The sequence below is a fragment of the Ranitomeya variabilis genome, chromosome 1 (assembly GCF_051348905.1).
Source record: "Ranitomeya variabilis isolate aRanVar5 chromosome 1, aRanVar5.hap1, whole genome shotgun sequence".
Classification (NCBI taxonomy): domain Eukaryota; kingdom Metazoa; phylum Chordata; class Amphibia; order Anura; family Dendrobatidae; genus Ranitomeya; species Ranitomeya variabilis.
Genome location: NC_135232.1, coordinates 393,152,675 through 393,729,390, shown reverse-complemented (window position 1 = coordinate 393,729,390; position 576,716 = coordinate 393,152,675). Strand labels below are relative to the sequence as shown.

The 576,716-nt window shown below is 44.7% G+C and overlaps 3 protein-coding genes and 1 non-coding gene across 13 annotated transcripts; 2 read left to right on the top strand and 2 right to left on the bottom strand.

Annotated features, from left to right (window-relative positions):
- Positions 1 to 39,924: 39,924 nt before the first annotated feature.
- On the top strand, positions 39,925 to 40,011 carry TRNAY-GUA (transfer RNA tyrosine (anticodon GUA)). The gene is given in 2 exon segments: positions 39,925 to 39,961; positions 39,976 to 40,011. It is a non-coding gene; the product is annotated as a tRNA-Tyr (tRNA).
- Positions 40,012 to 112,535: 72,524 nt separating this feature from the next.
- KANK1 (KN motif and ankyrin repeat domains 1) lies at positions 112,536 to 468,689 on the bottom strand. 8 transcript variants are annotated; one of them, XM_077249102.1, is made up of 14 exons: positions 468,374 to 468,601; positions 403,911 to 403,984; positions 354,438 to 354,488; positions 223,037 to 223,141; positions 165,399 to 168,014; positions 135,229 to 135,429; positions 133,699 to 133,807; positions 131,472 to 131,669; positions 131,159 to 131,246; positions 117,332 to 117,551; positions 116,651 to 116,793; positions 114,640 to 114,840; positions 113,678 to 113,776; positions 112,536 to 113,464 (listed from the first exon to the last, which is right to left on the bottom strand). In XM_077249102.1, the coding sequence occupies exons 4-14, from the start codon at positions 223,071 to 223,073 to the stop codon at positions 113,399 to 113,401; spliced, it is 3,978 nt and encodes a 1,325-aa protein (XP_077105217.1). In that variant the 5' UTR covers positions 223,074 to 223,141; positions 354,438 to 354,488; positions 403,911 to 403,984; positions 468,374 to 468,601; the 3' UTR covers positions 112,536 to 113,398. The 8 variants fall into 8 exon arrangements, with proteins under 8 accessions (XP_077105217.1, XP_077105216.1, XP_077105220.1 ...); XM_077249101.1 differs by lacking the exon at positions 403,911 to 403,984 and having other exon boundaries at positions 468,374 to 468,689; XM_077249105.1 differs by lacking the exon at positions 403,911 to 403,984 and having other exon boundaries at positions 117,332 to 117,548; positions 468,374 to 468,602.
- Positions 205,441 to 259,772, top strand: LOC143761475 (uncharacterized). Its single transcript, XM_077249109.1, has 2 exons — positions 205,441 to 205,623; positions 259,441 to 259,772. Exons 1-2 carry the CDS (start codon positions 205,448 to 205,450, stop codon positions 259,682 to 259,684), a joined length of 420 nt encoding a protein of 139 aa, XP_077105224.1. The 5' UTR covers positions 205,441 to 205,447; the 3' UTR covers positions 259,685 to 259,772.
- Positions 468,690 to 476,292: 7,603 nt separating the features above from the next.
- Positions 476,293 to 480,159, bottom strand: LOC143781664 (protein kinase C delta type-like). Of its 3 annotated transcripts, XM_077278958.1 has the most exons (4): positions 479,992 to 480,159; positions 478,044 to 478,121; positions 477,255 to 477,317; positions 476,293 to 477,087 (listed from the first exon to the last, which is right to left on the bottom strand). In XM_077278958.1, exons 3-4 carry the CDS (start codon positions 477,299 to 477,301, stop codon positions 476,601 to 476,603), a joined length of 534 nt encoding a protein of 177 aa, XP_077135073.1. In that variant the 5' UTR covers positions 477,302 to 477,317; positions 478,044 to 478,121; positions 479,992 to 480,159; the 3' UTR covers positions 476,293 to 476,600. The 3 variants fall into 3 exon arrangements, with proteins under 3 accessions (XP_077135073.1, XP_077135979.1, XP_077128064.1); XM_077279864.1 differs by lacking the exon at positions 479,992 to 480,159 and having other exon boundaries at positions 478,044 to 478,183; XM_077271949.1 differs by lacking the exons at positions 478,044 to 478,121; positions 479,992 to 480,159 and adding an exon at positions 477,512 to 477,659.
- Positions 480,160 to 576,716: the final 96,557 nt, after the last annotated feature.

Below are 576,716 nucleotides of genomic sequence, written 5' to 3'. Positions count from 1 at the left end.
ATCGTCGTCAGACTCGTCACTAGCATCCTCCTCCACCTCCTCTGCTTACCTCATGGACTGGTGGACTGGGGGTTGACAGTAAGTGGGGTCTACAACCTCATCATCATCATCCTGTGTGTTCTCACACCCATCGTCCTCAGAGCCAACCTCTTCCAGCCCCGACCGAAAAGTCAAGTTTTCGTTCCAATCAGGTATCTCAGTCTCATCATCATCTTCCTCATTGTCTCCACCAACAGGAGTTACAGTTTGGGAATGAGGGTCTACATTATGCTCAGAACCTTCTTCATCTGGGCCTGGATCCGACTCACAAAGATTCTGGGCATCAGTGCAGATCATTTCCTCGTCTGGATTCACAGAAGCTCTGGAGCAGACCTCTGATTCCCAGGCTATAGTATGCGTAAACAGCTCTACAGACTCAACCATGTGTGTTACCCCATGCTCAGACGGACAGCTGGAGACTTGGGAGCTGTGAGGAAGCAAGTGCGATTGGGGTGACAACTCTGAGAACTGGAGTAGTTGTGATGTTGAAGTTGACATGGAGGAGAGCCCACTTGAACGAGCACTTGATATCTGTTCAAGCACCTGCTGTTTTTGTGCCTCATCTGGAATTTTTGGCGATGCTTGTAGCGATGGTCGTAAGAAAGGGATCATATCAGATTGTCCACGAAAAGAAGTAGACATCTTACTTTGGCTGGAAGATGGTCTTTCTTCTGCAGATGTTACTGTTGCTTTACCACCTACCCCACGGACACAACCTTTTTTTCCCTTTCCAACACGCCTATTCCCCATTCCACCAGCAGCAGGCCTTTTGCCACTCATTTTAGTGCTTAACTAATTGGCAACTCTGTATCTGTAGTTGTTGGCACAACAACCGATGGATGAAAACCGAGCAGAACTGAGTGGCCAAACTGTGGTACTAGGCCCAAAACTATTAACTGGACTAGATGCAGTGAAAATAGAGATACACAGGCGGTGTAGTTAGTTTCACAGGTGGCCTACTCTGCTGACGTGCAGACACTGCTCCTAGGCCCAAAACTGTTAACTGGATTAGATGCAGTGAAAATAGAGATACACAGGCGGTGTAGTTAGTTTCACAGGCGGGCTACTCTGCTGACATGCAGACACTGCTCCTAGGCCCAAAACTGTTAACTGGATTAGATGCAGTGAAAATAGAGATACACAGGCGGTGTAGTTAGTTTCACAGGCGGGCTACTCTGCTGACGTGCAGACACTGCTCCTAGGCCCAAAACTGTTAACTGGATTAGATGCAGTGAAAATAGAGATACACAGGCGGTGTAGTTAGTTTCACAGGCGGGCTACTCTGCTGACATGCAGACACTGCTCCTAGGCCCAAAACTGTTAACTGGATTAGATGCAGTGAAAATAGAGATACACAGGTGGTATAGTTAGTTTCACAGGCGGGCTACTCTACTGACATGCAGACACTGCTCCTAGGCCCAAAACTGTTAACTGGATTAGATGCAGTGAAAATAGAGATACACAGGCGGTGTAGTTAGTTTCACAGGCGGGCTACTCTGCTGACGTGCAAACACTGCTACTAAGCCCAAAACCCCAAAACGATTTACTGGGTTAGATGCAGTAAAAATTGAGATACACAGGCGGTGTAGCTAGCTTCACAGGCGGGCTACTCTGCTGACGTGCAGATACTGCTACTAAGCCCAAAACGATTTACTGGGTTAGATGCAGTAAAAATTGAGATACACAGGCGGTATAGTTAGTTTCACAGGCGGGCTACTCTGCTGACGTGCAGACACTGCTCCTAGGCCCAAAACTGTTAACTGGATTAGATGCAGTGAAAATAGAGATACACAGGCGGTGTTCTTAGTTTCACAGGCGGGCTACTCTGCTGATGTGCAAACACTGCTCCTAGGCCCAAAACTGTTAACTGGATTAGATGCAGTGAAAATAGAGATACACAGGCGGTGTAGTTAGTTTCACAGGCGGGCTACTCTGCTGACGTGCAGACACTGCTCCTAGGCCCAAAACTGTTAACTGGATTAGATGCAGTGAAAATAGAGATACACAGGCGGTGTAGTTAGTTTCACAGGCGGGCTACTCTGCTGATGTGCAGACACTCCTCCTAGGCCCAAAACTATTAACTGGATTAGATGCAGTGAAAATTGAGATACACAGGCGGTATAGTTTGTGTCACAGGCGCGCTACTCTGCTGACATGCAGACACTGCTCCTAGGCCCAAAACTATTAACTGGATTAGATGCAGTGAAAATAGAGATACACAGGCGGTGTGGTTAGTTTCACAGGCGGGCTACTCTGCTGACGTGCAGACACTGCTCCTAGGCCCAAAACTGTTAACTGGATTAGATCCAGTGAAAATAGAGATACACAGGCGGTGTAGTTAGTTTCACAGGCGGGCTACTCTGCTGACGTGCAGACACTGCTCCTAGGCCCAAAACTGTTAACTGGATTAGATGCAGTGAAAATAGAGATACACAGGCGGTATAGTTAGTTTCACAGGCGGGCTACTCTACTGACATGCAGACACTGCTCCTAGGCCCAAAACTATTAACTGGATTAGATGCAGTGAAAATAGAGATACACAGGCGGTGTAGTTAGTTTCACAGGCGGGCTACTCTGCTGACGTGCAAACACTGCTACTAAGCCCAAAACCCCAAAACGATTTACTGGGTTAGATGCAGTAAAAATTGAGATACACAGGCGGTGTAGCTAGCTTCACAGGCGGGCTACTCGGATGACTATCAGACAATGCTATTAGCCCAAAAGGATTGGCTGAGCTAGATTACACCAAATGCTGTGACTAACACTTGCACAGCACTGGCTCAGACCTGCCTGGCAAACAGTGCTATGAACTGCTGTAACCTACCCTGAAAAGGGCTAATATTACAACTAGTCCCGACTCCTCCCGGCTCCCTAAACCTATCTCTCTAACAATTCGCTCCAAAAAAAAAATCTTAGGGCCCATTTCCACATGCGAGGCACACATCCGTATCTCGCATGTGGAAACTAAGCTGTGGCGCCGGCACTCAGGAGCGGAGCTGTGCGGCTCCATGTGTTCCTATGCGGCCGCACTCTCCGCTCCTGAGTGCCGGCGCCACAGCTTAGTTTCCACATGCGAGATACGGACGTGTGCCTCACATGTGGAAATGAGCCCTTAGTCTGTATAGCGCCCACAGCAGCAGCGGTGTCGTCTAACACTAAGCTGCAGCAGTGAGGAAATGGTGGCGACGGGGCAAATGGCTGGTTCTTATAGGGCAAGGACATGTGACATACACAGCCAATGACACATGCCCTTGCTTGTGTGCATCACAATGCACATTGCTGTGTGTGTGTGCACTGCTGATAGGCTGAGAGACTGCACCGCCCCTCTGTAAATGCGGGAAAGAAAAAAAAAATAGAGATCGGCATTATTTCAGCACAGATCTATTCCCCCCCCCACCAACTATACACTGAAACAGTCCATTAACAATGATAAACAGTTTTAATGTGCAAATCAAGCTAGGCTTTTGGTGAACGAACAGTTATCGAACAGAAACTCGAACAGCCGAATTTTAAGCAAATTGTTCGGGTTCGTCGAACGACTCGAACACCGCTCGAATTTGAAATTGGCGTACAGTTCGGCTCGAACACTGCTCATCTCTAGTCGCGGCCTCTGTCTGTCACGGAAATCCAACTCGCTGATTGGTCGCAGCAAAACAGCCACGACCAATCAGCAACGGGCACAGTCCGGCTCCAAAATGGCCGCTCCTTCCTCCCCGCAGTCAGTGCCCGCTCCATATTCCCCTCCAGTCAGCACTCACACAGGGTTAATGCCGTGGTGTAACGCACTCCATTAACGCTGCTATTAACCCTGTGTGACCAAATTTTTACTATTGATGCAGCCTCTGCAGCATCAATAGTAAAAAGATCTAATGTTAAAAATAATAAAAAAAATAAAAAATCATTATATACTCACCTTCCGCCGCCTTTCCCGCTCCTCGCGATGCTCCGGTGACCGCTCCATGCAAGCGGAAGGTTCCGGTGCCAAGGATGGTATGCGAGAAGGACCTGCCATGATGTCACGGTCATGTGACTGCGATGTCATCACAGGTCCTGCAAGAAGGACCTGCCATGACGTCACGGTCATGTGACCGCGACGTCATCACAGGTCCTGCGCTCATACCAACCCTGAGACCGGAAGCTGCCGCGTGCACCGCACACAGGGTCAGGACTTCAACGGGCCTTCGGAAGGTGAGTATATGTTTATTTTTTATTTTAAGTCTGTAAACTACGTGGCTCTGTGCTGTATACTCTGTCGCTGTGCAATATACTACGTGGCTGGGCAATATACTATGTGGCTGGGCAATATGCTACGTGGCTGGGCAGTATACTACGTGGCTGGGCAATATACTACGTGGCTGGGCAATATACTACGTGGCTGGGCAATATACTACGTCACTGGGCAATATACTACGTGGCTGGGCAATATACTACGTGGCTGGGCAATATACTACGTGGACATGCATATTCTAGAATACCCGATGCGTTAGAATCGGGCCACCATCTAGTATATATATATATATATATATATATACACACACAGTATATACAGTACAGACCAAAAATTTGGACACACCTTCTCATTTAAAGATTTTTCTGTATTTTCATGACTATGAAAATTGTATATTCACACTGAAGCATCAAAACTATAAATTAACACGTGGAATTATATACTTAACAAAAGAGTGTGAAACAACTGAAATTGTGTCTTATATTCTAGGTTCTTCAAAGTAGCCACCTTTTGCTTTGATGACTGCTTTCATCACAGACATCACAGTACACACAATACATAAAAACAGATCATTACAGACATCACAGTACACACAACACATAAGCCTACATCCAAGCACATAATGTTTTTTCTTGCTTTGTTTTTTTTAGTTTTCCGATTCTGGAGCTTGATCTAGAGGTCCTCAAAGCGCCTCCCAGGGTCGTCGGTGTTAGCGTCAGGGCGGTCGCCATCGCCATCCACTTCATGTTGATGATTTCAGTTTTGTTTATTGTCTTTTTTAACAGGCTTCACAGCGTGCTCCGGACTTCTATGGTGCGGAGCCCGGTCTAGATATTGACCTCCTCATCAGCTCAGCTTCATAGCTACTATGTTGCTGGATGTAATGTGTTGTATACTAACCAATTTGTGCTTTCACTTTACAATGGAAAGAGTTATCAAGCGGTGGCGGTTACTCAGGGATCGCTTCCAGAAGCAGTTCAACAAGGAGATGCAGGCCCCGAGTGGATCGTGAGGACGCAGGAGCAAATACAAATATGCTAAAGCCCTGTCGTTCCTCCAGTCGACTATGGTTCGCAGAAGGTAAATATTCCCCACCCCATTTACTAAGTAAAAATGTTTACATGTGTAACCTTTTTTTTTTGTTTCAGCCAGGGCCAAGCAATAACAATATATTAATTATATTTTTTTTTTTGTTCCACAGCACCGTCTGCAGCACTCTGGAGCCTGCAGAGTTGAACCCTTCTGAAGAGATCCCACAGGAGTCCGCCCCTGGGGGCCACTTTGACAGACCCGACCAATCTGCACCTTCCCAGCCTTCCCTCACATCTGGTCCCTCGGTCACATCCTCCAGCGCTGGAGCATCGTGGCAGACTTCGTTACATGAAGCTGCAGGTGAGGATGTACCTTTTCCTTTACCCCACCCCTCTGACACTGCTGCCACCTCTAGAACGCCTGTGGGTTCTGGGCTTTAGCGCCAGAGGGGTCAAGAAAAGAGATATGTGCCCAAGTTCTTGCATCTGAATGCATCCTTCTAGAACTCGCTCAAACTGTTGTTGGAGCAAATGACTACAGGATTTAACCTCCTCAACAACAGTATTCTTGAGTTGCACACGCGTCTGGATAGGATGCATTCAGATGCAAGTAAATCGCCAAATCACTAATTTTTCCAGGCAGTAGTCAAGCACATAGACAAGCCATCTCCTGACCAGCAGATGCATGTAATGCAAGCCTGCCAGTTTGCCCTAGGGCATGTTAGCTCCCAAGCCTCTCCACCCGCCACGGTAGTTCCTCCCGCACCTGCCCCCCCTCCAGCCACTGTCCCTCCTCCCCTCCTACACAATACTAGCTTCCTGCCTTGTACCAGCTTCCTGCCCCGTACCAGCCTCCTGCCCCGTACCATCTTCCTGCCCAATACCAGTTCCCAACCACATAATCTGTGCCTCCACACCCTGCCCAACCTCTACTCCCTGCCCACTACCACCAGTCTCCTTCCACACCCATCATACCCCAAACACTACCCTCTTCTCCACCCACCACCTCTTCTGCCTCCCAATCCCTCCACTCCACCCCTCAAACCTTCCAAATTCCCATCCCTACTCCCAATTTTATGTCCACCCATTCTCTTTCTTTCTCCAGCCCTTCACCTTCTGTTTTACCTTCTGATCCATCACCACCACAATCCTCTCTCCATACTCCCACTGTCAAAGTGGACCAATCTGACAGCCCCTCCAGTATTATCTCCACCCCACACTACTTAAACTTATACATAAAATTTGTAAATAAAAAAATAATTTTTTGGTTTAACATTTTTTGTTTTTCATTTATTTAATTATAAGGTTAAATAATTTGGGTAAACAAGGTACAATACTTTGGGTAAACAGGTACAATAGTTTAGGTAAAACCCAACCAGGTACAATACTTTGGGTAAAACAGGTACAATAGTTTGGGTAAAACCCAACCAGGTAGAATACTTTGGGTAAAACAGGTACAATACTTTGGGTTAGACCTGTTGTGAATTAGACTTTTTGGCTCCCTCTTGTGGTTACTAGTGATATGACTCTGGGATTTTCTTCCCTCAGTTTGCACCCAGCTGGGTCGTTAGTTCAGGGGTGTTGCTATATATACCTCCTGGAACCTTAGTCCAGTGCCTGGCATCGTTGTAATCAGACACATTCTGTTTGCTCCTATCTGCTGGTCCTGGTTCGTGCAAAATTAAGCTAAGTCCTGCTTCTTTGTTTTTTGGGTTATTTGCTTGCTCTCATTTTTGTCCAGCTTGTATTAAATGTGATTCCTGTCCTTGCTGGAAGCTCTAGGGGGCTGGTGTTCTCCCCCCGGGCCGTTAGACGGTTCGGGGGTTCTTGAATTTCCAGTGTGGATATTTTTGATAGGATTTTTGCTGACCATATAAGTTATCTTTCTATATTCTGCTATTAGCTAGTGGGCCTCTCTTTGCTAAATACCTAGCTCATTCTTATGTTTGTCTTTTCCTCTTACCTCACCGTTATTATCTGTTGGGGGCTTCTATCCAACTTTTGGGGTATTTTCTCTGGAGGCAAGAAAGGTCTTTCTTTTCCCTTCTAGGGTTAGTTAGTTCTCCGGCTGGCGCGAGACGTCTAGGATCAACGTAGGAACATTCCCTGGCTGCTGGTATTTGTGGTGCTAGGATTAGATATATGGTTCACCCAGTTACCACTGCCCAATGAGCTGGTTTTCTGTGTTTGCAGACTTAGCAACTATTCCTGAGACCCTCTGCCATTGGGGTCATAACAGTATGCCAGGCCAACATTGAATGTTTAATGCATTGCAGAAGTGGGATAATAAGAAAGGAAATTCTGAGTTTTTTTTTTTTTCTTTCCTCTCTTCCTCCCCTTTACCTTTGAGTGGCTTGTGCTTGCTGCAGACATGAATGTCCAGACCTTGATTACAAGTGTAGACCAGCTGGCAGCTCGTGTGCAGGGCATACAAGATTTTGTTACCAGTAGTCCTATGTCTGAACCTAAAATACCTATTCCGGAATTGTTTTCTGGAGACCGATTTAGGTTTAGGAATTTCAAGAATAATTGTAAATTGTTTCTTTCTCTGAGACCCCGTTCATCTGGAGATTCAGCTCAACAAGTTAAAATTGTTATTTCTTTTTTGCGGGGCAACCTTCAGGATTGGGCTTTCTCGCTAGCGCCAGGAGATCCGGCATTGGCAAATATTGATGCATTTTTTCTGGCGCTCGGATTGCTTTACGAGGAACCCAATCTTGAAATTCAGGCAGAAAAAGCCTTGCTGGCTATTTCTCAGGGTCAGGATGAAGCTGAAGTGTATTGCCAAAAATTTCGGAAATGGTCCGTGCTTACTCAGTGGAATGAGTGTGCTCTGGCCGCAAATTTCAGAAATGGCCTTTCTGAAGCCATTAAGAATGTGATGGTGGGTTTCCCCATTCCTACAAGTCTGAATGATTCTATGGCGCTTGCTATTCAAATTGACCGGCGTTTGCGGGAGCGCAAAACCGCTAATTCTCTGGTGGTGTTGTCTGAACAAACACCTGATTTAATGCAATGTGATAGAATTCAGACTAGAAATGAGCGGAAAAATCATAGACGTCAGAATGGGTTGTGTTTTTACTGTGGTGATTCTACACATGTTATATCAGCATGCTCTAAACGCCTAACAAGGGTTGTTAGTCCTGTCGCCATTGGTAATTTGCAACCTAAATTTATTTTGTCTGTGACTTTAATTTGCTCTTTGTCTTCTTACCCTGTTATGGCGTTTGTGGATTCAGGTGCTGCCCTGAGTCTTATGGATCTGTCATTTGCCAAGCGCTGTGGTTTTGTTCTTGAACCGTTAGTAAATCCTATTCCTCTTAGAGGTATTGATGCTACGCCATTGGCGGAAAATAAACCGAAGTTTTGGACGCAAGTGACCATGTGCATGACTCCTGAACATCGGGAGGTGATTCGTTTTCTTGTTCTGCATAAAATGCATGATTTGGTCGTTTTGGGTCTGCCATGGTTACAGACCCACAATCCAGTCTTGGATTGGAAGGCAATGTCTGTGTCAAGTTGGGGCTGTCAGGGAATTCATGCTGATTCCCCGCCGGTGTCTATTGCTTCCTCTACTCCTTCGGAAGTTCCTGTGTATTTGTCTGATTATCAGGATGTATTCAGCGAGTCCAGATCCAGTGCTCTGCCTCCTCATAGGGACTGTGACTGCGCCATAGATTTGATCCCAGGTAGTAAATTTCCTAAGGGAAGATTATTTAATCTGTCTGTACCTGAGCATGCCGCAATGCGTTCGTATATCAAGGAGTCTCTGGAGAAGGGGCATATCCGTCCATCCTCTTCCCCTCTTGGTGCGGGGTTCTTTTTTGTGGCCAAGAAGGACGGATCTTTGAGACCTTGTATTGACTATCGGCTTCTGAATAAAATCACTGTAAAATTTCAGTATCCTTTGCCTCTGTTGTCGGACTTGTTTGCCCGGATTAAAGGTGCCAAGTGGTTCACCAAGATAGATCTTCGTGGTGCGTACAACCTTGTGCGCATTAAGCAAGGTGATGAATGGAAGACTGCATTTAATACGCCCGAAGGTCATTTTGAGTACTTGGTGATGCCTTTTGGGCTCTCTAATGCTCCCTCAGTGTTTCAGTCCTTTATGCATGATATTTTCCGGAAGTATCTGGATAAATTTATGATTGTTTATCTGGATGATATTCTGGTTTTCTCTGAAGATTGGGACTCACATGTGGAGCAGGTCAGGATGGTGTTTCAGGTTTTGCGTGAGAATGCCTTGTTTGTTAAAGGCCCAAAGTGTCTCTTTGGAGTACAGAAGGTTCCCTTTTTGGGGTTTATTTTTTCCCCTTCTGCTGTGGAGATGGACCCAGTCAAGGTCCGAGCTATTCATGAGTGGACTCAACCCACGTCAGTTAAGAGTCTTCAGAAGTTCTTGGGTTTTGCTAACTTCTACCGTCGTTTTATCGCTAATTTTTCTAGCGTTGTTAAACCTTTGACGGATATGACCAAGAAAGGTTCTGATGTTGCTAACTGGGCTCCTGCAGCCGTGGAGGCGTTCCAGGAGTTGAAGCGCCGGTTTACTTCGGCGCCTGTTTTGTGCCAGCCTGATGTCTCACTTCCCTTTCAGGTCGAGGTGGATGCTTCTGAGATTGGGGCAGGGGCCGTTTTGTCACAGAGAGGCCCTGGTTGCTCGGTAATGAGACCATGTGCTTTCTTCTCTAGGAAGTTTTCGCCTGCTGAGCGGAATTATGATGTTGGCAATCGGGAGTTACTGGCCATGAAGTGGGCATTTGAGGAGTGGCGTCATTGGCTCGAGGGTGCTAAGCATCGTGTGGTGGTCTTGACTGATCACAAAAATTTGATGTATCTCGAGTCTGCTAAACGCCTGAATCCTAGACAGGCCCGCTGGTCATTGTTTTTCTCCCGTTTTGACTTTGTGGTCTCGTATTTACCAGGTTCAAAGAATGTGAAAGCTGATGCTCTTTCAAGGAGCTTTGTGCCTGACTCTCCTGGAGTCACAGAACCTGTTGGTATTCTTAAAAAGGGAGTTATCTTGTCAGCCATTTCTCCTGATTTGCGACGTGTGTTGCAGAGATTTCAGGCTGGTAGACCTGACTCTTGTCCACCTGACAGACTGTTTGTTCCTGATAAGTGGACCAGCAGAGTCATTTCCGAGGTTCATTCCTCGGTGTTGGCAGGTCATCCGGGAATTTTTGGCACCAGAGATCTGGTGGCTAGGTCATTTTGGTGGCCTTCCTTGTCACGGGATGTACGGTCATTTGTGCAGTCCTGTGGGACTTGTGCTCGAGCTAAGCCTTGCTGTTCTCGTGCCAGCGGGTTGCTCTTGCCCTTGCCTGTCCCGAAGAGGCCTTGGACACACATTTCCATGGATTTCATTTCTGATCTCCCGGTGTCTCAGGGTATGTCTGTCATCTGGGTGATATGTGATCGTTTTTCAAAAATGGTCCATTTGGTGCCTTTGCCTAAGTTGCCTTCCTCTTCCGATCTGGTTCCTGTGTTCCTTCAGAATGTGGTTCGTTTACACGGCATTCCTGAGAATATTGTGTCTGACAGAGGATCCCAGTTTGTTTCCAGGTTCTGGCGATCCTTTTGTGCTAGGATGGGCATTGATTTGTCGTTCTCGTCTGCCTTTCATCCTCAGACTAATGGACAAACTGAGCGAACTAATCAGACTCTGGAGGCTTACTTGAGGTGTTTTGTTTCGGCAGATCAGGATGATTGGGTGACCTTCTTGCCGTTGGCTGAGTTTGCCCTTAATAATCGGGCTAGTTCCTACTTTGGTTTCGCCATTTTTCTGCAACTCTGGTTTCCATCCTCGTTTTTCCTCGGGACATGTGGAGCCTTCTGACTGCCCTGGGGTGGATTCTGTGGTGGATAGGTTGCAGCTGATCTGGAATCATGTGGTGGACAACTTAAAATTGTCACAGGAGAAGGCTCAGCGTTTTGCCAACCGCCGCCGCGGTGTGGGTCCCCGACTTCGTGTTGGGGATTTGGTGTGGTTGTCTTCTCAATTTGTTCCTATGAAGGTCTCCTCTCCTAAATTTAAGCCTCGCTTCATCGGTCCTTACAAGATATTGGAAATCCTTAATCCAGTGTCCTTTCGCTTGGATCTTCCGGTTTCGTTTGCCATTCACAACGTGTTCCATAGATCTTTGTTACGACGCTACGTTGTGCCTGTGGTTCCTTCTGCTGAGCCTCCTGCTCCGGTGTTGGTTGAGGGCGAGTTGGAGTACGTGGTGGAGAAGATCTTGGATTCTCGTCTCTCCAGACGGAGGCTTCAGTATCTGGTCAAGTGGAAGGGCTATGGTCAGGAGGATAATTCCTGGGTGGTTGCCTCTGATGTGCATGCGGCCGATTTAGTTCATGCCTTTCACGCTGCTCATCCTGATCGCCCTGGTGGTCTTGGTGAGGGTTCGGTGACCCCTCCTTAAGGGGGGGGGTACTGTTGTGAATTAGACTTTTTGGCTCCCTCTTGTGGTTACTAGTGATATGACTCTGGGATTTTCTTCCCTCAGTTTGCACCCAGCTGGGTCGTTAGTTCAGGGGTGTTGCTATATATACCTCCTGGAACCTTAGTCCAGTGCCTGGCATCGTTGTAATCAGACACATTCTGTTTGCTCCTATCTGCTGGTCCTGGTTCGTGCAAAATTAAGCTAAGTCCTGCTTCTTTGTTTTTTGGGTTATTTGCTTGCTCTCATTTTTGTCCAGCTTGTATTAAATGTGATTCCTGTCCTTGCTGGAAGCTCTAGGGGGCTGGTGTTCTCCCCCCGGGCCGTTAGACGGTTCGGGGGTTCTTGAATTTCCAGTGTGGATATTTTTGATAGGATTTTTGCTGACCATATAAGTTATCTTTCTATATTCTGCTATTAGCTAGTGGGCCTCTCTTTGCTAAATACCTAGCTCATTCTTATGTTTGTCTTTTCCTCTTACCTCACCGTTATTATCTGTTGGGGGCTTCTATCCAACTTTTGGGGTATTTTCTCTGGAGGCAAGAGAGGTCTTTCTTTTCCCTTCTAGGGTTAGTTAGTTCTCCGGCTGGCGCGAGACGTCTAGGATCAACGTAGGAACGTTCCCCGGCTGCTGGTATTTGTGGTGCTAGGATTAGATATATAGTCAGCCCAGTTACCACTGCCCTATGAGCTGGTTTTCTGTGTTTGCAGACTTAGCAACTATTCCTGAGACCCTCTGCCATTGGGGTCATAACTAAAACCCAACCAGGTACAATACTTTGGGTAAAACAGGTACAATACTTTGGGTAAAACCCAACCAGGTACAATACTTTAGGTAAAACAGGTACAATACTTTGGGTAAAACTCAACCAGGTACAATATTTTGGGTAAAACAGGTACAATACTTTGGGTAAAACCCAACCAGGTGCAATACTTTGGGTAAAACAGGTACAATACTTTGGGTAAAACAGGTACAATACTTTGGGTAAAACAGGTACAAGACAATTTTTTCAAACTATCTCATCCTGCCAGTGTACTCTTCATTGCGTTGAAATAAAGTATTCTGCAAATGTATCCCTCATTCTGGAAACTGACACAGAACTTCTAAAAGTAATGTTATGATAATCATTCAAGGTGGTGTCTTCGAAGTGGTCATCAATGGCACAATGGCAATCTGTTCCTTGCATATTACGAAATTGTGCAGGACCACACAAGCTTTCACCACCTCGTCCACAGTGTCAGTCTTCAAGTTTATAGGGGTCAACAGAACTCGCCATTTGGATGCTAGAATCCCAAAAGCGCACTCCACCATTCTTCGTGCTTGTGTTAGGCGGTAATTAAAAACTCTTTTAGTTGGCGTCAATCCACTAATTAAGTATGGCTCCAGCAGGTGTTCCGAGAGTTGGAATGCTTCATCTCCAACACATACAAATGGCATTGACAGCCCAGAGGTTTCAGGCAGTGGTCTTGGTGGTGGAAATTGGAAGGTGTTTCCATAGAGATGACAGCCCATTGCATACACTTTAAAAACTTGTGAATCATTGGAGAGGCCATAGGCCCCAATATCGACCGCTATAAACTTGTATTCTGCATCTGTGATGGCCATGAGCACAATGGAGAAATATTTCTTGTAGTTGAAATATTCTGAGCCAGATGCAGCAGGTTTGACGATGTGGATATGTTTCCCATCAACTGCACCCAAGCAATTGGGAAACTGACAAATTTTGGGGAATTTTTCTGCAATATCCAGCCAACTCTCCGTTGTGGAATGTGGGATAAATTCTTCATACAAACAGTCCCACAATACAGGGCAGGTGTGCGTGACAATCCCCGATATGGTGGAAATTCCAAGTCTAAATTGAAAATGGAGTGAGGAAAGTGATTCTCCAGTTGCAAGGAATCTGTGAAGAAAGGCAAGGCAATAATTAGTACAAAATAACAGCAACAACATTACAGATATAAATGTGCTTTAACAGTAGGAGATACAATAAATATGGCTTACCGAAGAGTCACCATCAGACGCTCTGCCTGTGAAAGCGAGAAGCCACAATATGTGCCACTTCTTCGGATGAGGTGTCAAATCCGTTCCATCAAAAAAATCGAAGTTCTCTGCTTTTTTGCATTCTGTATCACAATTGCAATTTCAAATCATAAAACAAGTCCCCAGACCTAGACGTGGCAGCAACCACATACAGCTACTCAAGCGCAGGGAAGCATATTGGATCCACACCCTTCAAACCCTGGCCCCCAAGGGACTTAATAGGGATTGGCTCATTTAATTACTATCATCTGTTACTCCTTGCAGACATGTTGAAACGTCCGCAATACTCTGGTAAGTACATTTGGACACTTGAGTTAACATGTTCTTCATGATGACCATATCATTTTCAAATATACCAAGCTGCAATACATAATTGTGCATAACATCATATACCTCTTCTATTCCACATTTCCTTCAACCTTTCTATTATCTCTCCCTCCCTTGTTCCCCTTTGTGTCCTCTCCATGGAGACACAATTCAAGTTCAGCTCTGAACAACTACGTTCTCTCATTCAAAACATTCCTACCACGTGCCTGCCCAGGGCCAGTTTTAGACAAAGTTGGGCCCTGGGCAAAAGTTTAAAGTGGGGCCCCAAATGTTGACATATTGCACCATCACACAGATACATTTCTGTTGTATTTACAAGTGCTGAGTTCAGGCCGCTAAACGAGCATTATCGACAATATTGAAGTCGTTCAACGCTGGTTTCCTGGCCAACCTGGTTTCCTCTTTAGGGTATGTGCATATGTTCAGTAATTTGCAGTGCTTTGGACGTAGCACGCAGCATCCAACCCGCATTGTTCACTGACTGTGTGCACCTACCTTTAATCTGGCTGAGGAAGAATGATTGGTACAGATAGTCCTCAAAACAGTATAATGCAGGTCCTATTTAGTACATATAGTAAAACGCACTCCCCATGGTCCTTGATAGAGTATAATGCAGCCCCCCTCATAGAGTATACTGGAGCCCTCCTCATAGAGTAAAATGCAGCCCCCTCATAGAGTATAATGCAGCCCCCCTCATTGAGCTTAAAGCAGCCCCACACACACACAGTATAATGCAGCCCTTTCAGAGAATAATGCAGCCCCCCACAAACACAGTACAATGCAGCCCCTTCAGAGTATAATGCAGCTCCACATACACAGTATAATGCAGGCCCCACCCCCACACACTATAATTCAGCCCCCCACAAATACACACAGTATAGAGCAGCCCCCTTCACACACACACAGTACAATGCAGCACCTCCCCACACAGTATAATGCGACCCCTTAATTGTATAATGCAGCCCCATACAGTATAAAGCAGCAACTTCAAAGTATAATGCAGACCCACCAGAGAATAAAGTGGCCCCCTCAGAGTATATTACAGCCCTACACACAGTATAATGCAGCCCCCAGAAACAAACACAGTATAGGGCAGCCCCCCACACAGTATAATGTAGCCCTACACACATTGTAATGCAGCCCCACATTGTAATGCAGCCCCCCACAAACACACACACAGTGTAGTGCAGCATCCCACACACAGTAGTCCAGCAGACACACACAACACAGTATTGTGCAGCCCCCTCAGAGTACACTGCAGCCCCCCTCATAGAGTATACTGGAGCCCTCCTCATAGAGTATAATGCAGCCCCCTCATAGAGTATAATGCAGCCCCCCTCATTGAGCTTAAAGCAGCCCCCCACACACACAGTATAATGCAGCCCTTTCAGAGTATAATGCAGCCCCCCCCAAACACAGTACAATGCAGCCCCTTCAGAGTATAATGCAGCTCCACATACACAGTATAATGCAGGCCCCACCCCCACACAGTATAATTCAGCCCCCCACAAATACACACAGTATAGAGCAGCCCCCTTCACACACACAGTATAATGCAGCACCCCTCCACACAGTATAATGCGACCCCTTAATTGTATAATGCAGCCCCCTACAGTATAAAGCAGCAACTTCAAAGTATAATAGAGCCCCACCAGAGAATAAAGTGGCCCCCTCAGAGTATAATACAGCCCTACACACAGTATAATGCAGCCCCCAGAAACAAAGACAGTATAGTGCAGCCCCACACACAGTATAATGCAGTCCCCCACACACAGCATAATGCAGTCCTCCACACACACAGTATAATGCAGTCCTCACACACACAGTACAATACAGCCCCCCACACAGTATAATACAGCCCCCTATACACACATTTTTTACATAGCGCTAACATATTCCGCAGCGCTTTACAGACATTATCATGTATTTGTTGTTCTTGGTGGGATTTGAACCCAGGACTCCAGCACTGCAAGACCGCAGTGCTAACCACTAAGCCACCATGCTGCCCCATAATGCAGCCCCTTTAGAGTATAATGCAGCCCCCTAAGAGTATAATGCAGTGCCCAAAGACTATAATGCAGACCCCTAAGAGTATAATGCAGCACCCCTCCACACAGTATAATGCGACCCCTTAATTGTATAATGCAGCCCCCTACAGTATAAAGCAGCAACTTCAAAGTATAATAGAGCCCCACCAGAGAATAAAGTGGCCCCCTCAGAGTATAATACAGCCCTACACACAGTATAATGCAGCCCCCAGAAACAAAGACAGTACAGTGCAGCCCCCCACACAGTATAATGCAGTCCCCCACACACACAGTATAATGCAGTCCTCACACACACAGTACAATGCAGCCCCCCACACAGTATAATACAGGCCCCTATACACACATTTTTTACATAGCGCTAACATATTCCGCAGCGCTTTACAGACATTATCATTGCTGTCCCCAATGGGGCTCACAATCTAAATTCACTATCAGTATGTCTTTGGAATGTGGGAGGAAACCGGAGTCCCCGTTGGAAAGCCACGCAAACACGGAGAGAACATACAAACTCTTTGCACGTCCTTTGTTGTCCTTGGTGAGATTTGAACCCAGGACTCCAGCGCAGCAAGACTGCAGTGCTAACAAATAAGCCACCATGCTGCCCCATAATGCAGCCCCTTTAGAGTATAATGCAGCCCCAAACACAGTATAATGCAGCCCCCCAGAATATAAAACAGCCACCTCAGAGTAAAATGCAACCCCACAGAGTATAAAGCAGCCCCCTCAGAGTCAGTCAGGCTGCACTTGCCACGTCATCACAGATGACATCACTTCACGTGGGCTGCACCCCGATGATGCAATTCCGGTCCAGCGAAACACGCTGGCACTTAACCATGTCAGGCAGCTGCAGAGGACAACCACCCACCAAACATAGGCGCGGAGCGCCGAGGAAACCAAGACAACACAAGTAACTAATGCATGCCGGTTACAGTGAGAACTGCTATGCCACCAACCCAGAGTGTGAGCTGCCATGTCACTTACCTAGTGTCAGCTGCCATGCCACCAACTGAGAATATGAGCTACTGTGCCTACTTAGTGATCTACTTTGCCACCGACTTATAGTGTTAGCTGCTATGCCACCAACTTGATACATGTCTTACAAACTGTCATTTTTTTTCAGCTGTAACTACAACTTTTCCCCTTCAAACATATGCCTTCCATTTCAAGTTCCAAAGCAAGCTTTTATCAAGTATTTACCCTCATTGTTGTGTAATCCCTCAACCTGAGACTGGTTTAAATATTAAAATATTGCTATATCTATTTGCTATGTATATGCACATGATGGCATTATGACACTGTTTGTCAGATTTAATTTGAACCCTTAGGCTAATAGCCTTATCATGTGATACCTCTGACTTCGTCACCTGTTGTATTTATTTGCTGTATCTAATTTTGTTAATTTTTTTCTCTCTTTCTTTTTTTTTCTTTATTTTGCTTTCAGTTTACATGACTGTTATGTTCGCTTGTATATATTTTACGTTTGTACAGCACTTTGATAATACAATTGAATCTCATGGGATATCTATTATTGATTGAAAGCTTGTGATCACTATATTATTCCTCAGAATAATTTTTTCCTCAGAACTGAGTGATTCCATAATTTTTTTCTCTATGCTTGGTTAAAAAAGTAACCATTACTGACTACCACATTTTTTGTTCTTGATTTCTTTTAGTGTTTCTTAAAGCCAGAAAGTTGCCACAAGTTTTGTGCCATGTCTGTGATCTGCTATTTTCCTACAAAATTAAACAACTGAATGAACATCCTCCAAGGCTGGTAATTCCATAATTTTTGCCAGGGGTTGTAGTAAAGAGAAAGCCAGCTCACCTAGTACTTGAAGTTCAGCTTGCACAGAACCAGGTGAATCCACAACAGATAATATGCTCAAGAAAAAAAGAAAAGTTGTTGTTCCAGCATCTGGTAAAATAGTTCTTTCTTTATTTTAAGGCCATTAAAAATTTACAAACCTTACAATGGTTGCATAGACAGACAGGGCTGCCACTAGAAATTTCGGGGCCCCATACTGGCAAATTTTTTCGGGCCCCCTTGAGACTCCGCCCAGGCTCCACCCCAGCCCTGCCGCCACGCTCCACCCCTCGAACTGTCCACAGTCCCACCGCTCTCTCTTGGAAAAACTCCACTTCTCACCTATAACACATTAACAGTTCCCATCACCAGATCACACATATAGACAGCAGCTTTTGTTTTGGCCAAAAGATTTTTTAAGCCGCCACCATGACACGGTAGACACTTTTGGCAGGGCCGTACTCTGCTGTAACCTATTAAATATTTGTTAAAATATGCAATACAATTTAGGTATATTTTTATTTATTTTTTAATTTTTAAAATGACCAATAATATCACATACAAGGGACAAATACCGCTACACCATGTCAAGACCACATATTACCGCCACAGTGACCGACTAACATCACATACAAGGAACAAATACCACAACACCATGACCAGACACCATATTATTACCACATAGTGACCAAATAGCACATGCAAGGGACAAATACCACCGCACCATGACCAGACCACATAATATCACATGCAAGGAACAAATACCACCACACCATGACCAGATCACATATTACCACCACAAAGTGACCGAATACTACAATACTGATCAGTAATAAAAAAAACCCACAATACCATCACCATAAGTGCCATTATATACAGGAGATCTGTACTTGGTATGCAGTGCCCGTGTACAGGTAATACAGTGATCACTGGTGACATTATACACAGGACTCACCAGTGACCGCCATCATTTCTTCCAGCCAGGACTTGTCCCTGCAGGAAATAACACAGTTATCTCGAGCATCGCTTGCAGAACACATTACTTAATTTTTCCCAATTTCTATATTACACCACATGCAGAAAAAAAGGCGACATAGTATCACTCTGCACAGTAACAAAAACCGCCCCCCATTTAAAACAGTATACTCAAAAAATAAAATAAATGCGTCACTGCAGTAATAATATTCCTTAATTAGTCCCTATGGTAATAATATCCCCCAACCTGGCCCCGTGTGTCTCATTCCTGGCTCCAGCCATATGTTCTCGCATCCTGCCCTCATGAGTATCCATTCTTCCCCATATGATCTCCCCATCCTGCCCCATATGTCTCCATCGTATACATCCTGCACGATCCATCTCCAATCCTGCCCCCAGTGTCTCCAATTATGCCCCCATGTCTTTCATTCTGCCCTGTGTCTCCACTCATGCCCGTATCTCCATTCTGCCCCCAAGTGTCTCCAGCATTTCTGCCCCCAGTGTGTCCGGCATCTCTGCCCCCAGTGTGTGCATCTCTGCCCCCATCTGTGTCCAGCATCTCTGCTCCATCTGTGTCCAGCATCTCTGCCCCAGTGTGTCCAGCATCTCTGCCCCCAGTGTGTCCAGCATCTCTGCCCCCAGTGTGTCCAGCATCTCTGCCCCCAGTGTGTCCAGCATCTCTGCCCCCAGTGTGTCCAGCATCTCTGCCCCCAGTGTGTCCGGCATCTCTGCCCCCATCTGTGTCCAGCATCTCTGCCACATCTGTGTCCAGCATCTCTGCCCCATCTGTGTCCAGCATCTCTGCCCCCAGTGTGTCCAGCATCTCTACCCCAGTGTGTCCAGCATCTCTGCCCCCAGTGTGTCCAGCATCTCTGCCCCCAGTGTGTCCAGCATCCAGTATAATGCAGCACCCTAAGAGTATAATGCAGACCCCTAAGAGTATAATGCAGCCACACACACAGTATAATACAGCCCCCTATACACACATCTTTTACATAGCGCTAACATATTCCGCAGCGCTTTACAGACATTATTATGTATTTGTTGTTCTTGGTGAGATTTGAACCCAGGACTCCAGTGCTGCAAGACTGCAGTGCTAACCACTAAGCCACCATGCTGTCCCATAATGCAGCCCCTTTAGAGTATAATGCAGCCCCCTAAGAGTATAATGCAGTGCTCAAAGACTATAATGCAGACCCCTAAGAGTATAATGCAGCCCCACACACAGTATAATGCAGCCCTCAGAATATAAAACAGCCACCTCAGAGTATAATGCAGCCCCACAGAGTATAAAGCAGCCCCCTCAGAGTATAATGCAGCCCTACACACATTGTAATGCAGCCCCACACATTGCAATGCAGCCCCCCACAAACACACACAGTGTAGTGCAGCCTCCCACACACAGTAGTCCAGCAGACACACACACAACACAGTTTTGTGCAGCCCCCTCAGAGTACACTGCAGCCCCCCTCATAGAGTATACTGGAGCCCTCCTCATAGAGTATAATGCAGCCCCCCTCATTGAGCTTAAAGCAGCCCCCTCACACACAGTATAATGCAGCCCTTTCAGAGTATAATGCAGCCCCCCACAAACACAGTACAATGCAGCCCCTTCAGAGTATAATGCAGCTCCACATACACAGTATAATGTAGGCCCCACCACCACACAGTATAATTCAGCCCCCCACAAATATACACAGTATAGAGCAGCCCCCTTCAGACACACAGTATAATGCAGCACCCCTCCACACAGTATAATGCGACCCCTTAATTGTATAATGCAGCCCCCTACAGTATAAAGCAGCAACTTCAAAGTATAATAGAGCCCCACCAGAGAATAAAGTGGCCCCCTCAGAGTATAATACAGCCCTACACACAGTATAATGCAGCCCCCAGAAACAAAGACAGTATAGTGCAGCCCCACACACAGTATAATGCAGTCCCCCACACACAGCATAATGCAGTCCTCCACACACACAGTATAATGCAGTCCTCACACACACAGTATAATACAGCCCCCTATACACACATTTTTTACATAGCGCTAACATATTCCGCAGCGCTTTACAGACATTATCATGTATTTGTTGTTCTTGGTGGGATTTGAACCCAGGACTCCAGCACTGCAAGACCGCAGTGCTAACCACTAAGCCACCATGCTGCCCCATAATGCAGCCCCTTTAGAGTATAATGCAGCCCCCTAAGAGTATAATGCAGTGCCCAAAGACTATAATGCAGACCCCTAAGAGTATAATGCAGCACCCCTCCACACAGTATAATGCGACCCCTTAATTGTATAATGCAGCCCCCTACAGTATAAAGCAGCAACTTCAAAGTATAATAGAGCCCCACCAGAGAATAAAGTGGCCCCCTCAGAGTATAATACAGCCCTACACACAGTATAATGCAGCCCCCAGAAACAAAGACAGTACAGTGCAGCCCCCCACACAGTATAATGCAGTCCCCCACACACACAGTATAATGCAGTCCTCACACACACAGTACAATGCAGCCCCCCACACAGTATAATACAGGCCCCTATACACACATTTTTTACATAGCGCTAACATATTCCGCAGCGCTTTACAGACATTATCATTGCTGTCCCCAATGGGGCTCACAATCTAAATTCACTATCAGTATGTCTTTGGAATGTGGGAGGAAACCGGAGTCCCCGTTGGAAAGCCACGCAAACACGGAGAGAACATACAAACTCTTTGCACGTCCTTTGTTGTCCTTGGTGAGATTTGAACCCAGGACTCCAGCGCAGCAAGACTGCAGTGCTAACAAATAAGCCACCATGCTGCCCCATAATGCAGCCCCTTTAGAGTATAATGCAGCCCCAAACACAGTATAATGCAGTCCCCCAGAATATAAAACAGCCACCTCAGAGTAAAATGCAACCCCACAGAGTATAAAGCAGCCCCCTCAGAGTCAGTCAGGCTGCACTTGCCACGTCATCACAGATGACATCACTTCACGTGGGCTGCACCCCGATGATGCAATTCCGGTCCAGCGAAACACGCTGGCACTTAACCATGTCAGGCAGCTGCAGAGGACAACCACCCACCAAACATAGGCGCGGAGCGCCGAGGAAACCAAGACAACACAAGTAACTAATGCATGCCGGTTACAGTGAGAACTGCTATGCCACCAACCCAGAGTGTGAGCTGCCATGTCACTTACCTAGTGTCAGCTGCCATGCCACCAACTGAGAATATGAGCTACTGTGCCTACTTAGTGATCTACTTTGCCACCGACTTATAGTGTTAGCTGCTATGCCACCAACTTGATACATGTCTTACAAACTGTCATTTTTTTTCAGCTGTAACTACAACTTTTCCCCTTCAAACATATGCCTTCCATTTCAAGTTCCAAAGCAAGCTTTTATCAAGTATTTACCCTCATTGTTGTGTAATCCCTCAACCTGAGACTGGTTTAAATATTAAAATATTGCTATATCTATTTGCTATGTATATGCACATGATGGCATTATGACACTGTTTGTCAGATTTAATTTGAACCCTTAGGCTAATAGCCTTATCATGTGATACCTCTGACTTCGTCACCTGTTGTATTTATTTGCTGTATCTAATTTTGTTAATTTTTTTCTCTCTTTCTTTTTTTTTCTTTATTTTGCTTTCAGTTTACATGACTGTTATGTTCGCTTGTATATATTTTACGTTTGTACAGCACTTTGATAATACAATTGAATCTCATGGGATATCTATTATTGATTGAAAGCTTGTGATCACTATATTATTCCTCAGAATAATTTTTTCCTCAGAACTGAGTGATTCCATAATTTTTTTCTCTATGCTTGGTTAAAAAAGTAACCATTACTGACTACCACATTTTTTGTTCTTGATTTCTTTTAGTGTTTCTTAAAGCCAGAAAGTTGCCACAAGTTTTGTGCCATGTCTGTGATCTGCTATTTTCCTACAAAATTAAACAACTGAATGAACATCCTCCAAGGCTGGTAATTCCATAATTTTTGCCAGGGGTTGTAGTAAAGAGAAAGCCAGCTCACCTAGTACTTGAAGTTCAGCTTGCACAGAACCAGGTGAATCCACAACAGATAATATGCTCAAGAAAAAAAGAAAAGTTGTTGTTCCAGCATCTGGTAAAATAGTTCTTTCTTTATTTTAAGGCCATTAAAAATTTACAAACCTTACAATGGTTGCATAGACAGACAGGGCTGCCACTAGAAATTTCGGGGCCCCATACTGGCAAATTTTTTCGGGCCCCCTTGAGACTCCGCCCAGGCTCCACCCCAGCCCTGCCGCCACGCTCCACCCCTCGAACTGTCCACAGTCCCACCGCTCTCTCTTGGAAAAACTCCACTTCTCACCTATAACACATTAACAGTTCCCATCACCAGATCACACATATAGACAGCAGCTTTTGTTTTGGCCAAAAGATTTTTTAAGCCGCCACCATGACACGGTAGACACTTTTGGCAGGGCCGTACTCTGCTGTAACCTATTAAATATTTGTTAAAATATGCAATACAATTTAGGTATATTTTTATTTATTTTTTAATTTTTAAAATGACCAATAATATCACATACAAGGGACAAATACCGCTACACCATGTCAAGACCACATATTACCGCCACAGTGACCGACTAACATCACATACAAGGAACAAATACCACAACACCATGACCAGACACCATATTATTACCACATAGTGACCAAATAGCACATGCAAGGGACAAATACCACCGCACCATGACCAGACCACATAATATCACATGCAAGGAACAAATACCACCACACCATGACCAGATCACATATTACCACCACAAAGTGACCGAATACTACAATACTGATCAGTAATAAAAAAAACCCACAATACCATCACCATAAGTGCCATTATATACAGGAGATCTGTACTTGGTATGCAGTGCCCGTGTACAGGTGATACAGTGATCACTGGTGACATTATACACAGGACTCACCAGTGACCGCCATCATTTCTTCCAGCCAGGACTTGTCCCTGCAGGAAATAACACAGTTATCTCGAGCATCGCTTGCAGAACACATTACTTAATTTTTCCCAATTTCTATATTACACCACATGCAGAAAAAAAGGCGACATAGTATCACTCTGCACAGTAACAAAAACCGCCCCCCATTTAAAACAGTATACTCAAAAAATAAAATAAATGCGTCACTGCAGTAATAATATTCCTTAATTAGTCCCTATGGTAATAATATCCCCCAACCTGGCCCCGTGTGTCTCATTCCTGGCTCCAGCCATATGTTCTCGCATCCTGCCCTCATGAGTATCCATTCTTCCCCATATGATCTCCCCATCCTGCCCCATATGTCTCCATCGTATACATCCTGCACGATCCATCTCCAATCCTGCCCCCAGTGTCTCCAATTATGCCCCCATGTCTTTCATTCTGCCCTGTGTCTCCACTCATGCCCGTATCTCCATTCTGCCCCCAGTGTCTCCAGCATTTCTGCCCCCAGTGTGTCCGGCATCTCTGCCCCCAGTGTGTGCATCTCTGCCCCCATCTGTGTCCAGCATCTCTGCTCCATCTGTGTCCAGCATCTCTGCCCCAGTGTGTCCAGCATCTCTGCCCCCAGTGTGTCCAGCATCTCTGCCCCCAGTGTGTCCAGCATCTCTGCCCCCAGTGTGTCCAGCATCTCTGCCCCCAGTGTGTCCAGCATCTCTGCCCCCAGTGTGTCCGGCATCTCTGCCCCCATCTGTGTCCAGCATCTCTGCCACATCTGTGTCCAGCATCTCTGCCCCATCTGTGTCCAGCATCTCTGCCCCCAGTGTGTCCAGCATCTCTACCCCAGTGTGTCCAGCATCTCTGCCCCCAGTGTGTCCGGCATCTCTGCCCCCATCTGTGTCCAGCATCTCTGCCACATCTGTGTCCAGCATCTCTGCCCCATCTGTGTCCAGCATCTCTGCCCCCAGTGTGTCCAGCATCTCTACCCCAGTGTGTCCAGCATCTCTGCCCCCAGTGTGTCCAGCATCTCTGCCCCCAGTGTGTCCAGCATCCAGTATAATGCAGCACCCTAAGAGTATAATGCAGACCCCTAAGAGTATAATGCAGCCACACACACAGTATAATACAGCCCCCTATACACACATCTTTTACATAGCGCTAACATATTCCGCAGCGCTTTACAGACATTATTATGTATTTGTTGTTCTTGGTGAGATTTGAACCCAGGACTCCAGTGCTGCAAGACTGCAGTGCTAACCACTAAGCCACCATGCTGTCCCATAATGCAGCCCCTTTAGAGTATAATGCAGCCCCCTAAGAGTATAATGCAGTGCTCAAAGACTATAATGCAGACCCCTAAGAGTATAATGCAGCCCCACACACAGTATAATGCAGCCCTCAGAATATAAAACAGCCACCTCAGAGTATAATGCAGCCCCACAGAGTATAAAGCAGCCCCCTCAGAGTATAATGCAGCCCTACACACATTGTAATGCAGCCCCACACATTGCAATGCAGCCCCCCACAAACACACACAGTGTAGTGCAGCCTCCCACACACAGTAGTCCAGCAGACACACACACAACACAGTTTTGTGCAGCCCCCTCAGAGTACACTGCAGCCCCCCTCATAGAGTATACTGGAGCCCTCCTCATAGAGTATAATGCAGCCCCCCTCATTGAGCTTAAAGCAGCCCCCTCACACACAGTATAATGCAGCCCTTTCAGAGTATAATGCAGCCCCCCACAAACACAGTACAATGCAGCCCCTTCAGAGTATAATGCAGCTCCACATACACAGTATAATGTAGGCCCCACCACCACACAGTATAATTCAGCCCCCCACAAATATACACAGTATAGAGCAGCCCCCTTCAGACACACAGTATAATGCAGAACCCCTCCACACAGTATAATGCGACCCCTTAATTGCATAATGCAGCCCCCTACAGTATAAAGCAGCAACTTCAAAGTATAATAGAGCCCCACCAGAGAATAAAGTGGCCCCCTCAGAGTATAATACAGCCCTACACACAGTATAATGCAGCCCCCAGAAACAAAGACAGTATAGTGCAGCCCCCCACACAGTATAATGCAGTCCCCCACACACAGTATAATGCAGTCCCCCACACAGTATAATGCAGTCCTCACACACACAGTACAATGCAGCCCCCCACACAGTATAATACAGCCCCCTATACACACATTTTTTACATAGCGCTTAGGCTACGTTCACATTTGCGTTGTGCGCCGCAGCGTCGGCGCCGCAGCGCACAACGCAAACAAAAACGCAGCAAAACGCATGCACAACGCTGCGTTTTGCGCCGCATGCGTCGTTTTTTTCATTGAATTTGGACGCAGCAAAAATGCAACTTGCTGCGTCCTCTGCGCCCCGACGCGGGCGCCGCAGCGACGCATGCGGCGCAAAACGCAAGTGCGCCGCATGTCCATGCGCCCCCATGTTAAATATAGGGGCGCATGACGCATGCGGCGCCGCTGCGGCGCCCGACGCTGCGGCGCTGGCCGCAAATGTGAACGTAGCCTAACATATTCCGCAGCGCTTTACAGACATTATCATCTATTTGTTGTTCTTGGTGGGATTTGAACCCAGGACTCCAGCGCTGCAAGACCGCAGTGCTAACCACTAAGCCACCATGCTGCCCCATAATGCAGCCCCTTTAGAGTATAATGCAGCCCCCTAAGAGTATAATGCAGTGCCCAAAGACTATAATGCAGACCCCTAAGAGTATAATGCAGCCCCACACACAGTATAATGCAGCCCCCAGAATATAAAACAGCCACCTTAGAGTATAATGCAACCCCACATTGTATAAAGCAGCCCCCTCAGAGTATAATGCAGCCCTACACACATTGTAATGCAGCCCCCCACAAACACACACAGTGTAGTGCAGCCTCCCACACACAGTAGTCCAGCAGACACACACACACACAACACAGTATTGTGCAGTCCCCCACACACAGTATCATTCAGCAGACACACACAATACTTACCTCTCCTCCTCCTTCCAATGCTGCTCTGGCTTCTGCAGAGCATTTCAGCATGTCATCTGCTCCACTGCTGGCACATGCTGAGTCACAGGCAGAGGGGGAGTGATGAGAGAGGGAGCGTCACATGACGCTCTCTCCTCCATCACTGCTTTCAACTGTATTTGCATCTATGATGCCAATAAGTTGAATGTGCGATGCAGGTAGGGGGCGGCACCAGACCCCTCTTACTCAGGGGCCCCAAAGCGGCTGCGTGGTGTGCCACTATTAGCGGCACATAACTGGTTGGGGGCCCCTTGAAGGGCAGGGCCCTAGGCGGCTGCCTGGTCTGCCTGCCCCTAACGTCGGCCCTGCACATGCCTGTACTTTAATCAACTATTCCCAATACTTCAGGCACACTCAGCAGCACTGTGGCTCCTATAGCAATAGCTGCATACAGACACTGCATATTTACATATCCGGTGACTCCTCTCTAGCCTCTCTCTGCTCCAATGGCTACATGCATATGCATGGATCCAGTCAGGCTGCACTTGCCACGTCATCACAGATGACATCACTTCACGTGGGCTGCACCCCGATGATGCAATTCCGGTCCAGCGAAACACGCTGGCATTTAACCATGTCAGGCAGCTGCAGAGGACAACCACCCACCAAACATAGGCGCGGAGCGCCGAGGAAACCAAGACAACACAGGTAACTAATGCATGCCGGTCACAGTGAGAACTGCTATGCCACCAACCCAGAGTGTGAGCTGCCATGTCACTTACCTAGTGTCAGCTGCCATGCCACCAACTGAGAGTATGAGCTACTGTGCCTACTTAGTGATCTACTTTGCCACCGACTTATAGTGTTAGCTGCTATGCCACCAACTTGATACATGTCTTACAAACTGTCATTTTTTTTCAGCTGTAACTACAACTTTTCCCCTTCAAACATATGCCTTCCATTTCAAGTTCCAAAGCAAGCTTTTATCAAGTATTTACCCTCATTGTTGTGTAATCCCTCAACCTGAGACTGGTTTAAATATTAAAATATTGCTATATCTATTTGCTATGTATATGCACATGATGGCATTATGACACTGTTTGTCAGATTTAATTTGAACCCTCAGGCTAATAGCCTTATCATGTGATACCTCTGACTTCGTCACCTGTTGTATTTATTTGCTGTATCTAATTTTGTTAATTTTTTTCTTTCTTTCTTTTTTTTTCTTTATTTTGCTTTCAGTTTACATGACTGTTATGTTTGCTTGTATATATTTTACGTTTGTACAGCACTTTGATAATACAATTGAATCTCATGGGATATCTATTATTGATTGAAAGCTTGTGATCACTATATTATTCCTCAGAATAATTTTTTCCTCAGAACTGAGTAATTCCATAATTTTTTTCTCTATGCTTGGTTAAAAAAGTAACCATTACTGACTACCACATTTTTTGTTCTTGATTTCTTTTAGTGTTTCTTAAAGCCAGAAAGTTGCCACAAGTTTTGTGTCATGTCTGTGATCTGCTATTTTCCTACAAAATTAAACAACTGAATGAACATCCTCCAAGGCTGGTAATTCCATAATTTTTGCCAGGGGTTGTAGTAAAGAGAAAGCCAGCTCACCTAGTACTTGAAGTTCAGCTTGCACAGAACCAGGTGGATCCACAACAGATAATATGCTCAAGAAAAAAAGAAAAGTTGTTGTTCCAGCATCTGGTAAAATAGTTCTTTCTTTATTTTAAGGCCATTAAAAATTTACAAACCTTACAATGGTTGCATAGACAGGCAGGGCTGCCACTAGAAATTTCGGGGCCCCATACTGGCAAATTTTTTCGGGCCCCCTTGAGACTCCGCCCAGGCTCCACCCCAGCCCTGCCGCCACGCTCCACCCCTCGAACTGTCCACAGTCCCACCGCTCTCTCTTGGAAAAACTCCACTTCTCACCTATAACACATTAACAGTTCCCATCACCAGATCACACATATAGACAGCAGCTTTTGTTTTGGCCAAAAGATTTTTTAAGCCGCCACCATGACACGGTAGACACTTTTGGCAGGGCCGTACCCTGCTGTAACCTATTAAATATTTGTTAAAATATGCAATACAATTTAGGTATATTTTTATTTATTTTTCAATTTTTAAAATGACCAATAATATCACATACAAGGAACAAATACCGCTACACCATGTCAAGACCACATATTACCGCCACAGTGACCGAATAACATCACATACAAGGAACAAATACCACAACACCATGACCAGACACCATATTATTACCACATAGTGACCAAATAGCACATACAAGGGACAAATACCACCGCACCATGACCAGACCACATAATATCACATACAAGGAACAAATACCACCACACCATGACCAGATCACATATTACCACCACAAAGTGACCGAATGCTACAATACTGATCAGTAATAAAAAAAACCACAATACCATCACCATAAGTGCCATTATATACAGGAGATCTGTACTTGGTATGCAGTGCCTGTGTACAGGTAATACAGTGATCACTGGTGATATTATACACAGGAGCTCTGTATATAATGTATAGGTAATACAGTGATCACTGGTGACATTATACACAGGACCTCTGTATATAGTATACAGTGTATAGTGTCAGTGTACAGGTAACACACTGACTCACCAGTGACCGCCATCATTTCTTCCAGCCAGGACTTGTCCCTGCAGGAAATAACACAGTTATCTCGAGCATCGCTTGCAGAATGCAGAACACTTAATTTTTCCCAACTTCTACATTACACCACATGCAGAAAAAAAGGCGACATAGTATCACTCTGCACAGTAACAGGACCGCCCCCCATTTAAAACAGTGTACTCAAAAAATAAAATAAATGCGTCACTGCAGTAATATTCCTTAATTAGTCCCTATGGTAATAATATCCCCCAACCTGGCCCCGTGTGTCTCATTCCTGGCTCCAGCCATATGTTCTCGCATCCTGTCCTCATGAGTATCCATTCTGCCCCATATGATCTCCCCATCCTGCCCCATATGATCGCCCCATATGATCGCCCCATATGATCTCCCCATCCTGCCCCATATGTCTCCATCGTATACCTCCTGTCCCATGATCCTGCGCGATCCATCTCCAATCCTGCCCCCAGTGTCTCCAATTATACCATGTCTTTCATTCTGCCCCGTGTCTCCAATCATGCCCGTATCTCCATTCTGCCCGCAGTGTCTCCAGCATTTCTGCCCCCAGTGTCTCCAGCATCTCTGCCCCCAGTGTGTCTGGCATCTCTGCCCCCAGTGTGTCCGGCATCTCTGCCCCCATCTGTGTCTAGCATCTCTGCTCCATCTGTGTCCAGCATCTCTGCCCCCGTGTGTCCAGCATCTCTGCCCCCAGTGTGTCCAGCATCTCTGCCCCCAGTGTGTCCAGCATCTCTGCCCCCAGTGTGTCCAGCATCTCTGCCCCCAGTGTGTCCAGCATCTCTGCCCCCAGTGTGTCCAGCATCTCTGCCCCCAGAGTGTCCAGCATCTCTGCCCCCAGTGTGTCCAGCATCTCTGCCCCCAGTGTGTCCAGCATCTCTGCCCCCAGAGTGTCCAGCATCTCTGCCCCCAGTGTGTCCAGCATCTCTGCCCCCAGTGTGTCCAGCATCTCTGCCCCCAGTGTGTCCAGCATCTCTGCCCCCAGTGTGTCCGGCATCTCTGCCCCCATCTGTGTCCGGCATCTCTGCCCCCAGTGTGTCCAGCATCTCTGCCCCCAGTGTGTCCAGCATCTCTGCCCCCGTGTGTCCAGCATCTCTGCCCCCAGTGTGTCCAGCATCTCTGCCCCCAGAGTGTCCAGCATCTCTGCCCCCAGTGTGTCCAGCATCTCTGCCCCCAGTGTGTCCAGCATCTCTGCCCCCAGTGTGTCCAGCATCTCTGCCCCCAGTGTGTCCGGCATCTCTGCCCCCATCTGTGTCCAGCATCTCTGCCCCATCTGTGTCCAGCATCTCTGCCCCCAGTGTGTCCAGCATCTCTGCCCCCAGTGTGTCCAGCATCTCTGCCCCAGTGTCTCCAGCATCTCTGCCCCCAGTGTGTCCAGCATCTCTGCCCCCAATGTGTCCAGCATCTCTGCCCCCAGTGTGTCCAGTATCTCTGCCCCAATGTCCAGCATCTCTGCCCACAATGTCCAGCATCTCTGCCCCCAATGTCCAGCATCTCTGCCCCAGTGTGTCCAGATTCTCTGCCCCCACTGTCCAGCATTTCTGCCTCAGTGTGTCCAGCATTCTGTCCCAAGGCCCCCTGGATCGCCGCTCTCAAAAAAAAAAAAAAACACGAGTTCTTACCTGGCTCCTGCGGCGGGCGAAGCTCCCTCCCTCCACGCAGGTGAAGCGTGCACTCGCCGGCGGCTGACAATGACGTCAGACGCCGGCTAAGTGCACGCTGTGGCTCAAGTCAGCTGCCAGCCTCCGATTGGCTGGCGGCTGTTAACTATTGACGTGCGGGCGCGGGCCCGCACGTCAATAATGTGCCGCAGCGCCTGTAGGGGTGGCAGGGTGAGCAGATGAGATGGGACCCGATGCGGGCCCCCTCTGCCCACCGGGCCCCATACGCCAGTAACGGGAAGTAATGCCCTGATGGCGGCCCTGTAGACAGGACAAGGGAGCAAGACGTGTTTCGAATGCTCACTTGCATTCTTTATCACAGCTTGGCTACACAATCAAAAGGATTTACTAAAATACTAAAAAAGTGCCAATGAAAACAGTTGGAACAAGTCACATGCCACAATTACATCAATGAATACATTCCTTAAGCAACAGGTGTATGAAAACAGTCTATAGTGATACATGATTTCTCTCTTTAGATTAAAACCTTTAGGCTATGTGCACACGTTGCGGATTAGGCTTAGGAATTTCTGGTGCGGATTCTGCCTATCCTGGCAGAAAACGCAGCTGCGGATTTGTCGCTTTTTTTGTGCGGATCCGCAGCGTTTTTTGTACGTTTTTCTTGCGGATTTGCTGCAAAAAACGCTGCGGATCCGCAGAGAATCCGCAACGTGTGCACATACCCTCAGGGCTTCTTGAATCCAGATTAAATATCCAATACCCTTCTTTTGTTAATAGTTTACGTTTAATATCTCCGCCTCTTGTATGTGGGAATAGTTTTTCTATACCTAAAACTTGCAAAGAAGACATGTCCCAATAAAATGCTTTGCAATAGCAGAAACGTTTCTACTGATATTATTTGCATTGAGTATATCATTGTAATGTTTATTAAACTAGGTTTTTAATTTACGTGTGGTGCATCCTATGTAGAATTTATCATATATGATGCAATTCATTTTGTATACCACATTATCTAAGTCAAAATTACTATACTGTTTAATTTTATACTCATTTGATGGTCAAAATCATGGAAAACAAAACTGCATAGTGTGAATGAGCACATGCGACATCCCTGTGAAACACATGACAAAATTACATCAATGATTACATTGCTTAAGCAACAGGTGTATGAAAACAGTCAATAGTGATATATGGTTTCTCTCTTTAAATTAGGGCTTCTTGAATCGAGATTAACCCCTTTACCCCCAAGGGTGGTTTGCACGTTAATGACCGGGACAATTTTTACAATTGTGACCACTGTCCCTTTATGAGGTTATAACTCTGGAACGCTTCAACGGATCCCGGTGATTCTGACATTGTTTTCTCGTGACATATTGTACTTCATGATAGTGGTAAAATTTCTTTGATATTACTTGCGTTTATTTGTGAAAAAAGCGGAAATTTGGCGAAAATTTTGAAAATTTCGCAATTTTCCAACTTTGAATTTTTATACAATTAAATCACAGAGATATGTCACACAAAATACTTAATAAGTAACATTTCCCACATGTCTACTTTACATCAGCACAATTTTGGAACCAAAATTTTTTTTTGTTAGGGAGTTATAAGGGTTAAAAATTGACCAGCAATTTCTCATTTTTACAACACCATTTTTTTTAGAGACCACATCTCATTTGAAGTCATTTTTAGGGGTCTATATGATAGAAAATACCCAAGTGTGACACCATTCTAAAACCTGCACCCCTCAAGGTGCACAAAACCACATTCAAGAAGTTTATTAACCCTTCAGGTGTTTCACAGGAATTTTTGGAATGTTTAAATAAAAATGAACATTTAACTTTTTTACATAAAAAATTTACTTCAGCTCCAATTTGTTTTATTTTACTAAGGGTAACAGGAGAAAATGGACTGCAAAAGTTGTTGTACAATTTGTCCTGAGTACGCCGATACCCCATATGTGGGGGTAAACCACTGTTTCGGCGCATGGCAGAGCTCAGAAGCGAAGGAGCACCGTTTGACTTTTCAATGCAAAATTGACTGGAATTGAGATGGGACGCCATGTTGCGTTTGGAGAGCCCCTGATGTGACTAAACATTGAAACCCCCCACAAGTGACACCATTTTGGAAAGTAGACCCCCTAAGTAACTTATCTAGATGTGTGGTGAGCACTTTGACCCATTAAGTGATTCACAGAAGTTTATAATGCAGAGCCGTAAAAATAAAAAAATCATATTTTTTTCACAAAAATGATCTTTTCGCCCCCAATTTTTTATTTTCCCAAAGGTAAGAGAAGAAATTGGACTCCAAAAGTGGTTGTCCAATTTGTCCTGAATACGCTGATACCTCATATGTGGGAGTAAACCACTGTTTGGGCGCATGGCAGAGCTCGGAAGGGAAGGAGCGCCATTTGACTTTTCAATGCAAAATTGACTGGAATTGAGATAGGACGCCATGTTGCGTTAGGAGAGCCACTGAGGTGCCTAAACATTGAAACCCCCCACAAGTGACCCCATATTGGTAACTAGACCCCTCAAGAAACTTATCTAGATGTGTTGTGAGAACTTTGAACCCCCAAGTGTTTCACTACAGTTTATAACGCAGAGCCGTGGAAATAAAAAAATCTTTTTTTTCCACAAAAATTATTTTTTAGCCCCCAGTTTTGTATTTTCCCAAGGGTAACAGGAGAAATTGGACCCCAAACGTTGTTGTCTAATGTGTCCTGAGTACGCTGATACCTCATATGTTGGGGTAAACCCCTGTTTGGGCGCATGGGAGAGCTCGGAAGGGAAGGAGCACTGTTTTACTTTTTCAACGCTGAATTGGCTGGAATTGAGATCGGACGCCATGCCGCATTTGGAGAGCCCCTAATGTGCCTAAACAGTGGAAACCCCCTAATTATAACTGAAACCCTAATCCAAACACACCCCTAAACCTAATCTCAATGGTAACCCTTAGCACACCCCTAACCCTGACACACTCCTAACCCTAATCCCAACCCTATTCCCAACCGTAAATGTAATCCAAACCCTAACCCTAACTTTAGCCCCAACTCTAACTTTAGCCCCAACCCTAACTGTAGCCCTAACCCTAGCCCCAACCCTAACCCTAAGGGTACTGTCACACAGTGCAATTTTGATCGCTACGACGGTACGATTCGTGACGTTCTAGTGATATCGTTACGATATCGCAGTGTCTGACACGCAGCAGCGATCAGGGACCCTGCTGAGAATCGTACGTCGTAGCAGATCGTTTGGAACTTTCTTTCGTCGCTTGATCACCCGCTGACATCGCTGGATCGTTGTGTGTGACACCGATCCAGCGATGTGTTCGCTTGTAACCAGGGTAAACATCGGGTAACTAAGCGCAGGGCCGCGCTTAGTAACCCGATGTTTACCCTGGTTACCAGCGTAAACGCAAAAAAAACAAACAGTACATACTCACATTCCGGTGTCTGTCCTCCGGCGTCTCAGCTTCTCTGCACTGTGAGCGCCTGCCGGCCGGAAAGCGAGCGCAGCGGTGACGTCACCGCTCTGCTTTCCGGCTATGGTGCTTACACAGTGGAGAGAAGCAGAACGCCGGGGGACAGACACCGGAATGTAAGTATGTACTGTTTGTTTTTTTTACGTTTACGCTGGTAACCAGGGTAAACATCGGGTTACTAAGCGCGGCCCTGCGCTTAGTAACCCGATGTTTACCCTGGTTACCCGGGGACTTCGGCATCGCTCCAGCGCCGTGATTGCAAAGTGTGACCGCAGTCTACGACGCTGGAGCGATAATCATACGACGCTGCGACGTCACGGATCGTGCCGTCGTAGCGATCAAAATTGCACTGTGTGACAGTACCCTAACCCTAGCCCTAACCCTAGCCCTAACCCTAATGGGAAAATGGAAATAAATACATTTTTTTAATTTTTTAATTTTTCCCTAACTAAGGAGGTGATGAAGGGGGGTTTGATTTACTATTTATAGCGGGTTTTCTAGCAGATTTATGATTGGCTGCCGTCACATACTAAAAGACGCTTTTTATTGCAAAAAATGTTTTTTGCGTTACCACATTTTGAGAGCTATAATTTTTCCATATTTTGGTCCACAGAGTCATGTGAGGTATTGTTTTTTGCGGGACGAGTTGACGTTTTTATTGGTAACATTTTCGGGCACGTGACTTTTTTGATCGCTTTTTATTCCGATTTTTGTGAGGCAGAATGACAAAAAACCAGCTATACATGAATTTCTTTTTGGAGGGGCGTTTATACCGTTCCGCGTTTGGTAAAATGGATAAAGAAGTTTTATTCTTTGGGTCAGTACGATTACAGCGATACCTCATTTATATCATTTTTTATATTTTGGCGCTTTTATACGATAAAAACTATTTTATAGAAAAAATAATTATTTTTGCATCGCTTTATTCTGAGGACTATACCTTTTTTTTTTCCGCTGATGATGCTGTGTGGCAGCTCGTTTTTTGCGGGACAAGATGACGTTTTCAGCGGTACCATGGTTATTTACTTCCGTCTTTTTGATCGCGTGCTATTCCACTTTTTGTTCGGCGGTAAGATAATAAAGCGTTGTTTTTTGCCTCTTTTTTTTTTTACGATGTTCACTGAAGGGGTTAACTAGTGGGACAGTTTTATAGGTCTGGTCGTTACAGACGCAGCTATACTAAATATGTGTACTCTTACTGTTTTTTTATTTAGATAAAGGAATGTATTTATTGGAACAATATATATTTTTTTTATTATTTATTTAGGAATTTATTTTTTTTTTTTTACACATGTGCATTTTTTTTTTTTTACTTTTTTACTTTGCCCCGGGGGGGGGGGGAGGGCATCACAGAAAAGTAATAGATCGCTGATCTGACACTTTGCTGTGCACTGTGTCAGATCAGCGATCTGACATGCACTGCTGGAGGCTTCCCGGCGCCTGCTCTGAGCAGGCGCTGTGAAGCCACCTCCCTGCAGGACCCGGATGCAGCCCCGTGGCCATTTTGGATCCGGGGCTTGCAGGGAGGAGACACTCGGTACAAGGTGAGCACATCGCCTTGTACCGATCGTCTCAGGGAAGCACGCAGGGAGCCTCGATGCTTCCCTATACCGCCGGAACACTGAGATCATGTTTGATCGCAGTGTGCCGGGGGTTAATGTGCCGGGGGTGGTCCATGACCGCTCCTGGCACATAGTGCCAGATGTCAGCTGCGATAGTCAGCTGACACCCTGCCGCGATCGGCCGCGCTCCCTCCGTGAGCGCGGTTGATCGCGCTGGATGTACTATTCTGTCCTTGGGAAGTAGGGCCCAGCCCACATGGACGGAATAGTACGTCCAATGGCAGAAAGGGGTTAAATATCCAATTTGCTTCTTTTGTTAATGGACTTAAAATAAAGAAAGAACTGTTTCACCAGACACTGGAAAACCTTTTTTTTTCCTTGTGCAACTTGTTACATACCCATAATACAGCCTGGTACACACTGACCCAATACAGCCTGGTTTGAAGAATGCCCTAATACTGCCTGGTTCAGAGTACCCTAAGAATGTAATAATCTGCTGATCACTTTCTCTTCGCTACTGTGCACTTTCTTAGGGTGCAAAAGATGAGGAGAGCATCAATTAGGGGACGTGAACTTGGCCAAGGTGTTGCTGGTGGTGATGTGGTAGCTGCTGCAGGTAGAGGACGTGGTGGTTCTGTGCCTGCTACACGCCTAAATGAAACACCATCCTCTGGTGCACGCAGGCGACACGACGTTCTGTGTAATTTCTTAGACCCGAATACCACTGGACAAATTGTGAGGCCAGAACATGTTGAGGCGATTTTAGATTGGATGACTGAGAGTGACTCCAGTTCCTTCGCATTGTCTTCCATCCAGTCCACTGCTGTTGGCACCTGCGGACCAAGTCATACAGCAGTCACTTTTGCTTTTTGATGACTCCTCTGGCTGTGGTTCTGTAGCCATCCACCTGGCCCTGCCACACAGGTAGAAGAGATTGCCCAACCCACTGTTCAGTTTGAGAATGAGTACGCCAGAGGGCTAGTGCAAACGGTCAGCAGACCACCGCAGCAGCACATCTTTGATGATGATGAAACACATGTGTTTTTCTGCAGTATGCAGACCAGCAAGGAGGGCAGGGACGAGGAGTGGGTGGAAGATAATGAAGGGGATAATGAGGTCCTACACCCAACATGAAGTGAAGGCCATCCGTATGATGTGCACAGTTCGGAGGAAAAGGAGGTGGTCACACTGCCCCAGCTGCACAGCAAAAGAGGGAGCAGGGTGCAAAGGCGCAGCGGCTGGCCCTTAGCTAGTATGTTGACTGATACTGCCCACGGCATCGACAAACTGAGCACACCAAAGCCAGCTCAAAGGATCTCCCTGGAGTGTCAGTTCTTTAGGCAATGCATTCATGACAAGAGACGGATGGTTTGCACGCTGTGCCATCAGAGCCTGAAGTGAAGCATAAATCTTCCTAACCTGAGCACCACCTACATGATGAGGCATCTGAATTCAAAGCACGAGCTTCAGTGGAGTACTCATCTGAAAAACCAGGAAAGATCTGAGGCTCCTCCTGCTCCCTCTTCTGCTGTGGTCACATCCGCTTTCTCCTGCTCCCTGTCAACAGGGCCACCTAGTTTACCACAAAGAGAGGATGTGACAGCACCACCACCACCAGCCGTGTCATTGAGCATCTCAACACCGTCCGATGGAAGCATTCAGCTGTCCATCACCCAAACACTGGATAGAAATAGAATGTACCCCCCTCCCACCCACGAGCCCTGGACCTGAATGACATCATTTAAAAATTCCTGGCCTTTGAAATGCTGCTAGAGATGGACAGTTTTAAAAAACTGATGGTGGTGGCTGTCGCACAGTAAATTATTCCCACCCGCCACTATTTTTCCAAATGAATGCCAAGAGTGTGCAAAGCAGTCATCAAAGCAAAAGGTGGCTACTTTGAAGAACCTAGAATATAACAAATAATTTCAGTTGTTTCACACTTTTTTATTAAGTATATAATTCCACATGTGTTAATTCATAGTTTTGATGCCTTCAGTGTGAATGTACAATTTTCATAGTCATGAAAATACTGAAAAATGAGGTGTGTCCAAACTTTTGGTCTGTACTGTATATACTGGTATATGACATGTGTCATTTTTTTTTATAGATTGGGTTGGCAATTTCACTTATTCTGTCTCCTGAGATGTCCCTGCTTATGTGTTTAGAGAAATGCAGGACATCTCTGTATTGTGACTTTCACACCTACCCAGCTGTGGATTACTTTTTAGGTGCGCCCGGTCTTTGTGTATGTATGTCCTTGATTTTTACTGATATTGATATTTTTTAGCGATTATATTCAATGCTCCTTGCTATATCTATACTTCATTTGACTTCAAGTCCACAGAGAAGCTCTTCTTCTCCAAAGCTGCTCTGTTGCGGGGCGTGACTGCCAACGCCATGCTGACGGAAAGGCAGCGGCGAGCAAAGCGGAAGAGAAGCAGCCGCCCTGTTACCGTCATGTCACTGGAAGCCACAGAATCACTGTCCGAACAGGTCTATGACCTCTATGGTGGAAATCGGTGCCAAGCTGTTTCTACTTACCTGCTGCCATCTTCTGTTCTTGGCGCCGCTCCGGTCGTCTTCTGCAGGTTGTGTTTGCCGGCCGATGGAAGTCACTACTCAGTGTAAGTCTATGCGAGCCAGAACAACAGTGGAGTGGTGCTTTAAAAAAATTTTAAAAATGCTTTTTCACAGCCATATTCTGAGCCCTAGCACTGTTTTTTTTTTCAGCAGACAGAGCTTTACGAGGGTTTATTTTTTGCAAGGTAAGTTGAAGATTTTATTTCAGGTACATATCCTTTTTAGATTCCTTTTTATTCAGGTTCTTCTTTTGAAGAATAGTTAAAAAACACAGCAATGAAAGTGAAAGTATTGTTTTTAATTTTCTTTTCTTGGTAAAAATAAGGCAGCTGTATTCTTCGGCTAAGTCCTATTACAGGAATACCAGATTTATATAGGTTTTTTATGGTTTACTACTTTGCACATTAAAAACAATTGCTTACAAAAATAATTTATTTTTGCATCTAATGGCATTAGATGTAATAAAATATTCTGGCTTTCTGATTGGCCTTTCACTACTGTATGCTTCTAGGTACAGCAGTGATCGTATTTCGCCACTAGATGTCGCTAAAGTATAGTTCAGTTAATTGGAGACAAAACAGCAAATCTAAGTATCTAACCTGGATTTGGAATCTCGCTTTGATGAAGATACCACGACCAATATGTCTACCTGGTGCATCTGTGTCTGTCATGTCCGTGTAGCTAATGTGGTCTCTCTAAGGGTATGTGGCCACGTTCAGGATTGCATCAGGATTTGGTCAGGATTTTCCATCAGTATTTGTAAGCCAAATCCAGGAGTGGAACAATTAGAGGAACAGTATAATAGAAACATATGCCCCACTTCTGCATTTATCACCCACTCCTGGTTTTGGCTTACACATACTGAGGTAAAATCCTGACCAAATCCTGATGCAATCCTGAACGTGGACACATACCCTAAGAAAACGAGGCAGTTCGGATGGTGGCTGTGAGTTGTGGCAAACAGCATGGCAGATGCGCGGCTTTTCCTCTTCGTGTAAGCACAGACATTCCCAACCTTACCACTATCATCCTGTAGAGGGCGCATGTTCTGGTGTGTGTCCTGTTATTCTGTGCAAAATCAGCCACTAGAGGCGTTCCTTCGGTAGCTCAGTTGGTAGAGCGGAGGACTGTAGAGGAGTTTGCTGTCATCCTTAGGTCACTGGTTCGATTCCGGTCCGAAGGACATTTTTTGTTTTTCATAGACGTGATATATTTTGTATAGGTTTATATAGATATTTATAGTATATTATACATTTTAGTTATTTTCAAAGAGAAGCTGAAGAAAATAATTCACTATTATTACTTTACTGTTCAACAGTCACTGAGCCTTGACAATTACACAAATTACATTTGTATTGTTTGATTCCATAAGATTTTAGGTCTGTGAAAATCTAAGCATATTGTAACCCTAGGAACTGGACTAGGCATCAGGGCCGGCATCAGGGCCGCCATCAGGGCATTACTGCCCTGACTGGCGTCTGGGGCCCGATGAGCAGAGGGGGCCCGCACGGCAATAGTTAAAAAGCCGCCAGCCAATCGGAGGCTGGCAGCTGACGTCAGTGCGCACGTTGCCATCGTATAACATTATTGTCATTTGCCGGTGAGTACGCGCTTGAAATTCCTGGGGTGGAACATGGGCGCTGGAGCTTGCCCAGGTAAGGAGAAAGTGTTTATTTTTTATTGAAACCGGCAAGCCCAGGGCAGAATGGAGACATGGGGCAGAATGGAGACACAGGGGGCAGAATGGAGACAAGGGGCAGGATGGAGACACGGGGCAGGATGGAGACACGGGGCAGGAAGGAGACACGGGGCAGGACGGAGACACGGGGCAGGATGGAAACACAGGGCAGGATGGAGACATGGGGCAGAATGGAGACATGGGGCAGAATGGAGACACAGGGGGCAGAATGGAGACAAGGGGCAGGATGGAGACACGGGGCAGGATGGAGACACGGGGCAGGAAGGAGACACGGGGCAGGACGGAGACACGGGGCAGGATGGAGACAAGGGGCAGGATGGAGACACGGGGCAGGATGGAAACACGGGGCAGGATGGAAACACAGGGCAGGATGGAGACATGGGGCAGGATGGAGACAGATGGGGCAGGATGGAGACAGATGGGGCAGTATGGAGACATATGAGGCCAGGATAGAGATACATGGTGCAGGATCATGGGGCAGGATGCAGATACTTGGGGCAGGATGGATACGATGGAGACAGATGGGGCAGGATCATGGGACAGATGGGGCAGGATCATGGGACATGATCATGGGGCAGGATCATGGGACATTATGGAGGCAGAATGTATACTCAAGAGGACAGGGTGAGAGAATATATGTCTGGAGCCAGGAATGAGACACATGGGGGCCAGGATGGGGATGGGGATATTATTATTATAGGGGCTAATTACGGGATATTATTACTGCAGTTATGTATTTATTTTATTTTTTGAGGATATTGTTTTAAATGGGGGGGGCTGTCCTGTTACTGTGCAGAGGGACACTATGTTGCCTTTTTTTCTTCATCTAGTGTAGTGTAGAAGTTGGGAAAAAATAAGTTATGTGTTCTGCAAGTGGTGCTCTAGATAACTGTGTTATTTCCTGCAGAGACGAGCCCTGGCTGGAAGAAGTGATGGCGGTCTGTGCTGGATGAAGATGAAAAGTGAAGATGAAGGACTTCGCCAAGAGATGTCACTGGTGAGTCATTGTGTTACCTGTACACTGACACTATACACTGTATACTATATACCGGGGGTGGGGAACCTTTTTCTAGCTGGGGGCCATTTGGAAATTTCTACCATCATTCGGGGCCACACAAAAATGATCACCTTGAAAATTACCCCAGTATATTTAGTCAAATAATTCATTACGGTAACTCACCCTTTTATGTGACGGCTGTAGCTGCTTCTCTTTGGTGAAGCTGTGATGTCAGGTGATACTGATCATGTTGCTTCTCTCAGCTGCTTTTCCAGGTTTGTGTCGGCCAGGAGAGCAGTCAACTTTTTGTCATAAGTTTTGTAAATCATATACATCACCATAGGAGACGCTGGAGCTACTGTATATACATCACATAGGAGATGCTGACACAGCTATAAATACACCACATAGGAGATGATGGGACTGCTATATAAGCATCACATAGGAGACACTGACTGCTGTCTATACATCACAGACACTGGGACAGCTGTATATACATTACATAGGAGATGCTGAGACAGCTGTATATACACCACATAGGAGACGATAGGAGTGCTGTACATATATAACATAAGAAACATTGAGACTGCTGTATATGCATCACAGGAGACTCTGGGGTCATATAAATTACTGGAGGGGCTGGGGGGCATAGACATCACAGGAGATACTGAGACATATTCATCACCGAGGAGGCTGGGGGGAATAGACTTCACTGAGGGGCTATATACATCACTAGGAGGCATAGACAGCATTCGGGGTATATATGTCCCTGGGGGGAATATACATCACTGGTGGGGTCACATACTGTACATCACTGGGGGTTATATACATCACAGGTGGGGGGATATACAGCACTGGTGGCGATATACAGTACTCAGTGGGATATACAGCACTTCTGGGGTAAATGTATCACTGGGGAATATACATATCATTTGGGGCACATACAGCCCTGGGGGAATATACAGCACTGGGGGGGACAGACATCGCCGGGGAGGCACAGAGATCACCGGCAGGCACACAGAGATCACCGGGGGGTGCACAAAGATCACAGGGGGCATAAAGATCACAAGGGGGGCATAGCTGGGAGGCATGTAGCTGGAGGAGACAGATCACAGGGGGCACAGAGATCACAGAGGAGCACAAATATCACAGGGAGGTACATAGCAGGGGGCACATAGATCACAGGGGGCACAAAGCTGGGAGCCACAGAGATCACAGGGGTGCACATAGCTGGAGGGTAGAGAAATCACAGGGGGCATATAGCTGAGGGGCAGAGAGATCACAGGAGGAACAGAGATCACAGGAGGGCACATAGCTGGGGGGAACAGAAATCACAGGGGGCACATAGCTGGGGCCACAGAGATCACAGGGGGCACAGAGATCACAGGGGTGCACATAGCTGGAGGGTACAGAAATCACAGGGGGCATATAGCTGGGGGCAGAGAGATCACAGGAGGAACAGAGATCACAGAAGGGCACATAGCTGGGGTCACAGAGATCACAGGGGACATAGAGATAACATGGGGGCATATAGCTGAGAGGCACAGAGATCACAGAGGGGCATGTAGTTGGGGGACGCACAGAGATCACAGGGGGCACATAGCTGGGGCAGAGAAATCACAGGGGTCACATAGCTGAGGGGCACAGAGATCACAGGGGGGCACAAAGCTGGGGCCACAGAGATCACAGGGGGCACATAGCTGGGAGGTACAGAGATCACAGGGGGACATATAGTTGGGGGCACAGAGATCACAGGGGGGGGCACATAGCTGGGAGGCACAGAGATTATATTAGGGCACATAGCTGGAGGGGGGGCACATAGCTGAGAGGCACAGAAATCACCAGCAGACAGGCACAGAGCTGCTGGCATGCACAGAGATCGCTCTGGACTCTGGCAGCAGCTCCTCTTCCGGGACTGGAGGACGGGAGTGCATTGGGTGCTAACCCCTCCCACCCAGATGCTAACCCCGCCCACCCTGTTGATGTCACCATTCATGTGCAGACAGGCAGCATTCTGTAATGAATGCTGCACACTGCACTTGGGCGTTAAAAAGTCGTCAGCTGACAGGATACAGCTGCAGCCCAAGGATTGGGGACTCTGGGGACATGTCCGCGGGCCACATGAAAAGCTCCACATATGTCCTATACCAATCAATTGGGCACTTCACAATATCATACACAACTAATCCCACCTATATTCATGTGAGAAGAAAGAAGCGATCCCATACATAAAACCAATGTTTATTAATGTTAATTAAAAAATCACAGAATAAAAAAGCAAAATTACCATAGGGGACACCATAAAACCAGGCAATACATTAACAAATCATAAACAATAACAGCTAAATAGTACTAGTGGTTAACTACTCCAAAGCAGCAGTCTGGTTTAACAATCAATGCTCAGTGACATCATGAACCAACAGGTGGTCTGCTAATACAAACAACTCCTCACACATATACTGCCTTAGAACAAAGTATAAATTAATTGCTGGCACAGTGGCTTAATGTGTAGGCAGCATTTCAAAAGGAGAGAACCAAAGACCACCCTATAAACCCGCCATGGAACAGTGCAAATACCCACTCAATAATAGTCCAAAAGCATATTTAACATGTTACCTCGTGATACTGTCGTCCCCTCACCCCGACGCGCGTTTCGCCTCCTGCTTCTTCCGGGGGCGTGTCGAGGTGAGGGGTGACCGTGCCTTTATATAAGAGGTAAAGTGCTTACCCATCGGCAAATTAGCGGCGCATCGAGCGTGACTCCGCCCCCACATCGATGCACTTCCTGCTGACGCTCAAAAAATCAGCAAAACCCTGCTGTAAATAGGTAAAAAGCAAAAAGTGCATCTAAATAACACAGAGTTTTTAGTAATACTGTTTTTGATCAAAAATAGCATAAAAGCCATCCCACCACGTAAAGGTAACTCTGATCGGGACGGTCCTACACTGTCTAATATTAAAAACCTTACTATGTGTCAATATGAATGTCAACAGGACTGGCCCAACCAGTAGAACACCAGCCTGGGGGAGCTTTATATACAATCTCTGGCTCAGAAAAGGGTGGCCACACCCAAATTGCACATAGTGCAATAATACAAAGAAAAAACACAAAACTTGAGCTTGACTTAAGTTGGTACACATGCAGCACATAAACGCATGTTCACATTGGCCACAAAACATATAAAGCCAACTTTTTACGTTCCTATGCAGTCGGCGGCCACGTCAAAACACCGTATGCGGACGCATCCGCATACACCACATGTCCCTGCATGCCCAATGTTAAAGATAGATACGCAGGACGCATGCGGTAGTAGGCCGAGAGTAGGCGGAGCTTAACGGAGGATGTACACAGCCATACGCAGACCAGCCAAACGCAAGTGTGAAACCAGCCTCAGACATAGGTGGAAGGATGAATATAGAGGTAGAGAAATAGAGGGGCATGTGGGAAGTGCCCTGCAATATGGTGTCAGGTATAGGTAAAAGCAATATTATTGGTTTCAGCTGAAACTAGGGATCAAAATGGTGAAATGATGGCCATATAAAGGTTGCTTATCAGTTAAGAGGTCCAAGGTAATGCTGCAGCCAATGATGTAATAATAATATATCCTAATACTTGAAAAGTAGCACCAGCAGGGACTCACAGGATCCATCCGTCTGTTTTGGATGCAAGCCTTCGTCAGAGAGCAAGAAACATAGTGCACGGACGGAGTTTAAAAGGGGGTATGCACTGGGAATGTTGTTTGCCACGGACTGGAAGTGATGCATCCGTCACCATGACAGCCGCTATGCCGGCTACATTTCTGTTTTTTTCAGTCAAGATGGGGTGCAGAGTGTACATTACCAAGAAAAAAATTTACTTTTTTGAATTTACCAAATGGCTGCAATGAAACAAAGAGTGAAAAATTTAAAGGGGTCTGAATACTTTCTGTACCCACTGTAGCTGGTCTATTTGGTATTGGTTTAGTGATAGTAGGATCTATTTTGAGTATGGGCCATGATTTTTGTAAGGTCTCTCTTACAAGTGCAAACAGAGTGATCTGTCGAGCAGATCCGACAGAGGCGGAGGAATTGGCCAGTAGGAACCGATTGTATCATGTGTTCAGGATTGGAGGAGGAGGCATGCAGCAGCATGTTGGTGGATGTAGGCTTCCTATATATGTCTGTTTGTATCTCACCACTAGGGTCTCTCCCCACCATGACATCCAAGAATTCAATACTGTCAGAGTCACATGTAAAGGTGAGGTGAATGTTGAGATCATTGCTGTTCAAGCAAGTCATAAATTCATAGAGGGATGTGACCAGACCCTGCAAGATCACGAGGATATCGTCAATGTACCACGTCCAGGAGAAGACGCGGTCCTTCGACACCTGTTGGTCTGACAGGAAGAGGTCCCTTTTCCACAGCCCCAGGAACAGATTGGCATAGGATGGTGCAAAAGCAGCTTCTATGGCTGTTCCCTGGAGCTGTAGGAAAAAGGATCCCTTAAAAATGAAAAAAATGTGCATCAGTGTAAACTCTAACAATTCCAGTATGAGAGACCTTATCCCGGAAGGTACACTGAACATATTTAAAAAGTATTGTGTGGCCCTTATGCCATCACTATGTCTAATGGTGTTTTAAAGGGACTCAACGTCCGTCGTCATCAACAGTGTCCAAGAACAAGCCATCAACTTTTCGGAGGAGTTCGCCCTTGTCCTTCAAAAAAGACGGTAGGTTCTCAACTAATGGCTGTAATTTGGAATCTACCCATTGATTTATGTGCTCCAAATAGTTCCCCTACCCAAAATAATAGGACATCCTTGTTGTTTGTGTGGATTTTAGGGAGATGGTATAGCGTCGAGATGGTAGGTTCTGCAACAGTTAGTGCAGAGGCAAGATCTCTGGTAATGACACCATTCTCAATGGCCCTATTGAAAATGGTTTCAAGTTGTGAACTATAGGCAGACAAGGGGTTATATGTCATTTTTCTGTAACAGATGGTATTGTTAGGTTGGCGAAACGCCTCTTTCTCATACATTGTTTTAGGCCAAATAATAAAAGTTACCCCCCTTGTCTGCTGGCTTCAGCACCACATCAGGTAGGTTGTGCAGAGTACTTAGACATATACGCTCCTCCCTTGTTAGGTTGTCACTATGTACGTATATGATGAGGAATTTGTAAGAGATCTTTAGTGACAACCTGGACAAACAAATCAATATTGGTACATGTGGAAAGGGGGGGGATTTTTTGAGCGTGGGGGCGAATGGGTGGAGGTATAGATTGTGAGCCCCATCGGGGACAGCGATGATAATGAGTGCAAACTGTAAAGCGCTGCGGAATATGTTAGTGCTATATAAAAAAATAAAAATAAAGGTATCTTACCTTCTTCATGTGTATTTTGTTCTATGAACAGAACTTCCAACATTCTCAGTGCAGTTTTGTTCCTCCTCTGTGGGGAGCAATTTGTGTAAATTATCATCATAGAAATTATGCTTGAACAGCAATGATCTCGCAAACATATGGAGGTCTTTGACAGCTGTGAAGGTGTCAAAGCCCGAAGCTGGAGAGAACAACAGACCTCTACTGAGTAGGGAAAGATCAACAGTAGAGAGGATATGATGGCTCATGTTAATAACCTTGTTGTCATTTCTTTTGTGATCAGGTGAACCAGAGTCCTGTCATCTATAGGGGTGAAAGATGTAATCACGTGGCTTGTTGCTGATTGCTCTATGTCATCATAGATGTAGATAAAGCATCAGACTGATCACTAAAAGAGGAGATGGATGTATTGGAAGGGATGCCTTGTATACAAGGAAGTTGAGAGGTTGTTTTCCTCCATTGATTCACCATCTTACGTTGGTAATCTCTCAGATCTCTATTAAATTTGAAAGACTGTGATTCATGGATTTTCTTGACAATTGCATCCACGTTCTTCTCCAATTCAGTATCAAGGGCCTGTAGTCTCTCAGGGGGGCACCCAGCACGGAGATCAATCTGAGCCACATCAATGAGCTTATCAAGCTCACCAATGTTGTTGGTGTTGAGATTAATCAAAAGCGGCATGAGGGTGATGAACATGCGTTTATGTGCTGCATGTATACCAACTAAAACCAATCTCAAATTTTGTGGGTTTTTTTCGAGGGTAATGGAGCAGCTGGTGCATGCCGCCTTCCAATTGGCCACAAAGTGTTCATGGGGATAACCCGGACCCATAAGCCCCTGGGAATCATTTTGCGTGAGATTTTTTTTTTTTTCACGAAATACACCTGTGTATATTTTTCATGTATTTTATGTCCACGCTCCCCTTTGCCTGTTATATTATCTAATAAAGTTAATATTTTTCACTATAAAATGGACTTTATGATCGTCTCTTTGGTTTCTCCCTCCCTCCTTGTCTAAGTAAACTGCAGGCATTGTCATGATTAATTGTCACTGATTAAAATGATACCTGAGGTGAAGAAATCTGTTATGACCCCAGTGGACAGGGTCTCAGAGGAACGTGTAAGTCTGCAAGATACAAAAATCCAGCTCATAGGGCTGTGGTAACTGGGTTGACCAAATAGCTACTCCTAACGCCAACACTAGAAGTAGCCGGGGATCATGCCTACGGTGATCGCTAGATGACTCGCGCCAGCCGGAGAATCTAACTACCCCTAGGAGAAGAAAACAAAGACCTCTCTTGCCTCCAGAGAAAGGGACCCCAAAGCAAGATACAAGCCCCCCACAAATAATAACGGTGAGGTAAGAGGAAATGACAAACACAGAAATGAACCAGGTTCAGCAAAGAGAGGCCAGCTTACTAATAGCAGAATATAGCAAGATAACTTATCTGGTCAACAAAAACCCTATAAAAATCCACGCTGGAGATTCAAGAACCCCCGAACCGTCTAACGGTCCGGGGGGAGAACACCAGCCCCCTAGAGCTTCCAGCAAAGGTCAGGATACAGATAGGAACAAGCTGGACAAAAATACCAAACAAAACAAAAGCAAAAAGCAAAGAAGCAGACTTAGCTTGAAAAACAGGAACCAGGATCAGAGGACAAGAGCACAACAGATTAGCTCTGATTTCAACGATGCCAGGCATTGAACTGAAGGTCCAGGGAGCTTATATAGCAACGCCCCTGAACTAACGGCCCAGGTGAGGATATAGGAAAAGACAGACGCTCCAGAGTCAAATCACTAATGACCACTAGAGGGAGCAAAAAGCAAAATCACAACAGTACCCCCCCCTTAGTGAGGGGTCACCGAACCCTCACCACGACCACCAGGGCGATCAGGATGAGCGGCATGAAAGGCACGAACTAAATCGGCCTCATGAACATCAGAGGCGACCACCCAGGAATTATCTTCCTGACCATAGCCCTTCCACTTGACCAGGTACTGAAGCCTCCGCCTGGAGAGACGAGAATCCAAGATCTTCTCCACCACGTACTCCAACTCGCCCTCAACCAACACCGGAGCAGGAGGCTCAGCAGAAGGAACCACAGGCACAACGTACCGCCGCAACAAGGACCTATGAAACACGTTGTGGATAGCAAACGACACAGGTAGATCCAGGCGAAAGGATACAGGATTAAGAATTTCCAATATCTTGTAAGGACCAATAAAACGAGGTTTAAATTTGGGAGAGGAAACCTTCATAGGAACAAAGCGGGAAGAAAGCCACACCAAATCCCCAATACGTAGTCGGGGACCCACACCGCGGCGGCGGTTGGCAAAGCGCTGAGCCCTCTCCTGTGACAACTTCAAGTTGTCCACCACAAGATTCCAGATCCGCTGCAACCTATCCACCACAGAATCCACCCCAGGGCAGTCAGAAGGTTCCACATGACCCGAAGAAAAACGAGGGTGGAAACCAGAGTTGCAGAAAAACGGCGAAACCAAGGTGGCGGAACTAGCCCGATTATTAAGGGCAAACTCAGCTAACGGCAAGAAGGTCACCCAATCGTCCTGATCAGCAGAGACAAAACACCTCAAATAAGCCTCCAAAGTCTGATTAGTTCGCTCCGTCTGTCCATTAGTCTGAGGATGGAAAGCAGACGAAAACGACAAGTCAATGCCCATCCTACTACAAAAGGATCGCCAGAATCTGGAAACGAACTGGGATCCTCTGTCTGACACAATATTCTCAGGGATGCCGTGCAAACGAACCACGTTCTGGAAAAACACAGGAACCAGATCGGAAGAGGAAGGCAGTTTAGGCAAAGGAACCAAATGGACCATCTTGGAAAAGCGATCACATATCACCCAGATAACAGACATGCCCTGAGACACCGGAAGATCAGAAATGAAATCCATGGAGATATGTGTCCAAGGTCTCTTAGGGACAGGCAAGGGCAAGAGCAACCCGCTGGCACGAGAACAGCAAGGCTTAGCTCGAGCACAAGTCCCACAGGACTGTACAAATGACCGCACATCCCTAGACAAGGAAGGCCACCAAAAGGATCTGGCCACCAGATCTCTGGTGCCAAAAATTCCTGGGTGACCTGCCAACACCGAGGAATGAACCTCGGAAATGACTCTGCTGGTCCACTTATCAGGCACAAACAGTCTGTCAGGTGGACAAGAATCAGGCCTATCAGCCTGAAATCTCTGCAACACACGTCGCAGATCAGGAGAAATAGCTGACAAGATAATACCATCCTTAAGAATACCAACAGGTTCAGCGACTCCAGGAGCATCAGGCACAAAGCTCCTGGAAAGAGCATCGGCCTTCACATTCTTTGAACCTGGTAAATACGAGACAACAAAGTCAAAACGGGAGAAAAACAATGACCAGCGGGCCTGTCTAGGATTCAGGCGTTTAGCAGACTCGAGATACATCAGATTTTTGTGATCAGTCAAGACCACCACACGATGCTTAGCACCCTCGAGCCAATGACGCCACTCCTCAAATGCCCATTTCATGGCCAACAACTCCCGATTGCCCACATCATAATTTCGCTCCGCAGGCGAAAACTTCCTAGAGAAAAAGGCGCAAGGTCTCATAACAGAGCAACCAGGGCCTCTCTGCGACAAAACGGCCCCTGCTCCAATCTCTGAAGCATCCACCTCAACTTGAAAGGGAAGCGAGACATCAGGCTGGCACAAAACAGGCGCCGAAGTAAACCGACGTTTCAACTCCTGGAAAGCCTCCACGGCAGCAGGAGCCCAATTAACCACATCGGAGCCCTTCTTGGTCATATCCGTCAAAGGTTTCACAATGCTAGAAAAGTTAGCGATAAAACGACGGTAGAAGTTAGCGAAACCCAAGAACTTCTGAAGACTCTTAACTGACGAGGGCTGAGTCCAATCAAGAATAGCTCGGACCTTGACTGGGTCCATCTCCACAGCAGAAGGGGAAAAAATGAACCCCAAAAAGGGAACCTTCTGTACACCAAAAAGACACTTTGAGCCCTTGACAAACAAAGAATTTTCACGCAAAATTTTAAAGACCATCCTGACCTGCTCCACATGCGAGTCCCAATTATCAGAAAAAAACAGAATATCATCCAGATAAACGATCAGAAATTTATCCAGATAGTTCCGGAAAATGTCATGCATAAAGGACTGAAAAACTGAAGGGGCATTAGAGAGCCCAAAAGGCATCACCAAGTACTCAAAATGACCTTCGGGCGTATTGAATGCGGTTTTCCATTCATCCCCTTGCTTAATGCGCACAAGGTTGTACGCACCACGAAGGTCTATCTTGGTAAACCACTTGGCACCTTTAATCCGGGCAAACAAGTCAGACAACAGCGGCAAAGGATACTGAAATTTGACAGTGATCTTATTTAAAAGCCGATAGTCAATACAAGGCCTCAAAGATCCGTCCTTTTTAGCCACAAAAAAGAATCCCGCACCAAGAGGGGAAGAAGACGGACGGATGTGTCCTTTCTCCAGAGACTCCTTGATATATGAACGCATAGCGGTATGTTTAGGTATCGACAGATTAAACAGTCTTCCCTTAGGAAATTTACTGCCTGGAATCAAATCTATTGCACAGTCACATTCCCTATGAGGAGGCAATGCACTGGACCTGGACTCGCTAAAGACATCCTGATAATCAGACAAGTACTCCGGAACTTCCGAAGGCGTAGAAGAAGCAATAGACACAGGCAGGGAATCCTCATGAATACCACGACAGCCCCAACTAGACACTGACATAGCCTTCCAGTCAAGGACTGGATTATGGGTCTGTAACCATGGCAGCCCCAAAACAACCAAATCATGCATTTTATGTAGAACGAGAAAACGTATCACCTCGCGGTGTTCAGGAGTCATGCACATGGTAACCTGTGTCCAATACTGCGGCTTATTTTCTGCCAATGGCGTAGCATCAATACCCCTAAGAGGGATAGGATTTTCTAATGGTTCAAGAATAAAACCACAGCGCTTAGCAAATGAGAGATCCATAAGACTCAGGGCAGCACCTGAATCTACAAACGCCATGACAGGATAAGATGACAGTGAGCAAATCAAAGTTACAGACAGAATAAACTTAGGATGCAAGTTACCAACGGTGACAGGACTAACAACCTTAGATATACGTTTAGAGCATGCTGAGATAACATGTGTAGAATCACCACAGTAGTAGCACAAGCCATTCCGGCGTCTATGAATTTTCCTCTCATTTCTAGTCAGGATTCTATCACATTGCATCAAATCAGGTGTCCGTTCAGACAACACCATGAGGGAATTTGCGGTTTTTCTATCACATTGCATCACATCAGGTGTCTGTTCAGACAACAACATGAGGGAATTTGCGGTTTTGCGCTCCCGCAACCGCCGGTCAATTTGAATAGCCAGGGACATGGTATCATTCAGACCTGTGGGAATGGGAAAACCCACCATAACATTCTTAATGGCCTCAGAAAGGCCATTTCTAAAATTAGCGGCCAGTGCACACTCGTTCCAATGTGTCAGCACGGACCATTTCCGAAATTTTTGGCAATACACCTCAGCCTCGTCCTGGCCCTGAGACATAGCCAGCAAGGCTTTCTCTGCCTGAATCTCAAGATTGGGTTCCTCATAAAGTAAACCGAGCGCCAGAAAAAACGCATCAATATCAGCCAATGCCGGATCTCCTGGCGCCAACGAAAAAGCCCAATCCTGAGGGTCACCCCGTAAGAATGAAATAACAATTTTTACTTGTTGAGCAGAGTTTCCAGACGAACAAGGTTTCAGGGACAAAAATAATTTACAATCATTCCTGAAATTCCTAAACTTAAATCGGTCTCCTGAAAACAGTTCAGGAATCGGAATCTTGGGTTCAGACCTAGGATTTCTGCACACGAGCGGCAAGCTGGTCCACACTTGTAATCAAGGTCTGGACATTCATGTCTGCAGCAAGCTTAAGCCACTCTGAGGTAAAGGGGAAAAGAAAAAAAAAAATGAGAGAGGGAAAAAAAAAACTCAAAATTTTCTTTCTTATAATCCCACTTCTGCAATGCATTAAACATTTAATACTGGCCTGGCATACTGTTATGACCCCAGTGGACAGGGTCTCAGAGGAACGTGTAAGTCTGCAAGATACAAAAATCCAGCTCATAGGGCTGTGGTAACTGGGTTGACCAAATAGCTACTCCTAACGCCAACACTAGAAGTAGCCGGGGATCATGCCTACGGTGATCGCTAGATGACTCGCGCCAGCCGGAGAATCTAACTACCCCTAGGAGAAGAAAACAAAGACCTCTCTTGCCTCCAGAGAAAGGGACCCCAAAGCAAGATACAAGCCCCCCACAAATAATAACGGTGAGGTAAGAGGAAATGACAAACACAGAAATGAACCAGGTTCAGCAAAGAGAGGCCAGCTTACTAATAGCAGAATATAGCAAGATAACTTATCTGGTCAACAAAAACCCTATAAAAATCCACGCTGGAGATTCAAGAACCCCCGAACCGTCTAACGGTCCGGGGGGAGAACACCAGCCCCCTAGAGCTTCCAGCAAAGGTCAGGATACAGATAGGAACAAGCTGGACAAAAATACCAAACAAAACAAAAGCAAAAAGCAAAGAAGCAGACTTAGCTTGAAAAACAGGAACCAGGATCAGAGGACAAGAGCACAACAGATTAGCTCTGATTTCAACGATGCCAGGCATTGAACTGAAGGTCCAGGGAGCTTATATAGCAACGCCCCTGAACTAACGGCCCAGGTGAGGATATAGGAAAAGACAGACGCTCCAGAGTCAAATCACTAATGACCACTAGAGGGAGCAAAAAGCAAAATCACAACAGAAATCCATCCTGTGGTTCTTGTGTAATCAGTGTTAGTAGTTTTCAGTTAATGATATGCCTGAGCTCTGGGGTGGGACTGTAGGCAGAGTCTTATCTTCCTGCTCTAAGCCAGAGAAACCAAGGAAAGACATGCCCACAGGCTGCCCCGAAGTACAAATATGTTTCTCATCATAGAGACAGCCAGCCAAAGAGAGATAGTCAGCCAGATAGAGAGCGCCAGTCATCATGCTTGAAAAAGACCAGATTTTGGTCGAAAAGTTGCTGCTTCATGGCGAAATAAACTGCTTTTGATACTATTACACCCGGTTGGAGCGCTGTTCATCTATTTCTGCACTATTTGGAGGATCCAGGACGGTTCCCTGGACATGGAACGGGCGCCCCTTTGAGTGAGTGCTGTCAGCCCCTTTCTTTTTTCTACTAGCAAGAAAGAGACTGACAGACAGCCAGAGAGAGAGACAGCCAGACAGAAAGACAACTGGCTGTCTAGCCTTCTCTCTTTGGCTGTTTCTATCTGGCTGGCTGTCTCTCTCTGGCTGGCTGTCTCTTTGGCTGGCTGTCTCTCTCTAGATAGCTGTCTCTCTCTGGCTGGCTATTCCTCTTTGTCGTTGGCTGTCTCTCTCTGGCTGGCTGTCTCTATGATGAGGAACATATTTGTGCTTCGGGTCGGCCAATGGGCAGGTCTTTCCTTGGTTTCTTTGGCTTAGAGCAGGAAGATAAGGGTACCGTCACACATTGAAATTTCCATCGCTACGACGTTACGATTCGTGACGTTCTAGCGATATCGTTACAATATCGCTGTGTCTGACACGCTACTGCGATCAGACACCCTGCTGAGAATCGTACGTCGTAGCAGATCGTTTGGAACTTTCTTTCGTCGCTTGATCACCCGCTGACATCGCTGGATCGTTGTGTGTGACAGCGATCCAGCGATGTCTTCGCTTGTAACCAGGGTAAACATCGGGTAACTAAGCGCAGGGCCGCGCTTAGTAACCCGATGTTTACCCTGGTTACAAGCATAAATGTAAAAAAACAAACAGTACATACTCACCCGTCGGTGTCCTTCAGGTCCCTTGCCGTCTGCTTCCTGGTCTGAGTGCCGGCCGGAAAGTGAGAGCAGATCACAGCGGTGCTGCGCTCTGCTCTCACTGTACGGCTGCACTCAGAGCAGGAAGCAGACGGCAAGGGACCTGAAGGACACCGACGGGTGAGTATGTACTGTTTGTTTTTTTACGTTTACGCTGGTAACCAGGGTAAACATCGGGTTACTAAGCGCGGCCCTGCGCTTAGTTACCCGATGTTTACCCTGGTTACCCGGGGACTTCGGCATCGCTCCAGCGCCGTGATTGCAACGTGTGACCGCAGTCTACGACGCTGGAGCGATGATCATACGACGCTGCGACGTCACGAATCGTGCCGTCGCAGCGATGAAAATTTCAATGTGTGACGGTACCCTAAGACCTACAGTCCCGCCCTGGAGCACGAGAATCTCATTAGCTGCACATTTCTAATGCTGATTACACAAGAACCACAAGACAGATTTCTTCACCCTAGGTATCATTTTAATCAGTGTAACAATGCCAACATGACAATGCCTGCTGACATGTTAGCTTTAAATTCACAAATAAAAATGAATGCAAGGAGTTTCCAACCCCCTTCCTCTGGAAAAGTTGTCGGTTTTGTTATTTAGTCAAGTTGAGGGAATAAAATAATTCTCTTGCTGGTGCTGCCTCTTGCAACCTGCTGCCCCACGCGCCGGACCTCCAGTGTTTACTGGCAAATACTACCCTGTGAATCAGGAGAGTACATTAAAATAATGGAGCCCTATAGCAAAACTCCTAATTAGAACCCCATTTCTCTCCCCAAAAAATACTCAGCAGAGTAGGTGGGTCATCATGGTACATAGGCACAAACACAGAAGGGTATAACTCCCAACTTTTAACCCCTTCACGCCGCCTGCGGCCCTTTTTCATTTTTGCTTTTTGTTTTTCGCTCCCCTCCTTCCCAGAGCCATAACCTTTTTATTTTTCCGTTAATATGGTCAAGTGAGGGCTTATTTTTTGCGGGACGAGTTGTACTTTTGAACGACACCATTGGTTTTACCATGTCTTGTACTAGAAAACGGGAAAAAAATTCCAAGTGTGGTGAAATTGCAAAAAAGTGCATTTTAATGCAATGTCACGGCGACCAAAAAAACGTAATTCTAGCGTTTCAAATTTTTTTCTCGCTACACTGTTTAGCGATCAGGTTAATGTTTTTTTTATTTATAGATCAGGTGATTCTGAACACAGTGATACCAAATATGTGTAGGTTTGATTTTTTTTTAATTGTTTTATTTTGGATGGGGCGAAAGGGGGGTGATTCAAACTTTTATATATATTTTTTTTTTCATATTTTTAAAAACATTTTTTTAACTTTTGCCATGCTTCAATAGCCTCCATGGGAGGCTAGAAGCTGGCACCACTCGATCGGCTCAGCTACATAGCAGCGATGATCAGATCGCTGCTATGTGGCTGAATTGCAGGCTTGCTATGAATGCCGACCACAGGGTGGCGCTCACAGCAGGCCGCCATCAGTAACCATAGAGGTCTCAAGGACCTCTATGGTTACCATACTGATGCATCGCCGACCCCCGATCATGTGATGGGGTCGGCGATGCGCTCATTTCCAGCGGCGTGGCCGGAAGCGGTAGTTAAATGCCGCTGTCAGTGTTTGACAGCGGCATTTAACAGGTTAATAGCGGCGGGTGAATCACGATTTCACACACCGCTATTGCGCGCTCATGTCAGCTGTACAAAAGAGCTGACATGTCGTGACTTTGATGTGGGCTCACCGCCAGAGCCCACATCAAAGGGGGAGACACGATACGTGCAGGACTAGTACGGCGCATGTCATGAAGGGGTTAAAGACAGAAAGAATGACACGTATTGCGGCGCTTACACAGTAATTGTGCCCTCTACTGAAGCCCCTTAGTGTTATCACACACTATATCCCATTCATGGCCCCTATAGAGTATGCTGCCACCAAAAAAGTCACTTCACATACAATATGATACTCCCATGGTCTCAGGGCTGGCGTTAGGGGCAGGCATACTAGGCCTCTACCTAGGGCCCTCCTCACTGCCCTCTCCTTTCCATACTGGGCCCCCCTCTTCACACTATCCTCTCACATTGTGTCCCTCCTATAGGGTCCAGTCTCTATACTGTGCCCTTTCATCACACTCCCCCTCCTTGGCATACTGTTCCCTCCTAGATGTGCCCTTACATTATCCCCCATACTACTCCCCAACACTACTCAGTCTCTATTCTGTGCCCACTCACACTTTTCCTCTCAACAGTCTCCTCACACATTTCCCCCTCCCTCATCATACTGTCTTCTCTCCTAACCCCCTTGCTAACCTCATATATTTACCACCTTTCTCTCCATACTGTCCTCTTACACATCCCTCTGACTCCCATACTGTGTCTGCACACACCCCATCACCCTCACTCCCCATACTGTCTCCGAATACATATTTCCCTCGCTACTGATACTGTGTCCACACTCACCCCCACTCGCTCCCCATACTGTGTCCACATACATTCCCTCTTCACTTCCCATACTACATTTGCACCTATCATCCCCATTCTGTGTCCACACCAATCCCCCCACTCACCATACTGTGTCTGCATCCATCCCCCATACATTCCCCTTCACTCCACATACTGTGTCTGCACCGACCCCCTACTCATCATACTGTGCCCGCACCATCCCCCCACTCACCATATTTTGTCCACACCCATCCCCCACTCACCATACTGTGTCCGCATTCATCCCCTCACCATATTGTGTCTGCACCCATCCCCCATACTGTTTCCTCATGCTCCCATCTCCCTACTTGCTCCTTATACAGTGTTTTCAAATTTCTCCAGCTTCTCATATTGTGTCTGCATCTGTCCCTTCCTTGATCCCCAAAGTTGTGCCCTCAAATCTTCCCCACCCAGTTATACTAAATCTTCCCCTCTCTCCCCACTAAATCTCTACCTACCACCTCTCCCACCACACTAAATCTCCCTTCCCCTCCCCCACACTACACTGTGTTCCAAATTATTATGCACATAGAGTTTAGGAGTGATAAGGATAGCATTTTTTTGTTTGTCATTTAAACTCATTGATGGTGATGTGTGTCAGGGCTCTTTATATCACTGAAAGCAATTGCAGATACCTGTGCAAATTAGTTTGGCAGGTGTGTCCAAATAAAGGCAAGACTACTTAAGAAGGCTGTTCAACATTATTAAGCAGCCTACATTTTTTGCCAAAATGGGAAAGAAAAAAGATGTGTCGGCTGCTGAGAAGCAACAAATTGTGGAGTATTTAGGTCAAGGCATGACTACAATCAACATTGCCAAGACACTTCATCGTGATCATCGCACAATCAAGAAGTATGTAGCTAATTCCCAGCACACACGTGTGCGTGCTGATAAGGAAAAGTTGAGGACTCTTTCCAACAGGCAATTGCGTAAGGTTAAAAGAGCAGCTGCAAAAATGCCTTGTCATAGCAGCAGACACGTTTTTGAAGCTGCTGGTGCCTCCAACGTCCCCAGGACAACAAGATGCAGGGTCCTTCAGAGGTTTGCAGCTGTGCGTAAGCCATCCTGTCGACAACCTCTATCCACTGCAACAAGCAGAAACGGCTCCAGTGGGCCAAACGATACATGAAGACTGTTTTGTTCACCGATGAGTGCCGTGCAACGCTCGATGGTCCAGATGGATGGAGTGGAGGATGGACACCCCATGAAAACACGGCTAAGGCGCGAACAAGGAGGAGGCGGAGTAATGTTTTGGGCTGGAATCATGGGGAGAGAGATTGTCAGCCCCTTTATGATCCCTGAAGGGTAAAGATGAACTCCATAATCTATGTGGAGTTTCTAAAACAACACTTCCTGCCATGGTTCAAGAGGAAGAACCGTGCTTTCCGCAGCAAGATCATTTTCATGCATGATAATGCACCGTCTCATGCTGCAAAAACACATCTGCATCTCTGGCTGCTATGGGCATAAAAGAGGGCAAACTTATGGAGTGGCCACCATCTTGCCCTGACCTCAACCCCATTGAGAACCTCTGGAGCATCATCAAAAGGAGTGTCTATGATGGTGGGAGGCAGTTCACATCTAAGCAACAGCTCTGGGAGGGTATTCTGTCCACATGCAAAACAATTGAAGCAGAAACCATCCAAAAACTGACAAATTCAATGGACGAGAGAGTTCAGAAGCTTCTTTCGAACAAGGGGTCCTATGTGCAAATGTAACATCACCTAGAATAACGTTTTCACTTGAAAACTGTTTGATTTCATTTTATAATAAGCTGATAATGCTTATAACTTCACAATTGACCATTTTTTTGTTCAAAATAAAAAAAAAGGTTGAAAACTCTGCTGTGCATAATAATTTGGAACATGCATTTTGAGTGTTTATTTTTTTTTTAAAAGATACTGTTTTCATAGGCAGTTTTTTCCAAAACATTGCAATCATACTAGAATAGTAGATGACTGGAAAATAACAATGACTGCAATTCAGATAGGTAATTTAGAGAAAATATGAGAAAATATTATTTGCATAATAATTTGGAACACAGTGTAAATCACCCACAATAAGTCTCACCCACACACTAAATACCCCCATCCTAAACCTCCCACACACACTAAATACCCCCACCCTAAATCTCCCCCTTTATAATACATCTACAGTGTATTCAGCTCCACTGGAGCACTTGCCACCAATGTGCGCCTCTGCAGCATCGGCAAGTGATTTCAGCAGTGTGATCACATCACCTGATCATCCTGCTGATGTTGCTCTGACCCAGCGGTCAAAGCTTCAATTGTACTGATGTTTGAAAGACACCAGTACAATTGGTCACTACGTGCCGTGGCGCTGCATCTTCTGTGAGCTTTACAGGCGGCTTGGAGAATGTCCAACTCCCAGTCCAGGGGGGCGTCGAAATGCAGCTGCCGGGAGAGACACTTCGTACTACCACATTAGACGGCCCCCTCCTGCCGGCTGTCCCTGGGGTACATGCCTCTGTATAGCAGTGTCATCCTGGATTACCTTTTAAAACTGAATGAACTTCAGATACAACCTCATTCTACCAGTAATGACAAGGGCACTAGCAAAATGCAATACCCGAGAAGAATCAATCAGGAAGGATATTGAGTGAGGGTTTGCCTGTGGCCACCACTCTCATTTTTTAGGGCTTGTCTTGGTGTATGTGTCCTAGCTGGAAAGATTAAAAATCCACAAAGTTTAATTGACTTGGTTATATAATGTGATGTGAAATTGTTCTCTTACTTTTTTTAGAGGAGTCTGTTGACTTCTGCTAAGAAGACCCGTGGACGGTCAAACATCACAGTCCAAATGATGACTTTTAGTTAGAGATTAATTTTCCAGAAACTTTTTTGACAAAATTGATACAGTGTTTTATGTTGAATGCAGAGTCTGTGGGGGTTATACATGACACCCAGAAGGACTCATTGATGAACCCTTGTGTTGTACACGGTCATGTATAATTTTTGCTCTGTTTCATAGTAACACAGTTTATTAACAGTACGCACTGAGATAGTCTCCATCTTCTTCCATCACTGACCTGATTTTAGGTTTTGCAATCTGGTGACCATCTTTTGTTTGGAGAAAACAGCAAAGTTTGTAAAGTTATCATCTTGTTCTAAACATGTGTATAGCGAGGGTTTACTTCCAGGGGCGTAACTACCGCGGTCGCAGCGGTCGCCATTGCGACCGGGCCCCGCAGGTCAGGGGCCCCGGGCCGGCAGGTCTGAGCAGGGCCAGGCTGGCCATCGGGCACTTCTGGCAAATGCCAGAAGAGCCGATGCCAGTAGTGGGCCGCTGCACTGTTCCTCCCCCGGAACCCCCCCAGTGCCGCCGCCGCCGCATTTAACTATACCGGCGTCTATGACACCGGTATAGTTCAATGCAATGATGGGAGGAGAGAGCGTCACCTGACGCTTCCTCTCCCATCATTCCCCGCTCTGCCTCTGACAGTACACTGCGGGTGCGCGATGACGTCATATCATCGCGCACCTGCAGTGTCCTGGGCAGACTGCAGCCGCCAGGAGCAGCGCGGGCAAAAGGAAAGGTGAGGAGAGTTTTTTTTTTTTTTTCTTTTTAACCGGACTGTGGGGCCATTATCGGGGGGGGGGGGAGGAGATGAGATGAGATGTGGGCTGTGCTCTATATACCCCTGTGCGGGCTGTGCTGTATATACCCCTGTGGGGGCTGTGCTGTATATATCCCTGTGCGGGCTCTGCTGTATATACCCCTGTGGGGGCTGTGCTGTATATATCCCTGTGCGGGCTCTGCTGTATATATCCCTGTGCGGGCTCTGCTGTATATACCACTGTGCGGGCTCTGCTGTATATACCACTGTGCGGGCTCTGCTGTATATACCACTGTGCGGGCTCTGCTGTATATAACACTGTGCGGGCTGTGCTCTATATACCACTGTGCGGGCTCTGCTGTATATAACACTGTGCGGGCTGTGCTGTATATACCACTGTGCGGTCTCTGCTGGATATACCACTGTGCGGTCTGTGCTGGATATACCACTGTGCGGTCTGTGCTGGATATACCACTGTGCGGTCTGTGCTGGATATACCACTGTGCGGTCTGTGCTGGATATACCACTGTGCGGTCTGTGCTGGATATACCACTGTGCGGTCTGTGCTGGATATACCACTGTGCGGTCTGTGCTGGATATACCACTGTGCGGTCTGTGCTGGATATACCACTGTGCGGTCTGTGCTGGATATACCACTGTGAGGGCTGTGCTGGATATACCACTGTGCGGTCTCTGCTGGATATACCACTGTGCGGTCTGTGCTGGATATACCACTGTGCGGTCTGTGCTGGATATACCACTGTGAGGGCTGTGCTCTATATACCCCCTGTGCTGGCTGTGCTGTATATACCCCTGTGCGGGCTGTGCTGTATATACCCCTGTGCGGGCTGTGCTGTATATACCCCTGTGCGGGCTGTGCTGGATATACCACTGTGAGGGCTGTGCTGGATATACCACTGTGCGGTCTGTGCTGGATATACCACTGTGCGGTCTGTGCTGGATATACCACTGTGCGGTCTGTGCTGGATATACCACTGTGCGGTCTGTGCTGTATATACCCCTGTGCGGTCTGTGCTGTATATACCCCTGTGCGGGCTGTGCTGGATATACCACTGTGAGGTCTGTGCTGGATATACCACTGTGCGGTCTGTGCTGGATATACCACTGTGCGGTCTGTGCTGGATATACCACTGTGCGGGCTGTGCTGGATATACCACTGTGCGGGCTGTGCTGGATATACCACTGTGCGGGCTGTGCTGGCACCCAACACCATGTTGCAGTGCAGGAGATTCCTGCAACAGTCCGAGGCGTATCTAGGGGAAGCGGGGCGGGGGAAGGTGGGGGGGTTGCGGGGGCGGGGGAAGGTGGGGGGGTAGGGGGGGGGCCCCATTTGGAAGTTGGCACCGGGGCCCATAACTTTGTAGTTACGCCACTGTTTACTTCTATATCTGCATTCTGATGGCCTGGCAAGAACACTTATAATTTCAGTGAAAGGATAATAGCTTTGGTTGTCCATAAAATTCCTGACATTTAAAAATAAAAAGAGAAACTGTGATTATCAATGTCCTGCAGCAGGAAGAACCGCTGTGGCTTCTGGCATGAGACCAACCTACATATAAGCTTTATATTGGTATATTGTGAAAGTCGCTCATACCCTGATTCCAGATGAGAGTAAATTATATGTAATGGTATATAATCCTTTCTCTGGCTATGATTGATGGTTCAAGACATGAGGAACATTTGTCCGCTCCCAAAGTTTCATCTTTACTCTTACAACAAGGACCCCCAACCTGTGGCTCGCGAGCCACATTTGACTCGTGGACTGCTGACATGTGGCTCCTGGCAGCTGTAGCAGAAAAGTTGATTCTGACCAGTAACTTAGCTCCCTGGAGAGGCACAGGAGGCGGTCATCCCAGACCACTGCTCACTGTGGAGCCTTATTATACATGAAGGGGGGACTCAGTGACCATTATCAATGGATGCAGGGGCATTATTACTATACATGGGGGACTAGGGACATTATAACTGTATGTGGGGAGCTCACGGAGCATTTTTACTATATATGGAGACAGGTGGCATTATTACTATACATGGGGGATTCAGAACTTTTATAGCTATATATATGGGGACTAAGGGGGCATTATCACTATAAATGGGGTACTCAGGGGTACATTATTACTATATGCGAAGAACTTAAGGGGAATTATTACTTTATATAGAAACTTACTGTATGTGGGGAACTTAGAGAGCATTATTACTATATATGAAGGACTCCGGCATTATTATGATATTTGGGAAACTTGGGACATTTTTTCTTTTTTTAGGTACTCTGGACATTAGTAATTGCAATGGAAACTCAGGGGACATTATTACTGTTTAGGGGCACTCAGGTGACAATATTGAATGTTATGTGAGGACTTAAGAGGCAATATTACATTACAGGGACACTTGAGTTACTATACCCATCAAAGATTTTGATACAGAAAAGATATATATCGTTGTACCATGTTAGCCAATAGATAGAAAAATATTTAGAATTGAGAGTCCTCAGTGGTTGAGACCTTTTAATGGCTAACTGAAAAGATGGTAACAAATTTCAAGCTTTCAAGACTATGCCGGTCCCTTCATCAGGTAAAGACTAACGCAAATTCTGAAGAATCACATACTTATACACAACACTGCTCCACTTAGCATCTCTAGATTTGGATTGTACTCACAAACTCACAAAATTCATCCTCAACCACAATTACTTTGAATTTGACAACAAGATTTATCTACAGGAGACTGGTACAGCTATGGGAAGTAAAATGGCTCCACAGTATGCAAATCTTTTCATGGCCAAGCTTGAAAGCAAATTTTTGTCCTAATGTCCCATCAGGCCTCTGGCCTACTACCGCTACATATTTTAATTATCTGGAGGGAGTCTGAGCAACAGCTAAATTCAAAGGCAAGAGAAAAAGACTCGACTAATCATGGTATGCATACCAGCCAATAATATGTAAGTAACAAAAACCTTTATTACACCTCAAGAACAAACACATGATAAAACCATTTAAAAACATGAATACAGGATCAAAAACCAACACCCCTTAGGCAATATATACCATTTAGAATACAGCATAACCAATCCACTATATAATTGTCTAAGGGTCACTTCCGTCTTTCTTGTAGGATAGCTGCGGAGACACCATCACGTGTTTCTCAACGCAAGCAGTGAATAGCCAGACCTCCAATACAGGAAAACCACCTATGCCAAGCATGGTATCCATCCACAGACACCCCGAAACAGCTGTCTGTGGATGGATACCATGCTTGGCATAGGTGGTTTTCCTGTATTGGATGTTTTCCTTTATTGGATGCTGCCCTTCCCGTGGTTGTTCCTTCCCAGGGAAAGGTCTGGCTATTCACTGCTTGCGTTGAGAAACACGTGATGGTGTCTCCGCAGCTATCCTACATGCATTTGCATATTTCCCATAAGGGATGGGGGCAGTGTTCTGGATCACTGCGTTGAGAAACACGTGATGGTGTCTCCGCGGTGTTGGATGTTTTGGTCTCCCCGAGGCCAATCATCTGTTCCTTCACAGCCTTTTACTAGGCACTGCTCCTAATAGCCAGATTCCTACTCCACACTGATGAGGGGCAAACACCCCGAAACAGCTGTCTGTGGATGGATACCATGCTTGGCATAGGTGGTTTTCCTGTATTGGATGTTTTCCTTTATTGGATGCTGCCCTTCCCGTGCTTGTTCCTTCCCGGGGAAAGGTCTGGCTATTCACTGCTTGCGTTGAGAAACACGTGATGGTGTCTCCGCAGCTATCCTACATGCATTTGCATATTTCCCATAAGGGATGGGGGCAGTGTTCTGGATCACTGCGTTGAGAAACACGTGATGGTGTCTCCGCGGTGTTGGATGTTTTGGTCTCCCCGAGGCCAATCATCTGTTCCTTCACTTCCGTCTTTCTGTCTGTCTGTCCTTCTGTCTGTCACAGATATTCATTGGTCGCGGCCTCTGTCTGTCATGGAATCCAAGTCGCTGATTGGTCGTGGCAAAATGCCCACGACCATTGCCACGACCAATCAGCGACGCGCACAGTCCGGAAGAAAATGGCCGCTCTTTACTCCCCGCACTCACTGCCCGGCGCCCGCATACACCCCTCCGGTCACCGCTCACACAGGGTTAATGCCAGCGGTAACGGACCGCGTTATGCTGCGGGTAACGCACTCCGTTACCGCTGCTATTAACCGTGTGTGACCAAGTTTTTTACTATTGACGCAGCTTATGCAGCGTCAATAGTAAAAACATCTAATGTTAAAAATAATAAAAAATCATTATATACTCACCTACGCCGCCTTTCCCGCTCCTCGCGATGCAAGCGGCACGTTCCGGTGGCAAGGACGGTCTGGCAGAAGGACCTGCCATGACGTCACGGTCATGTGACCGCGACGTCATCACAAGTCCTGCGCGCCTGCGCGGAAAGGACCTGCCGTGACGTCACGGTCATGTGACCGCTACATGGTCATGTGACCGCGACGTCATCACAGGTCCTGCGCGACAAGGACCTGCCGTGACGTCACAGTCATGTGACCGCGACACAACACGGTCACGTGACCGCGACGTCATCACACCCTGGGACCGGAAGCTGCCGCCTGCACCCCACACAGGCAACAGAGCTACAACGCGCCTGCGGAAGGTGAGTATATGTTTATTTTTTATTTTTTTAACCTGTGTCATATGTGGCTGGGCAATATACTACGTAGCCGGGCAATATACTACATGGGCTGTGCAATATACTACGTGGCTCTGTGCTGTATACTACGTCACTGGGCAATATACTACGTGGCTGGGCAATATACTACGTGGCTCTGTGCTGTATACTATGTCACTGGGCAATATACTACGTCACTGGGCAATATACTACGTCACTGGGCAATATACTATGTGGCTCTGTGCTGTATACTACGTCACTGGGCAATATACAACGTAACTGGGCAATATACTACGTAACTGGGCAATATACTACGTGGCTGGGCAATATACTACGTGGCTGGGCAATATACTACGTGGCTGGGCAATATACTACATGACTGGGCAATATACTACATCACTGGGCAATATACTACGTCACTGGGCAATATACTATGTGGCTCTGTGCTGTATACTACGTCACTGGGCAATATACAATGTAACTGGGCAATATACTACGTCACTGGGCAATATACTACGTGGCTGGGCAATATACTACGTGGCTGGGCAATATACTACGTGGCAACAGTACATACAGTACATATTCTAGAATACCCGATGCGTTAGAATCGGGCCACCATCTAGTTAATTATAAATGCAGTCAAGATGAACAGTGCAAATGGTTATAAATATATATGCAGTATCAACAATAACCCTAGCTCTATAGGCCTAGTAAACAGAAACACAGTTATGTCATAGTAAAGTGCTAACAGCAACCCAAAAAGTTGGACATAAAGCTGAATAATTACATACAATATACTTTTAATAAGCTAAGACCATATTAACGGCCCCATAGAGATTAGATATGGCGTCACAATAAACACACACATGGTACTAAATTGTCAAACCTCACACGTTTCCCCCATATAGTATCAAGGGAATATCAAGGGAGTATCTAAAAAAGTGCATGCAGCAGGTATAGGAAGAAACCAAAATGTATCACAAATTTGAGGAATAGACATAAAGATCTAAATAGACAAGACCCACCTAAAGATTATCAAGTATAAGAGGTATAATACCAACTACCAGAAGATCCAGGGGGAAGCCCCTGGCGAAGCTGCAGCAGCAGCGATACGCGTGGGGCTCCTGCCTCACCCACTTTCCTCTTGCTCTTATCTCAGGCTGACTCAGCCCTGGCCATTTCTCAGCAATCGGCATTATACTTTTCATGTGCTGTGTTGTGTATAAGTATGTGATTCTTCTTCTTCTTATTATTATTTATTGTTATAGCGCCATTTATTCCATGGCGCTTTACATGTAAGGAGGGGTATACATAATAAAAACAAGTACAATAATCTTAAACAATACAAGTCATAACTGGTACAGGAGGAGAGAGGACCCTGCCCGCGAAGGCTCACAATCTACAAGGGATGGGTGAGAATACAGTAGGTGAGGGTAGAGTTGGTCATGCAGCGGTTTGGTCGATCGGTGGTTACTGCAGGTTGTAGGCTTGTCGGAAGAGGTGGGTCTTCAGGCTCTTTTTGAAGGTTTCGATGGTAGGCGAGAGTCTGATGTGTTGTGGTAGAGGGTTCCAGAGTAGAGGTGATACGCGAGAGAAATCTTGTATACGATTGTGGGAAGAGGAAATAAGAGGGGAGTAGGAAAGGAGATCTTGTGAGGATCGGAGGTTGTGTGTAGTTAAGTACCGGGAGACAAGGTCACAGATGTATGGAGGAGACAGGTTGTGGATGGCTTTGTACATCATGGTTAGGGTTTGGTACTGGAGTCTCTGGGCAATGGGGAGCCAGTGAAGGGATTGACAGAGGGGAGAGGCCGGGGAATATCGGGGGGACAGGTGGATTAGTCAGACAGCAGAGTTTAGAATAGATTGGAGGGGTGCGAGAGTGTTAGAGGGGAGGCCACAGAGCAGGAGGTTGCAGTAGTCAAGGCGAGAGATGATGAGGGCATGGACTAGGGTTTTTGCAGATTCTTGGTTGAGGAGTCTTCAGAATTTGCATTAGTCTTTGCCTGATGAAGGGACCTGCGTAGTCTCAAAAGCTTTCAATTTGTTACCATCTTTTCAGTTAGCAATTTAAAGATAACAACCACTGAGGACTCTCACGTCTAAATATTTTTATAACCATCAAAGGGACACACAGGATGCATTGTTACTTTCTAGGGGTAAAATATGGACAATATCACTATATTTGGCACTCAGAGGGCATTAATATTTTATAGGGGTAATTTTGCCCTCTAAAGGGCACAAAGGCGGCATTTTACTCCAATTTATGTAAGGGGCACAGTGGTGGGCTTTACTATATGGGGTACAGAGACGAGTAGTGATGCAATGCCACAGAGTCGTAATAGGGACAAATATCCAGGGAAATAAGATGTGCACACTGTAAAGTTCAGAAAGGGAGGTGCCGGCTGGACATCCGAAGTCACATATACAAGAGAAAAACAGCCGCACTCAAGTCTTTGCGTTTATGTAGAAAGTTTAGTTGCTTTATTCACGTGTACAGACACCACCAAAAAATTTTCCAAAGAAAAAAAGGGTGATTGCGAACAACAGGGTTAACGTTTCGACCAGACACGGTCTTTCTCAAAACCTCACTTTTGTCAGGAGAGTGAATAGAGAAAATAGAAATACAGGAGGAGAGTCCCAGAAGGCAGCTCCAGGCCGAGTTCAGGGGTAGAATGTCCGTCTCATTGGTGGTGCAGTGCATCATAGCATCTGGACAAGATGAAGAAAAGAAAGAACGACTCCAATGAGAGACAACGTCATCTAAAAGGTACCTGGATGTAAATGTTTTTGTGATACTGGCTAATTCTTATATTTTTATTTTATGTTAGGGCCATTAAAGGGGTTGTCCAAGTTTGTGAGGAGTCTGCAGACTTCTGAATTATCACAGTGCCCACTGCACTCTGTCAGGAGTCTATGGTGCCTGCTATTTACATACATGCGAACACGTGCCGACTAGACATATGTAACCTCACTAAATGAAAATGAATTGAACAAGGCCGGACATGTCTTGGTGGAATGTGACCAGAAGTATACAAAGCGTATACTTGCTCTCACATGACTGTCCACAAGAGAGAATCTTAAAGGGAGGGTGCCGTGATTTTAGTTTTTGTATTAATAATTATTGATTATACAATCAATTATTTTTAATACAAAAGTAAATGTACCTCTTTCATACTTTTTTATTTATTCACTTTTACATTCACCACTGGAGGCCGCCATTTTCATTAGTGTGGGTGTAAGTGTCTGGGCACGACACTTGCACACCTCACTTACGGCAGCCATGTACATAGGAGCCAACGGTCGGGCTCCGACTGCATCTCCTCCTGCCTCTCAGCTGTGACTTGGGCACGCCCACTGAGCTGCCGCGTCACAGCTGTGAGAGGAGATCGCGGCCATTTTGTTTATTTCCCTCTGCCATCGCACACACAGCTCAGTGCGTGCGATGGCAGAAGCTGCTGCTGGGAAGCGAGGGTCCGAGGTGAGTATCTGCAGCAAGGAGCTGTGATTGCAGCCTGTACTTAGTATTACATTACAGGCTGCAATCACTGCCGACCTGTTCAGAGCACAGCAGGGAGATCGTCGCACTGCTCTGCCCTGAACATGACTCAGCATTTCCTGAGAGAGGATGGAAGGTAAGTACAGGGTTTTTATTTTCTTATGCATCTACCACTGCTACCAGCCCCTATATACCACCTAGCACTGCCTGCCCCTATATACCACTGCCTGCCTGCCTCTGTATACCACTGCCTGCCTCTGTATACCACTGCCTGCCTGCCTCTGTATACCCCTGCCTGCCTCTGTATACCACTGCCTGCCCCTATATACCACTGCCTGCCTGCCTCTGTATACCACTGCCTGCCTGCCTCTGTATACCCCTGCCTGCCTGCCTCTGTATACCACTGCCTGCCTCTGTATACCACTGCCTGCCTGCCTCTGTATAGCACTGCCTGCCTCTGTATACCACTGCCTGCCTCTGTATACCACTGCCTGCCTCTGTATACCACAGTCTGCCTGCCTCTGTATACCACAGTCTGCCTGCCTCTGTATACCACTGCCTGCCTGCCTCTGTATACCACTACCTGCCTCTGTATACCACTGCCTGCCTCTGTATACCACTGCCTGCCTCTGTATACCACTGCCTGCCTGCCTCTGTATACCACTGCCTGCCTGCCTCTGTATACCACTGCCTGCCTCTGTATACCACTGCCTGCCTCTGTATACCACTGCCTGCCTCTGTATACCACTACCTGCCTCTGTATACCACTGTCTGCCTGCCTCTGTATACCACTGTCTGCCTCTATATACACCTACCACTGCTACCTCTGTCCTGGGTAGCTAATCCTGTCCCGTGTACTGTGTCCTCAGCAGTCAGTATCACACAGGACAGGATTACATACATGGCTCAGCAGTCAGTATCACACAGGACAGGATTAGATACACGGCTCAGCAGTCGGTATCACACAGGACAGGATTAGATACACGGCTCAGCAGTCGGTATCACACAGGACAGGATTAGATACACGGCTCAGCAGTCGGTATCACACAGGACAGGATTAGATACACGGCTCAGCAGTCGGTATCACACAGGACAGGATTAGATACACGGCTCAGCAGTCGGTATCACACAGGACAGGATTAGATACACGGCTCAGCAGTCGGTATCACACAGGACAGGATTAGATACACGGCTCAGCAGTCGGTATCACACAGGACAGGATTAGATACACGGCTCAGCAGTCGGTATCACAGGACAGGATTAGATACACGGCTCAGCAGTCAGTATCACACAGGACAGGATTAGATACACGGCTCAGCAGTCGGTATCACACATGACAGGATTAGATACACGGCTCAGCAGTCGGTATCACACAGGACAGGATTAGATACACGGCTCAGCAGTCGGTATCACACAGGACAGGATTAGATACACGGCTCAGCTGTCGGTATCACACAGGACAGGATTAGATACACGGCTCAGCCGTCGGTATCACACAGGACAGGATTAGATACACGGCTCAGCAGTCAGTATCTAATCCTCTCCTATGCACTCCTCTCCCCCCTGCGTGTCTTTCCTCAATGTGGTTTATTATTTTTGTTGTGGGAGATGAGGGAGTCGAGGATTATGCGTTCGGTATGGTTTAAAAAAGATTAATAAAGGACTTTATTCTGGCCGAGTCTTTATTTACAATACAACTATAGGATTAGTAATGGATGGGTGCCTTATAGACGCCTCTCCATTACTAAGCCGTGGGCTTGATGTCACCGGACAATATGAAGGTGACATTAACCCCACAAATATGAACCCCACTTGCTACCGCTACAGGGCAAGTGGAAATTGCCAGGCAAAGCGCCAGAAAAGGCGCATGTAAAAGGCGGCTGAGAGCTGATGTTTTTAGCCTGGGGGGGGGGGGACAGTATCCATGGCCCCTTCCTAGGCTATTAATGTCAGCCCGCAGCTGTCTGCATAATATTTGATGGTTATTAATTATAGGGGGCCCCACGTCTTTTTTTGGGGGGTGTCCCCCATTTTAATAGCCAGTAAAGGCTGCAAGTACAGTTGGGAGCGTGTGAGTGTGAGCACACCCTCCCACCCACAGACCAGTACACTGCTCTCCTGAAATACTGTGCTCCTGTCACCCTGCTCCTTCCACCATATGTCTCTCACCTCCCTAGAGCAGCACAATACCATATGGATCACGTATAATGCCGCCATATATATATATATATATATATATATATATATATATATATATATATATATATATCACATATACTCCCATAAAGACCACACATTATGCCGGGATATTATAATATATATATAATATCACACATTATGCCGCCAAGTATTGTGTGATCTATGTGACGGTATTATATGAGATCTATATGGCAATATTATGTTTGATCAGTGTTGTGGAATGATGTAAAAACTATATGACGGTGGTATATGAGAACTATATTGTGGGATTATGTGTGATCTATGTGGAAGTACTAGGTGAGAATTATATGGCGGTATTATTTGTGATCTATATGGTGGTATGTGAGAACTGTATGACAGTATTGTGTGATCTATTTGATAGTATTGTGCGTGATGTATATGGCGGTATTATGTGTGATCTATATGGTGGCATTATGTGAGAACACTATGGCGGTATTATGTGAGAACACTATGGCAGTATTATCTTCAGAAAGCGGACCCATTCTACGGTGGTTCTGGCTGAGCACCTGCACGCGGGTCTGGGGTAATAGAGGGGGCAGCATGACCTCCAGTTAGGTGCAGTCAGGGCTGGTGAGGCAGCTGAAGAGAGGGGTCTCATTTTTATCGTTACTATATGGCTACATTTCCTTCCCAGCATCACCCCGGACTGCGCCTGTCGTCTCGCTTTCACACATCGCCAGGGCAGGATGGAGAAGACAGGATGTGAGGAGGGGATTGGGGTCTTTGCATGCAAAGTCTGGATCAGAACAGGCCATCAATCTGCAGAAATGTTTCCTGGATTTCTGTGGAGCAGACGGTCCATCCATGTGTATAAAAGACAGCGCTCTATGTACAATCCCTGGCTGCTCCGCGCACTGAACATGGTGCCCCTCCATAGACCAACACACTGCTCTCCTGAAATACTCTGTGCTGCTGTCACCCTGCTCCCTCCACCACATATCTCCCAGAATCCTTGCTGCCTGCCATCCTCGGTGACTGTCTACTTGTCAGTATAAGGCTGCCGTCACACATTCATTATTTGGTCAGTATTTTACCTCAGTATTTGTAAGCCAAAACCAGGAGTGGGTGATAAATGCAGAAGTGGTGCATATGTTTCTATTATACTTCTCTAAGTGTTCCACTCCTGGTTTTGGCTTACAAATACTGAGGTAAAATACTGACCAAATACTGCTAGTGTGACGGCAGCCTTACTCTGCAGTCACCAACAAAATGGCTGCTCACTGGGTTCCTGAATATCATCCTCTCTTATCCCTTAGCAGACACCCAGAAGGGAAGGAGAGGAGACATCACACACGTCAGCAGACTCTGCCCATAATTACTGCAGTGCAGTAATGTGAGCTAGTTGTACACTAGGTTTTTCTGAAATTTCAGCAGCTGCTCCCCCTAGTGTTTAAAAGTGGAAATTCCAAAACTTTTCAAATTATTTTTCATATTTTACTAAATTATAAACAAATGAAAATATTTTTTAAGAAAATGTAAACATTAATTCTTTACATTTTTACAATTGCTGTAAAAACATTTTTTTTTATGGCACCTTCCCTTTAAGGCCTCTTTCACGTCCTGATATTTCTGGATTTACTGGATTGGATAAGGAAAAAATAACAAAGTAAGTCATATTCATCTAACAGCTCCCATCTGGATCCAGCGCTGGCTGCTCTATGGTCTGATGTCAGGCGTGATGGCCATGAAGTCATCAATATACTAGCTGCAGGATTGATGCGGCCTGTGATTGTCTATCGCAGTCCTGCTACTCGTTTAACAATGACGTCTCCTCTTCCCGTGCAACGCAAACCATGGAGCCGCTTCCGCTGGATTAAGGCTATGTTCAAACAGTGCATTTTTTTCTGCAGCCAAAATCTGATCTCAATGCAGTAAAGCGCAGACGCTGGGGACGTTATTGAAGGAAGTGGAGGCGGCGCCTGGTGCGCGGAGGTCCTGAGTGATGGCTGAGAGGCGTTTGTGTCCAGGAGGAAAAAGACATGCAAACGAACACCTCTTCAAACCTGCTCTGGATCTCAGATGACAAGAGACCGGTAGCCAGGTTGCTGCAGCTTTATAAGGAGGGGGAGCGTCCCATACTGGGAAGAGGGAGCACACCAGGCACACACACACACACACACACACACACACACACACACACACACACACACACACACACACACACACACACACACACACACACACACACGTCACTGCAATGAGTTAACCCCAGCATGACCAGAATGGGCGTGGTGGTCAGGGGTGCATCGGCAGATATGGCCGAAATGCCCCACAGACCGCCGAGACCCGAACCAACCACCAGAAGCTCCCATGCAATTACTGACACAACAGCCATCAACTTGAAAATCTTTAATTTTCTTTTAACAACAGTAAACAAAACTTAGTTTTCTTTTTTAGCAGGGGTCGGTCACAGCTTTAAACATACGGCCCGAGGGGCCTATAAACTTGCCATGAAGCACTTTGCGCCCCCGGTCCCCCTGGGGCAAGATTGCCTTCGAAAGGATACTTGGCACCATCAACCCACCAAGAAGGAGCAGGTCGCTAGACCGTGCTCCGACCCCCACCACCCAGCAAATTCAAAGCCTTTTCTAACCCATCCTGAAGGCTGGACAGAAAAATATCCAAACTGATATCTGTTAAGTGAACTCCATCAGGCAATATAAGCTGGGAGTTATCCCCCTCAAGCTGCCGATGACGAATCACCACACCTCCTTTGAATCTCACAAAGTGGGAGATTCTATTGTTCAAAGTGCAGCTAGAGCGCTCAATTGCCACTGCTTCAATGGCGCCTTGCCATGTCACACGTGGGATAACTTCTGCCCCAATCCAAAACGTTGGGTCTTCCACCCCCTACAAGGAAAAATATGATAGTGAACTGTAATCGAATAAATCATTTATAGAGCACCAAATCTGGCCTGATGTACCTGTAAAAACAAGAGGAACACCACCTGCCAATACGCTAAATCTCAGAGTTGGGAAAACTGGCCAGAGAGGCTTCAATGGCGGATGGGTACCATAGTCCCCCGAGGGTAAACCCAATTAGCATATAATCTTCCTCGGAATTGAAAGGAATTGAAAACTTGTGAGGGGGAAACCATCCTCATGGGCGAAAAAAGAAAGGCTAGAGCTACAAATCGACATGTATTGACTGATCAATTGAAAAGGGCAAACCGGTCCTTGTATGGAAAAAATTGGGAGCCAGGTGACTAAACTAAATGTGTAAGTTTTTGATTGACGAATGCGGATCCGAAGGCACCCATTACATATTGCTACATCATTATGCTGCAGACGAAGTACACCAAAAAGTGCCAAACCAAAAGCGGCAGAGAGGAGGGTCACTTCGTAAGGAGAGAAGAAAATGGAGGAAGAATTATCAATAATGAGCCTTAAAAGAGAAAAATAAATTGGGCGCCTCTTCTCACAACAAGTGTGCCCCCGTCTCCATCCACGAAAGGCCTGGCGATTAATAAAGGATTTGGTAACATCAGTCTATCCACGGAGCCTAAAATGGAAAGCAATCCCGGAGAGGCGATGCTGAGCTATTACACTGGACCAGCCAGAACTGAATAAGCTATACAAGTAAGAACTCATCACCACTAAGCGAATGGTGTTGGATGACTCGACAGGCCTGCCCCTTGCAAACCACACCACTCATTCCAAGCCTTACCGTAAGCAGCTCATGTAGATGGAGCTAGGGAAGTTCTGACCAGCGGCATGAGCTGTTCTTCACCACTTCCCACATGTAGTCCGGGCAACGCTGGCCTTCCTGATCCGCGGTGGCACACAACTCCCGAAACATCTGGAAATCGAAGCGAGAGAGAGCATCAGCTACCAAATTACGAACATCTGGAACATGGTGGGCCCTAAAGCGTATATTGAAAGTTAGGCATTTTAGAATTGTGAATCGAATCAATTTGGTGACCTGAAGGGATGAGGAAGTCAAATTATATATGGATAAGACGACAATCATGTTGTGCATCCAAAAGACAATGCATTTATCACGCAGAACGGGTCCCCATAGAGCAACGGCCACAGCAATGGGAAAAAGCTGTAGCAGTGTTACATTTTTTACCCAACCTCTGGGGTGCCAAGATTCCGGCCATCTTTCAGCACACCAGGAGTTCCTGTAAATTATGCCAAAACCAATGGAACCGGCGGCATCAGAATACAGGGAAATGTCATGTCTGGTTTGTTCCAGAGATTGGAAACAGGTCATGCCATTATAATTGACCAGAAAGTGTTTCCAGACCATGAGATCATCGTGAAGAGCAGGTGTGATTCTGATCCTATGATGAGGCAACATGATAATGGCCTAGAAAAAAATTTGCCAATTGGCATAACGTGGCAAGTTAAAGCCTGGAGGCCCAAAAGGGACTGCATTTGTAAAAGGGTGACTTTCCTTACTGAACAAAAAAACGTTAACTAGCCCTAACAATTTTTCGATTTTGGCTAAGGGCAACCGAAAGATCATGGACACAGAATCAATCTCAATGCCTAAGAAGGACAGGGGAGTGACTGATCCTACCATTTTATCTGGAGATAGGGGAACACCAAATGTCTCCATCATCTGACAAAACTTTTCCAAAGTGGCTTGACAGGAATCGGAACCGTGGGGTCCGATAAAGAAAAAATCATCAAGATAGTGTGTAACCGCATGCGACCCAGACTCCATTTTCACGACCCACTCTAGGAAAGAGCTGAACAACTCAAAATAGTGGCATGAGATAGAGCATCCTATTGGAAGACAAGTATCATAATAGAACACTCCGTCCACGAAACAGCCTAGAAGGTGGTGACAGTCAGGGTGAACCGGGAGAAGACGAAAAGCTAACATAATGTTAGATTTTGGCATTAAAGCCTCAGGGTCGGCGTCTCTAGCTCGCGCGACCGCTCAGTCAAAAGAGACCTAAGAGACGGAAGAGTCCTCCTCTGGGATGCCGTCATTTACCGATGAACCTTTTGGGTCGGAGAGATGGTGTATTAAACAATATTTTCCCGGATCTTTTTTTGGGGACAACACCCAGCTGGGAAATCAGCAGGTTGTAAAAGGTGGTGAAGAGAAAGGACCACGAAGTCTCCCTTGACCCACCTCTTTCTGAATTTTTTTCCGACAAAATGTGGGGCAGATCACGGGTTGACTTCAGGTTCGTAGAAAAAGTAGGAATATTGGATAAATTGAAAGGGATAAAGAAACCAAAGGTAAAAACCACAACGTATTTGGGAAGCTGCATTCTTATTTGCATACCTGTCTAGCCAAGGTCCCATTGCGGCTATGCTCACTGGGGTCCTTGGTCTCAGGCAGGCTGGGAGGTTTTGTTGTTGATTGCTTGGTTGGGAGACGGGAGCATTTTGCTGCCGCGTGGGGGCCTCCACAAGCAGAGCACTCGTGCTTGTATTTACATAACCCATAGAAACGACAATGCCCTTCGTTGAAGAGCCAGCACGTCCTGGGTTGGCGGACGGCCACTAACCCTGTGCTGGCATTGGGGCCAGTGGCCGTGGCCTGAAAGGGGTTTTGCTTTTGAGCCATCATCAAGCGGAACCACGAGTCTGTGGCCTTGGCACCCCATCCTAACTGGGGTTGCATAGCTAAATGACGCAGAAATTCCTCGTCATAACGCCACCACGCGCTCCCGCCATGGGCTTCATAAAAATTATAAATAGTGTCCGATATAAATGAGCATCTCAGAGCAACGTTTGGGGTGTTTTTGTCCCATGATGCAACCCAGGACAAAGAAAGCTTGAAGCCAGTTGTTTATCGTTTTTGCTACTTTGGGTTTCCTTTCATAGGGATGATACGTCGACCGACGCTCTCTATCAATGGTATGCTGGTCAGTAGAGACTAATGTCCAAATATCGACAGTCATTTGCCCAAACTTTATTTAAAATATCAGGTTCCAGATGTGAACCCAGGGGGGTAACGCCACAATAAAAAACGTCTTTATGAATATCAGTGCAGGGAGAGGGAGGGTCCCAAACGGGAAGTGTTGCCTAGCAGACGTGGGTTTACTAGTATTTTATTGTCGTGGTCTAGGAATGTTTTTAAGGCTTCCATCAGGCCTTTAGGGTCTCCCGTCCCACCCCATGCACCCGCATACTGGTACTCACCACAGGCTTGAAGCGTTGGTTCAGATGGATTGATATTAGATTCGGCTGTACTGTGATGAAATACAGCAGTATGATGGGGAGTCACGATGGCTATGCCTGCGTGACGACACAGACGCATCTGTTGATTCAGGTGAAGATGCATGAGATCGTCGGCGAGATAACCTAGAATGGCGATGTTCCCTGGATGAATGGGAATGACGAGAGGACTGGCGACTACGAGCTGTCCTCGAGCGGCCACGTTGATGGGGGCTACGGGATAGTAATGAGGAGGAGAGTGTTGTGAATTCTGCTCTTGGGCTCCCTCCGGTGGTAGCGCTGCTGTCTCTGAATCGCAGCATTTATCAGGTGTGTTCACTTTTTTGCAATTTTGACTGGGCTATTTAGTCTTGCTTCACCCTTTAGTCAGTGCCAGTTGTCCATTGTTTCTGGAGGATTCACATCCCTGCCTGGTCTCTTCTGCTTTGCAGTTCATTTCAACAAAGATAAGTTCTGGCCTTGATTTTTGCTGTCCACATGCTGTGGCCTTATTGTTCAGTTCTTTTCCATGTTTTTGACTTGTCCAGCTTGGTCTGTATAAGGATTTGTTTAGCCAAGCTGATATCTCTGGAGATGCAGATATACCCTCCATATCTTTAGTTAGCTGTGGAGATTTTGTATTTTCTGTGGTGGATATTTTCTAGTGTTTTAATACTGACCGCATAGTACTCTGTCCTATCCTTTCTATTTAGCTAGAAGTGGCCTCCTTTGCTAAATTCTCATTTCAGTCTGTGTATGTTTTTTCCCTCTCCTCTCACAGTCAATATTTGTGAGGGGCTGTCTATCCTTTGGGGATTTTCTCTGAGGCAAGATAGTTTTCCCTTTTCTATCTCTAGGGGTAATTAGCCCTCCGGCTGTGTCGAGATGTCTAGGGAGTGCTAGGTACATTCCACGGCTACTTCTAGTTGCGGTGTTAAGTTCAGGGTCTGCGGTCAGTACAGGTACCACCTTCTCCAGAGTACGTCTCATGCTGCTCTTAGGCCACCAGATCATAACAGGACAACTGGCCAACAATGAGTTAACCGCATCTCAGAAGAAAGGAAGGGAAGTGCTGAGCCATTTTTTTTCTGTAGTCTGTTGTGTTTGTTTTTTTTTTCTTCCCTCTTTACCTCTGGGTGGCTCAGGAGTTCGGCGCTGGTATGGATGTTCAGGGATTGGCTTCTCGTGTGGATCAACTTGCTGCTAGAGTACAGGGTATTTCCGATTATATCGTTCAGACTCCGGTTTTAGAGCCTAGAATTCCAACTCCTGATTTGTTTTTTGGGGATAGGTCCAAATTTCTGAGCTTTAAAAATAACTGCAAACTGTTTTTTGCTCTGAAACCCCGTTCCTCTGGTGATCCCATCCAGCAGGTTAAAATTGTTATATCTCTGCTGCGTGGTGACCCCCAGGACTGGGCATTTGCCCGGGAACCTGGGAATCCGGCGTTGCTTAATGTAGACACCTTTTTTCAGGCGCTTGGGTTATTGTATGACGAACCTAATTCAGTGGATCATGCTGAGAAGACCTTGTTGGCCCTGTCTCAGGGTCAAGAAGCGGCAGAATCATATTGCCAGAAGTTTAGAAAATGGTCTGTGCTGACTAAATGGAATGAGGATGCCTTGGCGGCAATCTTCAGAAAGGGTCTTTCTGAATCCGTTAAAGATGTTATGGTGGGGTTCCTCACGCCTGCTGGTCTGAGTGATTCTATGTCTCTGGCCATTCAGATTGATCGGCGCTTGCGCGAGCGCAGAGTTGTGCACACTATGGCATTGTCTTCCGAGCGGAGTCCTGAGCCTATGCAGTGTGATAGGATTGTGTCTAGAGCTGAACGACAAGGATTCAGACATCAGAATAGGTTGTGTTTTTACTGCGGCGATTCTGCTCATGTTATTTCTGATTGCCCTAAGCGTACCAAGAGAATCGCTAGTTCTGTTACCATCAGTACTGTACAACCTAAATTTCTGTTATCTGTGACCCTGATCTGCTCATTATCGTCATTTTCTGTCATGGCATTTGTGGATTCAGGCGCCGCTCTAAACTTAATGGACTTAGAATTTGCCAGACGTTGTGGTTTCCCCTTGCAGCCTTTGCAGAGTCCTATTCCTTTGAGGGGCATTGATGCTACACCGTTGGCTAAAAATAAACCTCAGTTTTGGACACAGCTGACCATGTGCATGGCGCCAGCCCATCAGGAAGATTGTCGTTTTCTGGTGTTGCATAATTTGCATGATGCTATTGTGCCGGGTCTCCCATGGTTACAGGTGCATAATCCGGTATTAGATTGGAAATCTATGTCTGTGACTAGTTGGGGTTGTCAGAGGGTTCATGGTGACGTTCCTTTGATGTCAATTGCCTCCTCCCCCTCTTCTGAAATTCCTGAGTTTTTGTCAGATTTCCAGGATGTATTCAATGAGCCCAAGTCCAGTTCCCTTCCACCGCATAGGGACTGTGATTGGCTATTGACTTGATTCCAGGCTGTAAGTTCCCTAAGGGCCGACTTTTCAACCTGTCTGTGCCAGAACATACCGCCATGCGGAGTTATGTTAAGGAGTCCTTGGAGAAGGGGCATATTCGGCCATCTTCTTCACCATTGGGAGCAGGTTTTTTCTTTGTTGCCAAAAAAGATGGCTCCTTGAGACCCTGTATTGATTATCGCCTCTTGAATAAGATCACAGGGTCAAATTCCAATACCCTTTGCCTTTGCTTTCTGATCTGTTTGCTAGGATTAAGGGGGCTAGTTGGTTTACTAAGATTGACCTTCGAGGGACATATAATCTTGTTCGTATTAAGCAGGGTGACGAATGGAAAACTGCGTTTAATACGCCCGAAGGCCATTTTGAAAACCTTGTGATGCCATTCGGACTCTCTAATGCTCCACCTGTGTTTCAGTCCTTCATGCATGATACATTTCGGAATTATCTTGATAAATTCATGATTGTACATTTGGATGATATTTTGATTTTTTCAGATGATTGGGAGTCTCATGTGAAACAAGTCAGGATGGTATTTCAGATCCTTCGTGATAATGCCTTGTTTGTGAAGGGGTCTAAGTGCCTCTTTGGAGTACAGAAGATTTCTTTTTTGGGCTTCATTTTTTCTCCCTCATCTATAGAAATGGATCCGGTTAAGGTTCAGGCCATTCATGATTGGATCCAGCCCACATCCGTGAAGAGCCTTCAGAAATTTTTGGGCTTTGCTAATTTTTATCGCCGTTTCATTGCCAACTTCTCCAGTGTGGTTAAACCCCTGACCGATTTGACAAAGAAAGGCGCTGATGTGACGAATTGGTCCTCTGCGGCTGTTTCTGCCTTTCAGGAGCTTAAACGCCGATTTACTTCTGCCCCTGTGTTGCGTCAGCCGGATGTTTCTCTTCTTGTTCAGGTTGAGGTTGACGCTTCTGAGATTGGGGCAGGGGCCGTTTTGTCTCAGAGGAATTCTGATGGTTCCTTGATGAAACCGTGTGCCTTCTTTTCTCGAAAGTTTTCACCTGCGGAACGCAATTATGATGTCGGCAATCGTGAGTTGTTGGCTATGAAGTGGGCATTTGAGGAGTGGCGACATTGGCTTGAGGGGGCCAAGCACCGTATTGTGGTCGTGACCGATCATAAGAATCTGATTTATCTCGAGTCTGCCAAACGGCTGAATCCTAGAAAGGCCCGATGGTCCCTGTTTTTCTCCCGTTTTGATTTTGTGGTCTTGTATCTTCCGGGTTCTAAGAATGTTAAGGCTGATGCCCTCTCTAGGAGCTTTTTGCCTGATTCTCCTGGGGTCCTTGAGCCAGTCGGTATTCTGAAGGAAGGGGTGATTCTTTCTGCCATCTCCCCTGATTTACGACGGGTTCTTCAGGAATTTCAGGCTGATAAACCTGACCGCTGTCCAGTGGGGAAATTGTTTGTTCCTGATAGATGGACTAGTAGAGTGATTTCTGAGGTTCATTGTTCTGTGTTGGCTGGCCATCCTGGGATATTTGGTACCAGAGATTTGGTTGGTAGGTCCTTTTGGTGGCCTTCTTTGTCACGGGATGTGTGTTCTTTTGTGCAGTCCTGTGGGACTTGTGCGCGGGCCAAGCCTTGCTGTTCCCGCGCTAGTGGGTTGCTTTTGCCTTTGCCGGTCCCTGAGAGGCCTTGGACGCATATTTCTATGGATTTTATTTCGGATCTTCCGGTTTCCCAGAGGATGTCAGTTATCTGGGTGGTTTGTAACCGGTTTTCTAAGATGGTTCATTTGGTACCTTTCCCTAAGTTGCCTTCCTCTTCTGATTTGGTTCCGTTGTTTTTTCAGCATGTGGTTCGTTTGCATGGCATTCCGGAGAATATTGTGTCCGATAGAGGTTCCCAGTTTGTTTCTAGGTTTTGGCGGGCCTTTAGTGCTAGGCTGGGCATTGATTCGTCTTTTTCTTCCGCATTTCATCCTCAGACAAATGGCCAAACCGAGCGAACTAATCAGACTTTGGAAACTTATTTGAGATGCTTTGTGTCTGCTGATCAGGATGATTGGGTGGCTTTCTTGCCATTGGCCGAGTTTGCCCTTAATAATCGGGCTAGTTCTGCTACCTTGGTTTCACCCTTCTTTTGTAACTCTGGTTTTCATCCTCGTTTTTCTTCGGGGCAGGTTGAGCCTTCTGATTGTCCTGGGGTGGACTCTGTGGTTGACAGGTTGCAGCAAATTTGGGCTCATGTTGTTGACAATTTGGTGTTGTCTCAGGAGGGGGCTCAGCGTTTTGCTAACCGTCGTCGGTGTGTTGGTTCCCGGCTTCGGGTTGGGGATTTGGTCTGGTTGTCTTCCCGTCATGTCCCTATGAAGGTTTCTTCCCCTAAGTTTAAGTCTTGGTTTATTGGCCCTTATAGGATTTCTGAGATTATCAATCCAGTGTCTTTTCGTTTGGCCCTTCCAGCCTCTTTTTCCATCCATAATGTTTTTCATAGATCTTTGTTGCGGAAATATGTGGTGCCCGTTGTTCCCTCTGTTGATCCTCCTGCCCCGGTGTTGATTGATGGGGAGTTGGACTATGTGGTTGAGAAGATTTTGGATTCTCGTTTTTCGAGGTGGAAGCTTCAGTATCTTGTCAAATGGAAGGGTTATGGCCAGGAGGATAATTCTTGGGTTGTTGCCTCCGATGTTCATGCTGATGATTTGGTTCGTGCCTTTCATTTGGCTCGTCCGGATCGGCCTGGGGGCTCTGGTGAGGGTTCGGAGACCCCTCCTCAAGGGGGGGTACTGTTGTGAATTCTGCTCTTGGGCTCCCTCCGGTGGTTGTAAGTGGTAGCGCTGCTGTCTCTGAATCGCAGCATTTATCAGGTGTGTTCACTTTTTGCAATTTTGACTGTGCTATTTAGTCTTGCTTCACCCTTTAGTCAGTGCCAGTTGTCCATTGTTCCTGGAGGATTCACATCCCTGCCTGGTCTCTTCTGCTTTGCAGTTCATTTCAACAAAGATAAGTTCTGGCCTTGATTTTTGCTGTCCACATGCTGTGGCCTTATTGTTCAGTTCTTTTCCATGCTTTTGTCTTGTCCAGCTTGGTCTGTATAAGGATTTGTTTAGCCAAGCTGGTATCTCTGGAGATGCAGATATACCCTCCATATCTTTAGTTAGCTGTGGAGATTTTGTATTTTCTGTGGTGGATATTTTCTAGTGTTTTAATACTGACCGCATAGTACTCTGTCCTATCCTTTCTATTTAGCTAGAAGTGGCCTCCTTTGCTAAATTCTCATTTCAGTCTGTGTATGTTTTTTCCCTCTCCTCTCACAGTCAATATTTGTGAGGGGCTGTCTATCCTTTGGGGATTTTCTCTGAGGCAAGATAGTTTTCCCTTTTCTATCTCTAGGGGTAATTAGCCCTCCGGCTGTGTCGAGATGTCTAGGGAGCGCTAGGTACATTCCACGGCTACTTCTAGTTGCGGTGTTAAGTTCAGGGTCTGCGGTCAGTACAGGTACCACCTTCTCCAGAGTACGTCTCATGCTGCTCTTAGGCCACCAGATCATAACAGGAGAGTCCATAGTAGCGGTTACCGTGCTCATTATGGCATGAAAGAGCCGGGGACCCAGCAGCTGGCAGGTTTCCGTAAGGCGCTGTTGAAGGTCTTACTTGTGGGAGGGAGGCAGAGATGTAAAAGTAGGCAGTGTAGCTGCATCAAGAATAGCCGGCGTGGATTGGGCCCGTTGGTGGGATAACGCAGGTGGAAAATGCGTTGAGGTCTGTCACCGCATTGGTGTTATTACAGCCGGGGGCTGGTTGGTTATATGGAAGGCCGGGTTAGGATAAGGCATGAGAAATTGCCCCTGTGGTTCAAAAATAGGCGAGGGGCCATCTGGAGGATCTTGTTGATTAATGGGGTTAGCAGTGTTTAAGAGATTAACAGTAGAAGCTTGGGCAGTCGATGCTGTTACATCAGTTAAAGGGTTAAAAGGAGGTTGTGCATTAATTTTGCTAACAGCAGTTAATGGGTTAATGGAAGGGGCTTGAGGATTAATGGAGGGAAAGGTACTTAAGGGGTTAATGGGAGCCACAGAGGATGAGCTCTGGCTCTGATGACCTCCCATTTGAATAGCTAACTGCAGGGGAGGCAAGCCATTTCTCTTTTTGGCTGAAGTGTGCAAAGGTGGGGGTAGCAAGGGAAGCTGAGTACACACAGCAGGAGATAGCTGATGTAGAGAGGAGGAGGGGAACTAATTATAAGAAGTGCTGCCAGCCTGGATGGGAATGCAGGATCAGCAGCCACATCTTGGTAGATAAGATTTTTTTTTGGGGGGGTGGGAGGGATTTGTGGCTTGCCTCTGTGGGCATTTTTGCTACGCAGGCTCCTGGAGGCCTTGATTGATGGGCTCAGACGCTCTGGTGGGCGGATTAGCCTGGCTGGCCACCGCGGGATTGTGTCTGAGCCTCAGAAGTAAATGTGCTTTGCTGCTCTAGAATGCCAGAGAGCCAGGTAGCACCTTCTCTCCTGATTCTCTCCAAGACCACAGTATAAAGGGGGTCTGTCATCTTCTTAGTGGCTGAGCAACCTGCTCAGATGATGAGAGAGACCGGAAGCCAGGTTGCTGCAGATTTATAAGGAGGGGGAGGGTCCCATACTGGGAAGGGGGAGCACACCAGGCAAACATGCAAGCATCTCTGGGAACTCCTTCAAGATTGTTGGAAGACCATTTCCAGTGTCTACCTCTTGAAGCTCATCAAAAGAATGCCAAGAGTATGCAAAGCAGTCATCAAAGCAAAAGGTGGCTACTTTGAAGAACCTAGAATATAAGATATATTTTCAGTTGTTTCACACTTTTTTGTTAAGCATAATAATTCCACAGTCTATTCAGTAGGACTATCAGCTGTGTATCCACCAGACTTCTGCTCAACACAACTGATGGTCCCAACCCCATTTATAAGGCAAGAAATCCCACTTATTAAATATAAGACATATTTTCAGTTGTTTCACACTTTTTTGTTAAGTATATAATTCCACATGTGTTAATTCATAGTTTTGATGTCTTCCGTGTGAATTTACAATTTTCATTGTCATGAAAATACAGAAAAATCTTTAAATGAGAAGGTGTGTCCAAACTTTTGGTCTGTACTGTATATATATATATATATATATTTATATTTACAATTATTTAAAGACAATTTTTTTACTTTATTCTGACTTTTACACAGTGGGACAATCATTTTTTTACTGGCTGATCGCTTCTATAGCATGCAGATGAAGCTGTCACCACTGCACTCATTGCACTGACACAGAGACTTCCTGGTCACGCACTGCGCTTGACCAGGAAGTTTCTTAGCTCTGGTAACCTAGATGTCGTCATGACGACATCGAGTTACCATGGCAGTGATAGGGACCCCACAGCGTGACTCCAATCGAAAGGCAGCCCCTGTGCCGGCTTCCGAAATGCTGCGATCGTGTTCAATCACAGTATTTTAGGGGGTTAAACTGCCGGGAGCGGTGTGTGACCGCTCCTGGCACCTAGTGCTGGGTGTCAGATGTGAGAATCAGCTAACACCCAGCTATAAATCAGCCGCGCCCCCGCCGTGTGCGTGACCAATCGCGATGACGTACTATTCTGTCCATGGGAAGTAAGTCCCAGTTCTCATGGACAGAATAGTACGTTGGATGGCAGAGAGGGGATACCAGGATGGGGCCCAGGATAAAGGACATATGTACCCAGATGGGGAACATATATATCAGGATTGGACGCAGGATAAGGGACATATACCAGGATGGGTGACATATACCAGGATGTGTCCAGGATAGGAGACATATATATACCAGGATGGGAAACATAAATACCAGGAGGGGCCCAGGATGTGGAGCATACACACAAGGATGGGGAACATATATACCAGGATGGGCAACATATATAACAGGATGGGGAACATATATACCAGGATGGCAAACATATACAGTACACCAGGATGAGGAACATATATGTCAGGTTGGGGAACATATATACCAGGACTGGAAACATATATACCAGGATGGTGAACATGTATACCAGGAAGGAAGACATACTGTATATATGCCAGGATGAGGGACATATATATATTAGGATGGGTACTGGAAAAGGGACATATATACCAGGAATGAGTCAAGGATGGGGGACATTACTACATAATGGTGGAGTGGGGGAAACTCGTATGCCTTTATAGGATTAAAGAAGCTACAAGGGACCATACATCTGACCAACATGCATGGGGGTGGCCCAGGTCCAAATTTTGCACCGGGGCCCGTCTGACTCTAGTTACGCCACTGGCTGAAATCAGAGGTGCACATAGACAGAAAAGGGCCCCTCTGCAATAACAGTATGTGGGCACTTTGGTATCCAATGGTCATCATTTGCAGGTGATAGTGGGCCCCCTTACCAATTGGGCCCCTGTTGCACAGGTTGCACCAATTATATGTCTACCCAGATTCCTGGTTTTATGCAAGCAAGTCAAAAGGAATCAGCACTCTAAAAGTGGCCTGAACATGCCATGTTATGTGAGGTAAAGAAAACAAAGGGGTCATTCTGCAATCTTAACCCCTTAGTGACAGAGCCAATTTTTACAATTCTGACCACTGTCACTTTATCAGGTTATAACTCTGGAACGCTTTAACAGTTCCCGCTGATTCAGAGACTGTTTTTTCGTGACATATTGTACTTCATGTTAGTGGTAACAATTCTTCGATATTACTTGCGATTATTTATGAAAAAAAACGGAAATATGGCGAAAATTTTTAAAATTTTGCAATTTTCAAACTTTGTATTTTTATGCCCTTAAATCAGAGAGATATGTCACAAAAAATAGTTAATAAATAATATTTCCCACATGTCTACTTTACATCAGCACAATTTTGGAAACAAAATTTTTTTTCGTTAGGGAGTTATAAGGGTTAAAAGTTGACCAGCAATTTCTCATTTTTACAACACCATTTTTTTTAGGGACCACATCTCATTTGAAGTCATTTTGAAGGGTCTACATGATAGAAAATAACCAAGTGTGACACCATTCTAAAAACTGCACCCTTCAAGGTGCTCAAAACCACATTCAAGAAGATTATTAACCCTTTACGTGCTTCACAGGAACTGAAACAATGTGTAAGGAAAAAATGAACATTTAACGCTTCTTGCAAACATTTTAGTTCAGAACCATTTTTTTTTATATTTCGCAAGAGTAGAAACAGAAATTTAACCATAAATTTTGTTGTGCAATTTCTCCTGAATACGTTGATACCCCATATGTGGGGGTAAACCACTGTTTGGGCGCACTGCAGAGCTTGGAAGAGAAGGAGCGCCGTTTGACTTTTTCAATGCAGAATTGGCTGGAATTGGGATCGGATGCCATGTCACGTTTAGAGAGCTCCTGATGTGCCTAAACTAGACCCCTTAAGGAACTTATCTAGATGTGTGGGGAGCACTTTGAACCCCCAAGTGCTTCACAGAAGTTTATAACGTAGAGCCGTAAAAATAAAACATTATTTTTTTTCACAAAAATGATATTTTTGCCCCCAATTTTTTATTTTTCGCCCACAGATTTTTATTTTCCCAAGGGTAACAGGAGAAATTAGACCACAAAAGTTGTTGAGTACGTCGATACCCCATATGTGGGGGTAAACCACTGTTTGGGCGCACCGCAGAGCTTGGAATAGAAGGAGTGCCGTTTGACTTTTTCAATGTAGAATTGGCTGGAATTGAGATCGGACGCCATGTCGCGTTTGGAGAGCCCCTAATGTGCCTAAACAGTGGAAACCCCATAAAAAGTGACTCCATTTTGGAAACTAGACCCCTTAAGGAACTTATCTAGATGTGTGGTGAGCATTTTAAACCCCCAGGTGCTTCACAGAAGTTTATAACGTAGAGCCGTGAAAATAAAAAATCACATTTTTTCTACAAAAATGATCTTTTTTGCCCCCCAATTTTTATTTTCACAAGGGTAACAGGAGAAATTAGACAACAAAAGTTGTTGTGCAATTTGTCCTGAGTACATCGATACCCCATATGTGGGGGTAAACCACTGTTTGGGCGCACCGCAGAGCTTGGAAGAGAAGGAGTGCCGTTTGACTTTTTCAATGCAGAATTGGCTGGCATTGAGACCAGACGCCATGTCGCGTTTGGAGAGCCCCTGATGTGCCTAAATAGTGGAAACCCCCCACAAGTGACACCATTTTGGAAACTAGACACATTAAGGAACTTATCTAGATGTGTGGTGAGCACTTTGAACCCCCAAGTGCTTCACAGAAATTTATAAAGTAGAGCCGTGAAAATAAAAAAATCCTTTTTTTTTCCTCCAAAATGATTTTTTAGCCAGCAATTTTTTATTTTCTCAAGGGTAACAGGAGACATTGGACCCCAAAATTTGTTGATCAGTTTGTCCTGAGTATGCTGATACCCCATATGTGGGGGGGGCACTGTTTGGGCACACATCGGGGCTCGGAAGGGAAGGAGCGCCGCTTGGAATGCAGACTTTGATGGGATGGTCTGCGGGCGTCACATTGCAGAGCTCCTAATGTACCTAAACAGTAGAAACCCCCCACAAGTGACCCCATTTTGGAAACTAGACCCCCCAAAGAGCTTATCTAGATGTGTGGTGAGCACTATGAACCCCCAACTGCTTCACAGAAGTTTATAATGTAGAGCCATGAAAATAAAAAAAATCATATTTTTTCCACAAAAATGATCTTTTCACCCCCAAATTTTTACTTTCACAAGGGTAACAGGAGAAATCGGACCCCAAAATTTATTGTGCAATTTATGCTGAGTAGGCTGATAACCCATATGTGGGGGGGGACCACTGTTTGGGCGCATGGCAGAGCTCGGAAGGGAAGGAGCACTGTTTTGGAATGCAGACTTAGATAGAATGGTCTGCGGGCGTTATGTTGCGTTTGCAGAGCCCCTGATGTACCTAAACAGCAGAAACCCCCCACAAGTGACCCCATTTTGAAAACTAGACCCTCCAAGGAACTTATCTAGATGTGTGGTGAGAACTTTGAATGCCCAAGTGCTTCACAGAAGTTTATAATGCAGAGTCGTGAAAATAAAAAATATTTTTTTTTTCCACAAAAAAGATTTTTTAGCTCCCAAATTTTTATTTTCACAAGGGTAACAAAAGAAATTGGACCACAAAAGTTGTCCAATTTGTCCTGAGTAAACTGATACCCCATGTGTGGGGGGGACCACTGTTTGGGCGCAAGGCAGAGCTCGGAAGGGAAGGAGCGCCGTTTTGGAATGCAGACTTTGATAGAATGGTCTGCGGGCATTATGTTGCGTTGGCAGAGCCCCTAATGCACCTAAACAGTAGAAACCCCCACAAGTGACTCCATTTTGGAAACTAGACCCCCCCAAGGAACTTATCCAGATGTGTGGTGAGAACCTTGAATGCCCAAGTGCTTCACAGAAGTTAATAATGCAGAATCATAAAAATAAAATTATTATTTTTTCCACAAAAAAGATTTTTTAGCCCCCAAGTTTGTATTTTCACAAGGGTAACAGGAGAAATTGTACACCAAAAGTTGTTGTCCAATTTATCCCGAGTACGTTGATGCCCCATATGTGGGGGTAAACTACTGTTTGGGCGCACGGCAGAGCTCAGAAGGGAGAGAGCACCATTTGGCTTTATGAGCGCAAAATTGGCTGTCGTATTTGGAGACCCTCTGATGTACTTAAACAGTGGAACACCTCAATTCTAATTCCAACCCTAACCCCAACACACCCCTAACCCTAATCCCAACCCGATCCATAATCCTAATCACAATCCTAACGATAAGCACAACCCTAACCCCAAAACAACCCTAATCCCAACCCTAACCATAACCCTAATCAAAACCCTAAATCCAACACACCCCTAATCCTAATCTCAACCCTAACCTCAAACCTAACCCTAATCCCAACACACGCCTAACCCTAATCCCAACCCTAACCTTAACCGTAATCCCAAACCTAACCCTAATCCCAAATGTAACCCTAATGCCAACCCTAACTCTAATACCAACCCTAATCCAAACCCTAAGGCCTCTTTCACACTTCCGTTTTTTGCCATCCGTCGCAATCCGTCGTTTTGGCAAAAAAACAAATCCTGCAAATGTGCCCGCAGGATGCGTTTTTTTGCCATAGACTTTTATTGACGACGGATTGCGATGGATGGCCACACGTCGCATCCGTCGTGCAACAGATGCATCGTGTTTTGGTGGACCGTCGTGACGAAAAAACGTTCAAGGGAATGTTTTTTCGTCCTTCGGATCCGCCATTTCTGACCACACATGTGCGGCCGGAACTCCGCCCCCTCCTCCCCGCACTTCAGAATGGGCAGCGGATGCGTTGGAAAACTGCATTCGCTGCCCACGTTGTGCACAATTTTGCACAAAGTCCGTCGGTACGTCGGGCCAACGGATTGCGACGGCCCCATACCGACGGAAATGTGAAAGAGGCCTTACCTTAATCCCAACTCTAACCCTAACTTTAGCTGAAACCCTAGCCCTAACTTTAGCCCCAACCCTAGCCCTAACTTTAGCCCCAACCCTAACCCTAGCCCCAACCCTAGCCCTAACTTTAGCCCCAACCCTAGCCCTAACCCTAGCTTTAGCCCAAATCCTCTAGCTGCCGGCCGGCAGATCATGGCGGGCCAACTGCGCATGCGCCCGCCATTTTCATATCAGATGAAGGGACAGGGACACCAGTAAGTATAACAGGGTCCCCGAATCCCCCTATTTCTCTGTCCTCTGATGTGCGATCACATCAGAGGACAGAGAATGACACATAGCTTTTTTTGGGGGGGGTCTGCTGGTAAAGTTAATTACCGGCGATCGCAAAACAGGGGTCAGTAAAAACCGACCCCGATCATGTTCTTTGGGGTCTCGGCTACCCCCGGCAGCCGAGACCCCAAAGATCTTCCGGGTGCAAGGCAGGCAGGCGCACTACGCATGCGCCCACCATTTTTGGGCTGGAACAAGATGGCGGCGCCCATCGGGAGCCACGAGGAGCACCGGGGGAGACAGGTGAGTATCGGGGGGCGATCGGGGACCCCATTTCTCTGTCCTCTGATGTGCGATCACATCGGAGGACAGAGAAGTGAAATCGCTTTTTTTTTGCCCCCAGCAACCGAGACCTCAGAGAAAATCTGACTCTGGGGGGGCGCTATTCACTTTTTCCACAGCGCCGTTAATTAATGGCGCTGTGGTTTAAGTACCCTTAACTGCCGCCGTTAAAAGGCGTATCGGCGGTCGTTAAGGGGTTAATAAAGGAATATTACAGATAGCACAAACCCAACTCTTGAGGAAATGAAATAATATTGTAAACCTGGTTTCAATACTCTATATTTCAATCTTCCCATACCTATGCCACTATTTTGAACTAACAATACCTCTAAAGTATGGCCTTCCCCCAAATGATTATCCTTATAAACTTCTAATTACTTTGAAACATCCTTTGGATTAGTGTCCTCCTCTACCTCCTCACTGTCTTGTATGCTTACGTACACCTGAAGGATTTTACATTCTCATCCAATCTAGATGTCATGAGTGCATATTGGGAGTTATCTCTGCTGTATAGTGATCACTTCATTTGGACTGGAATATTATCTTTTTACAAGTTGGTCTCTAACAAGGATGGCAGCTTTGTGCCTTATTTCTTTTGTTACTTCATGAATGCAAAAACCAATGGTGTTTGTTTGTGCCCTTGAAATGTTCATTGCTGGTTCTGTATTTCATGTCTTCGTTCTGACAAAAAATAAGAACCTTTTAATGCAGGGGTGGGGAATCTTTTTTCTGCCAAGGGCCATTTGGATATTTATACCATCCTTCGGGGGCCGTACAAACTCCACCCACAAAGTACATCCTGACTCTGGTGTCAGGACGTAATCTTTCATTGCATGCCCTTCAGGGTTCAGTAGTGAACACTGCATGTGTGTGCTAACAGAGCAAGAAGAAATTAATGAGCTGGTGGCAATCAAAATACAGCTCCAAGAATGCAGACCCTGAGAATCTGCCCGGGGGGCCTAATAAAAGGTCATAAATGGCTCGGGGGTCTGAGGTTCTCCACCTCTGTTTTAATGTGAGTAAAAAAAAACAGCAGGTAGTGCCATAACAAGTCAAACCAAAAAATGTAATATTCAATTGAGGGACAACACTTAATTGTAAGCTACACAGGAATCCTTCACGGCAAGTGCTCCTGCTGTGCCAGTTCTCCTGGTGTGGCAGTGTTCCTGGTGTGCCAGTGCTTCTGAAATAACTATCATTACCCAGTAGGGCATACTATCTACTATCTACAAAGTGCAAACTTTTCTGGAACAATAATTTAACTTTTCCTTTAAGGGCGTATACTGGACCCACTAAAGGTATACTATAAGACTAAAAGTGCAAATCAACATTTTTCTTTAGTTCTCTTTCTCATATGCAGGACTCTCTTGTCTACCCCCACGGGCCTACTGCATCTTTCGTTGGCTTCCTATCATCAGTTCTATTAATCACTTTAACTTCAGTTTTATTCATATAACATTATCAACATTTCTATTTCTTATCACTATCTTTCTAACTACATACTACTACTATGTAAAACATTATTACGGTCTAACTATTTAAGGCACGTTATGGATTAAGCTAAGTGCAACAATTAGACATTCCCTTTAAGAGTGAAACCTAGTCTCTTCTGAGGTAGTGCAAACTCTCAAGTTGAAAGTCTGTTTAAAGCAAGAACTTCTGCGCTGTAATCAGGAACAGTCTCTTCAAAAAGCTCTTCTTTTGTAAAACCAGTAGAGGGCACCTTTAAGAAGGTGCAAACTATATACAGCAACAGTTTGTGAATCATTCACCGTCCATGATTCGGCAGTCGTTTAGAACAATGATGAACTTGTGCAAAAACATAAAACAATAGGGATCCCGGGTCAACAAAGGGATTCCTTTAAGAACTAATACTGGTCGGGTTTAAAGCAGCAAAACAGCCAAACAGTTAACTATTTACAGTTTTCGGTTCTCCGAGGTTTAGTTGGACGGCTTCCAGGGCTGCACCTGGCACTTAACCCTTCTTGGCCTGGGAAGGGTGAGGTCCAGGGTTACACCCAGTGCTGGATAAACGCCGTTAATCCGTCTTTCATGTACGGTTAAGTCATGCGCAGCGATGGAGGTCTGCGTAGCTTGAGCGTGGGCATTCACTACAGCAGGGGTTGCGGCTGTTGTCTCAGTGGTAGTTGTGTTAGTCTGGGGGGTTGCGGTAAGATTGGTCACTGCAGCGGGGCCAGTAGCTGGGGCAGGAGCAGTCGCTGGAGTGGTGTCGGTCATCAGGGCAGGGTCGTTCTTCATACCTGCTTCAGATGCGGTCCCTCCGGTGCCGGGCTGCTCCGTCTCCGCTGGGGTCTGGAACGCTGGTTGCAGGGCCTTGTGCTGCGGCATTATCATCTCTGTTTCTAGCATCTCGCTTTCCGGCAGGGCCTTGCTTTCTGGCTTCGGAGCGCTGGAACTTCTTTCTTGCTCCAGACCAGACGAGGCTGCTGACAGACGTCTGGTGAGGTTACCGATGAAGGTCTTCTTCCACCCGGTCTCAGTGCTCAGCTGCGTCTGCAGGAGTTGGTCGTTGAGCTCTTCCATGCCGGCCAGCAGGAAGTCAGGGCCAATGGGTGATGCCTGGCCGTGGTGTCCCTCCAGATGGCTGGGGGAGTCCTCTGCTCCGACCCCACGCTCTGGTCCCGGGCGGCTGGCCATGGCGTCTCCCACGTGGCTGGCTTCTTCTTGGTCCTTTTCCCGCTATCTCCTTCGTGGGCGGTTTCGCTTTCTTTGTCTCAGCCCTCCATTGAGAATCAGGAGGCGGATCTCCGCTGCTGCCGGACACGTCCTCAAGGTACAGAAATACTTAGACTGGGTGGCCATTGTTCTTCGCGCTTCTCAGTTTGTTCACGCCCACAACTCCATGCCCTTCTTCTTCTCCTGCGCTCCTCGTGGCGCTGTAATGGCGGCGGTTTTGGCGGGAATTTTTGGCGGCAAATAGCAATACACAGTCTTTGCAATAAATCACGATTCAAGCACAATTCAGTCACAGTTCCAAGGCACACATGACCTGATTCCTCAGGCTTAAGTAGATCCTGTTCGTGACGCCAACTTGGAGTGGCCCCCAAACGCAGGGCAGTGGGGTACTCGGTACCGGGTCCCTCGGTTCTGGGGATGTCACGGTGGCCTGACCCGGTCCATGGCCCTGCTAAGGGGCGCCCAATTAAAGATGTAGGTGACGGTGTAGGTCGCAGTAAATGACGAGGACACAGGATTGCAGTCTCTTTACCTTTTTACTGAAGGCTTCGGCATCCGCAATCCAGAGCACTGCTAACAGGGCTGGCTGAGACTGTCCGGTCCGAAGGCACATCCAGAGTTCCCTTTGCAGGTGTAAATCAGTAGCCTTCCTACTGGCGCCTGGGTGTTGTAGTCCCTCCCTGCTGAGCACCACGGGATAGTCCTCACAACTGTCGTGTATGTTTCTGTTCTCTCTCTCCGTCCCCCAGATGGTTTGGATAGGACGCACCCGTATGACGGGGTAGGCCTGGAGTTATTTTATAGGGACCCTAGAGACGCCCCTCTCCCACAATTGCCTCCGTTGTCTTCATTAGGTGTAAAGGTGAGACAGCCAACCTAGAGTTAACTGCCCTGCCGTAGTTCAAAGTAATGTGTAGAGTCTATTACTTCCTCAGCGTTCCGGCCGCCGGCTACGCGCCTCAGAAGGATGTGGCCGATCTCGGGGCACGACTCCTTCTGGTTCAATCGCCTTTGTGCTGTGATCTCGTTTCTCACTTCTCCAAAATATACTTTGCTTCGTGTCCTTTCTTAAGATGCCGCCGCAATGAGGTGCAGGCACGGCTCCGTAACGATCCGTCCTGTGCTAGGCCACTGTCAGGATCCCACCCCTGACAGGGACCCCCCTGAATCTTCCCAAGCAACCTCTTCTCTCATTAGATGTTACCTGGGCAAAACACAGTCAGCTTCTTCCTAACTTCCTATCCAACCCCCAGTTTTACCAGAGTGTGAGGAGTGGCCTAATACATAGAACCTTTTGCTCCCCCTGGTGGCCAGAGTGTGAAGTGTAATGTGTGACTGTGATACCTGGTCAGGTGAACTCCTTTAGTGCCATCAGACGTACCATCACTCAACTTAGCGGCAGAGCGACAATACTGCAACGACCAGGACTCTGGGGTGCTGCACTTATGCTGTGCCAGTACACCTGCTATGCCAATGCCCTTGTTGTGCCGATGCTCCTGTTGTGTTGGTGCTTATGCTGTGCCAGTTCTCCTGCTGTGCCAATGCTCTTGCTGTGTCGGTGCTCCTGCTGTGCCAATGCTCTTGCTGTGTCGGTGCTCATGCTGTGCCAGTGCTCCTGCTGTGCCGGTGCAGAGGAAATTACAAATATAACATTTTCATGGTGCCCTTTATATATGAAGCTGCTCAGCACTCTGGTACTTGGATGTGGTTCTGAATGCTGGACCTCCTCTTGTACCTCAGTATTCTCTAATGAAGCATCTGAAAATGTTTTTTTCTTTAATATCCGCCAATCCCTTTATGGGATTTTTCATGCTATTATTATTGTGGTATGACAGTCACATATACCATTGAAGTCCCAAATCCTGTCATATTCCAATGGTCTACACAACAATTACACCTTTGATCGCACGTGTTATTGATCAATAGAAATGTTTTATAAATGTTTGTTTTCTTTCTATGTAGACAATTTGGTTGACATATTCATGATTGTCACTGTGCCGCTTCTTTCAAAATCAAGTCAGGGCCATCCTTAGGGGTTGTTGTCTGTGCAGGTGCATAGCCCTGTACTTCCAGCTTCCCAGGGTACCACTCTAGATAAGCCCCACATGCACTCTGCCACATTGGTGTAAAAAATGATCTTGCTCAGGTATTCTTCCATAGTTGGTTTCTTGTTTGTTTGGGGAAGACATTGTGGATCATCACCTGACGTACCAGACACAATGCCTGATACCATGTGCCCGATAGAAGACCAGCACATGGGTTGTCATTGAAGGGTTCTGACATTGAAGCCTTTACTATGAGAATACAATGAACAGGAGTACATGTTCACATTAGTACTTTCATTGGAGCTTTGCCTTTCCCTATATGGGGGAAATAAAGTTGTGGGGGACCTGAGGGGGCATAACTAGTTGCACCTGGGCCTGGAGGTGAGAAGGGTCCAAAAGGTTCCTTTGGTCCTATAAGTATACCAATACTATTAAAGATTTGTAATGGTTAGGGCCAATGAGCTTCTCATTACAGGCGACTATTTTGGGATAGTAATATTATAAGCTACTGCTGTTATGGGATCCACAGACACAGTGATGTCACTATGCGCATAAGTCACACTACAAGAACAATGCACACAATCACAAAAGAAGGAATATACACAGTGATGTCACAGGACAGGCAAAGTGCAAATTATTATCTCATAATAATAATAGTAATTTTTATTTTAGAGGAGACTTGTACAGACAATACAAGACATTACAGAATGACAATAATCACATAACTCAGCAGCTCGCAAGCTTACAATCTAAGAGGAAATAGGGGAGACATGAAAGGTGAATGGCAAAATGTGCTTATATTGTACAATACAGCCATGTGACAGAAACCATAGTGATGTGTGACATATGTGTGTGACATATGTGACATATGATATGTGATATGTGATATGTGAATATAGCCGTGATGCACACAGTGGTGTCTGCACAAAGCTAGTGGCAATAGTACAAGTAATAGCGATAGTACAGGCATCAAGTATAAATTAATGTGAAGTTGCAGGTACTATTGAAACAATTATAATTATATGTCAGCACGGTGGCATAGCAGCACTGGGGGGTTGAGTTCAAATCCCACCAAGGACAACATCTGCAATGTTCTCCCCATGTTTGCGTGAGTTTCCTCCGGGTGCTCCAGTTTCCTCTCACACTCCAAAGACATACTGATAGGGACTTTAGATCGTGAGCCTCAATGGGGACAGTGATGATGACGTCTGTAAAGTGATGTGGCATTAATGGTGTTATATAAGTGAGTAAAATAAATATTCAGTTATGTCCAGAAATATTTGGACAGTGACAAGTTTTGGAATTTTAGCTGTTTACCAAAACAAATTCAAGATATAGTTATTATATGGGCTTACATTTCAGACTCTCAGTATTAATTTGAGGGTATTTATATCTTAATTTAAGTAAGGGTTTAGGAATTTTTGGCTTTTTCATAAGTAGCTGCTTTCAAGGGACCAAAAGTAATTGGACAATTATCTCAAGAGCTCTTTAATGGGCTGCATGGGCTCTTCCGTTGTTAATCCATCATTAATTAAACAGGTAAAATGTCAGAAGCCGATTCCAGGTGTGGCATTCACATTTGGAAGCTGTTGCTGTGAACCCACAACATTCAACAATCCACAACTCTCAGTGGAAGAGAAACAGACCATCATTTAAGCTGAAAAAAAAAGAAGAATTCCATCAGAGAGATGGCAGAAATGTTAGGAGTGGCCAATTTAACAGTTTGGTTAATTCTGCAAAGAAAAAAAGAGCGCACTAGTGAGCTTGGGAACTTAAAAAGGCCTAGATGTCCACAAGACAAAGAGTTGTGAATGATTGCAGAATCCTTTCCTTGATGAAGAAAAACCACTTCAAAACAGTCACCCAAATGAAGAACACTCTCCAGGAAATATGTGTTTCAGTATCTAAGGCTAAGTTCACACTTGCATTTTGCTGGTCTGCGTATGGCTGCGTACTTCCTCCCTTAAGCTTCGCCTACTTCCGCATGGGTCCTGCATACCTATCTTTAACATTGGGTACACAGGTACATGCGTTGTATGCGGATGCATCCGAAGGTGGTGTTTTGACATGCCCGCCTATCGCACAGGAACACAACACAAGAAAGGGGACTATGTAATAAAGAGAGGGCACTGTGAATAACAAAAACAACAACAATACACTATGTAAGAGACAGTGTTGTACATAACAGCAGAGGAAGCTATATAATAAGGGACAACACCATATATAACTAGAGAGGATGGTACGCAATAAGGGACGGTGTTATACATAATTAAAAAGGAAACTGTAACTAAGGACAATGTTATACATAGTAAGCGAGTACACTATATACTAAGAGACTGTGCTATACATGAGCGAGTACACTATATACTAAGGGACATGTGCTATACATAATGAGTGAGTACACTATATACTAAGGGACATGTGCTATACATAAGTGAGTACACTATGTACTGAGGGACTGTGCTATACATGAGTACACTATATACCAGTGTTCCCCAACAGGTCATGTTTTCAGGATTTCCTTAGTATTTCACAGGTGATGGAATTATTGCCTGTGAAGGTGATGCAATTATCACCTGGGCAATACTAAGGAAAACCTGAAAACATGACCTGTTGGTGGCTCTTGAGGACCGGAGTTGGGGAACACTGCTATATACTAAGGGACTGTGCTATACATACACTGTGTTCCAAATTATTATGCAAATTGGATTTAAGTGTCAAAGATTTAATTGTTTTGCTTTTCAAATAAACTCGCGGATGGTATTGTGTCTCAGGGCTCAGGCTCAATTGATCACTGAAATCAATCTTAAACACATGTGATAATTAGTTTTCCATGTGATTCTAATTAAAGGGAATCTGTCACCTGAATTTGGCGGGACCAGTTTTGGGTTATATGGGCGGGGTTTTCGGGTGTTTGATTCACCCTTTCCTTACCGGCTGGCTGCATGCTGGCTGCAATATTGGATTGAAGTTCATTCTCTGTCCTCCGGAGTACATGCCTGCGCAAGGCAATATGAAACACCCGAAAACCCCGCCCATATGACCCAAAGCTGGTCCCGCCAAATTCAGGTGACAGGTTCCCTTTAAAGGAAAAACTTCTTAAAAATGATGTTCCACATTATTAAGCAGGCCACAGGTTTCAAGCAATATAGGAAATAAAAAGGATCTCTCTGCTGCTGAAAAGCGTTAAATAGTGCAATGTCTTGGACAAGGTAGGAAAAAATTTGATATTTCATGAAAACTTAGTAGTGATCATCATACTGTGAAGAGATTTGTGATTGAAACAGAGCACAGACAGAGTTCATGCAGATAAAGGCATAATGAGGAAGGTTTCTGCCAGACAAACTCATTGGATTAAGAGAGCAGCTGCCAAAATACCATTACAAAGCAGCAAACAGTTATTTGAAGCTGCTGGTGCCTTGAACCTCAAGGTGTAGGATCCTTCAAAGACTTGCTGTGGTGCATAAACCTACTATTCGGCCACCCCTAAACAGTGTTCACAAGCAGAAACGGTTGCAGTGGGCCCACACATACATGAAGACTAATTGTCAAACAGTCTTGTTTACTGATGAGTGTCGAGCAACCCTGGATGGTCCAGATGGATGGAGTAGTGAATGGTTAGTGGATGGCAACAAGGCTGCGACATCAGCAAGGAGGTGGAGGAGTCATGTTTTGGGCCGGAATCATGGGGAAACAGCTGATAGGGCACTTTAAGGTTCTGCAAAGTATATAGAGTTTCTGACTGACAACTTTCTTCCATAGTATAAAAAGCAGAAATGTGCTTTCAGGAGCAAAATCATCTTCATGCATGACAATGCACCATCTCATGCTGCAAAGAAAACCTCTGAGTCATTGGCTGCTATGGGCATAAAAGGAGATAAACTTATGGTGTGGCCACCATCTTCCCCTGACCTCAACCCTATAGAGAACCTTTGGAGTATCATCAAGAAAAAGATCTATGAGGGTGGGAGGCAGATCACATCCAAACAGCAGCTCTGGGAGGCTATTCTGACTTCATGCAAAGAAATACAAGCAGAAACTCTCCAAAAACTCACAAGTTCAATGGATGCAAGAATTGTGAAGGTGATATCAAAGAAGGGTTCCTATGTTAACATGTAACTTGGCGTCTTAGGATGTTTTGGAGTTAAATAGCTTTTTTGTTCAGTAAATGTGACCTACTAATGCTGCAAATTCCACAAATGAGCATTTTCAGTTCTTTAAAACATATGAAATGTTTAGAAATTCTACTGTGCCTAATAAATTGGAGCAGTGCATTTTGAGTTTTTATTTTGGAGATTATACTCTTATCATTGGGAGGTTTCTTCAATAAAATTCGATGTATACTCTAATGGGTGATGACTTTCATTAGACTGACTGTCATTTGCACCGACTATTTAGGAAAATCCGAGAAAAATCTCATGTGCCTAATAATTTGGAACATGATGTAATAAGTGAGTGAACTATATACTAAGAGACATGTGCTATACATAAGTGAGTACAATATATATTGAGAGACTGTGCTTTACATGAGTATACTATATACTAAGGGACTGTGCTATACATAAGTGAGTATACTATATACTAAGGGACTGTATAAGGCTACATGCCTGTATCTGTGTGCAGTGTCAGTGTGCTGCCCGCTTTTACAGACACATTGAGCATGTCCTATTCTGATCCTCAAAATCGGATCAGAACAAAACATTCTCTGACCCTCACGGATCTCATTCTCAGATCCCTGATTTTCATGTATGTGTGAATGGACCTATAAAGCTCTGTGAGTACATGTGCCATCTGATAAAAATCCTGGAAGCACACAGATATATCACACAAATGTGAGAATGCAGAATAAGGGATTTTACAAAAAACATTATCACTCCACGTCACACTGTGCAAATACGGAATAATATTTACATCCAGGCACTTACCACTGACGTCTCATCTGATTAGAGATGCTTTCTCCTGTTTCTTCTCCATCTGGTCAGACCTTCATGTCGACATCTCCCAGCCACGACTCGTCTTGTCACGATGATCTTCACAGCCCTGAAAATAAAGGTACCGTCACATTAAGCGACGCTGCAGCGATATCGACAACGATTCCGATCGCTGCAGCGTCGCTGTTTGGTCGCTGGTGAGCTGTCACACAGACATTTCTCCAGCGACCAACGATGCCGAAGTCCCCGGGTAACCAGGGTAAACATCGGGTTACTAAGCGCAGGGCCGTGCTTAGTAACCCGATGTTTACCCTGGTTACCAGTGTAAATGTAAAAAAAACCAAACACTACATACTTACATTGCCGTGTCTGTCGCGTCCCTCGCCTTCAGCTTCCCTGCACTGTGTAAGCGCCGGCCCAAAAGCACAGCGGTGACGTCACCGCTGTGCTTTGCTTTACAGCCGGCACTGACACATTCAGTGCAGGAAGCTCTGAGCAGCAGCGCGGACGACGGGGGACGTGACAGACATCAGAGGGTGAGTATGTAGTGTTTTTTTTTTTTTACTTTTACAATGGTAATCAGGGTAAATATCGGGTTACTAAGCACGGCCCTGCGCTTAGTAACCCGATATTTACCCTGGTTACCATTGTAAAACATTGCTGGCATCGTTGCTTTTGCTGTCAAACACGACGATACACGCCGATCTGACGACCAAATAAAGTTCTGGACTTTCAGCAACGGCCAGCGATATCACAGCGGGATCCAGATCGCTGCTGCGTGTCAAACACAACGATATCGCTATCCAGGACGCTGCAACATCACGGATCGTCGTCGTTCTCGTTGCAAAGTCGTTTAGTGTGAAGGTACCTTAACACGTGTCTCCACCCTGAATACAGATATTTACCCCATCATTAATATACTAATAGCCATGCTCCATTAAAAATGTGGGATAAGCAGCACTGTGTCCCCCATTAACTATAATCTCCGCCACCCAATAATATAAATTATTCAGTCTGACTCTCCCCAATTAACTGCAAGGGTACGTGCACATTGAAAATATGCAAGGTTTTACAGTACAAGCAACGTGAATGAGATCCCTGAAGTCTCTTGCAAATGTTGCTTATTTTTTCCTTGCAGATTTGCAGCAGATTAAAAACTGCATAATGTCAATTCTCGCAGCGTATTTCACCCGAACTAATGTGTGGGGGAAAATATACAACAAAAGCATGTAAAAAATGTGGAAAAAATAGATGTATTTTACACAACTTCCTTCCTGCCAACACATTAAGACATGCAGCAGAAATTTCTCCTGCAAATCCTGAATGTGTGCATATAGCCTTAGCCCCTGTCCTGTGTCCCCATCATTCACTATAAGTCCTTGATAGTATCATAATGAATTTGGGGGTAGGAAAAGACGTTATCAGGTACTGAACATCCTCTGCTACCTCCCAATTCATTACAAGTCCCTGACAGTGTCTTCTCCCACCTTTCATTTCATTATAAAGTGTCCTATGCACCTTATTGCCTCCTCTCCCACTCCCCAATAAATTTTAGGTCTCTGATAGCATTACAATGAATTGTGAGATCAGGGAGGATGCTTTCAGGGGCTTAGCACCCTCCTCTACCACCCAATTCATTTTACATCCATATCTAACGTCCTCCTTCCCCTGTTCATAAGTCCATTATAAGTCCCCCTTCCTCCTATCCCAATCTCCCACATCCCTCATTGTCTTCTCCTCCACCTCCATCATTGCCCTCTCAACCTCCCTCATCATTGCCCTCCACCTCCATCATTGCCTTCACCACCCCAATCATTGTTCTCCTCCACTACCCCATCATTGCCCTCTCCACCACCCCAATCATTGTTCTCCTCCACTACCCCATCATTGCCCTCTCCACGACCCCAATCATTATCCCCCACCACCTCCATAATTGTTCTTCCCCACCACTTCCATCATTGACCTCTCCACCACCTCCATCATTGTTCTCCCCACCACATCCATCATTATTTTCATCACCACCTCCATCATTGTTCTCCACCACCTCCATCATTGCGCTCTCCACCATCTCCATCCACCCTCATCATTGTTCTCCCTCACCACCTCCATACACACACAAACACCACCTCTCCGCATGTTCCCCCGCAGCCGCAAGATCATCACACTGGCAGCTTTCTCTGACACAGGTGTGCGCTGAATGCTGAGGTCATCCAGCTGCGTGGCTGTGTCAGACAGGAAGGGCGGGCAGGAAGCGGAGCATGGATCCCTGCAGCTCTGCTCTGCTGCCATTTCCTCCTGTAGGCAGTGGAGCTGCAGAAATCGGTCCCTGCCCACTGTATATGAGGGCAATCTGATCAGGGGCCCATTGGGGCCAAAGAAACAGGCCAGTATGCCCTCAGTGTTAGCTGTCCCGCAGGGGCCCCCCTCCACCTCCGGGGCCCCAGTGCAGCTGCACCCACTATACATGCGGTAAGTCCACCCCTGGTTTCACAGGATATTATTTTCAACACCTTTAATTGAATCTGAAAGTGTCCACTTCAGCATCTCAGTTGTTTAATTTTAAATCTAAAATAGCATCACGCAGTTCCCAAATTACAAAGATTTGGTCAATGTCCAAATATTTCTGGACCTAACTGTATACAGGGTAAATGTATGCAGTTAGAGAAGGCACATCCACAAGGAGATATTACAGCACAGAAAAATTGCAGTTATACTACATAAAATGGATCATGCACATGGAGATCATGCACATCACCGCAAAGGAAAATATATACAGGAGTGGACTGCTGCTGGAGTCATTGCTTTAAGAACCACCACACACAGAGGTATACAGGACATGGGCTACAAGTGTCGCATTCCTTGTGTCAAGCCACTCATGACCAATAGACAACGCCAGAAGCGTCTTACTTGAGCCACGGAGAAAAGGCACTGGACTGTTGCTCGGTGTTCCAAGATGTAGTTTTCAGATAAAAGTAAATTCTGCATTTCATTTGGAAATCAAGGTGCCAGAGTCTGTAGGAAGAGTGGAGAGGCCACAATCCAAGCTGCTTGAGGTCTAGTGTGAAGTTTCCACAATCAGTGATGGTTTGGGGAGCCAAGTCATCTGCTGGTGTAGGTCCACTGTGTTATATCAAGACCAAAGTCAGCGCACCCGTCTACCAGGAAATTTTAGAGCACTTCATGCATCCCTCTGCCGACAAGCTTTTTGGAGATGGAAATTTCATTCTCCAGCAAGACTTGGCACCTGTCCGCAGACGAGCTAAAGGCTGCTATCAAAGCAACCTGGGCTTCCATAACACCTCAGCAGTGCCACAGGCTGATCGCCTCTATGTCACGCTGCATTGATGCAGTAATTGATGCAAAAGGAGCCCCAACCAAGTATTGAGTGCATTTACTGAACATACATTTCAGTAGGCTAACATTTTGGATTTTAAAATCATTTTTCAAGCTGGTGTTATAAAGTATTCTAATTTACTGAGATAATGACTTTGGGGTTTTCATTGGCTATAAGCCATAATCATCAACATTAACAGAAATAAACACTTGAAATAGATCACTCTGTTTGTACTGACTATATAATATATGAGTTTCACTTTTTGTATTTAAGAACTGAAATAAATTGACTTTTTGATATTATTCTGATTTTGTGAGAAGCACCTGTAAAGTGATATAAATCTTGAACAACTTGTTATATGATCACACAGAAATAATAAACAGCCACCAATGTGTGATCGGGAAGTGGGTATGTTGGGGAAGACCATAAATATGCAATAACTTAAAGAACAAAAAACTTAGTTTCAACTAAGCACTTCACATCATTTGAGGAACCGCATCCCACTCTTCCTTGCAGAACTGTTTTGCTTCCATACCGAGGAGCATATTATTATTATTATTGAGTAAATATTCTATTCTAGTTTTGTGTTCAAATTTTAATGCAGTGAAAATATTTTCTAAACTCTATAAAATGACTATTTTACTTGTCGGTGTGATTATGACTACAATTCTTGGCATTTTCTCGTTCAGCCCATTAGGGTGCGTGTTTGCTAGCCTTTATTCCCAAGCTCATGTCACACCCAGGCAGCCTTTTATCTTTTGAAGAATATATAGTGAAGTATACATGAAGTTATGCACAACAACTTGGCTGGATGAATCAGGTCTTAAACTATGAATCCACTGCTTCTTTTAAATTGGCAATGCAGTCACACCTCATACTATTTGTGTAAATCAATGACTAAGCCTCCGCTAAACAGATTAGCCAACTTGAGAAAAAAAGAACAAAGAAAACCCAGAGGGCACACGCGCATATGGGTACACATGCATCATACTTTGAAAAATGAGGGAGAATGTAACAGTACACACCTCAGCATGGAAATTGTGGAATTCTGAAAACCCACCGACATAAGTATAAAATATAACTTTTATTAATTAAAATGAACAATGTTCTGATCCATCCATGGCTGCTATTAATGAAGTTACTACAGGATGTCTTGAGAATTGTTTTGCCATGCTGAAGGCACGAGGGTGCGCAGTCATCAAGATCCACTGCTAGCAGCTCCCTTTGTAATTATTGACCAATGATCTCCGAGATGGTAAGCAACTCTGGAGACACTGAAGGCCATGGTAGCACATTTCAGCCACGCAGGCTGCTCACAGAAACACAAGCAACATGTGGGCCTGGCGTTGTTGTGTTGAAAAAACAAGCTCCTGGGACACTAGAAAAATTGCTCTACCACCGTTTCCAGCACCAAATCAATGAAATGATGAGCTGTTGGTGTACCTGGAACGAAGACTAAAGGGGTCTGGTGTAATGCGTAAAAGTGTCCACAACTCTACTGTTTCAATAACTGCTGAATTCAAAACCTCATCAGGCATCTAACAAACTAATGGGCATAAATACCAACCGACACACTCCAAAACCTTGCAGTAAGCCTTCCCAGAAGGGTGGTAGCTTTTATAGCTGCAAACAAGTGAACCAAATCCATATTACAGTAATACCTATGGATGTAGAATGGAATGCCATAAAGGCTTCTGTCGTTGTGTCAGTACTTTTCTCCATATAGCATACATAGAGCCTCAGGGTTTGTCTAGCTCTGCACAAGTCTTTTGTGTGGAGCTTGTGGACTTGTGCAGGTAGGATCTTCATAATATTAATCTGAGACTGCAGCTGAAACAGATTAAAATAACTGGGCAATCATCAAATTATCTTCGATGTATTGTGTGTGTAACTATCAGAAGGATTTTGTTTAGATATTTTCCATGAAAAACGAGTATGACATACACGTGGGAAATAAATGAATCAAGTTATTCTGGTTCAGCTAGCATGAGAGGCAAAAAAACGCATCATTAAAAGCTTTAGAGAACAATGCAGGTATTAATTATAATGAATGACTCTATATTCATATTACACATGATGAAGTAACATGTAAGGCTTGGAAAACTTGCAATTTGCTTGAACCATTATACTATTTTGTTTCTTAAGGCCCCGTCTCACATAGCGATTTACCAATGATCACGACCAGCGATACGACCTGGCCGTGATCGTTGGTAAGTCGTTGTGTGTTCGCTGGGGAGCTGTCACACAGACAGCTCTCCAGCGACCAACGATCAGGGGAACGACTTCGGCATCGTTGAAACTGTCTTCAACGATGCCGAAGTCCCCCTGCAGCACCCGGGTAACCATGGTAAACATCGGGTTACTAAGCGCAGGGCCGCGCTTAGTAACCCGATGTTTACCCTGGTTACCAAAAAAACCAAACAGTACATACTCACCATCTGGTGTCCGTCAGGTCCCTTGCCGTCTGCTTCCTGCTCTGACTGAGTGCCGCCGTACAGTGAGAGCAGAGCGCAGCGGTGACGTCACTGCTGTGCTGTGCTCTCACTGTATGGTGGCACTCAGTCAGAGCAGGAAGCAGACGGCAAGGGACCTGACGGACATCAGATGGTGAGTATGTACTGTTTGTTTTTTTTTACATTTACGCTGGTAACCAGGGTAAACATCGGGTTACTAAGCGCGGCCCTGCGCTTAGTAACCCGATGTTTACCCTGGTTACCAGTGAAGACATCGCTGGATCGGTGTCACACACACCGATTCAGCGATGTCAGCGGGACCTCAACGACCAAAAAAAGGTCCAGGCCATTCCGACACGACCAGCGATCTCGCAGCAGGGGCCTGGTCGCTGCTACGTGTCACACATAGCGAGATCGCTACTGAGGTCGCTGTTGCGTCACAAAACTTGTGACTCAGCAGCGATCTCGCTAGCGATCTCGCTATGTGAGACGGGGCCTTTAGGGTATGTGTCCACGTTCAGGATTGCATCAGGATTTGGTCAGGATTTTTCATCAGTATTTGTAAGCCAAAACCAGGAGTGGAACAATTAGAGGAGAAGTATAATAGAAACATATGCACCACTTCTGCATTTATCACCCACTCCTGGTTTTGGCTTACAAATACTGATGAAAAATCCTGACCAAATCCTGATGCAATCCTGAACGTGGACACATACCCTTTGAAGGCACCAGAATCATCTAAAGTAGCCAGTTTCACTGCATTGGGCATTTGGGAGCAGTATATAATTGGGCCACCTAAATTTAGTGAAACATTTTTAAAAATATGATTTTAGTCCAATTATTCACTGTGGAAATTAACCAAATGCAATGTAAGCCAGCTAATAAGGGAGAAAAGGCAGATATATAATTTAATCTGCATCTAATTATGTGAGAAACTGGACAGGTTCAAAAGTTATATCCAAAACTGCACCATAGGTTGCATTATTGGTCTTTCAACTCCTAAAAAAAAAAAAAAGATCACGGACAAAAAAAAAGAGGGAATGGTCAAGCAGTGAACACCTAGCTTTTATTGAAAAATGGATGGCAGAAGTTTACAGCAGCTCCCAGCCAGAGTAAGAAGATATTCAAACAGACAGTTCCAAATATACCAGATTAAGACATACATACCTTACCGACGGAAATATCACAAATGTAAAGTCTGCCATTAGGAAATGTGCACCTTCATAATGAGTTTTTTCATTGACATCACCGAGCCGTAAATTCGCTCGCAAACCTCTTAGCGACAACCACACCTGACATTTATAGTTTAATAATTACTTTCATTTTCTGTGAGATACCTAATAATGAAGCATCTTAAGACTTAATTGGAATAGCTAAAGTGCAGTACACGGCAAGGCCCTTAAAGCAAAGCATGGGGGTGTAGGTCCTGCTACGTCCAGAGCGGATCGTTTTTTGTGTGCAAAATTAGCAAACCGTAAAAACTTACATAAATCTGGTGTTGCTGTAATTGTAATGAACTAAAGAATAAAACTATGTTATCACTAATGCTTCATGGTTAACAGTGAACACAAAAAAATAAATCTTGAATTGCTGTTGTTTATTCTGGGTCCTCAGGATCACGGAGATCCTAGAACAGGAGCACAGTGAACTGAGTTTATGCAAAATGTGATTCCAATGAAACCAACAGAAAACTTCACTATTATGAAGGAAATGAAGTCACATTGGACTCAGTCTGGCCTCGATTCTGGTGGTGTCTTTTTAGAGAACAAACAAATGGTCAACCACAGTTTTGTGCATGCCTAAAAAGATGGGATAGTGACTCCATTTGACTCATTACAGTAAATGGTTCCATGGGGGGGTTCAGTTTGAACCCCTATTTTACGGTTTAGATGGAAACCCCAATCTAAGGGCTCAGAGAAGAGCATAGGATAAGTGTGAAAGTGAACAAAAAAGGGTATGTACCCCAAAATTATACACTTAAAACTTCAATTAAAAAAAATCCACTCCAGTTTGTCATCGGGTGTTTTCATATCATAGATGATCATAGATAGGTAGATAAACAACACTGGCAAGCAACATGGGAGGCCCACTTCCACCCTTGCAAGGAAAATCTGTACTCCCAATTGCCCCCCTACCTTCTTTTCTGAGCCCCCAATTTATCTCAAACCACAGTTCGCATCCACATGTAAGTCTACAGTGCAGTGGGAAGAACCCCTTAATTTAGGGAGAATGTGTACACAAAAGCTGGACGGCTTGTACTGGACACTAAAATGGTATATTTGCATTTTCACTCTGCAACATCCACTCCGATCTGTTTTTGGGAAAATATCACTGGGGCTAAAATAGTCACTGCACCCTTAAATAAATTCACCATTGAGTACGATTTCCAAAATGGGTTCACTTTGGAGGTTTTTCTGCTGGACTGGCACCTGTGGCGCTCTGCAAAGGCATGTGCAAGCTATTCCAGCAAAAAGATTACACAGAGTTCTAGCAGCAGAGACATCTCTACAACAACTGTTAAGAGGAGACTTTGTGCAGCAGGCCTTCATGGTAAAATAGCTGCTAGGAAACCACTGCTAAGGACAGGCAACAAGCAGAAGAGACTTGTTTGGGCTAAAGAACACAAGGAATGGACATTAGACCAGTGGAAATCTGTGCTTTGGTCTGATGAGTCCAAATTTGAGATCTTTGGTTCCAACCACCGTGTCTTTGTGCGAAGCAGAAAAGGTGAACGGATGGACTCTACATGCCTGGTTCCCACCGTGAAGCAAGGAGGAGGTGGTGTGATGGTGTTTTGCTGGTGACACTGTTGGGGATTTATTCAAAATTTAAGGCATACTGAACCAGCATGGCTACCACAGCATCTTGCAGCGGCATTCTATTCCACACGGTTTGCGTTTAGTTGGACCATCATTTATTTTTCAACAAGACAATGACCCCAAACACACCTCCAGGCTGTGTAAGGGCTACCATGAAGGAGAGTGATGGGGTACTACGCCAGATATATGGCCTCCCCAGTCACCAGACCTGAACCCAATCGAGATGGTTTGGGGTGAGCTGGACCGCACAGTGAAGGCAAAAGGGCCAACAGCGGCTAAGCATCTCTGGGAACTTCTTCAAGATTGTTGGAAGACCATTTCCGGTGACTACCTCTTGAAACTCATTAAGAGAATGCCAAGAGTGTGCAAAGCAGTCATCAAAGCAAAAGGTGGCTACTTTGAAGAACCTAGAATATAAGACATATTTTCAGTTGTTTCACACTTTTTTGTTAAGTATATAATTCCACATGTGTTAATTCATAGTTTTGATGCCTTCAGTGTGAATGTACAATTTTCATAGTCATGAAAATACAGAAAAATCTTTAAATGAGAAGGTGTGTCCAAACTTTTGGTCTGTACTGTATGCTCAAGTGGGAAAGCTATTTGGTAGAACTCCATAAGTGATGCATATTTTACAAAATCCCGATGATAATTCTTTGATTAGATATCTATATATGCTCAAGTGGGAAAGCTATTTGGATAGAACTCCATAAGTGATGTTTACTGGAGTCTTGTTTGCTCAAGAGCAGCTACTACGGCATCCTAGATCACTTACAACGAGAACCAATAGAAGATCCTCCATTTCTAGAACCACTCTGGAGTTTCTACACAACCTAGACCCATCTATTTCTCCCATGTGTTGGAGATGTGCCTCATTGAGAGGATCTATCTTCCACCTATTCAGGCATTGGTTCCTGATAACTCCCTTCTGGAATAATGTACAAACAAATTAGATAGGTTTTTGATTTGACCCTACCAATAAAACCTCAGATCTTCTTAATGTCTTACCACAGAATATTTCCAGGATAAGGCCGGGGTCACACGAGCGTATGGCATCCGATGTGAAAGCATCGGATGTGATATGTTAATGACCCTCGGCTCCTGCTCTGCAGCGAGTGGGAGCAGAGTGTCCTGTGTCTGTGCTCTGAACCTCTCGCACAGAGCGAATCGGGGCATAGCTGCAGAGGAGGTGGAGAAATTAATTTCTCCATCTCCTCCTTTGCCAGGGTCAGTGTATATCGCACATAACTCAGATGATCTCCGAGTGATGTGCATAGTCTCAATCACACCCATAGGCTTATATGGGTAAGAGTGAGCCGAGACTCGGCCGTGTGTCGGTGACAATCGTAGCATGCTGCGATTTCACTTGCACATATAATACCGCTGAGTAAAAAGACGGTAATGTAAGCTTCCCCATAGATGAATACTAGGTCATCGCTAGTGTGACCCTGCCCTAACTATTAGACTCCTCTTACACATATTGACGGCTGCAAGATGTTTATTAGCCTCTCACTGGAGACAAACTTCTCCTTCGTCCTTACCTGACCTATACACTGGGATCAAAGATATTCGAAATTTTGAATGTTGCACGGCTTTAAACGATGAAGCCGTTGAGAGATGCAAAATCATCTGGTCTCCTTGGGATACTTTTGGATCGGGTCGTTATGGACACGGAGATATTAAATATGTGTACTTTTATTGTTTTTTATTTACATAAAGAAATGTATTTTTTGGAAAAATATATATTTTTCTTCTTTATTTAGGAATTTTTAAAAAAATATTTAAAAAAAAAATATTTTTACACATGTTAATATTTTTTTTTTTACATTGTTCCAGGATGGGACATCACTGTATAAAGTCAAATCGCTGATCTGACACATTGCAGAGCACTGTGTCAGATCAGCGATCTGACAGGCAGTTATAAGGAGGCTTGCTTTCACCTGCTCTCAGCAGGCACTGAGAGGCCACCTACCTGCAGGATCTGGAAGGACCCCACGGCCATCTTGGATCCGGGGGTCCTGCAGGGAGGAGACCCTCGGAACAACGTGATCACATCGCGTTGTTCTGAGGGTCTCAGGGAAGCACGCAGGGAGCCCCCTCCCTGCATGATGCTTCCCTATGCCACCCGAACGCTGCGATCTTGTTTGATTGCAGTATTTCGGGGGTTAAAGTTCCGGGAGCAGTCCGTGACTGCTCCTGGCACATAGTGCTGGGTGTCAGCTGTGATAATCAGCTGGCAGCCGGCCTCGATCGGCCACACTCCCCCTGTGAGCACATCTGACGTACTATCCCGTCGATGGTCATACGGGCCCAGGTCACCTCGACGGGATAGTACGTCGGATGTCAGAAAGGGTTTAATACCGTGTATTGCCCTGTCTAACATCAATGACAGCTTGAAGTCTTTTGTGGTAGTTGTGGATGAGGTTCTTTATTTTCTCAGATGGTAAAACTGTCCACTCTTTTTGGCAAATAGCCTCCAGTTCCTGTAAATTCCTGGGCTGTCTAGCATGAATTGCGCGCTTGAGATCTCCCCAGAGTGGCTCAAGGATATTGAGGTCAGGAGACTGAGATGGCCCTCCAGAACCTTCACTTTGTTCTGCTGTTACATGTACACATGGGATACACTTCACCCCCCATTATTGATAATTTTTTGTTTTATACATATGTAGATATACAAATTGTCTCTTCAGAGAGGAAGAGGGCTTGAACTCTAGCACTACCTATTGGTAGCAGCGATCCTAAAAGTCAGTATCAACCCTTCAAAGAGCCTTACAATAGGACTTCGGATAAAAACAAAACCAGAATTGTCAATATAATTTCTCAAAGGAGCATGCATGGCTTTTAAGTCTCCACTCTGACATGCAATGCTTGACATGCCACTCTCCACAAGGAGAAACATTACCCTATATATACGTAGAGAAACAGATTATTTTCCTTGCGTCGCAATATTTATATAGGTATTCCGTCCATATTAAATATAGGCATACTGATAGAATATGCCATTACTTTTTGACCACTGGGATTCTTACTGATCTTGAGAATGAACAGGGAGTAATATGGTTATAATGTTACAGCCTCTCCCCAGCGGTGCCCTGGCCACCTACTGTGCAAGGAACTACATAGATGGGGCCGTGCTGTGGCTTCCTGCCCATCTAGGTTGGTTGAGAATGTAGCTATGCAGAGAAAATCTAGAAGAGGACATCACTAAATCTGCACTCTGTCCCGTCCATCCTCTGGATCATTGGGTGTCCTCCGATAATGTCTGTAAAGCGCTGTGGAATTAATGGCGTTCTATGAGGGAGCACAATAAATAAAATATTCTACCACTTTAGAAGATGTAAAATGCTTGTTAAAGCCCCGGGTGTGAAATTAATAAAGTAGTGTATTGAATAAAAACCACATGATGAAAGTTTATTGTGAAAATATGGCAAGAGTCTAAGGCACTTCAAACACTTAAAAACATCCAAGTCTAAAAGAGGAAAGGCAGCCTAATATATAAATATGCAGGGATGAGAACAGCTTATCTCCTTATCACTAGACATACAGACTGTGCGACCAAGATCTGTGATTTTTATACCATTTAGAGATATTAATGCATAGTACGAGACACTTAAAAATACATACATAAATATATATTGAGTACATGTCCTCAGGTCATGTACCATATTCTTCTTTTACAGATTATAAAATATACAGCCAATACTGAATTTCTTAACATTTGTAGATAACATAGCCTTTAATATAAAAGTTACATAATACATGAAGTCAGGTGGACGACTTTACTTAGTCCGTTCAGATCTACTGAGGGCTTTTAGACTTGACAGCTTATAGCCAGCGAGCCAGCTCAGGGGCCGCATGTGGGGACATTCCAGCACACTGTTCACAATGGGGTGCAGAAAGTAGGGTGAGGACAATGTACCCAGAACAATGCAGAAGGCACTATGGCACTCTGTAACAGGGGAACCACATGCTTATTGCTAGACGTAGCCTGTAGTGTGTCATAGCCTTGCTGACTGGATCCAGAATCCCCACCTATATAGAGTAGTCTCAGTGACTCGAAGCTTACACTCCACTGCTCCAGCTTTGATCCAGGTAGCAAACTCCAGGGCCTTCAAGTAGCCCATATGCTGCAACTGTTCCTTTAGTCTGCTGGTATAATCAGGCACAAAGTACATTCAGAATCGGTCATTAGACACAGTATTGGTTAGCAGCAGCTCCGAGGTGGCAAAAAGGATTACAGTCTCCACATTAACAGTCAAATGGACTTCTCTGTGTTGGACTCGGTGGGAGCTTCTTGCCCAGCCTGGGTGTCCCCTACAGAGGTAAGTTAAGAAAAAGGAATCAAGGTTTTTATTTTATAGAAATTATCTGCTTTACTGTTCTCATCTTTTTTCAGTGCTCACAAGAGGAAAAACAACCCAACAGAAAATATTATTCATATACTGTATAACATGACATATCACCAAAGAGACCAAACAAATGAAATTATCTATATCTGATACATATGCATTGTACGATTCTACTTACTTGTGATGGAGCTTTTGAAAAATTAACGTGGGCGTACAGAAGGACTCCAATATCCTTATGACCAGCATCTAAGGCAATGGACAAGGCCGTGCTGCCATCCTAGGAACAAATCAGTGCAAAGATCTTTATACTTTAGGATTTGGTTAAAAGAAGCATATGGTTTGTAATCTGTATAACACAAGCTGTTACCATACAGGACTGTGCCCATCTACTGACATTGCATGTGTTGGACGGCCTGGCCTGTAGGATCACACTTGCAGTATTTTCTCAGCTGTCCTCTATATAGATGCATTTATCAGCTAGTATAAAATCAGCACGGTGGCTCAGTGGGTAACACTGGGGTCCTGGGTTCAAATCCCACCAAGGACATCATCTGCAAGTACTTTGTATGTTCTCCCTATGTTTGTGTGTTCTCTCTGGGTACTCAGATTTCCTCCCACAATCCAAAGACATACTGATAGGGAATTTAAGGTTGTGAACCCCAATGGGGACAGCGATGATATCTATAAAGCGCTGCGGAATATGACAGCTATACAAGCAAAGAATAATAATAAGTACAACCCTAAAACTGAACAGCTCCCCAGTCATCCAGAGTGAATTACAATTTGTCTTCATGACATCCAAATCAATTCATCATCCACAGACACTATAAGCAATGTGTGCACACATTATACCCATGTATGATCCTGTGTTCAGGACTACCTTCTACGAGCACAGAGCGGTTTCCATTCCTGGATGAGAGCGGACATTTCACACACAATAGATGCTCAACAATGGTAATGGGTGCCATGTAATAGGACTGCTTTTTTGCAATAGAACTTCTGATAGTGATCAGCAATTACGCAGCAGCGCTAGTTCCTCAGTGTCCCACGATCTACAGCTACTTTCAGTTAGATTTTTTCATCCATTATTCCTCATCATAATAAAGGAGGAAACTAGAAACTTTAGATGAACTAACTTACATTGTCCTCCAGCGCAGCGTTGCAGCCTGCCTGGGCCAGTAGCAGCTTGACTATCTCCACATGTCCATGCTCGCTTGCACACATTAGAGCTGTGGAGCCTTCGTCATCCTGGATGTTCACATCTGCCCTACAGACCAAGAGGGCTCTGACCATGTCTATCCTGCCATGACTGACTGCCAGCATTAGTGCTGTCTGGCCGGCCTAAAACAAAATACATGGATATCAGTGTTTGCATAAACATGGGACCCAAAATCTTACGTCAAGGTATCAATGACTACACTAGAGCAGGGGTGGGTAATTCTTTTTATCTGAGGGGCCATATGAGAGACCGTGACTATGGTAAAGAGCTGGACCAAAACGCTAAAATTAATTAAGTACAATAATATTAATGTATTATTTTATCATAACACCGTGTCTGCGAATTGAGATACTGATTTGCCTTTTTTTCCTAAGTCATATTGCACGATTCGTTAAAGGGTTGATTGTGACTTGTAGGATCGCTACTTCCAACAGGTGGCACTATAGAGTTAAGTCCTCTTTTTCTCAGAAGAGGAAATTTGCATATTTATTTTATCATATTCATTTTATTATTATGGATGAGATCAAAACCATATAATTTTCTGCGTATTGTAAAGTTTATAAAAAGAAGTAAATCATACTAATCCTTTCTTCAGCTCTTGTACCATGATCAACAGCTCCCTCCAAAACAGTATGATTTCCCTAAAACCCCCACCATGGTATGATTGTTGTACAGCTCTCCACACATAGTATGATACCCCACAGTCCCCCCACACAGTATGATCCCCCCCAAATACCACAACAGTATGATCGACTTTAAATTTATAAAGTATTAAAAAACACACCGACCCAGTATAACAAACAAACAGTTAAAAAACCATGACAATGTGAGCATGGACCAAGATGATAACACAGTATCTACGAAGGCCGTACAATAGTCCTCAATGACTCCTGCATAGCAGTGGAGGTGGGCACATAACAGCACAATTTTTTGGCGCCCTCAGTCAACGAAGACTATCCCTGTCTTCCCTAGATATCCTTTATAATAAGCAGGTGGGAAAACCTATAGATAAAAGAAATGAAATATTCCCAAATAAATAATACCTTATGCAGATAAACGTTCAATCCCCTGTGGATACTCTGTGGGTTATGTAGAAACAGTACGGATAGTCAGCATAGAAATGAAGTATTCATCCGTCCCCGTGACAACGCCTAAAGGCAAAAATGAGTGATCTTTCCCTTGCCAATATTACCTTTTGCTGGCCTTTAGCATGATAGAGGTCAGGAATGGTAAACAAGTCCATCATAGACAATGGTCAAACACAGATACAGTATGGCGCAAACTCATATAACCAATAGGAGACCTATAGAGAAGGCTGCGCCTCAATGCGTTTTCCCGTTCCTCCTGATGAACCATGTAGAGGACTATTGTAGGGCCTCTGTAGATACTCTTATGTTGGTTCATGGTCATATTTTTTTCCATTTGCTTGTTACACTGGGTAGGTGTGTTTTTAATTCTTTTAAATTAAAATTGTTTTATAAGGGATTACATGTTCACACATAACCATTATTCCAGAGTCTGTATATGACCTTTTTCGCACACAACAGTATGATCCCCCCGTATCCAGCCACAGCTCCCAGAAAAGTATGATTCCACAACAAAGAATGATGACCCCCACAGCTTCCTATATACAGAGTGGAGTCCCCTCCCCAGCACCTTATGATGGCCCGCACAGTCCCTTATACACAGTATGATCGCACAGCCCCCAAACACAGAATGATGACCCACACAGTATGATCCCATCACACCCAGTCAAATAGGCTAAATGGTGGAAAAGAGAGCAGACTACTCCTTCCTTCAACAGTATCTACATCCTGAGAAAGCAGAAACTGGTCCAATCTGAACGCTGGTCTGTGGGGGCTAAAAGGAACAGTGAAAGGGCAGGATGTTTCTATTCACATGGAGTATTTGCTTGCACTCTACGGCACATACCTGACTGGCTTTGGCATTGACATCTCCACAACTGAACAGTTCCTCCACCACTTGCATGTCTTTGGTGGCCTCCACAGCTGCCAGGGCAGCGAGCATGATAGGAGTGTATCCGGCCTTGTTCTGATGGTTTACGTTACACACATCTGTTAAGAAAGAAGCCATTCTAGTACACATGAAGTCATAAGAAACAGAGAACATTAGCTCATTTAGTTATTCCAGCTTGCTGCTATTCTTCTAATTGGAACAGTACTTGTCTTATAAACTGGACAATGCTGCTCTCATATATACAAAAGAAATACAGACTGTGAGCATCGCAGTCGAAAAATAATGTTTTTCTAAATCCCATCACACAGAAATCTTCTGTAATCATCTTGCTGTCCTCACAAGCACATGGTAAATCAGTGTTAAGACTGCATTGTGTGGACTTTAACATTGCACGGTGTTATCTGCATAGCCAGACTAGCCCTCCAAACTGCTTTCCAGCTTCAGGACATTATTTTCCTGTAAGTGCTGCTCTGAAATCCATGTAAGGAGAAGCATACTTGCTGGTCATCACTATGGCATTTTATTGGCATTTCCTTAATAAGCCAAATAACATGCTGTAGCCAAGCACTTCTCGTCACACACAGCACTGTGGCCAGGCTTTAGTTCCTGTATATCGGGAATGATAAATCGCCTTACCTGCATCCAGCAATAGTTTGACAATCTCAAAATTGGAATGGGACACGCTGTAGTGAAGTGCGGTGTTCCCATTGCCATCTGCCATGTTGATGATGTAGCGAAGGACAGCGTGAGAAAGCTCTTTAAACGCTGCAATGTAATCCTCTACCATGGCTGGAACGGCAGATTTCTGACTTGACACGCGGAACCATTCATTTTGTATAGTATTCAAGCACTGCTTCTGCCAACAAAGTACACAATTCAGTCATTTACAATCATTTTTTCAGAAAGCAACTTTATTGCAGCAAAATGATGTTATTAACAGTTCTCATCATATAATTAGGGCAGAGCAGGTCGAGTATAGGGTGCAATGTTTTTATGTTCTCACCAATGGCACACCTTACAATTAATAATGGAGAGACTTCCTTCACGTAATACAGTCATGTAATAAGCACTCTTAATAAATAATATTGTGCACTGGGTCTCATACAATGGTATAGATCAAACCTGCTGTACTAGTAATTACTATGTAAAGAGCCCAAAGCCTGGGTGTTCAGCCACCTAGGTGGCTCATTATACCCGGCTAACAGGAGGTAACAGGAGGTAGCAGGGACATGGGGAAGGCTGTACCGTTTTAAACTTTTATAACACTTATGCATCTTTTGACATGTCTACAATAATACGGAGCAGAAGGCTATTTAATGCATAGCCACTAGCTACAGTTGTGTGAAAGTGTTTGCCCCCCCCCCCGATTTCCTATTCTTTTGCTTGTCACACAAATGTTTCAGATCACCAAACAAATTTAAAGATTAGACAAAGATAACACAAGTAAACACAAAAAGCAATTTATAAATGAAGGTCTTTATTATTAACCCCTTCACCCCCAAGGGTGGTTTGCACGTTATGGACCGGGCCAATTTTTACAATTCTGACCACTGTCCCTTTATGAGGTTATAACTCTGGAACGCTTCAACGGATCCCGGTGATTCTGACACTGTTTTCTCGTGACATATTGTACTTCATGATAGTGGTAAAATTTCTTTGATATTACCTGCGTTTATTTGTGAAAAAAAACGGAAATTTGGCGAAAATTTTGAAAATTTTGCAATTTTCCAACTTTGAATTTTTATACAATTAAATCACAGTGATATGTCACACAAAATACTTAATAAGTAACAATTCCCACATGTCTACTTTACATCAGCACAATTTTGGAACCAAATTTTTTTTTTGTGTTAGGGAGTTATAAGGGTTAAAAGTTGACCAGCAATTTCTCATTTTCACAGCACCATTTTCTTTTAGGGACCACATCTCATTTGAAGTCATTTTGAGGGGTCTATATGATAGAAAATACCCAAGTGTGACACCATTCTAAAAACTGCACCCCTCAAGGTGCTCAAAACCACATTCAAGAAGTTTATTAACCCTTAAGGTGTTTCACAGGAATTTTTGGAATGTTTAAATAAAAATGAGCATTTAACTTTTTTTTTCACACAAAATTTACTTCAGCTCCAATTTGTTTTATTTTACCAAGGGTAACAGGAGAAAATGGACCCCAAAAGATGTTGTACAATTTGTCCTGAGTACGCCGATACCCCATATGTGGGGGTAAACCACTGTTTGGGCGCATGACAGAGCTCGGAAGGGAAGGAGCGCCATTTGACTTTTCAATGCAAAATTGACTGGAATTGAGATGGGACGCCATGTTGCGTTTGGAGAGCCCCTGATATGCCTAAACATTGAAACCCCCCACAAGTGACACCATTTTGGAAAGTAGACCCCCTAAGGAGCTTATCTAGAGGTGTGGTGAGCACTTTGACTCACCAAGTGCTTCACAGAAGTTTATAATGCAGAACCGTAAAAATAAAAAATCATATTTTTTTCACAAAAATGATCTTTTCGCCCCCAATTTTTTATTTTCCCAAGGGTAAGAGAAGAAATTGGACCCCAAAAGTTGTTGTACAATTTGTCCTGAGTACGCTGATACCCCATATGTGGGGGTAAACCACTGTTTGGGCGCATGGGAGAGCTCGGAAGGGAAGGAGCGCCGTTTGACTTTTCAATGCAAAATTGACAGGAATTGAGGTGGGACGCCATGTTGCGTTTGGAGAGCCACTGATGTGCCTAAACATTGAAACCCCCCCACAAGTGACACCATTTTGGAAAGTAGACCCCCTAAGGAACTTATCTAGAGGTGTAGTGAGCACTTTGACCCACCAACTGCTTCACAGAAGTTTATAATGCAGAGCCGTAAAAATAAAACAAACATTTTTTTCCCACAAAAATTATTTTTTAGCCCCCAGTTTTGTATTTTCCCAAGGGTAACAGGAGAAATTGGACCCCAAAAGTTGTTGTCCAATTTGTCTTGAGTACACTGATACCCCATATGTGGAGGGGAACCACCGTTTGGGCGCATGGGAGGGCTCAGAAGGGAAGGAGCACCATTTGGAATGCAGACTTCGATGGAATGGTCTGCAGGCGTCACATTGCGTTTGCAGAGGCCCTAATGTACCTAAACAGTAGAAACCCCCCACAAGTGACACCATTTTGGAAAGTAGACCCCCTAAGGAACTCATCTAGATGTGTTGTGAGAGCTTTGAACCCCCAATTGTTTCACTACAGTTTATAACGCAGAGCCATGCAAATAAAAAATATTTTTTTTCCACAAAAATTATTTTTTAGCCCCCAGTTTTGTATTTTCCCAAGGGTAACAGGAAAAATTGGACCCCAAAAGTTGTTCTCCAATGTGTTCCGAGTACGCTGATACCCCATATGTTGGGGTAAACCCCTGTTTGGGCGCACGGGAGAGCTGTTTTACTTTTTCAACGCAGAATTGGCTGAAATTGAGATCGGACGCCATGTCGCGTTTGGAGAGCCCCTGATGTGCCTAAACAGTGGAAACCCCCCAATTATAACTGAAACCCTAATCCAAACACACCCCTAACCCTAATCCCAACGGTAACCCTAACCACACCTCTAACCCAGACACACCCCTAACCCTAATCCCAACCCTATTCCCAACCGTAGATGTAATCCAAACCCGAACCCTAACTTTAGCCACAACCCTAGCCCTAACTTTAGCCCAAACCCTAACTGTAGCCTTAACCCTAACCCTAGCCCCAACCCAACCCTAGCCCCAACCCTACCCCTAGCCCCAACCCTAGCCCTAACCCTAGCCCCAACCCTAACCCTAATGGTAAAATGGAAATAAATACATTTTTAATTTTTTTTTATTTTTCCCTAACTAAGGGGGTGATGAAGGGGGGTTTGATTTACTTTTATAGCGGGTTTTTTAGCGGATTTTTATGATTGGCAGCTGTCACACACTGAAAGAAGCTTTTTATTGCAAAAAATATTTTTTGCGTTACCACATTTTGAGAGCTATAATTTTTCCATATTTGAGTCCACAGAGTCATGTGAGGACTTGTTTTTTGCGGAAAGAGTTGACGTTTTTATTGGTAACATGCTCGGGCACGGGAGATTTTTTGATCGCTTTTTATTCCGATTTTTGTGAGGCAGAATGACCAAAAACCAGCTATTCATGAATTTCTTTTGAGGGAGGCATTTATACCGTTCCACGTTTGGTAAAATTGATAAAGCAGTTTTATTCTTCGGGTCAGTACGATTACAGCGATACCTCATTTCTATCATTTTTTTTATGTTTTGGCGCTTTTATACGATAAAAACTATTTTATAGAAAAAATAATTATTTTGGCATCGCTTTATTCTGAGGACTATAACTTTTTTATTTTTTCGCTGATGATGCTATATGGCGGCTCGTTTTTTGCGGGACAAGATGACGTTTGCAGCGGTACCATGGTTATTTATATCTGTCTTTTTGATCGCGTGTTATTCTACTTTTTGTTTGGCGGTATGAGAATAAAGCGTTGTTTTTTGCCTCTTTTTTATGGTGTTCACTGAAGAGGTTAACTAGTGATATAGTTTTATAGGTGGGGTTGTTACGGACGCGTCGATACTAAATATGTGTACTTTTATTGTTTGATTTTTTAATTTAGATAAAGGAATGTATTTATGGGAATAATATATATATTTTTTTTCTTTATTTAGGATTTTTTTTTTCTTTTTTTTTTACACATGTGGGATTTTTTTTTTTTTACTTTTTTACTTTGTCCCGGGGGGGACATTACAGATCGGTGATCTGACAGTGTGCACAGCACTCTGTCAGATCATCGATCTCACTTACAGCCGTGCAGGCTTACAAGCACCTCCACGGCACCCGGAAGTAATCCCTGCAGGACCCGGATGCAGCCCCGCGGCCATTTTGGATCCGGGGCCTGCAGGGATAGGAGGTAGGAGACCCTCGCAGCAACGCGATCACATCGCGTTGCTCCGGGGGTCTCAGGGAAGCCCGCAGGGAGCCCCCTACCTGCGCGATGCTTCCCTGTACCGCCGGCACACCGCGATCATGTTTGATCGCGGTGTGCTGGGGGTTAATGTGCCAGGGGCGGTCCGTGAGCGTGGCCGATCGTGCTGGACGTACTATTCCGTCCTTGGGAATTAGGGCCCACCCCACATGGACGTAATAGTACGTCCAATGGCAGAAAGGGGTTAAAGGAAAGAGAAATCCAAACCTATAGTGCCCTGTGTGAAAAAGTGATTGCCCCCTAAACTCATCATTGCGGAATTGTTCTAATTCAGCCACACTGGTGGGTTTCCGAGCATGAACCGCCTTTTCAAGGTCATTCCACAGCATCTCAATAGGATTAAGGACAGGATTTGACTAGACTACTCCAATGTCTTAATTTTGTTTTTCTTAAGCCATTCAGAGGAAGACTTTCTGGTGTGTTTAGATCATTGTCCTGCTGCGTAACCCAAGTGCGCTTCAGCCTGAGGTCACGAACAGATGGCCGGACATACAAATTCAGGATTTTTTTTGTTTGATAGCAGAAGTCATGATTCCATTTACCACAGCATGTCTTCCAGGTCCTGAAGCAGCAAAACAGTCCTAGACCATCACACTACCACCACCATATTTTACTGTTGGTATGATGTTCCTTTTTTGAAATTGTTACCGTATATACTCTAGTATAAGCCGAGATTTTCAGCCCACTTTTTTTGGCTGAAAGTGACCCTCTCGGCTTATACTCGAGTCGGGGTCGGTGGGTGAGGGGGAGCGGCGCGGTGACATACTCACCTGCTCCTGGTGCGGTCTCTGCATGTCCCATGGTCTCCGGGCAGCTCTTCCTGTGTTCAGCGGTCACGTGGTACCGCTCATAAAAGTAATGAATATGCACGCATATTCATTACTGTAATGAGCGGTGTCATGATTCTCAATGGCGAGAGAACATAGCCCAGCATATATGAGAACTAGCTCTTGGAAGATGGAAACTATACTGACCATGAACTAAACCTGCCGCACAACTAGAAGTGGCCGGGTAGCATGCCTACGTTTTTTATCCCTAGATGCCCAGCGCCAGCCGGAGAACTACCTAATCCTAGCAGAGGAAAAGACAGTGCTGGCTCACCTCTAGAGAAATTTTCCCAAAAGGCAGACAGAGGCCCCCACATATATTGGCGGTGATTTTAGATGAAATGACAAACGTAGTATGAAAATAGGTTTAGCAAAATCGAGGTCCGCTTACTAGATAGCATGAAGACAGAAAGGGCACTTTCATGGTCAGCAGAAAACCCTATCAAAACACCATCCAGAAATTACTTTAAGACTCTAGCATTAACTCATAACACCAGAGTGGCAATTTCCGCTCACAAGAGCTTTCCAGACACAGTAACGAAACAGCAGCTGTGAACAGGAACAAAATGCAAAAACACACAAGGACAAAAGTCCAACTTAGCTAGGAGTTGTCTAGTAGCAGGAACATGCACAGAAGGCTTCTGATTACATTGTTGACCGGCATGAAACTGACAGAGGAGCAAGGTTATATAGCGACTCCCACATCCTGATAGGAGCAGGTGAACAGAGGGGATGATGCACATAAGTACAATTCCACAAGTGGCCACCGGGGGAGCCCAGAATCCAATTTCACAACAGTACCCCCCCCTCAAGGAGGGGGCACCGAACCCTCACCAGAACCACCAGGGCGATCAGGATGAGCCCTATGAAAGGCACGGACAAGATCGGAGGCATGAACATCAGAGGCAGTGACCCAAGAATTATCCTCCTGACCGTATCCCTTCCATTTGACCAGATACTGGAGTTTCCGTCTGGAAACACGAGAGTCTAAGATCTTTTCCACAACGTACTCCAACTCACCCTCAACCAACACCGGAGCAGGAGGCTCAACGGAAGGCACAGCCGGTATCTCATACCTGCGCAACAATGACCGATGAAAAACATTATGAATCGAAAAGGATGCAGGGAGGTCCAAACGGAAGGACACAGGGTTAAGAATCTCCAATATCTTGTACGGGCCGATGAACCGAGGCTTAAACTTAGGAGAAGAAACCCTCATAGGGACAAAACGAGAAGACAACCACACCAAGTCCCCAACACAAAGCCGAGGACCAACACGACGACGGCGGTTGGCAAAAAGCTGAGTCTTCTCCTGGGACAACTTCAAATTGTCCACTACCTGCCCCCAAATCTGATGCAACCTCTCCACCACAGCATCCACTCCAGGACAATCCGAAGATTCCACTTGACCGGAGGAAAATCGAGGATGAAACCCCGAATTACAGAAAAACGGGGACACCAAGGTGGCAGAGCTGGCCCGATTATTGAGGGCGAACTCCGCCAAAGGCAAAAAAGCAACCCAATCATCCTGATCCGCAGACACAAAACACCTCAAATATGTCTCCAAGGTCTGATTAGTCCGCTCGGTCTGGCCATTAGTCTGAGGATGGAAAGCAGACGAAAAAGACAAATCTATGCCCATCCTAGCACAGAATGCCCGCCAAAATCTAGACACGAACTGGGTCCCTCTGTCAGAAACGATATTCTCCGGAATACCATGCAAACGAACAACATTTTGAAAAAACAGAGGAACCAACTCGGAAGAAGAAGGCAACTTAGGCAAGGGAACCAGATGGACCATCTTAGAGAAACGGTCACACACCACCCAGATGACAGACATCTTCTGAGAAACAGGCAGATCCGAAATAAAATCCATCGAGATGTGCGTCCAAGGCCTCTTCGGGATAGGCAAGGGTAACAACAATCCACTAGCCCGAGAACAACAAGGCTTGGCCCGAGCACAAACGTCACAAGACTGCACAAAGCCTCGCACATCTCGTGACAGGGAAGGCCACCAGAAGGACCTTGCCACCAAATCCCTGGTACCAAAGATTCCAGGATGACCTGCCAACGCAGAAGAATGAACCTCAGAGATGACTCTACTGGTCCAATCATCAGGAACAAACAGTCTACCAGGTGGGCAACGATCAGGTCTATCCGCCTGAAACTCCTGCAAGGCCCGCCGCAGGTCTGGAGAAACGGCAGACAATATCACTCCATCTTTAAGGATACCTGTGGGCTCAGAATTACCAGGGGAGTCAGGCTCAAAACTCCTAGAAAGGGCATCCGCCTTAACATTCTTAGAACCCGGTAGGTAAGACACCACAAAATTAAACCGAGAGAAAAACAACGACCAGCGCGCCTGTCTAGGATTCAGGCGCCTGGCAGACTCAAGGTAAATTAAATTTTTGTGGTCAGTCAATACCACCACCTGATGTCTGGCCCCCTCAAGCCAGTGACGCCACTCCTCAAAAGCCCACTTCATGGCCAAAAGCTCCCGATTCCCAATATCATAATTCCGCTCGGCGGGCGAAAATTTACGGGAAAAAGAAGGCACAAGGTCTCATCACGGAGCAGTCGGAACTTCTCTGCGACAACACCGCCCCAGCTCCGATTTCAGAAGCGTCGACCTCAACCTGAAAAGGAAGAGCAACATCAGGCTGACGCAACACTGGGGCGGAAGAAAAGCGGCGCTTGAGCTCCCGAAAGGCCTCCACAGCATCAGGGGACCAATCAGCAACATCAGCACCCTTCTTAGTCAAATCAGTCAATGGTTTTACAACATCAGAAAAACCAGCAATAAATCGACGATAAAAGTTAGCAAAGCCCAAAAATTTCTGAAGACTCTTAAGAGAAGAGGGTTGCGTCCAATCACCAATAGCCTGAACCTTGACAGGATCCATCTCGATGGAAGAGGGGGAAAAAATGTATCCCAAGAAGGAAATCTTTTGAACCCCAAAAACACACTTAGAACCCTTCACACACAAGGAATTAGACCGCAAAACCTGAAAAACCCTCCTGACCTGCTGGACATGAGAGTCCCAGTCATCCGAAAAAATCAGAATATCATCCAGATACACAATCATAAATTTATCCAAATAATCGCGGAAAATGTCATGCATAAAGGACTGGAAGACTGAAGGGGCATTTGAAAGACCAAAAGGCATCACCAAATACTCAAAATGGCCCTCGGGCGTATTAAATGCGGTTTTCCACTCATCCCCCTGCTTGATTCGCACCAAATTATACGCCCCACGGAGATCAATCTTAGAGAACCACTTGGCCCCCTTTATACGAGCAAACAAATCAGTAAGCAGTGGTAACGGATATTGATATTTAACCGTGATTTTATTCAAAAGTCGATAATCAATACACGGCCTCAAAGAGCCGTCTTTCTTAGACACAAAGAAAAAACCGGCTCCTAAGGGAGATGACGAAGGACGAATATGTCCCTTTTCCAAGGACTCCTTTATATATTCTCGCATAGCCGCGTGTTCAGGCACAGACAGATTAAATAAACGACCCTTAGGGTATTTACTACCCGGGATCAAGTCTATGGCACAATCGCACTCCCGGTGCGGAGGTAGTGAACCAACCTTGGGTTCTTCAAAAACGTCACGAAAGTCAGACAAGAATTCAGGAATCTCAGAGGGAATAGATGATGAAATGGAAACCAAAGGTACGTCCCCATGAGTTCCTTTACATCCCCAGCTTAACACAGACATAGCTCTCCAGTCGAGGACTGGGTTATGAGATTGCAGCCATGGCAATCCCAGCACCAAAACATCATGTAGATTATACAGCACCAGAAAGCGAATAACCTCCTGGTGATCCGGATTAACACGCATAGTCACTTGTGTCCAGTATTGTGGTTTATTACTAGCCAATGGGGTGGAGTCAATCCCTTTCAGAGGTATCGGAGCCTCCAATGGCTCCAAATCATACCCACAGCGTTTGGCAAAGGACCAATCCATAAGACTCAAAGCAGCGCCAGAGTCGACATAGGCGTCCGCGGTAATACATGACAAAGAACAAATCAGGGTCACAGATAGAATAAACTTAGACTGTAAAGTGCTAATTGAAACAGACTTGTCAGGCTTCTTAGTACGCTTAAAGCATGCTGATATAACATGAGTTGAATCACCACAATAGAAGCACAACCCATTTTTTCGTCTAAAATTCTGCCGCTCGCTTCTGGACAGAATTCTATCACATTGCATATTTTCTGGCGTTTTCTCAGTAGACACCGCCAAATGGTGCACAGGTTTGCGCTCCCGCAGACGCCTATCGATCTGAATAGCCATCGTCATGGACTCATTCAGACTCGCAGGCACAGGGAACCCCACCATAACATCCTTAATGGCATCAGAGAGACCTTCTCTGAAAATCGCCGCCAGGGCGCACTCATTCCACTGAGTAAGCACAGACCATTTGCGGAATTTTTGGCAGTATATTTCAGCTTCATCTTGCCCCTGAGACAAGGACATCAAGGCCTTTTCCGCCTGAAGCTCTAAATGAGGTTCCTCATAAAGCAACCCCAAGGCCAGAAAAAACGCATCCACATTGAGCAACGCAGGATCCCCTGGTGCCAATGCAAAAGCCCAGTCCTGAGGGTCGCCCCGGAGCAAGGAAATTACAATCCTGACCTGCTGTGCAGGGTCTCCGGCAGAGCGAGACTTCAGGGACAAAAACAATTTGCAATTATTTTTAAAATTTTGAAAGTGAGATCTATTCCCCGAGAAGAATTCAGGCAAAGGAATTCTAGGCTCAGACATAGGTGCATGAACAACAAAATCTTGCAAATTTTGTACCTTTGTGGCGAGATTATTCAAACCTGTAGCTACACTCTGAAGATCCATTTGAAACAGGTGAACACAGAGCCATTCAAGGATTAGAAGGAGAGAAAGAGAGGAAGGCTGCAGCATAGGCAAACTAGCAAGTGATTCAATTAAGAGCACACTCAGAACTAGAGGAAAAAAAAAAAAAAAAAAATTGTAGCAGACTTCTTTTTTCTCTCCTTTCTCAGCCAGTAATTTAACCCTTTTTTGGGCCGGTCAAACAGTCATGATTCTCAATGGCGAAAGAACATAGCCCAGCATATATGAGAACTAGCTCTTGGAAGATGGAAACTATACTGACCATGAACTAAACCTGCCGCACAACTAGAAGTGGCCGGGTAGCATGCCTACGTTTTTTATCCCTAGATGCCCAGCGCCAGCCGGAGAACTACCTAATCCTAGCAGAGGAAAAGACAGTGCTGGCTCACCTCTAGAGAAATTTTCCCAAAAGGCAGACAGAGGCCCCCACATATATTGGCGGTGATTTTAGATGAAATGACAAACGTAGTATGAAAATAGGTTTAGCAAAATCGAGGTCCGCTTACTAGATAGCATGAAGACAGAAAGGGCACTTTCATGGTCAGCAGAAAACCCTATCAAAACACCATCCAGAAATTACTTTAAGACTCTAGCATTAACTCATAACACCAGAGTGGCAATTTCCGCTCACAAGAGCTTTCCAGACACAGTAACGAAACAGCAGCTGTGAACAGGAACAAAATGCAAAAACACACAAGGACAAAAGTCCAACTTAGCTAGGAGTTGTCTAGTAGCAGGAACATGCACAGAAGGCTTCTGATTACATTGTTGACCGGCATGAAACTGACAGAGGAGCAAGGTTATATAGCGACTCCCACATCCTGATAGGAGCAGGTGAACAGAGGGGATGATGCACGTAAGTACAATTCCACAAGTGGCCACCGGGGGAGCCCAGAATCCAATTTCACAACAGAGCGGTACGCGACCGCTGAACACAGGAAGATGCTGCCGGCTCCCGGAGACCATCTGACAGCGAGACGCTGCCAGGGACCGCGCCGGGAGCAGGTGAGTATATCGGGGGAGGTGAGCATTGCGCGATAGTCACCTTCCTCGTTCCACCGCTGCGCGCTGCTCTGTCTTCCGTCCTCTGGCTGTGACTTTTCAGGCCAGAGGGCGCGATGACGCGATTACTGTGCGCGCCGCCCTCGGCCTGAACAGTCAGTGCGGAGGATGGAAGACAGAGCGGCGCGTGGAACGAGGAAGGTGACTATCGCAAGTGCCGGGGGCCTGAGCGAAGAGAGGTGAGTATGTGATTTTTTTTATTTTAATCGCAGCAACAGCAAATGGGGCAAATGTGTGGAGCATCTTATGGGGCCACAATGTATGGAGCATCGTATGGGGCATAATGTGTGGAGCATCTCATGGGGCCATAATGTGTGGAGCATCGTATGGGGCCACAATGTGTGGAGCATCTCATGGGGCCATAATGTGTGGAGCATCTTATGGGGCCATAATGTGTGGAGCATCTTATGGGGCCATAATGTGTGGAGCATCTTATGGGGCATAATGTGTGGAGTATTTCATGGGATATAATGTGTGGAGCATCTTATGGGGCATAATGTGCAGAGCATCTTATTGGGCCATAATATGTGGAGCATCTTATGGGGCCATTATTAACCTTTGTGCAGCTTTATATGGGGCATATTTTAATATGGAGCATTATATGGAGCGTATTTTGTATGGAGCATCTTATGGGGCCCATCATGAACTGGATGGAGCATTATATGGGGCTCCTGATTCAATATGGATATTCAAAAACACTTAAACTACTGATGTCTCAATTAATTTTACTTTTATTGTTATCTATTTTTATTTTTGACATTTACCGGTAGCTGCTGCATTTTCCACCCTAGGCTTATACTCGAGTCATTAAGTTTTCCCAGTTTTTTGTGGCAAAATTAGGGGGGTCGGCTTATACTCGGGTCGGCTTATACTTGAGTATATACGGTACTTTTATGTGGGATGTAATGGGACATTCACCTTCCAAAAAGTTCAACTTTTGTCTCGTCATTCCAGAGTATTCTCCAAAAAGTCTTGGGCATCAACAAAATGCTTTCTGGCAAAACTGAGACAAGTCTTTATGTTCTTATTGCTCAGCAGTGGTTTTCGTCTTAGAACTCTGCAATGCAGGCCACTTTTGCCCAGTCTCCTTCTCATGGTGGAGTCATGAACACTGAACTTAACAGAGGTAAGTGAGGTCTGAAGTTCTTTGGATGTTTTTGTGGGGTCTTTTGTGACATCTTGGATGAGTCGTCACTGCACCCTTGGAGTAATTTTGGTCGTCCGGCCACTCCTGGGAAGGTTCACCACTGTTCCACGTTTTTGCCATTTGTGGATAATGGCTCTCACTGTGGTTCGTTGAAATCCTAAATCTTTAGAAATGGCTTTATAACTTTTTTCCATACTGATAGATCCCAATTACTTTGTCAGTTGTTTCAGAATTTCTTTGGATTTCGGCATGATGTTTAGCTTTCGATAATCCTTTGGTCTACCTCATTTTGTCTGGCAGGTGCTATTTAAGTGATTTCTTGATTGTCAGGCCTGGTTGTGGCTAGGGAATTTGAACTCTGCTTCCCAAAGATGTGATAAAAAACTGTTAATTTGTGGTTTTTTGTTTTTTTTTTGGGGGGGGGGGGGGGGGGGGTCACACAGGGCTCTGTACGTTAGGATGTATTTTTCCCTTAATAAATACGTTAATTTAAAAACTGCATTTTGTGTTTACTTGTGTTATCTTTCACACAACTGTATGTACCATCACTAATTACTCGTGAGATCACAGACCTGTATAGTATAGTTGCTGCATTAAACACTCAGGACACTATTTAAAAGGGAATATGTCAGCAGGATTTCACCCCCAAACTATTTACATGTAGCCATGGCAAAGCCAAGTCCAGCTATATTTTACATGGCTAGTCCGTTCCTCCATTAATGAGAAATCAGTGTTTGATTTGATATGTAAATGTAGCTGAAGAACTATTACAGAAATGAAGCCTCTGTCACCCCGGCTCTATTCCCTGCCCAACGCCACTTCCTCTTGCATGATTGACGGATACTTTGCCTGAAGTCACACAGCATGGACACAGTCTGTCAAGCAGGAGGTAATGATGCTGGGCAGGGAATAGAGCTGGAATGACACAGGCTTCAGATGTACAAATACTTCAGCCTCATTTACATATCAATTCTCAATAATGGAGGGATGGACTAACCATGTAAAGCAGGGGTGGGGAATTTTTTTTTTTGCGAAGTGCCGTATGGATATTTATACCATCGGGGGCCGTACAAACTCTGCCCACAAAGTACATCCTGACTGACACTGGTGTCAGGATGTAATCTTTCATTGCATGCCCTTCAATGTTCAGTAGTGAACACTGCGTGTGTGCTGACAGAGCAAGAAGAAATTAATGAGTTTGTGGCAATCAAAATACAGCTCCTTGCCCAAGAATGCGGTCCCTAAGAATTTGCTCGGGGGCCTGATAAAAGGTCATCGAGGGGTTCCCCACCCCTGATGTAAAGGTATAGCTGGACTTGTCTTTGAAAGATCTACATGTGCATAGAAAAATAGTTTTGATTGCAAAATGCTGCTAACAGATTCTCTTTAAAGCGAAATACAACTTTTAAAGTAACTAATAATGCAAATGTTCTGCTTAAACTAGAATCTAATTTCCAATAGGCGCCATCTTTACGTTCAGCATCCAGTAATAAAAGTTATATTCATTATTACTGAGACAGCAATATAGTAATGACAGTCAGAGCACTTACCACATCTTTACTTGCCAAGGCCCGAGGATCATCAACTGCCTCTTTCAGAAGATTGCAGGCAGACAGCATCTTCGCACTAAATTCATATCTGCATAGGAAACAAACCAGATTAACGCTTCAGGAATACTAACAATACATTATAAAATGTAACAGCGGAAATACTGTGCACACAGCTTACTGACTTCATCAGTTAATGCAAACTTAAATGAACAATAAAACTACAATCCTGCCATTTTACAGACATCCAAAAAGCTGTAAAGGAGACACTGATCTAATAGAATATCGCAACTGCGCTAACAGGACAGTACTGTACCTTTCTCGGATTTCCACTTTCTCGGTTTCCTTGTCAGCATCACTTTTGGGCCCACTTCCTTCTGTTTGTCCACTTGCTACAACCTGTTTTATCACTTCGGAGCGTTCATTTAAGTTTTCCTCTTCCTCACGTTCATCATCTGACTCTGTGGATGAACTTCCATCTGAGCTGGATTCATCACTAGATGTGGTTTCATACCTGAAAAGTATACACATAAGACCTTAACACTCCTCACATTAGTAAGGTAAGAGCTGTATAACTTCTGGGTAGGAACAGAAAATCATATAGATCTATTAACACTTTCATTGATAAATCACATATTTATTTCAAGTGGTACATGCGAGAAGCCTTCATAGTGGAAATCTAAATAGATCCATGACAAATCAATGGGTTAAGTTAGATTTGATGTCTAACAGATACTATCACTTCTGGCTCTTTGCAAATCTCAAGAATGTGTGCAACATTCCACATTCCTGAGCATGGACAATGAAGCCGGGTCTATGTCCCCCAGCTTCATGGGCACACTACACATGCCAATGGAGGCAGCAGTGATGCCAGACTCCGCTATAGAGGAGCTTGGCTTATATAGGCCAAAGACTTATATAGGCCGGTCTTACAGCCCACACATGCCACCGATTACTATATATACACATTGATGAATAAATTGCTCCTAGCACGCGCAGTGGTCTGATGGATTTGGGGATGTACAACTGGGTTTTTTGCGCATTCCCAGAGAGGAAGAACATCACGAGCATGAGTGAGATTTGCAGAGAGCTGGTGGTGACGCCACTAGTGTAAATCACGTCGCTCCTGCCCACAGGAGTGTTCTCACGTAGAGAGGGAGGATTGGTTTGTGGCAATAAACCATTCATTTGCATACTGTGAGCCCAGTTTCAAAGTTACTGTTCTATTAATTAAGCAAGCGATGCGGCATAGCATAGAGAGGGGTTTATTAGAATACAGGAAAATTAGGTTATACATGGTGGTGCTTTAGAGGGAGTAGGGTAGCTGACATCTACAATTTAAGACTAAATTCATACATTGCTGTAAATTACATCCATGAGAAATTGACTGTTTTTCATCTGTGTCGCATCCGTTTTTTTATTGCCCAATTTAAAAAACTGAATTAGGTAGACTGTGTGAACTGTTTCTTCGCAATGGGCCAGTGAAAAATGGATGAACGATCTTAGAAGCCCCCGAGTGTCACCCAATTACCCTTGACGATTTATCATGGATCCTCTCCGCACAACGCAAAAAATTATAAATTCAGTTCCATCACATTCACTCAAACTATGGGATTACCTAAAATATTCCTCAAACTCAATTTTCCCCTTCCTGCCACTAGCACCACTATGGGGCAATTCACAGATTCTCAGTCACAAACACTAACCTTAAAAAAATAAAAATCCTTGGGAAGCCTTACCCCTACCATCTCTATCCACACTCAAATTCTCATCTCAGTTATATTCCTAGCAACCAAGCAAACTATAGCATTAGCCTGGAAAAAAATCAGGTCTAGGCTTGACAGAAGTCAAGAGACACCTTTCTTTGTATATGATCAATGAAAAATGATATGCGATACTTATGGACAAAGTCTGTAAATTTGAGAAAATTGGCTTCCCTCGACTAACCCCACCCCCCAGGGCTCCTTTTCCCCCCTCCTTTACCCTCTACTCCTTCCCATTAGTTACGTTAGCCCATCCCCTTGTACTCCACCCATCTAAATTTTTGTTTTCTTATGGATCACGCCAATGTACCGGTTTGTTATTTGAATAATTCTTTAATAAAAATCTATTGTTGAAACAACAAAAAAAAGGATGAAACATAGATGAAACACTGAAGCACAAAAGGATATCTTCTGTGTTTCCTCTGTCTTGTACGTTCCCCATAAACTTTAATAGCTTAGTCTGATCCGCCAAATGGATAGCATATGGAAAAACACTGCATGCGATTGCCAGTGAGTGGAACTACCTTCACTTGTACTCCACAGCCTGTCTGATCTATACCAGGAGCGCCTTCCGTTCCTTTTCTAGATACCAGCCCTGAGCTCAACAGTCTCCTAAGGCACCTAAAGAGGCTGTCCAGTTCGTGACAGGAGACCCGCAGCCAGTCCGCGATTCTCATAACTGCACCGTGATAAACGGGTGTGTGAATCTGGTCTTACTAATGCAAGGCTCTATACACATAGACAACACAGTCTCTAGCATAGTTATTCAAACATGCTTACCCGCCATTGATACCAACAAATTGAAGGTTTTTCTTTGTTTTTGAGGATTCTTTCTTCTCATCTTTTCTCTTCATGATGGACTTTAGAGTACTGTTTCTGCTTGTACTCACTAATACAGAGGAGGAAAGAAAAACAGGAGGAAAGTAGTAAAATATTATACCAAAAATACTAAAGGCTACTAGAATATCTCATTGTCAAGAGCCTGTTCAGAATATCAATCCTAATTATAGTAATATCTTGGCAGCAGGAATCATTGACAGATCGTTCCTGATCAAAATTACATTGTAGAAGAGCTTAGCAAAAATAACAGAAAAACAGATTATGTTGGAGAACCTCTGTATTCAGTCAGGTCAGCAAGGGGATATCCTCTACATGACAAGTTAGGCCAAAACAGTGTAAAAATAGGTCATCTGAAAACTGCAACCAATATTGACCAAGATCTTGTAGGGGAGATTAAAAGAGACAATTAAAAGTATGGATGTACATGGAGACTTGTGGGGACAGAGGGAGACAAGATGTACAGATACTACATTGCACATTACTAGTTACGTGGAAGCGTACGAGAACCAGTATAGAAAGCTCCTAACCTGGTAGACCCGAGCGTGCTAGTCTTTGGTCCTGTTCAGGTCTCGTTTCTGCCCTATGCTTAGCATGTACCCCAGGATAGCACCAAATGTACAAACTAAATGTGTCCATAGACCTCCAGTTCCGAAAGGAGCAGGATGAGTGATTTCACCCTGCGTTTGAGAAGCACACTGGACTTCATTTATCTTCAAGAGTTGAGTTGGCAACCTACTCTTTTTCTTGTACTATACAGTTTTGAACACGAAGCCTATGAAGTCTTTGTGAGTTTTTATGTCAGAGTCAGTTTTACAAAGGGGGTTTGCCAAACCACAGAGAAGGGTCAATTTGACAATCAAAATTTATAGTGAATAAATAGAAAAAGAAATTTGGGCAAAAAATCCCTAGCCAGCTCACCACTCTCAGCCGCAGGTGCACGAGACCTTGTCCAAACCCGACATGTTGAATCAATGAAGAGAAAAAAAAAAAAAAAAAAAAAAGGGTCGTCCCAGCTCCTTTAAACAAATTATTTTATTGTAGACACATTAAAATTGTAAACAGCAGCTAAATCCTCATTCTGTGAAGGTGCGCTAGTGTGCCAACAGTCCAGCAACGCGTTTCGATCTGAAAAGATTTAGCCGCTGTTTACAATTTTAACGTGTCTACAATAAAAGAATTCGTTTAAAGGAGCTGGGACAACACCTTTTTTTTTTTTTTTTCTTCATTAATCAAAATTTATCCTTGATCCCTGGGATCTCACATCAATTGAGAAAACTAGAATTTTGTATCTGCCAATATTCCCATTAACCTGGGGCAAAAAAGGAAAAGAAGTGACAAACTGTCTCCCTTTTTTTGCTCTGTTTCACAGGAAGTAACAAAGGACATGGAACACAGATCATTTAGACATTCCTTCAAGGTATAACCTATGGCTATGTCATAAATGTTGTCTTAGCAATGCTATAATATTACCATAAACAGAAGAAGCTGTGTTTTCACAGCCCAGCTCATTTGCAGCCACAAAGTTGGGTGAAGCAGAGAACACTTCATCGTCAGCTTTCACAATGTTCAGCCTCGCAAGCTTAGAGACTCCTTGTCGGGTGAGGGCATGCGTACTGGAAGCGTAACATTCAGTAGATACTTTGGCCTGACTGTTGGAGTCCTCTTTAGTCCCTGACAAAATGAAGAGACAGCAGATTATGTTAATAGATAACATTTACAGAGTTCTGATCAACAAGTTATTAAGTAACGCAGCGTTACCCAATACTTTACACTGTACAATCACATAAAATGATAAAAGGTAGATGGCAGGATCTTAGGCAGGGGTTTTGTGCCCCAAATCTCAGGAAACTGATGAAAAAAAACAGAGGATCATTTATCAGGCCGTCATGTACAAAGAACATACTAGTTGCCATCTGTAGCACACTAGTATCCAGCATACAAGGACCACAGATAAAAGTATGGTCATGGAAAAAATAAAAAAGTCCTTACAGACACAAAGACCATAGATGTAAAACCGGAATATGAGTTCGTATTATATGCAATGGGAACTCGGGAATGCTTCGATCTGGATGCAATGATCTGGTCATCTAGCCAAAGTATTGTATGTATGAATATACGTAAATACACACGCTGTGTTTTTTTGTTTTATAAAGGAATTATACAAGTAAGGTCATGTTGCTCTTGAACATGGCATCTAGCGCTAAACACAAAGTGTGGTCAACTAGGTCAAGAATGAAAAACATTTTTATTCTGTTTTTACAACCAATCTGTAAAGGTTACATTTCTTAATTGCTGGCACAGCCCAAGGTTATAAAAACATGATGTGTGTATTGATACACAGATATTGTAGCAGATGTGATGCCAAACAGTAGACTTCATTCCTGAGGAGCTCATCAGCACCAAAGGGTTAGTGTGACCTGGGATAGGGGATGTCTCATACAACCTATGTAGACTACCAAGGCTAGCAAATACCCCGGAAATGGCTACAAGAAAAGAGGTGCTGTAATAAAGAAGAGTGCAGCATGACCCTGTGATGTACAAGTGTTAAATATTGGCACAAGTTTCTTGCCGATTTCCTTCCTAATAACGTCATTTATGTCTTATACACACCGATACTGTAGTGAGTAGGGTTGAGCGAAACGGATCGGACAAATTCAAAAGTCGCCGACTTTTGGCAAAGTCGGGTTTCATGAAACCCGACCCGATCCCAGTGTGGGATCTCGGAGTACCCTGAGAGATGTGGTTCTCTAATTCTTCCATCCAGCGGAAGAGAGACCTGGCTACACAGGTGGATGCAATATTGAACCGGAGAGCCGAGGTGGAAGTTTCCCAGGATTTTTTGAGTAGGCTTTCAATCTTCCCATCTAAGGGGTCCTTTAATTGGGAGGAGTCCTCGAAAGGCAGGGCGGTCTTTTTTTGCCACCTTAGCCACCTGAACATCTATTTTTGGGATGTTCCATTTAATTGAATCCTCATCCAGAGGAAATCTGTGTTTAAAGTCTGACGGGGTGGTAAGCCGTTTCTCTGGAAGCTCCCACTCATTATTGATCATATCAATGATACTCTTATGTACGGGGAAGCCAAGTTGTTTATCAGTATGTATGCCAAATAACTCATCCTGTATTGTCTGAGGAACGGGTTCCTCTTTAAGCCCCATAGTATTCCGCACTGCGGACACCAATTCTTCAATATGTTCAGATGAAAAAAGGTATTTCCTGATTTCTGAAGTTTTATGAGGTAGAACATCCTCCCGATTTACTGAGGATGATGCATAAGAGCCATCAGAATCTGAGTCAGAATATTCCTGGATCTTCCTTTTCTTGGAAAGCGAAGGACCAGGTGAGGGTGGTGGTGGCGGCGGGGGAGTGGCTAAAGAGGTTTGAACCTCCTGCCTGACTAAGGAATGTATCTCTTCTATTAGTGAAGGATGTTCGGCCCGGATTATTTTGTCCATACAGGGTTGGCACAATTTTTTCTCCCATTTTAAGGGCAGTTTTTCATTACATACAGCACATTTGCGCTTAGTGGTGGATTTATGGACAGGCTTATCTCCCTGAAACGAGAGAGGGAGCAGTATGAGAAGGTATACTTTAAAAACCACCCTTAAATGGGACCCATCCCTGCCACACTTACTGGGGCTTGGGGAGCGCTGGGCTCTGCAGCTGCAGGGCAAGACGTATCCATGCTGAGCAGGCTTACCTGAGACGTCTTCTGCAGCTTATATAGAAAATAAATGCTGCTCCAGCGCCTGGCAATTAGCCGTCCCCTCCCCCTCCGCAGTCCCAGGCAGGCGTGCGAGGATGCAGCGTGCCTCACACGCCATTCAGAGGTCCGGAATCCCGGAAGTAACAGCGCTCCTGTACAGGAGTGCCCGACCCGGAAGTGAAGCGCCACGTGACTTCCGGGTCGCCGAACAGCGCGCACAGGAGGGGGAGACACCAGAGAGCTCAGGGAGGCCTCCGGCAGGGGATCACTGGTCCGCTTTACCCCCGTAAGGGGACGCAGGAGGATCAGGATAGCGGTCCCAGAATCCGGAGGAGACGGGAGCATAAAAAGGAGGAGGAAGCCCGGGGGCCCGACCACCAATGCCCAGCACAAGAATAAGGTAGCACTGCCAGAGCCGGCCGCGCATCGTACCAGGAACCTCTCCATGCCCCATGGGGAACAGGAAAGACACTGGTTAATGGGAGGTGTTTTTAACCTCTTTTGCTTCCTGTCCCCCATTAGGGTATAGAGACAACCTCCTGGGCTGTCGTGGAAGGCAACTAGAGAAAAAAATAAACACATTTGCATAACTCGAATTGTGCAAAACTTGTGACATTTCAATGTGTTTTACATCAGGACTGTAACAAAGTCTATGACCTCAATTCATCAAGGTGTTTTTTTTTTTTGTGCCAAAGATTACATATGACTATCACAATGCAGGTCACCCTACCAATCACAGAAGTAGGAGACAGAAGTGACATCTCCACTCATCTAATACGAGTGACCACACTACTAGTACGGCCGACACAGAATAACATTTTACAACGCTAGAATAACACACCAATACACTTTTCCAAAATGAATAAACAGAAGACCACTTCATAGCTGAAAATATTTCTTGTCCAGAAGAGGAAATGAAATGGCGGTGACCTAGGGGCAGGCAAGTCTGCCAAAGCAAGATTGCATAGGGCTGCTGCACAGTGCTGGGATACAGTGATAGTGTTACAAAGGCAGGAAATCAGATGGGAGTGTATACTGACAGCGAAGGGCACTCTGCTGCTGCATGGCACCCCTTGTCAAAACTTAGTGCGGAAGTGCAAAGGGAGTCGGCAGGGAGGGTGTGAGCGGCACTGCTCACTGGAGGAAACACTGGGTTATTCCCAACACTTCTCACTTATCCGGTGTCCATCCCACACAGGGACAAACAGTACTAGTTATAAATGTCTGTCTAAAGAGATGTGCTTTTAGAGGACGCTTATAAACATGGAGGCTAGGTATTAGTTTCATTGTCCAAGGTAGTGCATTCCAGGAAACTGGTGCAGCAGGAGAAAAATTCCTGGAGACGGGAGTGGGATATTCTCATTACAGAGGATGTTAGTCTTCGGTCATTAATGGAGAGTACGGGTAGGGTGGTAGACAGATGAGGGAGAAGATGTAGAGTGGTGCAGAACTGTGGAGAGCTTTGTGGGTGAGAGATAAATGTATGCTGTACTCTATAGAAGATGGATAACCAGTACAATATTATATATTGGTAAGTGCAATAAAATCATGTCCATAACACTTGTTAAAAAAAAAAATTATATATATATATATATATATATACACATACATACATACATACATACATATATATATGTACAGTATATATATATATGTACCGCAGCTGCACCTTAAAGGCCCTTACCCCCAAAAGAGCAGTAGAATGAACTCCAGGGGGTAGGACAACTTAGCCAGAGTGTTTTGAATAGCACAATATCCCACACTGATAGACCATGACACTGCTTATGGCAGAAGCCATGGTACAACAATAGAGCTTAGTGAACACTTTGTATGTTATTATTGATAATGCGACATATCAATATGAATGACCACATTGAAAAGGTTGCATGGAAGTTGCACATGAATCGTCCGACATTTCAACATACCAATATAGGAGATGTACTAGAAGCCAATACAAGTGAATGTTCTTGGAATATCAACACTGCAAACGTAAGGTGCACCCTTAGCATGGCTGAGCAGGTCCGTGCACCTTCCCACCTACTTGTGGCGTATCCATCTCTGCTTCCCCCCTACTTTAATGGACAGCTCTAGCTGTAGGCTATGTGCACACGCTGCGGATCCGCAGCGGTTTCCCATGCGTTCACAGTACAATGTAAACCTATGGGAAACGCAATCTGCAGTGCACATGCTGCGGAAAAAAACGCACGGAAACGCAGCGATTTACATTCCGCAGCATGTCAATTCTTTGTGCGGAATCCGCAGCGGTTTTGCACCTGCTCCATAATAGAAATCCGCAGGTGTAAAACAGCAGTGGAATCCGCACAAAAACTGCGGTAATTCCGCAGGAAAACCATAGTGTTTTTGCCCTGCGGATTTATCAAATCTGCTGCGGAAAAATCAGCAGTGGACCATTTCTACGTGTGCACATACCCGTACAGGAATAAGAGGATGAGGTAGATAGATTTAGAACCAGCAGATCTATTTGGCCCTTAGAGCACTTGTGACAAGAGGGCCAGTTGGTACTAGTGTGTGACCAGTTGGTGGCCACCATGTACCCGCTATATACATTATAGAGAAACGATGCCACAATTCTGGAGTGTATAACACCATGGATCCGAGCGTCTAATTACTGATGTCTTTTCATTTCCACCCCCTCTTGTTAGGGGCTTAATTTGAAGCTTGTTGCAACATTAATGGAGTTCAGGCCTATCCTCTGATAAAAATAGGATGGGGTAATGACTGGTAAGATTCCAAACTACTCAGGCATTTTTTTTCAGGGTCACAGGAAAAAATCTCTATGCCTGTCGCTGTTCATCAGCTGTTCACAAGATAATTCGAAAACTATCAATACTGCCTACATAAAATAACAGAAAAAAAACACCTTATACAAGGTCAGGTTTTTTTTCGTCATTATATCCCATCTTGTCCAGTAAGATCACAAAACATAGAAGTAACTCTGGGGTGGGAGGGCATCGGAGTCTTGGCAAAAAGGGAAAGCATCCAGTTTGTAGGCAGCGGTTCCCAAATTGTTTTATTCAAACCTGAAACCAGCTAAACACTGACCTGGCGTCCATATGGGCAGCACATCATCTGACAGTGGCAGCTTACGGCTGCAGTCAGTGTATAGACGACATATCACCACCTACACCAGACACTACAGGTAGTGCGTTCTCGGCATTAAGAATCCATAGTGGTAGTCTATTGGAACTTTTTTTTTTTTTTTTAACCCAAAGTCGGACATATACAGTATATGTAATACAGAAGTTAAAGGAGTGGCTAAGAATTGTTTCAGGGACCATATTGCAAAACTAAACACAAGATGTGCAGCAATATTGGTTGTGGCTCTTGGATTCCCTGAAAATAATCTCTCCCATACTCGCTATGTAACCCCCAAGGATCCAGCGCAGCCTCCCTAGTGGCAAGTGCTGGTATCAGAAACGATGAACGTACTCAGACACAGGACTGTTGCAGCCTGGAATTGGCTGCAAGGCGCAAGCTGACCATAGAAAACAACTGAACAATACACACTGTCATAACTACTACTCTCTGGCCAAGAGAGGAAAATGATAAACAGAAAACTAGTCTGGAATAACTCTATATTCACTAGCAGATGATATGGGCATTGGATTTAATGAACTGGACAAGCCCTTTAAGAGCAAACTGGCCACTTTGTATCTTTAGTTTGATGCCAAGCCAACTTAATAGCTGGTAACCACACAGCTAGGTCATATCCTCAGCTTTGCTGCAGAATTTTAGGAATGTGACAAGGATTTATACATGGAGTGAGAACGGGAAATTACTTTCTTGATGTAATTTCTGATAAAAATCATTATGCAGTGCTGCTTGTGTTCAGTGTGCAGTACACATCCTGCACGGAAGGTTAACAATTGTCCGCTTACAGAGTAAGTAGTAGCAAGCTTTCATAGACATGGCGAGCCAAACCACTCACTCATTCTAGACAATCACCCAGAACATACACCATGACCGCCATACACGTGGCTAGGCTCCGATCACACTAGTGTCACTTACAGCATACACGTGGCTAGGCTCCGATCACACTAGTGTCACTTACAGCATACACGTGGCTAGGCTCCGATCACACTAAAGTCACTTACAGCATACACGTGGCTAGGCTCCGATCACACTAGTGTTACAGCATACACGTGGCAAGGCTCCGATCACACTAGTGTCACTTATAGCATACACGTGGCTAGGCTCCGATCACACTAGTGTCATTTACAGCATACACGTGGCTAGGCTCCGATCACACTAGTGTCACTTACAGCATACACGTGGCTAGGCTCCGATCACACTAGTGTCACTTACAGCATACACGTGGCTAGGCTCCGATCACACTAGTGTCACTTATAGCATACACGTGGCTAGGCTCCGATCACACTAGTGTCACTTACAGCATACACGTGGCTAGGCTCCGATCACACTAGTGTAATTTACAGCATACACGTGGCTAGGCTCCGATCACACTAGTGTCACTTACAGCATACACGTGGCTAGGCTCCGATCACACTAGTGTCACTTACAGCATACACGTGGCTAGGCTCCGATCACACTAGTGTCACTTCCAGCATACACGTGGCTAGGCTCCGATCACACTAGTGTCACTTACAGCATACACGTGGCTAGGCTCCGATCACACTAGTGTCACTTACAGCATACACGTGGCTAGGCTCCGATCACACTAGTGTCACTTACAGCATACACGTGGCTAGGCTCCGATCACACTAGTGTCACTTACAGCATACACGTGGCTAGGCTCCGATCACACTAGTGTCACTTACAGCATACACGTGGCTAGGCTCCGATCACACTAGTGTCACTTACAGCATACACGTGGCTAGGCTCCGATCACACTAGTGTCACTTACAGCATACACGTGGCTAGGCTCCGATCACACTAGTGTCACTTACAGCATACACGTGGCTAGGCTCCGATCACACTAGTGTCACTTACAGCATACACGTGGCTAGGCTCCGATCACACTAGTGTCACTTACAGCATACACGTGGCTAGGCTCCGATCACACTAGTGTCACTTACAGCATACACGTGGCTAGGGTCCGATCACACTAGTGTCACTTACAGCATACACGTGGCTAGGGTCCGATCACACTAGTGTCACTTACAGCATACACGTGGCTAGGCTCCGATCACACTAGTGTCACTTACAGCATACACGTGGCTAGGCTCCGGTCGCACTAGCGTCACTTACAGCATACACGTGGCTAGGCTCCAGTAACACTAGTGTCACTTACAGCATACACGTGGCTAGGCTCCTATCACACTAGTGTCACTTACAGCACACACGTGGCTAGGGTCCGATCACACTAGTGGCACTTACAGCATACACGTGGCTAGGCTCCGATCACACTAGTGTCACAGCATACATGTGGCTAGGCTCCGTTCACACTAGTGTCACTTACAGCATACATGTGGCTAGGCTCCGATCACACTAGTGTCACTTACAGCATACACGTGGCTAGGGTCCAATCACACTAGTGTCACTTACAGCATACACGTGGCTAGGCTCCGATCACACTAGTGTCACTTACAGCATACACGTGGCTAGGCTCCGGTCGCACTAGCGTCACTTACAGCATACACGTGGCTAGGCTCCAGTAACACTAGTGTCACTTACAGCATACACGTGGCTAGGCTCCTATCACACTAGTGTCACTTACAGCACACACGTGGCTAGGGTCCGATCACACTAGTGGCACTTACAGCATACACGTGGCTAGGCTCCGATCACACTAGTGTCACAGCATACATGTGGCTAGGCTCCGTTCACACTAGTGTCACTTACAGCATACATGTGGCTAGGCTCCGATCACACTAGTGTCACTTACAGCATACATGTGGCTAGGCTCCGGTCGCACTAGTGTCACTTATAGCATACACGTGGCTAGGCTCCGATCACACTAGTGTCACAGCATACACGTGGCTAGGCTCTGCTCGCACTAGTGTCACTTACAGCATACACGTGGCTAGGCTCCAGTCGCACTAGTGTCACTTACAGCATACACGTGGCTAGGCTCCAGTCGCACTAGTGTCACTTACAGCATACACGTGGCTAGGCTCCAGTCGCACTAGTGTCACTTACAGCATACATGCGGCTAGGCTCCAGTCGCACTAGTGTCACTTACAGCATACACACGGCTAGGCTCCAGTCGCACTAGTGTCACTTACAGCATACACGCGGCTAGGCTCCAGTCGCACTAGTGTCACTTACAATATATTATGAGTGGGCATAGGTTATATCAGTAGTATTCGGTTACATCTTATCTTGGGCGTTTGGTTAAATTATTTTCCAACAATGGACATTAGGGCCACAGATCTGAATGTAGGCGCTCAGACTAAACTCTGTGCCATTTGAGATGCCACCGTGAGGCCATGTACCATATTTGCCTTGGCATAATGCTGTAGCAGGAATAGCTAATACAGCAGTACTTTATGATTTCATGAAAATTTGAGAGAGAAAAAAAAAAAAAGAGTGTGTATGCATACTTAATATTTACAAGCAATTTTTTACGTTTAAGAGCCACCACCAGGGATGCTTAGAGAGCCAACCCTCAAAAAGGCCAAAAATGGCCCCAAAACAAACACGTTTAGGTGTGGTTTTTCCAAGACCCACCTCTTTTGCAGGCCGGTTTACAGAACTGTTAGCACATGTTCAGGTCCCGTGCAATGCTAGTCTATGTTATGGCCATTTACATGAGAACTTTAGATGTGTCCACCTAAATTAACTACTGGGGTGAAAGTAGTGACTGTATTTTGTAAAGACTATGGTGCATTACTCATGTCACACCATGAATGGCATATTAGCCAAAATTATCTTGTGCTGTTCCCCTAGGCTTTTTTGTCCTTTTGGTATACGTTTATTTACTATCGTTCTGGATTCCATAACCATAAACTGTATTAGAAATCTATTTTATTAGATTGGGAAGGAATCTTTCAGCAAATTTTTGCTACCTCACATTAGAGCAGCATAATGTAGTGGCAGAGACCCCCAACTCCAGTGATTTATTACTTTCTGGGCTGCTTGCTGCAGTTTTGATATGCCGTTATCATCGTTTGATCTGCTGCAGATCTAGCGGTTCTCTGAATGATGAGTGCTGTATAACCTCACCCATACCAATGATTTGTAGCTTTATGTGTAACCCGTGCAAAGGCAGAAAGCTGCTAATCAGTAGTGGGGTGGGGTGACACAGAGCTCTAAAATATGGAGGATTACATGGCAGCATATTAACTAGTCCTCTACTGATAATCTCCTGCTGATTATACTATTACATTGTTATATTGGGATAGAAAAAAATAATTAATAAAAAAAAAAGACTCCCGTCCATCAAGTTCAACTCTTACCATAACTACAGCAAGCAGCCCATAATCTGGGTCTTGGACACTACATTATGCTGCTCTCAGGTTTGGTGGCGAAAACCTGGTGACAGATTCCCTCTAAAGATAATTTTACAGTCTACTTAGATTTGTGGCTAAACAAGAAACATACTTAGGCTATGTTCACACGATCCTTTTTTTGATCCTTTTTTTTCAGGTCCTGATTTGGAAAATCCGCAGTGCAAAACAGCACTGCTGATTTTCCGACTGTATCTTCTGCGGATTCCTCTGCGGGTTTTCAACAGCACTTTCCTATTGGTGCATGTTGAAAACAGGAGCGGAATCCGCAGAAAGAACAGACATGGTACTTCTTTTTTTCTGCAGGCAAATCCGCGCGGATTTGCCTGGGAAAAAAAGGATAGTGGGCACAGCGGATTTTGTTTTCCATAGGGTAACATTGTACTGTACCCTGCATGGAAAACGGCTGCGGATCCGCAGCTGAAAATCCGCTGCGGATCCGCAGCAAAAAAAGGATCGTGTGAACAAGCCCTTAATGCTACTGTTCTAGCCTCTTATTTATTTCTCAAGCAGAAATAGAGGGATACTTATTGACAGAGCAGTCATGTGTCACAGGAATGTCCAGGTTGTCTGTTTTCTCTGGAGGAATCAATCACAAGTAACAGCTACTTTGCTTGGCAAATACACTGACTGCTCTGATTAGCTCATTAACTGTCTCACCACCAGAGCAGAGTACATTACAGGCAATGATACTATAGGACATTTTTTTTTTTTTTTTAACTATTATTCAGCTTGTGTTCATTCATAATGCAGCAGAGCAGGCATCTACCTCCAGGTAAAGTAGGTACAGGGAAGGCATCAGGGCATTACTGCCCTTACTGGCTTATGGGGCAAGGTGGTGAGGGGGGCCCGGTCTGAGCCCCTCTCACCACCTTGCCCCAGGGGCAGGATTCGGCAGTTTGCACAGTAACTAAACGTGTGTCCTCGGATGCACGTTTAGTTGAAATCTATTGCTGTGCAGGACACGTTTCCTGCACTGCAATAGGAGCCGCCAACCAATCTGAGGCCAGCAGCTGATGTCCGTGCCTTAAATGGTTGAAGAAGAGGGCGTTGCTGGACTGAGGCCATGTAAGGACATTTGGAGGGGCCAAGATAGAAACATATGGGGGGCCATGATGGGAGGAGAAATTGGGGGCAGGATTGAGACCTATGGGACCAAGAATGTGACGCATGGGGGCCACGATGCGAGATGTTATTACAGGAAGGTTCCAGGATGTAGGACATTTATTACTGTACAGGCTAATTAAGGGATATATTAGTACTGCTGTGATGCTTTTTTATTTTATTTTTTTGAGGATACGGTTTTCAGTTGTGTGGGTCCTATTACTGTGCAAGGTGGCTTTATTTCTTCACCTGTGGAAGTGTAGAAATTGGGGAAAAATTGGGGAATGTGCTCTACATAACTTATTTTCTGCAGATGAGGCCTGGCTGGAAGAAGTGATGGCGGTCTGCACTGGATGAAGAAGCAAAGCGAAGATGAATATCTTTAACTAGAAAGGTCACTGGTGCCTCGGTGCGTTACCTGTACACTTGCATTACATACTATACACAGAGCTCCTATGTATAATGTCACTGTAGAGTTACTATTACCCATACACTGACACTATAAACTGTATACTATGCACTGAGCTCCTGTGTATTATGGCACTTATGGTATTATTAGTATTGTGCTTTTTTTTTTTAATTAATGATCCGTATTGTAGTATTTGATCTCTATATGGTGGTAATATGTGGACTTGCCATGGAGTTTTGGTATTTGTTCCTTGTATGTGGTATTATTCAGTCACTATGTGGTGGTAATATGTGGTCCGGCCATGGTATGATGGTATTTATCCCTTGTATGTGGTATTATTGGTCATTTTAAAAAATGTGACACATTCCTTTAAAGAAAATAAAAAAAAATATACTTCGAGTATTGGGCATTTTTACAAATGTTTAATAGGTTAGAATAGAGTACGGCCCTGCAAGAAAAGTCTACCTGGTTGTAGTGGCAGCATCAAAAATCTTTTGGCCCCAAAAAAAAGCTGCTGGCTATGTATGTGATCTGGTGTTCGATGGGAACTGTGATTGGTGAGATGTGGAGTTTTTCCAAGAGTGGGCGGTGGGACTGTGGAAGGTTCGCGGGTTGGAGGTGGAGCTAGGGTTGGGCCAGGATGGAGTCTCAAGGGGGCCCTAAAATTTTGCTAGTATGGGGACCTGAAATTCTTGGGGGCAGCACTGAGTACATAAACCAAAAGTAAACCACACAACAACCTTTTCTGATCAGCAAGGCATGATGAATACAAGCATTCTCTGCGAAGTCACTGGAAATGGAGGATAAGGTTCAAGTTTCCTTTGGGTTTGTTCACATGGTTCAGATATGCTGAAAATATGGATTTTCTGCCTAGAACTGAACAGAAAATCTGCAGTGTAAAGGACCACAGGTCAGTCCCTGCTCAGATCCAGTGTAGATTTTTCATGCATCAAGTGGAGGAGATTTGGTAAAATGTCAATCACTTATAGCAGCAACAAAGTGGATGATATTTTAGCAAATTTCATTCACCCGATCCATAAAGACCCCAAAATGAATCTGAGCACAAACTGACCTGTTGGGCAGATATTAAATGTGTAGTTAACAATCTGCAACACAAATTGCCAATGTTACATTTTGCCCTTTGCAGAGATGCCAAATCAGCAAAACCTGATCTCTTGGCAGTAACAAAGCGGTTTGCAAAAAGTAGGTTGTGATGCTGAAATAAGCATGGTTGCTTTTTTCCAGCATTTTTGCTTTCTATGGCTGCAAAATCGCAGAAAGAATTCACATGCTGCAGACAAAAAAAAAAAAAATGCAGACGTTTTCCAATTCAGTCAGGAAAAAAACAAAACAAAAAACAAACAAGAGTGTGCATAGGACTTCTGAAATCTCAGCTTTTGTTGGTACTGTAAAAGGCTTCTTTTAATTTTCTTAAACACCCCCCCCCACCACCCACAAATGCAACGTATAGAAATACATGCAGCTGCACGCTCCAGTCCCGAGTGCCGGGTATTGCTGCAAGAGACTCGTGCGAGTTTCTCGCATTGCTCTCACAAGTGTGACCCCGGCCGTATTCAGACCCTTTGCCCAGTATTGAGTAGAAGCACCCTTTTGAGCTAGTACAGCCATGAGTCTTCATGGGAATGATGCAACAAGTTTTTCACACCTGGATTTGGGGATCCTCTGCCATTCTACCTTGCAGATCCTCTCCAGGTCCGTCAGGTTGGATGGTGAACGTTGGTGGACAGCCATTTTCAGGTCTCTCCAGAGATGCTCAATTGGGTTTAGGTCAGGGCTCTGGCTGGGCCAGTCAAGAATGGTCACAGAGTTGTTCTGAAGCCACTCCTTTGTTATTTTAGCTGTGTGCTTGTCTTGTTGGAAGGTGAACCTTTGGCTAAGTCTGAGGCCCAGAGCACTCTGGAAGAGGTTTTCATCCATGATATCTCTGTACTTGGCCGCATTCATGTTTCCTTCAATGGCAACCAGATGTCCTGTCACTGCAGCTGAAAAACACCCCCATAGTATGATGCTGCCACCACCATGTTTCACTGTTGGGATTGTATTGGGCAGGTGATGAGCAGTGCCTGGTTTTCTCCACACATAGCGCTTAGAATTATCACCAAAAAGTTCTATCTTCCTCTCATCAGTCCAGAGAATCTTATTTCTCAGTCTGGGAGTCCTTCATGTGTTTTTTTTTAGAAAACTATATACTTTTTTAAAAAAGTGTGTGCCATTACTTGACTCAGCTTATATTTTTTTATTATTTGAATAAAGAAATTATTTTAATCTATTTTATTAAAATTGGTCTTTATTAGCACATTTCCTTTTATGATCTCAATATATTTTTGTGCTTCACTCCTATTTTGTATACAATTTGTTCCATCTCTGATAATTATGGTAGGTGTGTGCCTTTCCAAATCAAGTCCTAAGTTTAATTACACACAGCTGGCCTCCAATGAAGGAGTAGAACCATCTCAAGGAGGATCACAAGGAAATGGACAGCATGTGACTTACATATGAGTGTCTGAGCAAAGGGTCTTAATACTTATGACCATGTGATATTTCAGTTTTTCTTTTTAAATAAATCTGCAAAAATTCTACATTTCTGGGTTTTTTTTCAGTCAAGATGGGGTGCAGAGGGTACATTAATGAGAAAAAAAAATTACTTTTTTTAATTTACTAAGTGGCTGCAATAAAACAAAGAAAATTTAAAGGGGTCAGAATACGTTCTGTACCCACTGTACATCTATAGATTAAAAGAACCTAACACTTCCTGGTGTCACAGCAGTTGCTGTAAATAGCACACCTCTCATCCAGGAAGCTTCATGTTATGAGTAGACAGTGTGAAGTAAGCCACACCACTGGGCTAATTCTTCAGTGTCTACAGAACAGATGGCCACTTGTCACTCAGGCCTGGGCCGGACTGTGGCTTTTACCTACGCACTATAATACAGTAGTACAATGGTATTTTTATAGTGAAGTTGTGCAGTGGTTGCTGCTCTGGCCAGGAGTGAAGCAGTTAACACATTATGTGCCCCTTACCTCTATAAAGAATTGGCACGAATACATACCTCCCAACTTTAGGGGAAGGGAAAGAGGGACAAAGTCAGCGGCGCGCGTAGCGCGCCGCTGCAAATTTTAGGCCACACCCATTTCACAACTAGCCACGCCCCAACCACACCCATTTAGCACTTCTGATCACAATGTTTCGTTAACAATAATTATGAACAAAAAAATATGGCCACACACGACGCTCCATACTGTACAATGGCCATTGGCCACATTATGCTCCATACTGTATAATGGCCCCACATGATGCTGCGTACAGTATACTTGCCCCACGTGATGGTCCATACAGTATAATGGCGCCACATGATGCTTTGTACAGTATAATGGCCCCACACGATGCTGGGTATAGTATAATGGCCACACAATGCTGGGTACAGTATAATGGCCCCACACAATGCTGGGTGCAGTATAATGGCCACACATGGTTACCCCACCCCCATCATTGCCTTCTCCATCAGTACACACAAACACCTTTCACCGCGCTCCCTCGCAGCAGCCGGCAGCTTCCACTCCCACGGCGCTGAATGGTGTCATCCAGCTGCGCCGCTGACTGCTGTATCCAGCATTACAGCTCAGTCCCCATAGAATGTAATACAGCACAGCCCCATAGAATATAATGCTGCACAGCCCCCATAGAATGTAACGCAGGCAGGTGGCAGCCCCCATAGAATGTAACGCAGGCAGGTGGCAGCCCCCATAGAATGTAACGCAGGCAGGTGGCAGCCCCCATAGAATGTAAGGGGTGCTGCACCAGGTTGGTGGAGAATCCGATGGATGGGTACCAGGGGGAGAGTGGGAGCGGGGTGCGCGCACCATGGGGAGACAAAGTTTAGTTTGTCAGTCCTCCTATGCTGTCAGAGTCTCTGCTGTAACCGCAGCAGGGCAGCGCTGCATGGAGAGGGGGAGAGACACATACATTCACTTACAGTCTGGAGATCCGCTCGCTGCTCCCGCGGTCACACAGACACGGAGTGTCTCACAACTCTGCCCCCGTGCCAGAAACCAGTCCGGGTGCTGCCGCTCTGTCCTCAGAGTCCGCCCACGTCTATAGTTGAGGAGGAAGCCGGAGGCGGGCGGTGAGGCAACTCAAGGGGGCGTGGCTACAACGCAGTCCCAGGGAACGGAACGAACAGCGGGTACTAATCGGGCTCTCTCTACGTCCCGGAAGTGGGCGGGGCTTCACCGGCGGCCGCAAATTCGGGATTTTAAATGCCCGAAGCGGGACAGCGGGACCCCGGTGCCAAAGCGGGACTGTCACGCTGAAATCGGGACGGTTGGGAGGTATGCGAATATTGCAAATTTGTATAACATGAGGCCAGGTACGGGAAATGGGGCTGAAATTCAGCCCTGGCATTTGAAATCACACAGGCCCATGTTGTCCCCGTCCCCATGAACCAGATGGGATATATTACTAATATTACCCTGGATGGAGGAAAGGAAGATTTTCTACAAGACCAATATTCCTAAGGGTATGTTTCCACGTTCAGGATTGCATCAGGATTTGGTCAGTATTTTTCATCAGTATTTGTAAGCCAAAACCAGGAGTGGAACAATTAGAGGAAAAGTATAATAGAAACATATGCTCCACTTCTGCATTTATCACCCACTCCTGGTTTTGGCTTACAAATACTGATGAAAAATCCTGACCAAATCCTGATGCAATTCCTGAACGTGGACACATACCCTAATGATACCCGTGGCCTGTAGGGGTAAGTGACGGGGGGACAGCAACTTTGTGCTCCATCACAACTCTTAACAGTATGAGTATCTTGAGAACTCAGATTCTGTTAACAATGTAATGGACAAGGCGGCCCATGACCAGACAGAGATGCCAGCCCGGCCCTGCATGAGGCCCAAATCCTTCGCCTTACAGAATATCAAACGCCGCTACGTTTGACATATCTGCTTGTACGGGGAAATACAGTGTACATATTGCCGCCATCAGGTCAGCCATTGAAGAAAAAGTGTCTTATTTCTCTGCTGACTGATATTAGATCTCAGTTTTATTATTTCATCTACTAAAACACCCAATATTTCTCATACTATATATATATACAAATCTACTTCAGTTAACGTTTCAAGGTTTCTGTATTTCATTAGTTGAAGTAAATTGGTCATGAGAATCATGCTGCCCAAATCGCAGTCTGACACGGCTGCAACAACGCAGGCAGACTGTTCTACTCAAACACTGTGGTGTCTCAGGGAAAACCTACATTGACCCAGGTTCATAAAGACTGGCAATTTTCTCACTGGTCTTGATGAGGAGGAGTGCTGGGGTCAGACACTCAATTCATGATGACATGAACACCTCTTCTTGAATCTAGAGCTTCTGTCGAGTTATGTGCACTATGCCAGTCGGGTACTGGAGTTCTGGCATATGGAACACCACAATTAGTCATGAATTAGACGAGCTGTCGCATCCTGCTACACCCCACCTCTGCTCATATTGGTGGAGCTGGGATGAAGAGACGTTAAAACAAAGCTGCAACATTTTGGCACAACTCTAAGGGTACCGTCACACATTGAAATTTTCATCGCTGCGACGGCACGATTCGTGACGTCGCAGCGTCGTATGATTATCGCTCCAGCGTCGTAGACTGCGGTCACACGTTGCAATCACGGCGCTGGAGCGATGCCGAAGTCCCCGGGTAACCAGGGTAAACATCGGGTAACTAAGCGCAGGGCCGCGCTTAGTAACCCGATGTTTACCCTGGTTACCAGCGTAAACGTAAAAAAACAAACAGTACATACTCACCCGTCGGTGTCCTTCAGGTCCCTTGCCGTCTGCTTCCTGCTCTGAGTGCAGCCGTACAGTGAGAGCAGATCACAGCACCGCTGCGCTCTGCTCTCACTTTCCGGCCGGCACTCAGAGCAGGAAGCAGACGGCAAGGGACCTGAAGGACACCGACGGGTGAGTATGTACGGTTTGTTTTTTTACGTTTACGCTTGTAACCAGGGTAAACATCGGGTTACTAAGCGCGGCCCTGCGCTTAGTTACCCGATGTTTACCCTGGTTACAAGCGAAGACATCGCTGGATCGCTGTCACACACAACGATCCAGCGATGTCAGCGGGTGATCAAGCGACGAAAGAAAGTTCCAAACGATCTGCTACGACGTACGATTCTCAGCAGGGTGTCTGATCGCAGTAGCGTGTCAGACACAGCGATATCGTAACGATATCGCTAGAACGTCACGAATCGTAACGTCGTAGCGATGGAAATTTCAATGTGTGACGGTACCCTAAGTTAAGACAAGATTTTGAGATTTTTCAAAGCTTTTATATTCTCATTCTAATTTGCACTGGGAAACACAAGAAGCTATGGAATGAAACTGAAAGTGAGAAGATACAGATTAGATATTACAAAACAATTTTTGACAATGAGAGTGATCAATGAGTGAACAGGCTGCCACGAGAGGTGGTGAGTCCTTCTTCAATGGAAGTCTTCAAACAGAGGCTGGACAGACATCTGTCTGAGATGGTTTAGTGACTCCTGCATTGAGCTGGGGGTTAAACACAATGACCCTGGAGGTCCCTTCCAACTCTAACATTCTATTATTACACTTTTTTGGCGCAAAAGCTTTGATGATTAAGGGCCTGTGTGCCTCGGATGCTGGAGGCAGGTTCCTGACGGCTTCTCCGTGTGAGTGAATAGGGAGAGACTTGCAAGTCTTTAGAATGAGGCTTGGAGAAGCTGCTGGTAACCTGTATTGGGACTAGTCATCCGAGACAGTGTCTCCGGCCAACTTCTCAAAATACATTTTCTCTGAAACAACGCAAAATGTTACAGTGATGCATACACAGCTGCAATAAAACAGCCAGGGACATGGCCTATGATTTGGCCTGTATGAATCTCACGACAGATAAACCAATAGTTTGCCGCTCCAATCCTTCTAGCAATCACCCAAGTCCCACCTGAACTAACCCTAATGAAATAAAATTAAAAACAATACAGTCAAAATGTAATGCTGGATATAATAGTGCCAGAGGTTAATGACCCATACAGTATCTTATGTGCACACAACAAGTACTGCAGGCTAAAAACACTGAAAGTACTACTACAGTATAACACAAGCTGGGATGATATATAATAGCAGTAAAATGAGCTGCAAGCTAAAATCACTTGTATTGACAATCAGCATTAAGCATTAAATAATATGCTGCAAGCTGTAATCACTCAAAATAGTAGATGTTACCATCACTTAACTACAATATTCTTCAATGTTTCCAACACAAATGTGTCAAATGGCTGGAGGGAGACCAGTATCAATTAATATAAGTGTGATGCTGCCAAACCATCAAAATGTGCAGTTTCAATGAAGGCTGTTAGACGGACCTGTTGATTTTCCCGTTCCCCTTTCGTGTTGTGGAGGCCCAGCTAAAACTGCAGGTGCCCATGGGTGGACATACAGAGGTAATGCAGGACTTCAGGAACCACGGAGCAACCGCACAGAGCCAGGGGTGCCTTGGCCAATGGCGTCCCTGGTTGTGCAGCAGAGAAAAAAAAATGTCTGACAGAGGCTGACCGGCGTGTGATGTCACTACACTATGGGGTGCGCGAATGGCCAAAAGTGCTACCAACGCGTTTCGGGGAATACACTGTACAGGGCACCCCTGGCTCTACGCGGTGGCTCCGTGGTACCTGAAGTCCTGCATTCCCTCTGCATGTCCACCCATCGGCACCTGCAGTTTTAGCTGGGCCTCCACAACAGGAAAGGGGAACGGGAAAAGCAACAGGTCAGTCTAACAGTTAGTTAGGTGCTTCTCAAGTTTTATATGAGTGTTATGCCAATGCAAAATCTTGTTAAAACAAACAACGTTGCAATTTACTTGATACTGAAAACCCTCTCAATCCTTCACGTCCATTTAGGCCAGGTTCATACTGCATTAAAGCAGCCCGTTCAACACATAGCGCTAACGGGCTGCAAGGCTGGGGTCACATTGCGTTAATGCAGTCCGTTAGACGGACGGTGTTACACCGCGGCATAAAGCGGTGTAACGCAGTCCGTTAACGCTGCCATTAACCCCTATTATCGGGCGCATCGCCAACGCATGCCATAATTGGCATGTGCTAGAGATGTGCCGTCATTCAGTGACGGAGCCTCGGACGCGGGCCGTCACCGCTAGCACAGATGAATCATCGGCACTAGTGGTATAGCATAACGCGATGGCGTGTATGCTATAGCGTTAACACAGCCAGTCAACGCTATGCGTTGAACGGGCTGCTTTAACGCAGTATGAACCTGGCCTAACACTGTACAATTATCAAGATGGAGCATTCTTCGTAAAACATGTTTCATGATAATCATGCAGTGTAAAGGAGCAGCCAATCACCAGAAGAAAAATCAAAAAGTTCATTGGTCAGATGACATGATCTTTTATGCTGCACAAAGCATCATTCTTGGCAGCACATGATCCTTTGTAGAAAGGACCCTGCTGCTGAGAACAATGGCAGACTATGTGGACTGAATGTTCTACTACAGTTCATTCAGTGTGCAACGGAAGCAGAGTCGTCATGTTGATCGACGTTAGCACTGTACATCAACGGAGTGATTTTGTTTTTTTTAAATGTTATTGTTTAGGGTAAGTTCACACAGGGCATTTTTGCTGCGTTATTTTTCTGCAGCAAAACCTGATCATCTTGTAAGGTAAGAAGCTGCGCCAAAAACGCAGGATCAGGTGCGTTTTTGCTGCCTTTTTTTTTTTTGCTCTTTGTGCATGCCAATAAAGCTGAGTGCACACGGAGAAAAAATAAATTCCTGTAGATAGAATAGATCGACTGATAGAATAGATCGACTGATAGAATAGATACATTACCTGCGGTATCCTCTTCCCTGGAGTTTACCCACGGTGCAGATGTTACCTCCGGTCAGGCAGTGAGGGAGCGCAGGCTCGGTGATGTCACCGCTAGTTACTGAGCCTGCGCCTGCTCTGTCTCATTCATTCCCCAGTTGCTTACAGCCGGGAGCGGTCGCATTAGCAGCGTTCCCAGTTGTAAGCTTTATCTCCCCCAACTACTGCGTGGGACACTCGTTATATCGGACTGCGACGGATCAGGGAGTATACTGTTGGTTTATTATTTTATTTTTATTTCAGAAGATCGATGGCTTTGCTTGGAATGGCAGAATAATAAAATGGTAAAACTGTGTGGTGTTTTATTTCATTAAAAGACTTTTTTCTGCATGTGTTTATTTAACCCTTTAATTACTATATGATTAGTAATGGATAGGTGTCTTATTGCCACCTCTCCATTACTAAGCCGGCTTAATGTCACCTTTCAATAGGAAGGGGACATTAACCCCTCATTACCCCGCTTGCCACCGCTACAGGGCAAGTTGGAAGAGTCTGGCAAAGCGCCAGAATTGGCGCATCTAATAGATGCGCCTTTTCTGGGCAGCTGCGGGCTGCTATTTTTAGGCTGGGGGGCCTATATCAATAGCCCCTTACCAGCTGTGAGCTTTAGCAAGGCTGGTTGTCAAAAATGGGGGGGACCCCACACCGTTTTTTAAATAATTTATTTAAATACATTTTTTAAAAAAGGGTGAGGACTCCTCTATTCTTGATAAATAGATTGCTTTAGCTGACAGCTGGAAGTTGCAGCCCCCAGCTGTGAGTTTTGCCTGGCTGGTTATCAAAAATAGGGGGGAACCCAAGCTGTTTTTTTTCTTTTTATTTATTTATAGTGCAGGAGCGGCAGATGAAAACTCCCATCCGCCACTCCTGCTGTCACTGTAATTAGTGGTTGTAGGTGTCAGATGATGGGATCAGTAGTCCCATCAGCTGACACCAGTGATCGGAGGTGAAGTTTACACCTCCGATCACAACTGAGTGCTCCCACTGTCTTTTGATAGCGTGGGAAGAGCGGCTCTCTGATCAGCGGGGAAGTGGTGCTTGCCACGCTGTCATGCACATGACAGCATGTCAAACACTGTAATGTCGGACCCCCCATTCAAGTGAATGGGGTTCGGGTCTGCTCTGCTGGATGACAGGCTGTATGGACGCATCATGCAGCCTGCCATCTAGATGTAGCAGTGCCGAGTGTGATGATCCGGCTGTCCTTGACTTTTCTGCAGCAAATACGCAGCAAGAAAAGTCAACCTAGCGCATTTGCAGCGTTTTTTTCACCATCCATTCAAGTCAATGGGTGTGAAACGCTGAGAAAACGCTGGAAAAATGCTGAAAGTGACATGCTCTATGTACTAAAAACACAGCAAAGCACAAAATATGGATCACACAGAAAAAATCAATGCGTGTGAATGAGATTTCTGAAATCTCTTAGGCTTTACTGGTACTGTAAAAAGCAGCTGAAAATTAGCATAAAATAACGCAGCAAAAACGCCCTTTGTGAACTTACCCTTACTGCAGGTTGTCTACCATTCGCAAAGCTTGTAAGCTGAAGCTGGTAGGATTGCTGGAACGCACGGTTAGCTCCTGATCCTTCACAATTATCAGTGTTAGGCTGTGTGCACACGTTGCTTTTTTCGCTATAAAAACGCATACATTATGCATCCCATCATTTAGAATTGTGCAATTTTTGTGCACATGATGCGTTTTTTTCCACGAAAAAACACATCGCAGTAAAAAACGCAGCATGTTCATTAATTTTGCGGATTTTTCCGCTATTTAATGCATTGGGAAGCGCCGGAGAAAAAAAGCGTCAAAAATGAGCAAAAAAAGCGTCAAAACCGTGCAAAAAAACGCATCAAAAACGCATGCGGATTTCTTGCAGAGAATGTCCGGTTTTGCTCAGGAAATTTCTGCAAGAAATCCTGAACATGTGCACATAGCCTTACTGTGTGCTCTTCAGGTGCTGCAGAGGCAATTCTGCCACAAACAGCAGCATTGAGTGTGCACAGTTCAGGCTCAATAATACTGCTGGTTGGAACTGTCAATCAAGCAGGAGCACACCACCCCCAGCCGACAGGAAGCCAAGAAGCAGGGGAGCGGTGTGCTCCTGCTGAAGAAGCAGAGGAAACCTCTTTAAAATCAATTTTTTTTTTATATGAGACAACCCTTCAAATATCAGGTATTTTATTTTAGATCCTGTATTATATAGTATTTGCCATTCAAGATTCACTTACAGGTCCTAATTTTGTGAGAATTTGTCTTTATACAGTGTAGAACATAGGTATTGCTGGCTGTACAGATCTTAACGGTTAATGTTTATCAGCTAAAGCGGAACACATAATGCGGAAACTTCCTCCCAGGACTGCAGCATCAAAAAGATGCAAGGAGTTTTGCACGGAACATCGTTTAGACGTGAGGTCAGCGCAAACATTACTTTTGTAAAGGAGCATAGCTATAATGGACATAGCCGTCTACCGGTTTACAGTGGCCAAAGGATGTGTGAAAACTAGTATAGTGAAGGCGCTACATATGGAACCTGGTATCCTTGTAGAAGAGATCAATTAAAGCAGTGAAGTCATAGGAATCCAGGGGAAGCACATGTTTTATTTTAAACTATGGTATCTCATCCTCCGTATTGTGAGATCTTTTACACTACTGAAAACTATTAATATTCTTTGTGTCTTAGAAGCTTGAGAAAGGCTGTTCTATATTAAAAAGGGAACCATTCACATGATTCAAGCTGCCCAAACCATAGGCAGCATGAATCAGAGCCAGGGTGTATAACTGCAGCCTGGTATATTCTACTCTGCAACGCAATGACATTTTATAGAAAATATACTGCGAGATCCGTCCGGCCAAGGATGACATTAGTCAGGTGCAGACCCCGGGTGGCTCTCCCCAGCACTGCTAGAGGTGATTGACAGGTGTCTCCCTATGTGCACTTCTGTTATAGATCTGTCAATCACTTGGTGCGGTGCTTGGAAGAGTTGGCCAGGGCCAAAGCTGGACTAGTCCAGTCTCGGGCTATGGTCTGCGGCGAGATCCTCAAGGTAGGTTGCGGTCACGTTCCAGAGAATATTATATCTGGCTGCAGTCATGCCACCAGGCTGTAATTGATGCTGCCCGACAGATGGCTCCCTTTGAACATCTAGGATCAGATCTTTCTAGAAAGCTGCTGTGTTGCCTTGGAAGCACAGCTGTATATCATAGCTACCTGTGCTTGTGTGTGCATCCGGGCATTAAGGCATGTCCAAATGTCGTAACCTCCCAAATACAGGCATGTCCAAAGGGGCAGGAGAGTGTTCTCGATTACCTAACTTACAGGGGTTGATCAGGCCTATATTTAGAACCCATCCTTAGGATAGCGGTTATCAATATCCAGTCACTTGGGGACGGACACCTGGCACTCTCATAGTTCAGCCGTTTTCACCTTTGGACTGATTTACACAGTGAATGGAGAATAAACAGAACAGCTCTTGTCCTTGTGTAGTCTCTGTTGCTGAGAACAGGCAGCTCAGTTCCTACTGACTTCAATAGAGATTAGCTGCAGTTCTCAGCAACGGCCATTCGCCAGTAAACAGAACTATGTTGCTCCAGCTCCATTCACTCTTGGAAAAGAAAACTGTCCATTAGTCCGAGTGCCCAGTGTAAGACAATTACAGACCTGACTGACAGCCTACCCTAAAAAGGAGCGGACACACCATTGGTGAAACCTGTGCAGCGGCCAAGGTACCCAAGAGGTAAACCGTCCCACTCTCACGTCTAACGCAGGAGAAATTGTGCATTATGAGGAGCTATTAGACTGCAAAGGACCCATATACTGTGCTTGCACAGAGGCCCTCTTATGTCTGTGTCCACCCCTGACCCGAAGGATAGGTCATCATCATCATACCCCTGGACATCCCAGTTAACTCATTACTGGAGTGGCGCTCCCCTACATCTTGCTGCAGTGGGAAACTCCCCTACATCTTGTTAAAGTCGGGAGCTTACGTCTTATTGTAGTAGGGATCTTACCTATTTGTTATTGCAGTAGCTAGTTTTCCTATGACTTTTTGCATTAGTCAGTTTTCTTATATATCTTATCTTATGTAGTGAATAGATTTTCCTGTCTCATGCATTGGAATATTGAATTTTATTAACAAAATATATATAAGGTATTGCTGTTAATGCACTTTATATAATAAAAAAAACTAAAAAATTACTAAAAGTCAAGAATGTTCACTGTTTGTAATATGACACTAGGTCTCACTTTACCAACCACATTGTGCTCTAATCTGAGGATCTGATTCACTTTAACACCATTTTAATCCAGCTAGGTTTTGCTTGTTTCAATTCTGAAGTGCTGAACATTAGTTTAGAATGGCATAGATAAACTACATTATGCTACAAACTGCATATCTACTTCACCAACCGTATCAGACTCAGGATTAAATGGAGAAGAACTGTCGGAAATGACTGCTGCTGCTTCACTTACATACACTCTGTTCCAAATTATTATGCACAAAGTTTAGGAGTGATAAGGTTAGAATTTTTTTGTTTGTCATTTAAACTCATTGATGGTGATGTGTGTCAGGGCTCTTTATATCACTGAAAGCAATTGCAGATACCTGTGCAAATTAGTTTGGCAGGTGTGTCCAAATAAAGGCAAGACTACTTAAAGGGAACCTGTCACCTGAATTTGGCGGGACCAGTTTTGGGTCATATGGGCGGGGTTTTCGGGTGTTTGATTCACCCTTTCCTTACCCGCTGGCTGCATGCTGGCCGCAATATTGGATTGAAGTTCATTCTCTGTCCTCCTGAGTACACGCCTGCGCAATCCAATATTGCAGCCAGCATGCAGCCAGCGGGTAAGGAAAGGGTGAATCAAACACCCGAAAACCCCACCCATGTGACCCAAAACTGGTCCCGCTAAATTCAGGTGACAGGTTCCCTTTAAGAAGGCTGTTCCACATTATTAAGCAGCCTACATTTTATGCCAAAATGGGAAAGAAAAAGGATGTGTCAGCTGCTGAGAAGCAACAAATTGTGGAGTAATTAGGTCAAAGCATGACTACAATCAACATTGCCAAGACACTTCATTGTGATCATCGCACAATCAAGAAGTATGTAGCTGATTCCCAGCACACACGTGTGCGTGCTGATAGGGAAAAATTGAGGACCCTTTCCTACAGGCAATTGCTAAGGTTAAAAGAGCAGCTGCAAAAATGCCTGGTCATAGCAGCAGACAAGTTTTTGAAGCTGCTGGTGCCTCCAACGTCCCCAGAACAACAAGATGCAGGGTCCTTCAGAGGTTTGCAGCTGTGTGTAAGCCATCCTGTCGACCACCTCTATCCACTGCACACAAGCAGAAACGGCCCAGTGGGCCAAACGATACATGAAGACTGACTTCCAAACTGTTTTGTTCACCAATGAGTGCTGTGCAACGCTCGATGGTCCAGATGGATGGAGTGGAGGATGGCTGGTTAAAGGACACCCCATGAACACACGGCTAAGGCACCAACAAGGAGGAGGTGCAGTAATGTTTTGGGCTGGAATCATGGGGAGAGAGATTGTCGGCCCCTTTATGATCCCTGAAGGGGTAAAGATGAACTCCATAATGTATGTGGAGTTTCTAAAACAACACTTCCTGCCATGGTTCAAGAGGTAGAACCGTGCTTTCCGCAGCAAGATCATTTTCATGCATGATAATGTATCGTCTCATGCTGCAAAAAACACATCTGCATCTCTGGCCGCTATAGGCATAAAAGAGGACAAACTTATGGTGTGGCCACCATCTTCCCCTGACCTCAACCCCATTGAGAACCTCTGGAGCATCATCAAAAGGAGTGTCTATGATGGCGGGAGGCAGTTCACATCTAAGCAACAGCTCTGGGAGGGTATTCTGTCCACATGCAAAACAATTGAAGCAGAAACCATCCGAAAACTGACAAATTCAATGGACGAGAGAGTTCAGAAGCTTCTTTCGAACAAGGCGTCCTATGTGCAAATGTAACATCACCTAGAATAAAGTTTTCACTTGAAAACTGTTTGATTTCATTTTGTAATAAGCTGATAATGCTTATAACTTCACAATTGACCATTTTTTTGTTCAAAATAAAAAAAAGGTTGAAAACTCTGCTGTGCATAATAATTTGGAACATGCATTTTGAGTGTTTATTTATTTTTTAAAAGATACTGTTTTCATAGGCAGTTTGTTCCAAAACATTGCAATTATACTAGAATAGTAGATGACTGGAAAATAACAATGACTGCAATTCAGATAGGCAATTTAGAGAAAATATGAGGAAATATTATTTGCATAATAATTTGGAACACAGTGTATGTGCTCTTATTGGCCATCGCTGTCTGCCCCATCGGCATCAAAGACAGTAATAGCAGCCATGCTTTACCATGACACTCCAGGACGAGATCCCAAACAAACGAGTGGGATACCTGTACTAGTGGCCATCAGACATTTATAAATAACGGACACTTGCTAGACGGCAAATAACTTGTTTACACTTTGAATCAGAGGTATTACAATTCGTCTTACTGGCATATATCGAAATGTCAATATGGTATACAGAAGATATGCTTTACTATCCGTATATAAAAACAGTTACAGGACTTTTGGTTCGCAAAGGGGGGGTGCCAATCTTTCTTGTATTTGGATGTGATTTATTCGGGGAGCTCTTCCCCGTGGTTATAATTTGAAAAAAATGTTTAAAGGGAACCTGTCACCCCTTTTTTTCGATTTGAGAAAAAAATATGGTTCAAGTGTGCCTGAGCTCAGCTTTACAGCAGTACCTTTAATATCCCCCGATTCCCCACCTTCACTGACAAAATACCTTTATAATCGCTCCGTTTTCGTATGCAAATTACCCAGGTCCGGTCCGATGGGCGGGGCCTATTCACTGTCTCTCCCCCCTCTCCTCGGTGTGCTTGACGTAACGGGATCTGTGAATAGCACAGATTCCGTACAGTTTATGCGCGTGCGCATTGAATTGGCCTCTAGCGCCTGCGCAGTATGCTTTGCTCAACTGTGGTCAAAGCATAAAATCACTATTGCGCATGCGCCCGCATTTTTCATTACGTTCTATGCCCCCTTGCATGGCAATACTATCGGGGCACAGAACGTCATGGAAAATGCCGGCGCATGCGCAATAATGAGTTGTATGCTTTGCCCACTTTTGGGCAAAACAAACTGCGCACGCGCGAGAGGCCACTTCAATGCGCAGGGAAAAAACAAGGCAACGCAGGACAGAAGATAAATTAATGCGTAGAGCAAGGCAGGAGGTGGGGAGAAATGGCAAATAGGCCCCGCCTATTGGACCGGGGTAATTTACATACGAAAACGGAGAGATTACAAAGGTATTTTCTCAGCAAAGGTGGGGAATCGGGGGATATGAAAAGTACTGCTGTAAAGCAGAGCTCAGGCACAATTGAACCATATCTTTATCTTAAATCGAAAAAAAGGGGTGACAGATTCCCTTTAATAAAAAGAATCGGATTAAAAAACAAAACAAAAAGAACAACATTTAAAACGCTCTTCAGGTGGAATATTCCTTGTAAGAAAGCAGGATGTCTTGAAGGTCCTGCATGGCAGATATGTGCCACCGAGGTGGTTGGCCTTGGTAATATAAAATCCAAGATTTAGGAGCAACAAAAAGAGTCTTGGTGAAGAAGGTAGTTTCCATAATCCAGCCTGGGGCTTACAGGACTAATAACAGCAGCTGGGTTCGCTCAGCAGTGTGGAGTTGTGCTGTAGCTGAACAGAGGTGCATTTGTTTGGTGATTGCGTTAATAGCTATAGCTAATGCTTGAGTTGCTACTGCCTGGATTTCAGAGATTGGTGAGGCTGCTACATTTACTTTGTTTCATTGCGCCTGAAGAAAGGACTGTTTATGTTATGCATTGTTACTGGAGAAAAGCCGGTTTCATTTTGGAGCTGTAAAATTTATGATGGACAATAAACTTTATGCTGTTTTGATATAAAAATCCTGTGCGTATCTCCAAGCAGATACTACAAGTGCTGAAACTCTGCATTCTTCAATAAAGATTCTTATTTTAAGCTCTGTACCTAATTATTTGGAACAGTATGGGTTATGTCTACATAGTGTTCTCTAGTATTAGCCACTGCTGTAATTTATTACAATCAGACCTAGTGGCCTCTTTTGATATGTGTGATGCTCCTCATTTTTAAACTTGTACAGGTTTTTCTCACAAAATTAAAATATCATCAAAAAATTATTTCAGTTCTTCAATACAAAAAAGTGAATCTCATTATACAGAGTCATTACAAACAGAGCGGTCTATTTTCAAGTGTTTATTTCTGTTAATGTTGATGATTATACCTTACAGCCAATGAAAACCCAAAAGTCATTATCTCAGTAAGACGAAGAATAATTAACAAAAAAACACCTGCAAAGGCTTCTTAAGAATTTAAAAAGGTCCCTTAGTCTATTTGAGTAAGCTCCACAATCATGGGGAAAACTCCTGACTTGACACAAGTCCAGAAGGCAGCCATTGACATACTCCACAAGGAGGGTAAGCCACAAAAGGTCATTGCTAAAGCAGCTGGCTGTTCACAGAGTGCTGTATCCAAGCATATTAATGGAAAGTTAAGTAAAAGAAAAAAGTGTGGTAGAAAAAGGTGCACAAGCAACCGGGATAACCGCAGCCTTGAATGGATTGTTAAGAAAAGGGCATTCAAAAATTTGGGGAATATTTACAAGGAGTGGACTGCTGCTGAAGTGTGAGTGGACATTGCTTCAAGAACCACCACACACAGACATATCCAGGACATGGGCTACAAGTGTCGCGTCAAGCCACTCATGACCAATAGACAACGCGAGAAGTGTTTTACCTAGGCCAAGGAGAAAAAGAACTGTTGCTCAGTGGTCCAAGGTTTTGTTTTGAAATGAAAGTAAATTCACCTCCATGCCACGCTGCATTGATGCAGGAATTGATGCAAAAGGAGCCCCGACCAAGTATTGAGCGCATTTACTTAACATATATTTCAGGTAGGCCAAGATTTCAGATTTTAAAATAATTTTTCAAGCTAGTGTTATAAAGTATTCTAATTTAATGAGATAATGACTTTTGGGTTTTCATTGGCTGTAAGCCATAATCATCAACATTAACAGAAATAAACACTTGAAATAGATCACTTTGTTTGTAATGACTATATAATATAGGAGTTTCACTTTTTGTATTGAAGAACTGAATTCACTTTTTGATGATATTCTAATTTTGTGAGAAGCACCTGTATTTTTAGGAGATAAATCCTAATAAATATGAATAGATTATTTCCGTTTTGTTTTGTGAATTGAGAAGTCAGAATATTTGTAGAGAATATATAATATGGTCTGTGAATGATGCTTAGTTTCCAAATAATTTTGATAAGTATACTAGACATTACTATAAGGTTACCCCCATCACCTTTCCATAGGACCCCCATCAATCCCTAAAAAACAGAGGCCTCATGTTCCCCAACTAATTGGAATGATGGATGTATGTGCGTGCCACAAATCCATACACTCTCTCTGAGAGTCCGCAGAAAGCCAACCACTGTACTTGGCTTTCGCTAAACGTCTCAGAAAATGAAAGCTGTTGAGAGTGCATGTGTGGCCATCATGATTTATTCAGTTCAGAGCATCGTAATGTGTTGATAGTTGGGTTATTTTGTTACATTTTCATATTCCTAAACAGATATTCCCATCTTAAGTTCTCTTGTTCAGAAAAGGTCTCACTGACATGCAAAACATCCAGCTCTGGGATAAATTTGTGTAGTCTCCAATAGCCGAAAGGTAGTGCTTCTAAGAGTGACTAGACCCAATACTGAAATGCACCAAGCGCAAATTATCCCAATTTTAAGGACAGTTTACATATATTTAATTTCTCTTTCAGTCTATATAGTAACTTACATAACATTCTGTGCTACCAATGGAAAATCTTCAGAGAATAAAGACCTGAATTAAAGCTCTATATGGCAACGGGAATACGATTGTGTAGCCAAGTACAGAATAGACAGTGTATTGAATTGTTATCTTATACAGCAATTATTACTCAATGTTGATATGCCAGAAACCATCTTACCTGAATATAAATTCAGCTCCAAGCTTTTCTTTTGTAGTCCTAAAGTCTGCAAATCTTCATTACTGCCACACTTCATAACAGAGTTAATGGATGAGATGGTACTGATAAGCTGAGAATTAAGAGTCCCAATCTGGGAATATGGTTCACCGAAGGTTTCAGCAAGCTCGGTGTAATTTTCGGCAAGGAGCATCTGCTGTTCTTGCAGCAGCTTCTGCACTCGTTCAATGTAATGGTCTATAGGTGGAGAATCAACATGAGATACATTTTCCTTTACTACAGTGGAAAAAGCTTCTTCAACACGAACGGATTTGGTGTCGGGAGAAACGGGTTCAGGCTCACTAGGTCCACAGGCTATACTACGTGACTTGACTCCTATCAGAAAGTTATCAAAGACATTTATTTGACCTACACCAAAATCTTTGGTTTTTCTGATGGAATTAAGATGTTCAAAATCGGAATCAGACGTACATATTCCAATAGAACGTGTTTTTGGCATGGCATCAATTTCCTTTACTTTACCATCTCCTATAGCTACTGAGCGCATTTCCACACTTTCTGTGTTGGTATGTTTGCTGTACATACTGTAGGCAGTATTTGTACTTGCATCAACAAGACCTGGCACCTCTGTGTTGGTGGTTTGGTTTGAGACCTCAAATTCTGTGTTTGTTTGCTGGCTTGTAGTCCAAGGAGCCACATTTATGGCAGAGTCCATTTTGGTAACAAGTTCTGTATTGACACCACGTGAATAATAATCCAATAATGGTTTAATTATCACATCCACAGAACAATCTCCACATGCAACCGATTTCACATCTTTAACTACCACCTTGTCTTGGGACAGCTCATTAACATCCTCTACACGCAGCCTAGTTTCAGAAACGGTCTGGTCCACACCAACACATTTGTCACACATCTTAAGCTCCTGCTCCACACCCATGTCACAAGTCTCTACGCTCTCTTTTACAATCCAGTGATTCATTGGGAAGTCAGGGCCCACAGCTGCATTTTGAAGCAAAGGGCTACAGGAAACTCCAACGCTGCTTGTTTGTAAGCAGCTACCAACAGAAGTGTCAACTACATCTAAATATTCTCCATGGTTTTGGTCCCTGGTTTCTACTACAGCCTCAACCATCCTACTGCAAGTTAAGGGCTGAGCCATCACTGCTTTGTCTACTCCTTTTCTTGAACCTGCTGCCCGTATCTCCAGCTTTAATTTAGTCATTTCCATTTCATAGGTGGTTTCTCTCAAATCTGTTTCAAGGCGGTAGATTTTATCTTTAAGTGCTTCAATCGTTTGCTGTTGGAGTTCAACTTCTCTTTCGACATCAGTAGTTACCCCAAGCATCTCCTCAGTTACCCCCACTCCAGTGCTTTGAACACAAATTTCAGTACCCACAGATATATCTCTAGTGGGCTTGGCAGATTTATAATACACAACCACATCATTCATGTTTTCATCAGCACCAACAGCAACAGAACGACAACATTTTTCTTTAGATTTCCTCTCCTTAGACTGTGAGGAACAGTAAGCTTCAAAACTGCTATCTTGGATTTTCTTTTCTAAAGCCTGCATCTCAGCTGTCAGTTGTCTGAACTCCTTAAGTGTGTGAGTATTTTGTTCAGGAGTGTCCATCTCCTCTTCAGAATCTATATGTAATTCCCCACCAGTTTTAACAGTAGTCCGTATTGATTCAAAGCCAGCAGCATTCCCTGCACTGTAGGATCTTTTACGGAAACCTGTGGCATCGTTCTGGCTACTAACTTTTTGGTTTTTAATTTCTGACATCAGCTGTCTCTTTTCTTCCTGTAATACTGAAATCTTTACTTGAAGTATAGGAATGGTTTTAACCTGTTCCTCCAGTTCTTTCAGACGTTTAAGTGCCACAGCCATCTGCTCCCTGATATGTTGAAGGTGCATGGGACTGACATTTGTCACTGGTGTTGCTACCCCTGAACTTAGTGGACTGTGACGAATTGAGCTTCCTAACGATGAGGCAAAGAAAGCACTATAATCACCATTAACTTGGTATCCATTTTGAAGCTGCTGGGCAGTTGATGTGAACGATGAAAGGGAACCAGTCGAGCCCATTCCCCCAAAACTTGCCAACCTGGGCCTGCGTACATCGGTGAAAGATGAAGCTACCTGCATGACTTTTTCTTGTTCCAGCCTACGGCGAGTTTCCATTAGTGTTTTTGTAACATGAAAATTGTGTTTGGGCAGATGAGGAGACGGTGGTGCTAATGGTTTGTTTTCAGGGATGGCTAAAAACTTTGGAGAGGTTTCTTGTGAAGCAGATGACCTGGCAGACCCAGAAACTGTATGTCGCCTAGCAATTAATGAAGGTGAGCGCTTATTCTCCTCACTGTTAGAGGAGGAAAGAGAGTCTGTGGAGGGCCATCCAATTCCCTGGCATGTTTCCGTCTTGTCCTCTGAAAAATGGGAGCCCAACTTGTGCTTCTTTAAAAGGTTAATTTTCTTCAGGGTGTTCCCCTTTTGTATGTCCTCAACATACTTCACAAAGTCCAGGTCTATCTGGTATCCATATGGCGTTTCCACAAAATATGCAACTTTGGAATCTCTTTCATCTTCACCATTTGAGACACTTTCCTCTTTTTCTGTAAAAAAAAGAAAAAAAAAAGGAATAAAAACACATGAATTCAAGAAATGTGGGAAAATACACTGCCACTTAAAGCAAACAAGTTCAACCTAAAATTTATATACAGTACATTATATAGATAATGGTTGCACTGGTGCAGATAATTAGCTTTCACCCTTGTGTTCTTAGACGGCAACACAGGTTTGATCTTCTACTTACAATATCACACTGATAACCTACATAAAATATTAATAAATACAAGATTAAAAATCGAAGTATCTGACGTCTTTGTGGTCAGCAAGCACACATACACATGGATGGTGACTATGGATGTATTGTACAACATTTTTCCATTGCTTCCAAACAAGTCACTTAAGGAGAAAAAGCGGTGAATTCACCACCTCTGACAAAACATGTTCCTACGACTGTCCCCCTCCCACTGCCTGAGCTCACATAGCAGGGAAGTTCTATATGGGTCCCACTAGCTTATGCTCGGCCATGACACATACTAGACACCAGCTTCACGATAAGGACAGAAGTGGAGGTACAGAGAGGAGGAAGGAAACCACCAGAGGCTGCTTCTATAGAAGGACTTACTTGTAGACGCCAGGAGCTGTGCTGCATTCGACAGGCAGTCCCAGCCGCTGTGTGCTCACGCTGACAGTGCCAGTCATAGCTCCGTCTCCCTCACCACATCGAGATACTAACCTCACAGCTGCCTTTTTGACTTTTTCCCCTTTGCCACATAAGGAAAAAAAGCCACATTTGTATAAACTTGGCAGGAGAGGGCAGCCTTTTTCATAGGTCAGCCTTCAGCAACACTTTCTGCTGGACACTCTCCTTCCACCACCCTCTGAAGCCTCAGCTGTTCACTGCAGAGTCACACTTCAAACACAGCAAAGCCACATCCTGGCTCTTAAAGGTGCAGGCGCTTGTGAAACTCCCATGAACTTTGACAGCAACATGCTTGCTGGGCAGAAGCCAAGAGTTTCACAACACACCACACACAATATGCCCAAGTGTTCGAGGTTGTGACACTGTTTATAGTTTACGACACAAACTGTCTTGCCTTTCATATGTCCGTCTTATTAATTATTGTATAAAGCACACTTTAGGATACTTTTACATGGCAGTAGTTTAGATCAGGAACGGATCCTTCAGAGAAAAGCTATGAGGGAGAGATTTACACCTCCTCTTGGTTAATGCTTATGTATACCGATATAAAATACTTCCACTCTAAAAAGACATCATCCAACATCTGTTCCCCATAGCCCTCTTAAAGATCAATTCTCTGCACGTCCAACTGGGGAGCGCAGAATAGACATTGAAACGGCCCAATCATCTGCAGCAGGGGGGCATTTGGGACACCCCTTAATATCTTCATATCACAAGAGCCATGTAACCATCAATCTGACATGTGTATATGGCCACACATAGCTTGATAAAAAAAATGCTCAAAATCACTATAAAACGAATACTGCTCCAAGAGACAAATCTACAACCCCACTTCCACAAAAGGAGGGAACCTGTGCAAAATATAGAGAATACAGGACTGCAGTGATTTGGAAATCTTATAGCCATATTGTATTCACAGCAGAACATAGAACACAGATCAGAAGGTGAACGTTAGATGGATTTCCAATTCATTTGAAAGAATTAACCTCTTTTAGAAATTGAAGGCAGCAACACATCTCAAAAAAGTTGGGACAGGCTTAACAAAATGCTAGAAAAGTGGTAATGTAAAACAGCTGGAGCGTCAAGACATATGACTGCATAAAAAGCGCATATTAGAGAGGAAGAGTCTCTCAGAACCCAAGATAGTCCGAGATTCACCAATCTGAACAACAGAGTTTAAAAATTTAGAAGGATTTCAGAAAAGTGTTTCGCAATGTAAAATTGCAAAGACTGAATACTTCACCATCAATGGTGCATATTATAAAACAAGTCATGGAAAACCATTCTGCAGTATATGAATCAACATTGGAAATGCTTTATGGAAACTATGGACCTGCAGACTCGAAAGGAAAGAGACCAACTAGCTTCTTATCAGGGCACAGTTCAAAATCCTGCATCTCTGATGGTATGGGGTTGTTTTGGTGCCAATGGCATGGGCAGATTAGATATCATGAAAAGCACTATCAATGCTGACCTAAAACCTCCATAAAATGCTCAACATCCTATCCAGACCACGTCTATTTCAGGGAAAGCCCTGAATACTTCCAGAAACAATTCTAAACCACATATTGCGTCCATCACAATAGCATGGCTTCGCAGAAGAAGAGTTCAGGTGATGTAGTGGTCGCCTGAAGCCCAGATAATTCACTAATACAAAACATTTGGAGGATAATTGTAATCATTTTTTATGTATATAGCGCCATTCTATTCCGCAGCCCTTTACAATTAAGCAGTGACATATACAGACAAACTCAATAGAAGGTAAGACAGTTTGAACAGTTACATTAGGAGTGAGGTACCTGCTTGCAAGCTTACAATCTACAAGGAAATATGGGGAGACACAATAGGTGAAATGTGCTTGTTATTCAAGTCCAGCAATTATAATAAATAGGGATTTTCATATAAAGCTACAAGATCAGATCATCAGCCAGAACTTTTAAGTGCAATTAAGCGCAGTTATGTGCATGCAGGGTGTGGAGACAGATGAAAAGGAGGGAGCAGATTCTGAAATTTTAGGAGGGAACAGGGGAATTAGGTTAGTGAGTTGAGGTGATAGGCTTGTTTAAAGAGATCAGTTTTAAAAGCATGCTTAAAAATGTGAGGGCTAGGTAAGAGTCGGATCCTGTGGAGTAGTGCATTCCAGAGAACTGGCACAGCAGGGGAGAAGTCTTGGAGATGGAGGAGGAGGTTCGAATTATGAAGGATTCGAGTCTTGGGTCAGTTTCAGAACGGAGGGTACGTGAAGGGCGATAGACAGACAAGGGAGGAGTTATGCAGTGTTCCCCAACTCCGGTCCTCAACAGCCACCAACAGGTCATGTTTTCAGGATTTCCTTAGTATTGCACAGGTGATAATTGCATCACCTGGACAGGCAAGCATTCAATCACCTGTGCAATACTAAGGAAATCCTGAAGACATGACCTGTTGGTGGCTCTTGAAGACCGGAGTTGGGGAACACTGAGTTAGAGAGTGGTGCAGAAGTGTGGAGAGCTTTGGGTGAGAGATATGACTTCATATTGTATTCTGTAGCGAATAGCCAACCAGGGTAATGGCTGGCACTAGGTGGAGGCATCTGTGAAGCGGCTGGACAAAAATACCATCCTGGCTGCCGCATTCAGGACGGATTGGAGAGGAGAAAGTTTGGTTAGAGGGAGTTATGGATAATCCCTTCAAGGTAATTTCATTATGAAACAAAAAATTGGGCAAAGATGATCTAGGAATATTGAGCAGCTAGAATCCTATATCAAAGAAATGGACAAGAATCCTCTACCAAAATTTCAGCAATGGTCACTTCACTTCAAGGACGTTAACAGAGGGGATGATATACAATCGTAGATATGACTATCACAACTTCATTGAGATTTGTTGCTGCTATCAACGTTTAAACTATTTACAAATTAAGTGGAAAACTAAACTATCACCTCATCCGTCTTCTGTGTTCGGTTGTGAATAAAATATGGGTATAAGAGTTTACTAATCATTCCATTAGTTTTCTTTACATTTTACACAATGTCCCAACTAAAATTGAGGTTTGTAGCTCAACTAAATATTTCATGATGACAAAATTTAAAGATTCTACCCTGTCACTAGGCTTTACTTCATATACTGAGGAGCAAGCAATAAAATCTAGCACCAGGTAGTACTTCACATGCTCAGTGCCACAAACGGGTCCCTGCGCATGCCAATACCAGTGCCACAAACGGGTCCCTGCGCATGCCAATACCAGTGCCACAAACGGGTCCCTGCGCATGCCAATACCAGTGCCACAAACGGGTCCCTGCGCATGCCAATACCAGTGCCACAAACGGGTCCCTGCGCATGCCAATACCAGTGCCACAAACGGGTCCCTGCGCATGCCAATACCAGTGCCACAAACGGGTCCCTGCGCATGCCAATACCAGTGCCACAAACGGGTCCCTGCGCATGCCAATACCAGTGCCACAAACGGGTTCCGGCGCATGCCAATACCAGTGCCACAAACAGGTCCCTGCGCATGGCAAAACCAGTGCCACAAACGGGTCCCTGCGCATGCCAATACCAGTGCCACAAACGGGTCCCTGCGCATGCCAATACCAGTGCCACAAACGTGTCCCTGCACATGCCAATACCAGTGCCACAAACGGGTCCCTGCGCATGCCAATACCAGTGCCACAAACTGGTCCCTGCGCATGCCAATACCAGTGCCGCAAACGGGTCCCTACGCATGCCAATACCAGTGCCGCAAACGGGTCCCTGCGCATGCCAATACCAGTGCCGCAAACAGGTCCCTGTGCATGCCAATACCAGTGCCCCAAACAGGTCCCTGTGCATGCCAATACCAGTGCCCCAAACAGGTCCCTGTGAATGTGAATACTAGTGCTACAGCCCTTTCAGTGTTAAACTGCAAATAAATAATTACAATTACCAGATACCTCAGAGTGATGGCGACAACTAACATGTCATTAAGGTTGTCCTGACTATATGCCAACCATTGGGGACTGACAGCTAGTCAGAAACCAGTGTGCGCTTACTTACTATATCCATATTACTCTATGTATTCTGCTTTACAAACTTGAAGGGGTCCGCCAAAATTAGTTGCTTAAATGCAAATATTTTTGGCTAAAAATAAGTTTTGCAATTGGGTTTCATTATAACTGTTGCACCCTTTGCTTTCTATAGCCTCTGTGTTACACTTTCTACCGCTGACTACAGAATGGGTTAACTGAGAATCCATCAGTAAACTCATTTTCACAGTCCAATGGAGAGTTTGTAAATCATTAATCTGGTCTCCCCTGAGCAGATTGAAAAAAAAACAAAAAACAAAATCATCCCCAAAGGCACACAACCCCTTTAACTAGCAGCAAACATCTCTCTTGAGGCTACTAAATGAGCCACTTGGTGTCCACTCAGCAAACACTGGGCGCTCTGTGCACTCACAGACAGTGCCCCTTTCATGGAGAGACCCTCTGCACGCAGCATCTCGCAGCGCTCTTCTACAAACTGCAATTTAAAGAAGACTGACTGCTGTGTGTGCACGGCTCTGTGTATGCTGGCCATTCTTCACAATCCAGGGAAAATATTTTTATTCCACCCTTGTGCTTTTTTTTCCCTCCTTTTTGCTGCTATTTTTACATCATACGGAAAACGAGCATCACATACTTACAGGCTGATGGTTATATCACTGAATAAAACATGGCCGCAGACATAGATGGAGCAGATCTGTGATGTCTTTCCTAAATCCGATCCTTATTCAGAGCACATTTTCCATTTTCACAAATAATGGACATGAATCAAAACGCAGTCCCAACACCCATCAGATCTGTGATTTCTATCACTTTATGGCAACGTACCAACAATGTGCTCCTAAAAGTGGAAAGGCTTGCTGAACAATCCATTATTCTCTGTTATCAGTCACTAGAGTCACATGACATTCTCTTCATTTGGATTACAGAATTGGGAAAAAGGGGGAGAGGGATACTGAATCCAGCACCGAATGAAAAAAAAAATCTTCAACGAATAATTTTCAAATTTAGTAAAGATGATCCATAAAAAGGCAAGTAGGAAAAAAAAAACCCAAAACTAATGATCTATATGAAGCTGACGTGTTTCGGACCACCACTAGTCCTTATTCATAGACCTATGTTTGGTTTATTAAACACAGAGTATTGCCCTCTTCAGGACTGCCATGCATGTGTCTGGACAGAATGATCATGCCATCAGATAGAGAAGAAGTCGAGGTTTCTTCTCCTGCCACGGTTTTGCAGAGGACTGTGTTTGCATTGTATGCAGTGTGGCAGTCCTACTGCCAAGGATCCATCATGTGACTCAGGCTCTGAATGGCCTCATATAATGGTACCGAGTACGGGGCTACAAGTCCTGCATTTTAATCACTAGCACACTGGATACCCGGGTCAATATAAACACTATAGAACGCACAGTAATGTTTTCTAATACTATAAAGAACTGAGGCTTTTATTATTAAGACTAGATGGTGGCCCGATTCTAACGCATCGGGTATTCTAGAATATGTATGTATGTATGTATATAGCAGCCACATAGTATATAGCACAGGCCACGTAGTATATAGGAGCCATGTAGTATATAGCAGACAAACAGTACGTGGCCTGTGCTATATACATACATATTGTAGAATACCCGATGCGTTAATACAGGCCACGCAGTATATAACAGTGGCCACGCAGTATATAACAGCCCGAACAGTATATAACACAGCCCACGTACTATATAACACAGCCCACGCAGTATATAGCAGCAACACAGTATCTAACACAGGCGACGTAGTATTTAACACAGGCCACGCAGTATATAACACCGGGCACGTAGTATATAGCACAGCCCACGCAGTATATAACACAGCCCACGCAGTATATAACACTTCCCATGTAGTATATAGCAGCCACGCTGTATATAACACAGCCCACGTAGTATTTGGCAGTGTGGGCACCATATCCCTGTTAAAAAAAATAATTAAAATAAAAAATAGTTATATACTCACCCGCCGGGATCCAGCGAAGCTCTGGCGATGTGCGCGCGGCTGCCACCATCTTCTGTTCCCAGGATGCATTGCGACATTACTCAGATGACTTAGCGGTCTCGCAAGACCGCTAAGTCTTCTGGGTAATTTCGCAATGCATCTCTGGGAACGGAAGATGGCGGCAGGCGCGAGTGCATCGTCGGACGACGGAAGGTGAGAATAGCAGGTTTTTTGTTTTATTATTTTTAACATTACATCTTTTTACTATTGATGCTGCATAGGCAGCATCAATAGTAAAAAGTTGGGGACACACAGGGTTAATAGCAGCGGTAACGGAGTGCGTTACCCGCGGCATAACACGGTCCATTACCGCTGGCATTAACCCTGTGTGAGCGGTGACTGGACGGGAGTATGGAGCGGGCGCCGGGCACTGACTGCAGGGGAGTAGGGAGGGACTAATCGGACTGTGCCCGTCGCTGATTGGTCGCGGCAGCCATGACAGGCAGCAGGCGAGACCAATCAGCGACGCGGGATTTCCGTTACAGACAGACGGAAGCACCCCTTAGACAATTATATATATATATATAGATACTATATATATTTATTATACACACACTTTCATATATAGACACACATCAATACACACACAGTGTATGTGTTAAAGACGCCTTACACTGCTGATTTTGCTAGTTTTCCCACCTACAAAGAATGGAGGAGTCTGTAATTTTTATCAGGTATACTTCAACTGTGAGAGACTGAATAAAAAAAAAAAAAAAAAATACAGAAAATCCCACTGTATGATTTTTGAATAATTAAATTGCATTTCTTTAATTGCATGAAGTAAGTATTTGATCACCTACCAACCAGCAAGAATTCTGGCTCTCACAGACCTGTCCGTTTTCTTGGAGAAGCCCTCCTACTCTGCACTCATTACCTGTATAAAAGACACCTGTCCTCACACTCAATCAGGGCCAGACTGGGACAAAAAAGCAGCCCTGTCACACAAATCCCACCAGCCCACATACTATAGTACGTCCTACGCCCGATCAGTGGATTTTTATTTACTTACTCCAGCAGTTTGTTTTTTTCAGAGCTTGAGTGGCGCTTTAAGTGTAAACCCCCTAGCTCCAGTGATATGCTTTACCCACTTTTCAGCACTGCTCCGGTCCCACGGCACCATTTTGTAAGCGCAGCTTCTGACAGCCGGAAGTCAGAAGCTACATCACAAGCTCTCAATACAAGTCTATGAGAGCCAGAACGAGGCCACGACAAAGTTCTCATAGACTCGCACTGAAAAGTGATCTCTGCGCTGCTCCATGAAACACTAGAGCTGCGAGCATGTCACTTTCCACGGGAGACGAACTGGAGTGACGCTGGAAACCAATGAAGGCAGCGGATGGGGGTATGAGACAGCGGGTGCTTTAAAGGAGTATTTTAAGGAGTCACATGTGAATGGTGCCGCAGTGCGCAACCACAGCTCTATTTACATGGAGCTCTTCAGTGCTCCGGTTCTCGGGATTATGGGGGTCCCAGCAATTGGTAAGTTATCCCATATCCTGAGGAGAGGGGATTACTTGGGGTAACCCATTTAAACAAGTTTTCCAATATTTATTTTCGATTGGCCATAGGAATATAAAAAACAAACCAATAATGACAATTCAGAAGTGTAATGCAGCCTCTCTGACAACAAGACAGGAGAAGTGTATATATACAGAATAAGGCCATGTTCACAATAAGGCCTCAGTATCTGTAAACCAATACCAGGAGTGGGTGATAAATACAGAAGTGGTGCATATGTTTCTATTATACTTTTCCTCTAATTGTTCCACTCCTGGTTTTGGCTTACAGATCTACTATATAATTGTCTAAGGGTCACTTCCGTCTGTCTGTCCTTCTGTCTTGGATATTCATTGGTCACGGCCTCTGTCTGTCATGGAATCCAAGTCGCTGATTGGTCTCGCCAGCTGCCTGTCATGGCTGCCGCGACCAATCAGCGACAGCCACAGTCTGATTAGTCCCTCCCTACTCCCCTGCAGTCAGTGCCCGACGCCCGCTCCATACTCCACTCCAGTCACCGCTCACACAGGGTTAATGCCGGCGGTAACGGACCGCGTTATGCCGCGGATAACTCACTCCGTTACCGCCGCTATTAACCCTGTGTGACCAAGTTTTTACTATTGATGCTGCCTATGCAGCGTCAATAGTAAAAACATCTAATGTTTAAAAATAATAATAATAAAAAAAAATCATTATATACTCACCTTCCGCTGGCAGGTTTCGGTGGCAAGGATGGTATGCGCGAAGGACCTGCCATGACGTCACGGTCATGTGACGTCATGGCAGGTCCTTCTCGTGCAGGCGCGAAGAAGCTGCGGTACCATAGGACAGGCAGGGACAGCGTCAGGAGCGCCGGGAGCAGGTGAGTATTTCATATTCACCTGTCCGCGTTCCATCCGTCGGGCGCCGCTCCGTCTTCCCATCCTCTTGCAATGACTGTGCAGGTCAAGAAGGCGCGATGATGTATTTGTATTAGTGTGCGCGCCGCCCTCTGCCTGAACAGTCAGTGCGGAGAGACGGGACGCTGAGGAGCAGCGACGAGAGGTGAGTATGTGATTTTTTTTTTTATTGCAGCAGCATTATGGGGCCATAAAGAACTGCATGGAGCATTATATGGGCTATCTATGGGGCCATAACTGCATGGAGCATTATATGGGGCATCTATGGGGCCATAACTGCATGGAGCAATATATGGGGCATAATATGGGGCATCTATGGGGCCATAACTGCATGTAGCATTATATGGAGCATCTATGGGGCCATAACTGCATGGAGCATTATATGGGGCATCTATGGGGCCATAACTGCATGGAGCAATATATGGGGCATTATATGGGGCATCTATGGGGCCATAAAGAACTGCATGGAGCCTTATATGGAGCATCTATGGGGCCATAACTGCATGTAGCATTATATGGAGCATCTATGGGGCCATAACTGCATGGAACATTATATGGGGCATCTATGGGGCCATAACTGCATGGAGCATTATACTAAGTGACTGGGCAAATACTACGTGACTGGGCAAAATACTACGTGACGGGGCAATATACTACGTGACGGGGCAATATACTACGTGACGGGGCAATATACTACGTGGACATGCATATTCTAGAATACCCGATGCGTTAGAATCGGGCCACCATCTAGTATGGATATAAAATACTGACCAAATACTGAATGTGTGAACGTGGCCTTAACTTCTTCCTAAAGAAGAAGTTATATACTTCGAAAAGCATTTAAATAAACCACCACCTTTACTGTACCACACTGGGATATACATCTCAGTTCTGTTGGCAGTGCGGAATATGTCCACTAAGTCCCTTTACAGCCTGACGAAAGGGCAGACTAGCAATCCGGGCCTGCACTCAATCACACTGCAACCTCTCCACCATGGAACAAGACCAATGACATGTCTTGTCTAAGGACACCAGGGACAAAATTGTAGACCTGCACAAGGCGGTGATGGACTACAGGACAAGAAAGCAACAACTGTTGGCACAATTATTAGAAAAAGGAAGAAACAAAAGAGGACTGTCAATCTTCCTCAGTCGGGAGCTCCATGCAAGATCTCGCCTTGTTGGCTAAGGAAGATTCTGAGAAAGGTCAGGAATCAGCCCAGAACTACATGGGAGGACCTGGTCAATAAGCTGAAAAGACCACAGTCTCAAATATTACCGTTAGCAACACACTACACAGTCATTGATTGAAATCCTGGAGGGCACGCAAGGTCCCCCTGCGCATGCCAGCACATGTCTAGGCACGTTTGAAGTTCACCATTGACCATCCGGATGATTCAGAGGAAGAATGGGAGAAGGTCATGTGATCAGATAAGACCAAAATAGAACTTTTTGGTATCAACTCCAGTCGCTGTGTTTGGAGGAAGAAGAAGGATGAAGGACAACCCCAAGAACACTGTCCCAAACGTGAAGCATGGTGGGGAAACATCATACTTTAGAGGCGATTTTCTGCAAATGGGACAGGACGACTGCACAGCACTGAAGGGAGGATGAATGGGTCATGATTTGCAAGACAACAGCCTCCTTCCTTCAGTAAGAGCATTGAAGATGGGTCTTCCAGCAGGACAATGACCCGAAACACACAGCCAGGGCAAATAAGAAGTGGCTCCGTAAGAAGCATTTTAAGGTCCTGGAGTGGCCTAGCCAATTTCCAGACCCAAACCCAATAGAAAATCTTTGGAGGCAGCTGAAACTCAATGTTGCCCAACAACAGCACCGAAACCTGAAAGATCTGGAGAGGATCTGTATGGAGGAGTAGGCCAAAATCCCTGCTGCAGTGTGTGCAAAGTTGGTCAAGAACTACAGGAAATATCTGACCTCTAATTGCAAACAAAGGTTTCTGTTCCAATGTTGAGGGAGGATCTGGAGTGACTCTTCACGGTTGACTCAGTGATTTTCAAATTGATCCACAGAGCGCTGCCGGCGACTGAAAATGACCAGACGGAAACGTGTGTCTCTGTTTGGGGGGTATCGAGCAGATCTCTGAGCCTCCGTTTATTGTGTCGCACTTTTCAAAATCTTAGAAGTTATACTTCAACTAATCAACATAAGAACACGATCACAGTTCTTAACCTATAAGAATGCAGGAACAGCCTGTACATCAACGTCTCGTAGAACAATACACCTTCAGTCTCATGTCTTGTTCAGGTTGAAACAATCAAGGTCTCATAACAACTATGAACTTTTACCTAGTAACAGAATTTATCTCAAAATAGCAAGATGGAGTCGAAAAGCACAAAATGAAGTCTGCTTTAATTTTTCTTAGTTTAACCCTTCACACCAAATATTATGTTCTGCTTTTCTATTGTATCAAATACTCTTTTCCCCACTGTATACACAATGCAAAGAAATACTTGTGTAACTATTCATATGCATCAAAAACAGCTAATGTTACTCATAGCAACTAAAGATCAGATGTAGCCGAATTTGGATTAGTTGATTATTTCCTGCCCTCCTACTATAATTTCACTAGTACATTAATTACTTTTGTTTACTCTAAACCCTTCATAAGGCTATGTTCACACGTTGAGTTTTTTACCCCACAGGTAAAACCTGCTTTCTTGGCAGTAAGAAACTTGCTGCAAAAAGAAAAAAAGCAGGGTTTGCTGCATTTTTGTCAAGGTACATTTGTCTCTTGTGCATGCTGACAAAGTTTAGTGCATGATAAAAAAAAATCTGATTCTACTTCATCAGGTTTTGGCTCAAAAAAATTGAGGCACAACTGATACCTGCATTTTTCCAGTGTTTTATTTTGCACCACTCACTGCTTTGAATGGGTGAAAAACACTTAAACATAGAAAGAAGTGACATTCTGCAAAACTCAAGGTATTGCACAAAAAACTTCATTGCAGACGTTTAAAATTCCAAAATTCATAGCATGTGGCGGGGAGCAGGAAACAGGGCTCCAAAATTCATAGCATGTGGCGGGGAGCAGGAAACAGGCCTTCAAAATTCATAGCATGTGGCGGGGAGCAGGAAACAGGCCTCCAAAATTCATAGCATGTGGTGGGGAGCAGGGAGCAGGAAGCAGGCCTCCAAAATTCATAGCATGTGGCGGGGAGCAGGAAACAGGCGTCCAAAATTCATAGCATATGGCGGGGAGCAGGAAACAGGGCTCCAAAATTCATAGCATGTGGCGGGGAGCAGGAAACAGGCCTTCAAAATTCATAGCATGTGGGGGGGAGCAGGAAGCAGGCCTCCAAAATTCATAGCATGTGGCGGGGAGCAGGAAACAGGCCTTCAAAATTCATAGCATGTGGCGGGGAGCAGGAAACAGGCCTCCAAAATTCATAGCATGTTTCGGGGAGCAGGAAACATGGCGACGTGTTTCAAACCCAAACAGCATTCTTCCTCAAGGACTTGAGGAAGAACGCTGTTTGAGTTCGAAACGAGTCGCCATGTTTCCAGCTCCCCACCACATGCTAAGAAATTTGGAATTTTAAGTGTCTCCAATAAAGTATTTTCATATTTTTATAAATTGTTGTTAGAAGCTGGATTTTTTTTTCTACCTAACAATGGTTGGTGCTAACTTAGTGTTACTAAAATATGTTTATTACCATCTTATTAAAGGTTTGTATTTTAGGCAAGTTATGGTTTTTGGGGCGATGTAATAAAATTTTGTTTGTAGTTTCTTGGCGCTGAACCTTGTATGGCACTGTTGGACACAAATTTACAGCATCACTCCCGTGGGTTATTTTTATTGGACCGCTGGAGTGGAGCTTTCAATGTCTCATACTTACCTGCCGCTGACGTCCTCATTTATCAGCGTCGCTCCAACCGGTCTCAGGCAAAACATGACCTGCCTGCAGCTCCAGTGTTTCATCAAGTACGTTGTAGGTCACTTTTCAATACAAGTCTATGAGAGGTGCCATCTGGCCTCGTTCTGGCCCTCGTAGACTTACATTGAGCTCTTGTGACTCAACTTCTGCCTTCCAGGCAGTCAGAAGTTACAGGCACATGATGACGCCGCAGGAGCGGACTGGCGTCAGTTAAAGGCTTGTTTAAGATCGGGGGCAGGCAGCTTACATTTAAAGCTCCTTTCCAGTGCTGAAATACAAAACACTGGAGTGGTGCCTTAAGCTTTAATACGGCTCTAGGATTACAAACAAGGTATATAAATTCTCCCCAGAGTACAGAAGAGGCTTAGGCAATCATTTCACAGATGTAGGTGTTTGTAGGAAAAAGGGGTTAATACTGGCAGTGCTGGACTGGCATGCCTTGGAGGAGGCAATGATTCAGAGGCCCACAAAGCATCTGCACAGAACATGTGATTCATTAGTTTACACTACATACTAAATTATAATGCTAGCAATGTGCACACAAGAAATAATCATTGTCGGACTGAAGTAGCAGAGAAAAATCATTCTTGGGGCCTATTATGCACAGATCTAGAAACCTAGGACAAAGTCCGCGGCAGGATAGATTATAATGTTGGGTACATTAGGACAAAGCCTGAGAGTGTAAATAAGCAATATCTCTCATTCCCCTTATGGCATGTTCACACGTGGTAATTTTTGCAGCATAAATATGGGCCCTTTTAGCATTTCGATTTGCATTTTATTTTCATTCATTCATTAGAATTGGAAAAAAGCTGCAAAAACCCAAAGAATGGACATGCTGAAGATTTCAAAAACGCCCGCAGTTTAAAAAAAAAAAAAAAAGCAAGGAAAAAAACAAGCACGTGCATGAGATTTTTGAAATTTCATTTGCTTCGCTGGTACTGTAAAAAAAAAAAAAAAAAATGAAAAAAAACAACATGTTTTTGTGGCATTTCTACTTTCTGCAAGTTTTCCTATTTGGACTACATTGGATTTGGTGTACGACAAACAGACGTGGGATCCATTTCTTAAGTTCTTAAGTCAAAGACTAATTGCTGTCAGCTACCGTATTTTTTTTTTCTTTTTAATAAAGTATTTTTTTTTTCAGCTCCACAGTAATGGAGTTATTTGACAGACACCTTTCTATTATTACTGGGACTTGTTGTCAGCTAATGTTGCTTTTTGTTCATTGTAAGGTCACCCAACCTCCTCCCATCCTCACTATAATTTCATTACCCAATGCATCAAGGATATTGGGAAGAGCCAAGTTACCCCCCAAAACAGACCATCCTATCTATTCAGGCTCAAACATGTTAATTTTTAGCGTGAGAAGAGACCAATATCCATGGAACGTCCCAATCCGATAATATCAGTTTGCTGTTGTGGACTTTAGTTAGCTAGTAATGAATACGAGTGGAACCATACACAAAATATTTACTATAAATGTTTTCACAGATGAAAATTTTATCGTGTGTTAAAATGAGAAGGAAACCAGACGCTCCAGAAAGCAAAAATTAAGTTAATGGCACAGAATATACAGCTCTGGCAAAAATTAAGAGAGCACCACATCAAAACCCTGTCATGGGCAGCCCAATCTCCAGACCTGAACCCCACTGAAAACCTCTGGAATGTAATCAAGAGGATGATGGATAGTCACAACAAGCCATCAAACAAAGAAGAACTACTTAGAAGTTTTGCGCCAGGAGCAGTGTGAAAGACTGGTGGAAAGCATGCCAAGACGCATGAAAGCTGTGGAAATTCGGAAACATGTTGTCAGTAGTTTATAGAGTAAATGAAAAATTTATATTTTACTCAAAAATATACCTATAAAGAGAAAAATCAGACAATCTGAACATTTTGCAGTGGTCTCTTAATTTTTTCCAGAGCTGTATATTTTTAGAATTTGCATGAATCAATAATTTAAAAAAAGACAGGGTTTCCCTCATGTTACATAACGAGCCAAGCTAAAAATGGAGTGGTCCATGGATATTGGTTCATTCCCACCATATACCTGTCACGCTGGATAGCTATGAGGGTCACCTGAGCGTTCCCAATATCCTTAGCGCTCTTTTACACGTTCTGATATTTCCAGTACCGGAAAAAAACAGTACCAGTAACAGTAAAGCTGTCTGCTTTAGTAAGGCTGGTTGTCAAAAATGAGGGGGAAGCCACACCACTTTTTTTAAATTATTTTGTATTTATTTTTTTTATGTTTAAGCAGAGGCGCCGACTGATGGGAGACTACATTCCCATCAGCATAAGTGTTATAAGTGACAGCAGACGTAGCCTGATGGGAGTAGTAGTCTCATCGGCTGACACCTGTGCCCTGCGATACACTTTTTACCGCAGATCACAGTCACATCTGCAGGGTCATGCTGACAGTGTGATCCCTCAGCACTCTGACGGCAGTAAAGGTTTCCGGCCGTGAAGATACCGCCAAACAGAACAGCCGCGCCGGTGTTTCCTACGCTGTCACACAGATGACAGCGTGGGAAACACTACAGGAAGTCCTCAAAAACTTGGCAAACCTGCAGCAAATTTGCAAACATTTTTATACGTACGTTTTTGCTGCAGATTTGACTGACTAACCCTACATTCACATTTGCGGTCGGGCGCCGCAGCGGCGCTGCATGCGTCATGCGCCCCTATATTTAACATGGGGGCGCATGGACATGCGGCGCACGCGTCCAGGCGCAGAGGACGCAGCAAGTTGCATTTTTGCTGCGTCCAAAATCAATAGAAAAAAGGACGCATGCGGCGCAAAACGCAGCGTTGTGCATGCGTTTTGCCGCGTTTTTGTTTGCGTTGTGCGTTGCGGCGCCGACGCTGCGGCGCACAACGCAAATGTGAACGTAGCCTTAATTGAAGTCAATGGGTGAAAAAAACTAAAAATCTGCACAAAGAATTGACATGCTGCAGAAAAAAATGCACTGCAAATACTCAAAGGAAAATTACTGATCATGTGCACAACACTTCAGGATTCTCATTGAATTAGCTGGCATAAGGATTCCATAGTGTTTTTGGCCCATATCTACATGGGAAAGCAGCACCAAAAATGTCACGTGTGCACACAGCGTAAAGGAAAATGAAATTGTGGTTAAAGCACTGCATAAAATTTTGAGGCTGAAGTATGATGATGTCCTCTGAAGATGTGATTACTACTCTGTGCAGCCACATCCCACTACTACTGGAGTGGCAGAAAAAAAGGGCTATTAAATCTCTATTACAGATGAGGGGGTAACCGCTGAAACTACCAAAAACTTTATTCTGACTACTGGTGGGACCAATCCTGAAATGGCTCTTAAAAGGTGTCTCCTAGATTTGACCAAAATGATTTTGTTCTTCCTATAATATGTAAGTCCGCGTGTCCTATGTGACACGTAAGTAGAAAGATCTAATGGAATTAACTGCTCATACCGCCTATAAAATAAATACAGTAAAGCCACGTGCACACAAACCATTCCTCAAACACTGTCTTTCTGGTAACGCACTGTGCTTTTTACAGGACACACAAGAAAATAACGGGCAAACACACTTGTCCATCACGTTACACTGTGGTGCCACAATGGATCTGGGACTTGTTTACTTTCCAGGGGGTATCCGTGCCATTAAGCAGAAACGTACATTTTCCACTATAGCGTACCACTCATTACATGCAGAAAACAAATACACCGGTTCCATCTGAGATACACCGTACCTTCTGAATAAAGATGCTGAAGAAGGGAACCCCATAAAATGTAGGCCTGGAATATAATGTTAGGCCTGGAAACATAAGCAAAAAGGCTTATTCAAATAATAGAAGTCCTGCAACGATATAATCATCCACACCTCTCTTCGCAGATCTTTCAGTAAAAACAGACTATTTTGCTGTAGTACATAACTGGCATATACAAACTGTATTCTTTTGGGCATCACTAACCAAACCAATACTAGTCAATATTCATGCCAAATGACAGATGTATTGCACCATCAGTGCCTACCACACTGCCACGTGCTGGCTACAATGCACTTCATGTCCACTAGGAGAGTATCTTCCTGAATGATGCCATTGGTAATAGCCCACTTTGGGATGGAAGAAGAAATGTCCTGAAGAAAGTTCACCCAGGGGCGGTCCCGATGCGGTCCGGTCCGATGGGCGTCGCGATCCTCCCATCTTCATGTGATGACGTCCTCTTCTTGTCTTCTTGCTGCGGCTCCTGCGCAGGTGTACTTTATCTGCCCTATTGAGGGCAGAGCAAAGTACTGCAGTGCGCAGGCGCCGGGAAAGGTCGGAGAGGATCGGCACCTGGGCACTGCAGCACACAGTACGCCTGCGCATGAGCCGCGACAGGAAGCAAAGAAGAGGACAAAATAATATGAAGATGGGAGGCGCAGGACCGGACCTGCGGACGGGTGAGTATAATCTAACCTCTTTTTCTCATCTTTCAGGTTATATTGGGGGCTTATCTACGGCATTACGGAATGCTGTAGATAAGCCCCTGATGGCGGTGACCGCAGATATAGGCCCAAAATTAGGTGACAGATTCCCTTTAATTCCCTGCCCCTAGTACTATACTTACCAGCTATTTTATGTGTTATATGCATCTAATACTTTTTGCATGAATAGCACCCTGGAATTAAAAATAAATACCACAAAATATTCCTTTCACTACAATCTAGGGAATCTTATTTCTAGAGCTGCCGAATTTAGTGAACGGAGTGTTGGATGGCTGTGCCTAATGGGGCATATGGACATTAGAATACACTTAAGAATCCATGTCACTAAACCCATGTCACATCAATTGGCTACAACGCCTCATTGCATATGTGCATGTCATAAGACAGTTAAAAGCTGCGGTTTCTAACTTCTGTTTTGACAGCAAACCATCTACCCAAATATTGCCAAGTACTTGTACCTAATAATGCAGTACAAAGTACGATGCTTAGGACTGACAGCATGCAATGTGTTCAGAAAACTGACAACATGAGACAAAAGTCCATTCACAGCAATGGAGCCCTCCAAACAAGACCAGAGCTGTCATGCTTTGGGGAGCCCCCTGAGGTCTTTTAGAGCTTCATCTTAGGCAGGATTTCTACATTCTTTGTGTCGATGATAAGGCAAGGAATGTGTTATAAAACACATTTTTTTACATTTGTCTTCACATTACAGAAAATGTAGTGAGTATTTAACTGCTTTAACTACAATAACTAAGCCCACCATATACTCAATTATTAACTGGTTATCAGGACACAGTTCAAAAGAAACTAAACACAGCCGACCAAACAAAAGTCTCACTGTATTAACATGTCCAACCCCAAATAGTCATCATACGGGAATCCACTGGTCAGAGTCCTTCACAATTAAACAGCTGCAAAGTTGCTGTTCTAGAGACCTCTTTACATGGTGCCCATTTACTAAGTAAAAGCTAGATTTCTCCTGCACCAGTCTCTAGGGACTCTTGGTACTCACAAACAATGAAACCACACCATTCCTGCATTTCATTTAAGTGGCACGTAAACCCTAAATTATAACATGGAAAGCATAATGTCCTGGCTATTTTTACAACTAAACCACTGAAACCAATCTGGTCATCATTATGTAGTGGCATACAAAACCTCAAACCTGGATGGCAGATAACACAAATTTCAAGAACTTGTATACAGTTTAGAACAAAATTGGAGAAAACTAGTGAAAGATAATCCACTATTTATCAATTATACATACAGTAGAAGTCAAAAGTTTAGATACCCCTGGTCATACAATAGTTTTCCCTATTCGTATTGGAATGTGCACATTTTAGATTGAGACTGAAGGCAGCAAAACTAGCAAGGAATATATATGGAAATAAACTAATAAAGAAATACCCAAAACTAACCTTAGATTCCGCAAACCCCTTATTTTTTCTAATGACCGCTTTACACGCCTTTAGGGTACGTTCACACAGGACTTTTTTGCTGCTTTTTTTTGTTGCTTTTTTTTATGCTAATTTAGGTGCGTTTTTGGTGCGTTTTTTGGGTACGTTCACACAGGACTTTTTTGCTGCAGATTTTTGCTGCAGATTTTTGCTGCTTTTTTTATGCCAATTTTCAGCTGCTAGGACACCTCACAATGGCTCTTCACACCTCACTACCAGGAACTCCCTCACAATAGATCACAATCAGGACACCTCACAATGGCTCTTCACACCTCACAATGGCTCACAATGGCTCTTCACACCTCACTAACCACACCCCTAAGCTCTTGGCTGTGAGATCCCTTCCTGCTGGCCATGATTTTCTGCACAAAAAACGCAGCAAATAATGCTACATGCGTTTTTTCAGCGTTTTTGCAGCGTTTTTTTCATCACCCATTCAAGTCAATGGGTGAAAAAACGCTGCAAAAACGCAGCAAAAACGCTGAAAGAAGTGACATGCCCTATGTCCAAAAAAAGCAGCAAAGCAGAAAAAACTGATCAAACAAAAAACCAACGTGTGTGTATGAGATTTCTGAAATCTCATAGGCTTTACTGGTACTGTAAAAAGCAGCTGAAAATTAGCATAAAAAAAGCAGCAAAAAAAAGCAGCAAAAAAGTCCTGTGTGAACGTACCCTTAGTATTTTCTCAAGCAGCTTCGTCAGGTGGTCACTTGGATTTGGCTTTCCAACAGACTTCAAGGCGTTCCTAAAAGTGCTGAGCACTTGTTTGCGGTTTTACCTTCATTTTCTGGTCCCAAACCTTTTCAATTGGGTTGAGTTCGGTGATTGTGGAGGCCATGTCACCTGGCGCAGCTCTCCATATCTCTCCTTTAACTTGGTCACATAACCTTTATATAGCCAGGAGGTGGGTTTTTGATCATTGTCCTGTTCCTACACAAATAATGGTACCAACAAGTGCAAGTTAGATGGGATGGCAGGTCACTGCAGAATGCTGTGGAAGCCATGTTAAGCGAGTGTACTCTGAATGTCTTCAGAGAGGAAGAGGACTAGAACTCTAGTGCCACCTATTGGAAGTAGCAATCCTAACAGTCAATGTCAACCCTTTAATGAGCCTTGACACATGACCTAGGATAAAAGCCAAACAAGAACCTCAATTTGCAGACCCTGTTTCAGGGTACTGCCCCTCATCAGTGCAAAGTGGAGATCTGGTTTGGCTGAGTGAGAGGCGTCATCTCGACATGCTTAACATGTCACTCAGCAAGGGGAAACGCAGTATTTGTGCTCCCATGTGATCTGTGCTCCCAGTGATCTGTCCCCTCCAGCTATGTGCCCCTCCGTGATCTCCGTGCCCCCCAGCTATGTGCCCTCCTTTGATCTTTGTGTCCCCCCCTATGATCTTCGTGCCATCCCTGGAAAAGCAGCTGCGAGAAACAACATGATCAGCATCACCTAACATCACAGCTGCACCAAAGAGAAGGAGCTCCAGCCGTCACATTAAGGGTGAGTTACCGTAATTAATTGTTTGGCTAAATACGGGGGTAATTTTCAAGGTGATCATTTTTAGGTGGCTCCCGGATGATGGTAGAAATTTCCAAATGGACCCCGGCTGGAAAAAGGTTCCCCACCCCTGGTCTAGATCAACCGACAAGTTTAGAGAAATACACTGTTCACATTTACTAATGTAAATGGAGAAGGCCGGCGACGTCAAATGTGACTTGCATTAGCTGTTTGCTGGCATTCTGGCAGTTTTTTTTTTGTCATGACGTCATTTACTGATCAAGTTAATTTTGTATTTTAATAGACTGGAATTGTAAAACATAGCTAATGCGAATTTTCTTTTAAAAGAGGAGTGAATTTGAGTTTTTATATATTTACATTTTTGTTCACATTTAATACAGGAAATATATATATCTTTGCACCGTGTTAGCCAGTAGATAGAAAAATATTAAGATGAGAGTCCTCAGTGGATGATACCTTTCTCTGGTAACTGAAAGGATGGTAAATTGCAAGTTTTCCATGCTACGCGGGCCTCTTCATCAGGCACAGAATAACAAAATCTTCAGAAGTGGCTTTGGCTCCATAAAAACGTGGTGCGATGATTTTGTATTAGTCTGTGCCTGATGAAGAGACCCAAGTAGCCTGGAAAGCTTGCAATTTGTTACTATCTTTTCAGTTAGCCATTATAAGGCATCAACCACTGAGCACTCTCAGTATTTTTTTCTCATATTTAAAAAGTTTTACTGTACTCGCTAGTCCCCTAGCATGTAGGGAGAGATAGCAGTCGACCAAACTATCCATTGTGTATAGGGGACTTTATGCTCATTGCCCGGTCAACGGATTCGCCTGAGACAATGTGCAATTTGTGACATCGTATGATAACCTACTAAAAGTAGACATTAAAAATGGGTACATTATGCACTCAAAGTGCCCCAGCCGTCCACATTTTGTAGCACTAACTAGGCAGATCAGGTTAGAGTTTTTCCAGTATTCAATTATCTAGCTTGGTGACCCCTTGCCTACTATAACCCTACTTGACTTTGCAAAAAAAAAAATTAATGAACCCGAATATGCCAATTTGACAAATCAAGCATTAAAAAATGGCACATATCACCACAAGGCAAAAAAGAAAAAGGACTAAAAAAATGCAAGTGAAGAATCGGGCCATAAATTCAAAATAAATAATTCTGTTTATTGTCATAGACCGATAAAACTTTGACTTTTCCTAGCCGATATGCTTGATTGTCACCAACATGAAGGACCCCATTAACATTTTGGCATCATCTAGTAAGAGTGCAGGTATGGACTGGGGATGAAATTCAGCCCTGGCATTTGAAATCACACAGGCCCATGTTGTCCCCATGAACCAGATTGGATATATTACTAATATTACCCTGGATGGAGGAAAGAAAGATTTACTACAAGACCAATATTTCTAATGACATCTGTGGCCTGCTGGGATAAGTGACGGAGTCAGCGACTTTATGCTCCATCACAACTAACAGTATGAGTGTCTTGAGAACACTGATTCTGTTAACAACTTAGCAGAGAAGGCAGCCCATGACCAGACAGGCCCTTCTGGCATTTGCCAGAATTGCAAGATGGTCAGTCCGCCCCTGTAAGAGTGTATATGATTTTATAGACTTTGCTAGATAGATCGAGATCTGCTGAGATAAAGACATTCACATGTGGGGTTTTTTCCACAGCTATTGCATTTTATGCTACTTTTATCGCCTTTTGGGGATTCTACATGATTGGGTTGTTGGCAAGCCATATACACCACAAAATGAGTTACACCACCCATCCTGGACACTTTATTTTAATACAATGAGATATTCATTGGAGCAGTGTGGTCGCTTTTGCTCTCCTCGGGAGCCAACACATGGTTTTATACAGTGATCTGCTAGTGATGCCCTGGTGGTACATGATTCAAAGAAAAACGTGCTGGAACCATGGACCCCAAAAAAGGAAGAAACTTGGCCCTCCCCAGTTAGTTCTCGAGCACTAGCAATAGTTGGGTGTATACTGACAATATGGTAGGGTGTAGGTCAGAACACATAAAAATACTAATCCCGTCTAACAAGTTTCCATCGCTTCTGTAGCTGTACACGAGCACTCAGCATGTTAATAAGAGTTCAGGTCTGTAAATCCATGTTTCAATTCTGTGGGAAAATAACCTGCAAGAAAAGCAGTGTTTTATCCTGCCATACTGGATGGAATACATAAGAAACAAATGTATTGCTCATTGAAGAGAAACGTTATTCAGTTTATCGAAACCAGGGTCAGACTGGGCTGGCAGGGTAAGGGCGAAATACCCAGTGGGGCCCCTGCTGTGGACGAGATTAAAAAAAAAAAAAATGCAGGCTTTTCCCCCCCCCCCCCCCCCCTAAGAGTAACAGGCCCTTTAAAAGCGTAGGCAGAGTATGTGCAGGGGAGCATGAACACAGCATTCATTACCTGAGCAGCCATATCACAATGAACGGCGACAGTGCATATGATGCCGCTGGCATATGACGTCTTAGTCATGTGCTGCTTGCGACGGGCACAGTCACGTCAACTCTGCTAGGTTGGTGGCTATTTTAACACGAGTGCACCGAATCTGCAACAGGGCGGCGAGAGAGCGTAGGCAGGTAAGAGGAATCTTTATTTTCTTTATGATATGGGGGCCAGCATGCACATGGGACATAGGGGCAGAAGGTGGGGCAAACATAGGGGCCCAATGTGGGGCATATTAAATAAAGGGGGCCAAAATGAGGAACATATATTATTAGTTTATGGTGGCAAGTAGGTAAAATGATTACTGTAGGGGCCAATTAAGGGACATTATTACGGCTGTAATATAATTTACTTTTTATGAGATGGTTTTTCATGGGGTGAGGAACAAAAAGGGAGGCCCTGTTAAGGGTATGTGCACATGTTGCGGATTGCCTGCGGATCTGAAGCGTTTTTTTCCATGCAGATCCGCAAGTGATTTACAGTACAATGTAAATCAATGAGAAAAAAAACCCGCTGTGCTAATGGTGCGGAAAATCCGTGCGGAAACGCTGTGGATTAAAAGTAGTAGCATGTCACTTATTTTTTGCGGATCTGCAGCGTTTTTGGACCCATTCCATTATAGAAAGCCACAGGGGTAAAAAAACGCAAGAAATCCGCAGCAAATACGCACAAAAAAAGCGTCAAATCCGCACCTGCGTTTTCTGCCAAAAGATGCAGAATCCGCCCAAAAAATTCCTGAGGCTAATCCGCAACGTGTGCACATAGCCTTACTGTAGAAGGAGGCACTAGGTCACTTTTTTTCTTCATCTGGAAAAGTGCAGAAGTTGGAGAAAAAGTGGGGAGTGTGTCCTGGAAGCGATCAACTATTGATAACTGAGTGTTACTTTATGCAGAAACAAGTCCTGATTGGAAGAAGTGATGGCGATCTGTGTCAGATGAAGAAAAACGAAGATAAAGGACTTCACCTAGAGACATCACTCATGAGTCACTATCACATGTACACACAGCCTATATACAAAGCTCTTGTGTATAATGTCCCTATGGTAATAAGAGTGTTGCTAGTATTGTATATTTTATTCAATATTGTAGTGTTCGGTCACTATGGGGTGGTAATTTGTGATCTGGTAACAGTGTGGCGCTATTTCTCCCTTATATGTGGTATTATTTAGTCGCTATATGCTGGTAATATGTAGTCCAGTCATGGTGTGGTGGTATTTGTCCCTTGTACGTACCATTATTAGGTCAGTATGTGGTGGTAATGCATGATTTGATCATGGTGTGAGTATTTGTTCTTTGTATGTGGTATTTGGTTACTGTGTGGTGGTATTATGTGGTCTGTTCATGGTGTGGCAATATTTGTCCCTTATATGTGGTATTATTTGTTTTGGTATAGTGGATTGTGTTGTGAATGGCAGACATTTGTTACTTCCGATATTACTGTAATTAGAAGATTCTTTATTTCTATTAAAGATTAAAAACTTGGAACACAGCGTTAGAGATTCACTTACAGAGGTTCTCCGGTGAAAACAATTAATCACCTCTGCACATGATAACTTATTGATTGATGGGGGTCAGATTGCTTGGACCCACACCAAATTGGGCAAAAGCAGAACTTTTATTCCCATTAGACTGAAGCAGCATGTAAGACTCAACCACTGATCCCTTCATTCTCTCAGAGTCTACGAGCGTGGAGCTTGCTTTTTTCTGCAAGCCCTAAAGAGGATGAATCGCGCTGTGGTCAGACATCTCACCTGAAGCTCCCATTTTAAAGTGGGGGAAAAAAGTGCCCTTTCTGGGATAAAACCTCCCTATTCTTACTATCGGTAAGGGTGTTACAAGGGTATTACAGGCCCCTGAGGAAGCCACTTTCAGTGGCAACACGGGTCAAGCACTCGCTCAACCGTCATCTCGTTACTCTTATTTAAGCAGGACCATGCTTCTGTACATTCCTTGTGAGGTATCGATCTCTGCTACACCTTGATCTTTACCCCCACATTCCTTATTATTTGTTTGCACTACACTGTTGAGTGTATGCTCCCAGTGTTTTATACATTGATGTAAGTGTATATTTATGCTTTCACGATGCTTGGTTACTTCCATTTATTGTGCAGCTGTCTATGTGACACTTTGGTTGTTTCACCTTTGAGGGTGCACACCTGTAACACCCTATTCACACTGTTAGGGGAATGTTCAGCTTGCAGGCTGTACACCATTCAGGTGCTTTTCCATTTTTCGGAATAACGCCTTGTATAATTGCATACTTATAGTGGTGACTGTCTTTTCTATTACACTCTATATAATTCGGTATGACATCTAATGAAGGACTATTTTCCTTGGTGTGCGGACCATATAAATTTAATAATTGTATATTATTATTATTTATTATTATTATAGCGCCATTTATTCCATGGCGCTTTACATGTGAGGTGGGTATACACAATAAAAACAGGTGCCATAATCTTGAACAATATAAGTCACAACTGGTACAGGAGGAGAGAGGGCCCTGTGTTGTGAATTCTGTTCTCGAACTCCCTCCGGTGGTTATGAATGGTACTTCGGCGAGTTCTGTCCATGGACTCCCTCTGGTGGCTGTGAGTGGAGCTGCTGGTTCTGAGGTTCCTTCCTCAGCTGACCTCGTTTAGTCCTAGGCTGGCTGCTCTATTTAACTCCACTTAGATCGTTACTTGATGCCAGCTGCCAATGTCCTAGTACTGGTTCAGTTCTCTCTTGGATCTTTCAGATGACCTGTCTACTCCAGCAAAAGCTAAGTCCCTGCTAGCTTATTTGTTTACCACTGTTTTCTTGTCCAGCTTGCTATCATGATTCTGCCTTGCTAGCTGGAAGCTCTGGGATGCAGAGTGGCACCTCCACGCCGTGAGTCGGTGTGGGGTCTCTTTTGCACACTCTGCGTGGTTTTTTGGTAGTTTTTTATGCTGACCGCAAAGATACCTTTTCTATCCTCAAGTCTGTTTAGTTAAGTCTGGCCTCCTTTGCTGAAACCTATTTCATTCCTGTGTTTGTGACTTCCATCTTAACTCACAGTCAATATGTGTGGGGGGCTGCCTTTCTCTTTGGGGGAATTTCTCTGAGGCAAGGTAGGCTGTATTTTCTATCTTTAGGGGTAGTTAGCTCTTAGGCTGTGAAGAGGCGTCTAGGCAGAGTCAGGTACGCTCCACGGCTATTTCTAGTTGTTGCGATAGGATTAGGGGTTGCGGTCAGCAGAGCTCCCACTTCCCAGAGCTTGTCCTGTATTACTAGTTTGCTCATCAGGTCATTCCTAGTGCTCCTAACCACCAGGTCATCATAACAGTCCTGCCTGCGAGGGCTCACAATCTACAATGGTATGTATATTTGAAATTTGTACCAATTTTGAGGTCATGTCACTTGATTGAGGGCTGTGGCTCTACTGTGGGCTATTTGTACAAAACTCATGTCATTTTATGACTTAGGCTACTTTCACACTAGCGTCGTGCACTGCACGTCGCTATGCGTCGTTTTGTTGAAAAAAAGTATCCTGCAAAAGTGCTTGCAGGATGCGTTTTTTCTCCATTGACTTGCATTAGCGACGCAGTGCGACGCATTGCCACACGTCGCAACCGTTGTGCGACGGTTGCGTCGGACCGTCGCCACCAAAAAACGTTGCATGTAACTTTTTTTGGTGCATCGTGTCCAGCATTTCCGCCCCCACCTCCCCGCACCTCACAATGGGGCAGCGGATGCGTTGAAAAACAGCATCCGCTGCCCCCGTTGTGCGGCGCTTCCACAGTATGCGTCAGTGCGCCGCAACGTCGCATTGCGACGTGCACTGCACGACGCTAATGTGAAAGTAGCCTTAAATGTTTTTATATTTTCCCAGTAGTTTTTGCAGTATCAAATAAAACAGTGTATTTTATGTGATCCCTGTGTATATGGCTGGTTTATTTTTTCTTCCTTGATTCATGGAATTCTTGGTGACATGTCTCAGGTGTATCCCTTCCATTTGGTGGTGCCCTCCGTTTTTCCTGTGTTTCATTTACTACAATTATGCAAATATTAAAAAGGTACAGGAATTCTCCAAGCATTCGCAAGCATGCGTGATGGATACAAGTGGCTGCCTAAATACAAAGGAAGTCTGGCGGGTATACAGATTGATACAAAGTACACAGAACTTAGAACACAACAGGTTCTGTGTGCTGTTGCAAACTATACTTCTAGGGAAATGTGACAATTCCAAGACACTATTCACTGTACTACATGGCAGTGCTGTGTCCCGCAGAGAAAGAGCTACATCTTATGGTGGCCCCCCACTCAAAAATTGGGTTACCACTTAAACTCAGTAGTAGGTTCTGTTCACTAGTAGGTTCTGTTTACTAGTAGGTATGATCTGACAACAGGAAATAATTGCTAGGGCACTGCTTACCATTGCCTTAAAAATCTTTCAGCAGACTGTCTATAACACAGCAGATACAGGTGCTGTTGTAAAACAGGGTTCTTTTGAAGAAATATATTTTCCCGCTGCTTCAGTAATTTAAAAAGAGGTTGTCCATTTTTCCATTGAGGATTCATCCTTAGGATAGGTCATCAATGTGTGATCGGTTGGGGTCTGACACCCGGAACATCCGGCGATCAGCTGTTCTCGGTGACCAGAACTGTTTGATTGCGGAGCTGCTCAGACTACCGATGGTGACCGCAGGAGGGTAATGCACATCTACCTCCTATTCAAATCAATAGGAGGCAAATAGTGGCCACCGCAGGGTTATGCACATCTGCCTCCTATTGATTTGAACTGATTGATCAGACTGATTACCTATCCTAAGGGTACCGTCACACAGTGCAATTTTGATCGCTACGACGGCACGATCCGTGACGTCGCAGCGATCGTATGATTATCGCTCCAGCATCGTAGACTGCGGTCACACGTTGCAATCACGGCGCTGGAGCGATGCCGAAGTCCCCGGGTAACCAGGGTAAACATCGGGTAACTAAGCGCAGGGCCGCGCTTAGTAACCCGATGTTTACCGTGGTTACCAGCGTAAAAGTAAAAAAAAACCAAACCGTACATGCTCACCATCTGATGTCCGTCCGGTCCCTTGCCGTCCGCTTCCTGCTCTGACAGATCCGGCCGTACAGTGAGAGCAGAGTGCAGCGGTGACGTCACCACTGTGATCTGCTCTCACTTTCCGGCCGGCAGACAGTCAGAGCGGGAAGCGGACGGCAAGGGACCTGACGGACATCAGATGGTGAGTATGTACGGTTTTTTTTTTTTTACTTTTACGCTGGTAACCACGGTAAACATCGGGTTACTAAGCGCGGCCCTGCGCTTAGTTACCCGATGTTTACCCTGGTTACCAGCGAACGCATCGCTGGATCGCTGTCACACACAACGATCCAGCGATGTCAGCGGGTGATCAAGCGACGAAAGAAAGTTCCAAACGATCTGCTACGACGTACGATTCTCAGCAGGATCCCTGATCGCTGCTGCGTGTCAGACACTGCGATATCGTAACGATATCGCTAGAACGTCACGAATCGTACCGTCGTAGCGATCAAAATTGCACTGTGTGACGGTACCCTAAGGATAGGTCACCAATGAAAGTAGTGGACAATCCTCTTTGATAGATATTGGAAAGTTCACTAATAAATGTATATTATAAGCATGCATTCTGGTACTGGGGTGTCTGATGTTACACTGCTGCTGCACTATTAATAAAAATGACAAGAAACTATACAGTCTTCAGAGACTGCCTACAGAATAATGTGATGCAGCAAATGTCTGAAGAGATGTAGGAAGGGAAGTATGGTGAATCATTCAAGTCAATTTCCCAAGCCACTTATGGATTTAATTAGAGATGTTAAAAAATATATAAAATCTAAAAACACAGAATAGAAGAACACGTCGGTGCAATGTCTACACAGATGTCTATGGGTAGGTTTCAGTGTACAACTACTGGTATATTATTTTTGTCAATTGGTAAGATCATAACACTAGGTAGCTTTATTAATAGGCAGGGATAACCAATACTTCAGATGGGCATTAGTATATGAGTGACATATGTAGGGAAAAATGTTAATGCTATGTCATATGAACAACTGTAAAATAGAGGATCCTTATGCCCTGGTAAATAGGGGATTTCATAGCAGTGATGATTGAAGACCCTTAAACTCAGAGGACAGCAATTACATAAGTTTGTATATCTAGAAAAGTGGAATCCTTTAAATTTGATTAGTGTGACACCAAAACTATGCGGATTAGAATTTCACTATGGTTTCTAGGGGTCAGTCAAAAATTGTATTTAGATTATATGGGAGGAATTTTTACCTACATTACCCCTAAACCCCCAGAGCTTTTTCCGGTTTTGCGGGTTTTTTTTGCTCCCCTCCTTCCCAGAGCCATAACTTTTATATTTTTCAGTATGGTCATGTGAGGGCTTGTTTTTTTGTGGGACGAGTTGTACTTTTGAATGACACCATTGGTTTTACCAAGTCGTGTACTAGAAAATGGGAAAAAAAATTCCAAGTGCAGTGAAATTTCAAAAAAAGTGCAATCCCACACTTGTTTTTTTGTTTGGCTTTTTTACTAGGTTCACTAAATGCTAAAACTGACCTGCCATTATGATTCTCCAGGTCATTACAACTTCATAGACACCAACATGACTAGGTTATGTTTTATCTAAGTGGTGAAAAAAAATAAAAAAATTGCGCAATTTTCTGAGACCCGTAGAGTCTACATTTTTCATGATCTGGGGTCAGGTGAGGGCTTATTTTTTGCGTGCCGAGCTGACCTTTTTAATGATTCCATTTTGGTGCTGATACAATCTTTTGATCGCCCGTTATTGCATTTTAATGCAATGTTGCGGCAACCAAAAAAAACATAATTCTGGTGTTTTTAATTTTTTTCTCGCTACGCCACTTAGCGATCAGGTTAATCCTTTTTTTTATTGATAGATCGGGCAATTCTAAAAGTGGTGATACCATATATGTGTAGGTTTATTTTTTTTTTATTGATTTACTTTGAATGGGGTGAAAGGGGGTGATTTGAACTTTTACATTTTTTATTTTTTTTCATATTTTTAAAAACTTTTTTTTTACTTTTGCCATGCTTCAATAGTCTTCATCGGAGACTAGAAGCTGACATAGCCTGATTGGCTCTGCTACACCGGAGCAATGCTCAGATCGCACCTATGTAGCTGAATTACAGCATTGCTATGAGCGCCAACCACAGGATGGCGCTCATAGCAATCTGGCATCAACAACGATTGAGGTCTGAAGACGACCTGTGGTAGTCATGCCAACGCACTGCTGATTCCCGATCACGTGACGATGGCCGGAAGCGCTTGTTAAATGCCGCCGTCAGAGATTGACAGCGGCAATTATCTAGTTAATAAGTGCAGGCGGATTGCAATTTCACCCGCGCCCATTGCGGGCACATGTCAGCTGTTCAAAACATGTCCCGGCTGACATGTCCCGGCTTTGAGGTGGGCTCACCGCCGGAGCCCACCTCAAAGCGGGGGGTACTGACCTCGGACATACTATTCCATCTGCGGTCAGTAATGGGTTAAATCACATTAACTACTAGGACTATGGGGCAGTAACAATTGTACTATAAAAATATTAGTAGATATACTACATTAGAAATACTACCATGCTAGTCAAGAATTGTGGCTTACAGGGAAAGGGAACATGACATGAAAGGGCCATATTGCAACAACATTCTGGCTCAAAAACTTGGTTGAATGCACCACTCCAGAGATTTTCTATTTTTCCCTTTGTTAGGTATCATGTGTGTAAGTGTCATGAAGGTAGTAGCATTCTCATGACCGTCATCTTCTCCGGCGTTCCTATCCACTGCAGCACCACGTGACGTCATTTGTGATCTGTGGTAGCTATGTGGAGTGGAGGCCACTTTTTGAATTTTCTCAACGCAAGTCTATAAAATGTCAAACGAAGCTCACAGACTTGTAATGAGAGAGTATGCGCCGTTCCACAAAGTGAGGTGGCAGGTTACAGATGCAGCCAAGTAGTGCTGCAGCGGACGGGAACACTGCTGAAACCAGAGAGGTCAGCAACGAGTATGTTACTAACTTCATGAATCTCACATATGGTACCTAACAATGGAGCAAAAAAAAAATGCACTGCAGTAGGGCTTTAAAGTAAGCCAACCTAGAAGCAGTAGAAAGGTGAAACAAAACTGTCTAAAAGACGAGGCATATTATACTGCAAGGGCCACTGTGATAAGCTTGGAGCATTGTTGTGAATTTGGATTCTGGGCTCCCCCGGTGGCCGCTTGTGGAATTGGACTTGTCATCCTCTTTCCTGTTTCACCTGATTCCATCAGTAGTGGGTGTCGCTATTTAAGCTCATTTCTCTGGTGGTTTCTTGCCGGTCAACAATGTTATCTGATGCCTCTCAGTGCTTGTTCCTGCTTCTAGACAACTACTGATAAGTTGGACTTTTGTCCATGTTTTGTTTGCCTATTTGTTCCAGTTCGCAGCTGAAGTTTTGTTACTGTGTCTGGAAAGCTCTCGTCGATCAGGGATTGCTATGCGGGAATATATAAAGGAGTCTTTGGAAAAGGGACTTATTCGTCCATCTTCTTCTCCCTTGGGAGCTGGGTTTTTCTTTGTCTCAAAAAAAGACGGCTCTTTGAGACCATGTATTGATTATCGGCTTCTGAATAAGATCACTGTTAAGTATCAATACCCATTGCCATTGCTTACTGATTTGTTTGCTCGTATAGAGGGTGCTAAGTGGTTCTCTAAAATTGATCTTCGTGGGGCGTATAATTTGGTGCGGATCAGGCAGGGGGATGAGTGGAAGACCGCATTTAATACGCCCGAGGGCCACTTTGAGTATTTGGTCATGCCTTTTGGTCTTTCTAATGCCCCTTCAGTTTTCCAGTCTTTTATGCATGATATTTTCCGCGATTTTCTGGATAAATTTATGATAATATATCTGGATGATATTCTGATTTTTTCTGATGACTGGGACTCTCATGTCCAGCAGGTCAGGAGAGTTTTTCAGGTTCTGCGGTCTAATTCTTTATGTGTGAAGGGGTCTAAGTGCGTTTTTGGGGTCCAGAAAATTTCCTTTTTGGGGTATATTTTTTCTCCCTCTTCCATTGAGATGGATCCCGTCAAGGTGCAAGCTATTTGTGACTGGACTCAGCCCTCCTCTCTTAAGGGTCTTCAGAGATTTTTGGGCTTTGCCAACTTTTACCGCCGATTTATTGCTGGTTTTTCGGATGTCGTTAAACCACTGACTGATTTGACCAGACAAGGCGCTGATGTTGCTAATTGGTCCCCTCATGCTGTAGAGGCCTTTCAGGAGCTTAAGCGCCGTTTTGCCTCTGCCCCTGTGTTGCGTCAGCCTGATGTGAATCTGCCTTTTCAGGTTGAGGTTGACGCTTCGGAGATCGGAGCTGGGGCAGTGTTGTCGCAGAAAGGTTCCGACTGCTCCGTCATTAGGCCTTGTGCCTTCTTTTCTCGCAAATTTTCGCCCGCAGAGCGGAATTATGATGTTGGGAATCGGGAGCTTTTGGCCATGAAGTGGGCGTTTGAGGAGTGGCGCCATTGGCTCGAGGGGGCTAGGCATCAGGTGGTGGTATTGACTGACCACAAAAATTTGATTTATCTTGAGACTGCCAGACGCCTGAATCCTAGACAGGCGCGCTGGTCTTTATTTTTTTCTCGCTTTAATTTTGTGGTGTCATACCTACCGGGTTCTAAGAATGTTAAGGCAGATGCCCTTTCTAGGAGTTTTGACCCGGACTCTCCTGGTAATTCTGAACCCACAGGTATCCTTAGGGAGGGAGTAATTTTGTCGGCCGTTTCTCCTGATCTGCGGCGGTCCTTGCAAGAGTTTCAGGCGGATAGACCGGATCGTTGTCCGCCTGATAGACTGTTTGTTCCGGATGATTGGACCAGCAGAGTCATCTCTGAGGTACATTCTTCTGCATTGGCAGGTCATCCCGGAATTTTTGGTACCAGGGATTTGGTGGCAAGATCCTTCTGGTGGCCTTCTCTGTCACGAGATGTGCGAGTCTTTGTGCAGTCATGTGACGTTTGTGCTCGGGCCAAGTCTTGTAGTTCTCGGGCTAGCGGACTGCTGTTGCCCTTGCCTATTCCTAAGAGGCCTTGGACACACATCTCGATGGATTTTATTTCAGATCTGCCTGTTTCCCAGAAGATGTCTGTCATCTGGGTGGTCTGTGACCGTTTCTCTAAAATGGTCCATTTGGTTCCTCTGCCCAAGTTGCCTTCTTCTTCTGAGTTGGTTCCTCTGTTTTTTCAGAATGTTGTCCGATTGCACGGTATTCCTGAGAATATTGTTTCTGACAGAGGTACCCAATTTGTGTCTAGATTTTGGCGGGCATTCTGTGCTAGGATGGGCATAGATTTGTCTTTTTCATCTGCTTTTCACCCTCAGACTAATGGCCAGACCGAGCGGACTAATCAGACCCTTGAGACATATCTGAGGTGTTTTGTCTCTGCTGACCAGGATGATTGGGTTGCTTTTTTGCCATTGGCAGAGTTCGCCCTCAATAATCGGGCCAGTTCTTCCACCTTGGTGTCCCCGTTTTTCTGTAATTCGGGGTTTCACCCTCGATTTTCCTCCGGTCAGGTGGAATCCTCGGATTGTCCTGGAGTGGATGCGGTGGTGGAGAGATTGCATCACATCTGGGGGCAGGTTATGGACAATTTGAAGTTGTCCCAGGAGAAGACTCAGCGTTTTGCCAACCGTCATCGTCGTGTTGGTTCTCGGCTTTGTGTTGGAGATTTAGTGTGGTTGTCTTCTCGTTTTGTCCCTATGAGGGTCTCTTCTCCTAAGTTTAAACCTCGGTTCATTGGCCCTTATAGAATATTGGAGATTCTTAATCCTGTTTCTTTCCGTTTGGACCTCCCTGCGTCCTTTTCCATTCATAACGTTTTTCATCGGTCGTTATTGCGCAGGTATGAGGTACCTGTTGTACCTTCTGTTGAGCCTCCTGCTCCGGTGTTGGTTGAGGGTGAGTTGGAGTACGTTGTGGAGAAAATTTTGGACTCTCGTGTTTCCAGACGGAAACTCCAGTATCTGGTCAACTGGAAGGGTTACGGCCAGGAGGATAATTCTTGGGTCAATGCATCTGATGTTCATGCTTCTGATCTTGTTCGTGCCTTCCATAGGGCTCATCCTGGTCGCCCTGGTGGATCTGGTGAGGGTTCGGTGCCCCCTCCTTGAGGGGGGGGTACTGTTGTGAATTTGGATTCTGGGCTCCCCCGGTGGCCGCTTGTGGAATTGGACTTGTCATCCTCTTTCCTGTTTCACCTGATTCCATCAGTAGTGGGTGTCGCTATTTAAGCTCATTTCTCTGGTGGTTTCTTGCCGGTCAACAATGTTATCTGATGCCTCTCAGTGCTTGTTCCTGCTTCTAGACAACTACTGATAAGTTGGACTTTTGTCCATGTTTTGTTTGCCTATTTGTTCCAGTTCGCAGCTGAAGTTTTGTTACTGTGTCTGGAAAGCTCTCGTCGATCAGGGATTGCTACTCTGGCGTTATGAGTTAATGCCAGAGTTTAAGGTAATCTCTGGATGGTGTTTTGTTAGTATTTTTCTGCTGACCATGAAAGTATACTATCTGTCTTCTGCTATCTAGTAAGCGGACCTCAAATTTGCTAAGACTATTTTCCTGCTGCGTTTGTTGTTTCATCTGAACTCACCGTCATTATATGTGGGGGGCTACTGTCTTCTTTGGAATATTTCTCTAGAGGTGAGCCAGGTCTTATATTTCCCTCTGCTAGCTATTTAGGTCTTAGGCCAGAGCTGGGCATCTAGCGATAAATAGGAAATGCTACCTGGCTATTTCTAGTTGCGCGGCAGGCTTAGTTCATGGTCAGTATCGTTCCATCTTCCGAGAGCTTGTCCCTCTATAGGCTTGCTATGATCTCTGCCTGCAGAGATCATGACAGAGCATCTAAGTATAGTTCCACCATGTCTAGGTCTACCATGCCTCTATATATAGTCTGAGCAGTGTTTGATTTCTTTCTACATATAAAAAACAACAATGCTTGGAATGGTTGTGCTTTTGATGCATGTATGGCAATATACTACTGTAAATGAAAACACAATTTTACCACGAGCTGTTACTGGGTTACAAGTTCAAGGCAACACTTAAATAATAAAAGATGAATTGGAAAATGACTAGTCATCTGCAACGTCTGCGATAGACATCTTATGAAACGGGACTCTAAAAACAAACAAAAAAGCCAGAATGCAAAAGTGGAGAAGAGAATTACACAACAAAGGCATAAATCTTTAGGCACCTCTGTTGTTCACTTTCCTCAAGATTCAGTGGATACTTACTCAGTAAACCACCGATGGTGAGGACAACGATCTCGAATCATATCCAGTACATGCCGGTTCCTTTAGAATCCAGATATGCAGAGTGAAGAAAATTACAAGCCAGACTCCATCATGCACTCATTCATTTTCTTTCTTGCTGAGCCAAGCTGAAAGACTCTTCAAAGCATGCAAAGTATTTCTAAGCTTAGCTTCCCTCCACAGACTGGAGCCATCCTATTTTGAAGAGTGCTCTGGGAGACTCGGCTCCTCTAAAATAAACCCTTTACAACCTGGCACACACCCCTATGCCTTTCCTCTTAAGTCCTCGCATGATGAAAGCTGTGAAATCACTGTGCAAACTCAAGGAAACGACTGGTACGGAGCTAACCGCACTCCTCAACAGCATGTACAGTCCTGGCTAAAAAGGCTCCTCTTGCTCTGCAGTAATAATAATGTTGTCAAAGGCAGCATGTTAAAACAGAGACTGCTCAGTCTGTGGAGAAAGACAAGTCCTAACACTGACACAAGTGTGCCTGTCCTCTACTCAGTGTGTGCTGAAAAGGCCCTCTAAGCTAAAAACTCACTTGACATGACAAATATGTATGGTAGGCCAGAGATTGATAACCGAGCAATTTGCTAGGCTCGCCATTCCGGAGTCTAAGAAAGCTTGGTGTCAACCCGTGTGAACTGTAACACAATATGTTCAGAAGAAGCAAATAACAATTCACCTTTTTCATTAAAAACAAATGTTTTTTGGATTTTCTAGGAAAAAAAAAGTGGGAAACAAAACAGGGTCATTGTTGGTGGTAGTGCCCGACTCATCAACACATACATGCCTCCAAAAATGCCAAAGGTAAACAAAGTGGCAAAACACAATAGAAGATGGTTAAAATAGAAAATTAAAGTTGAGATGGCAAAGTTTCTTTAGAAAAATATTAAAATTTGAGACTCCACAGTTGGTGATACCTTTTAATGGCTAACTGAAAAGTGAACAAATAGCAAGCTTTCCAGGCTACTCAGGTCTCTTCATCAGGTGTAGTATACCAGAATGTACCACTTTTCAGTTAGCATTGAAAAGGCATCAACCACTAAGGACTCTCAAATTGTAAAATTTTTCTATGAACTGACTAACACGGTACAAAGATACAGTTTTGTGAAAGTTTGCCCCCTTCCTGATTTCCTATTCTTTTGCATGTTTGTCACACTTAAATGTTTCAGATCACCAAACTAATGTAAATATTAGACAAAGATTACACAAGTAAACACAAAATGAAGTTTTTAAGTTAAGATCTTTATTATTAAGGGAAAAAGAAATCCAAACCTACAGGGCCCTGTGTGAAAAAGTGATTGCCCCTTAAACCTAATAACTGGGGTAGCCACCCCTAACAGCAACAATTGCAATCAAGCATTTGAGATAACTGGCAATGAGTCTTTTACAACGCTCTGGAGGAATTTTGGCCCACTCAAAGTGGCTGAATTACAACAATTCTGTAAAGGAAGGTTCATAAGTCGCCTATTTAAGGTCGTGACTCAGCATCTCAATCAGATTAAGGTCAGGACTTTGACGAGGCCACTCCAATGTCTTAATTTTGGTTTTCTTAAGCCATGCAGAGGTGGACTTGCTGGTGTGTTATGGATCATTGTCCTGTTGCATAACCCAAGTGCAAGTCAGCTTGAGGACATGAACAGATGACAGGAAATTCTCCTTCAGGATTTTTTGGTAGACCACAGACTTCATGGTTACATTTGGTAACAAGTGTTCCAGGTCCTGAAGAATCAAAACAACCCCAGACCATCACCATATTTCACTGTTGATATGATGTTCCTTTTCTGAAATGCTGTGTTTCTTATACACCAGATGTAATTGAAACATACACCTTCCAAAAAGTTCACCTTTTGTCTCCTCAGTCCTATCTCGCAAAAGTTTTGGAATCACCAAGAGGTTTCTGGCAAAACTTAGTCAAGACTTTATGTTCTTATTGCTCAGCAGTGGTTTTCATCTTGGAACTCTGCCATGCAGGACAAATTTGCTCAGTCTTATGGTGGAGTGAACACTGACGTTAACTGAGGCAAGTGAGGACTGCAGTTCTTTGGATGTTGTAGTGGGGCCTTTTATGACCTCCTGGATGAGTCATAGCTGCAAATTTAAACTCCTGGTAGTTTCCTGGTAGAAGGCTGTGTGGACTTTGGTCTTGAAAAAAAACACAGTGAACCTACATCAGCAGATGACATGGCTCCCCAAACCATCACGGATTTGCAAACTTCACACTAGACCTCAAGCAGCTTGGATTGTGTGCCTCTGTGACCTTGATTTCCAAATGAAATGCAAAATTTATTTTGATCTGAAAACAACACCTTGGACCACTGAGCAACAATCCAGTTCTTTTTCTCCTTGGCCCAGGTAAGATGCTTCTGGCATTGTCTATTGTGGTCATGAGTGGCTTGACATAAGGAATGTGACACTTGTAGCCGATGTCCTGGATACGTCTGTGTGTGGTGGCTCTTGAAGCAATGACTCCAGCAGCAGTCCACTCTTTGTGAATCTCCCCCAAATTTTTGAATGGCTTTCAATCCTTTCAAGACTGCAGTTATACCGATTGATTGTACACCTTTTTCTACCACACTTTTTCCTTCCACTCAACTTTCCATCAATATGCTTGGATGCAGCACTCTGAACAGCCAGATTCTTTAGCAATGACCTTTTGTGGCTTACCCTCCTTGTGGAGTGCGTCAATGACTGCCTTCTGGACATCCGTCAAGTCAGCAGTCTTCCTCATGATTGTGGAGCCTACTGAAACAGACTAAGGGTACCGTCTCACATTGGCACTTTGATCGCTACGACGGCACGATCCGTGACGTTCCAGCGATATCCATACGATATCGCTGTGTCTGACACGCAGCGGCGATCAGGGACCCCGCTGAGAATCGTACATCGTAGCAGATCGTTTGAAACGTTATTTCGTCGCTGGATCTCCCGCTGTCATCGCTGGATCGGTGTGTGTGACACCGATCCAGCGATGCGTTCGCTTGTAACCAGGGTAAACATCGGGTTACTAAGCGCAGGGCCGCGCTTAGTAACCCGATGTTTACCCTGGTTACCATCGTAAATGTAAAAAAAACCAAACAGTATATACTCACATTCCAGTGTCCGTCAGGTCCCTTGCCGTCTGCTTCCCGCACTGACTGACTGCCGGCCGTAAAGTGAAAGCAGAGCACAGCGGTGACGTCACCGCTGTGATCTGCTTTCACTTTACGGCCGGCAGTCAGTCAGTGTGGGAAGCAGACGGCAAGGGACCTGACGGACACCGGAATGTGAGTATGTACTGTTTTTTTTTTTTAACACTTACGATGGTAACCAGGGTAAACAACGGGTTACTAAGCGCGGTCCTGCGCTTAGTAACCCGATGTTTACCCTGGTTACCCGGGGACCTCGGCATCGTTGGTCGCTGGAGAGCTGTATGTGTGACAGCTCCCCAGCGACCACACAACGACTTACCAACGATCACGGCCAGGTCGTATCGCTGGTCGTGATCGTTGGTAAATCGTATAGTGTAACGGTACCCTAAGGGTCCTTTTAAAATGCTTAGGAAGCCTTTGCAGGTGTTTTTTATTAGTTATTCTAATTTACTGAGATAATAACTTTTGGGTTTTCATTGGCTGTAAGCCCTAAATCAACATTAACAGAAATAAATCACTCTGTTTGTAATGACTATGTAATATATGAGTTTCACTTTTTGTATTGCAGAGCTGAAATAAATTAACTTTTTGATGATATTCTAATTTTGTGAGAAGCACCTGTACATCTATTAGAACAGAGCATACATGCAACATGAGACGTTGCATTCATTACAACTAAGATATCAAAATTAGACAAATTATTTTGTTACTATCATCTCATACAACGTTGGTTTGACCACGAGAACACGTGTATTCCAAATTCAGAACAAAACTCAGGGTAATGAAGGCAGCGGACAATCAGTTGACCACTAGACACCTGCTATTGGCAAGCAGTGTTCTTCATGAGTTGCCAAGACGGTACCCAAGGTTTTATAAAATTAACTTGTGAGACACCACTGGTGATATACTCCTATTAAGAAATGTAGGATACAATGGCTCGTTAGTAGAGTGGTTTCCACACTCATGGAATGCAGACGTTCACAGGACACATGGCAACAAACGCACTGAAGCAATGGCAACAAGCCAAAGGCTTACAGGTTCTTACATGAGGCAACATTCTTCAAGGTTACACACAATCGCACAGAAGGCAATAGCTTAATACAATAACAGTGGGCTTGTACTTGTGACAACTCATGTCACCTACTAGCGATCTCAACAGCAACTTCACCTTTCACCTGCTCAGTCTCTGTGTCACCCCTCTCTCAATCACTGCTATAGCTAGCCGGTCATTATTGCACACTCCCTAAGACCTGATCACGTACTTACAGCATTTTTGCGCTCATACTGTGAAGAAATGTGTCACATGTGGGCAGGCTCGGACTGGCCCACCAGGGAATCGGGGGATCCCCCGGTGGGCCCCTGACTCCGTCAGTTTCCCTCTTCTCAGCATCACTGCATGCCCGAAATAAGCTCCGCCTCCCCTACAGAGGAACACAGTGGCCTGAAGTGAGTACTGGAGCTTCCAGTTTATGTCTATCCTGACTCTCTCCTGTCCTCCACCCAAACAAAAGCTGTTTTCTTGTTTGCCCCACACAGCTGCACTCTCTCTGCCCCCTCTACCCTTTCTGCCTTCTAGTTGTTGATCTCACTTTACCTTCCCCCGCTGCCCCCTGTGATGGTGACAGAGGGTCCCCATCTACTTTATGGCACTTGCTGCCCGAAATCCTATCTTATTTCTGTGTGTATACACAAATCACATATATACACTATATAGAAGTACAGTGTGTATTTTTAGTTATAGTCAGACATTAAAAAGTGCCACAAAAAAAATGCCAAAACACATGTACCTTTTAAAAAGATACCTCGCATTTTTATATGCAGAATGAACAATATATTTATAATGTTATTTATATAGTAAAAATATAATATCAAAAACAAAAAAAATGCCACCTCTTCAGTTTGCATCGGGTGCTCTACAACAGTGATCAAAAGGAAACAATAGTAGAAATTTTCTATTGTTGCTGGGTTCCGGTTGGCAGATCTCAGCGGGCAATAATGGCAATCACATTATCAGACAGTGGAAAATCCATCCCCGATCATGTTCTCTGGGGTCTCGGCTACCCATGGTACCCGAGACTCTGGAGATTTTCCAACTCTGGAGGGTGCTGCAGCCTTATTCCTGATTGCCGTTTTAAAACGGCGATGAGGAAATAAGTACACTTAGCTTAATGAGTATCAGCGGTTGCTAAAAGTTTACACTAAGGCTATGTGCCCACGTTGCAGAAATACTGCGAAAGTGTCCGCATTTCCACAACTCCCTGCCGCAGGTAGTACGCATGCGGAATTCACATGCGTTGTCCCGCAAAACACTAGCGTTTTGCAAGCGTTTTTAGCTTGCAGAATGCTAGCGTTTTGCAAGCGATTTGAAGCATCGCTTGGAAAAGTGATTGACAGATTGACCAACTTTTTACTATTGATAGAATGTTAAAGATAATAATTAAAAAAAATTAATATGGTTATTGTCACCTTCCGACGGCCCCCGATCTCCTCAGCGGTGCTCCCTACATTCTGTTCCCAGGGATGCTTTGCGAGAAGGACCTTTGTGACGTCACGGTCGCGTGACCGCGACCTCATGTCAGGTGATTCGTGCAATGCATCCCTGGGAACGGAAGCTGCCGCGTGCACCGCTGAGAGGTGAGAGGACTCCGGGGGCCATCAGAAGGTAAGTATATCCTTATTTTTTATTTTAATTCTTTTTTTTTTTTACAGGAATATTGTACCCAGGGCCTGAAGGAGAGACTCCTCTCCTCTAAACCCTGGGTACTATCCGCACATGAAGCACTCACTTTACGCATGGTGGGCATAGCCACATGCGTAAAGTGAGTGTTTCAATGCAATCCTATGGCGTCGGAATTGCCGCGATTCCGCAGAAATAATGAACATGCTGCGGATTTTACTGCTATGCGATTCCGCAACGGGAAAATCAGCAGCATGGGCACAGCAACTGCAGAAACCCATAGGATTGCATGGGAATGCGTTTAAGCGTTTCCACTACGGCGGAAATGCATAAAAAATGCAACGTGGGCACACAGCTTAAGGCTACTTTCACACTAGCGTCGTTTGCAATACGTCGCAATGCGTCGTTTAGGAGAAAAAAACGCATCCTCCAAAGTTGTCTGCAGGATGCGTTTTTCCCCCATAGACTTACATTAGCGACGCATTGCAACGTATGGCCACACGGCGCGACGGTTGCGTCGTGTTTTGGCGGACTGTCGGCACAAAAAAACCTTACATGTAACTTTTTTTGCGCGTCGTGTCCGCCATTTTCGACCGCGCATGCGCGGCCGAAACTCCTCCCCTGCCTCCCCGGACCTTACAATGGGGCAGCGGAAGCGTCGTAAGACTGCTTCCGCTGCCCATGTCGGGCATTTATTTCACAACGCGACGGCCCCGTGCCGACGCTAGTGTGAAAGCAGCCTATGGCTACGATCACACGATTATCAGTACTTTCAGCTTTTTTTAATCATTTTTCATCCATTGAATGGAAAAAAAAAAATGCATGAAAAAACACACCAAAAAATGCAGCAAAAACGCCCAGTTTGAACTTAGCCTTATAGAAACATGTCACCACTTCTGTATTTTTCACCCACTTTTGATTTTGTCAAATATTGATGTAAAATACTGATATAGTGTGACCATAGCCTTAAAGAAATGGATCTGTCAAAAATAGACAAAAATGGTGATGACAGAACCAATTAAATACAGTAATCAGGTCTTTGTTGTTTCCGTTAGAGTGTCCATCTTTTTAGCAGAAAAAAATGTGCAGCATGTTGTACCTGTTCTAGTGAATATGATGAAACTTACTATTGAGCCCCCTAACAAATACTACAACACAAAGGTGTACCTAGCCTGGGTATTGAAATTTAGAGTGGGCCCCTGGAGTCGGTTCCACTGGTGGGCCCTAGGCACCCCAGTCCGACACTGCATCAGAGTTCAGACTCCTCCTAGTGTGGCTATCTACTCATCCCTGGCGGGCAGCTAAGCTTGGTCGATGTAGCAGGTGTAAAATATCTTATTCATGTGACTAAATGTTGCGACTCCCTCCCCCCACATCTCTGGTGGCAATCCTCGCCCTTTAATTCTGTGCAATGGTGCTACTCCTATGCAGGTAGACTAGGCTTCCCCCATCCAGGACAATCTACACTGACATCCGTACAGACAGCTTCCTGCTGGCGTTCTCCATACCCCAGATGTTGGTCAATGGTGAACGCTATTTACCTCGACTACTAGCTAGCTATTATACAAGCACTCTGCAGGCCTCTACAGCAATGCCTCCATTTGTCAGGCTGACCTCTACTGGTGAGAAACAAGAACCCTTTATTCCCTCTATACACTCCCAGTGTTGAGCATGCTCTTTTGGCCAAGCCATATCACCAGCATTAACTATTAAGGCCACACCAAAAATTCGCTTCTGAATCTGATGATTGTCACATCAAACCTCCTAACAACTACCAGTAGCATCCTTCTGGGCAAGCTATCCTGTTGATTAGGGTATGTTCTTCACTCACATCAACATGTTGCACATCGATCATGCTTTAGGAGCAGCAGAATATATCAGATGGTAGCAGTAAGCATATTGCGTATATAGGCATAGCACTGCAGCTTGTAGGTGTCAGTACTAGGTTTAGGTAGACCACCTAACAAATAGAGGATACACAACACAAAACAGCACTAATACAAGGCACAGCATGTGCACAGAGAAGGAACAAATGTGGAAAATATATCAACCAGGGGGAATAGCCATTGCAAGAAATGGAATAACAACACATGGCAGCATAACAGTCCTAGTCAGTCTAAACACAACAGTGGGGGTCCTGCAGAACATGGCCTTAATTTTTGTAACAGGGTCAAGCCTCTTACAGGCCTGGAGCTCACTGGATTTCAAACACACTTATTTGTTCCAACTATGTATAAAACTGATCTAGAAAGAGTTTATTATATAAGGAGACATTAAACAAAGCTGTATGCAGTGCCACCGACAGACCTTAGTAAATAGTCTCGTCAATGAATTTCAGCTCGGAGTGTAAACAGTTTTGCTGAGGCATGTTACATTCTTCCCACACACGCAGATGGCATGGGACTTGTGAAACACATAATGCATTCCTCTAACTGAAAACTCCTACATGTACAAATACAAGCATCCTGTAACATCAGCCCGCAAAGGAAAAAACTCCTATCCTTGATGTAGGGCCTCATTATAGGGCATGTTTATCTCGGACCACCATACTACTGTATGCTACACACACAGCACAATTATTAGACAGGTGAATATTTTGACCATATCATCATATTTATGTCGATTTTATAACTTTAAGCTGTATAAACTTGAATGCTTTTTGGGTGAAGCCGATGAGGTGATGTGTATTTGTGTAATGAGGGCCAGTGAGGCCTAAGATATTAACACCCTTTATCAAGGTGTGCAGAATTATTAGGTAGCTTGGTTTTCCTGAGGCAAAATGGCCAAAAAGAGATTTAACGGACTCTGAAAAGTAAAAAATTGTCTTACAGAGGGATGCAGAACTCTTGGAATAGCCAAAATATTGTGGCATGATCACAGAACCATCAAAAGTTTTATTGCAAATAGTAAACAGGGTTGTAAAAATCATGTTGAGATTCAAAGACGCACATTAACTGCCAAAGATCTGAGAAGAATCAAATGTGAAGCGGCCAGGGACCCATTATCCTCCAGGGCTGCCATATTTCAGAACTGCAACCTCCCTGGGAGCGCAGAAGTACAAGGTGTTCAGTGCTCAGAGACATGGCCAAGGTAAGGAAGCCGAAAACCCAACAACTGGAAAAAGAAATATGTGAAGACAAATTTTTCTAAGGTTTTATGGACTGATGAGAGTGACTTGACGTACCAGATGGAGGAGCCTGTGGCTGGATCAGTAATGGCCACAGGCCTTCACTTCAATGCGAGCAAAGTTAAGGTGGGGTAGTGCTATGGCCAATATGCGTAAATATGAACTAGTTGGACCTTTTCCGGTTGAAGATGGACTCAAATCAACTCCTAAACCTACTGCCAGTTTTTGGAAGACACTTTCTTCAACCAGTCGTACAGGAAAAAATTTGCATCTTTCAAGAAAACCATGATTTTTATGCAGGACAATGCTCCATCATATGTATTGAAGTCTCCACTGCTTGGCTGACTGTAAAGGCCTTACAGATGAAAGAATAATGACATGGCCCCTTCCTCATCTGTCCTAAAACCCTATTGAGAATTTGTGGGCCCTTCTAAAATGGAAGATTTACTGTGAAGGAAAACCGTACACCTCTCTTAACAGTGTCTGGGAGACTGTGGTTGGTGCTGTCCAAAAAGTTGTTCATTAGCTGATTAAGAATCTGAAAGATTTCATGGATGGAACCTTATTGAAAAAAAAAAAGGAGCTATATTTGTCACTTTTTTAATGTATCTTGCACATTAAGTTGCTTGGTTATTATTTCACATTTTAACAGATGTAATAAAACTACTGAGATAGGAAAGATAGTGTTTTTCATTTAAAGTGAACCTGTCAGCAGGATTGTGCTCAGTAACCTACAGACAGTGTCAGGTTGGTGCCGTTATACTGATTACAATGAGACCTTGGTTGATGAAATCAGTCTTGTGATGGTTGTTATTTAATCTGTATTTTCAGTTTTCAGTTAATGAGATTCTCGTGCTTCGGGGCGGCCTTTGGGCGTGGGGTTATGTGGTGCTCTACTTATACAGGTCCTTCTCAAAAAATTAGCATATAGTGTTAAATTTCATTATTTACCATAATGTAATGATTACAATTAAACTTTCATATATTATAGATTCATTATCCACCAACTGAAATTTGTCAGGTCTTTTATTGTTTTAATACTGATGATTTTGGCCTACAACTCCTGATAACCCAAAAAACCTGTCTCAATAAATTAGCATATCAAGAAAAGGTTCTCTAAACGACCTATTACCCTAATCTTCTGAATCAACTAATTAACTCTAAACACATGCAAAAGATACCTGAGGCTTTTAAAAACTCCCTGCCTGGTTCATTACTCAAAACCGCCATCATGGGTAAGACTAGCGACCTGACAGATGTCAAGAAGGCCATCATTGACACCCTCAAGCAAGAGGGTAAGACCCAGAAAGAAATTTCTCAACAAATAGGCTGTTCCCAGAGTGCTGTATCAAGGCACCTCAATGGTAAGTCTGTTGGAAGGAAACAATGTGGCAGAAAACGCTGTACAACGAGAAGAGGTGACCGGACCCTGAGGAAGATTGTGGAGAAGGACCGATTCCAGACCTTGGGGAACCTGAGGAAGCAGTGGACTGAGTCTGGTGTGGAAACATCCAGAGCCACCGTACACAGGCGTGTGCAGGAAATGGGCTACAGGTGCCGCATTCCCCAGGTAAAGCCACTTTTGAACCATAAACAGCGGCAGAAGCGCCTGACCTGGGCTACAGAGAAGCAGCACTGGACTGTTGCTAAGTGGTCCCAAGTACTTTTTTCTGATGAAAGCAAATTTTGCATGTCATTCAGAAATCAAGGTGCCAGAGTCTGGAGGAAGACTGGGGAGAAGGAAATGCCAAAATGCCTGAAGTCCAGTGTCAAGTACCCACAGTCAGTGGTGTGGGGTGCCATGTCAGCTGCTGGTGTTGGTCCACTGTGTTTCATCAAGGGCAGGGTCAATGCAGCTAGCTATCAGGAGATTTTGGAGCACTTCATGCTTCCTGGCACCTGCTCACAGTGCCAAAACCACTGGTAAATGGTTTACTGACCATGGTATTACTGTGCTCAAATGGCCTGCCAACTCTCCTGACCTGAACCCCATAGAGAATCTGTGGGATATTGTGAAGAGAAAGTTGAGAGACGCAAGACCCAACACTCTGGATGAGCTTAAGGCCGCTATTGAAGCATCCTGGGCCTCCATAACATCTCAGCACTGTCACAGGCTGATTGCCTCCATGCCACGCCGCATTGAAGCAGTCATTTCTGCCAAAGGATTCCCGACCAAGTATTGAGTGCATAACTGAACATTATTATTTGATGGTTTTTTTGTTTGTTATTAAAAAACACTTTTATTTGATTGGACGGGTGAAATATGCTAATTTATTGAGACAGGTTTTTTGGGTTATCAGGAGTTGTATGCCAAAATCATCAGTATTAAAACAATAAAAGACCTGACAAATTTCAGTTGGTGGATAATGAATCTATAATATATGAAAGTTTAATTGTAATCATTACATTATGGTAAATAATGAAATTTAACACTATATGCTAATTTTTTGAGAAGGACCTGTATATTCATCTTATGACAGGTCTCTGATCCTTCAATTACCTGCCCCCTATTATACATACTGCATAGAATTATGGTTTGAAAAAATAAATTCACCTTCCCCAGGCAGGTGTGGCGGTGCCTGTGCTATAGCATGATAAGGTGGATAATATGGCTGTTTTCAGGTTATTTAGAAATAAAGTTTTGTTGTAAATAAACAATAATTAAGCCCCATCAAGGTGGCACCTGTGCAGTATCATTGTTCCGTTAGATGCTACTGTGCAGGCGTCGCTGGCGCAATCTTGATGGAGACCAATTTTTTCTTTCTTTAGCAAAATGGCGCCTGAGGCAATGCCTGAGCAATGGCATCTATTGGAACGTGATAGAGGCTACTGCCCAGGCGCCATTTTGGTCAAGAATTTTTTTAATGCCAGAGGCCGTGCGTGCGCAGATTGAAATCTCGGCGGCATTCTGCTTCAGGAAAATGGCCGCAGAGATCTCAATCTGCGAATGCGCGGCCTCTGGCGGCCATTTTCCTGAAGCCTCCGGCGTCCCACGACTTCAGGAAGATGGCCGCCGCAGGGAAACCGGTGATGCAGTCTGCTCACTGAGGTCACTGGGCAGCGGCGCAGCCACATTTCTGCAACCGGCATCCTGAAGAAGGGACCCTGCTCAGGTGCACTCTGCACCACTGCATCATCCCGAGGATGGGACTCTGCTCCAGTTCTGCCTCACTGCTGACACTGCACCATCGCACCCCGGGACTACAGCATTGCCCCACTTCTGCCGCCACTGGCTTCCTGAGGAAGGGACCCTGCCTTCTGTGACCCCGCTGTACCACCGCCTCTCAGGTAAGATACCTTAAATTCAGACAATAAGACGGACCCCCATCTTCTAAAAATCTTTTTTTCTGCTATTTTCCACCCCAAAATTTGGGGTGCGTCTTATGGTCTGGTGCGTCTGATAGTCCGAAAAATAAGGTTTCTCCCATAGACCCATTTTTCTAGAAGATATGCCCATATAGGCAGAGGTTATTGATAAAGGTTAGAATTTGAAAGTAAAAACATAGAAACGTGTTAGCAGTCCATCGTCCGCATAGTCAATGGTACTGAATCATCACCTTGGGCATGTCACCCGCTGGCAGCAGCAGCATCCACTACACAAGCAATGAAGCTTATTTACATAGGAATATAATTTATATTAATGCATACACGTTACATGGTGGTATAGTTCTATTCCAGTTTGTCAAGGTTCTAGTCAAGTCATGTAATACAGAAAGAAAAAACACCCAAAGGGAGAGAGATAGGTGGAAGCAATGTGTCTTGTTATTGTGCTCTGTTTCTATAGCATTGTAATTAGGCATGCAAGTGTGCACTCTTTGGGAACAGATGTACAGATCGGGTAGGGCTTCACACAAGGTGCTGGTCACTAACGAAAAGTATCTACAACTGTTATACAGCATCTAACATACATCAAAGAAGTACTATCCTACTAACGCCATGAAAGTCATGTGGCTGTGAGCTGGGTACACAGAGACCTGTGATATTTACCTGCGGAAATATTTTGGGAAATAAAAAAGCGGCATCAGTCTCATGAATTCCTGAATGTGCCATGTTCTAGCTTTTAAGGGCCTTTAGGAGATGTCCCTCTACAGAGATGATAGCGAAGGCGTCTACATCTATTTATTGAATCCTTGATCTTTAAAAGATTGTTCACTTCCTTCTCTTGTTATATATATATATATATATATATATATATATATATATATATATATATATATATATATATATATATATATATACACATATACATATACATACACATATATACACACACACACCATACGGGTATGGTAATTCTTTTCCAATGCCTCCCTCTAGCTCATGCATCTCAAACATGCAGCCTGGGGATAGCCCCTGAGGCTGCTCCATATGGCCCGCAGCCCGGTCCTGGGAGCCGCCGATATCAGAGATTCTTTTCAATTTGATGTGCGTGCTTGGACGTACATTCAATTGAAATGTATAGCGGAGTAGACCCAACCTCGCAGCGTCACACTAGCAGTACCAGCCACAGGCCAATCAGAGGCCATCAGCTGACATCGGCAAACTAAAGCGGGCAGCGTGTGACATTATTGACATGCAAAGCCCAGGCCGGAGAAGAGGACAGGATGCGGTTTGCCGAGGGAGCGGAGGTCAGGTGAGAATAATTTTTTTTTTATTACAAGACAGGGACCAGGATGGGCATGTCACTCCAAGATGGGGACCAGGATGGGCACGTCACTACAAGACGGGGACCAGGATGGGCACGTCACTGCAAGATGGGGACCAGGATGGGCACGTCACTGCAAGATGGGGACCAGGATGGGCACGTCACTACAAGATGGGGTCCAGGATGGGCACGTCACTACAAGACGGGGACAAGGATGGGCACGTCACTGCAAGACGGGGACCAGGATGGGCACGTCACTGGAAGACGGGGACCAGGATGGGCACGTCACTGCAAGACTGGGACCAGGATGGGCACGTCACTGCAAGACTGGGACCAGGATGGGCACGTCACTACAAGACGGGGACCAGGATGGGCACGTCACTGGAAGACGGGGACCAGGATGGGCACGTCACTGGAAGACGGGGACCAGGATGGGCACGTCACTGGAAGACGGGGACCAGGATGGGCACGTCACTGGAAGACGGGGACCAGGATGGGCACGTCACTGGAAGACTGGAACCAGGATGGGCACATCACTGCAAGACTGGGACCAGGATGGGCACGTCACTGCAAGACTGGGACCAGGATGGGCACGTCACTGCAAGACTGGGACCAGGATGGGCACGTCACTGCAAGACTGGAACCAGGATGGGCACGTCACTACAAGACGGGGACCAGGATGGGCACGTCACTGGAAGACTGGAACCAGGATGGGCACATCACTGCAAGACTGGGACCAGAATGGGCACGTCACTGCAAGACTGGGACCAGGATGGGCACGTCACTGCAAGACTGGGACCAGGATGGGCACGTCACTGCACGACGGGGACCAGGATGGGCACGTCACTGCACGACGGGGACCAGGATGGGCACGTCACTGCACGACGGGGACCAGGATGGGCACGTCACTACTAGACGGGAATCAGGATGGGCCCGTCACTACAAGATAGGGCAATTACTACAAGATGAGGACCAGGATGGGACATTACTACTACAAAGATGCTAACCAGGAATGGGAACATTACTACAAGACATTACTGTAAGAGTTTGGTCAGAATTACTAACACGGTGCAAATTTTAAGACAAAATTACTGTGTGTCCAATTAGGGGACAAAAAAAGGAGATAAGAATTGTAAAAAAAAAAAAAAAAAAAAAAGCAAAATAAAGTATGATTTTTTGGGGGGACATTATATGTATTAAAAAAAAGTGCACATTTGTTATCGCCACACCTGTAAAAATGTACTACCACATCCGACGAATGTCATTTGAAAGAACAAAATTAAAAAACAAGCCAAAAATGTAAAAAAATAAATAAAAAACAAAAAGTTCAAAAGGTGTGAAGAAAAAAACAATATGGTATCACAAAAAATTATATCGTCCTGCGATGTAGCCCTTCAGATTCACATTTTTTTCTATGTGCGGCCCAAACCCTTTATATATACTCTACTCTGGTGTATATAGCAACGGATTGTTATGACAGAAGCGAACTAACACAGCCTTAAATAACATGCAGGTGCTTAAGACTTCAAATGCCAAAGCAAGTCTTTACAGATATACATAAATTACTTCTAAAATGTAAATTAATGTCACCTTCCAGCTGCTACAAACCCATAGCCACTTGGGTTGGTTAACAGCGTTAAGGAAAATTACAGGGCCACAATTTCAGTAAAGGGGTTTTCCAAGTACAGTTCACAAAAAAAATTGCCCAAGGAAGATGACATGGTAAAATACTCCCCTAAATAAAACCCCTGCATTCCAGCACCACCGCTCCTCTCCAGTCCTTGGTAGTAGTGATGCAGAGATGATGGCCCCAACTACCCACTTCAGCAGTAAGAAAGGCCTGCACTCCGGAGATAACTTCCCTAGACTACCCGTGTGATTACTGCTGCAACAGTCATAGCGAAGATCAGTGATTGGCTGCAGCAATCGAATAGATAGTTCGGAGAAGTCAATGCTGCAGCACAGTAAAACAGATCAGATAAAAGCAGCAGTGCCGGAACATGCATGATTTATCGTGAGAGTAATTTGTTATTTTATGCCACTTTCTTGCATTTTTCTTATTTTTGAAAAACTTCTTAACTAAATCTCAATTCTGTTTACAACCTGAAACTACAAGAATTTCTTGATAATGATGTCAATTGTTGGAGGGCAGTTGACTGACAGGACTTTTAAGAAGGAAATTCCATCGGGTTGTCCAATAAAGCAAGACTGTACTATCCCAGATTCAGACAACATCTTGTCTACACATCTTATAAGCTTCACATAATTGAAGAAACACTTCTCCTCCATCCATCAAAATTTGTAACACTTTAACCCCTTCACCCCAAAGCCGGTTTTCACCTTCCTAACCAGGCCAATTCCGACCACTGTCACTTTATGATGTCAGAACTCTGGAACGCTTCAATGGATCCTATTGATTTTGAGACTGTTTTCTCGTGACATACTGTACTTTATGATCGTAGTAACATTTCTTTGATATGACTTGCGTTTATTTGTGAAAAAAAAAATTGCATGGCTTCACACTGAGCAGCAATCACGTGCGGGTGTCAGCTGTATGTGACAGCTGACACCCCACAGCAATGCTCATGATTGGTGCTAGCACCGATCGCGGGCATTTAACCTCTCTAATGCCCCTGTCAGTAGCGACAGCGGCATAGAGTAGCATCGCAGCATAGATGAGATCGCGTTGGCCTGATGGTCTCCATGGAGACCACCGGCACCAAGATATCAGGGGGGTCCTTCCGGGTCCTGGAGGAAAGGTGGCTTGTGAGCGCCTGCTAGGAGCAGGTGCCGGCATGCCTCCTTCCCTGCCTGTCAGATCACTGATCTGATACTCTACTATATTATGTCAGATAGCTGACCTGACAATGCACAGCAATGTCTCAGCATGAGACAATGTAAAAAAGCTAGAAAAAAATATAAATTACAAAGTGTAAAAATATTTTTTTTTTAAATCCCTAAAGAAAAAAATATATTTCTCCAATAAATACATTTATGTAAATAAAAAAATAAATAAAAATAAAAGTACACATATTTGGTATCGCCGAGTCCGTAACGACCCAATCTATAAAACTGTCCCACTAGTTAACCCCTTCAGTGTACACCGTAAAAAAATAATAAACTAGGCAAAAAACAATGCTTTATCATCATACTGCCGAACAAAAAGTGCAATAAAACGTGATAAAAAAGACGGATGTAAATAAACATCTGGTATCGCTGTAATAGCACCGACCGGAAGAATAAAGTCGCCTAATCACTTATACCCCATGAGGAATGGTGTAAAAAAAACAAAACAATTCTTCACATGCTGTTGAGTTTCTCTTTCTGCCTCCCAAAGATCGCAGTAAGGCTCTGCGCACATTTATCCTGCACTCTGCGCTGAGCGCTTACACCAGGATTTCCGTGTAAATCTCTGAAATATGTGATTCAGGCAGAGACTCTGGCTGATGAGTCCCTATAATGAGGCAGTTTGTAATATGCGCAGTGTCAGAATTTCGCTCTTTTGCCAGTGTGATTGGTCATCACGTGACCATAAGTATTTGCATATTTGTTGCTGCGTGCCTACCAGAAAGTTGAGAGAAGGTAAAAAGTGCACACTGTCAGATATTGTTTGGTGATTAATCAAATTAATTTGCCTGCTCCAAGATTCTGAATTTCGTAAAAATTAAAAAAATGAAATGTAGCCCTCACCACACAGCAGCATTGTCACTGATGAGGAGGGCAGGAAGAAGCAGGGGAGCAGTAAACATGAGATTTGTGTATCCTAGTATACCAGCCAAGTTGGAGATCTGACAAGAAAAAAAAAAAATTATGAGGTCTGTATAGGTGGCACAAGAAATATCTCCTATGACATTCAGGTAACCCTCTAAAAGTCGGTGCACAGCTCCATCAGGAATTTAACCTATAGTGAGAGCAGCTAATTAGCAGGAGCTGCTCCTTCGCCAATCAGCTTAGACTGATGGAGACAAACAAGTACCCTGTACCTACTCAGCCTTTTAATGAGTGTGTGCCCCCTGCCTCTAGGTAATAAAATGACATTTCCTCTGTGTGTACCAGGGTTACCTCTTACATCCAGCATGTGTCTGTTCAGGTATAGTGCTTATCCCATGCGTAAGAAAGGGTAGAAGGTAAGGGTTAATCCCCCTAAACTTCTGTACTTGGTCCCCTTATGGCCATCCCATGCCCTCCATAAACTGAAATTATTATTATCCCTGTTCCCTTGTATGTCCCGCCTACACAATCTGACTAGTCAATAAATTAATGGAAGTGAGCAGCGGAATCATTCATAGGGAAGGGTCACAACTAGAGTTGAGCAAATATGTTCGGAATCTGTCGCCGAATTAGAATGTGTCATATTCATGCCACATTGGTACCCTATTCGTGCCGAATTTATGTTTGACTAGATTGTGGCCCGATTCTAACGCACCGGGTATTCTAGAATATGCATGTCCCCGTAGTATATGGACAATGATGATTCCAGAATTCGCGGCAGACTGTGCCCGTCGCTGATTGGTCGAGGCAACCTTTATGACATCATCGTCGCCATGGCGACCATTATGACATCTACGTCGATACTGTGCCCGTCGCTGATTGGTCGAGGCCCAGGCGGCCTCGACCAATCAGACACGCGGGATTTCCAGGACAGACAGAAAAACCCTTAGACAATTATATATATTCGCTCATTTCTTCTCCCACTGACTCCAATGACATTTGGCTGTGTTCAACAAATATTGCAAAACAATATTCACCGCCGATCATAATTGGAACCGAATTTTGAAAAATTCGCTCAACTCTAATCACAATGTACAGGATATATTGTGGAAGATCTCTAGAAAAAGCCACAGGGAGATCTGCTCACAGAAATGCAGATGAGTGTATGATTTGGGGGTGTATTCCCTGAGGAAAAAAGCAAATAAATAAATGGAAAGTATACTCGCCTCTCCTAGCAATCCTGAGGCAATTACATGTGAGACTGGCAGTAATCCAGGGGACTGCTGACACAGAAGTGTCATAAGAGGTGAGTATACAGTTTTGTTTTGTATATTTACTGTATATACTCAAGTATAAGCCGAGATTTTCAGCCCATTTTGTTTCTAGGATGAAAGTGCCCCTCTCGGCTTACACTCGAGTCATTGTCCCAGGTGTCGGAGGGGAAGGGGGAGCGGTAGCTGTCACATCATACTCACCTGCTCCCGGCGCGGTCCCTGCTTCTCAGTGACATATGGTCTCCGGGCACCGGCAGCTTCTTCCAGTGTTGAGCGGTCACTGGTACCGCTCATTAAAATAATGAATATGGACGCGACTCCACTCCCATAGGGGTGAAGAGCATATTCATTACTTTCAGTCTTCCGCGTCCTCTGGCTGACACGTTCAGGTCAGAGGTCGCGATGACGTGCTAGTGTGCGCCCTCTGCTGGAACAGTCACTGCGGAGAGACGGGACGCTGAGGAGCAGCGGGCAACAACGAGAGGTGAGGATGTCTTTTTTTTTTTTTTATTGCAGCATCAGATATACAGTACGATTAATCATATCAGCATAAACTGCATCTTATGGGGCCATAATCAACTTTTATGCAGCATTATATGGAGCTAATTTTCTATGGAGCATCTTATAGGGCCATAATCAACCTTTATGCAGCATTATATGGGGCAAATGTTTCTATGGAGCATCTTATAGGGCCATAATCAACCTTTATGCAGCATTATATGGGGCAAATGTTTCTATGGAGCATCTTATGGGGCCATAATCAACTTTATGAAGCATTATATGGGTCCATCATGAACTGTATGGAGCATTATATGGGGCTCCTGATTCAATATGGATATTCAAAAACACTTAACCTACTGATGTCTCAATTAATTTTACTTTTATTGGTATCTATTTTTATTTTTGAAATTTACCAGTAGCTGCTGCATTTCCCACCCTAGGCTTATACTTGAGTCATTAAGTTTTCCCATTTTTTTTGTGCAAAATTAGGGGTCTCGGCTTATACACGGGTCGGCTTATATACGGTACATATTTTTGTTATTATTTTCACTTATCTGGACTGTTTAGCAAAAAAAAAAAAAAATAGAGTAAATGAGATTTTATTTTTGTGCAAGATTCAGCCATCTGAAGTCACAGACGGCAGAAATTTATATGGAACCCGGAAAACCCCTTTGATAGAGCAAATAAAAGAGGTTACAATACCATAAAGATTTCCGTTGACATTGTCTGTATTCTCCATGTCACACTTCACTATCAGGATGGCCAAAAACAAAGCTGCAATTCATTCAGTCCAAGTCAACCAGAAACCTGGAAAACAAAAAGTAAAATCATGAGCTGACGGTGTGTGTATATATGTTTATTAAAGGTTAAACATAAAAATACATATATTGTATGTTTACCTGTCTCACCCAAGGCAAAAAATGAAAACACAATGTGGGAAGGCCTTTAATGTTTTTTTAATCAAAACAGTATTACCTAAATACTCCATATTATTTATATGTACTGCTTTCCCACAGGTTATAATGTGGCAGCCCGCGCACGCTCTGACGTTCATCATTTTCTGGCGTGAACTCCTCTTGGAGACAGACACCCAGACGCAGTCTAGAATGTTTAAAGGTTCGCCTCCAGCAGGAGTACGCGCCCGAAAGTGATGAACGTCAGAGCGCACATTCAGTCTATCAGTAACATAATAATATACGGTCCCTTATACACCCAAATCCTGTTTTCCTTGGGGTTCGGACGTAAGCCCCGACAGAGCCACTGAATGGGTCCCTGTATGCAGTGTGAAAGCACCCTTAGGGTAAGGCTGCTTTCACACATCAGTTTTATTGCAGTCAGGCACAATCCAGCGAATTTTGAAAAAAACGGATCCGGCAAAAGTTTCCACCGGATTCGTTTTTTCTCATAGACTTGTATTAGTGCCGGACGGCCTCACGTTTCATCCGTTTTTTGCCGGATCCATCGAAAATCAGTTTTCCAGCGGCCGGAAAAAACGGACATAGGAACGTTTGTTTCTGTCAGTCGAAAAAACTGACAGCGACAGATCCAGCGAAAAACTGGTGAAACGTGAGGTCAAATGATGGAATCCGGCATTTTTTTTTAAAGAAATCATGCATTCTCTCTCGCTCTCTCTCTCTTCCCCAGAATGCAAAATAGCCGGCAGATCCACAAACTCGGATCCAGAGAAAAAAAACGTATCCGTCACATCAGTTTTTCACAATTTCTGACAAATCCGTTTTTTTTTTTTTTCCAAATTCGCCGGATTGTGCCTGACAACAAAAAAAAATGGTGTGTGAAAGCAGCCTAAGTTCACACAAGGCCTTTTTTCTGCATCAAAACCTGATCTCTTGGCAGGATAGAAGTTGAAGGAAAAAAAAATTTTTTCCTTGGTTTTTCTTGCATTTTTTGCTGCGGTTTTGGCATGCTAGATTTGTCTCTTGTGCACTCTGATAACGTTTAGTGTTGAAAAAAATAAGTCCTATTCTATAGAATCAGATTTAGGCACAAAAAACAGTAAAAAAACTTGATACCTGCGTTTGTGGTGCATTTTTTCTCTCCCCATTAATTTCAATGGGTGAAAAAGGTTGAAAAAAAACGCTGAAAGAAGTGACATGCTCCATTGTGCAAAAAAACATACAAAGCACAAAGCCCAGATTACAAAAAAAAAATCCAAGCTGTGTGCATGAGAGTTCTGAAATCTCAGACTTTTCTGGTACTGTAAAACGCAGCTGAAAATGTGCATTAAAAAAAAAAAACGCATCAAAAACGCCTAGTGTCTTGGGCCTCAGATTTATGTTATGCTTACACTAGGACACTTTTAATAGATTAAAAAGAATATCAGCAAGATCAACACCACTCTCTCCAATAACAACACATATATGGGAATGCAGGTATTTGAAATGTAAATCCATCAACACCTTTATACCTTCTACCTGTTGCTGCATTTCAGAGCATTTTCATTCATAAGCAAATGAACTGTTAAGCCCTCTGGACAAGACTGAGCACCTAACATACCTCTGCCTCCCCAAGGTTGTTGCCATGCCCAGCACCAACCTCTTTAGCTTGATCGATAGCTCACCGTCTGATTTCTTTGCCAGACGCCTGTCGTCACATGTGAGCTTTCAATTACGGTATGTGAAAAAGACTGAGGCTGGGAGAGAAAGTAACTTGGAAAGATAGTGGCTCATGTACCTGGGAATGCAGCAACAGATAGTAGATATAAAAGGTATTGATGGATTTATGGTTCAAATACCTGACTGCCCATATATGCGGTTGGGGGGATGGATGAGGTTGATTCCATTGAATTATTTCCTTTGAAAGCAAACAAGTTTCACTATTTTTCTGTCTACTTTTCAATGGTTATTTAAATAAATAACAAAAAAACAATTGGCTTTGGTAGTCTGTCTGACAAACAAATTCGTATGACCTGGAGAGGTTATATTTGCATGATCTTGTTACCGAAGCCAGGCTTGGACATAATCCAAACTATAATTAGCTTGAAATGGCAGGCTAGACTGTCAGAGTACATCATGAAGTTCTCCAAGTATAGTTCTCATATGCTTCAGTTTTAATTGGTGACAACCATGTTTGTCCGAACATAGAATATTGGAAAAATTCACATGGGAACATTACAGACAAACATGTATACTAAATTGGTGCGCTTCAAAAAAAAAAAAAAAAAAAAAAAAAAAAAAATCAATGACCAGCAGTGGTCTTATTTTTTAGGCTCTCTGCACAATCCTTCCTGGGTGGTTGTTACATTAATTTTCTGCATAAATCTAGAATTTGAAGGAACAAACGGCTTAAATGTTCTAGTATTTCTGCACTTGCTCGTCTGTTTGAGAAGACAGGCTATGCTATTCCATCTTTGTTGTAGAGTGACACCAAGTGGACTGTAAAATAATGAGTCATTTTCATGACTGTTCCCCTCATCACAAAAGGTAGAAAGAATTGTTGTGGAGGCTTTTTAGGTTCATAAATTTAGAGTGAAAAAACCCTTCTGAAAGTGCTTCATAAAACTACACAAAGGTTAAAAGTTCACTTTAACAGTTTTCAAATTTGTAGTATCTAATAATTTGCATCACTCCCATCACACAAGCCATCAATCCAATTCACCTTCCCACCATCATAATGGTCATAAGATTATTTCATTTTTTATAAAATTATAGAAATTATTATTAAAATTGACAGTGTCAACATATTTTGCAGCACTTTAAAATGAGAGGTACATGTACAAACAATATCAGACATTAGAGAGCAATACATTATTCAACAATTCAAACAAGAAAAATGCCTTCTTGCAAGCTTGCTATCTATGAGGGAATAGGGGGGACACAAAAGGTGAAAAGTTCTTGTAGTTTATGGTCGAGTCATTATTATAATAAATGGAGATATTCAAATAATGCTGCATGAATCAATTATCAGCTGGCATCTATAGAAGTATAAATACAAAGTGCCACCGAGTGCATGGACAGTGAGGAAATCTAATATATAAAGCTGAATGTGTGTATGTGTGTATGTATGTGTGTGTGTGTGTGTGTGTGTGTGTGTGTGTGTGTGTGTGTGTGTGTGTGTGTATGTCCGGGATTGGCATCTGAACTGTCGCAGCTACAGCCACAAAATTTTGAACAGTCACACATCTGGACCCCGAGAGCGTCATAGGCTATGTTGTGAGGTGAAATTTTAACCCCGCGCTTTCCAATTCACCAAACAATTTTGCCCCTATCTACATAATGGGGAAAAAATGAAAGGAAAAGTGTTGGAGGCAAATTAACAGCTGCCAGATGTGAACAAGGGGGACTTAAAGAATGACAGCGATGGCGCCAAAGAGTATATACCATACAGTTGCTAAGGTGGGGCCCCGACATGGGATAATCACCACACCACCACGGGGATATGAACACACACACAAAATGCGCCACACACTACCACGTGCCCGAACACATATACCACCCTCAGCACACATTTCACCACACATACACCAACCTCACCACATAAAAATCGAAACACAAAAGTCGCCGCTCAAAACTCGCCACGCGCAAAACTCTCCACATGCAAAACTCGCCACACGTGCAAAACTCACCTCATGGAAAACTCACCACACGCAAAACTTGCACACGCAGAAAAATTGCCACATGCACAAAAGTTGCAACACATGCAAAAGTTGCCTCACACAAAACTGGCACATACTCAAAAGGCACCACACATAAAACTCGCCACGCGCAAAACTTGCTGCACACAACTTGCTACACTAACCTGTCACATGCAACTCGACACACAAAAAGTTGCTACACGCATGTCGCCACACAAAACTCATCTCACAAAAGTCGCTACATGCATGTCGCCACACGCAAGTCAACACACACAACTTGACATATGAAACTCGCCCTAAAACACACACAAGTCTGGTATTATCCTTCAAAAATAAAAATCTGTTTAATAAGCAGACAAACTACAAGAGCAACAAATGTACCATATAGGAATCCGGCAGCTGTTAGTCACATGACCAGTCTATTATGTGTATGTGTGAGCTAATATATACTGCTGATTTATCAGGCTGCCAATTTAGCTTACAAATACTGAGGTAAAAATACTGACCAAATAACGTGTGAACGAGGTCTAATACAGGAGGAGATGACATACAGATATATACTATATACAGGAGGAGATGACACACAGGTATATACTATTTACAGGGGAGATGACACACAGGTATATACTATATACAGGAGGAGATGACACACAGATATATACTATATACAGGAGAGATGACACACAGGTATATACTATATAGAGGAGGAGATGACATACAGGTATATACTATATACAGGAGGAGATGACACACAGGTATATACTATATACAGGAGCAGATTACCTACAGGTATATAGTATATACAGGAGGAGATGACATACAGGTATATGCTATGTATAGGAGATGACATACAGGTATATACTATATACAGGAGGAGATAACACAGATATATACTATATATAGGTGAGATGACACACAGGTATATACTATATACAGGAGGAGATTACATACAGGTATATACTATATATAGGAGGAGATGACATACAGGTATATACTATAAAAAGGGGAGATGACACAGCAGGTATATACTATATACAGGGGAGATGACATACAGGTATATACTATATACAGGGGAGATGACATACAGGTATATACTATATACAGGAGATGACAAACATGTATATACTGAGGTGAAAATGAGAGGTGTGAGGTGAAAATGAAAAGGTGTGAGTGCAAAATGAGAGGAGTGAGGGAAAATAGTGGAGTGATCGGAAAATGACAGATGTGAGGTCGAAATGACAAGTGTTAGGGGGGAATGAGAGGAGTGAGGGGGAAAATAAGAGGAGTGAGGGAGAAAATGAGAGATGCGAGGGGGAAAATGAAAGATGTGATAAGGAAAATGAGAGGCGTGATGGGAAAATAAGAGAAGTGAGGTGCTATAACTAACCACAGATATTTACTATGCCCAGGCAACGCCGGGCTCTTCAGCTAGTACAAAATAAAAGGGACCAGATTCTGAGTAAGAGTTAAGAACGGAGAACATAGAATAGTTTAGTGAGGTGATAGGTCAGTTTATTCCCTTTATGACATTTGAAGTATATATACGTCATGGTTGGGATGGACTTCCTGACCCATGCAGTATATATACAAATCACGCTATTTATGGGATCACCGTGACTAAACACAAGGTGAACACATAAAGAAGTCTCCTGTTTCTGACAGCAGAACACTAACTCATAGCCACAGGGGGTTCGCCAAAGCCTCCCCTCTCACCCGCAACTACAATAGCTGTGATTGGCTGTTCAATTCTCAACAGCCAATCACAGCTGTTTCAGGCAATAAAATTGCCTGAAACATTGAGGTCCAGCTACGATAGGTGGTGTAACAGCACCGATCAAAGGCTGGAGCCTAGCAAGGACGACGTCACCAGGGCCAGATCCGATCGGTGCGATTGGAAGACGACGCTGATCACCCCAGAATGCAGAGACGCAGTCTGAACTTTCAGTGACCACGCTGCACTCCCTCATTCTAGCCCCGAGACATGTGCAGAACAGTTCACTGCTGTTCTGATAAATGGATTTGCTGGGACTTGTGGTGCTACAGGAACATTATGCCTATGGCATCACTGTTGCAACAGTTCCTGGAAGGCGATAGAAAGTGTTACCAATCTTTTCTGACCTGTTCTTGTCCCCAGCTTTCTCCTAATGTACACCAATCCTCCTCTCCCACTCAAACTCCTTCCCCACCCCACCTGCCACCGAATGCTGATCAGTACTTGATCCCATATTTTTTTGGCAGGTATTTTTTTGTGAGTCCTAATTAGTGATGCAAATCATTGATAGACACCCGTGCTTGCTGTCTTTCAGGACTTTTTCTTCCCCCTGTCCACTATATCTCCCCCACCCTGCAGTCGCCCGAGCGCTTATCAGTGACACAAATCACTGATCCGCACCAGTGCTTGCCATTTTCCAGGACTTTTTTTCCCCCCCATCTAATTTTTCTCCTCCCCGACCTTTGCACCACTCCGTGTATCAGTCCTACAGCAGCTGATCAGACGCACATCACTTATTGGCACCCGTGCACACTTTTGGCCAAGACTTTTTTTTTCTAGTTTTTTATCCGCTTCTTACACCACATCTGTGCGTCCGGCATCCGGTTGTTTTTTTTTTGTGTGTGTGAAAAAAAATAAAATCGAATAAAAAAAATGTGATTAGCTGATAGGGCTAGATTAGGGACAGTAAACTTGTCCCTTAGTAATCTGTGTCTACAACAGTATTTAGTTTTACTGAAGTCAGGATTTGTGGCAGATAGTAAATAGTAAAAAAAAAAAAAAAAAAGTAAAGAAAAAATTTAGATTAGGGACAATAAGGTATAGGTACAAGTTTTTTTCTACTATTGTGAGGTACTGTACACAAAAATCATAGAGACCTTCCTAAGGGTACTGTCACACAGTGGCACTTTTGTCGCTACGACGGTACGATCCGTGACGTTCCAGCGATATCCATACGATATCGCAGTGTCTGACACGCAGCAGCGATCAGGGACCCTGCTGAGAATCGTACGTCGTAGCAGATCGTTTGGAACTTTATTTCGTCGCTGGATCTCCCGCTGTCATCGCTGGATCGTTGTGTGTGACAGCGATCCAGCGATGCGTTCGCTTGTAACCAGGGTAAACATCGGGTTACTAAGCGCAGGGCCGCGCTTAGTAACCTGATGTTTACCGTGGTTACCAGCGTAAAAGTAAAAAAAAAAAAAAAAGGTACATACTTACATTCCGGTGTCTGTCCCCCGGCGTTCTGCTTCTCTGCACTGTGAGCGCCGGCCAGCCAGAAAGCGAGCACAGCGGTGACGTCTGACGTCACCGCTGTGCTTTCCGGCTGGCGCAGACACAGTGGAGAGAAGCAGAACGCCGGGGGACAGACACCGGAATGTAAGTATGTACGGTTTTTTTTTTTTTACTTTTACGCTGGTAACCACGGTAAACATCGGGTTACTAAGCGCGGCCCTGCGCTTAGTAACCCGATGTTTACCCTGGTTACCCGGGGACCTCGGCATCGTTGGTCGCTGGAGAGCTGACTGTGTGACAGCTCCCCAGCAACCACACAACCACTTACCAACGATCACGGCCAGGTCGTATCGCTGGTCGTGATCGTTGGTAAATCGTATAGTGTGACAGTACCCTAAGACTAATTGGGCAGCTGCTCAGAAAGGGTGAGAGTAGAGCCTAATGTAGCAACAAACATGCTGGTCGTCAAGTATAAAGACAGGAGGGATGTCCTTTTCTTGACCTTCATACATGGTGATGGCAGAAACGCCACAACTGTACTAGGTTCCTCTACACAGGTCACCAAACCAGACTGTGTCCTGGGGTAGAACAAGAACATGGGGGGGAATTGATCTCTATGATCAAGTCCTCCAGCCCTACAGTGCCATGTGAAAAGCTAGGGTGTGGTACAAGAAGCTGGCCGTGCACATCGTATACATGGCATTTTATAACACTTTCGTGCTACCACAAAGTGAAGGCCAGATGGGGACCTTTCTTCAGTTGCAGGAGGTAGTGCTCAAAGCCCTAATATTTGGCAGTCAGGAAGAAGCGGGCCCCAGTACATCTGGATCTGAAGGTGCCAATGTTGCAACCAGTGCAACATTTCCCCATTGAGGTCCCTCAAACTGGAAAGTAAGGAAGGTCACAAAAAAGGTGCAAACTGTTACAGAAAGGGGATACAAAAGGACACTATTTATCAGTGTGACACCTGCCCCGATAAACCTGCTCTGTGTATGAAAGAATGTTTCAGAGTCTACCACTCACCCATGGACTACAACATTTATCTCTGACTTACACTTTTAATATTCAAGATTAAAACATGGGTAGGCCAATACCTCACAATGACATATACAGACATTAAAGTGATAAAGTGAACCAGTGCTCGATTAAAAAAATGCAGAAGGGAGAAAAGGGAAGTGAAGTCAGACAGGTAAATCTACGTTCCCAGTCTTGTCCAATGCAGCATCTCCCGTCCTGACAAGGACAGTGCCCAAGTGTGACCTATCCCTCTAAAAATGTCCTCATACAAAACCTCCCTACGCGTTTCATCACCCTGTAATGGGGGACTCCTCAGGGGATTTGAATGTATACAAAAGGAATAGATTACGAATGGTCCTGGGTAATAGGAATCCTCCCAAGTTTCAAAAAGGACAATTTGGGAGTGCTGTAATAACACAGCCCCTTTATGTGGCAGAATGCTGACAGAGTGCTGTGCAGCACATGAATCAAACTGATGCACTCTACACTACTCACATATGCCAACCTGATGCACTCTACATAACTCACGTGTGCCACCACATTATGAAATTCACATACCCAGAAAACACTAGGCTCTCCAAAAGAAACATGATGTCCGCAAACTATTCCAACAAAATCTGCGTTCTAAAAAAGGTCAATCCTTCCCTTCCGAGCTCTGCCATGCACCCAAACAGTAGTTTTACCCCACATGTGGATATCTACTTTCTCAGGATAAATTGCACAACAGTTCTTGTGGTTTGTTTTCTCCTGTTACCCTTGTGAAAACAATTTAATTCTAAACCCCCCACACATTTTGTGGAAAAAATTGGATTTTTTTAAATCTTCACGGCTCAACATTATAACATTTCTGTGAAGCACCTGGGGGATCAAGGTGCTCACTACACATCTAAAGTTCCTCAAGAGGTTGAGTTTCCAAAATACAATACATGGCGTCCGCTCTAAATTCCAGCCAATTGGGAGTTCAAAAAGTCAAACAGTGCTCCTTCCCTTTTTGAGGGCCATTTCATCCTGTTACCCTTGTAATAATCCCAAAAATCGGAGATAAAATAACAGTTTTGTGGGGAAAAAAAGGAAAATGATCATTTTTTTTTCTTTTCACATTGCTTTAATTCCTGTGATGCATGAAGGGTTAATAAACTTACTGAATGTGGTTTTAAGGAGTTCGAGTGGTGCAGTTTTTAGGAAAAGTATATTTTCGATTACTGTATTTTTCGGCATATAAGACGCACCGTAATATAAGACGCATCCCAAATTTGGGGTGAAAAATGCAGAAAAAAAGATTTTTTTTATAAGATGGGGGTCCGTCTTATTGTCCGAATTTAAGATCTCTTACCTGAGGGCAGGCAGTGGCAGAGCAGGGTCACAGGAGGCATGGTGGTGGCAGAGGTGAGGTGATGCTGAGGTGCGGTGGGCGGAACGGCGTGCACCTGAGCAGGGTCCCATCCTGCTTAGGTGGGCGACGCCATGGCCTGGTGTCCATGGGGAGGTTGCTGTGGCGGTGGCAGACGTGCGGTCACTTCCTCAGGTGGCAGCGGCCAGGGTCCCTTCCACATTTGAGGTGACGCCACAGCAGTAGTGAAGGAGAGCAGCAGAGCTGGGTGGTTTTCCTGGTGGCGGCAGGCTTACCGGCATTGTGGCGGCGACAGAGGTGCGGGCATGATGTGGCACGGTGAGCTGTATGGCGCGAGTAGGTCCCATCCATATTTGAGGTGAATCCGCGGCCCGGTATTGATGGAGAGCAGCAGCGCTGGTGAGTTACGGTATTTTCCGGTGGCGGCGGCCATCTTGCTGAGGCCGCGCGTGCGCAGATTCACTACTCTGCGTCCCAGGGCTTCAGGAAAATGGCCGCCGCGATCTCCATCTGCGCACGCGCGGCCTCCCGCGGCCATTTTCCTGAAGCCCTGGGACGCAGAGTAGTGAATCTGTGCACGCGCGGCCTCAGCAAGATGGCCGCCGCCACCGGAAAATACCGTAACTCACCAGCGCTGCTGCTCTCCATCAATACCGGGCCGTGGATTCACCTCAAATATGGATGGGACCTGCTCACGCCATACAGCTCACCGTGCCACATCATGCCCGCACCTCTGTCGCCGCCACAATGCCGGTAAGCCTGTGTTCCGAATATAAGACGCACCCCCCATTTTCCTCACAATTTTTTTGGGGAAAAAGTGCGTCTTATATGCCGAAAAATACGGTATATAGGCCTCTCAGATCTCCGAGTCATTTCATAACTCATGTGGTCCCTAAAAAAATGCTTTTGTAAATTTTGTTGGAAGAAATAGAAATTGCTGATCAACTTTTAACCCTTCTAACAAAAAAAAATTATGTTTCAAAAATTGTGCTGATGTAAAGTAGACATGTGGAAAATGTTATTAACCGTTTTCTGTGATTTAACGCTCTGGTTTAAGGGCATAAGAATGAAAAGCTTGAAAATTACTAAAACTTTTCACAATTTCAGATAAATTTCCAATATTTTCATAAACACATATTGTATTGAACAAATTTAACCACTATCATGAAGTACAGTAATGTCACAAGAAAATATCAGAATCACTGGGATTGGTTGAAGCGTTCCAGAGTTATTACCTCTAAGTGACACTGGTCAGAACTGTAAAATTTGACCTGGTCATGAAAGTGAAAGAGGCTCAGCGTTGAAGGGGTTAAAGAAAGACTGAATACAAGGAATGCACTAGATTGTCCCTTGTAGTCCATTCCAGAGAACTGGTGTAGCACTAGAGAAGCCTTGAATATGGGAGTAGGAGGATCGGATAATGGCAGATGTTAGCTTTTGATCATTGGCAGACAGGAGAACATGGACAAGGTAGCAGACCGCTGTGGGACAAGATGCAGGGAAGTGTAGAACTGTGGAGAGCTTGTGGGCCAGTGAGTGATACGTTTATATTGCACTCTGTAGCAGATGAGCAACCAATGTAACAATGGGCACAGGGTGGAGACATTGGTGCAGCAGCTAGATAAATTTTCCTGGCTGCTGTATTCCGGATGTATTGAAGAAGGAAGAGTTTAGGAAGCGAGGCCGATTAATAGAGAGTTGCAAAAGTCTAAGCGAGAATAGATCAGAATAATAGTAAGAGTTTTTAAGAGTTTAACCGTTAAGAAAAAGATTGATTCTCAAGATGGTCTTGAGGTGCCGGTGATGTGAGCACGCGACTGAATATAGGGAATAAAGGAAAGTTCTGAGTCAAATCATGGCAGAACGACACAAACAGAAATGTTGGGGGAAATGGAGAGATCAATATATCCATATTGCAAAATAGTATACAAGAGTATATCTTCATACAGAATAATGTAAAATGTTCACCGTAAACAATACCAAAACTGGGCACTTTATCAGAAAGTCTACAAAGTCATCGAAAAAGTCAAGGGTTCAGCACTACAGCTGGTAGAGACACACGCTACAAGCTAACTTTGCAACCTTTCAGACAATGCCCACTTACTCAAGCATAAGAGACAAAAAAAAGTGAAAAAGTAAAACCAAAATTTAAGCCACGATTAGCATACAGTGGACTTCTTATGACAGACATCCACCCTTTAAAAATGTACCTCATACTCATTCAGCTGAACCTGCCAGGATTGGTGTAATACTGGTTGCGTGTGAGGGTATTGGGTCTCCTGACCCATGACAGACTTTTTGCAATCAGGCATGTTGTACGTCAATGTTCCTTTTTTGTACAAGCTGCTGTGAAAGGGCCTGACCGTAGTTTCCTTATTTCGTCACATTTGAAGCCCATATACACTGGGTTGAGCTGACTGACTGTACCTGTTATTCAACTCATATCTAGAAGAAGACAGCTGTTCATAGCAGGGCTGTGGAGTCGGAGTCGTGGAGTCGGAGTTAGTTTTGGTTGGAGTCAGAGTCGGTAGAAATGTACCGACTCCAGCTTTAAAAAAAATGTATTAATATTTCATAATTGAACTTTCATATGAATTTTATAAATGTTACTCAAATATATATGGTCTATCAAACTATGAACAACAGTGATAAGCAGTTCTGCTGGAGATAGAGACATTTCTTAAGGTACCTTCACACGAAGCGACGCTGCAGCGATAGCGACAACGATGCCGATCGCTGCAGCGTCGCTGTTTGATCGCTGGAGAGCTGTCACACAGACAGCTCTCCAGCGACCAACGATGCCGAGGTCCCCAGGTAACCAGGGTAAACATCGGGTTGCTAAGCGCAGGGCCGCGCTTAGTAACCCGATGTTTACCCTGGTTACCAGCGTAAAAGTAAAAAAAACAAACATTACATGCTCACCTGCGCGTCCCCTGCCGTCTGCTTCCTGACACTGACTGAGCTCCGGCCCTAACAGCAGAGCGGTGACGTCACCGCTGTGCTTTCACTTTCACTTTAGGGCTCAGTCAGTGTCAGGAAGTAGAGGCTGGGGGACGCGCAGGTGAGCATGTACTGTTTGTTTTTTTTACTTTTACGCTGGTAACCAGGGTAAACATCGGGTTACTAAGCGCGGCCCTGCGCTTAGCAACCCGATGTTTACCCTGGTTACCAGTGTAAAATATCGCTGGTATCGTTGCGTTTGCTTTCAAACACAACGATACACGGCGATCGGACGACCAAATAAAGTTCTGGACTTTATTCAGCGACCAGCGACATCACAGCAGGATCCTGATCGCTGCTGCGTGTCAAACACAACGATATCGCTATCCAGGACGCTGCAACGTCACGGATCGCTAGCGATATCGTTTCGTGTGAAGGTACCTTTACTTCTTGTGTGTCACTGTTCTCCACTGCCCTTATCTAATCTTATACTTGGTTAACCTCATGCTGCCCCAACCCCCCTACTTACAATGTATGAAACTGAGAGTGAAAATGTGTTGCAAATTCGTAGTAGTAAAGCTCCTCCTCTAGACTAGATGTTTACTAGGGGTGCGTCTTCCAAGCATCTCACAGCTGCTACTCAGAAGAGGAAGACTAAAGGTACCTTCACACGAAGCGACGCTGCAGCGATAGCGACAACGATGCCGATCGCTGCAGTGTCGCTGTTTGATCGCTGGAGAGCTGTCACACAGACCGCTCTCCAGCGACCAACGATGCCGAGGTCCCCGGGTAACCAGGGTAAACATCGGGTTGCTAAGCGCAGGGCCGCGCTTAGTAACCCGATGTTTACCCTGGTTACCAGCGTAAAAGTAAAAAAAAACAAACAGTACATGCTCACCTGCGCGTCCCCCAGCGTCTGCTTCCTGACACTGACTGAGCTCCGGCCCTAACAGCAGAGCGGTGACGTCACCGCTGTGCTTTCACTTTCACTTTAGGGCCGGAGCTCAGTGAGTGTCAGGAAGCAGACGGCAGGGGACGCGCAGGTGAGCATGTACTGTTTGTTTTTTTTTACTTTTACGCTGGTAACCAGGGTAAACATCGGGTTACTAAGCGCGGCCCTGCGCTTGGTAACCCAATGTTTACCCTGGTTACCAGTGTAAAACATCGCTGGTATCGTTGCTTTTGCTTTCAAACACAACGATACACAGCGATCGGACGACCAAATAAAGTTCTGGACTTTATTCAGCGACCAGCGACATCACAGCAGGATCCTGATCGCTGCTGCGTGTCAAACGAAACGATATCGCTAGCGAGGACGCTGCAACGTCATGGATCACTAGCGATGTCGTTTCGTGTGAAGGTACCTTAAGAAGTATTATCCTTTCAACAAACTTTGCATCAGTTAACTGTGAGTACATGAGGAATAACAGTATTACTGACCACTATTATCAGTTGTACGACCTGGCAATAATTTTGCACAATTGTTTTTAGGAAAAACATTGTCATTTGGATTGTGAATGCAGAATTAAAAACCTGAGAATGTCAAATTAGCGTCACATTAAATCAGCTGTATTTGAACATTTCACCATCACTCAAGATAGAAACATTATGTCTGTCGGTGTATGACAAATGATCCAGACGAAAACAAATGCTGTGAAGCCAAGATCAGTGCATATTCAGGCAAAGATAAAAATGCTCCTACCAGAGCTTCTAATCTAAAGAGACATTTCCAGCGCTTTCATCCAGAAGTACTGAAAGCAGTGGATGAGAAAGACTGCATCCAAACCAATGAACCAGTGCCCAGCTCCTCCAGCCGAAGGAGCAGAGAACTTTGCAGCCATCAGTTGCAAGATATTTTGTCAGTGACAAAGTTACTGTGACAATGACAGTAGATACATTTAAAAAACAGATCATAGAGCTTGTTGTATAGGATAGTGTGCCTATTTCATTATTTTCACGACCAGCTTTTATGTGTCTGAATGGGGAAATGGCCCGCAAGCTTGGTGTTTCTTTGGAGAGAGAGAGTATTAGAAAATTAGTAATCGAAGAAGCTTTTAAACAAAAGGAAGAACTTAAAAAAACTCTCAAGGGACGCTTTCGGTTTCTTAAAATGGATGCCTGCACACGTCACAGAGTGAACTATTTTGCCATCAATGTCCGATTTGTTTGTGACAAAAATAAAATAGTTACCAAGACATTGGCAGTAAAAGACACCAAAGCTCATCACACCAGTGAGTTTCTCCAGGTCTTGGTGGAAAAGGTTCTGCAAGACTATGAACTTAAAAAAGAGCAAGTTCTTTCTGTCGTAACTGACAATGCTTCAAATATAAGTACTATTAAGCTAATGAATGAGAGGAATGATGGTGACCAGCAGCTAGAAGAACATTCTGGGTCCACAGACACAAATGTTTGAAATAGAGGAACACAGTATTGTAACTGAGGAGCAAACTGAAGTTGCTTCAGATGAACAGCAACATGATAGTTTAGATGATCTTGTTGAAAGTGTGTCAATACGTTCTTTCATTCATCACATGCGCTGTATTGTGCATACGCTACAGCTGGCTATAAGAGACAGTCTGCAAGAAGGACATGCTGCTGCACTGATTGGCAAGGTGAGAAAATTGGCTACTGTTGCCAGAACCCCTAAAGTTGACTCAATTTTGAAGAGACGTGCTGGAAAAGGGGCAATTATTGATCAAGCCACACGATGGGGCAGTACTTACTTAATGATTCAGCGCTTGGTTGAACTGAAAACCTTTCTTGTAGACATGGCTAACCCTCAACTGACGCTAAATGAAAGTCAGTGGAATCAGGTGACAGCTGGAAAAATTGCTAGAGCACCCATTTACAGTGACTAAAAAATTACAAGCAGAGGACTTAACTCCAGGTATTTTCTTAAAGGAGTGGAAGAACCTGATGTTTCGCCTGTCCCAAAGAGGAGGGTTAATTGCAAGTGGCATTGCTACATCAATGAAATGGAGAGAGGAGCTACTATTACAAAATAACATTCTTTTGGCAGCTGTTTATGTAGACCCAATGCATCGGATTCTTCTAGATGATCAACAGCTAACTAAAGGAAAAGAAGCTCTGTTTGAAATAGTAAGGATGAAAGGGTTGCAGCACAGTCAGGAGGAACAAGAAGAATTTGGTCGTCCTGCCACATCTTCACCCTCATCAACTGATGAAGAATTTAATTTCGAAAAATATTTGGATCACAAGGACCGTGCAAAGCGTTCCCGCATAGAAGAAGAGTCATCCCCATCAAAGAACACAGCCAGTACATTTCAGCAGAATTTTTCATGTGCACTAAAAGAAATTGAGAAATTTGACCGTTCATCAAACATAACAGTGCAACAAGCGATTCCTCTGTATCCTGACATTGTCAGAGATGTTGCCCGAGTGGTTACTGCTTTGCCACCAACCCAAGTTAGTGTAGAGAGGTTGTTCTCTGCTCTCAAAATAATTAGATCAGATTTGAGGGCATCCATGAAGGAGGATCTGACAGAGGCAATACTTTTTCTCAGGACAAATTTATAGATTTCTTCTTATTAACTGCATAACAGTGTTTATTGCATATTTACTTACAAGAGTTTAGAAAAGTTTATAAAAGTTATTTTCTATATTCAAATTGTATTCTAATAAATATAGTTTTTGCTCTAAGTGGTCTGATTACTTATATGATGGTGACAAACTGAATAAGCACGATGTTAATATTTTAAAACAGTAAATTTATTGTTACGAATTGGCCATTTATGAAGGAGTTGGAGCCGGAGTCGGAACCTGATAAAATCCAGGAGTCGGAGTCGCAACTGTGGCTTACCGACTCCACAGCCCTGGTTCATAGCTATGTAATTAACCAAGCATTAAATCAGCACTTGTATTTAAAATGTCACAATCTAAGTACATATCTTGGAGATAATTGGGAAAAGCTGCAATAAACCCCCTTGTATCTAGGAAACAGAAAATGTGATATGTCATGTGAAAATATAGGCATGTTGATAAAAGAGGTGAATTTCTCATTAGGAATCATGACACTCACATTCTTCAGAAAGTTGGTGAGTAAATATGCATACAATGACATAGAATGGATGTTATTAGGATTCCTGTGCAGGGGTGGGTTCAGGTATAGGGACCCATATTCATACGCCCTTTCACACTCTGTCATTACATGCTAGTGTCATACCTGCATGCTAATACTGCCTCAAGGCAAAGTGCACAGCAAGCAGGGACGGGCTCATCATTGAATCTCCCACCAAAATTTTGGTAGCAATCTTACAGGTAGTGGCACACCAGATATTTATACACAACAGCACATTACTGATCTCGTAATGTAAAAGAGCTACAGGTCATTCAACTGTGGACTTAACCCCTTCCCGACCCATGACGCCTATGCGGCGTCATGGAATGATCGCATCCCTGCAGATCGGGTGAAAGGGTTAATTCCTATTTTACCCGATCTGCAGGGAGAGGGGGAGTTGTACTTCAGCCTAGGGGGGGTGGCTTTGCCCCCACGTGGCTACGATCGCTCTGATTGGCTGTTGAAAGTGCAACAGCCAATCAGAGCAATTTGCAATATTTCACCTATGAAAATGGTGAAATATTGCAATCCAGCCATGGCCGATGCTGCAATAGCATCTGCCATGGCTGGAAATCATGTACTGGCCCCCCCCACCGCCCCCGATCTCCTCCCCAGTCGTCCGTTCTGTCAGGTACCCCCCTCCGTCCCCCTGTTCGCTCCCCCGTGCTCCTGTCCGCTCCCCCGTGCTCCTGTCCGCTCCCCCCGTCCTCCGATCCCCCCCCCTGTGCTTCGATCCACCCCCCCACCACCCCCTCATACTTACCGATCCTCCCGGTGTCCGGCCGTCTCCTCGCTGGGCGCCGCCATCTTGGAAAATGGCGGGCGCATGCTCAGTACGCCCGCCGAATCTGCAGGCTGGCAGATTCGTTACAGGTACATTTTGATCGCTGTGGTAGGTTCTACCACAGCGATCAAAATAAAAAAATAATAAATAAACCCCCCCCTTTATCACCCCCATAGGTAGGGACAATAATAAAATAAAGAAAATATTTTTTTTTCTTTTACCACTAGGGTTAGGGTTAGAACTAGGGGTAGGGTTAGGGGTAGGGTTAGGGTTACGGGTAGGGTTAGGGTTAGGGTTATGGCATGTGCACACAGAGCGGATCGGCCGCGGATCCGCAGCGGATCGGCCGCGGATCCGCAGCGGATTGGCCGCGGATCTGCAGCGGATTGGCAGCGGATTGGCCGCGGATCGGCCGCGGATCCGCAGCGGATCGGCAGCGGATCCGCAGCAGATTGGCCGCGGATCTGCAGCGGATTGGCCGCGGATCCGCAGCGGATCGGCTGCGGATCTGCAGCGGATTGGCAGCGGATTGGCCGCGGATCCGCAGCGGATCCGCAGCGGATTGGCCGCGGATCTGCAGCGGATCCGCAGCGGATTGGCCACGGATCTGCAGCGGATTGGCAGCGGATTGGCCGCGGATCCGCAGCGGATTGGCAGCGGATTGGCCGCGGATCCGCAGCGGATTGGCCGCTGCGAATTCGAAGCAGTTTTCCATCAGGTTTACAGTACCATGTACACCTAAGGAAAACCAAATCTGCTGTGCCCATGGTGCGGAAAATTCCGTGCAGAAACGCTGCATTGTATTTTCCGCAGCATGTCAATTCTTTGTGCGGATTCCGCAGGGGTTTACACCTGTTCCTCAATAGGAATCCGCAGGTGAAATCCGCACAAAAAAACACTGGAAATCTGCTGTAAATCCGCAGGCAAAACGCAGTGCCTTTTACCTGCAGATTTTTCAAAAATCGTGCGGAAAAATCTCACACGAATCCGCAACGTGGGCACATACCCTTAGGGTTAGGGTTGGAATTAGGGCTAGGGTTGGAAATAGGGTTAAGAATAGGCTTGTGGTTAGGGTTATGGATAGGGTTAGGGGTGTGTTGGGGTTACAGTTGTGGTTAGGGTTGGGATTAGGGTTACGGTTGGGATTAGGGTTAGGATTAGGGTTGGAATTAGGGTTACGGTTGTGTTGCGGTTAGGGTTGTGGTTAGGGGTGTGTTGGGGTTAGGGTTGTGATTAGGGTTATGGCTACAGTTGGGATTAGGATTAGGGGTGTGTTGGGGTAAGTGTTGAAGTTAGAATTGAGGGGTTTCCACTGTTTTAGGCACATCAGGGGTCTCCAAACGCAACATGGCGCCACCATTGATTCCAGCCAATCTTGCGTTCAAAAAGTCAAATGGTGCTCCCGCCCTTCCAAGCCCCGACGTGCGCCCAAACAGTGGTTTACCCCCACATTTGGGGTACCAGCGTACTCAGGACAAACTGGGCAACAACTGTTGGGGTCCAATTTCTCCTGTTACCCTTGCAAAAATAAAAAATTACTTGCTAAAACATAATTTTTGAGGAAAGAACAATTATTTTTTATTTTCACGGCTCTGCGTTATAAACTTCTGTGAAGCACTTGGGGGTTGAAAGTGCTCACCACACATCTAGATAAGTTCCTTCGGGGGTCTAGTTTCCAAAATGGGGTCACTTGTGGGGTGTTTCTACTGTTTAGGCACATCAGGGGCTCTGCAAATGCAATGTGACGCCCGCAGACCATTCCATCAAAGTCTGCATTTCAAATGTCACTACTTCCCTTCCGAGCCCTGACGTGTGCCCAAACAGTGGTTTACCCCCACATATGGGGTATCAGCGTACTCACAACAAACTGGGCAACAAATATTGGGGTCCAAATTCTCCTGTTACCCTTGTGAAAATAAAAAATTGCTTGCTAAAACATCTTTTTTGAGGAAAGAAAAATGATTTTTTATTTTCACGGCTCTGCGTTGTAAACTTCTGTGAAGCACTTGGGGGTTGAACGTGCTCACCACACATCTAGATAAGTTCCTTGGGGGGTCTAGTTTCCAAAATGGGGTCACTTGTGGGGGGTTTCTACTGTTTAGGCATATCAGGGGCTCTGCAAACGTAACATGATGCCCGCAGACCATTCCATCAAAGTCTGCATTCCAAAACGTCACTACTTCCCTTCCGAGCCCCGGCATGTACCCAAACAGTGGTTTACCCCCACATATGGGGTATCAGCGTACTCAGGAGAAACTGGACAACAACTTTTGGGGTCCAATTTCTCCTGTTACTCTTGCAAAAATAAAAAATTCTGGGCTAAAAAAATATTTTTGAGGAAAGGAAACACATTTATTATTTTCACGGCTCTGCGTTATAAACTTCTGTGAAGCACTTGGGGGTTCAAAGTGCTCACCACACATCTAGATAAGTTCCCTTGGGGGTCTAGTTTCCAAAATGGAGTCACTTGTGGGGAGTTCCTACTGTTTAGGCACATCAGGGGCTCTGCAAACGCAACCTGATGCCCGCAGAGCATTCCATCAAAGTCTGCATTTCAAAACGTCACTACTTCCCTTCCGAACCCCGACGTGTGCCAAAACAGTGGTTTACCCCCACATATGGGGTATCAGCGTACTCAGGAGAAACTGGAAAACAACTTTTGGGGTCCAATTTCTCCTATTACCCTTGGGAAAATAAAAAATTGTGGGCTAAAAAATCATTTTTGAGAAAAGAAAAATTATTTTTTATTTTCATGGCTCTGCGTTATAAACTTCTGTGAAGCACTTGGGGGTTCAAAGTGCTCACCACACATCTAGATTAGTTCCTTGGGAGGTCTAGTTTCCAAAATGGGGCCACTTGTGCGGGAGCTCCAATGTTTAGGCACACAGGGGATCTCCAAACGCGACATGGTGTCCGCTAATGATTGGAGCTAATTTTCCATTCAAAAAGCCAAATGGCGTGCCTTCCCTTCCGAGCCCTGCCGTGCGCCCAAACAGTGGTTTACCCCCACATATGGGGTATCATCGTACTCAGGACAAACTGGACAACAACATTTGGGGTCCAATTTCTCCTATTACCCTTGGGAAAATAAAAAATTCTGGGCTAAAAATCATTTTTGAGGAAAGAAAAATTATTTTTTTATTTTCACGGCTCTGCGTTATAAACTTCTGTGAAGCACCTGGGGGTTATAAGTGTTTACTATGCATCTAGATAAGTTCCTTGGGGGGTCTAGTTTCCAAAATGGGGTCACTTGTAGGGGAGCTCCAATGTTTAGGCACACAGGGGCTCTCCAAACGCGACATGGTGTCCGCTAACGATTGGAGCTAATTTTCCATTCAAAAAGTCAAATGGCACGCCTCCCCTTCCGAGCCTTGCCGTGCACCCAAACAGTGGTTTACCCCCACATATGAGGTATCGGCATACTCAGGAGAAATTGCCCAACAAATTTTAGGATCCATTTTATCCTGTTGCCCATGTGAAAATGAAAGAATTGAGGCTAAAAGAAATTTTGTGTGAAAAAAAAGTACTTTTTCATTTTTGCGGATCAATTTGTGAAGCACCTGGGGGTTTAAAGTGCTCACTATGCCTCTAGATGAGTTCCTTGGGGGGTCTACTTTCCAAAATGGGGTCACTTGTGGAGGAGCTCCAATGTTTAGGCACACAGGGGCTTTCCAAACGCGACATGGTGTCCGCTAACGATGGAGATAATTTTTCATTCAAAAAGTCAAATGGCGCTCCTTCCCTTCCGAGCCTTACCATGTGCCCAAACAGTGGTTTACCCCCACATGTGAGGTATTGGTGTACTCAGGAGAAATTGCCCAACAAAATTTAGGATCCATTTTATCCTGTTGCCCATGTGAAAATGAAAAAATTGAGGCTAAAATAATTTTTTCGTGAAAAAAAAGTACTTTTTCATTTTTACGGATCAATTTGTGAAGCACCTGGGGGTTTAAAGTGCTCACTATGCCTCTAGATGAGTTCCTTGGGGGGTCTACTTTCCAAAATGGGGTCACTTGTGGGGGAGCTCCAATGTTTAGGCACACGGGGGCTCTCCAAACGCGACATGGTGTCCGCTAAAGATTGGAGCCAATTTTTCATTGAAAAAGTCAAATGGCGCTCCTTCCCTTCCGAGCCCTGCCGTGCGCCCAAACAGTGGTTTACCCCCACATATGAGGTATCAGCGTACTCAGGACAAATTGGACAACAACGTCCGTGGTCCAGTTTCTCCTTTTACCCTTGGGAAAATAAAAAAATTTTTGCTAAAATATCATTTTTGTGACTAAAAAGTTAAATGTTCATTTTTTACTTCCATGTTGCTTCTGCTGCTGTGAAACACCTGAAGGGTTAATAAACTTCTTGAATGTGGTTTTGAGCACCTTGAGGGGTGCAGTTTTTAGAATGGTGTCACTTTTGGGTATTTTCAGCCATATAGAACCCTCAAACTGACTTCAAATGTGAGGTGATCCCTAAAATAAATGGTTTTGTAAATTTTGTTGTAAAAATGAGAAATCACTGGTCAAATTTTAACCCTTATAACTTCCTAGCAAAAAAAATTTGTTTCCAAAATTGTGCTGATGTAAAGTAGACATGTGGGAAATGTTATTTATTAACTATTTTGTGTCACATAACTCTCTGGTTTAACAGAATAAAAATTCAAAATGTGAAAATTGCGAAATTTTCAAAATTTTTGCCAAATTTCCGTTTTTTTCACAAATAAACTCAGAAATTATCGACCTAAATTTACCACTAACATGAAGCCCAGTATGTCACGAAAAAACAATCTCAGAATCGCTAGGATCCGTTGAAGCGTTCCTGAGTTATTACCTCATAAAGGGACACTGGTCAGAATTGCAAAAAACGGCAAGGTCATGAAGGGGTTAATATGTATGGAAGGGTAAGATCACCCAGATATGTTACACTGGAAAATTCAGCTGTGTATTTGCATGGAACTGATGCAGCCAACATGCTTGTGCCGCCGATTTGTAGTAGTGCGGGGTGTCCTTATGCGTATTGGCCCCATTCAATATCCTAGAGCAGATTCCAGGAAGAATCACAAAGAAAAAAAAAAGCTACTTTGCAAATGGCTCATTGTTATGTGACAGCTGCCAATAACGGAAAGCAGAGTCAAATTCTGACAGTGTGTACGTTATACACTTAAAATTCTGCCGGCTCTACTCCTTGCTGAAAAGCTGCATTGGGTTGGATAACCCCTTTAAGTGACAGGTCACTCATTGAAACAGTTTTCAAGACAGCAGTGGAAAATAGCAAACACTCCGATTAAAAGGCTACACTATGTTATATGTAGTGCAGGGCCTAATGGGTATGTAAAGCACCACTTCATCAGGCTCGTGATACCTGCGATTAAAAGGGATTTTCCCAAGATTAAAGGCTATTCTCTACTCACAGTTCTGAACAAGTCTTTCTCCGGCAGTTCCATAGACAAAGACCTCAGCTCCATTCAGAAAGGGCTGTGCAGAGGATAATTCTCAGGATTGCTGGGGGCCGGAGCACTCAAGCCCCCAACAAACAGTGACCGGATAAGGGAATAACTTATCTTTGGAAAAAAACAGGCTACTGTCAGGTTTTCAAATCAGAGCAGATATTAGCCATTACATTTTCAGATTCCTCATCATAAATTACTAATCAACTATGGCTAGTGTTCACAAGCCCAATATTCACATAAAGAGAAAAAAAACACCATGTTCAGACCAGCCTCAGGCCTCCTGAGCGATGGCAGCCCGTTGGGTTTGCATCAGGAGAACCGTTGATAGTCCAAACATCATGGTCCGCCTTGCACCAAGAATGTCAGACATCTGAAAGCTATGGAAAAACTCAGGTCTCAACTATTAAGTGGATACCATTATTGTGTAACAGACGTCACCAAACCATCCATCACTGCCTTCATTTAGCAGATACAGTGGAAGCTTTTCCAGGCTTATCCATGAACCCCTTCACCCCCAAGCCTGTTTTCACCAGGCCAATTTGTACAATTCTGATCAGTGTCACTTCATGAGGTAATATCTCTGGAACGCTTCAACAAATCCCACTGATTCGGAGATTGCTTGTTTCGTGACATTGTCCTACATGACAGTGAAAATTTGTTAAATTTGACTTGCAATTATTTGTGAAAATAGAAAATCTGGAGAAAATTTTGCAAGGCCGCCAGGCCTCAACCAATCAGCGACGGGCACAGTATCGATGTAGATGTCATAATGGTTGCCATGGCGATGATGATGTCATAAAGGTTGCCTCGACCAATCAGCGACGGGCACAGTCTGCCGCGAATTCTGGAATCATCATTATCCATATACTACAGGGACATGCATATTCTAGAATACCCGATGCGTTAGAATCGGGCCACAATCTAGTAGTTAATAAATAACATTTCCCACATGTCTACTTCACATCAGCACAATTTTTTTTAGTTTGAAGAGTTTTTTATTTAAAAAAAAACATCATTAAACATTGAAAACATAGATCGGGAAATTCAAGGATCCCCTCGCAGGAGGGGAATAGATCCCAGTTTAAGAAGCATAGGGATACAATATCCTTGATGGTATTGTCAACGTTGTATAGATCCAGTATATAACAATTTTAACTCATTTATATTCAGGTTAATAGAAGGGGGAAGGAGAGGTGAAGGGAAAAAAAAGGGGAGGGGGGACAAAGAACCTTGAGTGTTCGCAATGGAAGTTAAGTTGACATGAGTTACTAGATTATATAAACCAAAAATTAAAGTTGTCGGTAAGTATAGATATAGTTGTATGTTATGTGGCTAGAGACATTATTCTAGAAAGGTCGTCATCATTCTGTGCTTGGATCCAAGGATCCCAAATGCTCTGAAAAGCTTCAAAAGTGTCGGACTTAGTAGCCTTGATTTTTTCGTATAGCATTATTAAATTAATCCATCTCTTCAACTGGATTATCGACAGCGTTTTAGTTTTCCATTGTCCAGCTCTATGGTTTCCAGTTGCCATAGTGATAAAATCAATAAGGCGGCAAAATCAGCACAATTTTTTTTTTTACTTTTTTTGTTAGGAAGTTGTAAGGGTTAAAAGTTGACCAGTGATTTCTCACATCAATTCCCCTCGGTGTCTTAAGCCTCAGTGCAGCGGGCGCCACGACGTCACTACATGGCGCCCGCTGCCCTGAAATGTGTGACATTTAAGAACGCTTGCTGTAGAAACCGAAGAAGCAAGGGAATGAAGTGGAAAAGTGAGTATTGTATTTTATTTTAATCCGTGAGTACATTGTGGTGGCCATAACACTGTATGGAGGACTACGGGGTGCATAATTATACTGTATGATGGACTATGGGGAGTGCATTATACTGTATGAAGGACTATGGGGGGTGCATTATCCTATATGGAGGACTATGAGGATGCATTATCCTATATGGAGGACTATGAGGTGCATCATTTTTTTTCTCAGCAGTTGCTGCCAAACAAACCCTCTTTTGGTCAGAATATCCTCCATGCCTGGCTATATAGATCTCAGCATTTCCACTGTACCAATAACGTCGACCAGCACAGTAACTCCATTTAAACACGACGTGTTCTTTTTTCAAAACCAAATACCAATGTATGTGATCTTACTTATATTGCTATATTCATAACCCTATATGTGCACACTTGCCCTGATTCATTACATCTTTATGTTACAGCTTATTGCCTGTCGGTGCACACTGTATGCATTCCTACCTTGGCATCTTTTGGACCCCAGTGCAAACATTTTTTACCCTCAGTGTGGTAAATACCTACTCTAATTGTCACTGTGCTTTCAGTATAACATTAGTACAATTTCCCAGACCATATAATCTGTACTATATATCAAATACAAGCTTGTATCTGGTAAACACTACTATATGCCTCTTTATATCATCCTGGCAGCACCTTACCCAATGTATGTTTTTACTTATTCTCCTGTAGCCTGAGCTTTCTCGCTTCATGTGCTAGATATGCATACCTTCTCTTACTGTCTTCTATCATCGCCAACAGGATTGTATGTATACACCCTCATATTTATCTACCTCAAAGATACTACATGTTCAAATTCTGGAAAACAACCTACGAAGGGGTATGTCCATTTGATTTGTTGTTTCAATTCTGCATCTACTACATTCCATCCCATGGAACTATTTTTCCTTTCCTAGATAACCCTAGTCCTGTGAACTTTATTGTTCCTTCACCATATGCCTCATACTTACACCCATGTATCTAGGTGTATTTCTTGGACCATCCTGACATGTGTTTGATTTTGTATATATGTACAGTATATATATTTACTTTGAAATATTTATTGTACTTTACATTTTTTTTTCAGCGACATTGTGATCAAAAACATTTTTGTCCGTAGCCTCACTTTTCACCAATAAATTATTCACTTGAAGCAAACCTTATCCTGTATGAGTGCAGTGATTATATATTTTATTATGAGGTGCATCATACTGTATGCAGGATTATACTACATGTATAAGAAAGGCTATGTTGGAGTCATTATAATATTTGGAGGGCTATGGGGGGCCAGTATAATATTTGGAGGGCTATGTGAGGGCCATTATATACTGTATGAAAGCAATTATACAGTGTGACATTTTGTATGGGGTCCAGCATACTGTGTGGAGGGCTTGTAGGGACCATTGTACCCTGTGGTGAGGTGCGGGGCCATTATACTTTATGTAGGCCAACTATACTGCATAGAGTGCTGTTGAGGGGGGGATCATACTGTGATGGGCTTACCATATTTTGAGGGAGGAGGTGGGATACAGTAGAGGAATTCACTGTGGGGGTATCATACGGGTTTTTTTGGGGGTGGGGGTTGGGTCAATTAAAATTTCTGCTATGTGGCCCTATTTCTATCCCCTTAGTGACAGAGCCAATTTGGTACTTAATGACCGAGCCAATTTTTACAATTCTGACCAGTGTCACTTTATGAGGTTATAACTCTGGAACGCTTTATCGGATCCCGCTGATTCTGAGATTGTTTTTTCGTGACATGTTGTACTTCAAGTTAGTGGTAACATTTCTTCGATATTACTTGCGATTATTTATGAAAAAAATGGAAATATGGCGAAAATTTTTAAAATTTTGCAATTTTCAAACTTTGTATTTTTATGCCCTTAAATCAGAGAGATATGTCACAAAAAATAGTTAATAAATAACATTTCTCACATGTCTACTTTACATCAGCACAATTTTGGAAACAATTTTTTTTTTTGTTAGGGAGTTATAAGGGTTAAAAGATGACCAGCAATTTCTCATTTTTACAACACCATGTTTTTTTTAGGGACCACATCACCTTTGAAGTGATTTTGAGGGGTCTATATGATAGAAAATAACCAAGTGTGACACCATTCTAAAAACTGCACCCCTCAAGCTGCTCAAAACCACATTCAAGAAGTTTATTAACCCTTTACGTACTTCACAGGAACTAAAACAATGTGGAAGAAAAAAATGAACATTTTACTTTTTTTTGCAAACATTTTACTTCAGAACCATTTTTTTTAATTTTCACAAGTGTAAAAACAGAAATGTAACCACAAATTTTGTTGTGCAATTTTTCCTGAGTACACCGATACCCCATATGTGGAGGTAAACCACTGTTTGGGCGCACCGCAGAGCTTGGAAGTGAAGGAGCACCGTTTGACTGTTTCAATGCAGAATTGGCTGGAATTGAGATCGGACGCCATGTCGCGTTTGGAGAGCCCCTAATGTGCCTAAACAGTGGAAACCCCCCACAAGTGACACCATTTTGGAAACTAGACCCCCCAAGGAACTTATCTAGATGTGTGGTGAGCACTTTGAACCCCCAAGTGCTTCACAGAAGTTTATAACGTAGAGCCGTGAAAATAAAAAATCGCATTTGTTTTCACAAAAATGATTTTTTCGCCCACAAATTCTTATTTTCACAAGGGTAACAGGAGAAATTAGACCACAAAAGTTGTTGTGCAATTTCTCCTGAGTACGTCGATACCCCATATGTGGAGGTAAACCACTGTTTGGGCGCACCGCAGAGCTTGGAAGTGAAGGAGCACCGTTTGACTTTTTCAATGCAGAATTGGCTGGAATTGAGATCGGATGCCATGTCGCGTTTGGAGAGTCCCTGATGTGCCTAAACAGTGGAAACCCCCCACAAGTGATACCATTTTGGAAACTAGACCCCTTAAGGAACTTATCTAGATGTGTGGTGAGCACTTTGAACCCCCAAGTGCTTCACAGAAGTTTATAACGTAGAGCCGTGAAAATAAAAAATCTAATTTTTTCTACAAAAATGATCTTTTTGCCACCAAATTTTTATTTTCACAAGGGTAACAGGAGAAATAAGACCACAAAAGTTGTTGTGCAATTTCTCCTGAGTACGTCGATACCCCATATATGGGGGTAAACCACTGTTTGGGCGCACCGCAGAGCTTGGAAGAGAAGGAGTGTCGTTTTACTTTTTCAATGTAGAATTGGCTGGAATTGAGATCGGACGCCATGTCACGTTTGGAGAGCCGCTGATGTGCCTAAACAGTAGAGACCCCCCACATATGACACCATTTTGGAAACTAGACCCCTTAAGGAACTTATCTAGATGTGTGGTGAGCACTTTAAACCCCCAGGTGCTTCACAGAAGTTTATAACGTAGAGCCGTGAAAATAAAAAAATCGCATTTTTTCTACAAAAATGATCTTTTTGCCTCCAAATTTTTATTTTACCAAGGGTAACAGGAGAAAATGGACCCCAGAAGCTGTTGTACAATTTGTCTTGAGTACGCCGACACCCCATATGTGGGGGTAAACCACTGTTTGGGCGCATGGCTGAGCTCGGAAGCAAAGGAGCGCCATTTGACTTTTCAATGCAAAATTGACTGGAATTGAGATCGGACGCCATGTCGCGTTTGGAGAGCCCCTGATGTGCCTAAACAGCAGAAACCCCCCAAAAGTGACCCCATTTTGGAAACTAGACCCCCCATGGAACTTATCTAGATGTGTAGTGAGAACTTTGAATGCCCAAGTGCATCACAGAAGTTTATAATGCAGAGTCGTGAAAATAAAAAATATTTTTTTTCCCACAAAAAAGATTTTTTTAGCCCCCAAATTTTTATTTTCACAAGGGTAACAAGAGAAATTGGACCCCAAAAGTTGTTGTCCAATTTGTCCTGAGTATGCTGGTACCCCATATGTGGGGGTAAACCACTGTTTGGGCGCACGGCAGAGCTCGGAAGGGAAGGAGCGCCATTTTGGAATGCAGACTTTGATAGAATTGTCTGCGGGCGTTATGTTGCGTTTGCAGACCCCTAATGTACCTAAACAGTAGAAACCCCCAACAAGTGACCCCATTTTGGAAAATAGACCCCCCAAGGAACTTATCTAGATATGTGGTGAGAACTTTGAATGCCCAAGTGCTTCACAGAAGTTTATAATGCAGAGTAGTGAAAATAAAAAATATTTTTTTTCCCACAAAAAAGATTTTTTTAGCCCCCAAATTTTTATTTTCACAAGGGTAACAAGAGAAATTGGACCCCAAAAGTTGTTGTCCAATTTGTCCTGAGTATGCTGGTACCCCATATGTGGGGGTAAACCACTGTTTGGGCGCACGGCAGAGCTCGGAAGGGAAGGAGTGCCATTTTGGAATGCAGACTTTGATAGAATTGTCTGCGGGCGTTATGTTGCGTTTGCAGACCCCTAATGTACCTAAACAGTAGAAACCCCCACAAGTGACCAAATTTTGGAAACTAGACCCCCTAAGGAACTTATCTAGATATGTGGTGAGAACTTTGAAAGCTCAAGTGCTTCACAGAAATTTATAATGCAGAGTAGTGAAAATAAAAAAATATATTTTTTTCCAACAAAAAAGATTTTTAGCCCCCAAGTTTTTATTTTCACAAGGGTAACAGGAGAAATTGGACCCCAAAAGTTGTTGTCCAATTTATCCCGAGTACGCTGATGCCCCATATGTGGGGGTAAACCACTGTTTGGGCGCACGGCAGAGCTCAGAAGGGAGGGAGTACCATTTGACGTTTTTAGCGCAAAATTGGCTGTCGTGTTTGGAGACCCCCTGATGTACCTAAAGAGTGGAAACCCCCCAATTCTAACTCCAACCCTAACCCCAACACAGCCCTAACCCTAATCTCAACCCGATCCATAATCCTAATCACAACCCTAACGATAATCACAACCCTAACCCCAAAACAGCCCTAATCTCAACCCTAACCATAACCCTAATCAAAACCCTAAATCCAACACACCCCTAACCCTAATCCCAACCCTAACCCTAATCCCAAACCTAATCCCAAACGTAACACTAATCCCAACCCTAATCCAAACCCTAACCCTAATCCCAACTCTAACCCTAACTTTAGCCCCAACCCTAACTTTAGCCCCAACCCTAACCATAACTTTAGCCCCCGTCGTCACAAAAAAAGTTCAATGTAACCTTTTTTTTGTACGTCGCGTCCGCCATTTCCGCGGATGCGTGGCCGTAACTCTGCCCCCTCCTCCCCAGGACATAGACTGGGCAGCGGATGCGTTGAAAAACTGCATCCGCTGCCCACGTTGTGCACAATTTTCACAACGTGCGTCGGTACATCGGACCGACGCATTGCGACCGCCCCGTACCGACGCAAGTGTGAAAGAAGCCTAAGGCTACTTTCACACTAGCGTCGTACTCGGCCCATCGCAGTGTGTCGGGCCGACGTACCGACGCTAGCGTTGTAAGCGCCGCACAACGGGTGCAGCGGATGCTGTTTTTTCAACGCATCCGCTGCCCCATTGTGAGGTGCGGGGAGGCGGGGGCGGAGTTCCGGCCACGCATGCGCGGTCGGAAATGGCGGACACGTCGCACAAAAAAGTTACATGTAGTTTTTTTTGTGTCGACGGTCCGCCGAAGCACGACGCATCCGTCGCACGACGGATGCGACATGTGGCAATCCGTCGCAATGCATCGCTAATGCAAGCCAATGGAGAAAAAACGCATCCTGCAAGCACTTTTGCAGGATGCGTTTTTTCTCCAACGACGCATTGCGACGGAAGCCAAAAAACGCTAGTGTGAAAGTAGCCTAACCCTAACCCTAAATTTAGCCCCAACCCTAACCCTAACTCTAACCCTAACCCTAACTCTAACTCTAACCCTAACTCTAACCCTAACCCTAACCCTAACTCTAACCCTAACCCTAACTCTAACTCTAACCCTAACCCTAACTCTAACCCTAACCCTAACTCTAACCCTAACCCTAACTCTAACCCTAACCCTAACTCTAACCCTAACCCTAACTCTAACCCTAACTCTAACCCTAACCCTAACTCTAACCCTAACCCTAACTCTAACCCTAACCCTAACTCTAACCCTAACTCTAACCCTAACCCTAACCCTAACTCTAACTCTAACCCTAACTCTAACCCTAATTTTAGCCCCAACTTGTCTTCTCCTGCCGGCCGGCAGATGGCAGCAGATGGCGGGCGCACTGCGCATGCGCCCGCCATGATGAAAAAGCCGGCTGGCAGGAGAAGACAGAAGAGGACCCAGGGACCCCGGGTGAGTATGATAGGGTCCCCGAATCCCCCTATTTCTCTGTCCACTGATGTGCGATCACATCAGAGGACAGAGAAATAACTGATCGCTTTTTTTTTTTTTTTTTTTTGCGGTCGCCGGTAAACTGTTAATTACCGGCGATCGCAAAGCAGGGGTCGGTGCAAACCGACCCCGATCATGTTCTTTGGGGTCTCGGCTACCCCCGGCAGCCGAGACCCCAAAGAACATCCGGGTGCCGGGCGGCGGGCGCACTGCGTGTGCGCCCGCCATTTTTTCCCGGAAAAAAGATGGCGGCGCCCATGGGGAGACACGAGGAGCACCGGGGGAGGTAGGTAAGTATTGGGGGGCTATTGGGGGCCATCGGGGACCACATTTCTCTGTCCTCCGATGTGCGATCACATCGGAGGACAGAGAAATTAAACGGCAAATCGCGTTTTTTTTTTTTTGTTGCGACCGCCGGTAAACGGTTAATTACCGGCGATCGCAACTCGAGGGTCGGTAAAAACCCCCCGAATCATGTTCTCTGGGGTCTCGGCTACCCTCGGCAACCGAGACCCCAGAGAAAATCCGACTCTGGGGGGCGCTATTCACTTTTTCCACAGCGCCGTTAATTAACGGCGCTGTGGATTAAGTACCCTTAGCGGCCGCCGTTAAAAGGCGTATCGGCGGTCGTTAAGGGGCTATACATATGCAGTCAGGAAAAAAAAAATATTATTATTTTTATTATTAATATATACATACACATATACATGCACATTTATACATACACATTTATACATACACATTTATACATACACAAAAAACCTATGAGATGAATGCATTATCTGGTTAGTTGTTCAGTTTCAAAACAAGGCCTGGAGCAATAGCAGCGGCTATACCTACATTCCAGGTAAAATCACACGCTACTGCCAAGAGCATTGCTAGGTAGTGACATGCTAAATCATAGGTTTACTTACACTGGGAGTCCTCTCTGCATTCCTAGCAGAAGTCACGCACGGCTCACCTATCCAAAGGTCACTTTAGTATACATCCTGATCTACAGCCTAACCACACGTGATCAATGGCAGCTTAAAGGCAAATCTGCTGTAGCGCTTCTTAACTATTGAAGGATGCAGCAAAATAAAGAGTAACCACAATGTTATGAAAAGTTCCAAAACGTCACACACTTTGCCCTTCAGCGTCTCACCATTTTCAAGACTTATGTATGTAGTCAATGAATCCAAACAACAGCCCAATAGTATTTTACCTACTCTAATACACTGTAGCTGTATAGAAATGGGAGGAGAGAAGATAAAAATCAAATGAGCGTCTCAGTCCTCTGTGAATGTGTGAGGATAACCACAATGTTTCTTTCTTTCACCATGTTACATGAAGGACGGTATGGCGTATGAAGCACACACCTACAGAAGTAGGAAGTCAAGCGTTTAGCTGGGGAAAAATTATAGCTTTTTACAAGACAATCCTTAGGGTATGTGCACACTTTTGGCATTCTCTTAATGAGCTTCAAGAGGTAGTCACCGGGAATGGTCTTCCAATAATCTTGAAGGAGTTCCCAGAGATGCTTAGCACTTGTTGGCCCTTTTGCCTTCATTCTGCGGTCCAGCTCACCCCAAACCATCTCGATTGGGTTCAGGTCTGGTGACTGTGGAGGCCAGGACATCTGGCGTAGCACCCCATCACTCTCCTTCTTGGTCAAGTAGCCCTTACACAGCCTGGAGGTGTGTTTGGGGTCATTGTCCTCTTGAAAAATAAATGATGGTCCAAATAAACGCAAACCGGATGGAATAGCATGCCGCTGCAAGATGCTGTGGTAGCCACGCTGGTTCAGTATGCCTAAAATTTTGAATAAATCCCCCACAGTGTCACCAGCAAAACACCCCCACACCATCACACCTCCTCCTCCATGCTTCACGGTGGGAACCAGGCATGTAGAGTCCATCCGTTCACCTTTTCTGCGTCGCACAAAGACAAGGTGGTTGGAACCAAAGATCTCAAATTTGGACTCCTCAGACCAAAGCACAGATTTCCACTGGTCTAATGTCCATTCCTTGTGTTCTTTAGCCCAAACAAGTCTCTTCTGCTTGTTGCCTGTCCTTAGCAGTGGTTTCCTAGCAGCTATTTTACCATGAAGGCCTGCTGCACAAAGTCTCCTCTTAAGGCCGGGATCACACATACACGAGATACGGCCGAGCCTCGCAGGTGAAAACCCAGCTTTGGCGCTGGCACTCCGGAGCAGAGCGTGCAGCCGCACAGCAATACATGGAGCTGCACGCTCCGCTCCAGAGTGCCGGCACCAGAGCTGGGTTTTCACCTGCGAGACTCGGTCATATCTCGCGAATGTGTGATCCCAGCCTAACAGTTGTTGTAGAGATGTGTCTGCTGCTAGAACTCTGTGTGGCATTGACCTGGTCTCTAATCTGAGCTGCTGTTAACCTGTGATTTCTGAGGCTGGTGACTCGGATAAACTTATCCTCAGAAGCAGAGGTGACTCTTGGTCTTCCTTTCCTGGGGCGGTCCTCATGTGAGACAGTTTCTTTGTAGCGCTTGATTGTTTTTGCCACTGCACTTGGGGACACTTTCAAAGTTTTCCCAATTTTTCAGACTGACTGACCTTCATTTCTTAAAGTAATGATGGCCACTCGTTTTTCTTTACTTAGCTGCTTTTTTCTTGCCATAATACAAATTCTAAGTCTATTCAGTAGGACTATCAGCTGTGTATCCACCAGACTTCTGCACAACACAACTGATGATCCCAACCCCATTTATAAGGCAAGAAATCCCACTTATTAAACCTGACAGGGCACACCTGTGAAGTGAAAACCATTCCCGGTGACTACCTCTTGAAGCTCATCAAGAGAATGCCAAGAGTGTGCAAAGAAGTCATCAAAGCAAAAGGTGGCTACTTTGAAGAACCTAGAATATAAGACATTTTCAGTTGTTTCACACTTTTTTGTTAAAGGGAACCTGTCACCCCCCCCCCACACACACACACACACGCCCGGGCGTTTGTAACTAAAAGAGCCACCTTGTGCAGCACGAATGCTGAATTCTGACAAGGTGGCTCTTTTAGTTCTAGCTGCTGTAACCGCAGAAATAATCTTTTTAGAAATGTGTCCCTCATACCTTGAAATAGTCCTGGGGGCAGGTCTTTCCCCCCCATAATCCAGATGCACGACAGCCGTCACTCATGGCCTCTTGGCACCGGGCGTCGCCTCCTCAGCATTATTCAATTGTCCCGGCACCTGCGCAGTAAACTTATGCCTTGGGCATAAGCAGTTAGCGCTGCCCGTCCACTAACATCACTTGATGTCTTGATTACTGCGCCTGTGTGGACGTGCGGCCCGAGATCCAGCCCCGCAGTCTCTTCTGATTTATTCACACTGCGGGGCTGGGATTCTTGGGCATGCGCAGTATTTATCTTCGGCTCTCCCTCATCTCCCTCCGCCTTCCTCATACTGTGCACTGCAGCGTCAGAGGAATCTGACAATATCCGCTGACATCAACTGGTCCAACCGACAGTCTAATGTGTATGGGGGCACATTGAGGAAGATGTTGATCACATTGTTCTCCCAAAGATGGCTGCTGGCCAACATGTCAGCCGGCAACTTTCTCACAGAGAACACAGCAGTGCTTCGTGAAAGAACAAGAGATAGCCATCTAATGTGTATGGCCGGCAAGTCTTAACTTTCTTCTTCTGAACCATGTTCTGAGAGGATTACATGAAGGCTGAACTTTCATTTAATTATAAACAGCTCAGAAGAAAGCTCAAAAGGAAAAAAGAAAAAAAGACCTTGATCCCACCATCAGCACAACCTCACAGATGGATTCACCACCTACTCATTTCTACTATGGGCAGTGAAACAAAGGCTGTAGGAGCTAAAATGGTTTTGGGTATGTGCACACGCTGCGGATTTTGCTGCGGAACCGCAGCGTTTCTGCAGCTGCGGGTCCGCAGCGGTTTCCCATACAGTACAATGTAAACCTATGGGAAACAAAATCCGCAGTGCACATGCTGCGGAAAAAAACACGCGGAAACGCAGCGGTTTATATTCCGCAGCATGTCAATTCTTTGTGCGGATTCCGCTGCGGGTTTACACCTGCTCCAATAGAAATCTGCAGGTGAGAACCCGCAGAGGAAACCGCAATAGAAACCGCGATAAATCCGCAGTAAAAACCGCAGCGGTTTTGCACTGCGGATTTATCAAATCCGCTGCGGAAAATTCCGCAATGGAATCCGCAGTGTGGGCACAAGCCCTTAGGGTTTGTTTCCACAGTCTGTAAACGCTGCTGATTGGATGCTGTGTGCAGCCTCAGCATCCAGATGTTACAGCATAGTGGGTGGGTGTCACGAGGGTACTGGGTACACTACAGCTGATTACCCGGGCCCCTGCGATATCCCTCAGACTAGGGAAAACCCTGTCTGTCCCTCTCCCAGAATTCACACTGATGGTGTGCTTGTCTGGGCCGCCAGGCCTGACCCTGACTCCTGTTTCAGTCCTATGCTGAAACCTCCACCCGCCACCCAGTGATAAGACCACACACCAACCTCCACAGAAAGCACAGACAGGGAAAACTAAGAAGCGCACCACGCCGCAGACACACAGGAAAACACTATAATGTGCACAGGGCAAAACAAACACAAATATAGGAAGGAGAAATATGACAAAGGATAATACACCACCAGATACGATATTTCTTCTCCTAGACCACCACTCCAGACCGAGATCACCAGGCACAAGACACAAGCTATAATCAGCGACGCCCAAAGTCCAGAATGACTATTTAAAGGCCACAGGCGTGACCCAGCCTCCAACCAGATTACCAGCTAGATTAACGCCGGACAACCTGGATAAAATCTAGCCGGCGCCACTGAGCGTATAGTGGACGAATGTGGAATTACCGCTGTCTGTCGGACGCCCTAGTGTGAATAGCGTCCGACATGACGGTGTGATTTTATGAAATCCCATCTCCACTATGCATGCACCGCCACCCGCAGTTTCCCTGTGGAGAAGCACATGCGGCGTGTCTTTCCAGACCACAGCATGTCTATTTATCTTGGGGAGACGCTCAGTCTCCGCAAGATAAATATCACAGTCCAGTGTATAGGGCGCAGTGATTCCGCACGGTTCAATAAACACACGTGGAACCACCGCGCATACAAAAGCCGGCAGCGCTTTGGACGGAGTGGACTAGTGCTGCATCCAAAGCGCTGCCAATACTGAACGTGGAAACATACCCTTAACCCTCCGTCAGGGGCGACTGATCTGACAGGCGCAGCTCACTTAGTTTCATTTCTCTATTTTCAGTGGTTTGTCTGGGAAACACCCTCCTCCCAGTACCTTCCTAAAGGCTGTGTGAAACCTGAGAAGCCTCTTGTGCTGCAGAAGATCAGATATCAGTGTTTTGGCTTCTCCGGCTCATTGCCCCTGAACGCGTCACACATTTGACGATTAGAATTTGCTGTTTTTATTCATCCCAATTGTTTTTTTAGCTTATTTTATGAATAGCTAGTGCTAAATTTGTGGATTTGTCATAGAAGGTTTTGTTAGAAATAAGAGTGTGCTTCTCAGGCACATTGCGCCCTAACACATTCTCTCTCTTGCTTCAGCTTTTCTTCTGAAATGGCGAGGAGAATATTTGACTTGTCCAATGCCCTTCACGTTGAGCAAGTGCAAAATATACTGCTTGCTGATGAGACAGACCCCTTACAGCTAGAAGATTTAGGGGAAGAAAGTGACATTGCTTCAGAAGATGATGTGGAAGAATGTCCAGATGTGTCTGATACAGATCAAGATGGAGAGAGTGAGGAGGATGCTCAAGACATAGAAACATATTACTTTTCTGGTTATTAAACATTTTTTTTTCCACCTGATTATGTGTATTCTCATTTATTACATTCCTATTAAGGTAACTGATCACTTTTAGAGCATTGAAATTTTTAAAAAACATATTGCCCCTGACGGAGGGTTAAGATTTGAAACGCAAGCCAGTTGCAAAAACTTTTTAGCTAAAATTTCGGTCTACAAGTTTACTGGTGCACTGGGAAAAAAAGAAGAAAAAAAAAAACACGCCATAAAAAGCCACAGTCTAGCATCTGATTTTTACAGATACATTGCAATTCTGTACATAGGAAACTGTAAATGATTAATAGCTGCTGCTGTCCAAACTGGATTGTATACAAACTGCACATGGATGACAAGTGACAAAAAAAAAAAACGTCCCGATTTTTCTGAATGAAGCAGATTTTTTTTTTTATACAACTGTGTGAATCAGAACAATCTCCTGCAGCAGATTATCCCCAGAGTTAGTAAAATAGAGGTGCTGAGCTGAGCTGACCCTTTCACGGTCATCATCTGTACGCCAAATGGGTACGTGCTAATATCAGTGCAGCTAGAGGCTCGTAAAAAGACTGGGGAAAAGCAGGGGTTTGGGAGTGACTTGCAAGCCATTTCTTTTTTTTTTTTTTACAGGAAAGAAGGCAAATCCCCCAATAAAGTGATTTGCAAAGTTTAATAACTTTCCATGATAAAAAAAGTTGTGAAAACAGGAAAAAAGTTCCCAAGGTGTACATAGATATTTCTCTAACATAACCTTATGCTCATGACTTGGCCTAGATTTTCATTAATTTTGCAACTAACAGAATCTAGTGATCAGCAAATTCACTTTCGACAATTTAGAGAAAAACTGGAAATCCCATAATTGATTTCTGGAATTTTGTACATTCAAGAAGAACCTACTTAGAAAAGTAGAGTGTTCTGTTCCACCAGGAGAGGGCACAACACGCTCAATAAAACGTATGGGTAAAACATGGAATACAATTACCAGCCAAAAAAGATGTAAAGGCTAGATAGAAAAGTTATATAACCCTGTAATCTCCGCCCTGCGGCAAAAAGCATCAGTGATGCAGAACGCCATCCTAAATAATAACAATCGGAGAGATAATACAATTACAGACTAATTGTTTACTTCATCTCATGTCATAGGGTCTGTCTAGGCAAGACTACATCAACACAAGCACTCATGTGGGTGTACAGCACGGCTAGAGACAACGTCAGATTGTGGGAAGACTGGTGCACACACCCTAGATTGTGTAAAATATGGATTTGCTCCACAATGGCAATTTAGGACTTGTACGCTACACTTCGTTGAGTAATGATGATCTTACTGTGAAATGTTTTAGGCCTCGTACACTGGACTGTATTACTGCTCCATAGAAGGGGCCTAGAGAATTTACATAGAGGCACGCAGATTTATTTCGTTCTATAGTACAGGACTGCCCTAGAACTGTAACCTGTTATTTCACCACAATCAGACAGACAGTGGGTACAACCCCACATAGTAGGTCAGGAGATAAAACAATTGATCTGGTGATTTCATGGTGGGGTGTGAGCCCCTGCTAGACACCTGTGAGGCAGCTTATTTCCATTGAAAACAAAGGATTGGGTATGCCGGATCCTTTTTACCCACAGTGTAGTCATCTGCTGAAACCGAACCGTTCACCTAAGGGTATGTTCACTTGCTGCTTTTTTTCCAGGGTTTTTATTCTCTGCATTACAAACAAGAGTGTTTGCAGGAAAGGCTGCACGTTTTTGCTCCATTAATTTAAATGGGTGAAAAGCGCAACAAAAACGCTGAAAAATAACAGCCACATGTGTATGAGATTTCAGAAAACTCGTTTTGCAGGTACTGTAAAAGGCTGCATATTTTACACACCAAATACAGTGCATAAAAAACGCAGCAAAAAATGACACATGTGAACATACCTGAAGGCTACATTCACACACCTGTGTGAGTGTTCCCAGAGAGAAACGGAATTATTTTTTTCTATGGTGACCAAGTTGCTTGTACGGTTACTCTTTTAGTCCATCATCTCTCTCCTCCCCCCCCCCCCCCCCCCAACTAAAAGCAGGTAGAATGTCTGAACTATTTTTTTTTTCCAATGACACCTAGCAATTGATCAGTTAAAAACATGACACCAGCACCATTCTTATTCTATTGTCTACGCAAGAGAAATTGACATGTATGTCAGTGTCCGTGGGTGATCCGCGGGCGTCTGTGGACACACTATGCTGTAACATCTGGCAGCTGCACAAGTACACAGCGCCAAACCCGCACCAATTCCGGATCTTGGATACAAACCCTTATACACATTAGATAGCTGGTCGATCCCACTGACTCTAGTCTATTGTTTATTGCCCTCTATACGGAAAACAGGACGGGGATAATACATGGCTGCAGTATCAGACTACCCACTTGTGTTACTTTTACTTGGTCAGCAAAGCGGTAGGAAATGTTTACATCACAATTTGCAAAGTTACTTAATTTTGCTATTGCAGAGGTTTTGGAGCACCAAACCTGTAGAATATGATGCCTAGCCCAGAGAACAGGGCTGCGATGGGTTGTCAGATGGATATCTTCTACTGGAAAGTCAGGTAGAAATGATTGACAGAGGTTGAGCAACCAGTTTTAAAGGACGAAGTCACTCTTCACACGAGTGACAATTATGGTGGAGAACTTGTTGCTGAAATGCTGAAAAACTAAACCGTGCTAGCGTTTTCTCCAGTTCCCTTTGTCCATTTGCATGACATGTTCCTAAATATCTGTGACCATTCAGTGTGAGAAACACGCAATGATGGGGGCATGCTTGTTCATACACATTTAGGCTACTTTCACACATCAGGTTTTTTCCCTCCGGCCCAATTCGGCTCTTTTTTTAAAAACCGGAACCGGCGAAATCAAAAAAGATGGATCCGTATTTTTCTCATTGACTTGTATTAGCACCAGATTGCGCAGCATGGCCTACCGTTCCTTCGGTTCTTTTCCAGATCCGGCTAAAATTTCAATTCCGCCTTCTGGAAAAAACATACACAGTAAAGTTTTTTGTCTCCAGCGCTTCCGGCTTTTTGCTAGAATGGAAGCCTATGGGAGCCAGAAGGTACCGGATCCGGAAAATGACGGATCCCGTTTTTTTAAACTGAGCATGCTTCAATTTTTTTCTAATCCAATTATCAGGATATGCTAGTCGCATCAGTTTTTCACAATCTGTGACAGATCAGTTTTTTTCAACATTCGACGGATCGTGCCTGACAGCAAAAACCTGATGTGTGAAAGTAGCCTTACTGTATGACAGCGAGTGTACAACTAACCTATGTGCAGGTATTACTAGTATACAGCGTCACAAACCACGTGAGCAATGTGCGCAATGTTTTAGCTACTGCGGTCCTATCTGCATTTCATTCACATTTTTTAGATAAAACATCCAGAATATACCAGAGTTCATCTTATTTCAGAATCGCCTGATATAGCAGAGTTTGCAGCCAACAGAAAATGACCCATGAACAACTCGGCACAGAGGGCGACAACCGTGGCACACGCTGCAAACATGTTTCCTACAGTGGTGCTCCAGGTGCGCCGAACGTCTGTGGAGAAAATCTAATCTACCCGAAGATTTCATCCATTATAAGTTTATGCTTAAAACATACAACTCTGCCCTTCACCTTCCCAAACAGACCTATTTTAACACCCTCATCACCTCACTGTCCAATAACCATAAACGTCTTTTTGACACTTTCCATTCCCTACTTAACCCAAGAGTGCAGGCCCCAACCACGGATCTCCGCGCTGACGATCTGGCCAATTACGTCAAAGAAAAAAATTGACCATATCCGACAAGAAATTATCTCCCAATCCCCTCATATCATGCACGGTCCTCTCTTCCCCACTGCATCCAGTTCACTCTCTGACTTTGAACCAGTTACAGAAGAAGAAGTAATCAGGCTCCTTGCATCTTCTCACCCGACCACTTGCACCAGTGACCCCATTCCGTCACATCTCCTCCAGTCCCTTTCCCCAGCTGTCACCTCTCACTTAACAAAAATATTCAACCTCTCTCTCTTCCGGTATTTTTCCCCCCTCATTTAAGCATGCCATCATACACCCATTACTTAAAAAACAGTCCCTTGATCAAAACTGTGCCGCCAATTATAGACCTGTCTCTAATCTTCCCTTCATCTCTAAACTCCTCGAACGCCTGGTCCACTCCTGTCTTATCCGCTATCTCTCAGATAACGCTCTTCTCGACCCTCTTCAATCTGGTTTAAGCTCTTTACACTCTACTGAAACTGCCCTCACTAAAGTCTCTAATGATCTACTAACAGCTAAATCTAATGGTCACTACACCATGCTAATTCTCTTGGATCTCTCTGCAGCATTCGATACTGTGGATCATCAGCTCTTCTTCACTATGCTCCGCTCCGTAGGCCTCAAGGACACCGTTCTCTCCTGGTTCTCCTCCTATCTCTCTGACCACTCCTTCACTGTATCTTTTGCTGGTTCCTCCTCCTCTCACCTTCCCCTTAATGTTGGGGTTCCTCAAGGATCAGTCCTAGGCCCCCTCCTCTTCTCTTTGTATACTGCCCCTATTGGACAATCAGTAGATTTGGTTTCCAGTACCATCTCTATGCTGATGACACCCAATTATACACTTCTTCTCCCGATATCACGCCTGCCTTTTTAGAAAACACCAGTGATTGTCTTACTGCTGTCTCTAACATCATGTCCTCCCTCTATCTGAAACTGAACCTGTCAAAAACTGAACTCCTCGTGTTCTCTCCCTCTACTAACCTACATTTGCCTGACATTGCCATCTCCGTGTGTGGTTCCACCATTACTCCCAAGCAACATGCCTGTTGCCTTGGGGTCATACTTGATTCTGAGCTTTCCTTCACCCCCCACATCCGATCATTGGCTCGCTCTTCTTATCTGCATCTCAAAAACATTTCTAGAATTCGCCCTTTTCTTACTTTCAACTCTCACTGTTTCACTCATTCATTCTCGCCTGGACTATTGTAACTCTCTCTTAATTGGCCTCCCTCTTACCAAACTCTCCCCGCTCCAATCTGTCCTGAATGCTGCTGCCAGGATTATATTCCTCACCAACCGTTATACCGATGCCACTACCCTGTGCCAGTCATTACACTGGTTACCCATCCACTCAATAATCCAGTACAAAACTATTACCCTAATCCACAAAGCACTCCATGGCTCAGCACCACCCTACATCTCCTCCCTGGTCTCAGTCTACCACCCTACCCGCGCCCTCCGCTCCGCTAATGACCTCAGGTTAGCATCCTCAATAATCAGAACCTCCCACTCCCGTCTCCAAGACTTTTCACGTGCTGCGCCGACTCTTCGGAATGCACTACCTAGGTTAATAAGATTAATCCCCAATCCCCACAGTTTTAAGTGTGTCCTAAAAATGCATTTGTTTAGACTGGCCTACCGCCTCAACGCATTAACCTAATTATCCCTGTGTGGCCATTCAAAAAAAAAAACCTTAAACTTTAATCAGGTTCCTTACATCATGTTCTCATATATTTCATGCAGTTAATAGCCATGTGTTTGTACTGTTACATACTTAGGCAGTTAACTGGTTCATGCAGCTTTACATGAACACCCGATCCTTACACTATGGCTGGTCCGAACAACGAAAGCAATTGTTACCATCCACCTCTCGTATCTCCCCTTTTTCCTATAGTTTGTAAGCTTGCGAGCAGGGCCCTCATTCCTCTTGGTATCTGTTTTGAACTGTGTTTTTGTTATGCTGTAATGTCTATTGTCTGTACAAGTCCCCTCTATAATTTGTAAAGCGCTGCGGAATATGTTGGCGCTATATAAATAAAATTATTATTATTATGAAACGTCGTCATTATAAAGCTCAAAGGTTTTACAGCAAGGAACATTTATCACTTGTGCACAACATAGGTCAGACATGGCTAATTGCTGCTACCCCCATGATCTCTAGAACAGGGGTCAGCAGTCCCTCCGCACATTCCTCCTCACTGGAGGATCACAGGGAGGACGAGTGAAGTCCATGTGACTGAGGCAGACACCAGAGTACATTTAATTTTGGTCGCAAAGACACTAAAGGAAGCAGCAAGGTGCATGTTTGGGTCCCCCATTCTAATAATCATGGGATTCTCAATGGTGGGTAAGCGATAAATCTCTAACATATGGCCACCATAAAGGGGTCCACACCATCTCTGGATGCTGCTCTGGTCTGTACTAATCAGCTGCAGTAGTGACATCATGTCAACAGCACTGCAGCCAATCACTGAGCTGAGTAACCTTGTCAATAGGGTCAGCAAGAGCAGCTGAGGTCAGTGATCAGCTGCAACTGTGATGTCACTACAATTCTGCAGCCATGACAAGAGCAGCAGCGACAGGCACCCCAGTAGGGCGAGTTACAGTTCAGATAGTAGATATAAATTAGAATTTAACTTGATAAATTATAACACATGAAGCAGGTTACGTATCTGTTGACAATGTTGCCTCCATTGATACAATCTACAGAAATCTCCAGGAACACTAAAGCAAACATTTGTAGAATGTGTTGAAGCAACACATTGTAAAAAGTCACAAGACCCACCTTTACAACAACTAAAGAGCATTAAGGAAAAGCAGAAGTGAAGAGTTATACATTCCTAAATGAAACCTTAAGAAATATACAAAATTTTGCATTCAAAGTTTCCTACCACGTTGTTGTACAGTCTCACTCCTGCACATACTGTAGCTGGTAGTGCTGCTGCTTTCTCCCTATTCTCCCAGGTTCACACAGCTGTTTGTTGTCTATGTGCTGTCAGTTTATTTCCACTGAAAACACACTAATTAATACATCACATTCTATGGGGATAACCAAGCAAGTGTTTTTGTTTTTATTCTTTTTACTGACAAATGGTCAGTATAAAAAAAAAGGCATGCCCTAGGAAGGGCCAAAACAAAATATAAAGTTGTTCGATTAGTTTGTTTTTTTTTGGCACAGACATGAGTAAAACATATGGTACAGTTAGTAAAAACAGAAAACTAGACTAAAAACAATGGTTCCAATGAACTGATGAAACACAGTGCTTTTTAAATGTTGGTGAAAACGCATACATGTGTTTTAAAAGGAGCTAATGTGACGCCTATTCAGAAACCTATGGCATGGATTTTCCATAAGAACAAATGAATTATGCTTGGAAAGTCATCATTCCAAAGATTCACGAAGCCCCAATACACCCAACTTATGTACACTGTAACTTATTTTTTCCATATTAAACGTGTCTAAAGTCATTAAAAGGGTTGTCTACTATTAGACAATCACAAAAATACAAAGTTCACTATCTCGAACAAATTGGCTTCTGAAGATCCTCGGCATGGAAAGTAAGGCCTCTTTCACACTTCCGTCTTTCTTTTTCCGTCACAATGCGCAGTTCTGTGCAAAAAAGGGATCCAGCAAATGTTGGTGCTGGATCCGTTTTTTCTCATAGACTTGTATTAGCGACGGCTTGTGACGGATGGCCATCCGTTTCATCCGTCATGCACTGGATCTGTCGTAAAATTGCTGTCCGTCGGGCGGAGACAACGCACAGAGGAACGCTTTATCTGTAGGTCGGAAAATCGCTCAGCGACTGACTGTCAAAAGCAGGAATCAGGCGACGGATGCAGTCTTGAAACTGAGCACGCGCGAAAGAATTTCCCATCAGGGAAATGCTCTCTCTTTTTACTATTGATGCTGCCGGTCTAAGCAGCATCAATAGTAAAAAGAGATAATGTAAAAAAACAATAAAAAAATAAAAAATCATGAAATGCTAACCTTCCGGCGTCCCCCGCAGCCTTCCTGAAATGACCGCTACGTCATCACAGGTCATTGCTCGCAAGGCATTACTGGGAACGGGAGCTGCCGGCAGCATCGCGAGTATCGGGAAGACCGCAGGAAGACAGCAGGGGATGCCGGAAGGTAAGAATATCACGATTTTTTATTTTTTTATTATTTTTAACCTGGGTTGTGTTGTGTATGCGTTTTCGCAGCGGAAAAACGGAGCAAATGATCCGTCTTTTCAACATTTTGACGGATTGTGACTGATTGTAAAAAACGGAAGTGTGAAAGAGGCTAAGAGCTACCGTTGGCGTAAGACGCAGGCAAAGACAATTAAGGCACCTTGTCATTTGGCTATAAATTGGTGAACTTGTATTAGCACAGCTTAAGAGGTTCCAAGTACCGTACATTAAAAATGTTGCATCAAGGCAGAAACTGACACATTATGGACACAGAATGAATGCCATTAACATGCACATATAGCATTAATGTGCAGGTTAATAGCGGTGTGAAGTTGCCTGGCACCTGCACTGAGAGCCCCGCTGCCAGGAGAAAATTAACTTCATTCCTCCTGCCAGACTCAGGCTTTTAGTCATAGGGGTGGGTCGGCAAGGAATAAGTCACCGCTTAGTACAAAGTGTGCAGCAGCTTTAACCGCGACCCCAGCACTGATGGACAGCCAGCTCAGCATCATCCATTGCTATCGCTGATCAATATTCTATCAGAGCGGCATCCACAGTGATGAAACAATAAAGCGGCCACTGATTGCGGTGTAACGTGAGCGCTAGAGCGAATTTCACCTGCCAGGAACAGCAGCTGACACTGCTGGAATGCCACCACTGCAGGAGAGGAGTATAGATTTTTTTTAATTCACTACTGAATCCTGAATTGATAACTGGTTAACAATGTACGATCTACATTTCCATCACAGGTCGCTAAGCAATACATGAAGTCAGGAGGTCATACCAGGCATATACCGGCTGTGTTATATAGCCGACGCGCCAATCGCTGCAGATTAACCATTTAAATTCTACTGTCAATCTCTGTGCACCAGCTCTCATCGGTCCCCTTGACATGGCCACAGGGAATCGATAGACTATCACTGCTTCTGGGGACTGCTGAAGACTACCAAAACTGACACGCTAGTCCTCCTGCGAAGCTCGGCCACATGCGGAGCTTCATAGGGGAAATTTTACTATACTGCAATACTGTGGCCTTTCCAGTAAAAATAAAAAGATGTAAGAGGTTAAAGAAATAATTATTTGATCCCTTGCTGATTTTGTTTGTTTGCCCACTGACAGACATGAACAGTCTATAATTTTAAGGGTAGGTTAAATTTAACATTGAGAGATAGAATATCAAAAATAAGATCCAGAAAATCACATTGTATAAATTATATACGGTAAATTTATTTGCATTTAGCAGTGAGAAATAAGTATTTGATCCCCTACCAACCATTAAAGAGTTCTGGCTGCCACAGACCAGCTAGATGCTCCTGATCAACTCGTTACCTGCGTTACAGACAGCGGTCTTACACAGTCACCATTATAAAAGACTCCTGTCCACAGACTCAATCAATCATATGGAGAAAATTACCGCACACTCGATACTGGTATGATGCAAAAAAGGTATATGCCAAGTTTATTAAAAAAAAAAAAAAAAACATACAAGAAGTTGCCACATTGATATTCGTAGAAAGAACCCAACGTTTCGACCCTCCTGGGTCTTATTCATGGGGTTACTCTGATCCTTGGTACATATATATAACAGTGGCAGTGGTAGAGGGTGTGCAAACGATCCTTTCCAAGCATAACCTTGTTGCAGGGCCAGAGAAAGTCTCTGTGTCCCGGGTGGATGGAGCCTGGTTGAAAGGGCCGTCACGTTAAGGAACGGCCTGTGATGTCTCGTGTCCTGTTTCAGAGTCAGCGGCGCTCCTGCGCCCTGCTGCCAATGCTGTCCTGGTTGTGAAGTCACAACCTCCCCAGCACCTCCTCATCCCTGACCTGAGTGCACACCATTATCCCTACATCACAGACACAATGTTGTGTGTCCGCTTTTTGGGCTCCCCTGGTGGTTGCTGGTGGTACTGGTGACTTGTTTGCACTTTGCTTCTTCTGTTCACCTGCTTCCATCAGTGTTTGGGAGTTTCCTATTTAGCCTTGCTCTCCAGTCATTTCCTTGCCGGTCATCATTGTAACCAGAGCCTTCGGTTGCATGTTCCTGCTACTAGTCTGCTGATCAGCTAAGTGGACTTTGTCCTTTTGTTTTGTTCCTTTTGTCCAGTTTGCAGTTTTTGTAATTCTCTGTAGCTGGAAGCTCTTGCGGGCTGAAATTGCCACTCCTGTGTCATGAGTTGACACAGGAGTCTTAAAGTAATTTCAGGATGGTTTTTGAAAGGGTTTTCAGTTGACCGTGAAGTCCTCTTTTGTATCCTTCTGCTATCTAGTAAGTGGACCTCTCTTTGCTAAATCTACTTTCATACTGTGTGTGTCTTTTCCTCTTAATTCACCGTTATTACATGTGGGGGGCTGCTATCATCTTTTGGGGTATTTCCCTAGAGGTAAGCCAGGTCTGTTTCTTCCTCTACCAGGCTTAGTTAGTCCTCCGGCTGGCGCGTGGCATATAGGAAGCCGTAGGTATGCTCCCTGGCTACTGTTAGTTGTGTGGTAGATTTAGCTCACGGTCAACTCGAGTTTCCATCACCCGAGAGCTCGTTCATTACTTATGTGTTTTTTACGTTCCCTTGCCATTGGGAACCATGACACACAATCAGTCAGACTCCATCCACTGCAACATGGGCAAGACCAAAGAGCTTTATAAGGATGTCAGGGACAAGATCACAAACCTTCACAAACCTGGAATGGGCTACAAAACCATAAGTAAGACACTGGGTGAGAAGGAGACATCTGTTGGTGCAATAGTAAGAAAATGGAAGAAATACAAAATGACTGTCAATCGACATCGATCTGGGGCACCATGCAAAATCTCACCTCGTGGGGTGTCCTTGATCATGAGGAAGGCGAGAGATCAGCCTAAAACTACACGAGGGAACTTGTTAATGATCTCAAGGCAGCTGGGACAACAGTCACTAAGAAAACCATTGCTAACACATTATGCCGAAAAGGTTTAAGATCCTGCAGTGCCTGCAAGGTCCCTCTGCTCAAGAAAGCACATGTGCAGGCCTGTCTGAAGTTTGCCAATGAGCAACTGGATGATTCTGTGAGTGAATGGGAAAAGGTGTTGTGGTCAGATGAGATAAAAATTGAGCTCTTTGGCATTAACTCAACTCGCTGTTTTTGGAGGAAGAGAAATGCTGCCTATGGCCCAAAGAAAACCATCCCCACTGTCAAGCATGGAGGTGAAAACATTATGTTTTGGGGGTGTTTCTCTGCTAAGGGCACAGGACTACTTCAACCCATAAATTGGAAAATGGATGGAGCCATGTACCGTAAAATCTGGAGTGACAACCTCCTTCCCTCCCCCAGGACAAAAAGAAGCATATTAAGGTCAACGAGTGGCCTAGCCAGTCTCCAGACCTTAATGCCTTAGAAAACTTATTGAGGGACTTGAAGCTACAAGTTCCCAAGTGACAGCCTCAAAATCTTAATGATTTAGAGAAGATGTGCAAAGAGGCGTGGACCAAAATTCCTCCTGACGTGCGCAAACCTCATCATCAACTACAAAAAACTTCTGACTGCTGTGCTTGCCAACAAGGGTTTTGCCACCAAGTATTAAGTCTTGTTTGCCAGAGGGATCAAATACTTATTTCTCACTGCAAAATGCAAATAAATGTATATACTTTATGTAATGTGATTTTCTGGATTTTATTTTTGATATTTTATCTCTCAATGTTAAAATTAACTTACCCTTAAAATTCTAGACTGTTCATGTCTTTGTCAGTGGGCAAACTTACAAAATCAGCAAAAGGGATCAAATACTTCTTTCCTTCACTGTACATACACACACATACATATTCCCCACCCTTTCAAAACTTAAAAACAAAAACATAAAAAAAAAGAAAAACTTTGATAGATCCAACCCGTTTTGAAAACCAAGATGCCAAAGTATAAAATTACTGAAAACGTACGATTTAAAAAAAAAAAAAAAAAAGAGGAAGCATTGACTTTATGTCAGTGCCCTCGCCTTCACCCTTCCCAGTAACCAATAAAACGCTATCAAAATGTTACATGTACCCCAAAATGTTAAATATATTTACAGGCCATAAAAAATATTAATAATAAAAAGAAAAATATCGTTAGAGGGTTTTCTTTTTGGGGAGTTTTTTTTTTCTGTTTTATGGCACATTGTACGGTAATGTGAACATTGTTATTCAAAACCACTACTTGCTCCACAAGAAGGAAGCCCTGTATTGGTTAGGGACATTTTTTTTATACATCTTAGAACAAGGGGAGGACAAAACAAAGTGCAAAAATGAAAAATTCTCTTGTCACTCTAGGGTTACTCTTCCCCCTCCCCATGAGCAGGAACTACTACGTGTTTAGGAGGACGTTGTCCACAGCACATAGTTCATTTATTGCATGATGATAATACAGATTATTCTCTTTTCTGCCATTACTGCAGCTTCAAGCTGCAATCTATTCCCCCATCAGTCACCTTTTCACATATTATTTCATGCGAATCCTGGCATCCAAAAGGTCATCAATTTCTATACTATAAAATAAAAAGTTCATTCAGAAAACGTAGAATTGAAGCGTAGTGTGTATAGGCGTGTACCGTGTCAGTCACTGTGCAATCCCCAGCGATCACATAGCACACCAACACTGGAATAGACAGCCCATTTCCTACAATTATACTGCCAACACTTCAGCTGCAGACAAACAAGAAACCCAATACACTGACAACGTGCAAGTCTGTGCATTATCACCAAAAGAATTTACATAGGACTGCAGGTCAGCGTAACTTCGACATTTAAAATTGGTGGACTGCATAGTTTCACACTGAGAGGAAAATGCTTCTAACTAACCCTCTACACGGACTTTAGGCTAGAAATAGTGTGCCATATAAAGACCCCCCGCCATTTATCCAATGCCATCATGCACATACAGATACAGATCATATGCAGACACACCAGCTCAGCTGGAGAGCCAAGGGGCAGCCCCAAACTAACATTTCTAGACTCTTACCTGGAGCGCCTGGGTTTATTTCATATAAGGAACATTACCAGTAAGGTGCAACATGACTCCGAGTGACACCACGAATGCACATCCCAAGTACACGGCGGCAGATTTAGCTTGCTACTAAGTTTAGCCCAGAGGCATCCCACATCCAAAACCTTGCTGGTCTATGCACAGATGATGACAGACCGCCCACAAAGCAGCCTGGGAAGCAATGCTTATACCTCCAGAGGGACCCCAATCAGATCTTGCAGGGGTGGAACTCTGTGGGCAGTGCACAGGTAACTTCCTATTTGGCTCAGGCTGCAACTTTAAGAAAACAGCTGGTGGAAATGCAGGACATTCCTGTACAGCAGCTCCCCGCCTGTGGCTGAGTACATGTGTGACAATCCTTCACACTCCCTAGCTGTTCAATAGCTGAGAGCGCAGCATGGGAGCCACAGGCGGGGATACGTGCAGAAGAGCGAGCGTGACACTAAAGCCTACACCTTCCTGTGCAGAACATCGCTTGTCCCTGACACTTCACGTCATTCACATCAATTCAGCCTATCTGAGCATATGAGGGGATAGAAGGATACGACACCTGCTGCCCCGAATAGATGCACCCCTATCAGCACAGGGAATGAAGACTATATATACCGTTATTTGTAGCAACATGTCCACATCTGGAAAAATACACTTAAGGCTGTGTGCACACGTTCCGGATTTTTTGTGGTTTTTTTTCGTTATAAAAACACGATAAAACCGTGAAAAAAAATGCATCCATTAAGCATCCTATTAATAGAATGCAATCTGCAATTTTTGTGCACATGTTGCGTTTTTTTCTACAAAAAAAAAATGCATCGTGGTAAAAAATGCAGCATGTTCATTCACTTTGCGGATTTTTTTCGTTTTTGCCGCTATATATTGCATCGGGGAAGCTCCGGAAAAGAACTAGAAAAATCCGCAAAAAAAAAAAAAAAAAAAAAACCACAAAAAACGCATGCGGATTTCCTGCGGAAAAAGTCTGGTTTGGGACTCAGGAACTTTCTGCAAAGATTCCTGACGTGTGCACATAGCCTAAACCTTAAAAGGAGGGAGTTGTCCGCTAATTTTTTTGTATCAAATGTCTCGGCAAACCCCAAAAAATTATAAGGAAAAAAAAACAAAACAATTATCTGTCACTCCCCTCTATACCGCTCCTCGCCAGTCTCTTCCAATTAGGAGACCACTGCAGTCAATCAATGGTTGGAGCAAGCGATCAGCTGCATCGGTCACAGATCAGCATATTTTGGAAGATCACCACTGACATTTTTTAAACAGTCTCTGAGCCAAAGCTAGAAGTGTGTTCATAGGGACATGGAAGGAAGGATTTATACTACTTTTCCTGCTAGATCCGTCTTTGGCTCACAAAAATAAAATTCAATATTTTAGTAGATTTTTTTTTTGCCAATGTTTAAGTCCCACACACAGAAATACATGAACATACACCTTGGCATGCTTTCAAAGTTTTTATCCTCTTTATATATTGTAGTCACCATATAGCAGTGTACTTACAACTGCCTTTCTACCCAGCTAATTCTTCAGTTCTTCACTGCTCCATGTAGAAACAGGAAGTCTCTTGTCTCAGTATTTATCAGCCTCCTCAGCGCTGTTTTGAAATGAGCCGGCGCCTGCGCTCTTTTCTCCTGCCTTGGGCAGGCGCAGTGAGCACTGCCCGTCCTCTGTGCTCATATGCAGTCTCTGTGACTGTGCCTGTTCGGCCACCCTGCCTGTGAATCCCAGCCCCGCAGTGAGAATAAATCAGAAGACACTGCGGGGCTAGGATTCACAGGCAGGGCGGCCGCACAGGCGCAGTCACAGAGACTGCATATGAGGAAAGACGGGCAGCGCTCACTGCGCCTGCACCAGGCAGGAGAAAAGAGCGCAGGCGCCGGCTCATTTCAAAACAGCGGTGAGGAGGCGGCACCTGGTGCCAAGAGGATTTGAGTGACAGCTGTGTGGCATCTGCAGCAGGGGGGAAAGGCCTGCCTCCAGGACTGAAGAAAGGTATTTGGGACAAATTACAAAACGGATTATTTCTGCAGTTACAGCACCAATAACTAAAAGTGCCACCCTGTCAGAATGCAGCATTATTGCTGCACAAGGTGGCTCTTTTAGTTTCAAACGCCTGGGGGAGGGGGGGTGACAGGTTCCCTTTAAGGCCTGACACCAGTGCCAGGGTCAAGAATTACTTTGTGGGCAGAGTTAGCACACAATTTGTACGGCCCCTGAAGGATGGTGTAAATATCCCTATGGCCCTTCCTTGAGAAAAAAGGTTCCCCTGCTTTAGATGAACAACTTCTACAGATATATGGATCATTTCCAGATACTTCAAGGTAAACCAGTCAGCAAGATTTCACATCCAAAACTATAAGCGCATGTAGATCTTTCAAAGAAGAGTCCAGTCAAAACTTTACTACATGGCCAGTCCGTTCCTCTGCTACTGAGAAGTTCGTATTTGACTAGATAATAATAATAATAATTTTATTTATATAGCGCCAACATATTCCGCAATGCTTTACAAATTATAGAGGGGACTTGTACAGACAATAGACATTACAGCATAACAGAAATCACAGTTCAAAACAGATACCAGGAGGAATGAGGGCCCTGCTCGCAAGCTTACAAACTATAGGAAAAGGGGAGACACGAGAGGTGGATGGTAACAATTGCTTTAGTTATTTGGACCAGCCATAGTGTAAGGCTCGGGTGTTCATGTAAAGCTGCATGAACCAGTTAACTGCCTAAGTATGTAGCAGTACAGACACAGAGCTATTAACTGCATGAAGTGTATGAGAACATGATGCGAGGAACCTGATTATGTTTTTTATTTTTTTTTTAATGGGCCACACAGGGATCGTTAGGTTAATGCGTTGAGGCGGTAGGCCAATCTGAACAAATGAGTTTTTAGGGCACGCTTAAAACTGGGGGGATTGGGGATTAATCGTATTAACCTAGGTAGTGCATTCCGAAGAGTCGGCGCAGCACGTGAAAAGTCTTGGAGACGGGAGTGGGAGGTTCTGATTATTGAGGATGCTAACCTGAGGTCATTAGCGGAGCGGAGGGCGCGGGTAGGGTGGTAGACTGAGACCAGGGAGGAGATGTAGGGTGGTGCTGAGCCATGGAGTGCTTTGTGGATGAGGGTAGTAGTTTTGTACTGGATTCTGGAATGGATGGGTAACCAGTGTAATGACTGACACAGGGTAGAGGCATCGGTGTAACGGTTGGTGAGGAATATGATCCTGGCTGCAGCATTCAGGACAGATTGGAGCGGGGAGAGTTTGGTAAGAGGGAGGCCGATTAGTAGAGAGTTACAATAGTCCAGACGAGAATGAATAAGTGAAACAGTAAGAGTTTTTGCTGAGTCGAAAGTAAGAAAAGGGCGAATTCTAGAAATGTTTTTGAGATGCAGATAAGAAGAGTGAGCCAGTGATCGGATATGGGGGGTGAATGAATGACTAGATATGCAGGGCCGGCGTTAGGTGCAGGCAGACCAGTCAGCCACCTAGGGCCCCCGCTCCTCCAGGGGTCCCCAGCCAGTGGCCGCTATAGGGCCCCTGAGTAAGAGGGGTCTGGCACCGCCCCCTCCCCGCATCATGCATTCAACTTATCGGCCATCATAGATGCCGATAAAGTTGAAAGCCCTGATGGAGGATTGAGCATCATGTGACGCTCCATCTGCCTGTGTTTCAGTAGTGAAGCTGATGAGATGCTCTGCAGAAGCCAAATCAGCTGGGTAATGAGGAGGAGAGGTAAGTATTGTGTGGGTGTGTGTGTGTGTGTGTGTCTGCTGCAGGATAGTGGTGTGAGGTGGTTGTATACTGGTGGTTTATACTGTGCGTGGAGGGACTGCACTATACTGTGTGGGACTGCATTATACTATGCATTCTAATATGTGTGGGTGGCTGTATGTTGTGTGTGTTCGTGGGGAGCTGCATTATACTGTGTGTAGGGCTGCATTATACTCTGAGGGGGCTGCAAGCGGCATCCATGTGCCCATGATGATTTTATTGCCTGTTGTCCCTCCACACTCTCCAGCTACTGCAGTGCAAGGTAGATTGCAGTGCTCATTTTGGTATTTCTTTATGGCTGTTCTGTTTTGTGTCGATCTCCAGGTTTAATCCTGTTCCTTGTACCATTTAGTTATTCTGGTCCTTCCTAAGTGACAACACTCTCTGCTTACTTCAGTCTTAACCCATTCATGCTCAGCCATGGGAGCTGCTTGAGTATGTCCACTATTTACAGTAAGTGGCACTTCTACTTAGAGGGACTTTATTGTGTCTACATTTTTTAGCATTTTGGTTTCAGGGCACTTGTGGGGACAGTTTCAATTATAGATTGTGATTGTACACTTTCATAACTTGTCACCCATGCTCAGGATTTATTATTAGTCCTCTATTTTTTTTTTTTTTTTATAATTGCATGTTACAATCTAGGGTCTAGGGGCCCCTTGGTTTTTTTTGCATTTCTTGCCTATGATCATTATATAATGCATGGGGGGGGGAACACTGCTTTGGTTTTAAGTTTTAAACTGTTATTGTTAATAAAGTTTAGCCTTTTTATAAATAGCATTTTGGTGTGCATTCCCTACAGTTGTACTTTTTCCTGTGTTGTCCATTTTGCCTGCCACTGGCATTGCACCCGCTTATTAATAGACCAACCTTCATTAGTAGTGTGCCTAGGCTCCACTATTGAAGCTGCATTTTACTGTGTGCGGGGGCTGCACTACAGGTCCTTCTCAAAAAATTAGCATATAGTGTTAAATTTCATTATTTACCATAATGTAATGATTACAATTAAACTTTCATATATTATAGATTCATTATCCACCAACTGAAATTTGTCAGGTCTTTTATTGTTTTAATACTGATGATTTTGGCCTACAACTCCTGATAACCCAAAAAACCTGTCTCAATAAATTAGCATATCAAGAAAAGGTTCTCTAAACGACCTATTACCCTAATCTTCTGAATCAACTAATTAACTCTAAACACATGCAAAAGATACCTGAGGCTTTTAAAAACTCCCTGCCTGGTTCATTACTCAAAACCCCCATCATGGGTAAGACTAGCGACCTGACAGATGTCAAGAAGGCCATCATTGACACCCTCAAGCAAGAGGGTAAGACCCAGAAAGAAATTTCTCAACAAATAGGCTGTTCCCAGAGTGCTGTATCAAGGCACCTCAATGGTAAGTCTGTTGGAAGGAAACAATGTGGCAGAAAACGCTGTACAACGAGAAGAGGTGACCGGACCCTGAGGAAGATTGTGGAGAAGGACCGATTCCAGACCTTGGGGAACCTGAGGAAGCAGTGGACTGAGTCTGGTGTGGAAACATCCAGAGCCACCGTGCACAGGCGTGTGCAGGAAATGGGCTACAGGTGCCGCATTCCCCAGGTAAAGCCACTTTTGAACCATAAACAGCGGCAGAAGCGCCTGACCTGGGCTACAGAGAAGCAGCACTGGACTGTTGCTAAGTGGTCCCAAGTACTTTTTTCTGATGAAAGCAAATTTTGCATGTCATTCGGAAATCAAGGTGCCAGAGTCTGGAGGAAGACTGGGGAGAAGGAAATGCCAAAATGCCTGAAGTCCAGTGACAAGTACCCAGTCAGTGATGGTGTGGGGTGCCATGTCAGCTGCTGGTGTTGGTCCACTGTGTTTCATCAAGGGCAGGGTCAATGCAGCTAGCTATCAGGAGATTTTGGAGCACTTCATGCTTCCTGGCACCTGCTCACAGTGCCAAAACCACTGGTAAATGGTTTACTGACCATGGTATTACTGTGCTCAATTGGCCTGCCAACTCTCCTGACCTGAACCCCATAGAGAATCTGTGGGATATTGTGAAGAGAAAGTTGAGAGACGCAAGACCCAACACTCTGGATGAGCTTAAGGCCGCTATTGAAGCATCCTGGGCCTCCATAACATCTCAGCAGTGTCACAGGCTGATTGCCTCCATGCCACGCCGCATTGAAGCAGTCATTTCTGCCAAAGGATTCCCGACCAAGTATTGAGTGCATAACTGAACATTATTATTTGATGGTTTTTTTGTTTGTTATTAAAAAACACTTATTTGATTGGACGGTTGAAATATGCTAATTTATTGAGACAGGTTTTTTGGGTTATCAGGAGTTGTAGGCCAAAATCATCAGTATTAAAACAATAAAAGACCTGACAAATTTCAGTTGGTGGATAATGAATCTATAATATATGAAAGTTTAATTGTAATCATTACATTATGGTAAATAATGAAATTTAACACTATATGCTAATTTTTTGAGAAGGACCTGTATACTGTGTGTGGGGAAACTGCACTATACTGTGTGTGATTGTGGGGGTGGGGCCTGCATTATACTCTGAGGGGGGCTGCAGTATACTCTGAGGGGGGCTGCAGTGTTCTCTATCAAGGACCGTGGTGAGTGCATTTTACTATATGTACTATAGGAGACCTGTATTAAAGGACTATCTGCACCAATGATTCCTCAGCCGGAGTAAGGGTTGGATGTTGCGTACTTCTGCAGCGGCCAGATGTTACAGCATAGTGGATGGGATTTCAAGAAATCTCATGCCCACTATGCGTGCACAGATGCTCACAGCTCACCCGATGAGACAGACATGCGGCGTATCTTTCCATTTATCTTTCTTTGTCTCCGCAAGATAAAATTTCACCCGTACAATGTATTGGACGCAGTAAATCTGCACGGCTCAGTGAACACATGCGGATTCATCTGCGTTCAACAGCCGGCAGCTCTTTGGATTCAGCGGACATGTGCTGCGTATAAAGCGCTGCCAATTACTGAACGTGTGCACATACCATAAGGAGGCCGGGAACAAGCATCGAACGACTTCAATATTGTCGATCACGCTCGTTCAGCAGCCTGAACTTAGCGCTTGTAAATACAACAGAAATGTTTCTGTGTGATGGTGTAATATGTTAGCATTTGGGGCCCCACTTTAAACTTTTGCTCAGGGCCCCACTTTGTCTAAAATCGGCCCTGTAGATATGACAATGGTTATGGTAGAGCTGGAGCCTCTGTCACTCCAGGTCTATTTCCCACTCAGCGCCGCCACCACCCAGTTTACAATGTGCAGTCAATGTCTCTAATCTATGCTTGAGGACCCAATTTTCCCAAAGTGCGCACTTTTACTATTTTACTAAGGATGTAAATCCCAGCGGGCTCAATTTATGTGTAATAAATCTTCCAGGTCTAATAAACAGATTTCATTGAAAGACATATGTCCTACTTAATAGTTTATAACTTACAATGGCATTTATAGAAGTGGAAAGACACATCACGTAATTACCACCTAGTTTTCTTGGTGAGGTTTAGTAAGTAATAATAATAATAATTTTATTTATATAGCGCCAACATATTCCGCAGCGCTTTACAACTTATAGAGGGGACTTGTACAGACAATAGACATTACAGCATAACAGAAATCACAGTTCAAAACAGATACCAGGAGGAATGAGGGCCCTGCTCGCAAGCTTACAAACTGAGGAAAAGGGGAGACACGAGAGGTGGATGGTAACAATTGCTTTAGTTATTTGGACCAGCCATAGTGTAAGGCTCGGGTGTTCATGTAAAGCTGCATGAACCAGTTAACAGCCTAAGTATGTAGCAGTACAGACACAGAGGCTATTGACTGCATAAAGTGTATGAGAACACGATGCGAGGAACCTGATAATGTTTTTTTTTAATTTATTTATTTTTATTTTTTTTTATTAGGCCACACAGGGATAGTTAGGTTAATGCGTTGAGGCGGTAGGCCAGTCTGAACAAATGCGTTTTTAGGGCACGCTTAAAACTGTGGGGATTGGGGATTAATCGTATTAACCTAGGTAGTGCATTCCAAAGAATCGGCGCAGCACGTGTAAAGTCTTGGAGACGGGAATGGGAGGTTCTGATTATTGAGGATGCTAACCTGAGGTCATTAGCGGAGCGGAGGGCACGGGTAGGGTGGTAGACTGAGACCAGAGAGATGTAGTAGGGTGGTGCTGAGCCATGGAGTGCTTTGTGGATGAGGGTAGTAGTTTTGTACTGGATTCTGGAGTGGATGGGTAGCCAGTGTAATGACTGGCACAAGGTAGAGGCATCGGTGTAACGGTTGGTGAGGAATATGATCCTGGCAGCAGCATTCAGGACAGATTGGAGTGGGGAGAGTTTGGTAAGAGGGAGGCCGATTAGTAGAGAGTTACAATAGTCCAGACGAGAATGAATAAGTGAGACAGTAAGAGTTTTTGCAGAGTCGAAAGTAAGAAAAGGGCGAATTCTAGAAATGTTTTTGCGATGCAGATAAGAAGAGCGAGCCAGTGATCGGATGTGGGGGGTGAATGAAAGCTCGGAATCAAGGATGACCCCAAGGCAGCGGGCATGTTGCTTGGGAGTAATGGTGGAACCGCACACGGAGATGGCAATGTCAGGCAAAGGTAGGTTAGTAGAGGGAGAGAACACGAGGAGTTCAGTTTTTGACAGGTTCAGTTTCAGATAGAGGGAGGACATGATGTTAGAGACAGCGGTAAGACAATCACTGGTGTTTTCTAAGAAGGTCGGAGTGAAAGCAGGAGAAGAGGTGTATAATTGGGTGTCGTCAGCATAGAGATGGTATTGGAAACCAAATCTACTGATTGTTTGTCCAATAGGGGCAATATACAAGGAGAAGAGGAGGGGGCCTAGGACTGATCCTTGAGGAACCCCAACAGTAAGGGGAAGGGGAGAGGAGGAGGAACCAGCAAAACATACAGTGAAGGATCGGTCAGAGAGATAGGAGTAATACTAGAATCTCCTTTTCTGAAGAACACAATATTCTCCAGCTCTCATTATTATCTTCTGATTCTCTGCCTATAATCTTGTTCTCACAGTCTGAGGATTTCCTAACATAATTTCTGGCAAATTATAACAATGCAAATCACATTTCGTGTCCGCAACTGGAAAACCAACTCTGCAGCTGTTCACAGATTTCACAGAGAGTGGGAGCTCAGACATTCTCAACTTTACTGTTCTATGGCCGAGGCTGATTAATGGGGTTTTCCACAGGATATCAAAACCACCATTTTCAGTTGTGCGCCCAAAATCAGTTATCACCCATCATGTCAATAAGCAAACAACAACTGATTGTTGAGGGCTCCACTGGCTACAGAAAAATGGTGGTTTCGATATCCTGTCGTCAGGACCGAATGGAACACCATGATCTCACATGACCAATTGAGCTCCATTAAGAATGTACGAGGTGTACCTAAAAGCATAGTCTTCTGGAGGGTGGGGCGCCGATGACTGTAAGTGGAACAGTTCCAAGACAGTATGTAAGCCGATGCTGTTGGGGAAGGCTGCATTTGGCTCCAGTGATACTTTTTTCCCCCCTAACAAGTCATGCAATCTTTCACTTGTTTTGTGGTGGCCGATTCACATGATCAATGTGTGGCTATGAAGTTTTTTTTCCCCGATTTAGGAAAAGAAGAATTAGAAATGGCTGTTGCAATTCGCAAATTTTGCTGCAACTCATTTTGTGACCAATTCCTCTATTAAAATTAGCTGACAGGACCTTCATAAAATACTAGTCAACTCCACGAGTTCATTAATGGACCGACGGCGATCTTCCAGAAGGACTGAAGGGTGAATTTTCACCAGATCGAAAGGTCGAAGGACTTCTGGTACAAGAGAGTGATCATCAATTGACATGTCATCTGATTTAAAATGATAGGACCATTCATAAACTTATGTTCTACAATGCTTTTTTCCTCAAAAGGAAACAAATCTTCATGACTGCACATTGTTAATGTGAATCAGCCATCACAAAATAGGCAAAAATGTCAACTAAAAAAAAAAAAAACCACTGAATCCGAAACACAATCTTGATGGCTGGCATGCCCGACTCAGAACGGTTCTGCAACCATCACCTAGAGGCGGCAGACTGTACCACAAGCATCCCAGCCTCCAAGAGAGGAGGTGAAGGACTTGCAGTGCAATACAGAACTTACAGCATGTACACTCAGTATTTCTTGCACTGTAATAAGCCCAACGGTATGTTCACACAGGGAGAACACACACTGGTTTTTCACCTGGTAAATTCATAATATATTACAAATCTCATTCACGCACAGCTAAAAAAAAAAAAAAAAAAAAAAACCAAACAAACAAAAAACAGTGCAAAATTGGACATAAATTGACCAGTGTGTGGTTTGTAAATCCACAGCATATCGAATTTTATTTCTTATATTCCAAACTGAGACGAGGAGATTCTGGCAACTAAATGAGAAAGGGTTCTATACAGTTAGAGCAGTCAGATTTTTGAATGCACTACAGCAACAGCTAGTAATGGCAGGCACTAACAGCATTTTCAAAATGCTTTTCTCACAACAAATATTATTATGGGTTATAAATACCGTAATCTAGTTATAGATAATGTGGCTAGGCCACTCCATGACCTTAATGTACTTCTTTTTGAGCCACTCCTTTGTTGCCTTGGCTGTATGGGTATTCCAACAAGACAATGACCCAAAACAGCCACGACCCATTTTTAATGTCCTTGTGGAGGGAAAGAGGTTGTCACTCAGGATTTTACAGTACATGGCTCCATCCATTCTCCAATTGATGCAGTGAAGTAGTCCTGTGCCCATAGCAGAGAAACACCCCCAAAAACAATGTTTCCACCTCCATGCTTGACAGTGGGGACAGTGTTCTTTGGGTCATAGGCAGCATTTCTCTTCTTCCAAATACAGTAAAGGTACCTTCACACGAAGCGACGCTGCAGCGATAGCGACAACGATGCCGATCGCTGCAGCGTCGCTGTTTGATCGCTGGGGAGCTGTCACACAGACCGCTCTCCAGCGACCAACGATGCCGAGGTCCCCGGGTAACCAGGGTAAACATCGGGTTGCTAAGCGCAGGGCCGCGCTTAGTAACCCGATGTTTACCCTGGTTACCAGCGTAAAAGTAAAAAAAACAAACAGTACATGCTCACCTGCTCGTCCTCCAGCGTCTGCTTCCTGATACTGACTGAGCTCCGGCCCTAACAGCAGAGCGGTGACGTCACCGCTGTGCTTTCACTTTCACTTTAGGGCCGGTGCTCAGTAAGTGTCAGGAAGCAGACGCTGGGGGACGCGCAGGTGAGCATGTACTGTTTGTTTTTTTTACTTTTACGCTGGTAACCAGGGTAAACATCGGGTTACTAAGCGCGGCCCTGCGCTTGGTAACCCGATGTTTACCCTGGTTACCAGTGTAAAACATCGCTGGTATCGTTGCTTTTGCTTTCAAACACAACGATACACGGCGATCGGACGACCAAATAAAGTTCTGGACTTTATTCAGCGACCAGCGACATCACAGCAGGATCCTGATCGCTGCTGCGTGTCAAACTAAACGATATCGCTAGCGAGGACGCTGCAAAGTCACGGATCGCTAGCGATATCGTTACAAAGTCGTTTCGTGTGAAGGTACCTTAAGTCGAGTTAATGCCAAAGAGCTCAATTTTTGTCTTATCTGACCACATCACCTTCTCCCATTCACTCACAATCATCCAGGTGTTCAATTGCAAACTTCAGACTGGCCTGAAGTGAGATTTTGCATGGTGCCCCTGATCGATGTCGATTGACATTCATTTAGTATTTCTTCCATTTTCTTACTATTGCACCAACAGATGTGTCCTTCTCACCCAGCATCTTATGGTTTTGTAGCCCATTCCAGCTTTGTGCAGGTCTATGATCTTGACCCTGACCTCCTTATAAAGCTCTTTGGTCTTGCTCATGTTGTAGTGGTTAGAGTCAAACTAATTGAGTCTGTGGACAGGAGTCTTTCATAAAGCGGACTATGTTTTTAGGCAGCTGTCTTTAATGCAGGTAACGAGTTGATTAGCAGCATCTAACTGGTCTGTAGGAGCCAGAACTCTTAATGGTTGGTAGGGGATCAAATACTTATTTCTCACTGCAAAATGTAAATACATTTATACAATGTGATTTTCTGGAATTTTTTTTATATTCTACCTCTCAACGTTAAATTTAACCTACCCTTAAAATTACAGCCTGTTCATGTCTTTGTCAGTGGGCAAACTTACGAAATCAGCAAGGGATCAAATACTTATTTCCTTCACTGAATACTACTAGCATTGCTCCATTTGTAGGATATATAACACGGCTACCATAGAAGTGCACATGTACTCTTCTGTTTCATCGTAGAAGTCCATACAAAATAAACAGAGCCTGACAGAGCTTATGTGGCAGTGTATTCTGGCTATTCAGGTCCTGCAATATGGAGCCATGTAAGCATGGTGCTATAGTGGGTCATTCAGCTGCCGGCACGATGAAAACTAAATCTCCGAGCAGTCATAAATACTCGGAGACCACCTAAGCGTGCTCGGGAAAACCCGAGCAATGAGTACACTCGCTCATCACTAGTTTTTAGCCTCAGTGTTTCAGCATTTTTTCTGAAATGCAAAAAAATTATGGCCATTTCTCAAGCTTCTATCAAAACAGTAAATGGGAAATGGACCGTACACAAATGCCACCAGAGTACTCGCTATTGCAGGTCTATAGATCTAATTGCACCCGATTAGGAAATGGGCCTCCTTTATCTCCTGTGCCCCTGTGCAGTTGCACCAATATGTCCGATACGTCCACCCCTGCATCCAGACTTGTACTGAAATATACCCACCAGTGAGAATAGCCAATCATTTTGTATACACTTATTAGGGAACACTGAGTTAATGGGGTTTCCAATGTCGGTATCCTCATCTCTTGGCCAGAGTGGTTACAAAGAGCATTGTCTCGGTCTGGAGAATGGAGCAGTCGTGCAATACACAAGACAACACAATGATCTGAATGAGCCAAAACTCAGTTTCCTTTCTGGTGGAGCTTAAAGGGGACCCAGTCACCAGGTTTGGCCAAAAAGATACGGCCATCACCTTTCAGGGCTTGTGTACAGCATTCTACAATACTGTATATCTGCCCCCAACCCGACCTGCATGTGGATGATGCGTCTCCTCGGCACAGCACTCCTGCACAGGCGCATTTCTCTGTCCTGTTGAGGGCATAGCAAAGCGCTGCAGTGCGCAGGTGCCTAGAAAGGTCAAAGAGCCCCGGCGCATGCACACTGCAGTACTTTACACTGCCCTCAAGAGAAGGGCGCCTGCGCAGGAGTGCTGTGCGAAGGAGACTGTGTGGATGACAAAGGGACGCGTAATCCACATGAAGCAAGCGGGAGGATGGAGTTTGTAAGACGATGGGAGGCGCCGAACCAAGACCAGCGACACCCATCGGACCAGACTGGACCACCCTGCAGGTGAGAATAATACAAGTTATTTTCCTTCTCTTACAGGTCGGGTTGGGGGCAGACATACAGGTGACAGGTTCACTTTAAGTAGTATGTGTATATGCTTCCTGATGGCTAGGGGTTCTAGCATGACAACACTGATCAGCTTACTGCAAGGGACCCCAGAACAAGTAGGGATTGTAAAAAGAGAAGCCCCTGCTCCTTTGTGCAGAACACACCACTGACATCATCACATCAGGAAAGTAGAACAGGAGATTAGAATATAAACAAACTGGTTTTCCTCACCTTGTCTTATACCTCTCACACCCTGGAGATTTCATATTCTGACACTAGACAGCCACACCTACACATCTATCCTCAGTGTACATACACCCAGGGTGTTATTAACCATCCGTTCATGCTCAAAGTACACGGCTGCGTTATGGAGCGGAACGGCCAGGGTGTGCAGGGACCTCCACCACAATGTGGTCATATTGCTACACTCCCTTTCGGAAGTTTAGGACACAGGATTTTTTTTCTTCATTGTTGCATTCCACGAGCTGGCCCGGGACTATTGTATTTTTCGGTCAACATAGTTCTATGAGGGCTTGTTTTTGCAGTGTAGGATTGCATTTTCAACAGGGAACATAGGATTCAGACATAGCCTTAAAAGGAATCTGTTAGCAGGTTTTTGCTATTTAATCTGAGATCAGCATACTATAGGGTAAGTGAACCATATTCCAGGGAGGTGTCACTCATTAGGCTATGTGTTATAGTTTCAATACAATCGGAGTTTTATCAGCAGGAGATTAGCACTGACTACATCACATGTGCACAGCAGTCAGGCTAAACCGTGTTACCCCATCCCCACCACTGAGAAGCAGCTGACAATGTGCACAGGGAGCTGACAGTCAGGGGTGTGGGGTGGGGTTATATACAGTTTATCTGACCAGTGCTACATCTACAGCAGAGAAACAGGTACCCTATCACAACTGATGCCTGTCCGACTGCTGATCCTTTTGTTCTCCAAAGATGCCAACAGACATGACTGGCAGTGATGCTCTCAGCTGAGTGAGCGATCCTGTGTATGGACTGGACAGTCAAATTGTTTGCCCAATAGGCCAGAAAGCTGTCACCATGCAGAAAGTTGGCAACGCAACAAAAGCCACTGAATTTGTACACTTAGGAGTTGCGTTACACATTTCTGCATCATATTTGTCATTTTAAAAGGGTAATGTATCACTTATTGTTAATAAATTAATATTGTGTTTGATAACATGTAAAAACAGATGAAACTTTAGTGTAATTTTTTTTAAATTCATTTTATGCAACTACTGGGGACTGCCATTTCTCTTTGCTTGTGTGTCACTCCACCACACTTACCCCAAGCACAGACGGCACACATCGGGAATAGAAGACAAGGGTCAGTCTTCTGTGCTGGGACCGTATCTTCCAAAGACATACTGATAGGGAATTTAGATTGTGAGCCCCATTGGGGACTGCGATGATAATGTCTGTAAAGCGCTGCGGAATATGCTAGCGCTATATAAAAATAAAGATTATTATAATTAGCATGTGCAGTAAACGGCTGGAGGGGCAGCCTGGCTCCATGCTTTTTGCTCCACTCATCCCCAGGACCTGTGACTTCACAGGGAGATCCTTGCTGCTCCTGAGTAAATCTTCAGCAATTTTTGTGCACACATTTAGATCACAGTGCAGTCACTAGCCAAAAGCTTGATTTATTTTTTAGTTGGGTAAGGGAAGAGGCGCAGCACAGAAAAAAAAAATCTGCAATTATAGGCCTTTTTTATGTATTTTAGAATGTATGCAGTTCACTGAGAAGCATAAAAATGTGTTACCGGGAATCTGTCAACAGGTTTCTACTATATAATCTCATGGCAGCATGCAGTAGGGGCTGAGGCACTGATTTTAGCGATGTGTCACTTATAAGGCTGTTTCTATAGAATGAATGTTTTATCACCAGGAGATTATCACTGCTGGGACAGTGTACAGGAGCCCTGGTCTGACAAGATCACTGTCAGACTATGCACATAGAGAGCCTGGTGTGGGTGAGGTAACTGGGCTCTGCTACATCTAAAAACGGTGTGTCACAACTACTGCACCCAGTAAACTAAGGCTGCTTTCACACTAGCATCGGCACGGGGCCGTCGCTATGCGACGCACGACGGTTGCGACGTGTACCATACATCGCAATGCGTCACTAATGTTAGTCTATGGGGAAAAAAATGCATCCTGCAGACAACTTTGCAGGATGCGTTTTTTCTTCTAAACGACGCATTGCGACGTACAGCCAACAAAGCTAGTGTGAAAGTAGCCTAAGTTGTACATCATTGGACTCAGGGTCTCTTTTCCTACATTGCCCTGCTCTCATGTCGTAGCAAAAACCTGCTGAAGGATTCCCTTTAATAGTATTAAACAGTCCAGTCACAAAAACAGTAAACATGCATAGAATGTGTTGTTTTTTTTCCAGGTTTAAATATTTTTGCACAATAATAATTTTTATGAAACAAAAATGTGCAAGATATTCTTAGAGACACACCATTGTCTGTGCAGTCATTAGTGGATTGTTTTATCATGGTACAAGTTGTGCGTTTGTTTTTTTTCTGTTTGTTTTTTTTAAAGGGAACCTGTCACCCCCAAAATCGAGGGTGAGCTAAGCCCACCGGCATCAGGGGCTTATCTACAGCATTCTGTAATGCTGTAGATAAGTCCTCGATGTATCCTGAAAGATGAGCAAAAGAGGTTAGATTATACTCACCTGGACGGGCGGTCCGATCTGGTCCAGTTCGGGGCCTCCCATCTTCATAGGATGACATCCTCTTCTGGTCTTAACGCTGCGGCACCGGCGTACTTTGTCTGCCCTGTTGAGGGCAGAGCAAAGTACTGCAGAGCGCAGGTGCTGGGCAGACAAAGTAAGCCTGCGCCAGAGCGTGAAGACCAGAAGAGGACGTCGTCTGATGAAGATGGGAGGCGCCGGACCGGACCGCGACACCCATCGGACCGGACCGGGACCGCCCCTGGGTGAATATAATTTAACCTCTTTTTCTTATCTTTTAGGATACATCGGGGGCTTATCTACAGCATTCCAGAATGCTGTAGATAAGCCCCTGATGCTGGTGGGCTTAGCTCACCCTTGATTTTGGGGGTGACAGGTTCCCTTTAACCCCATATGACGTACTATCTCGTCAAGGTAACCTGGGACTTAATTCCCAGTGACGGGATAGTACGTCATATGCGATCGGCCGCGCTCACGGGAGGAGCGCGGCCGATCGCGGCCAGGTGTCAGCTGACTATCACAGCTGACATCCGGCACTATGTGCCAGGAGCGGTCACGGACCGCTCCCAGCACATTATACCCTGGCACACAGCGATCAAACATGATCGCAGTGTTACGGCGGTACAGGGAAGCATCGTAAAGGGAGGGGGGGGGCTCCCTGCGTGCTTTCCTTAGACAATTGGTACAAGGCGATGTGCTCACCTTGTACCGATAGTCTCCTCCCTGCAGGCCCCGGATCCAAAATGGCCGTGGGGCTACTTCCGGGTCCTGCAGGGAGGTGGCTTACCAAGTGCCTGCTCAGAGCTGGTAAGCCAGGAGCCCTGCACGTCAGATCGCTGATCTGACACAGTGCTGTGCAAAGTGTCAGATCAGCGATCAGTCACTATACAGTGATGTCCCCCCCGGGACAAAGTAGAAAAAAAAAAAAATTAAATGTATAAAAAAAAAATCCTAAATAAAGAAAAACAAAAAAAAACATTGTTCCCATAAATACATTTCTTTATCTAAATTAAAAAATAAAATAAAATAAAAAATAAAAGTACACATATTTAGTATCGCCACGTCCATAACGACCCCACCTATAAAACTGTCCCACTAGTTACCCCTTCAGTGAACACCGTAAAAAAAAAGCAAAAAAAAAAGCAACGCTTTATTATCATACCATCGAACAAAAAGTGGAACAACACGCAATCAAAAAGACGGATATAAATAACCATGGTACCGCTGAAAACGTCATCTTGTCCCGCAAAAAACGAGCCGCCATACAGCGTCAAAGAAAAAATAAAGTTATAGTCCTCAGAATAAAGCGATGCAAAATAATAATTTTTTCTATAAAATAGTTTTTATAGTATAAAAGCGCCAAAACATAAAAAAATTATGTAAATGAGGTATCGCTGTAATCGTACTGACCCGAAGAATAAAACTGCTTTATCCATTTTACCAAACGCGGAACAGTATAAACGCCTCCCCCCCCAAAAGAAATTCATGAATAGCTGGTTTTTGGTCATTCTGCCTCACAAAAATCGGAATAAAAAGCGATCAAAAAATGTCACATGCCCAAAAATGGTACCAATAAAAACGTCCCGCAAAAAACAAGACCTCACATGACTCTGTGGACCAAAATATGGAAAAATTATAGGTCTCAAAATGTGGTAACGCAAAAAATATTTTTTGCAATAAAAAGCATCTTTTAGTGTGTGACAGCTATCAATCATAAAAATCCGCTAAAAACCCGCTTTAAAAGTAAATCAAACCCCCCTTCATCACCCCCTTAGTTTGGGAAAAATAAAAAAAAATAAAAAAATGTATTTATTTCCATTTTCCCATTAGGGCTAGGGTTAGGGCTAAAGTTAGGGTTAGGGTTTGGATTACATTTACGGTTGGGATTAGCGTCAGGGGTGTGTCAGGGTTAGGGGTGTGGTTAGGGTTATGGTTGGGATTAGGGTTAGGGGTGTGTTTGGGATGAGGTTTCAGTTAGAATTGGGGGTTTCCACTGTTTAGGCACATCAGGGCTCTCCAAACGCGACATGGCGTCCGATCTCAATTCCTGCCAATTCTGCGTTGAAAAAGTAAAACAGTGCTCCTTCCCTTCCGAGCTCTCCCGTGCGCCGACAGAGGAGTTTACCCCAACATAATGTCAGGACTCTGAACATTTTTTACCTTTTGTGCATTACTGCCCTTTTTTCAAGATGGCGTCTTTGGTCTCATGTGCACTGTGTCTCCTGCTATAAATCTCCACCGCAGCCTTCAGTCTGTGCTAGAGTATTCTGCCTTGCATCCAGCTCCTGACCTCTGATTACTCCCTGGCTATACACCTGCTCCTGTGAACCTGTGTGGTGATCCTGCTACTCTGCTCTGAGTTCCTGCTGCATACACAAGTTTCCAGTAATCCTCCTTCATCTGCTGCTCGTGTTTACTTCATCTGCATTTGCTGGACATGTAAGCTGTTGCTGCTTTGCAATAACCTGAGACCATTAACCAGGCCTCCCTGGTTGAGCTAAGATATGATTTGAACTGCCTAATAAGCATATCTATCTGTGCCTGGACTAAGACAAGGATTTATTTGTGTCAAGTATCCTCAAGAATAACTGTGCTTCATAGACTTTCTGCTTGTTTGCATTTACCTCTGAAGTTTCCTATAGACTGCTAAGCTGCGTTTATTATTTGCACCAAGTGTTGTGGACTTGAGTTTCTCTCTGCACCTGTTTGAATCACCGTGTGATAATATAGACTTTACCACTTATAAAACTGTGTCCTGTAGTTGTCTTGTTCCACGCAAAGAGTCTCCTGAGTTATCCCCTATAATTATTACACATATGGGGTATCAGCATACTCAGGACAAATTGGACAACAACTATTGGGGTCCAATTTCTCTTGTTACCCTTGGGAAAATAAAAATTTGAGGGCTAAAAAAACATTTTTGTGGGAAATTTTTTTTTATTTTCACGACTGCGTTATAAACTGTAGTGAAACACTTGGGGGTTCAAAGTTCTCACAACACATCTAGATAAGTTCCTTGGGGGGTCTAGTTTCCAATATGGGGTCACTTGTGGGGGATTTCTACTGTTTAGGTGCATCAGGGGCTCTGCAAATGCAACGTGACGCCTGCAGATTAATCCATCTAAGTCTGCATTCCAAATAGCGCGCCTTCCCTTCCGAGCTCTGCCATGCGCCCAAACGGTGGTTCCCCCCCACATACGGGGTATCAGAGTACTCAGGACAAATTGTACAACAACTTTTGGGGTCCAATTTCTCCTGTTACCCTTGGAAAAATACAAAACAGGGGGCTAAAAAATAATGTTTGTGGAAAAAAAAGGATTTTTTTATTTTCACGGCTCTGCATTATAAACTGTAGTGAAACACTTGGGGGTTCAAAGCTGTCAAAACACATCTAGATAAGTTCCTTAGGGGGTCTACGTTCCAAAATGGTGTCACTTGTGGGGGGTTTCAATGTTTAGGCACATCAGGGGCTCTCCAAACGCAACATGGCGTCCCATCTCAATTCCAGTCAATTTTGCATTGAAAAGTCAAACGGCGCTCCTTCCCTTCCGAGCTCTGCCCTGCGCCCAAACAGTGGTTTACCCCCACATATGGGGTATCAGCGTACTCAGGACAAATTGTACAACAACTATTGGGGTCCATTTTCTCCTGTTACCCTTGGTAAAATAAAATAAATTGGAGCTGAAGTAAATTTTTTGTGAAAAAAAGTTAAATGTTCATTTTTATTTAAACATTCCAAAAGTTTCTGTAAAACACCTAAAGGATTAATAAACTTCTTGAATGTGGTTTTGAGCACCTTGAGGGGTGCAGTTTTTAGAATGGTGTCGCACTTGGTTATTTTCTATCATATAGACCCCTCAAAATGACTTCAAATGTGATGTGGTCCCTAAAAAATATTGGTGTTGTAAAAATGAGAAATTGCTGGTCAACTTTTAACCCTTATAACTCCCTAACAAAAAAAATGTTGGTTCCAAAATTGTGCTCATGTAAAGTAGACATGTGGGAAATGTTATTTATTAATTATTTTGTGTGACATATCTCTGGTTTTTTCACAAATAAACGCAAGTTATATAGAAGAAATTTTACCACTATCATGAAGTATAATATGTCACGAGAAAATAATGTCAGAATGGCCAGGATCCGTTGAAGCGTTCCAGAGTTATAACCTTATAAAAGGGACAGTAGTCAGAATTGTAAAAATTGGCCCGGTCATTAACGTGCAAACCACCCTTGGGGCTTAAGTGGTTAAACAAACATTTTAGGGTAAGTGCCCATGATCCGGAATAGCAGCGTTTTGGACACAGCTCACAAAACGTTGCATTCTAGGTTACAGGGGATGGGATTTCTAGAAATTATATGCCCACTGTGCTATTTACCGCTGTGTAAACTCACCTGCGGTGCGGGTTTATGAGCCGCACATGCCAATTACTTGCAGTGGAGATGCGCGCCTCCGCTGTGTAGTCGCACCCATAGTCATTCATTAAATGCAGTAAATCTGCACAGTAAAGTGAACACATGCAGAATTTACCCGCGTGATTACAACACAGCGTTTTGGATGCACCGAAAATTCACTGCTAGATCCCGATTGTGGGGACATAGCCTTAAGGTACCGTCACACTCAGCGATGCTGCGGCGATATAGACAACGAGCCGACCTAAACTAGATCGCTGGAGCGTCGCTGTTTAGGTCGCTGTAGAGACGTCAAACACAGCAACTCCAGAACAATGCAGGAGCGATCCAGTGACGTAACGGCGACTCACTTCTCGTTCTCGCTGGTTGTTAGCTCCATGTCAAACAGCCGGAGTGTACTGACTGGCTAAACATGACGATACACGCCGACCTGGCGACGAAATAAAGTTCTGGACTTCTAGCTCCGACCAGCGATGGCACAGCAGGATCCAGATCGCTGCTGCGTGTCAAACACAACGAGATCGCTATCCAGGACGCTGCAACGTCACGGAATGTTGTCGTTCTCTTTGCAAAGTTGCTGAGTGTGACGGTACTTTTAGAGTACATAAAAATTGCTGAACAACTTTTTCGGAAGATGGGAGTGGGAAAATGTGGCTTGTTTCATCAAGTCAAGTAAAATAAAATAAAACAACTTTTTTATGGAAAATGCTTTTCATGTAATTTTTTTCCATTGACAACAACCAGGGCTGTGAAGTTGGTAAGCCAAACCTCCGACTCCTCAATTTCCATGACACCAACTCCACCAAAGTGGGCTCCGACTCAGACTCCACAGCCCTGACCACAATATCCAATACGATGGATACAAACTGTATACTATAGCCATCACACAGTGCACGGCGTTGTATTTAGTCCTTACAACGGATGTACAGAGATACTCCATTTATCCTACAGTAGAGAACTGATGGAATACATCGCCTCCATGTGCTGAGAAGATGAGGCTCCTGCATGTTTTCAGCCATTCTACATCAACAGGATAAAATAATAAAACTGCTTTGCTGCGAGAACACACGGTGAGAAGGATTTCTTGAACAAGTGATGTGTTGTTATAGGATGTGGTCACAGGGTAACCAGAGCCAACTTTTCCCTGATATTCTACGAATTCCTATAATGCTCCATTGTGTGCTATCATTTAATAATCAGTTGGCACTGCAAATGAAAGTTTTGGCAAATATGTGACGCTGACTGAGTGCACATCATCCTCCACATTTTCTGAGGTTCAAAGCAGCATTAAAAGGTGAAGATCTGTGTCCCTACATAGTGAGACACAAATGTATGTAGTGCAAGGAAGATAAAATGCTCTCTGTCTGGACGTACAAAGTCCACTCTCTAGGATCTTGTAGGAGGCTCCTGCTTGTAACGGGACAATCCCAAAGATACCATTATCAGGGAATCCGTGTTTATTCAGTTCCCAAGTATTGCAATATCTGATGTTGTGAAGTTTATTTCACTGTGCTAAAAGCTGGCACGTAACAAGGAGAAAGGCATGCCAGGTGATGGACTTCCAGACAACAACTCTAACACACCAGAGCAGTGATTGATGCTGTATTAAAGGTCTCCAAAAATAATATATTACTTCAGACACTCGAAGTTTAGAAATAAGGCTGCATTCACACATCAGGTTTTTTGTTTCAGGCACAATCCGGCAAATCCGGAAAAAAAAGGATCCGTTTTTTTTACACGCCGGATCCGTTTTTTTCCCATAGAGTTGTATTAGCGCCGGATTGTGCCTGAAGGACATGCGTTTCATCCGTTTTGTGCTGGATCCGTCCCTTCAGGCTTTTTTGCCGGACACAAAAAAAGTCCCCTGCAACGTTTTTTTCTGTCCGACGAAAAAGCCTGAAGGGACGTTTCTGTCAATAAACGCATCAAACGGATGTGTGAATGAACAATTCCGGCTATCGAATCCGTTTATACACATTGGGCATGCCCAGAAGCTATTCATTCTCCCTCTCCCTTTCCTTCTCTCATGCCGGATCCGTCAAAAAAACGGATCCGGTGCATCAGTTTTTCACGCCGGATCCGTTTTTCGCACCGGATCCGTTTTTTAGCAAATTTCCCGGATTATGCCTGAAACAAAAAACCTGATGTGTGAAAGCAGCCTTATTGATACAAGTAAACAGGGTTGTGGAGTCGGAGTCGTGGAGTCAGAGTCCATTTTGGTGGAGTTAAAAAATCAGAAAATTGGGCGCACTGCCATGTAATATTAAGAATACATCGAGGGTGCAATGTCAGTAATAGAAGCCAAAGTTAGCAAAACAAGAAAAGCATTACTGCAAAGAAAATTGCACACCATCCACCAGTAAGGGTACTGTCACACAGTGGCACTTTTGTCGCTACGACGGTACGATCTGTGACGTTCCAGCGATATCCATACGATATCGCTGTGTCTGACACGCAGCAGCGATCAGGGACCCTGCTGAGAATCGTACGTCGTAGCAGATCGTTTGGAACTTTCTTTCGTCGCTGGATCTCCCGCTGTCATCGCTGGATAGTTGTGTGTGACAGCGATCCAGCGATCCGTTCGCTTGTAACCAGGGTAAACATCGGGTTACTAAGCGCAGGGTCGCGCTTAGTAACCCGATGTTTACCGTGGTTACCAGCGTAAAAGTAAAAAAAAAAAAAAAAACGAACATACTCACATTCCGGTGTCCTTCAGGTCCCTTGCCGTCTGCTTCCCGCTCTGACTGACTGCCGGCCAGAGCAGAGCACAGCGGTGACGTCACCGCTGTGATCTGCTTTCACTTTACGGCGGCACTCAGTCAGAGCGGGAAGCAGACGGCAAGGGACCTGAAGGACACCGGAATGTGAGTATGTACGTTTTTTTTTTTTTTTACTTTTACGATGGTAACCAGGGTAAACATCGGGTTACTAAGCGCGGCCCTGCGCTTAGTAACCCGATGTTTACCCTGGTTACCCGGGACCTCGTCATCGTTGGTCGCTGGAGAGCGGTCTGTGTGACAGCTCTCCAGCGACCACACAACGACTTTCCAACGATCACGGCCAGGTCGTATCGCTGGTCGTGATCGTTGGAAAGTTGCACTGTGTGACAGTACCCCAATACACAAACATTTGTAAAAATATAACAAGCTGATTTTATTTAGCACTTCAAAGACACCACAAACCATTAAAAACATAATAAAAAATTACAAACACCATCTAATACACACAGGTAATAGAGACCATAACTTGGTATAGTATTTAGCCCAAATACAACCTAGTGGCTCATGAGGAAGTGTGCAAAACACCTAGTTGGACAACATCATAAATAGCTCATTTATGCACATAGAACAACCATATGCAGAGAAAAGAGTAAAATACAGTTGTCCAAAATGGTATAGAACTAACCAGCCAACTAACAGGCTTAAGGGTCACCTGTACATAATAATACTACTAGGTCTCACAAGTATATACGGAAGAAACCCCCCATAGAAATACAACCTGGTGATAGAGCGATGCCCACGTGTATCGCCTGGCGAACCAGGCTTAGTCAGGGAAGATGTCAGCAGAGGTGTTTAGCAGCCATAAATACTGTGAGCATAATAGCTCATAAGCAACCGGTGTGGGTGAGCCCAGGCAAACCGGAAGGGGCCCGTACCACCAAGGAAGGAGAGCCGCGCATGGGCAGAGGTACCCAATAAACAGCGCCTGCGCCAGATGAGACGCATAGATCCAAAACGCGCATGTGCAGAAAGGAAGCATCGGCCGAGGCATCCACGCTTTGATATAGAAGCCAGAGGGAGGGCGCCTGCGTCGTGAGCATAGGGCAAAGAAGCCCCATAAAGTGCCAAATGTGAACCGGAAGCACCGGAACATCATGAGTCGGGACTACAGCCAAGGCACCCAAACACAAATGTGCCAGCAGTGATGATAGAATTTACATACGGTACGAGGATGGGGCACTGCAAGGTGCAAACACACCAGTAAGCAAGCCAATAATAAAGGGTATAGCACCTAGATGGAATAAATATAAGGAACACATATGTACATACGCCAGCAAAATAAAATAAAATAAAACCGTGGCAGTATGGTGCGAGTAGTACCAAAGGGCAATGCCCTAAAAGTAATGTGGACATGTTACTGTGCAAGTAGCACATTTAAGTGCGACTCCCTATCCAGCCCGAGGGCAGAAACATCCAGATATAAAACAAGCCGCATACATGCTTCGCAGACCATCCACTACATCCCCCGGGGGCACTCATACATACAATCATACAGGCCCATATGTACATAAGATATAAACAAAAGGAGGTAGCAGAAAGTACTGAAACTTTTCCGCAATGTTAGAAAAAAGTTTATTATTTTATTATGCAAACAGACATAGTACATATTATATAGATCCCTGAACAATAAATAAGATTGTAGTGCAATCAAGTAGTGTGGGTGGCTAAACCCCCACAAAGTAGCAGCAATAAGATGTAAAAGGTACAACTGTCCCAGAACCTAACCTAGGCCATAATAAATATGCAGCACCCCCCATGAGCCAAACAAACATGCACCACCTCCTGAGCCAGTGTATGAATAGAGCCTAACATACCCTGGGAAAAGATGCTGGACCAGAAAATATATAAGAAATAGGTACGCACATATGTGAAACCCACAACCCAAACCAACCATCCATGCAGAGGCCACAGCCGAGACCCAAATAGAGGCCAGGAGTACCACCAGGTATGTATGGAAAAATAAATAGAATTTCCCAGCAGAGATAGCCCCCACTCCAAAGTCCAGGCTAGAGAGGATCACAACAGATGAAAAGAGGAGACATTCCTCCAAGTCCAAAGGTGATGGGAAGAGACATTCCTCCAGGTCCAAAGGTGATGGGAAGAGACATTCCTCCAGGTCCAAAGGTGATGGGAAGAGACATTCCTCCAGGTCCAAAGGTGATGGGAAGAGACATTCCTCCAGGTCCAGATCACGATAGGCCGATCAAGAGGAAAATAATCATCGCAGAAATCCAGTAAATAATAGTTCCTCATTTAGACCTGTGGGGGTAATAGAGCCAAGGTTAAAAATCCATCTTGCCTCCATCCGTAAAAGTAATTGTTTGTACGCCCCCCCCCCTCCATTAGACATCTGGACTCTATCCAAGCCAATGACCTTAGTGCTGGAAACCCGACCACCATGCTGGGCCAGGAAGTGAGACGCCACTGGAGTAAGCACCTTGCCCTTCAGAGAGTCGGACCGTGCAAGATTGATGGTAGAAAAGTGCTTTTGTATTCTGCGTCGCAACTCCTGAGACGACTGGCCAACAAAGATACGTTGGCATGGACAAATAAGGGCGTAGACCACATAGATTACGATTTTATATCAACTGTAAAACGACCTATGCCTACTCCCATCCCCTGGATTCACAAAGAAGTCCCTAGTTGGGGACATATGTGGGCAGACGTTACAGTCACCACACGCAAAAGACCCATGAAGTTCAATGCCCCGATGAAGCCTAGTGGTTTGTCGCTTATAATGGCTCCTAGTCAAGTTTCAGTACCTTCTGCTACCTCCTTTGTCCAAAGAATGTTCTTCCAGAACTGTGCAGGCTTTTTTAGATGTTTTTGAGCAAACTCCAGTCTAGCCTTTTTATTCTTGATGCTTATGAGTGGCTTGCACCGTGCAGTGAACCCTCTGTATTTACTTTCATGCAGTCTTCTCTTTATGGTAGATTTGGATATTGATACTCCTACCTCCTGGAGAGTGTTGGTCACTTGGTTGGCTGTTGTGAAGTTTCTCTTCACCATGGAGATTATTCTGCGATCATCCACCACTGTTGTCTTCCGTGGGCGCCCAGGTCTTTTTGCATTGATGAGTTCACCAGTGCTTTCTTTCTTTCTCAGGATGTACCAAACTGTAGATTTTGCCACTGCTAATATTGTAGCAATTTCTCGGATGGTTTTTTTCTGTTTTCGCAGCTTAAGGATGGCTTGTTTCACCTGCATGGAGAGCTCCTTTGACCGCATGTTTACTTCACAGCAAAACCTTCCAAATGCAAGCACCACACCTCAAATCAACTCCAGGCTTTTTATCTGCTTAATTGAGAATGACATAATGAAGGGATTGCCCACACCTGTCGATGAAATAGCCTTGGAGTCAATTGTCCGATTACTTTTGGTCCCTTTAAAAATTGGGTGGCACATGTTAAGGAGCTGAAACTCCTAAACCCTTCATCCAATTTTAATGTGGATACCCTCAAATGAAAGCTGAAAGTCTGAACTTCAACTGCATCTGAATTGTTTTGTTTAACCCCTTAACGACCACGATACGCCTTTTAACGGCGGCAGTTAAGGGTACTTAAACCACAGCGCTGTTAATTAACGGCTCTGTGGAAAAAGTGAATAGCGCCCCCCAGAGTCGGATTTTCTCTGGGGTCTCGGTTGCCGGGGGTAGCCGAGACCCCAGAGAACATGATTCGGGGGGGGCTTGTTTACCGACCCCCGAGTTGCGATCGCCGGTAATTAACCGTTTACCGGCGGTCGCAACAACAACAAAAAAAACTCGATTTGCCATTTAATTTCTCTGTCCTCCGATGTGATCGCACATCGGAGGACAGAGAAATGGGGTCCCCGATCGCCCCCGATACTTACCTATCTCCCCCGGTGCTCCTCGTAGCTCCCGATGGACGCCGCCATCTCTTTCCGGGAAAAAAATGGGCGCATGCGCAGTGCGCCCGCCGCCCGGAAGATCTTTGGGGTCTCGGCTGCCGGGGGTAGCCAAGCCCCCAAAGAACATGATCGGGGTCGGTTTTTACAGACCCGTTTTGCGATCGCTGGTAATTAACTGTTTACCTGTGACCGCGAAAAAAAAAAAACAATGTCATTTTCTGTCCTCTGATGTGATCGCACATCAGAGGACAGAGAAATAGGGGGATCGGGGACCCTGTTATACTTACCGGTGTCCCTGGGTCCTCCTGCTTCTTCTGCTGGCCGCCGGCTTCTTCCTCCGGTAAGAAAATCACAGTGATCAAAATAAAAAAAAATAGTAAATAACCCTCCCTTTGTCACCCCCTTAGTAAGGAAAAAATAAAATAAAATAAAAATGTATGTATGTCTATTTTCCAATTAGGGGTAGGGTTAGGGGTAGGGTTAGGATATGTGCACACGTAGAATGGTTCTCTGCGGATAATTCCGCAGCGGATTTCATAAATCCGCAGGGCCAAAACGCTGCATTTTTCCTGCGGATTTATCGTGGATGTACCGCGGTTTTTGTGCGGATTCCCCTGCGGTTTTACACCTGCGGTTTTCTATTATGGAGCAGGTGTAAAAAAGATGCGGAATCCGCAGAAAGAATTGACACGCTGCGGAATGTAAACCGCTGCGTTTCCGCGTGTTTTTTTCCGCAGCATGGGCAACTATGTTTCCCATAGGTTTACATTGTACTGTAAACTCATGGGAAACTGCTGCGGACCCGCAGCTGCGGAAACACTGCGGATCCGCAGCAAAATCCGCAATGTGTGCACATAGGGCTAGGGTTAGGGCTAGGATTAGGGTTAGAGCTAGGGTTAGGGCTGGGGCTAAAGTTAGGGTTAGGGTTGGGGCTAGGTTTAGGGCTAAAGTTAGGGTTTGGGCTAAAGTTAGGGTTAGGGCTAAAGTTAGGGTTAGAGTTGGGATTAGGGTTGGCATTAGGGTTACATTTGGGATCAGGGTTAGGTTTGGGATTAGGGTTAAGGTTACGGTTGGGATTAGGGTTAGGGGTGTATTGGGATTAGGGTTAGGTTTTGAGGTTAGGGTTGAGACTAGGATTAGGGATGTGTTGGGTTAAGGGTTTTGATTAGGGTTATGGTTAGCTTTGGGATTAGGGTTAGGGGTGTTTTGGGGGTTAGGGTTGTGATTAGGATTATGGATCGGGTTGGGATTAGGGTTAGGGGGTGTGTTGGAGTTAGAATTGGGGGGGTTTCCACTGTTTAGGTACATCAGGGGGTCTCAACGCCACAGCCAATTTTGCGCTTAAAAAGTCAAATGGTGCTCCCTCCCTTCTCAGCTCTGCCGTGCGCCCAGTGGTTTACCCCCACATATGGGGCATCAGCGTACTCGGGATAAATTGGACAACAACTTTTGGGGTCCAATTTCTCTTGTTACCCTTGTGAAAATAAAAACTTGGGAGCTAAAAAAATCTTTTTTGTGGAAAAATTTTTATTTTTTATTTTCACGACTCTGCATTATAAACTTCTGTGAAGCACTTGGGCATTCAAAGTTCTCACAACACATCTAAATAAGTTCCTTTGGGGGTCTAGTTTCCAAAATGAGGTCACTCCTGGGGGGTTTCTACTGTTTAGGTACATCAGGAGCTCTGCAAATGCAACATGACGCCCGCAGACCATCACATCAAAGTCTGCATTCCAAGCGGCGCGCCTTCCCTTCCGAGCCCCGATGGGTGCCCAAACAGTGCCCCCCCCCCCCACATATGGGGCATCAGCGCACTCAGGACAAACTGGTCAACTGATCTTGGGGTCCAATGTCTCCTGTTACCCTTGAGAAAATAAAAAATTGCAGGCTAAAAAGTCATTTTTGAGGGAAAAAAAAGGATTTTTTATTTTCACAGCTCTACGTTATTAACTTCCGTGAAGCACCTGGGGGTATAAAGTGCTCACCACACATCTAGACAAGCTCCTTAAGGGTCAATAGGGGGTGGCTGACAGCACAACAGACCTGTAGATGCAAGTCCTAGTTCCACTGGACCACATGGAAAGTGTACATACCAAAATCCACAATAAAGGACAGCATCCAATCCAGGTGAAGTCTTAAAAAACGTTTCCTTTATTTGCCAGATGCAATGTTTCGACCACAGAGGTCTTTTTCAATGCTTGAAAAAGACCTCTGTGGTCGAAACGTTGCATCTGGCAAATAAAGGAAACGTTTTTTAAGACTTCACCTGGATTGGATGCTGTCCTTTATTGTGGATTTTGGTAAGCTCCTTAAGGGGTCTAGTTTCCAAAATGGTGTCACTTGTGGGGGGTTTCCACTGTTTAGGCACATCAGGGGCTCTCAAAACGCGACATGGCGTCCGATCTCAATTCCAGCCAATTCTGCATTGAAAAAGTCAAACGGCGCTCCTTCTCTTCCAAGCTCTGCGGTGCGCCCAAACAGTGGTTTACCCCCACATATGGGGTATCGGCGTATTCAGGAGAAATTGCACAACAAAATTTATGGTTAGATTTCTGTTTTTTTGCACTTGTGAAAATAAAAAAAAATGGTTCTGAATTAAAATGTTTGTAAAAAAAAAGTGAAATGTTTATTTTTTCCTTCCACATTGTTTCAGTTCCTGTGAAGCACGTAAAGGGTTAATAAACTTCTTGAATGTGGTTTTGAGCACCTTGAGGGGTGCAGTTTTTAGAATGGTGTCACACTTGGTTATTTTCTATCATATAGAACCCTCAAAATGACTTCAAATGTGATGTGGTCACTAAAAAAAATGGTGTTGTAAAAATGAGAAATTGCTGGTCAACTTTTAAACCTTATAACTACCTAACAAAAAAAAATTTTGTTTCCAAAATTGTGCTGATGTAAAGTAGACATGTGGGAAATGTTATTTATTAACTATTGTGTGACATATCTCTCTGATTTAAGGGCATAAAAATACAAAGTTTGAAAATTACAAAATTTAAACAATTTTCGCCATATTTCCATTTTTTTCATAAATAATCGCAAGTAATATCGAAGAAATGTTATCACTAACATGAAGTACAATATGTCACGAAAAAACATTCTCAGAATCAGCGGGATCCGTTAAAGCATTTCAGAGTTATAACCTCATAAAGTGACAGTGGTCAGAATTGTAATAATTGGCTCGGTCATTAAGTACCAAATTGGCTCTGTCACTAAGGGGTTAAAATTCATTGTGGTAATGTCTATAACCAAAATTAGAAAAATGTTGTCTGTCCAAATATATATGGACCTAACTGTATACACTATACATAGAATATAAAGGGGAAAAAACTGTTTTCTAACATCTCAAATTAGGAAATACAGCAACAGGATCGATGAGGACGTGTGCGCGTGCGTGCGTTCTGGAATATGATCAACACAAACATGCTCCCTCCCTCCTCCCCTCTTCACAAACTGTGAAGAAATAGGGTAGAGCTCACTAAATGCTTCACATCATGAGAAAAGTCTGACATTGAAAGTTCAGAGTAGAGCTATCTAACAACATATTTTACAAATTTTATACTTATCATTTGTCCTATTGATTTATGCAAATATTGTTTTATTTCTATCCTAAATTATACAGTGCATGATTCCCTATTCTTGCAAGAATTACAATATACCTTTTTTTATAGGACCAAATGATTTTGACAGCGAATTTACATAATCACAAAATGTCCAAGAAGCATCTTATGAAATCAGCTGTATTTAAGCATTTCAGTGTGACTCAAGATAAAAAAAAAATAATAATTGTGTGTAAGTGTATAAATGACCCAGATGAAAAATGCTGTGATGCCAAAATCAGTGCATACTCAGGCAGTGATAAAAATGCTCCTTCAAGAGATTTCAATCTAAAAAGACATTTACAACGCTGCCACCCATCGAGATTTCCCGAGCACGCTCGGGTGACAGAGTATTTTTCAGTGCTCAGATATTTAGTTTTCCTCACCTCAGCTGAATGATTTAAATCTCTTAGCCAGCTTGATTACATGTGGGGATTCCCAAGCAACCAGGCAACCCCCACATGTACTTATGCTGGCTAAAACACGTAAATCATTCAGCTTCGGCGATGAAAACTAAATCTCCGAGCACTAAAAAATACTCGGAGGTCACCCGAGAATGCTCGTGAAATCTCGAGTAACGAGTATATTCGCTCATCACTATTAACAGAACTTCAGCTGTAACTTAAACGGTTAAACTAAACAAAATATTTTAACTGTAAGCTTAGTAGAGGCACTGCGTGACTAAATATTAATAACTAAACCTAGTGTGCACACCCACACATGAAGGGATGTACGGGTGCCGTCATGGGATCAGAGAAATACCGTTATTGGTAAGTAACTACGATTTTCTCTTTCCCCCATGACGGTACCACGGAGAGAATTTCATAGAATGTACATTAGGGGGGGGATCACTGCCTCCAGAACCCTTCTGCCAAAGGTGAGGTCTGAAGAAGAGGCCAAGTCTAGCCGGTAATGATTAAAGAATGCAGAGGGAGAAGACCAAGTAGCTGCTCTACATATCCGCTCAATTGAAGGTCCGGCTCTCTCTGCCTAGGAGGTCGCCACCAATCTGGTTGAATGAACTCTGACCCCCTCTGGAATGGCTTCGCTACACGAGGAATAAGAAAGGAGGAAAGCGTCTCTTATCCATCTCGCCAGTGTGGCTTTCGATGCTTTATGTCCTTTCTTTGGACACTGAAAGCATACAAACAGAGACCTATCCCGCCTACAATTCCTCGTGGCTGACAGGTATTGAATTAAGCATCTTTTAACATCTAGTGTGTGTAGGAGTTCTTCCTTTTTATTTCTGGGGTTGGGACAGAAAAAGGCAGAGAGATTTCCTTTGAACTATGGAAACGTGACGCCACTTTAGGAAGATGGGATTTGTCGGTCTTAAGGACCACTCTGTCATCTAGTATCTGGGTTAGAGGCAGGTATGCTGATCAAGCTTGTATATCACCAATTCTGAGAGCTGACGTTAGTGCTACGAGAAGAGAGGTTTTGAGGGATACGATTTTTACAGAGGCTTGTGACAAAGGCTCGAAGGGTGCTCTGGTCTATGCAGAGTACCAAGTTTAGATCCCAGGGAGGCGTAGTGCGGTGGAAAATGGGTCTAGATCTACTTGAGGCTTTAATAAATCTCATTACCCAGCGATTTCCCGCTAAGTCGCAGTTGTAAAGGGCTCCTAATGCTGCCACTTGAACTTTAAGTGTGCTTGTTGCTAACCCCTTTTCCAACCACTTCTGAAGGAACTCTTGCACTTTTTTGATTAGAATCTCCCCAGATAAACTGGCACCCGAGACTGACAAAAATCTCCTCCAAACCTTCCCGTAGGCCCTAGCAGTCACAGGTTTCCTACTTAAAAGAAGAGTAGAAACGCTACTCTAATAGGGCCAACATGTGCTAAGCATCTCTGGGAACTCCTTGAAGATTGTTGTAAGACCATTCCCGGTGACTACCTCTTGAAGCTCATCAAGAGAATGCCAAGAGTGTGCAAAGCAGTCATCAAAGCAAAAGGTGGCTACTTTGAAGAACCTAGAATATAAGACATCATAGTTTTGATGCCTTCAGTGTGAATGTACAATTTTCATAGTCATGAAAATACAGAAAAATCTTTAAATGAGAAGGTATGTCCAAACTTTTGGTCTGTACTGTATATTATCCAAACTATGCTCCGTTCCCTGCGAAGGAGAGTTCTTATTTGGGCCAACCCTAGGTGAGGGGGTGAGTGGGAATTGAACCAGGGGGTATTCAACCACATAGTACAGCTTTGGGGCCTCCTGGGGATAGACTTGTTCACAAATAGTCTAAACCTGAAGACTCGTGCATATATATATATATATATATATATATATATATATCTATATATATATATATATATATATATATATATATATCTAGCTATATATCTATATATATATATATAAGTATATATATCTATATATATCTATCTATATCTATATATATATATATATATATATATATGTATATATATCTATATATATCTATCTATATCTATATATATATATAAGTATATATATCTATCTATATCTATATCTCTATCTATCTATCTATATATATATATATACACACACACACACACACACGTGATGAGGTGTATAAGGGGCACATGGCTGATCTCAAATAAGGAAATACTCGTATAACATCTATGAGTTGACTGCGGAACAGGACAGTATTGCCATATGTCATAGGACATAGGGATGGTGAAAATGCATTAATTTTTTAATTTAACCAGTGCTTATAGTCCAAGTAAAACAATGTGAGCCACCTTCTCTCGTGGTGCAGTGTAGGTTTTGAAAAATGCTGACCTGTACCCTCAATTAAATTATTCAAAGTATTCCCCCATGTTCACAAGTAAATTCCTCTCATTTGGGAACCTTGCTGTTATCTACATGTCCTCTCTCCACAAAGATGTAGCTGGTGCCAGCCTCTATTAGCGGCCACTTGAATGAAGGGGGTCTGAACATATGGCTGTAATTAATCACTACCGATAAGAGGGTGCAACCGCTGCAACCAGATAAAGTGCAAAAGCTCAGAGATAAATTAGCGACCAGACTGCAGCGACCACAATAAGGCTGGAGCACTGATAACACATGAGCCAAATCACACTTGTGTGTACTAAGGAGACCGCTTTCCTTTTCAAGCAGTTAAACATTAGCAAGGAAACAATCACACCATCAGGAGACATCAAGCACAAGGATTATACACTGACTTGAAGGGATTGTCAGGTCGGATAAAAGTCTGAAATGACTATGTAACTGCAGACTTGTGAATCGCCAGATATCTCCAGTATTCCCGGTGACAGCAGAGCACGTGTGGTTGGAACGTGGTCGGAAGTATGCCAATGGCAGACGTGTGGTCACATGACCACCTGATCTCGCTGTAAGGATTCAAGAGTGTGCAGTCTCAGAGAGGGACTGCAGACTAATCAGAAGACAGGACAAGTCCTTTACGGAAACTCAAATAGAAGCAGATATGAGCCAGAGTATTTTAAATTGCCTAATAAAAAGAGCCATTTTTATGAGCTAGAGCTATATTTGCCATAAAAAGTCTAAAATACAAGCGAGACTATTTAGATCTTGTGAATTGATGTAGCTCAGAAAGCCATTTTAACTGCAAATTATTAAAACATTGTTAAAATTATTAATTAAAATACTTCATTATTTACTTGCTGTTAGAATTCTACTATCTTGCTCCTTATATCCTGCCAATAACTCCTTACCATTCGCTGTATACAGACCCTTCAAAAGCACAGAGTTCAGAGATCTCTGGTCTACGTCAGCAGTGAGCACTCAACATTGTCATGGGGGGCATGGCCTGAGATCCTCAGCAAGCTTAGAGTGACTGGGGATGTGCACAGAGAGGGAGAGAAATATCCACACAGATCAAGTATTCTTACCAACTTTTGCTAGAGGGGATGGTTCAGAGCATTCCAGAGTGCTAGGTTACAGCAGAACAAATTACTGTATAATTTGATTCATTATTGCTCTACGAGAGTTCACAGAACTAACCATTGTCACCACATGTAACTGCTGGTTGTCGGAGTGTGTCTGGAGTGTGTCAGTGGTTAGAATTTTCAGAAGTAGAAATTGTTTGTTCAGCGTATTATCCATCTTGAAACTGCATAGGAGTCTGTAGGTGGTGCTTCGTAAGTGGAGTTGATGGGTAAGGAGGGTCGCTGATAGCAAGATGCAGGACAGATACTTCTTGAAAAAAAAAAAAAATTGTTCCTCAAAATGGCGCTGGCCGCGCCTGCGCAGTATCATAATTTGTATCGACGATAAATGCTACGCGGCTGGGGCCATCTTGGTGGAGACTTTTTCCCTCTCTAGCAAAAATTACCGTGCCATTTTGAGGAAGACCTTATTTTTCCCCAAGAAATTTACATCACTAAATGAAATGACTATATGGCTATTATAGATCCAATCATGCTACAGCGCAGGCGCCGCGGCCTGCATTATGACTGTAATTTTTCTTTTTCCAAACAATAAGATATACAGTATGTATAATAGGGGGCAGCTCAGTGATGGATCAGTGACCCATCATAAGCCATACAGATGAATATGTAAGCAGAGCACCACATGAAGACCCCCCACAGGCCACCCCTGGAGCACAAGAATCTCATTAATTGAAAACTGAAAATAAATATTAAACTTAAATTAAATCAACCAAGGTATCATTTTAATCAGTATAGCGGTGCCTACCTGACACTGTCTGTAGGTTATTGCGGACAGGTTCCCTTTAAACCCAATATGTTATCAAATTCGTAAGGGATACAAAGTACCTCCCCCGCTAATGCTACCAAGCAAGTGACTTTTAGACTATGTGCCCACGTTGCAGAAAGTTTGCAGAATTTTTCTGATCAAATCCGGACTTCCTTGGCAGGAAATCAGCTTGTGTTTTTATCACGTATTTTTCCAATGGCCCAAATACAATTCTATAGTGGTAAAACTGCCAATTTTCCACAAAATTAATAAACATGCTGCATTTTTTTTGGCAATGCTTTTCCGCTGCGGAAAAAAACGCAGCATGGGCACAAAAATTGCGGAATGCATTAAAATAATGGGATGCTTAATGTAAGCGTTTACGCAGTGGAAAACCGCTGCAAAACGCTTAAAAAACGCTAAAAATCAGCAACGTGGGCACATAGCCTTACAGTTTTAGGAATGTAAAGAGCTGCATAAAAATACTAGGAAAAATCAGGCTTTGTTCACATCTCATTACGTGAACAAGTTTGACATATGCAACACGCAAGCTCACAATGCACTACCTCACTTGAGGTATGCGTTGGCATAACCTGGGAGAGCGCCCTAACAAATCGGAGAGCAACTCACAGCTTGGCTTTTGACATGAAGGCCTTATGCGTAGCTCAGTAATATTTTTAGGATAGTTCCAAAACACAGAGCACAGAGGACACAACATCAGATGTGCTGAAGTCAGATGCTCTTGACTCATGAAGAGGCACATGATTCAGGAACACAGGACAAGTGGCATGGATCTGTGTGCGCGATTTTCTGGGGTAACCAATGCCGCTGATCATCATGAATGTGACAACGCCGCTGATCATCAAGAATTTGATGAGCGGCAGTCACTACGCCATCATCCTGCTCACTTTGTCAAAGCTGGGCAAAAATGGTGTGAGACTGACACAAGTTGCATAATTTTAGCACAGGCTCCAGTTGTACCAAAGTTATGTGACTTCTCAATGATTTTTGCTCCAGAATACTGAAATAAAAACTTTCATGAATCTGGAGCAAAGTTTTTCTTTGTAAACCAAAGGAGTTAATTCTACAAAAATACATGCAGCAATAGTGCATAAGGAAAAAACACCATGTGCTAATCGGCTCTGCAGACACTTCCATGAAGTGGCCATTTCAAGAAGGTCCTCATTACGGGAATGCACCATCAAAAAATTACCTATTCTTTAACTGCTTAAAGTTTTGCTATGACAACAAAAAAATTTCGTTCAAGTTTCAGCGTTTTCAAAGTGACCTGAGATGCTTGAAGGCCGCCTACCCAGACTAATAATGTGGATATTAGAAGGCACGCCCGACAGTCTAATGCAGGGGTGCACAACCTTTTTTGGTCCAAGGGCCACATCGACAAAGAACCAATCCAGGGTCTGCATAAAAAAAAAAAAATGTAAAAAGGGTATTACCTTCTATGACATTTGTGGCATATCAAAAGTATATACCATAAATATGTGATGGGTACAAAATCCTGTTTACGGTCACATCCAGCAATCTACACTAATGATATGTTCACAGGTTTTTGATTTATAGATTGCTTCTCCTCCTAAAGCCACATAATAGGAAACTGAATCAGAGTAGATGATGCATTTTTTGAGTTGAATGGGAAAAGCTCCTTCAGTGTGCACCATGCAGTTTTTTCCACGTTATTTTGAACATTTCCCAGCAGGAGCATTATTCAGAGTATTTGAAGCATTTCTCAATGTGAATCTGCAGTAAAATCAGCTTCTAAATCCTCACAAAAAATAACTGTGTGAATAGGCAAGGTGAATAGGTGAAAGGTGACATATGCTCATGGCTCTGTGCAACCTCGCAGGGGCCCATAACCACCTACAAAGCAGGTGGAATTGTGCAATATGGTGAGCTATTGGATTGCAAAGGGCCCATATAGGTTTCTTGCACAGGATCCCCTCTTAGGTTTGTGTCCCCCAGTGAATAGGTCATGGGTTTTGTGCTTACTGCCTAATGTTGCACAATTGCCATAATCTACAATTGAGTCATGGGCATGGAAGTCTAATTTGCATACCGCTCTCTGGAGTGTCCGACAAGACTCCATTCTCCCAATGTATGTGACATCCAATGATGTCTCACATATAGTTATCTGCCAGACAAGCATTTTTCTACCCATGTGGCTGAGGGGCAGGAGTGTGTGTGTGTGTGGGGGGGGGGGTCGCACAGAATTGGATCACAGGGCGCAGGTTGTGCACCGTTGCTGCTATGAAGCAGCTCTCTGCACCTCCATGTACATTTACAGAAGACAGACCAGACCGTAAATGAATAAAAATAATATCGGTAACATAGTCCGCTTAAATGTGGTCATGCAATTCACCCGACGCCTTGTCACTAAACATAAGCCTACTTCTACCTTCAATTTCTTCCAGATTATTTGGATCCAATGTACATGTGGACTACATACAGTATTATTAATGGTCACCCAGCAACTAGAAAAAAAAAACTAGAGCAGAGAACATATTTTCTTGACATTTGCTTGAAAACAATTGATGAGGAGTCACAATAATGACGTAGAGAACATGATACCTTACAAAATGCTAAAGATCATGAATGGTATTCGTTTCAAGCAACAATCCTATACACAACATTTTCATGGAAGACGACCATAATACAAAAGTTTCTTCTATCCATTTTGTACAACCCTGGAGATAATGGAAGGCGTGCATAGATTGGGAATGTACTATATTTAACTCCTTTATTCTGGGACACGACACAAACAGGACTTTGCTAATGATTCAGAAGTGCTCTTTCAATGTGTAACACTACTACTATACATCTGTGCTTGGCGGCTACTAAAAACGTTAACGGATCAAATGACATACAAATAGCCAATTTAAAATAATCATTTCCCCCATATCTTGTACAGTTGTTGCATTTGACATGCAAGTCTCAGTAAATCGAATGCAACTTGCATAGAAATGTTAAATAAATTGGAATTTGCTAAAGCGGTGTCCCCCGGAGCGGCAGCCACAGGTACTTTGTACTTCAGTTCCCATATGCATTGTATAGAAGTATATAAAAGTAAATATCCATCCTGTAGGGACAGAAGGAAAGCTGCACTAAGCGGACTTCCCCCACTTCTGACTGACAGCACTTGCTTGCCCAGAGGAAGCCCTGCCTGCATGAGTGCACAGACACTGCCTGAGTCCACCCTGCGCACACCGTGTCAGTCCGTACTTTGTGGACTGGTACCTACATTTGTCTCCCATGCTGATCTCTGTGGTTGCTGCTCGTTACACTGATAAGCGGCTTTAAACACGCAGACCGAGTACAAGCAGAGCTCATCCTGGGCAAGCGAGCGCTGTCAATCAAAAGCAGTGATGATAACTGAGAAGGGGCCAACAGTGCCCAAAGCCCCCTCATTTGCATCTGAAAGAAGAGTCATTTTCTCAGTAAAATGTACAGTGCTAGTATGTTTGTTATAAGGCCTTCATCAGTTCTCTATCACTGTACAGCTAGTGTAATGTGCATTTTGGAGGGGTGACCGGCTAGATCAATAAATCAATGCAAACATTACAAAAACGTAAAAAACAACCATTCATGTACTGGATGTCAGATCAAGGGCAGAAGCAGACTATATAATTATATAGTAATCATGGGTTTAGTGACAGCAGACAACTATATATTATGCAGGTTAATGGACACCTAGGTAACAAATCGTAGCTTCAAAAGGGAAAGATTTGAGGAACTAAAGTCAGTTTGTTTGGTTGGTGTCCACTATACAGCGCCGTAAAAAAAAAAAAATCTGTACACTTGTGTAGCAAAAAAACAACAAACAAAAAACAACTTTACATGTAAAATCCGCATCATGATTTCACTTCTTAAAAGTGCACACCATGGGGGAAATTATCAAAAACTATCTAATAGCAAAACTGGCTTAGAAAAATAAAATAATTAATACTAATGAAGAAATTCTAATTGTAGCGAAAGATCCACAACAAAATACTCGAATGTTAAGATTTTGTTGTTTAGTTTAACTCTTATTTTGCCGGCACCGTACTACCAATTGTAGGAGGCAGTTTCTGTACAAATACATTATTTGGGAATCACTGCCTCCCACACAATGCCATATGTTACCCATCACCTGGACTTCGCTACACACTCAGAATGAAAGACAAATGCTTACCGGCACATTTCTCCTAGCAGGGTAAAGACATCCGAGCTCCTCTATCCAGAAGTTCCATAGACCGCAATGAATCGGTGTAAAGTTAATGTAGTAAATGACTGACCAGCTCAGCCTGGAGGAATGTCCGCATACTCAAGGTCACGCCAGTCACCTAGGCATTTCTAGTAGGCCTCCTTCAGACATCAGTGTTGCACGTACACATTTTATCCGGGTTTTCTTATACTCTATGCTGCTCTTTACAGGTTTGTGCTTTATACCCAAGGACTGTGTGTTCATGCAAAACACATGGAGACACGTTCGCTTTTTTTCTGGCAGCACGGATGACAACGGTCCGTGAAAACCACACGGATGCCATACATATTTAACTTTGCGAAGGATGGAAGCTTTGTCATTCATGCAGACACACTGATGCAAAACAATGATTGCTACCAATACCATTTTTTTCATGTACGTTTTTAAACATGGACGTGTGAATGAGACCTTAAAGACACATTGCTAAAGACCCGTCTGCTCCACATTACCCAACATGTCCTACCACATTGTAACGCATCAGATTTAATGTACAGGAGATTGTAGTTTAATTGGAGCGGATCACCTTGCGCAACCCCAGTCAACAGTCTAGGTCAGTGCGCTCTGACTGTGGACAGGAGTTGTGTAAAATTTCCTGACTTTGTAGGGTTCCCTGGTGTGACGTCTCTCCAGCCTGGCTAACCATAAGCGGACCTTGGGTTCTCGGAGGGTGAAGACATCTGCGCAGCTCATGGCCAGAGTACAGTGATCTAGACCATGGGTCGGGTCTACGCTAAGTGATCCGCTCATCTCTAGTAGTAATATGTGAAAGAAAAAAAATTATGAGTAATAAAATGGATTATGAACATGATTGTCACCACCTACATTTTGGACTACCCTATTAGGTTGATGTTTGTCCCTATAAAAGGAAGAGGCCAAATTAGGATTACAATAAATGGGTCTTTGTGCTAAAGTTTTCCCTTTAGATTATTTTCCATTTGATAATACATTTTGGGCATTATGTATTTCCCTGTTCAAGAAATGTGATGCAATTCTATTAGAGTGAGTGTTACAACTGTATAAATTGGCACCACGTCCCTCATCCATTGTATTACTGAAACATCAGAACAAAACAATATGTTATGATATTACATAAGGTATATATCGTTGGCTAGCTTGGATAGCAGTCATAGGGCCATTAAACATCTAGCGCACTATAGAGATGACTGTACTCATTACCATTAAGAGAAAATTTATAGTTTTATATAAAAAAAATCATTACACAATAAAAAGCTAATATAATCAGAGTTTAATGCCGCAGGTTTTCAATCTCAGCTTGCTGATCCTGAATGGAAACACGCTTGCTTACAAATGTCATCCAGAAGTATCAGAGCTCTGTCCCAATGTTACTGAACATGCCAAGAACTGGCTTTGAGTCTCTGAGCGCAGAACACTACTAATATTCACTGCCAGGAAATATTGTGAAAATGCATAGAGGAGTGGATGCCAAGAGCGCTCATGCTGGACCACTGCTCCACTCGCACTCCTCCTGGCCACCGTCTGCAGATAGGAAAAAGTGGCCTTGTGTTCCTCAGTTCTAGCGATTGGTAGCAGTCCCAACAGTCATAACGTGACAAACAGACAGATGATAAATGCCTCTAGATGGAACACCCATTTAAAAGGGAAACCTATCAGCTTGGTAATGCTGACCTATCTGGGGACACTTCCTGATTTTAGCAGCCTGTCACTTAAAGGGGTCTTTAAAAAAAACAAAAAACTTTTTCTCGAGGTTCTACAATTTCTGTGGTCAGGCAGCAGCCCACCCAACAAGACCAGGAAGCAGCAAAATCTCCTGGGAGGGTATGAATGTAGTTTTTACTAAGGGCTCATCTCCTGTCTTCCTCCCCTGACCAGCAGAGAAGACCGTCCCTCTCACAGCCTCAGCATGTGCCGCATTACCTGTCTAAGCATCAGGCTCGCTCATTTGTACATCCTGTCCACCCCTCCATCTCGTATCTGAGCAGGAAGCTACAGAGCATGTGCATCCACCAGTGAAGGTGCACAAACACTCCAATCTCCGAGACCCATCACCTGAAATCACAGTAGTAAAAGGCCATGGTAACAGTATCTAAGCCAAAACCAGCAGTTCGTGATAAATACGGATGTAAAAAACTGACCAAATACTGAACGTGTGAATGTGGCCCCAAAAGTGGGGATTCTAATGACTAAAATACTGAACTGGCCAAGAAAATCAGAACCTCATTTCCCATAGGTGGATTCCGCAGGCAACTATACACATTTGTACCAGTTTTATGTTCATGAGCCTCTCCTGGAATGGCACATGTCCAATCTTCAGGACATACATTTTTAGCAGTTTTCATTTAGGCACTGTGTAGGCATTCATTTTATAAACCCTACAGATCTAAGTATCCCACCAATCCAGTAACCCATAGTCATGCACCAAACACCAATTTCTGAATCATGAAGGTGATGCCTGTGAGAATTTACCTATTCTGCAGATTAACATGATATTTTGCAAAAGGTTCAAATAGCTCCAATCACATTCAGTTGTTAATTGCAATTCTCCACACACTTTTGTGTTTCCCCCTTATTTAACTCTTGGATAGCTGACCCTTAATATGGCTTAAAGGGTACTTGTCACCAGGTTTGGCCGATACGAGTTACGACCTCCCCCTTTCAGGGCTTATCTACAGCATTCTATATTGCTGTAGATAAGCCCTCGACTTGACCTGTAAGAGAAAAAAAATAACTTATTATACTCACCTGGGGGGCGGTCTGGTCCCATGGGTGTCACTTGTCTTGGTCTGGCGCTTCCAATCTTTTGCGATGCCGCCCTCCTGCTTGCTTCATGTGGATGACGCATCCCTGCATCATCCACACAGGCTCCCCGGAATTACGCTCAGGCGCACTTATATGCCCTGTTGAGGGCAGAGCAAAGTACTGCAGTGAGCAGGTGCCAGGAAAGGTCAGAGAGGCCCAGTACCTGTGCACTGCAGTACTTTGCTCGGATATTTACTCCTGTGCAGGATCACGATGTCGGGGAGCCTGTGTGGATGATGCAGGGATGTGTCAAACATGAATGAAGCAAGCAGGAGGACGGCATCGAAAGATGAAGGGAGGCACCGGACCAAGACTTGCGACACCCATCAGACAAGACCGCCCCCAGGTGAGTATAATAAAAATTATTTTTCTTCTTACAGGTTGGGTCGGGGGCTTATCTACAGCATTATAGAATGCTGTATATCAGCCCTGAAACGTGATGGCCATAACTCGTATCGAACAAACCTGGTGACAGGTTCACTTTAAGGTGAAGAGATGTTAGTACATCTCTACATGTTATTCCAGCAGGTGCATGGTAGCAGAACTATTTTTTGTGTTGTTTCCTTGGGCTTCTCATAATTCTCTCCTGAATGTCCAAACAAGTGGTTATCTGTGGCATCTGCCACAGATCTTGTGCTACGTCACAACCGAAAAAAAAAACATGTTCAGTGCACTTTGCAGGAACGAGAGGGTTCAGAAACAGTCCGGTAATTATGTACATTAATCTGTGTACACAAGCCTCCACCATCACAATTATAAATGGAAAAGAATTTGACATGTTAGGGCATGATAGGTTAGGTTATGGGTTGAACTAGATAGACTTAAAGTCTTCCTTTAACCTTAAAAACTAAGTTACTATGTTACTATGTACGGTATGTTGGACACAAGTAAAAGGGACTGCACAGAATGACTGTTCAAACCAAATACAGGTGCACTTTTGGTATGACACCTTCCCACCTGCTTGTTTTCCATCTATCTCTGCTATTCTCTGGCTCTATGAAGCGATAGCTACTAGTGATGAGCGAGTGTGCTCGTTACTCAAGTTTTCCGAGCATGCTCGGGTGTTCGAGTATTTTGGGCGTGCTCGTAGATTAGGTTTGTTTGTGTACCTGCAGCTACAAGATTTGCGGCTGTTAGACAGCCTGAACACATGCAGGGATTGCCTGTTTGTTAGCCTGAATACATGTGGGGATTCCCTGTCTAGCAGCCGCAAATCATGCAGCTGTGGGGACAAAACCTACGAGCATGCCCCAAATACTCTGGAGAACACTCGAATATGCTCGGAAATCTCAAGTAACGAGTATACTCACTCATCACTAATAGCCATCAATTGAAGGGTGGGATGAGATGATTGGTGTTGAAGGGAAGGTGAAGGGTGGAGGAGGGGGAGGCTGAGGGAACACAAGCAGGTGAGAAGCTCTCTGGGGGCACTTGGGAAAATCTATCCTATGCTATTCCTGATATGTAAATTATGGGGAAGAGTTAGACAAATTCGTGGAGTCACCTGTCTTACCAGGTTCTCCCCGCTGTGGTTTAATAAATTACCGGAGTTTATGGCAATGGGATGTTTATCAGAATGGCAAGCTAGAGTAATAAGATATGTCTATCAGGTTCTAGAGCGGTGAGAGCTGAAATCCTTTTCCCAGCTACAATCGGAGTTTGGTATTAGGGCTTCTGGGGGATATCAATATGCACAGGTGAGACATGCGATAAATGCCCAGAACAGGGGGGACTGTTTTACAATTCAAGGCGATTTAGTGTTGGAGTATGTGTGTGGAGAGTGGGCAACGAGAGGGGTTATTTCCACCTTGTACAGAGACCTACTACATACTCTTTTACTGGGTTTCCCAATTGGCACTAGAACTAAATGGGAGAGAGAGAATTGGGCCACTTCGAGGATGAAACATGGATGTCTGTGTTAGAATGGATACCAAAACAGTCACTGAATGAACCATACAGACTGTCTCAGCTTTATACCCTACATAGAGTGTATAGATCTCCAGATATCTTGTATAAGGCCAGATTGCGGTCTGACTCGGAATGCCCTAGGTGTAGGAATGACAATGCTGGACTGCTTCACATGCTCTGGATGTGTCTGAGGTTGGCTGCTTTCTGGTTGGTGATTATCAGTTGAATAGAGGGCGCTTATAGATGTGTGTTCCCAAGGGAACAGGTGGTGTGTTTGTTGGGATATGTAGAGGAGAGAAGAGTAGATAACAATTTGAAGATAGCAATCGCTATTGTACATTGTACTATTGTACATAGCTCGGAAGGTCATAGCAAGAAACTGGATAAGAGGATCCACCTTTGAGAGGAGAATACCTTCAATATATGAAACATGTTATACCCTAGAAAAGGGAGTTTACCAGAAAAGAGGGAAAGTGGAGTTTTATGATAAACTGTGGACGCCTTGGCTGGAATTGGGGAAGGGTAGGGATGAGGGAAGAATGTTCTGGGAGGTTTTTTTTTGTTGTTGTGATGTTTGTTTATAAGGGGACAGTAGGAGTCATCACATAATACTAAAGTATATGCCGGTATACGATACGCTAAGGGAAGAGCATGAGCTGTGTAAATGGGGAGAAGGGGGGGGGGGGGGGGGGGGTTTGGTAATGTTGGAATATATTGCGGGGGGGAGAAATCTTCTCAAAATCCCTGTATTGTTGTAAAATGTTTATTGTGATTTCATACTTATAAAAATCTATTTGAGTTATAAAAAAAAAAAAAAAAAGCAGGTGGGAAGCTGTCCTTCAATGATTAGGGGCGCCGTCAGTGGCGTAACTACAAAGTTATGGGCCCCGGTGCGAACTTCCAAATGGGGCCCCCCCCGCCATAAAATTCAATGTAAGCCCCATAGAATACAATGCAGCCCCCCTCATAGTATAATGCAGCCCCTCCATACAGGGGCAGTGACAAAGACACGAGCAAATGGTGACGAGGGGGCAGAGGAGAGGGAACAAGGGGGCAAGGAAGACAGGCACTAGGGGACACATGGGGGCTAGGAGGCAGGGGAGAAGGATACAAGGAGTCTAGTGGGCAAGGGAGACTGACACAAGTGGGCAAGGGAGACTGACACAAAGGGCACACGGGGACTAGTGGACAAGAGAGACTGGCACACGGGGACACGGACTAGTGGGCAAGGGAGACTGACACACGGGGAATAGTGGGCAAGGGAGACTGATACAAGGGGACTAGTGGGCAATGGAGACTGACACACGGGGACAAGGGACAAGCACAAGGGGACAAGGGAGACAGGCACAAGGGGACACATAGGGACTAGTGAGCAAGAGACTGACACAAGGGAACAAGGGATACAAGCACAAGGGGACACACAGGGACAAGTGGGAAAGGGAGACTGACACACAGGGACTAGTGGGCAAAGGAGACTGACACAAGCACAAGGGGACAAAGGAGACTGACACAAGCACAAGGGGACATAGGAGACAGGCACATGGGGACACGCAGGGACTAATGGGCAAGGGAGACTGGCACACGGGGACACAAGCATAAGGGAGACAGGCTCAAGGGGACACACAGGGACTAATGGGCAAGGGAGACTGGCACACGGGGACAAGGGACACAAGCATAAGGGGACAAGGGAGACAGGCACATGGGGACACAAGCATAAGGGAGACAGGCTCAAGGGGACTCACGGCCCCCTGACCTGCCAGAGCCGCTTGCAGCTGCGACCGTAGTAGTTACGCCGCTGCCTCACACACACACATACTACAGATATCACACACACACACTACAGATATCACACACACACACTACAGATATCACACACACACATCATACTACAGATATCACACACACACACACACCAGTTATTACACACACTACAGATATCACACACACACATCATACTACAGATATCACACACACACACACACACACCAGTTATTACACACACTACAGATATCACACACACATCATATTACAGATATCACACACATACTACAGTTATCACACACACACACACACTACAGATATCACACACACACACAGACATACTACAGATATCACACACACACATCATACTACAGATATCACACACACACACACACACTACAGATAACACACACACACACTACAGATATCACACACACACACATCATACTACAGATATCACACACATACTACAGTTATCACACACACACTACAGATACCACACACACACACACACACACACACACACACACACACACACACACCAGAGATACCAGCTCATATACACAACTCACAATCTCCTCTCTGGTACAGGGGTGGCTGATGTAAACCGGCTGCAGCTCCTCAGCTTCTCCTGACTAAGGCTAGTTTCACACTAGCGTCGGGAACAACCCGTCGCTGTGCGTCGGGCCGACGTTCCCGACGCTAGTGTGGTCTCCGCCGCACAACGGGGGCAGCGGATGCATTTTTCCCACGCATCCGCTGCCCCATTGTGAGGTGCGGGGAAGTGCGGGGAGGTGGGGGCGGAGTTCCGGCCGCGCATGCGCGGTCGGAAAAAGTGGACCGTCGGGAGCAAAAAACGTTACATGTAAGGTTTTTTTCTCCCAACGGTCCACTACCACACGCCCAAGCGTCGCAAAACGGACGCGACGTTTGGCAATGTGTCGCAAATGCGTCGCTAATGTTAGTCTATGACGAAAAAACGTATCCAGCAAGAACTTTTGCTGGATGCGTATTTTCGGCAAAACGACGCATTTGCGACGTATTGCAGTTAACGCTAGTGTGAAACTAGCCTAAAGCGGCTCTGTCCCGCACCTCCCCCCTGCTCTCGCCTTCTGTCCTGGGGTTATTTTGGCTTTCTCTTAAAGGGAACCTGTCACCCCGTTTTTTCCGTATGAGATAAAAATACTGTTAAATAGGGCCTGAGCTGTGCATTGCAATAGTGTATTTTGTGGACCCCGATTCCCCACCTATGCTGCCGAAATACATTACCAAAGTAGTCGTTTTCGCCTGTCAATCAGGCTGGTCTGGTCAGATGGGCGTGGTGTCTTCCCCCAGATCTTGCTTAGTTTTCCGTTGGTGGCGTAGTGGTGTGCGCATGCCCAAGGTCCCGAATCCACTGCACAGGGGAGTGAAAATAGCAGCGATGTGCGACATTTCATTGGTGATCGGTGGGGGCGGCCATCTTCCTTTGGCCGCGCGTGCGCAGAAGCGGCGCTCTGCTGGCCGCGGCTTCAGGAAAATGGCCGCAGGATGCCGCGCGTGCCCAGATGGAGATCGCGGCGGCCATTTTCCTGAAGCAGAGATGCGACACCTCGTACACACCTGACTCCGCTCCGTACACCCCCGACTCCGCTCCGTACACCTCGTACACACACGGCTCCGCTCCGTACACCTCGTACACACACGGCTCCGCTCCGTACACCTCGTACACACACGGCTCCGCTCCGTACACCTCGTACACACCCGGCTCCGCTCCGTACACCTCGTACACACCCGGCTCCGCTCCGTACACCTCGTACACACCCGGCTCCGCTCCGTACACCTCGTACACACCCGGCTCCGCTCCGTACACCTCGTACACACCCGGCTCCGCTCCGTACACCTCGTACACACCCGGCTCCGCTCCGTACACCTCGTACACACCCGGCTCCGCTCCGTACACCTCGTACACACCCGGCTCCGCTCCGTACACCTCGTACACACCCGGCTCCGCTCCGTACACCTCGTACACACCCGGCTCCGCTCCGTACACCTCGTACACACCCGGCTCCGCTCCGTACACCTCGTACACACCCGGCTCTGCTCCGTACACCTCATGCACACCCGGCTCTGCTCCGTACACCTCATGCACACCCGGCTCTGCTCCGTACACCCGGCTCTGCTCCGTACACCTCATACACACCCGGCTCCGCTCCGTACACCTCATACACACCCGGCTCTGCTCCGTACACCTCATGCACACCCGGCTCTGCTCCGTACACCTCATGCACACCCAGCTCTGCTCCGTACACCTCATACACACCCGGCTCCGCTCCGTACACCTCATACACACCCGGCTCCGCTCCGTACACCTCATGCACACCCGGCTCTGCTCCGTACACCTCGTACACACCCGGCTCCGCTCTGTACACCTCATACACACCCGGCTCCGCTCCGTACACCTCATACACACACGGCTCCGCTCTGTACACCTCATACACACACGGCTCCGCTCCGTACACCTCATACACACACTGCTCTGCTACATCCACACAAACCCCTCCTGACCTCACACAAAAGCTTACCCTCCTCCAGCATGATGACAAACAGCACTGCACTACTGTCCTGCACTACACGGAAGCCCTTGATCATGTGACTCCAACTCCTCCCCTCCTGTGACCTCATCACAGGTCCTGTGCGCACAGAGCAGTGGCAGCTATAGTAGTGGTGTGCGGCTCTCTGCGGTGGAGGGGCTCTGCTGCGGGTCAAGTGCAGTCCCACCCGTGATCGCGAGTGCACGCGCAGCAGGGCCTGTAAGGAAGAATTATTTAAAGGGCCGGCGGCCCATTTTGTAGCTTAGAGTTCTTAGGAGCCCGCCCAGTCTGCTGGACTGGGTGGGCCCCTAAGCACTGCGGGCCCCGTCGCAATTGCGACCCCTGCGACCGCGGTAGTTACGCCCCTGGGCGCCGTGGTGCACTGAGCACCTGTACTTGGCTTACTGACCCCACAGCCCTGGTTAAGACCAAACCTCCGACTCCTCAATTTCCCTGACTCGGACTCCACAGTCCTGCATCACTACTGAGCATGTACATAAAGTGCAGCACAGATTCATCTCAACTAAAACCCTAGAACTAGAACAAACATTTATAGAACATTTCACAAAAACATTTACAGCAAATCCTGCACTGAACTACTGTACCCAATGTATTCTATATTTTAGGAGTCAGAGTCTGTCCATTGTATACTGACTCCACAGCCATGAGCTGAACAGTTATTTAGTGCTGACAGGGCCCCCTTAAGTACAACACTACTTCTTCTTAGGCTACTTTCACACTTGCGTTTGTAGCAGCTGCGGAGGGCTGCGGACTTCCTCCGTGAAGCCCCGCCCTCCACCGCTAGCTCCGCCTATTTCGGCATGCGGCCTGTGTACCTATATTTAACATTAGGTACGCAGGTCGTGCCCCAGTATGCGGATGCTTCCGCATGCGTCGTTTTGACGATGCGGAAAAAAGAAAAAATTGCTACAAGCTGCGTCCTACACTGGTCTCCGCATCGTCAAAACGACGCATGCGGAAGCATCCTCATACTGCGGCACGACCTGCGTACATAATGTTAAATATAGGTACAGAGGCCGCATGCCGGCCACATGCAGAAATAGGCGGAGCTAGCGGCGGAGGGCGGGACTTCACGGAGGAAGTCCGCAGCCCTCCGCAGCTGCTACAAACGCAAGTGTGAAACCGACCTTAGACTATACTGGCAGGCAAAGAATACATGGACTCAATAAGGGGAAAGGGTGTGTTTTTTGGTGGTCCACCCTGTACAAGCTGTTCTAAATCTCTTTATCATAAAACTGCTAAAAAATCTTGCATTGCCAGATCCCTGTGGACAGGACTGCATGTAAAACATTACAGGCTCACTACAGATCTTGACCACGTTGCCGCTTCTGCCGTCATACACCATGACGTTTGTCTGGAAAACCAAATTACCACAGAGGATCATTTATACTGTAATTACGCCAATATTCAAATCAATTGGTTTTAGGAGTCTAATACATTCATTAATCAACAATCAATCACATAGGTAACTGTACATTTATGGCTTTGATTCAATAAGGAGTTTTTGCCAGAACTCTGGGGTAAAGGTACCTTCACACGAAACGACTTTGTAACGATATCGCTAGCGATCCGTGACGTTGCAGCGTCCTCGCTAGCGATATCGTTTCGTTTGACACGCAGCAGCGATCAGGATCCTGCTGTGATGTCGCTGGTCGCTGAATAAAGTCCAGAACTTTATTTGGTCGTCCGATCGCAGGGCCGCACTTAGTAACCCGATGTTTACCCTGGTTACCAGCGTAAAAGTAAAAAAAACAAACAGCACATACTCACCTGCGCGTCCCCCAGCGTCTGCTTCCTGACACTTACTGAGCGCCGGCCCTAAAGTGAAAGTGAAAGCACAGCGGTGACGTCACCGCTGTGCTGTTAGGGCCGGAGCTCAGTCAGTGTCAGGAAGCAGACGCTGGGGGACGCGCAGGTGAGCATGTAGTGTTTGTTTTTTTTACTTTTACGCTGGTAACCAGGGTAAACATCGGGTTACTAAGCGCGGCCCTGCGCTTAGCAACCCGATGTTTACCCTGGTTACCCGGGGACCTCGGCATCGTTGGTCGCTGGAGAGCTGTCTGTGTGACAGCTCTCCAGCGATCAAACAGCGACGCTGCAGCGATCGGCATCGTTGTCGCTATCGCTGCAGCGTCGCTTCGTGTGAAGGTACCTTAACTCTCTGAAATATCACAAAAATTTGCACAACACAAAATTAACATGTCCGTCAGTCCCAGACAGCGCTGCCACTTGTTAGAAAAGTGGAGGGAGCTGGAGCGGGAGAGCGTCGTAGCAAAGTCCACCAGCAAATTCATCAATTTACACCACAGAGGTGGCAATATGTCAGGAATGTACGCCAGCCCCTGGTTGCAGGAACATTTCTGGCGGAGACACACGGCAGTTGTATTAATGAAATTGGCACATCTTCCTCCAACACTCTCTTCACTAGGACTGGCCTACAGAGTGCCAGGCCCTAATGAATTTGGGCCCGTGTACCCTAGGTTCTGGTCTTCATAGTCTAGCTTCTCAATGTGAACCACATTAGTGTACCCCCCCTCCCTGCTCTGCCAATATCACTCCTCCAACAATACCACCAGCTTTTGTAAGCCTTCTCTATGCATTTGTAAACCTGCTTGAGTACGGTAGGTTTTTTTTCTTATTTTAGGTTATTATGGTTATAAGTCAGCTTATTGATCATTTGGAATGAATGTTCAGGTTGTGTTTGTACGGAAAATAAAGCAGCTACTAATGGAGAAAGATTTAGTCAAGACACAAAGAATCAAGTATTCTCTATTTCCATGTGTGGTGTAAATTGGGTACTAAATTTTTCTTATTAGCCTTTTAGAAATCTCCTCCTGTGCTAAACCTCGCTCTGTCCCATCACACACACGTACTCTTATTCATCCAGTCTACATCCATTACACACAGCCCTGAATAGGCACATAACACGGAGCCTGCAGTAGTGATCTTAGCACTTACCAGTCCCTCAGACGGCATCATCCCTCTTATACGGCTTCACTCGCTCCTATCAATTTGATCATAATGGTCACACACAGGTGGGAATATAAAAAAATAAAATAAAAATATTGGACTAATGGAAATCACAGGCATAACAGACTTTCAGCCAAGCTTTTTCCAATGGATGAATCAGTGACTAACAGATTGTGCATGCGAACAAAAGATTCTGGAGCATGATGGACGGAGGCACTAAGTGCAGCCCTCCAGCACTTGCCCTCCAATTGTTTGCTCCCAAGTTCTTTGTGTGACATTGTTTTAACCTCTAGCAGCAGCAAAAGTCACCATATCCACAGAGCAAACACAGGTTAACTTGTACAATGGTTCCACTTTCACCAAGCAAGCAATGTACACAGTAATGAGAGGAGGAAACTCAGCAAGAGTTAGGCCTGATCTGAAGAAAGCCTCATGCCTGCCCTAACAAAGGGACACAATCATAGCATAACATGGGGACAGAGCAGGGACGGAAGGCAGAGTCGGCCTCTGTCCAAGGGTAGGAAGGTGTAGTGCAGAATTCCCCCGACACAGGGGCCTCTGACCACTGGACTGTGCAGGGAAATCAAGTGGAATAATAGGGCCAGTTGCAGTTCCTTGCACTTTGGATGGTGCTATTATACACGTGTTTAATTGGAAGGGACTAGTACATCAGAACTGCATCCAGTTAAAGAAAATATGTCAGCAGGTTTGTGTGTTTAAATCTGAGTGCACCACAAAGCAGGGAAGAGAGGCCGATTCCAGGGATGTGTCACTTGCTCCGCAGCTTGCTGTTTCAATACAATCAGTGTTTTATCAGCAGAAGATTATCACTGCAGGACTAGGTGTTTCATGCCAGACCGTCCAGCTAATCTGTGTAACTCTGTCAGCAAGCTGCCAACCTGTGTTGGAGGCAATGTACTCCAGAAGTCTCTAACTAGGGGTGTGGGGTAGGGTTATACACAGTTCAGCGATCTAACCAGTACTACATCTACAGCGGAGAAAACTGGTTTTATCAGTACCCAAAAAGACCAGTAAGGTGATAGGTTGCTGGAATCAGGCTCTCTGTCCCTACATCATGCAGCTCTCAGATTCTATAGCAAAAAAAAAAAACACAACAAAAAACAAAACTGCTGACCAATTCCCTTTAAATTGTAAACTTGCGGGTGGTCCCAGAGTCAGACATTTGCCATTACTTCACCAAGACATACCATTACTTTGTGAAATGGTAAATCCAGCGATGATATTCCACAGATCTGTGAATGGTCTATTTTACACTCCATTCACGTGCTCCGGGAAAATAAACTATGCGAAATTGTGTGCTGCAGACTCAATGACAAAAAGGCTAAAATTCATGCAAGTTTACTGACCATTCCTCAACAGAAATAAAAGTTGCAGCTGCAAATTTCTGCCAAAGAGCTTCAGATTCTGAAGAATTCTGGCAAACCCAAGCCTCTTACATAAAAGCAGAAAGACCATTTAGATCAGCCTTTAGAATAATTACCCTGGTAGCAGGAAATCTATGCAGCCTCATGAATGGCATTACAGGACACCAGCTTTCACTGGCCAGAGGACATCCAGGTCATCATCAGGGTGACCACCCCGCTCACTATTCTCCGCTTCATCCTATCAGCACCGTCTGGACTCCGGCCAGATGAAGTCATGCGAAAGTACAAGGAAAAGCAAAGTGGGATTGTTGGAAACATGTGCTGTTACAAAGCAGTCTCCATAAGCTGAACTGAAACCCAATTGCTGTACCAAAGCATAGAGCATACTTTTCCAGGCAAAAAAAACACTTGACTATGCTTCATAACCCTTTTAAACCCCCCCGCCCTTTATGAGGTAATATCTCTGAAATGATACAACGGATCCCACTGATTCGGATTTCTCATGCTGTACTTCAGGATAGTGGTAAAATTTGTTCGACATGACTAGTGTTTATTTTAAAAAGGCCACATCATTATTTGTTTTTGGGGACCACATACCATTTGAAGTGACTTTGAGGGGTCTATATGACAGAAAATATCCCGTGACACTATTCTAAAAACTGCACCCCTCAAAAGTCCTCAAAATCCCATTCAAGAAGTTTATTAACCCGTGAATGAATAAAGGTAAAAATGAACATTTTACTTTTTTTATGACATTTTTTACATTAGCCAATTTTTTTTATTTTATTTTCACAAGGGTAACAGGAGAAATGAAATCCAAAATTTGCTGTGCAATTTCTCCTGAGTATGCAGGTACGTGGGGGAAAACTACGGTTTGGGTGTACGGCAGGGCTCAAACAGGAAGGAGTGATGTTTTGGAAAGCAGATTTTGATGGAATGGTCTGCAGGTGCCACGTCGTGATTACAGAGCCCCTGATGTGACTAAACAAAGTAAATCCCCGAGTGACCCCATTTTGAAAACTAGACCCCTCAAGGAATTTATCAAGACTAGCTTGAATCCACAGAAACTTCACAAAATTTTATAACGTTGATCAGGAAATGAACAAAAAAAAAATCCCACAAAAATGTTATTTTAGCCCAATTTTTTTTCCACTTTCACAAAGATAGTTGAAGAAAATGGACCCCAAAATTTGTTGAGCAATTTCTCCTTATTACACCAATACCATATGTGGTCAAAACTACTTTTGAGACACAGTGCAAAGCTCAGAAGGGAAGAAGCATCATATTAGAGTTCAGATTTGAAGGAATGGTTTGTGGGTGCCATGACCCACTGGGAGAGCACATGAAGTGACAATAGCAGAACCCCCCATAAGTGACCCCATTTTACAAACTACCTCTCAATGAATTCATCTAGGGTGCAGTGATCATATTGACAACAGCTGTGTCACAGAATTTTATACCATTCGGCAGTGAAGAAAAATTAATTACATTTTTACCACCAAAATTTTGCTTTAGTGCCTGATTTTACATTTTCACACTGGGAAATGGGTAAAAATGCTCTCCTTGCCTTCTAAATGCTTTGATCAAAATCAATAGTAGAATTCAGGGCTTACACTATGGGCTCTGCTCTTGGCAGTGAGAGCTGGGTGTCAGCTATGATGTGAGCGCAAAATCACCATGACGTACCCAGTACGCCCAGGGTCGGGAACTCATTCCCTTCCATGACAGTACTGGGTGATTCAAAGGTTGGAAAGGTGTTAAGGCCCAGATTACCCATCTGTAGACTGCAAACCCACAAGGGCAGGGCCCTTACTAGTCTGTCATTGTAAGTTTGCTCACCGTATTTTATATTTGCATCTTGGATGTAACGCCTTCTTATGGACAGAACTATGGAATCAATGATGCTCTATAAATAAAGAAAAAAAAAATTTGGCAGTGCATTTTTTTTGTGACCGAGTCCATCTGAGCAAACTGTTCAGGGAAAAAAAAACCAGTTCATTTGAGCTAAGCTTGTGTCATTGCAGTCTGTGACCCCATCAGGAGTCTGTCCAAAACCCATTTTTAGGAGGATTCAGGCAATCATCTGAACGCACTGTGTGAAGTGTGAAGATAGCCATGGCCTGTAGATAGAAACTGTGTGGCATAAGCACAGTGTAATAATTATAGGCAATAACTCAGGAGACTCTTTGCGTGGAACAAGACAACTACAGGACACAGTTTTATAAGTGGTAAAGTGTATATTATCACACGGTGATTCAAACAGGTGCAGAGAGAAACGCAGTCCACAACACTTGGTGCAAATATCAAATGCAGCTCAGCAGTCTATAGGAAACTTCAGAGGAAAATGCAATCACGCAGAAAGTCTATGAAACACAATTATTCTTGAGGATACTTGACACGAATAAGTCCTTGCTTAGTCCAAAACACAGATAGATATGCTTATAAGGCAGTTCAAATAATATCTTAGCTCAACCAGGGAGGTCTGGGTAATAGTCTCAGGTTCTTGCAGAGCAGCAACAGCTTACATGTCCAGCAAATGCAGATGGAATCAAACACGAGCAGCAGATGAAGGAGGATTACTGGAACTGGTGTATGCAGCAGGAACTCAGAGCAGAGTAGCAGGATAACCCCACAGGTTCACAGGAGCAGGTATATAGCCAGGGAGTCACCAGAGGTCAGGAGCTGGATGCAAGGCAGAATACTCTAGCACAGACTGAAGGCTGGGGTGGAGTTTTATAGCAGGAAGACACAGTGCACATGAGACCAAAGATGCCATCTTGGAAAAGGGCAGTAATGCACAAAAAGGTAATAAAAAATGTTTAGAGTCCTGACACACAGTGGACAGTGCTCCATTGTCATAGATATCCTGGTGTGACTTATCAGGGCTCACTCCCTCAGCTCTTACTGGCAGTCAATCATATGGACAGATTCAGACCTCTCCCACTGTGAAAAGCATGCAATGGTTGCTTTAATCTGTTCTCCTTGAGAAGGTTGTATGTGTATTGCAATGGTGGTGGGGTTTTTGTTGTTAGAAGTTCTCTACTTTTGGAACTTTAGAAGTGAAATAGACAGATGGCCACTTTTACAGAGTAGAACAATTCAGCTATTTATATTGTGTGCAAAGTGACCTTTCATTTCCATAAAAATGTTTAGTCATAAAAGGTTTAAGCTGTACAATGTGTCTAATGATAGAAAGTTGCCATAAAAGACAGGTCCAGTTACAACTGTTGTGCACTTGTGTTATAGGATGTGTCAATGTTTTAATAAAAGACCATATCAGAGGTTCGTATTGTAAGTTGTGCCATATTTAAAAATTAAAAATGTTTCAGCTCCTAATTAATGGTGGATCTACACCAACTGGCTAGATAAAAGCAGGCCATACCTGGCTACTTATGCAAGACTGGATGACCATTTGATGTATAAAAGGGCCTCCTGACTTCTGACAGATGAAGGATAAAGGCAGTTGGACTTTCAATACACTATTCTTTAGTCCTCTCCCCATTGAAAATACATAAACACTAAGCCGAGCCAAGTGCCCATGTGTATATAGGAGTTGAAAGATGGAGAGAGCGGTCACCCGATCAAATGTTTGGTAAACCACCGTCTCATATGAGGCAAGCTTAAAAAGCATTCATTATTAGTCAACAAAAGCAAACAAAAGTGGAAGTAAAAATACTCCTCCAGTGAGAGTGTCACAAGAGCGTTGTATCTAATCAGTGGTTGCTGTGGCCTGCAATGGTGGTCACACTCCATCTAAGGCTACTTTCACACTAGCGTTAACTGCAATACGTCGCAATGCGTCATTTTGCCAAAAAAACGCATCCTGCAAAAGTGCTTGCAGGATGCGTTTTTTCTGCATTGACTAACATTAGCGACGCATTTGCGACGCATTGACACACGTCGCAACAGTCGTGCGACGGTTGCGCCGTGTTGTGGCGGACCGTCGGGAGCAAAAAACGTTACATGTAACGTTTTTTGCTCACGACGGTCCGCTTTTTCCGACCGCGCATGCGCGGCCAGAACTCCGCCCCCACCTTCCCGCACCTCACAATGGGGCAGCGGATGCGCTGGAAAAATGCATCCGCTGCCCCCGTTGTGCGGCGGAGACAACGCTAGCGTCGGTGACCTCGGCCCGACGCACTGCGACGGACCAAGCCCGACGCTAGTGTGAAAGTAGCCTAAGCGGACGTCTTCTGCCTGGACAGAATGTGGACACTGCAGCCGATCAGCAGCTTATAACTGGCTGCAGAGCTCAAAATGTAGCCCCTGCTAGATATTGATGCCAGAAGACTGGAAGGGGATAAAGCAGTAAGGATGAGCGGCGACTGTGCACAAGGAGAGTATGGTTTTATTTTTTACCCATCTACCTGAGCCCATTAACAAGAGGTTGACCAGCAGAAAAAGTCTCACAGAAATCCTGCAGGATCCATTTTTCTGTCCATTAGTTTCATCTTCTCCAGATGGCTGGTGGAAAGACCTGCACTGGTGTCAGTGACAGGGGTTTCATCTTCTCTCCTACTTTTTACAGGGTACAGCAAAGGCGCTTCTGCTACAGCCGGTTGTCTTACAGCAAGCAGACAACAGGAGGAAGCAGCTGAACAATTTTGATACAGAAAAGAGGATTTCTTGCTTTAACTGTAATTTGGTGTGAAATATATAAAAAAATGTAAACAAATAGTTTGGATATTTTTTGTGTCTAGGGTTACTATAAAAAGGTGCCCGTCCACCTTCAACAGCTATAAGCAAAACATTCATGGCCCCATTCAAGGAAAGACTATATAGCACTAGGACCGATTTAAGCCTTGTGCTGGAAAAACTACATACCGTATATAGTATGCAGCTGCTGCAGATTGTAACCAAACCGGTGTTAAAAGTTCATATTCACACCCTTCCCTAATTAATTTCCATAAATCAGTGCATAGGGAGAGCGGAATTACAAATCAGCAGGCAGCGCAATCACTATACGGACGTTGACCCAAGTAAGAATGCCGGGAAAGGTTTATTCTGGACTTTTAAATATAGTGGTGGGGGATAATATTAGTTACAAGATGAGCAAGGTTTTTACAACATCACTACATATTTTGCATATTCATTCTACAATTCAAATATGAATGTGTACTCCTATCAGAAAACCAGAGAAAGGCAATAAAAATAAAAAAACACAGAAAGTACAGAGATGTATATGAACAGAATCGTCAGAAAAGTAATTTCAGTGACTAGTTTCTCAGAATGAAAATCAAAAATAATAAAATACAGAAAAAATAAAACAAGACTAATAATACAGATCCCAGCATAAATATGCAGAAAAGGTTTACACTCTGCAGCAGCGTATCAATAATGCATGGACGTGTAGAGATAAACGGTCTGCATCACAGGACTGTTGGGAGAGCTCAGAGCGGTCAGAAGTCTTCTCCGACAGACCACACATCTAGGTCAGGGGCACCAGGTAGTACATGACATGATCTACAATCCTCCGGATATATCACTGCTTCTATATTATAACTCTACCCAGGATGATCTCATAGCCCGAAATAAGACCAAAAACAACTTCCCGTTGAGTGGAAAATGGTCACAGCTTTACTTTGTGGCGTTTTTAATAAAAAATTAATAATCACTTGACCCAAATGTTAATTCCTGTAACACCCAGTGAGCATGTATTACAATGGGCCAGAATTTACAGCCATCTGTGACAAACGAAAACATCTGAAAAACAGATAGACAGCCATAAAAAAGGGAAGGGAGGGTGGGTGTTCTTCCTCAGGGCCAAAGGTAGGAAAGAGGAGGGGAACCTTCCTGCTCAATCCTATATACCCCTTTGACCCTCCCTCTTTCCCTTACGACCAATAACATTCCCCAAGTCCCCATTTTCAAAAAATATCATCCTATCTTATTTAAACTGTTAACCCTCGCAGTCCCTGGCACCTTTATTAGTCATTATGGTGCCTGTATGTCTACTCACTGAACACCTGAGAGATGCGGATCCTTGTGGAGTGTCAATGGCTGCCTTCTGGACATTTGTCAAGTCAGCAGTCTTCCCCATGATAGTGGAGCCTACTGAAACAGACTTGGGCAGCGGATGCAGTTTTACAACGCATCCGCTGCCCATTCTGCAGTCCGGGGAGGAGGGGGCGGAGTTTTGGCTGCGCATGCGCGGTCGAAAATGGTGGACACGATGCACAAAAAAAGTTACATGGAACTTTTTTTGTGCCGTCGGTCCGCCAAAACACAACGGATCCGTCGCACAACGGATGCGACGTGTGGCAATCCGTCGCAATGCGTTGCTAATGCAAGTCTATGGAGAACAAAACGCATCCTGCGGGCAAATTTGCAGGATGCGTTTTTTCTCCAAAACAACGCATTGCGACGTACGTCACACAACGCTAGTGTGGAAGTAGCCGGAGGGACCTTTTCAAAGGCTTAGGAAGCCTTTGCAGGTGTTTTTTTGTTAATTATTCTAATTTAATGACTTTGGGGTTTTCATTGGCTGTAAGCCATAATCATCAACGTTAACAGAAATAAACACTTGAAATAGATCACTCTGTTTAGAATGACTCTATATACCTTAATATATGAGTTTCACTTTTCGTATTGAAAAACTGAAATGAACTTTTTGATGATATTCTAATTTTGTGAGAAGCACCTGTATCTTTCAAATCGCTAGACATGTTAAGGCTGAGGTGACACACATGGATTGGCATACAAATAGCACACATCCGAGGTCCGTCTGCTGAGAAGCGGCTTTCTAAATGTTGCATTGACTGTCCACAGCATAGAAATTAATTGCCGATTGCTTGCTTACTGTTAGGCTATGTGCACACGTTGCGGATTAGACTTAGGATTTTCTGGTGCAAATTCTGTCTCTCCTGGCAGAAAACGCACCTGCGTTTTTTTGTGCGGTTCCGCAGCGGGTTTTTTTTTGTGCGTTTTTGCTGCGGTTTTCTTGCGGATTTGCTGCGGTTTTTACCCTTGCGGTTTTCTATAATGGAATGGGTACAAAACCGCTGCAGATTCACAAAAAATAAGTGACATGCTACTTCTTTTAAACCGCAGCATTTCCGCAGCTGATTTTTCGCAAAGTGTGCACAGCATTTTTTTTCCTCATTGATTTACATTGTACTGTAAATCAATTGCGGATCTGCAGCGTTTCTGCACTGCAAAAAACGCTGCGGATCCGCAGAGAATCCGCAACGTGTGCACATACCCTTAATTGTCTCAAAATGTAGCTTCAGATTCCTGAAGGAAGACAGTTCTGACCAGTGGCATGGTTGTGTTACTTGTCTGAATTGTGCCCTTTCCTAGGCCTCTTTGCCCCTGCAGCATGGGAGAAGCATAGAGGGGCTGAAGCTGGTGAGAACCAACGATTAGGCCAGCTACAGAACAGCATGAGCAGGATGTAGAGTACAGAGTCTGCTCACGCCGCCACGCGCTCCTTGCCTAAGTAACCCGTCAGGCTGGCATAGCAGGGACGCCGGAAACCTAGACAGCAAACTATATAGTAGAAGATTTAGAGCAGAGAATTTTTAATAAAGGAGTATAACGCAAAGTTGCTCGTTTTACAAGCACTTTGCAATTTCCTTTAACTCTAGACGGCATGTGAATAGCACAGCCCTGAATCCATCCAGGAAGCAAACTCTCTGGCTACCAGAATTAGTGGTGACGAAAAAAGTTTTCATGGCATCTCCATACTCTCCTGGCAGTTGGTGTAGTTAAAGCAGTATTACAATGATAACGGTCACTTCAAAAGGCTTTTGACCTCTCAGAAGTATTGACTGTAGAGGTAAGGGTTAAGAGAGCCCAACCAATCACTAAATATGGGCACCGTATGGGTGCGGCCAATCGTCAGTCTTGGAGGAGTAAGCAATGTGATGTCTTTTTAGTATCCAAAACTAGAAAGGCTGTATTGTGTATGCTTACAGCTAGAACAGTTTTTGCAAGTGCCTCATCTAAGAAGCACACAGACTATGTACATCCATTATCACGTTACAATACAGGGCCGGACTGGGACTAAAATTCAGCCCTGGCATTTGAAGTTACACAGGCCCACTTGTCACATGGTGACTGTATAATATCTTTGTACACTTGTAGGATACAAGAAGTGAGGTGCGTGTAACACGACTATATAACAGAGCTGTGCCCAGTATTACAGCTCAGTCCTTTTTATTGCTCTTAGGTGCAGGATCGGGGAAAGCTGCTATTTTACACACAGAGCTGGGTCTCATAGATAATGAAGATGATGCTGCGCTCTACATAGTGCTGCTGCGGCATCTTCATATAGCTGATGGACAGTGATGCAAAGAGTCATATACCCACTGAGCTAATATTTAGATATTTATTTTACTCACTGATAGAGCACCATTAATTCCACAGCACTTTACAGATGTTATCTTTACTGCCCCCATTGGGGCTCACAATCTACATTCCCTATGAGTCATTGGAGTGTGGGAGAAAACCCACACAAACACGGGGAAACTTAGGAAGCAACACTGTTTGACAATCAATTTCACATGCTGTTGTGCAAATGGAATAGACAACAGATGGAAATTATTGGCAATTATCAAGACACCCTCTAAGGAGTGGTCCTGCAGGTGGTGACCACAGACCAGATCTCAGTACCAATGCTTTCTGGCTGATGCTTTCATCACTTTTGAATTTTGGTTTTGCTTTCACACTCGTGGTAGCATGAGACGGACTCTTAAACCCACACAAGTGGCTCAGGTAGTGCAGCTCATCCAGGATGGCACATCAATGCAAGTTGTGGCAAGAAGGTTTGTTGTGTCTGTCAGCGTAGTGTCCAGAGGCTGGAGGCGCTGCCAGGAGACAGGCCAGTACACCAGGAGACATGGAGGAGGCCGTAGGAGGGCAACAGCCCAGCAGCAAGACCGCTACCTCAGCTTTTGTGCAAGGAACAGGAGGAGCACTGCCAGAGCCCTGCAAAATGACCTCCAGCAGGCCACAAATGTGCATGTGTCTGCACAAACTGTTAGAAACCGACTCCATGAGTATGGCCTGAATGCCCGACGTCCACAGATGGGGGTTGTGCTCACAGTCCAACACAGTGCAGGACGCTTGGCATTTGCTACATAACACCAGGATTGGCAAATTCACCACTGGCACCCTGTGCTCTTCACAGATGAAAGCAGGTTCACACTGAGCACATGTGACAGACATGACAGAGTCTGGAGATGCCATGGAGAGCGATCTGCTACCTGCATCATCCTTCAGCATGACCGGTTTGGCAGTGAGTCAGTAATGGTGTGGGGTGGCATTTCTTTGGAGGGCCACACAGCTCTCCATGTGCTCGCCAGAGGTAGCCTGACTGCTATTAGGTACTGAGATGAGATCCTCAAACCTCTTGTGAGACCATATGCTGGTGCGGTTGGCCCCGGGTTCCTCCTAATGCAGGACAATGTCAGACCTCATGTGGATGGCGAATGGAGAGCGGGACAGTGGGTGGAGAGCGGGATGGCGAGTGCAGAGAGGGACGGCGAATGGAGAGCGGGACGGCGAATGGAGAGCGGGACGGCGAGTGGAGAGCGGGGCTGTGGATGGAGAGCGCCGGACGGCCATTGGAGAGCGGGGCTGCGGAGGGAGACAGTGGGACGGCCAGTGGAGAGCGGGGCTGCTGAGGGGGAGAGCGGAGCTGTGGAGGGAGAATGTGGGACGGTTATTCTAGAGTGGGGCTGCAGAAGGAGATAGCGTGACAGTGGATGGACAGCTGGGCTGCGGAGGGAGACAGCAGGCTGTGGAGCTGCTGCGGGAGAAAGCGGGACGGTGGGTGGAGAGCTGGGCTTTGGAGGGACAAAGTGGGACGGCGAGTGGAGAGCGGGGCTGCAGAGGGAGAGAGCGGGGCTGCAGAGGGAGAGAGCGGGACGGCAGTTACTTGCTATGCCCGGGCAACGCCGGGCTCTTCAGCTAGTGTTATATATTAGACTATGTATATAGACATTAGGTCTTATATCATCACAGATTATCCTGTATATAAGATCAGATGTCTGTGCACACAGTATAGGATATGTCAGTAACATTCTCCTATACACTGTGTATACTAAGATATATATATGCAGTGTATGATGTCCTGCAGCCAGGCTCAGGGGTGATCAACCTATGATCCTGTATACAGCTGTCTGCTGTGAGTTATTGCTACAGCTTGCTCTTACACACAGATCCGGCCATACTGGAGCTGATGACTCCACTCACAGCGCGACCAGATCTGTGTCAAGCTTCAAGCTGCGCAATAAATCTCACCTGCCTCAGCTGGACTTCAGATACCACGAGGCAAGATCCGACCTTGCCAGTGACGTCCACCCTCCCATCATGTGTGTCTGCAATCCTGGGATGGGCGGCCGGCACTTTGTACAACTCTATGGTACAGTACCATACCTCCCAACTTTTGAGGAAGGGAAAGAGGGACAAAGTCAGCCCGCGGCAAATTTTTAGGCCACACCTGTGACCACACCCATTTCACAACTAGTCACGCCCCAACCACACCCATTTAGCACTTCTGATCACAATGTTTCGTAAACAATAATTATAAACAAAAAAAAATATGGCCACACATGACGCTCCATACTGTATAATGGCCACACATGACGCTCCATACTGTATAATGGCCACACATGACGCTCCATACTGTATAATGGCCCCAAATGATGCTGCGTACAGTGTACTGGCCCCACGTGATGCTCCATACAGTATAATGGGCCCATATGATGCTGCATACTGTATAATGGCCACACATGATGCTCCATACTGTATAATGGCCACATGATGCTCCATACTGTATAATGGCCACACATGACGCTCCATACTGTATAATGGCCATTGACCACATTATGCTTCATACTGTATAATGGCCACACATGATGCTGCATACTGTATAATGGCCACACATGATGCTCCGTACTGTATAATGGCTCCATATGATGCTCCATACTGTATAATGGCCACACAGTTCTCCATACTGTATAATGGCCACACATGATGCTCCATACTGTATAATGGCCACACATGATGCTCCATACTGTATAATGGCCACACATGATGCTCCTTACTGTATAATGGTTCCACATGATGCTCAATAGTGTATAATGGCCACACATGATGCTCCATAATGTATAATGGCCACACAGTTCTCCATACTGTATAATGATCCCACATGATGCTTAATACTGTATAATGACCCCCCCTCCTGTATGCATGGCTCATATTCCCCCCTGTATGCATGGCTCATATTTCCCCTCCCCCTGTATGCATGGCACATATTTCCCCTTCCTGTATGCATGGCTCGGCCGGGGGGGGCGGGGTCGGTCGGGAGGTGACCCAGCTTTTATAAAAAAAAAAAACAACAAAAACAACAAGAAACCTTGCTCAGGTGCCGCCCCCTGCATTGTCGCCGCCCTAGGCACATGCCCTCACGTGCCTAGTGGCAAATACGGCCCTGCCAGGTGATGTATACACCTCCCAACCAGTGCGGGACAACTAATGTCCCGCCCGGGACCGCGGGGCTGACTGTCAAAATCGGGACAGTCCCGCTGGATCCGGGATGGTTGGGAGGTATGCAGTACAGTGCCGGGAGGCCTAAAACTTCTGCACAGGGAACTGCACAGAGCCCCCTGCTTGTGTACATGATCACGCAGCAGAATTGAGATCAGCAGAGCCAAGAGGGGGCACATAACACAGAGCCGCCCCCCCTGGTCCTGCTGGTTTCATCAGTGCAGCGTGATTCTGTGTGCACGGCAAGCTAAAGCTGCCTGACGTGCGCGCTGAAGAGAGAGGTGACTGAGCGGCCCATTAGAGGGACCGGCCCTTCTGGCATTTGCCAGAAGTGCCCAATGGCCAGTCCGGCCCTGCGTTACATAACTGCTCTATTACACTGACCCCATAATGTACTAAAATAGCAAGAACGACTATCCAGTGGGGATGGGGATAAATTAGTGTCACTCTGTACTGTTCACTTCATAAGGGGAAGTCCCGGGGTAAAAGAAGGTCTAGGTCAATGGGTCTAAGCCACGGCTATGACAATACATGCAGCAACGTCGCTCTGGATATCAAGAGCATTTAAGATGCTGATATCACTAGTTATAGCTTGTCCCAACAATATAAACATTCACAATATAAAACATACAGTTACTCAATTATTGAACACTGAACAATAAATATATTGAGTGACAACAATCCAGAGAGGGGAATGCATTCAACAGTAAGCATACACTTTATATCAAATGCCTTCCAGCCTATCCTTTATAGCCAATGCTTTTCTATGCTTATGCTTACTATTGCATCAGTGCCCAGCTCCGTGTGCGCACTTAAGACGGAGCAGTGTACCTTTTGGGGAAGTGTTTGAGCAATCCATAGTTTTCTCAGGATCCGCACCCCAAATAAACATCTTGCAAATTGTTGCACATTCAATATACCGTACATACTCATGTATTAAGTCGACCATAGTATAAGCCAAATAACCTAATTTTGCCACGAAAAACTGGGAAAACTTATTGACTTGAGTATAAGCCGGGTATGCATTGCTCCACGTCCCTGTCTGTGTGGCGCCTCATCCCAGTCCTTGTCTGCGTAGCTCCCCTTCCCAGTCCTTGTATGCATGGCTCCTTATTCCTTATCTGCATGGCTCCTTATTTCCTATCCCGATTAAAAAAAAGAAAACAAAAAAAACCCCCATCCTACTTACCTTCCTTGCACGCCTTCGCAGCATCTCGCCCTGCTGGAAAAACCAGTCCTCAGAGTTGGGGAACATTGCTTGAGCAGAAGGAATCAACTGTTTTTCCAGTTGATCCCCCCACCGACCCCCTGGGACAATGACTCGAGTATAAGCCGAGAGGGGAACTTTTAGCCTAAAAACAAAAAAATGGGCTGAAAATCTCGGCTTATACTCGAGTATATACAGTAATTACCCAGAGGAGCATTGAATGGAGAATAAGCCTCCTAACATTGGCATGCCAGACCCGGCATGTCACTGCACAAGGACAAACATTACCTCTTAGATCAAATTCAAATAAACATTTCATAAGTTCAACTGGACTCCTAGAAGTGCTCATTCTAATATTAGTCTGGGAAACTCTACAACTATTTTTACATAAGATTTTTAAAGCAAGTACATCAGATTCTTCAGGTCTAAAGTCTATTTAAGAAAGTATGCAGTTACTATGGTGAAATCTGGTTACAGATTGGCTTTAACCCCTTAATGACTGCCGATACCTCTTTTAACTGACCTGAGATATAAAAGAATAGCCTCCCCATACAGGTGACAATCCAGCAGCTGTCGGCTGTGCACTATAGCTGACAACTTTCTGCATCAACAACGATCAGTGTTTCCACCGTCCAAACTTGTTTAACCCCTTAGATGCTGCTGTCAATAGTGACTACATCACATAAATGGTTAACAGAGTGTGGGGGCTTCCTTTTAATCCCAATTGGTGCCCTCAGATCATGATTGTGTGGTCCTGATGTTTGCCATGGCAATTCATGACCAAGTAGCGGCCTTGGAGCCAGATGGCTGTTGTAACCTGCTCAGAAGTTAATGTAATGACATTTAGGTGGTAAAAATACACATTTTCATTTCTGTCATGCCACTTTGCATTAATTCCTGAAAATCACCTGAAGGGTTAATAAACTACCTGACTGCAGTTTTCAATATGTCAGGGGGTGCTGTTTTTAAAATGGTATAACTTTGGGGGGTTTCCCAATATATGGGACCCCTAAAGGCACTTCAAACATGGGTAGGTCCCTAAAAAAAAAAAATTTTTGAAAATTTTCTTGAAAAAATGAAAAATTGCTGCTAGATTTTTAAACCTCCTAAAATGCAAACAAAATAACATAACATTTTACAAATGGTGCTGATGTAAAGCAGACATGAGGGAAATGTTATGTATTACTGTTTTGCTGTGGTATGACTATCTGGATTAAAGGAATAATCATTCAAAGTTTGAAAATTGCTATTTTTTTAAAAAAAAATTCTCAAATTTCTGATTTTTTTTTATAAATAAACACAAAACATATTAATCTAAATTTACCATTATCATAAAGTATAATGTGCCATGAAAAAACTATCTGAAAATCACTGGGATATGTTGAAGCGTTCCAGAGTTATTACGACAAAGTGACACTGGTCAGATTTCAAAAATTTGGCTCCGTCACTAAGAGGTTAAATTATATGCAATAAATTAATCATCCCATTACCAAATAATATAAAAATTACAAAAAAGGTGTGTTTCACAAAATCAAACCACAAACAAACAAAAAAATTCTAAAAGAAACTTCAGCCAAATTTTCTAAATTCCTTAACCCCTTCCCGACCTGTGACACAGCGTATACGTCATGAAAGTCGGTGAAAATCCGACCTGTGAAGCATATGCTGTGTCACAGAATGATCGCGTCCCTGCAGATCCAGGTACATTTTGATCACTGTGATAAAACTTATCACAGTGATCAAAATAAAAAAAATAGTAAATGAACCCCCCTTTTATCACCCCCATAGGTAGGGACAATAATAAAAGAAAGAAAATAATTTTATTTTTCCCCACTAGGGTTAGAGTTAGGGCTAGGGTTTTTACTAGGCTATGTGCACACGGTGCGGATTTGGCTGCGGATCCGCAGCGGATTGGCCGCTGAGGATTCGTAGCAGTTTTCCATCAGGTTTACAGTACCATGTAAACCTATGGAAAACCAAATCCGCTGTGCCCATGGTGCGGAAAATACCACGCGGAAACGCCGTGTTGTATTTTCCGCAGCATGTCAATTCTTTGTGCGGATTCCGCAGCGTTTATGTTGTGAATTCTGCTCTTGGGCTCCCTCCGGTGGTTGTTGGTGGTAGTGCAGTTGTCTTGGGGTTGTAATCCGGGCAGGTGTTTCTGCTGATTGCAGCTCTATTAGGTATTTAGGTGTGCAGGATCCATGAGTCCATGCCAGTTGTCCATTGTACTTGGAGGGATTGCATCTCTCTCTGGCTCCTCATGCCCTGCTGCCTATTCAGCTAAGATAAGTGTCTGTTTTTTGTCTCTGTGCACACATGCAGTGTGCTTTGCAATTCAGTGCAATTTATTGTGTTTTTGTCCAGCTTAGACTTTGTTTGGATTTTTCAGTCATGCTGGATTCTCAGGAGATGCAGATATACTTTCTATGTCTTTAGTTAGATGTAGTTTATTTGTATTATCTGCTGTGGATATTTTTAGGATTTTAATACTGACCGCTTAGAATTCTGTCCTATCCTTTTCTGTTTAGCTAGAAGTGCCTCTTTTGCTAAATCCTGTTTTTCTGCCTGCGTGTGTTTTTCCTCTTATACTCACAGTCAATATTTGTGGGGGGCTGCCTATCCTCTGAGGTTCTGCTCTGAGGCAAGATAGAATTCCCATTTCCACCTATAGGGGTATTTAGTCCTCCGGCTGTGTCGAGGTGTCTAGGACGTGTTAGGTACATCCCACGGCTACTTCTAGTTGCGGTTAGTTTAGGGTTGCGGTCAGTACAGGTACCACCTACTCCTGAGAAAGTCTCTCATGCGGCTCCAAGGTCACCGGATCATAACAGTTTTACACCTGTTCCTCAATAGGAATCCGCAGGTGAAATCCGCACAAAAAAACACTGTAAATCCACGGTAAATCTGCAGGTAAAACACAGTGCCTTTTACTTGCGGATTTTTCAAAAATGGTGCAGAAAAATATCACACAAATCCACAACGTGGGCACGTAGCCTTAGGGTTAGGGTTGGAATTAGAATTAGGGTTGGAATTAGGGCTAGAGTTGGAAATAGGGTTAAGATCAGGCTTGTGGTTAGGGTTATGGGTGTGTTGTGGTTAGGGTTGGGATTAGGGTTGGGATTATGGGTGTGTTGGGGTTAAGGTTGTGATTAGGGGTGTGTTGGGGTTAGGGTTGTGATTAGGGTTATGGCTAGAGTTGGGATTAGGGTTAGGGGTGTGTTGGGGTTAGTGTTGGAGTTAGAATTGAGGGGTTTACACTTTTTAGGCACATCAGAGGTCTCCAAACGCAACATGGCGCCACCATTGATTCCAGCCAATCCTGCGTTCAAAAGGTCAAATGGTGCTCCCTCCCTTCCGAGCCCCGACGTGCGCCCAAACAGTGGTTTACCCCCACATATGGGGTACCAGCATACTCAGGACAAATTGGGCAACAATTATTGGGGTCCAATTTTTCCTGCTACCCTTGCGAAAATAAAAAATTGCTTGCTAAAACATCATTTTTGAGGAATGAAAATGATTTTTTATTTTCACGGCTCTACGTTATAAACTTCTGTGAAGCACTTGGGGGTTCAAAGTGCTCACCACATATCTAGATAAGTTCCTTGGGAGGTCTAGTTTCCAAAATGGGGTCACTTGTGGGGGGTTTCTACTGTTTAGGCACATCAGGGGCTCTGCAAACGCAACGTGACGCCTGCAGACCATTCCATCAAAGTTTGCATTTCAAAAGTCACTACTTCCCTTCCGAGCCCCGACGTGTGCCCAGTGGTTTACCCCCACATATGGGGTATCAATGTACTCAGGAAAAACTGGGCAACAACTATTGGGGTCCAATTTCTCCTGTTACCCTTGTGAAAATAAAAAATTAAGCACACCAGTAGCGCTTCAGAAACTGTGAATCCTGCAGCGGATACAAATACACCACCCTTCTGTATTAGTAGCTATAAATGTCACGGTCATGTGATTGCTCACGTGACTTGCTACAGATAGCACGGTGGACCAATTTCCTACTAGTTTCGGAATAAGACGTATTCCTTCATCAGGAAGGAGCCCGCTCACGTGAAAGCAAAAGAGGAAAAAAACTCCACCGAAGCCGCATTTTTCCACATTTGGACTTTTACAAAGACCGACTAAAGGGAACTGTGGACATTATCGACTATACCGCACCAGGTAAAATACCGGATTACTCACCGGTAATGCTCTTTTATAGAGCCCACGACAGCACCCACTGAGAGAGGGGATCCGCCCCTGGGAACAGGAAACCTACAGAGAGATAAAAGGGGCGGCCCCCCCTCGCTCCTCAGTTGTTTTACAGAGAATAAGGAGGAACCGCCGCCAGGTTTTTTATTTTAGTTATATATACATATTTACAATTTCATATTATATTACTCTATTATGTACATCTCCCTACAAGACACCACGTGCAAGTAAATAAAGAAAAGGGAGGGAATCGAATGGGTGCTGTCGTGGGCTCTATAAAAGAGCATTACCGGTGAGTAATCCGGTATTTTCTATTCGCCACGACAGCACCCACTGAGAGATTTACAGAGATTATAGATTGGGTGGGTTAACTGAGCCGAGAACCGACACCCCAAAGGTTAGATCAGAAGCAGCAGATAGGTCTAGTCTATAGTGCTTATAGAAGGTATTAGGCGAAGACCAAGTTGCAGCCTTACATATAAGGTGTATTGGCACGTTCGCTCTTTCTGCCCAGGAAGTTGATACGGCCCTAGTGGAGTGTGCTCCGATATGCAGAGGAGGATCTCTTCCCTTAGATCTGTACGCCAAGACTATAGCATCCCGGATCCAGCGCGACAGTGTGCTCTTTGTGACTCTGGATCCCTTGTTTTTCCCCTGGAAAGACACAAAGAGAGCCCTACTCTCCCTCCAGTCCCTAGTTCTTTCTATATAAGTCAGAATAGCTCTTTTAACGTCTAGGGTATGAAGCCTAGCTTCTTCTGGAGTCGAGTGGTTCTCGTAAAAGGTAGGTAACAAGATCTCCTGAGACCTATGAAAATTAGTGGCTACCTTAGGGAGATAACATGGATCTGTTTTTAAAACTATTCTGTCAGAAGTCACTGATAGGAATGGAGGATCTACTGATAAGGCATGGAGATCACTCACCCTTCTGGCAGATACTAATGCCACTAGTAATATCGTCTTTAATGAGACATGCTTCAAAGAGGCAGTTTGAAGAGGCTCAAAAGGGCTTTGTGTCAATGCATCCAGGACTAACGTCAGATCCCACTGAGGAATCTGTGGTACCTTAATAGGTTTTGATCTCTCGCAAGCGGAAATAAACCTAGATATCCATCTATTGCCTGCAACATCAGAATTAAACAGAGCTCCTAGAGCCGAAATTTGAACTTTTAACGTGCTAACCGAGAGTCCCAAGTCCAGACCCTTCTGTAGAAATTCTAATATTGAGAATATAGGAACCTCCGAAGAGAGTTGTGCAGTATGGAATTCAAGAAATTTCTTCCAAATTCTAACATAAATTCTGGTAGTGGAAGGCTTTCTACTCCTCATGAGGGTATTTATTAACCCTCTAGAAAATCCTCTAAGCTCTAGTAACTGCCTCTCAAATTCCAGGCAGTCAAGTTCATTCCTCTTACTTGAGGATGTAGGAATGGCCCCTGAGATAGAAGGTCTTTGGTCTGAGGCAGAATCCAGGGGTCTGAAATTGACATCGCTCTGACCCACGAAAACCATGGCCTCTTGGGCCAGAATGGGGCTATCAGCAGAACTCTTGCCCCTTCCTCCCTTATCTTCCTTATGACTACAGGCAGTAGATTCCATGGGGGGAATGCGTAGGCTAGGTCGAATGCCCATGTTATCTGGAGGGCATCGAATATGTCCGGATTGTCCTCTCTGCATAGAGAGGCGAACATCTTCACCTGACGGTTTGCTCGTGTGGAGAACAAGTCTATCTGGGGTACCCCCCATTTGGCTGTTATTAACTTGAAAACTTCCCTGTTGAGCATCCATTCCCCCTGATGCAGAGTGTGGCGGCTGAGGAAGTCTGCACGAAAGTTGTCTATGCCTCTGATATGTACTGCCGACAAGGATAGTAGGTGACCTTCGGCTAGCTCCATGATGTCTGAAGCAATTCTCATAAGATTTTCTGACCGTGTACCTCCTTGGTGGTTCAGATAGGCCACTGCGGTAGTGTTGTCGGAGAAGACCCTTGTGTGAGAGCCTCTCAGCTGAGGGAGAAAGTGGAGCAGGGAATAAAATATAGCTTTCAACTCTTTTACATTAGAGGAATTCTCAAGCTCTGTACAAGACCAGAGACCCTGGACTACCTGATCCTGAAAGTGTGCCCCCCAGCCATCCGGACTAGCATCCGTGGTAACATTAGCGGGTGAATTGATAACCCACAAAACTCCCCTAGATAGATTGCCCCAATCTAACCACCATGCAAGGGAGTGTATTACATCTGACGTTAGAACGACTGTGTTATCCAGCTCTCCTTCCTTCCTAATGTCCTCTTGTAATATAAATTTTTGTAGCTGTCTAGTGTGGAATGGCGCCCATTGGACTGCAGGAAAACAAGAAGTCAGGGACCCTAATAAAGACATGGCATTTCTTAATGACATACTACGCTTACTGATGGCTAAACTCACTGTATGTATTATGGTGGTCTTCTTCTCATCAGGAAGTCTACATATCTGGCCAACTGAGTCCAATAAGAGTCCCAGAAATTTCTGACATGTCACTGGCTGGAGCCTGGATTTTTCCCAGTTTATAATCCAGCCAAGTTTTTGCAAAGAAAATACTACTTCCCCCAACCTCTTCTCACACTGAAGGGAATCTTTACCTACAATCAACAGGTCATCTAAATACGGAATTACTAATGTGTCCCTTACCCGTAGAAAGGACATTATTTCCGACAATAATTTGGTAAAAACCCTCGGAGCCATGGATAACCCAAATGGCATAGCCCGGTATTGTAGATGACAGACCTGCCCATCTATAACCACTGCTACCCGAAGAAATTGCTGGTGTAATTGGTGTATGGGGAGATGGTAGTAAGCATCCTTAAGATCCAATACTACCATGTAACAATTTGGAAACAAATTTTTAATAGCTGAACGAATAGATTCCATTTTAAATGTTCTGGGCTTTATAAAGGAATTTAATTTTCTCAAATTGATTATGGTTCTGAAAGAGCCGTCGGGCTTAGAAATTAGAAACAGGGGGGAGTAGAAGCCCTTCCCTATCTGGGATGGCGGCACTTTTATTAATACCCGTTTGGTTATGAGGGATTTAATTTCCGTTTCAAGGGCCTCCTGCTGAGGCCTGGATTTTAAGGATGTGAGAAGGAAGGAATCCGGAGGTGTCTGAATGAAGTCTAAAACGAGGCCTGAAGATACTAAATTGATGGCCCATGGATTGACAGTTATCTCCTTCCATTGCTCCACAAACTCTAGAAGTCTAGCTCCCACCGGCAAAACAGGGTTAACGGAATTTATCCGCTGGCTTAAAGGGACGTTTATTGAACAAATTCCCTTTTTGTTTAAATTCTTTATTATTATTCCACCGGTCTTTAAAGCCTCCCTTCTTGCCGAATGGTGGCTTCCTGAACACCCTTCTGTAAGAAGGAATAAAGGGATTAGGGAACCCCTTCTTCCTTTCACCCGCCTTAGTGAGTATTTCATCTAATACCGACCCGAAGAGGTACTCACCCTGACAGGGTATGGCACACAACTTGGATCTAGACTGGGCATCTCCTTTCCAGTTCTTTAACCATAAGGCCCGACGAGCCGTATTAGTAAGACTAGCCGTTCTGGCCGCCAGACGGAGTGAGTCTATAGAGGCATCAGAAATAAACGCCGCAGCTCCCTTAATCAAAGGAATAGCAGAGCACAATTTTTCCCTGGATACCCCAGTTTTGATGTTCTGGTCCAGCTGGTCGAGCCAAACTAGCATAGACCTGCTAGTAGATGTGGCTGCAATTGCAGGTTTGAAGGCAGTTACACTGGCCTCCCATGACTTCTTAAGTAGTGTGTCAGACTTCCTGTCCATAGGATCTGATAAGGAACCTGCATCTTCCACTGGTAGGGAAGAACGGCGGCAGGTGGATGCCACAGCTGCGTCCACTTTAGGAACTTTGGACCAAGTGGTCAAGTCCTCATCATCAAAGGGGTACCGCCTTTTACACGAGACTGGCACAAACCCCTTTTGCCCCTTGCTCCATTCCCGTTTAACCAGGTCCTTGATGGCCTGATTTACCGGAAAAACATGGCCTTTTTTCTGTGAAAGACCAGCAAACATAACGTCCTGAGGTGTCTGAGGTTCTTTGGACTCTGACACCCCCATAGTACCTCTCACTGATTTAATCAGATTGTTTACACTGTCTGTAGGGAAGCAGACGTAATCCTCGTCATCCGAGGAGCCCGATTTTTGAGAAACGTCTGAGCTGACCTCCCCACTTTCTGCTGACGTGTCTGCTGCAGGTGAAGGCGCTTTCCTGGTTTTTTTCTCAACATTCACCGCCGGACTACCTCCCAAGGACTGAAGTTCTTCCCTTATCATGAGACGAATCTCCTTCATCCTGACCGAACTCTCCTGCTGCAAGGTGTAATCTATGCAACTCTGACATAATTTCTTAATATAGGAGTCCGGCAGGGGCTCATTACACATCGCACACTGCTTGTGCCTAGATTTCTCCGTCCGCTTACCCTATAAGATAGAAGTAGGAGAAACTACCATTAGCCCCCATAAAGCCAGCTACGCATTCACCCAGGAGTAAGGTTAAATACCGTCTGCCGGGTTGTACGATCAGCTTTCGGTGCAGAGCGGCCTGACTTTTTCACCGATTTCTCAGTGGAGTCACTCCTCTTTGAGTGTCCACTGCCTTTTTGGGCATCACCACTAGGCAGGATTAAATCCTCCAGTGGGCGCTCGATATCCTCCTGGGACGACATGTTGCGCAACCAGGAGAGCTCTAAACTGCCTTATATAGCACTGCCTGTGCCTCCTAGCTGAGAAAACACTCCCCTTTTTTTTTTTTTTTTTGTACCTGAACAATAGAGGAGATTAGCGATTAGCCCAGGTGTGTGGCCCGCAGTCTCCTTCTCCAGCCGCAGATGCTTGCAGTGATTACCGGCAACCGCAATGGCGCCTATAGACGAGCCCAGGCTGACCTCGCGACCCCGGAAGTTCAACCAAGCATTTCCGGGACGCCGATGCTACTGCGCATGCGCCGGCGTCTCTGTTACACGCTGGAAGACGCCCTGGTAAGCGCCGCACCTGCAGCCATGATAGCAATTCAATACCTCCACTCCGGAGGGACCAGGAGGGGAACAAACCACCGGGGAGACGCCAGCACCACAGCGGCTCCACATACCCCAGGAGTATACCCTTTTACCTGACCCAGGCCCGGGCTGGACGAGGTAGGTGCCGCTCCACATTATCGGTGGCCTCATACAACAGTGTCCCAGCAGGGAGACTGTTGATAGCATCAGCAGATGAGGGGTCCACAGGATCATCCCCCCGTCTCTGTCTACCCGCTCTGGAGCCCCTGCCGCTCAGCAGAGTCGTACAGGCGGCAGTCCAGGCGGGTTTTCCTCTTCATAGCTACTCCATAGAGTCTTCTCTGTGGGTTCCCGTCTAGGAACAGGAAACCAACTGAGGAGCGAGGGGGGCCGCCCCTTTTATCTCTCTGTAGGTTTCCTGTTCCCAGGGGCGGATCCCCTCTCTCAGTGGGTGCTGTCGTGGCGAATAGAAAAAATCACTTTATTATCTCGCTCAGAATTTCCTTATGGTAATGTCGTGCTCCACGGTGGAGCCATTTTAAAACACAGCACAAACTTATTTTTTAATAGTTTTTTAAAGTCATATAAAAGGTGCAAATATTTATTGTTTTTTTGGAGGTATTTAGTGGTCACAAAACTGGAGAACCCAGCGTGGATTATTTTTATATATATACCTGAAAATAAAAAAATTGCTTGCTAAAACATCATTTTTGAGGAATAAAAAATTATTTTTTATTTTCACGGCTCTGCTTTGTAAACTTCTGTGAAGCACTTGGGAGTTCAAAGTGTTCACCACATATCTAGATAAGTTCCTTGAGGGGTCTAGTTTCCAAAATGGGGTCACTTGTGGGGGGCTTCTACTGTTTAGGCACATCAGGGGCTCTGCAAATATAACATGATGCCCGCAGACCATTCCATCAAAGTCTACATTCCAAAACGTCACTACTTCCCTTCCGAGCCCCGACGTGTGCCCAAACAGTGGTTTATCCCCATATATGGGGCATCAGTGTACTCAGGACAAACTGGACAACAACTTTTGGGGTCAAATTTCTCCTGTTACTCTTGTGAAAATAAAAAATTGCGGGCTAAAAATAATTTTTGAGGAAAGAAAAATGATTTTTTATTTTCACGGCTCTGCGCTATAAACTTCTATGAAGCACTTGGGGGTTTAACCCCTTCATGACCCAGCCTATTTTGGCCTTAATGACCTTGCCGTTTTTTGCAATTCTGACCAGTGTCCCTTTATGAGGAAATAACTCAGGAACGCTTCAACGGATCCTAGCGATTCTGAGATTGTTTTTTCGTGACATATTGGGCTTCATGTTAGTGGTAAATTTAGGTCGATAATTTCTGAGTTTATTTGTGAAAAAAACGGAAATTTGGCAAAAATTTTGAAAATTTCGCAATTTTCACATTTTGAATTTTTATTCTGTTAAACCAGAGAGTTATGTGACACAAAATAGTTAATAAATAACATTTCCCACATGTCTACTTTACATCAGCACAATTTTGGAAACAAATTTTTTTTTTGCTAGGAAGTTATAAGGTTTAATATTTGACCAGTGATTTCTCATTTTTACAACAAAATTTACAAAACCATTTTTTTTAGGGACCACCTCACATTTGAAGTCAGTTTGAGGGTTCTATATGGCTGAAAATACCCAAAAGTGACACCATTCTAAAAACTGCACCCCTCAAGGTGCTCAAAACCACATTCAAGGAGTTTATTAACCTTCAGGTGTTTCACAGCAGCAGAAACAACATGGAAGTAAAAAATTAACATTTAACTTAAAAAGTTAAAAGTCACAAAAATGATCTTTTAGCGAAAATGTTTTTATTTTCCCAAGGGTAAAAGGAGAAACTGGACCACGAACTTTGTTGTCCAATTTGTCCTGAGTACGCTGATACCTCATATGTGGGGGTAAATTACTGTTTGGGCGCACGGCAGAGCTCGGAAGGGAAGGAGCGCCATTTGACTTTTTCAATGAAAAATTGGCTCCAATCTTTAGCGGACACCATGTCGCGTTTGGAGAGCCCCCGTGTGCCTAAACATTGGAGCTCCCCCACAAGTGACCCCATTTTGGAAACTAGACCCCCCAAGGACTTATCTAGAAGCATAGTGAGCACTTTAAACCCCCAGGTGCTTCACAAATTGATCCGTAAAAATGAAAAAGTACTTTTTTTTCACACAAAATTTCTTTTAGCCTCAATTTTTTCATTTTCACATGGGCAACAGGATAAAATGGATCCTAAAATTTGTTGGGCAATTTCTCCTGAGTACGCCGATACCTCATATGTGGGGGTAAACCACTGTTTGGGTGCACGGAAAGGCTCGGAAGGGGAGGCGTGCCATTTGACTTTTTGAATGGAAAATTAGCTCCAATCGTTAGTGGACACCATGTCGCGTTTGGAGAGCCCCTGTGTGCCTAAACATTGGAGATCCCCTACAAGTGACCCCATTTTGGAAACTAGACCCCCCAAGGAACTTACCTAGATGCATAGTGAGCACTTATAACCCCCAGGTGCTTCACAGAAGTTTATAACGCAGAGCCATGAAAATAAAAAATAATTTTTCTTTTCTCAAAAATGATTTTTTAGCCCACAATTTTTTATTTTCCCAAGGGTAACAGGAGAAATTGGACCCCAAAAGTTGTTGTCCAGTTTCTTCTGAGTACGCTGATACCCCATATGTGGGGGTAAACCACTGTTTGGGCACATGCCGGGGCTCGGAAGGGAAGTAGTGACGTTTTGGAATGCAGACTTTGATGGAATGGTCTGCGGGCATCACGTTGCATTTGCAGAGCCCCTGATGTGCTTAAACAGTAGAAACCCCCCCACAAGTGACCCCATTTTGGAAACTAGACCCCCCAAGGAACTTATCTAGATGTGTGATGAGCACGTTCAACCCCCAAGTGCTTCACAGAAGTTTACAACGCAGAGCCGTGAAAATAAAAAATCATTTTTCTTTCCTCAAAAAAGATGTTTTAGCAAGCAATTTTTATTTTCACAAGGGTAACAGGAGAAATTGGGCCCCAATATTTGTTGCCCAGTTTGTTGTGAGTGTGCTGGTACCCCATATGTGGGGGTAAACCACTGTTTGGGCGCACGTCAGGGCTCGGAAGGGAAGTAGTGACATTTGAAATGCAGACTTTGATGGAATGGTCTGCGGGCATCACGTTGCATTTGCAGAGCCCCTGATGTGCCTAAACAGTAGAAACACCCCACAAGTGACCCCATTTTGGAAACTAGACCCCCCAAGGAACTTATCTAGATGTGTGATGAGCACGTTCAACCCCCAAGTGCTTCACAGAAGTTTACAACGCAGAGCCGTGAAAATAAAAAATCATTTTTCTTTCCTCAAAAAAGATGTTTTAGCAAGCAATTTTTTATTTTCACAAGGGTAACAGGAGAAATTGGGCCCCAATATTTGTTGCCCAGTTTGTTGTGAGTGTGCTGGTACCCCATATGTGGGGGTAAACCACTGTTTGGGCGCACGTCAGGGCTCGGAAGGGAACTAGTGACATTTGAAATGCAGACTTTGATGGAATGGTCTGCGGGCATCACGTTGCATTTGCAGAGCCCCTGATGTGCCTAAACAGTAGAAACACCCCACAAGTGACCCCATTTTGGAAACTAGACCCCCGAAAGAACTTATCTAGATGTGTGGTGAGCACTTTCAACCCCCAAGTGCTTCACAGAAGTTTATAACGCAAAGCCGTGAAAATAAAAAATTGTTCTTTCCTCAGAAATTATGTTTTAGCAAGTAATTTTTTATTTTTGCAAGGGTAACAGGAGAAATTGGACCCCAACAGTTGTTGCCCAGTTTGTCCTGAGTACGCTGGTACCCCAAATGTGGGGGTAAACCACTGTTTGGGCGCACGTCGGGGCTTGAAAGGGAGGGAGCACCATTTGACTTTTTGAACGCAAGATTGGCTGGAATCAATGGTGGCGCCATGTTGCGTTTGGAGACCCCTGATGTGCCTAAACAGTGGAAACCCCTCAATTCTAACTTCAACACTAACCCCAACACACCCCTAATCCTAATCCCAACTGTAGCCATAACCCTAATCACAACCCTAACCCCAACACACCCCTAACCACAACCCTAACCCCAACACACCCGTAACCCTAATTCCAACCCTAACCCTAATCCTAATCCCAACCCTAACCCTAATCCCAACCCTAACCACAACTGTAACCCCAACACACCCCTAACCCTATCCGTAACCCTAACCACAAGCCTAATCTTATCCCTATTTCCAACCCTAGCCCTAATTCCAACCCTAACTCTAATTCCAACCCTAAGGCTATGTGCCCACGTTGCGGATTTGTGTAAGATTATTCCGCACGATTTTTGAAAAATCTGCAGGTAAAAGGCACTGCGTTTTACTTGCGGATTTACAGCAGATTTCCAGTGTTTTTTTGTGCGGATTTCACCTGCGGATTCCTATTGAGGAACCGGTGTAAAACGCTGCGGAATCCGCACAAAGAATTGACATGCTGCGGAAAATACAACGCAGCGTTTCCGCACGGAATTTTCCGCACCATGGGCACAGCGGATTTGGTTTTCCATAGGTGTACATGGTACTGTAAACCTGATGGAAAACTGCTACGAATTTGCAGCGGCCAATCCGCTGCGGATCCGCGGCCAATCCGCTGCGGATCCGCGGCCAATCCGCTGCGGATCCGCAGCCAAATCCGCACTGTGTGCACATGCCATAACCCTAACCCTACCCGTAACCCTAACCCTACCCCTAACCCTAACCCTAACCCTAGTTCTAACCCTAGTTCTAACCCTAACCCTAGTGGAAAAAGAAAAAAAAATATTTTCTTTATTTTATTATTGTCCCTACCTATGGGGGTGATAAAGGGGGGGGGGTTTATTTATTATTTTTTTTATTTTGATCGCTGTGATAGAACCTACCACAGCGATCAAAATGTACTTCTAACGAATCTGCCGGCCGGCAGATTCGGCGGGCGCATTGCGCATGCCCCCGCCATTTTGGAAGATGGCGGCGCCCATGAAGAAGACGGACCGACACCGGGAGCCTCGGTAAGTATAAGGGGGGGGAGATCGGGGCACGGGGGGGGCGTCGGAGCACGGGGGGGTGACATAGGAGCACGGGGGAGTGGACAGGAGGACGGGGGAGCGGAGCACAGGACGGAGGGGACTACGGGACAGATCGGTGGCTTGGGGGGGGGCGATCGGTGGGGTGGGGGGGGGGGGGTCACTTCAGTATTTCCAGCCATGGCCGATGATATTGCAGCATCGGCCATGGCTGGATTGTAATATTTCACCATTTTTTTAGGTGAAATATTACAAATCGCTCTGATTGGCAGTTTCACTTTCAACAGCCAATCAGAGCGATCGTAGCCACGGGGGGGGTGAAGCCACCCCCCCTGGGCTGAAGCACCACTCCCCCTGTCCCTGCAGATCGGGTGAAATTGGCGTTAACCCTTTCACCCGATCTGCAGGGACGCGATCATTCCATGACGCATACGCTGCGTCACAGGTCGGATTGGCACAGACTTTCATGACGCAGCGTATGCGTCAAAGGTCGGGAAGGGGTTAAAGTGGTCACCGCACATCTAGATTAGTTCCATGGGAGGTCTAGTTTCCAAAATGGGGTCACATGTGGGGGAGCTCCAATGTTTAGGCACACAGGGACTCTCCAAACGCGACATGGTGTCCGCTAACGATTGGAGCTAATTTTTCATTCAAAAATCAAATGGCGCTCCTTCCCTTCCGAACCCTGTCGTGCGCCCAAACAGTGGTCCCCCCCCCCACATATGGGGTATCAGCGTACTCAGGACAAATTGTACAATAACTTTTGGGGTCTAGTTTCTCTTTTTACCCTTGGGAAAATAAAAAAATTGTTGCTAAAAGATCATTTTTGTGACTAAAAAGTTAAATGTTCATTTTTTCCTTCCATGTTGCTTCTGCTGCTATGAAGCACCTGAAGGGTTAATAAACTTCTTGAATGTGGTTTTGAGTACCTTGAGGGGTGCAGTTTTTAGAATGGTGTCACTTTTGGGTATTTTCAGCCATATAGACCCCTCAAACTGACTTCAAATGTGATGAGGTCCTTAAAAAAATGGTTTTGTAAATTTTGTTGTAAAAATGAGAAATCGCTGGTCAAATTTTAACCCTTATAACTTCCTAGCAAAAAAAAAATAAAACATTTTGTTTCCAAAATTGTGCTGATGTAAGGTAGACATGTGGGTAATGTTATTTATTAACTATTTTGTGTCACATAACTCTCTCGTTTAACAGAATAAAAATTCAAAATGTGAAAATTGCGACATTTTCCAAATTTTCGCCGAATTTCCATTTTTTTCACAAATAAACTCAGAAATTATCGACCTAAATGTACCACTAACATGAAGCCCAATATGTCACGAAAAAACAAATCTCAGAACCGCTAGGATCCGTTGAAGCGTTCCTGAGTTACCTCATAAAAGGACACTGGTCAGAATTGCAAAAAACGGCCAGATCATTAAGGTCAAAATAGGCTGGGTCATGAAGGGGTTAAACAAATGAGTTAGTCACACAACACAACGGAACCAATACACTTTCTTCACTCTGGTTTCATAAAGGTTTCCAAAATACTCTGAGCTATATCAAATACTGCTGCGTGTTACTTGGCTGTACAGAAGTTGGCAAAATAACATCATTAACATCAATTACTGTTGTGCAAATATTTTGTTGAACAACAATCTTTGAACGACATACGGGAAGACATGGATGATGCCCCGTCGGCATCAAAGATTATGTGCAACAGTATAAAAGTTCTTAATATGTAATAAAACAGAACAGCAACAAAGTAATGCAGCCCCTTACCTGACGTAATGCGGGTTTAATGGTACATAAGCGTTGATGGGTTTTTTCATCCTGAGTGAAAAGAAAATCGTACCATAATCAGAATTTGTGAACACACTGCCATCTCCTCATTCCATATGATAAATATTCCAGAAGCACACGATTTCAGTACCATGTACAGATGCATCACACAAAATTAGAATATCAAAAAGTGAATTTCAGTTCTTCAATACAAAAAGTGATAACTCATTATACGAGGTATAGTCATTACAAACAAAGTGATCTATTTCAAGTGTTTATTTCTGTTAATGTTGATGATTATGGCTTACAGCCAATGAAAACCCGAAAGTCATTATCTCAGTAAATTAGAATACTTTATAACACCAGCTTGAAAAATGATTTTAAAATCCGAAATGTTGGCCTACGGAATTGTATGTTGAGTAAATGCACACAATACTTGGCTGGGGCTCCTTTTGGATCAATTACTGTATCAATGCGGCGTGGCATGGAGGAGATCAGCCTGCGGCATTGCTGAGGTGTTATGGAAGCCCAGGTTGCTTTGATAGCAGTCTTCAGCTCGTCTGCATGTTTGGGTCGGGGGTCTCATCTTCCTCTTGACAATACCCCATAGATTCTCTGAGGCTAAGGTCAGGCGAGTATGCTGGCCAATCAAGCACAGTGATACTGTTGTTTTTAAACCAGGTATTGGTACTTTGACAAAGACCTTTCCAGTCGAAACGCGTAGCTTTACTCACTAGGGTTATGGTGTTATCCGCATGGAGCATTGTTCTATTGTGTTTTTTATTCATTTGGAGCTGGAGGAACATTTTGCCGGAAGGGGAGAGAGAGAAGAGGGAGAGGGAGAGGGAGAGGGAGAGGGAGAGGGAGAGGGAGAGGGAGAATATTCCCCTGGCTGGAAATTCTTCCACGCATACTCAGTTTGAAAAGACGGCATCCGTCGCTGGATTCCTGCTTTTCACAGTCAGCGACGGATCCTGCATACATAAGCTTCCATTATAGCCAACGACGGGGAGCGCAGGATCCGTCGCTGTGCGATTTTCCGATGTGCAGAAAAAAAAAATGTTCCTCTGTGCGTGGTCTCCGCCCGACAGACAGCCATTTTACAACGATCCAGCGCACGACGGATGAAACGTGTGGCCACCCGTCACAATCAATCGCTAATACAAGTCTATGAGAAAAAAACAGATCCAGCAGCACCATTTGCTGGAACCGTTTTTTTTCACAAAACGACGGAAGTGTGAAAGAGGCCTTACAGACATCACAAACAAATCCTAACATTTGCCTTGGGGGCTTTCCAGCTTGCCGAACTCCTTGCCCAGCAGATTTCAGCCACATTGGAGGATTGCACACTTCACTGCAGGTGAGTCACATAAGCAAACACATTTGTAAACATGCACTGCTTTTTTCAGTGATTGCTTCGCCCCACACACACACAAATAATACACCATTTGAAAGGTAAACTTGCCCCCTTCAACAGGAAAAGACACAAACAAACCACATATTCACGATTTGATCAATAAATACAGTTTAGACACTCATTTTCAGAAACCTGAGGAAAAAAACAAAGACCTGTAGGTGGCACCACCTCGACATTTTTTTTTGCCTCTACTTATCAAACCAATTTATTGTATTACCAATCTACATATATAAATACATCTCTGTTCAGCATCTCATTAAATACGTTAACATTTGACCAGCTTGATTTTCCTGAAAAATTGCCTGCGCCCCTGACAACCAATGTGCGAAAATTTTGCAAGGGCCAACTAGTTAACATTAACAGAAACACTTGAAATAGATCTCTTTGTTTGTAATGACTATATAATATACGAGTTTCACTTTTTGTATCGAAGAACTGAAATAAATTAACTTTTTGATGATATTCTAATTTTGTGAGAAGCACCTGTACATGGGCATAATTAGGATCATAAAAATATACTGTACGGTGTAATCTGTATAGTACATGGCTGATATATCTCAGCCATGCCTAAAACTATGTATAAAACATGAATTTAAAAACACACACAGAAAAAAGGGTCTATATACAATACGTTTTAAATGCATAGCCATAAGGAGCATTGACAGTACAAGAGGGGGTAAAAAAAACGAACAAAAAAGTAGCAGCAGTATATTAGGTGTGACGCTTCCTTACGTATGAAGTTCAGCTTTCTGACAGTCTCCGTCACATGAGCTGACATTTATTCCATGACTGTAAGCTGTAAGTGGCTGTAGTTGGTATTAACCATGTATATAGCAGAATGAAGGACTGGTGACCTTTAAAAAAGGCAAGACAAGCTAAGTCCATGGAGAAGAATGAACACAATCTAGAATGCCGCTTCTATACTTTCCCTCAGGTTGAACATTGAAAAGAAAAGGCTCTTTTATAGTTTATGGGATTACGCTTTCCAGGCACAGGAAATTCAGACTACATATTTCTTGCTTTCCCTGCTGATTTATACTGTCCTCTTTGTGACCATACAAACAAAGACAATTCCTTTAGATTCATTAATTGCCAGGACTACGGTGGCATCCCCTTGTAGTACAGCACGAGGCTTAATGCCAAAAGTCTTTAAAGGAAAAGAGAGAATGCAAAAGAAGAAAAAAAAAAGGTATTGACGATTTAGCAGTCAGTGCAGCACGCTTGTAAGAAGGGTGTGGACGGAACATCAGAAACATTGAACTATAGCACTCTGGCCGCAAGCACATGTCTGCTGCGTCCGAAGTGCTGCCAACTTTTGAACGCAGGTGATTCTGCAGGTTTTCATTGAACTGTGCGGAATCACCCCATAGTAACATTGTATAAAAAACACAGACACCCAGAATAAAGTCATATATTTGAAATAATGGCATATACTCCTTTAACCCCTTCAAGACGCAGCCCTTTTTCGTTTTTGCGTTTTTGTTTTTCCCAGAGCCATAACTTTTTTATTTTTCCGTCAATATGGCCATGTGAGGGCTTATTTTTTGCGGGACAAGTTCTACTTTTGAACGACACCATTGGTTTTACCATGTGTTGTACTAGAAAACGGGAAAAAAAAATTCCAGAGGTGATTTAACCCCTTCCCGACATCGGACGTACTATACCATCCGATGTCGGGTCCCCTGCTTTGATGTGCGCTCCGGCGGTGAGCGCACATCAAAGTCGCGACATGTCAGCTGTTTTTTACAGATGACATGTGCGCGCAATAGCGGCGGGTGAAATCGCGATCACCCGCTGCTATTAACTAGTTAAATGCCGCTGTCAAACTCAGACAGCGGCATTTAACTACCGCATCCGGCCGGGCGGCCGGAAATGAGCGCATCGCCGACCCCCGTCACATGATCGGGGGTCGGCGATGCTTGTATATTGTAACCATAGAGGTCCTTGAGACCTCTATGGTTACTGATCGCCGGTGGCTGTGAGCGGCCCCCTGTGGTCGGCGCTCACAGCACACCTGCATTTTAGCTACATAACAGCGATCTGATGATCGCTGTTATGTAGCAGAGCCGATCGCGTTGTGCCTGCTTCTAGCCTCCCATGGAGGCTATAGAAGCATGGTAAAAGTAAAAAAAAAAAGTAAAAAAAAATGTGAAAAAAATAAAAAAAATATAAAAGTTTAAATCACCCCCCTTTCGCCCCAATCAAAATAAATCAATAAAAAAATAATCAAACCTACACATATTTGGTATCGCCGCGTTCAGAATCGCCCGATCTATCAATAAAAAAAAAGCATTAACCTGATCGCAAAACGGCGTAACGAGAAAAAAATCGAAACGCCAGAATTACGTTTTTTTGGTCGCCGCGATTTGCATTAAAATGCAATAACGGGCGATCAAAAGAACGCATCTGCACCGAATTGGTATCATTAAAAACGCCGTCTCGGCACGCAAAAAATAAGCCCTCAACCGACCCCAGATCATGAAAAATGGAGACGCTACGAGTATCGGAAAATGGCGCAATTTTATTATTTATTTTTTTTGCAAAGTTTGGAATTTGTTTTCACCACTTAGGTAAAAAATAACCTAGTCATGTTAGGTGTCTATGAACTCGTACTGACCTGGAGAATCATAATGGCAGGTCAGTTTTAGCATTTAGTGAACCTAGCAAAAAAAACAAACAAAAAACAAGTGTGGGATTGCACTTTTTTTGCAATCTCACCGCACTTGGAATTTTTTCCCGTTTTCTAGTACATGCCATGGTAAAACCAATGGTGTCATTCAAAAGTACAACTCGTCCCGCAAAAAATAAGCCCTCACATGGCCAAATTGACGGAAAAATAAAAAAGTTATGGCTCTGGGAAGGAGGGGAGTGAAAAATGAAAACGGAAAAACGAAAAATCCCACGGTCATGAAGGGGTTAAACTTTTATATTTTAATTTTTTTCATATTTTTTAAAACTTTTTTTTTTTTTTTTTTTTTACTTTTGCCATGCTTCAATAGCCTCCATGGGAGGCTAGAAGCTGGCATAGCCTGATCGTCTCTGCTACATAGAAGCTATGCTCAGATCGCTCCTATGCAGCAGAATTACAGCATTGCTATGAGCGCCTACCACAGGGTGGTGCTCACAGCAAGCCGGCATCAACAACCATAGGAAGACCTCAGGTTATCATGCCGACGCATCGCTGACCCCTGACCATATGACAGGGGTTGGCGATGCATGCATTTCAGGCCCGATGGCCGGAAGCAGTAGTTAAATGCTGCTGTCAGCGTTTGACAGCGGCATTTAACTAGTTAATAGCGGCAGGTGGATCGCGATTTCACCCGCCGCAATTGCGTGCACATGTCAGCTGTGCAAAACAGCTGACATGTGGCAACTTATATGTGGGCTCAGCGCCGGAGCCCACATCATAGGGGGAGACACGACATGCGCCGTACTAGTACGGCGCATGTCATGAATCTTAATTAAACCATACTTACCGAACGCCTAATCCACCGAAGCCAACGTCTCCTGCAACAAAAATAAAATAAACCACAATATTACTTACCTGTCCGCAGAGAAGATAATCCATAATGTCCCACAACGATCCTGATCAGTTGCAGAGCAGAAAATGGTGTGACTGCTCTCAAAGACAGAAGGCGATACACTGTGGGAGCGATTACCTCCTGTCAGTGTATCACTGAGCTGCCGTGAGAGAGTTCACCGGAGTTCACCAGCTCTGGTGATCTCACATACGGCACCGCTGAATGCTCACACATGCGACTGCGCAGTTTTTCTACCTGCAAATCCAATAATTTTTATTACAATGAACTACACACAGCTTTTAAAGCCATCTGAAGAATCAATATGTGACCTGACGCTTCTTTAACCAAAGCAGCCTGGTAAGGCTACGTTCACAATTAAAACAAAAACGCAACAAAACGCACGCTAAAACGCTGCGTTTTGCGACGCATACGTCCTTTTTTGCCGAAAGTTGGACGCAAAAAAAATGCAACTTGCTGCGTTTTCTGCGCCCAACGCTTGCGGCCAAAAAAACGCATGCGTCGCAAAACGCAGCACAACGCATGTCCATGCACCCCCATGTTAAATATAGGGGCGCATGACGCATGCGGCGACGCTGCGGCGCCCGACCCTGCGGCGCCGAACGCTAATGTGAACGTAGACTAAGTGGGGTTTTTGAACTCTGGAATCCAGTGCTATAAAGGAGCAGTGCTAACCACTGAGCCAGCATCCTGTTCCTAGAACACTGACCATCTGAAATGTACTAATGGGAACAAAACAAAATTATCATAGGTGGTTTCTTTTTAGAACTATGCAAAAGCGTAGCGCTAACATATTCCGCAGCACTTTACATTCTAGAGGGGATCTGTACAGACAATAAGACATTACAGCATAACAAAAAAACACACAGATCAAAACAGATACAATGAGAGCCCTGCTTGCAAGCTTACAATCTATGAGGAAAAGGGGAGACACGAAAGGTGGATGATAACAATTGCTTTCGTAACTATGTTTTATTTCTTTGACATCTGACCCCAACTTAGCTGAACTGCAGATCTATGGGGGGCCATGTACACTCACACAATCACTCAGCAGGCACAAGTAGTGACCCTTCCAGGAGTATGCGCTCAGAGCGGAGTAAGGACTCCATGGAAAGTCAAGGGGGCCTGTGCACTGCTCGAAGCTCACACAATCCCAATATTTGACTCTACCCAGTTACAACTCCTCCCGTTTGGGCACAATTATTCTAGCATGCTAATCCAACCAGTTTTGTTACACAGAACCACACTATCCAGCTATATATAATTTTTATGTATTTCAAAGACTGAAACTCATCCAAGCATGTGAAGAATCAGCAGGTTTGCATCAGTGAGTGTCCCTACCTGAGACCAACGCGCGTTTGTCTCATTCACAGGCACCGTAACCTAATACAAGGCCGAGATGCGAGATGGCGTTACCGGCAGCTGGAACCATGACAACCTTGTGTCTTTAGTGAAAGGAAACTGAATACCAGAGGCAGAAAGAGGGAGAAAAAAAAAAAAAAACGTTCTTGTACAAGTGGGCAGAAAGGCACAAAGTAACTTACAAACAGCAACAACCACGAATTATGAACACTGAATGTTCAGATAGATTAGAGACCCTGCGGCTTCATGTCTCTTGACTGTTCGACAGCCGCAAGCCGAAGACACTCCGTTAGCACCCGAGCATGCTCCGATAAACCTCATCCCAGCACGCTCACTCATCACTACTGCCCCTAGACCCATGCAGAAGTCAGGGCTTCTAATGTTGTTAACTCCTCATGATACAACATTCAGTTATTCACCCACACCTTCTGAGAGACATCACTTTTGTTTTATTTTCGGACGTCATAAGTGTACAAAGGCCTGTATTTTCTAATGCTGCCCTTTAAAGGGAATCAGTCATCTAATTTTGGCCCTATAAGCTTCATCCACCAGCATCAGGGGCTTAGCTACAGCATTCGGTAATGCTGTAGATAAGCCCCCGATGTAACCTGAAAGGTAAGAAAAACAGGTTAGATTATACTCACCCAAGGCAGTCCGGTCCGATGGGTGTCGCAATCCGGGTCCGGCGCCTTCCATCCTCATACGATGACGTCCTCTTTGCTTCCTGTCGCGGCTCCTGCGCAGGCGTACTGCAGTGTGCAGGGATAAGTCAGAGAGGCCCGGTGCCTGTGCACTAGAGTACTTTCCTCTGCCCTGCGCAGGAGCCACGACAGGAAGGAAAGAAGAGGACGTCATCGTATGAAGATGGGAGGCACCGGACCCGGACCTGAAACCCCCATCGGACCGTGACCGCCCCTGGGTGAGTATAATCTAACTTGTTTTTCTCACCTTTCAGGTTATATTGGGGGCTTATCTACAGCATTACAGAATGCTGTAGATAAGCCCCTGATGGCGGTGGCTGCAGATATAGGCCCAAAATTAGGTGACAGAATCCCTTTAATTTAAGATATAATGTATGTAATGTATCAAAAATGCTTTGTAGGGTGAGAAAAAAGGATTGCGATTACAGAAATCCCAAAATATGATTATTATTATAATTATTAGCCCTTTCATGCCAGAGCCATTTTTTGTTTTTTCCCTGTTTATCCCTTCCCTTGTTCCGAGAGCCATAACTTTTTTTTTTTCTGTGAATATAGCTGTATGTGGGCTTGTTTTTTTGCAGGCTAAGGCTAGTTTCACATTTGCGTTTGAATCCGCAGCGTTTAATACGCAACCGCAAATGCAGGAAAAACCGCATGGAAACGCGTACAAATGCAGTGTTTTTTATACGCATAAGATAACGCATGTGGTTAAGAAAACGCGGCAGTTACACGCTTTTTCATGCGTTTTGCATGCGTTTGCATTTTCTGTGCGCATGGTGGAAAATTTAACAGGAGAAAAATCTAGATAACCTGACACCGCCAATGGGACTACAGTGGGCGTGTATTATGGGATATCTATATATAGACCCTGGGACTGCTGAAATCTTCACAGTTTGCTAAAAAGAAATAAAAAAAAAAAAAAAATTATATATATATATATATATATATATATATATATATAATACAATATGCAAAAGCAATAATAAGATATTAATAGTGCAACATCATCTCTTTTCTAAGATTTAACCCTGTAGGCACTCTGGTGTTCAATAGATAAATCCAGAAAGCCTCTCTGTCACGTAATTTGCTTTCTCTGTCACCGCCTCGTATATTTTTATACATTTGTTCTATCGCATAGACCTTTAAATGACTTGTATGTCTGTCATGTTTGTTAATGAAATGTCTTGATACATTTGACACATGACGTAATGTTGGTTGGACAATATCCAATAAATGTTCCCTAAATCTGTCTTTTTTTTATTTATTTTTTTCTTCTTTTTTCTTTCAGGTTGGTAAGTACACTCAGCTGTGCTGTATTCTTGATATGTGCATATAAATTGTGTTTAATGATTTTGGTGTTTTTTACTTATCCTAAGGTCACATGTTCTAGATATCCAATGGGATTTGTTAAGGCGGGGTTAATTATTTTAATTGCTATTCACCTGTCAAATTTGTTTTTATATGACTTGCTGGGCTATTCAAGTTTATGCTGTGGACAAAGAGCACCATGCGTGCTTGAAACGCGTCCAGTTCAGGGATGGTGCTTGACGCATGAGAGGACAGAGACACACTGGAAGGGTGAGACAAACCTGACATTACAGACACTTTGGGAGGTGAGGGGCGAGGAATCAAGATAGTCCACTGCTTTTTATTTTTTTTCCCTTTTTGGGATCGACGCTGCAGTCTGGGGAGCCTCGGTGGGCTCATTTCTTGCGGCCTGGTCATGGTGGCCGACCTGTCAGTGTCCGTGTACCGCTGCATGGTTGTGGTGGTGGGGAAGGCCACGCCAGGGTCCGGCTGCTGCTGCTGCTTAGAGGTGGTGGGGAAGGCCATGCCAGGGTCCGGCTGCTGCTGCATGGTGGTGGTGGGGAAGGCCATGCCAGGGTCTGGCTGCTGCATGGTGGTGGTGGGGAAGGCCATGCCAGGGTCTGGCTGCTGCATGGTGGTGGTGGGGAAGGCCATGCCAGGGTCCGGCTGCTGCTGCATGGTGGTGGTGCGGAAAGCCATTCCAGGGTCCGGGTGCTGCTGTTGCTGCATGCTGGTGGCAGTGGAGGAGGTCCAAGCATGAACAGCAGTTGTAATGGTGGTGGCGGTGGGCTGTCCTACAGCACTCTGCATGGTGGTGCTGTAGTGGTGTCCGGCAGTGCTTGGAATGGAGGTGGCCGTGCAGTGGTATGAAGCAGAGCTCGGCATTGATGTCAAGTGTGACGGTGTTGGCACAGGTGGATATGCCGCCACTGTCTGCTGAAAATACTCTGCTGCATAGCCTGCACGTAAGCAGCATTGCAGGCCTGCATAACACCAAGCTGGAGATCAGGAGTAAGGAGTTCTGATATGCCCTGTTCAATTTGATTGAAAAAATGATGTGCTGGCCTCTGAAGGTCGGCTTTTACTTGGTCAAGGCTTTTGGTAACCTCACGGATACGTGTATTCATATGGCTAATGGCAGTATCCAGTTGGTCACCCATCGCCTTGAGTCCATCATGAAAAACCGAGCTCAAGTGCAAAAACTCGGGCATGAGTGACCAGTCCGAGGCCCTCTGCCGCTGCCGGGAAGAGCCCAAAAAAATAAAAAAAGGGGCAGAGGCAGAGGACTGGGACAGGGGAACACCTGATGGACCAGCTTCCTGGTCTCCAGTCCAGTGTGGCAGGCCCACTTGCTGCAGCGCTGCTGGATGGCTGGGACGGATCCATGGCTGTCCGACGAAGGACCGCTGCAGAACCAGGGTCAAGAGTGCTGCTCCATGTGCTGTGAAAAAAGAAGAAGAAAAAAAAAAATAATACCAAACATTTACAAAAGTTAAGCGCCAACTCCTGTGGAATAGAAACATACAGATTAAGGCAATACAACACAACCTAATACACCAAAAAAATACTTACGTTCGCTGGGCAAGGACCAGTCTCAAAAATGCCAGGATGCAGTGGTATTTATATTTTCGGATCCTTGCCACTAGGAACCCGGCTCTCTTGACGAAGGTCCTTGTTGAAGCGATCCTTCATCGAACGCCAACGTGTTTTGACTTTGAGCACTGTTGAAAAAACAAAAAAGAATGGTTAGACAATGGACTTTTGGCCGGGATCACACAACTGTGTGTGATGAGAGAAACTCCTGAGTTTCTCTCATCACACACAGTTGTGTGATCCCGGCCAAGGTCACTGCTGCATCACACTGCATTGCAATACTTACAAAATGCATTTCAGACCCAAGTCGGGGGGGCGTTGTCCCAGCCATCCCACATCGCTTTGGCCACCTCATTCCATAGCCGCCGGATCATCACATTGTCCGAGTGCTGCGGAACCCGGGTGTCCCACAACAGGACTCGCTCATGGACCAGGGAGATAAGGATGTAATTGTCAATGAGGTCCTCATCCCGTTCTGGAACCTAAAAAATAAATAAAGACATTAATGTTGGAGAGATTAACATAAGGAAAAGAAAGAAGACAAGAGACAGAAAACTGGCATGAATATTGAAACTCAAGAATAGAAAGGAGTCAAGAAGAAAAAAAGAGGAAAGTAAAGAAATGAATATTCAAGAATAGTGAAGTGACGATGCAATAAACAGTCAGCCAGGTATACGTACACGCTGCCGCCTTGCCACCCGACCGTGACCCCGCTGCTCCTGCTCAGCCTCTGCCACAGTGGAAGAAGTGCTCTAAAAAAAAGGAAAAAAAAAAAAAATTGTCATATGTGTAGATGTGACAGTGAATACTTACCAATCTGAGGAGGTGAGTACTCACTTCACTGACATGTTCGGCTTGTGCAGGCCCAGGCCGTTGCTCCTCCTCAGAAGATGATGACATTCTGATGCATGCAGAAAGAAAAAAATGGCAGAAATTAGGACATATAGAGACAGAAAATAGAAAATAAAGACATTGGGCTAGGATATACTCACATTGTTCAGTATCTTGTTTCCTCCAAGGTTCTTGCCTACGTCTGCTCTGCTTGTCTGTCTGCTGGGTATTTATATGTGGGGGGTGGCTAATCAGTGTCTAGACATGTTTTCGTGTGGTGCAACACATGAGTTCACAAACGCAAGCAAAAGCATGTGCTTGCGAACGCATGGGTTCACATAGACAGCAATGCGTTTTTTTCCACATTCATGCCGCTAACAACCGCATATGTTTCTAGGCGGCAAATTGACGCCTCCAAAATTACAACATGTAGCGCTTACCGCACACGACAAAACGAAGCATGTGTCGTCAAACGCGGCAAAACGCAACCGATCGCAGACACATGCGTCCCCAATTTTAAATATAGGAATACACGACGCATGTGGAAAATTGCGGCACAAATGCTGCGGACACAACCGCAAATGTGAAACCAGCCTTAGTTCCACTTTTGAAGAACACAAATTACTTTAGAAATTTTTTCCTGTAAAGTGCTTTGATATTGAGAAAAAAAAAATTAAATAAATTGCCATTTTATCTACCATATTCACTATATGGTAAAACTGACCTGCCAATAGGATTCCCTAGGTCAGTACGAGTAAGCAGATACCAAACATGTATAAATATTATTTTTTTTATTATTTAAAGGGAACCTGTCACCAGGAATAACGCTGTTAACCTGCAGATATAGGAATCTGCAGGTTAAGGCTATGTGCACACATCCGGAATTGCCGTGGAAATTTCCGCAGCAATTCCGCAACTGTGGCGCGGGTAAAACGCATGCGGAATTAGCATGCATTATCCCGCTAAACACTAGCGTTTTACAAGCGTAATTAGCTTGCAGAATGCTAGCGTTTTCCAAGTGATCTGTAGCATTGCTTGGAAAACTGATTGACAGGTTGGTAACACTTGTCAAACATAGTGTTTGACAAGTGTGACCAACTTTTTACTATTGATGCTGCCTATGCAGCATCAATAGTAAAAAGATCTAGTGTTAAAAATAATAATAATAAAAAAAAACTAAAATAAATCTGGATATTCTCACCTTCCAGCGTCCCCGGCAGTCTTCCCGCTCCTCGCGATGCTCCCGTTCCCAGTAATACCTAGCGGCAATGACCTCAGATGATGTAGGTCATTGCCGCAAAGCGTCACTGGGAGCGCAAGCATCGCGAGGAGCAGGAAGACTGCCGGGGCCGCCGGAAGGTGAGAATATCACGATTTATTTATTTATTTATTTATTTTTTTTTAAAACAATTATATGGTTTCCAGGGCCTGGAGGAGAGTCTCCTCTCCTCCACCCTGGGTAACAACCGCACATGATCCGCTTACTTCCCGCATGGTGGGCATAGCCCCATGCGGAAAGTAAGCAGATCAATGCATTCCTATGTGTGCGGAATCCCCGCGATTCCGCACAAAGAATGAACATGCTGCATTTTTTTCTGGAATGCGATTCCACCGCGGAAAAAACGCAATATGTGCACAAAAATTGCAGATTGCATTCTAATAATAGGATGCTTAATATATGCGTTTTTTTTCGCGGTTTTATAGCGAAAAAAATGCACAAAAACACGAAAAATCCTGAACATGTGCACACAGCCTAACACTTATGATGGTGTCCAGCACCTGCACACAGCCAAATACAGCAGGGAGAAAATGATCTTTAATCTCTCCGCCAGCATTTGGTATTCAGTCATGGGGCGGAGTCAGTTCGGTCACGCTCAGAGTATACAGAGCGGCCGCTGTAACCGCTTCCGAGTGGTGACTAAACCGGTGCCACCTCCTTGACAATACGGAATGCTGGCAGGGAGAATAAAGATCATTCTGTCCCTGCTGCATTCGGCTTCGTGCAGGTGCCAGGCAGCATAGTAAAACTGTTAGGGTATGTGCACACGTAGGTGGGATGTCTGTGGATTTTTCCGCACCTGTTTTTGTAAATTCGCAGGTAAACCGCACTGCGGATTACCTGCGGAATTCCCGCATTTTTTGTGCAGATTCCACCTGCGGTTTTACACCAGCGGGTTCCTATTATGGAGCAGGTGTAAACCGCAGCGGAATCCGCACAAAGAATTGACATGTTGCGGAATGTAAACCGCAGCGTTTCCGCGCGATTTTTTCCGCAGCATGTGCACTGCGGATTTGTTTTTCCATAGGTTTACATGGTACTGTAAACTCATGGAAAACAGCGGCAGATCCGCAGCGTCAAAAACCGCTGCGGATCCACAGCAAAACCCGCAACGTGTGCACATACCCTTAACCTGCAGATTAACCCCATATCTGCAGGCTAACAGCATTATTTCTGGTGACAGGTTCCCTTTAAGTGGTGAAAAAAAAATTTGAAAGGACAAAAAAAAAAAAAAAAAAAGTCACAATTTTCAGAGACCCATACTGTTTTCATTTTTCAGAATATGAGGCTGGGTGAAGGCTTATTTTTTGCGCCCTGAGCTGACATTTTTACCAATACCATTTTGGGGTATATACGATGTCTTGATCACCTCTTAGGGTATGTGTCCACGTTCAGGAAAAGCTGCGTTTTTGACGCAGCGCTGAGCCGCAGCGTCAAAAACGCAGCGTCCAGATGTTACAGCATAGTGGAGGGGATTTAATGAAATCCCATCTCCACTGTGCATTAAAAAACACATGCGTTTTTCCCGCAAAAACGGACATGCGTTGCGTTTTTTCAGAACGCAGCATGTTGCTACAATGAGCAAAACACGCAGGAACAACGCAGGTGACCTGCCAGTGACCTCAGGTGCATTTTTGGTCAGGATTTTACCTGCATAAAATCCTGACCAAAGCCTGAAGCAAGCCTGAACGTGGACACATACCCTTAGGCTGCCGTCACACTAGCAGTATTTGGTCAGTATTTTACATCAGTATTTGCATACCTCCCAACTTTCGAGGAAGGGAAAGCGCAGCGGCAAATTTTAGGCCACACCTCTGACCACACCCATTTCACAACTAGTCACGCCCCAACCACACCCATTTAGCACTTCTGATCACAATGTTTCGTAAACAATAATTATAAACAAAAAAAAAATATGGCCACACATGACACTCCATACTGTATAATGGCCACACATGACGCTCCATACTGTATAATGGCCCCAAACGATGCTGCGTACAGTGTACTGGCCCCACGTGATGCTCCATACAGTATAATGGGCCCATATGATGCTGCATACTGTATAATGGCCACACATGATGCTCCATACTGTATAATGGCCACATGATGCTCCATACTGTATAATGGCCACACATGATGCTCCATACTGTATAATGGCCACACACAGTTCTCCATACTGTATAATGGCCACACACAGTTCGCCATACTGTATAATGACCACACATGATGCTCAATACTGTATAATGGCCACACATGATGCTCCATACTGTATAACAGCCACACATGATGCTCCATACTGTATAATGGCCACACAGTTCTCCATACTGTATAATGATCCCACATGATGCTCAATACTGTATAATAGCCCCACATGATGCTCCATACTGTATAACGGCCACACATGATGCTCCATACGGTATAATGGCCATTGGCCACACATGATGATCCATACTGTATAACGGCCACACATGATGCTCCATACTGTATAATGGCCATTGGCCACACATGATGCTCCATAATGTATAATGGCCACACAGTGCTCCATACTGTATAATGGCCACACATAGTGCTCCATACTGTATAATGATCCCCCATGATGCTCAATACTGTATAATGGCCACACATGATGCTCCATACTGTATAACGGCCACACATGATGCTCCATACTGTATAATGGCCATTGGCCACACATGATGCTCCATACTGTATAACGGCCACAGATGATGCTCCATACTGTATAATGGCCACACAGTTCTCCATACTGTATAATGATCCCACATGATGCTTAATAATACTGTATAATGACCCCCCCTCCTGTATGCATGGCTCATATTCCCCCCCTGTATGCATGGCTCATATTCCCCATCCCCCTGTATGCATGGCTCATATTTCCCCCCCTATGTATGACTCATATTTCCCTCTCCTGTATGCATGGCTCATATTTCCCTCTCCTGTATGCATGGCTCATATTTCACCCCCCCGTATGCATGGCTCATATTTCCCCCTCCTATATGCATGGTTCATATTTCCCCCTCCTGTATGCATGGCTCATATTCCCCCTCCTGTATGCATGGCTCATATTCCCCCCCCTCCTGTATGCATGGCTCATATTTCCCCTCCTGTATGCATGGCTCATATTCCCCCTCCTGTATGCATGGCTCATATTCCCCCTCCTGTATGCATGGCTCATATTCCCCCCTGTATGATCTCTCCACCCCACCCCCCGCTCCCATCTTGAGTGGCACGGCTTACAGTCCTCCTTCATCCCCCCCCTACCCTGTCCCCCCGTCCCTCATACTTACCTGTTCCTCACCGCGCGGCCACGCCGACATCCCTCTCGCTGTCTGTCCCGACTCCCAGCGCAGCACCTTCTTCCTGCGTGAGCGGTCATGTGATACCGCTCATTAAGGTCATGAATATGCGCATATTCATGACCTTAATGAGCGGTACAACGTGGCCGCTCATTCAAGAGCGCTGCAGAAGCCGAGACCAGGCATCGCTGGATCAAGGTGAGTATCGTCCCTGCTGGGTGATGTACACAGTACACCTCCCAACCAGTGCGGGACAACTAATGTCCCGCCCGGGATCGCGGGGCTGACTGTCAAAATCGGGACAGTCCCGCTGCATCCGGGATGGTTGGAAGGTATGGTATTTGTAAGCCAAAACCAGGAGTGGGTGATAAATGCAGAAGTGGTGCATTTGTTTCTATTATACTTTTCCTCTAATTGTTCCACTGGTTTTGGCTTACAGATACTGATGTAAAATACTGACCTAATACTGCTAGTGTGACGGCAGCCTTATTGTATTTTATTGCAATGTTGCAGTGACAGGGAAAAAAAAACACAAAAACAATACAATTCTGGAGTTTAGATTTTTTTTTCATTACACCATTTACCGATTGGATTAATTTATTTTATATTTTGATAGTTCTGACTTTTCCAAACACTGCGATACCAAAAGTGTATATTTTTTTATTATTATTATTTTTGATGGAGTAAAAGGGGGGTTGATTTGGAATTGTGTTTGTTTTTTTCATATTGTTACAAAAAAATAGCTTTTTACTGGATTTAATATTTAAGGGACTTGAAGCTTCAATCATCTGGTCTGATTGCATCTGCTCTGTTATATATAGAAAAAACAAAAATCACACTTTCCTATGAACACCAGCAATGGGATGGCTTTCAAAGGAAAATCATAATGACAGGCACAGGGGTCTACAGCAGACCTCTGGCTATAACCACAACCCATCAGTGCAACGCTTTCATATCACAGGCGCGCCAATGGGAAAGTGGAATGATGCGAAATTTAACAGGTTAACAGCTGGGTGCTCCACTCCACTCGCGGATGTTAGGCTACGTTCACATTTGCGGTCCGCGCCGCAGCGTCGGGCGCCGCATGCGTCATGCGCCCCTATATTTAACATGGGGGCGCATGGACATGCGGTGCACTTGCGTTTTGCGCCGCATGCGTCACTGCGGCGCACGCGTCCGGGCGCAGAGGATGCAGCAAGTTGCATTTTTGCTGCGTCCAAAATCAATAGAAAAAAGGACGCATGCGGCGCAAAACGCAGCATTGTGCATGCTTTTTGCCGCGTTTTTGTTTGCGTTGTGGCGCCGACGCTGCGGCGCACAACGCAAATGTGAACGTAGCCTTAGAGGCACATGATGGCTGATTAAATCAGCGGTCAAGTGTGGGGAAAGATGCAAGCTCGGCGTGGGACCTCACATCAACGGCAGGGACACGACATATAATGCAAGTTTACTTTATATGTTGTGAAGGGGTTAAGGTTTTACTATTTTTCCGGGTCCCCCCTTCTTCCTTATATGTTCCATCAAGATGGCTGTCAGGGCTTCGCTTTTGCTGGGCAAGTTGTTCATGTAGTAAACTTAAAAAAAAAAAAAGGGAACCACAATGTGTCAAATATGTAGTAAAATAGTTAAAAAAATAAAGTAATTCCATCATTTTGAAGTTTTGTTTTCACCACAGATTATGTGATAAAAAGAACGAGGCAGTATGATTTTTCTTATCAGTACAAGTACGGTGAGTTTTTTTTGTTTTTTTAAAACACATTTTCACTGTCCCCCCAGGGGAATTGATCTTATCATCGTTTTATTGCCTCTACTATGTACTACAATACCACAGTATTTCAGAATATAGTGAATTCATGGTTGTTCCATGAAGTTTAGTCTGCGGTAGGCTGTACAAGGGGACCAAGATGGCAGTTACTGCGGCCTTCAGCAGGTTCCTCTCTGCCTTGGCAATCAATCAGTTTTTGGCTACTGTGTCAACGGCATTTTAAGGCAGCATTTAAGTACGGTAGTTAAAACAGCAACAATCAGAGCTAGCTCTGGCCACTGTGATTACAGGTAGATGGTGGCTGTGCAACACAGCTGGCATCCGTCGGGTATGTCCATTGATACCTGCCGTGGCCACATACTGTAATTTTCATTATGCGATAGTTATTGAGCATATTGGAGAAATGGGGGACACACTAGACAAATAGCTATAAGGGAGTTTTGTTTGAATATGAACTGTAGTTTTTTTGCTACCATTTTGATGCACATTCAACTTTTTGATCATTCTTCCTAATTTTGGATACAGTATTTAAGGTGACCAAAATGTAGCAATTTTGGAAAAAAATAATTGCTTAACCCCTTAACGATCGGAGGTATTTTTGGTTTTGCATTTTTTTGCTCCCCTTCCTCCCAGAGCCGTAACTTTTTTATTTTTTGGTCAAAATGGCCATGTGAGGGCTTGTTTTTTGTGGGACGAGTTGTACTTTTCAACGACACCATTGATTTTAAAATACTGTGTATTGGAAAACAGGAAACAAAATTCCAAGTGTGGTGAAATTGCGAAAAAAGGGCAATCCCACAGTTATTTGGGGTTTTATTTTACCATGTTTACTAAATGCTAACACTGTCCTGCCATTATGATTCTCCAGGTCATTACGAGTTCATAGACACCAAACAGGTCTAGGTTCTTTTTCATTTAAGTGTTGAAAAAAAAATTCCAAAGTTTGCTAAAGAAAAAAACAATTGTGCCATTTTCAGATACTCATAGCATCTCCATTTTTTCTGATCTTGGTTTGGTCATGGCTTATTTTCTGCACGCTGAGCAGATATGATCTTTTGATTGCCTGTTATTGCATTTTAATGCAATGTTGCAGCGACCAAAAAATGTAATTCTTGCGTTTTGACTTTCTTTCTCATTATGCCGTTTAGCGATCGTTTTTTTTTTTTTTTTTTTTTTTTTAATATTGGTAGATCGGGCGATTCTGATCTATCAATATAGGTACCAAATATGTGTATATTTATTTGATTTTTTATGGTTTTATTTTCAATGGTGCGAAAGTGGAGTGATTTCAACTATTTAAAAAAAAAAATATATATATTTTTTTCATATGCTTCAATAGTTTCCATGGGAGACTAGAAGCTGCAGTGCTTTGATCGGCTCTGCTACATACAGGCGATGATCAAATCGCCTGTATGTAGCAGAAATGCTCACTTGCTATGAGCGCCGACCACTGGGTGGCACCCATAGCAATCTGGCTATGGCAACCATACAGGTCTGCTGGAGACCTCTGGTTGTCATGCCAACCCATCGGTGACCCACAATTACGTGACGAGGGCCACCGTTGGGCGAGATTTCCAGCGTGCTTCCCGGAAGCGCGAGTTAAATGCTGTGGTCAGAGATTGACAGCGGCACTTAACTAGTTAACTGCCGTGGGTGGATCGCGATTCTACCAGCGGCATTTGCCGGCACATGTCAGCTGACATGTGCCCGGAAATGTGCGGGCTCAGCACCGGAGCCCACACCAAACAGGGGGAGTTCGACTTCAGCGTACTATTACGCCCAATGTCAGAAAAGGGCTAAACATTTACTATGAAAGTTAAAAAGTGATTGTTCCGTGGCGCCAATTTAGACAAACCTCCTGCCTTTTCAGGAAGCGATTACAGCAGTTTTCTACAATTGACAGTTAACACCTCCTGTATACACCGCTGATAACACAGGATCCACCAACTCACAAAAGGTGATGTCACAGCTGACCTGCTCCCCCTCCCTTCACAATGGCTTTTGCACATGCCTATTAGATGAATTAATACAAATAAAGCATCTGAGTTAGTCTATTGCTTGTAGATTTCGAAAATCACCCCCGTGGCCAGCGTGAAAATTGCAAGATTTCTAATGTTTAATAAAGATTGTGATATGGATGGAAAAGAAAATTTTAAAAAATTATATCTACGGTATTTAACACAAAAACATGATTTAAATCAAATAGATCACTTTCTCATACCTTCCCTTTCAATTTTACATCCATGGCTTTTAGGCTAGAGCAAATTCCATAATATCTGATGGTCTGTCTAAGCAGTCAAGTTTTTCACAGATCTGGGAAGGAAGCTGATCCATCTGAGGGATGTAGATAGATCAATAGGTTTTTAATATAAGGATGTCCAATTCAGGCTGTTTTTTCATTTTTATGGTAGAGACCATAAAGTTAATTTTTCTACAGGAGTAATCTAATGACCCCTTGACGAGGCTAAGTGCGAAACGCACGTCGGCTGCAGTTCCCCTGGCTGTTAAGGCGATTTATGCCACAGTGTGCTCTTACGCGCTACTTATCCCCATCGGACATCCATTTGGACTTGGCTGCTTGATGTCAACACCTCCCAGTGGGTTACTCTTGTGTCTTAACTTTTATATGTACTATTTTAACGCAATAAAATTGTACTACATAATTCCTTTCATCATTGTGCCTCGCACTCTCTTTTTGTAGGTTTCCTCATAACAGAATAAACCCCTTAAAAATTGTTTCTTAAAAAAAAAAAAATTAAACATTTATTGATTTTGCCATTATAAGCAAAGATCTTGAAAAGCTTGGAGCTGAATAACCTGAACTTTAAGGGATAGAAATGTTATATAAAAAATAAATAAATAATGAAATGCAATACAGGCCCCAACCCCCACGCTGATGAATGGCCTCATTGAAGACTTGTGTGTGACAGGTCTCCGTGAATCCTATTCACCAGCTCTTTGAACAATACAGACCATGCAGCAGGATGCGAGGAAGTTGGCACAAAAGTACTCGGAAGTAGACAAGCGACTTAGTTCAAGTGTCTGGAATGCTCACGTTCACATGTATGAGGATCACGTTCATCTTCAGAATGCATATGGAATTCCTATTTAGGCCCATTCAACTTTATCTTGCTAGGTGTCTAAAATCATCAGTGGAAATTATAGAGTTACTAAACTTATTTTTTACTAATTTTGTCAAGTACCGAAAGTTATGAAATGTTGCACATCATTTTAATAGGGAATTCCTGAAATTACTGAATTACTGAAATACTGAAGACATGACACTTTGATACAAATGCAAAGTAGTACGCGTACAGCTTGTATAATCATGCAAATTTGGTGTGCCCTCTAAATAACTCATACAGCCATTAATGTGTAAACTGTTAGCAACAAAAGTGAGTACACCCCTAAGTGCCCATTAGCCATTTTCCCTCCCCGGTGTCATGTGACTCAGTGTTACAAGGTCTCAGTTGAGAATAGGGAGCAGGTGTGTTAAATTTGGCGTTATCGCTCTCACTGGTCACTGAAGTTTAACATGGCACCTCATGGCAAAGAACTGTCTTAAGGGTCTGAAAAAAAAAAAAAATGATTTGTTGGCCTACATAAAAGATGGCCCAGGCTACAAGAAGATTACTGGAAAAGGGTGAAACTCTGTCAAAGGAGCGCTGAAAGGAAACTGACACCAGAATGGAGTTTAAGCCACAACGCGTTTCAACGGAAGTACCGTCTTCATCAGGTGCACATTTGTTGGTAACAATAAGGAGGTAGTATATAAATACAAAACAACCAATCACAACACTATTAAAATTACATATGCAAATTATTTAAAACATATACATACATACTTACATATACATACATATACATATAACACAGCCTGTCACAAAATATGGCCATGAATTTGTATTGAACACATTTGGAAACCTACAAGGTAAATGCAATGGAATCCCAATGAAAAAAAGCAATATAAACAAAGCAATATAAAAAATAATAAAAATAAATAAAAAATATGAATAATGAAGGAAAATAAAAAATAAATAGAAAAAGTGACCAGATAAACATTTTTTTTATTTTTTCCTATCATAAGATTCAGTCCCTCGGGGGCCAAAGCGCCAAGCTTAACCCCCTTCACCCCCAAGGGTGGTTTGCACGTTATGGACCGGGCCAATTCTTACAATTCTGACCACTGTCCCTTTATGAGGTTATAACTCTGGAACGCTTCAACGGATCCTGGTGATTCTGACATTGTTTTCTCGTGACATATTGTACTTCATGATAGTGGTAAAATTTCTTTGATATTACCTGCGTTTATTTGTGAAAAAAATGGAAATTTGGCGAAAATTTTGAAAATTTCGCAATTTTCCAAATTTGAATTTTTATGCAATTAAATCACAGTGATATGTCACACAAAATACTTAATAAGTAACATTTCCCACATGTCTGCTTTACATCAGCACCATTTTAGAACCAAAATTTTTTTTTGTTAGGGAGTTATAAGGGTTAAAAGTTGACCAGCAATTTCTCATTTTTACAACACCATTTTTTTTTTTTAGGGACCACATCTCATTTGAAGTCATTTTGAGGGGTCTATATGATAGAAAATACCCAAGTGTGACACCATTCTAAAAACTGCACCCCTCAAGGTGCTCAAAACCACATTCAAAAAGTTTATTAACCCTTCAGGTGTTTCACAGGAATTTTTGGAATGTTTAAATAAAAATGAACATTTAACTTTTTTTCACACAAAATTTACTTCAGCTCCAATTTGTTTTATTTTACCAAGGGTAACAGGAGAAAATGGACCCCAAAAGATGTTATACAATTTGTCCTGAGTACGCCGATACCCCATATGTAGGGGTAAACCACTGTTTGGGCGCATGACAGAGCTCGAAAGCGAAGGAGCGCCATTTGACTTTTCAATGCAAAATTGACTGGAATTGAGATGGGACGCCATGTTGCGTTTGGAGAGCCCCTGATGTGCCTAAACATTGAAACCCCCCACAAGTGACACCATTTTGGAAAGTAGACCCCCTAAGGAACTTATCTAGATGTGTGGTGAGCACTTTGACCCACCAAGTGCTTCACAGAAGTTTATAATGCAGAACCGTAAAAATAACAAATCATATTTTTTCACAAAAATGATCTTTTCGCCCCCAATTTTTTATTTTCCAAAGGGTAAGAGAAGAAATTGGACCCCAAAAGTTGTTGTCCAATTTGTTCTGAGTACGCTGATACCCCATATGTGGGGGGGAACCACCGTTTGGGCGCATGGGAGGGCTCGGAAGGGATGGAGCGCCATTTGGAATGCAGACTTAGATGGAATGGTCTGCAGGCGTCACATTGCGTTTGCAGAGCCCCTAATGTACCTAAACAGTAAAACCCCCCCACAAGTGACACCATTTTGGAAAGTAGACCCCCTAAGGAACTCATCTAGATGTGTTGTGAGAGCTTTGAACCCCCAAGTGTTTCACTACAGTTTATAACGGAGAGCCGTGCAAATAAAAAATATTTTTTTTCCACAAAAATTATTTTTTAGCCCCCAGTTTTGTATTTTTCTAAGGTTAACAGGAGAAATTGGACCCTATATATTGTTGTCCAATTTGTCCTGAGTACGCTGATACCTGATATCTGGGGGGGAACCACCGTTTGAGCGCATGGCAGAGCTCGGAAGGGAAGGATCATCATTTGCAATGCAGACTTCGATGGATTGGTCTGCAGGCGTCACATTGCATTTGCAGAGCCCCTAATGTACCTAAACAGTAGAAACCCCCCACAAGTGACCCAATATTGGAAACTAGACCCCCCAAGGAACTTATCTAGTTGTGTTGTGAGAACTTTGAACCCCCAAGTGTTTCACTACAGTTTATAACGCAGAGCCGTGAAGATAAAAAAAATAAAAAATTTCCCCCAAAAATTATTTTTTAGCCCCCAGTTTTGTATTTTCCCAATGGTAACAGGAGAAATTGAACCCCAAAAGTTGTTGTCCAATTTGTCTTGAGTACGCAGATACCCCATATGTGGGGGGGAACCACCGTTTGGGCGCATGGGAGGGCTCGGAAGGGAAGGAGCGCCATTTGGAATGCAGACTTAGATGGAATGGTCTGCAGGCGTCACATTGCGTTTGCAGAGCCCCTAATGTACCTAAACAGTAGAAACCCCCCACAAGTGACACCATTTTGGAAAGTAGACCCCCTAAGGAACTCATCTAGATGTGTTGTGAGAGCTTTGAACCCCCAAGTGTTTCACTACAGTTTATAAAGCAGAGCCATGCAAATAAAAAAAAACATTTTTTTCCACAAAAATTATTTTTTAGCCCCTAGTTTTGTATTTTCCCAAGGGTAACAGGAGAAATTGGACCCCAAAAGTTGTTCTCCAATGTGTTCCGAGTACGCTGATACCCCATATGTTGGGGTAAACCCCTGTTTGGGCGCACGGGAGAGCTTGGAAGGGAAGCAGCACTGTTTTACTTTTTCAACGCAGAATTGGCTGGAATTGAAATCGGACGCCATGTCACCTTTGGAGAGCCCCTGATGTGCCTAAACAGTGGAAACCACCCAATTATAACTGAAACCCTAATCCAAACACACCCCTAACCCTAATCCCAACGGTAAGCCTAACCATATCTCTAACCCAGACACACCCCTAACACTAATCCCAACCCTATTCCCAACCGTAAATGTAATCCAAACCCTAACCCTAACTTTAGCCCCAACCCTAGCCCTAACCCTAATGGGAAAATGGAAATAAATAAATTTTTTAAATTTTTTTTAATTTTTCCCTAACTAAGGGGGTGATGAAGGGGGGTTTGATTTACTTTTATAGCGGGTTATTTAGCGGATTTTTATGATTGGCAGCCGTCACACACTGAAAGACGCTTTTTATTGCAAAAAATATTTTTTGCGTTACCACATTTTGAGAGCTATAATTTTTCCATATTTGAGTCCACAGAGTCATGTGAGGTCTTGTTTTTTGTGGGACGAGTTGACGTTTTTATTGGTAACATGTTCGGGCACGGGAGATTTTTTTGATCACTTTTTATTCCGATTTTTGTGAGGCAGAATGACCAAAAACCAGCTATTCATGAATTTCTTTTGGGGGAGGCGTTTATACCGTTCCGCGTTTGGTAAAATTGATAAAGCAGTTTTTTTCTTCGGGTCAGTACGATTACAGCGATACCTCATTTATATAATTTTTTTTATGTTTTGGCGCTTTTATACGATAAAAGCTAATTTATAGAAAAAATAATTATTTTGGCATCGCTTTATTCTGAGGACTATAACTTTTTTATTTTTTCGCTGATGATGGTGTATGGCAGCTCGTTTTTTGCGGGACAAGATGACGTTTTCAGCGGTACCATGGTTATTTATATCCGTCTTTTTGATCGCGTGTTATTCCACTTTTTGTTTGGCGGTATGAGAATAAAGCGTTTTTTGCCTCTTTTTTTTTTTTTTTTTTACTGTGTTCACTGAAGGGGTTAACTAGTGATATAGTTTTATAGGTGGGGTCGTTACGGACGCGGCGATACTAAATATGTGTACTTTTATTGTTTGATTTTTTTTTTATTTAGATAAAGAAATGTATTTATGGGAATAATTTTTTTATTTTATTTAGGAATTTTTTTTTATTTTTTTTTTTTTTACACATGTGGACATTTTTTTTTCACTTTTTTACTTTGTCCCAGGGGGGGACATTACAGATCGGTGATTTGACAGTGTGCACAGCACTCTGTCAAATCGGCGATCTCACTTAGAGTGCAGCAAGCTTACCAGCGCCTGCACTGAGCAGGCACTCGGTAAGCCACCTCCCTCCCTGCAGGACCCGGATGCCGCGGCCATCTTGGATCCGGGACCTGCGGCGAGGAGGGAGGTAGGAGACCCTCGGAGCAACGCGATCACATCGCGTTGCTCCGGGGGTCTCAGGGAAGCCCGCAGGGAGCCCCCTCCCTGCGCGATGCTTCCCTATACCGCCGGTACACCGCGATCATGTTTGATCGCGGTGTGCCGGGGGTTAATGTGCCGGGGGCGGTCCGTGACCGCTCCTGGCACATAGTGCCGGATGTCAGCTGCGATAGTCAGCTGACACCCGGCCGCGATCGGCCGCGCTCCCCCCGTGAGCGCGGCCAATCGTGCTGGACGTACTATTCCGTCCTTGGGAAGTAGGGCCCACCCCACATGGACGGAATAGTACGTCTAATGACAGAAAGGGGTTAAATATCCAAAAGCTTTCTTTGGTTATTAGGCTACTAAAACGGTCTGACAGTGTCAGGTATGTGGTCAATGATTGTTAGTTTCAGAAATTTTAAATTTTTTTGGTGCATCATTAGAAAATGCTTGGCGAGGCTATGCAAAAGAAAGCAGTTTCTAATGTTCTGGCAATGTTTATTCAACCTGGCGTGCATGGTTTGTATGGTGCGGCCCACATATTGTAGACCGCGACCACATTCAATCAAGTATATCACATAGGTGGATTGGCAGTTAACAAGTGAATTAATTCTAAAAATGGTGCCTGTTGTGTTAACAATAGAGGTACAACAAAGACACTTGGCATTTCCACATGCCAAGCATTTTTTAATGATGCACCAAAAAAAACGTAAAATCTCTGAAACGAACATTCATTGACCACATACCTGACACTGTCAGACCGTTTTAGTAGCCTAATAAACAAAGAAAGCTTTTGGATATTTAAGCTCGGCACTTTGGCCCCCGAGGGACTGAATCTTATGATAAAAAAATGTTTATCTGGTCACTTTTTCTATTTATTTTCCTTCATTATTCTTATTTTTTAAATTTATTTATTTTTATTATTTTTTATATTGCTTTGTTTATATTACTTTTTTTTATTGGGATTCCATTGCATTTACCTTGTAGGTTTCCAAATGTGTTCAATACAAGTTCATGGCCATATTTTGTGACAGGCTGTGTTATATGTGACTGTTTTAAATAATTTGCATATGTAACTTTAATAGTGTTGTGATTGGTTGTTTTGTATTTAGATACTGCCTCCTTATTTTTACCAACAAATGTGCACCTGATGAAGACGGTACTTCCGTTGAAACGCGTTGTGGCTTAAACCCCATTCTGGTGTCAGAGTTTCCTTTCGGCACTTTGATTGAGTTACACCCTTTTCCTGTTTATGTCCTCCTTCGGAGGTGTTCGGCTGGAGCTGCAGGGGGAGACTGGGCACCCTCCCCTCACTAGGGCTACCTATCCAGCGCTCCTAAAGAGTCCGCCTTTTACTGACTGTTTTACAAGATTACTGACACTGAGCAGCAGCACAGTGGCCAAGACCAGATAGCGGTTTAACAAGACAGGATCCATTCAGAACTGGCTTTGCCATGGTCGACCAAGGAAGTTGAGTGCATGTGGTCAGCGTCATATCCAGAGGGTATCTTATCAAAATAGATTTATGGGTGCTGCCAGCATTGCTGCAGAGATTAAAGAAGTGGAGGGTCTGCCTGTCAGATTTTCCCTAACTAAGGAAATCTTCCGAAACGTGCATCGGGGTGCACGATCACGGGACATGGCGACCCTTAAAAGGTATATACCTACAACTTTCTGAATCCCTCTATGCACGTTGCACCTTTGTTTATATTGAAATATTTTGTAGTAGGATTACCTATTGAGATGCTTATTGATGATTTTGCACATTGCACTTTATATATTATATTCGGAGTTGATACACTTAGGCTACTTTCACACTAGTCCGTCGGTACGGGCCGTCGCAAACAGTCAGCCCGACGTACAGTGTGTTAATTTAGCACAACGTGGGCAGCGGGTGCAGTTTTACAACGCATCCGCTGCCCATTGTATTGTCGGGGGAGGAGGGGGCGGAGTTCTGGCCGCGCATGCGCGGTCGAAAATGGCGGACACGACGCACAAAAAAAATGTACATGGAACTTTTTTTGTGCCGACGGTCCGCCAAAACACGACGCATCCGTTGCACGACGGATGTGACGTGTGGCGATCCGTCGCAATGTGTCGCTAATGCAAGTGTATGGAGAAAAAACGCATCCTGCGGGCAACTTTGCAGGATGCGTTTTTTCTCCAAAACGACGCATTGCGACGTGCGTCGAACGACGCTAGTGTGAAAGTAGCCTTAATCACGAGCCATTTCAGTGTAAAGTTTCCTAGTATGGTTTATTTATAACTGCACATTTGTTTCACTATGAGGGATTGAATACTTAAATATAGGGTCTGCCACTACAATTTGTCCTATTGAAATAATTATATGTGATAACAGGACTAAAATTACGTGCGCAGTTATATTGTTTTTATTGTTTTATTTGCCACTATTCATATCAAATAAAGGCATTTTATATAATATATTTCCTGCGTGGTGTCTCTCTGGTTGTCCATAAGTTGGTTGGTTTGGTTTTTATCATATTGGTTTGCATGGCTATCAAGCCCAAGAAGGAAGCCTCTTCTAAATATGATCGCACAAGAAGCATGCAGTTTGCTGAAGACAAGCACACTAAGGACATGGATTACTGGATCATGTCCTGTGGCCTGATGAGACCAAGATAAACTTATTTAGTTCAGATGGTGTCAGGGGTATGTGGCAGGAAGCAGGTGAGGAGTACAAAGACAAGTGTGTCTTGCCTACAGTCAAGCATGGTGGTGGGACGGTTTGGGGCTGCATGAGTGCTGCTGGTTGTGGGGAAGTACAGTTCATTGAGGGAACCATAAATGCCAACATGTACTGTGACATACTGAAGCAGAGCATGATCCCCACCCTTCGGAAACTGGGCAGCAGGGCTGTATTCCAACATGATAATGACCCCAAAAGCATCTCCAAGACTACAACTGCCTTGTTAAGGAAACTGAGGGTAAAGGGGCTGGACTGGCCAAGCATGTCTCCAGACCTGAACCCTATTGAGCATCTGTGGGGCATCCTTAAATGTAAGGTGGAGGACTGCAAGGTCTCTAACATCCACCAGCTCCTTGTCATGGAGGAGTGGAAGATGATTCTAAGATCTAGTGCCCAAGAGAGTTAGAGCAGTGCTTGATAATAGTGGTGGCCACACTAAATATTGATACTTAAGAGCATAATTTGGCCCTGTTCACTTAGGGATGTACGCACTTTTGTTGCCAGCGGTTGACACATTAATGACTACGTTGAGTATAGAGGGCACACCAAATTTACAGTTATACAAGTTGTGTACTGACTACTTTACATTGTATGAAAGTGTCATATCTTCAGTGTGGTCCCATGAAAAGATATAATAAAATATTTACAAAAATGTGAGCGGTTTATATCACTTTTATGTTACACTAAGTGGCTTCCAATCCCCTGCTAATCTTCAGTCAGTTTGCCTGTTCAACAGCACAGATATAAGAATGTACTCATTTGGAGTACTAATGCTGGCAGTAAAAAGGTCAGTACTTGTGTTGAGGGAAGGTGCTCGGATAAGGTGTCATCTACGGTGTTGAATACTATGTTCGAGTCCCCGCATCCCCGCACCTGTATGTCTCGCACCTGTTCGACGGCCACAGCACATGCAGGGATTGCCCAACAAACAGAAAATCCCTGCAGGCGTTGCGGCTGTCTAACATCCGTGAGACATGCAGCTGCAGCAACTCCAGCATGGTATTGGACCACGACAAAGATACTGTTAGCACCCAAGCGTGCTTGGATTACACCTTGTCTGAGCATGTTCACTTAACACTAGTCAGTACCTGTGTCTTCCTTGGAGTGTTGAGCTTATCAGAATAACCTTCTATAGCAGGTTTGCCAGACCCTCACTGCCCCCCGTATAGTATGCCATTATGGAAGCAATGGATTTACTTCCACAAGCACCCTGTTCTTATGGAATTATGAAACCTTTGATAATCAGGTGTTAAATTGTTGTAGGGTGTCTCTACTATCCAAAACTGGCCAATCCGGATTGTTGGCATTATAATGTGTACAGACTGAGGCAGTGACTCGTGTCACATGTAGGTGGTCGCTGTGTGTTCTCCCCAGGTTGTGTATGGAAACCAATGAAGTTCATAGGTGTGCATGGCAGTCACAGACTTCCGGTTCGAGTTTTCCATGTGCCTGAAAGCCACAGGTTTGTTTGTTAAAAACCCTGCAGTAAGGGTGTGTCAGCTGTCAGGTGCAACCTCAGTATCAGTCTGGTGTGTGCTGTTGCGCAGAGGAGAGGCCTGCAGAGCACTGGCGGTGTGTGTGTGTGAAGCAGCACAGGCCAGCGGAGCCAGCACCTATGGCAGCTGAATAGCCTGGCACCCGCAGCGTACACAGCAATGCAAGTTGCCATGGCGACTGGACTCGGATGAGGACAGTCCTGTGACAGGAGGTGGATGTCCTGTGCCCAAAAGAGGACTGGCATGTGTAACGATTGCAAACAGGTGGATATGGTGCCCGGCTGCTATCTGGAGGTTATCCTGGGCTGTGTATGGCTGTGTGAGTAAAGAGTCTGTGATACAGCGGTGCAGGACACCCACGGGAACTAGTCAGAGGAAGACTGGCGTGTGTAGTGTCTGCAACATGTGAAGCTGTGTTTGGAAACTGTAATATGGTGTGCAGTCACCCCACAGATACTGGACAAGGAAAGCTCCGGCGTGTTTAGGGACTGCAATCAAAAGCCATATGATGTGTAGTGCTATGAAAAGGGCACTAAGACGAGATGCAACTGTGTGTATTGAACTTTGATGACGTGTACTATAAATTGCTATGCACCTTTATGTGTGAAGTAACACATTAAAGAGACTTTTGTGTTTGAACTTTGTGGGTCACTGCCTCTTCACTGCGTATGGTGCTACCGCAGCATTACGAGACATACCTGTTAAATGCGAGTAATGGTAAAGCCATGTTCACACGTTCCTGATTTCCCTGCTGTTTTTCTGCACTAAAAACCGCAGCTCTTGGCAGAAAACGCAGGTGCGGTTTTTGGTGTGTTTTGGTGCGTTTTTGGTGCGTTTTTTGATGCGGTTTTTAGTGCAGTTTTCTCTGCAGATTGTCTGTGTTTGACACAAATAAAGCTTTAACTGCAGTGGGGGAAAAAAAAAAAAAAAGAAATGATGTAATTTCCTTGTCCAACCCTTTTCTTCTTCCATCCTCCATTTTGGGACTAAACACCAAAATGAGTGGACGTGTTTTGAATGACAGCGCTCCGCAGAGTGCTGAGCATAGGCCAGATCACAGCCCGCGGATCCAGCTCTATCCAGCTATTTAAGTGCCACGTATTTAAGGCTATGTTCACATTTGCATTGTGCAACGCACAACGCAAACAAAAACGCAGCAAAACGCATGCACAACGCTGCGTTTTGCGATGCATGCGTCCTTTTTTTGGTTGATTTTGGACGCAGCAAAAATGCAACTTGCTGCGTCCTCTGCACCCGGACGCGTGCGCCGCAGTGACGCATGCGTCGCAAAACGCAAGTGCAACGCATGTCCATGCGCCCCCATGTTAAATATAGGGGCGCATGACGCGGCGACGCTGCGGCGCCCGACGCTGCGGCGCAGACCGCAAATGTGAACGTAGACTTAGTGCCACATATCACGTATTTCAGTGCCACGTATTTCAGCGCCACGTATCACGTATTTAAGTGCCACGTATCACGTATTTCAGTGCCACGTATTTCAGCGCCACGTATCACGTATTTAAGTGCCACGTATCACGTATTTCAGTGCCACGTATTTCAGTGCCACGTATTTCAGTGCCACGTATCACGTATTTCAGTGCCACGTATCACGTATTTCAGTGCCACGTATCACGTATTTCAGTGCCACGTATTTAAGTGCCACGTATGACGTATTTAAGTGCCACGTATGACGTATTTAAGTGCCACGTATTTCAGTGCCACGTATTTCAGTGCCACGTATCACGTATTTAAGTGCCACGTATTTCAGTTACACGTATTTTTGCTATTGTAAGGTGGCATTAATCCCGGTTAATAATGGAGAGGCGTCAATAAGACGCCTATCCACTATTAATGCTATTAAAATGATCAAAAAAAATATAGCAAAAAAAAAAAAAATAACATAGGGTCCGCCTATATTTTTAGGCTAGAAAGGCTAGGCAGACTGCTGCGGGCCAATATTTGTGGCCTGGGAAGGGGTTAAAATACCCATGGCTGTTCCCAGGCCATGAATATGAAGCCCACAGCTGTCCAAGTAGCCTTTCTGGCTCAGAAATAAAGGGAGAGCCCCCCCCCAAAAAAAAAGTGTTGGGGTCCCCCTATATTTTTAGGCCAGAAAGGCCAGAATCGGTGGGGGCGGCCATCTTCCTGTGGCCGCGGGATGCCGCGCGTGCGCAGATGGAGATCGCGGCGGCCATTTTCCTGAAGCCGAGATGCGAACTCTGCTTCAGGAAAATGGCTGCCGCGATCTCCATCTGCGCACGCACGGCCACAGGAAGATGGCCGCCCCCACCGATCACCAGGGGAATAGCGCAGATCGCGCTATTTTCCCTCCCCTGTGCAGTGGATTCTGGACTTGGGCATGCGCACACCACTACGCCACCAACGGAAAACTAAGCAAGATCTGGGGGAAGACACCACGCCCATCTGACCAGACCAGCCTGATTGACAGGCGAAAACGACTACTTTGGTAACGTATTTCGGCAGCATAGGTGGGGAATCGGGGTCCACAAAATACACTATTGTAATGCACAGCTCAGGCCCTATTTAACAGTATTTTTATCTCATACGGAAAAAACGGGGTGACCGGTTCCCTTTAAGAAGAAAAAAAAAAAAAAAAAAAAAAAGGAAAAACTAAAAACAGACCTAACAGGAGGATAATCAAGTTCATTTAAAGGAAGAGTCAGAAGGCCGTATAAATCAGCGTGAGAAGGGAAAGCAGTGCACAGACTGGGTGGCTGCTCTCCTAACCAGAGCATGACAGCTGCATAGAAATACATGAAGCTGTCACACGCTGGTCAGGAGAGCCGCCGGACAGTCCAAGCATTGCGTTCCGTTCCTGCTCAGATTTATATGGCCTTCTAACTCTGCTCTAAATGAGAATAGTTTATTATCGGTCAACAAAGAAATTCTTCTTAGGCTCAGTTTACATCCGAATTAGGAATTCTACATTTCTGTTCAGAAATAGGAACAGAAAAACAAAAGTCATTTAGTGGACAGACTAGTCAAATTACATTACGTTATCAGTGGCAGATGCAAACACAGCCTTAAATATAATGAAAATACACCGTACACATGCACTCAGAAAATGCATCAGTCTAGTGTGATTTTCACCCCGCTCAGCCATATGTAATACACCAAAATAGCACACGTTATTTATGAAATTGGCGCAAACTCACCAAAGGGGAGAACGGGAGTGAAAAGGTGTCAAAACTCTAAACAGATAAAAAATAAAACAAAAATCGAAATATGCTATAAAACTTCTTTAATATTATATGTGTACACATACAGCTATATTGGAATGGTGTTTTGCTTCCACATTCTAGAATATCAGCAACATGAAAAGCTTCGTCATATTCATAAATATTAGCTTTAGCAAGAGGGTCGCTGCCAAAGGGCAGCTATGGGTCAATGAACCACTTAGGCCGCTTACACAAAGCATTCCTTTCCATCAGAGATACAAGAAGTGCAAGAAGACTAATTGTCCTCTTTGAAAACATACCTATGCAACAAAGACAAAATAAAAAATAAATCAGAGAAGCATACCTAGAGAATATAAAGTAGACCTCTTTTGCACACACCTAACCCGACTTGTATTCCAAGTTACACAAAATGTAGGCAACTCTTGATTAGTAGTTTTGGCTTCACCCCCACCGGGCCTCTAACCAATCCTTGATAGACTACACTCCTCCAGTCTTCACTCCTGTTTCATTCTCACTTGCCCCTAATGTGACCCTTCTTCACAACAGTTTTAAGGGTAAGTTCACACAGGGGGTTTTTGCTGCGTTTTATGCTAATTTTCAGCTGCTTTTTACAGTACCAGCAAAGCCTATGAGATTTCAGAAATCTCATGCACACACATTGTTTTTTTGTGTAATCTTGCGAGCAGGGCCCTCATTCCTATTGGTATCTATTTTGAACTGTGATTTTTGTTATGCTGTAATGTCTATTGTCTGTACAAATCCCCTCTATAATTTGTAAAGCACTGCGGAATATGTTGGCGCTATATAAATAATATTACCGTATATACTCGAGTATAAGCCGAGATTTTCAGCCCATTTTTGGGGGCTGAAAGTCCCCCTCTTGGCTTCTACTCGAGTCATACCCAGGGGTCGGCAGGGGAGGGGAGTCTAATAATACTCACTTCTTCCTGTACTGAGGGATCACATGGTACCGCTCATTACTGTAATGAATATGGACCCGACTCCACTCCCATAGGGGTGGAGCCGCATATTCATTACTGTAATGAGCGGTAACGGTGACGGCTCAGTACAGGAAGAAGCTGCGGCGCCGGAGAACCAGGGACCGCACCAGGAGCAGGTGAGTATAATGGCGAGGGGGAGTGCTGTGCGATATTCACCTTTCCTCGTTCCGGGCGCAGCTCCGTCTTCAGCATCTTCTGCAGTGACGCTCAGGTCAGAGGGCACGATGATGTGGTTAGTGCGCGCCCTCTGCCTGAATGTCAGTGCAGAAGATGCTGAAGATGGAGCGGCGCCCGGAACGAGGAGAGGTGAATATTGAAAGTGCCGGGGACCTGAGTGACGAGAGGAGAGTATGTGATTTATTTATTTATTGTTTTTTTATTGCAGCAACAGCATATGGGGCAAATATCTCTATGGAGCATCTTATGGAGCCATATTCAACGTTTGTGCAGCATTATATTGGGCAAATGTCTCTATGGAGCATCTTATGGGGCCATTAATAACCTTTATGCAGGATTATATGGGTCATATTTTAATATGGAGCATCTTATGGGGCCCATCATAAACTTTATGGAGCATTATATGTGGCGTATTTTGTATGGAGCATCTTATGGGGCTCATCATGAACTGTATGGAGCATTATATGGGGCTCCTGATTCAATGTGGATATTCAAAAAAACACAACCTACTGATGTCTCAATTAAATTTAATTTACTTTTATTGGTATCTATTTTTACTTTTGAAATTTACCAGTAGCTGCTGCATTTCCCACCCTAGGCTTATACTCGAGTCATTAAAGGGAACCTGTCACCCCCAACCCCCCCCCCCCAGTCGTTTCAAACTAAAAGAGCCACCTTGTGCAGCAGTAATGCTGCATTCTGACAAGGTGGCTCTTAGTTCTGGGTGCTGTAACTTGAGAAATAATCAGTTTTATAATTTGTCTGAAGTACCTGGTCCTCAGTCAAGTAGGCCGGCGTTTCCCCCCTGCTTCAGACAGCACACTGCTGTCACTCACATCTTCACAGCCCCGCAATGTGAATAAATCATAAGTCACTGCGGGGCTGGGATTCACAGGCAGGGCGGCCGCGCAGGCGCAGTCAGCTGGGCTGTATATGAGGAAAGACGGCCAGCGTTCACTGCGCCTGCACCAGGCAGGGGAAAAGAGCACAGGCGCCGGCTACTTTTGAAAACAGCGGTGAGGAGGAGGCGGTGCCCAGAAGATGTGAGTGACAGCAGTGTGCTGTCTGAAGCAGGGGGGAAACGCCGGCCCACTTGACTGAGGACCAGGTACTTCAGACAAATTATAAAAAACTGATTATTTCTCAAGTTACAGCACCCAGAACTAAAAGAGCCACGTTGTCAGAATGCAGCATTACTGCTGCACAAGGTGGCTCTTTTAGTTTGAAACGACTGGGGGGGGTGACAGGTTCCCTTTAAGTTTTTTGTGGCAAAATTAGAGGTCTCCGCTTATACATGGGTCGGCTTATACTCGAGTATATACGGTACTATTATTGTGACATCAGGATTTTGTGTTTTGCTGCGTTTTTTGAACAAAGAGCATGTCACTTCTTTCAGTGTTTTCCACCCATTGACTTGAATGGATGGTGAAAAAACGCTGCAAATAAGCAGGTTGACTTTTCTTGCAGCGTATTTGCGGCAGAAAAGTCAAGGACAGCCGGATGTGATGTCACACTCCACTGTGCTACCTCTAGATGGCAGGCTGCATGACGCGTCCATACAGCCTGTCATCCAGCAGAGCAGACCCGAACTCTATTCACTTGACAAGCAAACACCGCTTGTTATCGGCGGGGAAATCCTCCCTGCCGGTCAGAGAGCTGCGGTTCCCACGCTGTCAGAAGACAGCAGGAGCGATCAGCTGTGATCGGAGGTATAAACTTTACCTCTGGTCACTGGTGTCAGTTGATGAGACTACAGCTCCCATCATCTGACAACTACAGCCGCTTATTACAGTGACAGCAGGAGTGCCGGATGGCAGTTTTCATCTGCTCATCCTGTGCTATAAATAAATAATAATTAAAAAAAAAAAAAACACGTGGGTCCCCCCCTATTTTTCATAGCCAGCCAGACAAAACTCACAGTTGGGGGCTGCAACCCTCAGCTGTCAGCTTCAGCACGGCTAGTTATCAAAAATAGAGGGGTCCTCACGATTTTTTTTATTTAAATAATGTAAAAAAAAAAACGGCATGGGGTCCCCCCCATTTTTGACAACCAGGCAATTGATATAGCCCCCCAGCCTAAAAATAGCAGCCTGCAGCTGCCCAGAAAAGGCCCATCTATTAGGTGCACCAATTCTGGCGCTTTGCCCGGCTCTTCCCATTTGCCCTGTAGTGGTGGCAAGCGGGGTAATATTTGTGGGGTTAATGGCACCAGTGACATTAAGCCCACGGCTTAGTAATGGAGAGGCGTTTATAAGACACCTATCCATTACTAAACCTATAGTTGTTACATGTAAATAAAGACACATCCAGAATAAAGTCATTTAATGAAATAAAACACCACACAGTTTTACCATTTACTTATTCAGGTAATCCAAGCGAAACCATCGATCTCCTGTAATAAAAATAATAAACCAACACAAATACTCCCTGGTCCGACGCAGTCCAATATAACGAGTTCCCCACGCAGTAATCCATATCTGGGGAGATAACGTTTACAACCAGGAGTGCTGCTAATGCGACTGCTCCCGGCTGTAAGCTACTGAGGAATCTATCTATTCTATCACTCTATTATTCCTATCTATGTATAGGAATTTTTTTTTTCTCTGGGGGCACTCAACTTTATTGGCATGCACACAGAGAAAAAAAAAAACGCATGAAAAAAACCGTACCAAAAATGCGACAAAAAATGCACCTAAACCTGCGCTTTTGATGTAGCTTCTTTCCTGCCAAAAAGATCAGGCTTTGCTGCAGGAAAAAAAAAAAAAAGCAGCAAAAACGCCCTGTGCGAACTTACCCTAAAAAGGTGATTCTTTGCCATAACAAAATATAAAAAAGTCAATTAGAACAAGCTATGAAAATAAAAGTATGACCAAGCCCACTGTGTGATGGAGTATAAAAATCCATCCAAATATCAAAGGCAGGCAACTGCTTAGTACTTCTCACAGCTACAGCCCTATTTAGCGCTCTACTTATCTTGCCTTCCCATTCCCTAAAGAATTTAAAATATGTGCCAAGTCCAGGCACTGATTAGCACTAGTTGTTGTTTTTCCCCCGCTTTAACAGGACGGGATTTGTTGAATGGATTAAAGTTTCAGCACATAATCCACATTTTTGTGCAATTCAGTTAGGTGAGAGATGCACAGCGGTTCTCCTGGCAGTGAGCACAAGGAGCTGTGCAGTAGGTGGAGGAAGGAGTAAAATGCAGCTATTTCATCCGTTTTCAAGTCTCCAGGTGTCTTGGTATAAAATGCAAGTTTAAAGTCCCACAAACACTCAGAGCATTTTAACCCCCTTAAATGACTGGCCACATTTTTAAAATCTGACCAGTCACATTATGTGGTAATAATTCTGGAACGCTTCAATGTATCCCGATTCTGAAACTTTTTTCATCGTACATTATATTTTAGGATCGTGGTAAATTTAGGTTGATATTTTTGTAAACAAACACAAACCTGATCGGAAACATGACAAGTTTGGGAAAAAAAAAATTGCACTTTTCAAACTTTGAATGATTATCCCTGTAATCCAGATCGTCAAATCACACAAAAACATTAAAGGGAACCTGTCACTGTAAGTTCGAAGGGCAGCGCAACTGTGCATGCCCGAAAAATAAAATAACAGCGCAGGTGCCGGGGATGCTAATGAAGGAAGAGGAGACGGCGCCCAGAGGTCATGAGCGATGGATGTGAGTCGTCTGGATTAGGGGGAAAGACCTGCCCCTCGGACGATTTTACAGGAATGAGGGACAAATTTCAAAACCGATTAATGCAGCAGTGGCAGGGACCCGAACTAAAAGGGCCACCTTGTCAGAATGCAGCATTAGTGCTGCACAAGATGGCTCTTTTAGTTACAAATGCCGGGGGGGGGGTGACAGGTTCCCTTTAACCCCTTCACCCCCAAGGGTGGTTTGCACGTTAATGACCGGGCCAATTTTTACAATTCTGACCACTGTCCCTTTAGGAGGTTATAACTCTGGAACGCTTCAACGGATCTTGGCGATTCTGACATTGTTTTCTTGTGACATATTGTACTTCATGATAGTGGTAAAATTTCTTCGATATAACTTGCGTTTATTTGTGAAAAAAACGGAAATTTGGCGAAAATTTTGAAAATTTTGCAATTTTCCAACTTTGAATTTTTATGCCCTTAAATCACAGACATATGTCACGCAAAATACTTAATAAGTAACATTTCCCACATGTCTACTTTACATCAGCACAATTTTGGAACCAAAATTTTTTTTTGTTAGGGAGTTATAAGGGTTAAAAGTTGACCAGAAATTTCTCATTTTTACAACACCATTTTTTTTTAGGGACCACATCTCATTTGAAGTCATTTTGAGGGGTCCATATGATGGAAAATACCCAAGTGTGACACCATTCTAAAAACTGCACCCCTCAAGGTGCTCAAAACCACACTCAAGAAGTTTATTAACCCTTCAGGTGTTTCACAGGAATTTTTGGAATGTTTAAATAAAAATGAACATTTAATTTTTTTTCACACAAAATTTATTTCAGCTCCAATTTGTTTTATTTTACCAAGGGTAACAGGAGAAAATAGACTGCAAAAGTTGTTGTACAATTTGTCCTGAGTACGCTGATACCCCATATGTGGGTGTAAACCATTGTTTGGGCGCATGGCAGAGCTTGGAAGGGAAGGAGCGCCATTTGACTTTTCAATGCAAAATTTACTGGAATTGAGATGGGACGCCATGTTGCGTTTGGAGAGCCCCTGATGTGCCTAAACATTGAAACCCCCTACAAGTGACACCATTTTGGAAAGTAGACCCCCTAAGGAACTTATCTAGATGTGTGGTGAGCACTTTGACCCACCAAGTGCTTCACAGAAGTTTATAATGCAGAGCCGTAAAAATAAAAAATCATATTTTTTCACAAAAATGATCTTTTCGCCCCCAATTTTTTATTTTCCCAAGGGTAAGAGAAGAAATTGGTCCCCAAAAAATGTTGTGCAATTTGTCCTGAGTACGCAGATACCCCATATGTTGGGGTAAACCACTGTTTGGGCGCATGGCAGAGCTTGGAAGGGAAGGAGCGCCATTTGACTTTTCAATGCAAAATTGACTGGAATTGAGATGGGACGCCATGTTGCGTTTGGAGAGCCCCTGATGTGCCTAAACATTGAAACCCCCTACAAGTGACACCATTTTGGAAAGTAGACCCCCTAAGGAACTTATCTAGATGTGTGGTGAGCACTTTGACCCACCAAGTGCTTCACAGAAGTTTATAATGCAGAGCCGTAAAAATAAAAAATCATATTTTTTCACAAAAATGATCTTTTCGCCCCCAATTTTTTATTTTCCCAAGGGTAAGAGAAGAAATTGGTCCCCAAAAAATGTTGTGCAATTTGTCCTGAGTACGCAGATACCCCATATGTTGGGGTAAACCACTGTTTGGGCGCATGGCAGAGCTTGGAAGGGAAGGAGCGCCATTTGACTTTTCAATGCAAAATTGACTGGAATTGAGATGGGACGCCATGTTGCGTTTGGAGAGCCCCTGATGTGCCTAAACATTGAAACCCCCTACAAGTGACACCATTTTGGAAAGTAGACCCCCTAAGGAACTTATCTAGATGTGTGGTGAGCACTTTGACCCACCAAGTGCTTCACAGAAGTTTATAATGCAGAGCCGTAAAAATAAAAAATCATATTTTTTCACAAAAATGATCTTTTCGCCCCCAATTTTTTATTTTCCCAAGGGTAAGAGAAGAAATTGGTCCCCAAAAAATGTTGTGCAATTTGTCCTGAGTACGCAGATACCCCATATGTTGGGGTAAACCACTGTTTGGGCGCATGGCAGAGCTTGGAAGGGAAGGAGCGCCATTTGACTTTTCAATGCAAAATTGACTGGAATTGAGATGGGACGCCATGTTGCGTTTGGAGAGCCCCTGATGTGCCTAAACATTGAAACCCCCCACAAATGACACCATTTTGGAAATTAGACCCCCTAAGGAACTTATCTAGATGTGTTTTGAGAGCTTTGCACCCCCAAGTGTTTCACTACAGATTATAACGCAGAGCCGTGAAAATAAAAATTCTTTTTTTTTTTCACAAAAATGATTTTTTAGCCCCCAGCTTTTGTATTTTTACAAGAGTAACAGAATAAATTGGACCCTACAAGTTGTTGTCCAATTTGTCCTGAGTACGCTGATACCCCCTATGTGGGGGGTAACCACTGTTTGGGCACATGACAGAGCTCGGAAGGGAAGGAGCGCCATTTGGAATGCAGACTTAAATGGATTGGTCTGCAGGCGTCACGTTGCATTTGCAGAGCCCCTGATGTACCCAAACAGTACAACCCCCCCACAAGTGACCCCATATTGGAAACTAGACCTCCCAAGGAACTTATCTAGATGTGTTGTGAGAACTTTGAACCCCCAAGTGTTTCACTACAGTTTGTAACGCAAAGCCGTGAAAATAAAAATTCTTTTTTTTTTTCACAAAAATGATTTTTTAGCCCCCAGCTTTGTATTTTTACAAGGGTAACAGAATAAATTGGACCCTACAAGTTGTTGTCCAATTTGTCCTGAGTACGCTGATACCCCCTATGTGGGGGGTAACCACTGTTTGGGCACATGACAGAGCTCGGAAGGGAAGGAGCGCCATTTGGAATGCAGACTTAAATGGATTGGTCTGCAGGCGTCACGTTGCATTTGCAGAGCCCCTGATGTACCCAAACAGTACAACCCCCCCACAAGTGACCCCATATTGGAAACTAGACCTCCCAAGGAACTTATCTAGATGTGTTGTGAGAACTTTGAACCCCCAAGTGTTTCACTACAGTTTGTAACGCAAAGCCGTGAAAATAAAAATTCTTTTTTTTTTTTCACAAAAATGATTTTTTAGCCCCCAGCTTTGTATTTTTACAAGGGTAACAGAATAAATTGGACCCTACAAGTTGTTGTCCAATTTGTCCTGAGTACGCTGATACCCCCTATGTGGGGGGTAACCACTGTTTGGGCACATGACAGAGCTCGGAAGGGAAGGAGCGCCATTTGGAATGCAGACTTAAATGGATTGGTCTGCAGGCGTCACGTTGCATTTGCAGAGCCCCTGATGTACCCAAACAGTACAACCCCCCCACAAGTGACCCCATATTGGAAACTAGACCTCCCAAGGAACTTATCTAGATGTGTTGTGAGAACTTTGAACCCCCAAGTGTTTCACTACAGTTTACAACGCAGAGCCGTGAAAATAAAACATATTTTTTTCCCACAAAAATGATTTTTAGCCCCCCAAATTTTTATTTTCCCAAGGATAACAAGAGAACTTGGACCGCAGAAGTTGTTGTTCAATTTGTCCCGAGTACGCTGATAACCCATATGTTGGGGTAAACCCCTTTTTGGACGCACGGGAGAGCTCGGAAGGGAAGGAGCACTGTTTTACTTTTTCAACGCAGAATTGGCTGGAATTGAGATCGGACGCCATGTCGCGTTTGGAGAGCCCCTGATGTGCCTGAACAGTGGAAACTCCCCAATTCTACCTGAAACCCTAACCCAAACACACCCCTAACCCTAATCCCAACGGTAACCCTAACCCTACCCCTAACCTCACCTCTAACCGTTTAATGAACATTTTCTGACAGTCATAAGTGCCACGTATTTAAGTGCCACATATTTAAGTGCCACGTATTTAAGTGCCACGTGTTTCAGTGCCACGTGTTTCAGTGCCACGTGTTTCAGTGCCACGATATTTCAGTGCCACGTATTTCAGTGCCACGTACTATAAATACTATAACTATGTGGTTATACGTGGCACTGAAATATCGTGGCACGTAAATACGTGGCACTTAAGTACGTGGCACTTAAATACGTGGCACGTAAATACGTGGCACGTAAATACGTGGCACGTAAATACGTGGCACGTAAATACGTGGCACTTAAGTACGTGGCACTTAAGTACGTGGCACTTAAGTACGTGGCACTTAAGTACGTGGCACTTATATACGTGGCACTTATATACGTGGCACTTATATACGTGGCACTTATATACGTGGCACTTATATACGTGGCCACTGAAATATCGTGGCACTTATATACGTATATAAACGTATATTTTAGTGCCACGTATTTCAGGTTAGGGGTAGGGTTAGGGGTAGGGTTTTTTTTGTTTGTTTGTTTTCTTGTGTTTTTCTATAAAAACGCATGCGTCTAAAAACGCATGCGTTTTACCACGTTTACATGCGTTTTTTCACACATGCGTTTTTTAAAAAAACGCATGCAGATAAAAACGCAAGTGTGAAACCAGCCTAAAAGACGCTTTTTATAGCAAAAAAGTTTTTGCGTCTCCACATTTTGAGACCTATAATTTTTCCACATTTTGGTCCACAGAGTCATGTGAGGTCTTGTTTTTTGTGGGACGAGTTGACGTTTTTATTGGTAACATTTTCGGACACGTGACCATTTTTGATCACTTTTTATTCCGATTTTTGTGAGGCAGAATGACCAAAAACCAGCTATTCATGAATTTCTTTTGGGAGAGGCGTTTATACCGTTCCGCGTTTGGTAAAATTGATAAAGCAGTTTTATTCGTCGGGTCAGTACGATTACAGCGATATCTCATTTATATAATTTTTTTATGTTTTGGCGCTTTTATACGATAAAAACTATTTTATAGAAAAAATAATTATTTTGGTATCGCTTTATTCTCAGGACTATAACTTTTTTATTTTTTTGCTGATGATGCTGTATGGCGGCTCGTTTTTTGCGGGACAAGATGACGTTTTCAGCGGTACCATGGTTATTTATATCCGTCTTTTTGATCGCGTGTTATTCCACTTTTTGTTCGGCGGTATGGTAATAAAGCGTTGTTTTTTGCCTCGTTTTTTTTTTTTTTTTCTTACGGTGTTTACTGAAGGGGTTAACTAGTGTGGCAGTTTTATAGGTTGGGTCGTTACGGACGCGGCGATACTAAATATGTGTACTTTTATTGTTTTTTTTATTTTATTTAGATAAAGAAATGTATTTATGGGAATAATATTTTATTTTTTTTTTCATTATTTTGGAATATTTTTTTTTTTTTTTTTTTACACATTTGGAAAAATTTTTTTTTAACTTTTTTACTTTGCCCCAGGGGGGGACAATACAGATCGGTGATCTGTCAGTTTGCATAGCACTCTGACAGATCACCGATCTGAGGAAAGTGCAGGCTGCTTCACAGTGCCTGCTCTGAGCAGGCTTCTGTGAAGCCACCTCCCTCCCTGCAGGACCCGGATCCGCGGCCATCTTGGATCCGGGTCTGGGAGCTGCAGGGAGGGAGGTAAGACCCTCGCAGCAACGCGATCACATCGCGTTGCTGCGGGGGTCTCAGGGAAGCCCGCAGGGAGCCCCCTCCCTGCGCGATGCTTCCCTGCACCGCCGGCACATCGCGATCATGTTTGATCGCGGTGTGCCGGGGGTTAATGTGCCGGGGGCGGTCCGTGACCGCTCCTGGCACATAGTGCCGGATGTCAGCTGTGATAATCAGCTGACACCCGGCCGCGATCGGCGGCGCTCCCCCCGTGAGCGCCGCTGATCGCGTATGACGTACTATCCCGTCGGCGGTCATGGGGGCCCACCCCACCTCGACGGGATAGTACGTCGGATGTCAGGAAGGGGTTAAGTGACATTTCCCTCAGGTCTGCATTACATCAGCACCATTTATAAAAATGTTATTTTATTTTGTTGGCATTTTAGAAGGTTGAAAACAATGTAGCAGTCATTTTTAATTTTTTCCAAGGAAATTTAAAAATTTTTTTCTTCTTTTCTTTTAGGGACCTATTCAGTTTTGATGTGACTTTGGGGGTCCTATATAATAAAAACCCTCCAAAAGTGATACCATTTTCAAAACAGCATCAGTCAACATATTCAAAGCTGCTGTCAGATAGTTTAACCCTTCAGGGGCATTTCAGGAATTAATGCAAATTGTCATGACTGGACTTAAAAAAATATATATCTTTACCACCTAAAATGTCGCTAACTTCTGAATAGGTCACTATAGCCGGCAGACTCCAAGACCATTATTTGCCCATGAATTGCTATGGCAACCATCAGGACCACAGGATCAATCTCAGGGTACCGATGGGGATAAAGTGGGAGCTCCCACACTCTTGTTAATCATATACATGTTGCAGTCACTATTGACAGCAGCAGCTAGGGGGTTAAATGGTCATTGTCAGTGTGACACTGATCGTGACTGATGCAACAGGGCGTGATGTCTACTATAGTGTACAGCTGATACCTGCAGGATTGTCACCTGTATGGAGATGCTATTCTCTTATATCTCAGGTCAGTAAAAAGATGTATTGTGGTCATTAAAGGGGTTAAATCTGCAAGTAAAGGTTTCTTCCTTCTGGAGAGTGACATACTGGCTCTGGCATACCAATGTAAGGAGGCAGATTCGCTGTGCAATGCTCCTCTGGGAGATTTAAAGGCAACCTGTCACCCCCAAAATCGAAGGTGAGCTAAGCCCACCAGCATCAGGGGCTTATCTACAGCATTCTGTAATGCTGTAGATAAGTCCTCGATGTATCCTGAAAGATGAGAAAAAGAGGTTAGATTATACTCACCCAGGGGCGGTCCCGGTCCGGTTCTGGTCTGATGGGCATCGCGGTCCGGGGCTTCCCATCTTCTTACGAGGACGTTGAGGGCTTATCTACAGCATTACAGAATGCTGTAGATAAGCCCCTGATGCTGGTGGGCATAGCTCACCTTCGATTTTGGGGGAGACAGGTTCCCTTTAATATGCAAAATTACTTCTTGAGAGAGAGGGGAATAGAACTCTATAGCGAATAAAAGAGACATGTTTTAGCAGACAAAACCCCTTTATGGTACCTTCACACACAGAAAGGTAGCACAAAGAGGCAAGACATTTTTGCAGAAGTCGCAATGTGTAAAAATTGTGTAACTTTATAAAAAGAAAATAAATATGATGATGTGGGAGAGGGAGTAACTTTTACCACTATAAACCAGACAATTGGCAGTTTTAAATTCCCTACAGTGATTTTTTGGGGGGAAAGTAGTTTAAATTTTATTTGCTAGTTTGCCTTTTTGTTTTTTGCTCCTCGTAAACTGACCTGCGGTGCATGTTTTAAATCCTCATCAGGTCATTTTCTTTTGTGGGTACGCAGAGTTTTGTGTGTGTATTAGATGCAGAAAATCCGCAGGTAAAAAAATGCACGTGATTTTAGTACATTTCCGCTCCAGAAACGCAAGTAATCCACAGGACTATCAATAAAGCTTTGTCAAACGCTAATACCAGGAAGTATCCAAAACAAAGTAGCTTTAAAGCATGACACACACGAAAAAAGACAAAAAAAGCATGAAAAAAAGCGCAAATAATACAATTTACTTAAGTGCAGAAAATCTGCAACATCAAAAGCTTATCGTGGAGTATGTGTGTAAACAAAACAAAAAAAAGTGCGCTATTGGTCCAGAAAAGTGGGGCAAGTGTCATGCAATTTTCATTTGAGTACATTGCGATCTTTATCACCTAGCATCCGATTGACATGCGAAAGCGATCCGATTGTAAATGCTAATGTTAAATTTGCATTGCATAGAGTAATTCTCTATGTTATTTAAACAGTTTTCCTAGCAAATATTCTTCACCGTACACACACACAATATACACATATGTTAATTTATTTCAAGATAGATAGAAATTTTATTGAAATCTATAAATCCGTGCTGTGTGTGTAGTTTACTGTAAATTTCATTAATAAATTGTTTTCGGAAAACAATGGTGTGGGATCCCCCAAAATTATATTAACCAGCAGAGGGAAAGAGGACAGCTGGGGGATAATACCCATGGAGCTTCCAAGGCATTTAATATCAGCTCACAGCTGTATAATTACCGTATATACTAGAGTATAAGCCGAGAACTCTACTTTTGCCCCGAAAAACTGGGAAAACCTAATGACTTGAGTATAAGCCTATGGTGGGAAAAGCAGCAGCTACTGGTAAATTTCAAAAAATAAAAATAGATATCAATAAAAGTAAAATTAATTGAGACATCAGTATGTTAAGTGTTTTTGAATATCATATAAATGAATCAGGAGCTCCATATAATGCTCCATACAGTTCATGATGGGCCCCATAAGATGCTCCATACAAAATACGCCCCATATAAATACTCCATAAAGTTCATGATGGGCCCCATAAGATGCTCAATATTAAAATATGCCCCATATAATGCTGCATAAAAGGTTAATGATGGCCCCATAAGATGCTCCATAAAATAATATGCCCCATATGCTGCTGCTGCGATTAAAAGAAAAAAACCAAAACAAAACAACAACAACAACATACTCACCCCTCGTCACTGGGGTCTGGTGCCGATGTCCCAAGCAGGCGGGGATACCAGCGCGCTATGGGGGCCAGTTGCGGGAGTTGCAGCTGGCTCAGGACACTGGCACTTGCGATATTCACCTCTCGCCGTTCCGCCACCGTGCACTGCTGTGTCTTTCGGGTCTCTGCAGTGACTGTTCAGGCAGAGAGCGTGTACAAACCACGTCATCGTGCCCTCTGACCTGAACGTCACAGCCAGAGGACGCAGAAGACAGCGCCCGGCGGTGGAAAGGGGACAGGTGAATATTGCATGGCTCACCATCCCCCCCATTATACTCACCCTCCTGGCGCGGTCTCTGCTTCTCAGATGGCCTCTAGTGCCGCCAGATCTTCCTGTGTTCAGCGGTCACATGGTGCTGCTCATTAGAATATGCGCTCCACGTCTATGGGAGTGGAGTCGCGTCCATATTCATTACTTTAATGAGCGGTACCAGGAGACCGCTGAATACAGGAAGAGCTGCGGGCTGCGGGCGCCGATACCATCTGAGAAGCAGGCGATTATGATGTGACAGACACCACTCCTGCCTCTCCCGCCGACCCACTGGGACAATGACTCGAGTATAAGCCGAGAAAGGCACTTTTAGCCTAAAAAAAAATGGGCTGAAAATCTCGGCTTATACTAGAGTATATACGGTAATTAAAATAGGGTACCCCCCAAAAAATGACATAGGGTCCCCTTATAATTAATAACCAACAAAGACTAGGCAGACAGCTGCCGGCTGATATTTCATTTTTTACAGGGGACATTGGCTTCAATGGATTGGGAGTGAAGTTGAGTAAAAAAGTGTTATGGATTCATTTTAATTCAATAAAAGGAGTGTCATTTTTTTCAAATAAAAAAAGACTTTATTCTGAGTGTTATTTTTGCAATTTGACTATGGGGTTAGTAATGAGTCTTATATACGCCTCTATATACGCCTCTCCATTACTAACCCCTGGGCTTGACGTCAGCTGCCAAAACAAAGGTGACATCAACCCCAATACCATCACCCCATTTGCCAGCTCACCAGGGCAAGTGGGAAGAGCAAGGCCAAGAGCCATAATTGGCGCATCTTAAGGATGCACCTTTTCTGGGGCGGCTAAGAGTTGGTGTTAGTCTGGGACGGGGCTAATATTCATGCCCCCTTCCTAGCCTATTAATACACTGCCCCCAAAAAATAAAGGGAACACAAAGTCCTCGATGTACCTGTCTGAACTCCCTACAATGCCTGGGCATGCTCCTGATGAGACGGCGGAGATTCTCCTCAGGGATCTCCTCTCAGACCTGCATTAAAACATCAGTAATCTCCTTGACAGTTTGTGATGCAATGTGGCATTGGTGGGTGGAGACGTGAGGTCCCAGATGTGATCAATTGGATTCAGGTCTAGGGAAGTTCAGGCCAGTCCACAGCATCAATGCCTTCATCATGCAGGAACTGCGGACACATTTCAGCCACATGAGGCCTAGCATGGTCATGCATCAAAAAGGAACCCAGGGTCCATTGCACCTCTATATGGTCTCACAATGGGTCTAAGGATCTAATCCTGTAACCTAAGGGCAGTCAGTGTACCTCTGGTTAGCACATGGAGGGCTGTGTGGAACGCCAACAAAATGCCTCCCCACATCAGTACTGACTCACTGCCAAACTGGCCATGCTGAAGAATGTTGGAGGCAGCAGAACGTTCTCCACGGCATCTCCAGACTCTGTCACATGTGCTCAGTGCGAGCCTGCTTTTATAAGTGAAGAGCACAGGGTGTCAATGTCGAATCTGCCAATCCTGGTGTTCTCTGCAAATGTCAATTGCCCTGCACGGTGTTGGGCTGTAAGTACAACACCCACTTGTTGACATCGGCCCACATACCACCCTAATGGAGTCTGTTTCTGACAGTTTGAGCAGATGCATGGATGTTGGTGGCCTGCTAGAGGACATTTTGCAGGGCTTTGGAACTGCTCCTCCTTGCAGTCAGGAAGTGGTAGCAGTCCTGCTGCTGGGTTGTTGCCTTGATGTGCCATCCCAGATGAGCTGCACTAACTAAGCAAGTTCTGTGGGTTGTAGACACCACCTCATGCTACTCTACAGTACCTCTAGGGAAGGGAACAATGACAAAATACAAAAGTGACCAAAACAGTCAAAAAGGATGAGAACAGAGAAATGGTTTGTGGTCACCCCCTGCAGAACCATTTGCACAACAGGAGAAATTGATTCACAATCAGTGTTGCATCATAATTGGACAGGTTGATTTCACAGATGAGTGATTTACTTGGGAGTTACATTGTGCGGTTTAAGTGTTTTCTTTATTTTTTGAGCAGTGTTTCAGGCTACAGCTGTCTGCCTAGCCTTCGCTGTTTATTAATAATAAGGGGACCCTACTTCATCTTTCTTTGGAAGTTCCCTCATTTTAATAACCAGTAAAGTCCAAGTACATAGCTGTGAGCTGATACTAATAGTCTGGGAAGCTCCATGGGCATTACCCCCTTGAAAGGCTATAAACCTCTGCCCCCCAGCTGTCTGCTTTCTCTCTGCGGGCCAATTAAATTTTGGAGGATCCCACGCCATTTTTTTTTTATTTATTTATTTTTTTTTTCAGAAAATAATTTATTTAGTAATCCAATACATGAACAGTAAGCTACACAAGCACTGTAATAATGTGACTGACATTTATATCCATATCTATTCTAACTTTTCTTGCTCTGAATTTAGGGTACCGTCTCACAGTGGCACTTTGGTCGCTACGACGGCACGATCCGTGACGTTCCAGCGATATATACATATGATCTCGCTGTGTCTGACACGCTACTGCGATCAGGGACCCCGCTGAGAATCGTACGTCGTAGCAGATCGTTTGAAACTTTATTTCGTCGCTGGATCACCCGCTGTCATCGCTGGATCGGTGTGTGTGACACCGATCCAGCGATGTGTTCGCTTGTAACCAGGGTAAACATCGGGTTACTAAGCGCAGGGCCGCGCTTAGTAACCTGATGTTTACCCTGGTTACCATTATAAATGTAAAAAAAAAAAACAAAAAAAAAAAAAACCACTACATACTCACATTCCTGTGACTGTCACGTCCCTCGCCGTCAGCTTCCCGCACTGACTGTGAGCTCCGGCCGTAAAGTAAAAGCAGAGCACAGCGGTGACGTCACCGCTGTGCTGTGCTTTACGGCCGGCACTGACACAGTCAGTGCGGGAAGCTGACGGCGAGGGACGCGACAGACATGGCAATGTAAGTATGTAGTGTTTTTGTTTTTACATTTACAATGGTAACCAGGGTAAACATCGGGTTACTAAGCGCGGCCCTGCGCTTAGTAACCCGATGTTTACCCTGGTTACCCGGGGACTTCGGCATCGTTGGTCGCTGGAGAGCTGTCTGTGTGACAGCTCTCCAGCGACCACACAACGACTTACCAACGATCACGGCCAGGTCGTATCGCTGGTCGTGATCGTTGGTAAATCGTTTAGTGTAACGGTACCCTTACTGTACGCAGCAGATGAAATGTTGGGTTTTTCAAGGACATGGGTGTATAAAAATCAGAGGGCATTTGCATGGTCTGAGTGTTGTGCTTTATTTTTTTTCTTAAATCACACCCATTGACTTGCATTGACGAGTTTTGTCCGATATACGAGGACAATTGCAGCATGGTGCAATTTCTCGGTCCAATCTAAGGAGAAATGAGAAAAAAAAAAAAAAGCAGATGAGCAGGGACTCCTAGATAAGCATTGTTTAGAGTGCAACCCGATTTTTTTATTGGATAGTACAAGGCAGTTTTTCTAGCAAATGAGTATGAGTCCTAAAAGGTCTCGCTTCCACTTGCGATTAAATTGGATGAATGCAGTTCATGACTGCATTTGTACCAATTTAATGCTAGGCTTCTGTTCTCAGTGGCATTATTTACAGACTTATAGCAATCCGATTGGAGCATTTAAAAAAAAAAAAATAATAATTGCAGCATGCTGCGATTGCATGCCAAATTCGGATCGCAAGCACCCATATAAGGGTATGTGCACACGTTGCGGATTCTCTGCGGATCCGCAGCGTTTTTTGCAGTGCAGAAACGCTGCAGATCCGCAATTGATTTACAGTACAATGTAAATCAATGAGAAAAAAAAAAAAGTGCTGTGCACACGTTGCGGAAAATCCGCTGCGGAAACGCTGCGGTTTAAAAGAAGTAGCATGTCACTTCTTTTTTGAGAAATCTGCAGCGTTTTTGTACCCACTCCATTATAGAAAACCGCAGGGGTAAAAAACGCAGCAAATCCGCAAGAAAACCGCAGCAAAAACACACTAAAAAACGCTGCGGAACCGCACAAAAAAACGCAGGTGCGTTTTCTGCCAGGAGAGACAGAATCCGCACCAGAAATTCCTAAGCCTAATCCGCAACGTGTGCACATAGCCTAAGTCTATGGGTGCATGTGAAAAACATGGCACTGCAATTGGATATCACCCAAGTGCAGCGAGATTCCCGCCGACGCAGGCAGCAAAGGAGATTAATTTCTCCGTCATAGCTGTGCTGCGATGCTCTCATGCGAAAGGATTGGAGCACAGAGCATTGACACACAGCTTACACTTGCAGCACAGCATGAGAAGAGTGTCATTAACCCCTTTCTGCCAGCTGACGGAATAGTACGTCAGCTGGCAGATCCCCCGCTTTGAGGTGGGCTCCGGTGGTGAACCCACCTCAAAGCCGCGACATGTCAGCTGTTTTGTACAGCTGACATGTGCGCGCAATGAGCGCGAGCGGAATCGCGATCCGCCCGCGCCCATTAACTAGTTAAATGCCGCCGTCAAGCGCTGACAGCGGATTTAACTAGCGCTCCCGGCCGCGCGGCCGGAGGCCCCCCCACCGCTGACCCCCGTCACATGATCGGGGGTCAGCGGTGCATTGCCATAACAACCAGAGGTCTCCTTGAGACCTCTATGGTTGTTGATGGCCGATTGCTTTGAGCGCCACCCTGTGGTCGGCGCTCAAAGTACACCACCATTTCTACTACATAGAGGTGATCTGTACTTCACCTCTATGTAGCAGAGGCGATCGTGTAGTGCATGCTTCTAGCCTCCTATGGAGGATATTAAAGCATGCCAAAATTTAAAAAAAAAAAAAAAAGTGTTTAAAAATATAAAAAAATAAAAAATATAAAAGTTCAAATCACCCCCCTTTCGCCCCAATCAAAATAAAACAATAAAAAATAAATCAAACCTACACATATTTGGTATTGCGGCGTTCAGAATCGCCCAATCTATCAATAAAAACAAAGGATTAACCTGATCGCTAAATGGAGTAGCGAGAAAAAAAATCAAAACGCCAAAATTACGTTTTTTGGTCGCCGCGACATTGCATTAAAATGTAATAACGGGCGATCAAAAAAACGTATCTGCACCAAAATGGTATCAATAAAAACGCCAGCTTGGCACGCAAAAAATAAGCCCTCACCCGACCCCAGATCACGAAAATTGGAGACGCTACGGGTAGCAGAAAATCGCGTTTTGTTTTTTTTTAGCAAAGTTTGGAATTTTTTTTCACCACTTAGATAAAACATAACCTAGGCATGTTAGGTGTCTATGAACTCGTAATGACCTGGAGAATCATAATGGCAGGTTAGTTTTAGCATTTGGTGAACCTAGCAAAAAAGCCAAACAAAAAACAAGTGTGAGATTGCACTTTTTTTTCAATTTCATCACACTTGGAATTTTTTTCCCGTTTTCTGTTACACGGCATGGTAAAACCAATGGCATCGTTCAAAAGTACAACTTGTCCTGCAAAAAATAAGCCCTCACATGGCTATATTGACGGAAAAATAAAAAAGTTATGGCTCTGGGAAGGGGTGGAGCAAAAACCGAAAACGAAAAAAGCTCCGGGGGTGAAGGGGTTAACATATTGCATCATATGCTCTCGCATCGGATGCCATATGCTAATGAGACCCCAGGCTAATAGTAAGTGCTGCAATATCGTGTCCTCTAGGCATCTGACAAACTACAGAAAGTGTGGTCAACCCAGCTACCTCATTCTGCAACCAACAACAGACAGTAATGTAGACGCAAACTGTGTGAAGCAATTGCAAAAATGATTTTTAGCCCCAATTGAATGCACTAGGCTACAAATCAACAGGTATCATGGGTTTACCGCAACAGGGAGGAGCCAGAAGACCGCAGCATGTGATTTCTCCTACTCCTGCACTGATTAGAAGCACTTCACCTTCATATTAAACTGTGAAAGCAGGGGTTAATCTGCTCAGTTGATAGTTCCTGGAAGCTTTTCTGAGTTAAGGCTACGTGCACACGCTGCGGATTACTCTGCAGATTTTTCCGGACTGATTTTGGTAAATCCGCACTGTGGATTTACAGCGTTTTTTTGCGGTTTTTGTGCGGATTTCACCTGCGGTTTTACACCTGCAGATTCCTATTATGGAGCAGGTGTAAACCGCTGCGGAATCCGCACAAAGAACTGACATGCTGCGGAACAAACGCAGCGTTTCCATGCGGTATTTTCCGCAGCATGTGCACTGCGGATTTTGTTTTCCATAGGTTTACATGGTACTGTAAACACATGGAAAGCTGCTGTGAATCTGCAGCGGCCAATCCGCTGACGATCCGCGGCGTGTGCACATAGCCACTCCCATCTCCTATATAAACTGGGTCTCAGTGTTAGGCCGGCCTCACACTAGTGAGTTTTACGGACGTATGAGCGCAGAAAATACACCCGTAAAATACGCATAACACACGGCCCAATGATTCCCTATGTCCCAGCTCCTATCAGCCGTATTTTACTGATCCGTATTATAAGGCCGTAGAAAATCGCAGCATGCTGCGTTTGTCACCGTATTGCGCAAAAAAAAAAAAAAAAAAAAAAAAAAAAAAAATCGCCAATGAAAATCTATGGGGGCGAGAAAAATACGGATTCCACATGGACCAGCAGTGTGACTTGCGAGAAATGCGCAGCGGTGTTAGTGAAAAGTCGGTAATTCAATTGCCGGCTTTTCATTTCTCCTTCACAAACCCGACATGATATGAGACATGGTTTACATACAGTAAACCATCTCATATCCCTTTTTTTGCATATTCCACACTACTAATGTTAGTAGTGTGTATGTGCAAAATTTGGGCCCTGTAGCTTGTAAAATAAAGGGAAAAATCACGGAAAAAATTGGCGTGGGCTCCCGCGCAATTTTCTCCGCCAGAGTGGTGAAGCCAGTGACTGAGGGCAGATATTAATAGCCTAGAGAGGGTCCATGGTTATTGGCCCCCCCAGCTAAAAACATCTGCCCCCATCCACCCCAGAAAAGGCACATCTGGAAGATGCGCCTATTCTGGCACTTGGCCACTCTCTTCCCATGGTGGGATATGGGGTAATGAAGGGTTAAAGTCACCTTGCTATTGTAAGGTGACATTAAGCCAGGTTAATAATGGAGAGGCGTCAATTATGACACCTATCCATTATTAATCCAATAGTACTAAATGGTTAATAAAACACACACATAATTACAAAGTATTTTAATGAAATAAAGACACAGGGTGTTGTAATATTTTATTAGACTCTTAATCCACCTGAAGACCATCGTCCTGAAACAAAGTTAACAAAACAAACAACAATATTCCATACCTTCCGTCGTTATGTCCCACGAAGTAAATCCATCTGAAGGGGTTAAATCATTTTACAGCCAGGAGCTATGCTAAAGCACTCGCTCCTGCCTGTAAACCCCGGGTACTGAATGGAAAGCAGAGTGATCTGTACTTACATTGAGTTGCGGTGAGGCGCCCTCTGCTGGATGTCCTCATGAACTGGAGCCTTGGAAAAGTTCTCACGCTCGAGTTCATATGAGGACATCCAGCAGAGGGCGCCTCACCGCGACAATGTAAGTACAGATCACTCTGCTTTCCATTCAGTACCCGGGGGTTTACAGGCAGGAGCGAGTGCTTTAGCACAGCTCCTGGCTGTAAAATGATTTAACCCCTTCAGATGGATTTACTTCGTGGGACGTGACTGCTCATTGGAAGGTATGAGATATTGTTGATTTTTTGTTTACTTTGTTACAGAACGAGGGTCCAACAACCTGTGTCTATTTCATTAAAGGACTTTGTAATTATGTGTGTGTGTCTTATTAACCATTTCGTAACTATTGGATTAATAATGGATAGGTGTCATAATTGACGCCTCTCTATTATTAATCTGGCTTAATGTCATCTTACAATAGCAAGGTGACATTAACTCTTCATTACCCCATATCCCACCGCTACACGAGAGTGGGAAGAGAGTGGCCAAGTGCCAGAATAGGCGCATCTTCCAGATGTGCCTTTTCTGTGGTGGCTGGGGGCAGATGTTTGTAGCCAGGGGGGGCCAATAACCATGGACCCTCTCTAGGCTATTAATATCTGCCCTCAGTCACTGGCTTTACCACTCTGGCGGAGAAAATTGCGCGGGAGCCCACGCCAATTTTTTTCCGCCATTTAACCCTTTATTTTAGCAGCTACAGCGCCCAAATTTTGCACATACACACTACTAACATTAGTAGTGTGGAATATGAAAAAAAAAAAGATATGAGATGGTTTACTGTATGTAAACCATGTCTCATATCATGTCGGGTTTGGGAAGGAGAAATGAAAAGCCGGCAATTGAATTACCGGCTTTTCACATACATCGCGCTGAATTAAATATAAATACAGACATATATATATATATATATATTTGTCTAAGGGTTTTTCTGTCTGTCTGTCGTGGAAATCCCGCATGTCTGATTGGTCGAGGCCGCCAGGCCTCGACCAATCAGCGACGGGCACAGCATGGCGACGATGATGTCATAAAGGTTGCCTCGACCAATCAGCGACGGGCACAGCATGGCGACGATGATGTCATAAAGGTTGCCTCGACCAATCAGCGACGGGCACAATCTGCCGCGAATTCGTCTCGACCAATCAGCGACGGGCACAGTATCGACGTAGATGTCATAATGGTTGCCATGGCGACGATGATGTCATAAAGGTTGCCTTGACCAATCAGCGACGGGCACAGTCTGCCGCGAATTCTGGAATCATCATTGTCCATATACTACGGGGACATGCATATTCTAGAATACCCGATGCGTTAGAATCGGGCCACAATCTAGTATATATATATATATATATATATATATATATATATATATATATACTATATATATGTTTTACCGAACATTTGAGCACATAAATCCATTAGATGTCGGCTTTGCAAGCCTGCGAGAAAAAAAAAAAAAATCGCAGTACGGATGCCATACGGATTACATACGGAGGATGCCATGCGCAAAATACGCTGACACACCCTGCCTACGGATGACATACGGATCACTATTTTGGTGACTTTTCTGCGTATTACGGCCGTAAAATACGGACCGTATTTTGATACGCTGAGTGTGAGGCCGGCCTTAGAGTTAGCTTTTGCTGAATGGCTGGTGGATTGATCTGTGACTGTTGCTAGGTTTTGTGTGTGTAATAATTCTCTTTCTTCTCCTACTTTGGTTTAACCCTATCCTACAGTCCACGGTGTTTACCTTTGTTTGTGCGAGTATATTAATATGTTTGGCATTTTCCTTTCTCCCCATTTGTATTACTTTGTTAATTTGGTTGCTGTAAGGGTACAGACCGAAGGTGAATTCAGGAGCTAAGGCAAGATACGTGGCCCCGGCGTCTTCACCATCAGAAGTAGTCCAGGGGACAGGGCACCTCTAGCGCTAGGGACAGGGAAGGAGCCCTGGTCCTGGGAAACCCGACAACAGAGTCGTAAAAACAGGCTTGTGAATCCTCACATGGTGTGGATTCTCTGGTGCCACGAGTAGACGCGACAGTCATGTGACCACAGGCATGAGATTTACATACTTATGGCCACATTCTGACTAGCCTCATCTAGGTCAGCACGTGACTGCATGTAGAAAAGAAAAGAAAAAAAAAAAAAAAATCACATATGGTACTTGCAGTCACACACCCACCATCGCCACTGGAAAATCCTCACAGCAAGCTTGATGGGAGTATTCAAAAGTCTGCAGACATGTAGCCTAAAGTCGGACAAATTTTAACTCTGTTACAAGAACCAGATTTAAGAAATGCTATAGAAAAAAAAATAATCTAAAAAGAAAAAGATTTATAGCAAGTTAACTATGTAGCAATGGAAGGAATCCACACAAGGCTGTGACAGCTGGCTAATAGTCAAAGTCCTTCTCTGGTGCCCTAATTTGTATGAGGAAACGATTAGTCAGGAGATCAAAGCATGACTGGGGTGAATGGATATTTGGCTAGCACCCAGGCTTGGCTTTTAGGTAAATACTGGGGCTTCTTTGTGTATTAGCTCTGCTAAAATGTTAGACACTCTGTGACCTTTGGCTCTTCATCGTTTTTTTTCAAAGCTTCTCTTAAGCATAGGATTTACACTTATATTTAAGGATATTAAAGTAAAATTAATTCAATGATATCTGGAGAAAAAATGGCAAATAGACAGCCCAAGTAAGCTTTAAAAAAAAAAAAAAAAAAAAAAAGTTTTACATATTTTGTACACAAGTTGTTTTTTTGTTTGTTTGATACATTTTATTTATTTTTTGTTTTTTTACAAAACTTACAAACTTCAGGCCCAGAATTGCTCCATGACCTTTGCACATGCTCATTAGATGCCTCTATACAATTGGTAGGGTCAGAGTCATTGTGGCTAATGTACACATGAATTTCCTAAAACCAGAAGTTAGAGGGATCAGAAATGTATAAGGGGACATTGTGAACATTGCTAGATACCAATTTTAGATTTTCAAAAAGGGTTGTCCACTACTGGAGAATATGACCCTAATTATGTCAAAAGGGAACCAGTCACGTGAAAAAATACCATTAGGCTGGTTTCACACTTCCTGATATTTCCGGTAACGGAAATATCCGTGTCCATGTCCATGTGTCAATGTGTGTACTACATGCGGCACACATGTGGCAACCGTGTGCCGAATCAGTACCACACGGATAGCCGCCGGGGAAGAAGCGCTACAGTAACCGCTGTTCCCCTGCATGTGGTGCTGAAGCCAGCTGTCATCCCTTCTCCCATGCTCGGTTGGCTTACAGGGGAGAATGAATGAAAGAAAAAAAAAACTGACGTGGGGTTCCCCTATATTTTTCAACCAACCCGGCAAAACTCACAGGTGCAGGCTGCTGTTTTTAGGCTGGTAAGGGGCCATGGATATGCCCCCCCAGCCTAAAAACAGCAGCCCGCAGCTGCCTAGAAAAGGCGCATCTGTTAGATGCCCCAATTCTCAAGCTTTGCCCAGTTCTTCCCACTTGCCCTGTAGTGGTGGCAAGTGGGGTAATGAGGGGTAGTAGTAGAGCATAGGGAGGTTTCGTCAAACTCAATTTGACAGGTGGACCCGCCCCTATCAAAGTGTATCAAGAGTGTGTAACCCCTCCCCTCCCTGTCTGCCAGCAGCTGTTCCCTGTGTGTCTGCTCTCCCCTTTTTATATAGTTTGATAATGTTAATTTGATACAGTGATTATTATCCCAGTATTGCTTTATATTAGATTTCCGTATTATACGTAACTGCTGTGAGATTATTCTGTAATCAGGGCATTGTGTTTTATTTTATATTAGATTTTTCGTTTTATATGTAGCTGTTTTGGTAACACCAGTCTCATTATATGGGCACATTATGTATGTGACCATATTACAACACCCGCAAGTATGTAGCGGTGTGTTTTATACGATTATAAAAAACCAAAGACACGATATTGTAAAAGTTTAAAAGATTTTATTGTAAAATAAATACATCTCAAAGACATTTCAATACTATAAAAATTCTTACAGAGTATAAAAGCAAAAACATTAAATAGTACAATGATCATACATCAACTCACTTCTTACAAAATAAATAGTATCACAAGTACAATGAACATACATCATTACACTTCTTACAAAATAAATAATATAGTGTTACAAGCCATGTACAGCATTTATCCAGTACATTCTTTACATCGTGAGCCACATGGTTTGTAGCATCGGTAGAGACCCTTTTTTAGGTAGCAGAGTTCCGTGTGTGGTACCTAATGACGGGGAATGTACGTGGCGTCGGAGCTAGCTTCTGCGGCGTAGATACAGCGTGTGTCTCACTGCTGGAAATTTTTCATTCATCTAAAAGCTTCCTAGTAATGGGGTTACCAACAACTGTAGACGGTATATTTAGTTCGGCCATAGCCTGCATAAATGAATCCCAACCCGGCAGTAAATTTCTGCCGGTCAGAGCATGACTCTGCGTTGTACTACGTACCAAATCTAGTAAGTTAGACCCTGGTATTACGTATCCTTTGAAAATAAATTCAGCTTTATTATTCCAGGCTGTAACATTTCTATTCTGCAGTAAGCTGTTTAGTAAAAATTCAGCATTCTTTTTATATCTTTGGTTTATATGGCTGACAATTTCAGCGATCTCTTGATTTTTATCAGAGTCGGTATTTGCCAATTGTTGCTGACCAGGATCAGGAGTGCTAACGAGATTTAAAGCCGTTACTTCTTTTGAGCTGTGCCTTGTATGTACCAAGTAGCGCTGTAGCACGGAGCTATACATTTTAATTTTCACATCATCGGGAATGTCGCGACGTTGTAAAATGTCGCTAATTTCACCATCAAGGCGTTGAATAACGCTGTCGCGTATGTTAACTGTAGCACCGGGTCTTAGTTTGTCTAGCTCCTGTTTGGGGACTAGATACATTTTCTCTGTATGCTCCATTATCTTCCTGCGAGCAGACTTGTTATTATAGGGATTGCAAAAGCTAAAAGAGGGACGATAAACCCGCCGGCCTGCTTTAGTAGCCGCTTCTTTTTCTTTATGGGCTGAGATCTGTCGCTCAGGGTTCTTATAGCTTTACGCCACTTCTTTAATATGCCTTTTTGACGCTCTTTCAGCGGAATCCTGCCTTTTAAGATGTTTAAAGCAATCTTGCCTATGGCTGTAATTAAATCATTGCTTGCATTGCGCAAAATAGACTTTCGGACAGCGGGGGTTGCTTTCACCAGAGTTTTTAAGAGAGCCCAGTTAAACCGGAGTCTCTCAGACATCTTTACAGCACAATGCACACAGCGTAGAATGTCTAATACCTGGGTAAAATTCACTTTTTAGAAGTGTTTTTCTTTTGAACATAGACAGCAGGCAACGCTGGTGGAAACAATCCGGTCCTTAAGCGAAGATCCTCAGGGGTATTAGCTCTCAAATCTACAAGCATTTCCACGCGATTTTGTGACATTCCTGATCAAAAATTGTGCCGCGTATTGTTATCAAGATGCCCAAATCCAAGATATGTATAGTCGTGTATGCGGCCATTATTGCATATATGTGTTGCAACATTTAGCGCTCGGGTTACCATTCAAGAAACTTTTACAACATTTCACTTCTGACTTGCAAAGAAATGATAGAATCGTATCAGATTTTGTTGCATCAAAATTTTCAAGTTTAACTCGTTGTTCTGACCGAAGTTATCAATTTAATCAAAAATGTACTTGTCTTCGTTGATCTAAATGTCTGACCAGGACAGATAGCTAGTTAAAAGATATTCAGGGTGACATCTGCTAGCAATTAGCTCTGTTGTGCTTTAGTTTGACAATAAAGATTTTAAACCGTTCTGTGTTTGCACATCTATCTGGGATCCCAGAAGGGAAGAAACATCCATGGGGCCCACCATATCCCACCATAACTCATAACACACACAGCTGCTTGTTGTATGTGAACCGGAATTGCAGGCCCCAGAAGTCGCAGCATCCGTGGGGCCCACCATATCCCACCATAACTCATAACACACACAGCTGCTTGTTGTATGTGAACCGGAATTGCAGACAGTTTTGCTGTGTTGATTGATGGGCCATTAGCTGCACGGACACATCTGTTTGTGTTTATGTAAGAAATAGTTCTTGTCCCCGGCTTTCACATAACCGTCTGCACTATTCACTATATGTGTTCATTGGTAATGAAACACATCTTACAGAATAATCCCAAAACAGCTACATATAAAACGAAAAATCTAATATAAAATAAAACACAATGCCCTGATTACAGAATAATCTCACAGCAGTTACATATAATACGGAAATCTAATATAAAGCAATACTGGGATAATAATCACTGTATCAAATTAACATTATCAAACTATATCAAAAGGGGAAAGCAGACACACAGGGAACAGCTGCTGACAGCTGGCAGCCAGGGAGGGGAGGGGTTACACACTCTTGATACACTTTGATAGGGGTGGATCCACCTGTCAAATTGAGTTTGACGAAACCTCCCTATGCTCTACTACTAGGGGTTAATGTCACCTTCCTATTGTAAGGTGACATTAATCAGGCTCAGTAATGGAGAGGTGTCAATAAGACACCTCTTCATTACTAATGCTATAGTTGCTAAAGGGTTAATAAAACACCACACAGTAAGAAAAAGGTATTTTAATTAAATCAAACAATAAACAATCAAACACAATTTTGCAATCTTTACAATCCAAGCAAAGCCCTCGATCTCCTGTAAAAAACTTAAAAATAAAAAAAAACCACAACAATATACCTATACCTGTCTGGCGTAAAGTCAGTCCCATGCCATAATCCATGTCTGGGGAATGTACAGTTTACAACCGAGAGCTGTGCTAATGCGATCGCCACCGGCTATAAACTCCTAGGACTGACTGTACGCCCGACAGGTATGGGATATTGTTGGTTTATTATTTTAACTTTTTTTTTTTCTTTTTCTTCTTACAGGAGATCGTAGGCTTCGCTTGAAATGGCAGACTAATAAAGAACTTTGTTGTGTATCATTTCATTAAAAGACTTCTTACTGTGTGGTGTTTTATTAACCCTTTAACAACTATAGGATTAGTAATCGAGAGGTGTCTTATTGCCACCTCTCCATTACTAAGCCGGCTTAATGACACCTTGCAAAAGTAAGGTGACATTAACACCTCATTACCCCCACTTGCCACTGCTACAGGGCAAGTAGGAAGAACCTGGCAAAGCTCCAGAATTGGCGCATCTAATAGATGCGCCTTTTCTGAGCAGCTGCAGGCAGCTGTTTTTAGGCTGGGGGGCCCATATCCATGGCCCCTTACCAGCCTGAGAATAGCAGCCTGCACCTGTGAGTTTTGTTGGGTTGATTGAAAAACATAGGGGGACCCTACATCATTTTTTCTTTCATTCATTCTCCCCTGCTCGCTGGCAGAGCAGAGCAGAGGAGATGAGATGGGATGACAGCCAGCTTCAGCACCACAGGCAGGGGTACTGCGCTTACAGTAACGCCGCTTACCCTGCGGCCAGCCGTGCACACGGAGGACAGTGTACACTGTTCTCCGTGCACACGGAGGACAGTGTACACTGTTCTCCATGTGCACGTGTGTGGCACTTTTTGCGGCCCGTGTGTCCGGATAAAAACGGACATGTCTACATGTTTTGTACACGGACACACGGTCCGTCAAAACACGCTGACATGTGCATAGACCCATTCATTTGAATGGGTCTACGTGTGTCAGTGTCTCCGGTACATGAGAAAACTGTCACTACACGTGCCGGAGGCACTGACGTGTTAAACCGGCCGTAAGCGAAGCCGACGGGGAGAATAAAGTTAGAGCCGCGCTGTGGGGAGGAAATTAAGTGGGAGCGTAGGGCTGGCTCAAAAATGCTATTAACCGATTATCTGCAGGTTAATAGCATTTTCATTTTATTCATTTTGCATGTTCCCTTTACAAGCCCAAGTAAAATAAAAACAATGTATCCCCTCCTCCTCCTAACGTAATGGCACTGTTCAAGCGTGGTTGTCACTACTGTTGTCACAGAGACAAAATGACATGTTTAAGCACATACAGGCTGCAGCACATCAGTAGTGCATCAAGGTGGACATCCACATATCACACAAGTCATGTCACTCTCAGGAAACAGTAGTGCTGACATGACTGGAACAACGCAGAAGGTGTATACCGTACATTGTTCTAAATTCTAATTGAGCTCCTAAAATGATTAAAGCTTGGACTGTCTAGAAGTGGACAACCCCCTAATTACAGTTTATATGGAGAAACAAAAAAAGAAAAGGAATTTTCCAAACACAGAATTCCTTTACATTACTAAAGCTTAAATTACAACATGCCAAAAACTGCAAAATTGCAACTGTGCAGGTACTATATACACTGCTCAAAAAAATTAAGGGAACACAAAACAGAATATAACTCCAAGTAAATCAAACTTCTGTGAAATCAAACTGTCCACTTAGGAAGCAACACTGTTTGACAATCAATTTCACATGCTGTTGTGCAAATGGAAAAGACAACAGATAGAAATTATTGGCAATTATCAAGACACACTCAATAAAGGAGCAGTTCTGCAGGTGGGGACCACCGACCACATCTCAGTACCAATGCTTTCTGGCTGATGTTTTAGTCACTTTTGAATGTTGGTTGTGCTTTCACACTCTTGGTAGCATGAGACGGACTCTGCAATCCACACAAGTGGCTCAGGTAGTGCAGCTCATCCAGGATGGCACATCAATGCAAGCTGTGGCAAGGTGGTTTGCTGTGTCTGTCAGCGAAGTGTCCAGAGGCTGGAGGCGCCACCAGGAGACAGGCCAGTACACCAGGAGACGTGAAGTGGGCCATAGGAGGGCAACAACCCAGCAGCATGACCGCTACCTCAGCCTTTTTGCAAGGAGGAACAGGAGGAGCACTGCCAAAGCCCTGCAAAATGACCTCCAGCAGGCCACAAATGTGCATGTGTCTGCACAAACGGATAGAAACTGACTCCATGAGGATGGTCTGAGTGCCCGACGTCCACAGATGGGGGTTGTGCTCACAGCCCCACACCGTGCAGGACGCTTGGCACTTGCCAAACACCAGGATTGGCAAATTCGCCACTGGCGCCCTGTGCTATTCACAGATGAAAATAGGTTCACACTGAGCACATGTGACAGACGTGACAGTCTGGAGAAGCCGTGGGGAGCGATTTGCTGCCTGCAACATCCTTCAGCATGACCAGTTTGGCAGTGAGTCAGTAATGGTGTGGGGTGGCATTTCTTTGGAGGGCCGCACAGCCCTCCATGTGCTCGCCAGAAGTAGCCTGACTGCCATTAAGTACTGAGATGAGATCCTCAGACCCCATGCTGGTGCGGTTGGCCCTGGGTTCCTCCTAATGCAGGACAATGCCAGACCTCATGTGGCTGAAGTGTGTCAGCAGTTCCTGCAAGATGAAGGCATTGAAGCTATTTACTGGCCCGCCTGTTCCCCAGCCCTGAATCCGACTGAACACATCTGGGACATCATGTCTCGCACCATCCACCAACGTCACGTTGCACCACAGACTGTCCAGGAGTTGGCGGATGCTTTAGTCCAGGTCTGGGAGGAGATCCCTCAGGAGACTATCCACCGCCTCATCAGGAGCATGCCCAGGCGTTGTAGGGAGATCACACAGGCACGTGAAGGCCACACCCACACTACTGAGCATCATTTCCTTGTCTTGAGGCATTTCCACTGAAGTTGGATCAGCCTGTAACTTCATTTTCCACTTTGATTTTGAGCATCATTCCAACTCCAGACCTCCGTGGGATATTAGTTGTGATTTATATTGATCCTTTTTAGGTTTTATTGTTCAACACAGTCCACTATATAATGAATAAAGATTTACAACTGGAATATTTCATTCAGTGATATCTAGGATATGGGATTTTAGTGTTCCCTTTATTTTTTTGAGCAGTGTATTTAGTCTGCAAACCCAGTTTAACAACAGTCTGTAAAGATAGACAACATTTGTATTATAAAATTAGGTAAGTTAGTCATTTCTTCTAATGAAAAAAAAAAAATCCCTGAAAATATATTCAACAATTTTAGCAAGTCGTGTTTTCTGGGGCTCTTTAATTAGTTCAAAATAATAAATTACAAGCCTCAGCAGCCAGGTCAACAAAAATTTATAGACTGTGTCAATTACACTGATGGGAGAAAGAAAGGCTCCTATACATACAATAGCACAGCAGAGCTCAAGAATCTAATCTCTCTAAAGTGACCTCTATGCTTCTTCATTAGAGTGGTGGGCAGAGTTTGGAGATTACATAAACCAGCTCTAGAAACAGATCTAAAGGAAGCTTACAGACCCAGGCCCCTTAAAGATAAAACGCTTGGGTTCATTGAGTGCTGCTGAATTCATTACACCCTGCAGTGGTATAATTTATACTGGCAGTAACATTTGTACACATCTGACAATTCAATTCAGCTTCAGATAGCGAATCTATTGTTAGTGCTGGACATCCTAAACATCCTGCGTTATCACCATGCTAATCAAATAAGAACCATTAAAAGATCAATAATGCCCTCCTAGAGACAAACTACACTCATTCCACAGACCAGGAGGCTGTAATGCAATAGAAAAGCAAAATATGAAAAGACATCTAAGGATTAAATCCCCCAAAATGGATAAAAAGCAAGTAGCAAAAGGAAGGTCTCATCTGGAATATTGTAAATCCAGTTTCTCTGAAACTTCTTTAACATTAGTTTCAGAGACTTGAGAGGAAAAATTAAAAAAAAAAAAAAAGATTTTTTTTTACGTTTAAAAAAAAAAACCACGAGCCAAAAAACATGCATGTACTGTACATAGAAAAACAGATGATCGTACCACATATTCAGGCATTTAAACAATTCCCCATGTGGTACTTGCAATACGAATATATGCCATATAATTAATACTAACTGGCTTTGACCAGTCACAATCATGGCTCTTTAATTTTTCTTTTCAGTGAATATGTCCAGACAAACTTATCAACTTTAAAAAAAAAAAACCCTAGTGTGAACATAGCCTTAAAAAGCAAAAAAGGCTACAGTATTTACCAGCCAGGTCAAAGAAAGTAATGCACCATCAGGACATAGCAAACCCACTTGATAAAGAAATAAAGATGGAGGCAACACAGGTATAAAATACTGACAAGCCAACCACACTCAGCCTACATATTCATGAAGGGGGTGATTGCTTAGTATTACAATTGCCCACAAAATGCATACCTCGTATTAGCATTTCTTGTGTGGTACGCTGGTCACACACGTAGTGCACAGTTTCCAGCTTACAGCCCCATTAGTGACACCCATACTGCTAGAGAAGTTGGGCTGCCCAGCACTATATTAGCGCACCCCGCCAGGACAGACACTGTAGTTTACAAGTCTGACAAAATATTTTTAGAATAGGGACGCGCAAGTATGAGGACCCTTGACGTGGGTTGAGAGTTGCACGTTTTTGGACAAAATATCATCCGTATACATCATATATTTTTGCACGTTATTTTTATTCAGGGTACAGACAAACTCATCAACGTTGAGAACATGCAACAGTCTTGCAGATGTCCTTGGTGTCATTTGAACCCAGGACCCTGGTGCTGCAAAGCTACAGTGCTAACCACTGAGCCCATAATTTTTAAACTGGAAACCGGTATTGTGATTAAGTCAGTCATTCTGTTGTCGAATTGGAGATATTCTTAGATATGTTGTTGTGCTGAAAAGGTGAAATTCCTCTTTATCTAGAGCTTTTTTAGCAAAAGCCTGATGGTTTTAATTGTAAATTTGACTAATATTTTGGAACGGTCCATAGTACCCCCACCTTGACTAAAGCCCCAGTTTCAGCTGCAAAAGAAACACCACAAATTGTAACACTGCCTCCACTATGCTTCACTGTGAGTATGGGGTTCTTTTGATGATGCGCAGTGTTGGATTTAAACATACAGATGCTTCTCACAAAATTAGAATATCATCAAAAAGTGAATGAGTGAAAAAGTGAACCCAAAAGTCATTATCTCAGTAAATTAGACTACTTTATAACACCAGCTGAAAAAATGACTTTAAAATCCAAAAAGTTGGCCTACTGAAATGTATGTTCAGTAAATGCACTCATTACTTGGTGGGGGCTCTTTTTGCATCAATTACTAGTGATGAGCGAATATACTCGTTACTCGAGATTTCTTCAGCTTGTCTGCATTGTTGGGTCTTGTGTCTCATCTTCCTTTTGACAATACCCCATAGATTTTCTATTGGGTTAAGGTCATTCGAGTTTGCTTGTCAATCAAGCACAGTGACAATGTTGTTTTTAAACCAGGTATTGGTACTTTTGGCAGCGTGTACAGGTGCCAAGTCCTACTGGAGAATGAAGTTTCCATCTCCAAAATGCTTGTCGGCAGAGGGAAGAATGAAATGCTCTAAAATTTCCTGGAAGATGGCAGCGTTGACTTTGGTCTTAATAAAACATAGTGGACCTACACCATCGGAGGATATGACTCCCTAAAGCATCACTGATTGTGAAAACTTCACACTAGACCTCAAGCAGCTTGGATTGTGTGCCTCTCCACTCTTCCCCCAGACTCTGGGACCTCAATTTCCAAATGAAATGCAAAATTTATTTTCATCTGAAAACATCTTGGACCACTGAGCAACAGTCCAGTTCCTTTTTTTCCCTTGGCCCAGGTAAGAAGCTTCTGGCGATGTCTATTGGTCATGAGTGGCTTGACACAAGGAATGCGACACTTGCAGCCCATGTCCTGGATACGTCTGTGTGTGGTGGCTCTTGAAGCAATGACTCCAGCAGCAGTCCACTTCTTGCGAATCTCCCCCAATTTTTTGAATGGCCTTTTCTTAATCCTTTCAAAGCTGCGCTTATCCCGGTTGCTTGTGCACCTTTTTCTACCATAATTTTTCCTTGCACTCAACTTTCCATTAATATGCTTGGATACAACGCTGAACAGCCAGCTTCTTTAGCAATGACCTTTTGTGACTTACCCTCCTTGTGGAGTGTGTCAATGACTGCCTTCTGGACATCTGTCAAGTCAGCAGTCTTCCCCATGATTGAGGAGCCTATGCAGGTGTTATTTGTTAAAGGGAATCTGTCACCCCAAAAATAGTATATGAGATAAGGCCACCGGCATCAGGGGCTTATCTACAGCATTCTGTAATGGTGTAGATAAGCTCCCAATGTCACCTGAAAGGCAAGAAAAACAGGTTATATTATACTCACCCAGGGGCGGTCCTGCTGCGGTCCGGGGCCTCCTATCTTTACACGATTATGTCCTCTTCTTGTCTTCCTGCAGCGGCTCCGGCGCAGGCATACTTTGTCTGCCCTGTTGAGGGCAGAGCAAAGTACTGCAGTGCGCAGGAGCCGGGAAAGGTCAGAGGCCCGGCGCCTGTGCCCTGCAGTAGTTTGCTCTGCCCTCAACAGGGCGGACAAAGTACGCCTGCGCCGGAGCAGGAAGACAAGAAGACGACGTCATCATATGAAGATAGGAGGTGCCGGATCCAGACCACGACACCCATCGGACCCCAGTGGGACCGCCCCTGGGTGAGTATAATCTAACTCATTTTTCTTACCTTTCAGTTTACATCGGGGGCTCATCTACAGCATTACAGAATGCTGTAGATAAGCCTCTGATGCCGGTGGCCTTATCTCATACGATTTTTGGGGTGACAGATTCCCTTTAATTATTCTAATTTACTGAGATAACGACTTTGGGTTCTCATTGGCTGTATATAAGCCATAATCATCAACATTAACAGAAATAAACACTTGACATGGATCACTCTGTTTGTAATCTATCTATATAATTGTCTAAGGGTCACTTCCGTCTGTAACGGAAATCCCGTGTCGCTGATTGGTCGCGGCAGGCCACGACCAATCAGTGAAGGGCACAGCCCGGGCGCAGATTCGTCCTTCCCTACTCCCCTCCAGTCAGTGCCCCCATAGCGTTTTAGCAGTCAGTTAAACGGACTGCGTTACACCGCGGTGTAACAGTCCGTTAACGCTGCTATTAACCCTGTGTGACATACTTTTTACTATTGATGCTACCTATGCAGCATCAATAGTAAAGAGATCTAATGTTAAAAATAAAAAATCATTATATTCTCACCTTCTGGCACCTTTCCCGCTCCTCGCGACGCTCCGGTCCCAAGAATGCATTGCAGCAATGACCGGAGATGATGTAGCGATCTGACCGCTACATCATCCTGTGTTGTTGCCGCAATGCATTCTTGGGATCGAAGCGTAAAAAAGGATTTTTTTTATTTTTTTATTTTTTTTAACAGGGATATGATGCCCACATTGCTATATACTACGTGGGCTGTGCTATATACTACGTGGGCTGTGCTGTATACCACTATACATATTCTAGAATACCAGATGTCTTTGGTGCAACATGACGTTGGTGGATGGAATGGAGACATGATGTCCCAGATGTGCTCGATTAGATTCAGGTATGGGGAACGGGCAGCCAAGACCATATTATCAATGCCTTCATCATGCAGGAACTGCTGACACACTTCAGCCACATGAGGCCTAGCATTGTCAGACACCAGAAGGAACCCAGGGCCCACTGCACCTGCATATGGTCCAACAATGGGTCTGAGGTTCTCATCCCGGTACCCAATGACAGTCAGAGTACCTCTGGCTAGCACATGGAGGGCTGTGCGGAACTCCAAAGAAATGCCTCCCCATACCATTACTGACCTACTGCCAAACTGGTCATGCTGGAGGATGTTGCAGGCAGCAGAATGTTCTCCATGTCGTCTACAGACTCAGTCACATGTTGCACAGTGTGAACCTGCTCTCATCCGCGAAGAGCACAAGGCGCCAATGACGAATCTGCCAATCTTATCTCTGGCAAATGCCAAATTGCCCTGCACTGTGTTGGGCTGTAATACCCTAAGCTCAACACCCACTTGTAGACGTCGGGCCCTCATACCACCACCATGGAGTCTGTTTCTGACTGTTTGAACAGACACATGGATGTTAGTGGCTTGCTAGAGGTCATTTTGCAAAGATGTGGCACTGTTCCTCCTGTTCTTCCTTGCGCAAAGGAGGATGTAGGTCCTTTTGCTGGATTGTTGCCCTCCTAAGGCCCCCCTCCTCGTCTCCTGGTATACTGGCCTGTCTTCTGGCATCTGCTCCATGCCCTGGACACTGCTGACTGACACAGCTACCCTTCTTGCAACAGCTCACATTTATGTGCCATCCAGGAAGAGCTGCACTACCTCAGCAATTTCTGTGGGTTGTAGACACCACCTCAGGCTACGGTACAGTACCTCTAGGGGTTAGAGTAGAGTAATGACAAAATGCAAAAGTGACTAAAATAGCCAAAAAGAATGAGAACAGATAAATAGTCTGTGGTCAACCCCTTTAAAATGTGGGAAAAGTTCTGAAATGATTTTTGGTAAGATTTTTTTTTGTCTCCCACATAACATAAACCTGACATGTTAACAGGGGTATGAAGATGTTTATATTCGTTGTACACACACCACCAACCCAAACGGTACTTTAGAATAAAATTAAAAAAAAAAAAAAAAAAAACACACAGCAACTTGGATGACAAACTGATGGCAGTCGTGTGCATTCTGCTCTTTTTATGGACCCATTGATTTGAATGAACAAGTTTGATCCGTGACTCAGATTGAAAACAAACATGTCTCTGCAATAAAAAATGGACATGTAAATATAACAAACTATATTGGGCGAGTGATCAATCCATGAAAAACACAGAATACAGATAAAAGTATGAATGAGCCCTAAATGAGGAATCTGTGCGCCTCTGTTGTATTGGCAATTTCCGTAAATCTTACATAAAAACACCAGTAATACCGAGGTGCTCCTTCAATATGGCACTCATTTGCTTGCTAACTTTTGTCTAATCCAGGTACAGATTTCTGTACATGATCAGTCCATGTATGTAAAACATGTTGTCCTCTACTTGTAGAAAAAAAAAATAATAATGGTTATCCACTTTGTGTGTTTGAGTAATGGAACAAAATGTGTAACTACTCATCACCCAGGACCAATATTAACGTTATCAGGAAAAGCAAAATATAAATAATCTCGAGCCCTTAAAAAAAAAAAAAAAAAAATATATATATACCGTATTTTTCGCTTTATGAGACGCACCTGATTATAAGACGCACCTAGGTTTTAGAGGAGAAAAATAAGAAAAAAAATATTTTGAGCCAAATAGTGTGCAAAAAACTTTAATTAAATAGCAAAATATTATTTTAACATAGTAGACTCAACAGCAGTCAACAGCAGCATTGTGGGTAACATGTAAGAACAGTCCCATGTACCGTAAGTAACGACAAAAGCCATGTTCTGGCTAACAAGTGAGGAGAAACTTTAATCCTCAGGCACCATAATGTTCTAGTCAGTGAATCCCAGGAATTCCTCATCACTGCTGTCAGAGTTTAGGAAGCTCAGGTCCACAGAGTCATTAGTGTCACTTTCATCACTGTCCTCATATAGCATACCATCTTCGGTGCCATCTAAGGCATTGCTAATCCCACATTTTTTGAATGAACGTATAACCGTTTCATCCTTTACTGATTGCCATGATGTCTTCACCCACTCACAAACTTGAGTGATAGTGGGCCTCTTCATGCGTCCAGTTGGTGTCAGGTCATGATTGTCAGCAGCCATCCATTTATTCCACTCTTCTCGCATGTAGACTTTAAACGGCTTGTTTATACAAACATCGAGAGGTTGCAGCTGGCTGGTAAGCCCCCCTGGAATTACCGCAAGGCTATGTTCACACGTTCAGGATTTCCATCCTTTTTTTTTCCTGACTGAATCTGCAGGTCTCTGCAGAAAACGCAGGTGCGTTTTTGGTGCGTTTTTGGTGCGTTTTTTGGTGCGTTTTTTAGTGCGGTTTTTTGTGCGTTTTGTATGCAGTTTTCTCTGCAAATTGTCTGTGTTTGACACAAATAAAGCTTTAACTGCAGTGGGGGAAAAAAAAAAAAGAAATGATGTCATTTCCTTGGCCAACCCTTTTCTTCTTCCATCCTCCATTTTGGGACTAAACACCAAAATGAGTGGACGTGTTTTGAATGACAGCGCTCCGCGTTTTGCGCCGCATGCGTCACTGCAGCGCACGCATCCGGGCGCAGAGGACGCAGCAAGTTGCATTTTTGCTGCGTCCAAAATCAATCAAAAAAAGGACGCATGCGGCGCAAAACGCAGCGTTGTGCATGCGTTTTGCTGCGTTTTACTTTGCGTTGTGTGTTGCGGCGCCGACGCTGCGGCGCACAACGCAAATGTGAACATAGCCTAAGTGCCACGTATTTCAGTGCCACGTGCCACGTATTTAAGTGCCACGTATTTAAGTGCCACGTATTTCAGTGCCACGTATTTCAGTGCCACGTATTTCAGTGCCACGTGCCACGTATTTTAGTGCCACGTGCCACGTATTTAAGTGCCACGTGCCACGTATCTCAGTGCCACGTATTTAAGTGCCACGTGCCACGTATTTAAGTGCCACGTATTTCAGTGCCACGTGCCACGTATTTCAGTGCCACGTGCCACGTATTTAAGTGCCACGTGCCACGTATTTAAGTGCCACGTGCCACATATTTCAGTGCCACGTGCCACGTATCTCAGTGCCACGTGCCACGTATTTAAGTGCCACGTGCCACATATTTAAGTGCCACGTGCCACGTATTTCAGTGCCACGTGCCACATATTTCAGTGCCACGTATTTCAGTGCCACGTGCCACGTATTTAAGTGCCACGTGCCACGTATCACGTATTTCAGTGCCACGTATTTAAGTGCCACGTGCCACGTATTTAAGTGACACGTATCATGTATTTAAGTGACACGTATCACGTATAAGTGACACGTGTCACGTATTTAAGTGACACGTATCACGTATAAGTGACACGTGTCACGTATTTAAGTGCCACGTATTTAAGTGCCACGTATCCCACGAAGATTTTCCATGGAGAACAGACACATCCAGAGATATGTCTGCTCTCCACGGATGCAGCAACACACTGACAGGAGCCATAGTTCCTGTCGGTGTGTCACTGCGCATGCGCGAGCGAGTTTACCGGCGGTCATTGACCCCGGCACTCTCGCTTAACGGCAGTGCTGCGTGGGAAAGTTCAACGCAGCTGTACTGCTGTTAACCGAGACGCCGGAGCCATTGAGCTCCGGGACAGTACGCGATACACTGCTAGGAGCTTCGCTCCTGGCAGTGTATCGCCGGAGAGCAGCCGATCGGCGTGGGACACTCGTTTTATGGATTCTGCGGACAGGGAGTATGGATTTGGTTTATTATTTTGCGATTTTTTCCTGGAGGATCGAGGGCTTCGCCTACAAGTGTGCTGTTGGTGAGTATATACTCTGTGTTATATGTTGTATGTACTGTACTTTGTGTCATGTATGTGTATTGTGTGTAGGTGTTTGGTGTAACTTTACCATTGTGCTAAGTCGCCGGACACAGGGACAACTCTCCCATCCTAATACCGGATGGGAGTAGTAGTCCATACGGCGACTTAGCACAATGGTGGCACTAGCGTCGCATGGGGACACGCACACACACACGCATACACACACACATACACATACACACACACACACAGACACACACACACACAGACACACACACACACAGACACACACACACACAGACACACACACACAGACACACATACCAAATCAATCAAACGGCCGACACGATCCCCATGCGCCGGTATGCCTCCATGTCTCTCCGCCCACGCACTTCCGGCCCCGCACTTCCGCCGGCTTCCCCGCACTTCCGGCTGCAGCGGTTCTGCACAACAAACCGCAGTAAAACCCGCAGATATATTTTTGATCTGCGGGTTTTACTGCGATTTTGACCTCACAATGGAGGTCTATGGGTGCAGAACCGCTGCGGTTCAGGAAGAAGAATTGACATGCTCCTTCTTTTTTCCGGGAGCTATTCAGCACGGCTTTTTTTTTAAATTTCCGGACCATGTGCACAGTGTGTCCTGTTTTCCATAGGGTACAGTGTACTGTACCCTGCATGGAAAACAGCTGCGGAACCGCAGCGGCAAAACCGCCGCGGTTCCGCGGTAAAAAACGCACTGTGTGAACATGGCCCAAGATGGGTTTTCTGTTCTTTAAACACTTTTTTTGTGTTTTCACTAATATGTGCCCTGAACTGGTCTAGCACTAACAGGGCTGTTTTTTTTCAGAAGTCCTCCAGGACGTTTGGACCACACTTTATCAACCCACAATCTCATTCCATTCTCATCCATCCATCCTTTCTCGTGAACGTGCACAACAACTCCTCATGGGATAGCTTCTTTGGGCATGTTCTTTCTTTTAAAAATTAACATTGGTGGCAGTTTCGTGCCATCGGCACAGCAGGACAACACAACTGTGTAGTGGTTTTTTTCATGTCCTGCAGTTTTTACCGTTACGGTTTTTGAACCCTTTGCCTCAACAGTTCTGTTGGATGGCACGTCAAAGGTTAGAGGGACTTCATCCATATTCCCAATCTGGCCTAATTCATATCCATTTTTCTTTCTGCTGTCAATTACAAACTTGTGGAAAGACAGAATCTTAGCTTCATATTCTTGTGGCATTTTTTGCGCAATTCTTGTTTTGGTACGCATAGCAAGGCCACATCTCTTCATAAATCTGAAGCACCATGATGGTGATCCAGTGAATTCATTGATGCCTTTCTCAGCAGCAATCCGCTTGGCTTCGCATATGATCATTTTCGTTGAGACTGAAAGGCCATTATTTCTGTGGCCTATGATCCACTCTTTTACGTCCACATCTAGCTCTGGCCACTTTGCACCACGCCTACGAAGGCCAGATCTGCTTTTTCCCGCTTTTTGCAGCTCATCCTCCTGTTTCCTCCACTCTCTTATCATTTTTTCAGTTGGAGGCGGTCCGAAGTGTCTCTCTGCTGCTCTGTTCCCATGCTCTTCAGCGTATTTTATAACCTCCAGTTTAAAGGGAATTTTATATGCATGCCTTTTCTGCTTTGACATTCTTGAAAAATGTGCAATATGCAGCAGCCAACTGTACGGTATTTTTCTGCAACAAAATACAGTAGTGAAACAACGGTCAGCTCTGTCCTTCATAGTTATGGGGGCATTGCGATTGAGAGCATGAATGAATACGGTATTATTGCTGTATAAAAGACATGGGCTGCACATCCAAAAATCACAAGTTGATCTAGTGGTGTTAGGCAAAAATATACTGTATTCAGCTGAACAAGAAGTTTTTACTTTAACATTATGATCAGACTTATAAAGCCTACTGCCAAGTCACGGCAAATCTCAGTGTGCCAATAACGTTAAATACCATACCGTAGCCTTAAATGTGTGGAGTAATGTGCCAACCACAGCGACAATGAACCAGCAGGGTGGGTACCTGGTGCCCCACCGCACCCATGCTGCAAGGCTAGAGGCCGTAAGAGGGGTTCCACATATTTTTGCTCACTAAGGTTTGCCGTCATGTGCTAGCGGCTTCATATAGTCTAATCAGATTGTTAAACTAAGAACCTCATGTTCAGTTTCATTTTGCCTAGATCAACTTATGATTTTAGATGTGTAGCCCATGTCTTTTTCTACACCTATGATGAATGAAAAACATTGTTATGGGGGATCTGTGGTGATGCACTGTTATGGGGGATATGCGGATGACACTATTATGGGGGATCTGTGGTGACGCACTGGTATGGGGAATCCGCAGGGTACACACTTATTGAGAGATCTGCGGATGACTCACTGTTATGGGGATCTGTGGTGACACACTTATGGGAATCAGCGGATGATACTGTTATGGGGATCTGTGGTGACACACTGTTATGGGGATCTGCGGATGACACACTGTTATGGGGGATCTGTGGTGACACACTTATGGGGATCTGCAGATGACACTGTTATGGGGGATCTGCGGATGACACTTTTATGGGGATCTGTGGATGACGCATTGTTATGGGGATCTGTGGATGACGCACTTATGGGGGATCTGCAGATGACACACTATTATGGGGGATCTGTGGTGACACTGTTATGGGGATCTGCGGATGACACTTATGGGGATCTGTGGATGACGCATTGTTATGGAGACCTGTGGATGACGCACTGTTATGGGGGATCTGTGGATGACACACTGTTATGGGGATCTGCGGATGACACTTATGGGGATCTGTGGTGACGCACTATTATGGGGATCTGCGGATGACACACCTTATGGGGGATCTGTGGTGACGCACTGTTATGGGAATCTGCTGATGATGCAGTTATGGGGGATCTGTTACACTACATATGGCTGCAACCCCCATCATCCATCAAAATACACCCATTGGTACAGTATATTCTGAAGGATGATGGGGGTTGTGCTTTATAAACTTTAATGTGTGCTCACCTCTCCCACGGATCTCGGACTTGTGTAAATAACAAGTGTTACACTATACATTGCAGGGATAAGATATCTGATTGGTGGAGACAGCTCAGCAACAGTTCCCTCCACCAATCAATATCTCTCCCTGCAAAGGAGGAGGAGAATCATGCTTCTCTCCCTCCTCTGCTTTAGGGCTCCGTGTGCAGCGGAGCCCAGAACTTTCCCTGCTGCCAGCTACCGGTATTTTCCAGTCTACTGCAGCGCATGCGCAGATCGAGAGCTCAGTAACAGCGAGCTTTATCTGCGCATGCGCTGGTTCGGTGGCCATTTTCTTGAAGTCCTGTGTGGTAGACACAGGCAATGGCCCGCAATCTAGAAACCGGAAACTCCGGATTCAGAATTCCGGAAGTGCAATGGCGCCGGCCAGCATTATGCCGCCCGCGCACCACCGCACACCGGAGATGACAGCGCCGCCACCCCCAGCTCCAGGCCTGCTCCATTGCCCCACCGGTGACCCTGCTTACTACCAGCCCGCTCCACAGCCACCGCCAGCCGCTCCGCAGCCACCGCCAGCCTCTCAGTAAGAAATATTTTCGACTTTTCCCCTATTTTATTCACTATCCCGATTGTAAGACGCACCCCCATTTCCCCCCCAATTTGGGGGAAATAAAAGTGCGTCTTACAAAGCGGAAAATACGGTATATTAAAACCAAACATTGTAGTAGATAAATAATTTGTGGAAGTTGCCATATACCTGTAAGAACAGCTATCAGTTTAGGAGAAAAAAAAAACAACAAAAAAAACAAAACACACAAACAACAACATTACATACAGACAAACTTGACAAATGTCCCAAAATTTGACCAATGCTAGGCTTAAGTCCTAACAGTAGGAAGAGCAAACAGGTATAGAAAACGAAAACACTTTATTATTGAATAAATGAATGAACATACAAAATACAAAGAAGTAAATAAAAAATAGCAGGGGAAGGCCCAGAAGGGAACCACAGGACTCCAAAAACAAAATGACCAGACGTTTAGACACACAGCACAGGTTCAATTCACAGCCTGGCATAAAGTGCATAGTGCATAGTGCATAGTATAATGGTAATACCGTGTCTAAGTAGCATAGCCACCTGTTACCCCATAAGTAACCGCATAGTGCTACAAAAAGTATAATGACGGGTAACCCCTGAAGGTGGGATGCTTACCGGGCATAAAGTTAACAGGAGTCCAGGGCCGGGTGTGCGTCTCCCGACGCGCGTTTCGCGGGTAACAGGCCCCGCTTTCTCAAGGGAATATCGTAATGGCCCAGGCCACTCTCTGCTACAGCCAGATCGACTAGGTTCCCCCCCTTGTCACTCAGTCCTGCTATTGACATCTTCACGAGATTGGTAACAGAGGAATTCAAGGGCCTGTCTACTAGACGGCGCTTTGATAACCTCACTAGAGACGAAAGGACAGCTATCTCAGATCTTCAAAAATTACCTAATATTGTTTTTAAGGCGGCTGACAAGGGGGGCAACATAGTCATTTGGCCTCAAGATAAATATGAACGTGAGGCTTTCCGCCAATTGAGAGACCGAGACACGTACCGTAGATTGTCGTTTAACCCTACATCCACTTTTTCGCTGGATCTCCAAAAAATCCTAATTAGGGCCCTTGATGAAGGTCTAATTACCAAACAAATCCTTGAGGGTTTGACAGTTAGGTTTCCTAAAGTTTCAACTTTTTACTTATTGCCCAAAATCCACAAGAATGCCAGCGACCCTCCCGGGCGTCCCATAGTATCAGGAATTGGCAGCTTATGCGATCCGATTTGCCAATTTATAGATTTTTACTTAAAACCTCTGGTGGAAACACTTCCATCCTATGTACGTGATACTACGGACGCCCTGGCGAGGGTTGATGGCATTCTTGTGGACCATGACACGTTGTTGGTGACAGCAGATGTAGAAAGCCTGTATACCTGTATTAACCATCAACACGGTATTGAGGCTGCCCGTCTCCTTCTCGGGGCGTCCGGCCGGGACGGCCCTTTTTGTGAGTTCATTCTCGAACTGCTGCACTTTGTCCTGTCTCACAATTATTTTGTCTTCAAAGATTATTTTTACCTCCAGACACGCGGCACGGCCATGGGCGCGGCCTGTGCGCCCTCGTACGCAAATCTCTTCCTGGGCTCCTGGGAGAGATTCGTATTTGGGGACGAGGGCCCACGGGCCGCCTCCCATGTGCTGTGCTGGCATCGTTATATAGACGATGTTTTCTTTTTGTGGGACGGGACGGTGCAGCAGCTGGGTGAATTTATGGGGACATTAAACCAAAATGCTTTAAACATCCGTCTTACGTACACCTATGACACCAAGAGAGTTAACTTTCTGGATGTCACTTTTGAAGTGGACCACACTGGTCGCATTCAGACGGATGTTTATCGCAAACCAACATCGGTTAATGCACTCATTCATGCATCCTCTGCCCATAACCCATCCACTATTAGGGCCGTCCCGGTTGGTCAGTTCCTGAGGATGAGACGGATCTGCTCGTCAGATGCTAAATTCGAGAGCCAGTGCGCTGATCTTAAAACACGATTTTCTGCGCGTGGTTACTCGAACAGATGCATCAAACGTGGTTATAAAAGGGCTAGAGGGACTATTCGTAACGACCTACTACAGCCCTCAAGGATAAAAAGAGGGACTCCTGCCAATGGCCCAATTAGGTATATTTCGACCTATAACCATGAATGGGAGGAGATGCGATGTATTCTCAAAAAGTATTGGTCTATTCTGGGGGCCGAACCCTCTTTACAAACATCATTAGGGATGGGTCCTTCTATGACTGCCAGGAGATCTAAAAATTTAAAAGATCTGTTGGCACAAAGTCATTATGTTCCATCTAGAGCCAATCCTTTTGGGTCCAGAGGGCCCACTGTTGGATCTATACCTTGCGGTCACTGCCTGGCATGCGCAAATGTCCTGCGGTGCACCACATTCAAATCATCTAATGGTCAAAGAGAGTTTGATATTAGGCACCGCATTTCGTGTGGGACCACTAACGTTATTTATTACGCCACGTGTGGCTGTTTAAAAATTTACGTTGGTTTAACATCAAGAGAACTTAGAGTACGTGTGCGTGAGCACGTGCGGGACATTTGCGCAGCCAGGACAGTGACTGATTTATCCCTCCTCAAGACCATCCCGCGCCACTTCAGGCAATTTCATGGATGTGACATCACTGTTGGTGCGTGGCATCGATGTGATTCATTTGGGGATTCGAGGGGGGAATTATAAAAAACTACTCGCACAGGTAGAGGCCAAATGGATTGTGACTTTGGATACTATGACCCCAAAAGGATTAAATGAGTCACTCTCTTTTTCCTCTTTTCTTTGAGTTGCTCTGATCTATATATAGGTATCTTTACTTATTAAAATACCATGTAAAATTAGTTTTCCTGTCCTCTTGCTCCCCCTGACGGGGTTTGGGTGTGTGTGTTTTTGTTTTTAATCCACTGTTTTTAACTTATTTTTGTCTTTTTATTTTTATTTTCTATTTATTTGTGTTATCCCAGGCATGATACTTCCATTGGACACGACTGTTCACCTGTATATCGCCCTTATGCCTCAGCATTTCTGTTGGACCATCTGAATATGTACAAGGGATGGGACATTATGTGATACTGTACATTCTGGACCATCTTGGAATTATCATATTTCTACATGGCATCGTATTTATATGTTTTGTATTTATGCTCTGTACCTTTAGATATTCCTTTTTGTATATATATATTTTACATTGGTGGCGCAGTGTGTTTATATGACGCCGTATTTATATGCATTGTATTTATGTCCTGTATCTGAGATACCTCCTTGGTGCAGATGTATTCCACAGTGGTGGCGCAGTAGTGGTGCGCATTCGTGCTGCGGTGCCGGCTTTTGGCTGTGTAGCGGCGCGTCCTTATCCTCTTCCATGGGTCGGGGGATTGCTCCTCCTCCCCTCTCCCATGTGACGACGATGACGCTCTGCTTCTCTGGCCGAGCGCCTGGCAACTGCGGTGCGCATGCGCCGTCGATCCTATCTGCGATTGGCCGACATGTGGTCACATGTCAGGTCAGAGGCTAACTTAAGGTCCTGCCTGGGCCATTACGATATTCCCTTGAGAAAGCGGGGCCTGTTACCCGCGAAACGCGCGTCGGGAGACGCACACCCGGCCCTGGACTCCTGTTAACTTTATGCCCGGTAAGCATCCCACCTTCAGGGGTTACCCGTCATTATACTTTTTGTAGCACTATGCGGTTACTTATGGGGTAACAGGTGGCTATGCTACTTAGACACGGTATTACCATTATACTATGCACTATGCACTATGCACTTTATGCCAGGCTGTGAATTGAACCTGTGCTGTGTGTCTAAACGTCTGGTCATTTTGTTTTTGGAGTCCTGTGGTTCCCTTCTGGGCCTTCCCCTGCTATTTTTTATTTACTTCTTTGTATTTTGTATGTTCATTCATTTATTCAATAATAAAGTGTTTTCGTTTTCTATACCTGTTTGCTCTTCCTTCCTCCGGAGTTACAATAGTTCTTACTGAGCGGGTTTTCTTGTGTGGCTCCTGTCATATCCTTGTTGAGTGACATGTGTGGCATTGATATGATGCCCCTGAGGTTGTGTTATTTATTAAGTCCTAACAGACCTAATAAATCCATACAACATACTGTACATGGCATACTGTGGCATGTGTCATTTCTTCCACATCTTCTGCATACAGCTGTTGTACTCTAGCAGCGTTACATTCATCATACTTTGGATTCAGTTTACAAAGTTGCTTGATTGAAGCCAACAACAAACCTTAATTCTCATGACGCATCTAAAACAAATGCATAAAACGCAGGAACATCCATTAGCTAGCTGTCATCTGGACCCCAATCTAACAACCATGTAAAAGACCTTTGATGTGACCAATTGCCGAAGTGAAAAGAAAACAAAATACAAAAATAATAAATAAAAAATTATAGCTTTTTTTTGTCCTAAGAAACTTAAATACGGGGAATAACAAATGTAAATCGATATATTACACGCTACTAATAAGTGTAAATATACTCATTGGAGTTGAAAAATTATGAACATTTTTCCTAGTAAGAAAGACATTTTATAAATACGACCCTAACAGGTAATGCAATGACATAAGAACCAAAAAACTCAATTTTCAAAAATCAACCACAGTTCCAGTATCACACACAGAGATTATAAGCACATTGGCTGCAGTGGTCACATGAACCATCACTAGCCGCAGTGGCAATCCTGGCATGCCAAATGAGCGCATGACGCCACTGATGCAAGACAAAGTGGGGAAGAAGGTAAAGAGATTTAGAAGTGGAGTTATGTTTGACAGTAGATACAAATAATAATAATAATAATTTTTATTTATATAGCGCCAACATATTCCGCAGCGCTTTACAAATAGGCTATGGTAATAATTATCTGAACTTAATGACAATTTATATTTCAGTACTCTAGGGTTTGCACTTTGACTCCAATGTCGGACGTGGCCGCAGTTTGGCGGACCTGAACCGACAGCCTGATCTATGCCTACAAAACTAATCGTTCAGGTCGCGCATGGACGCGTGAATTCAGACTTAAGATTCAATCAGAAGTCAGGTGGTTTTTTTTTCCCCACGTACGAGAAAAACAGACAGTTTCATCAGGGATCATGGTCAGAGTGACAGACCACACATGAAAGGCATAAGAAATGTTGTCAAGATTTTTTTTTTCTTCTTTTCAAGTATATTGACTTGCATTGCTGATTTCATCAGACACTTGGATCAATATCAAACATCTCTCTGAGATTTTGCATATACCACTTGGTCTGAAGAATAAAATCTGACATATGAACAGCCCCATAGACTATCATGGCTATGAGTACTATCCTTAGAAAAAAAAACAAAAAAAAAACAGATACCGTATTTTTCGGACTATAAGACGCACCGTACTATAAGACGCACCCCAAATTTGGGGTGAAAATTGCAGAAAAAAAGATTTTTTATAAGATGGGGGTCCGTCTTATTCTCCGAATTTAAGATCTCTTACCTGAGGGCAGGCAGTGGCAGAGCAGGGTCACAGGAGGCATGGTGGTGGCAGAGGTGAGGTGATGCTGAGGTGCGGTGGGCGGAACGGCATGCACCTGAGCAGGGTCCCATCCTGCTTAGGTGGGCGACGCCATGGCCTGGTGTCCATAGGGAGGTTGCTGTGGCGGCGGCAGATGTGCGGTCACTTCCTCAGGTGGCGGCGGCCAGGGTCCCTTCCACATTTGAGGTGACGCCACAGCAGTAGTGAAGGAGAGCAGGAGAGCAGCAGAGCTGGGTGAGTCATGGTTTTCCTGGTGGCGGCAGGCTTACCGGCATTGTGGCGGTGACAGAGGTGCGGGGATGATGTGGCGCGGTGAGCTGTATGGCGTGAGCAGGGTCCCGTCCATATTTGAGGTGAATCCGCGTCCCGGTATTGATGGAGAGCAGCACAGCAGGGTGAGTTAAGGATTTTTCCGGTGGCGGCGGCCATCTTGCTGAGGCCGCGGGTGCGCAGATTCACTACTCTGCATCCCAGGGCTTCAGGAAAATGGCCGCGGGAGGCCGCGCGTGCGCAGATGGAGATCGCGGCGGCCATTTTCCTGAAGCCGAGATCTCAATCTGCGAACTCGGCTTCAGGAAAATGGCCGCCGCGATCTCCATCTGCGCACGCGCGGCCTCCCGCGGCCATTTTCCTGAAGCCCTGGGACGCAGAGTAGTGAATCTGCGCACGCGCGGCCTCAGCAAGATGGCCGCCGCCACCGGAAAATACCGTAACTCACCCTGCTCTGCTGCTCTCCATCAATACCGGGCCTCAGATTCACCTCAAATGTGGATGGGACCCTGCTCACGCCATACAGCTCACCGCGCCACATCATCCCCGCAACTCTGTCGCCGCCACAATGCCGGTAAGTCTGCATTCCAAATATAAGATGCACCCCCCATTTTCCTCACAATTTTTTTTGGGAAAAAGTGCGTATTATAGTCGGAAAAATACGGTAGGTCTCATATGCGAAAAACTGACAAGAGAATGAGGTAACGGGAACATTTTGGGCTTGGTGTTAACCCCTTCAGTGAACACCGTAAAAAAACAAAACAAAAAAACAAACACGAGGCAAAAACCAACGCTTTATTATCATACTGCCAAACAAAAAGTGGAATAACACGCAATCAAAAAGACGGATATAAATAACCATGGTACCGCTGAAAGCGTCATCTTGTCCCGCAAAAAACGAGCCTCCTTACAGCGTCAAAGAATAAAGAAAAAAGTTATAGTCCTCAGAATAAAGCGATGCCAAAATAATTATTTTTTCTATAAAATAGCCAAAACACAAAAAAAATGATACAAATGAGGTATCTCTGTAATCGTACTGACCCGAAGAATAAAACTGCTTTATCAATTTTACCAAACACGGAACGGTATAAACGCCCCCCCCCCCAAAGAAATTCATGAATAGCTGTTTTTTGGTCATTCTGCCTCACAAAAAAAGGGAATAAAATGCGATCAAAAAATGTTACCAATAAAAACGTCAACTCGTCCCACAAAAAACAAGACCTCACGTGACTCTGTGGACCAAAATATGAAAAAATTATAGGTCTCAAAATGTGGAGACGCAAAAAACAGTAATTAGACTTACTGGTAATTGTATTTCCAGGAATCCATCCTGACAGCACACTGGAGGACGTCCTTCTTATCCATGATGGGACAGGAAACACGAGAGGTTAAAAGGACCCTCCCCCTACCACCCTTCAGTGTTTTTCCAAAGTAACACATCTGGATGGATGCAAACACAAGTTTTATTACAACAAAATAATGAATCATACAAATGTTACATCACATAAGTATAAAGATCAGACAATAGGGAGGGAACTAACAGTGCTGTCAGGATGGATTCCTGGAAATACAATTACCAGTAAGTCTAATTACTGTTTTCCAGGTCACCACCTGACAGCACACTGGAGAAATACCAAAGGAGAATGGTATTTAGGGTGGGACCACTGCTTGAAGTACCTTTCTACCAAAGGCCAACTGAGGCGAAACTACATCTAGTTTATAGTGTTTAGAAAAGGTACTAAGATTAGACCATGATGCCGCTCTACAGATCTGGTCTGCCGTAGCCCCCCCTTTCTCCGCCCATGATGTGGCCATGGCCCTAGATGAGTGGGCTTTAAGATTAACCGGGGAATTTAGACCTTTAGCTTTGTAGGCTAAATCAATTGTAGACTTTATCCACCGTGCGATAGTCGCTTTAGACGCTTTTTTCCCTTTATTTGAACCCCTGAACTGAACGAACAAGTTATTGTCCTGTCTCCAGGGTCTAGATAGATCAAGGTATCTGAGTACTGACTCTCTTACATCAAGGTTATGAAAAAATCTTTCTTTTTGATTTTTAGGGAATTGGCAAAAAGATGGTAAAACAATCTCCTGATTCATATTAGTATCAGAAACGACTTTAGGGAGAAAGGCCGGATCAAGCCTTAGTACTATTTTATCCTCAAAGATCTGTAAATACGGGTTCTGTACCGAAAGAGCCTGTAGTTCCCCCAATCTTTTTGCCGATGTGATCGCAACTAAAAACGCGGTTTTAAGAGAGAGTTTGTTAATGTCTATGTCTCCCGTTATATCCCAGGACTGATCACACAGAAAATTCAGGACCAGATTAAGATCCCACGGCGGGACTGATTTCCTAATGAATGGCCTTAGCCTCTGGACTGCTCTAGAGAATCGACTAATCCAGGGGTGGGTAGATAACGAAAAATCAAAGAATACACTTAGGGCCGCTATCTGGACTCTTAATGTACTTGGTCTAAGGCCTTTTTGAAAACCTGACTGCAAGAAGTCAAGAATTTTTGGGATATCTGGATGGTCAGTATCAACTGTCATCTTCCCACAGAATCCACAGAATGTTTTCCATATTTTTGTGTAGATGGCAGATGTCACCGGCTTTCTGCTGGCTTGAAGGGTAGAAATGACGTCATCTGAAAGACCTTTTGCCCTCAAGACCTTCCGTTCAGGATCCAAGCTGCCAACTGAAGCGCTCCTGGGTTCTGGTGTAGTACTGGACCTTGTAGAAGAAGATCCTTTCTCTCTGGTAACAGGAGGGGTTCTTCCACTGATAATCTTCTTAACATTGGAAACCAACTTCGTTTCGGCCAGTGAGGAGCTATGAGGATGACTTTGGCCCCGTCCTCGCAGATTTTCCTGAGTATTCTTGGAATCAAGGCCAGAGGTGGAAACGCATACAGAAGACCGTCGTTCCAGGGTTGTGACAGGGCATCGATCGCGGCTGGGCTCTCCCAGGGATTTAGGGAGTAAAAGGTTTTGACCTTTGCGTTTTGCTTTGTAGCAAATAGATCCACAGTCGGCTTCCCCCAACGATGACAAAGATCCCTGAATACTTCGGCGTTTAGTTCCCACTCTGTAGGGGATACACTTTTCCTGCTCAGGAAATCCGCCAACCGGTTCTTGGATCCCTCCAGATGTACAGCCGAGATTGACCGCACCGACTTCTCTGCCCACTTGAAGATCTGTTCCGCCAGATCTTGTAATGCCAGATGTCTTGGGCCCCCCTGATGTCGAAGGAAGGCTACGGTCGTCGTATTGTCCGAGAAGATTTTTACATGCTTGTTCTTCAGCAAATGTTGTGCCGCCGTTAAGACCTTCCAAACCGCATGCAACTCTCTGTGGTTTGATGATTTCTTGCTGTCCTTCCTTTCCCAACGACCTTGGAAATATCTTCCCAGGACATGACCTCCCCAACCTTCCTGGCTTGCGTCTGTCGTGACTGACACACTCGGGGTTTGAAGCCATGGTACTCCCAGCCGGAGATTTTTGGAGAGAGTCCACCACACCAGAGACCTCTTGATCTGAAAAGAGAGATTCAGTCTTTGATTTAAAGAATTTTGCCTTCTGTTCCAGCTCCTCAGCACTCCCTGCTGAAGCTGCCGGGAATGAAACTGGCTCCATCTCACGCAAGGGATGCAGGCCGTCATTAATCCCAGGATTATCATCCCGTCTCTGATCGTATTTCGGCCTCGGGAGAAATGATGGACCTTTTTTACTATTCCCTTTAGCCTGTCTTCCGGAAGGTAGGACATCCTTGTTTCTGAGTCGAGCATGACTCCTAGGAATTTTATTCTGGATTTCGGTATTAAATCTGACTTCTTCCAATTTATGATCCAACCGAGCCTCTCTAGAGTGGAGATGAGGAACTGACAGTTGATTCTGAGCTGGTTTACTGACTCTGCTGCTACCAAAAAGTCGTCCAGATAAGGGATTACCATCAAATCCTGATTTCTCAGATATGCGACTACTTCCACCATAAGTTTCGTAAAAACCCTGGGAGCAGACGCCAGGCCGAAGGGGAGACAACGAAATTGAAAGTGATAGATCTTCCCCTCCATGTTTACCGCGAACCTCAGGAATTTTTGATGGTTTAAGTAAATGGGAACATGGTAATATGCACTCTTTAGGTCTAGAGTGCACATCACCATACCCCTTCCCAACAGAGGAATGGTAGACCGAATTGACTCCATTTTGAATCTTTTGTATACCACCCAGTTGTTTAGGTGCTTCAGATTTATTATCGTTCTTGACTCTCCCGATGGTTTTGTTATCGAGAAGAGATTCGAGTAATGACCTCTGTACTCTTCTTGAGAGGGGACTGGAACAATTGCCGCCATTTTTAAGAGGTCCTGTATATCCGACCACATGGGGGATGACGATTTTAGATGTGTGCTGGACACTAGAAATCTTTCGGGTGGAAGGGAGGAAAATTCGATTTTGTACCCCTGGGACACCACCTGTAACACCCAAGGACTCGTTGTTATTTCCCTCCAACCTTCTAGGAATCCGGCTAGACGACCCCCTACTCTGATGGCGTCATTTTCTATGGTAGCTAGACCTCTGACCTGAGTAACTCGAGTCTTTGGTTTTGGGTCTACTGTCTCCCCCTTTCTGGTAGCTCCATCTACCTTGCTTCCCTTTACCCCTGTAATCCTGTTTCTGATTATAGCGGGGTCTCCGAAAGGGCTGGAATTTTTTAGGCTTTTCTTCGGGGAACCCCTTTTTTACATCTGAGGCTTTCTCTAAGATATCGTCGAGGACCGGTCCGAAGACCCTGCCCCCAGAGAAGGGTATGGAACATAATTTATTTTTGGAGTGCATATCACCCGACCAGCTTTTGAGCCAAATAGCTCTTCGGGCCGCATTAGAGAGAGATTGACCTCTAGCCGCAAATCTAACCGTTTCCGCGGATGCGTCTGCCAAAAAAGCGGTTGCCAATTTTAACAGAGGCAGATTTTTTAGGATAGTATCTCTAGGAGTTTTGGCTATTAATTGATCCTGAAGATCATTTAGCCACAGGTCCATGGAGCGAGCTACTGATGTTGCTGCGATATTAGCTCCGATAACCGCCGAAGAACTCTCCCAGGCCCGTTTCAAAAGTCCATCTGCCTTTCTGTCCATGGGCTCTTTTAAATTGGAAGAGTCCTCAAAGGGGATTGAGGTTCTTTTAGACACTTTAGCCAATGGAATGTCTATTTTAGGAATATCGACCCATTCCTTAACTTCCTCCGGGTCAAACGGCAGGCGGAGATGGAAATCTTTAGGGATAGTCAATCTCTTCTCCGCCTCTTCCCATTCCTCCAGAATCATGGCTCTGATATGGGAATTTACTGGAAACACCTTCGCAGTCTGTGAGCGCAGGCCACCAAACATTTCATCTTGAACTGAACAAGATGGTTGTGGATCCTCTATCTGCATAGTATGCCGCACAGCCTCCAACAGTTCTCCTGTGTCTGCTGCTGAGAATAAGTATTTTCTCCCTCTCTCTGGAGGGTCTCTGCTCTCCTCTTCCTCCTCTATATCCGATACAACAGATAACGAGTCTTCCGAGGAGTAATCAACCCTCTGCCTTTTGCTCGGTCTCTCAGAAGGTGAGGCTTGAGGTAGTACCAGACCTGATACAGAAGCCTGGACCTCCTCTCTTATCATGGCTCTCATATTTGACATAAGAGAAGCCTGCTCCTCTCCTATGATTTTGCAGGTGCATGCTTCACATAGGGGTTTCTGCCAGGTATCTTTCAGCTTGGCTGCACAAATAGGACATTTCCTGCTTTTGCCCAGCTTCTTTAACGATTTTTCTGGTAATGAGGCCGCCTATAGAAAAATAACAAACTCTAGCAAATGCTCCGGGTTTTTTTTTTTTTTTTTTTTAAGTATCCATAATACCGGCCCTGCTCTACTTACTGGCGCTGTGGACTCCTGCCCTTCTCTAGCTGCGTCCTCCATGATGCACCGGAGAACGCTTACTGCACATACCTTATATTTCTGTTCATCTGTTCATCTGTACCGCGCTCCTGCGCTCACTACCGCTTCCTGTTTCGGAGACGCCGCCCGCCCCCCTCAGCCGCAAACCGGAAGTGACGCGCGGCCGGAAAGAGAGGATGGTGTAGCGAGAATTTCCTTCCCCCATGCCGGCCGCATGGAGACGCCGACATCTGCAGAGGCTACCGGCAGGATCGCATACACCAGGGGGCGTGACGGAAGGATCGAGAGCCCCCGGCAGGGGGAAGCGATCCTCATACCAGGAGCAGCGCTACACTGGTAGGCAGAGGGACCCTCGGGCGGGTGTCAGCCAGCGGGTGCCTCATGGAGGGAAGGGTGAGGCAAAGCCCCCCCGATCCACATCCCCCCGCACAGAACGGTAGCTTCCTCTCGCCGTTCCTATCCATAATGGGACAGGAAAAACACTGAAGGGTGGTAGGGGGAGGGTCCTTTTAACCTCTCGTGTTTCCTGTCCCATCATGGATAAGAAGGACGTCCTCCAGTGTGCTGTCAGGTGGTGACCTGGAAACATTTTTGCTATAAAAAGCGTCTTTTAGTGTGTGACATCTGCCAATCATAAAAATCCGCTATAAAAGATGCTATAAAAGTAAATCAAACCCCCCTTCATCACGCCCTTAGTTAGGGAAAAATAAAATTTAAAAAAATGTATTTCCATTTTCCCGTTAGGGCTTGGATTACATTTACGGTTGGGATTAGAGTTAGGGGTGTGTCAGGGTTAGGGGTGTGGTTAGGGTTACCATTGGGATTAGGGTTAGGAGCATGTTTGGATTAGGGATTTAGTTAGAATTGGGGAGTTTCCACTGTTTAGGCACTTCAGGGGCTCTCCAAACGCGACATGGCGTCCGATCTCAATTCCAGACAATTCTGCGTTGAAAAAGTAAAACAGTGCTCCTTTCCTTCCGAGCTCTCCCGTGCACCTAAACAGAGGTTTACCCCAACATATGGGGTATCATCGTACTCGGGACAAATTGGACAACGACTTTTGGGGTCCAAGTTCTCCTGTTACCCTTGGGAAAATAAAAATTTGGGGGCTAAAAATCATTTTTGTGGGAAAAAAAGTTTTATTTTCACGGCTCTGCGTTATAAACTGTAGTGAAACACTTGGGGGTTTAAAGTTCTCACAACACATCTAGATAAGTTGCTTGGGAGGTCTAGTTTCCAATATGGGGTCACTTATGGGGGTTTGTACTGTTTGGGTACATCAGGGGCTCTGCAAATGCAACGTGACGCCTGCAGACCAATACATCCAAGTCTGCATTCCAAATGGCGCTCCTTCCCTTCCAGGCTCTGCCATGCACCCAAACGGTGGTGCCCCCCCCACAAATGGGGTATCAGCGTACTCAGGACAAATTGGACAAGAACTTTTGGGGTCCAATTCATCCTGTTACCCTTCTGAAAATACAAAACTGGGGGCTAAAATATCATTTTTGTGAAAAAAAAAGAAAAATAATTTTTATTTTCACGGCTCTGCGTTATAAACTGTAGTGAAACACTTGGGGGTTCAAAGCTCTCAAAACACATCTAGATAAGTTCCTTAGGGGGTCTACTCTCCAAGATGGTGTCACTTGTGGGGTTTTTCAATGTTTAGGCACATCAGGGGCTCTCCAAACGCAACATGGTGTCCCATCTCAATTCCAGTCAATTTTGCATTGAAAAGTCAAATGGCGCTCCTTCCCTTCCGAGCTCTACCATGCGCCCAAACAGTGGTTTACACACACATATGGGGTATCAGCGTACTCAGGACAAATTGCACAACAACTTTTGGGGTTCAATTTCTTCTCTTACCCTTGGGAAAATAAAAAAATTGGGGGCGAAATGATCATTTTTATCAAAAAAATTTGATTTTTTATTTTTACGGCTCTGCATTATAAACTTCTGTGAAGCACTTGTTGGGTCAAAGTGCTCACCACACATCTAGATTGGTTCCTTGAGGGGTCTACTTTCCAAAATGGTGTCACTTGTGGGGGGTTTCAATGTTTAGGCACATCAGGGGGCTCTCCAAACACAACATGGCGTCCCATCTCAATTCCAGTCAATTTTGCATTGAAAAGTCAAATGGCGCTCCTTCGCTCTGCCATGCGCCTAAACAGTAGTTTACCCCCACATATAGGGTATGGGCGTACTCAGGACAAATTGTACAACAACTTTTGGGGTCCATTTTCTCCTGTTACCCTTGGTAAAATAAAGCAAATTGGAGCTGAAGTAAATTTTTTTGTGAAAAAAAAGTTAAGTTCATTTTTATTTAAACATTCCCAAAAATCCTGTGAAACACCTGAAGGGTTAATAAACTTCTTGAATGTGGTTTTGAGCACCTTGAGGGGTGCAGTTTTTAGAATGGTGTCACACTTGGTTATTTTCTATCATATAGACCCCTCAAAATGACTTCAAATGAGATGTGGTCCCTAGGAAAAAAAAAAAATGGTGTTGTAAAAATGAGAAATTGCTGGTCAACTTTTAACCCTTATAACTCCCTAACAAAAAAAAAATTTTGGTTCCAAAATTATGCTGATGTAAAGTAGACATGTGGGAAATGTTACTTATTAAGTTTTTTGTGTGACATATCTCTGTGATTTAATTGCATAAAAATTCAAAGTTGAAAAATTGCGAAATTTACAAAATTTCCGTTTTTTTCCCACAAATAAACGCAAGTTATATCGAATAAATTTTACCACTATCATGAAGTACAATATGTCAGGAGAAAACAATGTCAGAATCGCCAAGATCCGTTGAAGCGTTCCAGAGTTATAACCTCTTAAAGGGACAGTGGTCAGAATTGTAAAAATTGGCCTGGTCATTAACGTGCAAACCACCCTCGGGGCTTAAGGGGTTAAAAAAAATACCAGCCCCCAGCCACCCCAGAAATGGTGCATCTGTAAGATGCACCAATTCCAGCACTTAGCCCCTCTTTTCCCACTCCCCTGTAGTGGTGGGATATGGGGTAATAAGGGGTTAATGTCACCTTGCTATTGTAAGGTGACATTAAGCCTGGTTAATAATGGAGAGGGGTCAATAAGACGCCTATCCATTATTAATCCTATGAGTAGTGAAAGGGTTAAAAAAAATATAAAGACACAGCCAGAAAAATGTATTTTAATATTCTTAATTTTACCATACTCGATCGCCTGCATAAAAAATTAAAATAAACCAACCATATACTTACTTTTCGCCGTAGTCCAATTAATAATGAGTGTCCCACGATGATCTCCCCTATAGAGCAGTGACATCGGGTGATGTCACAGCTCTATAGACCTCCAGTGACACACTGACAGGAGACAATGGCTCCTGCAGTGCATCACTGAGGTTACCTTAGTTCAGAGTCTCACTTTATGGCATTGCTGCGTGAGAACTTTCTCACACAGCAGAGCCACAAGTGAGACTAGGGACTATTTTTTTACAGTGGTGGAGGAATACAGTGCGGAAGGATACCTTCTATCATTGTATTCCTGGAGCCCCTGGAGAGCGGTCGCATCAGCTGATGCTGCTGCTCTCCACGTGAGATCATCGTGGGACACTCATTTTTAATTGGATATCTGCGGATCAGGGAGTATATTGTTTGTTTATTATTTTATAATTTGTTACAGGTGACAATGGCTTCGGGGATCAAGGTGACAAGGTGATGGCGAGTATGTACTGTTTAATGTACTGAATGTCTATATGTATGTATTGTATGTATGTTATGAATGTTGCATATTCTGTATGTATGTACAGTATGTTGCATGTCACATGTCGCATGTCACATGTCACATGTCGCATGGTGTATGTGCACACAGTCTTGATGAGTCCAGCTCTGCTACATCTGGATGCCTAACATCCAGATGTAGCAGAGCCTGTAGATGATCGCCGGAGATAACTCTCCAGCGATCACCTACACTACAGCGTTCTCACAATCAGCAGATCAGCTGTTTGTGAGAACCAGACTAGTGACCGGAGATAACTCCCAGTCACGTGCACGGCAGTTCTCGCGGTAACGTGCTCGCCAGAGGTAGCCGTACTACCATTAGGTACTGAGATGAGATCCTCAGACCCCGTGAGACTATATGCTGGTGCGGTTGGCCCCGAGTTCCTCCTAATGCAGGACAATACCAGACCTCATGAGGCTGGAGTGTGTCAACAGTTCCTGCAAGATGAAGGCATTGAAGCCATGGACTGTTCCGCCCGTTCCCCAGACCTGAATCTGATTGAACACATCTGGGACATCATGTCTCGCACCAATGTCACGTTGCACCACAGACTGTCCAGGAGTTGGAGGATGCTTTAGCCCAGGTCTGGGAAGAGATCCCTCAGGAGACCATCCGCCGCCTCATCAGGAGCATGCCCAGGCGTTGTGGGGAGGTCATACAGGCACATGGAGGCCACACGCACTACTGAGCATCATTTCCTTGTCTTGCGGCATTTCAACTGAAGTTGGATCAGCCTGTAACTTCATTTTCCACTTTAATTTTGAGCATCATTCCCACTACAGACCTCCGTGGGATATTAGTTGTGATTTACGTTGATCCTTTTTAGGTTTTATTGTTCTCAACACATTCCACTATGTAATAAATAAAGATTTACAACTAATATTTCATTCAGTGATTTCTAGGATGTGGGATTTTAGTGTTCACTTTATTTTTTTGAGCAGTGTATATGTTAACTTGGCCACCAACAACACAACCCAAGAAAAAAAAAAAAAAAAAAAACCCTTAGCTCTTTTGGCTTCCTTAAGGCCCCGTCACACATAGCGATTTACCAACGATCACGACCAGCGATACGCCCTGGCCGCGATCGTTCGTAAGTCGCTGTGTGGTCGCTGGGGAGCTGTCACACAGACAGCTCTCTCCAGCGACCAACGATCAGGGGAACGACTTCGGCATCGTTGAAACTGTCTTCAACGATGCCGAAGTCCCCCTGCAGCACCCGGGTAACCAGGGTAAACATCGGGTTACTAAGCGCAGGGCCGCGCTTAGTAACCCGATATTTACCCTGGTTACCAAAAAAACCAAAGAGTACATGCTCACCATCTGATGTCCGTCAGGTCCCTTGCCGTCTGCTTCCTGCTCTGACTGAGTGCCGCCGTACAGTGAGAGCAGAGCGCAGCGGTGACGTCATCGCTGTGCTGTACTTTCACTTTGCGGCGCTCAGTCAGTGTGGGAAGCAGACGGCAAGGGACCTGACGGACATCAGATGGTGAGCATGTACTCTTTGTTTTTTTTTACGTTTACGCTAGTAACCAGGGTAAACATCGGGTTACTAAGCGCGGCCCTGCGCTTAGTAACCCGATGTTTACCCTGGTTACCAGTGAAGACATCCCTGGATCGGTGTCACACACACCGATTCAGCGATGTCAGCGGGACCTCAACGACCAAAAAAAGGTCCAGGCCATTCCGACACGACCAGCGATCTCGCAGCAGGGGCCGGGTCGCTGGTATGTGTCACACATAGCGAGATCGCTACTGAGGTCGCTGTTGCGTCACAAAACTTGTGACTCAGCAGCGATCTCGCTATGTGTGACGGGGCCTTTACTCTGGGCCTCTAAGCTACATGTCCTACCTTATCTCTCCTGCCCTGCCGCATGGTGCATCTTTGCTTATGTCACCAGTATGTAATTTACTAATTAGCAGCACAGAAATACCTAGAAAATTCTCGACTACTACAGTCTGCAAGAAGCATACAGAAAGAAAGACCAACAACATTTGGCAATTCAAAAATACATTTGTTTTTGCTTTAAATGGAAATCTTATCACAGATGTGAACATCTCTTAAATGGTAGGACATCTAAAGGTACCTTCACACGAAACGACTTTGTAACGATATCGCTAGCGATCCGTGACGTTGCAGCGTCCTGGCTAGCGATATCGTTTAGTTTGACACGCAGCAGCGATCAGGATCCTGCTGTGATGTCGCTGGTCGCTGAATAAAGTCCAGAACTTTATTTGGTCGTCCGATCGCCGTGCATCGTTGTGTTTGAAAGCAAAAGCAACGATACCAGTGATGTTTTACACTGGTAACCAGGGTAAACATCGGGTTACCAAGCGCAGGGCCGCGCTTAGTAACCCGATGTTTACCCTGGTTACCAGCGTAAAAGTAAAAAAAACAAACAGTACATGCTCACCTGCGCGTCCCCCAGCGTCTGCTTCCTGACACTTACTGAGCGCCGGCCCTAAAGTGAAAGTGAAAGCACAGCGGTGACGTCACCGCTCTGCTGTTAGGGCCGGGCTCAGTCAGTGTCAGGAAGCAGACGCTGGGGGACGCGCAGGTGTGTATGTACTGTTTGTTTTTTTTACTTTTACGCTGGTAACCAGGGTAAACATCGGGTTACTAAGCGCGGCCCTGCGCTTAGCAACCCGATGTTTACCCTGGTTACCCGGGGACCTCGGCATCGTTGGTCGCTGGAGAGCGGTCTGTGTGACAGCTCCCCAGCGATCAAACAGCGACGCTGCAGCGATCGGCATCGTTGTCGCTATCGCTGCAGCGTCGCTTCGTGTGAAGGTACCTTAAGAAGTGAAACACTTGGTAAATACTGTGGGGACAGTAATCTTCTGTACAATTGAGAGAAAGGAGGCAATGTTTCATATTGTTACAAAAAAAAAAAAAAAGCTTTGGAATTGTAACAGAGAAGGATAACTTATTGAGCACGTCACCGATTTTCTAAGTAAAATATATTTCTAAAGGTACTATTGACATGAAATTCTCAGAGGTTGGTAACATCTTATCCAATCAAAACAGGCAAAGAAACCAGCCTATAGCTTAAATTTATGGACATCTAAAAGTGCTTCTCACTAAACTTTTTTTTTTATATTCTTCAATACAAAAAGTGAAACTCATGTTATATAGAGTCATTACAAACAGAATGATCTATTTCAAGTGTTTATTTATTTGTGCTAATGTTGATGATTATGGCTTACAGCCAATGAAAACCCAAACGTCATTATCTCAGTAAATTAGAATATTTAACAAAAAACAACTGTAAAGGCTACTTAAGACCTTAACCCCTTCATGACCTTGGGTTTTTCCATTTTTCCGTGTGAGTTTTTCGCTCCCCTCCTTCCCAGAGCCATAACTTTTTTATTTTTCAGTCAATTTGGCCATGTGAGGGCTTATTTTTTGCGGGACGAGTTGTACTTTTGAACGACATCATTGGTTTTACCATGTCGTGTACTAGAAAATGGGAAAAAAATTCCAAGTGCGGTGAAATTGCAAAAAAAGTGCAATCCCACACTTGTTTTTTGTTTGGCTTTTTTGCTAGGTTCACTAAATGCTAAAACTGACCTGCCATTATGATTCTCCAGGTCATTACGAGTTCATAGACACCAAACATGACTAGGTTATTTTTTATCTAAGTGGTGAAAAAAAATTCCAAACTTTGCTAAAAAAAAAAAATTGCGCCATTTTCCGATACTCGTAGCGTCTCCATTTTTCATGATCTGTAGTGGGTTGAGGGCTTAATTTTTGCATGCCGAGCTGGCGTTTTTAATGATACCATTTTGGTAATTTGGTAATTCTGGGGTTTCAAATTTTTTTCTCGCTACGCCATTTAGCGATCAGGTTAATGCATTTTTTTATTGATAGATCGGGCGATTCTGAACGCGGCGATAACAAATATATGTAGATTTGATTTTTTTTATTGATTTTGATTGGGACGAAAGGGGGGGGTGATTTAAACTTTTATATTTTTTTTTTTTTCTTTTTTTTTTCTTCTTCTACTTTTGCCATGCTTCAATAGCCTTCATGGGAGGCTAGAAGCTGGCACAACGCGATCGGCTCTGCTACATAGCAGCGATCATAAGAGCGCTGCTATGCAGCAGAAATGCAGGTGTGCTATGAGCGCCGACCACAGGGTGGCGCTCACAGCTGCCGGCGATCAGTAACCATAGAGGTCTCAAGGACCTCTATGGTTACAATGCAGAAGCATCGCTGACCCCCGATCATGTGACGGGGGTCAGCGATGCGCTCATTTCCGGCCGCCCTGAAGCGCCGGTTAAATGCCGCTGTCTGCGTTTGACAGCGGCATTTAACTAGTTAATAGCGGCGGGTGAATCGCGATTTCATCTGCCGCTATTGCGAGCACATGTCAGCTGTTCAAAACAGCTGACGTGTCCCGGCTTTGATGCGGGCTCACCGCCGGAGCCCTGCATCAAAGCGCGGTATCTGACCTCAGACGTACTATCCCGTCCGAGGTCAGAAAGAGGTTAAAAAGGTCCCTTAGTCTGTTTCAGTAGGCTCCACAATCATGAGGAAGACTGCTGACTTGACAGATGTCCAGAAGGTAGTCATTGACACACTGAACAAGGAGGGTAAGCCACGAAAGGTCATTGCTAAAAAAGCTGGCTGTTTATAGAGTGCTGTATCCAAGCATATTAATGGAAAGTTATGTGGAAGGAAAAAATGTGGTAGAAAAAGGTGCGCAAACAACCGGGATACCCGCAGCCTTGCAGAAAGCATGGTTTAAAAAAAAAAAAAAAAAATGGCCATTCAAAAATTTGCTGTTCACAGCTGCTTGAGGTCTAGTGTACAGGACAGATATATATCTTTGTACCGTGTTAGACAGTAGATTGTGAGAATGCTATAATGTTTATGTCCATAAATATTGGAACAGTTCATATATAAGGAGTGTGAATGTTTTATTGTTCTCAGATTGGAGTCTGGTTCTGTGTTATGATGCTCCCACACGGTCTGAAGAGCAAATTCCTTAATTGATGTAAAAAGACATAAATCCATGTGACACATTCATTCCTGCACTGAGTGTGTCAAAGGTCATCATCAGACAGACAAATGTATTGCCACAGTTTTTGCTCTTATTGTGTAGAGATGAAGGAAAGAAATATATCTTGGTAGGGTATGTGTCCACGGTCAGTAAACGCTGCTTGTTTGACGCTGCGCAGAGCTGCAGCGTCAAACACGCAGCGTCCAGATGTTCCAGCATAGTGGAGGGAATTTTATGAAATCCCGTGTCCACTATGCGTGGAAACACGCATCCGACTTCCCTGCGACTCCGGACATGCTGCGCGTCTTTTCAGATCGCAGGATGTCCGTGCTACCTGCGGCGACGCTGCGTCGCCGCAAGTAATATCACAGGGCGCTATGCGAGGGTGCGATGATCCCGGATGTGTACAGTTAACACATCCGGCATCATCGCGTCCCAGAAAGGGGGCGGGGCTTAGCGCCGAGCGGCTTCGCCGCTCCGGCGATACCGCCGGCCATCCTGACCGTGGACACGTACCCTTAGCCAGTAGATAGAAAAATATTTAGAATTGAGAGTCCTCAGTGGTTGATACCTTTTAATGGCTAACTGAAAAGATGGTAACAAATTGCAAGCTTTCGAGACTACATACGTCACTTCATCAGGCAAAGACTAAAACAAATTCTGAAGAATCACATATTTATGCACAACATAGTATAGAAAAAAAAAAAAAAAAAAAAAAGGGAGAGGGGAAAAAAAACCATGGATAAGCCAGGTGACATGAAGCAGAATTACCATGGGTGATAAACAGTTACGTCCATATATATTTGGCCAATTCTTAGATAAGGATTGTTTTATTGTCCTGTGATTAGGGTCTGGTTCTGTTGTGATGACCCCACATGGTCTGAGGGCAAGTTCATTAGTTGAGGTAAAAAGACATAAATCCGTGTGACACATTCATTCCTGCATTTAGAGTGTCAAAGGTCGTCATCAGTTTATATTCCCAGACTCTCCTGTCTTTCTGCGATTTGAAGTTACCCTTTAATACAAGTAATTTCATGTCCATAATGTTATGATTTGGGAGACAGAAATGTATTGCCACAAGTATATCCATTCTTTTTTCTCTTATTGTATGGCGATGAGAGTTCATCCTTGTTCTCAGTTTCTGCCCTGTCTCCCCTACATACAGACCCCCAGTTGGACATTTAGTACAAATGATTAGGTACACCACATTAGAAGTGACGCAGCTGAAAGTACCTGGTATCTTGTAGTCCTGATGTGAATTGGGAATCTTTATCTTGTCCGTGGTCATTATAAATGGACAGGTTTTACATTTTTTCTGGTTGCAAGGAAAGGTACCTGCAGCTGTTGGAGAGGACAGGGAGCTCTTGACAAATGATGCTTCTTAGATTTGGGGGCTGCCTAAAACACAGAAGTGGGGGGTCTGAAAAAATTGCTTGTAGTCGGGCATCTTTTTGCAGTAAAGGTTGTATTTTCTGTGCAGCTCCCCTTAGCGCCTCCAGATTTGGATTGTAGGTAACTATACTAGAGGTACCTGGTTATTTTTTTCTTTAGCTTTGTAATGTAGCAGGTGATTCCTTGATGTTCTGGTGGCTCTTGTGATCTGATTTTCAATTGTTCTTGGATGGTAGCCCTGATTCAAAAAGGTCTTTCTGAGGCGACCAAGGTGTTCATCTCTATCCATTGGGTTGGAACATATACGATTGTATCTGATGGCTTGGCTGTAGACAATGGAGTTTATGTGTTTTGGATGGAAACTGTCCCATTTAAGGTATGTTGGACGGTCGATTGGCTTCTGATACAGGGATGTCTCTATTTTATTGTTCTGCAGCTTAATGATGGTGTCCAGAAAGTTAATTTCAGTGCAGGAGTAGTTGAGTGTCAAGTTGATGGTGGGATGAAATTGATTAAACTGTTCATGGAACGTCTTTAGCTGTGGCTCAGACTCCGTCCAGATGATTAAAATGTCATCAATGTAGTGGTAGTACGCCAGAGGCCTGATGGGACATGAGGACAAAAAGTCGCTTTCAAGCTTGGCCATGAAAAGATTTGCATACTGTGGGGCCATTTTTCTTCCCATCGCTGTGCCAGTCTCCTGTAGCTAGATCTTCTTGCCAAATTCAAAGTAATTGTGGGTGAGGATGAATTTTATAAGTTTCACCACAGAATTTACATCAGTCCCTGTGTTTTCCAGGAAGAATTTGCAGGCATTTAATCCATCCTGGTGTGGGATATTGGAGTACAAAGATTCCACATCCATGGTGGCCAGGATGGTTCCTTCTGGTAGAGGACCCTATTGCTGATAGTTTATTCAATAGGTCAGTTGTGTCCTGAATGAAGCTGGGTGTGTCCTTTACCAAGGGTTTAAGAACACCCTCTACCCATCCAGATACCTGCTCAGTAAGGGTGCCCACACATGAAATAATTGGTTTTCCTGGGTTTCCAGATTTGTGGATTTTGGGAAGCATGTAGAATGTCCCTGTTCTTGGACTTTCTGGTATCAGGTCACTGGCTCTTATGGATACGTCGGGCAGACAAGATACTAACTTGTTTAGTTCAGATTCAGAACCCACCTGGACTGAAGGAAAAGGGATCCTAACAACAAAGAAGAGGTCAGACTGGACACCTCCACTTGGACGCAACCCTTATTTGGATAACTATATATTCTCCTTCAGACATTTGATAAAATCCACCATCATAGACACTAAAAGGACACAAGCATTCAACATCAGTGCCCAGGAGAGAAAGGCCATACAGTCTCTGAAAACCAACAAAGAAATCATCATCAAACCTGCTGACAAGGGTGGTGCAATAGTCATGATGAACACATCAGGCTATATGAGGGAAGCAAACAGACAACTTATGGACACACGCTACTACAAAAAGTTGGAGTAGGATCCTACACAGGACTATTACAAGGAACTAAACAAGTTATGGGAATGGGAATTCATTCTTGTTCTAAGCTTTTGCACTGTCTCCCCCACATACAGACCCCCAGTTGGACATTTAGTACAAATTTGGCACCACCGATTGATTTTCCTCACATTATAAAGTATGATATCAATTGTCTATAGTTTTCAATTTTGCCCCTTTTGAAGAAGACGCAATGAGCAAGAATGGCACAAAACAAAGCACCACCAATGAGTAGAGCACAAGTTGGGATGTAGAAGTTTGACAGCCTGTTCTTAGAAGTGTGAAGAATTTCTTCATCCTGAGGCCAGGTAACCAAAAGAACTAAAGGTACCTTCACACGAAACGACATTATAACGATATCGCTAGCAATCCGTGACGTTGCAGCGTCCTCGCTAGCGATATCGTTTCGTTTGACACGCAGCAGCGATCAGGATCCTGCTGTGATGTCGCTGGTCGCTGAATAAAGTCCAGAACTTTATTTGGTCGTCCGATCGCTGTGTATCGTTGTGTTTGAAAGCAAAAGCAACGATACCAGCGATATTTTACACTGGTAACCAGGGTAAACATCGGGTTACTAAGCGCAGGGCCGCGCTTAGTTACCCGATGTTTACCCTGGTTACTAGCGTAAAATGTAAAAAAAACAAACAGCACATACTCACATTGCGTCCCCTGCAGTCTGCTTCCTCCTCTGACTCAGCGCCGCAAAGTGAAAGTGAAAGCAGCACAGCGGTGACGTCACCGCTCAGTCAGTCAGGAAGTGGACGCAGGGGGACGTGAATGTAAGTATGTGCTGTTTGTTTTTTTTAGATTTTACGCTGGTAACCAGGGTAAACATCGGGTTACTAAGCGCGGCCCTGCGCTTAGTTACCCGATGTTTACCCTGGTTACCAGGGGACCTCGGCATAGTTGATCGCTGGAGAGCGGTCTGTGTGACAGCTCTCCAGCGACCAAACAGCGACGCTGCAGCGATCGACATCGTTGTCGCTATCGCTGCAGCGTCGCTTCGTGTGAAGGTACCTTAACACTTTACACTAGTCAGTCTCCCTGAAATAGTCTGGCTTCCTTTGTCTCAACAAACACTGATGACAGCTTATACAAGGGATGCAGTCAATCAATGTGGGGTAGGGATGTAAAATAGTGCATATGGAAAAGGATTAAGACAACCCTTTTAGACATTTACCTACTGATGCTTTCAAAGACTTCTATGGCACATCTATGACCTGTCACTTTCTTACATGCCGATGTCACATCACAAACAATATGGTCTAGGACCATAAATTTAACAAAAAAAAAAAAAAAAAAAAAAAAAAAAAAAAAACCACAATAAAAAAAATATTGCAAGCACAGGAAAGGAAACCGGAATGCGAGGTCATCCCTCAGATTTCTGGCATGGACTTATAAGTTCTGAGTTCGTAGTGGAGTTTTCCCTGCAGTCCAGGGAGAGGGAGAGCCACCCGCCCCCCCCCCCCCCTTTCAGCTCAGTTGTTCTGGTCCCTATTGATTTTAATGGGGTTCTGGTCCAAGGTCAGGTCCAGTTTGGTTATCCGAACCTTGGAATAAAGTTTGGGTTGTGTACCAGAACTTCAATGAGCCCCCTCATCTCTTCCATCAAGGGTTTACAAAACAGAGTAACCATATTCAATAGAGCTAAGCCAAATGGTGCTACCTACCCATTTTAAACAATTTAAAGGGAACCTGTCACCCCCAAAATCGAAGATGAGCTGAGCCCACCAGCATCAGGGGCTTATCTACAACATTCTGGAATGCTGAAGATAAGCCCCCGATGTATCCTGAAAGATGGGGAAAAAGAGGTTAGATTATACTCACCCAGGGGCGTTCCTGGTACGATGGGCGTCGTGGTCCGGGGCCTCCCATCTTCTTACGATGACGTCCTCTTTGCGCCGGAGCGTGAAGGCAAGAAGAGGACGTCATCGTAAGAAGATGGGAGGCCCCGGACCACGACGCCCATCGTACCGGGACCGCCCCTGGGTGAGTATAATCTAACCTCTTTTTCTCATCTTTCAGGATACATCGGGGGCTTATCTACAGCATTCCAGAATGCTGTAGATAAGCCCCTGATGCTGGTGGGCTTAGCTCCTCTTCGATTTTGGGGGTGGCAGGTTCCCTTTAAAAAGACAATCCCATTCATACAATAGGGAGAACATCACTGCATGACAATATTTGATTTTTAAGAATGCCATTACAAGTCAGTGAGGTCTGTTGGGCACTAGCAATATTAGTTGTAGAGCATAACCAGCACTGTATAGTTGCTTCTGGTAAAAGCTAAAGTCAGATGTAACCAGATCCCAAGACATGCATAGATATGGTAAGAGTGCAATAGGTTTTTATCAATTTTATTTTGCATTGAAAAAGGATAAGCTACAACGTGCAACACTGATAACAAACTGAAAGGTAGGTATCTGATACGATTTCCTATTAGCCAAAACTACATGATATGATGGCAACAAGGCATCTTAAACGTCACTATAATATAAATTTTTTACCATCTTCAAAAAGGAGAAATTATTGCAACACCTACTACAAACATTAAATTCAGGGTGGATGGTATCATTATGAATGAGATCCAGTGTCACAGTAGCTGGCTCTATAGTGATGCGAGCAGTGCATCAGCAGTACACACCACCAAGGCTTTTGTCGGAGGAGCAGCCACACCGCTGTGTCAAGCAGAGGGCTAGAAGTGGAGTGAACGGGACTGGGGGTGAAACAAGGACATCAGTAGAGCTTATCTAACAGAGGCCAATATGTTATACAGAATTGCATGAAAGATACACGTGAACATGTTTTAAGAACTAGACAACCCCTTTAAGACTCCTACACTACAGAAAAGCAACAATTCAGTACAATTACTGGGTTTATTATTCACATTTACTAGAAACCTTGCTTCTTACAGTAAATGTGGTTATCAGAGAATCAATAGATCTAGGATATGAAGCTCTGCCAAATGTATGAAAATAGCAATCCATCACAAGCAAATGAAAGGGTCAATAAGGGACACAAAGAAAAAAAAAAAAACACCTATAAATATGCATATCACAAAATAACAGAAGAAAAAAGGTACACTGTAAAAGCATGGTATACCCAATAACCAGAGTAGATATACAAAAAATATAGAAATGTTATAGATAATCGCAAATCCACACTACATCAAGCGAAACACGAGATGAAAACAATTAAAATACACAACCACTTGTGCGGGACTCAAATGTGGCTGGGCAAACCTCCAAAGCACAGGGTATAATCAGAGCTGTAAGTAACAATGGACAGACACTATATTCTAAGGAGACCAAATATACAATAGTGTCCATAGACAAGACCTTACTTTAACCCCTTCACCCCGAAGGGTGTTTCCACCTTCCTGACCAGGCCAATTTTTACAATTCTGACAACTGTCACAACACTGGAACGCTTCAATGGATCCAACTGATTCTGAGATTGTTTTCTCATGACATATTGTACTTCATAATAGTGGTAAAATTTGATATAAAACTTGCTTTTATCTGTGAAAAAAAAAAAAAAAAAAGACAACGGAAATTTGGCGAAAATTATCACACATTTCTCAATTTTCAAACTTTTTATTTTTATGCCCTTAAATCAGAGTCATATCACACAAAATAGTTAACAACATTTCCCACGTGTCTGCTTTACATCAGCACAATTTTTGAAACAACTTTTATGTTAGGAAGTTATAAGAGTTAAAGGGCCACTGTCACCCCCCCCCCCCCCAGCCGTTATAAACTAAAAGAGCCACCTTGTGCAGCAGTAATGCTGCAGTCTAACAAGGTGGCTCTTTTAGTTTTTGATTCATTTATTACCTCAAAAAAGCGTTTTAAAAATTGGCCACACATACCAGATATTGTACCAGGAGGCGGTCCGAAGTGTCCTGTATGAAGCTCCCAACTGCCGTCACTCTTCTCTTCAGGGGCGATGTTCCCCGCCCCCTGAGCGCTGTTATCTTCTGAAATCCGGCGCCTGCGCTGTGCGTGCCTGCCTGGGGCCTGCGCAGTGTTCATTGTCAGTGCGGCCACACTGTTGCTGAATCCCCCGCCCCGCACGGTTATTCATTATGCACAGTGCGGGGCTGGGGTTCCTGGGCATGCGCACTGCGCTGTTTAGACGCTCCCCAGCTCCGACGCTCCCCAGCCCCCCTGCCTTCCCAGGAACCCCAGCCCCGCACTGTGCATAATGAATAACAGTGCGGGGCGGGGGATTCAGCAACAGTGTGGCCGCACTGACAATGAACACTGCGCAGGCCCCAGGCAGGCACGCACAGCACAGGCGCCGGATTTCAGAAGATAACAGCGCTCAGGGGGCGGGGAACATCGCCCCTGAAGAGAAGAGTGACGGCAGTTGGGAGCTTCATACAGGACGCTCGGACCGCCTCCTGGTACAATATCTGGTATGTGTGGCCAATTTTTAAAACGCTTTATTGAGGTAATAAATGAATCAAAAACTAAAAGAGCCACCTTGTTAGACTGCAGCATTACTGCTGCACAAGGTGGCTCTTTTAGTTTATAACGGCTGGGGGGGGGGGGTGACAGTGGCCCTTTAAAAGTTGACCAGTGATTTCTCATTTTTGCAAAAAAATTTTTGTTCTTTTAGGGACCACCTCACATTTGAAGTGACTTTGAAGGGCCTATATGACAGAAAATACCCCAAAAATGACACCATTCACAGGAATTAATGGAATATATATATATATATACACACACAGTGGGGCAAAAAAGTATTTAGTCAGTCAGCAATAGTGCAAGTTCCACCACTTAAAAAGATGAGAGGCGTCTGTAATTTACATCATAGGTATACCTCAACTATGGGAGACAAACTGAGACAAAAAAATCCAGAAAAATCACATTGTCTGTTTTTTTATCATTTTATTTGCATATTATGGTGGAAAATAAGTATTTGGTCAGAAACAAAATTTCATCTCAATACTTTGTAATACATCCTTTGTTGGCAATGACAGAGGTCAAACGTTTTCTGTAAGTCTTCACAAGGTTGCCACACACTGTTGTTGATATGTTGGCCCATTCCTCCATGCAGATCTCCTCTAGAGCAGTGATGTTTTTGGCTTTTCGCTTGGCAACACGGACTTTCAACTCCCTCCAAAGGTTTTCTATAGGGTTGAGATCTGGAGACTGGCTAGGCCACTCCAGGACCTTGAAATGCTTCTTACGAAGCCACTCCTTCGTTGCCCTGGCGGTGTGCTTTGGATCATTGTCATGTTGAAAGACCCAGCCACGTTTCATCTTCAAGGCCCTTGCTGATGGAAGGAGGTTTGCACTCAAAATCTCACGATACATGGCCCCATTCATTCTTTCATGTACCCGGATCAGTCGTCCTGGCCCCTTTGCAGAGAAACAGCCCCAAAGCATGATGTTTCCACCCCCATGCTTTACAGTAGGTATGGTGTATGATGGATGCAACTCAGTATTCTTTTTCCTCCAAACACGACAAGTTGTGTTTCTACCAAACAGTTCCAGTTTGGTTTCATCAGACCATAGGACATTCTCCCAAAACTCCTCTGGATCATCCAAATGCTCTCTAGCAAACTTCAGACGGGCCCGGACATGTACTGGCTTAAGCAGTGGGACACGTCTGGCATTGCAGGATCTGAGTCCATGGTGGCGTAGTGTGTTACTTATGGTAGGCCTTGTTACATTGGTCCCAGCTCTCTGCAGTTCATTCACTAGGTCCCCCCGCGTGGTTCTGGGATTTTTGCTCACCGCTCTTGTGATCATTCTGACCCCACGGGGTGGGATTTTGCGTGGAGCCCCAGATCGAGGGAGATTATCAGTGGTCTTGAATGTCTTCCATTTTCTAATTATTGCTCCCACTGTTGATTTCTTCACTCCAAGCTGGTTGGCTATTGCAGATTCAGTCTTCCCAGCCTGGTGCAGGGCTACAATTTTATTTCTGGTGTCCTTTGACAGCTCTTTGGTCTTCACCATAGTGGAGTTTGGAGTCAGACTGTTTGAGGGTGTGCACAGGTGTCTTTTTATACTGATAACAAGTTTAAACAGGTGCCATTACTACAGGTAATGAGTGGAGGAAAGAGGAGCCTCTTAAAGAAGAAGTTACAGGTCTGTGAGAGCCAGAAATCTTGATTGTTTGTTTCTGACCAAATACTTATTTTCCACCATAATATGCAAATAAAATGATAAAAAAACAGACAATGTGATTTTCTGGATTTTTTTGTCTCAGTGTGTCTCCCATAGTTGAGGTCTACCTATGATGTAAATTACAGACGCCTCTCATCTTTTTAAGTGGTGGAACTTGCACTATTGCTGACTGACTAAATACTTTTTTGCCCCAGTGTGTGTGTGTGTGTGTGTGTGTGTGTGTGTGTGTGTGTGTGTGTGTGTGTGTGTGTGTGTGTGTGTGTGTGTGTGTGTGTGTGTGTGTGTGTATGTATATGTATATGTATATATATATATACACACACACACACACACATACACACACACACATACATACACACACACACACACACACACACACAGTCTATTCAGAAGGACTATCAGCTGTGTATCCACCAGACTTCTGCACAACACAACTGATGGTCCCAACACCATTTAGGCTGCGTGTCCACGTTCAGGATGGCCGGCTAAGCCCCGCCCCCTTCTGGGACGCGAAGATGCCGGATGTGTTAACTGTACACATCCGGGATCATCGCCCCCCTCCCATAGGGCCCTGTGTTATGCCTTGCGGGGACGCTGTGTCCCCGCAAGGTGTACGGACATGCTGCGATCTGAAAAGACGCGCAGCATGTCCGGAGTCGCAGGCCCGCCGCGTGCGGGTTTCCACGCATGGTGGACACGGGATTTCAAAAAATCCCCTCCACTATGCTGGAACATCTGGACGCTGCGTTTTTGACGCTGCAGCGTCAAACACGCAGCGTTTACTGACCGTGGACACATACCCTGATAAGGCAAGAAATCCCACTTATTAAACCTGACAGGGCACACCTGGGAAGTGAAAACCATTCCCGGTGACTACCTCTTGAAGCTCATCAAGAGAATGCCAAGAGTGTGCAAAGCAGTCATCAAAGCAAAAGGTGGCTATTTTGAAGAGCCTAGAATATCTACTATATAATTGTCTAAGGGTACTTCCGTCTGTCCTTCTGTCTGTCTGTCGCGGTTATTCGTTCGCTGATTGGTCTCGCCAGCTTCCTGTCATGGCTGCCGCGAAAAATCAGCGACGCGCACAGTCCAGAAAAAAATGGCCGCTCCTTACTCCCCGCACTCACTGCCCGGTGCCCACATACACCCCTCCGATCACCGCTCATGGTTAATGCCGGCAGTAACGGACCGCGTTATGCCGCGGGTAACGCACTCCGTTACCGCCGCTATTAACCCTGTGTGTCCCCAACTTTGTACAATTGACGCTGCCTATGCGGCATCAATAGTACAAAATGTAATGTTAAAAATAATAATAATAAAAAAAAAAACCTGCTATACTCACCCTCTGTAGTCCGCTGAGCCGCTCGCGCCGCACGCCATCTTCCGTTGCAGGTTGCGGTGGCAAAGATGGTATGGCAGAAGGACCTGCCATGACGTCACGGTCATGTGACCGTGACGTCATCACAAGTCCTGCGCGCCTGCACGGAAAGGACCTGACGTGACGTCACGGTCATGTGACCGCTACACGGTCATGTGACCGCGACGTCATCACAGGTCCTGCGCTCAGACCAACCCTGGGACCGGAAGCTACCGTGGACTACAAGGGGCCCTCGGAAAGGTGAGTATATGTTTATTTTTTAACCTGTGACAAACGTGGCTACGCAATATACTACGTGACTGGCCAATATACTACGTGGCTCTGTGCTGTATACTACTTCGCTGTGCAATATACTACGTGGCTCTGTGCTGTATACTACGTCACTGGGCAATATACTACGTAATTGGGCAATATACTACGTCGCTGGGCAATATACTACCTGACTTGGCAATATACTACGTGGACATGCATATTCTAGAATACCCGATGCGTTAGAATCGGGCCACCATCTAGTAAGACATAATTTCAGTTGTTTCACACGTTTTTGTTAAGTATATAATTCCACATGTATTAATTCATAGTTTTGATGCCTTCAGAGTGAATGAACAATTTTAATAGTCATTAAAATACAGAAAAATCTTTAAATGAGAAGGTGTGTCAAAACTTTTGGTCTGTAGTGCGCGCGTGATTATATATATATATATATATATATATATATATATATATATATATATATATATATATATATATATATATATATATATATATATATATATATATATATATATACATACACATACATACATACACACACTATATAATTGTCTAAGGGTCACTTCCGTCTGTCCTGTCTGTCTCACAGATACTCATTGGTCGCGGCCTCTGTCTGTCATGGAAATCCAAGTCGCTGATTGGTCGTGGCCGTTTTGCCGCGACCAATCAGCGACTGGCACAGTCCAGCGGCAAAATGGCCGCTCCTTCCTCCCCGCAGTCAGTGCCCGCTCCATACTCCCCTCCACTCAGCGCTCACACATGGTTAATGGCAGCGGTAACGGACCACGTTATGCCGCGAGCATCAATAGTAAAAAGATCTAATGTTAAAAATAATTTTTAAAAAATAAGTAAAAAAATCATTATATACTCACCGTCCGGCGGTCCCCGCATCCAGAACCGGCCTTTCCCGCTCCTCGCGACGCTCAGGTGACCGCTCCATGCATTGCGGTCTCGCGAGACTGCTACGTCATAATCTCGCGAGACCGCAATGCACTCTTGGGACCGGAGCACGCGAGGAGCATCGGTAAACGCTTCGCCTGGATCTGGGGCCAACGGAAGGTGAGTATATAACTATTTTTTATTTTTATTCTTTTTAACAGGGATATGATGCCCACATTGCTATATACTGCGTGGGCTGTGCAATATACTGCGCGGGCTGTGCAATATACTGCGCGGGCTGTGCAATATACTGCGCGGGCTGTGCAATATACACTACGTGGCCTGTGTTATACACTATACACTACGTGGCCTGTGCTATATACTACGTGGGCTGTTATATACTACATGGCCGGCCGCAAACAATCAGCGACAGGCGCAGTCCGGCCGCGAATTGACGCGGGATTTGAACTACGCTTCGCTAATTGGTCGCGAACGGCCGAATCCTGTGTATTCAATGTATTATTCTAAAATCTTCATAAATAAACTACATACATATTCTAGAATACCCGATGCGTTCGATTCGGGCTACCATCTAGTGCATATATAGTAACTTTTTTTGTCACAAAATTTTTTTGTATTTTTTTTTTTTCTTTACTTCAGATCCAAATTTATTTTATTTTCCCAAGGGTAACAGGAGAAATTTGACCCCAAAAGTTGTTGTGCAATTTGTCCCGAGTACATCGATACCCCATATGTGGAGGTAAACCACTGTTTGGGTGCACGGCAAAGCTCGGAATGGAAGGAGCGTAATTGACTTTTTCAACGCAAAAATGGCTGGAATTGAGAGCGGAAGTCATGTCGCATTTGCAGAGCCCCCGATGTGCTTAAACAGTAGAAACCCCCCACAAGTGACCCCGTTTTGGAAACTAGACCCCCAAGGAACTTATCTAGATGTGTGGTAAGCACCTTGTACCCCCAGGTGCTTCACACAAGTTTATAACGTTGAGCCATGAAAATATTAAAATCACATTTTCCTCACAAAAATGTTTTTTTCTTAGCCCCAAATTTTGTATTTTCATAAAAGTAACAGAGAAGTTGAACCATACAATTTGTTGTGCAATTTCTCTTGAATACGCCGATACCCCATATGTGGAGGAACGCTACTTTTGAGGCACAAGGCAATTAGCAAAGCTCAGAAGGGAAGAGGCGCCATATTAGAGTTCAGATTTTGCTGGAATGGTTTGAGGGTGGCATGTCACATTGGCAGAGCCCCTGAGGAGCCAGAACAATAGAAACCCCTATGTGTGAACTCATTTTGCAAACTACACTCCCCAATGAATTCATCTAGGGGTGCAGTGAGCATATTGACACCACATGTGCCTCACAGAATTTTATCCCACTGAGCAGTGAAGCAAGAATAAATTCCATTTTTACCACTAAAATGTTTTTTTGCCCCAAATTTTTAATTTTTCTAAGGGCTAATAGGATTTTTTTTTATTTTTTATTTTTATTTTTTTACAACAAACTGAGGTCCATTTTTTCCTGAGTGTGCCAGTACCCTACATGTAAATCGAGAAATATTTTTCAAGCACCATGCAAAGCTCAGAAGGCAAGGAGCGCCAGATTTTACCGTTATGGTTTGCAGGTGCCATGACCCACTGGGAGAGCCCATGAGGTGCCAGAACAGCAAAACCCCCCATAAATGACCCCATTTTACAAACTACACCACTCAATGAATTAATCTTGGGGTGCAGTGATTATATTGCCACCACAGGTGTGTCACAGAATTTTATACCATGGCAGTGAAGACAAAATAACTATTTTTACCAATAAAATTTTGATTTAGCCAAAGACTTTACATTTTCACACAAGAAGTAGGTAAAAATGGCACCAAAATTTGTCCCACAATTTCTAGTGAACGTGGCAATACCCCATATGTGGCTGTAGAGCACTACATATATTTCTATGCAGCCTCACACTCTGGCTCCGAGTGCCGGGTATTGATGCGCCAGTTTCTCCGCCGGCTCATGAAAAGCTGCGATCGCAGCATTTAGGGGGTTAGAGTGCGGGACCGCTCCTGGCACTTAGTGCTGGGTGTCAGCTGTCAGAATTGCACACGATCGCCATGACTTTAATAATCCGTCCATGGTCAATAAAGGTCCATGGCGCAGTAATGGGTTATTATGTCACAAGTCAGAAAGGGGTTAAAGGCCATGTTAACACATATAGTCACCAGTTTTTCTGCAGAAAGTCTGATGCTTTAAAATATCAGAGTTTAATATTTTTGAGTATAAGGCTAAGAACTTACTGGCAGAAAGTTGCTAACTACTTGCCTATTCAGCCCAGCGCTGATCTCTGCTGGCTCAGAGTGGTCACGGACCTCTCCTGCCGGCAATTCTGGAACTTCCACTGATGTCACATAAACAGAGAAGCATTTTTTCTTCTGCTCTGTTGATTGTTGAGTTATTGCAGACGTCATGCCGATTGTCAGTCGGCTTCCGCTGCCCAGCTGCGGGAAGGCATTTGTCAATCAGCAAGATGTCTGCAGTGACAACCTGTCAACAGATGACCGGAAGAGGAGGTGCTCAGGAGGGGTGAAATTATGTAGTAGAATCACTGGTTTAGTCAGAGATGTTCCCCTTGCAGAGCAGGCAGGTAGTTACTAATTACCTTCCCGTTAGCTTTTAGCCCCATATGCAACAGTATTTAAGGGAACCTGTCACCCCCAAAATCGAAGGTGAGACATGCCCACCAGCATCAGGGGCTTATCTACAGCATTCTGGAATGCTGTAGATAAGCCCCCGATGTATCCTAAAAGATGAGGAAAAACGGTTATATTATACTCACCCAGGGGCGGTCCCGCTGCGTTGGGTGTCGCGGTTCGGTCCCTCCCATCTTCTTACGACGTCGTCCTCTTCTTGTCTTCACGCTGCGGCTCCGGCACAGGCATACTTTGTCTGGCCTGTTGAGGGCAGAGCAAAGTACTGCAGTGCACAGGTGCCGGGAAAGGTCAGAGAGGCCTGGCGCCTGCACACTGCAGTACTTTGCTCCTTTGTTCTGCCCTCAGCAGGGCAGACAAAGTACACCTGCACCAGAGCTGCAGCGTGAAGACAAGAAGAGGACGTCATCGTAAGAAGATGGGAGGCCCCGGACCGTGACGCCCATCATACCGGGACCGCCCCTGGGTGAGTATAATCTAACCTCTTTTTCTCATCTTTCAGGATACATCGGGGGCTTATCTACAGCATTCCAGAATGCTGTAGATAAGCCCCTGATGCTGGTGGGCTTAGCTCCTCTTCGATTTTGGGGGTGGCAGGTTCCCTTTAAAAGTGCTGCATAACCACTTTAGCAGTTTAAGAAAAGTGGATGAGAAAAGTCATGCCCACTGACACTGTTCACAAGAACTTTCTTTTTCCTATAGGCTTCTCTAGGGAGCCTGGAAAAAAGAAAAAAAAAAAACTGAAAATGTATCAAAAAAGGGAAACATGTAATCAAGAGGAGATTGCCATTGTGTGTTTTGGTGTGGACGCCTGCAGAAAAAGATTCAGAGATAAGAAATGCAGTGTTTGTGCACATTAGAGATGTTTTCCGCAAATCCAGTCTGCAAGAGCCACCAACAGGTCATGTATTCAGGATTGCCTGAGGCCAGTCTCACACGTCCAGATAATTCCGGTACCGGAGTTGTCCGTGTGCTCACGTGGCACATCAGTGTGGCACACGTGCGGCAGCAGTGTGCCGCCCGTGTGCTGACTGAGGACCACACGGACCGTGCAGGAGACAGCGCTAGAGTTATGGGAGGTGGAGCCGCATATTCATCCCTGTAATGAGCGGCACCACGTGACCGCTCACACAGGACAAGCTGCCGGCGCTGAGAGGAAGCATCGCGGGAGCTGGGTGAGTATTTTAATGCAAGCGGGCGGGCGGGCGCACAGGGGGTGGGAGGCGACCACAAACTTTATTTTAAACACACACACAAAAAAAAAAAACACATTGATTTTTCATTCCTTCTCTCCAGCGAACGCTGCTGGGGAGAAGGAATGAATGCCGGCTTCAGCACCACACGCAGGGGGGACAGCGCTTACCGTAGCGCTGTCTCTCCTGCACGGTCCGTGCACACGGAGGAGAGTGCACACTGTTCTCCGTGTGCGGGACGCTTTGCGGACCGTGCTGCCGGAGAAAAACGGATATGGCTCCGTGTTTTGCACACGGACACACGGTCCGCGAAAAATCACTGACATGTGCAGAGACACATTGGTTTTAATGTGTCTACGTGTGTCAGTGTCTCCGGTACGTGAGGAAACTCTCACCACACGTACCGGAGCCACTGACGTGTGAAACAGGCCTTAGTATTCGCAGGCGATGTCACCTGAACAGACAATAGTTCCATCACCTGGAGGGAAAACAAGAGGTGTAAAGGTGTACTTATAGGTTTGGCCAAACCACGGTGCACCAAGTGCCTGTACTTTGTTTGAACAGTCAGTCTCTGCAGTCGAGTCCCTTTAAAGGGAACTTGTAAAGTTCACAAACACTTATCCTGCAGATATGGAACAAATCCACAAGTTAGTGTTCTAAAGCAGTGTGGCCTTGGTACTCAAAGCCCAGCTATGAGGAGGAAATTAACTTTATTCCTCCCGACAGTCTCAGGCTTTCAGACAGAGTCACGGCTTCAATCAAGTTCATTGTGAGCAGCGGCTTTTACCATGCCCCGACACTGCGGACATCCCCTTTAACCACTGACAGTATGTCCGCATAGGGAAGGGTCGGGCAGTTTGAAATTCCCATCGGAGGCTCTAATTTTCAGGAAGATAAACATTTACTAGAGGTGTCTGGAAGAGGCTCGCTCCTCTCACCATACAGAGCACAATATCCAGGTGTATGGTGGATTGTCAGGAGGGATAGCTTTTGGGCAAATCATTTGGTGAACAGAAATCTAAAGGCACACATATTTTACAGTCAGTGATCAGGTGGCACTGCCCAGCCCGACCACAGAGCTGATCTTATCTAACAGCATCATACATAAGTGACCATGATATGGTTAGTTCAGGTCAAAAAATCCTTCGTCTAGCCAGGCACTGCTGTCAGAACATGGACTGTATCCTAAACGTTTATGGTGGCACCTTCAGTTTTCTGTCTAAATATTGGACATTTAGTAAGACACCATTCACATGCCATCTCAATATATCAAAAACAGGATTCAGATACTAGAAAAGTGCGATGAAACAAACTGCTTTTTTTATTTCCAGGTAGTGTCTGTCTTTTCTGGGACAAGAACTTAAGACTACAGGCCTGATTAAATAATGTATTTGTGCCCATTTGTTGTTTTCTTGTTAGTTTATAGCGGGTTTTTCTCACCATATTCATATTGCCATTTTTAAAATCTATTTTAGGTGTTCTTTATTTTTTTGATGGTTACTGTGGACGGGGTTTAGTTTTCATGTTTTTTGCCCGATCATTTGAAGTTTTTCTAAAAGTCAAAGTTTGCCGTAAATGTCCTCAGTCTCCCCCAGGAGCGATTTTATGTCCTTCAGAATTTTTTTTTTGCATCATTTCGTAAAACTTGTGCCTTTTTCGACCAAGTAAAAAGGTTAAAGCTTATGTATGGATCAATATAAGTGGAAAAGTGAAAAAAAAAAAAAAAAAAAAAAAAACACAAAAAAAACACAAACTCAGTTTAATACACACGCATTATTTTCTTATAGACAAACATGATCATATGTCCAGTTAACATCTAACTGCAGGGATTTTGGCCAAAAATAAATACATTCAGCATGAACATCTCTGGGCAGATTTACCAATGTGGTTGCACATAGATCTGGCACACATCATTTTTGACAAGTTCTCAAATGTGCCCAAAACCACCTGATTTCAAGACGCGCTCAATAGGAAGTCTGACGCTAGCCTCATGCAGTCAGCAAACGTTAAGGGGTTAAAAAGTGACCTGCAGCCTCCATTTTTAAAGCCACATTTGCTTCTTTCCAGGTCCTGTACTGCTGCTCCTTCTCAGACCACTAATCCCAGGGCTGGAAGCCCCCAGTCCCAGCCATACTGGCCGCCCCCTGCAGTCACAGGGAGCCAGGTCAGGGCAGGAGTGAGCAGCACTGCCCCCTGTGTCACCTGCTGCCCCCAGCCATCCTCAGGGGGGAGACCCAGGTGCCCGGATATAACCAGCAAGGAGACCACCCGGCTGGGCACAGGCAGCCCTCCACCATGTCCAACAGAGCAGCAAGCCCAGAACATCAGGTACACTGCGCAGAGAGGGCACCACTCACCTCAGGAAGGACTGCCCACACCAAGTACAGGGACGCTGCAAGTAAGTCCTGGAAGCTCCTCAGTGACAAGAAATCCGCCCAAGAGCTCAGAGGAGCGAGGCAAAAAGTTCCTCTCACCAAAGTGAGTGCGGCATCCTCCTCTCCGCAGCGTGCACCTCTACTGTTATCTGTCTTTGTAACAGGAGGCGCTCACTGCACATGCGCACTGCCGTCAATAGCCTCCCTCCTGCCCGGACTTCACATGCTGTGTGCGGTGTGGGGGAGACGAGGGGAGGATCAGTACGGACAGGGCGAAAGGGCAGAAGGCGAAGCAGTCAAACACTGAGGTGAGTATGGTCAGAGATATAGCAGCCTGCACTCAGGTGAGTGTGGACTGTGGTGAGTATCGTCAGAGATACAGCAGCCTACACTGAGGTGAGTGTGGACTGAGGTGAGTATGGTCAGAGATATAGCAGCCTGCACTCAGGTGAGTGTGGACTGTGGTGAGTATCGTCAGAGATACAGCAGCCTACACTGAGGTGAGTGTGGACTGAGGTGAGTATCGTCAGAGATACAGCAGCCTACACTGAGGTGAGTGTGGACTGAGGTGAGTATGGTCAGAGATACAGCAGTCTGCACTCAGGTGAGTGTGGACTGTGGTGAGTATCGTCAGAGATACAGCAGCCTACACTGAGGTGAGTGTGGACTGTGGTGAGTATCGTCAGAGATACAGCAGCCTACACTGAGGTGAGTGTGGACTGTGATGAGTATCGTCAGAGATACAGCAGCCTTCACTGAGGTGAGAGTGGACTGAGGTGAGTATGGTCAAAGACACTGCAGCCTACACTGAGGTGAGTGTGGACTGAGGTGAGTATGGTCAAAGACACTGCAGCCTACACTGAGGTGAGTGTGGACTGAGGTGAGTATGATCAGAGATACAGCAGCCTACCCTGAGGTGAGTGTGGACTGAGGTGAGTATGGTCAGAGATACAGTAGCCCACACTGAGGTGAGTGTGGACTGTGGTGAGTATGGTCAGAGATACAGCAGCCTACACTGAGGTGAGTGTGGACTGTGGTGAGTATGGTCAGAGATACAGCAGCCTACACTGAGGTGAGTGTGGACTGTGGTGAGTATGGTCAGAGATACAGCAGCCTTCACTCAGGTGAGTGGGGTCAGAGATGCAGCGGCCCTGGACTGAGGCGAGTGAGGTCAGAGATGCAGCGGCCCTGGATTGAGGCGAGTGAGGTCAGAGATGCAGCGTCCCTGGACTGAGGCGAGTGGGGTCAGAGATGAAGCGTCCCTGGACTGAGGCGAGTGGGGTCAGAGATGCAGCTGCCCTGGATTGAGGCGAGTGGGTCAGAGATGCAGCGGCCCTGGACTGAGGCGAGTGGGGTCAGAGATGCAGCGGCCCTGGACTGAGGTTAGTGGGGTCAGAGATGAAGCGTCCCTGGACTGAGGCGAATGGGGTCAGAGATGAAGCGTCCCTGGACTGAGGCGAGTGGGGTCAGAGATGCAGCGGCCCTGGATTGAGGCGAGTGGGGTCAGAGATGCAGCGGCCCTGCACTCAGGTGAGTGTGGTCAGAGATGCAGCGGCCCTGCACTCAGGTGAGTGTGGTCAGAGATGCTGCGGCCCTGCACTCAGGTGAGTGGGGTCAGAGATGCAGCGGCCCTGGACTGAGGTGAGTGTGGTCAGAGATGAAGCGGCCCTGCACTCAGGTGAGTGTGGTCAGAGATGCTGCGGCCCTGCACTCAGGTGAGTGGGGTCAGAAATGCAGCGGCCCTGGACTGAGGCGAGTGGTGTCAGAGATGCAGCGGCCCTGCACTGAGGCGAGTGGGGTCAGAGATACAGCGGCCCTGGACTGAGGTGAGTGGGGTCAGAGATGCAGCGTCCCTGCACTGAGGCGAGTGGGGTTAGAGATACAGCGGCCCTGGACTGAGGTGAGTGGGGTCAGAGATGCAGCGTCGCTGCACTGAGGCGAGTGGGGTCAGAGATACAGCGGCCCTGGACTGAGGCGAGTGGGGTCAGAGATACAGCGGCCCTGCACTGAGGCGAGTGGGGTCAGAGATGCCGTGGCCCTGGAGTGAGGTGAGTGGGGTACCTTCACACTAAGCGACTTCACAATGCTATCGCTAGCGATCCGTGACGTTTCAGCGTCCTGGATAGCGATATCGTTGTGTTTGACACGCAGCAGCGATCAGGATCCCGCTGTGAGATCGCTGGTCGTTGCTGAAAGTCCAGAACTTTATTTAGTCGCTGGATCTCCCGCTGACATCGCTGAATCGGTGTGTGTGACACCAATCCAGCGATGTCTTCACTGGTAACCAGGGTAAACATCGGGTTACTAAGCGCAGGGCCGCGCTTAGTAACCCGTTAATTAACGGCGCTGTGGTTTAAGTACCCTTAGCGGCCGCCGTTAAAAGGCGTATCGGCGGTCGTTAAGGGGTTAAAGGTCTTTCTCCCCATTCAAAATAAAACAATAAAAAAATAAAACACATATTTAGTATCGCCGCGTTCAGAACTGCCCGATCTATCAATAAAAAAAAGGATTAACCTGAACGCAAAAAATAAGCCCTCCACTGACCCCAGATCAGTGGAGGGCTACGGAGATGCTACGGGTATCGGAAAATGGTGCAATTTTTTTTTTTTTTAGCAAAGTTTGGAATTTTTTTTCACCACTTAGATAAAAGAGAACCTAGACATATTTGGTGTCTATGAACTCGTAATGACCTGGAGAATCATAACAACAGGTCAGTTTTAGCATTTAGTGAACCTAGTAAAAAAGCCAAACAAAAAACAGGTGTGAGATTGCACTTTTTTTGCAATTTCACCGCACTTGGAATTTTTTTCCCGTTTTCTAGTACATGACATGGTAAAACCAATGATGTTGTTCAAAAGTACAACTTGTCCTGCAAAAAATAAGCCCTCACAAGGCCATATTGATGGAAAAATAAAAAAATGGCTCTGGGAAGGAGGGCAGCGAAAAACGAGCACGGAAAAACGGAATATCCCAAGGTCATGAAGGGGTTAATGGGCTGTGGTAATGGAGCGATTAATGATGGTTGCTTTAGTTTATATTGGGAAAACCTGGCAACAGGTTCCCTTTTATTGCCATCTTCTATATCATTACACGTATTCCACTTACAACAAGAGACCATTCAGAGTAGCATACGAAGCTTGACAAAGGTCTTCGGACCGAAATGTTGCCGCAGGAGGCAGAATAAAATGTGAGCTGCTTTTTTCACTTCCTGGTGTGGCGCTGTCCGTTTCTTCATTTGAATCTGGATCTTTCGTCTGGGATGGACCCCCTGGTGAGGACGTGCGCCCTGATGTCCATAGAGACAATGTTATTTTAGGGTGCGGCCTGACAAAATTGTTTTGGATACTTGCATTCAGAGTAGCAGTCATTCACCTCAACTCTCTGGGTGCCAGATGTTTGTTTTTTATTAATTTACATAAGAAAAAAAACAAAATCTAAGTTCCTAGGTAACGGCATTCGTAGGTAACGGCAAGTAACCTAGTACAATGTCCATATAAGTGATGTAAGAAATGTGACATAACATCTTGACATTGATGTCATTAGTCATACTAAATTCTTAGCAACAGTTATACAATAAAATGACCTAATATAAAGTTTCTTTATAACATCCACTAAATATAAAATGTAAACCAAGAGAGTAGCAGATAGAGAAAGAGAACAAAAAGCAGTACAGAAGATACGGGGAAGAAAGAGAGGGGTGTTAATCACACTAAGGATCCTGTGTTCAGTGATCCTTGATGTACGCACAGTACACGGCAGAAGATCTAAACTCGAGCCCATCGAAGTTTTATAAAAACAGTCGTAGGAGTTATTAGCTGTAGCGGTCAGTTCCTCCATCAACATCTCATTTATTTTAGAAAGCCAAATTGTGATTATCATGCTCTAGTTGGGGAAACTCAGATATGGGATAATCCCACGTTCTCCCACTTCCAAGGTTTCAAGATCCAATTTTCTGGAAACAAAATGGAATAATGACAATCAGATTTTTGAACATGAAATTTTATTATCATTTGAACAAATTCATGTACAGTTTGAGATCCCCCACAGGGAGTTTTATAGATATCTGCAATTGAGGCACGCCATAACGTATCACTTCCCATTTCCTAGATTGTGAATATCTAGATATCCATTGATAGGAGTACTATCAACTCAAGGACCCACAGGCGTAATATCCTCCCTCTATACCTTTTTGCTAAATTCCAGAACTGCATCCACTCAGCTTGCTGTAGAAGGTAAATGAGGCACTTAATCCCCTCTATTGCTGATGACCAGTGAGATGACGCCCTAGAGACACATACAATGGTGTCGCCAGCTGCAAATAACAAGCTAATCCAATTGTATATACTTCACCAATCCTATCTGACCCCAAGTAAATTGCATAAATTTGGTAGACGGGCAACTGATGAATGCCATAGGTGTGGAGAATCGGGGGTGGATTTCTGGCACCTCATTTGGAGTTGTAGAATAATCCGACGATATTGGTGTGATGTAACAAATACATTAGAAGAGATAATTGGGATACCAATTGAATGTAGTCCAGAGTTGTGTATTCTGGGAGTTGTGGGAATTCCAGAACTACTGCTTTGTACTTTTTGGTGGCCTAATTGTAGGAAGGATGTGAGAAAATATGTTTTCTCCTGTTTAAGTCTACGTTCACATTAGCGTTCGGCGCCGCAGCGTCGGGCGCCGCAGCGTCGCCGCATGCGTCATGCGCCCCTATATTTAACATGGGGGCGCATGGACATGCGTTGTGCTGCGTTTTGCGACGCATGGCCGCAAGTGTTGGGCGCAGAGAACGCAACAAGTTGCATTTTTTTGTGTCTAACTTTCGGCAAAAAAGGACGCATGCGTCGCAAAACGCAGCGTTTTAGCGTGCGTTTTGCGGTTTTAATTGCGTTGTGCATTGCGTCGCCGACGCAGTGGCGCACAACGCAAATGTGAACGTAGCCTAACATGTGCATGGAACAAGACGCCACAATCTTCTCCTTTAGGGCTCTTTCAATCTCTTCCACTTCCATCCAGTTTATCGCGGACCTACCTCAATCTAAAAAAAATGACTTATCCTGGTTGTGGTGGATCGGCTCACAAAGATGGCCTGTTTTACTCCAACTAAAGGGATTCCTACTGCTGGACAAAGCTCAGAATTAATGGTCAGAGAGAAATTTAGGCTGCATGGAATTCTTGACAATGTAATTTCTGATAGAGGTGTTCAATTTACATCAACATTTTGTACAAAAATTCTGTACAGCTTTAGGAGTTACTGACAATTTGTCTACTGCCTTCTATCCACAATCCTATGGCCAGACTGAAAGAACTAACCAAACTCTCGAACAATACCTGCGCTGTTTTATTTCTTACCTACAGGATGACTGGGTGGATTAGTTACCAACAGCAGAATTTGCCTATAACTCCAAAAACAGACTACATCCCAAAGTACATTTTCTGCTAACTATGGTTTGTGTCCAGTATGTTTGTCCCAATTTTCCATTTAATACTGCAGTTCCTGGTGTTACTGACAGACTTTTGCAAAGTTGCAGAAATTAAAATTGAGATGTTACAAAATGCCCAAGCAATGTTTGGCTATCTACAAAGAATTTGAAAATGAAAGTACCGTCTTCTAAGTTGGGTCAAAAATTCATAGGACCTTTTAAAATTTTTGCACAAATCAACCAAGTTAATTTCTGTTTAAAACTTCCTAACAGCCTGAAAATCTACCCTGTGTTTCATGTATCCTTGCTCAAACCATTCAGTGTGAACCTGTTACCAGGAAGAACTTAGCCACCTCCTCATTCAGAAAAAGTTCATGGTGAAGGAGTACATTGTGGATAAAATTCTGTATTCTGGAAAATTTAGAGGGAGATTACAATTTTGGTGCAATGGAGGGGTTACGGACCAGAAGATAATTAATTGAAGCCAGGGTACAACTTTCATGCATGCAGGCTTACAAAAGTCTTTCATCAGAGACATCTGGAGAAGAGAGCTCCTGAGATGTCCAGAGGCCTTCCTATAATCTCTTGATTGAATTCCCTACTTAAACCTGGCATTGAACCTCCTTCCTTGCATGATTATTGAGCTCCCAGCCTTTAGTCAAGCTCTCCTTTCATCTGCTGCCTTGTCTAAACTCTTCTGCTGCTCCCATGTACCGACCTCTGGCTGATTCCTGACTATGCAACCTGCTTATCCTTCAAACTATGCTGCTGCCGCGTGTACTGACATCTGTCTGACTCATGACTACACAACCTGCTTATCCTTCAAACTATACTGCTGTTCCCATGTAGCAAGCTCTGGATGATTTCTGACTCCTCTGCCTGCCGGTGCTGCCCCTAGTGGTTGAAATACCACTACTCCAACCATGGTCAGTTCCTGAGATAGACACTTGTATCTTTGCGTGGTCTTTGTATGGTCGTGTGAATGACCCCTCTACAATCTGTAAATATTCGTAGATCAAAAAAAATCGATAGATTTTTGTTAAATTTTATGAGAGAGTTAGATGTTAATGATTGTCATTAAGATTTGCCACAAAGGATTCCAAAGCAGATTTTTAGCCCTGCCAAATAAGCAAAATGTTGTCAATAAAACACATCTACCATATAACGGAGCCTCCCATTGATTAATCAGTTGTTAAAACTTGATCAATAGAGAAAAGAGTTTGTTCCAGCTCCTTTAGAATAAAAATCTTAAAATTTATTTAGTCCTTTTAAAACATGATAGGCTCCAAGACCGCACTGTAATGAACACTGGGACACGAGCGACATGTTTCGACCGCGATCTTTATCAAAGCTACTGACCTTACAACGCATGCACAGTTATAGGGAAGACCATTGTATAAAGAAAAAGAAAGAAATGAGGGCACTCACCGTCCACAGCCTTTATTGTGGCTAAAAACTGTAGCAAGGTTTTACTGGAAAACAACAGGTGTCATGAGACGACGGACCGTTTCGCGCTTGTGCGCTTCTACAGGGACCTGTATTAGGGGGGAAAATTCCTTCCTGACCCCAAATAAAGTATGGCAGTCAGAATAAATCCCAAGATCAAAGGCTGATACCTAACCTGTGTAATGTACCTAACCTGTGTAATATACCTGTCATGTAAAATAATATATGTTTCTTTACTTGGACTAATTATTATTTATAGGAACTATTTTTTCTTTTAAAGTAAGAACATTTTATTTTATTATAACTTTTTTTGTGCTACTAGTGTGTGATTCTACTTATTAATCTATTATACTAAACCTATTTAAGGCTGTGTAGATCCGGAGGAAGGAAAAAACCCCCTATGAGGAATGGGCCAATTGTCCTCATATTAGGGGGAAAAATTCCTTCCTGACCCCAAATATGGCGATCAGATTAAATCTCAGGATCAGAAGCCGATCTATGTCCTACATCTATGTGCTGATATGTACTGTGTGCTATGTGTGTGCCTGTACTGATGATGTAGTGTGGGGACCTGCACTGACCATGTAGTGTGGGTGATGTGTGATGGGTGCGATACTTACCAGGCCTGTGCTACGGTGAGTTCAGGGATAATGGCCGCTCCTTACATGCTGCTGCTCAGCGGCCCCAGGACTGAAAGGTGCGACTATTGTTCCTGAACTCACCAGATGGAAACTTAGCACAGGCCACTCCTGGGGTAGAAGATCTTCGGGCTGGAGGGATGTTAAATGCCAGCCCAGGAGGTCAAGGGTCTGGGGCAGCAATGGCAGTGGTCCGGCATGAAGATGGTATAGAGAGAGATGATGTTGAAGGGCAGCCGAGGTGACGTACAGCAGCAGAGACGTGAGACACGGGTCAGGAGGCATGAAGTTTTGGGCAGTTGGCACGGGCTCATCCTGCAAGACATAAGAGGAAGACAGGAAATCTACCAGATCTTATGTTATATTAGGGGAATGGTCTTTATAATGAACCATTCTGCTATATAACATCAGATACAATGTACTGACATAATAGGTGTCCTGTGTGTACATCGGTCACTCACCAGATGGTCGTGAATTCTTTCACAGTCCAGATCTTTTCATCCACCTAAGAAAAATAGAAACATAAAGTCACTGTCAGAAAAAGTGAAAAAAGGTAAGATCGATGATGATGATTACCACAATGAGAGAACAGCACCTGATGAGTGTTATCCCCAGAGGAGGAGATACTTACCGGGTCCAGCTTGGTGACACGTACGTAAATCCGGCCACGGGGTGAAGGACTGTGTGCTCCGGCCACTACAGATGGTGGTTCTCCAGAACTGGCCTGAATGGTGTAAATGGTGGCTCTACTCTCCTTTCCTCCAGATCCTCCCAGCCGATGGTGGTAAAGAATGGATGCTCTCTGATGTTCCCGCTCACACCCAGGCATGTCTGAGGGTCTTTGCGCAGCAGCTTCTTGATGAGATGTTTCACGTCAGCATCAAGCCAAGTTGGAAATTTTGGCTTCTCGTTGATGATGGATTTGAAAGCCATTTGCTTGACGGGGCCGTTGTAAAATGGATATCGCCCTGCTGCCATCCTGGACACCACAATCCCCAGGCTCCACCAGTCCACTGCTGCGCCATACTGTTTTCTATGATGCACCTCAGGGGCCATGTAATGGAAAGTGCCCGTCACTCCAGAGATGTTTTTGGAGGAGGAGACGCCATCTTGGGCAGGCCCAAGGTTGATGATACGGATGTGGCCATCTGCATCCAACATGATGTTATCCGGCTTTATGTCACTGCAATGAAAGAAGAAAACAAAATAAGAAATCTGTCCAGTGATACAAGAGATGGAAAATGGGTCACTACAAAATACGGCAGAATAGGCGGCAGGACACCAGGGAAGCCGGGGGCCATATCTACAGCTTGTAAAGGGGACAGAGAGAAGGAGGAAAGTTCTGCTTACCGGTGGACGATGTTGTGTCCGTGGAGGAACTGGAGGCCACTTACCATCTCTGCTGTGTAGAATCTGATGGAGAGAACAGAGTGCAGAATCAATGTCATGAAATCCTTCTCTGGCAATCCCCAAATACCATGGCACCCCACCTCCTGCTTCCAGCACCCTAAATATATGCCCTGCTAGTGCTCCCCTAGCTGCACCCCGACCTCAGGTTTTTTCGCTTTCTCTTAGTTCTCTTTTAGGTACATTCTCTGCTTTCTCACCTCACATTGCCGATGTTCAGGCAGCCGCACATCCTGATCAAATCCTGCACGCTGCCACCGGACAGGTACTCCATGATGAAATATGCCCTGTGCTGAGACTGGTGTGCGGCATAGAGGTGGCACACAGTGGCGTAACTACAAAGTTATGGGCCCCGGTGCGAACTTCCAAATGGGCCCCCCCCATGGGCCCCACCACCACCACAGTGATCGAATAATATCAAATACAAGGAACAAATACCACAACATCATGACCAGACCACATATTACCACCACATAGTGACTGAATACTACAATACTGATCAATAATAAAAAAAAAAACACAGTACTATCACCATAAGTGCCATTATACACAGGAGATCTGTACTTAGTATGCAGTGTCTGTGTACAGGTAATACAGTGATCACCAGTGACATACACAGGAGCTCTGTATATAGTGTATAGGTAATCCAGTGATCACTGGTGACAATATACACAGGACCTCTGTATATAGTATACAGTGTATAGTGTCAGTGTATAGGTAACACTGACTCACCAGTGACGTCTCTAGGTGAAGTCCTTCATCTTTCATCCCGCACAGACCGCCATCACTTCATCCAGCCAGGACTCATCTCTGCAGGAAATAACACAGTTATCTCGAGTTCCACTTGCATAACACATTAATTTTCCCAACTTCTACATTACACCACATGAAGAAAGCGACATAGTGTCACTCTACACAGTAATAGGACCGCCCCTCCATTTAAAACAGTGTACTCAAAAAATAAAATAAATACATCACTGCAGTAATAATATCCCTTAATTAGCCCCTATGGTAATAATATTCGCCATCCTAGCCCCCGTGTGTCTCATTCCTGGCTCCAGCCATATGTTCTCCCATCCTGCCCTAATGAGTATCCATCGTGCCCCATATGATCTTCCCATCCTGCCCCATCTGTCTCCATCGTATCCATCCTGCCCCATGATCCTGCCCCATCTGTCTCCAATCCTGCCTCCAGTGTCTCCAGTCATGCCGCCATGTCTGTCATCCTGCCCCCTGTGTCTCCAATCACGCCCCATTTCTCCATTCTGCCCGTGTCCAGCAATCTGCCCCTGTGTCCAGCTTTCTGCCCCTGTGTCCAGCTTTCTGCCCCAATGTCCAGCGTTCTGCCCCAGTGTTCAGCGTTCTGCCCCAGTGTCCAGCGTTCTGCCCCAGTGTCCAGCGTTCTGCCCCAGTGTCCAGCATTCTGCCCCCGTGTCCAGCGTTCTGCCCCCGTGTCCAGCGTTCTGCCCCCGTGTCCAGCGTTCTGCCCCCGTGTGCAGCGTTCTGCCCCCGTGTGCAGCGTTCTGCCCCCGTGTGCAGCGTTCTGCCCCCGTGTGCAGCGTTCTGCCCCCGTGTGCAGCTTTCTGGCCCTGTGTCCAGCATTCTGGCCCAGTGTCCAGCTTTCTGGCCCAGTGTCCAGCTTTCTGCCCCCGTGTCTAGCGTTCTGCCCCAGTGTCCAGCGTTCTGGCCCCGTGTCCAGCTTTCTGCCCCCGTGTCCAGCTTTCTGCCCCCGTGTCCAGCGTTCTGCCCCCGTGTCCAGCGTTCTGCCCCAGTGTCCAGCGTTCTGCCCCAGTGTCCAGCGTTCTGCCCCAGTGTCCAGCGTTCTGCCCGTGTCCAGCGTTCTGCCCCAGTGTCCAGCGTTCTGCCCCAGTGTCCAGCTTTCTGCCCCAGTGTCCAGCGTTCTGCCCCAGTGTCCAGCGTTCTGCCCCAGTGTCCAGCGTTCTGCCCCTGTGTCCAGCGTTCTGCCCCTGTGTCCAGCGTTCTGCCCCCCTGTGTCCAGCTTTCTGCCCCCGTGTCCAGCTTTCTGCCCCCGTGTCCAGCTTTCTGCCCCCCTGTGTCCAGCTTTCTGCCCCCCTGTGTCCAGCTTTCTGCCCCCCTGTGTCCAGCTTTCTGCCCCCCTGTGTCCAGCTTTCTGCCCCCCTGTCCAGCTTTCTGCCCCCCTGTGTCCAGCTTTCTGCCCCCCTGTGTCCAGCTTTCTGCCCCCCTGTGTCCCGCTTTCTGCCCCCCTGTGTCCAGCTTTCTGCCCCCCTGTGTCCAGCTTTCTGCCCCCCTGTGTCCAGCTTTCTGCCCCCCTGTGTCCAGCTTTCTGCCCTGGGCCCCCCGGATCGCCGCTCTCAATAAAAAAAAAAAAAAAAAAAAGTTCTGCTTACCTGACCGCGATCCTGCTCTCTCTGGTTATCGGTGGGGGCGGCCATCTTCCTGAGGCCGCGCGTGCGCAGGTGGAGTGCTCTGCTGCCCGGGGCTTCAGGAAAATGGCTGCGGGATGCCGCGCGTGCGCAGATGGAGATCGCGGCGGCCATTTTTCTGAAGCCGACATGCGAACAGGTAAATTCTGCGCCGCCGGCGACCCACCCCCCGCATTGTGCCGCCCCCCGCATTGTGCCGCCCCCCGCATTGTGCCGCCCGGGGCGGCCCGCCCCCCCCCCGCCTTCCTACGACCTGCCGGCCCTGGGCCCCTGACCTGCTGGGCCCGGTCGCAATCGCGACCGCGGTAGTTACGCCCCTGGTGGCACAGGAACGGACAGTGTCTGGCCGCCAGGAGTATCCGCCGCTCTCTCAAGATGGTGTCCTCGTTGTTCCTTTAGGTGATCATTTTGACTTCCACGTTGATGTTACTGCCGGGGACAGATGCCAGGACCACCTGAAAAACACAAATGGAGAATACTTAGAAGGTGTCTGCAGGGGTGGAAGGATCTGGATTTTATAGTCCACAAGGCGCATGAGAAAACTGAGTGATCGCTCAGTCTGCTAATGACCAGGACCATATAGAGGAGCAGATCTATCTATCAGAACAATGCACTGCCTTATCCATAGGTGGGCTATGGAGAGGTCTTAATAAATATTCGTCATTTTAATATTTAGTTCATAAAACAATAATACACATGAAAATATTTAACTTTAATACATTTTATCAGCCAAATCGGCTTCTTTCTCCGCCAGGACTGATTTTTTATTTTCAAAATTCTATATACCTGGGTAAACTCTGTATTTAGTGAAGACAGATTGTTACATTACTGAGGGGAGATGACAGTTGGTGCTGATAATATTCTATGCAGAAGGGAGGAGGAGGGAGGAGTTTTGCATTTAGCCCCTCCTCTCCACTACATAGAATATTATCAAAACAAAATAATAAAAGTAGCAAAAGTTTATTGAAAACAATAACATACACAAAAGTAAAACGGTGGCACCGCAGAATTCCAGCACTCATTCAGGTAACACACTTATATTATTCCTATGGTCTCATTGACTTCAATTTGCTCTTAGCCTTAGGGGTGGTTTACAGCCCTCCTTGCACATTGCTTATGGATACTTTCTTTATGCACAAATTGTTTGGGACTCTTTGAGCATTTTTCTATTACTTTAGTTTATGCCTGACTGGGTCGGTCTTCTGCGGTGCCATCTACTAATGGTTTACCTTGTCATATCCCTGTTTTACTTTTGTGTATGTTATTGTTTTCAATAAACTTTTGCTACTTTTATTATTTTGTTTTGGTGTCTTTCTCTAATATGATTCTCTGTCAATTCTGGCACTGAGTGTGACTTTTTCTGCACCGTCCTCTGGTCTTTCTGGGGTGCAGGCCTTGTATTTTTTGATTTATAGAATATTATCAGCACCAACTGTCATCTCCTCTCAGTAATGTAACAATCTGTCTTCACTAAATACAGAGTTTACCCAGAAATTGAGAATATAGAATATGAAAAACCAGTCTTGGTGGAGAAAGAAGATTTATTACAAAGCTGCTTATTTTCATGTTTGCTATAGATTTATGAAATAAAAATTAAAATGACAATGACTTTTTAAAGGGTTTTCCTCTGTTACCATATGGAAATAGAGTAAGCATTAGTAGAGGCATTGAGTTGGCATTAGTATGGTCCAAATATCATTGATTATCTAGATTTAATAAAAACACAGAGACAAATGTATGTACAATATGGCAGCCTGATAGGAGAAAAAAATAATGTCCCCTGCCCTCTACAGCTGTGACCCCTGAGATGAACCCTCCAGTATAGAAGAATACCAGGTTATAGCAGCACTAGCCCTAACTATGGTGATGTCTTATACCTCATCTCACAGAAGGACACTACAATGAGCAATAACAAAGCAAGACATGGCTGATAACAGAGAACAATACATGGGGATATATGAAAAATCTCAGATTTCCAATAAATAACAAATATGTAGGCCTTACTTTGCCAAAGGCGCCTCTACCTAGGACCTGGTGGATGTTGAAGCGGCTGATGTTAAGCCTGGCATAGGGGCCGGATGATCCAGGGTCTCCGCTGCATCCAGGTGTTGACTCCTCCAATCCGCTGTTGTCTCGTCTCCTTTTCTTTAATCCGGTCACGCTGTCCTCTTCCCTCTTCCTCTTCTCCTCTTCCTCTTCTCGCTCTCTTCTCCTCGTCCAGTAGTCGCCATTCTCCGTAATCTCTTCCCGCCTGTAGACCTCGGTCCAATCACTTCAGCCGACAGTTGAAAGTAAACGGCAGTTGGTCGTGTGCAGGTGACCAGAGGTCAGAGGTGACGGAACCCTCAGGTGGCTCCTGCCAGGCAGCGGCTCCTGGCCCTGCTCTGCCCTATACACTGTGATGTGGGCATCATGGGTGACAGTTTAGAGTCCAGAGGAACGGCAGAGAACTTCATGGCGACTTCCAGTGGTTTATTTATTAGATTATTAATCCCTCTATGTGTTTCATCATCATTCCATTTTATAACTTACATTATTTTTGTATTGTAAAGTTAATATTTTTATTTGTTTTTCTATGTTTCTTATCACATATTTCCTCAATGTCCCATTTCCCTTTATCATTTCTCCCAAGAGTCTATTCCACGAAAGTGGTGCGCACCTATTACCCCCAGTGCCACCCAGACGGCTCTACTGCACCTCATGGACAGAATACACGGAGCTGTAAACTCTTCCTGAGCTTTTATATTCTCTGTATAACCAACACTTTCTACCAATTATTACCTCTTACCAGGAATATGGTGATATTGGGGCAGTATATAATAAAGCCGTCAGTGCTATATATAATACAGGTTGTACCGTTCCCAATAACCCATCACATGTGATTTACAGTAATCCCACCACAACCCATGGGAAGGACGGGTCACTGCTGCTCATCTCGGGTCACCGAAATCTTCTTCTTCCTCTTTATAATATCGCTTTATTTACATGTAACACAAAGAAAACAATTAAAACCCCCATAAATGAAAATGACCCTGTTATTACGGCTTCTTTGTGCTATTGTGTCAGTCACAGGCAGTGAATACACCGTACCATTTACTGCTGCAGTCAGCGATTAGTTATATACTGGCGGATTGTCACCGTTATTGTAATGCAGGTCCTGTCGCCCTAAATCTATAAACATTAATCCCCCAACATGTTTCGCCCGCTCTCAGGCATCATCAGGAGAATGGGGATTAAAGGAGTAAGATGTCACCGCTCACTCCCATATTATTTGTGGTGCAAACGACTTATGACGTCACATCCACACAGACATGTGAAGACATAGCACAATCAGCAGGTGTCCTAGTCTCATAAACAGGACAGGACACAATTATTGACAACTATGAACACACCTGAGAGGGCTACCTTCAGGGGAATGTCATTAAATTAGACATATGACATCAGACACCATTTAAGGGGTGATCTATCACGCCCGATGTCCAGGTGGGAAAATCTACATTGGTCTCCTTGCTAGAGAACTTCACGTATGTATCAAGGAACATGTAAGAGACATGGACCAATCTAGGACAGAGGATGATCTTGAACAATTTAAAACCCTACTAAGATATTTTCAACAATTCCATCATAGGGATTCAAGTCTTCTCAGAGTTCTTTTGAGACCGAGAAGTGGTGATCTCAAGAAAACTCTCGCTTACGTTGAGAGCAAGTGGACTTTTAGATTGGGTACCGACCAGGCTTAATGAAAATCTGGGGTTTGGTTCATTTTTAGAAATATGGAGGCATCTTTTGGGAGGTGGGTTTGTGTTTTTTTTATTGATTTTAACTCATATTTGTTTGCTCTGCAGTATACAGCCATGAAGGCCGGATTTTAATCCACCTATCTATATCCATGTATGTGATGATTTCTACTTTGTGAACATTTTTCATCCTATAAAGAGATGGAGAATTGGGGGAGGAAAGTCTTCCTACAAACAAGCTTGTTTTTCTCTGCTATTGTACTCCATGGATCTGTTGCAGAATATATGAACTCTAGAAATGGTCTCTGGCTAGACTGTGAATTCTTTATTATTTTTTTCTATGAGACATTATGGAGCCTTGATAGACTGTTGAACAGCCGGGATTGTGAACCTCTTTATGGATTGATTTAATTATGATAGATGCTTGTGGACAATCAGGATACGGATTTTATAATTTGATTTAATGAATTGATAATTGATATTATTAGCTTTCTACAAAATTATTTTCTCTATTATATGGCCATATGGTATGTTGACACATTTAGACCTATTTTTATCTGTGTTATTGGGGACCATACTTTTCACTTTATACTTTTCCCTATTGTTGCTCTGCCTTTTTCACATCTTTTAACCCTTTGTAACTTACCTCTGTTTACATCAATTTCACTTGTGCAATTTTGGCAGAGCCTTATGCTTTGCATACACTTATTTATATTATATATTTTTACCCCTTTTTATACTTTCTCTTATGATCCCCTAACTTTTCTGCTTTGGTAGTGATAATATGCTCAGATTTTTAAGTGTTAATTTCTATTAATAAAATAGATTTTATGGTTGAACATACTCTTTGATTCCCCTGTTACTTTAATTACACCTATTGGGGTTTTTTGTGTTCATAATGCCTTTTGAATTTGGACCTGTTATTTTTTATATTTATCTTGGGAAACTTCTTGTTTAACTACTGAAATATGTCATCAGGAAATGCACTCAATACTTTGTCGGGGCTCTTTTTGCATCAATTACTGCATCAATGCGTCGTGGCATGGAGGCGATCAGCCTGTGGCACTGCTGAGGTGTTATGGAAGCCCAGGTTGCTTTGATAGCAGCCTTCAGCTCGTCTGCATTGTTGGGTCTGGTGTCTCATCTTCCTCTTTACAATACTCCATAGATTCTCTATGGGGTTAAGGTCAGGCGAGTTTGCTGACCAATCAAGCACAGTGATACTGTTGTTTATAAACCAGGTATATTGGAACTTTTGGCAGTGTGGACAGGTGCCAAGTCCTGCTGGAGAATGAAATTTCCATCTCCAAAGTGCTCTAAAATGTCCTCGTAGATGGATGCGCTGACTTTGGTCTTGATATAACACAGTGGACCTACACCAGCAGATGACATGGCTCCCCAAACCATCACTGATTGTGGAAACTTCACACTAAACCTCCAGCAGCTTGGATTGTGTGCCTCTCCACTCTTCCTCCAGATTCTGGGACCTTGATTTCCAAATGAAATGCAAAATTTACTTTCATCTGAAAACAACACCTTGGACCACTGACAACAGTCCAGTTCTTTTTCTCCTTGGCCCAGGTAAGAGGCTTCTGGAATTGTCTATTGGTCATGAGTGGCTTGATCAAGGAATGCGACACTTGTAGCCCATGTCCTGGATACGTCTGTATGTGGCGGCTCTTGAAGCAATGACTCCAGCAGCAGTCCACTCCTTGTGAATCTCCCACAAATTTTTAAATGGCCTTTTCTGAACAATCCTTTCAAGGCTCTGCACCTTTTTCTACCACACTTTTTTCTTCCACTCAACTGTCCATTATTATGCTTGGATACAGCACTCTGTGAACATTAGCTTCTATGGCAACAACCTTTATTGGCTTACCCTCCTTGTGGAGTGTCAATGACTGCCTTCTGGACATCTTTCAAGTCAGCAGTCTTCCCCATGATTGTGGAGCTACTGAAACAGACTAAGGGACCTTTTTAAACGCCTTTGCAGGTGGTTTTTTTTGTTAATTATTCTAATTTACTGAGATAATGACTTTTGGGTTTTCATTGGCTGTAAGCCATAATCATCAACATTAACAGAAATAAACACATGAAATACATCACTCTGTTTGTAATGACTCTACATAATATATGAGTTTAACTTTTTGTATTGAAGAACTGAAATAAATTAACTTTTTGATGTTGCACATCCCTGGAATCAGGGTTTCTAGCTCTTTATTATGCTGCTCTCAAATTACAAAAAAAACTACTGAGAAATTCCCTTTACGGGTGCATATCTTTAAATATGTGTAACTTGTTCTGTGTATAATATTTAATTTTTTTAGATTTTTACATAGAAAAGCATTTTTGGGGATTTTTTCCCCCATATTTTTGTAGATTGGTGACAGAGAGACAGAGGCATGGGCGGACATATCCTGTTCAACCTGTGCAGCTGCACAGGGGCCCGGAGGCTCCAGGGGGCCTCTGCAGGCAGGGCCGGCGTTAGGGGCAGGCAGCTGCCTAGGTCCTCGCTCCCCCAGGGGCCCCCAGCTAGCGGCACATCACGCAGCTGCTATGGGGCCCCTGTGAGGCAGGGGGCCCGCCTGCCGCCAGCGCCGACTCCCCCGCCGCATTTAACTATACCGGCGTCTGCCGGTACAGTTCAAAGCAATGATGGAGAGAGCGTCAGCTGACGCTCCCTCTCTCATCATTCCCCGCTCTGCCTCTGACAGACACTGCCGCGCACTCACTGTGTGCCGGCAGGAGCAGGAACTGGAAGCAGCGCGGGCACAAGGAGAGGTGAGGAGTGTGCTGTGTTGTTTTTTTTTTACTCTATAACTGAGTACTGGACTGTGGGGCCATTCTGGGGGGGAGAGCTGCGCTGTATATTATGAGGCAGTATGCTGTATACTATGAGGCTGCGCTGTATACCATGAGGCTGTGTGCTGTATACCATGAGGCTGTGTGCTGTATACCATGAGGCTGCGCTGTATACTATGAGGCAGTACTGTATACCATGAGGCTGTGTGCTGTATACCATGAGGCTGCGCTGTATACTATGAGGCTGCGCTGTATACTATGCGGGCAGTTCTGTATACTATGAGGCTGCGCTGTATACTATGAGGCTGTTCTGTATACTATGAGGCTGCGCTGTATACTATGCAGGCAGTGCTGTATACTATGCGGGCAGTGCTGTATACTATGCGGGCTGTGTTGTATACTAAGGTGGGTACATTATACGTTATCTTCTATGGGGGAGGCTGTGTTATATACTATGGGGGGTGCATTATATTCTATGGGGAAGGCTGTGTTATATACTATGGGGGCTGCATTATATTCTATGGGGGCTACATTATATTCTATGGGGAGGTGGGCTGTAGTATATTCTATGGGGGCTGTATTAGATTTTATGAGGGAGGATTGCATCATACTCTGATGGGGCTACATTATATTCTATGGGGAGGTGGGCTGTATTATATTCTATGGGGGGCTGTATTATATTTATATTCTATGAGGGGTGATTGCGTCATACTTTATGGGGGGGCTACATTATACTATATGAGGGTGGCTGCATTATATTCCATGGGGGTTACATCATACTCTGTGGGGTGGCTGCATTATGCTCTATGGGGTGGCTGCATTATACTATATGTGGGCTGCATTATACTGTATCAAGGACTATGGGGAATACATTATACTATATGAAGAACTATGGGGTGCATTATACTGTGGGAAGTGAATTATAGGACTGAGGAGTGTATTATACTATATGGAGGATTATGCGGTGTGTATTTTACAATATGGAGGACTGTGGTGCACATTATAATATATTGAGGACTATGAGGTGTATTATACTAAACAAGTAAAATACTGCCTATTCATCCATTGATTGGATTGGTTATGCCGGAACAGAAATCATTGTTCTCAGCAGCACATCGCCGTTGTAAACTGTAGGTGTGCTGCTGGTAACATGATACTGTATGGTGATCTGTTAGTAATCTATTAGTGATTGTTCTGTTCCCATCATTCTTTCTCAGACGGTGTAAAGAGGCCGGGAAACAAGCGTTGAACAACTTCAGTATTGTCGATCACATTCCTTTAGTGGCCTGAACTCAGCGCCTGTAAATACAACAGAAATGCTTCTGTGTGATGTGCAATATGTTAGGATTTGAGGCCCCATTTTAAACTTTGCCTAGGGCCCCACTTTGCCTAAAACCATCCCTGCATGCAGGGTGGCTAATAATGAGGGCAATCTGGCCAGTTTATCCGTCTTCGGGGGGCCCCTGGCCAGATTGCCATCATGGGATTGCAGCTCCGCTGCCTGCAAGAGAAAAAGGCAGCGGAGCTGCAGGGAATGGATCCATCCTGCTTCCTGCAACACAGCAGCGGCTGAATGACATCATCATTTAGCGCCACGGCTGTATGAGACAGGAAGCTGCCAGCGATGGTGCGGCTTCAGGATACTGTGTGAGCAGAGGTGAGGTGTGTGTGTGCAGAGAGGTGAATGGTGCTGTGTGTGTGTGTAGGTGGAGGAGAGGGCAATGATGGGGGTGACAGGGCCGAAGGCAATGATTGGGTTGATGGAGAGGGCAATGATAGGGGTGGTGGGGCAGGAGGAAATGATGGTGGCAGTGGAAAGGACAATGATGGGGGTGGTGGGGAGGAGGCAATGATGTAGGTGGTGGATTGGGCAATGATATGGGGTGGTGGGGGAGAAAGCAATAATGGAGGTGGTGAAGAGGTCAATCATGGGGGGTGGGGGAGAGGGCAATAATGGGATGAGGGGGAATTATAATGGGTTTAAGAACAGGGGGAGGTGGAGGAAGACATTATTATCGATTATTATGTCTAACAGTCCCTTAGTATAAAGTGTACTCACTTATGTATAGCACAGTCCCTTAGCTTTGTCGCCTTAAAAGGAGGGGGGCCCAGGCACATTTCCTGCACGGGGGCCCCAAGCAGTCTGTGTCTGCCCATGGGTTAATTTAAACTCCAATTGCCAGAGAAAATAGGTTTACCTGTTGGATTGCATAAATCTTTATGAATAGCAAATAAGGACTGTTCAAAATGCCTAAAGGTACCTTCACACGAAACGACGCTGCAGCGATAGCGACAACGATGCCGATCGCTGCAGCGTCGCTGTTTGATCGCTGGAGAGCTGTCACACAGACCGCTCTCCAGCGACCAACGATGCCGAGGTCCCCGGGTAACCAGGGTAAACATCGGGTTACTAAGCGCAGGGCCGCGCTTAGTAACCCGATGTTTACCCTGGTTACCATCGTAAAAGTAAAAAAAAAAAAACAGTACATACTCACCATCTGATGTCTGTCAGGTCCCTTGCCGTCTGCTTCCTGCTCTGACTGAGTGCCGCCGTACAGTGAGAGCAGAGCACAGCGGTGACGTCACCGCTGTGCTGTACTTTCACTTTGCGGCGCTCAGTCAGTGTGGGAAGCAGACGGCAAGGGACCTGACGGACATCAGATGGTGAGTATGTACTGTTTGTTTTTTTTTTACTTTTACGATGGTAACCAGGGTAAACATCGGGTTACTAAGCGCGGCCCTGCGCTTAGTAACCCGATGTTTACCCTGGTTACCAGTGTAAAATATCGCTGGTATCGTTGCTTTTGCTGTCAAACACAACGATACACGGCGATCGGACGACCAAATAAAGTTCTGAACTTTATTCAGCGACCAGCGACATCACAGCAGGATCCTGATCGCTGCTGCGTGTCAAACTAAACGATATCGCTAGCCAGGACGCTGCAACGTCACGGATCGCTAGCGATATCATTACAAAGTCGTTTCGTGTGAAGGTACCTTAAGACCTGGAAAAGTGGACATTGAAAAAGTGTTTTGGATCCTGTGTCCGTTGTTAACCATTAACATTCTTAGTTGCCTAAACAATTTTTTTTTTAACATTAGTGAGCCTACATAATTTCTGTAATGCCCTTGTTCTTTGGATGTTATTATATTATACAATTCCTCACACATCAATTTAGTGAAAGTTCCACTAGTGAACGTCACATGAGCAGTGGAAAAGTTCTTGCTTTCTTTCAATCATAATTTTGGAAATTTATGATTTTCCTCTGCTCAACAAGCAAATGCTCTAGCGTGCATAATGCTTCTAAGGCTATGTGCACACCGTGCTTTTTTTATGCGTTTTCACAGTGTTTTCTTCCGCTCGGAAATGGGCCAAAAACGGTATGGAATCCTTATGGAAGCTAATTCAATGACAATCCTGAAGTGTTGAGCACATTATCAGTAATTTTCCTTAAGTTATTTGCAGTGCGTTTTTTTTCTGCAGAATGTCAATTTTTGCGTTTCTGCAGCGTTTTTCACCCACTGACTTCAATCAGACAAATCCACAGCAAAAACGCAGGTATAAAAATGTTTGCGGATTTGCTGAGTTTTTTAGTTGCGCTTTACCCGCTTCCTATGATGATTCCCACGCTGTCATCTGTGTGACAGCGTGGGAAACAGCGGCACGGTAGTTCTTATCGGAGGTAACGCTACCGCCGGTAAGACAGACGGTCAAAGCGCTGCAGGGTAATGCTATCAAGTCAGCATGACCCCACCGCTGTGGCTGTGAACCGCGGTAACGCTACCGCTGATAAGACTGTCAGAGTGCTGCGGAGTCATGCTGTCACATGTCAGCTTGACCCTGCTGCTGTGACTGTGACCCGCAGCAGTGACCTGCGGTAAAACGCTTACCGCAGGTCAGCAGGCGTGGGCTGATGAGACTACTGCTCTCATCGAGCTTCTGCTGTCACTGATAAGTGACAGAAGGTGCCGCTGATGGGAGATGTAATCTCATCTGCCGGAGCCTGTGCTCACAGTTAAAAAAAATAAAAGTAAAATAATTACATACATGTTCACCCAAAAATAAAAACTCATTATACTCACCTAACGCCAAATCCTCAATGCCCTCATCACCTAGAAATAATGTAAAATAATAAACCACCATATACTCACCTTCCGCCGTAGTCCACGTAATCCTGAGTGTTCCACGGTGATCTCACATGTAGAACAGTCACATCGGGAGATATGACTGCTCTACCGGGCCGCCAGCGATACACTGACAGGAGGTTATTGCTCCCGCAGTGTATAGCACTGAGCTGCCATGAGAGAGTGATCAGCTGATGAACTCCGATGAACTCTCTCACAGCAGCTCAGTGCTATACACTGCGGGACCGATTACCTTCTGTCAGTGTATCGCCTGTTGTCTTTCAGAGCAGTCACATCAATGATATGACTGCTCTCAAAGTGCTCCCGATGCTCCTTCCTGCTCTCCGTCCTCCAGCTCCTCTGGCGCTCGTCCATTCGGCTGTCCGCGCATGCGCAGACGCGCTCCTTTCGACGCTGGGGCTTCTGGGAGGTCGTGACCTGGCGGTTCCGTCTATAATATGGCGGCCCCCGTCGGGTACTTCTTCCCAGTGCCTGCCCTGCTCAGATGCCTTTGCGTCTATTGTGTTCGCTGGCTTATTGCCAGCATCACCTTAGGTTCCTAGGCTCTGCTCTGTGCTTTGTCTCTGACTGTCTCTGTTTCCCGTACCCTGCCAGTCCTGTGTTCCTGCCATACCCTGCCAGTCCTGTGCTCCTGCTGTGCCTTCCAGTTCCTGCCAGTCTTCTGTTCCTGCCGTACCCAGCAGTCCTGTGTTCCTGCTGTGCCTTCCAGTTCCTGCCAGTCCTGTGTTCCTGCCGTATCCTGCCAGTCCTGTGATCCTGCCGTACCCTGCCAGTCCTGTGTTCCTGCTGTATCCTGCCAGTCCTGTGTTCCTGCCGTACCCTGCCAGTCCTGTGTTCCTGCCGTTCCTGCTGGTCCTGTGTTCCTGCCGTGCCTTCCAGTCTTGTGTTCCTGCCGTGCCTTCCAGTCCTTTGTGCCTGCCGTTTCTGCCAGTCCTGTGTTCCTGCCGTTCCTGCCAGTCCTGAGTCTCCGTTGTTTCCGTCTAACGTGTGCTTTCATCTTACCGGTCAGTACTTTGTCTTTGCTGCCTCTACCTGTCCAGTGCCTCCACCATTCTCGTCACTTCAATAGCTCCGTCTTCCCTCCGTCTTACGTTCTCTCTTTGTTCTATCTTTAGTCGTCCCTTTGGCTTCGGCTGTTGCGGCTTCACCCTCCTTGGGCCTGTCCCTAACACACCCTGTACAGGGGGTGGCATCATCTGGTTCACTCGCCCTTGGGGGCTCTTAAGTCGTGACCCAGAGGGTCCACTTCCTTAGTCCTGATACAAAGTGATCAGGATTGTCGTGGGACATTATGGATTATCTTCTCGGCGGACAGTTGAGGAATATTGTGCTTTTATTTTTGTTACAGTAGACTGCTTAGGTGGATTAGGAGTTCAGTACGTATGGTTTAATTAAAATTCATTAAAGGAGTCTGTCATTTCAAATAAAGGACTTTAATCTGGATGTCTCTGTTTTTATACAATATCACTATAGGGTTACTAATGGATCGGTGTCTTATAGATGCCTCTCCATTACTAACCTGTGGGCTTGATGTCACCTGACAATACAAAGGTGACATCAACAAATATGAACCTCACTTGCCACTGCTACAGGGCAAGTGGGAAGAGCAAGGCTAAGCATCAGATTTGACGCATTTTATAGATGCACCTTTTCTGGAAAGATTATGTTTTTAGTCTGGGAACGGCCAATATCCATGGCCCCTTCCTAGGCTATTAATATCAGCCTGCAGTTGTCTGTCTAGCCTTTGCTGGTTAGATTTTATAGGGGGACCCTATGTCAATTTTTTTCTGGGGTCCCCCTGTAAACCAGCCAGTAAAGGCTAAGCAAACAGCTGTAAGCTGATATTAATAGCTGGGGAACCTTTATGGCTATTGGCTCCTTCCCAGAATATTAACATCAGCCATTGGCTTTGCCTCTGCTGGTTATTAAAATTATGTAGGAGCCCACGCAATTTTTTTTTTCTTTAACCCCTTTCTGTCATTGGACGTACTATTCCGTCCATGTGGGGTGGGCCCTACTTCCCAAGGACGGAATAGTACGTCCAGCACGATCGGCCGCGCTCACGGGGGGAGCGCGGCCGATCGCGGCCGGGTGTCAGCTGACTATCGCAGCTGACATCCGGCACTATGTGCCAGGAGCGGTCACGGACCGCCCCAGGCACATTAACCCCCGGCACACCGCGATCAAACATGATCGCGGTGTACCGGCGGTATAGGGAAGCATCGCGCAGGGAGGGGGCTCCCTGCGTGCTTCCCTGAGACCCCCGGAGCAACGCGATGTGATCGCGTTGCTCCGAGGGTCTCCTGCCTCCTTCCTCGCTGCAGGTCCCGGATCCAAGATGGCCGCGGCATCCGGGTCCTGCAGGGAGGGAGGTGGCTTACCGAGTGCCTGCTCAGTGCAGGCGCTGGTAAGCCTGCTGCACTCTAAGTGAGATCGGTGATCTGACAGAGTGCTGTGCACACTGTCAAATCACCGATCTGTGATGTCCCCCCCTGGGACAAAGTAAAAAAGTTTAAAAAAAATGTCCACATGTGTAAAAAAAAAATAAAAAAAAAATTCCTAAATAAATAAATTTAAAAAAAAAATGATTCCCATAAATACATTTCTTTATCTAAATAAAAAAAAAATCAAACAATAAAAGTACACATATTTAGAATCGCCGCGTCCGAAACGACCCCACCTATAAAACTACATAACTAGTTAACCCCTTCAGTAAACACCGTAAAAAAAAAAAAAAAAAAACGAGGCAAAAAACAACGCTTTATTCTCATACCGCCAAACAAAAAGTGGAATAACACGCGATCAAAAAGACGGATATAAATAACCATGGTACCGCTGAAAATGTCATCTTGTCCCGCAAAAAACAAGCCGCCATACACCACGATCAGCGAAAAAATAAAAAAGTTATAGTCCTCAGAATAAAGCGATGCCAAAATAATTATTTTTTCTATAAAATAGCTTTTATCGTATAAAAGCGCCAAAACATAAAAAAATGATATAAATGAGATATCGCTGTAATCGTACTGACCTGAAGAATAAAACTGCTTTATCAATTTTACCAAACGCGGAACGGTATAAACGCCTCCCCCAAAAGAAATTAATGAATAGCTGGTTTTTGGTCATTCTGCCTCACAAAAATCGGAATAAAAAGCGATCAAAAAATCTCCCGTGCCCGAACATGTTACCCATAAAAACGTCAACTCGTCCCGCAAAAAACAAGACCTCACATGACTCTGTGGACTCAAATATGGAAAAATTATAGCTCTCAAAATGTGGTAACGCAAAAAATATTTTTTGCAATAAAAAGCGTCTTTCAGTGTGTGACAGCTGCCAATCATAAAAATCCGCTAAATAACCCGCTATAAAAGTAAATCAAACCCCCCTTCATCACCCGCTTAGGCTACATTCACATTTGCGTTGTGCGCCGTAGCGTCGGCGACGCAACGCACAACGCAGGAACAACGCATGCACAACGCATGCACAACGCTGCGTTTTGCGACGCATGCGTCCTTTTTTTGCTTGATTTTGGATGCACAAAAAATGCAACTTGCTGCGTTCTCTGCGCCATGACGCGTGCGCCGCAGTGACGCATGCGTCGCAAAACGCAAGTGCAACTCATGTCCATGCGCCCCCATGTTAAATATAGGGGCGCATGACGCATGCGGCGACGCTGCGGCGCCCGACGCGGCGGCGCAGAACGCTAATGTGAACGTAGCCTTAGTTAGGGAAAAATTTAAAAAATTTAAAAAGTCTATTTTTTTCCATTTTCCCATTAGGGTTAGGGCTAGGGTTAGGGTTAGGGCTAGGGTTAGGGCTAGGGTTAGGGCTAGGGTTATGGTTAGGGTTATGGTTGGGGCTAGGGTTGGGGCTAGGGTTGGGGCTAGGGTTAAGGCTACATTTAGGGTTGGGGCTAAAGTTAGGGTTAGGGTTGGGGCTAAAGTTAGGATTAGGGTTTGGATTACATTTACGGTTGGGAATAGGGTTGGGATTAGGGTTAGGGGTGTGTCTGGGTTAGAGGTGTGGTTAGGGTTACCGTTGGGATTAGGGTTAGGGGTGTGTGTGGATTAGGGTTTCAGTTATAATTGTGGGGTTTCCACTGTTTAGGCACATCAGGGGCTCTCCAAACGTGACATGGCGTCCGATTTCAATTCCAGCCAATTCTGCGTTGAAAAAGTAAAACAGTGCTCCTTCCCTTCCAAGCTCTCCCGTGCGCCCAAACAGGGGTTTACCCCAACATATGGGGTATCAGCATACTCAGAACACATTGGAGAACAACTTTTGGGGTCCAATTTCTCCTGTTACCCTTGGGAAAATACAAAACTAGGGGCTAAAAAATAATTTTTGTGGAAAAAAAAAAAATTTTTTATTTGCATGGCTCTGCGTTATAAACTGTAGTGAAACACTTGGGGGTTCAAAGCTCTCACAACACATCTAGATGAGTTCCTTAGGGGGTCTACTTTCCAAAATGGTGTCACTTGTGGGGGGTTTCTACTGTTTAGGTACATTAGGGGCTCGGCAAACGCAATGTGACGCCTGCAGACCAATCCATCTAAGTCTGCATTGCAAATGATGCTCCTTCCCTTCCGAGCTCTGCCATGCGCTCAAACGGTGGTTCCCCCCCAGATATCAGGTATCAGCGTACTCAGGACAAATTGGACAACAATATATAGGGTCTAATTTCTCCTGTTACCCTTGGAAAAATACAAAACTGGGGGCTAAAATATAATTTTTGTGGAAAAAAAAATATTTTTTATTTGCACGGCTCTGCGTTATAAACTGTAGTGAAACACTTGGGGGTTCAAATCTCTCACAACACATCTAGATGAGTTCCTTAGGGGGTCTACTTTCCAAAATGGTGTCACTTGTGGGGATTTTACTGTTTAGGTACATTAGGGGCTCTGCAAACGCAATGTGACGCTTGCAGACCATTCCATCTAAGTCTGCATTCCAAATGGCGCTCCTTCCCTTCCGAGCCCTCCCATGCGCCCAAACGGTAGTTCCCCCCACATATGGGGTATCAGCGTACTCAGGACAAATTGGACAACAACTTTTGGGGTCCAATTTCTCCTGTTACCCTCGGGAAAATACAAAACTGGGGGCTAAAATATAATTTTTGTGGGAAAAAATTTTTGTTTTATTTTTACGGCTCTGCATTATAAACTTCTGTGAAGCACTTGGTGGGTCAAAGTGCTCAACACACCTCTAGATAAGTTCCTTAGGGGGTCTACTTTCCAAAATGGTGTCACTTGTGGGGGGGTTTCAATGTTTATGCACATCAGTGGCTCTCCAAACGCAACATGGCGTCCCATCTCAATTCCTGTCAATTTTGCAGTGAAAAGTCAAACGGCGCTCCTTCCCTTCCGAGCTCTCCCATGCACCCAAACAGTGGTTTACCCCCACATATGGGGTATCAGCGTACTCAGGACAAATTGCACAACAACTTTTGTTGTCCAATTTCTTCTCTTACCCTTAGGAAAATAAAAAATTGGGGGCGAAAATATCATTTTTGTGAAAAAATATGATTTTTTATTTTTACGGTCCTGCATTATAAACTTCTGTGAAGCACTTGGTGGGTCAAAGTGCTCACCACACATCTAGATAAGTTCCTTAGGGGGTCTACTTTCCAAAATGGTGTCACTTGTGGGGGGTTTCAATGTTTAGGCACATCAGTGGCTCTCCAAACGCAACATGGCGTCCCATCTCAATTCCAGTCAATTTTGCATTGAAAAGTCAAATGGCGCACCTTCGCTTCCGAGCTCTGTCATGCGCCCAAACAGTGGTTTACCCCCACATATGGGGTATCGGCGTACTCAGGACAAATTGTATAACATCTTTTGGGGTCCATTTTCTCCTGTTACCCTTGGTAAAATAAAACAAATTGGAGCTGAAGTAAATTTTGTGTGAAAAAAAGTTAAATGTTCATTTTTATTTAAACATTTCAAAAATTCCTGTGAAACACCTGAAGGGTTAATAAACTTTTTGAATGTGGTTTTGAGCACCTTGAGGGGTGCAGTTTTTAGAATGGTGTCACACTTGGGTATTTTCTATCATATAGACCCCTCAAAATTACTTCAAATGAGATGTGGTCCCTAAAAAAAAATGGTGTTGTAAAAATGAGAAATTGCTGGTCAACTTTTAACCCTTATAACTCCCTAACAAAAAAAAAATTTAGTTCCAAAATGGTGCTGATGTAAAGTAGACATGTGGGAAATGTTACTTATTAAGAATTTTTTGTGACATATCACTGTGATTTAATTGCATAAAAATTCAAATTTGGAAAATTGCGAAATTTTCAAAATTTTCACCAAATTTCCATTTTTTTCACAAATAAACGCAGGTAATATCAAAGAAATTTTACCACTATCATGAAGTACAATATGTCACGAGAAAACAATGTCAGAATCACCAGGATCCGTTGAAGCGTTCCAGAGTTATAACCTCATAAAGGGACAGTGGTCAGAATTGTAAAAATTGGCCCGGTCCATAACGTGCAAACCACCCTTGGGGGTGAAGGGGTTAAAATTAACAGTTGCTGTCTGGTTACAGCCTATGTACATTCCTTCTGTTCAGTTCCTACATAGGCTGGTGACAATGTGTGTTTGTGTTTACTTATCGGCTTAGTAATCAGGGTGACAGGTTGACACCTTTTCATTACTTAGGGTACCGTCTCACAGTGGCACTTTTGTCGCTACGACGGCACGATCCGTGACATTCCAGCGATATCCATACGATCTCGCTGTGTCTGACACGCAGCAGCGATCAGGGACCCTGCTGAGAATCGTACGTCGTAGCAGATCGTTTGGAACTTTATTTCGTCGCTGGATCTCCCGCTGTCATCGCTGGATCGGTGTGTGTGACACCGCTGTGACACGGCCCTGCGCTTAGTAACCTGATGTTTACCCTGGTTACCCGGGGACTTCGGCATCCTTGGTCGCTGGAGAGCTGTCTGTGTGACAGCTCCCCAGCGACCACACAACGACTTACCAATGATCACGGGCAGGTCATATCGCTGGTCGTGATAGTTGGTAAATCGTTTTGTGTAACGGTACCCTAAGCCTAGGGCTAGGTGTCAATGACAGCTGCTGACACTAAGCCTTAATTCCATTACCCTGATGCCACTGCATCAGCATGAAAAAGGTGGTGTTGAACCAAGAAATTACATCACAAATTTTAATTTTTTTTTAATATCTTTATTTAGCTAAAAAAAGCCTTCATTGCTGTACAAAAACGCAGCAAAAAAGTGCGTTTTTGCTGGAGCGTTTTTCCTGTCAAGAGATGCAGAAATTTCTGCAAGCAAATAGCCTAACTTTTATTCTGTGGAAAAAAGATGGAATGAAGATTGCGTAGAAAAATGTTTTATGAGGAATACTTTTCACAAAAAATAAAAAATATATACAGTATTTGCTGACTTTGGACGTGTAGGTACATCCAAGGTTGCTTCACCTTGTTCGCTGCTTTCTCCGGCGATGAGATCGCAACTTTTCCAACACATATCAGCTCATTTAATCAGCTGACATGTACCTTTAACAGCCTTGGGTGGAATTGTGATCTACTCGCAGCTGTAAACATGTTTAATGCTGCTGTCAATCTCTGACATGCATTTTTAGAGCACTTAAAACTGTGGGTTTTGAGGATTAATCAAATTATCCTGGGTTGTGCATTCCAAAGAATCGGCGCAGCACATGAGAAGTCTTGGGGACGGGAGAGGGAGGTTCTGATTATTGAGGATGTTAATCTTAGGTCATTAGCAGAACGAAGGGCACAGGTAGGATGATAGACTAAGACGAGGGAGGAGATGTAGGCTGGTGCTGAATCATGGAGCGCTTTGTGGGTGAGAGTGATAAGTTTATATTGTATTCTGGAGTTGATAGGTAACCAGTGGAATGACTGGCACAAGGTAGAGGAATCGGTGTAATTGGTTAGGAATATGAACCTGGCTGCTGCATTCAAGACAGATTGGAGAGGGGAGAGTTTGGTAAGAGGGAGACCAATTAATAGAGAGTTACAATAGTCCAGACAAGAATGAATAAGAGCAACAGTAAGAGTTTTTGCAGAGTTGAAAGTAAGAAAAGGTCAAATTCTAGAAATGTTTTTGAGGTGCAGATAGAAACAGCAAGCCAGTGATCAGATGGGGGTGAATGAAAGCTCTGAATCAAGTATGACCCCAAGACAGCGGGCATGTTGGTGAGGAGTAATGGTAGAACCACACACAGAATTGGCAATGTCGGTCATAGGTAGGTTAGTAGAGGGAGGAAACAAGTAGTTCAGTTTTTGACAGGTTCAGTTTCAGATAGAGGGATGACATGATGTTGGAGACAGCAGTATGACAATCACTGGTGTTTTGTAATAACGCAGGCGTGTTGTCAAGAGTAGAGGTGTATAATTGGGTGTCATCAGCATAGGGATGGTGCTGGAAACCAAATCTACTGATTGTTTGTCCAATAGGGGCAATACACAAGTTGAAGAGGAGAGAGCCTAGGACTGATACTTGAGGAACCCCATCAATAAGAGGAAGATGAGAGGAGGAGGAGCCAGCAAAAACAAAAACAGTGAAGAAACGGTCAGAGAGAGATAGTAGGAGAACCAGGAGAGAATGGTGTCCCTGAGGCCAATGGTGCAGAGCATAGTGAGGAGGAGCTGATGATCCACAGTGTTGAATGCTGCAGAGAGATCACCGAGAATTAGCATGAAGTAGTTACCATTAGATTTAGCTGTTAGTAGATCATTAGAGGCTTTAACGAGGGCAGTTTCAGTAGAGTGTAAAGAGCGAAAACCGGATTGAAGAGGGTCAAGAAGAGAGTGAGCTGAGAGATAGCGGATTAGACGGGAGTGGACCAAGAGTTCCAGGAGATTAGAGGTGTAGGGAAGATTAGAGATGGGTCTATAGTTAGCAGCACAGTTTTGGTCGAGGGATGTTTTTTTAAGTAATGGATGTATGATGGCATGTTTAAATGAGGAGGGAAAGATACCGGAAGAGAGTGAGGTTGAATATTTTTGATAGGTGAGTGGTGACAGCTGGGGAAAGGGACTTGGAGATGTGACGGAATGGGGTCACTAGTGCAGGTAGTAAGGCGAGAAGATGGAAGGAGCCTGGTCACTTCTTCCATGACTGGTTCAAAGTCGGACAGTGAGGTAGATGCAGTGGGAGAAGACAGTGCATGGTATGAGGGGATTGGGAGAAAATTTCCTGCAGCGTGGAGATCCGTGGTTGGGGCCTGCACTCTTGGGTTGAGTAGGGAATGAAAAGTGTCTAAGAGACGTTTAGGATTACTGGATAGTGAGTTGATGAAGGTGTTGAAATAGGTTTGCTTGGAAAGGTGAAGGGCAGAGTTGTATGTTTTAAGCATAAACTTATAATGGATGAAATCTTCGGGCAGATTGGATTTTCTCCACAGATGTTCGGCGCACCTGGAGCACCAATGTAGAAGGCGTGTTTGCAGCACGTGCCAGGGTTGTCACCATTTGTGCCTAGTCAGGGCCAGCATTAGGGGCAGGCAGACCAAGCAGCTGTCTAGGGCCCCCGCTCCTCCAGGGGCCCCCAGCCAGTGGCCACTATGGTGGGGCCCCTGAGTAAGAGAGGCTCGGTACCGCCCCCTCCCCGCATTGCTCATTCAACCTATCGGCATCATAGATGCTGATAAAGTTGAAAGCAGTGATGGAGGAGAGAGCATCATGTGACGCTTCCTCTCCCATCAGTCCCTCTCTGCCTGTAACTCAGCGTGTATCAGCAGTGGAGCTGATGAGACGCTGAGAAGCTCTGCAGAGTGCAGATGTCAGAGCAGCTGAGGAACGAGGAGGAGAGGTAAGTATTGTGTGTGTGTTATAGTGTCTGTGTCTGCATTATAGTGTATGTGTGTGTGTCTTTATTATAGTGTATGTGTGTGTGTGTGGGGACTGCTCTATCCTGTGTATGAGGGGGATGTATTGTTCTGTGTGTGGTGGGCTGCACTATACTATGTGTTGGGGGCTGCATTATACTGTGTGTGTAGGGGGCTACATTAAACTGTGTTTGTGGGGGGCTGCACTATACTGTGTGTGTGTTTGTGGAGGGCTGCATTATACCCCGAGAGGGCTGCTTAATACTCTGGGTGGGCTGAATTATACTCTGGGGGCTGCATTACACTTTGGGGGGCTGCATTATACTGTGTATTGGGGGGCTGCATTATACTGTGTGAAGGGTGTTGTATTATACTGTGTGTAGCGACTGCACTATACGATGTGTGTGGGGGGCTACATTATACTCTGAGGGGGCTGCTTAATACTCTGGGTGGGCTGCATTATACTCTGAGGGGGCTGCTTTACACTCTGATGGGGCTGCATTATACTGTGTGGTGAGGTTGCATTATACTGTGTGTGTGTGAGGGCTAAATTACACTGTGTGGGGGTGGGGCCTGCATTATACTGTGTGTGTGGGGCTGCATTATACTCGCGGGGGCTGCATTATACTGTGTGGGGTGCTGCATTTCACTGTGTGTGAAGGGGGCTGCACTATACTGTGTTTGTGGGGGTGGGGCCTTTATTATTCTGTGTGTGGGGCTGCATTATACTCTGAGGGGGCTGCATTATAATGTGTGCGGGCAGCTGCATTATACTCTGAGGGGGCTGCAGTATACTCTATGAGGGGGCTGCAGTATACTCTGAGGGGGCTGCATTATACTCTACGAAGGACCATGGTGGGTACATTTTACTATATGTACTATACTGTATAGAGGACTATCTGTACCAAACACTCTTCCTCAGCCGGAGTAAGGGTAGGTGCACACGATCAGTAAACCATGTGGGGTTGGATGTTGCGTACTTCTGCAGCGGCCAGATGTTACAGCCTAGTGGATGGGATTTTAAGAAATCCCATGACCACTATGCATGCACAGATGCCTGCAGCTCACCTGCGGAGACTGACATGCCGCGCGTCTTTCCAGACTGCAACATGTCAATTTATCTTTATTTGTCTCCGCAAGACAAATTTCACCTGTACAATGTATTGGACACAGAGAATCCACACGGTTCAATGAACACATGCAGATTCACCTGCTTTCAATAGCCGGCAGAGGACATGTGTTGCGTCCAAAGCACTGCCAATTACTGAATGTGTGCACCTACCCTAAAGAGGCCGGGAGCCAAGCGTCGAACGACTTCAATATTATCGATCACGCTCGTTTAGGGCCTGAACTTAGCACTTGTAAATGAAATAAATGTTTCTGTGTGATGGTGCAATATTTTAACTTTTGCCCAGGGCCACACTTTGTCTAAAACCATTCAAAATAACTGATTCTTTGCATTGCCAAAAAGCTCTATTTTTGTTTCTTCTGTCCACAGAAGATTTTCCCAGAAGGATTGTGGTTTGTCAAGGTACTCTTTGGCAAAGTCGTTCCTTTTAATGTCTTTTCTTCAGCAATGGTTTCTTCCTTGGCCTTCAAGCTCTGCTTGGTTTAGTGTGCGGCGTATGCTATTTGTTGAAAACATGACCCCAGACTGTTCCAGGTTGGCCTTCAGGTCTTTGGATGTCTGTCCAGAGAGGTTCTTGATGGTTCCATGCTTGGCAAACTTCTTAATAATATTGCGCACTGTTGAAACTGGAATACCAAGGTCTTTGGAGATGGCCTTATACCATTTGGAAGTCTTTGGTTTGCTAATAATACCAGTTACGATGTCCTCAGACAGCTTATTTGTCTTCACCATTGTGACAAAGGAGCAGGGCCTACCACATGGATTTTTAAGACACTCAAGTCTTCTTTCATTGGCTAATTCATGTCACAAGGCACTGACAATTAATCACAGGAGATTCTCATTTGTGATTTGCCACAGGCGAGTCAAAATGTGTTTCCATGCTAATTGAATGTAAAGGGTGCCAATACCAGTGTACAGCAGGCTTAGGTTTTTTTATTTTTCCCTCCCATTGTATTTTATTTAAAATTATTGTTTATCATTTGCTCTTCTGTATTTAACACGAGTACTCTACACAGAAAAACTGTTTCACTTGAGTCATTTTTTTCAAGAAATATTCCACATTATGTATTTAAACTTCATGGGTGCCAATAACAATGAGCAGGAATGTATGTCTGAAGGCAGGGAGAGTTAAGAAGCTGCTGATTGACCTCAGGAATTGCGTGACTTAACAATGTCAAGTGATTCCTGGGAGTGCCAGTGATGACATTGCTGGAATGGTGGTGGCAAAGGAGTTGAATATGTGTTATTATTTCATAAGGGGAAAACATACGAATTGTTAAGGGTTGACTGAGTAGTGGACATCCCCTTTAATACCTCTGGATTTAGAATGAGATGTTCTAAATGCTCCTGTAGGCATACTGAGGAGGTATCCCAATACTTTAGTCTGTGAAAGGTACCAAGCAATCCTGTACTAAGTCGAGTATTCTTACATAGAATGCAGCCTTGCTCATAAGGTTGTGGGATGCCACCTAATCATAATTTCTAATGTGTGAACTTGGCCTTGGATGAAACTGCTGTGATGTAAAAGAAAGGCTTGTGGTGTTACACGACTATACAGTAGATTCGGGCTTTGCACAAAATGTGCCAAGGTGTCTTTTATTATTATTATTATTATTATTATTATTATTATTATTATTATTTATAGAACTGTACAATTCAGCTTAGTTGAGAAATGAGTCACTCTGTGTGACTTACAGTAATTTTGCTGGGGTATCCCATAGATCACATTTTCGTTTTTCTGTACACTGCCAATAAATGTATGTATAAAAACTAACATGCAGAAAAGCTGCGGACACACAGTAAACTAGCCTGTCTCTTGTAATTGAAAATAACCAATGTTATAAATAGTGCATCTTTCATTATTTAAGTGCTTTATTGCTTAGCTCATGTTAACTATGTGCTTCATCCAGTAATATTGTCATCACTTTTATTTGGCCGTCTATCATTGTCCTAGAAAGCAGACCGTGCTTGCATCAGTACATATAGTTTAATGCATTATCATAAAGCAAACTGCAAAGCTGTGACAAATGAAAGTACTTGTTAATGTCTCATATAAATAAACTAAGAAACTCCAAAGTGCAACAATCCTTCCTCAAGTTTAATAACCACATCAGGAACATGAAAACAGGGGGCGCTGTATTTTTCATCTTCTACAGCAGAACTTGCATTTTATTAGGACTTAATAATTAACCATTCACTTTGGTTTTCAGGTTATTTTCCTGATCTACTTACATAGCAATTTAATAAATACCAACGCATAAACCTGAGTACATAACAAAGATTTTTAATCAAAAGTAAAATTGCAAAGTTGTTTGTTTTTACAACCTCTTTGCGATTGTAACCTTTTAACATGATGACATCAAACCCTATAAGGCAGGGATATCAATCTCAAATACATAGAGGGCCAAAGTTAAAAGCTTGCAGAAAGTTGCAGGCCAACCTTGATATTTGTTAAAAAAAAAATGTCTACAATTGTGGAAGTTTTTCCTTATCAAATAAAACGATTAACTTTTGGAATTATACTGGAATAATATAGTATGTTATGTAACAGCAGTAAAAAGCATATAGCCCAATGGGCTATAACAGGTAAAGTATTATGCAAACAAAATTGCTCCCAAACACAGTATGATACCCCCGCAGTGAACTCCTCCACACGCACAGTATGATCTGACCCTACTGTACCCCCACAGTTCTCCCAACAAATAATGGTGACCCCATCACAGTATGATTCTCCAACTGTAATCCCCACACAAGCCTCCTGTCAGGACTCTGAACATTTTGATTACCTTTTGTGCATTACTGCCCTTTTCCAAGATGGCGTCTTTGGTCTCATGTGCACTGTGTCTTCCTGCTATAAAACTCCAGCCCAGCCTTCAGTCTGTGCTAGAGTATTCTGCCTTGCATCCAGCTCCTGATGACTCCCTGGCTTTGCACCTGCACCTGCTCCTGTGAACCTGTGTGGAGATCCTGCTACTCAGCTCTGAGTTTCTGCTGCATACATCGGTTTCCAGTAATCCTCCATCTGGCTGCTTGTGTTTGTTTCCATCTGCATTTGCTGGACATGTAAGCTGTTGGTGCTCTGCTTAAATCTGTGACTTTTACCCAGGCCTCCCTGGTTGTGCTAAGATATTATTTGAACTGCCTTATAAGCATATCTATCTGTGTTTGGACTACCAAGGACTTATTTGTGTCAAGTATCCTCAAGAATAATTGTGCTTCATAGACTTTCTGCGTGATTGCATTTTCCTCTGGTTTCCTATAGACTGTTAAGCTGCGATTAATATTTACACCAAGTGTTGTGGACTTGAGTTTCTCTCTGCACCTTTTTGAATCACCATGTGATAATATAGACTTTACCACTTATAAAACTGTGTCCTGTAGCTGTCTTGTTCCATGCAAAGAGTCTCCTGAGTTATCCCTTATAATCATTACACCTCCATACAGTGTAACAGGCATATAAAGTCCTCCATACTATACAATGGCTCCACATAGATCTCCATAAAGTATAATGACTCCACATAGTCCTCCATACAATGTAGTGGCCCCCACATAATCCTGCATAAAGTGTAATTGGCCCCACATAGTGCTCCATGCAGTATAATGGCCCCACATGATGCTCCATACTATAAAATGGCTCCACATAGTGCTCCATACTGTATAATGACCTCACATAGTGTTCCATACTGTATAATGGCCCCACACAGTGTTCCATACTGTATAATGGCCCCACACAATGCTCCATACAGTATAATGGCCTCACATAATGCTCTATATTGTATAATGGCCTCACACAATGCTTCATACTGTATAATGGCCCCACATGTTCCATACTGTGTAATGGCCCCACATGATGTTCCATCCTGGATAATGGCCTTACACGATGATTCATACTGTATAATGGCCCCACACAATGCACCATACTATATAATGGCCCCACACGATGCTCCATATTGTATAATGGCCCCACATAGTCTTTCATACTGTATAATGTTCCCACCTAGTGCTCCATACAGTGTAATGGCCTCACATTTAAAAAAAAAACCAAACGTATATACTCATGTATAAGCTAACCCAAGTATAAGCCAAGGCACCCAATTTTGACGTGAAAAACTGGGAAAACGTATGGATTAGAGTATAAGCTGGGTATGCATTGTCCCCAAATCCCTATTCTGGTATGCATGGTCCTTATCCACATCCTTGTCTTCATGGCTCCTTATCCTCATCCTTGTATGGATGGCTCCTTATCCATATCCTTGTCTGCATGGCTCTTTATTCCCATCCTTGTCTGCATGGCTCCTTATTCCCATTCTTATATGTATGGCTCCTTTTTCCCATCCTTGCATGCATGGTTCCTTATCCCCATCCTTATATGCACGGCTCCTTATCCCCATCCTTGTATGCAGGGCTCCTTATCCCCATACTTATCCCCATCCTTGTCTGCATGGCTCCTTATTCCCATCCTTGTATGCATGGCTCCTTATCCACATCCTTTTATGCCTTGCTTCTTATCCCCGTCCTGGTATGCATGACTCCTCATCCCTGTCCTGGTATGCATGGCTTCTTATCCCTATTCTTGTATGCATGGTTCCTCATCCCTATCCTTGCATGCATAGTTCCTCATCCCTATCCTGGTATGCATGGTTCCTCATCCCTATCCTTGTATGTATGACCCCCATGAGAAAAGCAATAAAAAAAATTCTACTTACCATCCCTGCGCGCCCTCACAGCATCTTGTTCTGGTGCCAGCAGCATCTGCCCCAGCCATCACGTGTCCCCACTCATTAAAGGGAACCTGTCACCCCCCCCAGGCGTTTGAAACTAAAAGAGCCACCTTGTGCAGCAGTAATGCTGCATTATGACAAGGTGGCTCTTTTAGTTATTGGTGCTGTAACTGCAGAAATAATCCGTTTTGTAATTTGTCCCAAATACCTTTCTTCAGTCAAGGAGGCAGGCCTTTCCCCCCCTGCTGCAGACGCCACACAGCCGTCTCTCACATCCTCTTGGCGCCGGGCGCTGCCTCCTCATTGCTGTTTTGAAATGAGCCGGCGCCTGCGCTCTTTTCTCCTGCCTTGGGCAGGCGCAGTGAGCGCTGCCCGTCCTCTGTGCTCATATGCAGTCTAGCTGACTGCGCCTGTGCAGCCGCCCTGCCTGGGAATCCCAGCCCCGCAGTGAGAATAAATCAGAAGACACTGCGGGGTGGGGATTCACAGGTGACAGGTTCCCTTTAAGGTAATGAATATTCACCTCTCTCCATGCCTATGGGAGTGGAGAGAGGGGAATATTCATTACCTTAATAAGGGGGCACCCATGATACCCTGGCAGCTACTGGAAGCCGGCGGCTGCAGCTGATACTGTATGCGCTATAAGAGAAATGAATATTCATTGCCAGTGCAGTGAATATTAATTTCTCTTTAGCAGCAGGCATAAGCTTTAGCCGCAGCCACCGCTCCTGCATCATGTGACCCGCTGCTCTGCCGCTCCCCCGCCGTCTTCTAGTCCTGAGGAGATGGCGTGCATGCCCACCTGGAGGGCTCTGCGTGCCCCCTCTGGCACACATGCCATAGGTAAGTGTGAATTTAGTCAAAGTAGTTGATCAAGTCAGATTTTAGGAAAACCCGACATGGGCTTTTATTTTTAGAGGGATGTGCGGGTTTGGTAGTGGAGCGCCCCCACACCGCCGCAGGGCCGAGGGGATACCCGGAGCCGGGCCTCTAGTTCTCAGTCTCGGGGTTGTCACGGTGGCTAGACCCGGTCCGTGGCCCTGTCCGTCAGTGGGGGACGTCCAGTGTAATAGGTGGTAGTAATGATAGCGGTGGAGCGGTGCAGTTGTGGGGTGTAAGTCGCGGTAAATAACGAGGACACCAGGTTGCAGTCTCTTTACCTCTTTACTGGAGATCTCTGAGTCCTCAGTCCAGAACACGGTTCACCAGGCTACGCAAGTCCGGCCGGTCCAATGGCACCTCCAGAGTTCTCCTCTCAGGTGGAAATCTGTGCCTTCCTTCTAGCGCTATGTGTTGTAGTCCTTCCCTGCTGTGCTTACGGAAAGTAACCCCACAACGGTTGTGTCTGTTTCTTAAGTTCCCTCACAACTCGATTTGATGTTCCTCTGCAATCCACCCCTTCCCTGTATTCAGGTTGGAATGGCACCCGTTTGTCAGGTAGGCCTGGAGTTCTTCCGGGACCCTAGAGTCGCCCCTCTCCCGCAATTGCCCCCCAAGACTTCATAGGTGATATGTGGTAGACAGCCCGCCTGAGACCGACTGTCCTGCCGCTGTTTGGAGTATGGCTTGAAGCTGTATTCTAATCCACTCCCTCGGCGTTCCGGCCACCGGTATTGCGCCTCAGCAGGGTGCTGCCTCTTTCAGCACAACCCCTGCTGGTATTCTCCTTCTGCTTGATCTCGTTTCTCACTCAGCACAATCTGTCTCGCTTCTAGTCCTTTCCTTGAGTCCCGCCGCTTCCAGGAGCCTGCGCGGACCCGTTACGTTCTTTCAATGCCAAGCCTCTGCCAGGATCCCACCCCTGGCAGAGACCCTACAGTCTCTCCCTTCACAACACCCCCTGCCACAGGGTGTTGCTCCGTTCAATCCCGTCAGCGTTCTCTCCTAACTTCCTGCCTGACCCCCAGTTTACCCACTATGGTGGGGAGTGGCCTAATGAATAGCACCCTTAGCTCCCCCCGGAGGCCCAGCTGTGAAACATATTGGTGTCTGTGATACCTGATTGGAGGAACTCCTTCGGTGCCATCGAACGTACCATGGCTCCCCTTAGCGGCGAAGCCACAGTACTGCAACGACCAGAACTCTGGGGCGCTGCAGTAGTATGGTGAATCCCTCCCTCCACTCTGGGTTTCAGGAATGGCTCCATGTCTACAATTCCTATTTAAACTCTGTTTTCTCTTGGGTGTGTCAGTTTTGTTTTTTGCAAACTGCAGAGCAGGAGGCTCTGTGCAACCCTGGCCTGTGTGAAGCTAACACAGAGTCAGGGACTTCAAAGCAGCTGATGCACCCAAGAGATATGGAGATGCTATTGACCACGGCAACGGGTTGGAACATGGACTGTTTTGTGAGGACCCAGCTGTGAACCGGAGGAATTTGTTCTCCTGTTTATGTGAGTTTCTGGAATAAAGACATTTTGTGTTGAACTTTCTGTGGTCCCTGCCTATCTGTCACACTTTGTAAACCTGGCTGCTCGACATATGGTTGGAGAATGCGAGCACTGTGAACTGAGGCATACCCAAAGAAAGTTTCATGTTTGTAATTAAGCCTGCGACACTGCAGCCGAGGCCGGCCGATCAAATGGAGGAGCAATTGAAGCAATTGGTCCTCATTGAGCGGCAACAGCAGAAGTTGTACCAGCAGCAGCAGCAGAAGAACAACAACCAGTTAATGCAGCAAATTGCAGCCCTGTGAAAGACTCCTTTACCACCAACCCTGATTCTTTCTGAGGCCCGGGACAAAGTCAACGCTGAGGAAGATAAGCCCTGAGGACGACAAGGAAGCTTTCCTCACTGTGTTTGCACACAGCGGAGGGGGAAAACCAGCCGATTTCCCAATGGGCTGAAGTGGTGGCCCCGTTCCTGATGGGAGATGCCCAGGAGCCTACTTTGACCTTAGTCGGAAGGGTGCCCAGAACTATGGGAAACTGAAAGGTGAGATCCATGCCCAACTTGGGGTTACCACTTATGTGCGGACACAACGGGTGTTTCAGTGATCCTTTGTGGAAGCCCAACCAACCAGGTCTCAGGCATATACTTGATGCAGCTGGTAAAAAAATGGCTCAAGCCTGAGACCTTGACTTCCCAGATGGTAGAGAGGGTGGTGGTCGACCGGCTGGTGAGAACTCTGCAAGCCACTATTCAGCGTTGAGTGGGCCAAGGGGATCCAGGCACTTTAGACCAGGTGGTTAGCATGATTGAGTGGTATACGGCCACTCAGAACTTCATATGGGACTCTGCCCCACTACTGTTATCACGCCAGGACCCGCAAGCCCAGAAGCCTGGGAAAGGGACATGACCCTCTCCCGGGGCCAGTCGGGACCGAGTCCATACTCAGGGGGCACCCTGGAGTGAGAGTGACAAGAGACTTGTTTCCCCTAAACCGGTCGTGTGGACTAGCTGTGCCGCAGCTATTAAGTGTTGGTGGTGCCAAGGGCCTGGACATGTGGCTGCCAACTGCCCCCTGACAGCTGAAACCATGGCCTGCAGGCTTGCTCGCCATGTATCGATGTATTCCCTGGCCGTCTTCACCGCAGATCCTTTCATCTCAGTGGGTGAACCCCATCTCTGCCATGTGAGCATCAACAAACACCAGGCCAAGGCTCTCCTGGACTCCAGGAACCTACTAACACTTGTGCATGGGTCATTAATCTCTGGGTTAGAACCCACTGGAAAAAAGTTGGGGTCGTATGCCTTCATGGTGAACTCCGCGAGTATCTGACAGTGGAGGTTACATTTTTGCAGAGAAGTTAAACGTGGAGGGAGTGGTGAAGACTAGTGATGTGCCAGTATACGCATTGCTTGGGTTTTCCCGAGCACGCTCAGGTTCTCTCCGAGTATTTGTTAGTGCTCGGAGATTTAGTTTTTGTCAACTCAGCTGCATCATTTATGGCTGCTAGCCGGCCTGAGTACATGTGGGGGTTGCCTGGTTGCTAGGGAATCCCCACATGTATTCAAGCTGTCTAGCAGCCATAAATCATGCAGCTGCGTCAACAAAAACTAAATCTCCGAGCACTAACAAATACTCGGAGACCACCCAAGCATGCTCTGGAAAACCCGAGCAACGAGTATACTTGCTGATCACTAGTGAAGACCCTTCTTTATGGGGCTATTCTTGGAAAGGACTTGCCCCTGTTCTGGTCTCTGTGGAAGAGTAAAATGAAACCTCCCAGGGCAAATATTTTTCCGGGTGCAGGGCTCGAAGATCCTGAGACAGGGATCCCTACCATAGTAGTTACCTCCTAAAGGTGATGGCAGTAGAGGTTGAGGAGACCACGACAATTCCAGAGCTGGAAGTGCTCCTGGGGACTTTTGGGACAGCGCAGCTCCAGAATCCCACTCTGACCTGGGAAGGGGAAAGTATGGTAGAGGAAAATAGGGTGGCTCAGCAACCGGGTTCTGAGGCATTATTCCCACGCTTGACGGTCAACCAGGAGTTACTTTATAGGGTTGACAAACTCCGGGACGAAGTAGTGGAACAGCTGGTAGTGCTCCAATCCTGGGGGGACACTTATGGGTTTAAAAGACATGGGAGCGTATTTTACAATGGTTCTTTTGGCCTGGGATTTATGCCGAGGTAGAGGTTTTGTGAGACGTATGCTAAGTGTCAACTGACCTCACTCACCGCCAACTTCCGGAGTCTTTTGGTACCTCTACCCATTATAGGCATACCTTTTGAGTGGATTGCTATGGATCTGGTGGGGTCAATAGTAAAATCCGACCTTGGCCACCAACATATATTAGTGGTAGTAGATTAGGCCACTCTGTACCCAGAGGCAATTCTGCTTCGTCACACCTCAGCTAAACTTAGCACCCGGGAGCTGTTTGCCTTGTTCTGTCACCTTGGGCTGCCTAAGGAGATCCTTACTAATCAGGTGACTCCTCTTACATCCAAGGTGACAAAGGAACTGTGCAAGCTTCTCCAAATATTATTATTATTATTTATTTATATAGCACCATTAATTCCATGGTGCTGTACATGAGAAAGGGGTTACATACAGGGTTATGGATATCATTTACAGTAAACAGGTTTACAGTGAAGGACTGGTACAGAGGGGAGAGGACCCTGTCCTTGCGGATTTACATTCTATGGGATAAAACAATTGCGAACATCAGTGTACCACCCCCAGACCGACAGATTAGTCGAACTGTTTAACAAAACCCTGAAATCCATATTGAAAAAGGTGGTTTCCAAGGATGGAAGGGATTTGGACATGTTACTGCCTTATTTAATGTTTGCCATTTGCAAGGTACCGCAGACTTCCACAGGATTTTCACCCTTTGAGCTATTGTATAGCAGGCATCCTAGGGGTCTGCTGGACGTAGCCAAAGAGACATGGGAGCAGGAGCCTACGCCGCATAACAGTATAATAGAGCACATGGCCAGTATGCAGGACTGGATCGCAGCGGTCATGCCTATAGTTAAAGAACATTTAGTGGATGCTCAGGCAGCCCAGAGTCGAGCGTATAACAGAAAGGCCACTGTACGGTCCTTTAAAGAAGGAGATCGGGTATTAGTCTTAGTGCCCACGGCCGGAAGTAAGCTTATGGCCAAATGGCAAGGGCCGAATGAAGTCTGGGAAGTATAAAGTATTTTATTTGAAATAAAGACTTAACACACTTTGATTTTTTAATTTAAAAATAACAAACACAGTTATACTCACGTAACGCCCATTCCATTGAATCTCTTTCACAGACTGTCAGGACTCTGAACAATTTTTATTACCTTTTGTGCATTACTACCCTTTTCCAAGATAGCGTCTTTGGTCTCATGTGCACTGTGTCTTCCTGCTATAAATCTCCACCCCAGCCTTCAGTCTGTGCTAGAGTATTCTGCCTTGCATCCAGCTCCTGACCTCTGGTGACTCCCTGGCTATACACCTGCTCCTGTGAACCTGTGTGGTGATCCTGCTACTCTGCTCTGAGTTCCTGCTGCATACACCAGTTCCAGTAATCCTCCTTCATCTGCTGCTCGTGTTTACTTCCATCTGCATTTGCTGGACATGTAAGCTGTTTCTGCTCTGCAAGAACCTGAGACTATCACCCAGGCCTCCCTGGTTGAGCTAAGATATTATTTGAACTGCCTTATAAGCATATCTATCTGTGTTTTGGACTAAGCAAGGACTTATTCGTGTCAAGTATCCTCAAGAATAATTGTGCTTCATAGACTTTCTGCGTGATTGCATTTTCCTCTGAAGTTTCCTATAGACTGCTAAGCTGCATTTAATATTTACTCCAAGTGTTGTGGATTTGAGTTTCTCTCTGCACCTGTTTGAATCACCGTGTGATAATATAGACTTTACCGCTTATAAAACTGTGTCCTGTAGTTGTCTTGTTCCACGCAAAGAGTCTCCTGAGTTATCCCCTATAATTATTACACAGACATGGCTGCTCACAGTGCACTGTGTCTGCTAGTAGTGAGGCGTCCGGGAAGACACACAAGCAAACTTAAAGGCACAGTGCCGGCCTGGCCCCGTCACTACTAGCAGACACAGCCGCACATTTAAAGTGACGGCCATCAAACAGCGCCGGTGGCCCTGCACAGTCGCATACCAGAGGAGCATGACAGGAGACAAGCTGGGGGGAGGTGAGCAAGGCTTGCTGCAAGCTTCCCCATATTAAAAATTTCTTATGTGTCTGTATGTGAGCATGTATATCTATGTATGTCAGTGTGTATATTTATGTCTATTTATATGTATTTTTGTGAATTTGTCTACAAATGTGTATATGTACATATGTCTGTATGTAAAGGTAACAGCTTCATGGAAACAAATACCCATAAATCCTTATTGTAAAGTTTATCAAGGCATAATTACATATGGGCTATACCGGAAATAATGTTAAGGGTAATCGCACAATCAATTATAGGCAAAACAGTGAAAATATACGATCAAAAAAGAACACCCAAAATACCATATTTAGAAATATACAAATGAATTTTATTAATTTAAATATACCAGGACATTTGGCAAAAGTCAGGAAGAAAATGGATACAAGCCACAATGGGCACGTGGGAAACGCAAGGGTGCACCACTACAGGTAAAAATATCAAAGGCAATACCTATATAAAGATATCAAGTAGTCATTTACAGCAAAATGCTGTTAATAATCCAGACAAGGTATATGCATCATACTCAGCCCTACTATATGTAAGTGCCTGAGTCAATAGTGATAAAAATATAAATGCCAGAGAAGAGGACAAAATACTATATAAATATATATTTACCTAAGCAGGGCTGGAAGGTCAAATACCCGCAGAGTGCACCCACCCCGACGCGCGTTTCGGCGTGATCGCCTTTTTCAAGGGGTGATGAGGAAAAGGGAAGTGCGTGTATAAAAGGAGTCCAGCCACCAATCACATCTAATGATACATCCACATAGTTTAATAGCGATCCTATGTCAGGCTGCCGTTCATCTACATTATCAGCGTCATAAACCCGCAACTAAATCACGTGACCGAATGGGTCATGTGACCACGTCGCACCAACAACGTCACTGGTGACACATGCATCACCACGGCAACCCAAGATGCCAGACGGCGCCGGCGTCAAGTGCCAGGCGAGAGGGAGGATCCCAATCACCATCGCAACAGAAGATGCCGGAGGCCGCCCAGCAGGCCGGGGGCCGCAGCGCGCATGCGTACTAACGGTTGGCACATAGTTAGCTTGACATATATCAATAATTTATAGTATCAACCAACAATATATAACTAAGCAGCAACCGGACATAGGAAAAGCTGCAACGGGATGAGATACGCCAATACAAGTCCTATTGGGGAGTCAGGGCACACGAATATTAAGAGCTACATATAACGCAATGGCCAAATATAGATCTCACAGATAATAATCAAATTTAACCATCAAGATCATAATATTATAGATAATGACGTACATCAACATTGTCATAAATTGAGTACAACATCATATTATCAACAAGTCCATCAGTAAATATACATAGATGATATAACTAATTGCGATTGTCTTGCTTGATGTAAATATCATTGGCCACAGCACGAGAGGCCATTCCCAGGACACAAATAACTGATATAAATATATCTTCTTCAGCTCTGGCGATATCTCAGAAGAGAATGAGAGGTGGATGGTAACTATATAAAAGATGAATAAAATAAATTAAAAACAATTAAAAACAACAACGAGCACATAAACTTAGTGGAGATGGCCCAGAGAGAATATACCCATTATAGAAATGGGACAAAGCTTATTGTTTCTTTTAGACCCTTCGGATGGACAGTGTCCAACGCCCAGATCCATTTTGTCTCACAGCGTGCCAACTTTTGGCTCAAACCACCACCACGAATACCTGGATTAATCATATCAATCCCCCTAATTTTAAGCAAAGAACTGTCACATTCATGGTGTAGCTTAAAATGTCGTGGTATTGTCCTGAGAGTGGTTACGTCATCATGGTCGGCCGCCGCCTGAATCCCTAAAACGTGCTCACGGGCACGTACTTTCAATTGGCGAGTGGTCATCCCAATATAAATTAGTTTGCATGGGCAAACAGCAAAGTAGATGACATATCGAGAAGTGCATGAAATATGTTTCCTAATGTCATACACTCTCGTGCCAGAAGAGTTGAAGAACGTTGTAGTGCGTTCAATATTGGGACAGGTGACGCACCGACCACAACGTACGCAACCACACCCAGGGCGCCCACCATCCAAGAAGGTGGATTTGGGTTCACAGTGATAGTGGCTGTGTACAAGATGGTCTCTGAGATTTTTTGACCGTCTTACACTAATGCTAGGCTTAGCGGGAAGAAGTTGATTCAAAATAGGGTCAGTCTGGAGGATGGGCCATGCCTTCTGGAGACAATCTCTCATTCGTGAAAATTGGGCATGATAGCCTGTGATGAATCTTATTTTTTTAATTAACTTTAGGAGATTTTTTTTATATAGTAAGGATTGGCGTGTGGAATGCCTTGCTCTTTTATAGGCCCTTTTAATTGAATGCCTACTATATCCTCTTTCTCAAAATCTCACACATAGGTCCTGTGCCCTTCTTTCAAAGTTATAATCATCCGAACAGATTCTGCAAAGACACAGAAACTGTCCAATCGGGATGGAATTTATCAAGGGCTTAGGGTGGGCGGAGGAGGCATGTAGCAACATGTTGGAAGATGTTTCCTTTCTAAAGATAGTGGTTTGTAGGGTATCATCAGAATCCCTCCACACTTTAACATCTAAGAAGTCGATCTTTTCCATATCACAATGAAAAGTGATATGAATGTTTTTATCATTATGATTAATTCCTTCCATAAACTCAACTAATTGTGTTGAGTTCCCCTGCCAGATCAGGAAAATGTCGTCGATGTACCGCACCCAAAAGGGGATGCGGTCCATCGACACACCCCGATCTGACAGGGGGAGGTCCCTCTCCCAAGGCCCCAGGGTCAAGTTGGCGTATGCCGGGGCAAAAGAAGCACCCATGGCTGTGCCCTGGAGCTGTAGGAAGAAGGACCCCTTGAAAATGAAAAAGTTATGAGTGAGGGAAAACACAAGGAGCTCAATAATCAGGTGAATGATCCCCATTGGTAGATTTGACATGTCAAGAAAGTATTTGGTGGCAGCTAAACCATGCTCATGTTTAATGTTGGAATACAGGGATTCGACATCACCTGTTACCAACATAGCCTCAGATCCAATATGGAGACCATCCACCCGCTTAAGGAACTCCCCTGTATCCAACAAAAATGAGGGAAGACTCTCTAAAAGAGGCTGTAACTTGGAATCAAGCCAATAATTTACTTTCTCCAGATAGTTTCCTGAGCCGGAGATGATGGGACGTCCCGGCGTTGCCTCTAAACTCTTATGTACCTTAGGTAAAAGATACATTGTAGAGATGGTAGGTTCATGCACCTGTAGTGCCGAAGCCAGCTCTTTTGTTATTACTCCATTCTGGACCGCAATATTGAGAATTTTCAACAATTGGCCCATATATGTAGATAGAGGATTGAATGTAAGACGTTTATAACATATTTTGTTGTTTAGTTGTCTAAAGGCCTCTTTTTCGTAGCAGGTCTTTGGCCATATAACAATATTGCCCCCTTTATCAGCTGGCTTCAGCACTACATCCGGGAGTTCCCGTAAGACCTCCAGTCTATTCCGTTCATGTCTCGTCAGATTGTCTCTCCCTACACCTATGGGGATGTTCATAAAATCCCTCGTAACCACCTGTACAAATAAATCAATTGGTGTACATGTAGAAAGAGGAGGGAATTTTTTAGATTTAACTCTTATGGATGAAGGGATCTTACCTCCCTCACCAAGCCTGTGTTCAATAGCCAGGTCCTCCAGATCTTGCAAAGCTAATTGTTCCTCCTCTGTTGGAAATAAAGTTTGCAGATGAGGACCAAAGAAATGTCTCTTAAAGATTAAGGTCCTGGCAAACAGATGCAAATCTTTAATTGCCGTAAAGGCATCGAATCTCGATTTCAGGGAAAACGTAAGGCCCCTACCCAACAGTGACAGGTCTCTTTCACTTAGTATGTGGGAACTAAGATTAATTACCTGATTATTGCTTTTTTTATGTTCAGGTGATCTTGTTTGCATTCGTCTATATGGGTGAAAATTGGTATCCCTCATTCTTTTATTCCTTGATCCAGATCGTGTCATCATGGAAGAAGTAGACCACTCGGATGAGTCACTGATATTAGAAAGTGAACTTTCCGATGGTGCACCCACTAGCCTAGGACCATGGGGGGTAGCCTTCCTTCAAAAGTAGACATTTTTATTTGCATAATCTTTAGTATCTCGCTGCAATTTGGAGGCCTGCAAATCATTAATTTTCTTGACACACAAGTCCAATTTTTTTCAATTTTGGATTCATATCCATTGATTTTATCGGCAGGACATTTACTTTTAAAATTCCGCTCTGCTTCATCAATTGATTTATCAAGATTAGAGATGGATTTAGTATTCAAGTCCACTAATAATTGCATGAGTGTAAAAGAGCAAATGCCACATGCCTCCTCCCAATTAGTAATAAAGTCACCATCATCCACAGGAAAAGTAGGAATCACCCGTACTCTCAGGCCTCTTGGAATGAGCTTATTTGAGATATATCTCTCCAGAAAGGCACGGTTCCACCAGAGTTTAGTTCTTTTAATTAGCAGTCTCTCTATATCACGGGCCTGATTATCAATGGTTTGATCCACTGGTGGCTGAGAATCCACTCCGCCAGCCCCAAATACCTGGTCAATTTGGCCAAGCCAAGTCTTATCCTTGGCTCGAAAATCCATGCCCATGAAGAACACAATACCTGTGCAGAACACAGTAACAAAACATGAAAGTAACAGCTTCATGGAAACAAATACCCAGAAATCCTTATTGTAAAGTTTATCAAGGCATAATTACATATGGGCTATACCGGAAATAATGTTAAGGGTAATCGCACAATCAATTATAGGCAAAACACTGAAAATATACGATCAAAAAAGAACACCCAAAATACCATATTTAGAAATATACAAATGAATTTTATTAATTTAAATATACCAGGACATTTGGCAAAAGCCTGGAAGAAAATGGATACAAGCCACAATGTGCACGTGGGAAACGCAAGGGTGCACCACTACAGGTAAAAATATCAAAGGCAATACCTATATAAAGATATCAAGTAGTCATTTACAGCTAAATGCTGTTAATAATCCAGACAAGGTATATGCATCATACTCAGCCCTACTATATGTAAGTGCCTGAGTCAATAGTGATAAAAATATAAATGCCAGAGAAGAGGACAAAATACTATATAAATATATATCTACCTAAGCAGGGCTGGAAGGTCCCGCAGAGTTCACCCACCCCGACGCGCGTTTCGGCGTGATCGCCTTTTTCAAGGGGTGATGAGGAAAACGGAAGTGCGTGTATAAAAGGAGTCCAGCCAGCAATCACATCTAATGATACATCCACATAGTTTAATAGCGATCCTATGTCAGGCTGCCATTCATCTACATTATCAGCGTCATAAACCCGCGTCATAAACCCAGCTAAATGCTGTTAATAATCCAGACAAGGTATATGCATCATACTCAGCCCTACTATATGTAAGCAAGACAATCGCAATTAGTTATATCATCTATGTATATTTACTGATGGACTTGTTGATAATATGATGTTGTACTCAATTTATGACAATGTTGATGTACGTCATTATCTATAATATTATGATCTTGATGGTTAAATTTGATTATTATCTGTGAGATCTATATTTGGCCATTGCGTTATATGTAGCTCTTAATATTCGTGTGCCCTGACTCCCCAATAGGACTTGTATTGGCGTATCTCATCCCGTTGCAGCTTTTCCTATGTCCGGTTGCTGCTTAGTTATATATTGTTGGTTGATACTATAAATTATTGATATATGTCAAGCTAACTATGTGCCAACCGTTAGTACGCATGCGCGCTGCGGCCCCTGGCCTCTTCTGTTGCGATGGTGATTGGGATCCTCCCTCTCGCCTTGCACTTGACGCCGGCGCTGTCTGGCATCTTGGGTTGCCGTGGCGATGCATGCGTCACCAGTGACGTTGTTGGTGCGACGTGGTCACATGACCCATTCGGTCACGTTATTTAGTCGCGGGTTTATGACGCTGATAATGTAGATGAACGGCAGCCTGACATAGGATCGCTATTAAAATTTGTGGATGTATCATTAGATGTGATTGCTGGCTGGACTCCTTTTATACACGCACTTCCGTTTTCCTCATCACCCCTTAAAAAAGGCGATCACGCCGAAACGCGCGTCGGGGTGGGTGCACTCTGCGGGTATTTGACCTTCCAGCCCTGCTTGGGTAAATATATATTTATATAGTATTTTGTCCTCTTCTCTGGCATTTATATTTTTATCACTATTGACTCAGGCACTTACATATAGTAGGGCTGAGTATGATGCATATACCTTGTCTGGATTATTAACAGCATTTAGCTGTAAATGACTACTTGATATCTTTATATAGGTATTGCCTTTGATATTTTTACCTGTAGTGGTGCACCCTTGCATTTCCCACGTGCACATTGTGGCTTGTATCCATTTTCTTCCTGGCTTTTGCCAAATGTCCTGGTATATTTAAATTAATAAAATTCATTTGTATATTTCTAAATATGGTATTTTGGGTGTTCTTTTTTGATCGTATATTTTCAGTGTTTTGCCTATATGTCTGTATGTGATGTGAGGCAGTGAGGGGGATCATATGCGAGGGTCGATATGTATCCCCCAGGATGCGGACGGAATCCTATTAGACCCACTGGAGTGCCTTGTGGTCACAGTAGGACGCCTGTGAATCACAAGGCAAAATAAAAGCAAGTGTGGACCTGGTCAAGCTATTTGGCCAAGGCAAATGTTCAAGAAAACCGGTTATAGGCTTTTATTATTTAAACTACAGGAAGGTAGTGGGGCAGTCCATTTCCTCCAGGCTGGGTCTTACAAGTGGCCCATGGCCACAGGTTCCAGTTTAAAAAAAACCTGCAGCAAGAGTTTGGGTCTCAGTTTTGGAGTTTGCAACATGCAGAGCAGATGGCTCTGCAGAAGCTCAGCCTGTGTGAGTTAACACAGAGCCAGCAGAGCGAACTCCTGGCACCCCGCAGCATGATACGGTGGTGCTGTCACCCTCGGCAACCAGTCTCACACGGACTGTCTTGTTTCCTGGCTGCAATCTGGAGGATACCGTTTGTTGTTTTGTTTGTGAGTGCGCGGAACATTAAACTACGTTTACTTTTGAACTTTTCTGGGTCACTGCCTAATCACTGCACAGCGTGGTTACCGCTGCACTACAGTGTATTTATCTGTGTATATGTTTGTGTATGTGCGTGCCTGCGTATTGGATGTGTCCATATCTGCATACCATGTGCATGTCTTTGTACTGTATGTGTGTGCATATCTGTGTACTATAGGCATGTGAATGACTGCATATTGTCTGTGCATGTCTGCATACTGTTTGAGTGTACGTCTGCGTACTGTATGAGTGCATGTCTGTGTACTGTATGTGTGTGCATGTCTGCATATTGCATGCGTGTATGTCATCGTATTGTATGTGTGATGTCTGCATACTATGTGTGTGTGTGCAAGTCTGCTTACCATATGTGTGCATGTTTTCGTACTGTGTGTGCATGTCTGCATACTGTACATGAATGTATGTGCATGTCTGTGTACTGTATGTGTGTCTGTCTGCATATGTGAAAGATGAGGGGGCAGGTTGGGCCCTGTGTTGTACACTTATATTTCTCCACCGTATCTGTGCATCATGAACCATGGTATACAGAGGGGTAGCTAGGCTATCGGTTCAGGGAGGGCAAAACTTCTGAGTGGGCCCCTAACCAGGTAACCCTGATTACAACTTGATGACGCACCTTAATAGTAGAGAACCTCAGCAAATGACCGCGCTGTTACTGAAAATAATCTCTATATAAAGACCAACATGGATATTACCGCCATATGGTCAGTGGTAAATATTAGCCCTGCAGAACATATGTGATTACAGCACATGGTGACATACCGCCGACTGTCATGATCTCAATGGCAAGAGAACATAGCATAAGCATATATAGGAACTAGCTCTTGGAAGATGGGAACTAAGCTGACCATGAACTAAACCTAACGCACAACTAGCAGTGGCCGAGTAGCATGCCTACGTTGATTCTAGATGCCCAGCCCAGCCGGAGGACTAAATAAAGCTAGCAGAGGAAAATATTAGTCCTAGCTCACCTCTAGAGAAATACCCCGAAAGGAGACAGAGGCCCCCCACATGTATTGGCGGTGAGTTGAGATGAAATAACAAACGTAGTATGAAAATAGGTTTAGCAAATTTGAGGTCCACTTACTACATAGCAGAAGACAGAAAGGACACTTTCATGGTCAGCTGAAAACTCTATCAAAAACACCATCCAGAAATTACTTTAAAACTCTGGCATTAACTCATAACACCAGAGTGGCAATTCCCGTTCACAAGAGCTTTCCAGACACAGTAACGAAACTACAGCTGTGAACTGGAACAAAATGCAAAAACAAACATGGACAAGAGTCCAACTTATCTAGTAGTTGTCTAGGAGCAGGAACAAGCACAGAGAGGCTTCTGATAACATTGTTGACCGGCAAGCAACTAACAGAGCAGCAAGGTTATATAGCGACTCCCACATCTTGATGGGAACAGGTGAACAGAGAAGATGAAGACACCAGTTCAATTCCACCAGTAGCCACCGGGGGAGCCCAGAATCCAAATTCACAACAGTACCCCCCCCTCAAGGAGGGGGCACCGAACCCTTACCAGAACCACCAGGGCGATCAGGATGGGCCCTATAAAAGGCACGAACCAGATCGGAGGCATGAACATCAGATGCATTCACCCAAGAATTATCCTCCTGGCCGTATCCCTTCCACTTGACCAGATACTGGAGTCTCCGTCTGGAAACACGAGAGTCCAAGATTTTCTCCACAACGTACTCCAACTCACCCTCAACCAACACCGGAGCAGGAGGCTCAACGGAAGGCACAACCGGTACCTCATACCTGCGCAATAATGACCGATGAAAAACGTTATGAATAGAAAAGGATGCAGGGAGGTCCAAACGGAAGGAAACAGGGTTAAGAATCTCCAATATCTTATACGGGCCGATAAACCGAGGCTTAAACTTAGGAGAAGAGACCCTCATAGGGACAAAACGAGAAGACAACCACACCAAATCCCCAACAGAAAGCCGAGGACCAACACGACGGTGGCGGTTGGCAAAAAGCTGAGTCTTCTCCTGGGACAACCTCAAATTGTCCACCACCTGCCCCCAGATCTGATGCAATCTCTCCACCACAGCATCCACTCCAGGACAATCCGAAGATTCCACCTGACCAGAGGAAAATCGAGGATGAAACCCCGAATTACAGAAAAACGGGGACACCAAAGTGGCAGAGCTGGCCCGATTATTGAGAGCGAACTCCGCCAATGGCAAAAAAGCAACCCAATCATCCTGGTCAGCAGACACAAAACACCTCAGATATGTCTCCAGGGTCTGATTAATCCGCTCGGTCTGGCCATTCGTCTGAGGATGGAAAGCGGACGAAAAAGATAAATCTATGCCCATCCTAGCACAGAATGCCCGCCAAAATCTAGACACGAATTGGGTCCCTCTGTCAGAAACGATATTCTCAGGAATACCATGCAAACGAACAACATTTTGAAAAAACAGAGGAACCAACTCGGAAGAAGAAGGTAACTTGGGCAGAGGAACCAAATGGACCATCTTAGAAAAACGGTCACACACCACCCAGATGACAGACATCTTCTGAGAAACAGGCAGATCTGAAATAAAATCCATCGAGATGTGCGTCCAAGGCCTCTTAGGAATAGGCAAGGGCAACAATAATCCACTAGCCCGAGAACAACAAGGCTTGGCCCGAGCACAAACGTCACAAGACTGCACAAAGCCTCGCACATCTCGTGACAGGGAAGGCCACCAGAAGGACCTTGCCACCAAATCCCTGGTACCAAAAATGCCAGGATGACCTGCCAACGCAGAAGAATGAACCTCAGAGATGACTCTACTGGTCCAATCATCAGGAACAAACAGTTTATCAGGTGGGCAACGATCAGGTCTCTCCGCCTGAAACTCCTGCAAGGCCCGCCGCAGGTCTGGAGAAACGGCTGACAATACCACTCCATCCTTAAGGATACCTGTGGGCTCAGAGTTACCAGGCGAGTCAGGCTCAAAACTCCTAGAAAGGGCATCCGCCTTAACATTCTTAGAACCCAGTAGGTATGACACCACAAAATTAAACCGAGAGAAAAATAATGACCAGCGCGCCTGTCTAGGATTCAGGCGCCTGGCGGTCTCAAGATAAATCAAATTTTTGTGGTCAGTCAATACCACCACCTGATGTCTGGCCCCCTCAAGCCAATGGCGCCACTCCTCAAAAGCCCACTTCATGGCCAAAAGCTCCCGATTCCCAACATCATAATTCCGCTCAGCGGGCGAAAATTTACGGGAAAAGAAGGCACAAGGCCTCATCACGGAGCAGTCAGAACTTTTCTGCGACAACACTGCCCCAGCTCCGATCTCAGAAGCGTCGACCTCAACCTGAAAAGGTAGAGCAACATCAGGCTGATGCAACACAGGGGCAGAGGAAAAACGGCGCTTAAGCTCCCGAAAGGCCTCCACAGCATCAGGGGACCAATCAGCAACATCAGCACCCTTCTTAGTCAAATCGGTCAATGGTTTAGCAATATCCGAAAAACCAGCAATAAATCGACGATAAAAGTTAGCAAAGCCCAAAAATCTCTGAAGACTCTTAAGAGAAGAGGGCTGCGTCCAATCACAAATAGCTTGAACCTTGACAGGATCCATTTCAATGGAAGAGGGGGAAAAAATATATCCCAAAAAGGAAATCCTCTGTACCCCAAAAACACACTTAGAACCCTTCACACACAAAGAATTAGACCGCAAAACCTGAAAAACCCTCCTGACTTGCTGGACATGAGAGTCCCAGTCATCCGAAAAAATCAGAATATCATCCAGATACACAATCATAAATTTATCCAAATAATCGCGAAAAATATCATGCATAAAGGACTGGAAAACTGACGGAGCACTAGAAAGACCAAAGGGCATCACCAAATACTCAAAGTGGCCCTCGGGCGTATTAAATGCGGTTTTCCACTCATCCCCCTGCCTGATTCGCACCAAATTATACGCCCCACGAAGGTCAATCTTAGAGAACCACTTAGCCCCCTTTATGCGAGCAAACAAATCAGTCAGCAACGGCAATGGGTATTGATATTTAACAGTGATTCTATTCAAAAGCCGATAATCAATACATGGTCTCAAAGAGCCGTCTTTTTTTGACACAAAGAAAAAACCGGCTCCTAAGGGAGATGACGATGGACGAATATGTCCCTTTTCCAAGGACTCCTTTATATATTCTCGCATAGCAGCATGTTCAGGCACAGACAGATTAAATAAACGATCCTTTGGGTATTTACTACCCGGGATTAAATCTATGGCACAATCGCACTCTCGGTGCGGAGGTAACGAACCAAGCTTGGATTCTTCAAAGACGTCACGATAGTCAGACAGGAACTCAGGAATTTCAGAGGGAATGGATGATGAAATGGAAACCACAGGTACATCCCCATGAGCCCCCTTACATCCCCAGCTCAACACAGACATAGCTCTCCAGTCGAGGACTGGGTTGTGAGATTGCAGCCAAGGCAATCCTAGCACCAAATCATCATGTAGATTATACAGCACCAGAAAGCGAATAATCTCCTGGTGATCCGGATTAATACGCATAGTTACTTGTGTCCAGTATTGTGGTTTATTATTAGCCAATGGGGTGGAGTCAATCCCCTTCAGAGGAATAGAAGTCTCCAAAGGCTCTAAATCATACCCACAGCGTTTGGCAAAGGACCAATCCATAAGACTCAAAGCGGCGCCAGAGTCGACATAGGCGTCCGTGGTAATAGATGACAAAGAGCAAATCAGGGTCACAGATAGAATAAATTTAGACGGTAAGGTGCAAATGGAAACAGATTTACCAAGCTTTTTAGTGCGCTTAGAGCATGCTGATATAACATGAGTAGAATCACCACAATAGAAACACAACCCATTTTTCCGTCTAAAATTCTGCCGCTCGCTTCGGGACAGAATTCTATCACACTGCATACTCTCTGGCGACTTCTCAGTGGACACCGCCAGATGGTGCACTGGTTTGCGCTCCTGCAAACGCCTATCGATCTGAATAGCCATTGTCATGGACTCATTCAGACCCGCAGGCACAGGGAACCCCACCATAACATCCTTAATGGCATCAGAGAGACCCTCTCTGAAAGTCGCCGCCAGGGCGCACTCATTCCACTGAGTAAGCACAGACCATTTACGGAATCTTTGGCAGTAAATTTCCGCTTCATCTTGCCCCTGAGATAGGGACATCAAAGTTTTTTCTGCCTGAAGCTCCAAATGAGGTTCGTCATAAAGCAACCCCAAGGCCAGAAAAAACGCATCCACATTGAGCAACGCAGGATCCCCTGGTGTCAATGAAAAAGCCCAGTCTTGAGGGTCGCCCCGGAGCAAGGAAATCACAATCCTGACCTGCTGTGCAGGGTCTCCGGCAGAGCGAGATTTCAGAGACAAAAATAATTTGCAATTATTTCGAAAATTCTGAAACCCGGATCTATTCCCCGAGAAAAATTCCGGCAAAGGAATTCTCGGCTCAGATACAGGTGCATGACAAACAAAATCTTGCAAATTTTGTACCTTCGTGGCGAGATTATTCAAACCTGCAGCTACACTCTGAAGATCCATTACAAACAGGTGGACACAGAGCCATTCAAGGGTTAAGAGGAGGTAAGAAGCAGCTAGACAGCAATTAAGGGCTAGGCAGCAAAACTCTGAGGGGAAAAAAAAATAAAAAATTTCCCTTCAACACTTCTTTTTCTCCTGCTTCAGCCCAAACAATTAACACTTTGCGGGCCGGTCAATCTGTCATGATCTCAATGGCAAGAGAACATAGCATAAGCATATATAGGAACTAGCTCTTGGAAGATGGGAACTAAGCTGACCATGAACTAAACCTAACGCACAACTAGCAGTGGCCGAGTAGCATGCCTACGTTGATTCTAGATGCCCAGCCCAGCCGGAGGACTAAATAAAGCTAGCAGAGGAAAATATTAGTCCTAGCTCACCTCTAGAGAAATACCCCGAAAGGAGACAGAGGCCCCCCACATGTATTGGCGGTGAGTTGAGATGAAATAACAAACGTAGTATGAAAATAGGTTTAGCAAATTTGAGGTCCACTTACTACATAGCAGAAGACAGAAAGGACACTTTCATGGTCAGCTGAAAACTCTATCAAAAACACCATCCAGAAATTACTTTAAAACTCTGGCATTAACTCATAACACCAGAGTGGCAATTCCCGTTCACAAGAGCTTTCCAGACACAGTAACGAAACTACAGCTGTGAACTGGAACAAAATGCAAAAACAAACATGGACAAGAGTCCAACTTATCTAGTAGTTGTCTAGGAGCAGGAACAAGCACAGAGAGGCTTCTGATAACATTGTTGACCGGCAAGCAACTAACAGAGCAGCAAGGTTATATAGCGACTCCCACATCTTGATGGGAACAGGTGAACAGAGAAGATGAAGACACCAGTTCAATTCCACCAGTAGCCACCGGGGGAGCCCAGAATCCAAATTCACAACAGCCGACGTTCTTTCTGATGGAATCGTTCACATTTCCCGTCTTTTCCATCTGGCCCAGACCGACATGGCCCCCCACGTGGCAGCTATATACTACGTGACTGTCTGTGTTATATACTACGTGGCTGCTATATATTACGTCGCTGTGCTATATACTACGTGGGCTGTCTTATATACTACGTGGCTGCTATACACTACATCGCTGTGCTATATACTACGTGCCTGTGCTATATACTACGTGGCTGTGCAATATACTGCATGGGTTGTGTTATATACTACATCACTGTGCTATATACTACGTGGCTGTGCTATATACTACGTGGCTGTGCAATATACTGCGTGGGTTGTGTTATATACTAAATCGCTGTGCTATATACCGTGTGCCTGTGCTATATACTACATGGCTGTGCTATATACTACGTGGCCGGCCGCGACCAATCAGCAATATTACCGCAGGATTTAAACACCGCTTCGGTGATTAGTCGTGCCCGGCTAACCGCGACCAATCAGTGAAACACAGTCCGGCCGCGAATTGGTGAAGGATTTCAACCACACTTCGCTGATTGGTCGCGGCCAGCTGGGCGCGACCAATCAGCGATATTGTCGTGGAATTTAACCCCCACTCACAGTGTGAGGTACATACATACATACATATTCTAGAATACCCGATGCGTTAGAATCGGGCCACCATCTAGTATAGTATAATGCATTACTCATAGGCCTACTCTATATTGTATAATGCACCCCCATAGGCAGACTCTATAGCATAAGGCAGCCTACATAGGCAGACTCTATAACATAAGGCAGCCCCATAGGCAGACTCTGTAGCATGAGGCAGCCCCCATGGTCAGACTCTGTAGTATAAGGCAGCCTCCATGGGCAGACTCTGTAGTATAAGGCAGGTCCCCATAAGCAGACTCTGTATAGTATAAGGAAGCTCCCATAGGCAGACTCTGTATAGTATAAGGCAGCCACCATAGGCAGATTCTGCAGTTTAAGGCAGCCTCCATAGGCAGACTCTATAGCACAAGGCAGCCCCCCATAGGCAGACTCTGTAGTATAAGGCAGCCCCCATAGCCAGACTCTGTAGTATAAGGCAGCCCCTATAGGCAGACACTGTAGTATAAGGCAGCCCCCATAGGCAGACTCTGCAGTATAAGGCAGCTCCCCATAGGCAGACTTTATAGCACAAGGCAGCCCCCCATAGGCAGACTATAGCACAAGGCAGCCCCATAGACAGACTCAATAGCACAAGGCAGCCCCCATAGGCAGACTCTGCAGTATAAGGCAGCCTCCCATAGGCAGACTCTGTAGTATAAGGCATTTCCCATAGGCAGACTCTATAGCACAAGGCAGCCCCCATAGGCAGACTCTGTAGTATAAGGCAGCCCCCCATAGGCAGACTCTGTAGTATAAGGCATCTCCCATAGGCAGACTCTATAGCACAAGGCAGTCAACATAGGCAGACTCTGTAGTATAAGGAAGCCCCCATAGCCAGACTCTGTAGTATAAGGCAGCCCCTATAGGCAGACTCTGCAGTATAAGGCAGCTCCCCATAGGCAGACTTTATAGCACAAGGCAGCCCCCCATAGGCAGACTATAGCACAAGGCAGCCCCCCATAGACAGACTCAATAGCACAAGGCAGCCCCCATAGGCAGACTCTGTAGTATAAGGCATTTCCCATAGGCAGACTCTATAGCACAAGGCAGCCCCCATAGGCAGATTCTGTAGTATAAGGCAGCCTCCCATAGGCAGACTCTGTAGTATAAGGCATTTCCCATAGGCAGACTCTATAGCACAAGGCAGCCCTCATAGGCAGATTCTGTAGTATAAGGCAGCCCCCCATAGGCAGACTCTGTAGTATAAGGCATCTCCCATAGGCAGACTATAGCACAAGGCAGTCAACATAGGCAGACTCTGTAGTATAAGGAAGCTCCCATAGGCAGACTCTAGTATAAGGCAGCCCCCATGGGCAGACTCTGTAGTATAAGGCAACCCCCATAGGCAGACTCTGTAATAAGGCAGCCCCTCATAGGCAAACTCTAATATAAGGAAGCAAAAAGAGGGGAGAAGCCAGCACTGCTGAAGGTCAAAACGCAATATCTAAAGTGCACATGCACATAATAAATTCTGACTGTATTTCAAATATGAGATATTTAGCAAATAATTGATCAATTCTTTGAGCTACCCCGCCACTTCACGGCAATCTCATAATGGGGCAGTCCTAACTCTACGTTTTTTATTTACATTGTGCCATTACGGCCTCCTAAATGTATAGAGAGTGAGAAAAAAAAAAAAAAGGACAGACCACATTAAATAACATTACATGACAAACTGTACCTGGAGCATTGACAGAATCACTCCCTTAGTGCCAGGAAGGCGAGCGCGGATGGAGGCCGATCAGGTCCTGTGCGGACATATCAGATCTGGCCTCCACACTGCCAAACCAACACCAAAGTTAAAGGATGAAACTGGCTGAGGCACAGCTGCCTAATTAACTAGAGCCTGAGGCAGGGCAGGGCTGCTGTGTGTGTGTGTGTGCACAGCAGCCTATCAATCATAGTGAACCCAGACAGAATGGCGCATATGACCCAGCGTGCGCGGCAACAGTGGTGGTCAGCCACATACCAATACAGAAGCAAAAAGAGGGGAGAAGCCAGCACTGCTGAAGGTCAAAACGCAATATCTAAAGTGCACATGCACATAATAAATTCTGACTGTATTTCAAATATGAGATATTTAGCAAATAATTGATCAATTCTTTGAGCTACCCCGCCACTTCACGGCAATCTCATAATGGGGCAGTCCTAACTCTACGTTTTTTATTTACATTGTGCCATTACGGCCTCCTAAATGTATAGAGAGTGAGAAAAAAAAAAAAAAGGACAGACCACATTAAATAACATTACATGACAAACTGTACCTGGAGCATTGACAGAATCACTCCCTTAGTGCCAGGAAGGCGAGCGCGGATGGAGGCCGATCAGGTCCTGTGCGGACATATCAGATCTGGCCTCCACACTGCCAAACCAACACCAAAGTTAAAGGATGAAACTGGCTGAGGCACAGCTGCCTAATTAACTAGAGCCTGAGGCAGGGCAGGGCTGCTGTGTGTGTGTGTGTGCACAGCAGCCTATCAATCATAGTGAACCCAGACAGAATGGCGCATATGACCCAGCGTGCGCGGCAACAGTGGTGGTCAGCCACATACCAATACAGAAGCAAAAAGAGGGGAGAAGCCAGCACTGCTGAAGGTCAAAACGCAATATCTAAAGTGCACATGCACATAATAAATTCTGACTGTATTTCAAATATGAGATATTTAGCAAATAATTGATCAATTCTTTGAGCTACCCCGCCACTTCACGGCAATCTCATAATGGGGCAGTCCTAACTCTACGTTTTTTATTTACATTGTGCCATTACGGCCTCCTAAATGTATAGAGAGTGAGAAAAAAAAAAAAAAGGACAGACCACATTAAATAACATTACATGACAAACTGTACCTGGAGCATTGACAGAATCACTCCCTTAGTGCCAGGAAGGCGAGCGCGGATGGAGGCCGATCAGGTCCTGTGCGGACATATCAGATCTGGCCTCCACACTGCCAAACCAACACCAAAGCCTCAGGCTCTAGTTAATTAGGCAGCTGTGCCTCAGCCAGTTTCATCCTTTAACTTTGGTGTTGGGTTGGCAGTGTGGGGGCCAGATCTGATATGTCAGTACAGGACCTGATCGGCCTCTATCCGCGCTCGCCTTCCTGGCACTAAGGGAGTGATTCTGTCAATGCTCCAGGTACAGTTTGTCATGTAATGTTATATAATGTGGTTTGTCCTTTTTTTTTTTTTTTTTCTCACTCTCAATACATTTAGGAGGCCGTAATGGCACAATGTAATAAAAAACGTAGAGTTAGGACTGCCCCATTATGAGATTGCCGTGAAGTGGCGGGGTAGCTCAAAGAATTGATCAATTATTTGCTAAATATCTCATATTTGAAATACAGTCAGAATTTATTATGTGCATATGCACTTTGGAAATTGCGTTTTGACCTTCAGCAGTGCTGGCTTCTTTTCTTTTTGCTTCTGTATTGGTATGTGGCTGACCACCACTGTTGCCGCGCACGCTAGGTCATATGCGCCATTCTGTCTGGGTTCACTATGATTGATAGGCTGCTGTGCACACACACACACAGCAGCCCTGCCCTGCCTCAGGCTCTAGTTAATTAGGCAGCTGTGCCTCAGCCAGTTTCATCCTTTAACTTTGGTGTTGGGTTGGCAGTGTGGGGGCCAGATCTGATATGTCAGTACAGGACCTGATCGGCCTCTATCCGCGCTCGCCTTCCTGGCACTAAGGGAGTGATTCTGTCAATGCTCCAGGTACAGTTTGTCATGTAATGTTATATAATGTGGTTTGTCCTTTTTTTTTTTTTTTTTCTCACTCTCAATACATTTAGGAGGCCGTAATGGCACAATGTAATAAAAAACGTAGAGTTAGGACTGCCCCATTATGAGATTGCCGTGAAGTGGCGGGGTAGCTCAAAGAATTGATCAATTATTTGCTAAATATCTCATATTTGAAATACAGTCAGAATTTATTATGTGCATATGCACTTTGGAAATTGCGTTTTGACCTTCAGCAGTGCTGGCTTCTTTTCTTTTTGCTTCTGTATTGGTATGTGGCTGACCACCACTGTTGCCGCGCACGCTAGGTCATATGCGCCATTCTGTCTGGGTTCACTATGATTGATAGGCTGCTGTGCACACACACACACAGCAGCCCTGCCCTGCCTCAGGCTCTAGTTAATTAGGCAGCTGTGCCTCAGCCAGTTTCATCCTTTAACTTTGGTGTTGGGTTGGCAGTGTGGGGGCCAGATCTGATATGTCAGTACAGGACCTGATCGGCCTCTATCCGCGCTCGCCTTCCTGGCACTAAGGGAGTGATTCTGTCAATGCTCCAGGTACAGTTTGTCATGTAATGTTATATAATGTGGTTTGTCCTTTTTTTTTTTTTTTTTCTCACTCTCAATACATTTAGGAGGCCGTAATGGCACAATGTAATAAAAAACGTAGAGTTAGGACTGCCCCATTATGAGATTGCCGTGAAGTGGCGGGGTAGCTCAAAGAATTGATCAATTATTTGCTAAATATCTCATATTTGAAATACAGTCAGAATTTATTATGTGCATATGCACTTTGGAAATTGCGTTTTGACCTTCAGCAGTGCTGGCTTCTTTTCTTTTTGCTTCTGTATTGGTATGTGGCTGACCACCACTGTTGCCGCGCACGCTAGGTCATATGCGCCATTCTGTCTGGGTTCACTATGATTGATAGGCTGCTGTGCACACACACACACAGCAGCCCTGCCCTGCCTCAGGCTCTAGTTAATTAGGCAGCTGTGCCTCAGCCAGTTTCATCCTTTAACTTTGGTGTTGGGTTGGCAGTGTGGGGGCCAGATCTGATATGTCAGTACAGGACCTGATCGGCCTCTATCCGCGCTCGCCTTCCTGGCACTAAGGGAGTGATTCTGTCAATGCTCCAGGTACAGTTTGTCATGTAATGTTATATAATGTGGTTTGTCCTTTTTTTTTTTTTTTTTCTCACTCTCAATACATTTAGGAGGCCGTAATGGCACAATGTAATAAAAAACGTAGAGTTAGGACTGCCCCATTATGAGATTGCCGTGAAGTGGCGGGGTAGCTCAAAGAATTGATCAATTATTTGCTAAATATCTCATATTTGAAATACAGTCAGAATTTATTATGTGCATATGCACTTTGGAAATTGCGTTTTGACCTTCAGCAGTGCTGGCTTCTTTTCTTTTTGCTTCTGTATTGGTATGTGGCTGACCACCACTGTTGCCGCGCACGCTAGGTCATATGCGCCATTCTGTCTGGGTTCACTATGATTGATAGGCTGCTGTGCACACACACACACAGCAGCCCTGCCCTGCCTCAGGCTCTAGTTAATTAGGCAGCTGTGCCTCAGCCAGTTTCATCCTTTAACTTTGGTGTTGGGTTGGCAGTGTGGGGGCCAGATCTGATATGTCAGTACAGGACCTGATCGGCCTCTATCCGCGCTCGCCTTCCTGGCACTAAGGGAGTGATTCTGTCAATGCTCCAGGTACAGTTTGTCATGTAATGTTATATAATGTGGTTTGTCCTTTTTTTTTTTTTTTTTTCTCACTCTCAATACATTTAGGAGGCCGTAATGGCACAATGTAATAAAAAACGTAGAGTTAGGACTGCCCCATTATGAGATTGCCGTGAAGTGGCGGGGTAGCTCAAAGAATTGATCAATTATTTGCTAAATATCTCATATTTGAAATACAGTCAGAATTTATTATGTGCATATGCACTTTGGAAATTGCGTTTTGACCTTCAGCAGTGCTGGCTTCTTTTCTTTTTGCTTCTGTATTGGTATGTGGCTGACCACCACTGTTGCCGCGCACGCTAGGTCATATGCGCCATTCTGTCTGGGTTCACTATGATTGATAGGCTGCTGTGCACACACACACACAGCAGCCCTGCCCTGCCTCAGGCTCTAGTTAATTAGGCAGCTGTGCCTCAGCCAGTTTCATCCTTTAACTTTGGTGTTGGGTTGGCAGTGTGGGGGCCAGATCTGATATGTCAGTACAGGACCTGATCGGCCTCTATCCGCGCTCGCCTTCCTGGCACTAAGGGAGTGATTCTGTCAATGCTCCAGGTACAGTTTGTCATGTAATGTTATATAATGTGGTTTGTCCTTTTTTTTTTTTTTTTTCTCACTCTCAATACATTTAGGAGGCCGTAATGGCACAATGTAATAAAAAACGTAGAGTTAGGACTGCCCCATTATGAGATTGCCGTGAAGTGGCGGGGTAGCTCAAAGAATTGATCAATTATTTGCTAAATATCTCATATTTGAAATACAGTCAGAATTTATTATGTGCATATGCACTTTGGAAATTGCGTTTTGACCTTCAGCAGTGCTGGCTTCTTTTCTTTTTGCTTCTAATATAAGGAATCCCCCCCATAGGCAGACTCTGTAGTATAACGAAGCCCCCCATAAGCAGACTCTGTAGTATAAGGCAGCCCCCATAGGCAGACTCTGTAGTATAAGGAATCCCCCCCATAGGCAGAAAATAAGGCAGCCCCCATAAAAAATAAATAAATACTCACCTCTCTTCCTCCTGGTTCCTCCACTGCTCTGAGCGCCTGCACAACTCCGGACCGTGGGTGCCGGGTAGTGACATCATTGCGACCCCTGTCAGTGTCGGCATCTGTGACATCAGACGCTGAGAGGGGGATGAAGGGAGAGGGAGCGTAATGCTTCTCTCATCAATGCGGTCAGCAGTATCAGCATCCAGCCAATACAGCTGAACCTGTGATGATGGGCGGGGGGCCCACTGCTGGCACCGGGCCCCCCGCCTGCTCAGGGGCCCCATAGCGGCCAGGCGGCATTGCAGGGAGATCGATTCTCCCTGCTCTGCCACAGAATGTAACTATCGGCGTGCTGCACATGGAGATACAGTTACAGTAGTGTAGTTCAGGGTGGGCTCCCTCAGAGCACTGAGCCTGGGGCGATGGCCCCCTCTGTTCCTCCGGGAGCTATGCTACTGGTGGTATGTGCTAAGGGGGCCCACTGAAACTCTTTCGCCTGGGGCTCACAAAAACCTTAAGCAGGCCCTGACTGTATGGAGAAAGGGCAGCATGGGGAGGGGCACTGAAGATGTGGACAGTATGAAGGCCATAGTTCATATCACTGGTACATTATGTAGTTTGGACAGCGTATACGCCACAGTTGTTCAGGAGAGATGGTTTGACGGATGTTGTTCATAAGGAAAGCCAGTGGGGTGGCCATAGTTAATGCTGGAGGGATGGTGGTTATAGTATGTAAGGGGGACACTGTGGATGCCATGTATTATTATTATTATTATTTATTTATATAGCACCATTAATTCCATGGTGCTGTACATGAGAAGGGTTTACATCAAAATACAAATATCACTTACAGTAAACAAAACTAACAATGACAGACTGGTACAGAGGGAAGAGGACCCTGCCCTTGCGGGCTTACATTCTACAGGATTATGGGGAAGGAGACAGTAGGTCGAGGGTTGCAGTAGCTCCAATGGTGTTGAGGTGGCTGTGTGGTCTTTACAGGCTGTAAGCTTCTTGTATGTATCATAAGATGGACAGTGTGGTGGTCACTCTTTGGGCAGGGAGCACAGTGGGGCAAATGTTTATTCAGGGTCACAGCAAAACACTTATGTAGTGCATAGCATGTGCGAATATTTTTTTATTTAGGAATAATTATGACACTGTTATTTTTAATAGACATAGACTAGTCATAGACTAGTGCAATCTCCCCTTGTATTTGGAGGTCCCCCCCCCCTTTTTTAATATATGAACATATTCATTTTAATTATTTACAAATAAATATTTATTCTTAAATTGGCACCTTTCACTTCCTTTCTTTTATGGTACCTACCATATCAGAATATGTTATTCATGTTATTTTTAAGGGCAATGTGTCGGAATGTGCTGTAGAAAACCAGAGAATAGTGAAGTCTGCAGAGACGAGCGGTGGATGTCCAAAGTCATCTTTATTGCATCTGGACCAAAGTAAATGTTCTCATCCAATTCATATCAGATATCAACCAATAAGGTACTTGGATCTAAGTAGGCATTTACAGTATAATGGAAAATGGATACCTTAAAATGAACGCCGACTGGTTATATGAAGCCGATCGGCAGTCATTTAATAGCCTGTGACTGTAGACTTCTGAATCTCCACCTGCATGCTATCAGGATTCTCTAGCACTGGTGGTGAGAACGGTCAGTCATGTGACCGCAAGCATGTGATATGCACGCTTCTGGCCACATTACGACTAGACGTGCGTGGCCTCACTCAGTTCACTTGTATGACATGACAAACCTGGATAACTTCTTTAACCCCTTTGCGACATGCGCTGTACTGCTCTGCAGGAGATGCGTTTGTGCCGAGAGCAGTACTAGTATGGCGCCGCGATCGTGCGGCTTGACGCTGACACCCCACAGCTGTATGTGACAGCTGACACCCCGCAGCAACGCCCACGATTGGTGATAGCACCAGTCGTGGACATTTAACTCCTCTGATGCCGCTGTCAGTAGTGACAGCGGCATAGAGAAGCATCGCGCAGGGAGGGGGCTCCCTGCACACTTCCCTCAGAACAACGCGATGCGATCGCGTTGTTCTGATGTTCTCCATGGAGACCCTCGACACCAAGATGGCCATGGGGTCCTTCTGGGTCCTGCAGGGAGGTGGCTTGTGAGCACCTGCTGAGAGCAGGCGCTGGCATGCCTCCTTCCCTGCCTGTCAGATCACTGATCTGATACTCTGCAGTGCAGAGTGTCAGACCAGCGATCTGGTGTAAAATAGTAATGCCCCATACTGGAACAATGTAATAAAGTTAAAAAAAAGATATAATGTCTAAAAATATTTTTTTTAAAAAATCCCTAAATAAAGAAAAAAATATATATTTTACCAATAAATACATTTATGTAAATAACAAAATACATTAAAAGTACACATATTTGGTATCACCGCATCCGTAACGACCTGCTCTATAAACCTGTCCCACTAGTTAGCCCCTTCAGTGAACACCGTAAAAAAAAAAGAATGAGGCAAAAAACAATGCTTTATCATCATACTGTTGACCATAAAGTGCAATAAAACGCGATCAAAAAGACGGATTTAAATAAAAATGGTACCACTAAAAATATCATCTTGTCCCGCAAAAAATGAGCCACAATACAGCTCCATCAGCAGAAAAATAAAAAAGTTATAGCTCTCAGAATAAAGCTATGCAAAAATAATTATTTTTTTCTATAAAATAGTTTTTATTGTGTAAAAGCGCAAAAATATATAAAAACCTTGCTACATCATGCTCAGAGCATGATGTAGCAAGTTTGACTGTCAGTGCAGCGCTGATAGCTTGTAAAGTAACTCTTCACCTGCTGTTGATGTTTATCATTCTGCCTCCCAAAGATTGCAGTAAGGCTTGGCGCACATTTATCCTGCGCTCTGCAGTTACACTGGGGTTTCCGTGTAGATCTCCGAAATACGTGATTCAGACAGAACTCCCGGCGGAAGATTCACTATAATGAGGCAGATGGGGGCACTGTTGGTCCCATAGGACCTGTGATCAAGTGGTGTCCGTCTTATTAGGATTGCATAAAAGTGCTGTTAGCCACAGTTTTGTGCACCTCTGAAAAGGACACTGCTGAACAGAGTCCACACGGAGTCCAGAGTAAATCTGCTGCCTCATTATAGTGAATGGATTCCCCTGGGGTTTTAACTGAATCACATCACTCAGAGATTTAGATAGAAACCCCAAAGCAAGTGGTCAGCGTAGAGTGCCGGATAAATGTGATCCCAAACAGAGGTGTATCTAGCCTTTCCAGCACCCGGGGCAAAGGATTAGTTTGGCGCCCCCCCCCCAAACCCTCCCCCATTTGAACCTTAACTCTATTGAAACTGTATGACCAAGCCAAGGTACATTCCTGAATCTCCATAATGTTAAAATAGATACCAATAAAAGTAAAATTAATTGAGACATCAGTAGGTTAAGTGTTTTTGAATATCCATATTGAATAAGAAGCCCCATATAATCCTGCATAAAGGTTAATAATGGCCCCATAAGATGCTCCATAGACACATTTGCCCAATAAAGTGCTGCACAAATGTTATGGCCCCATAAGATGCTCTATACAGACACTTGCCCCATATAGTGCTGCACAAAGGTTATGGCCCCATAAGATGCTCCATACAGACACTTGCCCCATTATAGTGCTGCACAAATGTTATGGCCCATAAGATGCCCCATATAGTGCTGCACAAATGTTATGGCCCCATAAGATGCTCCATACAGACACTTGCCCCGTTATAGTGCTGCACAAATGTTATGGCCCCATAGATGCTCCATACAGACATTTGCCCCGTTATAGTGCTGCACAAAGGTTATGGCCCCATATAGTGCTGCACAAACGTTATGGCCCCATATAGTGCTGCACAAACATTATGGCCCCCATATAGTGCTGCTCAAACATTATGGCCCCCCATATAGTGCTGCACAAACATTATGGCCCCATATAGTGCTGCACAAACATTATGGCCCCCATGTAGTGCTGCACAAACGTTATGGCCCCCATATAGTGCTGCGCAAATGTTATGGCCCCATCAGATGCCCCATACAGATATTTGCCCCATTTGCTGTTACTGCGATAAAAAAAAAAAAAAAAATCATATACTCACCTCTCTGTCGCTCAGGCCCCCGGCACTTTCAATATTGACCTGCTCCTTGTTCCATTCGCCGCTCCATCTTCCGCCTCCTCTGCACTGACGTTTAGGCAGAGGGCGCGCACTAACTACGTCATCGCGCCCTCTGACCTCAGCGTCACCGCAGAAGACGGACCGGCGGCTGGAACGAGAAGCAGGTGAATATCGCGCAGTGCTGCACTCCCCTCCCTGTTATACTCACCTGCTCCTGGCGCTGTGCAGTCCCTGCTTCCCCGGCGCTGCTTCTTCCTGTACTGAGCGGTCACCGTTACCGCTCATTACAGTAATGAATATGCGGCTCCACCCCTATGGGAGGTGGAGCCGCATATTCATTACTGTCAGGGGCGGATTATAATAGGGTCAATCTGGGCGGTAGCCCAGGGCCCAGCGGTGTGGGGGGGCCCTCGGCTACCGCTCAGATTGCCCACCGCCAGTCAGGGCATTACTGCCCTGACTGGCGTATAGGCCCGGTGGGCAGAGAGGGGGCCCACATCGGGCCCCATCTCATATGCTCAGCGGGCCCCTACCGGTGCTGCGGCAGTTTCAGTATTGACGTGCGGGCGCGCGCCCGCACATCAATAGTTAACAACAGCCGCCAGCCAATTGGAGGCTGGCAACTGAAGTCTGCCGCAGGCGCAGCACACACGTCGCCGGCATCTGACGTCATTGTCAGTCGCCGGCGAGTATGCGCTGCAGGAGGGAGCATCGCCGCTGGAGCGCACAGGACAGGTGAGGAGAACTCGTTTTTGTTTTTGTTTTTCTTTGCGAACGGCCAGATTGCTGGACACACTGGGGATGCTGGAGAGAAGACACTGGGGCAGATTGGAGACACTAACTGGGGCAGAATGCTGGACAGACTGGGGGCAGATTGCTGGAGACACTGGGGGCAATTGCTGGAGACACTGGGGGCAATTGCTGGAGACACTGGGGGCAATATGCTGGAGACATTGGGGGCAATATGCTGGAGACACTGGGGGCAATATACTGGAGACACTGGGGGCAATATGGAGACACTGGGGGCAATATGCTGGAGACACTGGGGGTGGGGGCAATATTGGAGACACTGGGGCAATATGCTGGACACACTGGGGGCAGATTGCTGGAGACACTGGGGGCAATATGCTGGAGACACTGGGGGCAATATGCTGGAAACACTGGGGTCAATATGCTGGAGACACTGGGGGCAATATTGGAGACACTGGGGCAGATTGCTGGAGACACTGGGGCAGATTGCTGGAGACACTGGGGGCAATATGCTGGAGACACTGGGGGCAATATGCTGGAGACACTGGGGGCAATATTGGAGACACTGGGGCAGATTGCTGGAGACACTGGGGCAGATTGCTGGAGACACTGGGGGCAGATTGCTGGAGACACTGGGGGCAGATTGCTGGAGACACTGGGGGCAGATTGCTGGAGACACTGGGGGCAATATGCTGGAGACACTGGGGGTGGGGGCAATATTGGAGACACTGGGGCAATATGCTGGACACACTGGGACAGATTGCTGGAGACACTGGGGGCAGATTGCTGGAGACACTGGGGGCAATATGCTGGAGACACTGGTGGTTGGGGCAATATTAGAGACACTGGGGGCAATATGCTGGAGACACTGGGGGCAATATGCTGGAGACATTGGGGGCAATATGCTGGAGACACTGGGGGCAATATGCTGGAAACACTGGGGGCAATATGCTGGAGACACTGGGGGCAATATTGGAGACACTGGGGCAGATTGCTGGAGACACTGGGGCAGATTGCTGGAGTCACTGGGGGCAATATGCTGGAGACACTGGGGGCAGATTGCTGGAGACACTGGGGGCAGATTGCTGGAGACACTGGGGGCAATATGCTGGAGACACTGGTGGTGGGGGCAATATTGGAGACACTGGGGGCAATATGCTGGAGACACTGGGGGCAATATGCTGGAGACATTGGGGGCAATATGCTGGAGACACTGGGGGCAATATGCTGGAAACACTGGGGGCAATATGCTGGAGACACTGGGGGCAATATTGGAGACACTGGGGCAGATTGCTGGAGACACTGGGGCAGATTGCTGGAGACACTGGGGGCAATATGCTGGAGACACTGGGGGCAATATGCTGGAGACACTGGGGGCAATATTGGAGACACTGGGGCAGATTGCTGGAGACACTGGGGCAGATTGCTGGAGACACTGTGGGCAGATTGCTGGAGACACTGGGGGCAGATTGCTGGAGACACTGGGGGCAGATTGCTGGAGACACTGGGGGCAATATGCTGGAGACACTGGGGGTGGGGGCAATATTGGAGACACTGGGGCAATATGCTGGACACACTGGGGCAGATTGCTGGAGACACTGGGGGCAGATTGCTGGAGACACTGGGGGCAATATGCTGGAGACACTGGTGGTGGGGGCAATATTGGAGACACTGGGGCAATATGCTGGACACACTGGGGCAGATTGCTGGAGACACTGGGGGCAGATTGCTGGAGACACTGGGGGCAGATTGCTGGAGACACTGGGGGCAATATGCTGGAGACACTGGGGGTGGGGGCAATGTTGGAGACACTGGGGGCAATATGCTGGAGACACTGGGGGTGGGGGCAATATGCTGGAGACATTGGGGGCAATATGCTGGAGACATTGGGGGCAATATGCTGGAGACACTGGGGGCAATATGCTGGAGACACTGAGAGCAATATGCTGGAGACACTGGGGGCAATATGCTGGAGACACTGGGGGTGGGGGCAATATGCTGGAGACACTGGGGCAGATTGCTGGAGACACTGGGGGCAGATTGCTGGAGACACTGGGGGCAATATCCTGGAGACACTAGGGGGTGGGGGCAATATGCTGGAGAAATTGGGGCCAATATGCTGGAGACACTGGGGGCAATATGCTGGAGACACTGGGGGCAATATGGTGGAGACACTGGGGGTGGGGGCAATATGCTGGAGACATTGGGGGCAATATGCTGGAGACACTGGGGGCAATATGCTGGAGACACTGAGAGCAATATGCTGGAGACACTGGGGGCAATATGCTGGAGACACTGGGGGTGGGGGCAATATGCTGGAGACACTGGGGCAGATTGCTGGAGACACTGGGGGCAGATTGCTGGAGACACTGGGGGCAACATGCTGGAGACACTGGGGGTGGGGGCAATATGCTGGAGACATTGGGGGCAATATGCTGGAGACCCTGGCGGCAATATGCTGGAGACACTGAGGGCAATATGCTGGAGACACTGGGGGCAATATGCTGGAGACACTGGGGGTGGGGGCAATATGCTGGAGACACCAGGGGCAATATGCTGGAGACACGGGGGGCAGATTGCTGGAGACACTGGGGGCAGATTGCTGGAGACACTGGGGGCAATATGCTGGAGACACTGGGGGTGGGGGCAATATTGGAGACACTGGGGCAATATGCTGGACACACTGGGGCAGATTGCTGGAGACACTGGGGGCAGATTGCTGCAGACACTGGGGGCAATATGCTGGAGACACTGGGGGTGGGGGCAATATTGGAGACACTGGGGCAATATGCTGGACACACTGGGGGCAGATTGCTGGAGACACTGGGGGCAGATTGCTGGAGACACTGGGGGCAGATTGCTGGAGACACTGGGGGCAGATTGCTGGAGAAACTGGGGGCAGATTGCTGGAGACATGGAGACACTGGGGGCAATATGCTGGAGACACTGGGGGTGGGGGCAATATTGGAGACACTGGGGCAATATGCTGGACACACTGGGGGCAGATTGCTGGAGACACTGGGGGCAGATTGCTGGAGACACTGGGGGCAGATTGCTGGAGACACTGGGGGCAATATGCTGGAGACACTGGGGGCAATATGCTGGAGACACTGGGGGTGGGGGAAATATGCTGGAGACATTGGGGGCAATCAGGGCCGGTTTTAGGCAAAGTGGGACCCTAGGCAAAAGTTTAAAATGGGGCCCCAAATACTAACATATTGCACATCACACAGAAATAGTAAAAAGATCTAATGTTAAAAATAATAAAAAAACCAAAAAACCTGCTATTCTCACCTTCCGTCATCGGCCAGTGCGCGCGGCTGCCGCCAGCTTCCGTTCCCAGAGATGCATTGCGAAAGTACCCAGAAGACTTAGCGGTCTTGCAAGACCGCTAAGTCATCTGGGTAATTTCGCAATGCATCTCTGGGAACGGAAGCTGGCGGCAGCAGCGCGTGCATCGGGACAGCTTCGCTGGACGCCGGAGGTGAGTATATAACTATTTTTTATTTTAATTATTTTTTTTAACATGGATATGGTGCCCACACTGCTATATACTACGTGGGCTATGTTATATACTGCGTCGCTGCTATATACTACGTGGCCAGTGTTATATACTGCGTGGGCTGTTATATACTACGTGGGCTGTGCTATATATTACGTGGGCTGTGTTATATACTGCGTGGCTGCTATATACTACGAGGGCAGTGTTATATACTATGTGGGCTGTGTTATACACTGCGTGGCCACTGTTATATACTGCGTGGCCTGTATTATATACTGCGTGGGCTGTGTCATATACGGCATGGACTGTGTTATATACTGCGTGTCTGCTACAGTATATACTATGTGGCTGCTATATACACACACATACATACATATTCTAGAATACCCGATGCGTTCGAATCGGGCCACCATCTAGTAGATTACATAACCACGATATGTCTGGTATCTGCTCTACATATACCATACATACATACATATACACATATAAATACAGTATATGCAAACACATACATATACCATACATACACACAGATACACATACATATACTGTCATACATACACATAGCGTACATACACATGCATATACCGTACATTCACACACATACCGTACATACATATACCGTACATACATATACATGCATATACCGTACATACCTACACACATACCGTACATACATATACACGTACTGTACATACACACATACAGTTATGTACACATATTGTATACACATACCGTACATACATATGCCATACATACACACATATACACATAAATACAGTATACCGTACATTCATACACATACCGTACAGAGATACACCGTGCATACACAGATGCACACATATACCGTACATACAGATACACATACATGTACCGTACATACACACAGTATATACACATATAGTATAAACATACCGCACACATATACATACTGTATGTACATGCACCTAAACATACATATACCATATACAAATTTATTGCACATACACAGATACACATACATATACTGTGCATACATACACATACTGTACATGCATACACAGCCATACAAATATACCATACATACACACATATACTGTACATATATACACAGATACACACAGATAGAAACATACACATAGATACACACACATACAAGCATATACATACACACATACCAATCTGTGATATCAGCTCACAGGTGATCAGAGGAGCCCTGAATGAGGTCACATAGTTCAGCAGGAGAGGGCTGCAGAACCCACTACTGTGGGGGATGGGGCACAGAGCAGGCAGGACTGATATCAGCCCCCTGGTGCTGCCGTGTTGTGTGTTGTCCCGTGCAGTGAGCCTCCTCCCCCATCTCTTCTCTGTGAGGTGCAGCCTGCTCTGATTAGAACAGTGGAGGGAGCAGAAGACACACACTAAGTCCTGCTCTTCCTCCATGATGGCTCTATGTGCTGTGCTGTGGGGCCCCTGACTGTAGGTGAGCACTCACCATTAGGACACGCCATGCAGGAGGACAGATGGCAGCCAGTGAGCGCTCTCCTCAGTCTGGTCACTGTGAGGTAAGGAAAGCGTTCATTGGCCAGTGTCTCTCCCTGCATGACACGCCCCCTTTTTGATCTCCTGCACTTCGCGCCCCGCTCTCTCCCCAGCGTTCCATGATTACAGGAGGGAGTGAGAGGGGCCCGATCCTGCATGATACCGGGCCTGCCTCCAGGGCCCCCCCTCCACCTCTGGGCCCCGGAGCAGTGCCATCAGCAGTATGTCCAACCCTGGCTGGGGGCCCCTAGGCAGCTGCCTAGTCTGCCTGCCCCTAATGCCGGCCCTGGGGGCAATATGAATATGCTGTAGACACTGGGGGCAATATGCTGGAGACACTGAGGGCAATATGCTGGAGACACTGGGGGCAATATGCTGGAGACACTGGGGGTGGGGGCAATATGCTGGAGACACTGGGGGCAAAATTGGAGACACTGTGGCAGATTGCTGGAGACACTGGGGGCAGATTTCTGGAGACACTGGGGGGCAGATTGCTGGAGACACTGGGGGCAATATGCTGGAGACATTGGGGGCAATATGCTGGAGACACTGGGGGCAATATGCTGGAGACACTGAGGGCAATATGCTGGAGACACTGGGGGCAATATGCTGGAGACACTGGGGGTGGGGACAATATGCTGGAGACACTAGGGCAGATTGCTGGAGACACTGGGGGCAATATGCTGGACACACTGGGGCAGATTGCTGGACACACTGGGGGCAGAATGCTGGACACACTGGGGGCAATATGCTGGACACACTGGGGCAGATTGCTGGACACACTGGGGGCAGTATGCTGGACACACTGGGGGCAGTATGCTGGACACACTGGGGGCAGTATGCTGGACACACTGGGGGCAGTATGCTGGACACACTGGGGGCAGGACTGGAGGCATGGGCAGAATGTAGATATGGGGCATGATTGGAGACACGGGGCAGAATGAAAGACATGGGGCAGGATAGGATCATGGGTCAGGATGGATACGATGGGGATAGATGGTGCAGGATGGGGAGATCATATGGGGTAGAATGGATACTCATGAGGGCAGGATGCGAGAACATATGGCTGGAGCCAGGAATGAGACACACGGGGCCAGGATGGGAAATATTATTATCATTGGGGCTAATTAAGGGATATTATTACTGCAGTGATGTATTTATTTTATTTTGAGTATATTGTTTTAAATGGGGGGGTGGTCCTGTTACTTTGCAGAGTGACACTATGTCTCCTTTTTTTCTTCATGTTGTGTAATGTAGAAGTTGGGAAAAATTAAGTAATGTGTTCTGCAAGCGGAGCTCTAGATAACTGTGTTATTTCCTGCAGAGACGAGCCCTGGCTGGAAGAAATGATGGCGGTCTGTGCTGGATGAAAGATGAAGGACTTCACCTAGAGACGTCACTGGTGAGTCAGTGTTACCTATACACTGACACTATACACTGTATACTATATACAGAGGTCCTGTGTACAATGTCACCAGTGATCACTGTATTACCTATACACTATATACAGAGCTCCTGTGTATAATGTCACCGGAGATCACTGTATAACCTCTACACAGACACTGCATACTAAGTATAGATCTCCTGTGAATACTGGCACTTATGGTGATAGTATTGTGTTTTTTTTGTTTTTTTTTAATCACTGATCAGTATTGTAGTATTCAGTTGTATTCTGTCACTATGTGGTGGTAACATGTGGTCTGGAAATGGTGTTGCGGTATTTGTCCCTTGTATGTGCTATTTGGTCACCATGTGGTGGTAATATGTGGTTTTGACATGGTGCAGTGGTATTTGTTCCTTGTATGTGATATTATTCGATCACTGTAGTTGTAATATGTGGTCTGGTCATGGTGCGGTGGTATTTGTTCCTTGTATGTGATATTATTGGTCATTTTAAAAATTGAAAAATAAATCAAAATATACTTCAATTGTATTGCATATTTTAACAAATATTTAATAGGTTACAGTAGAGTAGGGCCCGGCCAAAAGTGTCTACCGTGTTATGGTGGCGGCTTACAAAATCTTTGTCACATGACCCCCCCGTCACATGACCCCCCGTCACATGACCGGGGGGGGGCCACAGTGTCTGAACAGCCCGGGGCCCTGGCTACCCTTAATCCACCCCTGATTACTGTAATGAGCGGTACCATGTGACCGCTCAGTACAGGAAGAAGCCGGGGCGCCGGGCAGCCAGGGACCTGCAGGGACCGCGCCAGGAGTAGGTGAGTATAATTAGACAGCCCCCGCTCCCTGGCCCTGCCAACCCCCTCCTTGGACCGCCGCATCATCAGGCGGCCCACTGGCGCCCCCCTGTCGGCTGCGCCCGGGGCACATGCCCTGGCTGCCCCCCCTGGATACGCCACTGATCCCAAACCTTATGTAAAATGCAAATTCTCCGCTCCCAAATCCAAATGCCCCCCTCCCTTCTGAGCCCCAGTGTGCCTAAACAACATTTAGCGCCCACATGTTTGGTATTTCTGCAGTGATGGGTGCCCGCCTAATTTACAGGTGCGTGTCTCCAGACGCATGAACTATGCATAATGTTCTGGTCAGTACTCTAAGGTCTCTTAATTTTTGCCAGAGCTGTATAAGTGTGTTTTGATGAATATTTCCTTTGAAAACGATGTGTAAATGACATAGAGAACTGCTGTATGTAAAAGCTCATGTTAAAATCGCATTGCACTCGGATGTAAATCGGATGCTAGGTGTGAAAATCGCATTGTACTGGCATGACACTCGTCTGTTTTTTCGGTCCAGATATCGGAACTTTTTTTTCTAACATATGGGTACTTACCTTAGGATAGGTCGTCAGTGTCTGATCAGTGGGGGAGTGATCAGCTGAGCAGTTCCAGCCGCCGCCAACATCAAGAACAGTTGATTGACAGAGGTGCTTGCCGTGGCACCCCCACAGATCAGACATTGATGACCTATCTTAAGGATAGGTAATCAATGTTAAAATAGTGGACAACCTCTTTAAGCAAAATTATTACTTATTTCACTCAATGGACGAACATTTTGCTTGTGCATTGGGTGACTTGACAGCCTCTTCTGTGTACAGTAAATGTGTTCAGTGACTCTGTTGGGGACTAAATCCGAACCCCCACAAAACAGCATTCAGTGATATGTGCTGACAGGGCCATTGACTATAATGATACAGGTGGAGTCAGCATGTTCACTGTTGTGCATCATTTTCGGCTGTATATGCCTAGTTGAGGCAGGTGGCAAGATGATCAAAGAGGCGTCTGGCTGCAAATTTATTTTGAAGCAGGACAACAAACCCAAACATACAGCCAATACCATTAAAGGGGTTGTCCAGGCTTGGAACAAACATCTGCATTCACTGTGACTGCTGCATTCTCACAGATTGTGGTGCGCATGCTGTTACGAGTCCCTGACGCAAGAAAGTGGTCATGTGACCTCATGCATGTGATTTGCATACTTTGGGTCACATGCCGACTTGACATATTTGACTTCTCTCAATAAAAGTTAACTGATTGCATTTGTTGCTTAGTGATAAACTTGAATAAAAACGTGACCTTCCAAGGGTTTGGCATTGGCTGGAGGAGAGCGCCTCTTCAGTGAAAGAAGCGGAATAAAAAAAATTGAAGCAACCTGGATGACAACTGAGAAAAAAAATCATTCCGTTCCTCTCAGATTGTAACACACGGATTATCGGCCGAGCGTGTTAATATCGGTGGGTTTGGCCGAAATTAGTCTAATGCGTATGGGGGACCTTAACTACTATCTAAATGGGCACTCTGAGGCCTCATTGACACAAACACGTATGTGTATAATGGTTTTGTTGTCATCAGTGTACGGTCCGCGTGTCGTCAGTGTACAGTCTGTGTGTCCGTTTTTACCATCAGTTATCGTCAGTGGTTTTCATTCACAGATGGATAAATAAATGACAAAGTTCTCCAATACTTTGCAGTGTTATTCACAGAACGCACATGGATGGCACACGGACTGTGCACTGATACTATCCGAGTGCTAGATGTTTTTATCCTGGGCCCATAGACTTGTATTAGCTCTTTTCATATGTTGTGCTGCAAAAAAAAGGACATATCTCTGGGAGTTTTGCACGGGCACACAATCCATGAAAAAAACACGGATATGTGAACTGCCTATCTTGAATACATTTAGGAAAACAGCAAAAATGACAAAACTTGTGTCACTGTCCATATATTTCTGGACCTAACTGTGTACTGTATCTCTTAGGTGTGTAACCTGTATATTTTGGGTGTTTTACATTTTTCTGCTTTATTTATATATACAGTGTCGGCCATGTATATGGATACACCTAAATAAAATGGGAATGGTTGGTGATATCATCTTCCTGTTTGTGGCACATTAGTATATGGGAGGGGGAAAACTTTTCAAGATGGGTGGTAACCATGGCGGCCATTTTGAATTCAGCCATTTTGGATCTAACTTTATTTTTTTTCAATGACAAAAGGGTCATGTGACACATCAAACTTATTGAGAATTTCACAAGAAAAACAATGGTGTGCTTGGTTTTCATGTAACTTTATTCTTTCATGAGTTATTTACAAGTTTCTCTTTGTTTACAGCCATTGACATGTCGCAGAGGTTAACACGTGAGGAGCGGATAGAAATTGTGTCAATGTCTGGTGAACGCAGTTTCGGTAGTGTGTTAGTTTTTCCCATCAGTGTTTCATCAATGATTTTCTGATCTTAATATATACTTACTGTAGTGGAATATGTAGATGTATGACCAGCAGTAACTTAGCATTTGTTCTAGGCTGCAGCTCTTCACAAAGGTCATGACCTATGTTATCCTGAGAAAAACACAGTCTTCCTAGTCTCACCCGAGGGGGGAATTTCCTGAGAACACACCAAGTGGAAAAATTTCACACCTTCTGACTCTTTTGAAGAGAGACGCTAATTGCAGCCTGACGCTACTCACTATGAGAAAGGTCACACAAATAGTGTTCAAAGAAAAATAATGTATTCATTGGTAAAATAGCCAGGATCCAGTCATAAACCAACCATTAGAATATTAATATGAGAGGCTGGTCTAGAAAGCGGATATCCAGGTTAACCCCTTCACCCCCAAGGGTGGTTTGCACGTTAATGACCGGGCCAATTTTTACAATTCTGACCACTGTCCCTTTATGAGGTTATAACTCTGGAACGCTTCAACGGATCTTGGCGATTCTGACACTGTTTTCTCGTGACATATTGTACTTCATGATAGTGGTAAAATTTCTTTGATATTACCTGCGTTTATTTGCAAAAAAAAATGGAAATTTGGCGAAAATTTTGAAAATTTAGCAATTTTCCAACTTTGAATTTTTATGCCCTTAAATCACAGAGATATGTCACACAAAATACTTAATAAGTAACATTTCCCACATGTCTACTTTACATAAGCACAATTTTGGAACCAAATTTTTTTTTTGTTAGGGAGTTATAAGGGTTAAAAGTTGACCAGCAATTTCTCATTTTTACAACACCATTTTTTTTTAGGGACCACATCTCATTTGAAGTCATTTTGAGGGGTCTATATGATAGAAAATACCCAAGTGTGACACCATTCTAAAAACTGCACCCCTCAAGGTGCTCAAAACCAGATTCAAGAAGTTTATTAACCCTTCTGGTGCTTCACAGGAATTTTTGGAATGTTTAAATAAAAATGAACATTTAACTTTTTTTCACAAAAAATTTACTTCAGCTCCAATTTGTTTTATTTTACCAAGGGTAACAGGAGAAAATGGACCCCAAAAGTTGTTGTACAATTTGTCCTGAGTACGCCGATACCCCATATGTGGGGGTAAACCACTGTTTGGGCGCATGACAGAGCTCGGAAGCGAAGGAGCGCCATTTGACTTTTCAATGCAAAATTGACTGGAATTGAGATGGGACGCCATGTTGCGTTTGGGGAGCCCCTGATGTGCCTAAACATTGAAACCCCCCACAAATGACACCATTTTGGAAAGTAGAGCCCCTAAGGAACTTATCTAGAGGTGTGGTGAGCACTTTGACCCACCAAGTGCTTCACAGAAGTTTATAATGCAGAACCGTAAAAATAAAAAATAATATTTTTTCAAAAAAATTATCTTTTCACCCCCAATTTTATATTTTCCCAAGGGTAAGAGAAGAAATTGGACCCCAAAAGTTGTTGTACAATTTGTCCTGAGTACGCCGATACCCCATATGTGGGGGTAAACCACTGTTTGGGCGCATGACAGAGCTCGGAAGCGAAGGAGCGCCATTTGACTTTTCAATGCAAAATTGACTGGAATTGAGATGGGACGCCATGTTGCGTTTGGGGAGCCCCTGATGTGCCTAAACATTGAAACCCCCCACAAGTGACACCATTTTGGAAAGTAGACCCCCTAAGGAACTTATCTAGAGGTGTGGTGAGCACTTTGACCCACCAAGTGCTTCACAGAAGTTTATAATGCAGAACCATAAAAATAAAAAAATCATATTTTTTCACAAAAATTATTTTTCGCCCCCAATTTTTTATTTTCCCAAGGGTAAGAGAAGAAATTGGACCCCAAAAGTTGTTGTACAATTTGTCCTGAGTACGCTGATACCCCATATGTGGGGATAAACCACTGTTTGGGCGCATGGGAGACCTCGGAAGGGAAGGAGCGCCGTTTGACTTTTCAATGCAAAATTGACAGGAATTGAGATGGGACGTCATGTTGCGTTTGGAGAGCCCCTGATGTGCGTAAACATTGAAACCCCCCACAAGTGACACCATTTTGGAAAGTAGACCCCCTAAGGAACTTATGTAGATGTGTTTTGAGCGCTTTGACCCACCAAGGGCTTCACAGAAGTTAATAATGCAGAGCCGTAAAAATAAAACAAAAATTTTCCCCCACAAAAATTATTTTTTTAGCCCCCAGTTTTGTATTTTCCCGAGGGTAGCAGGAGAAATTGGACCCCAAAATTTGTTGTCCAATTTGTCCTGAGTGCGCGGATACCCCATATGTGGGGGGGAACCACCGTTTGGACGCATGGAAGGGCTCGGAAGTGAAGGAGCGCCATTTGGAATGCAGACTTAGATGGAATGGTCTGCAGGCGTCACATTGCGTTTGCAGAGCCCCTAATGTACCTAAACAGTAGAAACCCCCCACAAGTGACACCATGTTGGAAAGTAGACCCCCTAAGGAACTTATCTAGATGTGTGGTGAGTGCTTTGACCCACCAAGGGCTTCACAGAAGTTTATAATGCAGAGCCGTAAAAATAAAACAAAAATTTTTTCCCACAAAAATTATTTTTCAGCCCCCAGTTTTGTATTTTCCCAAGGGTAACAGGAGAAATTGGACCCCAAAAGTTGTTGTCCAATTTGTCCTGAGTGCGCTGATACCCCATATGTGGGGGGAACCACCGTTTGGACGCATGGAAGGGCTCGGAAGTGAAGGAGCGCCATTTGGAATGCAGACTTAGATGGAATAGTCTGCAGGCGTCACATTGCGTTTGCAGAGCCCCTAATGTACCTAAACAGTAGAAACCCCCCACAAGTGACACCATGTTGGAAAGTAGACCCCCTAAGGAACTTATCTAGATGTGTGGTGAGTGCTTTGACCCACCAAGGGCTTCACAGAAGTTTATAATGCAGAGCCGTAAAAATAAAGCAAAAATTTTTTCCCACAAAAATTATTTTTCAGCCCCCAGTTTTGTATTTTCCCGAGGGTAACAGGAGAAATTGGACCCCAAAAGTTGTTGTCCAATTTGTCCTGAGTGCGCTGATACCCCATATGTGGGGGGAACCACCGTTTGGATGCATGGGAGGGCTCGGAAGGGAAGGAGCGCCATTTGGAATGCAGACTTAGATGGAATGGTCTGCAGGCGTCACATTGCGTTTGCAGAGCCCCTAATGTACCTAAACAGTAGAAGCCCCGCACAAGTGATCCCATTTTGGAAACTAGACCCCCCAAGGAACTTATCTAGATGTGTTGTAAGAACTTTGAACCCCCAAGTGTTTCACTACAGTTTATAACGCAGAGCCGTGAAAATAAAAAATCCTTTTTTTTCCCACAAAAATTATTTTTTAGCCCCCAGTTTTGTATTTTCCCAGGGGTAACAGGAGAAATTGGACCCCAAAGGTTGTTGTCCTATTTGTCTTGAGTACGCTGATACCCTATATGTTGGGGTAAACCCCTGTTTGGGCACACGGGAGAGCTCGGAAGGGAAGGAGCACTGTTTTACTTTTTCAACGCAGAATTGGCTGGAATTGAGATCGGACGCCATGTCGCGTTTGGAGAGCCCCTGATGTGCCTAAACAGTGGAAACCCCCCAATTATAACTGAAACCCTAATCCAAACACACCCCTAACCCTAATCCCAACAGTAACCCTAACCACACCTCTAACCCTGACACACCCCCTAACCCTAATCCCAACCCTATTCCCAACCGTAAATGTAATCTAAACCCTAACCGTAACTTTAGCCCCAACCCTAACCCTAACTTTAGCCCCAACCCTAACTGTAGCCTTAACCCTAGCCCCAACCCTAGCCCTAACCCTAATGGGAAAATGGAAATAAATACATTTTTTTTATTTTTCCCTAACTAAGGGGGTGATGAAGGGGGGTTTGATTTACTTTTATAGCGAGTTTTTTAGCGGATTTTTATGATTGGCAGCCGTCACACACTGAAAGACGCTTTTTATTGCAAAAAAATATTTTTTGCGTTACCACATTTTGAGAGCTATAAATTTTCCATATTTTGGTCCACAGAGTCATGTGAGGTCTTGTTTTTTGCGGGACGAGTTGACGTTTTTATTGGTAACTTTTTGGGCACGTCACATTTTTTGATCGCTTTTTATTTTATTTAGGCGTTTATACTGTTCCGCGTTTGGTAAAATTGATAAAGCAGTTTTATTCTTTGGGTCAGTACGATTACAGCGATACCTCATTTATATTATTTTTTTATGTTTTGGCGCTTTTATACGATAAAAACTATTTTATGGAAAAAATAATTATTTTTGCATCGCTTTATTCTCAGGACTGTAACTTTTTTATTTTTTTGCTGATCATGCTGTATTGCGGCTCGTTATTTGCGGGACAAGATGACGCTTTCAGTGGTACCATGGTTATTTATATCTGTCTTTTTGATCGCGTGTTATTCCACTTTTTGTTCGGCGGTATGATAATAAAGCGTTGTTTTTTGCCTCGTTTTTTTTTTTTTTTACGGTGTTTACTGAAGGGGTTAACTAGTGGGCCAGTTTTATAGGTCGGGTCGTTACGGACGCGGCGATACTAAATATGTGTACTTTTATTGTTTTGTTTTTTTTTATTTAGATAAAGAAATGTATTTATGGGAATAATATATTTTTTTTTTCAATATTTTGGAATATTTTTTTTTATTTTTTTTTACACATTTGGAATTTTTTTTTTTAACTTTTTTACTTTGCCCCAGGGGGGGACAATACAGATCGGTGATCTGCCAGTTTGCATAGCACTCTGACAGATCACCGATCTGCGAGAAGTGCAGGCTGCTTCACAGTGCCTGCTCTGAGCAGGCTTCTGTGAAGCCACCTCCCTCCCTGCAGGACCCGGATCTGCGGCCATCTTGGATCCGGGTCTGGAGCAGGCAGGGAGGGAGGTAAGACCCTCGCAGCAACGCGATCACATCGCGTTGCTGCGGGGGGCTCAGGGAAGCCCGCAGGGAGCCCCCTCCCTGCGCGATGCTTCCCTGCACTGCCGGCACATCGCGATCATGTTTGATCGCGGTGTGCCGGGGGTTAATGTGCCGGGGGCGGTCCGTGACCGCTCCTGGCACATAGTGCCGGATGTCAGCTGCGATAGGCAGCTGAAACCCGGCCGCGATTGGCCGCGCTCCCCCCGTGAGCGCCGCCGATCGCGCTGGACGTACTATCCCGTCGGTGGTCATACGGGCCCACCCCACCTCGACGGGATAGTACGTCCGATATCAGGAAGGGGTTAATCTATAAACTAGGCCTTTACCCATAAAAACGGCATCACAGACTGAGGGACAGCCAAGCTGGTGTAAACCATTCCACATTCATCCCCCCCCTCAGGGAGCAGAAAACCGACTACAAAGTTCAGATATTTCTGTACGTTTTCTCCCTTTTATTTTTATAACTGTATTTCATATTTGTATGTCACTTTTTATTTCCATATTTTTTTAATATCCTTTTATTGTAAGCACTGTACCTTTTCTATTAAAGCTTTAAAATTTAATAAGTCTGAACCTTGTATGCTCTAAAAGAATCCACAGCCTTAGAGTGTATGATACCGGTGCTTGGTATATAGTAGTAGTATTTCCGGGACTCATCGCCTGTGTGTTCGGTGAGTGGTGGCAGCGTGTATGAAGCGGGGGTGCGCGGTCTGTGTCAGGTGTGATTTATGCTCCCATTGCAGCATAGGAAAGAGGTTGAATTATGGACTGAGTGAGAGATAAATGAACCCTTGCTGGCGCAACCCCAAGTCATGTGCTGAGAAGCGGGTATGTGACACTTACCTTGTAATGTTAGCCCCCCCGCGTAAGCACAAAAAGAAATACAGCGGGGGTCTCATGGCCTCATAAACCCTATTTGTATTATATGGCTTCTGTACTGAGAGGTCACCTAAAGGTCAGGCCAGTCAGCTGTGGATGTGGGATTCTGGTTTTAACCAGTTTTGGCTAGTGTATTGGCGCCCTTTTTTAGCCGTTTTGTTATTGGCTATTGGGATCTTGGGCGCCTGATTTTGGTCTATATAAACCCTGGTTTTTGGGGTTTTCATCATTCAGTTGGAGAAAGAAGAAAAGAAGAAGAACTACCTTGAAGATGGAAAGCCTCCTTCAACAGATCCTGACTAGAGCCGGCGCCGAGGGTGGAGTGGACTGGCTTCAGCGCTGCCTGGCTATAGAACCTTTGTCGGCGGCAGCTGAGTCGGTCCCTCCTCCTGCAGAATCTTCCCTCCAGCCGCCGGGTCAAGCTCCCCTCCAGCCGCCGGGTCAAGCTCCTCTCCAGCCGCCGGGTCAAGCTCCTCTCCAGTCGCCGGGTCAAGCTTCCTCGGTACCGCCGGCATCCCCTGCCTCCGGGCGGCTTAGAAGACAGAGGGTTCCTTATTCCCCTTCAGCGTCGCCGCCTGCCTCTAGCCGCTCCAGACAGGAAGTGAGGGGAAAATCACGGCGCCGCCCTCCTCGGAAGTCTCGCAGCCCAGCGCGAGACTTCCGCAGCCTGCATGAAGATAGAGCTCCATCCTCGTCAGCTGTTCCGGCCGGGAAGCCCGCACATCACCGCGGCCGTAAAAGCGCTGCGGTGCCAGCGGCTCCCGCAGCGGTGGCAGCTTCAACAGCCGCTGGTCATACCAGCATTCAGGAAGATCTGGTGTCGTCCCAGTCGGATGAAGAAGAGGAATCGCCGGTCGCAGCAGCTTCCAATGTGAGCTTGCCTAACTTGGAGGGCTTGAGCTCCAGCTGCTCCCGAGATCCCAGGACCGGACACCAATCATCGAGGGGTGAGACTATTAATATACCTACGTCTGTCCCTCATTCACAGCTCTCTAACTTAATAAGGAAAGTGTTAGCGGATACCTTAAAAGAAATTATTCCTTCTACTGCACGCTTAGCAGATGTGCCTAGCGCTGCGGTTTCTAGCGCAGTAACCGCTAACACTATTCCTATTAACACATTTAAAGAAGCTCTGACATGCGAGTTATCGCCTTTGGGATTCCACTTGAGCTCTGCTGTTAAAGAGCTCATTTGGAATAATCAGTATGTGGATATTTTTTCCTTATTACCTAAGAAAGATCAGCTTGTCAGAGCAGATAAAAAAGATGATAAAAATGAGTCTGATGAATTTAAACGCACGAATGCTAAATCATTTAACAATTGGGTTCAAGCATTTGCCATTTTTGCTGCAGTCCTGGGGGAGAAATCTCCCCATCTCTGCAGTAAATTATTTCAGCACTTAGATATTATACTGGAAGCTTATCGGAACTTCGGCGGGTTCGACTGGCTGAGTTACGATGAGGCTTTCAGGCATAAATTATCAGTTCATCCTGAGCTCCATTGGGGAGTGAAGGATATTGGTTTGTGGATTAATTTGATGCTTCCACAAAGGCACAATATTACTAGGCAGACTCCCTCTAACACTGTGAAACGTGGCGTTTGTTTCGCCTTCAATGATTCCTTTTGCAAATGGAATACTAATTGCAGATTCCGCCACGAATGTTCGTTCTGTGGCAACTCACATCCAGTGGCCAAATGTTTCAAGAAACAAGCAGCTCAGCAGCCCTCTGCCAGGGAACACATTACAAAAAGCACAGACACCAGTGATTCTAGCAAACATGTCCCCATGGTTAAGCAGGTTTCCAGATCAGGAGACCAGTAAGTTGTTGTTTTCTGTTTTTTCTGAAGGATTTTTTGTACCTCAGTTTAAAGGGGAGGGCTGTTTGATTGTTTCTAATTTACCTTCTTTAAAGGCCAACCTGGGAGTAGCTAGGGACAAAATTTTGAGTGAAATCCAATTAGGCAGGGTCGCAGGCCCTTTTGACACACCTCTGTTCCCTAACTTTCGTACATCCCCTTTGGGTATAGTTCCAAAAAAAGAGGAGGGCTCATTTAGACTAATTCACCACTTATCTCACCCATTGGGTTCATCTTTGAACGATGAGGTGGATAAGTCTTTAATTTCAGTATCTTACTCTTCATTTGATTCTGCATTGGAGATCCTTCGTAAATTCGGCTGCAATGCTTTAATGTCTAAATCGGACATTAAATCGGCGTTCAGACTCCTCCCCGTCCACCCCTCCGGTTTTAATTCACTAGGTTTTTATTTTGATGATTGTTTCTTTTATGATAAGTGCTTACCCATGGGTTTTTCTTTGTCCTGTTTTTATTTTGAGAGTTTTTCCTCCTTTCTTCATTGGGTCGTGCAAACTACTTGTAAAGAAGCGGGTTTCCTCCATTATTTGGACGATTTTTTATTTGTTGGTCCCTTTGGCTCCTCTATTTGTGAGGACGCCCTTAATAAATTTATTCATATGTGTGAATACTTCGGCATCCCTATCGCCCACGAAAAGACAGTTGGTCCTTCTCGATCCATTGAGTTTTTGGGAATTACCCTGGATTCTAAAAAAATGGAATCTCGACTTCCGGTGGAAAAAAATTTTAAACTTCGCACTGCTTTAAGTAATTTTTTGTCAAAAGAGAAGGTTACTCTTAAAGAAATTCAATCCTTGTTAGGATTGTTGAATTTTGCAGTTCGGGTGATTCCTATTGGTCGGGCGTTTTGTAGGAGTTTATATGATGCCACCAAGGGCGTATCTTCACCTCACTCTCATATTAGGATTCGTGCTGCGCTGAGAGAGGATGCCAGAATATGGCTTTCCTTTTTATCAGAGCATAACGGTAGATCCTTGTGGCAGTCATCATTTGTAGCAGCGGACTCTTTCCCATTTCTTTTTTCTGTTGACAAACATCTCGGTGGTTGCATCCTTTTTGCTTCCCATTGGAGTTATTTTCGTTGGCCAGCGATTTGGGTGTCTGAGCGGTTCGTTTCTAATTTTACAATCCTATACATTTTTTCTATTTTTGCCGGAATTTATACCTGGGGGTCTCTAATGCAGAATTCCAGAATTTTATTTCTTTCCTCCAACCAGGCGGTGGTTTTTGCCATTAATACTTTATCTTCAAAAAACACACTAGTAGCCAAAATTTTGAGACAATTAGTTTTTCTATGCCTAAAAAATAATATTTGGTTGAAGGCTAAGCTTGGACAGAGTAAGCTTATAACTTTAACGGACTCTTTACTTAATCGTCAGTGGTCGAATTTTTTTTCTACAGGTTCCCTATGCGGATTCAGAAGCAACCCTCTTATCCCCTTCAATCTGGGAAGTGATCACCCTTTAATACCGCATTTTTTAAAAAATTCTTTGTCCGAAAGATCATGGGCTGATTACTCAGCCGCATGGCGTAATTGGATTAATTTTTGTGAGTTAAACTATTTTGACCCTTTGGTTTCGAACCCTATGGCAGCGCTCAAATTTGCTGCTGACATGGCCCAGAGGGGTCTGTCGTACTCCGCGATAGCGAAAAGCCTTGCGGGAGTTTCCTTTTTTCTGAAACTTTCAGGTAGCATTCCTTTAACGAATTTTTTTCCGGTGAAACAGTTTTTGAAGGGCCTCAAAAAGTCTAATTTTATGCCTGATACTAGAAGACCTATATCTCTATCACTGCTCAGAGATTTATGCTCTAGTCTCATCCACGTCTGTTTGAATTCTGAGGAGGCGCTATTATTTAGCGCCATTTTTTCTTTATCATTTTTTGGGGCACTGAGGATTGGCGAAGTAGTCTCCGCCAAAAAATCTAAACCTTCGGGACTCTTGTTATCAGATATTCAAATTCACGAAGCCTTTTTAGTCCTTTTTATTAGGAAATCAAAGACAGATCAGTTAGGAAGAGGTTCAAAGTTGAGAATTAATGCTATCTCTGATCCATCCATTTGCCCTGTAAATAAGATGTCTATTTGGTTTCAAACTAGACCTTTAAGGCAAGGCCCACTGTTCATTCATAGGGACTTATCACCGGTCACTGTATTCCAATTTAATTTTATCCTGAAGAAATGTTTGTCTTTTTTGAATTTGAAACACGTGAACATTACTTCCCATTCTTTTAGGATCGGAGCAGCTACTGAGGCCTCTAGGGCCGGGCTTTCTGAGGCTGGAATAAAAGAATTGGGGAGATGGAACTCCAAAAGATTCAAACTGTATATCAGACATGATCTTTATGATTATTAATTATCGATTTTCTTTTAGGTCCGTTAGTTATCTGGATAGTCGGACATTCTTTTGTCTTCTGGGCCCAGAAGAGGGCTAGTCAGCGAGTTTACACAGAGAACTTATCTTTTAATCTGTCAGTTATTCAGGTTTGGTGGCTTGGTGTTCGAGGTTTGAGTTGGTTTTCCCTGGTTACTCAAGGTAAAAAATGGCTAGAAGAGTACCCTTCTCCCGATTTAATTATTTTTCATGCTTCTGGGAATGATCTCGGAAAAATCAGGACCATGGACTTGTTAGCTACTATGAGATCTGATATGATTGGTTTTAGGTTTATTTTACCTCATTCATCTTTTGTTTTTTCCGAGATCGTTCCCAGACTATTGTGGCATAATAACCGTTTTTCTTTTTTGGAGAAAATACGCAAAAGAGTGAACAAAGCGATGGAGAAATTTTTTCCTTTGGTTTCAGGTTTTTCTTTCAGGCATTCCGACCTTGAAGGTTTCTTACCTGGACTTTATAGACGAGATTTAATTCATCTATCGGATATCGGATTGGACATTTTCAACCTTGACCTACAGTCGATTATTGAAAGATGGCTGTGTGGTGGTGGGGGGGGGGCCATGTCTCTTTGAGACCTGGCCTGGTGGGAAAATCACCCATGTATGGGTGGATTGGTTTTATGGAAAAGTATGGAACTTTGGTTTTAAGAGATGAGTATATTTATTGGTATTTATTTAACTTATGTAACCCTAATAAACTACACGGCCATTTTTTATCCACATTAAAAGTGTTTGGTGTTTCTTTGTATGAATGGGTTTTGTGATGCCATGTTAGCCCCCCCGCGTAAGCACAAAAAGAAATACAGCGGGGGTCTCATGGCCTCATAAACCCTATTTGTATTATATGGCCTCTGTACTGAGAGGTCACCTAAAGGTCAGGCCAGTCAGCTGTGGATGTGGGATTCTGGTTTTAACCAGTTTTGGCTAGTGTATTGGCGCCGTTTTTTATTGGCTATTGGGATCTTGGGTGCCTGATTTTGGTCTATATAAACCCTGGTTTTTGGGGTTTTCATCATTCAGTTGGAGAAAGAAGAAAAGAAGAAGCCCACCCCCCCTCCCCTTTTGTTAAATGCTTGTATTTATTTGTCGTGTAGTTTAATTGTGGGAAAATCACCCATGTATGGGTGGATTGGTTTTATGGAGAAGTATGGAACTTTGGTTTTAAGAGATGAGTATATTTATTGGTATTTATTTAACTTATGTAACCCTAATAAACTACACGGCCATTTTTTATCCACATTAAAAGTGTTTGGTGTTTCTTTGTATGAATGGGTTTTGTGATGCCATGTCTTCACATCCTGTTCCATCCAGATGTGTCCGGATCCCAGAATTCCAAATGGCGGAAGTTCACTGACCGCCATATTGGGACACCCAAGTGATGGGTGTTTCAATATGGAAACTGCTGGTAGTACCAGCCTCTTGTGCGGTGCCACCAGCGGAACACCATCGCACCACACACACAAACACTGTATACGCCGTACGCGCACACACACACTGTATATGCTGCATGCACCACACACACTGTATACACAGCCTCTTGCGTGGTACCACCAGCGGAACACCGTCGCAAACACGCCCCCACCGGGATCAGCCGAATGATTCACTGACCGTTGCCATCTCTGTATAGGAGGAGCACATGCGCAGTTTTAATGTTATCTGTCTACACAAAGATGGCGGTGGTCTGATTTACTGCGCCTGCACAAATTCCACACAGGCGCAGTGAATCATTCGGCTGATCCTGGCAGCAGATGCACAACGTGTCTACAGGCAAAGGAAGCCGGTCACATTAAAGAGGTTTTCCCACGAACGAAAGTTCATTTTAAAAAATGTCTGTGTCTGACCGTGTACGGAGCACACCACATCTCCTGGGCAGGTGAGGAAGCAAAAGACAATACTGACATTACAGCAGGGGATCAAAGAGGATTTCCATTGTCACATAAAATATTTCACTGACTGTTTTTAAACAATATTTTACCTCACAAAATGTATCCTCTGCGATCTCCTGCTGTAATGGAGACAGCTCAAACGGGATACCACATGAGGGGAGAACACAGCACAGGAAGGAGAAAGACAGCAGACAAAGGGGATAGTACATGGGGTAGACAGGTCAAAGAAGAGAGCACTGATGGGAGAAGTCAGCACATGGGGAAAGGGAGATTGGATAGGTGGGTGAGCACATGGGGGGGAGAGATTCTCAACGCTGCAAAGCCTGCCCCCGTTGTGACATTACCGCCCTCCATCTAGTATGAGAATAAATGACAAAGCTTCTCCTAGCAATTACAATTTTAAAAGAAAGCAGACAACACCATGGTGGCAGTGTGTGCTGTCAGTGATTTCTCAAGGACTCATAGACTTTGTAATTGTGATAAATGATGCGATAAAAAATTGTCAGGTTTTGTGAATTTTTTGCAGACATGCAGTCCCTCAAAAAACATGGACATGTTTACGTATTTTTCAGACTATAAGGCCTGTCCCACACGTCCAGATAATTCCGGTACCGGAAAAATCGGTACCGGAATTATCCGTGACCGTGTGCCCGTGCGTTTCTGCGGCACATCAGTGTGGCACACGTGCGGCACACGTGTGCCGCCCGTGTGCCGACTGGGTACCACACGCACCGTGCATTAGACAGCGCTAGAGATAAGCGCTGTCCCCCCCACGTGGTGCTGAAGCCGCCATTCATATCTTCTCTGCAGCAGCGTTTGCTGTAAAGAAGATATGAATAATCCTTTTTTTTGTTTGTTTCTCCTGTTTAACATAAAGATCCATGTCCCCACCCCCCTCCCACCCCCTGTGTGGCCGCCCGCTGTTATTAAAATACTTACCCGGCTCCCTCGCAGTGTCCTGTCCTGGCAGCAGCTTCTACTGTATGAGCGGTCACGTGGGGCCGCCGATTAGTCATGAATATGCGGCTCCACCTCCCATAGGGGTGGAGCCGCATATTCATTTCTGTAATGGGCGGCCCCACGTGACCGCATACAGTAGAAGCTGTGGCCAGGACAGGACACTGCGAGGGAGCCGGGTGAGTATTTTAATAACAGCGGGCGGCCGCACAGGGGGTGGGAGGGGGGTGGGGACATGGATCTTTATGTTAAACACGAGAAACAAAAAAAAAAAGGATTATTCATATCTTCTCTACAGCAAACGCTGCTGCAGAGAAGATATGAATGGCGGCTTCAGCACCATGTGGGGGGGACAGCGCTTACTGTAGCGCTGTCTCCTGCACGGCACACGGACTGCACACGGACAACGTCCGTGTGTGGTACGTGTTTTACACGGACCCATTGACTTTAATGGGAACGTGTAATACGTGCGCTCCCACGAACACTGACATGTCTCCGTGTTTGGCACACGGAGACACGGTCCGCAAAAAATCAATGACATCTGCACAGATGCATTGATTTCAATGTGTCTACGTGTGTCAGTGGCTCCGGTACGTGAGGTAACTGTCACCTCACGTACCGGAGCCACTGACGTGTGAAACCGGCCTAAGACACACTTCTTTCCCTCAAATTTGGAAGGAAAATGGGTGTGTGCCTAAAGCTGAAGTCACACTAGCGATTTTAAAATCGGTCCGATATTGTTCCTGCAAAGTCGGATAAGTGTAATGCAAGTGTCATGCGTTTTTCATTTGCGTACAATCCGATTTTTCACACCTAGCATCCGATTTACATCTGAATGCAGTGTGATTGCTATCCGATTGCAATGTGATTTTAACATGAACTTTTACATAGAGCAATTATCTACGTCATTTACACATTCATTTCAAAGGAAATATTCTTCAAATCACACACACATAATATACATACTGTACATATACACAGGTGCTTCTCACAAAATTAGAATATCATCAAAAAATTAATTTATTTCATTTCTTCAATACAAAAAGTGAGACTCATATATTATGTAGAGTCATTACAAACAGAGTGATCTATTTCAAGTGTTTATTTCTGTTAATGTTGATGTTTATGCCTTACAGCCAGGGCCAGCATTTGGCACAGACAGACCAGGCAGACACCTGAGGCCCCCACCTACAAAGGGGGCCCACTGCATCTGCAACCCCTGTATGAAGTGCCCAGAGGCTGTTCAGCAGTGAATAATGCTGTGCATTGCTCTGTAGTCCCAGAGCGTCTCTCCCAAACCCCCCTTGAGACCCCCTCAGTGCTGTGATTTACTCACTGTGGTCCCAAAGCTCTGTGCTGATTGCTGTAGGATCAGGTTTCACAGTCACATACAGCAGGGATCAGCATTGGCTCTGACCAGTCACTAAATCACTGCTTTTAATCTGACAGGGCGACCTCCTGTCACTACTGTCTGGATAACACAAGACAGGAATATTGTCTGCTGAATCAGGGCATTTATTATATAGAAATAAATGAATTCCCACGTGAAACAATAAGGGTAAACCATACACATATATAGTACAGGTGTGCATAGCAATCAGCGTTTTTGGTGCATTTTTTTGCAGCCAAAACCTGCTCTCTTGGCAGTAAAAACACTGCTTTCAAAGCATCCATTTTTTAGGGTATGGGCAGAGGATCCGGAAATAGCAGCCCTTTGGACGCAGTGGACATGTGCTGCCATGTTTTGAACATAGGCGATTCCGCATGTGTTCATTGAACCGTGTGGAATCACCGCGTCCTATACATTGCACGGGTGAGATTTCTCTTGTGGAGACTCGCGTCTACGCCACATAAATTGGCATGCTGCGGTCTGGAGAGACACGCCGCATGTCTGTCTCTGCGGGTGAGATGCGGGTGTCAGTGCACGCATAGTAGAGATGGCATTTCTTGAAATCCCATCCACTATACTGTAACATCTGGCCGCTGCGGGTTGGACACTGTACAAGTACGCAGCAGCCGACCCGCAGCGTTTACTGATTGTGGGCACATACCCTTAGAGCTGTTGCTGTTTGTTTTTTTTACAGTATGCATTTTGTATACATATACATACATGTATAATAAAGTTAGTTTTATTCACCAAAAACGCAGTGAAAAACAACGTTGCGACATTTGCAGCATTTTTTAAACTTTTTCATTGCTTTCTACAGGTGAAAAAAATTGCTGAAAGAAGTGACACGCTGCAGATTTAAAAAAAGGCTGCACTTGTGAAATTCAGTCAGGAGAAAATAAAAGGGTGTGTAGGAGATTTCTGAAAATCTCAGTTTTTGCTTGTGCTGTAAAATGTTGTAAACTTCTTATTTGCAGAAGAAAAAGCTGCAAAAATTGTGCATATGAACATGGCCAAAAGCTGCTTTTTAAAGCGCCAGCAAAACATGTGAGATTTCCGAAATCTCCTGCAGGCGCTTGTTTTTTTTCTGACTGAATTTCAGAACTGTAGCGCTTTATAAATCTGCAGCGTGTCACTTCTTTCAGTGTGTTTTCACCCGTAGAAAGTAATGAAAGAAAAAAAAAAAGCTGCAGATATTACAACGGCATTTTTCACTGCAATTTTTTAAGTGGTTTTGGTGAATTAAACTCTTGCGTCTCGTTCACATGTTCAGTATTTGTAATGCAGAAACAGCCCTGCCTTTTACCTGCAGATTTACGGCGGAATTACCGCGTTTTTTGTGTGGTTTTCAACAGCGTTTTTACACCTGCGGATTCCTATTATGGAGTAGGTGTAAAACGCTGCGGAATCTGCACAAAGAATTGACATGCTGCAGAAAATACAACGCAGCGTTTCCGCGCTGTATTTACCGCAGCATGTGTACGGCAGATTTTGTTTTCCATACGTTTACATGGTGCTGTACAACGCATGGAAAACTACTGCAGATCCACAGCAAAATCCGCAGCATGTGCACATACCCTGAGAAACAGGTCACCATTTCTGTATTTATCACCCTCCTGGTTTTGGCTTACACATACTGATGTGAAACACTGACCAAATACTGATCGTATGAATGTGGTCTTAAACATACTGTAGACAAAGCAAACATCCTCACTCCAAAAAAAAGATAAAAAAAGTGTGAAGAACACCACAAAACAGGCTGAAAAGCAGGTGTTTTGAACGGAACATTTTTACTGCTAATAGAAAAGGTTTTGGCTACTGAAAGAAATGCTGCATGTGAACATAGTCTTACTCTGAAACGCTATGTCTATCTGTGGTGTTACATAGGACTGCAGGTGACATCTACTACATTATCTGTACTCAGAGAGTTATCACTGTATTATCTGTGGTGTTAAAAAAAATTAAGAGGGGGTTGGGGGCAACTCTGTCTTGGAGCTTGGGCCCCCAATCTTTTCTGACCCTAGCAACACACCTGCATACAGCTAATAGTGGCAGACTTGTTGGCCTATATAAGGCCCCTAAATATGGGGGCCACAGTGTGAGCACTGGCTCCAGGCCCCTCCACCAACTGTATCTGCATCCTACTCATGTAATGTAACCTAAATGTTTGTGTGATATTACAGCGTTAGCATTTGGGGCCCCACTTTAAATTATTGCCTAGGGCCCCACTTTGTCTAAAACCGGCCCTGCTTACAGCCAATGAAAATCCAAAAGTCATTATCTCAGTAAATTAGAATAATTTACAAAGAACACCTGCAAAGGCTTCCTAAGGCCCCTTTCACACATCAGTTTTTTGCTACAATTGCAATCCCTCAAATTTTGAAAAAAACGGATGCGGCGACTGATGCCGCCGGATCGTTTTTTTTTTTTTAAAGACTTGTATTAGAGATGAATTGAGACGGATGGCCTCACGTTTCATCCGTCATTCACCGGATCCGTCGAAAATTGTTTGTCTGGCGGCTGGATACAACGGACAAAGTAGTTTTTTGTGTACTTCGAAAAAATGGACAGCGCCGTCCGTCGTTTGTTCAAATGGAAGCCTATGGGAGCCGGATCCGTCAAATGACAGAATCAGGCGACGGATTCCATTTTTTTAAACTGAGCATGCTCTGATTTTTTTTAGGATCAAATTAGCCAGATCCGCTAGTTGGAGCGAAAAAACGGATCAGTCGCATCAGTTTTTCACAATCTGTGACGGATCCGTCGAACCAACGGATTGTGACTGATGACAAAAAACTGATGACTGATGTGTGAAAGGGGCCTAAGCGTTTAAAAAGGTCCCTTAGACTGTTTCAGTAGGCTCCATAATCATGGGGAAGACTGCTGACTTGATAGATGTTCAGAAAGCAGTCATTGACACACTCCCCAAGGAGGGCAAGACACAAAACGTCATTGCTAAAGAAGCTGGCTGTTCATAGAGTTCTGTAACCAAGCATATTAATTGAAAGTTGAGTGGAAGGAAAAAGTGCGGTAGAAAAAGGTGCACAAGCAACTGGGATTACCACAGCCTTGAAAGGATTGTTAAGAAAAGGCCATTCACAATTTTGCTGGAGATTCACAAGGAGTGGACTGCTGCTGGAGTCATTGCTTCAAAAGCCACCACACGCAGATGTATACAGGACATGGGCTACAAGTATCGCATTCCTTGTGTCAAGCCACTCATGTCCAATAGACAACGTCAGAAGCCTCTTACCTGGGCCAAGGAGAAAAAGAACTGGACTGTTGCTTAGTGGTTCAAAGTGTTGTTTTCAGGTGAAAGTAAATTTTGCATTTCATTTGGAAATAAAAGTCCCAGAGTCTGGAGGAATCCAAGCTGCTTGAGGTCTAGTGTGAAGTTTCCACAATCAGTGATGGTTTGAGAAGCCATGTCATCTGCTGGTGTAGGTCCACTCTGTTTTATCAAGACCAATGTCAGCGCAGCCATTTACCTGGAAATTTTAGAGCACTTCATGCTTTCCTCTGCCGACAAGCTTTTTGAAGATGGAAATTTCATTCTCCAGCAGGACTTGGCACCTGTCAGCACCGCCAAAAGTACCAATATCTGGTTTTAAAACAACAGTATCTGTCACGGGGTTACCGCAACAGTGTGGAGAAAGAAGACCGCAGCTTCTGATAGCTCCTACTCCGGCGCTGAGAAGAAGCACTTCTCCTTCATTTTAAATGTGTTTATTTCTTCTGGCAGAACAGGTGTTAATCGGCCATGTTGGGAATCCCTGTGTTCACAGCTGAACTCAGTTAGCCACTTGCTTTGTACTCTGGTCTCTGTTACAAATCCTTGTCAGAGCAAGCATTTGCTGTATGGCTAACGGTGGTAGAGGAGTACATATGAGGAGAGTTGAAGGAGTTACTTGTGACTGTTGCTTGGTTTGTATGTGTGGTAATTCCTTATCCTTCTCTGTTTTGGTTTATTCCCCTACCTTCACACCCCGGTGCATTCCTCTGTTATATGTGAGTGAATATTTTGTATGCCTGGATTTTTCTGTTAATCTTACTTTGTGTTGCCTTGTTTGTCGGGTTGGTGTACTACGGTGCACATTAGCGCCCCCTCTTCCCTGGGAGAAGAGAACAGAGGCCCCAGTAGCTTCGCCATCTGAAGTATCCCAGGGAGCAGGGGGAGCTAGGGCATCCCCTAATGTTAGGAACAGGGAATGAGCCCCTGGTCCCGGGTCACCCGACAGCAGTGTCGTGACATTTGCTCTGACCGTAACCATTTTTTCTGATCCATTATGGATCCAATCACTGTCCTGACAGGGCAACTGCAGAACCTCAGCCTGGAGGTAGCGGATGTACACATGGTGGTTTTGCAGCACCCTGATACAACTGGTGTGGGTCTCCCATCTCCCCAGCAAACCATAGTAGAGTGCAAGATCAAGTTGCCTAGTTCTCTGCGGAGCGTGACAAGTTTGCTTTGTTCCATGAGGCCTGTAAACTGTTCTTCAGGTTACGTTCGGTTTCCTCAGGTACAGAGGTGGGGATAGTAATCTGGCTCCTCCAGGTGGACCCCCAAGCATGGGCATTTTCTCTGCCGTCTGATTCTCAGTCGCTTTAGATGGTGGAGGAATTTTTTCTGGCACTGGGCCTTATATATGATGACCTCCTTATATATGATGACCTCGATCAAGTCTCCTTAGCAGAGATCACACTGCACCAACTTCATCAAGGAGACTGGCCAGTGGAGGAACATTGCTCTGAGTTCCGGAGGCGGACCACAGGCACCAAGTGGAATGACCCTTCACTCCGTAGTCAGTTCTGTGAGGCTAGTTTCATATTTGCGTTTAAAAACGCAGCGTTTAAAACGCAAATGCAGGTGGTGAAAAAAACGCATGTAAACGCGTGCAAACGCTGCGTTTTCTCATGCGGTAAAAAAAAAGCGGCGTTTTGATGAGTTTACAGTTTGAGTTTGAGTTTTTTCCTGCGTTTGCGTTTTTGAAACGCATGTTGAGAAGTGTGTGACAGCTGCCAATCATCAAAATCATCTAGAAAACTCACTATAAATAGAAATAGCTAGGGTTGGGGTTAGGGTTAGGATCCCTAGGGTTAGGTTTAGGGTTAGGGTTTGGATCCCTTTATCACCTTGATGGTTAGAGTTAAGGTACCGTCACATTAAGCGACGCTGCAGCGATATCGACAACGATGCCGATCGCTGCAGCGTCGCTGTGTGGTCGCTGGAGAGCTGTCACACAGACAGCTTTCCAGCGACCAACGATGCCGAAGTCCCCGGGTAACCAGGGTAAACATCGGGTTACTAAGCGCAGGGCCGCGCTTAGTAACCCGATGTTTACCCTGGTTACCAGTGTAAATGTAAAAAAAAACAAACACTACATTCTTACTTTGCCGTGTCTGTCGCGTCCCTCGCCTTCAGCTTCCCTGCACTGTGTAAGCGCCGGCCCTAAAGCACAGCGGTGACGTCACCGCTGTGCTTTACTTTACGGCCGGCACTGACACAGTCAGTGCAGGAAGCTCTGAGCAGCAGCGCGGACGCCGGGGGACGTGACAGACATCAGAGGGTGAGTATGTAATGTTTTTTTTTTTACTTTTACAATGGTAACCAAGGTAAATATTGGGTTACTAAGCGCGGCCCTGCGCTTAGTAACCCGATATTTACCCTGGTTACCATTGTAAAACATTGCTGGCATCGTTGCTTTTGCTGTCAAACACGACGATACACGCCGATCTGACGACCGAATAAAGTTCTGGACTTTCAGCAACGACCAGCGATATCACAGCGGGATCCAGATCGCTGCTGCGTGTCAAACACAACGATATCGCTATCCAGGACGCTGCAACGTCACGGATCGTTGTCGTTCTCGTTGCAAAGTCGTTTAGTGTGAAGGTACTTTTAGGGTTAGGGTTTGGATCCCTTTATCACCTTGATGGTTAGGGTTAGGGTTTGGATCCCTTTATCACCTTGATGGTTATGGTTAGGGTTTGGATCCCTTTATCACCTTGATGGTTAGGGTTAGGGTTTGGATCCCTTTATCACCTTGATGGTTATGGTTAGGGTTTGGATCCTTTTATCACCTTGATGGTTAGGGTTAGGATCCCTTTATCACCTTGATGGTGGGGGTGGCTTATCAGTGTGTATTCTTGTTTTTTTCTATGGAAACGCATGCGTTTAAAACGTAACCAAACGCATATGCTTAAAAACGCATGCGTTTACATAGACAGCAATACTTTTTTTGCCGCCAAAAAACGCATGCATTTTTTTGCGGCAAAAAAACGCCTCTAGAAATTACTACATGTTGCATTTCTGATGAAGGTGTGATCGCCGAAACGCGCGTTGGGGTGGAAGCGTGCCTCCAGTACTACAGTCCTCTGTGCGGTGGGTACCTTGCTTTACTAATATCTACTGTGTCGGTTTGATAGGTATGGGATTTCAATTAGGATAGCATTATAGCGGTTCTTGCACTCACCTATCTTATATGTGAAACAGTTGGTACTTGGCTTGGTATCCCTGACTGCAGTAGGATCAAGTTATTATTTTGGTTTATTTAGTTTTTTACTATTTGTTTCCTATTTTTGCTTATTTGTTTACTCTGATAATGTATAAGCCTGTAGGACTGTTATCTCTGGTGGCGCCCTTCCTGTTAACTGCATAACAGTGTTTTCTGTGCTTTACTACCTTCCCTCCGCTCACCTGGTTTTAATATTGTGGTTTGGTATTAATAAAGGTTATAGCATTTCTATTTATTGTGTGTGACCATTTTTCATCGTTTCCCTCTTGTGTCATGTGCTTATCTTGATGATAGGTCTTGTTGGTCCTTTTTCACCTATGGTACAGATTTTTGTCATATTATGAGTTACCATGGTGTTTAGTCTTATAAGTTGTTATTCATGTTGCATTTCTGCAACAAAACGCAAGCATAGAAAAGACGCATGCGTCGTCAAATGCGGCAAAACGCATACAAAAAAAAACCCGCTTGCGTTTTTAATGTTAAATATAGGAAAAAAAAATGCATGCGTTTTTTTGCGCTAAAAAACAGCGGCAAAAAACGCAAATGTGAAACCAGCCTGAGGGGCTCACAGTAAGGGTGAAGGATGCCTTTGCTCTGTAAGAGACTACTGACTCCCTCTGGCGATCCAGAGCCATGCACACTGAGGTGTTAGACTGTTATGTGCTAGAGAGTCTGCCATCGTCTGTGGTACTGGGACTTCTGTACTACTGTTAATCTCCGTCTTAGAGTCCTTAGCAAATATCACGATTCAGTGTCGGCCGCACACCCTGGTGATATAGCCACGGCCAGGGGTGGGATTCAAATTTTTAACAACAGGTCCTCTAAGTCGCGGCGGCCGGAATTTTGGCCACGCCCATTTTCAATAACCCCGCCCATACTAATAAGCCACGCCCAGTGGCACGATTCATATTTTTGGAAGCATGCGAGCAGGTCTGAGAGTGCTGGAGCGCATACCTGCGCTCCTGTTACAGAGCCCGCCCCGACCGCAGGTGTCCTAAACGGGACTCAGAGGGGCAGCGCGATGCTGCCTCTTTGAGTCCCGTTCAGGACACTTGCGGTCGACTCCGGGCTTTGAACAGGAGCGCAGGTATGCGCTCCCTCCAGCACTCTCAGACCCGCTCGCAGGGCAGGTTTGACAGCCGATTTGCTGCGATTATACGCACCGTATAATCGCAGCAAAATCGTCCGTGTGCGCCTGCCCTTAGGTAAACCTGCATTCGCAGGGGGTTGGACCCGATGGCCCTTGAGGTCCCTTCCAACTCTACAATTTTATAATTCTAAGAATGCTAGCACCAAAGAACAGGGCGCTGATACTGTATATGGGAGAGGGGTGTTATACGGGTTGTGTACTACAGCTCTGCATTTCTCTATACATTATTCAAGGACCAAACAAACCTTGAGGAGTCTTCCATGATGTCAACGTGGCATCCACTGTCATTCTAGCCAGCAGCTTCAGCTGGTAGCTAAAAATAAGAGAGAAAGTGTTAGGGGCACTGTGATGTCTATATGAACACGATCGTGTCATATACACATCAGCTTCTCCCTCCTATATAGTCCATGACTGGCTGCCACATCCAACAGGGCCCAGGGAAGGCTAGAGGGCTGCAGGGCAAAGGAGGAGGCTAGTGGGGACTGGGTGCTGCAGGGCCCAGGAGGGAGGCTACAGAGTCCAGCGGGAGGCTAGTGGGACTGGGGGCTGCAGGGCCCAGGGGGGAGGCTACAGAGTCCAGCGGAAGGCTAGTGGGACTAGGGGCTGCAGGGCCCAGGGGGAGGCTAGTGGGGACTTGGGGCTGCAGGGCCCAGGGGGAGGCTAGAGGGCTGCAGGGCCCAGGGGGAGGCTGGTGGGGACTTGGGGCTGCAGGGCCCAGGGGGAGGCTACAGGGCTGCAGGGCCCAGGGGGAGGCTAGTAGGGACTTGGGGCTGCAGGGCCCAGGGGGAGGCTAGAGGGCTGCAGGGCCCAGGGGGAGGCTGGTGGGGACTTGGGGCTGCAGGGCCCAGGGGGAGGCTACAGGGCGCCCCCCCCCTCTATAATACTATCTACAAGGCACAAATACCGCCACACCATGACCAGATGACATATTACCACCACAGTGATCGAATAATATCAAATACAAGGAACAAATACCAAAACATCATGACCAGACCACATATTACCACCACATAGTGACTGAATACTATAGTACTGATCAATAATAAAAAAACCCCCACAATACTATCACCATAAGTGCCATTATACACAGGAGATCTGTACTTAGTATGCAGTGTCTGTGTACAGGTAATCCAGTGATCACCAGTGACATTATACACAGGAGCTCTGTATATAGTGTATGGGTAATACAGTGATCACCAGTGACATTATACACAGGACCTCTGTATATAGTATACAGTGTATAGTGTCAGTGTATAGGTAACACACTGACTCACCAGTGACGTCTCTAGGTGAAGTCCTTCATCTTTCATCCCGCACAGACCGCCATCACTTCATCCAGCCAGGACTCGTCTCTGCAGGAAATAACACAGTTATCTCGAGTTCCACTTGCAGAACACATTACTTAATTTTCCCAACTTTTACATTACACCACACGAAGAAGGCGACATAGTGTCACTGTACACAGTAATAGGACCGCCCCTCCATTTAAAACAGTGTACTCAAAAAATAAAATAAATACATCACTGCAGTAATAATATCCCTTAATTAGCCCCCTATGGTAATAATATTCGCCATCCTAGCCCATGTGTGTCTCATTCCTGGCGTCAGCCATATGTTCTCCCATCCTGCCCTAATGAGTATCCATCCTGCCCCATATGATCTTCCCATCCTGCCCCATCTGTCTCCATCGTATCCATCCTGCCCCATGATCCTGCCCCATCTGTCTCCAATCCTGCCTCCAGTGTCTCCAGTCATGCCGCCATGTCTGTCATCCTGCCCCCTGTGTCTCCAATCATGCCCCGTTTCTCCATTCTGCCCCTGTGTCCAGCAATCTGCCCGTGTCCAGCTTTCTACCCCCGTGTCCAGCTTTCTACCCCCGTGTCCAGCTTTCTACCCCCGTGTCCAGCTTTCTGCCCCCGTGTCCAGCTTTCTGCCCCCGTGTCCAGCTTTCTGCCCCCCTGTGTCCAGCTTTCTGCCCCCGTGTCCAGCTTTCTGCCCCAGCGTCCAGCTTTCAGCCCCAGCGTCCAGCGTTCTGCCCCAGCGTCCATCGTTCTGCCCCAGCGTCCAGCTTTCTGACCCCGTGTCCAGCTTTCTGACCCCGTTTCCAGCTTTCTGCCCCCGTGTCCAGCTTTCTGCCCCCCTGTGTCCAGCTTTCTGCCCCAGTGTCCAGCTTTCTGCCCCCGTGTCCAGCTTTCTGACCCCCTGTGTCCAGCTTTCTGACCCCCTGTTTCCAGCTTTCTGACCCCCTGTTTCCAGCTTTCTGCCCCAGTGTCCAGCTTTCTGCCCCAGCGTCCAGCGTTCTGCCCCAGCGTCCAGCGTTCTGCCCCAGCGTCCAGCGTTCTGCCCCAGCGTCCAGCGTTCTGCCCCAGCGTCCAGCGTTCTGCCCCAGCGTCCATCGTTCTGCCCCAGCGTCCAGCTTTCTGACCCCAGTGTCCAGCTTTCTGCCCCCCTGTGTCCAGCTTTCTGCCCCAGTGTCCAGCTTTCTGCCCCAGCGTCCAGCCCCAGCGTCCTGCCCCAGCGTCCATCGTTCTGCCCCAGCGTCCAGCTTTCTGACCCCGTGTCCAGCTTTCTGACCCCGTTTCCAGCTTTCTGCCCCCCTGTGTCCAGCTTTCTGCCCCAGTGTCCAGCTTTCTGCCCCAGCGTCCAGCTTTCTGCCCCAGCGTCCAGCTTTCATCCCCAGCGTCCAGCGTTCTGCCCCAGCGTCCAGCGTTCTGCCCCAGCGTCCAGCGTTCTGCCCCAGCGTCCATCGTTCTGCCCCAGCGTCCATCGTTCTGCCCCAGCGTCCAGCTTTCTGACCCCAGTGTCCAGCTTTCTGACCCGTGTCCAGCTTTCTGCCCGTGTCCAGCTTTCTGCCCCCCTGTGTCCAGCTTTCTGCCCCAGTGTCCAGCTTTCTGCCCCCGTGTCCAGCTTTCTGCCCCCGTGTCCAGCTTTCAGCCCCAGCGTCCAGCTTTCAGCCCCAGCGTCCAGCGTTCTGCCCCAGCGTCCATCGTTCTGCCCCAGCGTCCAGCTTTCTGACCCCCTGTGTCCAGCTTTCTGACCCCCTGTTTCCAGCTTTCTGCCCCCCTGTGTCCAGCTTTCTGCCCTGGGCCCCCCCCGATCGCCGCTCTCAATAAAAAAAAAAAAAAAGTTCTGCTTACCTGACCGCGATCCTGCTCTCTCTGGTTATCGGTGGGGGCGGCCATCTTCCTGAGGCCGCGCGTGCGCAGGTGGAGTGCTCTGCTGGCCGCGGCTTCAGGAAAATGGCCGCGGGATGCCGCGCATGCGCAGATGGAGATCGCGGCGGCCATTTTTCTGAAGCCGAGATGCGAACAGGTAAATTCTGCGCCGCCGGCGACCCGCCCCCCGTATTGTGCCGCCCCCCGCATTGTGCCGCCCGGGGCGGCCCGCCCCCCCCGCTTCCTACGCCACTGCCAGTGGTAACCATTTTGAAAATTTCTATCTGCCAGCGTTCCGGTAATTGAAAATGGCATTTTCAATTACCGGAACGCTGGCAGATAGAAATTTTAGTAAACGGCTGCCCCGTACCGGGTCGTACCGGCTGAATCCCACCCCTGGCCACGGCTGATCTGCTTACTCTGATTTTTTGGTGGCCAGGTGCTCATCAGGATGTATGTAGCCGCCTACAGTGTCTGTACACGTTCTAAGACCGTTGGAGATTCCCAGTATGCCTTGCACTCACTTGTCGGTCGATCTTACCGCGTCGCAAGGGAATACTGTAATTCTGGTGGTGGTAGATAGCGTTTGCAAAATGTCTCATTTTATCGCTTTTTACAGCTTTACCGAATGCCAAATCCTTGGCACAAGTTTTTGTCAGGGAAATAATTAGATTGCATGGGATCCCCACCTATATTGTTTTTGATTGGGTGGTGCAGTTTGTCTCCAAGTTTTGGAGGGCATTTTGTACCAGTCTGGGGATTCATTTATCTTTTTATTCCGCTTTTCACCTACAGTCTTATGGGTAGACTGAATGTGTTAACCAGAACCTAGAGGCATACCTCAGGTGTTTTGTATCTGAAAATCAGGAGGACTGGGTTACCTATTTACCGTTAGCCGAATTCGCTGTAAATAATCGTTGTTAAGAATTGACCGGTAAGTCCCCCTTTTTCGGGGCATATGGGTTCCATCATCAGTTTAGTTCATTTAATACTAATCGCCCTTTTGGATTACCGGAAGAAGAACGCTTTTCATCTTCTATTACTACCATATGGCAGGGGGTTACGAATAATTTGAGGAAGATGGGATCCAAATATAAGAGTATGGCTGATCGGAGATGTTTGGTGGGTCTGGACCTGTGTATTAGTAACTTAGTGTGGCTGTCTTCTAGGAACATTAAGCTTAAGGTTCCATCTTGGAAACGGAGTCCTAGGTTTATAGGTCCTTTTAAGATTGTAGCCATTTCAGGAAATTTCAGGGCCCCATATTGGCAACATTTTCAGGCCCCCTTGAGACTCCGCCCAGGCTCCACCCCAGCTCTGCCTCTACTGTCCCACCGCTCACTCTTGGAAAAACTCAACTTCTCCACCACATCCTCACCAATCAGATATTAACAGTTCCCATCAAACACCTGATCACATTCATAACCAGCAGCTTTTGCTCTGGCCAAAATAATTTTTAAGCCGCCACCCTGACACGGTAAACTCTTTTGACCGGGCCTTACTTCACTCTAAACTATTGAATATAAATACACTGTGTACGGAAAGTATTCAGACCCCTTTCCATTTTTCACTATTTGTTTCATTGCAGCCATTTGGTAAACTCAAAAAAGTTCATTTTTTTTCTCATTAATGTACACACTGCACCCCATCTTGACTGAAAAAAAAATAGAAATGTAGAAATTTTTGCAAATTTATTAAAAAAGAAAAACTGAAATATCACATGGTCTTAAGTATTCCGACTAGTGATGAGCGAGTATACTCGTTGCTCGGGTTTTCCTGAGAACGCTTGGGTGATCTCTGAGTATTTGTTAGTGTTCGGAGATTTAGTTTTCATCACCTCAGCTGAATGATTTTCAGCTATTAGCCAGGCTGAGTACATGTGGGGGTTGCCTGGTTGCTAGGGAATCCCCACATTTATTCAAGCTGGCTAGTAGCCATAAATCATTCAGTTGAGGTGATGAAAACTAAATCCCCGAGCATTCATAAATACTCAGAGACCACCCGAGCGTGCTCGGGAAAATCCGAGCAACGAATATATTTGCTCATCACTAATTCCGACCCTTTGCTCGGTATTGAGTAGAAGCACCCTTTTGAGCTAGTACAGCCATGAGTTTTCTTGGGAATGATGCAACAAGTCTTTCACACCAGGAATTGGGATTCTCTGCCATTTTTCCTTGCAGATCCTCTCCAGTTCCGTCAGGTTGGATGGTGAACATTGGTGGACAGCCATTTTCAGGTCTCTCCAGAGATGCTCAATTAGGTTTAGGTCAGGGCTCTGGCTGCAGGGCTGCTCTAGGAATTTCGGGGCCCCATAGTGGCAAAATTTTCTGGACCCCCTTCAGACTCCGCCCAGGCTCCACCCCTTGAACTGTCCACAGCCCCACCGCTCTCTCTTGGAAAAATTCCACTTCTCACCTATCACACATTAACAGTTCCCATCACCAAATCACACATATAGCCGGCAGCTTTTTGTTTAGGCCAATACATTTTTTTATGCCGTCACCACGACAAGGTAGACTCTTTTGGCCGAGCACTACTCTACTCTATCTTATTAATCATTTGCTAAAATATCCAATACAATTTTGGTATATTTTTTATTTATTCTTCAATTTTTAAAATGATCAATAATATCACATGCAAGGGACAAATACCACCGCACCATGACCAGACACCATATTACCACCACATAGTGACCTATAATACCACATACAAGGAACAAATACAGCCACACCATGTCCAGACCACATATTACCACCATATTGTGATCAAATAATAGCACATACAAGGAACAAATACCACCACACCATGACCAGACTACATATTACCACCAGATAGTGACCAAATAACAACACATACAAGGAACAAATACCACCACACCATGGTCAGACAACATATTACCACCACATAGTGACTGAATACTACAATACTGACCATTAATAAAAAAGCAATACTTTTCCATTATACACAGGAGATCTGTACTTAGTATGCAATGTATGTGTACAGGTAATACAGTGATTACCAGTGACATTATACACACGAGCTCTGTATATAGTGTACAGGTAATACAGTGATCACCAGAGACATTATACACACGAGCGCTGTATATACTGTACAGGTTATACAGTGTTCAATGACATTATACGCAGGAGCTCTGTATATAGTGCCAGTGTAAATGTAATACAGTGATCACTAGTGACATTGTACACAGGACTGCTGTATATAGTATACAGTGTATAGTGTCAGTGTACAGGTAACACACTGACTCACCAGTGACGTCTCGGTGAAGTCCTTCATCTTTGCTTTTCATCTTCATCCAGCACAGACTGCCATCACTTCTTTCAGCCAGGGCTCGTCTCTGCAGGAAATAACATAGTTATTTAGAGCACTGCTTGCAGAACACATTACTTATTTTTTTCCCAACTCCTACACTACACCAGATGAAGAAAAAAATGGCGACAATGTCGCTCTGCACAGTAAAAGGACAGCCCCCCATTTAAAACAGTATCCTTAAAAAATAAAATAAATACATGACTGCAGTAATAATATCCCTTAATTAACCCCTATTGTAATAATATC

What these genes read in the sequence shown, in the direction of transcription:
- LOC143761475 (XM_077249109.1), top strand. Translation starts at nt 205,448, where the DNA reads ATGACATGGCTCCCCAAACCATCACGGATTTGCAAACTTCACACTAGA. An exon ending in TCTTTTTCTCCTTGGCCCAG is followed by an intron (nt 205,624 to 259,440) that starts GTAAGATGCTTC and finishes CTCTTGCTTCAG; the next exon opens with CTTTTCTTCTGAAATGGCGA.
- KANK1 (XM_077249101.1), bottom strand. Translation starts at nt 223,073, where the DNA reads ATGGAGAATACAGACAATGTCAACGGAAATCTTTATG. An exon ending in AAAGTGGAAATCCGAGAAAG is followed by an intron (nt 131,247 to 131,471) that starts GTACAGTACTGT and finishes TTTCCTATGCAG; the next exon opens with ATATGAATTTAGTGCGAAGA. An exon ending in CAAACTATTGCTGGATGCAG is followed by an intron (nt 116,794 to 117,331) that starts GTAAGGCGATTT and finishes CTTTCTTAACAG; the next exon opens with ATGTGTGTAACGTAAACCAT.
- LOC143781664 (XM_077271949.1), bottom strand. Translation starts at nt 477,585, where the DNA reads ATGGAGTACCTGTCCGGTGGCAGCGTGCAGGATTTGATCAGGATGTGC. An exon ending in CTGAACATCGGCAATGTGAG is followed by an intron (nt 477,318 to 477,511) that starts GTGAGAAAGCAG and finishes TCTCTCCATCAG; the next exon opens with ATTCTACACAGCAGAGATGG. An exon ending in GGACACAACATCGTCCACCG is followed by an intron (nt 477,088 to 477,254) that starts GTAAGCAGAACT and finishes CTTTCATTGCAG; the next exon opens with TGACATAAAGCCGGATAACA.